General features: G+C 44.3%; 1 protein-coding gene, 2 long non-coding RNA genes and 1 pseudogene across 3 annotated transcripts, besides 23 other annotated features; 3 read left to right on the top strand and 1 right to left on the bottom strand.

Annotated features, from left to right (window-relative positions):
* Positions 1-71,730: 71,730 nt before the first annotated feature.
* On the bottom strand, positions 71,731-536,938 carry EPHB1 (EPH receptor B1). The gene is made up of 16 exons (NM_004441.5): positions 536,509-536,938; positions 406,318-406,382; positions 380,146-380,827; positions 225,595-225,750; positions 199,149-199,484; positions 177,922-178,046; positions 170,018-170,180; positions 166,122-166,230; positions 165,192-165,256; positions 152,216-152,338; positions 139,375-139,622; positions 130,509-130,724; positions 90,901-91,050; positions 83,689-83,882; positions 82,707-82,862; positions 71,731-73,186 (listed from the first exon to the last, which is right to left on the bottom strand). The coding sequence occupies exons 1-16, from the start codon at positions 536,564-536,566 to the stop codon at positions 73,078-73,080; spliced, it is 2,955 nt and encodes a 984-aa protein (NP_004432.1). The 5' UTR covers positions 536,567-536,938; the 3' UTR covers positions 71,731-73,077.
* Positions 73,644-74,259: an enhancer, noted in NCBI's record as "NANOG-H3K27ac-H3K4me1 hESC enhancer chr3:134976781-134977396 (GRCh37/hg19 assembly coordinates)". NCBI's record gives its function as "activates a minimal SCP1, AML or CMV promoter by ChIP-STARR-seq in primed H9 embryonic stem cells {active_cell/tissue: H9 hESC(primed)}" and the evidence as "EXISTENCE:reporter gene assay evidence [ECO:0000049][PMID:30033119]".
* Positions 74,260-74,875: an enhancer, noted in NCBI's record as "NANOG-H3K27ac-H3K4me1 hESC enhancer chr3:134976165-134976780 (GRCh37/hg19 assembly coordinates)". NCBI's record gives its function as "activates a minimal SCP1, AML or CMV promoter by ChIP-STARR-seq in primed H9 embryonic stem cells {active_cell/tissue: H9 hESC(primed)}" and the evidence as "EXISTENCE:reporter gene assay evidence [ECO:0000049][PMID:30033119]".
* Positions 82,655-82,858: a silencer, noted in NCBI's record as "fragment chr3:134968182-134968385 (GRCh37/hg19 assembly coordinates)". NCBI's record gives its function as "represses an EF-1alpha promoter that drives an FKBP-Casp9 reporter gene in an ReSE screen in phorbol 12-myristate 13-acetate-treated (for megakaryocytic differentiation) K562 erythroleukemia cells {active_cell/tissue: K562(+PMA)}" and the evidence as "EXISTENCE:reporter gene assay evidence [ECO:0000049][PMID:32094911]".
* Positions 105,780-105,979: an enhancer, noted in NCBI's record as "active region_20577". NCBI's record gives its function as "activates an Ori minimal core promoter by ATAC-STARR-seq in GM12878 lymphoblastoid cells {active_cell/tissue: GM12878}" and the evidence as "EXISTENCE:reporter gene assay evidence [ECO:0000049][PMID:35858748]".
* On the top strand, positions 184,296-192,376 carry LOC102724019 (uncharacterized). Its single transcript, XR_427412.4, has 3 exons — positions 184,296-184,468; positions 184,914-184,997; positions 191,793-192,376. It is a non-coding gene; the product is annotated as an uncharacterized LOC102724019 (long non-coding RNA).
* Positions 312,603-313,103: an enhancer, noted in NCBI's record as "H3K4me1 hESC enhancer chr3:134737937-134738437 (GRCh37/hg19 assembly coordinates)". NCBI's record gives its function as "activates a minimal SCP1, AML or CMV promoter by ChIP-STARR-seq in naive H9 embryonic stem cells {active_cell/tissue: H9 hESC(naive)}" and the evidence as "EXISTENCE:reporter gene assay evidence [ECO:0000049][PMID:30033119]".
* Positions 326,069-326,569: an enhancer, noted in NCBI's record as "H3K4me1 hESC enhancer chr3:134724471-134724971 (GRCh37/hg19 assembly coordinates)". NCBI's record gives its function as "activates a minimal SCP1, AML or CMV promoter by ChIP-STARR-seq in naive H9 embryonic stem cells {active_cell/tissue: H9 hESC(naive)}" and the evidence as "EXISTENCE:reporter gene assay evidence [ECO:0000049][PMID:30033119]".
* Positions 326,570-327,070: an enhancer, noted in NCBI's record as "H3K4me1 hESC enhancer chr3:134723970-134724470 (GRCh37/hg19 assembly coordinates)". NCBI's record gives its function as "activates a minimal SCP1, AML or CMV promoter by ChIP-STARR-seq in naive H9 embryonic stem cells {active_cell/tissue: H9 hESC(naive)}" and the evidence as "EXISTENCE:reporter gene assay evidence [ECO:0000049][PMID:30033119]".
* Positions 375,218-375,467: an enhancer, noted in NCBI's record as "active region_20576". NCBI's record gives its function as "activates an Ori minimal core promoter by ATAC-STARR-seq in GM12878 lymphoblastoid cells {active_cell/tissue: GM12878}" and the evidence as "EXISTENCE:reporter gene assay evidence [ECO:0000049][PMID:35858748]".
* Positions 389,836-390,521: an enhancer, noted in NCBI's record as "OCT4-NANOG hESC enhancer chr3:134660519-134661204 (GRCh37/hg19 assembly coordinates)". NCBI's record gives its function as "activates a minimal SCP1, AML or CMV promoter by ChIP-STARR-seq in primed H9 embryonic stem cells {active_cell/tissue: H9 hESC(primed)}" and the evidence as "EXISTENCE:reporter gene assay evidence [ECO:0000049][PMID:30033119]".
* Positions 439,417-440,056: an enhancer, noted in NCBI's record as "OCT4-NANOG hESC enhancer chr3:134610984-134611623 (GRCh37/hg19 assembly coordinates)". NCBI's record gives its function as "activates a minimal SCP1, AML or CMV promoter by ChIP-STARR-seq in primed H9 embryonic stem cells {active_cell/tissue: H9 hESC(primed)}" and the evidence as "EXISTENCE:reporter gene assay evidence [ECO:0000049][PMID:30033119]".
* Positions 456,937-457,196: an enhancer, noted in NCBI's record as "active region_20575". NCBI's record gives its function as "activates an Ori minimal core promoter by ATAC-STARR-seq in GM12878 lymphoblastoid cells {active_cell/tissue: GM12878}" and the evidence as "EXISTENCE:reporter gene assay evidence [ECO:0000049][PMID:35858748]".
* Positions 477,713-479,786, top strand: LOC105374121 (uncharacterized). The gene is made up of 4 exons (XR_924525.4): positions 477,713-477,799; positions 478,451-478,722; positions 478,818-479,007; positions 479,628-479,786. It is a non-coding gene; the product is annotated as an uncharacterized LOC105374121 (long non-coding RNA).
* Positions 478,978-479,187: an enhancer, noted in NCBI's record as "active region_20574". NCBI's record gives its function as "activates an Ori minimal core promoter by ATAC-STARR-seq in GM12878 lymphoblastoid cells {active_cell/tissue: GM12878}" and the evidence as "EXISTENCE:reporter gene assay evidence [ECO:0000049][PMID:35858748]".
* Positions 479,298-479,357: an enhancer, noted in NCBI's record as "active region_20573". NCBI's record gives its function as "activates an Ori minimal core promoter by ATAC-STARR-seq in GM12878 lymphoblastoid cells {active_cell/tissue: GM12878}" and the evidence as "EXISTENCE:reporter gene assay evidence [ECO:0000049][PMID:35858748]".
* Positions 485,186-485,685: an enhancer, noted in NCBI's record as "H3K4me1 hESC enhancer chr3:134565355-134565854 (GRCh37/hg19 assembly coordinates)". NCBI's record gives its function as "activates a minimal SCP1, AML or CMV promoter by ChIP-STARR-seq in naive H9 embryonic stem cells {active_cell/tissue: H9 hESC(naive)}" and the evidence as "EXISTENCE:reporter gene assay evidence [ECO:0000049][PMID:30033119]".
* Positions 491,897-491,946: a silencer, noted in NCBI's record as "silent region_14754". NCBI's record gives its function as "represses an Ori minimal core promoter by ATAC-STARR-seq in GM12878 lymphoblastoid cells {active_cell/tissue: GM12878}" and the evidence as "EXISTENCE:reporter gene assay evidence [ECO:0000049][PMID:35858748]".
* Positions 492,047-492,126: an enhancer, noted in NCBI's record as "active region_20572". NCBI's record gives its function as "activates an Ori minimal core promoter by ATAC-STARR-seq in GM12878 lymphoblastoid cells {active_cell/tissue: GM12878}" and the evidence as "EXISTENCE:reporter gene assay evidence [ECO:0000049][PMID:35858748]".
* Positions 529,213-529,272: an enhancer, noted in NCBI's record as "active region_20571". NCBI's record gives its function as "activates an Ori minimal core promoter by ATAC-STARR-seq in GM12878 lymphoblastoid cells {active_cell/tissue: GM12878}" and the evidence as "EXISTENCE:reporter gene assay evidence [ECO:0000049][PMID:35858748]".
* Positions 529,293-529,392: an enhancer, noted in NCBI's record as "active region_20570". NCBI's record gives its function as "activates an Ori minimal core promoter by ATAC-STARR-seq in GM12878 lymphoblastoid cells {active_cell/tissue: GM12878}" and the evidence as "EXISTENCE:reporter gene assay evidence [ECO:0000049][PMID:35858748]".
* Positions 536,563-536,752: an enhancer, noted in NCBI's record as "active region_20569". NCBI's record gives its function as "activates an Ori minimal core promoter by ATAC-STARR-seq in GM12878 lymphoblastoid cells {active_cell/tissue: GM12878}" and the evidence as "EXISTENCE:reporter gene assay evidence [ECO:0000049][PMID:35858748]".
* Positions 536,763-536,812: an enhancer, noted in NCBI's record as "active region_20568". NCBI's record gives its function as "activates an Ori minimal core promoter by ATAC-STARR-seq in GM12878 lymphoblastoid cells {active_cell/tissue: GM12878}" and the evidence as "EXISTENCE:reporter gene assay evidence [ECO:0000049][PMID:35858748]".
* Positions 536,857-537,151: an enhancer, noted in NCBI's record as "tiled region #6102; K562 Activating non-DNase unmatched - State 8:EnhW". NCBI's record gives its function as "activates a minimal TATA promoter and a strong SV40 promoter by Sharpr-MPRA in K562 cells {active_cell/tissue: K562}" and the evidence as "EXISTENCE:reporter gene assay evidence [ECO:0000049][PMID:27701403]".
* Positions 537,213-537,422: an enhancer, noted in NCBI's record as "active region_20567". NCBI's record gives its function as "activates an Ori minimal core promoter by ATAC-STARR-seq in GM12878 lymphoblastoid cells {active_cell/tissue: GM12878}" and the evidence as "EXISTENCE:reporter gene assay evidence [ECO:0000049][PMID:35858748]".
* Positions 540,256-540,325: an enhancer, noted in NCBI's record as "active region_20566". NCBI's record gives its function as "activates an Ori minimal core promoter by ATAC-STARR-seq in GM12878 lymphoblastoid cells {active_cell/tissue: GM12878}" and the evidence as "EXISTENCE:reporter gene assay evidence [ECO:0000049][PMID:35858748]".
* RNA5SP141 (RNA, 5S ribosomal pseudogene 141) lies at positions 548,643-548,762 on the top strand (annotated as a pseudogene).

The raw sequence follows: 549,266 nt of genomic DNA, 5'->3' as shown, positions 1-549,266 counted from the left end.
GGGCTAGATATGTTAACAGCATAGATTATGGTGATGATTTCACAGGCATGCACTTATCTCCAAACTTGCAAGTTGTACACATTAAATATGGACAGCTTTTTGTACGTTGGTTATGCCTTAATAAAGTGGAATTTTTAAAAAAGAATAAAAATAGCAAAAACTTGGAACCAACCCAAATGTCCATCAATGATAGACTGGATTAAGAAAATGTGGCACATATACACCATGGAATACTATGCAGCCATGAAAAACGATGAGTTCATGTCCTTTGTAGGGACATGGATGAAGCTGGAAACCATCATTCTGAGCAAAGTATTGCAAGGACAGAGAACCAAACACCACATGTTCTCACTCATAGGTGGGAATTGAACGATGAGAACACTTGGACACAGGATGGGGAACATCACACACCAGGGCCTGTCGTGGGGTAGGGGTAGGGGCGAGGGATAGCATTAGAAGATACACCTAATGTAAATGACGAGTTAATGGGTGCAGCACACCAACATGGCACATGTATACATATGTAATAAACCTGCACGTTGTGCACATGTACCCTAGAACTTAAAGTATAATTTAAAAAATAATAAAAATGAAGGGAAAATGTGGCTATTTCAAGAGATATTGAAAAAGCTTGACAAAATTCAATAACTATTCATGGTAAAAAAAAAAAAAAAAACACTCTTAGAAACCAGGAATAGGAGGAAATAACCTCAATCTGATGAAAAGTATCTACCAAAACAAACAAACAAAAAATCCTATAGCTAACATTGTACTTGATGATGAAGCTTTTAAGACTTTCCCCCTAAGATTGGTATTGAGGCAAGAATATTCTCTCACCCCTTGAATACAACATTGTATATGAAGTTCTAGCCATTATCATAAGGCAAGATATAGAAGCAAAGCCACAAAGATTATGAACAAAGAAGTAAAACTCACTATAGACAATGTAATTGTTTACATAAACAATTATGTAAGCTAAGGAGGCAGATAGCCAACAAATAACAATAATAATTAATAATAATTATTTAGGAATTTATATACCAAAACATTCTACAGAATCTGATTTATGAACTTGACACACTACAGAATATGAAGTCAATACACAATATGCAAATGATATCTACGTAATAGGAACAAACAACTGGAAAATCAAATCACAACATAGAACATACAGTATAATCCAAACTTCAAGGCATGATAGCTAGATAGATAATAGATAATAAATAGATGTTAGATCATAGATTAGACAGATAGATAAATGGTATTAGAGGATAGAGGAGAAAGACCACAGAAAGACATATGAACATTTCCTCCACAAATAGAACAATATCTGTTTCATCCTAGTTTTTGCCATGGTAATAAATGACATCTCTATCTACCTGGTTGTTCACGCCAGAAACCTGGAAGTCATTCCCAACCTTACCTCTCCCTCAAGCATCTCATCCAAACAATCACCAAGTTCTGTTAATTCTTCCTTCAAAGACAGCTTTAATCTGTCTACTTCTCTCCCTCTGAGTTGCAATCACCCTAGTCCAAGCTATTACAATTTCTCACTGGGAACGCCTCCTAAATCTTTTCCTCAAGCCCAACACATTTTCCACAGAGCAATCATAGTGATTAAAAAAAATAAATAAACTGGACAATGCCTCCTTTGCTTAACACCCTTCGAAGGCTTCCAATTGCCTCAAAAGCTGCTGGAGATATACGAGGCAATGAGAAAGGGGAGGGAAATCCCCCAGCTTTTTCCTTCCCCTTCCCTCCAATATCCTGTCCATCCTCCCACTGGCTGAACCTGCCAGAGGCCAGTGGACAAGGGCCCGTGGAAAATATAACCTGCAGTAATCAGCCTTCCCCATCCCCCACTACCCCAAGATACAAAATATCAGGGTAGGCAAGGAATGGATCTGAAGACAAACAGGCCCAGGGTCTCTTTAGCTTCAGAGGTCAAAGGAGGACTCTTAGGAGGAGGCTTCAAACTGAGCCCTGAGGCAGGCGCGGTGGCTCACGCGTATAATCCCAGCACTTTGGAGGCCAAGGTGGGCAGATCACGAGGTCAGGAGTTAGAGACCAGCTTGGCCAATATGGTGAAACCCTGTCTCTACTAAAAATACAAAAATTAGCCGGGTGTGATGGTGGATGCCTGTAGTCCCAGCTATCTAGAGGCTGAGGCAGGAGAATTACTTGAACTGGGAGGTGGAGGTTGCAGTGAGCTGAGATCATGCCACTGCACTCCAGAACAGAGTGAGACTCCATCTCAATAAAAAACAAAACAAAACAAAACAAAAAAAACCTGAGTCCTGAAGGATGAGAAAGAGCAGCTACATGAAGAATGGGGAGTGCATGCTCTGGGTAGAGAGAACTGCATGGACAAGCACTCATAGGCAGGAAGCAGGAACTGTGCTATGTGGCTGGAGTGTGGTGAGGGAAGCCAGAGAGAAGGGCAGGGGCTGATGACACAAGGCCTCACAGGCTGTGGTGTGGAGTCTGGACTTGATTGTAAGTGACACAGTCTGATAAACACCCATGTTCTTCCTGGCTGCCATGTGGAGAGTGGTTGGGCCCCGAGCCAGGTGAGGAAACAGGGAGATCCTGGGGAAGCTGCTGCAGCCGTCCAGGCCTTGAGCTGCAGTGGAGACAAGCAGAACTGGGAGGAGCCCAGGTGCATATCCTTTCCCTCTTGGCATGATGAGGTTGGGAGGGGTCCAACTCTCCCAGGGCATCCGTTTAGTCTGAGGACAACACCCTCCTGGACCATGTTCTTGATTGATGAGGATCTTTCCTCCATTCTGAGCATTGCCGAGCTGGAGCTGAGGCAGCTTGTGGCCCCAAAACCTTCACTGATGTATTTGCTCCTTGCTCAGACTTCCTCATAATCTGGGTCTCTTCCTCCAGAAACTGGGGCTCACCAAGGGCCAGAGGCCACTCTTCCTGGTTGTATATAGTCAGTGGACTTAGAGGAGGGATAGAGTACACAATGAGGACTGGGCTTCTCCCAACCTGGCCCTTCATTCATTCATTTCCTTAAATCCTCCAACAAACTGCATGTTTTCTAAACCACTTCTCTCTGAGAATCTGAATAGAGGTAAGGGGCTCCCTTCCAGCCCAACTCTCTCCATGCATGTGTAATTTACATAGCAAGGGCAAGGTTAGTGACAACAACCCTTCTACATCTTGTGTCTGTGGGTGGAGTGCAGTCTTGACAACTCAGCTTCCAGCAGAAAGCCTTTCATCCATCCACTCAGCCCTCACAGCCCCCAAAAGGTCAGGAACAATCTATTCAGCAGGTCCACTGACCCATTTCTTGGGTTGGTTCCACATCTGCCCTGTCTCTGACTCCAGGCTCCTTCTGTGCATCTGCGGAGTCTCCATTTGGTTTTGAGGATAGTGACTTCTATAGTCAGGAAGATGCTACAAGCCCATCACAGAGGACTTGGGGCAGAACTGGCTTTTTGCAGATGAGGAATCAAGCCAATTTGGAGCTAACGGATGGCTTAAGTCTGATAACTATGTCAACCCAGTTGCATACTATGGGCATTTCTGGGAATGTTTTTTGTACCCATCCCTGTTTGAAGTACTACGGAGAATAGAAATTAATCTCGAGAAAGGATTCCACTTTTACATTTTACTTAGCAGAACAAACCTTTTTATTCATTCATGAAACAGCAGGGTATTTCTAGTTTAGAAAGACATTTGGCTCCCCCATACCCTGTGAAATCTCACCTCTTAGTGGCTGTAAGAGCAGCATGAATTCAAAGGAGCACCAGGGATTGCCATGATGCAGGCTATCTTAGACTGGTGAATGAAGAGAGCTAAAAATTAGAATACTACTCTAATCTGATCTAATTCCCCCATATGATTCTCCTTACAGCATTCTCGTTAAATGGCAATCCACACACCCTCAGCTCTCTCACCTGCAGCATCAGGTGTGCAGTCTGCCAGGGTTACTCATTCTGTCGTTGGGCAGCTCTGTCAGAAAGTTCTGTCTTACATGGAGCAAAAACCGGCCTCCCTGTAGTGTGATTGTTCTGTCTTCCCGACTGACTCGGGACAAATCATCCCCTCTTTGGCATGGAGTCCTGAAAGGAAGACTGCTCTCATGTGCCTTCTGAATGTTTTCTGGGCTCAGCCATTTATTTCCTCCAATTCTCTCTCCTAAGGCTTGGTTTTGGTTCCCTCATTGTTCCTGAGGCTTCCTAAGGATACCTCCCTGTGATGGCGTCAGAGTCCAGAAGCAAACACAGCCCTCCAGGTGGGGGATGGGTTCTCACCTGAGTTTACTGGAGTCACCAATCCCTCCCTAGGGCACTCTGCTTCTGTTACTCAACCCTACCTGTACTTCACTTTCTTGATCCACAAAGGGGGATAAAATAGTACCTACCTCTTAGGTTTGCTTGAGGGCTAAAGCAAATAATCCACATAAAGTACACTGACTAAATGTGGTTCATCAATCTAGCCTAGGTCCCCTCTGGAGCCTGGGGTAGACTGGCAGGCAGAAAATTTTCATGAGAAGATAAGGCAGAAAATAAAAATGGGAGCCAGGAGACTCACATACTGGTCCTGAGAGGACTGAAGCAGGAAGGAGGGAAGGCCAATACATGGGACTGTCTTGAGCTGGTCACCACTGTTGGCAACTGGGGCTCATTCCTGCTGGAATCTTATGCAAAGCCATGCATCTTGGAATTGTCCACCTGAGGCATGAAGAAGCGAGCATTTATCAATGTCCATTGGCCAAGGATGGCCTTCTTGTGTGTTAACATTCTCATACCTTCTGACAGCATACAGAAATGCCAACAGGTTCCTAAATTACCCCACACAAAGCAAGAGAGACAAGGTGCAGCTGAAGCAAGGTGCCATCAGGTTAGAAAAGGTGGTTGTCCCAATGAACGCTGGAGCAAAAAGGCTACAAAGATGTGAAGGAGGTTATAAGAGGTGTCTGATATATCATGCTCAATAAATCCTTGTTATTTTTCTTATTATTATTATCATTATCATCACCAAAATGTATGCAAGCCCAAGGAAACATTCACTTTTTGCCAGATGCATGCTGATCCTGGTCAGACTGTTGCCACAGTGCCATGTTTCCCCCAATAACTTCAGAGACACAGATAGTGATCTGTGATTTCTAAAGTACCAACTTCTTACAAATTGCACACTCAGCAAAGCATTCTGATCTGCCTTTCCTGTAGATTTCTTCATGACACTACGGTATCTTGTGCTTACTGACTGAATCTGAATTTCTTAGTCTACAAAATGGGTAGCTAGGCATGATAGGAGGGTGATATAATAGAACCTCTTTCCAGGCTGAAGAAAAGGGCTTTTCCAAGGGACCTGCACTGGAGAAACTGTGTACTGGTTTGCCTCAAAAGCTGATGGGGCACCTTCCATTTGCCAGTGGTCCTCAGACACACAGAAGTGGTCTTAGATGGTCTCTTTGGAGCACAGAGAGAATGAATGATAGACATCAGGTCTACAGCTGCATAGGTGGACCCCAAGAGAGGGTAATACTATCAGGAAGGGTGTTGGGCACACTGACCACTGGCTGACACACCCTGGGGGAGGCTATACTCTCCTCAGTGCCAGGTGTGAAATACGGGAATGAGTGAGAGGACAGACAGTGCTCTCTCCTCCCTACTTCAAGTCTCCATGGCCAAAGCCTGGCCCATAATAAGGAAGGTGAAATCCAAATTTGCAATCTAGACCAAATTGACCAGAGAGCCTAGGATTTCCCAAGATACACTTGACAGGTGAGAAGGGGAGACTTGACAAAGCACAACTGAAGGTAAAGATTGGGGGAAAACCCCTTCCTGTGTATGCCCTGTAGAGTTCAGACAGTTTCATCACCTTGTGGAGCTGAAGGCCTGTGGGTCACCGGGGAGGGACCAGTTCACAGCATGCTTCCATCTCAGGCTTACTCTCCTACACAGCAATCCATGGAGTGGGAAGGTTTGGGGCAGCCTTCCTGCACAAATCAGAACCTTATGCCCAAATCAGAACGTTATGCTTAATTGTCCTCATTACTTCTCTGGAAGTGGTGCTGAATAAGAATCTGATGGAGTGCTGTCTTCTACTTTTCTGTAATTTCACTCAGGAAGGCGACTGACCAGGGCGGGGTGATTACCCCTGGCCTTCCCATCTGTGCTGGAGATGAAGCCTGGCACTCAGCCAGGGGTACTCCGATCTGTGCTCCAGGCAAAGGAGCTCCTGACAAGCAACTGACACTTCCACTGCTCTCATGCCAGCAAGAGGCACAACTTTAATTAAATGGGGTTGCTTAAAACTGCGATAGAAGAGCTGGGGGCTTAGACAGCCTCTCCTTCTATGACATCACCCTGCTTGTGGGCCTTCTTTCTCCCTTCCTCGGGACTAATCTTCCCTTGGCAGCTGCCTTTCTCTGACTTCAGACCACTGAGATTTCTTTAACTTCTGCCTTCAAAGCCCTTTGCAAAAATAAACTCTGAGGCTGGAGCTAGTGGGGGGTATAGAGAGAAAAGAGCTTCCTTTCTGTGGGTCACCTCTTTCGGAAGAGTGAATTCTTTCGGGACCTTCTCCTGAACAACCCTTCCCCCTGTCTGATTGTGCATGCTTAGTAAGAGTAGAACACGTGAACACCCATCTGAGCATTGTATGTTGCCTAAGAGAGATCCAATTTGATCATGTTCTATAAGTGTAGATACAATCTATGGGGAAAATAAGCCATATGTCTCAGTAACTACATTGCTGAGACGGCCACAGGGGATTAGACAGTCCCTCAAGGGTAGAGTTGAGGGGCAAGCCTGGTTTCTTGGGACCTTAGGAATTTTAGTTCCAGGTTGCTTTCTCAGCACAATGCTGGTAGCAGAAAGGGACAGGGTGCTGGAAAGAAGACATGGCTACATTTCCATACAGGTTTGGCCAAGTTCCAGTTGGCTCACCTCCCAGGTATCATGGCCAGGTACTCCTGTATTGCTATTCCCTGCCCACTAGAATGAAGGCTAGAGCTTTATTTATTTCAGTATTTGGTTGTTTTAAAAGGGAGTTTCTTTTGCTTGCAGGTGGGTTTGCTTTTTCCCTTTAAGTAGGATATTGTAATTCTTCTCTGGCTTCTTGAAGTTGATCTTTTGCAGGCTGCCATATTTAAAGGAGGGTGAAAGAAAAACCGAATAAATAATCTCACAGTGTTTGATAGCTAGGTGTCAGAGGTGGATAGGAGAAGATAAGGGCCTATTCCTGGTGACTTATTCTTGGTATGAAATTTATCAGGGCAGGGAGGAAAGCCTCAGAGAGAATGTTTAATCAGAGGAAGCAGTGAACGATGGGCAGAGTCATCACGTCCACCCTCCGCAGTGTGATCCTAAGGAATGGGAAACTGCGCCTTTGTCTGCCCCTCTTAGCAGTTTTTAATTTTTAAATGCATTAAAATTCTTTTTAAATAAGTGAAGAGTTCTGAAGGTTTTTTTTTTTTTTTTTTTTAATAACTCTGACTTGACTAAAAGTTGGATTGAGAACGTCATTTTTTTTTTTCTGGAAATTTTCCCCAGCCTTTGAAGTACTCCGAACTATATTCTCCCTTCAGAGAGAAAATGGTTGTTTTGAAAGTTGCCTTTTAAGCAGCAATGCTGTTTTTTCTCTGCTGAGAGCTGCTCTTGTGCACTTCAAAAGCAGAGCATGTCAGCCTTCTCCACCCTGTTTCTCCCCTTTGAAGTAAGTATGGGAGCAGCCGCTCTCTTAATCACACTCTCTCGAATTTCCATGGCACTTTATAGTGTTCAAAGCTCTTTCACAGCCATTATCTTATTTGATCCTTATGACAACCCTCAAGGTATGCAGGGCGGCTATCTTTATCACCATTTTGCAGATTAGAAACCTCAGGCTCAGAGAGGTGGAGATATGCCCCAAGGTGACAGGACCCCCGAGCTAGAGGACACTAGAGCAATTCTGAGCCTTCGATGGCTACTTTGGGGCTCTAGCAAATTGTGCCTCCTTGCCCAACTGGCATTTGGGAGACCAGGAATTGAGAAGTTGGGAAATTGGCATTCCGTCCAGTGTACAAGATGTATGTGTTCTCTGGACCACTCTGCACGTAGTTCTGGAGACTGAGCTAGGAATAGACCCACAAGATGACTTCCTGTGCTACAATGAGCAAAATAAAGTTTGAAATAAATGTGAGCATTGACAGATCTTGTCCCCTGCTCTCATGTCCAAAATCTAAGTAGCGGTGGTTTCTTCTCCCCAACCTCGGGACTTAGCCCATACCGGGTCATGGGAGCAGGACCATCAGTTCCTCTGTCTCATAGGTGCCCTGGCCAGTTGCCTTCCTGGGTGAAATTACAGCTTCCAGGCTCAGAGGCTGCTGGTCCAGCTAGTTTAGGTGATATCATCTTTTTTTTTTTTTTTTCCTTTTTTGAGACAGGATCTTACTCTGTTGCCCAGGCTGGAGTGCAGTGGTGTGATCTTGGCTCACTGCAACCTCTGCCTCCTGGCTGAAGTGATTCTTGTGCCTCAGCCTCCCCAGTAGCTGGGACCACAGGCACGCACTACCACTCCTGGCTAATTTTTTGTATTTTTGGTGGAGATGGGTTTTCACCTTGTTGCCCAGGCTGGTCTTGAACTCCCGAGCTCAAGCGATCTGCTTCCCTCAGCCTCCCAAAGTGCTGTGATTACAGGCATGAGCCACGGTGGCTGGCTGGTGATACCATCTTTCAGTGACTGAATTTCAGCCCATTTTGAATCAATACATTATTTTTGTCCATAGCTTAATCCCTACGTCTAGGGCAAAATTTAACTCAGAATTCAGGCTTCTACGACAAGCTGTTATCTTTTCTACCTGTACATCTAGTAACTGAAACTTATGGAAATTTCTTTCAGTGAAGACACTTCTTGCTCAATACGCTTAATTTATTGATTATATCAACTGATTCATCCAACAAACACCTTAGACATGGTAGCTGTCCTGAGACTTTGGCAGAGAAATGAATGAGCCCAATGTGAAAAGACACAAGATGCCCCAGGGTGGGGCAGCGGGAGTGCCAGTATGCAAATGAGCCCAGTTGCTGAGGTCATCTCAGTCTAGGACTGACACAGAGAAGGCTTTCCAGGGGAAGGAAAAGTCTGATTTGGTTCCCAAAATGTGAATAGTTGTAGGCCATGCTCAGATGGCATGGGGAGGGAGCAGCGAAAGAGAGGACATACTTAGAGGAAGAAGCAGAATGAAGAAATGTCAGTAGGTAGGAAGAGGGTTCACTGGGGGGCTAAAAGTATCTCAGTATGACTAGACCACAGAGTTTGGGAAGAAGAAGAGAGAGGTAGATGAGGCCAGCATGTGAGGGCTTAATCATAAAGGAACAAATTAAAAATCTTGGACTTTTTCCCGAAGGCAATGTGCAGCCTTTAATAAGGGTTTTTAAGCAGGAGAATGTCATGCTCAGATTTGCATTTTAGAAAGATCATTCTAGTTGCAGTCTAGAGAATCCAGCACAAATAGACAGAGACCCAGCCTTTCCCACAGGTCTGCTCAAGACATGAGCAATTTGAGAGAGACAGCTGGAACATGCTAGCTCCCCATTTTCCTGGATCCCCTAAGCTCTGTCCTCTTATTTAGCAAGGTCATCAGAAACCAAAATGTCTGGCCTGGGCTGTTTTAGTTCCCCACAGACATGCCGTTGCCAAGCTAGAATTTGATATTTCATTTACGTAAGAACCATTCACCCAGAAAAATGCTCTGTGTTTTTGTCAAATTAAGATTAAAGACATTGTTTATCAAGTACCCAATATCTTTTCTTTGAGGCGTCTCTCAGAATGAAACTTCTTTTTATTCAGCACCAAGAAAAATGTTCACCATGGCTCTCCTGTATGTAAAATGGGGGTTGCTCAGCTACCTTTCTGGGCTGTTGGGAAGGTCAACTGCACATGTAAAGATCGTTGGATCCTCTTAGGCACTAAATAAATATTGCTTACTTCTTCTGATCAATATATAACCTTTAAATGTAGTAAGTAGTGGGCTTGGAACCAGGTACATAAGAGCTCAAATCCTAGCTGCACTACTTTCTACGGCTGGGACCATGGGCAAGGTATTTAATTGCTATGACCTCTACTTTCTTTTCCTCGAACCATGGAAACTAACACTTTCCCACCAAGCTACTCAGAGAAATAAATGAAATAACACATGGAAGGTTTTTGGCACATAGTAGGCACTAAGTAAATGTTGATGCCTTCTTTCTTCTGCAAACAGAAACTTGTAGGCTTCATTTCTTAAGAGTGTGAGGACTGTATACATCTGTTTATTTCTCTTTTCTTTTTCATTGTTAAGAAAAGCAAAGGTAACTCAGGGCTTAACTACAGACTGCAGCCAGCTTCTATTCTTATGCTCTTTTTTTCAGATTTCTATTTGTTTTCATTTTGCATCATTGTACTCTGTATGTTTTTATGTTTTATAAGCACCTCAAACACTCTTTTGAAGCTGGCAGACTATAACTCCATAACTAAGTACATTTATTTGGTTATTAACACCATGCTAGTGAGGTCTAGCTCCAGGATTTGATCTTTCCATGAATGACTGAACTTTGCCCTGGTGTTTGACTATGAGCTTAAAATTCAGCGTTAGCCATAAATGTAATAGTGGGGCTGGGAGAAATGGTGAATGATCCCCTAGAGACATAGACATTCTTCTTGTAACATTTACTACTGTTGGGTAGTAGTTCTTTGGAGCATTGTGTTTTGTAGATAACAGTGTACATTAGCTCAGCAAAATGAGAGTATATGATTACTGAAATGTGAATGTTCTGGGATAATGCTGGCTTTAGCTTGATTGAGGCTCATAGAATATCACCAGGACATGACTATCTCTGTCTTAGCTCTGCTGTCTTTCATATGTTGACTTTATACTTAGATTCAAGTTATAACAATACTAGTAGTAGCTCTAGTCTACCAGTTTTCAGGATCGGACTTGAGATTCTTTCTTCCACTGTTCCAGAATTTGTAGGAAGTTTCCATGCATTTCACTCACTTTGATTGAATTTTGTTATATTGCCTCTTTATACCTTCCTCATTGTGACCAGTGTGGTACGAGGTTCTGATTAGCTTAAGCCATTTAAGGTTCACCTCTTGAGCTGGGAGTGTGTCATTGTACCTCAATGGCATGACTGAAAATGAGGAAAGGGTCGTTTTCAAACACAGCAATGGTATTGTTTTTTCCGGAAGAAGGTGAATGGATGCTGTGTGGCAAAATGAATAAATACAACAATACTGGGGCCATACCAGGGTCAGTTATTTACCCATGGTATCTCACCTCCAAGAGCACTCTCTCATACTTTGCTCTGTGACAGTAGGGCTGAGACTCTACAAACTGTATTTCCTAGGCTCCCTTGTGAGCTGGCTTCCCATTAAGTTCTTCCAATGGGAGGCATTAGAGGAAGACTGGAGAAGAGGAAAGGAAAAATGAGGAATCTCTTTCAATTTTCCAGTTTCCTTCATCTTCCCTTCAATAGCAGCAGAAGATTGGCTCCAGCCTTCAGCTTCTCTTGGCCCTTCTGGCACCATCCTCACCTGAGCCATTGCCTCAGTTCTTTACCCTCATTGTTTCTAGACATGTTACTAGAGTTAGATTACACATGTTCCAGAGGACAGGTACAAAGTCTGTCCCAGAGGGAAATAGTTTATACTCCAAAAAAATGGTAAGACTTTGCTAATATATGTAAGCAGAGGCCTGGAAAATAGTCTGGGAATGATTTATAAGGTGACAGAACAAGAGGATTTTCTACAATAGTGAATGAGGCTGAATTTATCTATATGGTTGCTTGGTTAGTTGACTGAAACCTAAACTCAATGATGTTGAGATGCTCAAACTTCCCTGGCATATTATAGAGAAAAGAATCAAAATGCTTAGCAATATAAGAATGTTGAGGTAGATTTATCTTGTACAACTTTCACATTACTCAGCCCCACTAAATCCACTGAAAGAGTCCAGACTGCAATCCCTTAATTAAGGTATTGAGAAGAGCATCAGTGAGGGAGCACCAGGATTCTTGCATAGCTCTTTGGCAGCCATCTGTGGGCTGGGAGCTACTGCCACTGAGAAGGTTTCCTGATTTTGATAAGTTTGATGGAATTCTGAAGTAGCAGAAGCCATGTGACAACACCGAACTTCCAGAGACAAGATGGACATAATTATCACAATGAGCAGCAACAATGAAATGGTCATCAAAAATTGGTTTTAGCCTGCAGAAATCTTTGGCAGTGGCTGGATAATCACAGTGTCCCTAGGAATGAAATAGATGGACAACGTATTAAGATATTACTTAATTTATATAACAGGACAAACTAGAGTCTGGTGGTGAGAAAATTGGATAGGGACGCCAAAATGGAGAATCTTGCTCTCCCACCCAGTTTTAAGGTCTAAGCCAGTTCACAGGCCCAGAGCCTTTGGTTGAAGCAAAGATTGGATTCTCTTGAGAAGGTCCTTGCAACATTACCTCCATGCATTTCTTTGCAACTTTTCCAGAGGAATCTGAAGCTATTTCCTAGGATAATTCCACACAGGAGAATAAATATACCCAGAACTTGCAGAAATTATTAGACACTGGCTCTGACTTAATGTTAATCCTTAAGGATTCAAAATGCCATAGTAGTCTGCTGGCAGAGTGAAGGCTTATGAAGGTTTGGTAATAAATTAGACCCAGGCCAGGTGTGGTGGCTTATGCCTATAATCCCAGCACTTTGGGAGGCCAAGGTGGGAGGATCGCTTGAGCTCAGGAGGTCAAGACTAGCCTGGGCAACATAGCAAGACTCTGTCTTTACTAAAATAAAAAATAATAGCTTGGCATGGAGGTACATGCCTGTAGTTCCAGCTACTTGGGGGGCCGAGATGGAAGAGTTGCTTGAGACCACGACATCGGGGCTGCAGTGACCTATGATCATGCCACTGCACTCTAGTCTGGGTGACAGAGTGAGACTCTGTCTCAAAAAATAAAATAAAGTAAAATCATAAATAAATTAGGCCCCAAACTGTATCATAGTAATACCAGTGGGTCTACAGATCCTCATTGTGTTTATTTTCCAAGCTCTTTAATGTGTAATTAGAATAGACCTACTCAGCAACTATAGAGCCGTCACATTGGCTCCCTGATCTAGGAAATAAAGACTTTTATGATAGAAAGGCCAAGCATAAGCCTCTGTAACTTGCCCTAACTAATTGGATAGTAATTCCAAAGCAAAATCATATCTCAAGGGAAACTACAGAGACTAAAGATGTGAAAGAGGCTGGGTTGGTGATTCTGCCCATATCCCTCTTAATTTAGTCTGCTCCATTTGTGCAGAAGATGATTGGATCTTGGAAAATTGTAAACTTAATGAAATATTATAAACTGTAAACTACAATGCAATATTATAAACTTAATCAGGTGCTAACATCAATCATAGCTGCTGTTCTAGATGTGGAATCTCTCCTGGAACAAATCAACACAACCCCTGGAAATTGTTATGTAACTATTTGTATAGCAAATGCTTTTTAGCACTATATCAGTTTACAAGGACCACAAGAAGTTGTTCTCTTAATGCAAATCAAAACCACAATGAGATACCATCTCACACCAGTTAGAATGGCAATCATTAAAAAGTCAGGAAACAACAGGTGCTGGAGAGGATGTGGAGAAATAGGAACACTTTTACACTGTTGGTGGGACTGTAAACTAGTTCAACCATTGTGGAAGTCAGTGTGGCGATTTCTCAGGGATCTAGAACTAGAAATACCATTTGACCCAGCCATCCCATTACTGGGTATATATCCAAAGGACTATAAATCATGCTGCTGTAAAGACACATGCACATGTATGTTTATTGAGGCACTATTCACAATAGCAAAGACTTGGAACCAACCCAAATGTCCAACAATGAATACTATGCATTCATAGTATTCTATGCATGCATACTATGCATTCATAGTATTCTATGCATGCATACTATGCATTCATAGTATTCTATGCATGCATACTATGCATTCATAGTATTCTATGCATGCATACTATGCATTCATAGTATTCTATGCATGCATACTATGGCTACACTATGCAGCCATAAAAAATGATGAGTTCATGTCCTTTGTAGGGACATGGATGAAATTGGAAATCATCATTCTCAGTAAACTATCGCAAGGACAAAAAACCAAACACCTCATGTTCTCACTCATAGGTGGGAATTGAACAATGAGAACACATAGACACAGGAGGGGGAACATCACACTCTGGGGACTGTTGTGGGGTGGGGGGAGGGGGGAGGGATAGCATTAGGAGATATACCTCATGCTAAATGACGAGTTAATGGGTGCAGCACACCAGCATGGCACATGTATACATATGTAACTAACCTGCACATTGTGCACATGTATCCTAAAACTTAACGTATAATAATAATAAAATTAAAAAAAAAAAGAAGTTGTTCTCTTTCACCTAGAAGGGGCCACAGTACCCTTTCAGTGTTTCCCTCAGGCTATTCCAGCTCTCCTGCCCATTGCAGAAATATTTATCATCTTGACATTCCACAGAATCTCACACTGGTCACTGCTGGTCCAAAAAGTATAAAGTACTTTAGATGTGTTAGTAAGATACATCCGTGCATCCAAGCACGGTGGCCCACGCCTGTAATCCCAACACTTTGGGAGGCCAAGGCAGGAGGATTACTTAAGGTCAGGAGTTGGAGACCAGCCTGGCCAACATGAGGAAACCCCGTCTCTACTAAAAATACAAAAATAAGCCTGGCATGGTGGCATGTACCTGCAATCCCAGCTACTCGGAGGCTGAGGCAGGAGAATCGCTTGAACCCAGTGGATAGGGGGAAGTTGCAGTAAGCTGAGATCATGTCACTGCACTCCAGCCTGGGCAAAAGAGTGAGACTCCACCTCAAAACAAAAACAAAAACAAAAATCCTTAAAAAACCAAAACATCAGTGCCCGAGGATTGGAGAGAAATCACATAAAAATTCAGGAACTTACTACATCAGTGACATGTCTAGGGCTTCTGTGATCTAGATCATATGAGATATGCCCTTCAATGTGAAAGAGAAGTTCCTATACCTTGCACCATCTACTACTAAGAGGAAGAAACATTTGAGGAGCTTCCTTAGATTTCAAAGGTAATACATACCACATTTGAGTATAATGTTCAGATCCATTTATCAAGCAAACTAAAAAGTTTAAGGGAATCCTGGAGAAAGAGGAGGCTCTGTAGAAGTTCAGGCTTCAGGGAAAGCTGCTCTGCCACTTGATCTTATGACTTGGGAGATCCAACATCACAGAAAGTTTCTGAAGGTTTATGTGTCCTCTGCAAGAATCACAGAGAAAATCTCATCTCTCTTCTACAGATAATTATTCTCCTTTTGAGAAATAGCTTCTTGCTTGCTATTTAACCTTAGTAGTGCCTGAATATCTGCCCATGAACTCCAGGTGACATGTGAACTAAGCTGCTCATCAAGAATTGAGTATTATTGGACCACTCATGTCACAAGGTTAGGCATGTATAGAGGCAATCCATTGTCAAGTGAAAATATAGATGATCAAACTCAAGCAGGTCTTGCAGGACCAAGTAAGTGGTATTTGCAGGTGATATAGATTCATCATGGAAAATTCCCTATAAATAATTAAGCATTAATTCCCTCCAAAAAGAAAACACATCGAGGCCTAGTTTTCAGATAGTTTTGCAAGATATTCTGGCACCCACAGCAAGTAGACTGTTATGTTACAGCCTAGATAGTTTATATTGCTGTTTTGCTAAATATTCTGAGACTTATCTTCATAATAGCCCTTCTTGTTTGGAAGTAGGCAGTCCATGCCCCTTCATTTTTCTCTTCACCATCCTTCACAGGCTCTGACTTATATCGCACAGTGGTAAGATGGTTGCTGCACTTCCAGACATCATTCATAGTCAGTGCAGGAAGAAATGATAAAGGAAATGCCAGCTGGCTTTCCCATTAATCAGTAAAACAGGCTTTCAGAAAACTTCTGCTTAAGTCTCATTGGTCATAGATGTGTAGTCTGACCATTTTTGCTGTAGCAAAGGATGAAAAAGTATTTAACTCTTCATCTTCCATAGTGAAGAGTGGCAAGGGATAAGGAGGTTGGAGATGGCTATTGGGCCCACCAACCAGCAGTGTCTGCCGCAAGCATAACTAGTGGTTAACTGGTCTTAGCAGACCAGAAACTACTTTGTGGGACTCCTCCTTGGAATGTTACACTACTTTCAGACAGTAGATGCTGCCCATCTTTTTCTTCTCTAGCAGACAAATGCAAATTCAAATCATCTAAAAACTATCGGGAGAGATCTAGGACACAGGTTTCTTTATGTCATTGGTAATTTTGTGAGAAAGAATTACATGACTTGCAGTCTGATGCTTGCATTAAGATCTTTGGGAGAGAGTTAAATAGGTTTGGGTCAATAATGAAGTTGTACAACTTGGGCCAGGTTTGATTTCTGTCTGTGGTATAAACAGTTGATGACAAGATCAATACATGCTTCCAGATCTTAGGTAATTTTTACTTGCATTTCAAATTAAGGGAAATAAACCTCACAGAAAATTTTAGATTAAAGTGCCTAGGCTTGAAGTTTATCTAAAACAAAGTTGGCATCAACTTTCAATGATCTGATGGATCTAAAATTTAAGGGAGACACGGATTACCTTATTTGGTCATGAGATAGAGTTGAGAGGACATACCTGCCCAATTATCTGGGGGTAAAGTGTTTTACAAGCACCAGATCCTTAACCATGGGCAGGTTTAAGGAAATCCTAGAACCGGAATTGATTACAAAATCTTCTTTGGCTTCATGCAGTTAATGAGATGTCATGCCATCATTGGGAGAATTCTGTATTCTATTTGGCATGGAGTGGGTGTCCTATTGCCACAGATCTAGGAACTACACTTCACTCAGACATCCCACATGGCCACTGTTTTGGAAGTCTTGACATAAGCCACATTTTCTATGTATGACAGAGCACAAATCATAAATGTCCAATGTGTTGAATTTAAATTATCTGAACATATGCATGTAACCTGCACCCAGATCAAGAAGCATAACATTACTAGTATCCCAGAAACCATGCTCTTTGGGATCCTCCCCTCCTCCTATCAATAGTACCCCTCCAAGGTGACCACTATCTTGACTTTTAACAGCATGGATGTGATTTTCTTGCTTCTGGAATTTATATAAATGGAATCACAAAGCATGTAGCCCTTTGTGCCTATCTTCTTTCACTCAACATTACAATGATGGGATTCAGCCATGTCAATTCATGTGGTTGTAGTTCATTCATTCTCACTGATGTACAATATCCCATGTATGAATACACCACTGTTACTTTATTCACTCTTCTGTTAATGGTCATTTGGGTAGTTTCAAGTTTCAGGCTATCATGCACAGTGTTGCTGTGAATAGTCTTGTAGGTGATTTTTGAAGAATTTGTGAACACATTTCTGTCAGAGGAAATTGATGTGTCTTGAAGCGTGTGTCTGTTCAGCTTCAGTAGATGTAAGACACTTCTTTCTCAGAATCAAGTTACTGTTGGCCCTGGGTCCAAAGGCCAGGCCTTCCTCTGAAAGGGGTAGGATCACTGGCTTTTGCAGAGGGAAGAAAGAGCTTCTGATAAAAAGTATTTGAGTTAATGACATCTTCTCACAAGCTCCTCTTAAGATTTCATGTTTCTGATTTTCCTAGATATTTATTGTTTTTAGATGTTTCCTGAAAATTATCATGTAATCAGCCTCTTGACTGTTCATATTTGTGACAGTCACATGCCTACCATGTGCCGGGCACTGCTAGGTGCTTAACCTGTTTCACTCCATTAAACTTCATGCAAGCCTCTGAGGAAGGTTTGTTTCTTTTATAGATAGTAAAACCCATGATCAGAAAAGGGAGCTGTGCAGCAAGCACTGAGACCCAAGCCAGTCTGCTTCTCTTTTCATCATCCAATTTTGCTTTCTGGCTTATCTTGATACCTGGCTTTAACAAATTTGGAATTTACTAAAAATGGAAAGATGCATTGCATAATTCTTCTCCCATCCTCCTATTCTCTGTCACTAGAGACAGTGTGAGAAGGCCTGGTGATACTGTTGGTAGAAAGTTAAAGCTTTGAAACGATTTGAAAATCTACAAAGTGGCATCAGGGAGGAATACGAGGAGGCTCTGAAAAGCTCACAGTGTGGATCAAGTTTTGCTGAAGAAGTGAGACCGTGCTTGTGCTGTTCCCTGTACCAGGTCCTGTATCAGGGCATTGTCCTAAGTACACAGGGGATGGGCTGCTCTACCAATCCATCCATTCATTCAATAAATGCTTTGAATGACTTTCATGAAGCATGGTGCTAGGCCCTCAGGATACAGAGATGTGAACAATATGGTCACTTCACTGGAGGAGCTCATCATGTATTGGAGAAGGCAGGTGGTTAAGCAAATAATTGCATAAGAAATGCTAAGGTACTCTAGCAGAAATATGGGATGATTGGAGCACAAAGAAGTGGCCAGCTCTCCTGGGGAGAGGGGCTGAAAATGTGATTAAGAGGGATCTAAAGAGGATGAGTTTAAAAAATAAATAGTTGGTGGCATGGAAGCCAGGTGTGAAGGCAAGAATGAGGCTACGTTGTAGACAGGTAGCAGACAGAAAGGCAGCAGGAGACATTGCAGGGCTTTAGCAGATTCCTGGAGAGGGTTCTGACCTGGTACCAGTCAGCATTACCTCTAGAAAGTAATGGTAGCCCTGGTAAGAGTCTGTGTGGTAAGATGGGCAATTTGTCATGATGGGGGAAGAACTGCTGGTCACCCTAAAGGATCTCTGGAAACTTACAAGACTGTTAGTCATGGACAGCCACCTGGGACTTTTCCAACACTCTTTTGGGCTGGGATATGGAGCCTTATGAGAGTTTGTCATCTAGAGTGTAGTGATCCCTGGAGGCCAGTTCTTCCTGTGCTGTCTGAGGAGATGCACATTGTTGGCAAAGTGAGCTTTCACACTTTCAGGGAGGAAATGTGCTACTCTTCATGAACTCAAGAGGGGTTCAGTCCTCCCAAGAGAGGCTACTGCTGATAAACCACTAAAACCACTTTCCTGAGTGAAGCTGTTCTCTTGTCAAGTGTGCTAAGGGAATGCTGTGGCTTGAATAGGTCCCCCAAAGTTTATGTGTTAAAAACTTGACCCCCGATGTGGCAGTGTTGGGAGATGAAGCTTATTGGGAGGTGTTTGGGTCATGAGGACACCCCATGAGTCATGGGGAGCACTGCCATCATAAATGGATTAATGCTATTATCACAGGAGTGGGGTCCTTACAAAAGGATGACTTTGAACCTCTTTTATCTTTCCATCTCCTGCCATGTGAGGCACAGAAAGAAGGCTCTTGCCAGATGCTGGAACCTTGATCTTAGACTTCCAGCCTCAAGAACCATGTGCTAATACATTTCTGTTTGTTATAAATTACCCAGTCTGTGCTATTCTTTTACGGCAGCACAAAATGGACTAAGATAAAGGGTTCATCCAGGGGTGTGTTAATTCCATCCAAAGGCGGTAGAGAATGGTATCTTTCCTGATGAAGATCCCCCAGCACAGAGAAAGTCCCCACAGCAAAAGAGAAAGTCCGCATCTCTGCATGGTTGGTTTCCCATTCTCAATCTTCTGCAATGCCTGAGAAATCTGCTCTGTAAGTGAAGGTAGGAGAATCTGGGAGATTAATGAAGAGAGTCTCAGAGGATTTCCTTCTGGACAGAGCCAGGACTAGTGGCCCATGGGTCCCCATGTCCTGGATCTCAGAGATTCAAATTTCCCCTATAAACAAATGATGTGCTTATTGCCAAGCAACCTTGTTCTCCACTCTCCCCTATCACAGGGTAGGTGGGAAGAGGTCTGCTCAGAAAAAAAGGGGGCTGTGTGGTCTTGGGCTAGGTGAAGTGGTTGAGGCTCTCCTACATGGACACCCATTTCTTCCTCTTCAGCTAGTAACAGACCCTGACTCTTTTCATGACTGGACAGGTGTTTCAAGCTGAACAAATAACATGTCCTACCCTGGAAATCTTCACATTGTGGGGAAAGGAGGAGGAAAGTTTGGCGTGCATCATATGAGAACCTCTCCTGGTTTCTGCTGCTTCCTAGATGCATAGAACATCCCTGTCCCCAAGATTCCCATTTCCAAGGACAGTTTTTCATTTCTCAGTTCTTTGAGTTACCTCAAGATAATTCTGACTAATTATACACACAGACTCCCTGCCTCTACCAGGTTTGGTTTTGTTTTCCACTCCACGCCCATGCTTGAGTGAATCAGAATTGGTTTCTGTTGTTGCAGCAGAATTTTGGCCGATATAGCAATTGGTTCCAGGGCCATAGGCAGCAGGCCCTCGGGGTATGTGGAATTGGTCATGGCACAAATGGAATGCATAAGTATACAGAGAAGGAGCAGCAAATCTAGTTACCTGTTGTGCTCACTTGTGATGACATGAACTCAATAAGGGGCCACTGCTGGGTCCCAGCAGCTGCTGGAGAGAGACACGGGCACGATGGGTCCTTCTGAAAGTATCTGATAGCTTTATGTAAATAACCTAAGCTGAGCTCAGACATCAAAATTCTCTCCTTAAAGAATCTCTCATTGCTTGTGGCTGTTGAGCTGATAATTCTTAGAAAAATTCAGGGATTGAGCCTTCTGGTTTATGAATGGCAACACTAGTCAATTTATAACCTTATCAGCCACCAGTGTGGTTGGGTGGGGATCGTGATACTGGGATGGGGATATCTGTGAGCACTGAAGGACTGGAGAACCCTGCCTCTCCAAACTCTTGGCCATACTCCCCCTGCCCCTCGTTTGCCTATAGAAGTGGCACTGACTCTCTGCCTCCATCTCATTGTTGTTCTCTGAATAAACAAGATTTGGACTTAACATGGCCTGGAGGGAGAAATGAATAATCAGGGTACAGAAGCAAAAGTTATGCCTGGGGAAAATTGCAGGTCCATCGTCTGGGAAATCTTGTGGGGCATAAATTTTGAGAGTGCTTAAATAATGGGGGTGGAATATAATCATAAATGAGGCAGAATCTATTGTTATAGGTCTACCCATCAGAAAGTGTACCTGCTGTGTGTCTGCTTGGACAGTTGACTGGATTCCAACAATTTGATTCTTCCATTAATGAAAATCTCTACTGAAGACTGACCCATGCTGGGTGAAACAAAAGGCCAGAAATCTCTTCAGAGATGTGGAGAAGGGAATTCAAAGACCTACCCTATTGCCTTGAGGAATAGATGATAAGGGAAATGCCAAAATCTTCAAAAAATGCTATACTAATAGTCCTCGCTGGGCCAAGAATACTGTGGATAAGATGCCATTATAAAATGGGCCCTGCTTGTCCCTGGGGACAGAATCATCTTAGGATGACAGGTAGATTTACCAGGCACAGCTAGAAGCAAAGCCGTTTTGGCTCTCATAATAGTCAGTTTTGTAAGTGTGGTAGTCAAGACTCAGTGAATGGTCTTACCTGTAACAATCACCAGCTGTAATTAATCAATCATGTGCCCTGCAGAGACTATGACCACCTCAGCATCTGTATCACTCAGGCTAGGTTATGTTGCAGTAACACATACTGCAGATGCTCCAGTAATCTCAGTGGCTTAAAATAACAAATATTCAAATCTCGCTCATTCAACACTGTCTTTGACTGAGGGTCAGCCAGGGAGGAGCTAGTGGGAGTGGCTGTGATCATCACAGTCATTCAGGGCCGAGGCTGATGAGTCAGCCAAAGGGAGATCCGGAGGGACTCATAAAATCACCTAAATACTCAACCTCAAGGGAGGGACACTGGCGATTTCTTATCAGTTAGAGCTAGTCACATATTCCCACTCAACAAATAGGAGGCCAGGAAATGCAGTCCTATGGTGTGCTTAAATGTGGAGAACTGAAAATATATGGGAAACAAAACTAATTCCTGACTACCACATTATCATCCTGAATATCACATAGCACCTACACCTCCATGAAATTCCCTGTGGCTTTAAAATAAATCATTATATAAAAAGACACCTGCACTCCTATGTTTATTGCAGCACTGTTTACAATAGCAAAGTTATGGAACAAACATGTGTCCAGCAATGGTTGATTGGATAGAGAAAATGTGATGTATCAATTTATCCAATCAACTGTTGGAAATAAATGTGATACACACACACACACACGCACGCCATGGAATATTACACAGCCATAAGAAAGAATAAAATCATGTCCTTTGCAGCAACATGGGTGGAGTTGGAGGCCATTATCCTAAGTAAACTAACACAGAAACAGAAAACCAAATACCACATTTCTCACTCATAAGTGGGAGCTAAATATTGAGTACATATGGACATAAATATGAACAGAATAGACTCTGCCGACTCCAAAAGTGGGGAGAGTGGGAGGGAGTTAGGGTTGAATATTACCTGTTGGGTACAATGTTCAATATTTGGGTGATGGTTTCACTAGAAGCCCAATCTTCACCAGTACACATGCAATCCTCATGTAACAAAGAAGTACATTTACTCCCTTAATAAAATTTTAAAAGAATAAATAAATAAATAAATAAATAAATAAATAAATAAATAAATAACAATGGGAAGATTCAGAGTTTGGCTTTCAGGCGGCTCCAATAGCCTATGTCAGTACCACCAAGAAGCGAATGCTGGGAGTTATGTCCCCACTTAGAGATAGCCTGAAACGCCACAGGGGAAAGGAAATCTTCCTAACAGGCCAATTTTACCTGGAAGGACAGATGAGCTGAGGTGAGGATCTGTATGAATTCTGAGCCATGACTGCCAGATTGAATGCATAGTTAGAATCTGCGAAGGAGCAAGACGAGAAACTTGTGACATAGGGATGGATGAACACTACCTGGGTCCAGAGCCTGGAAATACCTACACTCCTAGGAAATTGATCCAGAAGGCCCTGGATTATGCCCTCCATAATCTAGCAGAAGAATAGAGAGCAGGAATGGCTTGTTGAAGAGTCCATCTTGACACCAGCTAGGAAATGGCACCCTGCAAGAGGTGGGCATTATCCCACAATGTGTTTCATATGCCGTATCTCTTAGATTCCAAACATACAGGTCTAGGAATCGAAAGGATGGCACTCCTTATAATCCCCTAGTTGTGCTTCTTATCCTCATGATTCAAAGTGCCCTCTCTCCCTCTCTTTTTCTCTCTCTCCATACACACATGCACATACACACACACACACACACACACATATACTTACATACATATATATACACACACACGTGTATACTTACATATGTATGTATACACATACACATCATTCCATGGGTTTTAACAAATGCATGGTCATTTATCCACCCCATGACCATGATGCAGAATATTTCTGCCATCTCAAATTTCCCCATGCTGCCCCTTTGCTCTACTAGATGTTTTCTTGTTCAAAGGAGGGATATTTCCACCAGAGAATGTAATAATGGTTCTTTGGCTGACCTAGGCCTGTGATGGTGATCCCTTTTGTGCTCATGCTGTGGTCAGTCTGAATAAGTGCTACATTTACAAGGCCTGTCATCCAGCAAGAAACCAAACACCTAAGAAATAATGAAGGCAGTTCATCTGTAGTTCTCTTCTCTGAGGGACTGGTGGGAAGGGTGTGGTAATGGACAAAAATATGGGAATGGGCTCTGTGTGTCTGGGATGAGAATGGAGAAAGGAAAAAGGAACTGACTATGTTCTCAGAGACAGCTGTGGTCAGGAAAGGCTGGAACTGAGAGCTGAGCCTCATCTTCCTTTGAGAAGATGGCAGAGCCTCAGGCAGGAAGGGGAGTCTACAGGCTGCTGGCTCAGGACCCACTCTGCTCACTGTGGTAAGACAAAGGACCTGGCCTCCTCTACAGCTATTGAGTCTGTGAAATCTGTCACTACCAGTGTCTCAAGGGCATTGCCTTCCCTGAGCTATACCCAAAGATGGAGCTGCTGGAGCCCACAGACCCTCCCAAAACACTACCCAAAGGACACACATCACTTCAGCACCCTCACAGCCCACCGTGCCATTGTGTGGTATGCGGGGATGGGAGCAGAGAAATATCAAAATGTGTTGGGTCCCAAGACCATTGATTAGCCTCTAGTTTGCCAGCCTTAGGCCACCACTGGTTCATTATCCAAATAATGAATGGAGAGCTTCATTCCAGTGGCATCTGAAAATACAGAAATGACAGATGAGAGATGCTTAATGCTGGAACAGGTGGAATTAAGGCTGCTGTGGGCAGCTCTGTGTGTGAGTGTGGGCATATATCTTTATGTATAGACTGAGGGTTGTTAGGAAGAAGGAAAAGGAGGAACAGGGGGAATTGCGATGATGGTGCAAAAGCAGTTGTCTCACCCTAACCTCTGCAAGGAAAAAAAAGGCCTCAAGCCCTGAGAGAGGCAGAGCTCTCTTGTTAGCTGATTCTGAAAGCAGGACATAAATACCTGATTAATGATTTGGTAATAGTGGTTTACAGATACCTGCCTTTCTGTCATCAGAGCACACCCATATTCTACCAAGGTCTGGATACTGGCAGCAAAAGAATAGAAATTGCCTCCTCCTCTGGACACATCTCCTTAACAAAAGCTCTCGTGGATAGAGATGATTCTCATTTGTGTCTGTCTTCATTTCTTCATTCATTAATTCATTCCTCAACCTGACACACCCCTCCTCAGTACCAGAACCTCACTACACGGAGATGATGTGGGTAGGCCTTGCCTTCCAGAATCACAGTTCCTTTGGGTTGTTATAGCAGGATCCAGCCCTGAGAAGAGTCTGACAGGAATAAGGACTCATGTCCTGGCAAGGACTCACAGCCTATCATGGGGGAAATGAAGTTCTTGTCTCTTGGTGGTTGGGTTGGGATTAACCCAGAGCCAGGCAGCTGGGGAAGGGCAGCCTTAATACCAGTGCTGAGAACTCAGGCTTTAAGCTTCCTGCCCAGGGGATTAGAGACCCCTGAGAAAAGACCAGAGATTTCTAGATCTGTGGCTCAACCCCTCATGGGCAAGTGCTGAGTTGCTTGCTCTTGGCAGTGAGGTTAGTGTCCCCTGAGCCTGCTAAGGACACTGACATAACTTAGCATAGCTTTTGGCATGAAGTTTCCCTTGGTGACACTCAGACTGCCGTCAGGCCATGCACATACCCCAAAGCTGCTCTGGCACCCCAGGGAGAAGAGCCTGGCACAGTGAACTGGAACCTGGGACAGCCTGCTAGAAGGTCATGACATTGTGGAGTGCACTGTCAGCCAGCTCCTGTGTGGCACTTGCTCAGGGTGAGAAACAGAAATGGCTGGTCCAGGTCAATTGGAGATTGATTTACTTGACATATCCATGTTATATGTCTATTGGATTTCCACAGATGGCTGATCTTCAGTTGATATCACACTAGATGGAAGGAGAGTGATGGGATGAGCTGCCTGCTCAGATACTGGCTCTTGCTGCCCTCCCCTGTAGCTGGACTATTTAACCCTTGCATGCAGGCACAGCCCTGCCAGGTTCAGGGACCATGTCCAGCTCCAGGCAGGAGCTCTGTAAGGAGCTTGGGGCCTGTGACATGTTGGTTTGGGTTCCATCAGTCTCACTGTGGGTTCCATCTCAAGTGTTCTGAATTACAGAACCAAGGTGCTTACCCTTTTCTGGGATCAGCCCTCTGCCTTAATCTTCATTTGACCCTGTGGAAACTTGCTTCATTCACTTTGGTAAAACCTCATCTTTGGGTTCCAGCTCCTCCTGATCTGTGGCAGGGCCTGGTTGACCTCAAGCCTCCCAGATATTTGCCCTTCCCCTGAGTCTGTGTTGTGGTCCTGATACCTTTCAGATTTTGTCTTGTTCTCAGTCTTTGTCACCTCCTCCCTTCTGATCTCCACCTGCAGTTTCCATCCCATCCCTGGACCCAGCTACTGATGCCCTCTCAATGCTATGCACACCTGCCAGGGTCCTTTGCTGCTTCGGATTTGAATCCTGTGCCATAACCTCATAGTAAATGTCTTCCCAGACTATATCTTGGGATGTTGTAACCACTGGACATGGGCTTATCTTCCCTACCCTCATGCCCTAGGCTCCCAACTGCTAATGGGTGGGTTCAGTGCTACCTCTTTGCCTTTTCCTGTTGTCCTACCTGCCAGGAGAAATTGGCAAGATCTCCTCCTACCCACTGCTGCCTGCACTGACCCCATGATCTGCTGTGCTTGGACTGTGCCTTGCGTCTGTCTCCTCTGAAGTGTAAGGGTATCCCTCTGGACAGTCACCTGGATGCTGACTTTATGAAGGCCAGTTGGGTATAGGAGGCCACTTGCCTCTCTGGAGTTCTCATGAGGAACTCTGTTTTATGCCAAGAGACCTAAGCATGTACTCCAGGGTTGTAAAGGGTATTTTGATGATGTCCCCCAGAAGGGTACAGGGCAGCCAGTAAAAAGGGCTACAGAGATGAGCTCTAGAAAGCTGTTCCTATTTTGTAATTGGTTACCTCATGCCATTATCTAAGTCCATTTGCGTTGCTATAAAGGAATACTGTAGACTGGGTGATTTATAAAGAAAAGAGGTTTATTTGGCTTCCAGTTCTACAGGCTATATAAAAAGCATGGCACAAGCATCTGCTTCTGGTGAGGGCTTCAGGCTGCTTCTACTTATAATGGAAGGTAAAGTGGAGACAGTGTGTGCAGAGATCACATGATGAGAGAGGAAATGAGAGAGAGAGAGAGCGAGAGCATGAGCAGGGACGTGCCAGGCTCTTTTTTAACAACCGACTTTCATGAAAACAAATAAAGCAAAAACTCACTCATTTATCATTAGCCCGGCATCAAGCCAGTCATGAGGGACTCACCTTTATGATCCAAACACCTCCCATTAGCTCCACATGCAAAACTAGAGCTCAAATTTCAACATGAGATTTGGAGAGGACAAACAAAAGCAAACTATAGCAGCCATGTTACAAACATTTATGGGCAACCTACTCTATTAAAAACAAACAAGACAATCCTGATGGTATGAGGGGGTGTGGTGGTACCCTGAGTATCAAGTAAAGTCTTTTCCAGCCTTATGGCTTGGTTGTAGCCATAAGAGGTATGTTCAGGATTCTGTTTGGGCAGAATGCGAAAGAGAAAGTTTGACCACCGAGAGTAACCCAGAGGAGGTGGCAGTGGCTATTAATGAGATCCAAAGGGAAGCAGAACCTTGGCAGTGAGAATCTGAGCTGACTGGTTCTACTATTTCTCCCCACTTGGAAACCCACCCTCCTCAGTAGGTTGGTAGTGGTGGAGTAGTTACAAGCATAGGCTTTGGATGCAGACGGATCTAAGTTACAGAACTGTCTCCATCACTTACTAGGTTTATGACTTGGGTAAATTAGTTAAATATCTCTATTCCTTAGTTTTCTCACTGCAAAATAAAATCTGTAATACTTCTATCACAAGATTATTACAGCAACCTAATAATTGAGATAATATATGCAAAACAGAACAGTGCTTAGAACATAGTAAATTCTGAGTAAATGGTATCTATTAAATTTAACCTACTTCCAAACATGGGTGACTGGGCTTTGTTTTTATTCTGGAAGGAGACTATTCCCTCTTGCTACCCTGCTTGGTCAATCTTCAGTTGCCTAATGCTTGGACACGTACTTTTCCCTAGGGCCTTAGGACTGGTCAATCTTTGGATCCTGGCCAACCCACCAAATAGTGGATCAGTTAGGTTGCATAAGGCCTTCTCCCTCATCCACTGGTCCCCAGCTCTGAAAGATGCTGCAAACCAAGCCATTCACACAAAGCATGTAAAACCCCTCCTTTTATACTTTCTATCCCTTGAAGATGTCTTGATAATGCATTTAAACCTACCATAGCAGTCATGTGATCCAAAGGGCTTTGTAAACTTACTGTTAAGAAACAAATAATTTTAAGTGAGTGTTTTGTGTCAAGACGGAGTGGGGAGATATAATAAAATACAGTTTCAGTAAGACACTGGTAAGATCAAGCTGACACCTGTCTTCCTCCCCATTCTTAACAAAAAGTTCAACTTTACATCTCCAGCTTCATTTTCTCCATACTTCCAGTTTGGGTCTTATGTGATTTAATCCACTCAATGCTAATTATATGTGCATGTGAACTATTGTTTTTGCACTCTCTCTTCTTTTATCCAAATTAAGCATTTAATTGCCTAGTAAAAATGTTTGTAAGATAATCAAATGGAGAGAGATCAGTGTAAGGCCAGGGAGGGCAGAGGAGGGACTCAGAACCTAACAAGTGTGATGTACAGTAAGCTGTTGATGAGCCCCCCTCACCACCATCAGCGAACAGTGTGTCCACCAGCACAACTCAGGCTAAAGTTCCACCTGCCAGCATCAGTCACACTCAACACAAACTTAGCTCAGAATTCCTCCAGACTGAATAATTAGGTGTCAACTGGGGATCACTCCTTCCTTTTTTTCTTTTTTCTTCACATCTTCTTCCTGCCCCTTGTAGAAATAAACTGAAGAGAAGGTATTCATGTTATGTCCCATTGTTTTCTCATGCTTCACATTCATTCACCAGACAATTTTTGTCAGGTACATTCTCTGTTCCAAGATATTGGGTATGTCAAGGTGAGTAGCTTGGAGCTTAGGGTTACATAACTTTTGACCATGCTGGCATAGGGAAGAACAGTGATAATGTGCGCTCAAGAAATACCTTCAGTTGATTCATTTAATGTCCCTATTCTTTGACCTGGAGAGAAATGATAACCATTTCTCAGATGGTAATGAAAAAGGCAGTGCACCTGGTAAGCTGGTTTACTGTCTTGTGGGGTGGATCTTTATGATGTGCCAGAACTTGTGCTGGAGAGTTCCTTGCTGCTACTCTCCTATCTCCTTTCTGTCCTTTCTTGGACCTTTCCTCTCATCCAAAGACACAGTAATTCAGCATGTGTTTATCAAGAACCAGCTCTGTGTGGTACATGAAGGCTGGCACAGGGGATACAAGACAAATGGACAGTATCGACCCTTGGAGACTCATTGTCTGGTCAGGAGATGGACATGTGAGAAAGACCATCTGACCCCACCCCGGCCGAATGTTGGAGGTGCTTCCTGCCTTCTGGGTTTTCTCCATCCTTCACAGCAGTGTCTGTGAGCGACTAATAGTGTGGTCTTTCACTTTTCTAACGCTGTCTGTCTTATTATAGCACCTTAGATAACACAGAGAGGATGTTAGTCTTGAGTTTTAATTACTTTTTTTTTTTTTTTTTTGAGATGGAGTCTCACCCTGTCTGGAGTGCAGTGATGCGATCTTGGCTCATTGCAACCTCCACCTCCTGGGTTCAAGCGATTCTCCTGCCTCAGCCTCCTGAGTAGTTGGGATTATAGGTGCACACCACCACGCCTGGCTAATTTTTTGTATCTTTAGTAGAGATGAGGTTTCACCATATTGGCCAGGCTGGTCTCGAACTTCTGACCTTGTGATCAGCCTGCCTTGGCCTCCCAAAGTGCTGGGATTTCATGCATGAGCCACCATGTCTGGCCAAGTTTTAATTTTGCAAAGTATCTCACTAACCTATGTGATATAATACAAAACAAATATTTGATCTTTGTCTCCATTTCTTGGCACAAAGCTCCTAACCTTGGAATCTTTGGAGTGATCAGAGTGTCTTTCGTATGCTGATGAAATGGCTGCTGGCTGGGAGCCCCTAGATAGCTTTAGGCATAATAAGAGGATTGGAAGTTTCAGCCCCACCTCCCTGACCTCCAGGCAGGGAACAGGGGCTGGAGAATGAGTCAATTACTAATGGCCAATGATTTAATCAACCCTTAATGTAACCTCCATTCAAGCCATAGACAATGGGGTTTGAAGAGCCTCAGGGTTGGTGAACAACATATCAAGGTGCTGAGAGGGTGGTGTGCCTGGAGAGAGGGCATGAAAATGCTATGCCCCCTTCAATACCTTGCCCCATGCATCTCTTCCATTTGACTGTTTCTCTGAGTTGTAACCTTTATAATAAACCACAATAGTAAATAAAGTGCCTTCGGGAATTCTGTGAGCTATTTTAGAAAATTATCGAGTCTGCACATGGGGTTGTGGGATGCTCCTCCCCCATTTATAGCCAGAAGTACACATGGCAACCTAAGACTTAAGACTGACATCTGAAGTAGGGAAAGTCTTGTGGGACTGAGCCCTTACCTATGGGGTCAGTGTTAACTCTGAGTAGAGAGCGTCATAATTGAATTGAATTGTAGGACACTCAGTTGGTGTCCAGAGAGTTGGAGAATTGGTTGGTGTGATAACCCCACCCTTGACATGTAGTGTCAGAAGAGTTGTGAGAAAAAAACAGTTCAATCTTGTACCTAGTTTCTTTTGTAGCAGAAATGACTGACAGGAGAGGAAAAGGCTCTGCCTGGTAGGTTTTGTGCTGGGTTGAGAAGGAGGAAGATGGTTCTGGAATTGGGAGAGAGCTGTCACTCAGGACAAGAGTGGTCCTGCTGTAGGATATCACTGGTGAGAGGGTCTCTCCTGTGTCTCACTCATCGGCCCCCAGGCCATACTGTCTTGCTCTAGGATACCTCTTCCCCTGCTGGCTCCATGGGCACTGCTCCACTCAGAGCCTGGACTGTCCTTGAAGATATCCAACTCACTTCCTGAGTGATTCCCCTCTTTCCTTTGCCCTTCAGAAGTCACCTAAGGACCCTGGCAATACTCAGTTTCCAAGCAAAACTGGGATGGGAAATCTGGTGCTCTTCCTTTCCCACAGATCCACAGCTGTTCCTGCTCAGTGGGTGGAGAGCAAGCCAGGCTTTCCACTTAAGGAGAAGAGAGAATTTAGGTGCCATTGATTTCTGCTAGCAGGAGGACGGGATGTCTACAACCCATTGAAGGACATGCCCAGATCCTTCCTGGCCACGTGGTGAGCAAAAATCTGTCACTGAAGTCTGCTGCCTTGGCAATCTATAGACTGCAAGTTCATGGAGAAACCTAGAGCCAGGAAACTGGAGTTAGAAAGTAGTGTGACTGCAGGCAGACTTCAAGAGTCTGGCTCTGTGAAGAACTCAGAGGCAGAATGGTCCAGCAATGTGACAAAGTCTCAGTACATCCCCTCAGGGCAGAAGAGGACCCTGCAAGTCTCCACAGGGGCATGAAGAATATCATGGGAACTCCAGGGTTCCTCCTTGACAACATTCAGAAGGTCTTCCACTTGATGCACTTTCTTAGAAGAGTCCCTTCCCTGCAAGCTGCCACTGCATGTTGGGGACATTTGATTCCACATTGCCCTAGCTTTGCTGAAGGGTGTTAGCTTTGTCACTGTGGTAACTGGCCAAGCCAATGATGTTACTTCACAGACTCCTAAAGCTGTAGAGATAAACAGGACCTGTAACAAAGTTCTTTCTTATATTGACAGAAATTTTGCCTCCCTAGAACTTCTACCCATTAGTCTGTATTCTGAAGTTCCAGAGAATCAGGATTCTTTTTTATGTGACAGGCTTCCAAGTATTTGAAGGTATTCAAGAGACACAACATCTCATCGTAGCCAGGCAAATCACCCCTTGTTTCTCCAGTAACTGTTTCTAAGTCCCTCTTAATCCTCCTATTTTCATTAGATGTTTATAACTTGCTACTCAAAGTGTGGTCCACGGACCTACAGTTTTAGCATCACCTGGAAGCTTGCTAGAAATGCGGAATCTCAGGCTATGTCCTGGTTCTCCTGAATTAGAATCTGCATTTTAATAGGATCCATAGGTGATTTATACACACATTAAAGCTGGAGAAGTGTTGTTTTATAGCATCTTCATAGCAATTCACATACACACATGCACATATGTTTACATGTAACCTCTATGCCAAACAATAGAATGATTAATTAAATTATGACATATCCAGGCTATGAGATATTATGCATTATGCATAGAAAATATATAGAAATTACATAGACAGCTGGGGAACCACTCATAATAAACCAAATGTTAGTTAGCTGATAACTAGCATTTAAAGAGAGCACTGACTACACCCTGGGCTTTGTTCAAAGCATAATAGTGATTGCCTCCTTGAGTCATCACAATAACCCCACAAAGTAGATAGCAATGGTATTCTCATTTTAAAAGTGGTAAAAGAGGCCTGGACAGGGTGGGTAACTTGCTCACGATCACACAGCAAAAGCCCAGGCAGACTAATTCCAGAACTTATGTGCCTAAAGACTGCTACAGTCAAATGATAAAACCACAGTTACAGAATTGTGTATGTGCTATGACTGAAACTATGAGGATATATATTGAACAATCTCTTGTGCTGTCATATTATGTCATTGTAATAAAAATAATAAAAGCCAGCATGCCAAACTGAATAAGTTTATCCAGCCCCAACAGTATTTCTATCATCTCTGTTACATTTTCTTTCAATTTAAACAACGTTTACAATATAAAAATAATATACACTTACGGTAAAAAATTTCATATACATGAAAGGAAATAAAATGAAAAGTAAAGAACTCCCTCCCCAGTACTCCTCCTCCACTTTGAGATAACCATGTTAGTAGTTTCTTGTATATCTCTCAAAAAATGTGTTCTGCATTTCAAATAATGAACATGCACGCACACACACACACAGATACATACATAACATTATACACACACTTTCTACTCTTAGCTTGGATACATCTGTTAAAGCAGCTTTGTGATTGGTTCCTGTTTTATTTATGATAAATTGGAACACCCAGATCTTTCTCACATGAAGTGTTATTAAGTTTTCATCTCTCCATCTTGAACAGTTTTTTTTCTCATCTAAATGTAGTATATTTTATGTCTTCTTATTGAGTTTCATGTAGCTGGCTGTGTTCTAGTATTCCAGTGAATTAAATCTTTTTATTTTATTTTATTTTTTTACTTTGATTCTTAAGCATAGAAGCTCTTTCCTTCACAGTTCTAATAAGCATGCCCTGATTTTTCATGCCTAGAGGGAATAACTGCAGGGAGGGGAACAGAGTGGTTTATGAGGATCACTATAATAGTGAAGCAAAAGAAAAAAACATATTAGCAGTGGCTGTCTCCAGATGGTGGGACTTTTATTTTTACATTTTGCTTTTGACTATTTTCCAAATGGGTTAATTTCATCATTTGAAAAAGAAATGAAAGCTGGAGTTTTGGACAGTAGATATTGTTTCTGCCTGTTCACTACCTTCCTGGAAGATTTCATACCTCCATTCCCTTTGCTGCAAGACTGTAGCATCTCTCAGTGGAGTAGTCAGTGCATACACACCTAATCCACTGATGCTGGGTTTGGGCCAGGTGACTTGCTCTGGCCAATAGGATGTTAGCCAGGGTGATATGAACAGAGGTCTGAACTTGTTGGTGCAATTTGGCTTGGTGACTTATGCTTCTGCTGCACACCACCTACCTTGGGAAGAGTAAGCTCTGGGTAGCTAGTGGTCCTGGAATTGGGAGCCCTAGGAGAAGATTTGAAGTTGGCCCTTAGCCTGAGGAATAAAGCCCCATCTCCCCATCAACCCACAGAATGCTGAATGCAAAAAATCATGTAACTTGGGAAGTTTGATTTTGTTTTTGTACAGCATCATTAGAGTAATAGTTGACTAGAATGGGGAGTCAACTACCCCCAAGCCAACTGGTATGTCGTAAGTAGTTGCCACCTCTTGCAGGTGTTGCAGCTCCCCTCTTCTTGCTTTGAGCCCCCATCACCAGCCATGCCAGCTGTGCCTAATCATGCTGCCCTTAGGTCACCTACCTCCTACCATCACTTGCACAGTAGTTCATGAGGTGGAAGCCATTCTTCCTGGCTGGTCCTAATATTCTTTTCGCCAAAAGTTCCTGTACTGTGGAACAAGAAGAGCTCTAGGATTTACCTAATTAAGAAGTGCTATCGATTGAATCATGTGCCCTCCAAGATTCATTTGTTGATGTCCTAACCACCCCCACCTGTTTCTCAGACTGTGACCATATTTGGAAATAGAGGCATTGCAGATGTAATTAGTTAGGATGAGGTCTTAGTGGAGTAGGTGGGACCCTAATCCAATATGACTGGTATCATTCTATGAAAGTGGAAATTTGGATACAGGGACACACAAACTGGGAGAACACCATGTGAACGTGAAAGCAGAGATTAGGTGATGTTTCTACAAGCCAAGGAAAGCCAAAGATTGCCAGAAAGCCTCTAGAAGCTAGAGGAGAGACAGAATATATTCTTTCTTAGCCTCACAAAGAAGCAACCCTGCCAACACCTTGCCTTCAGACTTCCAGCCTTCAGAACTGGGAGACAATAAATTTCTGTTGTTTAAGCCACCTAGTTTTGGCACTTTGTTACAGCAGCCCCAGGAAACTAATGCGGGTGTCCACCAAACAGCACAGCTATCCTCTCTGTTCCTTTCAGTGCCCTTGGAAGAACAATTCTGTCACTACAACTCCCTCCCTCCAGAAGCTGGACCCACTTCTGTTGAGGTTGAGTGATCAAGTGACATATTCCTTTCTTCTCCTTCTCCTTCAGAATGAGTCCTTTCCTCACAGAGAATGTTGTATCCACCCCACCTTATGCCTGCCATCCAAGGAGCTCAAGCCTGGGGTCTGGGGTCTATTCCCACAAATCCCATCATTGTGCTTCTGGTGGCTGACTTTCTGCAGTAGGAATCCTAAGTACCTCTCTGCAGGTCCCATGTAGATATGTTGATGGCCCTGTCAACAAAGACTGAGCTACATACTACGCTGCCTTCCACATTGCCATAAGCCTATAACCCTACTCATTAGAAGTGACTGATCGCTCAGGAGCTGGTCTGCCCTCCAACCCGCATCATTGCATCTAACCACATGGGTAATCATAAAAAGACTAACCATGTGAAAACACCGTGATAGTGTGAAACACAGATATCTGTGGGGGTACACTTAATTTGCTGGGCTAGTAATTTTATCAAAATGTGAAGGAAAGTTCAAATTAGAATATTAGAAAGCTATAGCTGAGAATTTAGAGATTGTGAAGCTCATACCTCCATTTTACTGATAAGGAACCTGAGGCGCAAGGGAGGAAATGACTTGGCCAAAGTGAGTTCTTGGCAAAGCCAAGACCAGAATACAAGTGTTCCGCTCGGTTTTCATAAGATCACATTAACAAGGTCTTTTTTTGGAATTTATTATGGCTTTAATTAATCACTGCTTTATTTTCTAATTGTTCCCTGATCATTGGTTTAGTAATCTATTTCATTTTATTTTTTATTATATAAGCAAATATTTTTTGTTTTTTAATTATAGAAGCAAACATGCATATTATTATACAATTTTACAGTGTACAGTAGAGACCACTACGGAAAATGTTACCCTAGTTTTTCCACTTCAGCCCAAACACAGAAGTTCCTCTCCGCTGTAACCACTTATAACGCCTCTTGTCTTTGGCATTTCTGATGGGTACCATTAAATAATATGCTCATCTTCTTTTATGTTCAAGCTTCAGACAGCATTAATTCTAGTTTTCTAAATGATTATCTTTTTAAATAACATAATCAAACTTCTGTTTTTTAACATTTTAGACATTATCTACTCCCCACAATATATGGGGAGGAAATAAACATTTGTCTCTCCCTTGCACCTTTTATGTGGTCGAAGTTTGTAACATTTATTTTTATTCTGTAACTATAGTTTAGTTATTTTAGCCATAACCTACCCATAAGTTAATTCCAAAAAAATAGCATTGTAAATATTATGACTATGTAAATATTATTCATTGCAGGCTGGGTGCAGTGGCTCATGCCAGCATTTTGGGAGACCAAGGCAGGTGGATTGCATGAGCCCAGGAGTTTGAGACCAGCCTGAGAAACACGGAGAAATCTTGTCTCTACAAAAAATACAAAAAAATTAGCTGGGTTTGGTGGTGCTTGCCTGCAGTCCCAGCTACTCAGGAGGCTGAGATGAGAGTATTGCTTGAGCCTGGGAGGTCAAGTCTGCACTGAGCCGTGATGGCACCACTGCACTCCAGCCTGGGTGATAGAGTGAGACCCTGCCTCAAAACAAACAAACAAACAAAACTCATTGCACTTCCCAAGCCTCTGTTTTTTTTTCCTTCAAAAATACACATTCTCCTTTGTTACTAAGGAAGACTGCTTAGAAAGTAAAGCCAAATACTTTGCACTTTTCTCACACCCCTCTCAGCTCATTCCTTCCAGCTCATGGCCATGCCTCATTTTTAATTTGTTTTTAATGACAGGACCATGTTTCTTTTGGGCAGCTTTTCATTTTCCCTAAACATCCGGAGATTATTTTCACATTTGACTAATAGAAGACCTTTATGTGTTCTCTTTATACTATGGATTGAATGAAATCCTCTTATTTCTTCAAAAACGTTCTTTCTTTGTGGAAGTCCTCTATCCTCCTGTTTTTATGGGACTATGCCCTATAAATGTTGCACAGCAGTTACCTCATTGTGAAAGTCCATGTTTTCTTCTTTCTTTAATTTCCTTTTTGGCTATCTGGGAATATATCCTTGAGCATTTCTGTTTCAGAAAATGTACATCAATGGAATTTAACCTTTCTAAATTGTCATTTCACCCTCACGTTTGATTGATCATTTAGACTGGCATAGAATTCTTGGTTCAAATAATTTGTCCCTCAGAATTTGAAAGCATTCCACCTTTGTCTTCTAGAATTTGTTGTTGGACCTGAAAAGTCTGCATCCATTTGATTTTTCTTCTTTTAAGGTAACCTTGTTTTCTTCTCTCTAGGAAGTTGTAGGATCTTTTATTCTTTGGAGTTCAGAACTTTTGATATCACTCACATAAGGAAAAAGCCAAGTAGACAACACTGAGATATCGTTCTCACTGATCAGGTGAGTTGAGTCTGATAATATATTTTGTTGGACAGGGAGAAAGACACTGAATTCTCCTCACTCTTGGTGGGAATAAAAATTATACAAACTCAATGGATGCAGATTTAACAATACATATAAAAATGAGCAGTATGTATACACTTTAACCAGCACTTTTGACATTTAGGAATATATTATCTTGAAATACTAATCTATGTGTGCAAAGATATTTATACAAGGAGAATCATTGTAGTATTGTTTGTATAACATCAATTATTTTTTAAGCCAGATATTCATTATGAGTGGTCTTATTAAAACATTAAAAATCTATAATTTGTCAAAAGCTTTTATGCATTAATCTCTATTGGCATTTGGTGGGACCTTTCAGTCAAAAGAGTCTCTTTCTTTAGCTCCAGAGTGTTTTCTTCTAACATTTCCTTGAAAATTTGCCACTAACCATTTTCTTTTTTCAGTTTACTCCTTTTAAATCTCTTCTATGAGGGTGTTGAAGCTGCTGTATCTGTCTGACAGCTCCTTAACTTCCTTCTTTTTTTTTTTTTTTTTTTTTTGAGACGGAGTCTCGCTCTGCCGCCCAGGCTGGAGTGCAGTGGCACAATCTCGGCTCACTGCAAGCTCCGCCTCCCGGGTTCACGCCATTCTCCTGCCTCAGTCTCGCGAGTACCTTTCAATAATACTTTTAATTTTGCTCTATGTTTTGAGACACTATCATAACTTTATTTGCCAGGGAACCAACTTTGTTTTCAGCTGGGCTCTTATTATTCAAGATGCAATATTTTTTTTATTTTTGCAATCATATTTGATTACTAAAAACACATTTTGCTTTCTGATTGCAGTCTTTAAATTGTCCAGTTTTCTACGGATGCAATTTTCTTTTAAATTGCTGTTTTTGTATACTAATAAGAGTTAATTTTAGGTGCACAATATTCTGAACTTTGCTGTTTTTCTTCTCTCATTGTATCTTCGCAATTGTTACATGTCAGTACCCGTAGAGGAACTTCAATTCTTCTTAATAGCTACATTGTATTTCACTCTCTATTTTACATACGTGTAATTTTTTGACAAGTCCACTAATGATAGATTTCTGGCTTTTAAAAAGTAATTGATGTGGCCGGGCATGGTGGCTCACGCCTGTAATCCCAGCACTTTGGGAGGCTGAGGCGGGCGGATCACAAGGTCAACAGATTGAGACCATGTTGGCCATCGTGGTGAAACCCCATCTCTATGAAAAATAGAAAAAAAATTAACTGGCTGTGGTGGTGCGCGCCTGTAGTCCCAGCTACTCAGGAGGCTGAGGCAGGAGAATCACTTGAACCCAGGAGGCAGAGGTTGCAATGAGCCCAGATTGCGCCACTGCAACTCCAGCCTAGGGACAGAGCGAGACTAGGTCTCCAAAAAAAAAAAAAAAAAAAAAAGTAATTGATGTTATACAAACAATACTACAATGATTCTCCTTGTATAAATATCTTTGTACACATAGATTAGTATTTCAAGAGAATATATTCCTAGATGTCAAAAGAGCTAAAAGAGCTGGTCAAAGTGTGTATGTATTGCTCATTTTGATATGTATTGTCAAGTCCCCATCCATTGAGTTTGTACGTATTTATGTTCTTACAAAGAGTGAAGATCATTCTTTCTCCCTCCCAACAAAGTATATTATCAGACTTGACCCATCTGATCAGTGAAAATGGTATCTCAGTGTAGTCTACTTTGCATTTTTCTTATTATGAGTAATATTGATCAAATTTCTATATTCTGAAAAGTCTTTTGCAATTTCATTTTTGTTAACTATCTAGTTAAACCTGGACCACCTTTCTATTAAGTTATTGATATCTTGAAGGTTTTATAGGAATTCTTTATGTGTTAAAGAAATTAGTCTTTTGTTGTCATATGTGCTAAAAGCATTTCTTTTGACACAACTTATGAAATTTTATCATCCTAAATTTTCAATAAACTTGTGAAATTTAGAATAGTTTTAGTTTTAAAGAAAAATGGGAAGACAGTACAGAGTTCCCATATACCCCACCCCAGTTTCTCCTATTATCAACATTAGTATGGTTAAATTGCAACAGTCCATGAACCAATATTTGTGCATTATTATTAATTAAATCCATTCTTTATCCTGATTCCCTTAGTTTTTACCAAATGTCTTTTTCTTTTCTAGGATCTTGTCACATTGCATCTAGTCATCATGTTTCCTTAGACTCTGCTTGCCTATGACAGTTTCTCAGACTTTCCGTATTTTTGATGACTTTGACAATTTGAGCAATAATGATCAGGTATTTTGTAGAATGTCCTTTAGTTGGTGTGTGTCTGATGCTTTTCTCATGATTGGACTGGGAGGAAGATCAGAGGTAAAGTGCCATTTTCATCAAGTCATGTAAAGTAAACACATTATAACCATGACTTATCACTGTTGGTGTTAACCCTGATGACCTGGGTGAGGGAGTCAGGCCTCTCCACCATAAAGCTCCTCCCTTTTCCCCCCTTTCCATACTTGACTCTGAAAGGAAGTCAGTATGTGTGACCCACACCTAAGGAGTTGGGACTTACATTTCACTTCCTTTAAGCAGAGTATCTTCTTGAATTGCTGGGAATTTTGCATGGCTGATTTGTCTGTTCTCCTCTCCTCCTCCCCCATTTATGTACTGATGTATTTGCTTGTTTATTCAATGATTTATTTATGTCAGTGTGAGCTCCTGAATATTTATTTTGTACCTTGGCTTATAATCTAATACCACTTTATTTTGTTGCTCAAATTGTTCCAGCTTTGGCCACTGACAATTCTTTCAGTTGGCTCCTTTGTCCCTTTGTCATATCCTCATCATTATGCGTTTTTTGTTCTTTAAACATTTCTTTATGGCATTGAGTGATGCTCCAAGCTCATCTTGTATATTTCTTGCTCCAGCCCTAGAATCAGCTATTTCTCCAAACAAATAAAAATACAAATGAAATAAAATAAATAGCCCTGTTCTTTTTACTGGAGAATGGTATGAAAACCAAAGCTGGAGTTTTTGGTATGCTTGTTGCTATCGAAATGACATCACTTCTAGGCCTTCTCAACTGACAGAGCAGGGAATAGATATGTGTATGCTAACCAATGAATATATACATGTCTATAAATATTCCTGTATTTAACATTTGAATGTATATTAAGCTAGACATGAACTCATATTGACATTTTCAACTATAATTCAGTACCACATGAATTGTTTTATCCTCCTTCCATGCTCATCTGCAAAATCCTACACCAACAGTGAGAAATCTGTGTCCTACCATCTGCCATCCATTTACCTAATTGTTCAATTCCAGTATATATATATAGTGCTTTCAGAATTATTGACCTGTACCTTCATGGGAAGCAATTTTACCAACTACAGTACAGTGCTTAAGGTCAAGTCTTTTTGTTTTCAGTCTTATAGCTTCTATTCATTTCCAAAGGTTAGATCAGCACCTTTTGTCCTATCTCCTTCAGTGTGGTTGTTCCATGCATTTGTAATATAGTTTATTCTTTTGTCACATTCTAATTTCCACCCTGGGATCCTTAACCTCCTAAATGATCTTTTACAATTTGCATACATTAAGGTTTACTGTTTGTGATGTAAAGTTCTATGGGTTTTGACGAATTTATAGTGTCATGTATCCACTGTCACAGTATCATACAGAATAATGTCACCATTCTAAAAATCCCTGTTTCACCTGTTCAGCTCTCTCTTCCTGACCTAAACCCCTAGCAGTCACCGATCTATTTACCATTTCTATAATTTTGTTCTTTGCAAAATGTCATATAAATGGAATAATACAGTATTGTAGCCTTTTCAGACTGGCTTATTTTACTTAGCAATATACATTTAAAATTAATTCATGTTTTAGTGTAGCTTGATGGTTCATTCCTCTTTATTATTAAGTGGTATTCCATTATATGGATGTGCCACAGTTTGTTTATCCATTCACTTATCAAAGGACACCTTGGTTGCTTCTATTTTGGGGTAATTATGAATGAAATGGCTATAAATATTCACATGCAGGTTTTGTGCACATATTAATAAGTTTTCAAAACAGGTAGGTAAATACCTAGAAGTGTGATTGTTGGATCATTTAATACAAGTATGTTTGGCTTTGTAAGAAACTGCCAAACTGTTTTCCAAAGTGGTTGTACTATTTCACATTTCCACCAGCAATAAATGAGAGCTTCTGTTCCTCCACATCCTTATCAATATCCTCCGTGTAGCTATTTGAAACTATGTAATCTATTATTGTTAATTATAGTCATCCTATAGTGGTATAGAAGACTAAAACTTATTATTCTTATCTACCTGTAATTTTGTGTACTTTAACAAATTTCTCTAACGACAAATGATGATTACCATCTTCTCAATTGCTTATTTGCCATCTGTATATCTTTTGGGTAAAGTGTCTGTTCAGATCTTTGGCCCATTTTAAAATTAGGTTGAATTTTTTTATTGTTAAATTTTAAGAGTTCTTTGTATAACTTGGATACTTGCCTTATATCAGATATGTGTTTGCAAATATGCTCTCCCAGTCTGTAACTTGTCTCTTCATTCTCTTAACAGTGGTTTCAGCAGATCAGAATTTTTAATGTTAATGAAGTCCAATATATCAATTTTTTTATGGATCATGCTTTCGATGTTGTATTTAAAAATTCATCACGAAGTCCAAGGTCATGTAGATTTTATCATGTATTATCTTTTGTAAGTTTTATAGTTGCTGAATATTTTGATACATTTTACTGGAAGTTCCAGCCAGGGAAATAAGGTGAAAAAGAAAAAGGATGAAAGAAAGAGAAAAAAAGAGAGAGAGGAAGAATAAAAAGAAATCAACAAAAAGAGGAAAGGCGTCTAGATTGGAAAAGAAGGAATAAAACTGTCTTAATTTGCACATATATGAGTGTCTATGTAGAAATTTCAAAGGATGTATAAAATGGCTACTAGAATTTATAAGTAAATTTAGCAATGTCAATATAAAATAAATTATATTTCTGTATGTTAGAGATGAACACTTGAAAATACAAATTTAAAAATTCCACTTATGAAAGCATTATAAATACAAAGTACTAACAAAATATATTCTAATATTTGTAAGATGTAGTTATAAAACATTAATGAAGGGTAACAAATAAGCCCTAAATAAATGAAGTGATATATCTATAAATCTATAAATTCATTGCAACCCATTGAAAATACCAGCAGGCCTTTGTAGAAGTCAGAAAGCTGATTCTAAAATCTATATGGAAAGGTAAAGGACTTAGAACAGTTAAACATTTTTCTTTAAAGAAGATAATATTCCTTATGAAATGAGGAATATTTCTTCCTCATTTCAAGACTTACCATAAGGCAACAATAATTAAGACAGTATAATATGTGTAAAAGGTTAGATATACTAATAAATAGAACAGAATAGAGATAGCGAAGTAGATCCAAATATTTATTCAGTTGACTTTGTGAGAAGGTGCCAATGTAGTTCAATGGATAAAGAACAGTCTTTTCAGCAAATATTGATGGCACAGTTGGATACACAAACACACACACACACACACACACACACACACACACAAATAAACCTCAAACTATACCTTGTATCATATGTGAAAAAAATTCAAAATAGATTAAAAACCTAAATATAGGCCGGGCGTGGTGGCTCACGCCTGTAATCCCAGCACTTTGGGAGGCCGAGGCAGGTGGATCACGAGGTCAGGAGATCGAGACCATCCTGGCTAACACAGTGAAACCCTGTCTCTACTAAAAATACAAAAAATTAGCTGGGCGTGGTGGCGAGTGCCTGTAGTCCCAGCTATTTGGGAGGCTGAGGCAGGAGAATGGCGTGAACCTGGGAGGTGGAGCTTGCAGTGAGCTGAGATTGCGCCATTGCACTCCAGCCTGGGCGACACAGCGAGACTCCATCTCAAAAAAAAAAAAAAAAAAGAAATATAAAGCACAAAACTATAAAACTTATCAAAGAAAATAATAAAAGGAAATGCTTTCACCTTAAGTTAGGCAAAGATTTACTAGAACATGAAAGCACAAAGTATAAAATAAAAATTTTAAAAACTGAAATTGATTTAATCAAAATTTAAAATTTAGGCTCTTTGAATGTTAACAAAATAAAAAGAGAAGCTATAGACTGGAAGAAAATGTCTGCAAGAAAAAAAGTCTGATAAAATACATCTCTCCGGAATACACAAAGAACTCTGTTTTGCAGAAATTTTTAGTTTGGGCCCAGGATGGTGGCTCACACTTGTAATCCCAACACTTTGGGAGGCTAAAGTGGGAGGATTGTTTGAGGTCAGGAGTTTTAGAATGGCCTGGGCAAAATAGCAAGACCCCTTCTATACAAAAATTTTTTTAAAAAACAGCTGAGCATGGTGGCATGCACCTGTAGTCCTAGCTACTTAGGAGGCTGAGGCAGGAGGATTGCTTGAGCCCAGGAGTTCAAGGCTGCAGTGAGCTATGGTTGTACCACTGCACTTGAGTTTGGGCAACAGAGTAAGGCCCTGTCTCAAAAAAAAAAAAAAAAAAACCCAAAAAGCAAACAAACAAACAAACAAAAAAGAAAAGTTAAAAGTTAAAGAAACTTTTTAGGTTGATGTAGTCCCACTTGTTTATTTTTTGCTTTTGTTGCCTATGCTTTTGGTGAGCTATCCAAAAAAGTTCTTGCCAAAGCCAACATCAAATAGCTTTTTCCTCTGTTTTTTCCCTTTTTTGCCAGCAGTTTTATGGGTTCAGGTCTTAGGTTTAGGCGTTTACTCCATTTTCAGCTGACTTTCATGTATGATGTAAGATAAGGGTCCAGTGTTATTCTTTTGAATGTGGATATCCAGTTTTTACAACACTATTTATTAAGAGACTATCCTTTGCCCATTGTGTCTTTTTGGTGGCCTTGTTGAAAATTCATTGACTGTGCAGATGGTTCCTGACTTATAATGTTTCAACCTACAATTCTTTGACTTTATAATGGTACCCATCCAACCATTTTGTTTTTCACTTTCAGTACAGTATGCAAAACATTACACTGGATATTCAATACTTCATTACAAAAACAGGCTTTATGTTAGATGACTTTGCCCAACTGCAGGTTAATCTAAGTGTTCTGAGCATGCTTAAGATTGGTTAGGCTGAATTATGATGTTTGGTAGGTTAGGAGTATTAAATGCATTTTCGACTTACGATATTTTAAAACTTACAATGGGTTTATTGTTACACAACACCATTGTAAGTTGAGGAACATCTATATATGCTTGGGTTTACTTATGGGCTCTCTATTCTGTTCTATTGGTCTATATATGTCAGTATTATACTATTTTAATTACTATTATTTTATAATATAATTTGAAATTGGGAAGTGTGATGCCTCTGGCGTTGTTTTTCCTTCCCAAGATTATTTTGGCTCCTCAGGGTCTTTTGTGTTAATACAGAAAATTGTTTTTCTATTTCTGTGAAAAATTCCATTGGGGTTTTGATAGGGATTGTGTTGAATGTGTATACTGCTTTAGTTATTGTAAACATTTTAATAATATTTATTCTTCTAATCTGTGAACATGTGGTATCTTTCCATTTATTTGTATCTTCCTCAATTTCTTTCATCAACATTTTATAGTTTACAGTGTAGAGATCTTTCACTTCCTTGGCTAAACTGATTCGTATTTTATTATTTCTGATGCCATTGTAATGGGATTGTTTTCTTGATTTCTTTTCTAGATAGATCATTATTAGTGTACAGAAATGTAACTGATTATTATATGTTAATATTTTATCCTGCAACTCTACTGAGTTTATTAGTTCCAATAGTGTTTTAGTGGAATCTACATCTAGAGTTGTGTCATCTGCAAACAGGGATAATTTTACTTCTTCCTTTCTGATTTGAATGTCTTTTAATTTTTTTCTTGTCTGATTGCTCTTGCTAGTACTTCTAGTACTGTGTTAAATAGAAGTGGTAAGAGTAGGCACCCTTGTCTTATGTCAGATCTTACAGGAAAAGCTTTCAGTTTTTCCTACATAAGAAGTTAATATTGAAAATGTATTTAAAAACTCCCATAACCCAATAGGAAAAAGACAAGTAATCTGGTAAAAAAAAATGAGTAAAGGATTTGAATAGACATTTCTCCAGAGAAAAAAATAAAATATCCAAAATTTATGTGAAAAAAAGGTGCCCAATGTCACTAATCATCAGAGAAATGCAAACCAAATCCATAATGAGATATCACCTCAGACCTGTTAGAATGGCTATTTTTAAAAAGACAAGAGGAGAATGATTTGAGTAATAATAAAACTCTGCTCTCCTGCACAGCTGGCTCTGCATGAATTACTCTTTCTCTATTGCAATTCCCCTGTCTTGATGAATTGGCTCTGTCTAGGCAGTAGGCAAGGTGAACCTCTTGGGTGGGTACAAATTCGGGGCTTGTCCAGGATTGCCCTTGTGGCTACCTGGCTGTGCTTCAGTGACCCCCTCCAGTGATGGATCCAGAAGCCAGCCCAAGAGGTTGCCTAGTTCTCTTGGACTGGGGGCTGACTCTGGTACTCTCTCTACTGGTGGGGCACTGCCAGCCCAATGTGCTTAGATTAAATTGCAATAGAGAAATAGTCGTGGGGAGACATCCCTTAACTGTAGCCCTATCACAGGGTATCTGTCTGTAGCCCCATGGTTGGGTGTCTAGATTGGTGAGCATCCTAGGCTCTGCCAATGCATTCTTCCTTCTCCCTACTGGTTCTGTAGTCCTATGGTGGGGTGTCTGTAGCCCCGTTGTGGGGCATCTGTAGCTCCACCATGGGGTGTCTGTGTCTGTAGCCTCATTGTAGAGTGTTTGTTCAGCTCCTGGGTCTCATTTGGCTCCTTCTAACTAGTAGGAAGAGTCCTGGTTTAGGAGACTTCTTCTCAATCAGGAAGATTTTGAGGAGGTTTCTCAGATGGAGAATAGTCATCCAATTAAGAAACTGACAAATGAAAAACTTTACAAGTGCTGAATCTTCTGTCTGTCTCTGTGTATTTATGTGCTGTATGTTTATATATAAAAGAGCTCTGATTAGTTGGCTTAGAAAAATAAGCACTTAAATCAAATATTTTGTCAGAAAAATAGAAACTTTAATGCCTTTTTGTTTGTGTGACTTTAGTAATCTTTTGGAAATAAAGACAGTTTTAAAGATTATTGGTAAAATCAAACGCCTTGAAAACGTAGACATTTGGTCTAAATTAAGGTCAGATATCAGATTTGCGAAATGCTTTCAGGTCAAACTGTTTCTTTGACTTCTGAAAATTGTTTGATTTACCTACTTTGGAGCATTAGATTATAGGTAAGGGCTGGGGACATATGGAAAGCCATGCCCGCTAGCTATGCTAAAAGCAGTCAGACCTTATCTTAATTTCTGTCTGATGTCCTAGGCTCCACCCCTAGTACATAATTAAAATCTCTTTCTTATCAAATTTTTCACTAAAAATAAAAGTTGCTAAGAGTTAACATTGTTACATGTAGTTGAGACCACTGGAGAAACAGTTTTACATACAAGGTGTGTAGGGAGTGTGTTTTTGGTAAAAGATTATAAGAAGGCATGGGAATATGGCTTTTGTTAAAGGGAATGTAATTTTGTCTAGTTCAGAGGGTTTTAATGACTGTCTTAACCTAAAAGAGCAATGGAACAAAACTGAAGGTTTAAGCAAAGTGGAAAGGGTTTGTAAAGGGTTGATCTTGTAAAAATTCTGTGGGTGTAAGCAAGTTGGCTAAGATTTAAAAGAAATTATTTAGCTTTTTTCCTTAGGTTAAAACATTAAAGTCATAGCGATGTGAAGCCAGAATCTGGGCCCATGTGTCCAACTAACAGGGTTTTCTTAGAAAACTGATCTGCTGTTTGATGGAATATTGTAAAGGGTTCTGAAAAGTTGATGAAAATCTTACCTTATGGTCAAACTAATTAAAACTGGGTAGAGACATAAAATTTTATTTAAAAAACTAGCTTTAACATTAAAGATGCACTAATGCAAGCATAAAATTTATTTTTCCCTTTTGAAGATGATTTTTATGTAATGTTAAAAGATAATGAAAGGGTTTTGTTTTCTCCTTTGGGTAAATGGTAGAAAAAAGAAAGGAGGAGAGAGAGAAGAGACAGATTCAGTTGGCCTCATGCTATCTTCATTGGGTCTTGTTTGAAAGCTAAGTCTCCTCTATCAGAGTAAAGGATTTTCTTTTTTAAAATTTTTTTGGGAGTTATCATTTTGGCCAAATAAATGACTTGTGGTGACCCGGGATTCTATTTTGTGATATCCAGTGTTTTAAACCTTTGATATTTGACAAATTTTCCAAAATCAAATTATAAATTCTGTCTCTTTCTTACCTAATATTTTAGATATTAGGTCCTCTAAAGTTCAAAGATGACATTTGGCTTATTTGGTACAAAAATCATACAGGAAGCACTGTCAAATATGAAATGATGTCTGGCTTTCTTTGGTCTATATTTTATTTGGTCTATATTTCTTTGGTCTATATGTTATTGGTATATGTTGTATATGTATATATGTATATGTTCTGAAATTATGTAAAACTCCTATAATTCTAATATAATTTAGCATATATTCTCAGTGCCTTTTCTGCAATGTGACACTGACCATTTTCCTAGCAAGAGGTAGAGTATATTTCTGTACCTTTTGAAATGTTGACTGTTTTTTTTTTAATTTATTTTTTTTATTTTATTATTATACTTTAAGTTTTAGGGTACATGTGCACATTGTGCAGGTTAGTTACATATGTAAACATGTGCCACGCTGGTGCGCTGCACCCACTAACTCGTCATCTAGCATTACGTATATCTCCCAATGCCATCCCTCCCCCCTCCCCCCACCCCACCACAGTCCCCAGAGTGTGATGTTCCCCTTCCTGTGTCCATGTGATCTCATTGTTCAATTCCCACCTATGAGTGAGAATATGCGGTGTTTGGTTTTTTGTTCTCCCGATAGTTTACTGAGAATGATGATTTCCAATTTCATCCATGTCCCTACAAAGGACATGAACTCATCATTTTTTATGGCTGCATAGTATTCCATGGTGTATATGTGCCACATTTTCTTAACCCAGTCTATCATTGTTGGACATCTGTGTTGGTTCCAAGTCTTTGCTATTGTGAATAGTGCCGCAATAAACATACGTGTGCATGTGTCTTTATAGCAGCATGATTTATAGTCCTTTGGGTATATACCCAGTAATGGGATGGCTGGGTCAAATGGTATTTCTAGTTCTAGATCCCTGAGGAATCGCCACACTGACTTCCACAATGGTTGAACTAGTTTACAGTCCCACCAACAGTGTAAAAGTGTTCCTATTTCTCCACATCCTCTCCAGCACCTGTTGTTTCCTGACTTTTTAATGATTGCCATTCTAACTGGTGTGAGATGGTATGTCATTGTGGTTTTGATTTGCATTTCTCTGATGGCCAGTGATGATGAGCATTTTTTCATGTGTTTTTTGGCTGCATAAATGTCTTCTTCTGAGAAGTGTCTGTTCATGTCCTTCGCCCACTTTTTGATGGGGTTGTTTGTTTTTTTTCTTGTAAATTTGTTTGAGTTCATTGTAGATTCTGGATATTAGCCCTTTGTCAGATGAGTAGGTTGCAAAAATTTTCTCCCATTTTGTATGTTGCCTGTTCACTCTGATGGTAGTTTCTTTTGCTGTACAGAAGCTCTTTAGTTTAATTAGATTCCATTTGTCAATTTTGGCTTTTGTTGCCATTGCTTTTGGTGTTTTAGACATGAAGTCCTTGCCCATGCCTATGTCCTGAATGGTATTGCTTAGGTTTTCTTCTAGGGTTTTGATGGTTTTAGGTCTAACATGTAAGTCTTTAATCCATCTTGAATTAATTTTTGTATAAGGTGTAAGGAAGGGATCCAGTTTCAGCTTTCTACATATGGCTAGCCAGTTTTCCCAGCACCATTTATTAAATAAGGAATCCTTTCCCCATTTCTTGTTTTTGTCAGGTTTGTCAAAGATCAGTTGGTTGTAGATGTGTGGTATCATTTGTGAGGGCTCTGTTCTGTTCCATTGGTCTATATCTCTGTTTTGGTACCAGTACCATGCTGTTTTGGTTACTGTAGCCTTGTAGTATAGTTTGAAGTCAGGTAGTGTGATGCCTCCAGCTTTGTTCTTTTGGCTTAGGATTGACTTGGTGATGCGGGCTCTTTTTTGGTTCCATATGAACTTTAAAGTAGTTTTTTCCAATTCTGTGAAGAAAGGCATTGGTAGCTTGATGGGGATGGCATTGAATCTGTAAATTACCTGGGGCAGTATGGCCATTTTCACAATATTGATTCTTCCTACCCATGAGCAGGGAATGTTCTTCCATTTGTTTGTATCCTTTTTTATTTCCTTGAGCAGTGGTTTGTAGTTCTCCTTGAAGAGGTCCTTCACATCCCTTGTAAGTTGGATTCCTAGGTATTTTATTCTCTTTGAAGCAATTGTGAATGGGAGTTCACTCATGATTTGGCTCTCTGTTTGTCTGTTGTTGGTGTATAAGAATGCTTGTGATTTTTGTACATTGATTTTGTATCCTGAGAGTTTGCTGAAGTTGCTGAAAAACCCTTCAAAAAATTAATGAATCCAGGAGCTGGTTTTTTGAAAGGATCAACAAAATAGATAGACCACTAGCAAGACTAATAAAGAAAAAAAGAGAGGAGAATCAAATAGATGCAATAAAAAATGATAAAGGGGATATCACCACTGATCCCACAGAAATACAAACTACCATCAGAGAATACTACAAAGACCTCTACGCAAATAAACTAGAAAATCTAGAAGAAATGGATAAATTCCTCGACACATACACTCTCCCAAGACTAAACCAGGAAGAAGTTGAATCTCTGAGTAGACCAATAACAGGATCTGAAATTGTGGCAATAATCAATAGCTTACCAACCAAAAAGAGTCCAGGACCAGATGGATTCACAGCCGAATTCTACCAGACGTACAAGGAGGAACTGGTACCATTCCTTCTGAAACTATTCCAATCAATAGAAAAAGAGGGAATCCTCCCTAACTCATTTTATGAGGCCAGCATCATTCTGATACCAAAGCCTGGCAGAGACACAACCAAAAAAGAGAATTTTAGACCAATATCCTTGATGAACATTGATGCAAAAATCCTCAATAAAATACTGGCAAAACGAATCCAGCAGCACATCAAAAAGCTTATCCACCATAATCAAGTGGGCTTCATCCCTGGGATGCAAGGCTGGTTCAATATATGCAAATCAATAAATGTAATCCAGCATATAAACAGAGCCAAAGACAAAAACCACATGATTATCTCAATAGATGCAGAAAAGGCCTTTGACAAAATTCAACAACCCTTCATGCTAAAAACTCTCAATAAATTAGGTATTGATGGGACATATTTCAAAATAATAAGAGCTATCTATGACAAACCCACAGCCAATATCATACTGAATGGGCAAAAACTGGAAGCATTCCCTTTGAAAACTGGCACAAGACAGGGATGCCCTCTCTCACCACTCCTATTCAACATAGTGTTGGAAGTTGTGGCCAGGGCAATTAGGCAGGAGAAGGAAATAAAGGGTATTCAATTAGGAAAAGAGGAAGTCAAATTGTCCCTGTTTGCAGACAACATGATTGTATATCTAGAAAACCCCATTGTCTCAGCCTGAAATGTTGACTGTTAAATATGATCCAGCCTTGTGACCTACTTGGACCAATAGACTAGATGATTTGCAATTTCTAAAGATGCCCTCAAGAAAGCTTGCAGCTTCCATTCACAATCTCTTAAAACCCAACTGTCACGTGTGGAAGTCTGAGCTAACCATGTGGACAGGTTTCATGCAGAATCAAGGTGATATATCCAAATCCCTGCTCAAATCTCATGCTGAAATGTAATCCCCAGTGTTGGAGGTGGGGCCTGGTGGAAGGTGTTTGGGTCATGGGGGAGGATCCCTCATGTACTGGTGCTGTCCTCCAGACACTGAGTGAGTTCTTGCAACATCTGGTTGTTTAAGTGTGTAGCACCTGCCTCTGACCCCCACCCACTGTCTTTTGCTCCTTCTTCTACCCTATGATGTGTCTGTTCCCCTTCACCTTGTGCCATGATTGTAAGTTATGTGAGGCCTCACCAGAAGCAGATGCCAGTGCCATGCTTTCTCCACATCCTGCAAAACCATGCCAATTAATCCTTTTCTCTTTATACTATTTTTTTAAAAAAGACAAGAGATAACAAGTATTAGCAATGGTGTGGAGAAAAGGTAAACATGGTGTACTGCTAGTGGGAATGTAGAATGGTACAGCCAGTATGGAAAGCAATATGGAGGTTTCTGAAGAAATTAGAGAACAGAGTTACCATATGACCCAGCAACCTCTCATCTAAGTGTATATGCAAAGGAAATGAAATCACCGCCTTGTAAAGATAGTAAAGATATCTGTGCTCCATGGTTCTTATAGCATTGTTCACAATAGTCAAGATATGAAAACGCCCTAAATGTCCATCAGTTGATGAATGGATAAAGACATTGTAGTGTATATTTATGGATATTTTCTAACTTTAAAAAAGGAGATCCTGCCATTGCTGCAACAGCTTCGATGACCTAAAGGACATTATGGTAAGTGAAATAAGCCAGACACAAGAGGAAAAATACTGCATGATCTCACTTACATGTGGAAACTAACAAAACAAACAAACAAAACAAAAACAAAACTTGAATACATAGAAATAGAGGTAAAAAAGATGGTTACCAGAGGTCAGGGGGTGGGAAAATGGGGCAATGGAGGTCAAAGGGCACAAAGTTTCAGTTATGTAGTATAAATAACCCCAGTGATCTAAAGTATAGCCTGAGTACTGTAGTTAATAATATTGTATCCTGGAAATTTGATAAGAGAGTAGGTTTTAGATATTTTTACCTACCAAAAAGTGGAAGCTATGTGAGATGATAGATATGTCAATTTGCTTGACTGTCATAATCATTTCACTGTGTGTATGTATATCAAAACATCATGCTGTATACCTTAAATATATGCAACTTTTTAAAAAAAGTTCAGGAATTTCCAGGGTGCTATTGATCTACACTTGAGCTGTCTCCTTATGATAGCCACAAGGATATGTAATTTTGAAAACTGAAAAAAAAAAAGAACTCTCAAAACTCAATAATGAGAAGAAACACAGCCCAATTAAAAAATGGGAAAAAGAATTGAACAGTTGCTTCACCAAGAAGACACACAAAATGGTAAGTAAGCACATGAAAAGATGCTTGACATCATTAATCAATATGAAAATGCAAATTAAAACCACAATGGAATACCACTGCATACCTATTAGAATGACTGAAATTTTTAAAAACCGGAAAAACGAAAAATCCATATCAAGTACAAGAATGTGAAGTAACTGACAATGTTCATAGATTGCTACTAGGGAAGAAAAATGGTACCACCACTTAGGAAAGCAGTTTGTCCGCTTTTTTATAAAGTTAAACATGAACTTCTTACATTGCCCAAGAATTTACTCCAAACTAATTACTTAAAAGAAATGAAAACATATGTTCACACAAAGAACTGTACAGAGAAAACCTGAACAGAGATGTTTGTAGCATATTTATTCAAAATAGTAAAAAACTAGAAATAATCCAATCATGATCCAATCCAATCATGCCATCAACCAGTGAATGCATGATGAAGAAATTGTTTTATATGCATACAATAGAATGCTACTTAGGAATAAAAACCAAATAAACTAATGACACATACATTACATGGATTAATTTCAAAGACACTGTGCTAAGCACAAGAATCCAGACACACATGGCTGTGTTCTTTGTGAGTTCATTTATATGTCATTCTGGAAAAGGCAAAATTACAGAGACCAAAGTCTGATTATTGGTTTCCAGGAGCTGAGGATGGAGGAAATAATTTTTTGACAAAGGAGCACATAGAAACTTTGTGCAGTGATTAAAAAGTATTCTACATTGATTCTGGTAGTGGTCATATGACTTTAGTATTTGTATACCTTCACAGGAATGTATATCTCAAAACGGTGAACTTTACACAAATTTTATGTTAAGAGGTAATTCTCCACAGATTTTTCTGCGTGTCTTGTGGGCCACACAATGATTGCCCTTTGTTCTGGATGATTTTCTCAAGAATGTTTGCATTATGCCCTGGTGGACGGAGATAGTGTCACCCTCTGGAGCAAATTGCAGGCCTAATTATTAATACTATCCAGTATAATAAAGATAAAGTCTCTTTCTGGAGCAAAGGGAACACTAACTGTTGAGTAAGTTCAGGGGTCCTTTTCTGTAATGCAGCACACTGTGGCAGGTGTCATCTGGCTCTCATCATGTTACCCTATGGGAATTGAGGCTCAGGGAACTGGCCCCCAAATAATGACACTTTAGTTACTGCTATTGGTATGAGTAGTAAATTGTCCTTCATCTCTGACTAGGAGTCTTGTGTCTTCTACTGGCATTCGTGAAATGGTGGCAAGGTGACTGGTTAGCTTACATGTAGAGTAAAATCTCCGACTCTCCACAGTTTTGACACTTTTGGCAGTGAAGATGGATGCTGACAGAGGTGTGACTTTCTGGAAGAGGAAGGATGAGGACCTAGTGAACTGACTAATGGGATTTAGGGAAAGCAAACATATTGAACAAAGTGTATGTTCAACCAGGCATAAATTGTCCTCCATTTTGTTGTGGGTTAATGAGAAGGAATTGCGGATGTGGTTGCAGGTCAAGTACTGGGAAATAGATTCGAAGAAAACTGCCTAAAAAGGGACTTGGATGTTACAACTCTCCTCTCCTGTGGGTATTTCCTCACCACTCTGGTGGTCAGCTTCAAATTCACCACACTGTAATAAATAATATGAATATTATTCCTGGGAGCAGGGAGCCAGAAGATCTACCTCTATCAAATAATATTTGCAAAAACACACACCTATACTTAGCATGAAAAGAAAGAAAAATTGTGACCACTATGTGCAGAAACCAGGAAGACTGATAAACCGTTGGCTGATTGACCTGGGAGATGAAGGGGGCGTGGGATGCATAATGTTTGTTAAGGAAGAGTGGGAATAGCAGGTCATATTATGGTTCCACCCCTCATGCAGTCTGTCAGGCCCTCCATAGATTCATTTGTAGATGAATCTATAGTAACAGGGTCAGAGCTTTTTGCTATAGGTACTGGCTAAAATAAGGGAATTGTCCTCAAAACAAACTCCTTTGGGAAACCATAAATGATACATTGACTAGTATTCAGAGTCTTACTGCCCTGAATTGGGTTTACAATAATGATCAAAGTGATGCACTGCAGAATGAGAAACTGTCCTAAAGAAATTGTGATAAATGTTTGCTGTCAACCCTGCCACCTTGGAAAATTCCCCTATTCCTTATGTGGAAACTGAATGGGAATTTAGGAGGTGTTATCTTGGTAATGGGAAATGATGCTACAGATTAATGTGGGCTCCTCGAGGGTCACCACTGTGTAAGCTAAGTCCAAGCCAGCCATAGGGTGCAAACCCTGCTCTCCAAGCAAAGCTTCTTGGGACTATGTGGGTACATTCATGATACTCAAGTACACCACCCCCCCCCCCACCTTTTTTTTTTTTTCCATTTTTAAGTAGCCTAGGCTTTAATTTTAAAGGAGGTTGAATATGGCTTATTACTTGTCCCAGTTTCCTATTGTTACCATAACAAGCTGTCACAATTTAGTGACTTAAAACAACACAAATATATTCTCTTATGGTTCTGGAGGTCAGAAGTCTAAAGATATTTTCATTGGGCCATTGGAGTTGGTAGGGCTGTTTCCTTCTGAGGCTTTGCATGGAAAATCCATTTTCTTGCCTATTTCTAATAGTCACCTGTATCCTTTGGTTACTGACTCCTTCCTCCATCCTCAAATTGCATCATTCCAGTTATGGCCTCCATCATCACATTGACTTCCCCTCTGACTTCTCCTGCATTCTTCTAAGGTACACCCCTTTGGAAAAGCATCCATTAGCTTGCACTTGTCAAAAGTGAACACCTGATCCATGAGGTGCTTGTTACTCTCTGCACATTTTGTGGTGGGTCAGCTCAGACTCAGTGACTAACAAGTTGGAAAGTGTTCAACAAGTCTCACTTATCAAATGAAAATAGTATATTCAAGGACTCAGCCAAGTTGGCCCCAAGAGCTTCTTGGATTTAGATTAAAAAATTGGCAGCTGTCCCTTTGGGAGAAACTTTACATCTTATTTCACCACTTTGGAAAATATTTGAAAGTGCCTACTAAAGCAGCACATGTATATGTCCTATGATCCGGCAATATTACTTATAGGTATGTAGTAATAGAAGTGCATGCATGCATGTATCAAAAACATGTACACCAAAGAGCACATGTCAGAGTATTCATAGTACAGTTATTCATAATAATAGAAAACTGAAAACAGTCCAAATGTATAATAATGGAGTAAAGAAACAAATTATTATATGATCATACAAATAAATACTATACAGCTGTCAAAATGAATGAATTACTATTATAAAAACATGAATTTCACAAATATGATTTGAGCAGAACAAATCAAGCACAGAATAATATATACTATACTACTCCACTTGTATAAGGTTCAAAAGAATGCAAAACAGTTTGGGGGCATAGTTAGTGGGAGGATGCTTAATGCCAGTGAATTTATTTCCTGATTTGGGTGATAGTTACATGAGTGAATTTGCTTGAGTTTACCAAGATGTTGAATTTATCAAGCTGTTGACTCAAATTTTGACATTGTTTCCCTTATAGTTTAATTAAAATGACAATTAGGACCATTGATAGTAAAATGCTGAAAAGGCTAGCATGAATACACAAATAAGGAAACTATCCAGTAATCATAGTTATTAATACAGAAGCAAGAATTTTATGTAAAATTGTAATATATCAGACCCACTAGTAAATTAAAAACAAAATATGCCAAGATAAAGTAGAGTTTACTTTATGAATTCAATTCTGGTTTAATATATTATCTTCTTTCTAAATGCTAAAATGCATTTGAAAAAATACAATATCCATTCTAAATAAAAATTATTAGTAAAACAAAGATAGAAATGCCCTTATTTCAATATGTGTATAATAGCAGCAACCAAAATTATATCTCACTGTGAAACAATGAAGACATTTTCATTTAAGTAAGAAAAAAGATAACTATGTTTGCCAATACTATTACTGAATATTTTTGTACAAGTTCTAGACTATGTGATAAGGCAGGAAAATTAGATTTAAAAATTGATGACTTAGAATTAATACTCTCTTTTATTATAGACTGTACTATTATATGCCTAAATAAAAAAAGAACAAAAATAATAAAATCCCTTAAATAACTATTTAACAAAAATAATGCTCAATATGTTGGGCAGTTATTAAAATATATTTTAAAACAATTAGAAATTATAATAAAAAAGAATAGATCCCTGACTACAGCAAAATATAAACTATATAAAATTTTAGCAAGAAATATACAGCATATGTATGAAAAGTACAAAATTTTGCTGAGGACTATAAGAGACTACTTGAAGAAATGGACAGAAATGCCATATTTGTAAATAAGAAGATATATCTGGTAAATATGTCCATTCTCTTCATATCAATTTAATACTTAGAGCTGTATCAGTAAACATATTGATGTTTTGGAATTTTACGAAATTATCCCATGATTTACCTGGAAAATGTACAGACGAAAACAGCTATGAGAATTATAAAAAGTGGATAAAGATAGATGACTCACATTATACATTAAAATGTGCACTGAGGCTGTGTTAATTAAGATAGCGCTGCCTGGAATAAAAGTTGACAGACTAATGAAGCATTTCGGATATCCACAAACAGATATATACATATCTGTTTATATATGCATAACAGATATATATATATACGTATATATGTATATACGTATATATATATACGTATATATGTGTATATATACATATATGTATATATATGCAGCAAATGAAGTAATTGAGGAAGGGGTAGATTATCTTCATCCTTCCGAAGCATAAACAGTCATTATATTGTGTTCAGTACAGATATTTTGGTTGTGTTTATTCTTATAAAATGTGTATTGTCATATTATATACCCATCCTTCTCTTCTTTTGCCCATTCAAACCTATGATCTTTAAATAAGTGGTTCTCATAGAAGTAAAAGGTAGAACAGAGGATACTAGAGGCTGGGAAGGGTAGGGGGAAGGAAGGGAAGGGGAGAGATTTGTTAAAGGACACAAAATTACAGCTAGATAGGAAGAGTAAGTTCTAGTGTTCTATAGCACTGTAGGATGACTACAGTTAACAATAATGTATTATATAGTTTCAAATAGATAAAAGAAGGACATCCATGGTTCCCAATACAAATAAGTGATAAATGTTTGAGATGATATGGGAATTATCTTGATCTGATCATTGTATATTACATGCATCAAAACATCACTATATACATATTCATAATATGTACAATTATTGTCTATTATAAATTAAAATAAAATTTAAAAATCTATGCAGGTGGTTATGTGAAAGTCTAGTAGCCCATTTTCTGGAACACATAGGACTTCATGATGTTCATCCACCACATTTTGGCTATTGACTTTCCCAGCAATGTTCACCCAGATTGCCTCAATTCCTTCCCATCAGACAACTTCTGGCAGAGTCTTGTGACATCAGTCATTTGGGACAGGAGGTTTAAATACTCTTAGTATGGCAGCCTTCTCTTTAATTTTTTTGTTATGGCGTAGGACTTGTACCTTCTCTTGGGCATGAATTTCATGCTTTCCAGTGTGAGACCATTGTTCTTGGCGGAGATGTCTCCTTCACTGTCTGATGGTCAAACCATATATGGTCGGAACTCCCTTGCCGTGTGCCGGTGCCTACTGACTGTGGCATCTCTCTTGTCTCTGTGGCTGGCCTCTGTGTCTTATTTTTTGTCAGCATCCCCACACCCATCTTCACACACTGGGAAGCAAGGTGTATTTTAAAAAATAATATGTGTTTTAGGATCGGTTCAGTCAGGATTGGAATAACAGCTCTGCCACACACTATTGGGACAGCCTTTGCCAATCCATGCAGCCTTCCTAAGCCTCAGTTTTTACATTTGTGAAATGCTAGTAATAATACCTAGTACATTAGGGCATGATGAGGCTTAAATTATATAGCAATTGGAAAGTCAACTTGCTATTCTTTGAATACACCAGGTGATAGCTCCAGCAGCTTCTGCCTGAAAGACTCTTCCATCATGGCTCACTCCCTTTACTTCAAATATTTGCTCAAATCCCACGTTTTCAGTGAGTTCTGCCCTGATCACCTTAATTTAATTCAAAACAACTCTTTCCCCACTCTCCAACTTTTCTTCTTTCTGTGTACTTTTCATCTTCAAAGGTACTAGATAATTTATGAATTACGTTTAGTGTTAGTTATTGGTGCTTCTTGCTAAATCCTATGGTGGACCTAGATCTGTGTTTTGTTTAGTGACGAATCCCAAATACCTGAAAATAGTGCCTGTTTCCAGGTGGCTTAGAGTCTCTAATAAGTAAATATTGTCAAATGAATGGTTTTACTTAGCTGTGCCAAGATCAGAATAGTCCCAGGAACCTCCTTAAGATGTTTTCACATTTCCAGAGTGGCTGTGGACAAACAGGCCAGTGGACAAACAGCAAGAATATTTCCTATTTGGTCATGGGGCCTGAGAAGATCACAGTCTTTGGAGAAAGTGAGTACCAGTCTGAGGTCTGGGTGACGTCGGGGCCTCTTGGCAAGGGTTCTTACCCCCGGTTTTACCAAGGAGGCAGCAGTCAGGCCAGAGTTACCTCTGCACAAACTAGAAACTTAATAAAGGTCTATTGGCTAGATTTATAGAAAGCATACGTTTGTTAACTTTGAACAATCATTGTTAACTTAGGGCCAATCATGCTTTAAGTGCTAGGTGCTCCAAGAACAAATAGGCAATATTTTTTCTGTTTGTCCACTGGCCTCACAGCTTGGAAAAGAGCTCAACTTTTATCTAAAATTTAACCTGGTAGCTGATCTTTCTGGTAGCTGAAAATAAAAGTGAAGTGCACAGTGAAAAAGGCTGCTCAGGAGTCCACGTGAGCAAAAGAGGAGCAGAAACCCCATTTTTTCAGACCAGTGAAATGATGTTGCACCCTCTCCCTGTGTTGGAAGAAGCCTGGTATAGCTGGGGGTCACTGGCGACTTAGAGGTCAGCTCTGCTAGGAACCCCACTGGTAAAGAGAGGCTCCACGTGGTGAGACTGGGTGGCAGTGTCAGTGGAACAGTCCCCTGAGGGCTGATGGTTCCAAAACAATGTGGAGTGTATTTGTGGAAGGCCAGAGGTCTGGAGCCCCACTGACTCATCCCCACATTTTTCTTCTCTCTTGTTTTCCTCCTTCTCCATTGCCATTGACTCCTCTCTTCCTCTCTCTGCCATGATTCCTCTGCTCTAGGTCAGTGGTCATCATACTTTTGTGAGCATAAGAACCACCTGAAAGGCTTATAAAAACACAGATCGTGGGTCCTCTCCCTGAGTTCCTGATCCAGTGCATCTGGGCTGGGGCATGGGAAGTTGCATTTCTAAGCTCTCAGGTGAAGCTGCTGCTGCTGTGGCTGGCCAGAGACCCACACATTGCGAAGCGCTGACCTATTGCTTGCTCATCCTCCCTATCCCTCAACCTCTCATGGCATTTCTCTATCTGTCTCCTTCTCTCCCTCATTGTCTTTGTCATTGTCCTCTCCATTCCTCCTTCAGATGCTCTCAGGTCACTGATCTCTTTTTCTAACATGAAATCAGAAGAAGGCTAGAGAAAGAAACCCTGAGTCCCTGTATCCCAGGCTGAAATTCTTTTCTCTCCCATGCTCTTTGGAAACACTTTGTGCTAAGTCTCCCTGCCAGTTACTGTCATGCCCTTATAGACAAGGTGGGAACTAAAGCCCAGGTCCTTCCACATGACAAGGCTGTGCCTCTCTTCCTCTATCCCACAGAGAATGCCTGGGAATCTTCAAAGACCATAGCAGGGTCGGGGGAGATGACAGAAAGTGAATCCATTAAGAGGCGTAAAAGCTGACAGTTTCAAAAATAATGATCTCGGTTCCCTCTTATTTAAAACTATCCAGCTGCCCTGCTGCTTTCATTGCTGCTGCAACTGACACTCAGCTATGTTTGGAATTAAAAATACATAAGTGTTTTCTGAAAAAGCTGCTAATTTGAAGGTCATTAGCAGCCAAAAACATATTTCTTTCATTTATAAAAAGTCACGTAATAATATTTACCCTCTTCTCTGAGCTCCTACGTGCTTACTCCCTCCAGCTAAGTGGCCTGCCTCCTTGGCCCCCAGCCATGTGCCCTCCTGTTGGCCATCGCTTTCCTGCACCTGCCCTCTCCCTGACACCTGCTTGGCGGCCTGCAGTACCCAGAGGAGCCTGGGACTCTCAGTGGACTAGGATGGATGTAAATGGCCATTAGAGTTGGTAAAATGGCCCTGTCTTCCAAGGAGAGGGCACTTCCGGCAGTTAAGCACTGATGGGTTCAGAGGCACTTGCCTTTGTAATGAGGATATTTGGGATAATTTCCCCTGCGGGCTGCAGCTTATGTCCTCGCTCCCTTTGGTCTGTGTCAGAGCAGCCTGGCAGGCATGTCTCCTCTGGGTCCTGACCCGCCTTGCCCCTTCCTGGCTGTGCAGCTGTGATGGCAACCAGTCAGTGCTAACACTTGGCACTCTGTCCCTGCATGCCTCGGGGGAGGCTGCCACACCTCGCTCAGTACTGTGGGCCCAGGTGGATTTGAGGCTGTCAACTGCTGCACCCAGGACTCTTCCTTCATATGTGCACTGCACTGTACTGCTTGCTTTCTCGACTCTCTGTTTCCCAGTGGCCCCCTCAGCTGGTCCTTCTGCCCCCAACTCCCTCTGCTCAACTGTTTATTTTATGAAGAAAATTACTGGAACCCCAGTCTATCAGCAGCTTTCCTAGAAAATCCTACTTGCAAAAGGAAGAGGGGGGGTGGGGATAAATGCAAGGTGGGGAAAGGCAATGAGGCTGGGGGTTGTGGTTGCCATAGAAATGTAGAAGTGGGACTGACAGCTGAAAAGAATTTCCCAGAGCAAAGGAGGAGGGAGTGAGAGGGGAGTGAGGGGCGGTGAGCATGCATGAGGGGCAGCTGCCCAATGGGAAGTTACATCAAATACATTTAGAGGAAGGGGTATGAGGAGACAGGGCCCAGCCCAGGGATGCAGATTCTGCCACAGGGAACACGACTGAGATAAAAATGCAATCGGGAGTCCTGGGATCAGAGAAGCAGCTGCCTGGGTCTACAGAAGTGCACCAGTGCACATGGGATTCACCCAAAACCCCCTCCACCTGCGCACCAGAAGCAGAATCACCAACCCCATGGTCTGAATGAGGTGGAACCCTGCTTTGTAAGGTGATCTTGGCTTCTCTTCTGAAAATAGGTTGTGCGACAAAAGGAAAGATAGTGTGTGCTCTGGCTTCAGTTAGCTTCTTTTATCTGAGATTTATTTCTTCATTATAAAAAAGTCATTTTGGGCTTACTTAACCAATTTCCTCTTACTGGTCTTATTTCTTCTAATTACATGTGTGCGGCAGCTGATTATGCTTGCTTCGCATCATGGGCTGGAAAAGGGATGACTTCCCCATCGTGTATGGAGTGCGGTAAATCTCTCCCCAGTGCTCAGGGAAACTCTGGGGGCTCAGAGCGTAGAGGTGGGCCGGTAGCCTGGGGGCCAGAGTGGGGACCAGGCAGGGTCTGGTCATCAAGGCACTTCCTTCAAAGCCAGCAACATGGGCCCTGGTGTGGGGGAGAAGGGGGTGATGGCAGCTTGGGGCCAAGCTTCTCAAGCCAGCCTCTCCTAGGGGCAAACCTGGTGCTGCCTGCATGTGGTGAACAGCTAGGTGTTGTCTGGAAACGGCCTCCTTGCCTCCTTTCAGATCCCTAATCCAGAAGGCCCAAACCCTCACAAACCAGCTCCACAGCCCTCCCTCGGGATTCCTGCCGCTATTGCGGCACTTCTCATGTTGTTTTTAATTTCCCCGTTAACTCCCCTTTTAGACTGTGAGCTCCCTTAGAGTAAAGGTGTGCCTGGCATTTATAGGGATCTAGTAAAGACTTATGAATGAATGGATGAACAAATATACAAATAAATAATTTACAAATACACAAATACGTAATGTTTCCTCTTGGAGACTCTCCTCCAGCCTTTCACTACGGCCGCCCTCTCCTGAGTCACCTGCTTATATGTTTCTACTTTTCCCATTGACTCTCCAGAGAAGGTCTCACCATTTGCCAAGAAATCAGAGTCCACAGTTACTGACGGTTCCTTTTCCTGGTGCTTTAGTCCAGGAACACTGGCTTTTTAACACTGATCATGAACCATCTGCTTTTCACCACTCATGTTATATTCTGGGAGGCTTGCTTTGTTTATACCTTTCTGTGGTGGTTAGCCATGTTACAGTATACTAAGATTCTCCTGAAACCAGCTTTCAAGAATGACTGCAAGACCCATTGGTAGGGACTGCCTAATGAGGCTGACTAGATAGTCCCTGGGATCAGGATTTAGTTGGTGAGGCTTTTACAAATATTTTAGGTTCCTGAAGTCTGCCCCAAGCTCTCTGACTCTAGCCACCACCCCTCCAGTCCACCTTAGGCAGGTCATGTCCAGGTTGGCCCAATTACAGAGCAGAAGGTCTTAATCATTAAGTTACACAAGGATTCAGTAAACTATGGTACATATACCACCGCAACCCTCCACCTGTTTTTATCAATAAAGCTTTATGGGAGCACAGCCACACCCATCAATTTAAATATTGTCAATGACGGCTTTCACCGGACAATAGCAGAGACGAATAGTGGCAAAAGAGACCATATGGTCCACAAAGCCTAATATAATAACTATCTCACCTTCAGTGGAAACATTTTGCCATCTCCTAATAGGTTAGATCTATTGCACAGGAGTCTGGAAGAGATGCTCAGTTTTCTTGCACTCTGGCTAGCCATGAGTTTCAGAACCATAAACAGTTAACTAAATCTCAGCAGCATATGACAGTTTGCAAATAAGACCAAAGGAATGATGTTCACTCAAATGAAATCAGCTGTACAGTAATGCCCCCTGGGCCAGACAAGTTAATGCTTGGCAAACTGCCCTCTCTGTGAAACAGCTCAGCAGGAGCTGAGCCCCATGGTGGGAAAAAAACAATAAAAAAATTGTTAATTGTTAAATTGGATGTCAGAATATCTTTCAAAATTGCAGTAGGCACTTTGTGTTTGGAAAATACCGGACTGTGAGTAAGGCTAGAGGTCACCAATAGGCAGAGGAGCTCTCCCCTTCCTGGGCAAAATAGATGAAAGGCTTGGTGCCATCTGCTCTATTCTACAGGGAGACCCACCACCAGGTGCCCTGCCCAGCTGCTGTATTTTCATTTAGAGAGAGCACAAATGAAATCATGTGAGCAGGGTTATGTCCACGGAGTCCTAGAGAGTTGTAATATACATGGCCCAACCTTGAGCCTGAGGTGAAGTAACTTCAAGAAGAATCAATGTAATCAATGAGCATGCTTGGTCTTTTGTCTTCCTCAGTTGGAAGTGACTGATGGCAAAGGTGCCTGGATTCAATTATTAGTTCATTTATTCTGCAGATTTACTGCAGAAGACAGTGCCCCAGGCCTGCAGATTCAGCCACGAATAAGACACACTCCTTTGCTTGACGGAGCTCCCAGGGATAAAGATGCATGAACAGACCGTGATAGTACAGAGGGCTGAACGCTGTGATGGTGAGGAGCACAGAGAATGGAGTGGGCAAAGAGAAGAAGCAGCTAACCCAAGTGGGAGGAATCTGGGATCCTTCAAGTAGAGCTGAGGCTTGAAGCAGAGCCAGGAAGCAGCCAGGTGAGAGGAGGTGGGACAGGGCAGGGGTTGAGCAGTGGCCACCAGGGACCATGACAGACTTGATGGGTGCAAGAGGGATGGTGTTGGGAAATGGGGACAGAGGTCATAAGGATTCATAGGTTTCCACATTTGAATTTTTCAGTTCCCTCCACAATGTTTTACCATATCCACACATTAATTGTATTATCTTTTAGTTACCATTATTTCCCTAAAACCAAGAACCAGTTTTACTTTCATAAACTTATTTTTAAAGGAACATTATAATTAGTGTGAAATAATGTATATGTTTTTGTGCTACCTATATTTTTCTGTAGTGTACATTAACATAAATGTGTAAAGGATGTGGGTACATGTGTCCTGAAACCCTCTCACCCCCTGATGGTGCACTCACCACACTTTTGGAAACCCAATAGATTGACCCCGAGGATGACATTTCAGTCACAAGAAAATCTCTGAACAGTTACTTAACTGAAGAAATCTCTTCATATGGACTAATAGGCCCAGAAATTGGGCTTTAATCGGAAGAGGATATTTGACTTAATAGCAGGGATGAAAAGCCATAGGCCTGTGTGAATGAGCAAGCAATGTGCCTATACAACATATTGAAGTTCCAGAATCTAGCCAGTGGTCCAATATGGCAAGCAGCCTGGGAATCCACCCAGGAGCAAGGCAAAGCTCAGCTCCAATCTCTGCAAACATGCAAGGCGAAGGGGAGAAATGATTACGATGACAGTTACACGTAACCATGAAGTTCACAAAACCCCCACATCCATGGAGGTTAAGGATTGACCTTTATCAGAAGGCAAGACGACTTTTTACAACAAACCTCAGGGACCCATTCATTTTCTATTTTTATATCATGTTTCCAAATCGCTAGAAGGAAAGTAAACTGATACTAGCCACCATTTACTGAGTACTCCCAACAACCAGGACCTAAACTATGTGATTTATGTGTGGCCCCTCATTTCACCCTTGCAAAACGCTGTGGGTTGAATATTACTCCCATTTTATAGACACAAAGCCTCAGAGTGTACATATGTTGCCTGCACTGTGTGGCAGGACTCAGGTGGCCAGTAGGAATTTCCAGAAGGCATCTAGCTCAGGTGGGGATATGGCTTGGTAACTCAGAGAACACACTTCAGGCAAATAGGCTCAGTTCCAATCCTTGCTTTTCAGTGTGATCTAGAACAAGCTGCTTGAACTTCTCTGAACCTTATTAGTTAATTCACTTTCAAAATGGGTATAATAGTTGTATAAGTAATTAGTTTGCCTGGCTCGTAGTAAGCACTCAAAAAAATGGCAATTGCTATTACCATTTATATTATTTAATTTATGATTATTATTTTTGAGAACTTCTCAAGTGGCCCTAATTTCAGCCCCCAACACAGGAGCACCTCCTCTAATTAGCTGGTAGAAAGATTCCCTTCACATTCTAAGAAGAATGTAAGATCCACTAAGAAGAGAAGACTCCCTTTACTTTCAGGGAAGAAAATGCTGATTAGGGCTCTTGTACTAAGTTCAGGTATAAGGGTGACAGCTGGAAATGTCTACATTTATAAATGTAAGGTATAAGTGTCACCTTATACCCAAACTTGGTACAGGAGCCCTAATCAGCATTTTCTTCTCTGAAAACATCTTGGCTCTGGTCAGAGATCCCTGAGGTGTCTATGATCACACAGAAGTCCAGTTGGCATGCCATACTCCACTGGCATTTGGGGTTAGGTGCTTGTGTGCTCAGCCTCCTGGGTCCAGACCTTTCCTAGTGTATGCTGGAGGAGGAAGGCAATTGCTTCAGGGTGGGGGTGAGGGAGATCTCCAAGAGTCAACACAGAGCCACAACAATCTAGCAAAAGGAGGACAAGCTGCTCAGAACTGGAAGCAGTTCATTTTAGCCATACGGTTTAGACACGGGACACTTTCTGCAGCCTTCATTTCCTGGAGAGGTGGGCATGACCAGAAACTGGTATTGGGTAGCCACTGAGGGCTTCTGAGCAGGAGAAGAGCCTGTGATGTTTTCATCTTCCTTTCTCACTAGATCCTCTCATTGCCCACTCTCCCATTTCATTAGAAATGGGTGTGCTTGCCTGATTACTCTCACATTGCCATGGCAAGGTCTGTGAGTTCAATCACGGCTCTTCATCACAAGAGGTTGTGGGAACTAAGTGATTAGACTGTGAGGAAATTGGAAGTTGAGGTTGAACTCTGCCAGGAACTCATGCCATGCTTCCTTTATTCATCCTCCAAACCAAATTGGAATTGCTTCACTTTAAGCCATACCATCCCTCCACCTGAACTCCCTACCTTCTTGGGGTCTGACCCTCTCAATTATCCTCTTTCTCTTTTTCTCTCTCTGTGGAATCTTTTTCATTAGCTTTTAAACATGTTCAAGTCTTTCCCACTAAAAAATAACAAAATAACAACCACCGAAAAGAGCCTCCAGCTACATCCTTACTTTTCTTCTCCTCTTCAAAGTCACTCTTTTTGAAAGACTGTGATGTTCTCTCTTTCCTCGACTCAGCCAGCATCTTCTACCAACACCTCTCTGCTGAAACTGCTCTTACTATGGTCACCCAGGCCTTCCTGTGGCTAAACACATGGGCAGTTTTTAATCCTTACCTAATACTAACCCTTTTTGGCAACACTGGGAATCGGGACCACCATTCCCTCCCTGAGATTTTTCCCATTGGCTCCATGGACACTGCACATTCCTGATTTTTCTCTCTCTCTGTAGTGACTCTGTCCAGACTCCTCTGTGAGCCTTCCTTTGCCTGGACATTTGTTAAATATAGTTGTTTCTCAGGGTCCCATGTGGGCTCACTTCTCTCTCCACTCACATTCTCATGCAGTAAACTCCTCTACTCCTGTGGCTTTAATTACCATCTAGACAAAGGATGGCTCCCAAATCTATTTCATCAGCCCAAATCTCTTTGCTGAATTATGCAGCCCTATATCCAATGGCTCATAGGCAACTCGAATTCGTATTGTCCCCCTCTCCCACAATTTCTTCCTCCTTTTGTATTCTCTATGTCAGTGAATGGTATCAACATCCACCCATTTTCCCAAATCAGAAATTTGGAGTGTCATCCTCAACTCTTCCTTCCCTCACCCCTGAAAGCCAATCCCCCTTTCCCTTCTGCTGCTCTTGCCTCCTTCTTATTTCTTGAATCAATCCACTTTTCTCCATCCCCACTGCTACTTCTACGCCTTCACCCCGGCTGCCATCATCTGCTGAGATTATTACACCAGGCTTTCAACTAGTCTCCCTGAATCAACTTTTGCCATTCGGTTTTCTATTTTGTGGCCAGAATGATTTGTATAAAATATAACTCCCTTGCTTCAACCTACTTTCCACAGCTTACACTCAGAGTAATACCTGGATTCCTTATCATGCTCTAGCCCCTGCTACCCCTCCAGCTGCTCAGAGGGAGCACTGTATACTCCAGCCTCTCCAGCAGTGTGTGAGCCCACAAACACGTCATGTACTCTCTGGCTTCTGAACCTTGGCCCTTGCTGTTCCTTCTACCTACAATTTGAGTTCCACCACTGACATCACCCCCTCAACTTGATAACTCCTTGCATTCCTCAGGTTCCAGTTTAGCAGACCACCCTGGGGTTGCCTTCTTTAACTGCCTGGGACAATGGTAGTGCCGCCTCTATGCTCCCATAGCCCTCTTCATTTTCCCATTGGAGTTATTTACAACATTGAGTTCTGCCATAAAAATTGTAGTTGAAATTTACTTGTCATTGTATTCTGTCAGAAAGCCATTTTCAGAATATAGCAGTTGCTCATGTACATGCAAATATGAATTTAAATAAGACCAGAAGAGAAAACCAAAGTTTTCTTGGGGTAAAGAGAACTTCTCTCATTTAACAGTATTTCTCAGCTGCTTAGAAGTAGCTCATTTGCCCATAATTTTGTTTTGTTTTCTTATTTCAACATTTTTTTTTCTTCTGGTGAAAGGGAGGCCACAAGAATTCTTAGAGTAATAGTGGCTTTAGAAAGGACAAACAACTCTTGGAAGAAAGCCTTAGAGTAGAGGTAGTTGTACAAAACACCAATGAAGTTTCACTGGCCAGAGAAGTGCTGCCCATCCTCTCCGCTCAGCCAGACATCTTCCAGCAGGACACAGCCCTGGTTCTGCTCTCAGAGGGTTGGGCCATCCTTCACCTCTGCTCTTCAATGTCCGTCGAATTTGCTGCCATTGTACCAGGGACAACATCAAATTCATTCCTACATCTCAAGGCCTTTGCACGATGACTGACACTCAGTGGGAGGCTGCCTCACCCCAGGCTTGGGCTCTGGGGAAAACTGTGACATTATTTTAAAGATTCAAACAGGGTTTAAAAGGAGCATTTTAAACTTCACAAAACTAAAATTAGAATAGGCTACGATTGATAGCAGTTAGAGTAATTGAGAAAGATTCCAACTAAATACCCAGGGATTAAATTATTTTAAAGCATGCTCTTTAAGGTCATGGACTTTTGTAGGTGAAATAATGACATGTTAAACTTTCTCAATTCAAACTTATTTTAGTCACCACACATTTATTGAGCATCTTCCGTGTGTCAGACAGTGTGCTGAGTGCTGAGTACATAGGTGAGTAGGATGTGCCCTGTGGCCACTTTCATTTGGAGAATTACCACAAGCTTCTGTTAGGATACTATGTGCTAAGTCATGACTCACAGCGGCATGAGAACCCCTCAAGGACCAGTGATAACAAGGCCAGCCCAGGAGGGATGCAGGAGGGAGAGCTCTCCTTTTTCCCCGGTGAGTGATGGAGGTCTATCCATCCCATCCACTCTTAATCAGGTCTGCAGAACACATCCTTCCACCCCCTACCAGGGCTTGCACTCTCTGAGAGGGACTGATAATTTGTTCTCAGACCTCTGTATAACTGTTCTTATTTGGAAATGGCTGGTCTCAAGAGACTCCCTAGTGGTGAACATAGTTGCCATTGGACCTCAGTCAACTCGAGTGACCTTCCAGTGTGATCCAGACACACCCTTCCTCTTTTGGCCACCTTTCTGTGACCTCAGGGATTCCCTTCTACTATGCTCCTGCCTGCTGTCCCAATGATATCTTGAACAATACAAAACCTCTCACTACTTTCAGAAATGGCTCTATGACTTCTACACGGACTGCAAGTCTCAGCCAATGCAGAACTCGGGCTGATAGGAATCTTAAGACCTCTTTTAGCACTGAGTGTCCTTGGAGTGCTCTGGATGGTGCCTGTTTGTGGCTGATCCCTGTCATGGCTGTGCCTTCCCCCTTGCTTCACTGACAGTGACCTCACCATGCCCCCAGCCAGTTGGTGCCAGAGCCACTAATATTTCTGAAAAGATGATGAAATTCCCAGGCTCCCCGAAAAGGCCTTCTTAGAACGCGAGGGAACTGTTAGAACCTTTCATTTTAACTGATACTTTGTAGATTCTCTTCTTCCTGCTCTATGTCTCAGTCTTCCTGCCCTCCGATATTCCTAAAGTCCTATTCCTCAACCCTCACTAATTTCTCTGCTCTCTTCTTAAGTGCATGGTCAAGGAAAACTTTACGTTCTCATTTAATTTCAATTATCCCAGGTGGCCTCGGCAAGAATCCAGTGACCTGGCTCCACATGTAACGTGGTGGGAAGGAGACATATGGAGAGGTGGAAGGCAGGAAGAAGCACATAATTTCAGTAGTGTGTGAATGTATTTGGACACCCAGGTGATACAATAAACATACAGTCTGTAGATTTATCTACCTCTCTACCAGTCATTCATGTCTTTGAGTGCTGGAAGGGGCAGGGAGAGGGTGTGGAAAGGTGGGGCATAATCTCCAAGGATTCTCCACAAATCACCTCCTTTCCCATTACCCTTGACCCGGGAACATTAATTAAACATCTCCCACTTGCCCCCGTGTGACTTCCGCCCACCGGACTCCCAGTGGCTGCAGGTGTGCTGGCTGAGCAGTCCCCTTTCTGTGAGCCACACCCTGGGCTGCACAGCATGGCTGCAGGTTCCATCTCTTTAGCCTGGTTCTCAGGGCTATGGGCCACTGACCCTTGTGCAAAGTGTGTTTTTAACTAAGGGTCCAAATTGGATTTAGTCTTCTGTGAGATGATGAGGCAGCATATGTAGCTGAAATTTAGAGCATTGGGGTCTCACTGACATAATTCTCCCCACAGAGCTTCTTTGAAGGTGTTAGGAAAGCCCCCCCTGGAGCTAAATGTGCCAGTGGAAGAGACACAAGATGCGAACCAGCCTTTCCCATCAATCACTTCATGCCAAAAGTGTGAGGGTTTGTTCCCTTCTTTCTGGGTATCTCAAGAACCTCGATCACTATTATTTCCTGAAGCAGGAGCTTTATGTCTATTATCACTAATTCTCAGGAAGGTAGGCTGGGGTAATACAGTGGTTCTCAAAGCATGGTCCCTGGACCAGCAGCATCAGCAGCACCTGGAAACTTGTGAGAAGTGCATGTTCTCCAGTTCCACTCTAGACCTGCTGAATCAGGAGCCCAAAGGTGGGGCCTGTGATCTTTGTTTTAACAATACCTCTAGGTGATACCAATGCACACTCAAGTGTGAGACCCACTGGGGTAAGTGGTTAAAAGCAAGGAGTCAGATTGCCTGAATCAAAATCCTGACTCCACCATTGTGTTTTCTGGGAAGGTCCTTTGTCTCTCAGTTTCCTCATCCAAAATTGGGAACAATAAATTACCTGCTACTATTTCACAAGGTTATGGTGAGGAAGAGATTTCATGCATGTAAGGCAGTTAGATAAGTGCCTGGCATAGAGAACCTACTCAGGAATGTTAGGTACTCTTCATTGAAGGTAGGTATTATTTTCCTATTACACAGATGAGGAAACTGAGGCTCAGAGAGGTTCATGACTGGCCCAGTGCTGCAGAGGTAATGTGTGAGGTCTCACTCACTAGTGACACATCTCCTTCCCTTCATGCTTCATGTGTTCCTGTAGTTCATCCCGGGTGTAGGGGTGGGGCCTTGTGCAGGGCATCTGTGGGGGTTGGGGGTGTCCAGATCTTGGTCGTGCCCACCTCACTGAAAACTGTGCCTCGAGGCACCCTGGCCTTGGCTCTGCTGACCCCTCATGCTTTCCTCTTGTGCACTTTGGATTCTTGCTGTCTCCATTCTGGGATCTATGGTGAAACCAAGCCAAAGGGTTTAACAGGACTTTCACCTTGACCCTGCTTTGTCCACAACCAGAAGATGAGTTGGCATTGGTGGAGGCGGTAGTGAGAATTCGGGGTTAAAGATTCTGCCAGAGGACTTTAGTGACAGATTAAAATTCATTCCTGTGGAAAATTGAGAATAGATTAGCCAAATTGCCTAGACTTGTATGATACTCATGGATCGGGGTCTTTGGGGTAATTAGTAAATTGTGCATGGAATTGGTAAGCAATTAATAAAGGGAAATTTTCTCTTCTACCTGCATGGTTGGATTGGGGTCCTTTGCAGCCTCAGGCAAACTTGCTGAGAGGAGTTCTGTCCATCCACTTCCATTCTCCAGGGGTTCAGCCATGGATGGTGATTTAAGATGAGCTCCACTGAATTAATGCTGTACCCCCAGGCTTGTGGACCACTTTGAAGGGGTTAATTGTTCGGGGAATCTTGGCCGGTGATTTTAGAAGGTAAGAACCACCCCATATCAAAGTTAACAATGACTAGGGGAAAAGGCTATTATCAGTGTAAGCATGTATTAAATGAGCTACTTGGCAACCATAACACCTTTCACTGCCTCATATCTCTTCACTCCCAACTGCATGTTCATAGATAAACCACAGCAAGCAGTCTACATTTACAAAATTGGCCTGGATGTGGACTTCTCAAATGCAGTGCGTAAACTAAAATCAGGGTTGATAGTGTATTCATGGTGATTGTTTATGTTTATTTGCCAGCGACTTCTTAAGCCTTATTTATTCAGTTTTTCCTTTGGATCACGTCAGTGCCAGAGAGTTTACTACATTCTGCTTCTTGGCATTCATGGGGTCAAGGATGTGTTCCCTCCCTCCCACATTAGAAAGAAGAAGGACAGTTGTTAAGGATTCTCCTGAAATTTGGGGACAACCCTCTGGGATCCAGGGATACACACTCTGACACCATTTTACGTAAACCCAGACATGCTTCTGCTCTTTTTAATTAGACAGATAAAATTAGCAAGGAGATTAAGGTAAAAGGAGAAATTTAAAATAATTAAATGTTAGGTGGAATTTACAAAAGTGAATTGAACAATGAGGTACAACAAGGAATGTAAAGAGAAACACAGACACATTTGAAACATTCCTCGGATGCCACACGGCTTAAGCCAGTCCATAGGTAAAGCAAGAATTCTCCCTTGTCACTTCTTGAATTGCAGATTCCAGTGATGTGAAAGAACATTCTCCAGAAACACTTTCCTTCTCCTTTTCTTGAGATGTTATCAGGAATAATTAATCAGTCAGTATCATTCCAGGATGGCCCACACTGCATCCAATTCAAACCACTCACCTGTTTCCTGTCTGAATTTGCAAACTTTTTTTTTTCCTTTCATTTTATTTTTCTCCCTCTCCTCTCTTCCCATTGAGCCAATAGGCCGATTGGGCCAACCAGAAAGCCAAACCAACACCATATTCCAGCCCCTTTGGATTTCCTAGGGACAAAGACTTCCCAGTTCTTCTTTCTTGTTTGCATCTGTTACGAACAAGCACAGTCATTTTATAACACAGACATACATATGTGTGCTTTTGCACACGGAAACAGGTTTTTCTTCTTTTTTTTTCCCCAATTTGTGGTTTCTTTTTCCTTTTTGCAGAAAATGCAAACAAAAGAAAAACGAGGTTTTCAATTGAAGGTACATCTCTTCTTCAATATGAAGACATTAATTGAATTGGTTGGATCCCCATGCAGTGGTCAGCAAAGTCCTTTGGCAACTGACAGAACAACATCTGGAGACTCAGGAGCTGGGTTTTGTTTGAAGAAACTTCCCTACAGGAGTCATGAGCAAAGGGAAACGAGTGTGGGAGAAGGGAGGGGACTCTCAGGGAGGAGTACGAAAGGAGAAAAGAAAAGAATGTCATTGGTGAGGAAGAAAATGGAACACTGCTTCTGTTTCTTCCCTCTACCTCCTTCCCTTTCTTCCTGTGGTTGGGCAACTGCAGCCCACTGAGAATGGGAGCTGGGTTTACTCTTGTTCTCCTGATGCATATTGTTTTGTCTTCACTTCTGTTGAACATCACCTTTTTATATTTTTATTATTATATATTTGGTTTCCCACGGCATCTCAAACATGCTTCTGTCACTGAGAAATGGAGATTGCCTGCTAGCAACAGGTCCGGTTGATTCTTCACTGATGGAAATGCATTCCTCAGCTGAGAAGCCAGTCTCTCCAGTACATTCCACAGTGGTCAACCTCTGGTCCCCCTTGACCCTGGTCCTTTTCCCTCCTCTCCTTCCCCAAGAAACAAGAGTTCTCATGCCATTGCCGTTGGTGACTGACTTATCTGGACCCTCATAGAATGAATGCTGTTCAGGATCTTCTTCTGATGGCCTGCCAAGGTGATGCCTATTCTCAGGAGGTCTCTAGGAGGAAAGAGCCAGAAAAGAAGTCACTTTAGTGTTAGGTTAGCTTTTCGCAGATCAAAACTCATCACTAAAGCCATGTTCTTGGGAAGTAGCCATGCTACAAAAATCCAACTAGCTTAAGTTTACCCAAATTTTTGGCAAACTTCCAATTAGAGATTTTCCTGCTCACTTTCTCCTTCTTCTCTAATGCTTCCTCCAGCTTAGGCAATCCTGGGAGTGCTGTGCCTTGTTCCAGGGGTGTGTTCCTTATGTACGGGCTCTAAGGCAGCCCCTTCATTGTCTCCTGACCCTCAGATGGACTGGAATTTTCCTCTGCTATTTTTTAACACTCCAAGTGCACACTATACGGGGCTTCAGTTATTCTGTGGAGTTTTCTGCCTAAATTAGTGATCACCCACTGAGACTGAAAAGATGTGGGGCTCACCTGGTCTTCTGATGTTTTCCCCTGAGTTTCCATTTGCTGCCTCCATGTGAATTTTAATGTATGCATTTTTAAGAAGAGTGGGCTCAAAATAACTAAAATATCTGCCCAATCAGGAACCCAAGGAATATGTCCAGGATAGAGCACTGAATTGGATTAATAAGAACAAGTTCATGGCTTATAGTTGACCTGTGCTAGACCCATGCATTCTTCCTAGGTTAATAATAATACATAACACTGCTTGAATGCATCCCACGTGCCATACACTATCTCATTTAAACCTATGTGAAAGCATTTCATAAAAATAGAGAAACCACTGCAAACACAATGATGATAAAAATTTAATTAACAGTGATTGGAGGAGCCAAGATGGCCGAATAGGAACAGCTCCAGTCTACAGCTCCCAGCGTGAGCGACGCAGAAGACGGGTGATTTCTGCATTTCCATCTGAGGTACCGGGTTCATCTCACTAGGGAGTGCCAGACAGTGGGTGCAGGTCAGTGGGTGCGTGCACGAGCCGAAGCAGGGTGAGGCATTGCCTCACTTGGGAAGCGCAAGGGGTCAGGGAGTTCCCTTTCCTAGTCAAAGAAAAGGGTGATGGACGGCACCTGGAAAATCGGGTCACTCCCACCCGAATACTGCACTTTTCCGACAGGCTTAAAACACGGCGCACCACGAGATTATATCCCACACCTGGCTCGGAGGGTCCTATGCCCACGGAGTCTCCCTGATTGCTAGCACAGCAGTCTGAGATCAAACTGCAAGGCAGCAGCCAGGCTGGGGGAGGGGCGCCCACCATTGCCCAGGCTTGCTTAGGTAAACAAAGCAGCCGGGAAGCTCGAACTGGGTGGAGCCCAGCTCAAGGAGGCCTGCCTGCCTCTGTAGGCTCCACCTCTGGGGGCAGGGCACAGACAAACAAAAAGACAGCAGTAACCTCTGCAGACTTAAATGTCCCTGTCTGACAGCTTTGAAGAGAGCAGTGGTTCTCCCAGCACGCAGCTGGAGATCTGAGAACGGGCAGACTGCCTCCTCAGGTGGGTCCCTGACCCCTGACCCCCCCAGCAACCTAACTGGGAGGCACCCCCCAGCAGGGGCACACTGACACCTCACATGGCAGGGTACTCCAACAGACCTGCAGCTGAGGGTCCTGTCTGTTAGAAGGAAAACTAACAAACAGAAAGGACATCCACACCAAAAACCCATCTGTACATCACCATCATCAAAGACCAAAAGTAGATAAAACCACAAAGATGGGGAAAAAACAGAACAGAAAAGGTGGAAACTTTAAAAAGCAGAGCGCCTCTCCTCCTCCAAAGGAACGCAGTTCCTCACCAGCAACGGAACAAAGCTGGATGGAGAATGACTTTGACGAGTTGAGAGAAGAAGGCTTCAGACGATCAAATTACTCTGAGCTACGGGAGGACATTCAAACCAAAGGCAAAGAAGTTGAAACCTTTGAAAAAAATTTAGAAGAATGTATAACTAGAATAACCAATACAGAGAAGTGCTTAAAGGAGCTGATGGAGCTGAAAACCAAGGCTCGAGAACTACGTGAAGAATGCAGAAGCCTCAGGAGCCAATGCAATCAACTGGAAGAAAGGGTATCAGCAATGGAAGATGAAATGAATGAAATGAAGCGAGAAGGGAAGTTTAGAGAAAAAAGAATAAAAAGAAATGAGCAAAGCCTCCAAGAAATATGGGACTATGTGAAAAGACCAAATCTACGTCTGATTGGTGTACCTGAAAGTGATGGGGAGAATGGAACCAAGTTGGAAAACACGCTGCAGGATATTATCCAGGAGAACTTCCCCAATCTGGCAAGGCAGGCCAACGTTCAGATTCAGGAAATACAGAGAACGCCACAAAGATACTCCTCGAGAAGAGCAACTCCAAGACATAATTGTCAGATTCACCAAAGTTGAAATGCAGGAAAAAATGTTAAGGGCAGCCAGAGAGAAAGGTCGGGTTACCCTCAAAGGGAAGCCCATCAGACTAACAGCAGATCTCTCGGCAGAAACCCTACAAGTCAGAAGAGAGTGGGGGCCAATATTCAACATTCTTAAAGAAAAGAATTTTCAACCCAGAATTTCATATCCAGCCAAACTAAGCTTCATAAGGGAAGGAGAAATAAAATACTTTACAGACAAGCAAATGCTGAGAGATTTTGTCACCACCAGACCTGCCCTACAAGAGCTCCTGAAGGAAGCGCTAAATATGGAAAGGAACAACCAGTACCAGCTGCTGCAAAATCATGCCAAAATGTAAAGACCATTGAGACTAGGAAGAAACTGCATCAACTAACAAGCAAAATAACCAGCTAACATCATAATGACAGAATCAAATTCACACATAACAATATTAACTTTAAACGTAAATGGACTAAATGCTCCAATTAAAAGACACAGACTGGCAAATTGGATAAAGAGTCAAGACCCATCAGTGTGCTGTATTCAGGAAACCCATCTCATGTGCAAAGACACACATAGGCTCAAAATAAAAGGATGGAGGAAGATCTACCAAGCAAATGGAAAACAAAAGAAGGCAGGGGTTGCAATCCTAGTCTCTGATAAAACAGACTTTAAACCAACAAAGATCAAAAGAGACAAAGAAGGCCATTACATAATGGTAAAGGGATCAATTCAACAAGAAGAGCTAACTATCCTAAATATATATGCACCCAATACAGGAGCACCCAGATTCATAAAGCAAGTCCTGAGTGACCTACAAAGAGACTTAGACTCCCACACATTAATAATGGGAGACTTTAACACCCCACTGTCAACATTAGACAGATCAATGAGACAGAAAGTCAACAAGGATACCCAGGAATTGAACTCAGCTCTGCACCAAGCAGACCTAATAGACATCTACAGAACTCTCCACCCCAAGTCAACAGAATAAACACTTTTTTTCAGCACCACACCACACCTATTCCAAAATTGACCACATACTTGGAAGTAAAGCTCTCCTCAGCAAATGTAAAAGAACAGAAATTATAACAAACTATCTCTCAGACCACAGTGCAATCAAACTAGAACTCAGGATTAAGAATCTCACTCAAAACCGCTCAACTACATGGAAACTGAACAACCTGCTCCTGAATGACTACTGGGTACATAACGAAATGTAGGCAGAAATAAAGATGTTCTTTGAAACCAACGGAAACAAAGACACAACATACCAGAATCTCTGGGATGCATTCAAAGCAGTGTGTAGAGGGAAATTTATAGCACTAAATGCCCACAAGAGAAAGCAGGAAAGATCCAAAATTGACACCCTAACAAACATCACAATTAAAAGAACTAGAAAAGCAAGAGCAAACACATTCAAAAGCTAGCAGAAGGCAAGAAATAACTAAAATCAGAGCAGAACTGAAGGAAATAGAGACATAAAAAACCCTTCAAAAAATTAATGAATCCAGGAGCTGGTTTTTTGAAAGGATCAACAAAATTGATAGACCGCTAGCAAGACTAATAAAAAAAGAGAGAGGAATCAAATAGACACAATAAAAAATGATAAAGGGGATATCACCACCGATCCCACAGAAATACAAACTACCATCAGAGAATACTACAAACACCTCTACGCAAATAAACTAGAAAATCAAGAAGAAATGGATAAATTCCTTGACACATGCACTCTCCCAAGACTAAACCAGGAAGAAGTTGAATCTCTGAATAGACCAATAACAGGATCTGAAATTGTGGCAATAATCAATAGCTTACCAACCAAAAAGAGTCCAGGACCAGATGGATTCACAGCCGAATTCTATCAGAGGTACAAGGAGGAATTGGTACCATTCCTTCTGAAACTATTCCAATCAATAGAAAAAGAGGGAATCCTCCCTAACTCATTTTATGAGGCCAGCATCATTCTGATACCAAAGCCAGGCAGAGACACACACAAAAAAAAGAGAATTTTAGACCAATATCCCTGATGAACATTGATGCTAAAATCTTCAATAAAATACTGGCAAACCGAATCCAGCAGCACATCAAAAAGCTTATTCACCATGATCAAGTGGGCTTCATCCTTGGGATGCAAGGCTGGTTCAATATACGCAAATCAATAAATGTAATCCAGCATATAAACAGAGCCAAAGACAAAAACCACATGATTATCTCAATAGATGCAGAAAAGGCCTTTGACAAAATTCAACAACCCTTCATGCTAAAAACGCTCAATAAATTAGGTATTGATGGGACGTATTTCAAAATAATAAGAGCTATCTATGACAAACCCACAGCCAATATCATACTGAATGGGCAAAAACTGGAAGCATTCCCTTTGAAAACTGGCACAAGACAGGGATGCCCTCTCTCACCACTCCTATTCAACATAGTGTTGGAAGTTGTGGCCAGGGCAATTAGGCAGGAGAAGGAAATAAAGGGTATTCAATTAGGAAAAGAGGAAGTCAAATTGTCCCTGTTTGCAGATGACATGATTGTATATCTAGAAAACCCCATTGTCTCAGCCCAAAATCTCCTTAAGCTGATAAGCAACTTCAGCAAAGTCTCAGGATACAAAATCAATGTACAAAAATCACAAGCATTCTTATACACCAACAACAGACAAACAGAGAGCCAAATCATGAGTGAACTCCCATTCACAATTGCTTCAAAGAGAATAAAATACCTAGGAATCCAACTTACAAGGGATGTGAAGGACCTCTTCAAGGAGAACTACACACCACTGCTCAAGGAAATAAAAAAGGATACAAACAAATGGAAGACCATTCCATGCTCATGGGTAGGAAGAATCAATATTGTGAAAATGGCCATACTGCCCCAGGTAATTTACAGATTCAATGCCATCCCCATCAAGCTACCAATGCCTTTCTTCACAGAATTGGAAAAAACTACTTTAAAGTTCATATGGAACCAAAAAAGAGCCCGCATCGCCAAGTCAATCCTAAGCCAAAAGAACAAAGCTGGAGGCATCACACTACCTGACTTCAAACTATACTACAAGGCTACAGTAACCAAAACAGCATGGTACTGGTACCAAAACAGAGATATAGATCAATGGAACAGAACAGAGCCCTCAGAAATAATGCCGCATATCTACGACTATCTGATCTTTCACAAACCTGAGAAAAACAAGCAATGGGGAAAGGATTCCCTATTTAATAAATGGTGCTGGGAAAACTGGCTAGCCATATGTAGAAAGCTGAAACTGGATCCCTTCCTTACACCTTATACAAAAATTAATTCAAGATGGATTAAAGACTTAAATGTTAGACCTAAAACCATAAAAACCCTAGAAGAAAACCTAGGCATTACCATTGAGGACATAGGCATGGGCAAGGACTTCATGTCTAAAACACCAAAAGCAATGGCAACAAAAGCCAAAATTGACAAATGGGATCTAATTAAACTCAAGAGCTTCTGCACAGCAAAAGAAACTACCATCAGAGTGAACAGGCAACCTACAAAATGGGAGAAAATTTTCACAACCTACTCATCTGACAAAGGGCTAATATCCAGAATCTACAATGAACTCAAACAAATTTACAAGAAAAAAACAACCCCATCAAAAAGTGGGCAAAGGACATGAACAGACACTTCTCAAAAGAAGACATTTATGCAGCCAAAAAACACATGAAAAAATGCTCACCATCACTGGCCATCAGAGAAATGCAAATCAAAACCACAATGACATACCATCTCACACCAGTTAGAATGGCAATCATTAAAAAGTCAGGAAACAACAGGTGCTGGAGAGGATGTGGAGAAATAGGAACACTTTTACACTGTTGGTGGGACTGTAAACTAGTTCAACCATTGTGGAAGTCAGTGTGGCGATTCCTCAGGGATCTAGAACTGGAAATACCATTTGACCCAGCCATCCCATTACTGGGTATATACCCAAAGGACTATAAATCATGCTGCTATAAAGACACGTGCAAACGTATGTTTATTGTGGCATTATTCACAATAGCAAAGACTTGGAACCAACCCACATGTCCAACAATGATAGACTGGATTAAGAAAATGTGGCACACATACACCGTGGAATACTATGCAGCCATAAAAAATGATGAGTTCATGTCCTTTGTAGGGACATGGATGAAATTGGAAATCATCATTCTCAGTAAACTATCGGGAGAACAAAAAACCAAACACCGCATATTCTCACTCATAGGTGGGAATTGAACAATGAGATCACATGGACACAGGAAGGGGAACATCACACTCTGGGGACTGTGGTGGGGTGGGGGGAGGGGGGAGGGATAGCATTGGGAGATATACCTTATGCTAGATGACGAGTTAGTGGGTGCAGCGCACCAGCATGGCACATGTATACATATGTAACTAACCTGCACAATGTGCACATGTACCGTAAAACTTAAAGTATAATAATAAAAAATAAATAAAAAATATTAAAAAATAAAAATAAAATAAAATTAAGCTATGGACAGAAAAAAAAATTTAACAGTAACAATTTTTTTGTGTGCATGCTATGGGTAGATAATGGATCAAGTACTTTGCATGTGCCATTCCATTAACCTCCCATCACAAACACTAATGAGATGGGCATTATTATTTATAATAATTTATAAATTATTTATAAACAAGGCAAGTAGGGCTCAGAGAAATTAAGTAATGTGCTCAAGGTCACACAGTAGGTAAGCAGTGGTGGAGCTAGTGTTCAAATACAAGAGAAGTTGGTTCTCAGCACCCATGCAGGGATGCTGGCAGAACTCTTCCAAGGTCCTGACTGTATTTCCTCTAAAGCCCCCTGAACCCAGCACAGCTGATTGCTTTGTACACTGCACATCACACCCTGGTGAACGCTTGGCTGGATCTCTGTCCACAATGCCTTGGCTCTCCCACACCATGCCCTTTTCAGCTGGTAGTCAGTCTCCCAAGGGATGCTGCTGGTTGAGATGCTCAAAGTGTTCATGTCTTTTTGGCAAATACTTTAGGGAAGCATGCTTGAATTTTGAATTCACAGATTGTCCCACAATCTATTTTATTAAGTTGCTCAGTTTCTTTTTCCATCTTTTACCTCTCAAGAAACAAATCAAATTGCTCTAATAGTGTGTGGACATGTTTTACTTTGAATGAAATCCCTTAATTTATAGTTTCACTTTCCTTTTGGTCTTCCCCTTATCTTTGTCATTGATTATTCTCAGACTAAGAGAATTCTTTTAGATCCTGGGGGATTACGTGACAATGGCCCCCATACGCAGTCAAATCACAGTGGGAAAATGGGAGTAGCCAGTCTTCATAAACACCCATTTCTATCCCTGAACTCAGTCCCTCTGATTATCTAGGGGCATCAATTTTTCACTCTAAAAGATGAGGAAGCTGGTTTCCCACTGGTAAGTGCTTCTTTTCTATTTATTTATTTTTGCTGTCTATTTGACAGTCATTCTTAATGGAAGGAACCATCTTTTTTTGGCATCACCAGGAAATTAATCTAGTTTTTAAGAAATGTATTCTGATGTTCAGTGGATCGAAAGCTAGACACACATTCAAACCATCTCCCTGGAGAAAGTGGTGGCTCCATCATTTCTGAAAAAAAAAAAATAGACCTCAGAGAGGTAGAGCTGGACTCCAGGAATATTGGCAGGAAAACTGTTGGAATGTCAGGAAGCTGTCCCTGGGGGCTCAGCTATAGGGGTGGATCACTACTGCTCTTTCCTGGGACTCAGCAACCGGTTTGTCCCAGCTGCAAGGAGGGAATCCCAGCACCTTGCACTGTGCCCATTGTATAACAGGTGATCAATACGTGTTCGCAGACTGATGGATGAATGAATCTTCTACCATAAGAAATGTGTACTACAGGCTGCCAGATCCCACAATATGTGCTATCGGTACATGTTGTAGCCCACGGAGCCCATGAAGTCCCCCCGGTGTGTGTGTATGTGTGTGTGTTTGAAGGGTAGAGTTAATTTCCAAGGTAGGATTATCTGAGCTTCTGTGAGTGTAGAAGGTGAAATTTTACCCTTACCAACCTTAATCCAGTGGTTCCCAAACTTTGCTGCACATTAGAATCACCTGAGGAGCTTTAAAAAACCCTTATGCTCAGATCTTACCACAACTAATCAGAAGGTATGGGAGTGAGAACCAGGCATCAATATTTTTTAAAGGCCCTCAGGTGATTCCAGTGTGCAGCAAAGCCTGGGAACCACTGAGGCCCTGGGGTGGACAGGTAGCAGAATATTGAACTGGCAGCCAGAAAAGCAGGCTTGTGTCCCAGCTTTGCCACCTGTGAGGACCAATGTCATGTAATTTCAGAATCTGCTGAATGGAAGGGGTGGAACCAGATAAATATTTCCCAGACTACAGTTCTATAAAACCCTGCCCCTCAAAAATATGGTTCTATGGTATTTAATAATTTTAAATGGGTTCCTTTATTTCAGGATTTCTCATGGCCTTTATAATGCTAATATGAGCAGTGAATCTCCAAGAGGGTGATAAAGTACACAATATTTCCCAAATTTATTTGACAGTGGGACCTTTTTTCCAAGGAGAACCTATTAACATTTCCCACAACTGGTGCTTCTCAGAACATTCTTGGGGGAAATGCTGGACCACATGGATCTTTAAAACTCTTTCTGGCTCTCGTCTTATTTGAATAATTTTATTTTGTGTATTCCTCCAAACTCCTGAGGGAGCCACAGACTGGTAAATAATTGTGGGGGATGGAAATGCATGCTTGTTGACAACTGCTATCTAAGTATAAGGACAAGCTCCCCACATATCTCAGACTGTTGCTGAATCAGTGCAATGCTTTTCCTGCTGTTATTTAAAGTACTAGATGGCTGTGTTCTTTCCATCTGGATGCTCTCTTTGATGAGTTGAGTTTAAAAACTTAAATGGGGAAGAGACTCTGGGTGATTAGGCAAATGACATATGGCTATAACTTTGAAGAACTCTCATTTGGGTCCCAGAGTGGATCTCCACCTCCCCATCCCACCCTCACATCCCCCTTCATCTTTCCAAGGTGCTCCCCATCCAGGCCTGGTCTATACAGAGACGGAGCTCCAGGGATGAGGCCAGAAATAGGACTCACACCATCTGCAATAGCAGGGAAGGAGCACTGACCCCTAGGTGTGGTCTGGACAGAGAGATTCTCATCACTTACTCTGATGTCATCTGGGTGACCAGCTGGAGGGAGGTGAAGCCAGCAGTGAGGAAGCTGTCCCTGTACTGGACCATTTTGATGGCGCTGAGCCAGTCATCCACGGTGGTAAAGGCCGTGAAGTCTGGGATGGAGCGGTCGAGCAGGGGCTGGGAAGGCCTGGTGAGACAGAGATGGGCAGGTGACCACACATTGCAGAGATGCATGGACAGTGCCCCAGTCTGGCCTGACAGCTGACTTCATGGAAGGCAGCATCCCTGATGGAATGAGGATTATAGTGGAGCCCTGGGCTGAACCTTTCTTCTTCATGGAATCCTAAATCAGCATGACTTCTACATCCAGGTGGCCAGTGTCTCTGCCTCTGGGCACTGTCACAGTTCAGTTAACCCAGACAGACAGGTTGACATAGCGTTCAGTCTGAAGGGAACGGAAGGCTCCCAACTCCTTTGTAAACCAAAATTTAGGAGCCTCACCATTCAAAGACGTAGTCCTTTTAAAAATATGCATATTTTATCACAACCTCCCCAGATATATTGGTAACATTGTTTTTCCTAGTTTCATCCTTAGCTATTTGAAAAAAAAAATGGAGCAGTGAGACCCATTGCCGACCTTCTCTGGCACATTTTCAAAGCAGACACCCAGGTATCCAAACCAGAAATCCGGGTGCTATCTTGACATCTCCCTCACCCTCAATATCCATGTCCAATCCTTCACCAAGTCATAAAGATTTTGTCTCTCAAATCCCCAAAACTCGTTTACTTTTTTCCACAACCATTATCCTGATTTAAGACACTATTTTCTCTATCATGATCATTGCAATGTTCTCCTGTCTTTCTTCATGCATGTTGCTCTCCTCAACATAAGGCCCACACTGCAACTAGATACTCTTTAAAAAATTCGAACATGATCATGGTCAGAGGCTGCTGGCTATGCCCCTGACCATGAAACCAGCCATATTTAGGGATCACCGTTTCACTAGACTCACACGGCGGTGATGGTTGCCACAGTCTTGAGACTTGCCGGGTTCCGGATCATCTTATCTAGGGTGTTGACAATCTCCGCAAACCGGGGCCGGCTGTTCCGGTCCTTCTGCCAACAGTCCAGCATGAGCTGGTGTAGAGCAGCTGGACAGTCCATGGGTGGGGGCAGCCGGTAGTCCTGCTCGATGGCATTGATGACCTGCAGTGACATACAGGGAACAGGTGTGATTGAGTGACTGCCACCAGCCAGTCACTCACAAATTATCCCCTTTATATGGAGCCTCCCTGATCCAGGCTGTCTCAGATGCCCTTGCTCTGTGCTTGCACACCTTCCGCTGTAATGGATTTTCTGTGCACTTGGTTTATCCCCCTAGACATTGGGCTCCTAGAAAGCAGGGGCCACATTGTAGTACTTCTTTATGTCCCCAGCTCCTGGTGCAGGGCCTGACACACATGGACCTCTGTAAATGTTTGTTGAAGAATGAGCCAGTGAACAGCTTGAGCATCTCCGCTCTTTAAGAAGACATAGGGCCCAATTCTGCCTTACTGGAAGCTGGTGGCACTAGGAGTGATGAAACAATGACACATGGGAAACCCAGTGAACCCACTATTTATAAAGGATGTCCTCAAAACTTGTGGTGGACTCATTCTTTCATTTGGAAGAGAAGAGAAAGGGAGGAAAGGGATTAGCATTGATGGAGCACTTACTCCATGCTAGAGACCCTCTAGATGCCTCCTCTGCATTATTTGCCATATTCCTCATGAGGCAGCAACATGAATGGGCTTGGTTAAACAAATAATTGGTTCAAATCAATGACAACAGTCAAAATAACAAGGTGGTCCAAAATGAATACCGTCAATCAGATTTTGGTAATTTTCACAAACGCCAGAGAGTAATTTTGTAAAGATTTTAGGAACGTTAAGTACATTGTCTGTTTTTCAGATCTTTGTGTTTTTTCATCCAGTACATCTTAACTAACTTCAAATGCATTTAAATCAATTATGCCTACACTGTGCTTTTTACATTAAAAAAATAATTGTAAGTGACGCAAGTGCTAAACATATGAATTTATTATGGTACACCCATAATGCAACAGAAGGCCTAAAATACAATGTAGGCCTTAAAGTAATACTACAAAAATCCATCTATTGAGATGGAAATATGCTCATACTGTAACAGGTAAAAGAGCTGGCTGCATAACTTCAGAAATAGTATAATCTTGCTTTGTAAAAAACAAAAACCAACTATTATAGACATGCATAGAAAAGACCTTGGAAGGATATACAGCATGGTGTTAATAGCAGTTGCCTCTGGATAGGCAGAAACCTGAATATTTTTCATGTGTTTCTCTTTGCTTGTTTGAATTTTTTATTTTCTATAATAATCCTGCATTAATTTTATATTAAAATAAACAGTTAAAGCATTTTAAACAACAAAGGAAATAATTTGGAGTTCAGGGTGTTTTTGGTGTTTTTGCCTCTACTTAAAAAATAATGAGATTCATTTCAACTGATTATTCTTTCTTTTTTATATACTTTATAAATTGGTCAAAAAGTGAGTATTTTCAGTTAGTTTAGTTTTTACAGTTTCTATGCATAGTATGTAGGACATGAGATAGGACATGAGATAAAATGATAACCAAGTCATTGGAGATAATCAAAGTGTATTAGTTCTTTCATTCAATAGGGTGAAAATCAAGCATACAAACCACATCAATTTTATCGCTATATTTAAAAATCCAGTGACTGGGAGTACTCACTTTTGAACACTGTGTTGCACTGACAATCTTTTTTCTCCTCCTCCTCTAAACTGTTGTCAATCAAATTCCCCTGCTATCCTCTGAGGACAACCATTTTAACCCCATTTCCCCATGAGAAAATGGAGGCATGAGCAGTGAAATAATTTGCCCAGGGGCACACATCTAGCAAAAGATAGGGCTGGGAATAAATCACAGCGGTGCTTGATTTTAAGTTTTGAATACTTCAAAAGCCGTATTTCCTAGGCCTCTGTTGAGCTGCCATAGTAATCTCAGCCTGGAGAACAGCCCCTGGAGGTGTCGGCTGTCTTCTTGGCATGCAACAAGGGCATGGGGCTAAACTAAGTAATCTATGAGAATGAGCAGCTGTGCATCATTCCCATCAGCCTGGCTCACAAACCCCGCACCCTTTTCCAGTTCCTTCCAAGTAACTAGATTGAGGGTCCCAGTCACAGAATCTCCAAGTGGGATTACCCATTGAATGGCCCCTAGAGCTCCTTCTGGGTTGCATAAGGGCAGGTTAGGTAGGGCCAGCAGGAGGAGCTAGAGTCCAAACTCAACCTCTCATGATGCCAGGGGTCCCCAAAGTCTTCCAGTGCAGGGCAGTTAATGTTCCTGGTGGTCCCCTAAACTAATGGCATCTCTGCTCAGATCATTAGATGCTAGAGCCCCAGATACTAATTTTCCTCACTGACAAGACAGCTTTACCACCTGTCCTGGAACAAGAAGGAGCACTGGAGTCAGGGCCTTTCTGAGAGAGCGCAGCTCCATGATGTGACCAGCTGACCCAACCTCTTTTGGCAAGGGATCAAGAGAATGGGGACCCATGCACATGCTGAGTCTTCTGCCTGTGAGCTCTAGACCGAATGTAACTCAATTCTGTTTCCCTTATTGTCTCCACTGCATGGCATCATGGCATCTCATTGGCTTTTTTTTTTTTTTTTTTTTTTTTGAGATGGTGTCTCGCTCTCTTGCTCATGCTGGAGTGCAGTGGCACAATCTCAGATCACTGCAACCTCCACCTCCTGGGTTCAAGCAATTCTCCTGCCTCAGCCTCCCGAGTAGCTGGGACTACAGGCATGCACCATTATGCCCTGCAAACTTTTGTATTTTTAGTAGAGACAGGGTTTCAGCACGTTGGCCAGGATGGTCTCAATCTCTTGACCCCGTGATCCTCCCGCCTCGGCCTCCCAAAGTGCTGGGATTACAGGCACGGGCCGATTTTTTTTTTTTTTTTTTTTTTTGAAGACTGTTCTGGTATTTGTTTTTGTATTTGCTCTTTGTTTGGTGTGTTTACTTTCTTTTTAAGAGGACATCAAACAGCCACTGATTCCTCCTTTCTGGGCAGGTCAGCTAGGAACACAGGTCCATTTGGCTGTGTTGGTGATAGTACTACATAGTGCATAGACCTTGGAAGGCTGGTTTCAAATCCAAGTTCCATTTCTTATTACCTATAGAACCTTGGGAGAGTCACCTGACTTCCTGAAACTTCACAGATGAGATTGTTACAAAGATTAAATGACACCGAAGTGATGCGTGTTGAGCACAGCGCAGATGAGTAGTAGGATGAATCCTCATCACACAGAAGGTGTCATTACGGCTGTGTCTATTTTAGTAGATGTCTTCCCAGCAAAGAAGGGAGTTACTACTGCTCATTTTGGAGGTCCAGGAAGATAGTATTTGAAAAGCACCAAGGACTTTTCTCACTTTTCAGGGTAGAGCATAGCCATGGGAACCCACTACCATGTTTGTGTTTAGAAAATGGGACTTTACTCCATTTGTTACTTCTTGTAAATAATTTTGTTGTTATTACTTGAGCTGATAATCTGGGAGCATTAATGCTTCTTGCACATAGGGAAAAAAGTGTCCTTTACCCTTCAGCCCAAAGAAAAAAATACTGAGATCAATCATTGGTATATGAGTAGCATTTATCCACTCAAGTCTTTGAAGTACAATGCCTTTGGAGATTTTTATTCTCTTCTTTAGGATATGCGTGTTTTCTAAATTTCTGAGCAATAAAATTTAGTCAAATTACAATATCATTATATCAAAAAATAGCTTTGGTCTTCTAATGGGACTTTGAAATCATTCTCTGTCACACTTGCCTCACTAGCAGGTATGGGGAACAGGAAGGAGGAGTGGAAAAGCACCTTCATTCTGGCCATGTGATGATGGCTGTAAATGACAATGACCAGGTTTGAATTGTATGGAAAGATATGGCCTAAGGTTGGAGGCATAGGGTGTCCTACTGAGCAGAGTTGAAAACAGAAGTGAATTCTGGGCTCCTTTCATTGGTCCACAAGAGGATGAGATAAGTGGCTATTGAGAAGATTGAAGATTAGAATGAAATCAGATGGCATTTCCAGAGAGAAGTAAAAGTAAAGCTCTGGGGGCAAGGAGACCAGTCTAGGCAACTGTTACCCAGAGCTCTCTGCTGTCTCATTTTGAAAGTTCAGCAACAACTCTTTTGGCCATTGCAAAGGCCAGTGTAAGCAAACGTCCTGGGATCTAATTAAAGAGGCAGGGAGGAGGTGTGGTGAGGGGTTGCCTTTATTCACCTGTACTGAGAAATGGTAGGTACACAGGTTCTGTAGGGATCAGGTGCAGGTAGTCTGACCCCAGGTGCTCTCTGGGACTGGGTGGAGTGACTAGAACGCCTCTGGGAAGTGGGCAGAGCCCCTCCTGTTGCCCTTGTATTTTCAGGGCCTGCTCCCGGCTGCCCCCAGACATGTATTTCCCATTAGTGAGTCAGGCTGTGGGTAGTGCCTAGTCGACCTTGCACTGGGGAGAGGGAAGTGGAGGAACTCAGAGCAGTGGAGAAACCAGGGCAGAGTGGGTTAAGTCAAGCTCTGATGTTTCAATAAGACTGCAGCTCCTCTCCACAGACACTGCCACTCTCATTATCTCTGTCAATCAGATCCAAGCAGCAGAACTTCCAAGTTGCTCTCTCTGGCTGACAAACTCTCTGTACATGTTCAAAGACCTTCCTGTGCTCTGGAAGCCTAATTACCGGCACTCCAACTTGCCTCTGCAATTCTCTTCCTTAAAACCTTTCAATTGTCATCTGTAAAATCCTTTACCACCACCAACTTGGTGGTTTCTGATGAGTGAGGCTTCAGCCCGGCAGCTGGGAGCCCCTCCTGGCTCTCTCCCAGGCCAGGTTGTAAGAAGCTTTCTGAATGGGCATGAAGTCACCTCTTGCCTCCCACGAGGAGCAAAACTGCACTTGAGACAATGCTTAGGGGCTTTATTTTGAAGGAGCACGCAAAATTAGAATAAACTGCTACTCTACAGATGTTCTTATTCCCTCTGAGACCCATCTCAAACGTCAAATATCCAGGAAGTCTTCCCTTACCTCCTCCACTCAAATGTTCTCAAAGCCCCATGTTTATGCCACCGGACTGTAAAACCTTCTAGAATCAGCAAGCACAGTGTTTAGTCACAACTAGCATACACTGATTGTGTGTTAAATGAATAACTTGGGAATTCTGGAAGTCTAATATCAGAAATTTTGTTTTCAGCATTGACAGAAAATATCTTGAATGTGAAATCTTGCTTGTCAGACAGTTTTGTAATTCATTCTGTAAGTGCTGAATTGTTCTTAGTCAGATTAAGGTCTTGGGCAGGATAAGATGGGTCTGATTTTTCTTTTCTTTTCTTTTCTTTTTTTTTTTTTTTTTTTTGAGACAGGGTCCCGCTCTGTCACCCAGGCTGGAATGCAGTGGCGCGATCTTGGCTCACTGCAACCTCTGCCTCCAAGCTCAAGCAATTTTCGTGCCTCAGTCTCCCGAGTAGCTGAGATTACAGGCATGTGCCACCATACCTGGCTAATTTGTATTTTTAGCAGAGACAAAGTTGTACCACATTGACCATGCTGGTCTCAAAGTCCTGGTCTCAAGCAATCCACCTGCCTCCACCTTCCAAGGTGCTGGGACTACAAGCATGAGCCACTGCGCCCTGCTGGGTCTGCTTTTTCTACTAACATGTTATACTTATTTAGCAGCTGGTATAGACAGAACCAGGGTGCAGCTGATTTCATAAAAGCAGGCTTTGCACTAACTCCACCGCTTACTGATTTGATGTGCTTCAGGAGCAGAGGCAAGGTGTTGCTAATCCCAGATAATAGAGGACCTAGACACCAGCCATAGTTGACTTCAGGACCCGGTTAATGGTGCAGCCATTTCACCCACTCCAGGCTGGAGCCACTCTGCCCATAGCAACAGGGAGTACTGTCATAGAAGTACCCCAGCTCCTCTTTCCACAGTCTCTCTGGGAAGTTGCCACCTTTCTCAATCTTCCGAGCAGCTGCCATGGCACTAAACCTTTCACAGGATAGAAGGCTTGCTGACTCCATAGCTGACAAGTTCCTCAGTGTCCACCCTAGCACAGAGGGGGTTACAGTGTGGCTGGCTGCCAGTGGACTCAGATCTGAACTGGGGACCATTCTTTCTCTTTTAGCTGTCAGTTGGGAAGGATAAAAACTGCCCCCTCCCAAAGTGATGGGAAGGGCAAGCAGAGAACATAGGTATGCAGCTTTGCAAATTGTAATCCTCTCAGCTCCAACGGGAGGGTATGTATGCAAAACACAAAAGAGGCCTGGTCCCTGGAGAGGGTGAGAGGCAGTGTTGAAATTCAGGCAGGACTTTTCATTGGAGACTTATCAAAGCAAATCATCCGAAAAAGGCTTCCTCACCTTTTAGTAAGTATGGAGCAAAGGTTCTCATGTGGAACATTCCAAAAAGCCTCTATTTAAAGCATGTTAGATGACCCATCTCTTCCTTTCTCACCCTTTTCCCTTGAGGGCATCCTGGGGGAGTGTTGACCTCCCCACAGACAGGGACCCTCTCCTGTGGCCCATCTGAAGCTGCCCAGCTTTGGAAAGCTTTCCACCTCTTCCTTCACTGATAGGTGATATGGGATCATAGAAGAGTGAATTCTCAAGGAAGAAGGGCCCTTTCCAATTACTCTCTTTAAAGCTAAGAGGTACAAGTCCCACACAGAAACTGCGACTGGCTCAATGGAGCATAGCCGTCAGAGGCAGAGCAGGATGGGAACCCAGGCCCTGGCCCCCAGTCCAGTGCCTCCTTCCCCTCTGTCGTTCACAGGGAAGGAAAACACAGAACCTGAACACTTAGAAGCAGGGTAGACTTTACTGCTTAATTTGGGGCTGATCTATTCATGGTCCTCAGCCATTTGGAAACAGCCCATTGTCTCTTGGGTTGGAGACTGTGGCCTTGGCACCTCTACAGGCTTTGTGGTTATAGGGCCTTTCACACCTCCATGCTGGGCTCTTTGATTAGTTCCAACATCCATGCTAAGGGTGTCCCTGTATCCCCTACCCTGAACACTGCAGGTTCAGATTATGAGGCCGTGAGCTGAAAACAGGAGGAATTGGTATGCTACTGCCTTTGGGATCCCTTCAATGGGGGTTTGTGGTGACCAAGTGCTGCTGACACTCACATCTTGGTTGGACATATCCCAATAGGGTCTCTCTCCAAATGACATGACTTCCCACATGACGATCCCATAGCTCCAAACGTCGCTGGCTGAAGTGAACTTGCGGTAGGCGATGGCCTCTGGAGCTGTCCATCTCACAGGGATCTTCCCTCCCTGAAAGAAGGAGAAACCGTGGTCAGCCCAACAATCAGGTTTCTGATTGAAGGCAGGCAATAAAAAACTTGGCATGCACATTCTTCCAAACTCTCACTCCCATATCTTGTGAATTATGACAGACAGGCTATTCTTGCTTCGTGCACAAGCTATGTTGCTGTGCCTAGTTAGAGAAGCTCAAGGTGACCAGCATGCCTGTGCTGGCTTCTAGCCTCATGTGGATATGCCACATGTGCCCTGGTTCCCTCTATGTGGGTTCCAATGTTGCTGCAGGGGAGGTGGGTGGGAGGAGAGAGTGTAACTGTCATAAAACTCACTGGAACTACCTGAGATTGGCTACATGAGAAACAAGTTATGGTTTTCTTTGCTCCCTGGCAATGTAAAAGCTAACACATTTGGGTCAGAAGGAATTGCAATGGTACAAAAGGAAAGAAGAGTGATGAAGCATGCCTCCTGGAGAGCCCTGCCACTACAAGGTCATGCTATGCTGCCCTCTGCCCCATTTTTGTTGCATTCCACCTCTGGGGGGCAGGTTTCCCTAACTCTGTAGCATGCAGATAGCCCTGAGCTTCATGAGGGTTGAATGGTCCCAGTGCTGTGGTCTTTCTACATGCTGGCTGTCCTGCCAGCCCTTCAGTGGAGGTCAAGATTCCAGAGTCTAGAGATGCTCTTTTCTACAGGGCCACTCTTAGGCTTGTTTCTCCTTCTTGCCTCCAATCCCACACTGGAAGTTTCTAAATTGGCTCTCTGCTTGGCCCTCAGCTTGTCTGCCAGACCTTAGCCAGTTTTGTTTACCTAAGGGATTCACATCTATCCACTCATTCATCCATCCCATCAACAAATAGGCAATAAGCACCACTTTGTGCCAGGTCCTGCTGAGAAGCTGATGTCCCAGAAATAAGCCAGTGTCCCTGCCCTCAAGCTGAACAGGACAGTGGGGAGACAGACAAGAAAACAAAAACTTAAAATATATTGTTAAAAACATTGAAAAGTGAGGGAAGGTGAAGATGAGAGTGGGTACAAGGTGTTCTGAAAACCAGAGGAGACTCCCCAACACAGGGAAGGGTCAGGGAAGGCAGGCAGGAGCTGTTAGAGAAGCAGTTTCTGGTGGTGGTTAAGAACTCCTGGAGCCTTTGTCTGGGTTTGGATACCAGTACTGCCTCTTTCTACCTGTGCGGCGGGGGCAAGTAACCTACCTCTCTGTGCCTCAGTTTCTCATCAGCACCTACACAGCCCAGTGTTAACTATTATTTTCACTATGCTCAGCCCTAGAGAACAAGTAGAAGTTAACCAGGCAAAGTGACTGGAGGAGGGAAGTCCAGGCAGAGAGCAGCTTTCTCAACGGCCAGGGATAAGAGAGAGGCTGGGACATACAAGCAATCCACAATGGCTGAAGCAGGGAGTTCCTGAAGGAGAAGTAATGGGAGGTGAGCATAGAGCAGACAGCTGGCATGGCCTGTGCTGTCCAGCATCAGTGCCAATTACAGCTGTTAAACAGGGTTCTTGCCAAGGCTGTCCTCAAAAGCTCATCACTCCCTATAGCAAATATGACCCCCCTTTTCAGTTTTTCATGCCAAATGCCAGGATTTCACCCTTTCATGCTTTTTTCCATGCTTAGGCTCTGTCTCTCTCCATACTACGTGGAACATGAAGCCACTGGCTGCAGCAGTAACAGCACAGAGCAGGGACGGCAGCTCCCTCACTCCCCTCCTCATTTACTTCATGCCTCCACTGAAAGAGGATATTTTTATACTGCCCATTCTTACAATCTGCTCAAGTCACCAAAGATACATGGTTGACGTTAGCAAAAATACTGTAAAAATGTAAAAATGGTTAACCCGAGCTAGGCAGAAAAAAAAAAGGAGCAAACAGCAAAGTGTATTTTTATCTGGTTTCCTATCTGGAGCCTGGGAGGAATAAAGGCAACCAGGCTGGACCTCCCCAGGCACACATCCCACTTTCTGCAAAGAAGACAGTCCTAATTTCCCCTGAGGATGGTGGCAGGCTTTTGTGGTGGGGGAGATGTCCTCAGCTCAAATGCCAGCTACACGACAAATGCCTGGAGGGCATGCTTAGGCTGTGGCTGCAGCCAGACTCTCTGTTCTCATCATCCCCCAGAACATGAATGAATTTACTGGTTTTATCAACATGTTCCCCACGGCTGGGAAGAGAGGTGAAGAATTCATCCAGTGAAGCAGCAGCTACCAAACACCTGGAGGTCAATGTCTGATAGTGCAGAGACCCCAAGTTGTGTGTTGCCATTAGGGAAGGTGCTGTTGTCACACCTCGAGATGGCCTGGGCTCCCCCAGAAAAGAGGGGCTTTGGTTTTCTCAAAATACCTGGGTTAAGTGAGGTAGGAGAGAATTGGAGTTTAATTAGTATACTGTGTGTGTGTGTGAGAGAGAGAGAGAGACAGAGACAGAGAACCAGATTGTGTGTGAGAATGTATCAATCTGTGTGTGAGAGTGGGAGACAGAGAAAACTTGGCAGTGTAGGTCTCTGAGTAAAAGAGAGTTAGGGCTTGCTTATCTTTTGTGTGTGTTTGTGTCAGAGAGAGGAGGGGAGATGACAGTGTGGCTCTTCTGAATTTCAAAGAGGTGATTTGGGAGTCTGAGAGTGTCCTCCTCTGCCAAGTCTGGAGCAAACCCCAGGGGCTGTCAGTGACAGCTGTGGAGCCGCTCCCTCCTGCCTGGAAAGTGGCAGTGCCTGGCCCACGGCAAGGAGCCTACAGCCCTCCTGCCACCTTGCACTGTTGGGCCTCACTGAACACTGAGCTTGGGCTGTCACCGCCGCCCCCCTCCATCCCAGCAGGTGGCTGAGCCTTTGAGAAGAGCCCCTGGACAGGCAGGTGACAGCTTGTCATGGCAGGCTCTCCTGCTCAGCTGAAGAGAAGGGGGACACTGACTTGGGAGGCAGAACAAAAGGAAATGCAAAGTCAGGGGAGCACAAGAGTGGGCACTTTGTTTCCTAGGAATTTTAAACCTTCCTTCCATCTTTTCAAACATCATTGTCAATGTTGCCTTCTGGTGCTCAGAGGTAATCATGGTGATGATTATTGATATAATCAATATCAATATCAATTATTGACATAATTAATATCATCAAGTGATGATTATAACTTGTCTTCAATTATGTGAAAGGAAATCTATTAATTTAGAGGATGGTGACCAGCCCTGTGGAGGGAAGCAGAAGAAAAGGAAGTGGAACCCTGCTGCAGCAGGCAGGGTTCTGCCAGCCAGGCGGTCCTGCTGCTGCTGCATGAGGAGCTTGGACCAGACACCAGGGCCAACACAGCCATGTGACTTTAAAGTGCCCTAAGAGCCCCCAGCTCCCCAGTGCAGGTATGAGGAAGGGGCATAGAGGAGTGCTTGCTCCATTGGGTGGTGAGGAATATCAGGGAAAAATTCTCAGGGCAGTGAAGAATGCATGGGGCTCACTGGAAAGGAATCTGCATTCATACGGACACAGAAGTGCTGACACTGGGCTTGGGGAGAGCACTGTCCCTGGCAGGGGTTTCTACAAGGTACCAGATGACTTGCTTCCCTGGGGGATGCTAAGGGTATGGGTCTGCTTTCTGCAGGGACTGGGTTTCCCTAGAGCTGCCGCAGGGGTCACTGTTGGAGCATGGGGGAGGGAGAAGAGAAGAAGAGGAAGAGGCAGCTCACTGTCATTAGGGGTCTGAGTTCCCTTCAAGACTTCATACACACCTTCCACACAGAGCTTTGCATTGAATAGTTGTGTTGCCAAGAATTCTTCAAATGTTTGAAAACCACTGCTTCAGAAAAATTATGTCTTAACTCAGATATACGATAAATTTAAGATTTTGTGTCTGTCTGTGTGTGTGTGTGTGTGTGTGTGTGTGTGTGTGTAGAATTTGGTGAACTACGAGAAGATATCTGGCAGCGAATTAATCCTAACCCTGTCATCCTCAAGGTCATCTGCTGACCCACATCCACACCTGCCAGCAGGTGTGATGCCAACAGGTAGAAGCTCTTGGTGTAGAGGCACTTTAGTCCCTCAGCTTCAGACAGTCTGCAGCAAGCATCTATGCAGCACCCATTCTGTCCTCAGTACCCTGCTGGGGACATGGTAATGATGAGCCTCAGCCCTACTCTCAATGGGCAATGGATGTCCCTAACACCATCCAGCCAGCACACTGTCTTGCCACGGTGAGGTTACAGAAGTACAACACATAGCTTTGGTTCTAGAGCCCACCCAAGTATGAAGTTTTCCAGGCCAAAGTCCAGGCATATGACTGATTCCTTTTGCTAATTGCTTATTGTTGAGAAGCCCAGAGGGTAGCACTTCTATGTGTCTGGGCATTGCTACAGCACTTTTCTCCACCATCTTGTGTGAGACAAAATCTCAATGGGATTATGGCAGAAATCCAGCCACTCATGAATACTGAGTATTGTGTTCATGGACTTGTTCACCAAATATTTCTGTTGTGCAGCATGAGAGGATCCCCTTGAAGTTTGGAAGTGATAGGTTCATGGCCGAGTGTATCATGAAATGGCTCTGAATTTCGTAATGCCTGCTATTCCAAAAGGTTTATAATACATAAAGTATATTGAGGTTGTTGTGAAAGTCCAACACGATAGAAATTTAAACCACACAATATATTCTTATTATCATTAAACAATAAATTATTGAATGTTGTGTATTGAGTTATATCCCCACAAAAGACATGTTGAAGTCCTAACTGTGAGACCTGTGAATGTGATCTTCTTTGGAAACAGGGCCTTTGCAAATATAATCAAGTTAAAATGACATCATACTGGATTAGGATGAGCCCTACATTTCATGCTGGCATCCTTATAAGAAGGCCGAATGAAAATACAGCAACACACCAGGGAGAATACCATGTGAAGATGGAGGCAGAGATTGGGGTGATGCATCTACAAACCAAGTTATATCAAGAATTGATGGCAACTAGGAGAGAGGCATAGGATAGATCCTCCCTAGAGCCTTCAAAGGGAGAACGACCCTGCCAACACCTTGATCTCAGACTTTCAGCCTCCAGAACTGTGATAGAATAAATTTCTGTTTAAAGCTGTTTAGTTTGTGATACTTTGTTATAGAAGCCATGAGAAACTAATACATTGAGTATATACAATTTTATCAGATACTAGTTTAACAATACCACTGTTAAGTTCCTAGGTGGCAGAACCATCACGGGCTACTATTAGGGGGCAAGAGGACTTGGGAGTGAGGGATAGCTCCAACACTTTATATCAAAGCCCCTCGATTAACCACAGGGCCCCTCTAACATTTCATCACTGCTGTTGATCAGACCTCGGCCACAGTTCATACCTTGAAGCACTGCCCTTTGTCATCCTGCCTGAGGGAGAATTCTATCCTCACTCTACCATCAGTGTCCCCAGACTCAGATGGCCACTCCAGGCCTAGGTAAATGCACAACAACACCGGCTGAAAGCTAGGCCAATACACATTTTCTTTGATTACTCAGAAGGCCTAGCCCAGTGGTTCCCAAGCTTGGTTACCTACTGGAATCACCTGGGGAAAGTTTATTTGTTTGCTTGTTTTTAAAGCCATGAATATTTTAATTTATTCGAATTTCTCGGAGTGGTGCCCAAGCATTGGTAGGTTTTTGGTGATGCTTCAGGTGATTTGAATGTCAGGCCATTAGTCACAGCTACTGGCTGGAGAAGTGGTTCTCAAATTTGAATGTGTATCAGAACCTACTGGAGGGCTCATAAAACTGGTTCTAACCCAGACTTTAAAATTTACTAGTTCTGGGGTAGGGCCTGAGAATTTGCATTCCTAACAAATTCCCAGTGTGGTTCTCCCACTTTGAGAACTGCTGGCATAGATCAATCCGACATAAGTCATGGATTGCTTTAGGAATTGTCTTAAATACAAACTCTGATAATTGTTAGTGCCTGGTTTAAGAAGGATTCTGAGGCTTCATGACTGGGCTCAACAAGAGGTTTTGACTAATGACTACATGTAAGAATCACCTGAAGCACATTCAAATCATCAATGCTCGGGCACCACTCCCAGAGATTCTAAATTAGAATACTCAAGGCACTAACAAAAAATAAAACTTTCCCCAGGTGACTCCAATGAGCAACCAAGCCTGAGAACCACTGGGCTAGACCTTCCAGGTATGGAGAGAAGAGGGGTATTTGTGTTGATGAGCAATGTCTTCCTTGGGTGAGGAAGTAGGCAGCTGTTTGCATGGCAAGTGATATGGTTTGGCTGTGTTACTACCCAAATCTCATCTTGAATTGTAGTTCCCCTAATCCCCACTTATTGTATGAAGGACCCAGTGGGAGGTAATTTAATCATGAGGGTGATTACTCTCATGCTGTTCTCATGATAGTGAGTGAGTTCTCACAAGATCTGATGGTTCTATAAGGGGCTTTTTCCCCTTTTGCTCAGCACTTCTCCTTCCTGCCACCACGTGAAGAAGGACAAGTTTGCTTCCCCTTCCACCATGATTGTAAGTTTCCTGAGGTCTCCTCAGCCATGCTGAACTGTGAGTCAATTAAACCTCTTTCCTTTATAAATTACCCTGTCTTGGGTATGTCTTTATTAGCAGTGTGAGAACAGACTAATACAGTAAATTGGTACCAGTAGAATGAGGTGCTGCTATAAGGATACCTGAAAATGTGGTAGTGACTTTGGAACTGAGTAACAGGCAGAGGTTGGAACAGTTTAGAGGACTCAGGAGAAGATACAAAAATGTGGGCAAGTTTGGAACTTCCTAGAGACTTGTTGAATGGCTTTGACCAAAATGCTGATAGGAATATGGACAGCGAAGTCCAGGCTAAGGTGGTCTCAGATGGAGAAGAAGAACTTGTTGGGAACTAGAGCAAAGGTGACTTTTGCTGTGCTTTAGCAAGGAGACTGGCAGCTTTTTGCCCCTGCCCTAGAGGTCTGTGGAAATTTGAACTTGAGAGAGATTATTTGGGGAATCTGGCAGAAGAAATTTCTAAGCGGCAAAGTATTCAAGAGGAAGAGAACATAAAAGTTTGGAAAATTTGCAGCCTGACAATGAGATAGGAAAGAAAAACCCATCTTCTGGGGAGAAATTTAAGCGGCTGTAGAAATTTTCATAACTAATAAGGAGCTGAGTCTCCAGGGCATGTCAGAGACCTTCACCACAGTCCCTCCCATCACAGACCTGGAGGCCTAGGAGGGAAAAATGGTTTCCTGGGCCAGGTCCAGGTTCCCCCTACTGTGTGGAGCCTTGGAACTGCAGAACTGTATCTCAGCTGCTCCAGCTATGGCCAAAAGGGGTCAAGGTACAGCTCAGGCCATTGCTTCAGAGGGTGCAAGTCCCAAGCCTTGGCAGCTTCCACATGATGTTGGTCCTGTGAGTGTGCGGAAGACAAGAATTGAGGTTTGGGGATCTCTGCCTAGATTTCAGAGGATGTATGGAAATGCCTGCATGTCCAGGCAGAAGTTTGCTGCAGGGGTAGAGCCCTCATGAAGAACCTCTGCTAGGGCAGTGTGGAAGGGAAACGTTAGGTTGGAAGCCCCACACAGAGTCCCCATTGGGGCATTGCCTGGTGGAGCTGTGAGAAGAGGGCCATCATCCTCCAGACCCTAGAATGGTAGATCCGCCAACAGCTTGCACTGTACACCTGGAAGAGCTGCAGACACTCAAGGCCAGCCTGTGGAAGTAGCCAGGAGGGGAGCTGTACCCTGCAAAGCTTCAGAGGCAGACTTGCCCAAGGCTGTGGGAGCCCACCTCTTGTATCAGCATGACCTGGATGTGAGACATGGAATCAAAGGATATCATTTTGGAACTTTAAGGTTTAATAACTGCCCATTGGATTTTGGACTTGCATGGGGCCTGTAGCCCCTTTGTTTGGCCCATTTCTTCCCTTTGGAATGGGTGTATTTACCCAATGCCTGTACCCCCATTGTAACTAGGAAGTAACTAATTTGCTTTTGATTTTACAGGCTCATAGGTGGAAGAGACCTGCCTTGTCACAGATGAGACTTTGGACTTGGATTTTTGGGTTAATGCTGGAACGAGTTAAGATTTTGGGGGACTGCCGGAATGGCATGACTATGTTTTGAAATGTGAGGACATGAGATTTGGGAGGAGTCAGAAGTGGAATGGTATGATTTGGCTATCTCCCCACCCGAATCTCACCTTGAATTGTAGTTCCCATGATCCCTGTGTGTTGTAATAGAGACCCAGTGGGAGGTAATTTAATCATGGAGGCAGTTACCCTTCTGTTCTACTGTACTAGTGAGTGAGTTCTCATAAGATCTGATTGTTTTATAAGGAGTTTTCCCCCCTTTTGCTTGGCACTTCTTGCTGCCGCCATGTGAAGAAAGACATGTTTGCTTCCCCTTCCACCATGATTGTAAGTTTCCTGAAGCCTCCCCAGCCATGCTGAACTGTGAGTCAATTAAACCTCTTTCTTTATAAATTACCCAGCCTTGAGTATGTCTTCATTAGCAGCATGAGAACAGACTAATACAGCAAATATTTTTCAACATTGTACTAAGCCTCAAAAGATCTTAAAATGATGAAAAAGGAAAAAAAGCAGCAAATTGGCCTCATTAATGTTTCTGTCAAGTATATCTGTGGCCCAAAGGAAATGGAGGGCAAATTGAGATAAAGTTTACATTGTATGTCAAGAGTCACCCTGGAGTTGGCAGGTTGGACACTCTGCCTTCGAGCAGTGACCCTCCTGACTGTGTGGTTGACCAGCCTGGGTATAGCACCTGCTTGCGAGTGAGGGTCTGTGCAATCCATTGTAGACAAGTTCACACACAGATGGGCCTGCCCTCAGGGGGCATCCATGTGGCACACCCCTGCTCCTGTTCCACAGTCACTGTCTACTGCACTGCTCTAAAGTGAGCTGCAAGTGTTTCTGTGTCAAATTAGAAAGGTATTTTAGAATAAATGTCTCAACTTAAAAGCTCTCTGAAAGTACACTGACCCATTTTCCTCAATCTAATGAGTAAAGTGATATTTTTCCAGACAAGACTCATAACAACTAAGAAGGAAAAGAAGTTTTTGCCTAAAAGGTTATCTTGCTCTGAGTGTCACCAGCTTCTAACAGCTAGTGGAAATGGCTTCTGGCTGCTGAATTGCAACTGAGTCTATATAATAAAGAGGCTGTTCCCAGTTCCCCAGGATGCCAGGAATTTGCATGAAAACAGTCTCTCATCTTCTGAAAGAGTTCATCTGGCCCTGCTGCTTATTTCTTTCCAGAAGCCACAATCTTGATGGTGACACTGTAATTTATTACCGTGCTAAGGATTATGATGCAACATACAGAGAATGAAAACTTGAGGTGGGAAGCAGGCTGCAGGAACAGGTGAGCTTTTGGAGAGGATGGTCTCGTTTGTCATGCAAATGGCACACATAACAGAGAAGAGAGCTGGGAGAAAAGACAACCCAAAAAGACACATAGCATTAGCTGCTGACAAAATTGTTTCTAAATAGAATGTTTTTCAAAGCTTTTCTTGAAGCATTAGCTGCTCCTCCAAAATGAATGGCAGAATGTATTTCGTACTAGTAATAAAATATGTGATTTGAATAACTACAAATGGAAAGATTTACAATCGGGTGGGGTCCTTGCTGCCTCTCCCCTGAGCTTTGTGAGCGCTGAAACCCTTCTGTGCAATGCTGCGAAAGGTAATTGCAGCCCAAATATAATTTTCCAGCAGCTACAAAAAGGCTTATTTGGACATAAATTAACTAAAAATATGTGGATGATAGTGTGTATTTCATGTGTGAAGAACAGAAAGGCCACTTGGTGACATTTCCCAACTGGAAAAAAAATCTTCAACCAAACAGACGTCATTTTTCTGTACTATACTGACTGGGCAAACAGCTCTCTTTTACTATCCACACCCAAAACAGCCTCTGATGGCCAGGATACAGGCATTATTATTTCTTTTTATTATCCAGTGCTTCTTGAGTTTACAATTAAAAAGAAAGGATGGAGAGACAAGGGCTAAATAATTAACTAGCTGCCTTCATTCATTTGACAAGCAGGCCCCTCTCTGAGCCAGGCCAGGGACAATAAAGGGCAAAGAAACAGCATCCCTTCTGCCCTGAGGAGGACACTGTCCAGGGAATCCCGCAGGGGTAGTCAGGTCTTTAGTGGTGCAGATCCTATGTTCATCGCCTCGCTATTCATGACAGCAAAGACATGGAATCAACATTAGGTGCTCATCAATGGTGGGTCGAATAAAGAAAATGTGGTACATGTACACCATGGAATACTATGCAGCCATAGAAAAGAAAGAAATGATGTCCTTTGTGGTAACATGAATGGAGCTGGAGGCCAGAATCCTAAATGAATTAGTGCAGGAGCAGAAAACCAAATATCACACATTCTCACTTATAAATGGGAGCTAAACATGGAGCACACATAGACATAAATATGGGAACAACAGACACCGCAGACTACTAGAGGTGAGAGGGAGGGAGGGAGGCATGGGTTGAAAAACTACTTATTGGGTTCTATGCTCACTACTTGGGTCCAATACACCCATGTAACAATCCTACACATGTACCTCGTGTATCTAAAGTAAAAGCCAAAATTATTTTAAAAATTTAAATTAAATTACCCTAATTTAGATCTTGCTAATAAAAATAAAAAATAATGGTGCAGGTGTGTTCTCTCCTTGTTTAGTCCCTGAAGCCTGGGTCCTGCTATCAGTGTTCCTGAAGTGAGTGCTCTGGAGAAAGAGCAACTGGACTCACCCCAAAGGGCTTTAGCTTCTCTAGACACTTTGCTCTCCTAGATGGTGGGGTACTGATAATGAACAGAGAGAGCCAGCATCCCATCAGGAATGTAGTAAGCAGGGCTGGACTTGCCCTGCTGCTGAAACAAAAATGCCCTCCTCCAAGGCAGGTGGGGAGGGGACAATGAGCCTCTAGGCCCTCTGGGTGACAGGCTGGCATGGAGGACCATGGAACAGGGGGCAAGAAGGGTTCAGGAGGAGGCTCAGAGGCCACCCCACTATCTCCCCTTCTGTTTCCAGGCCACGTCCAGTGTTTCATCCATTGCTTCTCTGACAATGGCAGGAACTGTACTTTTTCCCAGAGCCTCTCTGCACCCATGCCTCACTGCTGCCCACCCTCAGCCCCAGGCTCATCCTAAGAGACCACAGCTTCCTCTCTGTCAGCCAGTCTGTTTGCCACACCAGTGACCCCTGGGCCTTTCCCCATGTCTCCAGGGTTTCCATCCATCAGTAGGCCATGATGCCATTCCACCTTTCGCATGTGTCTCCCCAACAACCCTTGGTCACCCAGACTCTTCTCCCATTCTGTCCCTGCCCTGTGCATGGAGGCTACATGGGCTTCCTGCTGCTCTGAGGTGAAGCTGCACTTGCTACGGCAGGCAATACAGCTGGCAAGTCCTTCTGACATCGAGTGGCTACTGGTGGGGCTGCTGATTCCAGTGGATGCTCTGTCTCTGGAGAAGGTTGGGGCTCTCAGATGGAGACTGGCCCCTGCTTAGCCAACTTGGAGACCTCTGTACAACTCTGTGGGAAGGCTGTGGGGTGTTTTCTATTGTCCTTATCATGGCCTTCAATTATTTTTTCTCCTCTTCATGTGGGGTAAGCAGCTGACAGACTGTCTATGGCAACCCGTTTTAAGAGACACACTAGGTATATTCCTTCTTTTCATTGCAATGTTTGAATGCCTTACCAGTGTCCACTGGCCATGCTTCTAGTCTCTCTTCCTGCCCCCGCCCTCCAACAGCTATTTAAAAATAATCAGTCACATTAAATAGCTTAAGCAATTCTGGCCTCCTGAACTGCACTTCCTTCTTGGCATGGTTTCTCCCGCAAACAATCCCAGCAGTTACAACTAAGTCACTTAAACACTCTGTCTTACCGTCTCCACCTGCCAATAGGGATAATAATACTTAATTATCTCAGAGGGGCGTATGAGGAGCTGTTAGCTAATGCTGGCAGAGTGTGCCAGTGCTGACGGAGCTGCTCCACCTGCCTCCCTGCATGAGCCCTGCTCTCTGGGCTGTCTGCCCTCCTCTGGTGGTGGTGAGGGATGGCCAAGGAGGGGCAGAGTCTGCTTCAAAGGCTGTATTGGGAGGGCAGCTCCTTCCTGTGTATCTTCTATACTGGGGATGAAACCAAGTATTCTGAGTCTCTTTTAACAGGCACTGGGAACTGGACAGGAGAGGAGGGTGACCAGGGGTCCACACCTGGTAAAAAGTGGGGGGGTGCTCTTGAAACCTCCCATTCCAGATCCCATGCTGCCTTTTCCTCATATTGGATGACAGGAAAGAAGGAAAGAAGATACATGGAGAAGTGTGTCCTTGCATATGGAGGGCAGATAAAAATCTCCCAAAGGAAAAACAAAAGGATTGGCTTGTGTTTTACTTTCCCAGAGCATGGAGTCCCTGTCAGCCAAGGGTCCCACCCCACCCACGCTGTCACCCCTCAGACTGCCCGACTCTCAGTGAGCTCTGGGATATAAAAGAGCATGTCAGTTTACTACATCTTTGATGGTTGAGAAACGTTGGTTGAGAGATAAGAATATTAAGAATATTAAAGTGCCTCAGAGTAAAATGGGAAAAAACATTGATGCTTTGTTTTTTAAATAAAGCATGAATAAGCACATTTACACTGGGACTAAGACTGATGACTCTCTGTGTGAGGAAGAGGATGTGAAAATGGGCAAATCTCGTAAGCTATGCAAGAATATAAATTGGCAAAAGGCTTTGGGGGAATAAACAGCTACCAAAATTTAAAATATACAAGTTAACATCACACAAAGGACAGGCAAACATCACGTGCCTCCAGAAGCAATACCCTAAGAAGGGCACACTGTCACTTAGGCAACACATAAATAACCCGAATCTAAGCATGAAGGGACATCAGACAAACTCAAAATGAGGAAGAGTCTATTACACAATATTTGAAAGGTATCCTTTAAAAATTTAAAAAGTATTGTGAAAATTTTCCTGATTAAAAGATATTAAATGAACATGATAACTAAATGCAGTCTCAGAAGCTAGACTGGATCCTGTACTAGAGCGAAAAAAAGGCTAAAAAAGATACTTTTTGGGTCAATTGACAAAATTAGAATATAGATAGTAGACTAGTTAAAAGTATTTTATCCATGTTAAATTACTAAAGTTGATAACTGTACTATAGTTATGTAAGAGAATATCCCTCCCTATTCTTAGGAAATACGGAAATACACACGAAGAGTCTAAGAATAAAGAGCGATGATGTATGTAACGTATCTTCCAAGAGTTCAGAAAAAATATTTTACAGAGAGAGAAAGAGAGAAAGGAAGAGAGCAAATAATAAAGAAATGGGGTCAAATGATAACAGTAGGTAAAGAATCCGGGCAAATGTTATATGAGTGTTGTCTGTATTATTCTTATTCTGGGAACTTTCTTTAAGTTTGACATTATTTTTTTAAAATTAATGTGCAAATTCTTTGATCTAGAAATTTATCTTCTTGAAATTTATTTTATAGAAATATACATACGAGTGCACAGACATGTCTATATAAGAATTTTCACTGAAATGTTGTTTGAAATAACATAGCATCAGAAGCCACCTAGATGACCATTTAAAAAGAGCTTGTCTCCAAAGGCATGAAGTGAGGCGCTGAAGGGGAAAGGTAATATTCAGGATAAGTCATTAAGTAACAAAGCAAGCAGCCTATGAGTAGATCATTATGTATGGTATGAGACCATTTTTTTGAGAGTAAAATGTATACACAAAAAATACACATATGCATACACACACACACAGTAAAGAGGAGAAGAAAGCACACCAAACTATGAATGATAGTAATTTCTGGGAATTTGGAAGGGGGAGTCAGTTTCACTTTTTACTTTGAACACATTTTTATTTTTTAATGTTATGAAGCATTTTGTTTATTTTTAAATTGCAGATTTTATTTTAGATGGTTTCATTTTAGGGGTACATGTGTAAGACTCACTTTTTACTTTAAACATATTTTTATTTTTTGATGTTTTGAAGCACTTCATTTGTTTTTAAATTTCAGATTTTATTTTAGATGATTTTATTTTAGGTGTACATGTGTAAGATTATTACATGGGTATATTGGACCCAAATAGTGAGCATGGTACTGAATAGTGGATTTTTCAATCCATGTCTCCCTGGTCCCCCACCCTTCAGTAGTCTGCAGTGTCTATTATTCTCATCTTTGTGTTCATGTGTGCTCAATGTTTTGCTCCCACTTAGAAGTGAGAACAGGTGGTATTTGGTTTTCCTTTCCTGCATTAATTCACTTAGGACTATATCATCCAGCTCCGTCTATGTTGCTGCAAAGGACATGATTTCTTTTTTTTTTTCCTTAATGACTGTGTTAAGAAAATGATGGATCGGTTTTTAAATAAAGCCATAATAACATTTAAAAAATATGGCATTCTAGAGATTTCTTTCTTCAGATAGGCCAACAACCTTCCAAGTTGGACCAATAAGCCCCTTCTCCTGCATGTTCTGGGATTATTCCTCCCCCAGGTGTAGGGGAAGAAAGTAGAAGGTTTTGAAGGCCAAAAGTAGGTGAATGGGGCTGGTTATCACAGCCGTGCAGAGCCACAGGGAAAGAGTCGAATTCAGGGTTGGAAGAGCAGAAACTGAAAGGTCTCTTCCTACTGTGAAGAACCCAGCTGCCTGGGGGCAGCCATACTGCTCCCTGAGTACTCGGGCTCCTGCCCCATTCTACACTGACCATTCTCCTTGATATCTCAGATCTCCAGGGGCATGTCTGTCACTCGTTCGTGAATTTCTTAATTCATTCCACAAACTGTTACTGAGCAGCACATGAAAGCTCAGAGGTACTGTGATAAAAGAGGAAGCCAGGCCAGCTGCTGGGACAGAAGAGTGCCGCGGTAGGGCAGGGACATAAGGAGTGTGGCAAAGGCTTTGAAGAGCTACTGAGCAGGATGTGGGAGGAAACTGCCATGAGACAGGGCACAGGTTGCAAGAGCAGCATGCAAGCCGTAGTGTAGGCTGGACCATGGGCCAAGCTGCCCACAGCTGTCCCCAATCCTCATTCTTGAGGCCACTGATGCCGTTGGCCTGCCTAGGCCTGCACTACAGAAACCCCACTTGGGGGTAAGCTGGGGTTCCCCAGCTAGATTTAGGCTTTAGCAAATGCTGCTTGCATCTTACCTGTTCTTTCCCCACTGACTAATCTCTTTATTGTTTGATCTACTTTAAGATTTACTTTCCATTTTCCCATTCCTTAGAAAACCAGCCCTTGGAGTTGCTCCCACATTCCCAGACCTAACTTTCACCCAGCCTGGTGGGTCTAGAACCCTGGTCTTTGCTTCCCTGCCTGTCCTGCTTGGGCCTACGGTTTACAGTATGGCTGTCCCAAGGGCAGCTGGGCTTGTCAGAGTGGGAGGCAGAGTCACCTCAGTTTCCCCTCCTCCAACCTGGGACTGGACCCTTTCCCTGTGGCTCTTGGTGGCCACTATCATCATCCCCACTCACCTGAGGTGTGGCCTTCCTAAACTTGCCACAGTCTGAAAGCTCTGCCAAGAACTGTGGGGCTTCAGTTCCAGAGTTTTATGGAATCTTGAGAGTCATAGCAGTACCTTCAGCTGAAGCCCCCAAACTCCTCTTTTCAGAGGGTTCCAAATTCATTTTATATGAGGCTAATGAACTGCGAGCCTCGCAAACAATTTCCATTTTCTCTAATGCCATGGTCTCCCAAGGTTAGAGAACTTACTCATTTTGATGGCATCACAGGAACTCAGATGGCTCAGAAGAGAATCCTTAACCACAAGTCAGGAGAAGCCCAGGGAAGGGCCTAAGCTCTGTGACATCTGTCAGTGGCAAGCAAAAGCCTTCCCATCGGGCCTTGTTGACCCTGGAGGTTCTGCATCCTACAGGAATATTTTAGTATCTCCCAAGGATTGGGAGATACATCTTTTGGATTACGCCTTGCATCTTTCTGGGCCCTTCAGGGCTGTATTTTACTGCCTGTGGCAAAGGGTGGGTGAAACGAGGACAGGTGGAGGTGGGGGCAGGGCATCCTAGCTCTGCAGCAGAGTAGGTGTGAAGACAGAAACAGAAATTAAACAGCCAGCAAATCAGTGGAGCAGAGAGGAGCTTGTCTGCTTCCCCCCTCAACGTGCTCTCCCCTCCCCTCAAGTAAATCCCAGACAGATATAAATCAAAGGTGCAGGCAGAGCAGAGAGTGATGGAATAAGCTAGGTCTGAAAGGCCTTAGACTAGAACAGGGAGCAGCGGCCTGGAAACACATGAGAATCTTAATGTTCTTGGCCAAAGGTCATTCCAAAGCTTCTCAGGTAAAAATCAAAGAGAATGTAATGTTCAAAATGTCATTAGGTTGGGTTTCTAAGCAGAACAAAGGAACATTTGACTGGATTATGGAACTACCATCCAAAATATCTTCTTTTCAATGACAAGTGCTCACTGGTATATGGTGGCTGGAGCTGAAAAACATTATTTTCCCGTTGTGATAATAAAGACTAGTTCAGATAAGACTCATCAATGGATGCTGAAATTGGGGGGCAGTGAGGTGAATTTTTATGAGGAGCAGGATATTTGCATGGCCTAACATTATTTTCCTGTAGATTGCTAATTAGTCACAAGAGAAAAATATGTAATATATACTGTACATAACTATACATTGGAGAAATTGGACAAAACCTTGACCAGGTGATCAAAAGTAATAATACCAATAAGGAACAGATGGACATCAGGTGTTTCAAAATATAATAGCCTAGGAAGGACACAACATTTATGTAGGATTATAGCCAAGAATGTAGAATCTGAATCTAATTATGAGAAATATCAGAAAATATGCCAAATGAGGAATGTCTTATTAATGAAAAAAGGTGACTTGTATTCTTAAACAAGTCAATGTCATAAAAGGCAAAGAAAATCAGTGGAAATCCAGTCATGCATTGCTTAACAATGGAGACACATTCTGAGAAACATGTTGTTAGATGATTTCGTTGTTGTGCAAATATCTTAGAGTGTATGTGCTCTAACCTAAATGGGATAGCTCACTACACACCTAGGCTACAAACCTGTATAGCATGGTACTATGAAGAATACTGTTGGCAATTGTAACACAATAATATTTGTGTATCTGAACATATCTAAACACAGAAAAGGTATAGTAAAAATACAGTAATATAATATGGGAGCAGCATTGTATATGTGATTTGTCGCTGACCAAAACATCATTATATGGCACATAACTATATTTTAGATTAAAGGAGATTAAAGAGACATGACAACTAAATGCAATACTTGATCCTAGACTGAAGGTTCCAGAGGGCATTTATTTCAGTAGGGATTGGTTTTAACAATGTTAATATTTTGATCCATGGTGTAGACTTATTCATCAAACAATTTTTTGAAATTTTATTCAAATAAAGTTTTTAAAAATCCTCTTGTTAATTGATCAGGTATCTAAAAGAGTTATCTGACCAAACAATGACATTTCTTTTTGAAGTTGTTTTTATAGAGAAGCCAATGAGGAGTGCGCCAAGACATCTCTATCATGGCTTCAAATACGGATAATAAATAAAATGCAATATGGACAATCTCCTAGCTTTGGAACTTCTAAAATACAATAAAGTGTCTCTCACTCTTCTTTAAAAGCCAGTATTGGACATGGTTTGTAAACTCTCTTCTAAGCTTAGAAAAAGTATGATTGGGGACAGGAATGTTGACCACATTAAACAACCCATTATCATCAGGTTTGATGGCCTATACTTTTCAAATACTGAACTCATGTTGGCAAAACTTGTTTGAAAGGAAACCTTGGTAAAAGCATAATATCTAAAATAGGTAAGAGAGGAGCTGCTGTGGTTGAAGCAAGGTGGTGGTCTGGAGCCCTGCAAGGTTTCCCCAGTACCCAGCAGTGCCCTGGCCCATTCCTATAAAACTCTAGGATGTGGAGAGAAGAGGACTGGCCACATCTCCCATGTGGACAGACTCATATATAATGGGTGAGCCTACATTTTTCCTTTCCTTTGATTCAAGTATATGTTCTAATGTGTCTTAATTTTGATGTCAAATGGTCTCATATGATTAGGCTTACTGATGTTTCAACTATTTCTTATGCCTAAGTGTAGTACATGATTTCTGAATGTGATTGACTGGACTGTAATTTCCTAATACAGGCATTTCTGCTATAATTTCATATACATATTTTAGTAAAACCTCATACTCTGCGAAATTGCACAATAAAATAACAGAGCCTATGGGGAGAAAATGCATTTGGAGGAGACCATTCAACATCTAACAAAAAACACAGCAATCTTCATAAAAATAGCAGCACAGGTAAATTATAATTTGCATTTGTACCCAGTGTATTGGTTCACTGATCCTTTGCAAGCTTAAACTCTGGATTTTTGTGCTTCCTCTTGGAGACATAGGTCCAGGAGGGCATTCACATCTCACAGAGATCAGTTTCATCCAAATTAAAAATCCAATCCAATGTGTAGACTGTTTTGTCATAAAATTAAAATTTAACACAAAGGAAAATGTGTTCCATTTCCTCATGTTTACTCCCTGTTTTATCAGAAAACAGAGTGAAAAACACAGTGGCTCTGGAAACCACGAAGCCGGCCACTATTTGCATGAAAGAAAGGCCCTCTTCAGTGTTCAACTTGTTTCTTATGGTCTTCTCATTGTGCTAAGGCTTTCTCTTTAATTGGAAGAAAGCGTGCCCCTATTTGCTTCAAAATATAAATATCCTAGAAAAGATCATATGAGAACCGCGGGACTTCCACACAATACTGGCATCACTCCCCCATTTACCAATCACATATTGCGTTTGCATTGGAGAAACAGGCATGGAACAGAACACGCTGGATCCCCATTCCCATTTTATGAGGCATCTCAGAGAAGATGAGAGCAAATGGACATTTTTTCAAGCATCCACTAGGCATCAACTGTTCTGCTGGGCACTGTACATATTTATTATGATCCAATCTTCATACTTCTACTAAAATGTAAGTTCTTATCCCCATATTAGAGAACTGAGGCTCATGAAGTAAATACCTCACTTAGGTTACTACAATAATATGTTAGGAGCAGAGCCAGGGTTTAAATTTTGATCTTAAATTTTTGGCTATCCAAGCTTGTGCTCTTTGCATCACATTGGTGAAATTTTATATTAGGATCCCACCACTTGCATTATTAGCTGAAAAGAAATAGTTCTGCTTATTGCTATTAATAATTATATTTAGAATGTCATGTATTCTTGAAATAATTTCCCCCCTAAATCAAGTAAAAGTATTTTACTAAGATCTAGAACCATTTACTAGTGATTCTAATTCATCAGCTTTTGTAATATTTTTTATTTTGTTACATTTTTAGGACATTAGGGGTTTACTTAAAGAATTTCAAAACAATATGTCTCCTTCCATCGTTACAGTAGTCATGTGATGTACATGAGGCGTAATATAGTATCCCCTTTGACAGATAATGGAATGAAGCCTCAGAGAGGTATAGTAACTGACTCCAAGTTAACAACTGGTAGAACCAGAACTAAAATCATGTTTTCTGGATCAAAATTCAGCCTCAACTGCTGAGGGGGCCACCATTCAGAATTATCTCCTGTTAAGTCCTGTGCGTTAGATTGTCTGTCATTAGAGCTCCTGGGACTTATTATGCTAAATGATTGGAAATGTGATAAAAACATTGAAAAATAGAACAAGGAAAGAATGAGTTCACTGTGTTTATTATTGAAGATAATGATTACTAGTACGGTAATGGATACCAAAAGTCAAAACAAATAAACAACAACAAAAATGAATAATGAGGTTTAAGTGATGGTGCCTAATTTGCTTACTAAAATAATTTTCTAGTACAGAGAACTAGTATAGAATAGTAAGGTAAATAATCATTATTTTTGGATAATAGAACCATAGCCTATGCAATGGGAAGAAAATTGGGAAGAACACATGCTATCTTAAAGTGATATTAAAATATTTTCCACCCACTCCCCATCCCCTTCTTGGCCAAACTTTTGCCCTTCTAATTTCTCAGGGTAGAATATCCAGCTACAAAGCCATTTCATATCATTTTATTGGGGATGTCAATTTAGAAGCACATAAACTTAATTGCTTAGCTCTTTGGTTTTCTGTTGTCTTCAATAGTCCCTGGAACGGGCCAAATTCCTTTCCAAAGGAAAAGGTTTTCAAAATGACAGGGCTAAAGTGAGAGACCCATGACCACTCCTGACTAAGTCATGGGCCAGAAAGCCCTGGATTTTGTGCCCAAAACATGCACCTCTAAGAGACAGTATGAAAATCTATGAAGACAAGGCAGGTATTCTTGTCCTCTCTGGCTTGGAGTAGCAAGTTGTGAGTATGCTGGGGTCAGCCTCAGGCACAAGTGGGCTGTGAATTCGCATTTTATAGATAACACTCAGACAATTAATGAATAAAATACCAGCCTTGCCCTTGTCACCTGGGTCCTCTCCTCTTCTCTCCTCTTTGCCCACTGCTTGGCTCCTTGGCCACAGGGAATAAAGAAAGGAAGACTTGACAGGTCACTTTGAAAAAGTCATTGCTGACCAGGAAAAAAAAAAAAAAAAAGGCCTCCAACAAAGGAAAGAGCTGGCCATGAGGAAAGGCGAGCACCTTGCACTCACAAGCAGAATCCATGGCTTTGAGCTTTTCTCTACGCCCTTTTTTCTTTTTATCAAACGCCCAGATGGCATGTATTCTCTAAGTGAGCAATATTAGAAGTCGACATGGATCTTTTCGCTGAGAACCTTCCTTTCCTGTTTCTTACTCTCTAGCTTTCTCACAGAGAAAGAGCTTACTTGAATGCTTTTGTGGGAGGATTAAAATAAAATCTTCATTTCTGAAATCATTCCTGCATATTCCCCCTGCAGCTAGAATGCCTGCGGGGTGAGCATCCGCAGAGCAGCCTTTGATTGGCCATGCCCTGGTCTTTCCCTTCCTCACTCAGCTGCTCTCTTTCCCCCTTGCTTTGACTTGGACTCACTCTCTCTTTTCCCTAGACATCTGTAGCCTATACTGGATGAGTTTCTTGACTACCTTCAGATTGTTGAATTCAGCATTCCCATAGGAAGTATAATGTGATTAGCCTTGATAGTGCTGGTTTTGAGCTACCAGGGTCTTTAGAAAAAAACTCTTGCCTGTGTACTCTTGGAGAGCTGAATTGAAGGGCCTAGTTACCCTTACCTGGATAAACATTTTGCCTACACAGATGTGCTAGATCCAGAGGCCTTCTTTGTGAGGGAATTCTGCTCTGTGTAGGGCCCATAAGGCAAACACTACAACATTCTGGAGCCCTATTAGTCTGGGTGCATGGGACAAGATCCCCGCCTTCCTTATCAATTTCTGTAACAATGCACAGGACTCTTACAGAACTGGACAGATTTGCAGACTCCTACAGTATCAAGGCTGATCAGGGCTTTAGAAACCGGAGGAGTCCCTGTTATTTAACATCTTGTGGTCACAGCTCTTGGAAGGCAATGCTTCTGCAAAATTACATTGCCAACTCAGTGAACATAACAACCAAGAGTTATAAAGATTTTTTGTTTTTTACATTTTTCTAAAATCTTATGCTGCAAGTCTGAAATCAAGGCTTTCGCAGGGCTATTCTCTCTCTGAAACCTCCAGGGGAGAATCCTGACTTGCTCCTTCTAGTTTCTGGTGTTTGCCAGCAAACCTTGACATTCCTTGGCATCACCCAACCTCTGCCTCTGCCATCACATGGCCATCTTCTCCTTGTGTGTCTTTGTCTAATCCCCCTTCTTTAATGACTCCAGTGATTGGACTTAGACTTAATCCTAATGCATTATGACATCATTCTTAACTTGATTACATCTGCAAAAGCCTATTTCCAAATAAGGTCACATTCACAGGTGCCAGAGGTAAGGACTCCAATGTATCTTTTTGGGAGGGATACAATTCAACTGATCCCAGGGCCCTTCCAGAGCTAACACACCTTTCACACTCTTTTCCAAACACTAGCCAAGTAGGCCTCCTGTTCACTATCCAGTAAGCACATCAAGTACTTTCTAGCCTCCTCTGTTCTGATGAGGCTTACGTCTACCTCAGTTTCTTTCAGTATCTCTTGGGCCTTTTCTGTGGGAGGGCAACTCTTCCCCCACCTGTGCTTGAGCTCAGGCTCCTCCAACTCCCTCCTCTCCTCCACACTCTGTCCTTGCTGAGCAAGCAGAGTCTGTGTCCAGCTCTGGGATCATTCCCATGAGGGAGGCACTGGCCATGCTCTTCCCCTAATTAACCCCTTTTCGTCCTTGGGCTTCAACACAGGTGTTCCTTCTTCAGGGTCTTGTGATACACGCTTGATATATGCTTCTCCGCCATAGCACCTAACAATTGCAATTATATAATTACTTGCATAATTAGTTGTTTAATGTCTGTCTTTTTTTGCTAGGAAGGAAACTTGAGGAGCTCAGGAACTACCTGTTTTGTTAACTGCAGTGTTATGCACATATTAGCTGCTTTAAAAATATGTATTGGCTAGGAGAACAGCCAGTAGAGGCACTGCATGGGCCTGCACCCAGGTGGCTGGCCCCTCCCACATGATGACAGGCATATTGAGGAAGAGGGCTTTGCATATCACACCCCTGTGGGGCCCAGAATGGAGAGATGTGTTTTCTGAGAAACCTGACCCACTCCTTGTTCCAGTCCCTGGGTACATGCTGGCTCAGGCTCTGAAATTCCATACTGATCCCACCCATGCTAATAATATACAGGCCTTACTAAGAATAATTATGCTGAGTCTTTTTCAAAAGGGAATTTCAGTCAGGGCCTGATATCCCTAACTGAGCATTGGTAACAAAGTGACCCAGGGAGAGATATCAGAGCAAGGAGGAGCCAAATCTGCCTGAAGAAGAATTATTTGAGTGGTGGAAAAGGGGATAGAGTGGCATTTGAATTATTTTACTCTCAGCTTAATTAATGTTAGAGCAGAATTTCCAGGGGACCAGGACTCAGTTTTATCCTGGCTTCAATTAAAGGGTCTCTCTGTCTTGTCTTTGCTTGTCTTCATCCCTCTCCACTTTCCTACCCACCCAAGAGACAGCCCTGCTACCCAAGCTCAATGATTGAAAGATGAGTAAGAAATCATAATTTGAAAACTGCCTCATGAGGCAGGCCATGAATCAGAAGAGAAGAAAACTATGATTTAAATGTAAATACTGCCAGGAGCTATGGGGAGAAGTAAAGCTGGACCTGGGGTCACTGGACAGAAAGCCAGTAAACCTTGCCCGTTCTGACAGATGAAGGTCATAGCCTTAGCCAAAATCTATCAGGCAGATGGATCGACCCGACTGAGAAGCAACTTCTTACAGTGGTGCAGCAAAGTGCAGACAGCTTTTTCCTGAAAATCTTGCAGAAAGGATTATCTTGGAGATAATTTTCTGCTTTCTTTGCACATTTTATAATGTACTAAGTGCATTATTAAAAAAATCTGAAACAGAGTACTGTTGCAGTCAAACTCACTGCTCAGGGGTAATGAGAGAAAAAAGTCCAGCTATTACCTGGTGCCTACTCGGAATGTTTGTGCCTGTACTTGTATGTTTCTGGGTAGCCCTGGGTGATTGCGTATAGTTCTGTGTGTACATCGCTCTGAATTTCACTGTGTATCTCTAACTATGCTTTGCGTAACAACATGTGCATAACTACACTACACACATCTCTCTCTCTCTCTCTCCCCGTGTGCGTGTGTGTGTGTGTGTGTGTGTGTGTGTGTGTGTGTGTGTGTGGTACTGATGGGAGTTATTCATTGCAGGCTTTAGGGGAAGTTCACAGTCTTTTTGTCCTCATCACAGAGTTCCCCTAACCCTAACCATTTTCTACCCATGAGGACTCTGCATAGCACTGCTGGTCCCTGGTGGAGCGGCAATGTCTGGGCAGTGTGGACACGGTGATGCCTATCCTCAGCACTGCCCTCAGTGCCCTGCTGCTACCAGGGACAGTGGTGGCAGGTCTGCTACTCATCTTGGCTGTGTCAAAGCCAAGAAGGTCTCGGGCTGTTTGTGGCACCCACATCTCCTGTGCAGGTCAGGTCTAGGGCCTGGCAGGAGGAAGGGAATGGCCCCTAAGGCTAAGGTTTTGGCATCCTCTTGACCTTTTCTCTTATGGATCCCCTCTTTGAAAGACACCCTAGCAAGTTCCCTGCCGAGAAAAGACCTTTTAATTCCAGACACAGGTGACCCCCATCAGGCACACCGAACTGCCTTCTTTCCTTGAACAGTGATTTACTTAGAAAAGATGGGGCTTTGCAACCAAAGTGATGCAAGAAAGTCCTCTTTGTTGAGATTCACCCCAGTTAACAGGGCATCTGGTTCACTGATAGATGCATAACAATGGAAATGATTGAGGTGTTAATTTGCATATTTTTGTTTCAGTGGTGTAGAAAAATCTCAGGACTGAGGGTGATTTTTTTTTTTTTTTTTTTTTTCCCTGAGACAGAGTGTCACTCTGTGGCCCAGGTTGGAGTGCAGTGGCATGATCTCGGCTCACTGCAACCTCTATCTCCTGGGTTCAAGCAATTCTCATGTCTCAGCCTCTCAAGTAGCTGGGATTACAGGCGAGTGCCAGTACACTTGGCTAATTTTTTTATTTTTAGTAGAGATGAGGTTTCATCATGTTGGCCAGGCTGGTCTCAAACTCCTGACCTCAAGAGATCTGCCCACTTTGGCCTCCCAAAGTGCTGGTATTACAGGCATGAGCCACCGTGCCCGGCTCAAGACTGAGGGTAATTTTTATCCACCTGTCTCCAACTCCTTCATACCAATCCTCAGGATCTCCAGGGCTGATTTGATAGGTTTTTGCTTTTTCTTTTCCACAAAAGAGTTGATGGATGAGGGGAGGGGTTCAGACTCTGGGAAATGGGTTGTTATGGGGGCAGATGTAGCAGCATCAGAATGAGGGTCCCAGGACCTAGAGGTAGATGCTGGTGTGGAGCTTTGTGCTGGCGGCACCTACTGGCCCTGTGCCCTCGCTGTCTCCTCGGTCTCAGACAACGTGATGGCTGGGTGGGCATCTGGGAAGTTGAGTCACAGCACAGGTGTTGCCACCCCGTGAAAAGATGCTGGAGCCCAAGTGTGGTCTGGGGCCTTCATGCTTCCCTGGGCTTGGAGAAGGAGAAGTTCTAAGATGACTGAAAATATACTTTCTTTTCCAGCCTGACAGGATGGGGATTTGGTGTCAGATTTACTTGGATTTTTGAGAAATACGGTAATTGACATTTCTTACAATGCAAGTTTGTGAAATAAAATTCATGCTCCCTGAAACGGTTTCAATGAAGAGGTTTTTCAAGTGGCCTCCAGGACTAGCAGGATCGGCATCATCTGGGAACTCACGTGACATGCAGATTCCAAGGCTCCACCTCAGATCCATGAATCAGAAACTCTTGGGTGGGGCCTAGCAGTCTGTGTCTTTACAAGCCCTCCAGGAAACTCTGGTCCCCAGGGAAGCATGAGAACCACAGGTTTCAATGGACACAGTCATTTTAGTTTCTTTTCCCCTGTTCTCTCTTGACAGGGTTTCCTCAGAATTTTCCCATGGTGATCCTGCCACGAGGTCCTCAATTTTCCTTCGCGAATATCAGCTTTTCTGGATTTCTGGTGGCTGTCTGCCTTATTGTTTTCTGTTATAGAGTGACTGGAAAGTGAGAAAGTTATAGGATCCTTTTCGCTAGTTAGCTTTAAAATGTACATCTGGGCCGGGCGTGGTGGCTCATGCCTGTAATCCCAGCAGCTTGGGAGGCTAAGGCAGGCGGATTACCTGAGGTCGGGAGTTTGAGACCAGCCTGACCAACATGGAGAAACCCTGTCTCTACTAAAAATACAAAATTAGCTGGGTATGGAGGCGCATGCCTGTAATCCCAGCTACTCGGGAGGCTGAGGCAGGAGAATCACTTGAACCCAGGAGGTGGAGGTTGCGGTGAGCCGAGATTGCACCATTGCACTCCAGCCTGGGCAACAAGAGCAAAACTCTGTCTTAAAAAAAAAAAAGAAAAAAGAAAAAAAGAAAACTGTACATCTGCCATCTCTTGCCATGGGATAGGGATTCTGAGAGATGGGGAAGCACTTATGGTAGCATCCACAACACTCATATAAGCTGTGACCAGGACGGAACTTGTCCTAGCATGTTCACCAGTTTATCAGATGGGTTTTTACAAATCTAACAAAATCATACAAACCCCATTTTATGGATGAAGAGAACTAGGCCCAAGTTCATAAAGCATAGTGTGATCCAAACCCTGCATTCCTCGTACCATGCCAAAGAACTATTTCACCACACCATGCTGGGAAAGAAAGTTCTAGAAATGGTCTTTTTGCCCCTTTCTCAGGCGACATTGCTGAACACAGGGATCAATTGGGCAGTACAATATCATGAATGAAGGCCGAATTTTGTGAAAGGAAGGGCCCTACAGATTTCAGCATGGAAGCGATTGTGGCTGAAATGCATGCTCTCTCCTGGAAGCACAGCGAGGATGGAGGCTGCAGCTGAGACAATAATTCATGGGAATAATGGATAATGGGTGTGTGTGGGGTTGGTGGTGGTGAGATGAGGGTGCTGCCTACACCATGACCTGGGATGACTGAAATTCGTCACAGAACAAAGACCTCTGGAGCGCACATGAGTGACAGGCCTGGCTTCCTCCAGCAGGTTCAGGATGGGCCATGGCACCAGGTGCTTACAGAGATTACCCTTGTAGAAAGGCTGTCCCTTGTCCCATGAGGGGAGGCTGGACCCTTCATGCCTGGTGCCCTAGAGCAGTACCAGAAATGAGTCTGATGCAGATGGAGCAGATTCTAGAGGAAATGGAAGAGCTGAGCTGTCCCCAAGTGGATCTAAGCAGTTAATGTGGGAAAGAGGGGCAGCAACCACCAGGGCAGCATGTGAGGAAGAGCTGACAAAGGGACAATGATCCAGGAAGGACAAGAGCACAGGGGGCAAATGGCCTGAGAGGAGGGGGCAGATGGCCAAGGAATGGTTCTGTTTGCAGTTCCCAGAAGGAAACAGCAGCAGGGCAGAGAACATCAGCTGACATGAGAAGAGAGAAAGTAAGGAGGAGGAGGAACTGGCGGGCTTGGAAGAAAGGGAGTCTCAGAAGTGGCAGAAACACAGAGTGTGAGAGGAACCGGGAGTTTGAGACAAGAGGAAGGAGCTGCAAGAGGAGTCAAAGGGGAAGGGGCTGAGGGAGATCAGAGGCGCCTTGAAGACTTAATGCAATTCATGATAATACAGGGAGGCCTGCAGAGAGCACGGCTGTGCAGAAGGCTCGAGCAAAGCTGGAGGCTTCTTGGAGAGACAGCCTGGGGGCTCTGAAGGATGGGAAAGTTGACACTACTTTAGCAGAAGGAACTTGACTGAATACTAAGAAGGGAAAATTATGCTCACAGAGGGACTGGATGGGCCTCTTCCTACTGATCAGAAGAGAAAGAAAGCCATGCTGAAATAGAGCTTTTGATTTAACCAGCATAAAGCTGCTATCCAGAGATTTGTGGGATCCTGTTGGAGCTCTGCCCACCAATGTCAGCTGATAAAAGGTAAAGATCAAGTTTGTGAGTGTGTACGTGAGCTCCAAATGCAATAAGTTAATCAAAGATGTGACACCTTTCCTGGTATGTGCATGCCCTCTTTTCTCTTGGTAACATTAGACAGAACCAGTAATAATGAGAAGGTGACCTGTGAGGTCAAACATCAAGAACTAGTCTATAACAGAAGCATGGGAATGTTTATTTGAACACACATAACGACATTCAGAAATATACCTGCCAAAAACAAAGTTGCGTAAACCATGCAAGTGTTCAGAGTCCAGCCTAGCTCATTTGTCTGTTTCTCTTAAAGAGCAGGAATATTAGTAGCAGTTCAGAACTATTCCTTAGTTTAGTGGATTTATTCCAATCATAAGAAAGCGCAAAGGAGAAAATTCGATCTGTTCATTATTTCAGGAGCTTCTTGGGAAGGAAATGCTCCTGGGGCTAGAAATAGCGATCTAAAACAGAAGGAACACCTGGGGGAAAACAAGGTGGAGAATTAAGGCAGAGTGAGAGATGAAGTTTGAGGACCTGGTAGGAAAAACTAGAAAACTTTAATAGCTATTAACGAGGTCTTCACTTACAAAGTAAAACCAGATGTATTAGAAGATGGTGATGTTAAAAAGATCTTGAAAGAACTGCATAAAATAGGGGAATTAAGATGGAGTAGAGAGGTCTTAAGTACTGTCTTATAGAACTGCTGATTAGGGGGATAAGCTGAATGTTCCACTTTTGGTGTCCAGTATGTTTCTAACAAATGGACTCTAGCAAACAACAAAGGAAGAAAAACACAAGAGAAGGAAAAAGAAAATACAGGAAAAATGAACTGAAGTTTCTGGAAACTGAACAGCACAAGGTTTTATCTTCTGTAGTTTTTCCCTAAGGGCAGCCATAGTCTGCTCAGTGGCTCAAACCCCAATAGAAAACCCCACTGTCTTTCTGACTGGAGGAACCAAGGGAACGAATTCAGCACAATTAGGGCTGCTGGAGAGTTGAGGGAGAATCCCTAGAAACAAGATAACAAGGGAAAGGTAATACCAAATTCTGTGTATAAAGTTTTCCCAATTTTCTAGCTGACCCCCGAAACACGCATGTATAAGACGGATTGAAAACCATAAAGAGCTGTTGCCCACTGCAAACATGACAGAGTTTACAGATTGAGTCTAACCAAGTTAATTTCCTGCTAAACCAAAAATACCAACACTCTGGTTCAGTGTAGCAGAATCCAATCACCACATCATAACGTTCATGTTTATAATCCCAAACTTCTAGATGTATAAAGAGCCAGAGAAATGTCTCCCATTTTCATGGGAAAAAACAAATAAGATGCTAATCCCAGGACCACCCAGATGTTAACATTATCAAAGATTTTAAAGCTGCTATGGTAGCTATGGTCAATGAGGTAAAGAAAAATATGCTTATGAATGATAAAAAGATAAAATATCAGCTGAGATTCTGAAAACTATAAAAAAGGATTAATTAGAAAATATAGCTCTAAAACATACAATTATTAGAAAAAAGTCACCGGAAGGGCTCAGAAACAAAACAAAGATGGCAAATGATAAAATCAATGAGTTTGAAAGTAGACCTGAAAAAGAGAAGAAAAAATCAGGGAAAATAATGAACAGAGCCTCAGGAACCTGTGGAACATTTTCAAAACTTCTCCCTCTAGATAACTGCAGCCCTACCAGAAGGAGGAAAAAAGAACAAAAATGATATTTGAAGAATATGGCTGAAAACTTTGCAAATACACTGAAAGACAGACATTTACAGATCTTATAAAGCATAGGGAACCTCAAACAGGATAAATTTGGGGAAAAAAGTATGCTCAGGCATATCATAGCCAAGGTAAAAACTAAAGATAATGAGAAAATCTTGGAAGCAGCCAGAGAAATATGACACAATGCGTATACGAATATGAATATATATGTGTGTGTGCATACTTATATATATGTAGGAGAACAATGATTCAAGTAACTGTGGGATTTCTCATCAGAAGCCATGGCAACCACAAGACAATGAAACAACAATGTTAAAGTGATGAAAGAAAACCCAAACTATAAACCAGAAGTGTATATCTAGCAAAAATATATTTCAGTAATAAATGCAAAATATAGACATTTCTCTGATAAAGAAAACTAAGAAATGCATTGCCAGAGACCTGCACTACAAAAAATGTTAAAGGTAGTTCTTCAGACTGAAGGAATGATGCCAGAGGGAAACCTGGATCTTCAGGAATAAAGGAAGAACAAGAGAAATGATAACTATTTTGAGGCAATGTAAAACATTTTCCTCTTGATTTCTTTAAAATACACATGGCTGTTTAAAGCAAAAATTGTAACATTGTCTTTGGGACTATAAATGTATGTAGATGGAACATATATAACAATGATAACATAAAGAGCAGTGGGAGTGGATGGTTAAATGGATCTATATGATATGATTATGTGGTCTCTACATTTTATGTAAAGTGGTACAATATGAACTCAAAGTAGACTAGGAAAAATTAAGACGTATATATTATATATGCATATGTTACATATTATTATGTTAGTTCTAGAGTAACTATGAAAAAAGTAAATGCAAAGAAGTAAAGCTGAAAATCAAGAATAAGTAAAAGTTAAGTGTCTGCCCATCTCTGCCTGTACATGGGGTGGAGAGGGATGCAATACCACCGCGTCTCTGTGCCTCATCCAAGGGCCAGTAGAGCCAGTGGCAAAGATGACGGCTGATTTGGACTCTACAGAGAATCCTTTGCTGGGCCTTTGAGAGGAAAAGAGGGAAAAGTAAAGCCAGAGAAACAGGCTTTCTAGAACATCACAAATGACCAAAGTTGAGCAGGGAGTCTGGCACACTGTGGGGCCAGAGAGGGAATCACAGTGTCCTGAGCATTGGACTCAGAGTCTGGAGAACGAGATGGAAGGGCCAAAGCTGCCGCTGCAATAGCACGCTGTGTGGCTTGAGTAACTCACTTGACCACTCTGGGCTGTGGATTCCTCATCCAAAAGTGAGGAGGTTGGGTTTATGGCAAATTCTTATTTCTTAATTGACTGTCAGGAGGAAGGGACAATTGGACAGCTACTGTTCCTATCTTATGTACATCTGTATTGGCAAACTGGGCTCCTTCATGTCCAGAACCAGGCTCTTTTCCCATTCTATCCTTTCCCAAATGAAGTACATTTGCACGCACTGTTTTGTTTCTGTTTGTATGCCAACGATGACTCCTAAATGTGCATCTTCATTTGGACTTCTCCTCTATGCCCCAAACCCACATATTCAGCTCCCTATTCAGCAGCTCTACTGTGATATCCTATAGACATATAAAAGTCAAAATGTTTAAACAAGTGTCTCTCAGAATTTTCTAAGTATCAAAATCATATGGAAAATTTTAGTAACAATGAAAAGGTCCAGACTATTCTACTTCAATGAGTCTGTGCCTCTGTGCTCTGTATTAACTCTCCAGGTAAATCTGATACTCAACAACATTTGAGAATTTGAGAATTGAGAATTTGAGAATAACTATTCTGAACCAAACCCACAATCTATTCCCAACTCTTCTACTCCTTCAACCAATTTCTCTCCAGCATCCTCACTCTCAGAGAATGGAGCCATCACCCATCCAGAGGCACAGGCTGGATACTTGGAGTCATCCTCCGCCATCTGTCACTTTCACCTGTAAGTGGCATCTGCTGTCAAGTCCTTCTGCATCACCCCACTAGAACTTCTGGGATTCATTTGCTGCATCCCAGGCCCATTGCCCCGTAGCCTCCTGATGCATCTTCCTGTCTCTACTAGTGCCTCTCCCACCCATCCTCCATGCTGCAGTCAAGGTAAATTTAAAAATATATATATTTTATTTTGAGACAACTTCAAATATCTATAAAAGTTGCAAGAATACTACAATGAATGCCTGTACACTCTTCCCTTAGGCACCCTATTCCAGCCCAACAATTGTCCTAGAGATGTCCTGTTAAGGATCACATGGTATACCCAGTATCATGCCCCTCAATCTGGAGCAGTTTCTCTGTCTCCTTGACTTTCACGACCCTAACATTTTTTGAAGCGCATAGGCCACACATTCAATAGAATGTACCTCAGTTTTAGGTAGTCTGATGTTTTCTCATGATGAGACCCAAGTTATAAATTTTGAACAGAGTATTGCAAGTATTATGTTCTTTTCATTGCATCCTCTAAGTTGCACAGAATATTTACCTGTCCTATTATTGCTGATGTTGACTTTAATCACTTGATTCAGATGGCATTTGCCAAACTTCTCTGTAAAGTTACTTTCTCCCTCTTTGTAATAAATAAATATTTTGGGGGGAGAAACTTTGAAGATATGTAAAATCCTGTTTCTCTCCTGATGTTCACCTTAAGTTTAAGCATCCATTTATGTTTCTTATCTGAATTAGCTATTAATCTGATGGTTGCCAAATAGTGAGTTTCTAACATCATCATTCTTTCCTCTACAGGGAAGAGCTTTCTCTTGTTTCTATTTGTTCATTTATATGCATATTAGTGTGGACTCAATAGCCCCCATCTTATTCAGTAGATTATAACTTGTTACTATTATTATATATTGTGAGGCTCAAATTATCCAGATTTGGAGGCCCTTCAAGCTGGATGTTGTTTTTGTTGTATGTTCCCATTATTCTTTGAGTACTTTCTCATTTTCTGGCACAAAAAAAAGATGTGTTGGTCTCATCTCACATTTTCCCTCTCCAGGCCTTGGAAGGGGCCATGTCTCTAATGAGTCCTGGTTGCTTTTAGGGGAGTATATGGAATCCAAGATCTGAGAGCCAGCTGTACTCCTTGCTATGTAGATGTTACTGCTTCAAAGCCACTCTCAGCCTATATTTATTTCTCCATTTCTATATATTTAAAACCACCGGTTCACACTAATACCTCCAATTTTGATTCCACAGCATACAATTCATTCTAGCTTTTATGCTTTCCATATTTATACCTCTGTTCCCACAGTTTCCATTATTTCAAATTTATTTTTAAATCTCCCTGTATATAGCTTGTCTCTCAATCTTGCTGAGCCAGCAGCCCATTCACACATGGGTCCTGATCTCTGCTAGGGCTTGCCTCCCTTGTTTAGAACATCTACCCTGGTTGAGTCTGCTTAATGGCTTTTTGGTGAAAGAAAACAGGAAGAAATCCAAGAAAGTTATTTCTAAAGAAGGCAAGGAAAGATATTGGAAGGAAAAGGCTAAGGAAAAGCCAGGCTATTTTTCTAAAATTCAAATCCATCACTTTCGGGCCACACGTGTGCATCTCTCTGTGTGCACAACACACACACACACACACACACACACACACACACACACACACACACACACGTCATGAAAGGTTTCCCATTGCTCTAAGGCTGCAACTCCTATCACAGCGTTTGGGGAAGATCCTACATGATGGACTGCTACAGGCCTCCTTGGATGCTTCCTCCCTAAATCTCCAAATGCCCTAAACAGGGGTCCCTTCTCAGTTCCACTCCATCTTCCCTCTTGCCACAGGGCCTTTGTATATGCTGCCTCTCTGCCTCTGAAGTCCGACCTGCCACATTTAGTTGGGGCAGAATGCTGTAGATTGAATGTTTATGTGTCCCCCAAATTCATATGTTTAAGTCCTAATAATCCCCAATTGGGTGATATTTGAAGGTGGAGCCTCTGGGAGGTGACTGCAGTTAGTTTATGTCATGAAGGTGGAGTCCCCAAGATGGGATTGATGTGCTTTCAAAAGAGGAAGAGGCAAGATCTCTCTTTCTGTGCACATGCCAACAAAAGGCATCTGAGGACATAACCAGGAATAGAGCCCTCAATAAGAATCCAACCATCCCTAGTTAGCACCTTGATCTTGGACTCCCAAGCCTACAGATGACAAGAAATAAATGACCGCTGTTTAAGCCATCCAGGGTGTGGTAGCTTGCTATGGGAGCCCAGGCTGACTAAAACAGTGACTGTTCTTTAAGTCTCTGCTGTAGCACCATCTCTTCCTCTGCAAGCCCTCCTAGACACAGTTAGGCAATTTTGTTATTTATTGTTTTATGCATGCTCTCGCAAAACATAGCGGCCCTTATTTCAGCTGGTAATTATGCACTCATTTGGGCATGTGTTTGATTAATGTCCCCAGTCCTCACTTAACTGAGAGCAGTAACAATGTCTCCTTTTGATCATGATTATGTCCCCAGCTTGTGGCCTAATGTTGACACATAGTAGATACTCAATAAATATTTGTCACTTGAATAAATTGTTTGTATTTTTAGAAAAAATATTTGCTTAATAATCAAAAATAATTTTTTCTATTTTGAATAAAAGGCAAAGTGTGGAGAAATGATAGTAAAATATAGTGAGACAGGTGGCCATATCACTGTGTAGAATCCTGAGAACTCTTAGGCCTAGAAACATATAAGCTCTATCATCTACAAAGACACTTATCACAGCAAGTAATCCAAATAATGTGTACAGAAAAATAACGTGGGAAATCTTTTACCAAAGAAACTTTTAATGTCGTGTATATGTAAATTGTATATTTGGCTGACATCATTATTTAGGTGACTTAGGATCATTGAAATGTTAATCTTCCTAAAGACAGAGTAGAATTTCAGTCAAAATCCACATGTGAGTATACATGTATATGTGCATGTTTTGAAACTGGACAGGAAGATTTTAAATTGCACTTGAAAGAAAAGATATTTGAGAACAGTCAAGGAAGCTTTTTTTTTTCTTAAAAGAAGGATAATGAAGGATAACTTGCTTTACCCAGACAGTAAGACACTTTTTTTTTGAGATGGGGCTCCCCTCTTGTTGCCCAGGCTGGAGTGCAATGGCGCAATCTTGGCTCTCTGCAACATCTGCCTCCCAGGTTTAAGCAATTCTCCTGCCTTAGCCTCCCAAGTAGCTGGGATTACAGGCATGAGTCACCAAACCTAGCTAATTTTTTGGATTTAGTAGAGGCGGGGTGTCACCACGTTGGTCAGGCTGGTCTCGAACTCGTGACCTCAGGTGATCCACCCACCTCGGCCTCCCAAAGTGCTGGGATTACAGGCACAGGCCACCATGCCCAACCTACAGTAAGACTTTTAATAAAATTACTATAATCAGAATACAGACAGGAAAACTTTTGCTAACATTATTATAATCAGGACAACACGGTTGAGCATAAGAATAAATAGATTAAAAGAGCAGAATTGAGAATCAAAACATAGTTTCATATAATGAACTTAATATGTCAAGGATGACATATGATTCAATAAAAAATGAATAATATATTTAATAAGTAGTGCTGGCATAATTGTTCACCTGAACAAAACAGTGTGAGAATATACTTCCCAATACATAGTCAAAAATGAATTCCGGAATATTCCTGGTGTCTATCAACAAGTGAATGGACAAATAAACCATGGAATATTACTCAGCAATAAAAGGAACAAACTCCTGCTTCACACACAACATGAACGGTTCTCTTAAATATAATGCAAGTGAAAGCAACCAGATGCAAAAAAGCACATGCTGTATGATTCCACTTATATGAAGTTATAAAACCAATTGATGGTCAAAAAAATTAGAACAGTGGTTGCCTCTGGGTATGGATGTGGGTGAGGATGCAATGGGGAGGGATGAGGTTAGGGGGATTCCTGGTTTGATGGCAATGTTCTGTATCTTGATGAAAGTTTGGGTTACACAGTTGCACGCATTTTTAAAAACTCTATAAATGTACACTTGAGACTTGTGAGTTTTACTCTATGCACACTTTACCTTAAAAAAGAACCATAAACAAATACATGTTAGAGACATGTATGCTAAAATGGCTAGGGGTGATATGTAATGATGTCTGCAAATCACTTGGAAATACATCAAAACAATAGATGGTGTGATGGATGGGCAGAGGGATGGATAGACGGATAGTTACATGATAAAGCAAATGTACCAAGATATTAATTCCAGAATCTAGGTGGTAGGCATATGACTGTTCTCTGCCAAATTCTATCAAGTTCTCTGTGTGCTTGAAATTTTTCAAAATAAAATGTGGGAAAAATAAATACATTTCACAGGTACTAAATATTCAAATATAAAACAAACCCCCTTCCCAATAAAATAGCCCAGGAAACCAGGAAATATTTTATAGCCTTGGAGTGAACATAACTTTTAAAATAAACCAGGTAACCCAAGAAGACATAGCTATTACATGAATGTTAACCACTTTATAAGCCAGAGGGTATCATAAACAGTATAAAGGAATAACAGATGGGGGAAAAGATAAATTGTATCACACATGGCAGGCAAAGGAGTAATGTCTGTAATATAAAAAGACTTTCTATAAGTTTCTCAGAAATCAACAAACAACCCGATAGAAAAATAGATAAGGACACGTACAAACAATAGAAAACACAAATCCCTGCACCATGTGAAAAGATATCAATGTCACTAGCAGTCAGTTGAAAATGTAAATTAAAACAAAATGATGGTACTTATACACAATGGAGTACTATTCAGCCATAAAAAATAATGAGATCCTGTCATTTGCAGCAACACGGATGCAATTGAAGGTCATTATGCTAAGTGAAATAAGCCAGGTACAGAAAGATAAACATTAAATGTTCTCACTTATTTGTGGGATCTAAAAATTAAAACAATTGAACTCATGGAGATAGAGAGTAGAAGGATGGTTACCAGAGGTTGGGAAGGGTGGTGGTAGGGGGTGGTGGTAGGGGGTATGGTTAAATACCAAAAAAAAAAAAAAAAAAAAAAAAAAGAATAAAACCTAGTATTTGATAGCAAAACAGGGTAACTATAGTCAACAATAATTCAATTATACATTTTAAACTGAAAGAGGCTGGGCATGGTGGCTCATGCCTATAATCCCAACACTTTGGGAGGCCGAGGCGGGCAAATCACTTGAGGCCAGGAGTTCGAGACCAGCCTGGCTAACATGGCAAAACCCCTTCTCTACTTAAAAAAAAAAAAAATTAGCAGGGCATAGTGGCGCACATCTGTAGTCCCAGCTACTCAGGAGGCTGAGGCAGGAGGATCGCTTGAACCCAGGAGGCGGAAGCTGCAATGAGCCGAGATCGCACCACTGCCCTCCAGCCTGTGTGACAAAGACTCTGTCTCAAAAAAATGAATAAATAGGCCAGATGCAGTGGCTCATGCCTGTAATCCCAGCACTTTGGGAGACCAAGGTGGCCAGATCAACTGAGGTCAAGAGTTCGAGACCAGCCTGGCCAACATGGCGAAAACCCATCTCTACTGAAAATACAAAAAAGTTAGCTAGGCATGGTGGTGGGTGCCTGTAATCCCAGCTACTTGGGAGGCTGAGACAGGAGAATCGCTTAAACTCTGGAGGCAGAGGTTGCAGTGAGCCGAGATCATGCCATTGCACTCCAGCCTGGATGACAAGAGTGAAACTCTGTCTCAAAAAATAAAAAAAAATAAAAAACTTAATTAATTAAGATAACTAAAAGGGTATAATTGGATTGTATGTAACACAAAGGATATATACTTGAGAGAATGAATACCCCATTTTCCACGATGTGATTATTATGCATTGCATGCCCGTATCAAAACATCTCATGTACCCTATAAATATATACACTTGCTCTGTACCTACAAAAACTAAAAATCAAAAAATTAAAATTAAAAATTAAAAAAGTAGACATATGTGAAATTTAAAAATGAGGCATCATTTTTCATTGTTGAAGCAGCAACCCTTTGTGAGGGTGGATCACCTCCAGGCCTGGTGAGGATGCTGAAGCCCGGCACCATACACTCCTGGTAGAGTGTGAATGTTTGCTAACTTTCATAAAAGTAATCTTGGCGGCAATGATGCCCAAAAGACACCCCAGATCACAGAGGAATAGGCATAATATGATCCAAATTTTGTAGAATAAAAATTTTCAAATTTTTGACCAAAAAGAAAAATGTCAAAGAAGGCACACCTAATTGTTGAAAATTAATGCGTCAGGGCAGGTGCAGGTAAACTATGGTCTGAAAGCTAAACCTGGCTGGTCCCTTTTTTGATAGTTCATGAGCTAAGAATGATATTTATAACTTTTTAAGGGGTTAGTTACATTCTAAATGGTTATATAATTATCTACATGGTATCTTTCATTTTGCCTCTTAGCCGGCAAAGCCTAGAATATTTACTAGATGGCCGTTTGAGAAAAAGTTTACCAATCCCTGCCTCAGGGGAATTTTAGTTTATTTTTTATTCTTTTTTTTAAATTTTACTTTAAGTTCTGGGATACACACACAGAATATGCAGGTTTGTTTCATAGGTATACATGTGCCCTGGTGGTTTGTTGCACCCATTAACCCATCATCTAGGTTTTAAGCCCTGAATGCATTAGGAATTTGTCCTAATGCTCTCCCTCCCCTTGCTCCTCATCTGCTGACAAACCCCAGTGTGTGATGTTCACATGTGTCACATGTGTCCATGTGTGATGTCTCCCTGTGTCCATGTGTTCTCATTGTTCGACTCCCACTTATGAGTGAGAACATGTAGTGTTTGGTTTTCCGTTCCTGTGTTAGTTTTCTAAGAATGATGGTTTCCAGCTTCATGCATGTCCCTGCAAAGGACACGAACTCATTCTTTTATATGGCTGCATAGTATTCCATGGTGTATATGTGCCATTTTCTTTATCCAGTCTATCATTGATGGGCATTTGGGTTGGTTCCAAGTCTTTGCTATTGAGAATAGTGCTGCAAAAAACATACATGTGCATGTGTCTTTATAGTAGAATGATTTTTAATCCTTTGGGTATATACCCAGTAAAGGATTGCTCGGTCAAATGGTATTTCTGGTTCTAGATATGTGAGGAATCACCACACTGTCTTCCACAATGGTTGAACTAATTTACACTCCCAGCAGCAGTGTAAAAGCATTCCTATTTCTCCACAGCCTCACCAGCATCTGTTGTTTCCTGACTTTTTAATGATTGCCATTCTAATTGGCGTTTCCTTTTACTTCTCTGCATTGTTTTGATTTTTGTAATAATTATGCATTACTTTTGCAGGTTTAAAGAGGATAGACAGATAGACAGGTTAGTAGGTAGATCAGTCACTTTGGGTGCTGTTGAAATGGATGTAAGGAGACAAAAGGAAAGGGACACCAGTTAGGAAGCCACTGTAACAATCCAGGTGAAAGGGAATGGTGCTTTGGAATAGGGTGGGGGCAGTAGAGATGGAAAGAGGGATAGATTTTTTGGTACCCTATGGGGGCCGCTGAGGGATTGAAAATAAATGGACACAGAAAGAAATCAAACATCATTCCTAGGTTTCATTCTTTAGTTAAGTGGTGCCAACTACTGAGATGGAGGGACTAGGGAGAGGATATTGGAGAGTAAATCCCAAGCTCTATTTTCGGCTTGTTAAAGTTCTAAATGAAATTGTGTGAACTAGGCAGTTGGATATAGATAATTAGAGCTGCTCAGAATGTAGAGGGGGAGGCTGAGCAGGAAATACAAGTTTAAGAGTACTCATCGTGTTGACGGTACTTAGAGCTATTTGGAAGCAATATAGAGAGAAGAGAGAAGGGGATCAAGAGTCTACCTAGTGACACAGTTCCCAACCCAGCTGCAGACTGAAGGCCTCATGCATGCCTGGGGTCTGCTCTCTGCTGACAGATGCCTCTGGTACCAGTGTCTACCTGCTTGGATTCCCTCAAATCATCTGTTCCAAAATTTCCTCTTCCCAAGGAACACTATAGCTTCATAATAGACACTGACCCTTCCTCACAGTCCAAGCCCAAATGCTTGCTTTCTTGCTTGAACAACCAGCTGCTATGGCTTCTCCCAGCTGGATGGTCCTCCTGGCATCTTGGTCTTTCAGTGGAGAGCTCAGTTCAGGTTCCATTCCCTCCCAGTGTGCCCTGTCACAGTTCCCAGCCATGTAGAGTCCCCTTTAACTCATGCCATGCTTCTACTTGAGAATGCCAAGAAGGACTCACCAAGGAGCTGGTGTAGGTGGGATCTGAGGTGTCATCCTGGAGGTAGCGGGAGAGGCCAAAGTCGGACACCTTGCACACCAGGTTACTGTTGACCAGAATGTTCCTAGCAGCCAGGTCCCGATGCACATAATTCATCTCAGCCAGGTACTTCATGCCAGCAGCGATGCCCCTGAGCATACCCACAAGCTGGATCACGGTGAACTGCCCGTCATTTTGCTGTAATAAGACATAGAGGGCATTGGGATCAAGACGGGCTTCAATGGTTAAGCAGAGGGAGAGATGTTGTGGCCCTGCTGCTTGTCAGCTTCTGTCTGCTCCAGGCCAAGCCACTCACTGTGTCCTCCTCTCTTCCCACTCCCATCCCCCATTCTTCTCCTTGAATGTTTTGTTCTCTTCTCCTTGCCAAGCCCTGTCAATTTTGTCTCCAAATTACATCTCAAACCCATTCACTTCTTTCCATCTCCACTGCCGCCAGTCCAACCAAGTCGCCATCATCCATCACCTACAACAGCCTCCTTGCCCGCCCCCCAATCCATTCTCTCCAGCCAGAGCCATCTTTTTAAGACATAAATCAGGCCATGTCAGTCCCTGGCTTAAAAATATCTAATAGCCTCCCATTGCATTAAGGAAAATCTCCAAACTCCTTAGCACAGTCCATGAGACCGCCTGGGATCAGCTACTGCCTTACCTTAGGCCACCATACCCATCACTAATGTACTAAAGCCACAGTGACTGGCACCCTTTCTTCTTTTCCAAGACAAACTCTTCCTGCCTTAGGGCCCTCAACATGTGCTATTCCCTCTGTTTTCCCTCCAACAATCGACATCTACTTGCCCTTCAGTTCTCCGCTTAAATGTCACTTTCTTAGAGAGGACATCCCTTTAACTCCCCCCCAAAATATGATTAGCACTTTCTCATGACAAATGTTTAGTGCATACTCTTAGTCTTCTTAGCACATATCACAAGTTTTAATCGTGTGTGTGTGTGTCTTTCTGTCTGTCTGTCTCTGCTGCTTGATTTTATACTCTTGGAGGACAAGAACTCTGTCCTTTTTGGTCACCATAGTATTATCAGTGCTGTAAACTTTAAGGTAGATAGAAAATCTCAATAAACACAAGTTGAATGAATGATGAATACATCTTTTCCTCTTTCCAAAATCAAGCATGTAAAGCACCTTCTCTGGGTAATCCCAGGGCTTTCAGCCCTTAGACTGGTATAACCACACCTACCTCATAGGGACAGTGGGTCAGGGGAACCTCATGCACAGCGTCTGGCACAGGGAACTCTCCTAGTGAATGGGAGCTGTTGCTGCTCCTCTTCATGGCAACCTGCAGTGCTGTCCTCTCTCCTATCATTTGTGGGCTCAGAGTTTCTTGGGTGGATGCCCTCCCTCTGGTTAGACAACAGACTCTTCAGTGAATAAAACAGTGTCTTCCTCCTATCTCCCCAAGGCTCCTGGGTCTTGACTTTGCACACACCAGTTAAATCAGTAGACCCTAAGCTATACTGCCAAGAACATATTTTCCCATCTAATCTAGCCCCAAATGCTCCCCAAAGGGCTGAGAATTATGTTCTATAAGTAGAGCACAGCCTAGTCATTAGAATGCTCTGACTGGAGGAGAGATGGAAGCAGGACACCTGGGGTCTAGTCTATGTTTACTGCTAAACATAGGCACTCTGCAAGGCAACCACCACCTGCATCCCAGAGTCCTTATGTGAAATGCAGAAAGCATAGACAATGAGAGGAGCTCCCATCATTGAGCATCTACTGTATGCGAGATGTTACACAATGCACTCACATGCATATGCTCCTGCAAAAGCATTTTCTATGCAAAAATAAGCAAGGAAAAATAAAAGACCTGTTATAAAAATACTCTACTTAGGAGCAACAACAACAACAATCAAAAAGTCTAACAATGATTGCATGAATTGTTGGAAACTCTGTTCCTCATGCAAGATTGCAAGCCTGGATCCATGTTCTGGGGGTTATGCTCCTTGATCAATTGAAGGAATAGAGCAAATTGACTTTCTCCCTCCTAAAGATGTCTGCCAGTAGAAGGGCCCCCAAACATATTGTGTTTGACACACTTCAAGTTCCAGGCTATTTCTAACTCTAACTTTAACCACCTCCAAACCTGCCCAGGAGATTGAATGTATGCTTTCTCCATAATAGATTCTTCTAAGCAACTCAAAAAGAAAGTTTAGAGCTACTTTTTGGAAACTCTGACTGGTTTTCAGCACGTTGCCCATCTGTGAGCTGGATGTGCAGTGAGTGATGCAGATCTTCCTTCTCACTAATACACTTCAATCAACACCTTCTCAAGAAGTTAGGCAGGCTGTTGCTAGCACGAAGCATTTTCTCCAAGTAGGTCTCTGGGGATTTGCTTCTTCAGAAAGTTGTCATGCAATTTCTATATATTACAGAGGTGTATCTCAGCCACAAGTCACATGGATTGTATTTTTTCAATTCAGTCTATTATTTCCTCTCTGTAAGTATAGGCAACAGTGTCTACACATACAGAATGTCTCCCTAAAAAAGATGGCATTTGGGGAGAGCACTGGGGTGGCTTAAACAACTTTGAGAACAGTAATGTTGAAAGTGCATGCAGCAATGTGTCTACATTTTTGCTTTAAGTCATTTAAGTCTTCTTAGAACTTCTTTATTATCTGATTTGTTTTAAAATTTAGATTATAAATTTTATAGTTTCTGGGGTCAAAAAAGACCAAGAAATGAGGAAAGGTCCAGGCTTTGGAGCCAGCAGACCTGATTTGGATCCAGGCTCTGCAGCTTAGTGGTTGTGTGGGCTTGGGCAAGTTATTTAACCTCCAGAGCAGTTATTTCCACATCTGTAAAATAAGAACATAGTGTCCGTTCTTCATAGGGTTCTGGTGAGACTAAATGAGATAACACATATGAAAGGCCCTAGCTCAGTGCCTTGTGTATCCTAAGACGGTAGCAATGATCCCTGCTAACATCAGCAGAGCCTAAGTAACGGCTCACAAGTCAGTTCCCCTGTACCTCAGATGAGTGTGGTGAGAGAGACTGAGGACACCTGGGACCAGAACTCTGGGTTTTCATGGCTTCCTGGGTGTGTGTGTGAAACATCCTGGGATCATTGTCCTTGGGGAGCCCACTACTCAGCACATGCTGAGCTCAGCAGGTAACAGATAGGCACCTGTAATTGTAGGAGATGGTTGGGACCTAATGATGCAGGCCTAAACTTTGGCTCAATTAGTCACAAATGTTGGTAGCATCCATCACTTGACTTTTGAATGGCACATAATACTTACAGAATATGTTTAGATCCTTAAAACCAGTCCTGTGCAGTAGGCAAGACAGGCAATATTATATTGTTTTCACAGACAAGATAAAGGAGGTCCAGAAAATGTATGTGATCAGCCTTAAATCACGGTGTGGGTTTGAGTTATAACAGTAATCAAAGTTCAGAATGGTAAATCACTTCTCCACTGACAACCCATCTCCGATCAACTGGTAATGGTGGCCTCAAACGCTGTGTGGAGAAAAAGGCTGTGCATAAGCTTTGCAGGGAGAAGAACCATGATGGATTAGTGATGCTACTCTTATCTGGGTCTTCTAACTCCTATCCTGTGCTTTTGCCATTGGAATATGCTGACTCTGCAATGGGCAATACATTTTCTTTAGAATCTTCAAGAGAACCACATATCAAGATATGTAGGGTCATGTCTGCTGAATTCGTAACCTTGGTGAAATTTAAAGATAAAAACATATTAAGATTTTTCTGGCATGTTTAACTGTTACATGCTCAGTTGATTGGCATAATTCTCCAAAAAGAACTTCCAGAGATATGAACAGCAGCATTCAAAGATGAACAAGATAAGAAAAAAAAAAACTAACTTATTTCTTGGTGACTTTGGGAAAGAACCTGGCTCCATGCTGAGCACATAGTAAAAACATAGTACAGAGAAGAAATACAGGTCTAGGTGAGGTGATTTAAACTTTCCTCCCTTCATGAAGTGCTTTCTGCTGAAATTGCTTTTCTGCAAATGCACCGAAGCCACTTGCTGGCCCTTATATTAGACAGGAAGGATTTAGGTATTTCAACTTTCATTGACGAATCCACTTCAGGAAATGAAACTCTTATTTGATTTGTTTGAACAAAATGAATCATAGATTTTTTCTAACTGAAAGGGACCTTTCAAGCTCATCTAGCTCAATGCCTTTAGTTTATAAATTGGAAAATTGAGTTAACAGGTTTGCTCCAGGCCACAGGGTGACTCACAGCAGAAGCCAAAGCAGAACCTTGGTCTCAGGACTTCCAATCTGGTGTTCTCTTCCTGACTTCTGGGTTGCTATCTTCTAGCTGCAGCCCATGAATGAGCTTCTCTGATGAGAAATGTCCCCGTTTGACATTACTCAGCGACTTTCAAGAGTCTTCCAGTTATGATTATCTGTGAAAGAACCAGCAGCAACCACAAAGCCAAGCTTTAGGCAAGAAGGCCTTATGGCGCATGTCAAGAACCATGTTAACTAAACCATGGGATACTGGTCACAGCTTCAGGAATTGTTTCGCTTATTATTATTTTTTTTGTCTTTTTTTTTTTTTTCCTTTTTCTGGAGAACGGGGTCTCGCTATATGGCCCAGGCAGGTCTCAAACTCCTGGGCTCAAGCTATCCTCCAGCCTCTTTCCTCCCTGAGAGCTGGGATTACAGGCGTGAGCCACCGCGCCCAGCCGAATTGTTTCTAATATTACGGAAGAGCCACCAGGTTGAATCCCTTGAATTTGAGTATCAAGAAGGAAAAATTTAATTATGGATTTGTATGCTATATAATCCATGGCACAATAATTTTTAGAAAATTGATAATAATGAACCATCTACTGAATGTGTGGTTGAAGCATAATGGTATCTCTCAGATGCTGATTCAGGGCTAGAACCGTAGCCACTCTCCAAAGACGCTATGACCAGTGGGAAAGGAGAAGTTGGAGGGGAGGAAACAGTTCCAGAAATTGAAGACTAATCCTTTTCCTTTCTTCTCTGAGTAGTGATCCTAAAATTATCCTACTTCCCAGAAGATGGACCCTGTAGAACTGAACTGATGACCTATTTTTCGATTTTATCAAGCAGCAGATATGTCAATTAATGTTGCTATGCTCCAGGGTTCGGTAGTAAGGCTGAAATTAGATTTATAGATTACCTGCCTCCATGCAGTGTGAGGAGTCAGAAACGCTTCATTTCCCCCTCTCCTCCTGGCACTGCCTGCTCCCACCACTCCTTTCTTACCATGCCTGCTCCTCTGTTTTCCCGTGCTCCTCTCATGCCCCCAGGTTTTCTTCCCCTGCAAGCTCAGCTCATCAACATGAGAAATGCTGGTGTCCAACATGCCTCCGTGACCTGAGCCCCAAATGAAAACAGGCCCTAGGCAACCTACAAAATGGGAGAAAATTTTCGCAACCTACTCATCTGACAAAGGGCTAATATCCAGAATCTACAATGAACTCAAACAAATTTACAAGAAAAAAACAAACAACCCCATCAAAAAGTGGATGAAGGACATGAACAGACACTTCTCAAAAGAAGACATTTATGCAGCCAAAAAACACATGAAAAAATGCTCATCATCACTGGCCATCAGAGAAATGCAAATCAAAACCACTATGAGATACCATCTCACACCAGTTAGAATGGCAATCATTAAAAAGTCAGGAAACAACAGGTGCTGGAGAGGATGTGGAGAAATAGGAACACTTTTACACTGTTGGTGGGACTGTAAACTAGTTCAACCATTGTGGAAGTCAGTGTGGCGATTCCTCAGGGATCTAGAACTGGAAATACCATTTGACCCAGCCATCCCATTACTGGGTATATACCCAAAGGACTATAAATCATGCTGCTATAAAGACACACGCACACGTATGTTTATTGTGGCACTATTCACAATAGCAAAGACTTGGAACCAACCCAAATGTCCAACAATGATAGACTGGATTAAGAAAATGTGGCACATATACACCACGGAATACTATGCAGCCATAAAAAATGATGAGTTCATGTCCTTTGTAGGGACATGGATGAAATTGGAAATCATCATTCTCAGTAAACTATCGGGAGAACAAAAAACCAAACACCGCATATTCTCACTCATAGGTGGGAATTGAACAATGAGATCACATGGACACAGGAAGGGGAATATCACACTCTGGGGACTGTGGTGGGGTGGGGAGATGGGGGAGGGATAGCATTGGGAGATATACCTAATGCTAGATGACGAGTTAGTGGGTGCAGTGCACCAGCATGGCACATGTATACATATGTATCTAACCTGCACAATGTGCACATGTACCCTAAAACTTAAATAAATAAATAAATAAATAAATAAAAAGAAAACAGGCCCTAGGAAGAGCAGCAGTGTGGGGTTTTGATTTTCCGCAGGCTCATGAGAATGAATCTCCCTGTTCCCCTGCACACTCCAGCGGGGGAGTGTGATCACAGTCCCCAAATCAAGCAGTGACTCTCTCTGAAGTACAATCAGGTGACTGGTAGGAAATAAATGACTCCCAAAAGGGTCTTGACAGTGGTTCCAGAAAATGCTTTTCCTTCTCACATTGCCTTTTATTCAAGTTTATTCAACTTTGTTTATTCAACTCAACTTCATTCAACTTTGTTTATTCAACTGTCTTCATGAGATCTCTGATAATAAATGAATGTCCCCAGGAAAGCATAGACAATGATTGCACTGACATGACAGGTGTGGCAGCAAGGACAGTGAGAGATAATGTACACACAGGATGACTAGAGCTCTCGTGCCACTCCCTAGCATTTTTGTTTGAGAAATAATCTTTTAGTCAACTAGCATTTACCAGGTGTGCACTGTGTTAGGTATTGGAGTTTCCAAATACAAAGCATAACCCCATACCCTCAAGGAGGCTGTCCTAGGGAAAGTACATGGGCTCAGTAATCTACATCAGTTGTTCTCCACCCCTGCACCCTCAGAAAAACAAAAGCCACTACTTCCTAGTGACCCAGACTGGGCAAAAAGCATGTTCCTGTTGTACAAAGGTAGCTTCAGTAGTGTGCTTCTAGACAAGTCCCCCAGCTACCCTTCCACACTACAGCCCCTAAGCTCTGTTTCTGAGTGCTGGAGCTACCATGCAGCAGCTGATAAATTACCAAATAGGTCCACATTTACTTCGGCCTTCATATACACTGTTTCGCTGTTCCATCAGCCTACCTACCTGCTTCTCGCTTGTCTGGCAAATTCCTCATTCTCTAATCTCAGATAAATTCTTCCTCCTCTTTGAAGCCTTCCCTAGATTCTCCAGGAAGATTTAAGAACTTCTTCACTTACTACATCTGTACTTAACTTATGGGGAAAAAAAGTATAAGATAGGCAAATGATTACTAGAAGCTTTGGGTACTAGCAGGAGTAGGGACTACATTGATGGCAGGTTATACTGTCTAAGATGAACACAACAAGATCTCCCATCTATCATGTTTAAGAAGACATTGAGTTGATGTCCCTTCATCAAAATGTGGGGCCTGTTTTCTCCCCTTGTATCTGGGCCTGTCACTACGTTGGAAGTGACACTATGTGCCTTCCTAGGCTGGGTCACAAAAGTAATACAGATTCCTCATTCCTCTCTTGGGATGCTTTTTCTTGAGACCCAGCTTGCTCTAAGGAAGTCCAAGCAGGCCACCTAGAAAGATGGCACTGACCACCTAATATATGAATGAAAGAGGCTTCAGACAATTCTAAGCCTCAGCCCTTGAGCTACTGCAACTGACTCCACATGGATCAGAGGTGTCCCTCCCAAACCTGGCCCAAATTGCAGATTCATGAGCAAAATAAATTGTTGTTGTGCTAAGCCACTGAGGTCTTGGGGATGATTTGTTACGTAGCATTAGAGCAAGGTTTCCTTTATCTCTATAGGCACAGCATCCAGAATAGGGCCTGGCCAGAGCAGTGATCCCAGCAATGTTTCAATGACTGACCCTTTAATCTGTAGCCACAGCTATTGTTTGGTTGCTTTGGTAATGTGTGTAGCCAGCTACTGGGTATCACTCTGAAGTCCTTGCTCAGAAGGCTCTGCCCATTCTTTGATGCTGCCCACTGGACCCTCTGCTCTCAGCTTCTGCTTCCTGGCTGAAGCTATCAGCTTCCACTCCCCAGATATCAGCATCATGGCCATTCTCATTCACCCTTCCTCTAGGTGCTCAGTGATACCCTACAGAAATGAAAATGGTTTCATTGTGGGCCTGGCTCTACTTTGGGCATATTCTGACAATGATCTTTTACAGGTCTCCCAGCCAAAGGCCTTCAGCAACTCCCCACTTCTGCTGCAAGTTGGTTGGGAATCTTCGCCAATCACAGAAATACCCGTGGATGCTTGTGATGCAGTCTTCCCCTTCCCTACTCAGAAGTGCCTCCTCAGAGGGCAGGTGGCCCAGGCATCAGAAAATGGCAACCTGTTTTACTTCTGAACCTGTAAATGCAGAGAGCAGTCTGGGAGGGTGGCTGTGCTGATGAAAGGCAGAGATGGCCGCGGATGTCTGCATGAATCACACAGGGCTGTGCAGCAGCCAAAAGTCTCTTCAATCTCTGTGATTCATGCAGATGCCAATGGCCATTCTTTGTCCCTCTCTATTCATTTTATTCATCCAATAAGCATTTGTCAACGCCCTACTCCATGCCATCCTCCTCCTGAGGATCCCACAAGCCCTGTTTTGTTCTCTTCTTTTAGCAACAAATCTCTGCTAACATCTCCAATGCCCATTCACACTGGATCAGGCGATTCCTGATTGGTAGGTTGTGCTCATGGAACCCCTCTCCCCAGCCATCATTCACCTGCATCCAAGTGCATCATCAAACCCCTGAGTTGCTCTTACCCTGAGGAAAGAATCCAATGCACCATTCTCCATGAACTCTGTGATGATCATGACAGGCCGACTCTTGGTGACCACACCCTCCAGGCGAATGATGTTAGGATGGTCGAACTGGCCCATGATGCTCGCCTCACTCAGAAAGTCCCGACGCTGCTTCTCCGAGTACCCTGCCTTCAGGGTCTTGATGGCCACGTAGATTTCCCTCTTGCCTGGCAGTTTCAAACGCCCCTTGTACACTTCTCCAAACTCCCCTGCAACAGCAAAAATGCCATTAATATCCTCTTCCTTCTCAGTCTGTGGACTCAAGAGGGAAGTCATCTAATGGAGAACAATGGTGCCCCAAGTGGAATTGTGATTAAAGTGGCGGAAATTAAAACAGTCTTCTCTCATTGTAACTATATTGTTTTGGCTGTAACCAGTTCATGGCAAACACAAAAGGATTACTAAAGTACATTCCTTACCTTGGTACTTAGAAATAGTTTGGGTAACTAAAGTGGAATTTCAGAATATATGTGAGTTTGTTTTTCCCCACACTTAATTTTTCCATTGTGTGCCAGCTGAATAATTGAAATGAAATGGTCAGTTTCACTTTGGCAGGATCATGATTCATTTTTAGCAGATACTGGTGCAAGAACATTCAGGGGATAGGAGACATGTTCAGGTACTTTGGCCCTCTGAATGAGATGTATACTGTTTATGTTCCTACACTGCTGGGAGAGCATTTGTGTTTATTGGGTGCCCCAGAAAACAGACACTGAGGAGTTAGGAAGGGAAGAGGTTCACTTGTGAAAGACAAAAGTGAGAGGAAGCAGGATTGGGCGGAGACAGCCCAAGATCACCATGCAGACCTGATGAAATCCCAGCTAACCCAAAGGGAGAGCCAGAGCAGAGTTCCCATTGCAAAAGCAGCCCAGCCCTCACATCCCTGCCATGCTCAGTCATTGGCTGGGGGCTGCTGGGAAGAGCTGGGCCTCTGCAGGAAAGCCGGGGCCGACCCTGAAGGTGCTGCAGCTGGAGGCTGTCAGCTAACTGCACTTTTGGCAGCTGAATAGCAAGTTATTTCTCCAAACAGGCATGAGCTGCACACCTCCATGCATGCCACAGCGTTGAAACATTTTCACAGTAAAGTCACCAAGAGTAGAAACAATTATGGTGACATTATTTCATAGCTGCCTAAAAAAAAAAAAAAATCTGTTGAATCCTGTTTAACATGCTTTCAAAAGTTATTTTATAATTTAATTTGGCTTGGTTACTTCCAATTCTTTCATGTGAAGCAGTTCAGTGTCTACTTGTAAGTGCAGCAGAAGAAACATGGCTTTCTGCTGAGAAAACTTTCTCTCTCACTTTCCACTTCTGGAAGAAAATGATGGAGCAAACTGAGCAATCAGATAAATTACTTGCCATATTAGAAAGACAAGTTAACATTGCTCCTGTGATTCATTTGGGAGTTCCTTTTGTTTTCTTGCTGCAAAAAAGATTGGAAGGAAGCTGTGTGAAAGGACTGTTATGCAAAACTTCTCCAGAGTCAACAGAACTTGATAGAACCTGGGGCTGGAGTAGAGGCTGGTTAAGCACCATTAGGAAGATTTCAACATGGACCTAATACTCAGATAAATATCATTTACAACACTATGTGTTTTGGGGGGGCTGTTCTTTTTCCTTCCTTCCATCCTTCCTCCCTTTTTCTCCCTCTGTCCCTCCCTCCCTTCCTTCCTTCCTCCCTTCCACTCCTTTTTTTTTGTTTTGTTTTTTGAGACAGGGTCTCACTATGTTGCTCATGCTATACTCGAGCTCCTGGGCTAAGCGATCATCTTGCCTCAGCCTCCTGAGTAGATGGGACCACAGGTGTGCACCACTGCACCTGGCTGCAACACTGCTTTTCACATTGAATCATATACTCTTTTGGTGAACTGCTGGAGGTCAGACCAAGTCTCATTCCTGTTTGTAGCTTGCACATCCACTCCACTGTGGTGCTTGGCACATAGCAGACATGCCAGTAAAAGTTGTTGTATCATATTTATTATTATATGTTTGGCTTTTGCCTTGCTCACTCTTGGGTTACAAACTGCTGAAGATTCTTATCTCTGCTTTATCCAGAAATAGAAGTACCACTATTTGAATTTGTATGTTAAAAATATATTTACTGCAGCATCATCTTCTATAGACAAACACTACAATAGCTTAACTTATTTAGTAATTAAAATGAGTAAAATTTAAAGAAAAGTACTAGACAATACAGACCTGTCACATATGTGTGTGTATATGTGGATGTATGTATATATGTCTAGATATATGTATGCATGTATATATGTAGCATATATGTATGCATGTAGATACGTAGCATATATATGCTATATATATATAACTATGAGCTGAATGAACACAAATTACATATTTGGTAAGTATACTAATGGAAGAATATTGGTTAGTATTTCTTCCTTGTTGTCATAATAATGGGCTCTATTTTCTTTTAGAAAAAAGCCAGAGTTGATAGTTGAGGGTAAAGGTGTGTTAATATTTCTTTGTGGAGGAGACAGCACACAAATGTGTATTTATTAACCACCTACTATGTGCCAGGAACTGTGCTAGGCACTTTGTGTGACTTATTCAATCTTCACAACACTCCTGTGAGGTAGGTATTACTATGGCCATTTAAATAATAAGGAAACTGAGGCACAAGGAAAACATGTCCCAATCACACAGCTGGGAGTTACAGCCAGGGCTGTGGTCCATACCCATCTTTTCCTGCCATACTGCCTCTAGATAGCTATGTTTCAGTTGGCAGGGACATGGGGAATAAAGCTACATAGATATGAAGTTATAGTTCAGGGACCATCATGCCCCAAATGTGCAGGTCCCAACAAGTCATATATAGTGACTGTCATAGCAACTCAATATCCATGTGAGAACAAAAGAAGTGATACTGTTTAACAGGCAGATGTCTTTCACATAAGCCTCCTGCCTGGGAGTTGGGTGGCATCAGAATATTTGGAAATCAGTGTATTTATCAGTTTCTACCTATCAGTGTGTGGAGTTTGGAAAAGTGCTCCAGGTGAATTTGATGTCCCCCACAACACACAAAAAGACTCCAGTTGAGAACTTCTGTTCTACCTCAGTGGTTCTCAAAGTTGGCTGCCCAATGGAATCACCTGAAGAGACTTACAGAGTCCAGAGGCCTGGGCCTCACTTCAGAGATTCTGATGAATTGGTTTGGATACAGCCTGCACATTGACATATTTAAAAGCTGCCCAAAGGATTGGTTACATAATTTGCAGAGCACGGTGCAAAGTAAAAGTGCAGGACTCCTTGTTCAAAAACTATTGAGCATTTCAATACTGTAACAGCAGAGCATTAAACCAAGTGCATGTCCTTCTGAACATCCGGCCCTGTGAAAATGCACCAGTCACAGGTCCATGAAGCCAGGCCTGGCTGCCCGGTGATACTGACATGCCGCTCAGGCTGAAAACCATAGGCTTAAACCATCCAAGCTCTTTTCAAATGAATTAGTGAACTGCCAAAAGCCATGGCATTCCTGAAATTTCTCTCTGTACTTCTGAATACTTTTGAAAGCAAAGCACACATATAGCCTGCCTCATACAGCACAGGTCCTGGCACATAGTATGGACTTTATAGATGTGAGAGGAGAGAAAGAAGAAAAGAAGGAAGGAAGAAATCAATGAAGATGTATAGGACAGTATGAATCAAACTACTTTCCTAATTGGGAAACGTTATTTAATTTTTAATCTTTGTGACTGGTCTTCAAGTCTAAAAACTCATCATACAGTTTTTAAAAATTATAAAATATAAACATGCCTTCTTTGGGTAGGGCATGGTGGACTTTGTGGTTGGTTACCTTCGTGGTCATGGTGTCACTGCTCTCAGAAATCTGCTCTGCAGTGACTTAAAGAATGGAAATTCTGTAAAAGAATTCCTTTCCTGTCTGGCAAAGAAGTGTCTTCATATTCTCCAAGCCAGGAGGTTTTCAAAGCACCAACTGCAAAGAATGCCACTTAATATCTAATCCTCACCAGGAGATTATGTTCGCCCCTGTAATTAAGTAGGCCCCTGAGTACAGTTGGGAGGAAAATTGGTAGTGAGTGGAGGAAGAAGCTCCATGTCTACACGCAAACAACACCTGAGACATTGGATGTTGGCGGGCCCTTCATTTCTCCAGAACTTAGCTTTCTCCTTGTTATATAATAAAAAGAAGTGACCAATTGTCTTGCCTTACCAACAGTGTGTTGAGAGAAGTCTAGGAGAAAGTGCTTTGTAAACTACAAACTGTTCGAAACACTTGTGGGTGGTTATTTATTTATTATTCTATTTTTTTTTGAGACAGAGTCTTGCTATGTCGCCCAGGCTGGATTGCAGTGGCGTGATCTCGACTCACTGCAATCTCGGCCTTTCGGGTTCAAGCAATTCTCCTGCCTCAGCCTCCCAAGTAGCTGGGATTACTGGCGCCCACCACAACGCCCGGCTAATTTTTGTATTTTTAGTAGAGACAGTGGTTCATTATGTTGGCCAGGCTGGTCTTGAACTCCTGACCTCGTGATCTGCCCACCTTGGGCTCCCAAAATGCTGGGATTACAGGTGTGAACCATCACTCCTGGCCTTTATTTATTTATTTTTTTAGACAGTCTCGCTCTGTTGCCCAGGCTGTAGTACAGTGATGTGATCTCGGTTCACTGCTACCTCCACTTCCCACGTTCAAGAGATTCTCCTGCCTCAGCCTCCCAAGTAGCTGGGATTACAGGCTTGTGCCACCACTTTTATCTAATTTTTTTATTTTTAGTAGAGACAGGGTTTCTCCATGTTGGCCAGGCTGGTCTCGAACTCCTGACCTCAGGTGATCTGCCTGCCTCAGAATCCCAAAGTGCTGAGATTACAGGCATGAGCCACCATGCCAGGCCTGTTTTAAAAAGACAAAACAGAAGTAGGTAGTTGGGAGGGGGAGTGCAGAGTAGGGGAGTCTCACTGGAAGAGAAAAGAGAGGAAAAGTAGGTTTCTGCAGCCTTTTGAGACTTATGGTGACTGATCTAAGACACATCAGAGCTTTTTGCCAGGGGACATGGTGAAGTTTCCCTGCCAGGTGCCTGAGCATGGAGGGTGTCTTCAGGTAAGCCTAGGATGCTAAAGTCTGGGTTTCTGGCCCTTGAGCACACCACAACCTACAGCCTTATAGAGAGGCAGGAGTCGATGGGCGTATTGCTATTATTAATAACAAACAGGAAATCAAGACCCTGTGTCACTTACAATCTAAGAAATTGCTGTCGCCTGTGATCTTTGACTTCAGTTTAATATAGTATCTACAAGAAACTATTTTTGCATTTTGATAATTTTCCTGTAATTAGGGCCAGGACTTGATGTCTGTGGTACTTCGATTCGCCATCATCTGAACTCTAAAGAGCTTCGTTTTACTTGAGCTCCAAATCATGGCCATAACGTTTTCATTTTTAATAAAAATTCATAATACCTAGAAAATATTTCCAGCAATTCAAGAATTAACGTTATATTTAAGACAGACGCTTAAAGGAAACGACTGTGCTGGGGAGTGGTTGTGGTTGATTCTTTTCACACAGATTCTTTACTGACAGTAAATGTGGCCAGCCTAATTTTGGTCCCACTGGACTTTGATTGGCACACATCTTTGTGTCTGACATTGGGTCCTCTCCTATAGCCAGACATCTATTTGGTTAGGACCCAGATCCAGGTGTAGGTCAGTCTAGTGGCCAATGTGCTCAGCAGTGGTTCTCGAACTGTGGTTCTTGACCAGTAGCATCAGTATCACCTAGGAACTTGTTAGAAAATGCACTTTCCCAAAACCCACCTAGACCCACAGCATCAGAAGCTCAGTAGGTGGGGCCTGTGACCTGGGTTTTAGCAGCCTCCAGGTGATTCTAATGCCTGCTTCATCTATTTGAGAACCTGGCCCTCAAGGCTGTCAGCTGAGGGTAATTTAACCAATTCCTATGCATTTCATCCCAGATAGCTGCTGAAATTATTCCCTGCAAGTTTCAGCTCCTTGCCAATTCCTCTTTCCTACCTTCCTTGACAAAATGAGGAAGAGAGAAAAAGTGCTTCAGCAGCATTAAATGCCTCAACTATTGTATGTAAAATCAGAAGAAAAGAATTCTCAATTTTTGAAAACGAAACATTCACCTGCCAGCAGGTATTTCAAGCAGTAGCTTCTGGTTATGCACAGCTCAAATCTACACACAATTGCACTTTTTTTAAAAAAGCAGCATTTTGAAGTCAAAAACTGCCTTGGGGGGAAAAAAAGGAAAGCAGAGCTTCTAGTTACTAATTCAAGCTTACACCAGAAATGGAATTTTTAAAGAATACATTTAAACTAGGTTTTAAAGCATGATTTCAAGCAAGTTTTAACACACTAGCTTGTGCAAGATAAATGAGTTACGGCTAAACCAGGGAGAGCAGAACCATGGTACACACTCCACCACTTCCTGACCCTGCACAGAGGATAGACATTATTAGTTGATCACAACCATCTTCACCCTTTCATCAGAGTTCCTCAGATACTCATTACCAGGCCACTGAGTTGGCACATGAGATGGAACCTGCTTGACAGCCACGGTATTCACAATACCTAATATCCAGAGAGTGAGGGAAAATGGTTTTCTCTTTTCTTGTAGCTTTTTATAGTTGTTAAACAACTGCATACCTATATATCACATATGAGTGTATATATCTTCACACACATACATACATCTACATTTTATATGTAATTAGCTTATTTTCATAAGCAAGCACTTATAATTAAAGATGCTAAATATCTCAGTCCTTGTTGTCCTTCTTAACGCTGATAACTGATCACACTTAGAAGAAGAAAACCAGAAGACAGGACCAGGGTATTCTATGAGGACCATGCTCTCTCCAGGGCATGTGGGACAGTCTTTGTAGCATCACAATAGAGTAATAATGAATTCTAGGATGGTATCATAATTCCCAACAACGAGGCTTGAGTATTCAAAACTGCTAGAGAGAAGCAATGGGTATTCCAAAATGCCATCGGAAGCAATGCCTCTGTATACTGAGCTGCTCTTTTCCATAGCAACAAGAGTGGCAGCTGGCCACTCTGTAACTATACGCAACAGCCCTAGGGTTACATTCATGTGAGGGTTACATTCTCCAGATCTGGATCAGCTCTAGCTGGGTTTAAATTCTAGCTCTATCATAAACTTAACTGGCAGCACAGCCTTCGGCAAGCTATCCTCTGAATGTTGATTTCCTTACCAGTTACAAGAAAATATACATGCATACAGATATATATGCTCTAACTCACAGAGCAATAAGAGACTTAAATAAGACGATGCTTGTGAAAGATGTAGAGTATTGTCAGACACACGGTGAGTGTTCAAGAGATGCTAGCTACTTTGACTATGTTCCTGGAGACATGTCTATGATTTCTTCTCCTAGAAATGCTTCTTGCCGTAACTTCTATTCAATGTGGAGCTACCCTCATGCTGTCCATCTGCACTCTGAATGACCCCAGGACTGTCAAACTTGCAAGTGACCTTTCTGCCAAATCATCCCCAAGGAAACCCGGGCCTTTGTTGGCCTCACAGATGACTCCATCCCCATCCACACATATCACACATTCCCTCATCCCAACTATTCTCACACAGCCCTTTCACTGCAAGCTTCCTTCTTCCAGATGATCATCCATTCCTGGAAATGTTGAATCACTAGCTGCTAGAGTCAGAGGAGACATATTTATTCATGAAAATACAAATGGCATGTCTTCTTCTGCCAACAACTTCTAGTGACACCTTTACCTATGTAGTCATACACTGACAGTCATGCTTAGGCTGTTGCATACAGTTATACAGGTTTCACACTGCACCCAGGAGTGCCATTCAAGCTGTAGAGCCCTGATTCATGTTCTGGGCAAGTCTACTGATCAAACTGACCAGAATTAACCAATGCATTGGAGTTGACCTATGACATGATGCCTATTAGTCAGACTCATGGTAACAATAAACTGGTACTCTCTGAAGATACCAAGGTAACCTGCTGCCCTCTGTGAAGATACTTCAATTACTCTCATTATCTACAGTGAGAAGAGGAAGAGTCAGCTTTCCTTCACTCTACTGGGCCACTTTCAGAGCATCAAATGACTCATGATCTCATGCCACCTGTCCAGTCTCTCTTCATTCTCCCAAACACTACCTAGTTCTCCAGATTTTTAACTGCCATGTTCTCCCTCCAAGGACCTACTTTCATTCGCCATATACAACAAATATTTAATTGAGCATTTAAGTGCCATGCACTAGGCCAGGTACCAGACCAACAAAACACATACATTCCCTTGCTCCCATAGAACTTTGAGCCTTGTGAGGAAAGACGAACATTAAACAAATAATTACTTAATAATTAATGATTTATTATTGTCTTCTTGGGTGGCATCACACCTGGCTCACAATTATTATATTTTTATTTCTTTGATCAACATTTGCAACAACTTTAGGAGAAACTTTGGCAGCTGATGCAACTTTTCAGCCTCACAATTTCTGAACTTTCCCTCCGTGGGTCTTCACTCACATGCACAACTGCCACTCCCCACAACCTGGGTGCCAGGCAGCCTTACTCTCCCTTAACCTGATGCCCCTCATTTCTGATCACAGCCTCCATGCTATGACTCCCCATCACCTCCAGGCACCAAGCTCACTAGTCACTCCATTCATCACATTCATTTGGGTATACCCCAGTTTGGATAAGCTTAGTCACTTAAATGCAGCCTTGATCCTAGCATCAACCATCTCAAAGCCTCTCTGTAACATCTAAACAAAACCTCATAACTTGTCTTCCCACCTCCAAGGTTTTAGCGATTGTTTCCCATCCCCCTCTTCCAGTCCAATCCAAGCACAGCATTTATAGGATTCAGCTTGCTAGAACCTTGGTCCTTTCACCCACCCTGCTATGAAACCTATTTTCTATGGGATAAAATTCATATAGCAGCCTCTGGATCTCTAGATCTTGGCCTGATTCTCCAGATTTAGTGTTCAGTACTTACCCACAGGCAATCCCTCTCCAGCAACTTTCTTTCCCCTTGTTCTCAGGATGTGACACACAATGTCAGTCCATCCAAAGCCTTCACAACCTCAGAGGCCACTTTGTTCCCTCTTCCCTGAGTCCTCTCCTGCCATCAAGCCTTCTCTCCCATCTCCAGGGCTACACATTCTCCGGGCCCTCATCTGAGCTCTCAATCACTGCCTTCCTCTCACTGAGTGGCATTGAATGTGTGTGCTTTAGACAATAACCCCTGCATGGCAGGACTTGTTAGGCATTGAGTATATTTTTCCAGCATCACCCCCAGTCACATGCACAGAAACAATGTTTAATGAATAAAGATCTTTCTGAACTGTAAACTTAATCCCTCCTGCAACAAACATAGCCTTCTCCTCTGGCTCTATATTTAGCTGGTGCAGGGTAGTTCTTCTGCAACCTCTTTGAAATAACTTTACATAGTCTGGAGGGTGGGGGTGTGCTTATAAGTGTTCAACTACCAGCTCTCCAGGAAGGAAGGAAGGAAGGAAGGAAGGAAGGAAGGAAGGAAGGAAGAAAGGGAGGGAGGGAGGAAGGGAGGGAGGGAGGAAGGGAGGGAGGGAGGAAGGAAGGGAGGAAGGAAAGAAGGGGCTCATGATTTGTAGCATTTTCCAGTTCCCATAGTGTAAATACTCCCACTATGATTGATGTCAAGAAGAAAGAAAGGAAGAGAGAGAGAGAAAGAGAAAGAAAGAAAGAAAGAAAGAAAGAAAGAAAGAAAGAAAGAAAGAAAGAAAAGAAAAGAAAAGAAAAGAAAAGAAAAGAAAAGAAAAGAAAGCAAAAGAAAAGAAAAGAGAAAAGAAACGAAAGAACAAACAGAGGGCAGGCTCAGGATTTGTAGCATTTGCCCATTCCCATGATGTAAATACTTCTACTATGGCTGATGTCAAGCTACCAACATGGTGTCACTAAACATGGGGCTAGAAACAGATGTGCATAATTGGCTCTTGCAAGCTACTGCAGGCTGTCCAGCATAGCATGTCCACTGCTGGAAGGTCATGTTCATTATCCTTCTTAAATCATTTAGTTTTCCTCTTCTGTCACTATCTCATTCTCTCATACGCCTCATAAAAACTTACTTTTTCTACTAGTGTTTATCCTTGAAGGCTCAGGCCAAAGGTCATTCTTTGCAGAGCCTTCCTGATATGCTCAGCCCCTCCAAGAACAGCAAGCTGGATGCTGCTCTTTGCATAATACATGCCTGTGTGGATGGTGTGGAATAATTAACTGTTACTGGCCTGAGTTTTTCCCACTAAATCTGTCAGACCTCTGAGTCTGTTTATTCGCCTCTGGAACTCCACATCCAGCATATAAGAAGTATTCAGTAAAAGCCTGAGGGAAGAAGAGGAGGGAGAGAGGAAGTAGGGAGGGAGAGAGAAAAAAATAAAGGAAGAATAAAGGACTTCCGACTCTTCTTTTCATGTTTTGTTGCCATGTTGCAACCCAAGTTTTCCCCCTGCTTCAAGTATTTCAAGTGGCTAAGAGAAACATTGCCAGTTACATGGCATAAATCTTACCTTAACAAATTCCTTACTTTTAAAACAATTTGACCTTCACACCAGCTCTTTTAGCACTGAAGAGTCAGCCTCAGTGGGGCAGGGTATGAGGGAAATGAGAGTGATGGTAGAGGAGAAAAGGACCTGGAGAAAAATTGGTTCCCTGCAGGAGTGTCTTCTGTTAAAATTGCATGAAGTTATGCATAGTAAGTTAACATCCACAAGGATTCGCTCTGGGATATTCTGAATTACAAGGAGATGGGTCTCTGCTACAGAATGGTAACTGGGCAGAGTAACTGGGCAGAGGTCTTTATGTCATGCTACTGGGCATCATAGAAACTACTAAATGCATCATTTCTCCCCAATATCACATGAGTCATGGAGAAGACTGAACCTTCTCTGAGCAGAATGCACAACATGGCAGCACTGGCAAATGCTACACACAAATGGAGGTGAAGGATGGGGCAGAACTATCAATTGTCCTTTTACAGGCATCCAGCAGCTGGTGAACTCACCCCAAATTGTAACTATCCAGTAGGGTCATAAAGTGAGAAAGCTCTTTACTCCTCCTCTGACAAAAGCAGGTGGGGGTGGGGCTGATGTGTGCTCTCTGGGATGAAATACAGTCCAGAACACATCGCTCTAAGCACATGACATAAATAACAACATTAAAGTCACTAGCACCATTACCACAAGCCATAACAACAATTAATAACACGAGCAAACAGAGTACAGGACTGAAAGCCCGCCTCCCCAACACTCTTTGATGTTTACTGGAGAAATCTGAGCCCTTAAGAGTTATCCAATTTATCTGGTACCCAGCCTTCCAAGGCATGATCCTTAAATATGTCAGCATCTAAAGGGGAAGAGAAAATTATCTGCACAGAAGTGAAAGTCGTGGTTCAGCAACATTCTTAATGTAAAAGTCAATGGGAAATATGCATAAACTCAAGTGGATCTGAGTCTGGTGACCCAGCTGAAACTCCTGAGGGGTTGGCGGGAGCAGGTGGTGTGTCATTTCCCAGCACCCACCACACTTATGCTGAAAGAAGTGTGAGGACGAAGCTATTCAAGAGGGAAACCAGAGCAGGAAGATGGCGGCCTAATGGGACAGACTCTCAAATGTGACTTCCAATTTCACAGATGGCTTTTTGACCCCTGAGTGCATTAAGAGAGCAGTGAACAGAAAGATGGTGACATTCCCCCTAAAGATAATATATGAAGTAGCTGTAAGACTTTGACTAAACATATTTTATTGAGTTAAAATATTATTGAGAGAGGCAATTCCATGGCTTTCCCAATAATGATATGAATAAAGCACTTCTAGATCTAGGAACCTAAAAAAGATGACAGCATATTAGTGAAGAGAGCTTGGACAATGGCTAACAAGAATTGAAGAGGAAGAAAAGACGAAGAATGTTGCAGAAGAAAATAAAACAAATTTAACACATCTTTTAAAAAGGTTCATAAGACGCAGGAATGAGATTTCTTTTAGTGATTTTTGAGATGTTTTATCTCATTTACATTAATAAGTCTAGGTCCATTGCCAAATTGACTCAGCTACTAACCCATTAAAGGAAGATGAAAATTCTAGATCAGTCTTAGGTATGATTTCCTGAGAGCATCTCAGGCAGTGAGTTTTACACTGGGCTGGGTTTCTATTCCAGTGCAGGAAGATGGATGAGGGCACACACATTTCTTGAGAGTGAAATTCGTCTTGTGTTGTTACCAGCTGTACCATAGATTTTTTGTAAAACAAACAAACAAAGAAAACAAACAAAAAAAAGAAGGTGATAGGTTGACTTTCTTCTGGAAACAGTGGTCTCTCTTCTATTCATCATGGTCTGTCTTCAAATTCATGTACATAGGAAATGGAGAACTTACAGTATGGCAAGATATCTTGACTTTAACCCATTGAGATATCATTGTTAGTAAGTGGAATACTACAAATGTAGATTTCTTTCAAAGCCTTCTCAACTAAGTACCTTATCTGCATTTGGTGGTCCATTTCCAGAGTTATTTCTGAATCTATAAAACTGCAGCTGACTTTTCTGCAACAACAGACAAGCTTGGCCACCATGGTCAAGGTCCCCAAAGATCCCAAGTGATGTTTTCTCTCTGTCCTAGATACACATGTAGATAGTTCAGACTCATCTTCTGAGGAGAAAGAAGATAGAAGCTCTCCTCCTAATGGGGCTTTTCATACTGAAAGAGACCATCTAGGGTGGTGGAAAGAAGATGTTTGGACACCAGGAGAACAGAAACAAGACAGGGAAGAGCCATACCTGCTCCGATGACCTCTTCAATTTTCACAAAAGATACATCAATCTCCTTGGCAAACTCCCGGACAGCTTCGTTGGGATCCTCGTAAGTGAAGGGGTCAATGTAGATCTTCATCCCTGGGGAGCCTTGTTGGAGGAGATAAGCAGGGTTAACATCCCAAAGAGGACATGGTTGTCATTCAGCACTGCTGATGTCCCCAGCACTAAGGGCATTCCTGGGAGGAGCTCTCCTACACACCAGGCTGCAACTTTTCTCTGCCTCTCCTCCTCTTGCTGGGCCTCCTCATCTCCCTTCCTTCTGGGTCATTCTAGACTGATTCTCTGTCCTCTACTTCTCCTCCATATTTTCTTCTTTTTTTGAGCTCTTGGTGAAATGTGGAACAGATTACTTATAAGTGACAGATCGGGACCAGTTCCCACACCGGGTGCTCACAGAAGGCAAGGAAGCTGACTGATGCCAACCAAATGCATTAGCAGAAAAGTGGTGGTAAAATGGTAGGGTAGATATCAATATTTATCAACTTGACAACTTTCCTGAGTGGAGGCCACTGTTAAGGTTATAACTGACGGCTGTGGTGCAGGGCTGTAAGAGGGAAGAGGATGGATTTTTTTACAAAGAGAGAAATTGCTGTTAGAAAAATCTGGAGATGGAAGTGCCAAGACGGTACACCAGAAGAGAAAATGTGAAGAGAAAAGCTTAGAAAATACTAATAGAGAAAAGAGCAAAGTCTACATAGAAAAAATGAGGTGGTATGAAAGAAAAATGGTGATTGACTCTTCATGCCTTCGGACACACTGAAGTATGAAAAACAAATAAAATGGTGAATGAGAAATACATAAAGGAATATAGACCTTGTCACTGATATATACGGTGGCAAGATAAATAGGTGTGCATGGGGACAAAGTAGAGAATTGTCACTGCAGAAAAAATACATTCAAAAAGTAGAGGAGAGGGAACAAAAAAAAAGGAAATGGAACCCAAGAAACCAATGCATTCATTCACAATGTAATTTTTCAACATGTTTGATACGTCATTAAGCAAAGTACAGGAATTGTTTACATGGTGGTGGGTGGTGGAAAGGCTGGGGCTTCGAAGGTCAAATGACAAGGTCTGATATCACAGCCTTGGGAAGAGTAGGGGCTTTCTCTGCCAGGTACTGCTGTCTCATTCAAGAAACAGTCAGGTCAGCAGGGGAAGGCAGGCCTAAAAAAGCCACACTGCTCCAGGTGCAGTGACTAGGGCCCAAGGCTGAGGTTAGGCCTCAGGTTTCATGAGCTCCATTTTAGCACCTCCCCCCTCTTCATGTTCCCCACCCCTTGCCACTACAGCTTGTTCCCTGGTGACCCCCAGCTCTAGTTTTGACATTTTCCATCCAAAAAACTTCTGATGGCTCTATAGCTCTCCTAAACTGGTGTTGCTTGGTCACCAATTCAGGCAAGGACTGGAAATTAGACTAGAGTGTAATCCAAAGGAAGACAGAAGATACAGCAAACCATTGAGGAGAATTTTTTTTTTTTTTTTTTTTTGAGACAGTCTTGCTCTGTTGCCCAGGCTGGAGTGCAGTGGTGTGGTGTGATCTCGGCTCACTGCAACCTTCACCTCCTGGGTTCAAGCGATTCTTCTGCCGCAGCCTCCTGAGTAGCTGGGATTATAGGCATGCACCACCACGCCTAGCTAATTTTTGTATTTCCAGTACAAATGGGGTTCCACCATCTTGGCCAGGCTGGTCTTGAACTCCCGACCTCATGATCCACCCCCCCTCCCCGGCCTCCCAAAGTGCTGGGATTACAGGTGTGAGTCACCACGCCTGGCCTGAGGGGATTATTTTTTAAGATAAGGAGGGCCAGGTGCCCTGCCCAGAACAGTTTTTTTCTGAAAGATGAGTTATTCCCAGTCACTTGTTTTAGGGTTGTTCACACCATTCTAGAAGTCTCCTTGAAAGCTTTGGGAGGACACTGACTTGAGAATATATAGACTGAAATTTGGACAAAGGAAATTGAGAGATCCTCACCTTTATGTAGAATATTCTAGTCCCCAGGATGGATATCAGGGATGTGCGTGTGTAGGAAGAGACTTCTGCTTTAATAACAGTGGACAAAGAGAAAAATGGAGATGGGGGTGCCAGTCCTTTTTGACTTGTTATAAAGAACAAGTGAAGAGTAAGAACAGTCAAACCAGATTGGAAGCATATAGAGAACCCAGGTCAGCATCTCCAGGCCACCCTGTCTTACCTTGGGTTCCCCCAGAAGCAGCCCTAGAGGCAAGATTTTTGAAAGTAAGTGGCTTATCTGGGTGGTGATCCCAAGAAGTACCTGAGATGAGAAGGGAAGTAAGATAGGGAAAGGAAGGCAGCCTATAAGAGGCGCATTCTCAAGCCACTGACCACTGTGGGTCATTGAGCAGGCCTAATTCCCCTGAGATTCACATCTAAGCAATGTCTAGGTTAGCACATGCTTCAGAGTTGTCCCACTCTGGGGTCAAGGGAGCTGTGATATTTCCACACAATTGGTCAGGGGCTGCTTGGCCTGTTGTACGGGTGGGCAGGGGAGGCTCCAGGGCCAGGGAAAGCAGTCAGGCAAAGAAACACTGATGCCACAGGTGGAAGCCAGCTGATGTGCGACTGGCAGCAACAGATGCACTCAGAATGCAAAAGGGACAGCAGGTCAGCGTTAACAAGCTATGACTTCTCCCAAATTCTGTGCTGTGGTGAGAGGACGTAAACAGCCCAGATGCTGGGACCCACAGGTGAGGTCAGGGCCCCCAAACCTTTTACTAGCCCCGTGTAATGTGACAAGTCGGCACACACCTCTTAGCATGGTTTTCTCCTCTGCCTATGAGGGCGGTAACATCTCCCTCCCAAAGTGGCTGTGAGATTAAAGAACATATTGCTGACGACATACCTAGCACAGTGCCTGATGTACAGTGATGACTCACTGACTGATAGACTTGTTATATCATCAGTAAATTGTTCTAGGAAGTGTTTGGGGAGGTAGGAAGAGGAAGCAAGCGGAGGGTGGGCAGTGGGGGTTGTAAGCCGCTTAGGGTTATATTAGTTACTTCGAAAATAACTACCTTGTTATTTTAGATCAAAGGCTTTTGAACGATGTATGCTAAGCTGTCCTACAGGAACTCTTCCATGGAAATTAATTAAACAATCTAGAATATGCGGTAATGAATGGTTTGCAAGTAAAGACATACATAAGGATGAATGGGAAAGGATTCTGAGTTAATGAGTTTTACAGATATTGGCCCCAATCAGTTCAAGGAAGGAGCTATTCCCAGAAGGGAAAGGGCTTATCTCTTAATGGTGCCAGGATTCTTTTGGGCCAGTAATGCGCAAATAAGTGCACATAAACGGAACAAAGTCTGCACTGTGAAGATGGGTGCACTTTACTGACGAAGAGAGGTGTGCTGCTTTGCTAGCTTGTAGAATTAAGAAGTATGTGTGTGTGTGTGCACACATATATGTGATGTCACAGCTGCTGTTCTGGGGCCATGGGCATTGGTGTCACTGAGACCTTTCCCCAGAAGCCAAGAAGGCTGCCTGGAGTAGTGATGCAACGTCAATTTAGAACATCTTAATGGCTGCATCTATGCAACAATTAGACTCAGTACTCGTTTCCCCTGAAATTGAGGAAAGCATTGTCACATTGAAGAAGGGAAACTGAAAAAGTGAATCATTGGTCTAACAAATGGCTCAAACTCAATGACTTTCCCCTAAGGTCTGATAGGGTGGGCTGGGAAGGTGGCCTTGGTGTTGCTCCTCTGTGTGGGGCGGCAGTCTGTGTTCTAAATCAGGAGAGTGACTTGGTTGAGCACTCTCAACCAAGCACGTAAGGGCTCCCCTGTATCCGCCTCATCTCAGAATGACGCATCTTCCTAGACCTCCCTCCTGCAGTATAGCTAGCCTTTCCAAATCTTAGAAGATGATGAGGGGAAAAAAAAGCCTTTAGCTAGGCAGAACAGGTCATTTGTCTTTTGGCTCATTTTGTGTTTCTGCATAAATCCTACATCAGCATGTTCCTGCTCCCACTTGCCAGTGAGCAGTTTTTAATTATCAGGAAAATGGTGTTTAGTGCAATGAATCATCAGACAGTGAACAAGGAATTCAAGTCAGCTACAGAGTCAGGCACAGCCAAACATTTGGAGACAGGGCTCAGAAAACGTTCTCAGATTTGTGAGTGTTGGGGAAATATTATTAGTGGCAGTAATAATAATATCAGATGTAATATATACCTATAATGTAAAGCATTTTATAGTAATCCGTACAATGCTTTATATTATCATTATTCCTAATATAAATATTGTTAACATATTTATATTTTATAGTTTCCAATTATTGTCATCATAGGTTACATACCTTTGGCACAAAAATGTTATGTATGGATTTAAACTGCTGTTTATTAGTACCTCAAAAGAGAGAAAAATCTTTAATTTTATGTTCTATTAATTTATTAATTTTGATTAAAGATCTACTTTGCAGTCATGTGTGTTCTTTGACCTCAAAGTTCACTTATGCTATAGTTGAGATTAACTACAGCCTTAAAGGACCATAGTCTCAGGAGAATTATAAAATCTTAAACATGAACCAAGCCTTTAAATATATTAGGTTTGGGGAGAAATGATTTAGCCACTGTCCAGAACCTTGTTGCATGGAATGGAGTAGTTCTTGAAGCAGAAGAAACTTCTGAGCATTGTCAGAGACCTTCCATCAGTAGATCAGGATGCTCTCAAAAGTGAAAAGGCTGGGACATGTCTCTGGGGATGTTGTAGACATGTAGAGTGTATCTGAAAAGTCGGGGAGACCCTTTATAAGAGCCAGGGTCTCAGGGAAGAGCAGAAGAGGGCTGGAAAGGGTCATTTTAAACAGTAGGTGATATTTGGGGATTGAAAGCTGGAGGGAGAGGAGTGAATGCTTCTATCCAGGCCTCCTGTGCATTCAGGAAGTACAAAATCAATACCGTGGACATCTTAGTGGAGATCACGAATACCCACATGGCTCCAGGGGTGCCAGTACAAACCTGGCACTTCCCAGCTGGTGGAGGATGCCTAGAATTCCACAGTATGGTTTCAGAGGTAGTGCATTAGGCTGTATTTAGTCATTAATATTTTTGTGTCCCAGCAGGTTTGAACAGACCAATGAGAAAGTGTGGCTTTTTGTTCTTCATTCTGGATTCAAGGCAGACGATGTCATTTTTGTGACTCCCCTAAAATTGGTCCAGATATTTAAGCACAAGGGGTTTTATGTGTTTGGAGATCTTTACATACAGGGACTTCATCCAATCTTCTGCCTCAGTATGTTGATCAACCCTTTTCCTCAACACTAATCAGGACTCCAAACCAGCACTGTGCTAAGAACTGTGGAAACTATCGGCAAAACAAAGTTCACAAGTTTCTTTAGGCAATTAAGATATGAAATAACTGGAGAACAGTGCTGGATAGTCTTGGATCAGGAGCCCACATCTGGAAATGGGTTGCAAGTGCTGCAGAGACCAGAAAAGGCAGAGGCTATGGGTGCCAGTCTTCAGGGTCAGAATCCTGAAAACATCAGAACTCAGCTTGAGCCTGAAAGGACAAGTGCACATCGTATTGCACTGGAAAAAGAGGAGCCTGGAGTGTCGTGAGCCACAGCTAACTGAGGCCTGGCAGTGCATGAGTGGGGAGAGTGATACCAGCTTGAATGTGGAGGGAATCAGTGATAGTCAGAAGCATGGGAAGGCCTTGGTTACCAAACAGAGGCATTAGGATTGATGTCATGAGACACACAGAGCTGACAATGGTTCCATCAGCAGGGGACAGATGTACTGAAAGTGGGGCATCGGGGGGCTCATCTTGCTGGCAAGCTGCAGCATTTGCATGCAGTGCTGTGGGGAAGGGGCTGGAGGTTGGAAAAATAGCTATGAGGTTGTTATGTAATACAAATTCAGGTGTAAGATAACAGTTTTCAACCGGAGTACTGCAACAAGAACAGCAGAAGAGACAAGACAAATTTCAAAGGAAGATGTGGTTGCAGTTGATGAGCAGTCAGATGTGGGGAATTAGGGAGGGACAAGATGAATCCAAGTCAATGCCAAGACCTCTAGAATCACATGGCACTATTAACCAGGTGAAGGGCTTTTGGAAAGAAATCCTATTGTAAGAGGGGCTGGCACATGTGGTTTTAGACGTTGGATGTACAAATGAAATATGCAGGTGCTTAGAAGCTGGTCAGAAAACTCGGACTGAAGACAGAGTCAGAAGAGTGGAGCTGGAGTTGTGGGTTTGGGAGGCACACGGGTGGTAGCAGGAAGGCTGAAGACTGGGCAGTTTCTTGGAGTAAACCAACTAGCGAAGGCTGACGAGCACTAGAAATAGTCTGCCCCACCGACCTCTGAGGGCTAAGACCAGGACACTGGGTGGTTGTCTTTTTCCATGAGAGCAGGGGTCATGGGTGCCCAGCCAGTGCTTGAGGAAGAACCCAGGACAGGAACCTCAGGGAGGACAATGCAGGCTGGAAAAGCAGTGGGTGGGAGGAGGACCTTCCTGACACTTTGTGTTTGGGGGTTTTACCACATTTTTGGGATCTGCCCCAAAAACCAGTTATTACTGAACATCTGTCTCCCAAAGAAGGAAAGTAGACCATAGCTGCTTCCTCTTAAAGAAACTATTTCAGGCCGGGCGCGGTGGCTCACGCCTGTAATCCCAGCACTTTGGGAGGCCGAGGCGGGCGGATCACGAGGTCAGGAGATCGAGACCATCCCGGCTAAAACGGTGAAACCCCGTCTCTACTAAAAATACAAAAAATTAGCCGGGCGTAGTGGCGCGCGCCTGTAGTCCCAGCTACTTGGGAGGCTGAGGCAGGAGAATGGCGTGAACCCGGGAGGCGGAGCTTGCAGTGAGCTGAGATCCCGCCACTGCACTCCAGCCTGGGCGACAGAGCGAGACTCCGTCTCAAAAAAAAAAAAAAAAAGAAACTATTTCAGAAAAAAAGCTTAACATCTCTCTGCTTTGTGGGTATCAATGACGGGGACAGGCTGGTCCTTCCCAGCAAGGCCCAATGATTCTGGATCACTGAGGAGCTGTTGGGAAGCAAAGGGCAGGAGCTGATGATCTCAGGACCAAAAGAGTTAACACGGTTTCTTGAGTCTCTGGCTTACAGCCAGCAGCAGACACATGGGTGAATCTAGCTCATAAAATTTATTTGACATTTAATAAGCCCCCGCTGTAAACTCAGCCACCTTTTGTACCAAGGAGACTTTCCTCCTCTCCCAATAAGACTTCGTTTACTCTCCTCATTGACTAATGCTCTGGTTACCCTCCAGAAGAGGGAGCCGAAATTGCCAGTCTCCCTCCTCCAGGGACACACCTGACCTGCACTTTGGTTCCTGAGGTGATTTCTTCTGGGCTGGATGCTGTGTCCCTTGCAGTTCTGAAATACAGACACCACCCAGAATCCAGAAACTGGGTGTGGAATCTTGGAACTAGACATGCTTCTGGGTGTAATTTTGTCCAATATCCTGTCTAAAGCAGAAATCTCTCTAGCATCCTTTACTGACAGCTATCTAGTCTCTGCTTGAATAGGAACAGAGAACTCACACCTCCCTGCAAGGCAGACTGTCTCTTTGCTGGACAGCTCTAGTGAGGAAGCAGTGCACTTACAATGAATAAATCTGGCCTACTTTGATATTGCACTTGATGGTGCCATTTAATCTCATGAAGCCAACAACATCTTTCTTTTGCCATAATGGCATTATGCTGGATGATGACTTCCAGGTTCCTGCCTGGGTGTCTGCAGCACTGAACACTGGCATTTCCAAGTCTCTTTGGTAGCAGATCAGAACTTGCCACTGCTCCACAAGCAAGCTGCTCTCTTCTGGACAGCTACTTTGCAGACAATGTCCTTCTCGAAATGGGATCCCAGAACTAACATCACTCTAGATGTGTTCTTACCACACAGAAGACACTGTTTATATATCACCTTTTCTGATCTGAACCCTTATCAAGACACTGTTTATATATCACCTTTTCTGATCTGAACCCTTATCGAGACCACAGAGTCAGACAGATCTGAGTTTTAAACCTTGTTTTGCAAATCACTAATTCCAAGACTCTGAACAGGTTACTTGTTCTCTCTGAGGCTTTGTTTCTTCATATGCAAAATGTACCTCATGGGGCTGTTAGGGGGATGAAACTAGTTAATTTATGTAAAGTGTTTAACAGAGTAAGTGTGCAATACTGGTGGTTATTAGCAGTATTATACTGCATCAATAACATTGCTTGGATTTTTGTCAGCTATGTATCACTGATACTAAGAATGTGGTCAACTAACTCATTTTTTTCACACAAATAAACAGCAAGTTAGGTCTCCTATTTGCACTGCTTTATTTTTGTTTTAACCTAAACATGAGATTCCAGATTTATCCTGCTAACATTTTGTCTTGCAGATTTCAAATTAGCATTCAAAGCTGTTGGATAGTTCTGAATTTTGATTCATCTTCTGTGGTGTTAGTTATGCTCTCCAAATGTTACCTACACACTCGATAAGCTTCCCTATGCTTGCACCTGAGTCATGAATTTAAAAAACAATCAAACAAACAAGAGATTGAATAGGACAAGGACTAAAATAACACCAGGGACTTCCTTCCTGGCTGACAGAGTCACTAACCTACTTTCTTTTGGTAGGAAGACAAGCTCAGTATCCACTTAAAAATGCTTTCCCTTAGGAGACCATAAAATATTTTTTTCAAAATAAAAATTCACTCCATCTGCAATTCCTCTTGAATTTACTAAAGGTATAACCCTGGTAAATTAGACGAGGTCCTCATATTTTTTTTTCTTAATGAAACTTTGGGGGTTCCCAGTGATCACTGAATTCAAATGTGAATGCCCAGAACTCATCTGCTTAATCATCTCTCCAAGTGTTTGGCAGGGATCAAGTTCAGACTCCTGTTCTGTAATCTCTGTGCTCTGCCCTCTTACCCTATGTGAAAACTAGGGTGTTTGCCAATCTAAAGTCTTTGGGCACATACCCCATTTGTTTGTGCTTTTCCCAAAGTTCACCAACAGTAGTGCTGTAATGTTATCTGCAGTTGCCTGCACACGGATGTGAGTCTGTCAGGGCCACTTTCTGAAAGCCCTTGACCCTAAACCCCTTAACAAGCTCTTATCTTCCACTCTCCCTACCCCTACACATTCCAGCCAACTCAGAAATCAGGGAGGTGTCAACCTCTACAAAGTAGGTAGTAACCTAATCTTTGTAAACACCTTTTAGATTCTACGTTTCCCAAATGTAGAATCAACTGGAACTTTTTTCAAGATAGATTCTCAAACTTATACTTGCCCACCTAGATCATCGAGGTGGCCACCTGGACCACCTAAATCATCTCATCCAGGCAACTGTTAGTCAGCCAGCACCTACTGAGAACGGGCCCACAAAAACCATGAGAACAAACTGTTTCTCTGCCTCTTCCAGGACTCGGAAAGCCACATCCCCACCCTCCCACCCTTGAACATGCATGATAGGCTCAGATGAAGAGCATCTGGCACCACACCCAGCACATCTTCTCTTCCAACCTGCTTTCCAGCTAGTCTCTTTCCACCCAAATCCAAATTCTCTATATTCCTATTCACTGTGCTCCAGGTTCTGAGGAGGAACATTAAACCAGTGCCCTAGAAGCCACATTATGTTATCAGATTTACTAGATCTGCCACGTCTCAACTAGCTAGAGAAGGTATTCTGTTTGCAAACATTTCTGTCATTTCTTCTTCAGCCTTTGCATCAGTTTGAAAGGAAGGTCTGGGAGGGGAGGGGCTGCCAGCCTCTCTGTAGTGTCCTGTGCCTTGCCTGCAGGCAAGAAAGGCAGGGGCTCTCTCAGGCATTAATGAACAAGCTGGGGAGCTGCTGGTTTTCTGTTACTCCCTGGTCAGGAAGATCTCAGAGCTCCAATTGCTGTCTGCAACCCCCAGAAGTTCATGCCTGTGGATGGTCCAGATATAGTTATGTGCACACATTCGGATCAGACATTATCAATCTTTCTGCCTCCTGCAGTGGGATTCAGAGTGGGGAGCCACAAAACACCAACTTAGACAGCTGGGATTAGTCCTGGAGCTGCTCCTCATAATCAGGCTGTGGAAAGAGCATGGGCTCTGCAGCCGGCTTAGAGGGTGTGTAGTCTGCCTCTGCTACTTAGTCATGTGCCCTAGATAAGTCACTTAACCCTCCTAGATTAGTTCCTTTCTCTTAGAGTGGTTGTGAAGACTCAATGAGTTTAAGAGAGCTGCCAGAATAAAACTCCCAATGTAGGGAGTTCCCTAACCCCTTACTTCTACCCCTACCCCCTCTTTGGCCAGGCCCTCCCTCCATCAGAGCCTTCAGTTTCCCCTTCTGTTGTATGTGTGCTGAGCCATCCGCCAGCTCTACATTCCTTTGACCATGATTCTCCAACAGTAATAGCTTTAGTCAGGGAAATGGATATTCACAGGAGTAAACGCACAAATGCAATTCAATGCATGAGACTGAGTTTAGAGAACTTGGGTGCAAAGAGGAGCCAGGTGCCCAAGGTTGGATCAAAAGAGAATAGTTATGAATAGAGGGAAATGACAAGATTTATAAAAGGCAAACCGAATTAAAAAGAGGACAGACTTCCAAGGAAGCCAAGGGAGTGAACCCAGACCCACAAAAAACCCTGCATCCATCCTGAGTCCCAGGAATGGCGACTATGTAGCTGGCCAACAATGTTCTTTCAGCTGTCCTCCCTTGTTCCAGCAAGGCCACTATTACTGCAGACTGAGGATTGGTTTTTCTATGGATCTCAGGAACCAGTAAAATCTTCCTCTGTTGGCCTGAGAGGTAACAGAGTCCCCCAAAAGGTAGCTGTGAGCATTTTGGAAGCATGCTTTTGTGCACATGGGCACCATGTGATGGCCTGGCATAGCTACTCCTCGAGAGCAGGAGAACAGCCAGATCTCAGGTTGCAGTAGCCGAAAGGGCACAAAGTTTCACCCCACCCAATGTTTGGAGAACCTCTATACCCCAGCCAAGGAGTGAAGCCAAGGCTTGGCTTGCACGCTTTTGGAAAGGGAGCTCTCACCTAAGTCATCCTAAGGCATCTTTGGATATCTCTTGACTTCGAAGTGAGATTCCTCCTTTTGAACCTAATTTTTTATCCTTATGGTCCTGGCTCCACTTTCAGACTGACATGACCACCTCTAAATGTTTCATCCACAGCATTCACAGGATGCCAGATCTGAAATGGACCTTACAGTGGCTCATGATGAAAAAGAGCCAGCCCTGAGCAAGAGTCAGGGAGGCAATGTCAGGATCCTGAGGCAGAGGCAGGGAAGCAGGGAGACGAAGGTCGCCCTTGAGGAAATACGGAGGCACCCTGGTGAGTGCACCATCACTTGAGAATCACAGGTACAAGCAAAGTCCCTGTTTTCCAGTTGGGGAAGGTAAGGCCCTGCCTGGAAGGGCTAATGCACAGGCCAACATAAATAGAAGCATCCTGTAGATTATGCAGCAAGGCACACAGTCCGGCCATAGGAAAGGAAAGAGAACACAGCAGGGTTGATCCCTCTGAAATCAGTGACAATGGAGTAACAGGGTGGCCCAGGGAGAGAAAGAAAGAGGAATAAGCAGGACTCTGAATATAGCAGGAGCTGTGCCTGTGGCCTAGAGGGCCCCCACACTTGGGCTGCTGATGGTAGGGGCTCCCCTGGGGCACCGTGGGAAAGCAGCAGTGCTCGAGCCAGTGCAGAACCCACAACTCCCTCCAGCAATAAGTGCCCTGGGCAGCAGCCCAGCTGCCAGGGGCTTGGGCCTCTGCAAACCCTTGGCAGGGTCTTGATCTTAGATTGGAAGCCACATCTATGAAGTGCCCTTTGTACAGCCCGAGTCGGCATTGGCTGCATTAGAACACAAGCTCCTTCATGGTGCAGCTGCTGCTGTGAACATCCTGTCATCACTTTCCCGCCTTGGGTAACCTTAGAGAAGAAGCAGTCTGGTCCATGAGAACTTTGGCCTGGGAGTCCATGTTCACCCCCAGAAGAACCCCCCTGTGGAGACAGGTTTGGTGTGTAGGTACCTGGGAGGTCTGTTTTCCATGCTAATTGCTGAGAAAACAGGAAGCACCAGCCTTACTTTGCAACAAGGGGGTTGAGGTGAGATGAGGCTCACAGAAGAAGCCTTGACAGAGCATAGCACACAGTGCTGGGACAGATTTCTGAGGGCATCTGTCGAATTCAAAAGGAATTATTTAGAAACAGAATGTGTCTGCTGTAAGGATCTGAGAATTCTGCTTTCTGGAGGCAGGAAGGTGGCCCAAATGACCTAGAGAGACCTTTCTCAGATCCTGCAATGTTGTCATTATACAGATGAGAAAATGAGTGTGACAGGGAACTTTATGTTGCACCTTGGTGAAAAGAAATTTTAGTTATAAAAATATTATAAATATAGGTTTATAAAAGAGAGAGGATAATGAGTGAGAAAAACTTTTAAAGGTACTGCTTAAAGGAAAACACTTGGGAGATATCCCAGCACTTTGGCCTCTTGGGCTCTGCTATCTTTTTAATTCCCTACCTTCATGTTCTATGGCTTATCTGTGAATTTGGTTAACAAATTCCCCAGCTGCTCAATTGGATAAGATAAGGCAGAAGATGTTAATAGAGAACTCCATCTTTTCCCACTGAGTCTGATTTGAGGATTCATTGACTTGCTAAACCCAATCTTTTCCCTGCATTTTGTGTCCTATATGGGCTTATCAGTGCAGACAATAATCTACCCACCAGGCATCCAATGAGTACCCATGACAGGTAGACGGCAGATGGGAGGGTAGCCTGTTGCCCCTGGGGACCTGCAGAAAGGTGGCCAAGGCACTGGGGGCTGAGAGAGAACTTGCCACTGGGACCAGCCAGTCTGGCTATAAAGAGAGCTCTGAGCACTAGCCCACTTGACTCAGTGGCCTGTGGGGGTCAGACACCGGGTCTCTGCTTTCTACTTACCTCGGCCTGTGCTGTAATGCTGGAGCTTATCGCTGTACACAGCCTCTTTGCTATAAGCCCGTTTCCTGTGGATAAAAAGAGGGGCTCTCTCAGCCACAGGGCACACCCACCAGTCTGTTCCAGGTACCTCCATCTAGGCCCCAGGCCAGATAGGGGCTCACCCGGGGCATCTCCCAGGATTAGGGACTGGGCAACTCTCACTTCAGCCCTCCTGCTGCAGTTAGAGCTCTTGTTGACCACCACTCACTCCTGTGGGCAGATGGTTCTGCTTTCCAGCCAAGGTCTTGCAGAAGCCTGGCGGGACTGTGGGACCCCATTCAGAGGGCAGTGCTGATGGGGGCAGAGGTGAAGAGGATGTCCATCAGCACTTAAGCTACATTGCAGAACTGCTTGGGAGGGAGCCAACTACAGGGCTTTGCGTGACAGAATCTGGGCTAACCACTGAAGGCAGTAGCAGCAGTATTAAAAAATCACAAGGCTTTCGGGGCCAGCTTTTCTGCAGAACTCAGAGTTTCCCTTTCCTCCTCATCTTCTCTCCTGCCAGCCTGCCTCCCTCTTGCTGGCTGCTGAGAGCCTGAGCTCTCTTAACTGGAGGATGGGTTATGCACAGGCTGGATGCTCCAGTGAGTCAAATGCAATTTTGCAACTGTCACTCTGAAAAGCCATTGTGTGTAAGAGGGGGCTAAAAGTCTTCGTTAAAATGAGGTTTGAGGATGGATGCTGTTTACTCATAGCCTTGCCCAGCTCTCATATGAATTTTTTCCCAGCTAAATAAATATCTAAAGAATTCTAGGCTGCTCTTGGATTGAGATGGAGTGATGATTGTGGTCGTGAATGGTCACACCCTATCTGATCCACGCAGCCTGGGAAACGGCACATGGAGAGGGGCTTCCTGGGTCCAAGGAGAGCAAGTGAGAGTGGAGGACCTACCTGCTACAGACGATAGAGATGGCCACCAAGGACACAACGAACACGACCCCGGCCGCTGCCGAGCCAGCAATCAGGGGCAGCTGCTCCCTCAGCTCTGACTTGTAATCATCTAGGTGAGAAAGAGGCATTAGAATCCTCCCCATGTGCCTTTTGCATACAGCTGATACTCAGTGCACAATACCAAAAACATGATCTAAATATACATATATGTAGAGGATAGTTTCTATGTGTCAGAGTTGTAAGTCTAACCAAAACAAACAGCAATTTTTAAGTTATAAATAAACAAAAACAACCAAAAACAAAGGACAATGAAAACAAAACAGCCGTGACAGAATCTGGGAACTATAGCTGATGACATTCCTGGAGCAGAGATGATTTCCAATCTACATTCCCTCAATTGGAAGGTCTCTCGAAGAACTGTCAGCCATGTTAAGGACATTCCAATGAAGGGGACTTATCTAAATGAAAACCACTGCTGAAATATCTTCTAAAGCATGAAGTTATGAAATGGCACAGAGTCAATAGATTCATTGAGCAGATACTTAAAGAGTATCCGCAGTCAGCCAGCACTACCTCCAGGCACTGTGGAGGACAAAGAAATGCCTGAGAAATGAATGGCCCAGCACTCTGAGTTCCCGCTCAAGAAGAAAATGATCAAGGCTTCTGCCAAATGTTAGAACCATGCTGAATTATGCAGTGGAATGGGAAGCCTACGGGTCATAGAGGCAGACAGAACTCATCTAAACCCTGGCGTTACCATGTGCAAGCTTTGTGATACTGGACACACGATTTAGTCCTTCTGACCCTCACACTTCCTGTCTGTTGAAAAAAATCAAATCATATGAAGCACATTTCACCCTGTCTGCTCTATCATAGGTGTCCTAAATACCAAATCTCTTTTCTTTAATCTATACAAATAATTTGGGCCAGCTGGCTAGTATTGGTATTGTCCTGGTTATGCTTTCACTGGTGTTAAAGAACTATTACCTAATGTTCAGGACCTAGGCATAGAGAAGTCAAGCTATTTATGTTCTATTACAATTAGAGTTGCCAGCTATAGCAAATACGAATGTAGGACTGCCAATCACATTTGAATTTCTGATAAATAATGAAAAAGGTTTTAGTATAAGTATGCCTCAAATATTGCTTGGGAGATACTTACACTAAAACATAATTTTTGTTTGTCTGAAATTCAAATTTAACTGTTCATCTTATTTTTTATCTAGCAACCCTAATGACAATACTTCTTTTTTTTTTTTTTTTTTTTTTTGAGACAGTCTTGCTCTGTCACCCAGGGTGGAGTGCAGTGGCACAATCTTGGCTCACTGTAACCTCCGCCTCCCGAGTTCAAGCAATTCTAATGTCTCAGCCTCCCGAGTAGCTGGGATTACAGGCACATGCCACCACACCCGGCTACTTTTTGTATTTTTAGTAGAGATGGGGTTTTACCATGTTGGCCAGGCTGGTCTTGAACTCCTAACCTCAAGTGATCCACCTGTCTCGGCCTCCCAAAGTGCTGGGATTAGAGGTGTGAGCCACCATGCCCACTGACAATACTTCTTAAAGTGAGGTTTCCCATGAGCTATCAGAATTACCTGAGCCCGACTGTTAAACATGACTGTTTCCAGACCCCTCCTCAGATCTACTGAATCAGATCCTCTGGGTGAAGAGCAGGGTATCTGCATATTTAACAAACAGTCCAGGTGATTCTAATGTTCCCCAATGTTTGAGAACTGTCCTTCAACCATGTTGGAGGAGAAAGATTTCTAAGAACAAGGATATTGGTTCTTGAAGCCTCCCATTCTCTAGAATTTTAAAGACGGAAGTCAATTTTAAAGACTGAAGGAAAATTTTCAGTTGCCCTCAGCTGAGACTTTCTGTAATATATGTATTTAAAACATAAAGTTGGCGATAGAAAAATACACAGGGAACCCCAATGAAGCATCCTTAACAATGTCTTTATAAATTAAAAACTTCATAATGTAATATGAAACTTGAATGATTTTTTAAAAATTAGGCAGCTACGTCAAAAATCAGAACAGTGTAGCTAAGAGCAGCCCAGGGCCATAGTGGGTCTGCCCTATGTGGAGGTTACCAGCCCAAAGTGTGGCCATTGACTCTGGGCAGGATTCCACAGGTCCTCCCTGCCCCAATGACCCTATCATCGATCAACCTTCTGACTACCTTCGCTCTGCAGACAGGCCTGCTGCCCCAGTGAACATAATCCGTACCCATGTGTGAACCTCAGTCGTAAGACAAATACTCCCAAATTTGGCCACTTACCAGAACTCTCTTACAACCAGCCCCTCTTGGGTTTGCAAAACTTAACTGCCAAATGTAAAAGAAACAGCCTTCTTGGGAGAAATTTGTTACTTCTTGATTTGTCTAGCAGAATTGCCAAGAGACCAGCACTCGGAGCATTTTGAGTTTTGGGCTTTTAATCCTGTGTACGTCCTGATGCCAGAGTGCCTATAAATCTAGACAGTAAGTGAGGTGCAAAGTGGAGGACAGAGCCCTTAAGGAAAAAGAAGACAGTCTGTGTTCTTTTCATACCAGTAGCATTATCAACCTGAATTAACTGGCTCACCTCTCTACCCCATCTCACCATCCTCAAAATATGAGAGAAAGTCCACCTCAAATAAACTCACAATAGATTGCAAACTCCAGTCCTACAGGGGCCAGACGGTTCACATCAAAGTATCCAGGTTAGAGATATTGGAAGTGGTGGGTACCATATGCAGACAGCTGCCTCTCAGCTTTAAGGCAAGGTCCTCACTCCAGAGTGCCCACAAGTATTGGCTTCTCTTACAATTTTTTCACAAGAACATCAACATCCTGATTTGTATAAGAACCCAACTGATTTTAAAAGTTTCCAATTAATTTCAAAATTGTTAAAAAATACAATGTGCATCAAGATAAAATCTCAAGCCCTATCAAACACCCAGACTGAGAGCATTGGCCTAAAATAAAATGCTATATAAGGACAGACTGTTTTATGGATAATTTAATTAATGAAGGAAAAATGGAAAGCTTTCAATTTGGGGAGTCAGGAATAGACTGACATTTGGAAAACTATCAGGAAACAGCTCATAAGTGAATAATAAATATAGATATATAGGTAGGTAGGCAGATACACAAATAATTACATAAACTATGGTAAATGGCTAGCTAAGAGAGAGAAAGTGGTAGGCACAGTCAGATAGATCACTTGAGCACAATGCTGAGGCTACTGGGAAATCAGATTTTTCAGAACTATTGCTGGGGGTGGTCTCAGAGGAGTGGGGCAGATAGTGATAATAGGGAACTAATAAAACCCAAAGGTAGAAGTATATTTATGGTGATAGACTTTCTGGCCTTGAGGACACCTTGGCTATTCTCTCTGGAGACATCCGAGCAGGACATACTGGGGGTCACATGTGAAGTTGCTTCAAATTTCTGAGATCCCAGGTGCATGAGACTGCCACATCCCACATTTTGTCTCTCCATTTCCTCCCTGAAGACCTTGGCTCATGAAACTAGGCCATGAGCTCAGCTTTCAGACCATAAGCACAGAGGAGTGAAGTGGGCGTGAGGGTGAAACAGAGGCATCTGGACCTGGATACCTAGGCAAGAGGGCACACTGGCTCCATGAGACAGGTATGAGTCTCACTGCTGAAATGCAAGATCACACATGGCAAGAGACCCTTCAGAGGCAAATCCAACCAGGCGTTGGGAGAGAAATGAGCCAGACATCAGGAAAATCTACATGGCCCTACTGGGAGGCAAACCGTTTGAAGGGAATTCCACTGGAATCCAGTTGGAGATCAGCATTTTTGGCTAGTGCAGCATCTTTGGGGCTACTTTTTCTCCCACACTGCCTGCCCTGTGATTATGCCACTGCCCTCCCCGACCCTTACCGTCAGTCAGAGTCTGGAAGCACATCTTGCCACTGAACTTGCCGTAGCCAGCAACAGTGCGGGCACGCACCTGTACCACATATACCATGCCAGGCCGCAGCCCATCAATCCTTGCTGTGTTGGTCTGACTCCTGGCCATGGAGGAGTTGAACTCATTGTGTTCCTAAAAGAAAGCAAGGGAAAGGGTCACTATCCCATTCCTGAAGGCTACACCCCCAGCCCACTCCACCCTGGAGTATTCAGGCCCCATCATTTCTTGGTCCTGCATATCTGCTAGCAGTTGTCATCAGCTCCAGGCCATCCCTCTGGATGGGGACAAGAAGTCTGATCTGGGCCAAGGGAATGTAGGGTCAGGTCTGGACTATGAGGTGGCCACACTCTGAAAAAAGGGGCCCAGGGAAATGACTGAGTGCTCAGGGACTGGCGAGGAAGCTTATTGTCATTCTCTAGTCCTCCTCCCCAAGGGTTCAGAGGTGAAATAACATAGCACATCCAGCTTTGCAAAATCCCCTCAAGTCTCTGACCTCAGCAGACTCAAACTAGGCAACATCCATCTGCCCCCTGCCTGCCTCTCTTTGTCTTGCTTCTGCTGAGTTGTTCTGTTTTCTCTCCTGACTCAGATCTCCCTAGACACTCTCCAAAGTGCCTGTTCTACATCACTCCCCTTCAGTTCCTTCAAGTGCTCAGGCAAAAGGCTTTGTGTCCACTCTGCTGGAGAGGTAGAGGCCATTCTGGACTGCCCTCCACACCTACTTCTGCCCTCACCTTGCCCTGTGTCTGAGAGTGCATCCCCCAGCTACTTTCCGCCAGCATTCAGAGCGGGCATGTGCCTTCTCCCTGCAGAGCAGCCCCTGTGTCCTCATCCCCCCCACCTACTCTGGATGAGCCCCATTCTCCTGTCTGTCACTCTCTCCAGCACTTTCTGTGCTGACCTCTACAGTCCCTGTCATCTGCACACTTGGGTCCTCTGATGTGCAGAGAGTTGCTTCTGTTTTCCAGAAGCATGACTCTTTTTCTCATCGTGAGTGCCCTTAAAAGGTGACTTTTTCTCCTTGCTACTTATCTTATTAAACACATGATTTGTGCCTGGACTTTTGCAGCCTCCTTTCTTTCTTGATGTTCCCCATCCACCCCACCCAACGCCACACTTCTTTTCTTAAAAACTATCATCATACAAAGGCAAAACTCTTAAATATAGATTCACAGGTCCTTCATAATGAAGTCAATTCCAATCTCTCACATTCCCCTAAATCCGGGGACCACATCTTTGCCAGCAGACATTTGCTTAGGCTCTTTTCTTTGTCTAAAATGCCTCTCTCCAGGGCTCCTCTACTCCCTCCAGATTGCTTAAGCCTATGTTTCCCAAGGCCTCTTCTCTTGGAAGGCTTCTTTCACCAGTCTGGGCTGTGGACTGTCTACACACTGTCATTCCGAATCACACCTCACCCCAGCACCTTCTTGTATACCAACATGGCCTCTAATCATTTTCACAGGAGCATATCTTTTCTTTGCAAAGATCCTGGGTTATCTGCAGGTATGCATGAACAGAAGCTTGAAGCCTGGGCCTGTCTTTGTCTGCACCATGAATCCTAGAAAAAAATGGGGACTTTAGTGAAAATGAAGAGCCTGGATCACTAGGAGGGAATGATCCAAGTCCCTGTGTCCCCTGTGCAGATCTGGGGTACTGAGATGAGTTCTAGGCACAATGGTTCAAGAAGCATGCTTTACAAATTGTAAACTGTATTCTTGGTAAAATGACAGAAGAAACAGAGCTGAGCTAGGATACAGTACAGTGATAAGAAATTCCCATATAAAGAATATATTTTATGTAAATATATGTAAAGAATACAGTACAGTGATAAGAAATTCCCATTGTTTAAAATATATAAAAGCCTACTTTGTGAAGTCAAAGATGACCTGATGTGTATTTATTTACTCATTCCTTCGTTTGGCCAGCCAGTTACATTTATGACACACTACTATCTCTGGGTGCTATACATGGGCTGCAGGTACAAAGGCATGGTTCCTTTCCTCTGGGGATGTAACATCTGTGGGTGGACTGGTAAATAAATAGAAGATGACAGCAGTGTTGATTGAGTGAGTTGGCAGAGAGCAGTTCAGGGGATTGTGGGGGCACAGCAGGGGACCATCCAGCCCAGACTTCAGAGGAGATGCAGAGTGACTGAGGGAAAGGGTGACCTGAGTTGAGTCACAAAAGATGAAATAAATTAGCCACATGGATGAATGTGGAGAGTGAGAACAGAATTAAACATGCAAAAGCACGGCCTAGAGGAGTTCAGGAGACTGCAAGTAATTGGCATATCTGAAGTGTGGGTGGCATAGAAATGCCCATAAATGATTCAGAAGCAGTTGTGAGGGACCACAGGTCCCAGGTCAGCTCAAACACACAGTTGAAAGTTACAAAGAGGCCCATTCTCACTCTAATGAAGGGGATGTCTACTGGGCCCTGGGAGAGATTGCCTGCAGAGGAGCTGCCCACCCACTATTTGATCTATTTAAACACAAGGGGATCCTCCCCACCCCCACTCAGGGATTCAGAAGAAAGGCTGTCCACTATAGAAGGGATGTCATCCAGAACTTTGATCATTTCTACTTTGACACAGTGGAGATCTGAGATCTGAAACTGTGAAAATCACCAAGTCACCTTGCAAATAAGAATAAAATCCCATTGCTACAAAATCCAAGCAGCTGCCTGAATTCTCTGGTTTTAATAGAATCTGCTGAAATCAGGCACTGGCTGATAAATATGAAGCAGTGACTGGATAGCTGTTATTGAAAAACTGTTTTAATACATCATTGGTATTTGGATTGTGAGGACCAAACATTACTCCATAATCACTTTATAGTCCAAACATTCTTGAAGAAGTTCAGTGATTAAAATGAATATTAGTTCTTGTTCCCCACAAAATCATTAATCAATTTCAGGCAAATCAGTAAGAGCCATGAACAAAGTTGCTTTTTTTTATTATTATTGGTTGCTTATGACTAATTATAAGTATGTGGGAGACAGAGGATGCAGGATGGAGAATGCAGCTGTTGAGGGCAGAAACCATGTTTCCCTCATTTCTCCTTCCCCACCCCAATATGCAGCGCAATGCTTGTACCACCTGGGCGCTCAACAACTCAATGCCAAATGAATAAATAAACAGTAAACTTCGGTCCAGTTATTTGAACAAATTGATTGAGCACAAGATATTGCCAAGGTCTGAAAGAGTCTCTATGAGAAAACGATCCTAAAATTTGAAAGGTAGAAATTACCAAGGCCTAAACCAGCCAGTCCTAGCCTATATAGTTATTATGAAGAGCGAGTAACCATAAACGTTTAATCATTAAGACAGCTGAGAGCAGATGTAGATGCTCCTCCTATGGTTTGTCTACAAGCGCTGACACCAGGAGTGAAAAGTGCTACACGACAGTAAACAAGAGAGAATGATGAATGGAAGTGTATTAAAATGGGGAAGGAGATGAACATGGGAAAGGCTCCAGGAGTGTCATCAGCTTGATGGCATCTGAGCTCTCTATTAATGAGCTGGTGGAGGAAGCAAAAGCCTCATCAATTCTATTCATAGAGTGAAACTGAAAGGGGTCCTAAGCGCAAACCAAGGGTTATGTGGAGCAGGAGACCCATGGAAGATTTTCAGGGGTTACAAAACTGCCCTCATGGACCAGCTACCTGTTTTGATAAAGTTCCACTGGAACCCAGCCATGCCCATCAATTTGCATATTGCCTATGGCTACTTTCCCGCTACAAAGGCAGAGTCGACTATAGCAGTTGGGGCAAAAACCATATGGCCCGTAAGCCTAAATTAATTACTTTCTGGTTCTTTACAGGAAAAGCTTGCTGACTCCTGGTTTAGATGAGGGGCTGGGACTTCCTTGGGGGAAGAGGAGATGGCACAAGATGAAGAAATAATGGGGTTTGCTTCTTTGGACCAAATCCAAGACATCTACTGTGCTGAATTCTATTTGTGTTTACATCTTCTAAAGACCAGGATTCCAAGGCCACATGGAGCAGGTAAGCAGATCATTCTGTTTGCAAGTATTTGGATTTATTAAGATACAATCTCTTATTTTGGGAGCCACACTAATTTTGAGATCCTCAGCATCGGAGGTGCTTGCATCCACTCTCCTATCAAGCTCAGAAGTTTCCACCACCGAAGTATCATAAAAATGTGTAAAGTTCTGGTTCTGTGACTCCCTAGCAATGACCTGTGCTGTTATGGGTAAGTCATTTAATGTTTCTATGACATAGCTCCATCATCTATAAGTTGGTTATATATATTTTCAAGTATACACTTTTTTTCCTTTAAGGATCAGAGCTAATATATCTGTGTATATCTGGCACATAATAGATACTCAACATACGATGAATTATCATCATTGTTTCAAAAGGCCCTCATGGGCTAACATCTTTTTCTTTGGTAGTCTTAGGAATAGTCAAAGCAATGTAATGGACTTTGTAGTCAAGCACTTCGTAAGTGAAGGAGCATTCCACAGTCGTATACCAAATGGTAACCAATATTTGCCCAAAGAACCTTCTCTGTTTCCAAGGAAAGCATTCTCTCCTCTGGAGTGGGGACAATAATATGCTTCACTGAGGTGTGGAAGCTGCTGCAGGCATTGGGCTGCTGTGTATGTGTGTCTGTTAATAATTAGTACAAATTACTAAGAAGCAGGGAGGTAGCCTGAATGGGAGAATAAGCTGCTTTTACAGCATAAAAAGTTGAGGTTAATTACAGTTTTCAAGGGAAAGCTGTAAAGGGAAAGGTAGTAGAGGAGCTTGGGCTGGTTTGGGAGGAAGGAGCCAAGGTATACAGGCATGAGCCTCGTGGCTTCAGTGCTCGGCCTGTCATTAAGCCCTTGACCCCTGCCCTGGCTACCCACTGAAGTGACTGCTCTGAGCACGGCAGATGAAGAGGAGGAGTATATGGTCTCTAACATATTCTTTCCCTTCCCAGCACCACCACCTGCTGCAGGGCAAAGGACCCAGGCTCGCTTCCCAGCTGTGGGACTCTGGACAAGGTTTTTGTTTTATTAACTTCTTTGTTTTCCTTTTAAAAACTTCTTTACCCATAGCAATGATACTAACATTTACCACACTGGCATGTGAGGAAGAAAGTAGATAATGTTTATAAAACCCCTGGCACACAATAGGTGCACGCTGGGGAGAAATTATTATTGTTTTTCTGAGATGAGGTGTTATTTCAATAGAGCTACAAGCTTATATGTGTGGGAAGGGGGACTGGGTGGACCCTTGTTAGGCCAACTCTGATGACAAAATGAGACCATGTGGTCAGTTAGTCTAAACACATTGTTCCAAAATATGTTAAAAAGTCAACATTTACTTCATTAACTGACAAAAAATATCTAGCAAGTAAGAGCCCTAAATCCAAAATGGATCAGATATAACAGATGCTTATGAATTCAGCTGGTTTAAATTATTTCCAATTCACTGAAGTATCTGAATCAACTCCTTATAAAACTCAATATTCTCTAAGTAGAATAGAATGCCGCTTAATCCTCCACCTTGCTTGCAAGTTCAGCTCTAATGGCTGAAGGGCATACCTCCTTACAGACTGGGATTGGTGATCCATCTAGACCTCCGCTTTCAGGGAGGTAAACTGCTACCATTCTATAAATGTAAAACTGTGACCTAGAGTGGTTAAGTAATTGGACCACAGCTCCATGGCTGGTTAGCTGCACAGGGCACTGGAAACGAGGGCTTCTGCTGCCAGTGCAGTCATGTCCCACTATTCAGCATGGCCTCCCTGTTGCAGGCCCATAGGTCTCTGTTTCTGTTCCTCTCCTTATTTCCATTGACCCACTGCAAGACCTCACCCAGGCTCAGGACTTTCTTATCATCTACATACTGACAACTCCCAGGTGGATATCTTCACCCGGTCCCCTCCCTTGAACTCCAGATGTGAATCTCTTGCTGCCTATCTCACATCTCTGCTTGGCCATTTTACAAGCATTTTAGACACTGAACTGAACTTCTGTTCCTTTCCTCACATCAGATATGCTCTACCCACAGTGATCACCTTCTCAGTCAGTGCCGGCTACATCGTTCTAGTGGTTCAGGCTAAAACCTTCCCATGCCCGAAATCCAACTTGCTGGAAATCCTGTTGGCTCTGCCTTTAGCTGATCTGGAAATCAACTACATTTCAACAGCCCTCTGCTTTTACCCTGATTACACCATCATCCTCGTTAATAATTGTAGATCTACTAGGCTCTGTTTTCAGTGGAACAGCTTAAATGATCCATCCAAAATGTAAGTTAGATCTTGTCCCTCCTCCGCTCCTCAACCTGCTATAGCTCCATATCTCACTCAGTGGAAAAGCTCCAGTCTTTTTTTTTTTTTTTTTTTTTTTGACAAAGTCTTGCTCTGTCACCCACACTGGAGTGCAGTGGTGTGATCTAGGCTCACTGCAACCTCCACCTCCTGGGTTCAAGTGATTCTCTAGCCTCAGCCTCCCGAGTAGCCTGCCACCACTCCTGGCTAATTTTTTGTATTTTTAGTAGAGATGGGGTTTCATTATGTTGGTCAGGCTAGTCTTGAACTCCTGAGCGCCACTGATCTGCCTGCCTCAGCCTCCCAACGTGCTAGGATTGCAGGTGTGAGCCACTGCACCCGGCCCAGTCTTTAAGGCCCAACATGATGACCTCCTCTGGTAATCTCTCTCATCTGTCTATTACTTCCCCATTTGCTTGCATCACTCCAGTCATGCTGGTTTCCTTCCTGCTTGTTGAATCACCAGTCATGATCATGCCTCAGGACCTTTGCATAGGCTGTTGCCCTTTCCTCCTCCAGATAACTGCTTCACAACGATCTTACTTTCTTCAGGTTTACTCAGATCTTACCTTCTCCAAGAGGCCTATCTCTACCCCTCTACTTAATTATGCAACCTGCTCTTTCCCAAGCCTAACCCTCCTGATCCCATTTACCTTGCTATTTTTTCTCTTTTTTCCTCTATGCTGTTGATTTTCTAACACACTATATGATTTTCTTATGTGTTATGTTCACTGTTTATTGCCTGTTTCCCTCTGTTGGAAAGTAAGCTCCTCAAAGGCAGGAATCTTTGTCTCCTTGATCACTAATATATCCTAGAATAGTGCCTGTCAAATAGTTGACAATACTTACTGAACAAATAAGTGAATGAATAATGTGGTTTTACAAATAATGTGTTGGGTTAAAACGGAAGGCACTGTATTTTCCTAAGATTTTTGCAAATGCTGCATTTTGCCCTGGTAAGAGGGAGGCCAGGGACCAGCTCCACCAGGCACCATTTCCCTTTTCTTGGCAGCCCCATGCCCCACTGTCATCCTCAGAAGCAGATGCTCAAGAGTAGTCAAGGAAAATAATATATAAATTTATATTTCTGTTAATTTTTATCTCATCCTTTTGAATGTTCACTTTACATGTTTTTTTATCCTCCACAAATATATTAGTGCAGTAGTACATGCATATAATTTATAAATAAATTTATTTTGGAGGTACACAAACACTTTGAAAAACACTGATCTACCAAACCACACACTCCTCTGAAGGTTCGGGGACCCCTGGCAGTTTTGTGGCATCTGCATTAGTATATCAAACATGTGACTGGAAAAATGGGACTGGTCCTTCCCAGCCAGTGAACTATCCAGATTGCAGGATGGTGGACTGGAAGTTTCTCTCCTTAGTTGGCACAGAAAGTGCCTGGGCTTTGAACAAGGCTTTGTCAGGGCAGACCTGGAGAACTCTCCCAGGGACCTTCTGGCCTCTGTCACCAGAATCCTCCCCACCTCAGCAGCCTATCTCCTTTGTGCCTTCAGCTAGCAACCATCCATGGAACAGTGGCTGGCCTTGGGTCTTGCAAGCTTGCAGGTAGAGCTGGCTCACCTTCTCATAGTACCGGATCTCATAGTCCAGGATGATGCCATTGGGCTGCTCCGGCTGTGGCCATGACAAGGTGATGCTCCTCATAGTGGCACTGACTTGGTGCATGATGGGAACGGTGGAGGGGGCTGTGGAGAGAGAAAGAAACAGGGTAGCTGAACAGACACTCAATTATAGGGGAAGGGCCATCTTCCAGAGGTACGTAGGGAGAAAAATGGCATTCGGCTTGAACTCTGCTCCTTCTTTATCATCAGCTGAGCTGGACCTGCAGAACTTCCTGTGGGTTTTGCAGAATCAATGGAGATTGGATAACAGAGGAGAGAGAAGGTAGCATTTAGGAAAGGAAAGCATGTGTGCACAGGAGCTGGAATGGACATGGGACTTTCAGAGGTGGCAAGGCTTGACCAAAACAAGAGACAGTTGGAGGAATCAAAGGAAAAGACTGAAGGAAAGGAGGAACACTGTAATGTTTTTGAGAAGAAGGTGTTGAAGGAACCTCAGTCTTGCAGTTGTGGGCTGAGCTATTGCAGAGATGAGAACCTGGGGCAAGAGATGATAATGAGAGAGTAGAACCAGTTGGTATAGAATTACTCTACAACAGAAAGGAGCATTCTAGCAAACATCTATTCCTGATACTGCAAGTTAGATTTTATTATACTTTAAAAGGAAGAGAGGAGGTATCTCTCAAAAAGACATGAACACAGACCAACAACAGAGGTATGGTCAGAGTTTTCCAAATGAGGGAATTTCCAATAAGGAGTTCACAAGTATAAATGAAGAAATGATAAACAAATCAAACATTTGGGAACAAGATAATTCCAAAATCTGTAAAGTTGATTCAGAAATCTCTGTTTGGAAATAATATTATTTATTTCCCAATTCAACATTTTTCACATGGTGTAAGCAAAATGAAAACAGTCTGGAAATAATAAATGAGGGCTGTCTTTCTAGGGGAAGAGGTGGGTAATGGATGAGGCTTCAATCTGTGCTCTGCTCAGGGGCTGTTCCGTTTAGTCCTGGCACTTCTGCAGTGATGAAGGTCTTTTCCTCACTCAAACTCCACTTTACAATGGTTTCTCTGGGGACCGTGGCTGAGTGACATTTACTATCCTCAATTCAAGTTAACAGATTGCCCTCAAAGACCTGGAATTTACACTGCACAACTACGGGGTCACAAGGTGGCTGCTGCTTTCTCCACTACTCATTGGACCCTCAGTGAGTCCCTACTACATGCAGCCCCTCAGGGAGAGGATGCAGAGCACTTGTTCTGAAGATGCTGCTAGTCCAGGAAAGCCATAAAGAGTTAGAAGTGTGATAAGGACTCAGAGCCAGAGTGTCCTCTGGGACCTTGAAGGCAGGTATGCCCTGTTCCCATTAGAGACCTTGTGGTGGCTGTGAAATGCACCTCTCAGAGTTCCTACTCCTTGAAGAGTAATTAACTAACAGCTCCAGTTCCTGCACTCTGCAGTCCATCACCATATTCACACAGAGGCCCTGATTCCCACAGGCTGCTCCCAGCCAATGAATGAGAGCAGCAGGGATGCCATGGCAGACCCATTCCTGCGATATATGGGACTACTCTGATGGGCAACTTCCAATCAGAGACTCCCCAGTGGCCTTTCCAACACTACCTTATAACCCCCACAGCAAGCTAAAGCTCTTCCTACCCTACCCAATCCTCCTTCCTTCCCTCTCTCCTTTACAGAGATCAGACCTTTCTTATGGTCTGATGGCTTTCCCAGCCTCCTCTGACTCCCATCTCATTTCCCCAGTAAATCTTTCATACATCTAATCCCATCTTTGTGTCTGCTTCATGGAGGGTCTGAATTAATGTAGTTTTGATTCCCCCTACAACTTCCCTGTTGGGAATTTGCTGCCAAGCTCCTGCTGTACCCCCAGAGAGGGGAGACTTCTTGCCTCCAGGAGCTGCTGTTCTATACTTAGGTAAGTCTCACCAATTTACATATCTTCCGATCTTTATTTGAAAGTTATCTTCTTCCCACTGTTTTCCTTTCTACCAACTGAAGTAAGAAAGGATGTTCCCCCTCCCACAAAATGTCTTGTCAAATATCTAAGGAAACTAGTTAGATCTTCCTTGAGCTATTCCTGCTGAAAAAAAAATAGTCAAATATTTCTCCCATGACCATTACATGCCACCCAAGATGGCTCTTTTCCAAATGAGACCATGTTCCCTAAATTCTCCTTAGGCTTGGGGCTTGGAAGTGAATCCAATTCTCTTTCCACTATTTGAGCAGCAAAGATTAGAATAAAACTAATATCTATCATGATCTGTGTATTATATATCTATTAATATGACCGATAGCCTTTGGATCAAAAACATGTCCCTGCTGTTCAGTCCTGAAATGGCAGTTATATATAACCTTTAGGTTTCCCCATGGTATGCTCCTCATCTTTTGTCTGTAGAGTTGGCTTTTGGCTTTGACTATGAGAATGTACATGTATCTCAACCTTTACGGTGTTAAATTTGGCCTATTGGTTTAGTAAGTGGAAATAATTTATCTTGATTAAGCTGTCAAGTGTATTTTTTCTTGCCTGCAACTTAGTAGTATCTATAACCCAGGTTAATTAATTAATTAAACATATTTATTGAGCATCTGTCAAGTACCAGTCACTTTTTAGGTTCTAGAGGCACCATAGTGAACAAAATAAAATTTCTAGCCCTCATAGAGCTTACTTTCTAGTGGGGGGATTCAGCAGAGACTAGAGCTAATAAATGAATCATAAGCTGTGTTAAAATATATTAAGTACATGAAAAAATGGAAAGGGGAAAGGGACACAGGATGCCAGAGGTGAGAGGTGTGTGATCAGGGAAGGCTGCCTGAGAAGCAGATGCAGGAGCACAGGGTTGAAGGAGGGAAGGGAGGGAGCTGAGTGGGTATCTGGAGCAGCCAGGACAAAGGGGCTGATCTGGGGGCATCAGGGAGTCAGTGGGACCCAGAAGAGAGGAGTCCACAGGGGGCAGGACCCTGAGGGACACTAGAAGGAGTTTGGCTTCTACCCTGAGCAAGCTGGAGGGCCATAGGAGGACTGTCAACAAGGCACGGTGATGTAATCTGACTTATATGATACTATTATCACTCTCTGCTGTGCTCCAAATAGAATGCAGGGGCCATGTAAAAGCAGGAAGCCAATCACAGCACTGCTGTAGTAATATAGCTGGGAAACAATGGCTGCTAAGACCTGGCCTGAGCAGCACAGTAGGCAGATTCTGAATCTATTTAGAATATTTCCATGAATATGGGATGTGGAAGAAACAGAAGAGTCAAGTGACTACAAGGGTTTTGGCCTAAACATCTGGAAGAATGGGGCTGCCATCAACTGAGAACAGGGAGACATTTCTAGAAGCAGTTTGAGAGGAGAGCCCAGGTGCTCCACTTCAGACCTGTTAGATTTGAGATGTCCAAGGTGTCCCAGAGCAGATGCTGAGTACCAGATAGGTGCATAAGGTCCATGTTGGAGACCAATGTGGAGTCACCAATATTTCACAGATATTGAAATAAGTGGAACTTGCAGAGATCACCAAGAGAATCAATAGATAGAAAAAATTCAAGATTCAGAAGATGAGGAGAAAACACTAAAGAGGCCTGAGAAGGAAAAGCCACCAATGAAGCAGAAGAAAAACCAGGAGAGTGTGATCGCCTAGAAACCAAGTGGAAATAAGGTGCTCCCAGGAGGACAGAATACGTTAAATGCTGTTGCTAAGTCAGGTAAAATGAAAGTAAGAGCTGAGTCCTGGACTTAGCAACAAGGCTTGATGGTTAAATATGTGAATGGCCTGTGATCATCTTTCCCAACACCTTGCAATCACGGGACAGAGTCATGGGGGAGGATAAAGACAGTTCAGGGAAGGCGAGGCAGTTTTCTGGAATCAGTCCAGATCATTTGAGGATCCCAGTGGGTCCACAAAGACAGGGTGAACAAATAGCTCCTGACAGTTCTTTCCTTCCACTGCACGCTGTGACTCTCAGGCTGCCCTTGCAGACCTCTGCGGAGGCACAATTTACATGTTGTGAATCACGTCAGTTTCATACAGGACTTCAGAGTCCCTCTGTCTTGAGAGCTGAAACATCATGTATTTAAAAAATGGAAAGATCAATGCTAATGGCCTGAGGATTTTGCCGGGCTTGGTTCTTCTCCTTGCCTCTACTCTCTGGAAAGCCATCATTAAAAACTCAAGATATTTGCCAAACACTGTGCCAGTCCTGTTCTAAGCACTGGGGACAGAAGAACAAGTAAGAAAGTCACAGCCCTGCACTTCTGTGCAGGAGTCTAGTTGGGGTCAGATGGTAAAGAGGCAATCACAGGGCAGAGTGATCCAGAGGCAACTGACAGTGAAATCCATGGAGAGAAACGCTCCTGTCACTACACATGGTATGGACTCCCCAGCAGTCAGCGGCACTCGGGTCTGGGAAGAGCTGCCAGAGGGTGATGGCCATCCCTGCCTGTATTTCTCAGATTCATGGCAATGACATGAGGGTTACAGGCCCTGTGGAAGACTGTGTATTCTCACACAGGTCATTCTAAATGGTTTACATTTTATTACGATGGGATTTAGCACATGGGAGAAAGCAAGAAAGCATTTCTTATCCTCCCTGAAAATCACGGGCAGCTTATGTTCAGTGCTCTGCCATCAACAGTCACCTGCAGTGATGAATTTGGTTTTTCCCTCTCCAAGGGCAAATGTCACCTCTTGATCTGTTGTTTTATGTGCTATGAAACTTTCGGACAAAACAGAAAATAATAAGAATGAGCTCTGGTATTCACTCAAACACCAACTTCTTCTAGCAAAACTAAAGCTAAAGATTAAAGAGGGATGAGAAGATTAATTCAAAGAAGTATCCCCTTTTGCCCCCATATACAATGGTTTTCACAGTAAGTCCTGGCTAATTGTCTTTTCTCTATATTCCTCAGATGAAGGGATAGTTTGCTTGAACATCTGAAAGAGTCTCTTTTTGGCAAACACACATAAAGGTTTTGAATAAATTACACATTCTACTGAGAGAAAGAAATGAAAATAAAGAGTTCACAAGATTATTCAAATTTAGCAAAGAAACAAATATGGACCCTTCTTCAGAAAACGTAAGCAGAAAGACTTAGTTTGGGGTTACTTGGAAAGAACCTGATGAAGTTTCAAGAAAGATGTGTGAGGTCTAAAGAGGCAGTGCCCGGTAAATCCAAATGGAATCAAAGGTGCCCTGCACCCTTTCTTAGCAAATGAAGAGGCTGACCCAACAGAGTACAGGCACCCAAATAGGAGAGCAAAGAGCAAAGAAGAGTGTCATCAGACTCCAAGGAAAAATCAACTAGGGTTCAAACAGAATCAGAATGAGAGTGTCGAAGAAGAGAGTTATAGCCAACAATAAAAGGCCTTGTAAATGTGTCAGAAGCAGAAAGAGAATTAAAACATCACTGGTCAAGGGGCTCTGGGATGGAGAAAAACAAAGGCAGGCTGAGTGAGTGAGTCCTTTGTCTCTGTTTTTGCCACCAAAGACTTTGGGGAAAACTTACTCTCAAATTGCTTTTAAAGCAGACAGATCCAAGATAGTATATCACATACAGCAGAGGAAGAGCACAGAATGTTCTTGCCTGAATTGACAAAGGAGATGTGAATAAATTACAGGGACAGGATGGCCCTAGCTGCAAGTTGTGAAAGAGCTCACAGATGACGTGGAACAAATGTTGGCCCAAACTAGTCACTGACCACTGGTCACTGCCAGTAGTATCGAAGATGCAGCCTGGCAGACCACCAGACAGCCCTCCATTTGTACAAACGGTCCCAAAGGGAACTGTGAAGTCCCAGGAGACTCAGGCTGGGTCTGAGATGGTGGCATGACTCTATCTCAAAAGTTAATAACCCAGACTCTGGATCCTAGAGTTCTGATGTGCAGGAGTTTTACTGTCATATCACAGGTTCACGTGGGCCAAGCATTTTATGTTTATGACATTCCTTGACACTTTAATTTAGTTACCGACTCAGTTATCTTCAAAGGTTTCTTCTTACTCATTTTGTTTTCCTTATCTGATAGGGGCATCCTCCTCCAACAATTAAGCATCTCAGATTCCAAAAATACAAGATTTACTTGATGCTTTTTTTCTAGGACAATTACTAAGTTTTAATACATTACAATGCTTATTAAAAATACTTCACAATCTTTTAGTTGATTTTTGTGCCAAAATACTTCTTTCAACAGTTTTAACCATAATCAGTTTTGGGACCTAACAAATGATATAACAGTTTACTGTGTTAAAATTAACGTACATACACTCAGACTTCAGTTGATCTATTGGAGTAAAATGTTTAAAGAGGTTATAAAATTATGAAACTCAGATTTCAGAGTTCAGCAAATCTTATCTAAAAGGGAAAACAGTGTTGTGTGTGTGGGTGGAAATTGTGACGGGGACAGCCTTGTTTGAGGACATCTCTTGCCAGCTCTAGGAAGATGTAGGTCACAGCTGAGCTGCCTCTGCCTTAGCTTGGGCAAATGCTCTAGCAACTCTTCTAGACGGCAAATGCTGTTTCCAGTGAGAGGTACTTTCACATCTAAAATTCCCAAGGAGACCCATACAAAGAGGAGGCCATCTGCCTCCCCAACACAATAACTCATGGGTGGACAGGGTAGAGTAGTTTTCCTTGGCCCTTCCATACAGTGTGTGTGTTGGAGGGTGCCCTCCCAGTGACCCCCCAGAGTGATGCTGCTGCCCCAGCCTGCACAGTGTGAACCTAAGGCTTGGTAACCACTTTTACCCTCATAGGGCATTGCTTTGTCTGGGAGAAATGCTCCTCAGTCGAGGAATATTTGGGTTGAAGAATAATGCCTCTATAAACGTTCATACACAAGTTGAAGAATAATGCTTCTATAAACATTCATACACAAGTTTCTGTGTGGACATATGTTTGCATTTCTCTTGGGAATCAACCTAGGATTGGAACTGCTGGATCATATGGTAATACTAACCTCTTCTATTCTCTCTAGAACAGCGTTTCCCAGCCAAATCATCCTTGGACTAACTACCTGTGATCTATAGCACAGACCATAGCTGTGAAGAAAACGGGTAAGGTAAGGAATAGTAAGGAGCCTAGGGCCCAGCTCAGAGCAGCAGGAGTTAGCAGAAATAAAGAAGGGCTGTTGTCAGGGCCCTCCAGGTGCTGCAGAGAGATGTGTGTGCCTATTCTGGCTCTGCCATTTGCTTATTATGTGATCTTGGGATAAGGTTAACCCAAGGCCTTGTCTTCTTTGGGCCTCAGGTCCTTCAACTGTAAAATAGGAATATTAATTCTTATGTTATTAATTTCCCAAATGTTTTGAAGATGTTCTCTGTGTGGTCTCTTGCTCCTTTCAACCAGATCCCACCTGCCAGGCTGGGGACTTGGCAACCACCCCAAACTATCCTTCTGGGTCCACTGCTGTTCACATATGCAAATCAATCACTGGGCATCATTCCCCAAGGTAAATGTAAAAAGTGGGATCCAGAGACAGCCTCAGGTATTTATCTGATAAATATCTTTGAGAGGATATATAAATATGTCGACCAAGCCATGGTGGATGTGATAGATACAAATGGGCTTGGAGAAAGGGGAAGCTAGCAAAGAGCTGGGTTCCCCAGAGGCTGGAGTGATAAACGCTCCAGAAGAGAGCTGGTTTCCCTTGAACATTTTGAGATAACCTGAAGCAACCTAGAAAGTAAGTGATAGGGTATCTTGTCCCTAAGGATAAGGAGACCGAGTGACTCTGGACAGTGAACAAGCATAGCCTTCCCATCTAATGTGTGGCTCAGGCCCAGGAGCCCCCGATGCTCCCATGGCCCTGCCACTGCCTCTCCACAGGTCTCGTCACCTGTATCTCATTGTGCCTCATGTACTTACCATCCTAACTCTCTTGTCCACCTCTAACTTCTTCACTTCAAACTACTCTGTAGCCATATTAATCTTTCTAAACTCAATTTTACCTTTGTTACTCCAATGCTAAAAACCTTCAATGGCTCACCACTAGAAAAAGCCCTAATTCCATTCCCTGTGGGCATCTCTTTTCTTGACCTTGCCGGCCTTTGAAGGCACAGGGGGAGCCTCACACTGCCCCACACTGCTTATCCTTGCCTGACCATGCCCACCAGAGTGCCCTTTCCTGCCTCCCAACCCAAAGCCCCTTGGGGTGTGATCTCCACTTTGGGACACAGTGCACTGTGATCTACCTTCCGAGGTGCTCACCTCTGCTCTCCATCAGTGCAATAAAGTCTTTAGGCAAGGACCATGTTTTTAGCCTCTTCACACTGTGCTAGCACATAATAAATGTTCAACAAAAATTTACTCTTACTGCAATGATTGCGGGCTCTTCTCTAAAGACCTCAGAGGTAAAAGGAGTCAGAAAATCCCTTAGTTCTAACAAACATGAATATTGGCCTTTGAAGGAGCATGAGGTGGAAAAGGGAGCCAGGGTTGTGACTCGGCAGGGTTGAGTCAGCAGGGTTGAGACTGCATCTCACAAAGAACATAGAATAGGCCTGAATATGGTAGTCCCAAGGGATTAGAGATAGAAGTTCTTCTCTGTGGTGTAAATGAAGACACCTAGCAGGCTGGGTCCCTCCCCATCTCACTGGGATTGTTCAGCTGTAACGTTACCCTAATATTGGCAGTTTTCTATTTTTTAAAGCTATGAAATCCTTTCTCCAAACAAAGTTCTCCCTGAAGTATAAAGTGTGAAACAGAACAATGCAGAGCTGCTCTGGGTGAATCAGAGCTGCTAGGGCCTTGAAGCCAGTCCATTTTCTATCTCCCCAACCCAGACTCTGAAAAGTTTATAGAGAGACCCAAACAATGCTGAGCAGTCTCCAGAAGTCCCCTCGAGGGACTTCTGTGAGATCCTAGAAGCTATGAGTGATGGGGTTGTGAATGAAGGATTGGGCTGGCTGGCCATCTTTTTTTTAAATATATGAAACACTTCCCATATCAAAAAACCAAAGTTTGTATTTAAATGTCAACTAAAGACTTCCAGCCCACTAGTACTCATGACCAAAGAAGAACAATTTGCAACACAGATGAACTGTGTTCCCTCTGACATTTCTATTCTAGGAGGTAACTTTGCTGAAAAGGTCCTGCTTAGATAGCTGGATCTCCCACTGTAGATGAAAACTCATTTCATTGCCCAAATATGCTTGAATTTTACATTAGAAGACCTGACTCATTAAATATTTTTGGTGCAGTAACACTTCTGGTCAAAGTAGATTAAACAAATAAGCAATTAATTTGGAGACTGGGTATAAATACAAAAGCAGAATTAATTATTCTTCTCATTGTTTTCCTCTATTGTGGACATTGGTTTCTTGTTTGCTTTTACTCTGGGCTTTGCCTTGAGATGTCTCTGACATTCCCTTCCTATCTTCCTCCTTACCCTGGGAGTCACCTGGGGACAGAGGACTTCCTTGGGTGTGTAGCTCTGCTCTGTGCTGTTGTAGAATCCTGGCTGAATTTTAGATGTGAATGGGATAAAAAGTGAGGGCTTCATGCCTGGCCTTCAGTCTCACACCCCAAGGCAGGGAGTCACAGGCTCCTCCTTCACTGGTCCATCCACTAAGGGTTTCGGTTCCGTGCCAAAGGGGAATGTGGGGGGTGACAGGTGGGGGTTGAGGGTTGGTGGCTGATCTGGGAATGTGGATTTATAGCACAGGCCCTCACTTCTGATGTTACCTTTGATGTGTATGTGTTTGAGGGTGGGGTGGCATTCTTTATTGGGATCATATATCTGACCCTGTAAGTTCTCAAAATGTAGTCCCATATCAGCCTCACCTGGGAACTGGTAAGACAGGCAGAATCTAGAGCAACATCCTAGACTCAGTGAATCAGAAACTCTGGGTGTGGGCCCAGCAATCTGTGTTTTAACAAGTCTTTCACAGGAGTCTGACACATTCTCAAGTTTGAGAACTGCTTGTCTGGAAACCTAGAAATCAGAATGTCAAAGTTTGACAGGGCATCTGAGGCCATTCAGTTTTGGTCAACTCTTACAATTTATAGATTAGAGCAATGAAGATAAGAGAGGGGAAAATGACTTCCCCAAGTCCCCAGAGGTTAGTGCAGAACCAGAAACAGCTGGGCCTCCTTTCCCTGAGATCAGTGTAGGGCTCCCTCCCCACAACTCATGCACTCTGCATTTCCAGAGCCTTGAGGAGGCCAGGCATGGGGGTGGGGACATTGAGTTACATCAGCATCACTAATGGATGGGCACTGCCTTCTGGGACCCCTTGTGCACTTAGGGAGATCAGGGGTCCCCACCTATGGTGGAAGTGTGCAGAGCCCTGTGCCTGGAGGAGGAGGCAGGCTGCAGTGTGTTCCTGGTGGCACTTCTGCCTCCTGGGTCACTGCAACCTGGCAGTTTTCCACAGCTCCTCCTCCCTGCTGGGGGAATCAAAAGATGTCTTAGAATGTGCCATTTATGTGAAAACTATAGCAAACCTGCATTCTGTGACCCTGCAACCATGGGAGGCTGTGGAGGTGTCTGTGGAGCAGGATACTCTTCAGGCAGGCATCTAAGCACTGTGATGGCTGCTGAGGACACAACCATTGGTACTCACATGTCAACTGGGGCATGTCACTGGCCTCTGCCTCCCCTCAGGCCTGCCAGCCTTTCCCAGGTGTAGGACAAGAGCAGAGCACTGGCAGCTTTGGTCTGTTTAATGATTGATCATGAACGGCAGTCCACTCCAAACACTAGCAGTGGAGAGGCCACAGGAGATACCCCACCGCAAGTTGTGTGCCCCTGTTACACCTGGCTCTCATCCCCACACATTCAGCCAAACCCCTAATGCAGCTGGAGGACCCACCACCACCACCCTAAGGCTGACATCACTGCCACCAACGCTGGGCAGGGGAGCTGCACCTGCAGTCACTGTGACCATCCTCCTCCAGGCCTGGAGGTCTGAGTCTTCTGGCCTGAAGGTCCAGAGCCCCTCCTCCTCAGAGCAGCCCACCAGGCTGCACAGGCGGGCTTCCATCCTGCCATGCCCACTCTTTAGCCCCTTTCTGGACATCACCAGCCCCATGGAGTTGTGGGCCTCTTCTTGATTCTGACTTTCCCACTGACTACTGAGCCCACCCCCACCCTGGGCCCTCCACTTACAAATCAGGAAACTCCCCTGTACCCACCTCCTTCCCTCAGAGCCTTCACTCCATGCCTGCATTAAGGAAGAGCAGCTGTCCCTTGAGGACACCTTTGCCTTGCAGCCCTCTCACCTGATGACAGTTTATGATTTTGCATCCAGCACACCTCAGGGTCAGGAAGTGGGGTGTGTCATCCTTGCTCCCCACTGTCTCTTTCACACCATCACTCGCCATCTCCTGCACCCTTTGCAAAAATGCCATTTGGCTAGACCACCACTCTCCAGGTCTTGGGACCACCATATGCTCCCTCCCACCGTCACGCCCCCATTCATCGGAGGCATGAGCTTCAGTCTTTGTCTTCCTCTCTACCCTGAGCCTTGCCCTCCTGTGTGTGAGTTCAATGTCCACTTAAACAATATAATCTCGGTTCCCTGGCCTCTACAACTCTTCCATGCCTGCCAATTTCCATGGCACACTTAGACTCTGCTTTGCCTAAAGTCACTCGATTTTCAAAATCACAAGTCTAAATATTCTGCTTCCTCACCACAACCTCAGATGAGCCCACTGCAACTCTTTTTGGCTTCATCTGGCACTCTTGGCCTTTACTTCCACCCAATGCATCTGCCTTCTCCTTTATTCATATCCATTATTATCCATCTTAGGCTCCATCTTTGCAATAACATAATTCACAATACTCCTCAAAACCTTAGGCATATGTTGCCTTTATCTTTTCAGAGCATATGACTGTCAAAACTCAACCAGAGGTATATTTGTGATCTGTTTCTTGTAGGGCCTGCTGTCCCGGAACCATATACTGCTGAGAAAGCCACATAAGAGGAAAAAGAGGTGGCTTTCTAAACGTGTGATCACCAACTTCAAATGAGCTCTCAATACTTTCCAGAAATATTGAATTTACCTGGGTAGTTCCATTTCCCATTCTCTTCAATAGCACTGCCAAGCCTTTTCCATTCTCCTCAAACTTTCAACCCCAATACTTCCCCCTTCACTCTCAGCAACCAATCTTATTTCCCACCTTCCAGAGAAAATAGAAGCCTGAATATCCAACTGCATAAGTAATATCCTGATTTGAGTACTCAAACTCTCCACAAATTATGCATGTGCAGAATCGAACCTGTCTTCTGTTGATGCAGTCCCTGAATACTTCTGGGAGCCCCTGGGGAGGTCTCCTCTGTACTCGCAAACTATACTCTCATTCTCCTGCTTTGCTTTCTTTGTTCTCCATGTCAGCTGCCTTCAAGACCCCTCAAGGAACACTGCTTATTAAGCCAGATGGCCAGGCCCCTCCCTGAGGACCTGTGGTCCTGTGGGAACATGGTTTTCAGTGCTTCCTCAGGCAGCACCAGGCTCAATGCCACTCTGAGAGCCCTGCCTCCATGGTTACTGGTGGTACCTCATCACACAGTCTCAAGGCTGCCTGTCTGTGCCTCAAACTTCATAGCATGCCTCACACAAAGCTACTTTCCTTGCCCTCCCAATCCTCTATCCTAGGCACTCACTCCCATCCAGGCCATCAGATGATGAAACAGATGGTAGCAGGACCTCACTGTCCTTCTAGGGACCCAGTCTCCTGCACACCCACCTCCTAGCAAGCTTCCTTCCCTACATGCAAGCCCCTTCCTGCAAACAAAGACCAGCCCGCTGGTTTAGGAGGCAGCACCAGCATGTGACATGGTGTAAGGTCAGCCAGGACACCTTATAGCAGAGGACACATTGCTGAGGGGCAGGGTTTACTGGGAGGAGAAAGACATGGCCTTTTCCCTTGGGAGCCCTCAGTCTGCCAAGAGAAATAGAGCCTAAGCACATAAACAACAAATGCACATCCAAGAAATCACTGTATTGTCCCTTTAACAAGCACAATTCAGAGAAGGGCAACATACGTCACCGTTTCTACAGGGCAGATGCGCTCTTAGGGGGCATGACTGGGCTGTTGTTCCCCCAAGCTGTTCTGAATGGTGAAAGCGTTTGCTCTTCCATCAAAAAAGAGAAAAAAAAAAAAAAAAAAAGGAAAGGAAAGAAGCGCACACGCTTTAAAATCCTAAGGCTCAATTCTACAGCAAAGGTTTTCCTGCAGTTTGGCTACCAGAAGGAAACTGATCCCGAGGCCTGAGGGATTGGCAAAGAGTTTACCTTGCACTGAAAAATATTTGTGGTCCAGCATTGCCTTTATTTACCCAGAACATTCAATGTGCCTTTTTCCTCCATCTTTCACATCCGCTCAGAGAAGATGTTAATTTTCTGAAATTAAACACTTAGCTTGATTACTGTTTTGTTAATTGCTGCATTCAGAAACCCCTGGTGCTCCTGCCTGTTTAACATGGATGGTACTGTGAAAATGATAGGCGCGGGGCTGGCATGCAGGGGGACAGACAACAGTGCTGGGATGCCATCCCAACCACCCTCCCTGCAATTGCTCAAGCAGCTGGGACCCTGCCAGTGGGGGAGGTAGGACAGGCCAGGTCATAGAAGAGCAACTCTCACAGAACATGGTTATGGTTTGGGGGTGCAGTGCACACAGGAAGCCTGAGGTCTTACCAACATCTGGGAGAATGTAAGGGGTAACTGCAATCACAGCTCCCCACCCAAAGGTGCCTGATAAAGGAAAGATCACAGAGACAGCTAAAGCTGCACCATTTGCTGATGCCTGAGATTACTTTAAGAAAGACTGAAGCATTCATTCATGTATTTATTTAACAAGTTACTAGTTCATTCAATGAACGTTTATTGATTGCTTTCTATATTTCAGGTACCCAACTAGACGCCTATCTGGACACAATAGTCAACAGGATGGATACAGGGCGTTCTCTCCTGGAGATGCCAGTCAGTTCATGGAGTTGACTTGACTTGCCACAGGAGCATGGAGGATGGATCACCTGCACCCTCCTCCCTCCCATCCTCTTTGCCTCTTTATGAGATGCCTCTTTATGGGATAGCTCACAAGGTGAACAGCAACTATCTAATAATCCAACTGGTGTCCCCTCTCCAATAAGGGTTATAACAATCTCATGTGGATATGAGATCCTTACAGGGTAAGAAATTTCCTCCAGTCTCATTGTCAGTAGCCATTTTTACTCCTGAAGCTATGTACTTGGAGTGCCTGGACCAAGATGGAGTAAACAAGCAAATAGGTCCCTGAGTCCTGTGGGCACTCTGGTACTCCTAGCAGAGTGAAGGCTGTTCTGGAGCTATTAGCAGCATCACAAGCCACTGCTCACAACCTGGAAGGAGAATTCCCATACCCAACCACTGTGTGTCCCAGCGTGTGATATCCATCCACAAGGAGTTCATTCAAACTGGTCTGTTGAACAATAAAATATCCCATCAAACACATTGTCACTGTATAGCAACATCCACCACAAACTGAAATGCTCTCTGGCAACGACACGTGGTTCCATCCTAACTTTTGAAATGTAAGAATGGGCACCACAGAAGAGGGTGGTACCAAGAGCCCAGCTGAGGGTCCTGCACCCCATCAAGTCACTTCCCAATCAGTCACCTGCTTACTTTGTGACTTTTCTGGGCCTCTGATCCCAGTCTCAGTGAGTGCTGTCGACTAGAATGCAAGCTCCACAAAGGCACAGATTTTTGTCTGTTATGTTTGCTGCTGTGTTCCCAGTGTCTAGAGCAGTATATGGCATGCAGAAAGGCCTTGAAAAATATTTGACGAGTAGGCGAATAAATGGGAGCCCCTAAAAAGCAGTACCCTTGAGCCAGTACTTGCAAGCAGTACTTGGTGAGCAGTCATAAAGAATGTGTTAAGTGAATGAATACATTTCCAAAGTTAAAATGCCCAAACAAACCAATCCCTTTGAGAGTGGTTGAGTCTCTTCTGTGTTCCTCTGAGTGGATCAGGGCTTGTAGCATCATCCTAAGCAACATTCCCTAAGTTTTCCTGCAAGGAGCCACAGTGGAGGAAGACTCCAGATTACATGACTAATCTGGGAGGGATATTAAGATGTTACCTGTGGGTCACCAGGACACATTCTCATCACCACTCCCCAGCCAAACACTTACATACTAATGCTCATCTGTGGGGACTGAAGCCATCTGGCAAATATTTATCAAGGCTCTCTGTGCCTGGCATTGTGCGGCTGCTCTCTCAGGAAACTGGTGGTAGGTGAGAAAGTGTGACTCTCCACATAGCTCACCATCTGGTGGAGGACTGCGAGGTTGCCAAGGATAGAAGCCAGGACATTGGTCAGGGGCAGTGCCATCTGCCGACCCTCTGAGCTCAACGGAGAACACATCATTGTTTGCAAATGGCCAGGGCCTTTCTGAGGCCACTTGGAAGTTCCTTCCCAATGCCAGAGCTTAAGAAACAATAAAAACAAAATTTTCTAGAATTAACAATGAGAAGAAAGCAATGAAACAAACTATGAAATTGAATTAAGAACAGTGAAAATTTTATTTGCTTAAGTTTTTTTTAACTTTTCTTTATTAACTTCGATGAAAGTTTTCTTTCAAGTCCTTCTAGTCTTTAAAGTTCTCACTCAATCTTTTCTCTGTGTTGGAGCAAATTTTGCCTGCTAATTTCCAATAAGCACAGCCCTTAAAAATGAACTGGCTTCAGCATATGGATCTTAACACTCCACATTTTTACAGGCAGCAGTGTAATATTGTTTTAATATTTAATTTTGAGATTTACATAATATCTTTCCTCCAAAGAGCTCAATATATTGCAATATCATAAAATTCCTTTTCATATTCAAAGATTATTCTTTATGCATGCAAATACTATATTTAACCAAGGAATAATGCAAATTAGGTGATGTATTCAGAGGAATTGATGGGCTAGGTAATTCTTTTGTAAGAAAATTAGTGTATCTGAGTGATTTTAACTGTCTAAGAACTTCAAAAGTGCCTTAAAAATGGACAAACTATAGGGGCTTGTAACTATTAACAGAAATAGTGCAGCATTTTTAAAAGAAAAGTAAATAATGGGTTGTGTCTGTGTTGTGGGCATGATGGATAGTATTCCACATGGAAGTGGCACGCAGGCCATACATGAACTGCATGTAATATAAATGTCAGATATAAATTGTGCTGATAAGATCATGCAAGTGAGGGGAAAATTGTTGCTTCTTCAAATACACAATGAGGAAAGATAGAGAGGCTCCTCTGAGCATCAGAATCATCCAATGGCAGGTACCTAGGTTCTGGGCTCCACTTCCTACCTCATCATTAGCTCACTGGGATACAGACTTTGCTACTTTCGTTTCTGGTGCCTACCCCTCCCAGCACAGACTGGAGAAACCAATATCTGTTATGTATCTGATACAGATAACATCAGTCCCAAACAAAGAAACTGTGAAGGCTTGGAAGGAAACAGTCTAGGGAGAAAAAATACGGCAAATTGCTCTCTAGCTGAAGACATATTCCCAGAAATGATGCTAATCTCTCAGTCCATAGCATAGTTTACAGAGTGATTTTCTATCTGCTCTCTCATTTGCTTGTCCCTATAGTACTAGGAAGCAGGTATCATGACACCTGTTTTATAGGCAAGAAATGAGGGATCTTGCCAGTTAAATGAACTTGCATGATTCATGTGAGGAGCAGAGAGGGGAAGCAACCCCAGGAATACCCCACAGCACTCTGCCACCATGAGCCCAGAGGTGAGGAAGATGACTGCCCCGTGGTGGAATGAGAATGGAAAACAGAGCATGCTTGGCAGTAAGACTTGGGTTAATCAGATTCACCCTCTGAATCAGAGGTTACAAACCATCGCCAACAGGCTAAATCCAGAATTGGATTTCTTTGGCTCTCAAGTGCTTTAAAATTTTCTAATCAGTTGTCAACATTTTAAATCTGGATTTTCAGCTTATAAAATCAGGCAGTGCTGGGCATGCAACTCTTGCTGGAGCTGAACAATGGCTGCCTCTAAAGTTCCCTGCAGTCCCCACCACTCTCTATTGCCTTGTACCTGGCTCTGCTTTGCTCCTCTCCATTACCTGCCTGGCCTTAGGGGTCTTTGAGTTTGTTCTCTGGCTTAGATGGTCCCAAGCTCATGTGCTGGTCTGATTCATCTTTTATACCCCCAAGATTTCCTCTGAGGTCTTCTTTTCCAACTTTGACACTCCGAGTCTATTTGACAGAAGAGAGAAGTAAAGTTTGTCATTCACTTAATTCTCTCTGACAGCCAGATGATCCGGCCATCAGTCTGAATCTGGGGCCAGATGCCAGAGAGTGACTGCAGGAGTTAGTGGTGATAACAATCTCTCTGCAGATCACTTGGCCACTGGAACAGAGAGAGTTGCACCTGATCTGGTCTATTTTAAACTCATGGCAGCTGTATTCAGTGCAAGGATGTATCCCTGAAGACCTCACATAAATCTGAGCTTGCATAATTCATGACCAATCCTGACCAAAGATGATGGACAGTTTTTGACAGCTAAAATGGCCTAGCAATGTGGCAACAGCTTAGAGAGAGCTTACGACTTACACAGTCCACTATAATGTGATTTTTCATCAGTCTGAGGATAAAATGGCCACAAAACATCTCACAGCCAAGAAATGATGTTTCTCAGAAATATCTGCAGCCTAGGGAGGTGCAAATGATGTTTCTTAGAATCCTTTGTTGGCTGTGAGATGCTGAGCAAATTCAAAACTGCTCTGACCTAAGTTTCTTCATCTGACCCACCTTCTCTGTAAAAAGAACAGAAACAAAAACAAAAACAAAACACTTGGTAGGGGTTGGCACATTGGAGGTGCTCAAAGATGTCAGTTCTCTGCCACTGCCTTTGGACTGGGTAAGGATCCAGTCCTGAAACTCTCCAAGTGATACCTGGTCCTTGAATAGTCATGACTATATACATAATTGGGGTCATGATGGGAGAAGATGAAGGCTCTCTGAATCTCAGAACTCAACAGACAAGCCTGTCTCTGAGTGAAAAACTGTATCTACCATGTGCCCAATGACCAAAAAACAAATGATAGCAAAAATCTCCAAGGTCTCTTCTTAGATCACAGCTCTTGGAATCAAGAAGAGCCTATTGTTGGAGACTATGAAATGGGGAGCCCAGAGGTACTGTCCACTTTTAGGACAGAACACCACAAGGCAGACACAGACAAGGGACATCCTGCTGATCTCTTTCTAATCCTAGATTCTCCAAATCCCTTTAAGTCTCTGCTTTCTTATTAGAAAAATAGGAACAATAATCCCCAAGTCATTGTGTAATTATGAGGATTAAATGAGTCCACACAATTCCAAAATTCTTTGTGAACTCAAAAGAAACACAAACATGAGGTGTTAACTATAATAATTATTACTCATCTATTTCTCAATCAGGACCCACTCAATAGTCCCCAGCCACTTCACAGTTTGGGCAGTTCCAGACATAGAGTACGCATTCAATAAACACAGGTTGACTTAATGATTGATCCCAGGACTCCTCTTGGTCAAATTCTTTGCCTGCCATCTAGCTACTCATGACTCAAACAGTAGGACAGGTGGCCACAGGCACAGAGAGGGGTCATACCATACCATGAAGCCAGGGGAGGAAGACTGAGCTAGATCTGACCCAGTGTGAGCTAGAGTGGACCAGCTCAGGGGTATTCTGGGAAGGTTAGACATGTCATGACCTGTTGGTAACACATGGGTCCACCCACCTCAGCCCTTAATGGATCTGAGTCATTAGAGTTTTTATGATGCCTACTTTTTAGTCTCTTGTCCACCTCTGGTAAAATGCATAGCTTCTGTTCATGGTTCTAAACTGTTCTCACAGAAGTTCAGGTTTGAATGTTTACTTTGATGGTTCTCATCTTTAAAAAAATACTATCTGTTGGTTGAAAATAATTTGTATTTACACATAGATTCATCAAATCAGTGCGATGGCACCCTGTTCCTCAGTCCACAGCCCATAGATTAGGAACCACTGGTCAACTTGATATTTGTTTTACAATAACCATGTGCTACCAAGAAGAAATTGCATCCTTCTCTCAGCGAGTGTAAACTCTCTGACACCAGAATTCCAGAGTTACCAAACAGGGAATCATAGATTGGAAGGTGATAATGGAGGCTAGGACTACAAAATCGGGGATGATTAAGATTAAAGGGCCTGCCAGAGGGGGAACAAAGCACATGAGAAGTGTGCTCATGGAGGTGCAAAAGGGTGAGGATACAAATGAATATTTTGCATGTTGGTAATGCAGGGCCCCTTGCAAGAGCCTTGGTCCCCCAGCTCCACTGCAGTCTAGGAAGGTGCAGATGGCAAGACAAGCAGATGGGCAGGTTCGGGAATAGCAGGGTAAGAGAAGGGAGGGCAGAAATAAAAGCAAACCGATATAAGTGGCAGGTTTGTTCGCACATGCTTAGAGAGAGAGAAAAGACAGCCAAGCCCAGTGTAACATGACAGCCTGGCAGGATTGTCATTCCCAAAAGCTGGGACACTAAAATATTTCAGCCAGTTTTCTGCCTAAACTCTTCAAGGGAAATACTGCTAACAAAGGCTGCCCATGTTACATGCTTAACATAATGCAGAAATTACCATTCTCCTTTCTTTGGGTAAGACAAAATGTCACAACCTTTGTCTCTACGGCACCAACACTGTGGTCACCAGCTGGAGGCTTCTACATTTCCACTCTTATTTTCTCACTACACACGTATGCATGTAAACACGTGACCATACACATACATACAAACACACCACATGAACACACACACACACACCCACACACAGCAGCAACACAGCCATCTGGACAGACATGCTCTCCTACGACACCTTTTTTCTTCTCAGTTCTGACAGCTTAAACTCAAGATTCATATGCCATCAAAGATGCCTAAGATGCCTGGTTTTAAAAGAAGCAGAATGAGTCTGAGGGTGGGGAGGTGAGTAGAAAAGGATGGAGTAGAAAAGAGGAGGTCAGGGAGGGGGAGATACACAGAGGAAGAGAGAGCAGAGATAGATGCTTGGCTCCTGCTATTCTACTAACAAGCTGTCCTTTTAGAATTTGTTAATTGAGAAAAATCTATAATTCCAAATAGCATCACGGTCCACTGCCTATGACCCCCATTGCCTGTGCATGTGATGTTCACTTCCCCTCTGCAGCCTTGCACGGTAACCCCGGGAGAGAGATTGCTCATTTTTCTCTAACTCCCTTGGTATTTACTGCATGCATATAGCATTTTACCTTGCAGCTTTGTGCTTTGTATCTATATCCTCTAAATTCTTCAGTTAATGAGTTTCATGGGAGGAACAATAGTGTCCAAGTATCACTGCATCCTTCACTGTGTCTAATCCACAGCGTGGCACACAGTACATGCTAAATGACTGTCTCTTAATGATGAACGAATAAATAAGTGCATGAACGGACTCGTTAAATTGATATAAAAATAAACAGATTCTTGCAAGAGCTGTGAAAAGTAATAAAGAGAAAAGATCAGAAGAGTGTAAGATTCAGAAATAAAGAGGAAGAAAATGTGTTCTGAGCTATGCATCCCACAAGGATGTGCTGGCTATCAGGAGCGATCTATTGCCATCTATCTGAGGTCTCAACAGCAGCATATCATTCATCAGAGCAAGCTATAAAGGAGAATACACTTTTGAACTACATAGATTTAATTGGAAAATGAAGGTAATATTGATTTTATCATATGATCTCTGGAAAATTTCTGTCATTGGGTTTCCATAAAGCATCATTTGTCGTCCTGTTCTCAAAGTCTTTCAGTGCCTCCACTCACTCACCATCTGTCTGTCCATCCATCTGTCCACCTACCTAGCCCTCTGTCCATCTGTCCATCCATTTACACAATCCTCTGTTTGTCCACTCACACACCTGTCTGTCCATCTCTTCATCCATCTTTCCAACAGGATTTGTTGAGCTCAGGCTGGATGAAGAGCACTAGGTCCTATTCTGGCTTGGATATACCTCTTTGCTTTTGTGCTGGGCACAAGAAAATCCCCTAGTCTGCAGCTCATTCTCAGAAGCGCAACACTACACCTGCCTGCTCTATGTGATCACAAATGCCCATCACCTGACACCTTCACTCCTGGGCAGAGGCCTGACAGTACACGGGCAGGATGGGTGTGGCTGCAGCTGTGTCCCTGCCTAGAGACAAAGAGCCAGCCACACATCCAAACAGGAGCACAGAAGCCTCCAGACTTACCGGCTTGGTTTGTGGTGATGTTGACAGAGACGTGCTGTGGGGGGAAGGGACTCTTGCTGGAGACTCCATTGATGGCCTGGATGTCAAAGGTGTAGGGGGTGTGGGCCCACAGGCTGCTGATGGAGACGCGGCACTCCGTCAGGCCCAGCTGCCTGGGCACAAACTCCACATTGTCGTCACAGCGGGAGCAGCTCCGGCGGTCTGCCCGGCACTTTTTGCAGATGATGTTGTAGGTCACATCATCCCGCCCACCTGTCTCCCTTGGAGGGTGCCACTCCAGAATGATGGACGTCTCATTGACGATGGAGATAACATTGCGGGGACCTGATGGGACGCCTGCAGGGAGACAAAGAAGGTCCAGTGAGGCTAGACATAAGCTTCCTTGTCCGGCAGCTCTCTTGTCTGCCTCTGGTGCATTCCCAACCTCATCAGTGCGCTCGCCTCCCACTCCTTCCTCAACCCCAAATGGCTATGCTTCAATTCATTTTAAAAGAAGAATAGGTGAACAGAGATGACAACTTGTCCCTAGCTCCCATTTCAGTCATCTTCACTGAGGCTTTTCTTCTTTCAATCATGTGTGCCAAGGGAAAGACGGTTCCAGGACCTGGGTTTAAGGCCTTTTGCTCTCAGGATCAAGCCACATCCTCCAGCCAGGTTTAGGGTTAATAAAATGTATATATATTGAACATTTACTGGATTCTTTGTCTAATCTTAATTGGTGTAGAACTCAAGGGTAGAAGGATATGAGTGGCCCCTCCAAAAACCCTAACATATTCTGAAATTCTGCACAAAATCTCACACATTTGGGATCTATCTGGTGTGTGCGTGGTAGCAGGGATGCATCTCTGTAGGGACAGGCTTCCAGAGCACCTGAATAGATGTATATTTACATTGGACCAGCTTTGGCACATGAGAAAAGAAGCAGAATTGAGTGGAAGAGGTTCATGTAGTCACTTTGGGCCCCATGACGTAAGAAAACACAGGAATGTGTTTAGACATTCTGCTAGCTGCTTTATATACATTACCTTATTTATTCCCCCCAAAGACCCCTACCAGGAAGATAAAATAATTATCTCAATTTAATAGAAAGGGGAAGTAAAGCTTAGAAAGGAGGCTGGCTATAGATCGCATAGCTCTGTAAGAACTGAAGCCAGTGTGAAAGCCCATACCTGCGGGATTCCAAAGCTCACGTTCTCAACTATAGCCCTGCTCTGAACAGACCTTCTCTTACAAACCAGACAGGCTCACTGGGACTCACAGAGGGCAGCCTCTTTCCTCTGGAAAGCTCTGTTTATGGCTACTTTTCACAATCTGGCAAAAACTGAAATGCCTTGTTGCAAAACTGTGGAAATCCTGGTGCTTCACAGAAGAGCAAAATATTGCTGAATTAACGGCCACAATGCTGGGCATTTTGAGATTAAGTTGGAGAATCTGCTGCCCAAAACCAGAACAGATCATAGCCTCAGGTTCCCAAGCCTGAGCCTTGCATCTCCTCAGTGTCTAACTGATAAAAATGAATCCTGCCCGGAAGCCCCCCTTTCGAATGGCAGGTCTGCTGGAGCAGCCGCTTCAGATAGTAATGCATTCAGAATTCATGCACGTGACTGTCACCAGCTGAACGAAGACATGTGTAAAGTGGTTCATGCTGGAGACAGGAATCAAATGCCAACACAAAAAATGAGGGAATAACAATAAGGTCGGGGGGCACCAGGGAAGGATTCTGTGTTGAATCAGTCAACAGCAAGCAGCTAGAGCAGAAAGCAAATATTAAATCGGGTTCTATTAAAACTTGAAAGAAAATCAGTACTGTACCATATAAAGCCCATTAGGCCTGAGCTAAAGCACAGCGTTCATGCACGCATGTGACAGGGCAGAATTCATGGAGCATTTTTACTGAAGTCTTGCAAACAGCATTCAAGAATTCCCCACCCATCTGCCCAGGAATAAACATCCATCTCTTTTCAAATAATCACATAGCTAGTGCTGGGAAGGCAGTCAGTACTGTCCCAGGTAGGCTCTTACAGGGCTGGGCCAACCTTGACACACACTGCACAATTCATTACCATCCATATTGGTCACTGCCTGTCTTGGACACATCTGTTTGCTTCTGACTGATGGGACTCATACCACAAGCTCTCAGCAGTCAACGCAACTCTTGTTAGTCTCACTTCTATAGCAGAGAGCCTAGACTCACCCGCGGGCCCCTGTTTCTCATCTCAAAGTAAAGGCATTCACTGAGTGCTTGCTTTATACTAGGTGTGGGGTGAATCTTTTTATCTCACTGCATCCTTGGGACATCCTGAGGCTATCACTCAGAAAGCAGCCTCGGGTGAAGGGGCAGAGGCAGGCACTGACCAAGAGAGTGATCATCCATCCCTCTCACCCATTGAGACTTTCCTCCTTCAATTATTTCCTCTCTCCTTTGAGCTTCAGCTACACTCTCCCCACTGACTCCAGCTTCTCAATGTAAACTCATACAAGTCTTTGCCATTTTCAAACCAAAACATCATCACCTGGCATCTATCTACATTGCACACCCTCTCTTCTTTACTCTTGGCTCAGCCAAGCTTTTGCAAACAAGAGCCTACACTTACTGTCTTTCCTCTCTCCCTGCTCAGCCAACTGAAGTCTGATTACTTCCCCACTTCTCTGCCATGACTGCTTTTCCTTTGGCTTTCTATGTGACAAATCCAGGGAACACAATTCAATCCTTACCTTCTTTGATACCTGTGTAGTCACCAGTCAGGCCCTGGGAGCCACATCTTCTGTATCACCTAACACATGGACCATTAGCACAATCTGTCCATCTTCCTCTACTTTTCCTTAGACATGTTCCTTCCTCTCTATCCTCATGGCCTCAGAATTCTGGGCCTCATCATTTTTCCTACCCTATTGCAAAAGCCTCCTAATTAATTCTCCAACATTGCTTCTGCATTTCTCCGATATAGTCTCTTCTGCCAGAGTATGAGTTCTAAATTGCACATGGAGTCATAGCGTTCTTCTGCACAATTTCCCCCCTGCTTCCTGACTATCCAAAATGGTTGCCCTCCTTTCCATGTCATTCAAGCCCCCGTGGGATCTTGCTTTTCTTGATCTCATCCCTGGCAGTTGACCTTCACCCCTCATATTTTGGCTAATAGAAATGTTCCTGAAATTTCCTGTGCACACTAAACTCTCTTCTTATCTCTGAGCCTCTACACAATGTTTTTCCCTCTGTCACAAGTTCTTTTCCCTCTGTATCAACTTGAACTCCTGCTCACTCTTCAAGGTCTAGCACCCATTCCACTAGGACCCTTCCCTGAGGCCCAGCAGTCATGATCTCCCTATCTGGGCTTCCATAGCTCATTTCCAGGTGCCTAAGTCAGATTCCATCATTGCATTGTGATAGTCTCTTCCTCTTTGTCATCCTCACCACACTGTAGCCTCCTGGTAGACAGGGGCAGTTGTCTGGTCTGTTTCTGTAATTACTATCCCCAGACAGCACTTTGCCCTCCCACCTGGTTTTCTACCTTTGCTCAGTGTGCATGGAAAAGGTCCCATGTATATACCCCTCTCCAGCGTGAGACAGGATGCCTTGCTGTAGGTGGATGGAGGGGCCTTGGAGAGGCCTTGAAGTAGCAGCAGTAATCAGTGATGACCCACTGCTTGTTACTCTGAGTGGCAGAGGCTTTGGTGAGGCAAAGGTGGCAAATGAAGAGCTGGATGGAGAGTTTTGCCCAGTCTCTCATCTAGTGGCCTCCCTGACAGCTGGGAAGACCCACCCTTGTCGATGCTGCTCCATGTCTGTTCATTTACTCCCAGCTGCTCAGGAGGAAATGCAGTGAGTTTCCTCCCCCACCCCCACCCCCCATTCCAGGGGAAGGGTTTTTTTCCATGTTGTTTTAATAAACGTCTTCATATAAAGCAGCCACTGCCCCCTTCCCATTCATGTGTGCTTTTCAGAGCAAATGCATCTGTGGCGCATGAACAGGGGCTTGTGAAGGTCATGGTTGTTGAGTGCAGGAGTACATAAATCTGAATCCCTTCCTTCCAAGGAGCAGAAACAGACATTAAGGGCCTTCCCTGGAGAATGGACTCAGAGGGCTAGGAGAGCCAGACATGCCCTGCGGTGTATCATTCCCCTGCCTCCTTGAGGGCAGGGGTGTGTCTTCTTCCTCCCACAGAGCAAGTGCCAGTGCATATTTGTGGAGGTGAACAGAATCTGGGCCACAAAAAAATGACCATTCATTATTTACTCATTCACTCATTTACTCCCGTAACTAATACTCCCGGCATTCTTTTCAGCACTTGAGAGGCAGAAAAACCAAGACAGGCAAGCTTATTCTCTTATGGAGCTTATATTCCAGTGAGAGAAAACTAATAGAATAGAAGGAAACAGAGAAATAAATGAAATTATTTTAAATAAGAATAAGTGTTATGAAAAAAAAAGCACCAGGGCTCAGATGGCCTCCTAACAATGCTGGGTTCTGTCTGTCTCTTATTCCCATGAGGCCCGCTCCAGGGCTGGCAAGCCAGGGCCTCATGTCTGGGTGGTTAAAATGATGATGGCCCCAGGTGTCTGTGCCGTAGCATCCTGATGAGATGGGCATATTCCTGCAGGTAGACTGCTCAGTCTCCCTATGGCCAAATGAAAGTCTGACCAGGGTAGATTTGGCGTCTGCATAAACCTCCCTGGAGGAAGATGCTAAGCCACTTCCCTACCCATCCAGGCATTGCCTCCTTGGCTTGGAGCCCTACTCTTGCAGGGAGTATTCATCCAGAATCTGGGACCCCAGCAACATCTCCAGGAAGGAGGCCAATTGAGACCACTAAACAAAAACATTACAAGGGGGAGCAGAGAGGGAAGCCAGAACAGAGAAAGAAAATCTGCCATCTCCTTCCGCAAAAGCCCTCAGTGAATGCAGTGGCAGGGCTCAGCACCGTGGTCTCCCCGTCTAAGCTCCATGCTCTTCCTCATTTTTCTTAATTACATACAGACAGGCTTTTTGAAGCCTCTCTGATCTGTTGCCACGGTTACTTCTGATGAATGCATTCTGTTTAAAGGGCTAAGGAAATTCAGTCCTTTTAAAGGATGGGAGAAGTGTTGAGCTGTGATTTTCTGTTTGGGTGAGGAGGGAGTGTGGTTGGTCATGAGTTTTGAAGATGGGTCTCCGATGTCCTCCAGGATGTGCCTGAGAGGTTGGCTTAGCCTGCATGGAGCACGGTTGTCACTGGAGTTAAACAGGATCCTTCTAGACCCACAGGGCCAGCCCAAGTGCTACCATATTAAGATAGAATCTCCTGCTTCTTAATGTGATTTGGGCCAGATGATTTTTTAAAGAATGGTGAGACAGGGTGTGTGGGAGAGAGCGGGTGAGTTTATTTGCAGGCATTAAGCTGGAAATAAGAGCACTCCTGAGTAATCAAAGTGAAAATCTGCTGAAGACAGGTAAGCCCCCAAAGCCAATTCCTTTATCAGGAATCTTAATAAGGCTAACCTTCTGGTCTCAGAATTTAGTAGTAAATTTCAGGCTGGTACAAGGTGCCAAGCAGGTCGGGTCTAGCTCATTGTGCATTGCTGAAGCCAGGGTCTGTGTCCTGGGATCCCTCCCCATTGGGTGATGGTGAAGGTGGCAACCACAGTGGTTGTCCACAAGGTTGGAGCTATAACTTGGGAGAAACACTCCCCTGGAAAACCCCACATTCAGGCTGGGATCATGCTCCTCTGCATCAGGCCAGAGGTGGGGCCCTCCCTACTCTGTGCATGACCACTTACAGAATCTGATAAAAGCAACAAAGCTTTTCCCCCAGAAAAGTGAACACGTGTTGCAACACATGATTTTTCAGACTCTGAGGGGGTTCTTAGTCCCCCGAAACCAACCGATGATCCTCCTAAGTGTTCACAGTAACCAAGTTAAAACATATTCTCTAGTTGGTTGACCTTGAGAAAGTGAACTTCTAAGTCTCAGTTTCCTTATCTGAAAGATGGTAGGTCAGAGAATTTAATGAGATGACATGCCTAAAGAGTTTAACTGTAGCTGGTCCACAGAGAAATTGAGTAACATCAGAGGCTAGTGGTAGTAGTAGTATTTGTATTGTCATTATTGGATTATCGGGAATCTTCACCTGCTCATGTAATTAAGACTGACCTAATTCAGCCACCCTTTCTTGAGCAGAGACCTCTCATTCAGAATTATGCTAAAGACTGTGAAAGCCGTGAGGTCATGGAACCTATGTTGGGGAAACCTGATGTAGGAGCCCATACCTAAGGAGTGCTGGAAACTGTGAACACATACAGTAAAGGATCAAAGTGGTACAGATGCAAGGTGTTACAGATGCTTGGGAAAAGACATGACCAGTGCAAATCAATAGATTCAGAGATGATCTCTGGTACCTGTCACAGAAACACCTTGGAGTCTGCCTGCCCCAATCTGCACCTTCCTGGCCACCTAGCCCCAGCAAGCACTTCTACCAAGGGGCAGAACCTTAGCCTTGAGCATGGGGCTGTGTCTCCAGAATGGGTCCAGTTCTTATTAGGTACTGGGCTTGTGACTTCTGTCTGTACCTGTATCTCTGCTTCCTGGCCTCCCTAGAGGTAGCCTGACTTTGACTTGGTATCTGGTATTCATTGTCCTCCCCTGACCTATGGGAAAGGAAACCTTTCCTTTACTCCCACAGCAAACTGTGCCCTCTTTTCTTTCTCTCTTTAGGTGAAAGAATTGCAGTGGGGTCTGGGAATAAGCCAGGAAGGACACTTGATACTCAAGACTCCTAGGTATTATCAGTCAGGAAAGCAACAAATGTAATGTTCTCCATGGCTGAGAAGATTCAAGATTGTAGTTTGGAAAAATTACTTCAATATGAAGTTCAATATTGAATATGTACTTCAATATCAACTTTAGCACTCTTCAATATAGAATAAAGGTGAAGAGGTGGTAGAGAGGGTGACCAGAAAATGATATCAGGCGTATGGATGGTGGGAGAGACTGTGGTGTGAGTGACTGGGAAAGTAGCATGGTCCAGAATTCAATTTTCAAAATAAGGATTCTACCAGAGTGTTTCTTTCTCCATTGGTTATTGTGACACAGCTACTTAAAGGAACCATGTCTGAGTGATTGGAAGGCGCCCTGGAGAAGGTAAAAGGGTCTTTGAGATGTTATGGGGAAGCAGAATTCAAGAAGCAGAAGCAGACAGGGAAATGGGGGCTGTAGAAGTTTGAAGAGGTCTTCTATGGGGGCGAAATATGCAGGGAAAAAAGTCAGGCTGGTTATTATACCTAGCCCAAAGTATGGCACACACGGCTAAAAGCAGGATGGATTGGAGGATAACATAAGCCAAAAGAGGGAAAGTTTCAACTGTCAGGGATGTAGACCATTATCAAATAAACATGAATTCAGCTTCATGTGCAGTGGTTGTTTCTTCTTGATAAATGGTTATTTGAAAACAATGCCAAAACAAAAGAAAACAACACCAAACCTTTATTCTTTCTAAGTACCATTTGTGGTTATGACACTCTCTAGCCTAAGTTCAGCTCTCTTCCTCTCCTTCTCTTGCTCCTCCTAAGTATGATAGTAATTCCTTTTCCATCATTCCCTCAACAGGAGCACATCAGACAGGAATGACCAGCATCATAGAGGAAAGGGCTGTGATATTTTGCAGCATGTTGGTTCAGGACCTTGGAGAGTGGCATAAGCCTATGTGTTCTCTGTCCCTTTCACTGAGTTCTCTGGCCAACAGTGGGGGTGCTTCTAAAGATTCTATGTCAGGCATCATAATAAGATCCCAATAACAGAGGTCAGTGGTGCAAGAGTTGCCCTGTTTTACCATAGGGGAGGGAGGTTACTGAGGCAATATGGGAAACGAGGAATAAGTTACCAGGGGCCTGTGGAAACTAGTGGCACCAAAGTGGACAGACTGGTAAGTAATTTAAAGGATGCCAAAGACATCCACCTCTCAATAGCAGAAGCTTGGAAGGGCTCAGGATCTTCAGAAAAAAACAGACCAAGCATTGTCTGCAATCTGCCGACAATGAATACCAGACATATGGGACATGGTTTTGCTCAATATGGAATAAGTGGTGTCTGAAATTCTGAGGTGTCCCTTCAAGAGAGGGAATTGTGCTGAGGGTCCAAAGCAGCAGGTGCTGGCTAGAAGGTTGGCTGATGCCTGTCTCACCGCAAGCTCAGGCATCCTTTGAGGCTCCTGTCCTCAAAGTGTAGGATATCTCACTGGGGCAAGGAGGAGAGGGCATTAAAGCTCAGGGAAATCATGTTGGTCTACTTTTTCTAACAGCCATGTGAGCACAACCTTATCAGAGAAAATTTTATACCACCTTTGAAATCAGCTTTAAATGAACCCCAGTAGCAAATTACTAAGGATGGGAGGTCACAGATCTTCAGATACAGACAGAACTGAGTTGAATTCTGGATTTTGGCATAGCCTATCTAAGCCTCAGCATATTCACTGGTAAAATCTGCATGATGATCACAGCAACCCATAGGAGTGTTGTAATGGACTACCAATTGAGCAGTGTAAGTAAAGGTTTAGAACAGTGCCAGTCACTTAGGATGGCTTCTCTATTGGCAGCTGTAATTTTTAACTCATTGTTATATGGTAATGATGAATGTGAAGACAGTGACACAGACACTGCCCTCATGGAGCTTATTCTCTAGTGAAGGAGTCAGAAAACATTTCAATACGTAGATAAATGAATAGTATCAGCAGTCATAGGGCTCTGATGATACACAGAGAAGGAGGAGGGGAGACAGCATGCTGGTGTGGTGAGGGGAGCTCTCTCAGAGCAGAGGCCATCTGGACAGAGACCTGAGTGTGATGAGACAGAAGCAATGCAAATATCTAGAGGGAGTGTTCCCCAGCCCAAAGGACCGGCATGTGCAAAGGCCCTGAGGTGGGAATGTACTTGGTTCCTTCTTTGAGGAAGATCAAGGAAGCAGCATGGTTGCCATATAACAATCAAGAAGTAGAGGGGTCATAATAAAGATTAGAAAGGTAGTGGGGGAGGCAGACTCATAAGTCCTGGTTTCAGCCTGCCAGGAATTTTACTGTAAATGAGGTGTTACTGTAAGGAGGGCTCTGAGCAGAGAAATGGCATGCTTAGACTTATGCTGCCTTGTGGAGGACAGGCTAGAAGAGGATAAAGGTGGAAGAAGGTAGACCAATCAGGAGGACACAGCAGTCATCTAGGGGAGAGGTGATGGTGGCTTGGGCCAGAATGACATCAGCAGAGGAGATGAGAAGAGGCAGATTCTGAATACTTTGTAACATCTCTGAACAGCACGAACAGTCTTTTTACAGATACTATGTCACTATTTTCTCTCAAAATTCTATGAGGCATTATTATCCCCAACTTAACAATAAGAAAACAAAGGCCCAGAGTGACAGAATGTCTTGTCTGTGGTCACACAGTCACTAGCGGAGGCATATTTGCTACATGGGTATGCATGCCCAGCACTGGTGCTGGGCATGGTGCTTGCCTTCTAGGTGACCAAAAGGGCTCCCTGTCCCATTGCCTTCCTGTGGACATGGCTCTGACTTGATGAAACTTGTTCATATCACTGCCCAAATGACCAATTTTGGGTCCTTTCCCTGGAGCAGATTTCTACTTGCCCTTGAATTGTCTTTGGAACCAAGAAAGAGAAATTGAACTTTTGGATACTAGGTGCATCTGAAAGCAGTGGAGGTCAACATGGAAATTTGAATTTTCTTTTATTGATAAATACTGTATGCAAAGTACTGTCTTAGGTATTTTGTGGATTACTTAATGTAATCTTATCTTTCCAACACTCTTTGAAGTAGGAACTATTGTCTACAGTTTAATCATGAGAAAACTCTAGCTCAGAGTATAAAGAAACTTGCCCAACTCATGCACTGGTGGAACCAAGACTTGAGTGCAGGGCTGGCAGGTTCCAAATCTCATCCTTAACAACTCTTCCACCTGGGGTAGAGGCACCTAATGCTGTACAACACAGCTGTGATGCAAAGCATTTTCTGGGGGCTGGGGAAAGATTTCACAGAGGCAGGAAAAAGCTCCTGTCCCTGAGGCATCTCAGCAGCTTCCCTGAGGAAACAGAACAACCATGATTCCAGGACTATGCTAAGCGAGTCTGCACGTGTTGCTCATTAGGGTCTTGGAAACACTGGGCCTGTACTCAGGCAATTCTCCTAATCATAACAGTTAGTAATAAGAAGAAATGATTAGTCAAAACAAGGAGGGACCCTGCTGAGAGGGATTTCAGGAGCATCAAAGAGCCTAGTGCTACACATTTTACCAAAACCAGTGTTTGTAGAAAGTACTTATTGTTTCTCCTGCTTCAATGGAGCCAATTGTCTGGAAGAAAGGAAGTAGATTATACATTCTGGGAAAAGAGACAGCCCCTCTACCTAGCCTGAGCTCAAGTCTGAGAGTCTAGGTTTCCTTGAGGCTGCAGAAGCCCTTAGAGGATGGCTGAGGCCCCTGGATCCTGGGAGGCAGTGCACCTCAGTAGGGAGGTATTTATGACTAGTCTCAGGTTACTATCCATGCGGGAGATGGATAGAAGGTTGAATCTTCTAGCTGTGGCTCAAGGTGGGGCCAAAGAGTGGAAAGGTACAATATGCTGCCACCCCTGAAAATCCCCTGGAAATGCTCCAAGTCAAGAACTATAGGTCATGTCATCTTAAAGACATGGCTTTCAAGACCCCTTTCATACCCCTGAAATGCAGCATCAAAAGCTTTCTACAGTGAGGAAAGATGCACTGGACTCAAAGAAAAAACTGGGGCTGAGTCTTAGCCTTGCCAAAGTGTGACCTTAAGCAGTCACTTATCTTCTCTCAGCCTAATCATTCATTGATCCTTGACAGATCAATCCATCTGTGTTTATTGAGACCCTCCTGTGTGCTGTGCTGTGTATGTGGGTTTATGAAAAGTTCACCGATGTCTACCCTGAGAAGCTGAAGGTCTGCAAAGGAGACAGGCACCTGCACAACAGCCACACAAACCACTGACTGACAAAGCTAGTGGAGATCTATCCCCCTGAGCCTGGAGATGGCCAGGCATTGTGCTACGGGAACTTGGAGGGAACACTGCCCTCTTTATGGGAGAATCAAATGGCATAACATAGGTTAAAGCATTCTGTGATCCTTAGTGTACTTCATATGCATAAGGGACTGCCTGATATAGTTATCTGGGAGTCCCTTTCCATCTATTCACTTTCTAGAAGGGAAACAGGGACCAAGTGCACACCTGTACAATTAAAAAAAAAAAAAGACTTTGTGCAGAACACTTGACCTGAAGGCCCTGTGAAGCAGGAAAAACATCTCCTTGCCTAGGGCCCCTGAGACCCCAAGCAGACCTCCTGTATAGGTTCTCCCAGGCCTTTAGGTAGGGTCCTTGTGCCAAGCCCTGCTCACAGCACCTCTGATCTAGTGTCTCAGAGGAAGAATCCCCAGAGCACTTCCTGCTGAAAGATCACCATACCAGGCCACATCCTGCCAGGACAGGCTCCAAGGCATTTGCTGTCACTGGAGGCAACAGTCCAAGCAAGCCGGTTAGAGTCTTCTTGAAGTGAAAAGACATTGACACACACTTCAGTCTTTGGCACAACAGAGGAATAGGTCTTACAGGACAGAACTTCTACAGAGTTCCTTGTTCTGGACATTATTTCTAATTGATGCACTCAGGCCCTGAACCACCCAAAACTACTCGTTTGATTTAGCATATCCTGATACAGCCCAGAGCTCAGTAATTCTCTCCATGCAGATGCAAGTGTGGAGATTCAGATCTGGATAGGAATTTGCTTTGCATCTGGAGATCTGGTTGGTAGCCACTGGGCCAAAGTCCATCAGGCATGGAGGTCACATACGATGAAAGCCTTGCAGGTAAAGGATCTCAGCTCCTCGCAAGCCACTCTCAGGAGTGCAGAACCTGGCTAGTTCCACACAACACATACTCTGCTGAACTTTTGGATACTAGGCACTGATGAGGGAAGGGTATGGGACTTCTAAGGTGTTTCTTTTACAAGAAGACAACCACCTGGACCAGACTGGAGGAGTCCCTGCTGCATGCAGATAGGATGGAACCTCTGGGCTACTGTATGGTCAGAAGTCCTATCTCTCCACCATTCCTGAGAGATGGGGATGCCCGGGGAGGAGTCCTGCATCTCCACAGTCCATCAAAAATGATTAAGAGCCCCCTTCCTAGATGACACAATTTTTTCTAGTTGTCATAATTTTCCATCTTTTTCTAGAGACCGCAGATCAGACTGGCATCAAGATAACAGCTGGGAAGTGACTGTGGGTTAAATATTCATGGATAACTTCCAGGCACTGGCTTACGCAGCTGTAAAAGAGACATGTGCTGCCTCTCTCCAGGTATCCAGAAAAGGCCCTCGTTCCTAAGACAACAATTCAAGGTCAAGAGAACAAAAAAGAAATTGAAAAAGGTAAGTATACTTTCCAGGGTGTTATAGGTCACCCAAGAGAAAGTCCTGATTTTGACATTTCATAGACACAGTAATTCACGGCATGCAATGAAACCTTGGTGGTCAGTGTATCTCTGGTGACAAACACCCTCTACAGTCCCTCCCTGTTGGCCAGCCTCTGTTAGATGTCCACTAACACAAGATGCCCAGCAGAAGAAAGCTCACTATTCCCACCACTACACTGTCATCTGTTAATAATCATAACCTGTTTGAAAATATAATAAAAAATTATTTATTCACAATAGCCACAAAACCATAAAATACCTAGGATTAAATCTCACAAGACCTCTGTGAAGATGACTACAAAACTTTACCGAAGAACGTAAAAGAAGACTTGAATACCTCATGCCTGGATGGAATAAAGAATATCATAAAGAAGAGAATCATCCCCAAAGTAATCTATATATCCAATGCAATTCCAACCCTGATTAAACAGGATTGTTTAATGACATTTGTCAAGCTGGTTGTAAGATTCATCTTGAAGAAAACAACGTTTAAGAATGGGATAGCTATTTTTGAGAATGAATAATATACAGAGACTTAGTTCACCAGTCATTGAGACATATCAGAAAGCTACCATCTTTAGAACAGTTTAGAACTGGTGCCAGAACAGACAGAACCACCAATTAGAAAGAATAAAGACAAACATACACAAACAGTTAGTATATAATAAAAGAAACATCTCACCAAAATGTGGACAATTCAGGTGGAGCTCATGGGATGTTATTTTTAATAAGATAAAAAAGAATACTGATATCACATCCTATGCAAAATAAAGTTCCAGATGGAAGAAGGAACTAAACATAAACACCATACAGAGAATTAAAAGAAAGTATAAAAGCCCAGTCTTGGTGGCTCACGCCTGTAACTACAGCACTTTGGGAGGCCAAGACAGGGGGATCACTTGAGTCTAGGAGTTTGAGACCGGTCTGGCCAACATGGCAAAACCCCACCTCTACTAAAAATACAAAAATTAGCCAGGCATGGTGATGCGTACCTGTAGCCCAGCTACTCAGGAGGCTGAGGTGGGAGAATTGCTTGAACCCGGGAGGTGGAGGTTGCAGTGAACCTAGATTGCCCCACTGCACCCCAGCCTGGGCAACACAGCGAGACTCTGACTCAAGAAAACAAAAAAAAGAAAGAAAAAGAAAATGAAAGAAAGTATAAGAGAGTGTTTTCATGCCTTAGAGTGGGAAGGACATATATAAAATGTAGTCAAAAGCTCAAGACACCAATCTCCAAACCAGAAAGAAAAAGATGGTCAGATTTGAGTTCAAAAATTTAAAACCTCAATATGACAAAACAAGTATCCACAGAGTTAAAAATAAATGGAGGGCTGGAGGGCAGGGTGTCACATATAATTAATTGTCATCTAGAAATCAATTTTTAAATATAGAAAAAGGCAAGGGTTATAAACAGACAATTCCCAGAAGACTAAATTGGTCAATAAACATATAAAAAATACACACTCATTTATAATCAGAGAAATACTAATCAAAATGACTAGGAGGTCAGCCAACTTGGCAAAAAATAAAAGTCTTGATAGCATCATCAGGCCAGTGTGTGGAGAAGCCTGATGCACACTGCTGTGAAGAGTGTACACTGGCCAAGGCCTCTGGGAAACACTTTGTAATATTGATTGGTTCTAAGTGCATGCACCCCGTAGCCCAGCAATTCTATTTCTAGGTGAATTTCCTCCACAAATATAGGGATATGCATTTTTGTGGCAGTATTATTGTTTATATTAATGAAACACTGAATGGGCCCAAACACTCACCCATGGGGAACTGTATACTCGGTAGGGGTTGCTAGGGCCTCCCTGTGCAATTCTGTTCTCTTCTCAAGTCTCACAGAAGACACCTTTCCCAGCCGCCTTGCATGGAGAGCACATAACTAGTTCTAATCAACAAAATGTGATCCTTCCCCATCTTAGCTGGGATTCTACCATTAATTTTGTGCCAGGTCACATCAGAGGCAATAGTCCTCCTCCTTCCCGAGGGAAGTAGACTAGCACTGAGGGTGAAGAGCTGGAGACCTGAACCTTGTCAGGCGTAGAAGGAAATACGGGCTTTGCTGCTCAATAAGGTGGAAACTCGGGCAAGTCATTTAGCCCTTCTGGGCCTCAAATCCTTCATCTATAAATTGGAACCAGTTGTAATACCTGTCTTATAATCTCTGAGGTTAACTGAGAAAAACCATGTCAGAGGCTTAGCACAGGGCCTAAACTGTAGCAACACTTTAATAAATGCCAGTTATTAGTGTTAGAGGTATGCACATGTGTTCTTATTCCAATCAGCTATCACTGAGTAGTGGAGCACCATGGCACACAGCATGGTAATGGTGTATGGTCTCTGTCTCCGAAGACTTGGTGCTTCACAACCTGACCTGTGCAGACGGGTGTGGGTATGGGCACGGCTGACCTCATGGAGCCTCATGCAGACCCTGTCCCCGGGTGTGGGCGCAAAGCCTGCCTTTCACTTACAGGGAGAGCCAATTCTTACCTGGTGCTCAGTTCCCCTTTGCTGACCAGTAGATGACAATCTCTTTGTGAGAACTGAGTGGCTTTCCATTATTGCTCATGGAGTACTGGCAGGGCATGGCAGTGACCATGGGTTCCCACTGACCATTGCCCCCCACCCCACCCCAGCCCTCACCTTCTGGGCACCTCTGCCCCAGAAGAGACAGCCTGCACCTGGCTTCATCTCACTACACAGCTGCCATGCAAGTTCACTCCAACCTGCACAACTGAGCACCCTTCATTGCCATTTCCAAGGTAAGCCTGGAAAGGCAAACCTCTGAGGTGACTCAGAGGAGTTGCTTAAAAGGCCACCTTGGGCATCTCCTGCAAGTCTAAGACACAGCCAAGGAGGGGCCAGCACACCATTCCTATTAGTACCATTGCCACAACCTACTAGTCTCCAGAATGGGAAGGGGGGACAGATTGACCTTAGTGTTCAACTAGCCTCTAGTTCTCTATCCTTCAGCCTCTTGAAGACAAGCCACCCTTCTTGATGTGGCTTCAGAGCCAGAACACTTTTTATTTAATGGGGTGGAGGTAGTCTCTGGCACAGGGTAGAGGGAATCATAAGCCTTCTATAGGTTGACTTCAGACTGCAGACTGCTCTGTGTCTTCAAAATCATCAGTGATTATTTATACATTGGAAAGTCCAGATTTTAAGCCCACAGCCAATCCCATATCATAGCAGTTCTCAGGTGTCTGGCTCAGACTTGGAATTTTCCAGCCAATTGTGGGGAAAGCTTCTCAGAAAAAGCAAACACACAGTTTCAAAATAAATCACTACAAAATGCTGGCTTTCACATACTATGGCACACATAATCCAGAAAGCATGGACTTGCTCATACTGACTATAAGACTCATTCCTGTCCACTTTACCTAACTTCATACATTATTCAGAAACCCTCTTGGCAGGCATCACCAGAACCTTTTTGTACACTTCCAGTTATGGAGAGATCCCTAGCCAGGCAGCCTCTGCTCTTTGTGGATATCACTCAGAATCTACCTTTATGCCAAGTGGAAAGTGGCTTCCCTCTAAATACCTGATCAGAGTCAAAGACACTGGGATCCCTGGTCTTTGTCACACCCAAGTGAAGCCATCAGTGATGTGTGTGGGTCTGGCTTTAGCATCCATGCGACATCCACATGTATTACCAAACCAGGGAATCTGGAAAGTCATGGTCCTGGTTTGGGAAAGGTTGGCTGGTACCAGATTTCCAATATGGCAGCTGGAGACTTGGAGAATGAAGGAGAGTATAGGTAGTCTCCAAGACATGTCAGGAAATATACTGGTCCTTGGAGAGGGTAGAAGGCTGCAAGCTCAGATGTAGGGACAGACTTTGAGAAGCATACTGACGAAAGGTGGGTGTACAGACAGGGGCCCACCAGTGCAATGGGATTCAGGGTAGATTCTGAACCTGGCTTTGGGACAATGTCAGTGGTCATCAACAGAGGGTCCAGTGGATCAATACAGGTTCCAGGACTGACTGGCAGTGGTGACTCTGAAAAGTGACCACCACGAGGCACTGGCAAGAGGTCTAGGAGTGAGACACAGCTCAGATCCCACTGTGAAATTTGGGCTTGGTCTCTGGCCAAATGAAATCAGGATCTGGTGCCATTATCATGGATGGAAGAGGGAAGACAAAGGGGACCAAAAGGCCATCTGGGGACCACCTGTGAGAAGCTAGGGACCAAGATGGTAGCACAGGTTGTACACAGATTTGTAATCACATTGTGATGGGGTAGAGACAGGGGAGTGATGGGGTCAGAATTTAGCTAACCTAGGATGGCTCTCCAGGAGAATTTGATCTAAAAGCCTTTGCACTTATACTTTTAATGTTTTTTTGTTTTTGTTTTTGTTTTGAGACAGAGTCTCGCTCTGTTGCCCAGGTTGGAGTGCAGTGGCACGATCTCGGCTCAATGTAACCTTTGCCTCCTGGGTTCAAGCGATTATCCTGCCTCAGCCTCCTGAGTAGCTGGGACTACAGGTGTGTGCCACCATGCCTGGCTAATTTTTCTATTTTTAGTAGAGACGGGGTTTCACCATGTTGGCCAGGATGGTCTCAATCTCTTGACCTCGTGATCCACCCGCCTCGGCCTCCCAAAGTCCTGGGATTACAGGCGTGAGCCACTGCGCCTGGCCATGTTTTCTTATTTTTAATTGCATATCTTAGAGACTCAAAACCCACTTCTTAAACATGATTCATAAAAACCCAAACAAAGACAACAATTTATTGAGCACTGTGCATGTGTCTAACACTGAGTTAGGCATTTTACATACAATTCACAATGGACACAATAATAAACAATATCCTCATTCTGGGGGACATAAAAATAGAGATTCAGATAAGTTAGGCGACCTACCCAAGGCCACACTGTGAGGAAGGAGTGGAGCTGAGAGTCAACCCTGGTTTACCTGATTCCACAGTAGGGCTCTTACCACTTGACTGCATCGGACACACCTGCTCTGTAAGGTCATGAAGCAGATTTAAAAGAAAAAAAAAATCAAATCAGCACGTCAAAGAGCTTCCAGTCCAGTGAACAGGCATGATTCTGGTACCAGAATAGCTCTGAATAGCTGAGAATGCTCAGGGTGCGCAAAGCAAGGCCTCCTCCTGCCTGGGGGAGGAGGTGAGAGGCTGGCAGAGGACAGAGGACGCACAGCCACTCACTCCTGACTGCCTTCGCCTTAGAGGTGAACAATTGGAGCAGAGAATATTGAAGAAGCTGAGCTGTGGCAACAATTAAGTTCCGGCATCCATTCCAGGCCAGTTCTGCCTTGGACCAGAACCTATAAATTTGACACCAAGACAATTGCCTGAGACCACAAAGGAGCATTCCTGGCAAGAGGGGACCCTAAAGTCATGGAGAGGACAGCTTTGTTCTGAGTTTTAAAATAGAGAAGGGAGTAGATTACATGGATGCACTTCACGTTAATCCCCTCCTTCTGGAACTTCACAAGTAAATCAGTGCTTTGTGAGCCTCAAGGAAGGACCGACAAGAACTTGTGTGTGTTCTCTATGTGTAAGTCAGGCCAGTCAACATTCTTTCTTTCTCTAAAAATTTATTAGCCTGTGAAGAAAAAGAGTATAGAGTATAGAGTAAACCTAGATTTCCACAAGAGTAACTTCTAAAAGTATACAAATACTTGTATATTGAAGGAAGAAATGTTAACTAAATAATAGTGCCTGTGCTTGGATTTTAGCTGCTTTGAAAATTACATCAAAGTAGGGTAGACAACTCTGATAATAGTAATAAAATCAAATAGCTTACTTTTATTGAATTATTCCTGTATGCCAAATATTGTTTTATTTATTTATTTATTTATTTATTTATTTATTTATTTATCTATCTGAGACAGAGTCTTGCTCTATCATCCAGGCTGGAGTGCAGTGACACGATCTTGGCTCACTGCAACCTCTGCCTCCCAGGTTCAAGCAATTCTTCTGCCTCAGCCTCCGAGTAGCTGGGACTACAGGAACATGCCACCACGCCCGGCTAATTTTTGTATTTTTTTTTTTTTTTTTTTTTTTTTTTTTAGTAGAGACAGGGTTTCACCATATTGGCCAGGCTGGTCTCGAACTCCTGACCTCATGATTTGCCTGCCTTGGCCTCCCAAAGTGCTGGGATTACAGGTGTGAGCCACTGTGCCCAACCTAAATAGTATATTGCATTTAATTCCCACAACAGTGCAGTGAGGCAGATTCCAATATTATCCCCATTTTATGGAATAGGAAATGAAGACAGAAAAGCTTTGTCACTTGCCCCACATCACTGTTCAGTAGTAGAGCAGGACTTGAACCTGGGCACAGGCTCCAGAGCCCACACTCTTAGCAATTATACTAACACTGCTTATTTGAAAGATGATAAAAATCAGTATTTAAAATGATCTGTACGTGAAAGTGCACTGTGCCTAAATCCACAAGGTAAAATGTCTGAAATCGTACTGATAAGTGCACATAGGGGAGACCCAAACAGACAGCATTTCCTGAGGGGACAAACAAAAGCACTGGCTGTTTAGTGGCTGCCACATGTGGTGGGAGCTCACAGTTTCAGTGACTGCAACCAAAGTGAACACAAGGTTGCAATATCCCAATCACAAGGAAAATCCATGACTTTTCTACTGAACCTTGCTCTGGAGTGAGGATCACAAGTCTCATTCTGGCTGCTATATTTTAAGAGCCTTATCGATAAATGTGAGAGATTCAGAAAAGGCCAGCCAGGAGCCTGGACAAATGGCAGAGGGGCAGGGGCATGGGTCAGGAGATTTGGGGAACAGTTAAAGCAACAAGTGTTTAGCCTCAAGGAGATAATTTTAAAAAGATGGGAACATTGTCCTTAAGCATTAAAATCACTGGCCTGCTGAGCATTGGTCCTTAAGGACCGACCAATGGCCAGGAGTGAGGAAGGAGTGCCTAATCTGAAGTCCAGAAGGCCTCTCCCCCAGCGATGGGTTACTGCTGTTGGCAATGGAGTGACGCTGCCCTGCACAAGACACGAGCTGTCATGACAAATGCTCAGAACAATAAAAGTGGCATGACCGCCTCTGCCTCTCGGGGTTACTGGAGGGAGAAGGCTAACATTGGGAGGATTTGGGGTGGCAGTGCTCAGAGTGTCAACAATCTGTGACTCCAAATGCTCTTGTGAAATTCTGAAACAAACATGTTAGCTTGTGTGCCTGGCTTTTAGCTTAAAACTTAGAGCTATACAATTCCTCAAAAAGGTTATACTCACTTGGGTCAAACAACTATGAAAAGAAATTGTAGATTACAGAAGTGTGAAAGCACATTTACACAGGCAACGCTGACCCTTCCTGATGTGGCAGTGACAGTTATAGATAGCTTCCAGCTTGCAGTCACACTCCTTTCTTTTGCATCCAGATGTATAGACCATCTACCAGCATGGGGCGGGGGCCAGCATGGGGCGGGGACCCAAATCTAGGCCTGCCCTCTGACTCTTATTGATCTTTGACCTTTGTCTGAAGTTCACCTCAAGGAGAACACAGACTACCTCCCCTTCAAAAACACAAATGTATTTTTTAACGGGCAACATGGATTACATATCGGGGTAATATCAGTCTCTTTACCTATCAAATAGAACACACAGGGTGACTTACACTAAAGCCCTGGTCAGCGATGGGTAAAGCTCAGCTGGAGCAAAGCAGCCTTCTTTTACCATTTTGCAAGCCCTAGATTAACCCAAGTAAACACTTGTCAAAAGGTCGACTTTTGAAAACTGTTTAAAATTCACAATAGCAAAGACTTGGAACCAACCCAAATGTCCATCAATGATAGACTGGATTAAGAAAATGTGGCACATATACACCATGGAATACTATGCAGCCATAAAAAATGATGAGTTCATGTCCTTTGTAGGGACATGGATGAAACTGGAAACCATCATTCTCAGCAAACTATCACAAGGACAAAAAACCAAACACCGCATGTCCTCACTCAGAGGTCGGAATTGAACAGTGAGAACACATGGACACAGGAAGGGGAATATCACACACTGGGGACTGTTGTGGGGTGGGGGGAGGGGGGAGGGATAGCATTAGGAGATATACCTAATGCTAAATGACAAGTTAATGGGTGCAGCAGACCAACATGGCACATGTATATGTAACAAACCTGCACGTTGTGCACATGTACCCTAAAACTTAAAGTATAATAATAATAAAATTAAAAAAAAATCACCCTCATTGTGTAGACATGCAGACAAGCAAGCAGTCCCCAATTTACAACACTAGATTCCTGTCTCATGTGGAATGCTTATTGCCCTATTGGCCTGAAGAGCTCCTCCCTGCAGCAGCAGCCTCAGAGTTTTCCTCTTGGTCTGATTTCCTCCTAGGTGAGCTGGGGCCCATCACCCATTTACACTGGCTACCCTCTGGATCCTCTATCTGAATTCAGGCAAATGGTGCCCATCAGTCACTTTCCTTCTGTTTCAGTTTCTCCTTCAGCCCCCGCTGAGCTCACTCCAGCCACGTTGTGCTTCCTGGTTTCCATTCGCTTCTCTCCCTGGTCACTGCTCCCAGCCCCAGCTAACGATGTCCTTTGCAGGTCTTCACACTGCTCTGACCACTCAAGAGTGAAAATGGGCTGGGCGCGGTGGCTCACGCCTATAATCCCAGCACTTTGGGAGGCTGAGGCGGGCAGATCACAAGGTCAGGAGTTCGAGACCAGCCTGACCAACATGGTGAAACCCCATCTCTACTAAAAATACAAAAATTAGCCGGGTCTGGTGGCGAGCACCTGTAATCCCAGCTACTCGGGAGGCTGAGGCAGGAGAATCGCTTGAACCTGGGAGGTGGAGGTTGCAGCGAGCTGAGATCACGCCACTGCAGTCCAGCCTGGGTGACAGAGTGAGACTCCATCTCAAAAAAAAAGAGTGAAAATGAAATAGAAATTGAGCCAGAACAGGTGGGGATTATTCTGAGAAGTAGTGAGACCCTCCCTTGAACCACTCAAATAAACACAGATGCGCTCGTACATTCACACTCACATCAGACCCCACCCCTCCTCTCTCTCACATACATATTCACAGCCCCCCTCCCTGCAGCTTTCTAGCCTGGCACACAGGACATTGATGGGGAGGGGAAGGCCCTGTGGTTCCAGTCTGTGAGAATTCACCCAATGGCCTTTCTCCTCAGAAGTCATAAAGCAAAGGACAGAGGAATATGACCCAACTCTAAAGCAATGTTTCCAAACTTTCACAGCCTTCAGAGTTACTTGCAGGGCTTGTTAAAACTCTGATCACTGGGCTCCACCTCCAGAGCTTCTCATTCAGTGGCTCCGGGTTGGGGCTGAGAATTTTTAATTTTAGTAAGTTCCTAGGTGACACGGAGGCTGCTTGTCCAGGGACTGCATTTTAAAACCACTGACCTAAAGGAAACCATCAGTGGGGATCTTATTGAGCATGATGCAGCAGATCCTGTGCCCAAGACCAGAGGGCTTATAAGCTCATGTCCTTACAGACCCACAATGCTCTATGGCCACCAAACCTGGCTGCAGAGGCCACCTGCAGAGGACGTCATTCTGTTTCTGTCATACCAAAGCCATTTCTACCCTCTAAACCCTATGCACTCTTCTCCATCCACCCTGCTTCCCTGGGAAGATCAGGGTCTAGGCCCTGGGAATGTCCCACTCCTGGGCAGTCTGTCCAAGGGACATGATCCTTATGCCACAGGGACACCACCCCCCCACCCCACCACTGCCCTGTCGTGCCTGGGATAAAAGAGGGAAACAACTGCCAGCACCTTAAAAGATGAAACATGAACTTAAAGGAGAGAAACCAGACTATGCAGGAATGGGAGAAGGAAGAGCAGATTCTTATCCTTCTCTAAGCAAGGTAGATTCATGAGTGAGAATAACAGCCAATCACCATCATCGCCACGATGGTTTGCAACATCACTGAGGTCATGGAATTAGAGTCAGACAGACCTGAGTTTTCATCCTGGAGCTTCATTTGCTTGCTGGCTTTTAATTCTCACAACCTCGTAATTTGAGTTCCAGCATACCCAATTTTATCCAGAAGGAAGCTCGTGTTCCAAAAGGCTAAGTAACTTGCCCCAGGTCTTACCGTCAGGAGCCAAACTCAAAACCCCTGCCCCTGCCACTAAGCTTCCCTGCCTCTCAGTGGCAGTCAGGAGGGAGGACAGGGATGGCCTCCAGGGAAACCCCGAAAGACTGGCAGGCACTGTGTCCCTCATCTAAGGGGTCGGCTGGTGGGCTCAAGGGACACAATGACCCCTTTTTCATTCCATTTCTATGATCAAAACTGCAGAGGGAAGCCCATTGCATTTGAAGAAGAAATAAAAGAAACAAGGCAAGCACTAGCTTGCCTCTGTGATCCATCAAAATTTCTTCCATGTGAGTGACAGAAAAGGGGTTTTTGTGGTCAGCAATGTAACAAGGTAATTATTTTCACACCAGTCCTTCTGTATAGTTTTTCACAGGCAGCAATTTTATAAGGCATAATTATCTGTTTTCACCTGCTTCATAAATTCCTCCTTTCCATTTCGTCCCCCAGTAAACTAGAAATTATTTAAAACAGAAGCCAAGCCCTGCAACATGGTGCGGGGTTTCACATTGCTGTTCACCTCCGAGTGTGTTCCTGGCTGTCCCTCTGCCCGGCTGACCCCACCATGTCTCCCTTGCCATCTGGCCCTCCTGTGGAAGGAAGTGTGTCTCAGTGTGAGGAGCTGCTAGGCCGCTGCTGCCTGGGAATTGAAAGCCAGTATTGTGAGCCATTGCTCCTGCCCAGCTTCTTGGCACCTCTCATCCAGGGACAGCGAGCTCGGCAGCTTCTCAGAAGCTCTGCCTGTGCCTCCTTCCTTCTCCCACTGCACACCAGGTCGCAGGGTAGGGCAGTCACCTTCTCATTTGTTTTCAGCAGGTTCTTTAGGCCAAGGCGACTGTGTGGTTTGGGACCATATCATGGATTCTGCTGTGATGCTCGGTGATGGCGTCAAGCCTGGGCTCCCCCAACAACATCACTTTTATTTTCAGATATCCAACATCCTCTCATGCTGGAAGCTTCAATATCTGCTGCAATCTTCACACTTTCCAGGGATGTAACCAAAGCAAGTTCTAACATCGATTGAGAGTTTACTATGAACCAGGCACTGTGCCAAGGACTCTACAATACTATTTGGCTGAATCCTCATAATAACTCAGAAAAGCATACATTATTATGAAGTCGTGAGAATAAAATGACAGAATGTAAGAAAGCTTAGACCAAGGATTTAGACCAAGGTCACAGAGAAGGCAAGAGACAGAATCAAGTTTGAAACTTTTGTCTCTGAAGTGCCAAAGCCCATCTTCCACCCACTAAATGAAATCAATGATTCTATGAGCTTTCCCAGAACCCACTCAAGACTGAGGCAGTTTGGGGATGCCAGGATTCACCAGGTAAACTGAGGGCTTCTGGGCAGTGCCTCAGGGAGCACTACAGGGAGGAAGGCAGCGGCTTTTTCAGCAGAAGCACAGCAAGCCCAAAGCTCAGAGCTGGTTCCTCAGTCCATAACCTTCGCAACCCCTCCCTGCTGGTGGGGCTGCACCTTCCCCTTGTTCCCTCCCATTGTCTTTTCATATGACCCCCTCCCCTTACTGTCAGTAGCCCTTCAGTAACTCCTCACTGAAGGTGATTCCCACTGTCCTGGTAGTCTGTCTTTATTCAGGGAGTTTCGTGAGCAGGGAGTGGTGAGGAGTCACTTGTCACCTGCCTCTAGCTATCCCCTAAGCTCCCACCTCATTCCATACCTGGCCTAGGTTTGAGGGAAGAGGCATCTTCTTGGATATGAGCAAGTACTGGGAAGATCTAGAGCTGCAGGCCTGGGTAGAAGTGAAGGGGGGAGAGAAAAGAAGGAAGAAGGGAGCTAGTCGTCCAGAGACCAGCAGCAGTGATGTGACTGCAGACTCAAAACACAGAGCTCTCTAAGCCACCCTCCTCTGACTTCATTTGGAGACCACACCAGCCCCTTTGACACCTTGAGGTGCACCTGCATCCCTGTGCAGTCCACTGACAAAATTCAAGGACAAGGCTGGACACACAGAGGCATCTCAGAGGTCAAGGGTGGAGGGGTCCCTGGGTCTCCCAGTAGATTAAAAATAAAAGAAACAAATGCCTAAACAGGGCTGCAAAAGGTAACATGCATTGCAAATGTTTACATGAAATAAATTAACACTTGTAGCACTACAAAAATACAATGACTACATGTGTGCCAGCCCCAAGAGATTAACAGGATTCATTAAAAATATTAATTCTTAGTGCACTATATGTTTTATAGCCTTGTCAAATGACACATTTTAAATTTCTAAAACTCTTTATAAACTTTCCAATACTGCCAGTGAATGAATGTGACTACTGATATAATCCATTTAAAGTCAACGGCTGCACACTAAACCTGAGGCCCCTCCAGACTTCCAGGTGCACCTGAGGGGTTAATGAGAAGGAATGGAAAGGAGCGTTTTCAGGAGGAATACTGTGAGTCCCTGGGCGTATACTTCGGCAATCATGGAGACTAGTCTTTGGTCTGAACATCCAGGGAGCAGTGATTCAGCATCCTTAAGTGATTTCTAAAGAAGTACATTAAACAATGCTTTTTGGGCTTATTGAAGACCCCCAGGGCAACCTCAGAAATCAGTGGAGGAGATAGCACAACAGAAAAACAGGACTTCTGGTCAGCAGAAACAATCATTTTTGTTAATATTAACCCACAGAGAGAGAGGTCTGTAGAAAATCAGTTTACAACAGGATGAGCTTTTCCTCAGTTCAAATCTATACACATTGATTGAACTCAGGAACTTGATCTAGAAGGTACTTTCATTCCCCCTCTTTACTCAGTAAAGGTTACATACACTACAAGGCTGGAATTAAGTAATTCTTCTACTAAGAGTCCAGTCACTTTTTCTGTTCATCAAACAGAAAGTATAAATGAAATATTCTTCTGTGATGGGGATGGATGGAAGGGATTTGGTCCAAGCAGGTGTAAAGAAAGGTCCCTGCTCACAGGGAGCCAGGAAGCATTATCCAATGAAGAAGAAAATTCTAACACATTAGAGGCTAACCTGGAGCACTGACTCCCAAATACAATGGGATACTTAAAAGAGAGGTCATCCACATTTCAGGGCTACAATGCTCAGAGGAGTAGGAGCAAATTATCCAAAGTACTGTGCAGGGACAGTAGTGATTGCCTCCTTCCACAATTATTGGGGAGAATATTGGGAGAAATGCACCCCTTCTCACATCCCTATCCAGAGAGTGTAGCTGCCTTTCCCCGTTTTTGGCAGGGAGACTGCTCTTCCCTCTATATTATATAATGGGAGAGTGATGTAGCCAATGCATTAGCTCCGGTCCCTAGAATTTCTGCCTTGGAGATGCATTCTGTGGTCAGGCCACTGGTCTTGTCATTTGACAGGAGCACAAATGCTACATCAGGCTGGGCATTTGAAGGGACACAAGAAGATGAATATATGGTCCTGGCACACAATAGTCTTCATTTGGTAACTGAGATAAGTACAGAATGACTGAACAATTAATAAAATGATGAGCACTCTGAGGGGAGTCTGGTTACAAATATACAGGAAACCCAGCAAAGAGATAGGAGATTCTCAGCTATAGGCACCAGGAGGGACTTCTTGGAGGAAGTGATAATAGATCATGATTTTGCATCCAAAGAACTCTCCAGTCTGACATCTGATGAACAGAAGTTATCTTGCTGGGGTGGGAGAAGGTCCTCTTATATGGGAAGAAGGGGGAAGAAAGAAAAAATGTAATCTTCACCCAGTGCTACGTAGGGACAAGGCCTCTGAACTCCGAGCATAGGAGTTGTATGTTTCAGCACCATGGCCAGCAATTCTGCTTTGCCCTGGGATCAAAGGATGATGTCTTCTCTTCCTTGCCCCAGACCCACCACTTGCACCATCAGGGAACCAAACTCCCCAGCCCAGAGCCATTACTAGACACTTACTAGTGCATGCCACTTCTGGAGGGTCAAAGTCCGCTCGGTAATAACCGGTCCGACAGGTGCAGATGGGAGACGCCTCTGCAGGGGAGCGGCTGTTGGAGGGGCAGTGGGAGCAGCCTTCAGCTTCCTGGCTGGCCTTGAATGTCCCTGCAGGGCAAGCTAGAACACAAAGAGACCATGTGATAATTAATGGAAGTGTGGCAGCCAGAAACTCTTCCCTACAACCGGAAAAGGAGTGTCTTCCTCTCTAAAAAGAACATTGAGATGCCCCTCTCGTACCAAGGGAGATCTAAGGTTGAGGAAACCCATATTTAACACTTCCAATTCTTCAAAAATCCTTTGTGAAATATATCTTCTTGGTACCAATGACCTCTCTCACTTGAACAAAATGGATAATAATTCTTCCCTTCCAGGTGTGTCAAGAGATTTAATTGAGAAAACAAATCTAAAGTGTAGCTCAGTTCCTGGGACATAAGTGCTCTATAAATGGTTACTCCCTCTTCTGTCTACCTGGTTAACATCCATGGCCTTTCCCTGAGCCACTCACTAAAGACATCTCATCCTATGGCCTCAGTTAGAAAGGGGTCCCAGGTTTTTCAATGACATGTTGGACCCACGGTTTTTCAATGCCATGTTGCAGCACACATGAGGAACACACTATGAGATGTATTAACAAGCTCTTGCTATGAATGATGGCAAAGGGCTGAAATTCATAAGTGATTCTTTAAAACTAAATTAGGGTGATTTCAAGGTTAATGCCTTAACAACATCATTCTCCTTTAATTGCATTTTGATATGCTTCCGGGGGTGGGGCAAGGAAAGGATGACTTTGCAGACAGCACACCAGGGAACGTGTCACACACTTGGTGTCATCTATCATGCACATGGCAGTGGGGAAGGTTGGGAACACCTGATACTACCTGATCTCCACTGGAGGGGCCCTCATATGTGCAGCACATCCTCTTAATTTCCTGTGGGATCAGCCTATAATGAGTCATTCTCTGAAAAGTCTGGCTCCAAGCTATCCCTCGGGTCTTAACTTTGTCTCATCTGTAAAGACTTTTGAGCCCAGACATCTGGTCTCTTCCTTGTTGATCCCTCACAAGATTGATTCTGCCTACCCTACTTCCCCAAGGCCCTTCCTTATTATCTCAGCCCCCACTCTTCCTGTCCCCATGAAACCTACTCTGGCTCATCCTCCTTTGAGACTGGGTAAAACCTACTGACTGGTCAACTTGTTTGGCTTTCTTACACACCTCATTACTTCATTCAACAAACATTTACTGTTCCTGCTGAAAACATGACATAGGGAATTCAAGAATAGAGCCTGCCTTCAAGGAGCTCTTGATCCAATGAAGTCATATAAATCTAATACAATGTGATCATCATATAATTGAAGTGCCATTATAATGGTTTCTACTTATAGAAAGCTAATCTCAAATGTATTGTTCCCTCCTGGAAAGTGCAGCATATTCTTTAATAATAGCAGTAGCCACCATCTGTTAACTTGTCTTGTTAAGTGCTTTCCATGCATTACTCTATGGGGTAGCTATTACTATCTCCATTTTGCTAATGAGGAAACTGGGACACGGAGAGGTTACAAAAGTTACCAAGGATCACACAGTGGGAGAAATGATAGTGATGATGTACGCATAAACTATTTGAAAAATATCCACTGCTTTTCTGCTAAGACAAGAAGAAAGAATTGTTTCCTATGCTGTGAAAGTTATCTCACTCCATTGATCACTTAAGGTGAGGAAAAGGTTTCAGTTTCTCCAGACATGTGCTGGGTGGGGTGCCATTTTGGACAGGAAGGAATCTCCAAAACACAATGTTCTGGAATGGCACAACCCAAATGTGTCCCATGGGATCCACGTTCTTTGGATTGTTAACACCTATGACAAAAGGGTACTGTGGCCAGATATTTTGAAATGCTGATTTTAAAAGTTCATCTTATTCTTTGTTGAGAACTTTTAAAACTTTTTAAAATGCTATGTTTTTTCACCAAGAAGCCTTACTTTGCAGAGCATCCCCTGGGATCGGGGAAGACACTGGAGTGAATGTTGTTTCCCAGGTTTGGGGAAACAATGTCAGTTGCGAACCATGTAAAAAGGGACCACTTCCTGACTCATCTCAGCACATTCAGAAGAAACTTCTCTGTAGAAAGAAAAAAAGTACTGTTTGAGTCTTTATTAAAGATCTAACACATCAAACATGAAAGGGAGAAGCTCTGAATGGCAAAAGTATCCGAGGAGACTCTGGCTTACTAATCCATCTTTCCCAGCCCACTCATTACGGTCCCTCTCTCTGTATTTCTCCCTCTTTCCTTTTCTTCTTTCCATATCTCTCCTCATCTCCTGTGAGAAACACTTGGCTCTTTTCCTAATAAATCCCCAGCCTTCCTGGCCCCATTCAGTTCTGCAGCCAGTGAATACAGACAAATCCCAGGCCTGTGCTGCCTGGACTCGGCAGGAGCTCTGTCTCTGGAGAGTGGGGGAGGGGTAGAGGTGATGACTCAAGCATTCATATTTGGCCCCTGCCATGCTGTAATTTTCTTAATGTACCAGTCCAACAAGAACAAGGTGTTTTCCCTTTCTTTCCAGCACGTAAAAGCCTCCTCACTTTACATTTAATAAGTTAACAGCATAAACAATTGTCCTGATATCCACAAGTGGCAGGGGGATGTGGAAAGTGCCTCCTCTGAGGTTTCTGATGGAGGACAGTAGCTCTGGGTGACTGAGTCTCTGAATTCCAAGGTGTCCATGAGAGGAGGAAGTGGAGGGGAGGAGGTCCAAGCTGGACATCAGGGAGAGAAGCTTGGGGAGTGGTTGAAGAGAGAGGTTCCAGGAGGGGGTCTGATTCCATTCTCCCCGGAGAAACAAGCATTTGGAAATGGTCAGACAGTCCTGAGTTCAATTCTTGGCTCTGCCAGCTCCTAGCTTGGTGAACACTGGCAAGTTATATCATCCCTCAGAGCCTCAATTTGCTCATCTGCATAAAAGGTGTATGAAAAAGAACTGTAAATTTCTCACAATAACTCCCACAGATTATTAGAAATTAATAAACTCAAATATGAAATGTCGCTAGCATCAATGTGTGCTAAATAATGCTAACTCCTCTCCATCCCAACTTACCCACTCCTTTAAAAAACAAAAGCAAGGTTTCTTTGCAGGGACTTTTAGAATTCAGGGTCAGAATATAAATTTCAAGTCCCAAAGTGGGCAAATAAATCCTGGAACCCAATGGAAGAATGTGTTTCTACATATATTATTTCTGTTATGTATAATGGGTGAATCATATCTACAAAATATATTTTACATATAATTACAAAATGTATGAATCTCCTTAATACTCAGACTTTATAACTTAATACTTTCATAAAATCTGTCTAGGCATGCCTTAATTTATATAAGAAGCAGCATTCCTAAATTCATTTATTAAAGATTTTTTTTTCTTTTTTCTTTTTTTTACTTTAAGTTGTGGGATACATGTGCAGAACGTGCAGGTTTGTTACATAGGGATACATGTGCCATTGTGGTTTGCTGCACCTATCAACCCATCATCTAGGTTTTAAGCCCTGCATGCATTAGGTATTTGTCCTAATGCTATCCTTCCCCTTGCCCCCACCCCCCAACAGGCCCCAGGGTGTGACGTTCCCTTCCCTGTGTCCATGTGTTCTCATTGTTCAACTCCTACTTATGAGTGAGAACATATGTTGTTTGGTTTTCTGTTTCTGTGTTAGTTTGCTGAGAATGATGGTTTCCAGCTTCATCCATGTCCCTGCAAAGGGCATGAACTCATTCTTTTTATGGCTGCAAGGTATTCCATGGTGTATATGTGCCACTTTTCTTTATCCAGTCTATCATTGATGGGCATTTGGGTTGGTTCCAAGTCTTTGCTATTGTAAATAGTGCTACAATAAACATACGTGTGCATGTGTCTTTATAGTAGAATGATTTATAATCTTTTGGGTATATGCTCAGTAATTTATTAAACTTTTACATTGTTGTGCTATACTTTCTCATAGAATTCATGCTTAAAACAAGGGTGAAAGTGCCAGGCTAATCCACAAAGCCCTTTTAACTTATCTTGTATCAGGTGCCATTAATCAGAAACAAAAGTTAACAATATTTTTTCACTAGAAATTTAACATAGAAAAATAAATAAGAAAACTACGCTGTCACTTGAGAAAAAGCAGCTTTAACTTGGGTTGATAAATAAAGCTTCTGGGTGGCTTCTGATGAAGAATATTCAGGCCATGAGAAGCAAAAGCAAATGGCCTTTGGAGCCAGGTCAGTCACTTGAGAATATAAAGCAGCCGGGAGTCACACAGTGCAGAGTGGTGGAGACCCTGGCAGCCTGGAGACTGCTCACCTGCATAAAGACTGTACAATTTTAAACAATAATAATTAAATACAGCGGTAGCCTAACCAAACACATTTCAGCACTTTCAGGCAACTTAAGGTAAATAACAGAGTTCTCTGCTTTCGTATCATTTCAAAACTCAGGAGTTCCTTTACAGAATTACGGTCAGCACTACTGCTGCAGTTGGGAGCCCCTCATTCAACAAATATTTATTGTGGATTGACTTCTAGCCAGGCACCAGGCTAGGGGAATAGAGCAGGGTGCAGATGGGGTAGCCAACATTAGGAAGCTCCCTTCCTGGTGAGGGAGGTGGACAATGGAATGCTGCTTCTGATACAGCAGGATCTGTGCTATGCTTGTGTGCACACAGGGGACCAGGTGGATGGATGTACACCTTTTGCAGAGTCTCCTTATAAGATGAGAGTCACAAGAAACTTTATAAAAGAAGTAGTATTCCTGAGTTCATTTATTAACCTTTTAGCTTGTAATTTGTAACCACACTTATGCTATACTTTCTCATAGAATTCATGCTTTAAACAATGGTTAAAAGTGTCACTTCAGGCCAGGCGTGGTGGCTTACACTTGTAATCCCAACACTTTGGGAGGCCGAGGCGGGTGGATCACCTGAGATCAGAAGTTTGAGACCAGCCTGGCCAACATGGTGAAACCCTGTCTCTACTAAAAATACAAAAAAAAAAAAATTAGCTGGGCGTCATGGCATGTGCCTGTAATCCCAGCTACTCAGGATGCTGAGGCAGGAGAATCGCTTGAACCCAGGACGCAGAGGTTGCAGTGAGCCAAGATCGCGCCACTGCACTCCAGCCTGGGTGACAGAGTGAGACTGTGTCGCATTAAAAAAAAAAAGTGTCATTTCTTGGCAATGGTGATTAAACAGTTTATTGTGATGGTTAGGAGATGAAATTCAGAAGAAGAGGAAAAGACAAAGGGAGAAGAAAAGAGGTGGAAGAACAGGAGAAGTAGGAACGGAAATTAGGTCATAAAGTGCCCAGCTTTGGACTTTGCAGGGGAGAGTTCCATTACATTTCCAGGAGGTGGGTAGAAAGAGAAGAGCCGCCGACACCTTGCTGTGTATTCGCATTAAGACCTTTGTCAATGGGACAAGGTAACTTGGAGGGCTGGACATTTCTAACACCAGTGCAGCCTACAATTGCCTTGTTTCCTTAAGAGAAAGGGGTTCCCTTTCCTCCATTGTAAGTGATTGCAGTTCAGACAGAAGGCCTAGAAACTTGCATAGCCGAGGCTTTTTGATGGCACCCCTCTCCCCGACCTCACCACACATCTCTTTCCCCACCCCCAACTTCAGAAAAGGGGAGGAGACAAGATCTGAGCACCCCATGCCTAAACGTGTATATATTTTCCATTCAACAGACAAAACACACATTTGCCTCCCTGTTCAAGTGCCAAGGGATAGGTGCATGTCACCTCTGGCTGGTATCCAGAAGGTCACCTTGAAACACCCACCCAACTTCTCAGCACCTCAGTGATATGACAAATGACCTTCTGCTTACCATACTCTCGAGACACTCCTCTCCTCCTGTCCCTGCACACAGACTTCCAGTGACACTGAGTCCATCACCCACAGTACTATTACTTTATAAAGAAACAGATTAAGTGTCTCATAAACAGTGCAGTGATTGAGATAATGGAAAGCGCTTCTCATCCCCATCTGCAGCATCAGGTTACAAAGCATTTCCAAGCAGCCAGGAAGAGGAAATTAATAGAAGCAAGAGGGAATAACCACTTTTATGCAATTTCCTCAGGAGATAGTGGACCATCTAATCTTTATTGGAGCCCTTTAACCTGTCACTCAGCACTCACCAGAGCCTCTTTAGCTCTCACAATTTTTCTTGATATCAAAGGAAGATAAAATGGAGACCTCAAAATATTATTTTATAATTTTCAGATGTGGAGGGTGCGTGTTACCTCTGCCCTTCCCCCTCTCAGATGAGGCCTCAAAAACAACATTTTTATGCAGCATAAATGTGGGAGAGCTTAACTATTCTCAGCGCATGGTCTAGGGGGTCAGAGCTACACCGCAGGGAGGAAGTCTCTCCTTGCATTTTAAATGTGATTCTTCCCTCCACTGCCACCTTCTGTCCTTGCTCTTTCTTTTTAATAATCTGATTACTTCTTCTGATCTATTTTTTTCCCCAAATGAGTTTGCAAAGGTTCATGCCAATGAATATTCATCCCCTGCTTAAGAACTGGGTGCCTTTTTCTCAAGGCAGGTGCAGCTCAGCAGCTGGCTCAGGGAAGTCAGCCTGCCTCATGGGGCAACTGGGAGAGAGGCAAGGTACATGCTTCTGGCCAGGAAGAAGGAGGTTCGCAGCCCAGAGTTCATTGCTCCTACAACCTCCCCTTCCTTTATCTTACGCTTTGTTCTCATTCTGTAAGAGAGGCAGAAAAGCCTCTCTCAGAAGCTGCTAAGAATTGTGTGATAGGTGTGGTGTTGGTGGGCAAGAAATTCCTGTGGGTCATGCAAACAGCTCTGCATAGCTCCTTCCATAGGTCCTGTGGCCCCACATTGGGCCACTATTTAAAGTCACTTCTGTGGCCAAATGTCTCCATTACTTTCACATTACTGGTGGCTGAACAAATAGGTTCCCAGCTCTGAAATTTCAGGCCTGGTGAAACTCCCTAGAAGGAAGTGGCATGAGGTTTCTGCACTGGGATTCCTCTGTCTATTCTCAAAAGCAGTCTTTGCTTTCCCAGAATGGGTTTTCCTGAACAGCCCCAGGACATTCCACTGGGACTCAAAGCCTTATGGGAGCTCCCATTTCCCCTTATATTCATGGCAATGTGTTGAGAAAACTGATGGCAAGGAAATATTTCCCAAGCACCCATCCATCTGTCCATTCTTCCATCCATCCATCCATCCATCCATCCGTCCATCCATCCGTCCATCCATCCATCCATCCATCCAATGTACTAGTTTGAAAGCTCTCTGAAGATGGATAATAGGTGTTGCCATCTTTGTATTTCCCTTTCCCCAGCGCTTAGCACAAACTTACACATAGGCATACACATTCTACGGCTAATTGAGTGAGTGTTCACTGAAGGACTGCTGTGATAAGACACAAAAGATAAAAGCTGTGATGATAATAATAATAACAACAACAAATATGATATTAATATTAGAGAATGTGAGATAATGAGCACTCCCACACAAAGTGTGGATTCCCTTTTTTTTTTTTTTTTTTTTTTTTTTGAGGCAGGGTCTCACTCTGTTGCCCAGACTGGAGTGCAGTGGCGTGATCTCTGCTCACCGCAACCTCCGCCTCCCAGGGTCAAGCAATTCTCCTGCCTCAGCCTCCCGAGTAGCAGGGATTACAGGAAAGCGCCACTACCACCTAACTAATTTTTGTATTTTTAGTACAGACGGGGTTTTACCGTGTTGGCCAGGCTTGTTCTGAGCACCTGACCACAAATGATCCATCCGCCTCGGCTTCCCAAAGTGTTGGGATTACTGGAGTAAGCCAACATGCTCGGTCAAAGTGTGGATTCTTATCATTTCCTGGGAGAGTTATTTGATGTGTATTAAGAGCTTCAAAATATTGAAAGCTTTGATTCAACGATCTTATTTCTAAAAACTTATTCTAGAAAAAAAAAGCAAGCAGGTGTGGGAAAAGATTTATGTTCATTGATGTTCATCACAGTGTTATTTATAATAGGGAAGAAAGAAAGAAGAGAGAAAGGGAGAGGGAGGAACTTAAAAGTCTGATGATAAGGTATTGACTAAATAAATCATGCAACATTCATATAATGGAATATTGCACAGCAGTTAAAATTGTGACTTGGAAAAATATTATAAAAGTGTGGTCTAAAACTATAGAGTATGAGACTATGAACTTCATTTTATACACACACACACACACACACTCAAACATATCATACTCAGCAAAATGGAAAATAAAATCTGGGAATGGTGACATTATTATTATGTTTCTGTACTTTATCAATGTTTTGTATTACATATACATGACTTTAGTAATCAAAGAAATTCTCATCCAGTACATTTAAAAATCTTGCAGAGGACACAAAAATATGAATGACAACCTCCAATTCCAAGGAGCTGAGCTGAGCATAGCAGGTCAGGGTGAAGTGTTTACCAATAAAATTTCTACAGCAGAGGTGGAGATGCTCTGTGACAGAGGTCTTTAGAGGAAGGGGAGAGTGGGTTGCCGTTGGAAGGCTGCCTAGAGGAGGTGGTTCGTGCACAGGGCCTCAAAGGATGTGTAAAAGTTGGCACAGAGGGAGGATGGGAGGATGAGGCAAAGGGAAAAGATTGCACCAAGACCATCCCTAGCTTACCTGGGGAAACTTTGAGAGTAGTTGTAGAAGGTGCCAAGAATACGAAGCATCTATGTGGGCCATGGTGGGAGGAGGGCTGGAGCGCATTTACTTCTACATCATCCTGGGCACTTGGAGCCAAATGAGTCTCCAGTTCTTGCCTCCCTGGGCCTGCTGCCAGCTGTAATGGCCTGTGCAGAGGAGACACTTAGCTGTGTCATACACTTGTATCACTCATGATGACACTTGCTGAAGTTGATGAATGCTGCAGGCACCATGACACAGAAGAGACTGTAACTTACTGTGCTATTAAGTTGTTCAGACAGCAGTAGCAGTAGCAAGCCTAGAATGCATCCGCATGGAAGTTGTTAAAGAGGTGGGCCAGGGTGGGGGTGCTTTTCCTTGATAAAATGGGGAGATCACTGGTCAGGACTGAAGGGTGACAAACAGAAGAGCAGTGTCTCAAGGGAGAGGGACAGACACTGAGGTCCTGATGGCAGCCTGTTCCCAGAGCGTAGCCAAGACCTTCAGAGCCAGGGTCCTGTCTGGTTGTAGGAGGCTGTGCTAGGCATCGGTTTCTCTCAGAAGAGAGTCCAGGCCTGGATCCTAAAATCCTGGTCCAAGGTCAGTGATTAGGGAGTGAGGATAGCCATAAAGCAAGCCCAGGTGTTTTGTAGTGATCTAGGCCAGGTTCTCAAATTGGTCTCCAAGTCAGCAGTGCTATGGACTAAAAGTTGCCCCTCAAAAAAAAAAAAAAAAAAACAAAGAAAAAAAAATCATACGTTGAAGCCTAATTCCGAATGTAATTTTTTTTCTTTTTTTTTTTTTTTTTTTGTAGACAGAGTCTTGCTCTGTGGCCCAGGCTGGAGTGCAGTGGCATGATCTCAGCTCACTGCAACCTCCACCTCCAGGGTTCAAGCGATACTCCTGCCTCAGCCTCCAAAGTAGCTGGGACTACAGGCATGTGTCACCACACCTGGCTAACTTTTGTTTTTTAAGTAGAGACGGGGTTTCACCGTGTTAGCCAGGATGGTCTCGATCTCCCGACCTCGTGATCCGCCCCCCTTGGCCTCCCAAAGTGCTGGCACTACAGGCATGAGCCATTGTGCCTGGCCCCGAATATGATACTACTTGGAGGTGAGGACTCTGTGGAGTAATTAAGTCACGAGGGTGGAGCCCTCATAAATGGGATTAATGGCCTAATAAGAAGAAATACGAGAGAGCTTTCTTTCTGCCCTGTAAGTGTACAATGAGCAGATGGTCATCTGCAAACCAGGAAGTGGGCCCTCACCAGACCCTGGATCTTCTGGCACATTGATCTTGGACTTCCTAGTATTCAGAACTGTGAGAAATAAATGTTTGTTGTTTAAGCCACCCAGTGTTTGTTACAGCAACTTGAACTAAGACAAATAGCATCAGTGCCACCTGGGAACGTATAGAAACACAGAATCTCAGATCCTCCTCCAGGCCTACTGAACCAGAAAATCTGGAGATGTGACTCAGTAATCTGAATTTTATCAAGCCAACCAGGCGATTCTGGTATAGCTCTAGTCTGAGGACCACTGCTCTAGGCCATCTGGAAGAATGCAAACATGGAGTCTGAAAAACTTCCACGTTCTAGCTGTGTGATCTTAAGCAAGTTATTTAAACTTTGACCCTCAGCCCCCCATTTGTAAAAAGGGGTGCTAAGGTGACTTCCTTCCCATAGCTATTGTGAAGATCAGTGTAATACATGTAAAATTCCTGGAATATAGTATCTCCTCAATAAATATCCTCAAGATGTTTTCCACAAGGAGCCAGGCTGAATGTTTTCATCAACAATTCACTTGAAAGTATTTATTGACCACCTATAATATACTTGGAGGTGTGCTAGGCATTGTGATATATCAATGGAGGAAAAACACAAAGATGTTCCCCACGTGGAATTGACATCCTGGTGGAGGAAGACAGACTTTGAGCTGGAAATTCCAATGGATGGGATTGAGGTGGCATAGAAGGGCCACAGTAGGGACCTAACCCACTCTGGGAGAGCCTTGGGAAAGCGACATCTAAGTGAAGGCATAAAGAAGATATAAGCCCCCTATAACAGGCAGAGGTAAGGTAAGTTAGTGAGAGAAGGTAGAGAAGCTTCCAGGTGGAGAGAGCAGCCTGTGAAAAGGCCCTGGAGAATGAAAATGACTCAGTCAAGGACCTGAGCACAGTGCCTTCAGGGGCCCTGAGTGCTCAGGCTCAGGCACAGTTCCTGTGTGGGGTGGGTGGGATCCATAGGCAAGTGAGGAGGCTGAGCGCTTGGAGGGGCAGCCTGAGCTCATGTCACCCACTCGGCCCATGGCTTTACCCTGAAGTCCACGGAAGCCACTTGATAGGCTTGAAATTGGGAAGAAACAGAATCAGATTTTGTTTCTAAAGGATCACACTGGTTGCTGGGAAATGAATGGACTGGAGGAGTGGGGACATTTACAGGAAGATTCAGCAGCCCACAAAAGGTGATAATGGATTAGGGTAGTGGGAACAGAGAGAAGTAGATAGATTCAAGAGCTATCTAGAAGAGAAGTGTCTGGCAATTGATTGGGGATTGCTCATTCATTCAACAGATAAGCACTGAGCCCCTACTAGATGCCAGGCACGGGGTTGGGTGCAAGGAGTCAAAGACTGCAACCTGTTGTCCGCTTGTGTCCCTGCTGTCCTGCTGACCCCAGAAAGCCTGCCCTCTACACTTCATCCTCTAGGGCTAGACATTTTCCTCTTTCTGGAGTCCTCTTTTAGAAATCCAATACTTTGGCAGTGGGCTCCCTGTCCCTATAACTTTGGGGGGAATATTGGGAGTGGCAGTATGAAGTGTCCAGAGCAGAGAAGGTGAGAGTCTCACTCAGAGACTAGGACTGATTTGGCTCTTCCTGCAGCAGCTGCATCTGCACCCCAAGTCTGTCCCTTGACCGCTGGCCTGCAGACAAAGCTAGAGGAACAACATTTGTGTCTATGTGGGAGAGAAACCAATCTTCAGACTCAGGAATCTGCAGAGTGGCCAGAAGAGCCTTCTGGACTTTGGAATGGTACAGGGAACAGACCTCTGACCAGAGATTCCTGCCCCTGAAGCTGCAGCATTACCTGCATCTCCTCTATAGCAGGCCAACTGGACAGCCAGTAGCTGCTGAGAGCCCCATGGGCTGGTTCCTTAGCTTTAAGCCAACAGAGGGGTCAGGAAAGGTACGATGCTGCAGCACTGAGGAAGACAGAGAGAGCAGAGAAGAGGGAAAGCAGGAGGGAGAAGGTTTAGCTGGGAACAACTGTACTTCCTTACACAGGGGGAAACTGAGGCTGGAGAAGGTGCTTGCCTTTCTTAGGTCACCCAGGAAGCAGGGGCTCAGCTGAACTTATTCCTTGGCCCTGCCTGCCTCAGAATAGAATGGCAAGGGAAGGACATGGGAGGAGTTGTGGAGGAGGCAGCCGACAGGCCCCTCCTGTCCACGGCCCAGCCCCAGGAGAAACAGCATAAACATGTCGATCTGCCCCCACAGACACCCGACATTCTGGAGCCTACACACTGGACATGGGGGGACTCTGGGGAAGGAGGCAATAATGCAGCTAACAGGGAAGTAAGGGACCAGTGGGCAGAGACTGGGAAGGGGCAGGGCCTGGTCCTTCACTCTCCAAGGCTCTTACAACCTTGAAATGATCAGCATGGAGGGGAGTGGGACAGAGCAGGTTCACAGCAGCCAGACACCAGCAAGGCTGATGTCGCTGTGTGCTGGCCTGCCCTCTTTCCCAGGGCTTGATGGAGAAGTAGGACCCAGAGAGGCAAATGGCCTAATGGTGCTCAAGCTCCTCTTTTGATGGAATTTATACAAATGAAATAATCACACATAGCTCAAAGATTTAACTATGAGGGCACTCATGGCAATATTGTTTATAGCAAGAAAAAATTAATTACAGCTTAAAAGCCCTAAAATAAGGGGTCAGATCAATAAATTATAGTGCATCCATAAATGGAAAATCATGACCCCATCAAGAAAGATGGTGAAAACCTGTGGTTAGTGACATCTAAAAATATTGGCAAATAGTGGGAACAAATATTGTTCTTAAAGATTTCACTTTCTTATAGTGATGAGATTATGCACATTTTAAAAATCTTTTATGATCTATATTTTCCAATTTTTATGCAGTGAACTTATACTTTTTTGAATGGAAAACGATTTTTTTTTTTTTTTTGAGTCAGGGTCTCACTCTGTTACCCAGGTTGGAGTGCAGTGGTGTAATCTCAGCTTGCTGCAACCTCTGCCTTGAGGGTTCAAGTGATTCTCCCACCATAGCTTCCCGAATACCTGGGACTACAGGCACGTGCCACCAGGCCTGGCTAATTATTTTTGTATTTTTTAGTAGAGACAGGGTTTCATCATGTCGGCCACGCTGGTCTTGAACTCCTGACCTCAAGTGATCTGCCCATATTGGCCTCCAAAAATGCCGGGATTACAGGTGTGGGCCACCGTGTCTGGCTAAAAAAGATTTTTCAAATAGTGGAAGATTTTTTCAAATAGTAGGTAGGAGTAGTGTGAGTGGTGTGGCAAGAAGGCGAGAAGTGAGGCCCCACTGGCAGCAGGACAAGGCAGAGAGGGCAGTGGAGTGCGGGGAGTGGCCTGGGAGTTGGCACAGAAGGACCCCAGTCAAGTCCAGCCTTTCTGTGAACCATCATGTCTCTGTGTCCCCAACTCCACCTCCTCACTCATGTTAGTGTACCCTAAAAATCTCTTTTGAAGGATGAGCTCTTTTCCTTTTATAGACATTCTCTCATTCTCTCAACACACATCTGGGGAGCACTTTCTGTGTGCTCTGAGATAGATATCAGCTAGTCACTGCCTTTATATTGGGTAAGAAGAAGTCCATTGACACGGAGTGAGGAATTCCAGATACGCAGGAATCAGAAGTGTAAGGGGGTCTGGAGGAGCCCCCAATGCAGAGGCAGCAAGCAGCTAAATGGGGGTGGAATTCTTAAGATGTTGGACTCCAGGCCAGGTTTGGTGGCTCCCGCCTGTAATCCCAGGACTTTGGGAGGCTAAGGCGGGAAGATCACTTGAGCCCAGGAGTTCGAGATCAGCCTGGTCAACATGTCAAAACTTCATTTCTACTAAAAATACAAAAAATTAGTCAGGAGTAGTGGCGCATGCCTGTAGTCCCAGCTACTCAGGAGGCTGAGGCAGGAGAATCGCTTGAACCTGGGAAGTGGAGGTTGCAGTGAGCCGAGATTGTGCCACTGCACTCCAGCCAGGGTGACAGAGAGACTCTGCCAGAAGGAAAGAAGGAAGGAAGGAAGGGAGGGAGGGAGGGAGGGAAAGTTGTTGGACTCCAGAGTCAGGGCTGTGCCCTCCTTGAGAAGATGTGATGTCACAGCTAAGCAGGAGACAGGGAAACAGTATCAGTTCTCAGAGGGCAGAGCAGGGAGGTAAAGGAAGTGGTAAGCCCATGCTAGAGGGCAGCGGGGAGGAACCTGTGCTTTAGAAGAGAGCAGAAGCACCCTACCAGCAGCCAAGATGGACTCCTTAAAGGGAGGTATCCCCTTTGCACTTCATTCTCAACCAACAGGGAGATGCTTCACGGGGCCCCTGGCACCCAACAGAAGGGAGGGTCCCATCACTTTGGTCACTCTGAGAGCCCCAGGTCATTTATCCTTCTTGGGTGCTAGGCCTAGGTCTCTGCAGCATCAACAAGGACAGGGGAATCCCCAACTGTCCCCTCCCAAGGCCCAGTCTCCACCCTTCTCAGTGCCCGGCTGCCAGTGTTCTAAAAACACCATCAATCTGGTAGCTCCAGGCAGGGGATGAGCAGGACATATGCTGGCAGTCAGGCTGCTTCCCACGTTTTCAAACCGAAGTGTTTTTCTTTTGAGAAAAACCTTATTTTTTAAGCACTTTCCTCCCTGACACAGACCTTAATGGATTCCGTTTAAAAAAAATTTATAACCAAGTTCTTAAGATAAATGAAGATGACTTCTCACTGTGTTTCTATCTAAAGGCTGGACAATGACAAGAAGCCACCCAGAGTTTCTCACTTTTTCCAGAGCCCCAGACGCACAGGCTGGCTACGAGGGCACACATAGGTCAGCCAGGTCTGCTGAGTGGTCACACCGAGGACAGGCACTGCTTTCACTTGCTCTCTCTACTTTTCACAGAGCAAATAGGAAACACACACACACAAGCAACTGTGTTTAGATGTATCACACAAATCTCATTACTCTCCAAACTCTGACGAGGCAAATACAACTCTTCTCTTAGGGAAGCTTGCTATTGTTCCTTCCTTTCCAGGCTTCCTCACCCCAGAGTTTGGTGAGCCCACAAATTACAGACAGACAGGGCTGGAAAAGACCTTAGAAATACCTTTTAGAATGGGGCCACCAATACCCAGCACAGATACTGTCACTACCTCTCCATGCCTGCCGTGGCAGACATTGCTAATCAATCCCGGCACTCATTCCCACTCAACCCACAGCAGAGTGCTGAGACTTTAACACAATGTTCCAGGCACAAACTACCTGTGATTGAATTGCCACATCACAGACCTATGATGGCAAAAATGAGGCCCAGAGAAGGCAATGACTTGGCCAGAGGTGCAGGTGAACCAGAACAAGTCATGGTGCCAATGTCTGCTCCACCTGCCCAGATGGCCCCATCATAAGCATGAGCCTGCTGCAGCTCTGTGGAGCTCACCCCCACCCCCATCCCAACTGCCTCAACTCTTTCTCCTTCTCAGCTTTGTAGTTGGTCCCACTGCACAGCCTCCTCTCCAACTGGGATGCAAGGGCATCTAATTATTCTCTCTGTGTGCATCAGGGAAGAGCTGCATTCTGTTTAAGTAAGTGTAGCTAAGAGGTGCTGCATCTCAAGAGAAGGTCAAGTGCTGCATATGTATAATTTAAGATTAAGATTTTCCCTTTCTGTGGTGTACTTGATAAAATAATTTTGCTGTGACCTTTACAGAAACCCAGGAGTAGAAATGGGCTCAGTGGAATTTCCAGCTTCTCCCCAGGTCACGAAGTCATAAACACATAAATCTATAATGATATTACGCAGCATTCAAGTGGGACAAGTAAGCAAAAGAAATAATTTTTACTTCTTTTAATGGCAGAGCAAAAGCTTTGAGGCTGAAATTCTCAGCCTAAATTATCAGAGCTGTCTTGACAGATAAGGGGCAGAAACCCTTCCCCCTACACTGCCCTGTCCTTGCCTGTCTGCCCAGTGTGGCACTGCAGACATGGGCATGGACCTCCCTAAGCAGATTATTTAGAGGAAAGTGGCCTGTCCAAGGTCATGGAGGAATCAGTCAGGTCTAACTGGCTCTGCCACAATGTTGCCAGGGGGGTTTGTTCAGTCAGAGCTCAGCTCCTAAATTGCAGTGATAGTGGATGTAGCACTTTGCAAGTCTAGAGTCAATTCTTAAAAAGTGAAACAACCATGAGTAATAACCAATATTGAAATAAGGTTATAGTCATTCCAAAAGATTCTCCAAGTAAGAGTTACTATGACAAGGCAGAATATATGCATGAGATTTATCCAAAAGGCTGAAGGCAGAGAGATTTGGCAGAATTCATTTTGTCTGACCTGCGACTTTTGCTCAGGACCTCACCAACTCTGATGCAGACTTTGGAAAGAGAAGTGGGGCTTGCAGGTTCTGGAATAGGGAGGACACCCTCCTTTTGAGCACCTGAGCAGAGCCAGCCATAGGCACTGGATCCCTGGAGATCATGTGAATGGACCAGTGGATGTTGCAAATCAGATCATCTGGGTGAGGCCTCCCACTGCAACAGAGGCAGCGAAGGGTTGGATAGTCACATTCTCTCCTGAGATCATTTATTCCTAGGTGCTGAGAGGTAATTTCCAGAGTGCACTATGTCCTCCTTATTTTCAGTTTCCTGGATGAACATCAGTATCACCAACTGCCTTCAGGTTTGTCAGTGAAACACAATTAGGGGAGAAGCTTGCAGCAGAGATTAGAGGTGTTAAGGATACACTTAGCACTTAGATCTCAATGCACACTTAGGGAAGCCATTGAACTGAAGGCTCAGCACGTCAGGAAGAACCTAGAGAAGGAGCAGCAGGTGAGGAACTCAGGGAAGGCTCAGAGGGAGGAATGGGGCAAAGGAGCAGCAGGCACTGCTGAGCAACTTGAGAAAGGACTTCCCCAAAGCAAACAGCAGGACACGAACCCAGAGCTGAAGGAATGACAGGAGCCTAGCTGGACAGGTGAACACGACATTGCTCCCTCTCATGCCCAGGAAGGGTCCTGCTCTCCTGTGCCCACTCTCACCTTTCAGGCTTTACGGTCAGGCCAGCAAAGCCCTCTTAATAAATGAGAGACTGGTATGAGAAGCATGGCCAGGCCCTCCTACCCTCGGCACCTGATGTGTCTCACTTCACCCTTCCAAGGCAAGGTCTATGTGCCAAGCTACCCACCACGTGTTAAAATTGGTTGTAAAGTTGTGTTGGTATTAATAACAATTGTTTTATTAATAAGAGCAACAATAAGAATTTAAGCATGTGGCACAGGCCAGGTATGTTACTCAGAATAATCCCATTTTATTCTCACAACAGCCCCAAGAAACAAGTGCTACAATTATTCCAATTTTGCACATTAAAAAACTAAGGCTCAAATAAGTCCAGTAGCTTGTTCAAAGTCCCACTGCTGGTGGTACACCTGGGAATTGAATGCAGGCTGCTGACTCCAGAGACTTGATAGCTTACTGGCTGGAGTATTTTTATACCAAGTAAATTTACCTAGAATAAACAAAAACTATTGTGTATAACTACTTATGTTAAACATCAACTATGCCAACATAACTTCCTGGAGAAAGGAGTACCAGCTTCAGTTACAGACTCTACTACTTAGAGCCATGGAAAGCAAGTCCTACAACCTTTTTAAGCCTCAGTTTCCTCGTGTGTAAAAATTAGTCCCTGTCTCATAGAGTTGTTTTGATGATTGAATGAGATAGAAAATATAAATGTTTGATACAATATCTGGCATGAAATAACTGCTCAATTAAAAGTATTAATAGCAGTTAATATTTTCTATTATAAAATGATAATATGTTGAGTATAGACAATGTGTCATCACCTTGCTAATGTTTTCTATTTTTCAAAGTCAACATTTTCCCCTACCATATGGGACATTCCCATCAAGCTTTGATAATGCATGAGTATTGGCTTGAATCACTAAGATCTAGGGATACAAGGAGAAGTAGTATCCTATGTGACTTCTGGGAGAAAGTTAGCTCTTCTTCCATCCTTCCTCATTTTTGCTGGCTGAAAAGTAGACATGATGGTTGGAACTCAAGCAGCCATCTTCAACTATGAGGTGAAAACTGTGTGCTAAGAATGTCAAAGCAACGAAGTAGAATGCACCTGGGTTTCCAACATCACACCATGGAGTGCCATCCAACCCGGACTTATTTTACATGAGAAAAAAAACCCTGTATTTTTAAAACCCACAATTATCTTTCATTTTTATGTTCCTTACAGACAAATGTAATCGTAACATTTCTTTTCGATGAAACTATATGAGAAGATAGTAGCATTTCCATTTCACTGACAGTGATACTGAGGCTCAGAGATAAAACAATTTGCCCAATATTTCCCAGCTACTCTGTCATGGAGGTATAATTCACCACCAGGTCTGTCTGGCTTCACAGCTGATGCCCTTTCCAGCTATTTACTATGGTAAGTTATCTAAGGGGGTGGGGACATTCTGTAACGATGGGCATATGTACTCAGGCTCAAAAAGTCACATGTTCAAGTCAACATGAGTTCAGACGAGAGGCTTAGGAAAGGGACAAGATGAATATCTTTTCTACTCACTTAGGGCATCTTGTCCTACTTTTCCTGCCTCTAAAGGAAGAGAAAAAAAAATAAGTATGGTCTATGTCATATGCTGGCTCTCAGTCCCTCTGAGTTCCTGCCTGCCTGAATTCCTGACCAGATGTAAAAACGTGATGCATGGATGTGGCTGCTGGGTATTCTACAGAGACCTGCTCTGAAAGGCAAATTCATCCTTACAGTGGCTTCTGGTGCACAGAGAAAAATGAATAGAGTGTAAATGCTGGTGAGATTGGCTGCTTTTTCCACAGGACCCTTGGGCAGCTCAGCAGCAGGGCAGGCAGTGAGCATTCACTGATGCGAACTCTTCCTACCTCTAGTGGGTGTCGGCTCCCTAGAATATAAGTTTTTTGCTATTTGCATGACATATGGGCAACTAATTGCAATAACAATTACTACAATAATAATTATATTATTGTGCATGGATATCCTAATCCAGATTTGCTAGAGGAGCCGACTACACTTATGCCCACTTCCCATATAACTTCAGGATGGGATGTTAGGGACAGATGCAGCCAGGCTGCTGCCCATCAGCATAAAGGGCACAGAACAGTGAATGCCAAGGAAACCACATGCATTGAAACCTGGATTTCATCATCATTAGGCTAATAATCATTATAATCCTATGAAACTTCATTATTGAATTCCCCCTTTACCATTTCCACATGTAACACTCATTTGTTAATAACTAAGATAAAGGTCCATAAAACAATATTGCTCCCATGTAACACAGCTTCCTTCTCATTCTCAGTAAGAATCCAGACTTTCATCAGAGGAATCTAAGTGCTTCACCAAGATGTGTCAATTATTTCAAGATGACAGGTATTCGATTCCCAAATTCATCAGTGGGGGCTAAAAATGTATCGGTTCATCAAGCAAAGCACATTTCTGGAAGCACTCTCACCATTTGGGAATCAAATAATAATTGCAATACCAACACCTTGACTTTCTAATGGAATTTTTCAGGAGCTAAAGGGTTTTGACACATTCCCCCAACAACCCACTCTCAGATTTATCTTCTTTGTAGGCTTTTGCAATAGTAAAGGTACTGGTTTTATTTTTCTCATTTTGCAGAAGAAACTCAGATTCTCAATTCAGAAGTTGAGTGACTTACATAAGCAAAGCATGCTGGAGGCAAAAAATAGAGAACAGCTCTTTCACTGTGAAGCTCCAACCACTTGACTATACAGCTTCAGCAACATCACTCCTTGAATTCAAGCCCTGAGCTGGCCACTCTGACTTTACAGAGAAGAGTAAGCTGGAGTCCCCATTCTCAAAGAATACAAAACTCAGTGGAAGAACCAAATGTTAAAAATGAGAATTATAAAACAGCATGTGAGTGTGAAAAGAGAAGCATATAGAGGGGTGGGGAGAGAACAGGCAGTCTCCTCTCTATATTAGTTTGGAGAGTGAGGGTCCTGGTGGAGATGACAACTGATGCAGGCTTTGAAGCATTCATAGTTTACTAGGTAGGCAAAATGAAGGTAGGCACCCCAGGGTGAGAAAATGTCATGCATAAAGGCATGGTGGTGGAAAGAGTCAAGGATGTTTAGCAGCTTGCTAGTGTCATTGTCATATACCCATCACCAACCTAATCAAGCAGAAGACTTTGTGTTTGTGAGGAGAGAGACTGAGTGTTCCAAATAAGCTGGGAAGTCTTGAAGTGGGGCACGATGTCGAACTGAGTCTTGAAATAAGTAGGGAGCATGGACATGTTTCAGGAACACCCTCCCCCACCCCCACTTCTGAGTTTCTCTTGAGGTGTGCCTACCAATTCCTCACTCTTCTGGTCCTCCTCCATCCCACCGTCAGAGGTCATTAAGGATCCTGTTGGGCCTGGCTGATTCTGGATTCTTAAGGCAGCTCGGTCCTGGAAGGGGCTGCCCGGACTTCCTAACCCTAACATGGATGCCCTCCTACCACCCCCCACATATCTGTCTGCATCCTCTCATATCTCTTTTGTGTGGAGTAGAACAACAGAAATGCAAAGAGGCCCTTCTGTGGAAAGGGAGTTAGTAGGAAGCTTCTTTCTTCTCTCCAGGGCCCTGGCCTTTCCTCTAGGCACACACTGACGCCTTTCTCCTGGGGAGGCCTCCCCTCAGCTCTTAATCAGGGGCTGCACTTCAGTTCTTTCCAGAGCCCACTGTGGATTTATGATTTAATTTGTGTGTATGGCACTAAGAAATGATTTCAGGGCTGGTCACTTAAGAAATGATTAAAGACCATCATTTCAAACCCACAGCACTCCCTGGGGGAAGAGAAGCAGTCTGAGACAGAAGGAGGTGTTAATAATATGCTGAGATGGACATGTGGCAGGGGATGCCAGTCACCTGGGAAAGACAGAGGCAAGGAGGGCAAGGCCCAGCTGCCTCATGGCTGTGAGCTTTGTGTGTGCTGAGGAACACTGGGCAATGCTGAGAGGCCCGGGTCCTCAGGACAAGAAGAGACACCCGCATCAAACATTTGTGATGCTATCTTTGTCCAGAGAGGCAGATTCCATCTGAGGCAGGCACAATAAAAAACCAGGCTGTCTCCATTCCTTGGCATCTTTACAATCTCAGAGCAGTAAACCTGGGCTCCAAGGTGGGTGATTCCAGTTGGGAGAAGGAAGCAACCACTCATTAAAGGCTTCAGCCCTCCAGAAGCTTTCCATGTGTTGACACCGACCAGAAACCTGCATGCAGGAGTTCTAAATGACTCTTGATGTCTCTTCCAAGAGAACAGCCAAATGTCTCACTGCACCAGTTTATGTGGTGTGGCTATAAACTTCTGAGACCAGGTAATACACTTGGGAAGACACGCTTAGCTTCCCTTTAGGAATTCCTCAAAGTCAGGGTTGCTCTCATTGCCTCTTTGTGTTAATCAACTAACTCAGCCATTGGAGAACACAGGTGAGCCCTAGGCCAGGTCTGCTCGTGGCTGCACAGATAAGGGTCATTATTATTAAAGCCAGTGGCCCAGAATGTTGCAGAAGACAGCAATGGGTCAATGAAATTCACCCTGAATACTGACTCTGAATACCCAGTTTCCAGAATCAGTTCCTAAACCCTTGCTACCTGTGAGGTTGCGGGCAAGTTCTGTTGTAGCCTCTCTGAGCCACAGCAAGAACTCATCTGTGAAATGGGGATAAGGAGGGTAAATAAGAGTAATTCCCTCACCTTTGCTGTTTATTGGTGAACACATACAAGGCTTGATTTTAGTGTTCATTACAGCTCCTACGTCTGCTTATCTGGGCCTATCAAACATCCATCATGATAAGTGATACTTTGACTTTTGTAAGCTTCTTTTATTATGAATAGCAAAAACAACTGCAAGTGTACATTCTCATTCATGTTCTACAATATCTCACAATAGAAGGACCGTGGAGCTGCTGGGTATAACCACGGAGAGGCCCCTGGGAATGAGGGAGCTGAACCTCAGCCAGCTCTGCAGCAAATGAGTGTGACTCACCTTCTCTGGACTGCAATTGCCTTCTCTGTGAAATGAATGGTTAGATTAGATGCATCGATCTGCCATTCCTTTAACACAGGCTCGCTCTCTGTCATTCATCCATCACGCAGCCAGTCAGCGCACACCTCCGTTAAGCAAGGGACCTATATGACACAACAGCCAGCAAGGTGCAGTCCTTGCCACAAGGAGCTTCTCATGCCCTGACCTCAAAGACTTCTTCCAGCTCCACGAGGCTAATCTAACCATGAGCACTGTCTTTTCTAGGCTGTACGGGTGGGTGAGCTGAGGCACCCAGAAATTAAAGGATGTGCTCACCCAGCATGTCAGAAGTAAGGTGGAGACTCAGCTCATCAGGATTTGGGCCTCCTGGAGAGATTTTCCCATTAGCGTGCAGGGCATCTCCATCAATAATGATACCAACCATAATGAAGATAAATATTTTGCAATAAACTGTCGCTTTTTCACATGGCAAAAAGCTATTCCAATTAAACACACTTTGGTCTTTCTTTCCTTTACTTTTATTTCATTTTTCTTGGCATATCCCTGAGCTAAAGAAAAGAAAAAAAATCTATTCTTGAAAAGGCAGGCAGAGGGAGAGCCAACTCCAACAAAGATTCTACCCACTGCCTCAGTAGCGATTTCACCATCCTGCCACCACAAACACACCTACTGAACTGTCATCATCACCTGCTCCTGGGAAGGGAGGGGGCCCCAGGGTGAGACTGGAGCCTCATGTAAACCAGGGGCTCAAGAACTAGTCTGTGTTTCTGGGCAGCTTGGGGATGGAGTGAGAGGGACAGAGGATTCAATGGACTCATTTGGCCTCTATTATTTTTAATATGCAGGCCTCAATTAACATATGTAGCACTAACTTCTACATACTACGCACATAACTAAAAGCTCCAGTTAGAAAAATAGGAGAACAGCAGGTGGGAGTATCACCACCTTCTCCTACCTGCACCTCCTCAGCCTGGGAGAAGGTGCTCCTGGTGACAGAAATTAATCCCCCCTCCATACACTCCCCTTACTCTCACCCTCAGTCTCATTTCATGCCATTTCTGCTGGGATCTGAGCCTTGCCCTAATGCCTTCATCCTCTCTTCTGTATTTTCAACCTGTCTATTGGACTTTTCCTGTGGACAGCCTAAGGCAAATGTCTCAAAGCCTGTTGCTTCCCTAACCCTCCCTCCCTTCCCACATCCAACTGTCACCAGGTCCTGTCATCTCTACGTTCTGAGCTATTGTTAAATCTCCCTCTTTCTGTACCTGCCTCAGCCAGGCCTTCCTCTTGTCACTAGCTCCCTAATTTCCCCCCTGCTGCTTTCTCCTCTGTACACCTGCCAGAGATCCCACAACACAGATCTGACAGTGCCCTTTCCTGTCTAAAACCCTGAGGGCTCACCAGCCTTCACAATGGAGCCCAATGCCCTGACATGACTTTCTACAGCTGCTCCAATGGGGTCATCAGGCCCTGCTCACTTTTCCAGTCTCTCCCTGTCCCAGCCTCCCAAATACCATCTAGAATTCCAGGCAAATGGAAGACTGGCTCCCGGTGAACACAGCTGGACATGGCTTTCTGGCTTCCTCTGCCTGGCTGCCTGAGGAGTTCCCATCCACGTGCAGAATTGCTCAGGCCCCTCGCACGGAAGCACTTCCTGCTTTGTGCCAGCTCTTGACTTCCACATGCCTCAACTACAGAACGTCCCATGCTGGGTATGACTGTCTGCTCACCTGCTTGCCTCCCCTGCAAAACTGCTCCCTGCCCCCAGTACTCTATGAATCAGCCTGCCAGTACCTAGACAATACTCGTGGACTTGTATTAAATAAGCGGAAGCTTGGGACTAGACAAGTGAGACTTTCAAGAGCTCTTTTTTACTTTTCCCTACTATGTGACTTATGCTGTTCCAATATTTTGCTCACATGAATCTCACTATCTGGGGTGTCCTTCTCTCCCATCTCTAAACCTGAAATGTGTCCTATTCTCTACAGCTTAGCTCACATTCCACCCTATCCATGAAAGTATTCCTCATTTTCCAGTTGGCATGTCTCCTTCCAGAATCCCCTTAGCACTGTCCCTACAGGATGTGGAGTCTGGAAGCCCAGGTATAGATCCTCTCAAGACTTATGTGGTGACCACAGGCAAGTCACTAACCTCTAAGTCTCAGGATCCTCATCTGTAAATTAGGAATGTGATAATGCATGTACAGTGATTTGCATGGCAAGTACTCAGAAGAGTTAGTTCTTCATCATCGTTATCATCGTCATCATCATTTGGTCTCTCAAGAAACTCTTCTGAGAGCACAGCCTGTAACCAGTTTATCTTTGCACACTTCTGTGTCCAAGGTCCTGCCCAGCCCATGTGGCTATTTCAAGTACTTGTTGAACTGAGTTAATTATAAGACTGTATATCTGCAATGGTTCTTTGTCTCTCATGTCTGTCCGTGGTGCCCCTGCAGTTCTCCCACGGAACATGGCTTCCCCAGTCTCTTCTATCAGTCCTGACCCAGTTTTAGGGTCCTCTGGGGACAAGCCACATTTCCTGTAAGCCTCTGAGTCCTGCCTACCCTGCCAATCACTCATGCTGGGAAGAGCCTGCATTTCATGCCTCCCAGCCTGGGCCTTCTGCTTGGATCTCCCCACTCCTGCTGCCGTTCCATCTGCCTCACAGGGAAGCATACACAGCCCTCCTCCTCTTCTTCTCCTCTTTCCCTGCAGAAGTTATGCAGCTCTGTGTTTTCTGCCCACAGCAAATTGGTGAGCATTCTGTGCCCTCTTGCTCTCCTGATGTTGGCCCTGACTCTGCATCCATGATCATTGCCATTTAGGTATTGAAGGGGTCACATCCACATGAGTGGATTGTCCGCTGGCAAATCAGCCCCATTATACTCCTCTCAGGCTCAGAGGGGCTGGAAACATGTAAGCCATATTTCCCAGAACACCAGCCTCTAGGGGTCTGGGTTACAGTCCACCAATAAGAAGCACTCCTACCAGACACAGGAGGTGAAGAGAGCAGAAGCTCCTTGGGCAGCAGTGGCGAGCAGCCCATGGGTTTTGGCAGACATGACATTTTGCAGTAACCTCCAGGTTTTTTCTATGTACTACTTGCCTCAGCACTAGAAGCAGTGACCATCCCTGCCAGGGTCTTCTGGCTACTGGCTCCCTAATAATTAGTGGCCAACCTAAAAGTCCTCAGTGGCCTATGCTAACCTTTGTCTCTCCATCCTCGTGAGAGTTTTGTAAGCCCCTTTAGCAAATCTGATTCTACTCGAAAACCCTGGAATATTTTTACATAAACACCCTCCACCCTCCATACATATGGTTAATACACAGGTTTTTTTTCTAAAGTAGCTTAAAATAATTATCCCCAAAGACTTAAGCCACACATTCTGAGAACTTGTGAGGAACATATTCAAAGGTACCAAGACTATGAAATTCCTCAAAGACTCCACATGCTCTGGTGATGATAGAGGAGAAGGTAAGGTAGAACCCTGAGCTAACCTCCTCCTTCTTCCACCTCCCCTCCCCTCCTTCACCTGATTCTCCTCGTGTCTCTAGATGGAGATAGGATGGAGATTTGCAATAGAGGATGCCTGTCTGAACTGGAAGAGGCTGAATGTAAAAGCAACAGGCAGTGGTGAATATTCAGTGGTTAAGTTCCAAGCACTGTGCTAGAGGCTGTACAGGAATTATATCACTCAACTCTCAAAACAACACAATAGCAGTGCACAATAATAACAGTGAATAATCATCATGGGCAAGGACTTGCTCTGGGTGGGCACTGCGCTAAGGGCTTAGCCATATTGTCATGTTGGATTCTCCCACTAGACTATGAGGTAGGTGCTATTATTATACCATTTCACAGATGCAGGACCCAAGCTACAGAGAGGTTAAGTAGCTCACCCAAGCCTGATCAAAGTACAGGGAAGGTGTGTTTTGAAGCTTCCTGCCATGACTTCCACCCATTCTCAACAGCACTCAAATCCTAAAGATGTCAAATTGTCCCACTGCCACCACCCCAGTCTCTGAACCCCTCTCACACCTGCTGTCCCCCCTCTCCTCCAGGACCACTCTCTCCTCAGACTATTCAATCTTGGACCTCTGACGATGCTACCTTTGCCCCACCCCCAAGTGTCCCCAGGGGTAATCTGACTGGAGCAATTCACCCTTTATCATTAAGAAGGTTTCACTTACCCCAGAAACAATTCCCTTTCAAAAGAATCTGATTAACCTTGTCCTTAACCATAAGAGTTTTGGTTTGGGGCAGAATTTCTCCTCCTGCACCCCTCCCCCTTCTCTCTGGCCCTACTTTTTCCCTTCTGAAATCTTGCCCTTGGGCACACTCTACCTCCTCTGTGAAGCCTCATTCTGAGCCCATGATTTTGCCCTGCAGAGTGCATCACACCTGGACCAGGCTTTGCAGGAATACCTCGCTTCCCCAGGAGATTCCTCTCTCCCCTTTCTCCCTTTCCCAATCTTACAAGTAACAGCTAGGGAGAAGTGCGCAGGCCAGGGAGGCAGCGTTGCTACAGTGACAATCCCAAGAAGTGTGGAACATTAGCCCATCCCTCATTATTGACTAAAGCCACCTCAAACAAACAGGATCTCTGTTAAAACAGTGCACTTGCTACAGAGATGCACTGTCACACCTCTTCGTCCAGCCAGGGGCACTCCTAAGTTCCAGGTACCCCGCTGGACACAGAAAATGGACTTGGGATGGCCATGTCTACTCAACACTCCAGTTGCCCCCATGCATTAGAGAATGGAGATAGCTGGGGTGAAGGGAGGCAGGGAAGGGGAGAACAGCAAAGCTACAGTGAAGAGAGAGCCACGTCTCTGGATTCCTCTGCAGTGCCTCTGAGACAGGGTACCCAGGAATGATAATTAGCATACATACAACCACACACTCACAAATTGCAGAACCATTATTTTGTAATTTCCATAACGAGGCCTTTGGAATAACAATCAAGCTGAAGAGAAAGAGAAGGAGAGCTGCCACGAGGGAGCTCAGGACGGCAGGACTCCACTATGTGATGATGGTTGGGCTCAAGGAGGTGACGTGCTTATGGAGGCCTACTCCCAAACCAGGTTTTAGAGCAGAGCCTTTCAGAGTGTTTGCACTGATGGGGTCAGGGGATCTGTGGCAGCAACAGCAGGCAGAAGTCTCTACAAGAACCAGTTGGATGGAGGCATGGGCTCCATTTAAATTGAGGCATGAGCCCCTTTTTGAGGAAGGGTATGGGCCTCAATTGGATAAACGGGCATATATTTTGTTTGAATGAAGGCAGAAGTCTCCTCATATGGCACCCACTGAATGCAGGCATGGTTATCCATTTGGATGTAGGCATAGGCCCAGAAATATGTCACCATCACTCTGTAGACTCAACGCCCCATGATCAACTCATTCTAGCCTTCTGGGTTATTACTGTCTAAGCCCAAGAGAGGCATTAATCCTCTGAGAAGATGCGATCATGGGTAACTGTTTAGTGTTTCTTTGGTTTTTGGGGGTTTTTGCTTGTTTGTTTGTTTTGTTTTTTTTTTGCTTGTTTTTACGTATGTCCATGATTTCTGATACACTCCTAACCCAGAACTATTTGGGCTTAACACTGTAATGCTGGGTGCTGGATATTGGAGCATTGTGCTGTCTGCTCACAAGAACTCTTATCCCAATGACCTCCCAATGAGGTTACTACAGTTATAGAAACCAGAGAAAAGGAAAGAGGACTCAGCAAAGGGCATGAGCCTGCCAAGTTCTACGCAAAGTTCTCTGTCCAGGAAGCTAGGCACATAGTACGTGCACAAAAAGTGCAGGTTGAATATCAAGGCATATGAGAGATGTTAAAATTTCTTTGGAATTTTGAGATTCCTTTGTCACTGGAATTTTTTAGGCCCAGGCCGCTCTTTGCTATGATCCCTAAGAAAGATGCATGACTAGGTTTCTCTGGGCACAGCATGTGCCAGCTCCCATACTCCCTCTTCCTCTCTCTTTCACAGATTGTGCTGGCAATGCCTTTCTCTGTCCATTTGTCCATCAGCACATAGGTCTTACAGATCATTCTTTCAAAAGATCCCACCCATTTCGCTGTGGCCAGAGAAGGTGGTAGTTTTGCAGTGTTCAGGGCAGAGGGCGCAAGAGGGTGGACAGACCTGCTGGCCCAGGCTTCTACCTGTCTGCACATTACTAATGTAGGATCTGGGTATGCAGCTGGTCTTTCTTGGCATCTGGGGCTGGGGTTTGGGCTTGGGGTGCCCTGCCCAGCATGGTTCCTCTCCCTCCAGCAGACAGGCAGCCTCAGGCCCCTTGGGGTCTCAGAACACCTCCTTGGGAAGACCCATCCCTCTCTTCTGAGGGAGGAGATATCAGCTTCTTCTCTTACTCCTTTCCATACTCCTCCCCCTGCCAGGCACAGTGGATACACTTGTCTGAAGGCCTGAAGTCTTCTCACACTGGGCCTTTAAGAGCCTGGCCTCTTACCCCATCAAATCTACCCTTGAGCAGGAACCTGGGGGAATGCAGGAACTGAGATAACTGTGATTGAATCTCAAACTTTGAATAACTGACTTTACTCTCTGGGCTGCAGTTCCATCATCTGCAAAATGGAGTGGTAATAATAGCACCTACTTCAAAAGATTTTGTGAAGATTAAACAAATCAATGCTATCACATGCTTTCTATAGAGTCTTCCACATAATAAGGGCTCCAAAATTAGGGCTGTTTATACATGGAAGTAAATAACTAAACCAATGGCAAAGATCAACCTTCTGGTATGGGAGATGTGAGGGGAGCAAAGTGTGTCTTGATTCTCAAAATCCAGCAAAGTCAACCACAAATGCCTCTGCAGCTCCTGAGCTTCCTACTTCCAGTCATTGGGTTGTGGCCCTGGAATGGGCCTTCATGGGTCGGCTCTAGTCCCTCCTGTAGCACCAGGATGTGCCATGTATGCATCTCAGGGTCTTTATGTTTCCCCTCCACCCATGTCCCACATGTTGTTCCTTCAGCTCCTGCTACCCCACCCTTCTCTGTTCAGTAAGCTGCTTCTACCACGTCTTCCTCCTACCTAGGTTTGAGACCATCTCCCAACAACTCTAAGCCCAGCCATCCATGGCCCAGTGATGTACACTAGAAAGCAGGGCATGCTCATCAGAGGACCTAGGCTTCAGAAAAACAGAGTGGGTGAGAGGGACGGCTGACATCAGAGCAGGGAGAGGGGCAAGTCTGTGACTGCAAGTCAAAGGCATGGTGGCTGAGGGGTTCAGAGAGCAGGAATGGTCCCAGATATGTGGGTGAGAAAGAGAGAACAAACCTGGGAGCAGGATATTGTAAGCTGATGCTGCCCAAGACTGCCACTCCTGCAGAAGGGAATGGCAGGTCCTCACACCAGTGGCCTGCAGCCTTCCCTGGAGGCTGAGACTTGTCCCACGGGGTCCAAAGCCCACTCTCCCCTTCTCTCCCTGTCCATGGTTCCTTTGGCAAAATACATTCTGGAATCTACTTCTCTTTCTTTCTTTTTTATCTTAAGCAGTTTTATGGAGGTATAATTAACATATCATAAAATTCATTGTAAATTATTCAATGAATTTGAGTAAATTTATGAGTTCAATGATTCTTGGTAAATTTGTAGAGTTCTCACCACAATTAAATTTTAGAGCATGTCTACCACCCCGTAAATGTCCCTCAGGCCCCATAACTGCTCCTACCCCCTAATTCTAGGCAACCACTTATCTACTTTCTGTTTCTGTGGATTTGTCATTTCTGGACATTTCTAGGACTCATTCAACATTTTCAAAAATCTGGCTTCAATAACTTAGCACAATGTTTTGGCATTCATCCATAGTGTAATGTGTGTCAGTATTTCATTCCTTTTTACTGATGAACAATATTCCATTGTATGGATATACCACATTTTGTTTATCCATTCACCAGTTGATAAACATTTGGATGGTTTCCACCTTTTGGCTATTATGAATAATGCTGCTGTGAATATCTGCATGCAAGTCACTTCATGGACATATGTTTTCATTCTCTTGAGTAAAAATCTGAGGAGTGGAATTGCTGGGTCATATGGTAAACTTATAATTAACTTAAGAAACTGCCAAACTGTTTTCCAAAGCAGCTGTACAATTTTACATTCCCAGCAGTATTGTATAAGACTTCCATTTTTGAATTTAAAATTATATCCATTCTAGTGAGTGTAAAGTAGTATATCATTGTGTTTTTAATTTGCATTTCCTTACTGACTAATGATGTTGGGCATATTTTCATGTGTATAAAAATCATTTGTGTATCTTCTTTGCTGAAATCCCCATGCATATTTTTGCTCATTTTTAAATTGAGTTGTTTGACTTTTTACTAATGCATTTAAGAGTTATATATATATATATATATATATATATCCCTTTTCAGATAAATGATATACAAATATTTTTCTCGAATCCAATTTACCAATGTTTCACCTATGGATTGTGCTTTTGGAGTCATATCTAAGAAATCTTTGCCCTAAGGTCAAAACATTTTCCTAGAAATTTTATAGTTTTTGTTTTTCCTTTTAGGTCTATGATCCATTTGGAGTTAATATTTGTATATGGTGTGAGGTAATCTTGTTTTTCCTGCTTATGGATATCCAATTGTTTCAGCACTTCCAAATAAACACCAGGAAGCCATCTCTTGGGATGGTTTCCAACCACTGATGTGACTGACCATCTACTCATCCATCCCCAACTGCCTCAAATAGGAGAAAGGGCTAACGTTACCTACAGGTGCCAAGACATTTTCTGGGACTCTCCATCAGGCAAGCCCCTTGCAGGTAAAGAGCATCTCTCCTCCTTCATAGAGTGGCCTGTCCACTGTCCACACTCAGTAAGAATTAGCAATGGCAGTGATTAAGAAGAACTGTGAGTCTGATGGAGTGGAGGCAGGATAGTAGCCTCCTGCCAGCTGCTTCTTTCTTTCTACCACCTAGGGACTGAGAAGAGCTGTGGATGATGCCATATAAGCCACCACACCCTATCATCAGCCAAGCCCTTATTCCTGAAGAAGCACAAAGCCCATCAGCTCCTAGCTGTTGGCAGCTAGTGTGGGAGGCAGAAGAAAGAGACATTTCATCATCTTAAGATACCTCAGCAGGTCCATGGGAGCAACAGGTCAAAAGGCCTTCTACCTGGGTGCTTGGGTTGCATGATGAAACAGACGGGGAAATGGGGGCCCTGTAATTGGAGGGTGATATGCAGACAACAGCTCAGCAGCAGGTCTACTCATCAGATGGCTCATGGATTCTGGCTATCGATTCCCAGGCAATCTAACCCTGCAGTTGACAAAAGGGAGATGCCAGCAGACTCTGGCACTCTAGATGTCTGAATTCTCAGATGGGCAGGGCAGCTGGCAAGGTTGTTTCAGCCTCCAGAAAGCGCAACATTGACAGGTGGTAGAGATGACTGAAAAGGAAGCCCAGGGCTGGTTGGGGATAGTTCAGATATCCAATCAACCTGCTTAAAGGCTCATACTTTGAAACTGCTTCTTGTATCCAGCACCTAGTCTTTCCTCCTTTGGATACTACCAGAGAATCCCAGAAATCTTTCCTAACCTGGTTGGCACCTCCTGCTCCCACCAAACTCCAGAAAGTTATTAAAGAAAAACCACACAGGCAATGATAGGTGTATTACAGCGAGGGGTCCTTTTGAGCTGCTTGTTGGATTGTGCATGGTAGGCTCTCACCCTGGCCTGTGGGTCTCACTCCTCATTTCCACCCCACCACCCTGATACTCTGCTTGCCCCCTCTGATGCTGCTTACATGGCCTTTACTTAGAGGTCACATGCAGTATGGAAGAAGGAGAGCTCCCCAAAATGTAAGGATTGGAAACAGCCTTCATAATGACATAGTGCCACCCCTACATGTTCATATGGGGAAACTGAGGCCCAGAGGGGAGGGGATGGCCCAAAGCCACAGTATAGAAGCTGGGGCTAAGACTAGGTAAGTGCAATTGCCTGTGGATCAGTGACCAACACCTTCCCAGGTGGGAAACACATCAGCAGGTTTCGATAACATATTTAAGATCTAACTGAAAATGGTGTGTTTAGTAGCAGATGGATAAATGTATCCATAAAAGCAAGGCTTATGTTGTTCATTCAGTAAAAGTCCTAGGGTACTAAGGACATATCAAGCAGTAGAATTAACCCTAGAACAAAATCATACAACATTTTTCCTTATAAAATCTGGGACTACAAAGTCTGGAGTGGAGGAAAAAAAAACCTGAAAGCCTAGAGACAATTCTAAACTTGCATTTATTCAATTTCTCATTCATTCAACAAATATCCATTGATTGAAATGCATCAAGTATGTTTAAATCTATGAGCTCATGATGATATTTAAACACTCCACTGATCAATTGGAGAATGTAGAGAACAACTCATTATTTTGAAAACTGATCAAGACAGAGAATCAAGCATTTATATGCCTTTCTTATACAAACCATAACTAAATAAGGGCAATTTTCTTCTTATAAAATATTTCAGTTAATATATGCAGAAAGAATGATAGAATTGGAATAGTAACATTTTGCAAACCCTAATGAAAGACTGGATCTGGACAATGAGAATCAACATCCCTAACATCAACATCACAGAGAGAAAAATCAGACAAGATGTGCCTCCATGGATGAATATGAAGTTGAAGTATTCTTTCCAAATAAATAAGCCTGAATCTTATCAAACTTTTTTACTTCCCATTTACAGAAATTGCAGAGGACAGAGGAACACGCTAAACACCACCACTGGAATGCAACGAGCAAACTCAGACTATGGAACGCTCCATAGGACAAACAACATGGTTTCTTAAACAAACAGATTTCAAGAAAAAAAAAGAAAGGGGGAAAACTATAGATTAAAAGAGACTAAAAAGAGATAATAAACCCACTGCAGTTTAAGGAACTTCTTAGCCTGATTCAAATAAACTTAAAAAAAAAGAGAGAAAGACAGAGACATTCAGGAAATTTTGAACACTCTCTGCATATTTGATGATATTCAGAGATTATTATAAATTTGCTTAGATGTGATAATGGTATTACGGTTATTTACTCTGAAGAATTCTTATCTCTTAGAGATATGCTCTGAAATATTTACTGATAAAATGATAGGATGTCTTGAATTTGCTTCAACATAAGGAATTAGTTAAAGCCAGATTGGTCTTGGTTTGACAATTGTTGAAGCTGAATGATGGGTAAAAGTGAGTTTGCTATACAACTCTCTCTACTTTTGCATGTGCTTGAAATTTTCCATTATAAATATGTTAAAAATACTTTTGTGAACTCTTACTAGGTGACAGGTGCAGAGGATGCAACAGCAGGTTTTGATAATAAAATAATTCAAGATCTAATTAAAACTGTTGTGTTCAGTAGCAGATGGATAAAAGTATCCATAAAAGCAGGGCCTATGTTGTTTATTCAATAAAACCCCAGAGTACTAAGAAAATACTCAAATAGTAGAATTAACCCTAGAAAAAAATCATACAATGATTTTTCATATAAAATCTGGTACTATAAAGTCTGAAAAGAAAAAAAAAACCTGAGAGCCTATAGAAAGTTCTTAACTTGCATTTATTCAATGTCCCATTCATTAAACAAATATTTACTTGGTTGAAACGCATGAAGTATGTTTAAATCTATGAACTCATGATGAGACTTAGAATAAATGGGTACCCCCTCTGATCAACTGGAAAATGTAGGGGCCAACTCAAATCAAGCAAAACAGATCAAGAAGAAAAAAGAGCAACACTCTCATGGAGCTTCCATTCCAGTGATAGAAAAGAAGAAAGATGAGACAAACAATAAATAAACAACTGCACAAGAAGGTTTCATATATGGATTCACTTTATAGCAAGTAAAACAGGATAAAATGTGGTAACAAAGATGGAGAAGAGAGGGCGTGCCAGACAGCAAGGTCAGAGCCAGCCACAAAAAGAATCAGGAAATAGCTTTTGAGGCAGAGGAAGTGACATGTGCAAAGGCCCTGAGGCAGTGACATGTGCAAAGGCCCCCAGGCAGGAGTGAGGCTGGTGGTGGGGATCGGCGGGAAGTCTGCTGTGGCTGCAGCTCAGAGACTGGGCAGACTGGAAGGAGCTACCATTGGAGAGCAGAACGGAGTCAGGTTCCAGAGGGCTGGTAAAAAATTTGATTTCATTATAAGTGAAATAAGTCACTGCGGGGGCTTAAAGAGGAAAGTGGCTGTTTTACTTGAGTGTTTGTTTGTTTTTGAGATGGAGTCTCACTCTGTCACCCAGGCTGGAGTGCAGTGGCGTGATCTTGGCTCACTGCAGCCTCCCCCTCCTAGGTTCAAGCGTTTCTCCTGTCTCAGCCTCCTGAATAGCTGGGATTACTAGTGCTCACGCCACCACACTCAGCTAATTTTTTGTATTTTTAGTAGAGATGGGGTTTCACCATGTTGGCCAGGCTGGTCTTGAACTCCTGACCTTGGGCCTCAGGTGACCCACCTGACTGGGTCTCCCAAAGAGCTGGGATTACAAGTGTGAGCCATCACACCTGGCCCTACTTGCATTTTTTAAGCCATTCATCTGCCTGCTGTGTGGAGTGGTCTGTAGAAGGCAAGAACAGACATGGCAGCTGGAACTTATTCTGGAGATAGAGGTGAAATAATGTGCTGGGGGACTGGGGGCAGGGCTGGCAAAGATGTTGAGCAGAGGAATCAAGAATGGCCTAACTTTTCTTCATTCAGCAACTGGATCTGTGGTGGTGATATTTATTGAGATGGTAAAAAGTTGGGAGCAATCAAAGTGAAAAAGGAAATCAAGAGTTCAGTGTGGGATGCACTCAGATGGAAATGTCTATTAGCCACCCAGGGGGAGATGTCAAGTCAGCAGGTGAGTGTATGTCTGGAGCTCAGGTCTGGGATGGAGATGTAAATTTTGGAGTCATTAGTGTACAGATGACATTTAGAGCCATGAGTTTTTTCACTCATCATCAAAATAAAGCACTAAGGGGAGGTCCCCCAGAACTTCAAAGGAAATGGTGCTGGAGCAGAAAGAATGTCAAATTGCTTTAAATTTTCTATCCCCAGGGCCCACAATGTAAGACTTCACACATCCTAGTCCAGCACTTTATCTCATCACATAACTGCAGCTTGCCTTCAGGAGCTCTCAGAAGAAGCCACCTAAATCCTTTCCCCAGTGCAGCATATTCAACTCCTACGTTTGTTTTTGTCTTACAGAGACTTTCTACCTCTCACATTAGCTGGAAATGATCTTTGCCTCCTTTGAGCTCCCAAATCTGTACCTGTCTTTTTCTGAGATCTTACTGCTCTCAGCCTAAACTTAAAATTACCTGGGTCCAGTCTCCCCTGATATTCCCAGGAGTAGAGATTGTATGGTTTCACCTTTGCATCCCAGCACAAAGGAAATCAGTGTGTGGAACCTGGGTCTCCTTAGTGGTTCTACCAGCAAAGCCTTCTACATTGTTGAAAGTTTAAAAGCCTTGTGCCATAGCAGAGTGAAATCAGATCAGCAAAGGAAGACTGGCTGGATGGATCTCCTTAGTCCTTGAGGGGGACAGTATTTGAGGATAGTTTGCTCATTCCATAAAAGCTTCCAGGTTGAGGAGGAGGAACACAGACCAGAGAGACCACCCATCTGACCCTCCCTGGCCAGAGTGACGCTGTAGTATAATGAACACTTGACCATGCACATCATTTTTTACTATGTGCAGAATAAGAGCTTATGATCTGATCTCCCTTTGCATCTACTTGTTGCAGTTACAGAGCTTTCTCTCCTATGCCCGATACTCATTCTGACCCTACCATCCATCACATAACTCTCAACACTTAACTTTAGGAATGCAAAACAATGAAACATTTGTCTTAAAATGTCTAAAACCTAGAAGTTAAATAGAATGCAAAAAGGATACATTATAAAATTATTAATGAAGTATAAATTAATTAAATTGTTACTGTGTATTATTTTTTCCTTCATTATGATTATTACCTACCCCATCCCAAACTCCTCATAATAATAAGCAAATGCCCTGAACTGATGAAAAAAGAAAGGTCATTTTGCACAGTGGCCTTGCAAGTCCCTTTCTTACTTCCTTGAACCTGGGACTCATTCCCAAACACCAGCGCTCAGTTTCACAGTTCTGGCCAGTTTATAGTGGTCAGTACTCCAAGTAATGCTGGTGCGTAAGTCTAGAGGCACCCTGGCTTTCTACCTCTGACATGATCAAGCCCCAATGGTCTAAAGCAGGTCAAGTAAACTCTAGGGTTTCACAGAGTTTCATTGCTGCCCAACAGAGGAATGCAGGCAGCCCTGAATGTCAGACCCACCTGGAGTGAAGACTGGAAAGCCTTACAGGACCAGAGTCCCTCTCCATAACCTAGGCCAACTTTATGGACTTTTTTAGGCAGCAACAGAGCGTGAAGCTCTAGGAGGCATAACTCTGTGTATCAGGTTGGATAACGTGGATTGTGACCCACACAACATCACACACAGATGAAAGTCCAGCTCCATTCCATGATGGTGGTTTCATTTGCAGTGTTTGAAATGGAAAGAATTCAATTTTTACAATAACTCTTCCACAGTTAAACACTGTGGAAGCTGCATAGCACATCCCCCTTCTATAGATTCAGGCTATGTGTTCCCAGAAAGGCTCTGAAAAGTCCTGCAGTAAAGACATCTGTTTGTATTTGATTTAGTGAGTGTCAGTTATTTGACCAAACAAGTACATTTTCTCTCATTTCAATGGCAAACATTTGGGGAAACACTACTTGATGCTGCCATAATCAAACCATTCTAGCTTTTTTTTTTAATCATGTATTGGTGGGACTCAAGTGATCATCAAAATTTGAACACAAGGTTATTGATGTCAAGCTTCAGAGCAAGTACTGAAAGCTCAAAGTGGTTCAGTGAGTGGCCTGTGATCACAAAGCTGGTTATAGTAAACTAGCAAGGGGATCCAGATCTCCAGAAACCAGGGCAGCACTTGGGCTCTGGAAGGATATGTATAGGTGAGCATGCCAGGCCTGAAACCCCCAGAACCTGGGATCAGTTTCAATCCCACCTGGTAAGGCCTCACCCAGCTGTGAAGCCGGCTTGCAAGCACATTCATCTTCATATGGCCTTTCTCATCAGGGGAGCCAGCATATTTGCCTGCCCTAGGACAGCTCCCATCAGTACCTACTACTACGGTAAGTCTTGTTCCAAACTGTCTTCCTTGGGGCCTGGGTTACTCCCCAATAACTCAAAAAAGACTGTAAGCCTGACAGAAGAGTAGCAGAGAGCACTATGAAATCCCCTGCTCAGAACTTGCAAAACTGGTGACCCATGTGCCTATTTGATTTGACCCAACTCAGAGGTTTTGTTTTGTTTTTAATTGAATTGATTACTTAAGAGAGCGCAATACAAAAATTAACTCAAAATGGATAAAAGAGCTAAATGAAAAAAGCTAAAACTATAAAAAAAATTTAAAAATCATAAGCATAAATATTTGTGACCTTGGATCAGGTAATGCGGCTTCTTAGATATGACACCAAAACACAAGCAACACAAAGGAATAATAGGTAAACTGGGTTTCATCAAAATTAAAAACTTTTGGCTGGGCACAGTGGCTCACGCCCGGCCAAAAGTTTTTAATTTTGATGAAACCCAGTTTACCTATTATTCCTTTGTGTTGCTTGTGCTTTGGTGTCATATCTAAGAAGCCCCATTACCTGATCCAGCACTTTGGGAGGCCGGGGCGGGCAGATCACGAGGTCAGGAGATTGAGACCATCCTGGCTAACGCGGTGAAACCCCGTCTCTACTAAAAATACAAAAAATTAGTCAGGTGTGGTGGCAGGCACCTGTAGTCCCAGCTACTCAGGAGGCTGAGGCAGGAGAATGGCGCGAACCTGGGAAGTGGAGCTTGCAGTGAGCAGAGATTGCGCCACTGCACTCCAACCTGGGTGACAGAGCAAGACTCAGTCTCAAAAACAAAAAAAAAAAAATTAAAAACTTCTGTGCCTCAAAAACCACTATCAATAACGTGAAAATACAACTCATAAAATGGTAGAAAATATATGTAAATCATATATCTGACAAGACAATAGTATCCAGAATATATAAAGAACACTTACAACAACAATAAAAAAACAAACCAATTTAAAAATGGGTAAAGAAATAGAACAGATAATCCCAACAGCCCCAGTAAACACATGAAAAGATGCTCAACATCATTAATAACTAAGGAAATGCAAATTGAAACCACAATATCACTTCATACCTACAGGGAAGGCTATAATAAAAAAAGACAGATATTAACAAGTATTGGTGAGGATGTAGAGAATTAAATCTTCATACATTGCTGGAATGTAAAATGGTATAGCCACTTTGAAAAACAGTTTGGATTGGTTCCCGATCATCATGGCAGATGGGAGGCAGGGCTAGATCGCAGCTCTGTCTTGGACAGACAGAGCAGCGGATGGAGGCTTGCATCATGAATTTTAGCTCCAGAATGACTGCAGGAATAAACCAGGAATCCCGAGAGGACACACAGACCCTCTGAAGGAAGTGACCTGCTCCTGCAGGAACTGGGAGACACCCCAAATACTGTGAGTGCCCAAACTGCCGAAGTGGGAAAGGGATCTCCCACTTGCAGTGGGATCCTCTGACCCTGAACACACCCCTACTACTGGGGAAACTGAAGGTCTAGCTTATGGGAGAAGATTCCGACCTTACCTGGAGCTGAGTCAATTTAGAGAGCCGAGCGAAATACAGGGGTAGAGGAAGCTGCGAGAAAGGCTCTGGGAGCCCACTGGGTTCCCCAAGCAGGAAATTCCTGCCTGGCACCACAGGGATCCCTCAGGAGGGCAGCCAGAGGCACTGGGAAAATGCCACAGGGAGAAGGAAGTCTCCAGCTGAACTTTGTAACAATATGAACTTGTTCAGAAGCCTCCTGGCCAGAACTCAGGGGAGGGTGCGAATCTGGCATGCAGACTCCACAGGCAGGGGAAGAACTAAAGCCCTTTTCAGCTGGGAGGCAGGTAGCCTGGGGCAAGTTCTTAGCCCTCCTTGCCCACTGCCTGGAAACTGACTCCGTGCTGTTAGAGGGGGATGGTGGGAGTGAGACAGGCCCTTCAGATTGCATGGGAGCTAGGTGAGGCCTGTGACTGCCAGCTCTCCCCCACTTCCCTGACAACCTGCATGACTCAGCAGAGGCAGCCATAATCCTCCTAGGTACACAACTCCATTAACCTGAAAATCTCACCCCCATCCCCCACAGCAGCCACAGCAAGACACGCCCAAGGAGGGTCTGAGCTCAGACATGCCTAGCCCTGCCTCCACCTCATTGCCCTTCCCTACCCACTCTGGTAGCTGAAGACAAAGGGCATGTACTCTTGGGAGTTCTAGGCACCCCCTTCCCCACGCTGGTGCCTCTCCATACTACCACAGCTGATGCTCTCTTGAAAGCACCACCTCCTGGCAGTAGGCCAACCAGCACAAAAATAGAACATTAAACCACCAAAGCTAAGAACCCTCACAGAGTCCATTTCACCCCCCTGCCACCTCCACCAGAACAGGTGCTGGTATCCACGGCTGAGAGACTCATGGACAGTTCACATCACAGGACTCTGTGCAGACAACCCCCAGTAACAGCCCAGAGCCTGGTAGACTTGCTGGGTGTCTAGACCCAGAAGAGAGGTAACAATCACTGCAGCCTGGCTCTCAGGAAGCCACATCCACAGGAAAAGGGGGAGAGTACTACATCAAGGGAACACACTGTGGGACAAAAGAATCTGAATAACAGCCTTCAGCCCTTTCCCTCTGACAGAGCCTACTCAAATGAGAAGAAACCAGAAAACCAACTCTGGTAATATGACAAAATAAGGTCCTTTAACACCTCCAGAAAAAATCACACTAGCTCAATGGATCCAAACCGAGAAGAAATCCCTGATTTACCTGAAAAAGAATTCAGGAGGTTAGTTATTATGCTAATCCAAGAGGCACCAGAGAAAGGCGAGGCCCAGTGCAAGGAAATCCAAAAAATGATACAAGAAGTGAAGGGAGAAATATTTGAGGAAATACACAGCATAAAGAAAAAACAATCAAAACTTCAGGAAACATTGGACACACTTATAGAAATGCAAAATGCTCTGGAAACTCTCAGCAGTAGAACTGAACAAGTAGAAGAAATTCAGAGCTTGAAGACAAGGTCTTTGAATTAACCCAATCCAACAAAGACAAAGAAAAAGGAATAAGAAAACATGAACAAAGCCTCCAAGAAGTTTGGGATTTTGTTAAACAACAAAACCTGAGAATAATTGGTGTTCCTGAGGAAGAAGAGGAATCTAAACATTTGGAAAACATATTTGGGGAAATAATTGAGGAAAACATTCCCAGCCTTGCTAGAGACCTAGACATCCAACTACAAGCAGCTCAAAGAACACCTGGGAAATTCATTGCAAAAAGATCATTGCCTAGGCACATTGCCATCAGGTTATCTAAAGTTAAGACAAAGGAAAGAATCTCAAGAGCTGTGAGACAAAAGCACCAGGTAAGCTATAAAGGAAAACCTGTCAGATTAACAGCAGATTTCTCAGCAGAAACCCTACAAGCTAGAAGGGACTGGGACCCTATCTTTAGCCTCCTCAAGCAAAACAATTATCACCCAAGAATTTTGTATCCAGTAAAACTAAGCATCATATGCTAAGGAAATATATAGTCTTTTTCAGACAAACAAATGCTGAGAGAATTTGCCACTACCAAGCCACCACTACAAGAACTGCTAAAAGGAGCTCTAAATCTTGAAACAAATGCTGGAAACATATCAAAACAGAACCTCTTTAAACCATAAATCTCACAGAACCTATAAAACAAAAGTACAATTTAAAAAGCAAAAACAACAAGGTACACAGGCAACAAATAGCATGATAAATGGAATGGTACCTCACATCTCAATACTAACATTGAATGTAAATGGTCTAAATGCTCCACTTAAAAGATACAGAACTGCAGAATGGATAAGAACTCAACAACCAACTATCTGCTGCCTTCAAGAGACTCACCTAACACAGACAGACTCATATAACTAAAACTTAAAGGGTGGAAAAAGGCATTTCATGCAAATTGACACCAAAAGCAAGCAGGGTTAGCTATTCTTATATCAGACAAAACAAACTTTAAAAAGACAAAGACGGATATTATATAATGGTAAAAGGCCTTGTCCAACAGAAAAATATCACAATCCTAAATATATATGCACCTAACACTGGAGCTTCCAAATTTATAAAACAATTACTAATAGACCTAAAATATGAGACAGAGAGCAACACAATAATATTGTGGGACTTCAATAGTCCACTGACAGCACTAGACAGGTCATCAAGACAGAAAGTCAACAAAGAAACAATGGATTTAAACTATTCACTTGGAGCAAATGGACTTAATAAATATATACAGAAGATTCCATCCAACAACTGCAGAATACACATTCTATTCAACAGTGCACGGAACTTTCTCCAAGATAGACCATATGACAGGCCACAAAATGAGCCTCAATAAATTTAAGAAAATTGAAATTATATCAGGCACTCTCTCAGACCACAGTGGAATAAAACAAAATCAACTCCAAAAGGAACCCTCAAAACCATGCAAATACATGGAAATTAAATAACCTGTCCTGAATGAGCATTGGGTCAAAAACAAAATCAAGATAGAAATTAAAAAATGTTTCAAACTGAAGGACAATGGTGACACAACCTATCAAAACCTCTGGGATACAGCAAAGGCAGTGCTAAGAGGAAAGTTCATAGCCCTAAATACCTACATCAGAAAGACTAAAAGAGCATAAACTGACATTCTAAGGTTACGCCTCAAAGAACTAGAGAAATAAGAACAAACTAAACCCAAACCCAGCAGAGGAAAGGAAATAACCAAGATCAGAGCAGAATTAAATGAAATTGAAACAACAGTTTAAAAAAAATACAAAAGATAAATGAAACAAAAAGTAGTTTTTTGAAAAGATAAATAAAATTGATAGACCATTAGCAAGATTAACCATGAAAAGGAGAGAGATAATCCAAATAACCTCAATGAGAAATGAAACAAGAGATGTTACAACTGACATCACAGAAATACAAAAGATCATTTGAGGCTACTATGAACACATTTATGCATGTAAATTCGAAAACCTAGAAGAAATGGATAAATTCCTGGAAAAACACAACCCTCCTAGCTTAAATCAGGAAGAATTAGATACCCTAAACAGGCCAATAACAAGCAGCAATATTGAAATGGTAATTTAAAAATTACCAACAACAAAAAAGCCCAGGACCAGACAGATTCACAGCAGAATTCTACCAGCCATTCAAAGAAGGATTGGTACCAATCCTTTTGACACTATTCCTTCCACAAGATAGAAAAGGTGGAACCCTCCCTAATTCATTCTATGAAACTGGCATCACCCTAATACCAAAGCCAAGAAAGGACATAACCAAATAAGAAAACTACAGATTAATATCCGTGATGAACATACATGCTAAAATTCTTAACAAAATACTAGCTAACTGAATCCAACAACATATCAAAAAGATAATCCACTGTGATTAAGTGGGTTTCATACCAGGGACATAGGGATGGTTTAACATACACAAGTCAATAAATGTAATACACCACATAAACAGAATTAAAAACAAAAACCACATAATCATCTCAATAGATGCAGAAAATGCATTCGAAAAAATCCAGCATCTCTTTATGATTAAAACTCTCAGCAAAATCAGCATACAAGGGACACACCTCAATGTAATAAAAGCCATCTATGTATGACAAACCCACAGCCAACATAATAGTGAATGGGGAAAAATTGAAAGCATTCCCTCTGAGAACTGGAACAAGACAAGGATGCCCACTCTCACCACTCCTCTTCAACACAGTACTAGAAGTTCTAGCCAGAGCAATCAGACAAGAGAAAGAAATAAAAAGCATCCAAATAGGTAAAGAAAAAGTCAAACTGTCACTGTTTGCTGATGATACAATTATTTACCTCAAAAACCCTGAAGACTTCTCTAGAAAGCTTCTAGAACTGATAAAAGAATTCAGCAAAGTTTCTGGATACAAGATTAGTGTACACAAATCGTTAGCTCTTCTCTACACCAACAGCAACCAAGCGGAGAATCAAATCAAGAATTCAATCCCTTTTACAATAGCTGCAAAAAATCAAATAAAATACTTAGGAGTATACATAACCAAGGAGGTGAAAGACCTCTACAAGGAAAACAACAGAACACTGCTGAAAGAAATCACAGATGACACAAACAAATGGAAACACATCCCATGCTCATGGATGGGAAGAATCAATATTGTCAAAATGACCATATTGCCAAAGGCAATCTACAAATTTAACACAATCCTCATCAAAATACCTCCAACATTCTTCACAGAATTAGAAAAAACAATTCTAAAATTCATATGGATCCAAAAAAGAGCCCACATACCCAAAGCAAGACTAAGCAAAAAGAACAAATCTGGAGGCATCATACGACCTGATTTCAAACTATACTATAAGGTTACAGTCACCAAAACAGCATGGTACTGTTATAAAAATAGGCACATAGACCAATGGAACACAAAAGAGAACCCAGAAATAAACCAAAATACTTAGAGCCAACTGATCTTCAACAAAGCAAACAAAAACATAAAGTGAGGAAAGGACACCCTTTTCAACAAATCATCCTGGGATATTTGGCTAACCACATATAGGAGAATGAAGCTGGATCCTCATCTGTCACTTTACACAAAAATCAACTCAAGATGGATTAAGGACTTAAATCCAAGACCTGAAACTATAAAAATCCTGGAAGATAACATTGGAAAAACCCTTCTAGACATTGGCTTAGGCAAAGATTTCATGACCAAGAACCCAAAAGCAAATGCAATGAAAACAAAGATAAATAGCTGGGACTTAATTAAACTAAAGAACTTTGCACAGCAAAAGAAACAGTCAGCAGAGTAAACAGACAGCCCACAGAGTGGGAAAAAGTCTTCACAATCTATACATCTGACAAAGGACTAACATCCAGAATCTACAACAAACTCAAACAAATCAGCAAGAAAAAAAAACCCCATCAAAAAGTGGGCTAAGGACATGAATAGACAATTCTCAAAAGAAATATACAAATGGCCAATAAACATATGAAAAAATGCTCAGCATCACTAATGATCAGGGAAATGCAAATCAAAACCACAGTGCAACACCACTTTACTCCTGCAATAATGGCCATAATCAAAAAATTAAAAAATGGTAGATGTTGGCGTGGATGTGGTGATCAGGGAACACTTCTACACTGCTGGTGGGAATGTAAACTAGTACAGCCACTATGAAAAATAGTGTGGAGATTCCTTAAATAACTAAAAGTAGAACTACCATTTGATCCAGCAATCCCACTACTGGATATCTACCCCAAGGAAAAGAAGTCATTATATGAAAAAGATTCTCACACATGCATGTTTAAAGCAGCACAATTCACAATTGCAAAGATATGGAACCAGCCCAAATGCCCATCAACGAGTGGACAAAGAAACTGTGCTAAATACATGTATGTTTATTGCAGCACTATTCACAATAGCAAAGACTTGGAACCAACCCAAATGTCCAACAATGATAGACTGGGTTAAGAAAATATGGCACATACACACCATGGAATACTATGCAGCCATAAAAAATGATGAGTTCATGTCCTTTGTAGGGACATGGATGAAGCTGGAAACCATCATTCGCAGCAAACTATCGCAAGGACAAAAAACCAAACACCGCATGTTCTCACTCATAGGTGGGAATTGAACAATGAGAACACATGGACACAGGAAGGGGAACATCACACACCAGGGCCTGTTGTGGTGTGGGGGGAGTGGGGAGGGATAGCATTAGGAGATATACCTAATGTTAAATGACAAGTTAATGGGTGCAGCACACCCACATGGAACATGTATACATATGTAACTAACCTGCATGTTGTGCACATGTACCCTAAAACTTAAAGTATAATTAAAAAAAAAAGAAACTGTGCTAAATATATATGATGGAATACTACTCAGCCATAAAAAAGGAATGAATTAACAGCATTCGTAGTGACCTAGATGAGACTGGAGACTATTATTCTACGCGAAGTAACTCAGGAATGGAAAACCAAACATTGTATGTTCTCACTCATAAGTGGGAGCTAAGCCATGAGGATGCAAAAGCATAAGAATGATGCAATGGACTTTGGGGACTTGGGTCGGGGGGGGTGGTCATTCCTAAGTGGGAGCTAAGCTATGAGGACACAAAAGCATAAGAATGATACAACGGACTTTGGGGACTTGTGGGTAAAGGTGGGAGGGGACAAGAGATAAAAGGCTACAAATAGGATGCCGTGTATACTGCTCAGGTGATGGGTGCACCAAAATCTCACAAATCACCACTGAAGAACTTTCTCATGTAACCAAACACCACCTGTACTCCAATAACCTATGGAAATTTTTTTTTAAATGAGATCCAATCATTTGCAACAACTTGGATGGAACTGGAGATCATTATGTTAAGTGAGATAAGCCAGAAACAGAAAGACAAATATCACATATTCTCATTTATTTGGGGATCTAAAAACAAAACAATTGAACTCATGGACAAAGAGAGTAGAAGGATGGTTACCAGAGGCTGGGAGGGGTAGTGAGGGTGTTGGGAGGAGGTAGGGATGGTGAATGGGTACAAAAAAAAAAATAGAAAGAATGAATAAGACCTACTGTTTGATAGCAAGACAGGGTGACAATAGTCAATAACAATTTAATTGTATATTTAAAAATAACTAAAACAGTGTAACTGGATTGTTTATAACACAAAGGATAAATGAAATGCTTGAGGGAATGGATACCCCATTCTCCATGGTATGTTTATTATGCACTGTATGCCTCTATCAAACATCTCATGTATCCCATAAATAATACACCTACTATGTACCCACAAAAATTAAAAATAAAAAAGTTTTAAAAAGAATGCTATCATAAAAAAAACTGTCTGATAATGCTTCAAATACTTAAACATTGAGTTCACATGTGACCCAGAAATTCCAATCCTAGGTATATACCAAACAAAATTAAAAACATATGTCCTTACAAAAAGTTATACATAAATACTTGTAGTAGCATTATTTGTAATAGCCAAAAAATAGAAATAACCCAAAAGCCCATCTACTGATGAATGGATAAACAAAATGTGGTATATCCATACAATCAAATATTATTCAGTCACAGAAAGGAATAAAGTACTGACACATGCTACGACATAGACAATCTTAAACACATATGCTAAGTGAACAAGGCCAGTCACAAAAGATTACATACTGTGTGATTCCATTTATATAAAATGTCCAGAGTAGGCAAATCCATAAGGACAGAAAGTGGATCAATGGTCACCAGGGCTGAGGGGAGCTGGAAATGTCGTGTGATTGTTAACAAGCATGGCTTTCTTTCGGGGTTGAAGAAATGTTTTGTAATAAGATCACGGTAATGATTGCGCAGCTTTGTGGATAATACTAAAAAGCAATTTACAGAGTGAATTTTACAGTACGTTAAATATATTTCAATATTGTCTGTTCTTTCAGAAATAGAAGATGAACACACTTGTGCACTCATCCCTTCCCTGGCCTTGACTCTGGTTCTCTTTGCTAATCTACAGTGCTGGCTGGGCTCCTGCAGGCACTGTATCTGAGCATCAGTGGCCCAGATGGATTCTCATCTCTTACATCGGCACGCTGAGGCCCAAACGGGCCATGGGGACACGCCAAAGGTCACGCATTAGTGGTGGCAGAACTGGAGTCAGAACCCATATCTCCAACCTCTGGGTGTCTCAGGGCCTGTTCAAGTTCCCCAGGAGTTTAAGACCCTGGGATGCTATTTGGAATGAAATGTATACTTTGTTGTGTCCAAATAATCACCACCTGCATCAAATCCCATTATTAAGCAAATATCCACCACACCTGAAACAGGTAAAAACCCTGTACCCATCACAGTCAACGAACTCCAACAGTCAAGGTGGGAGACCCAGCAACAATTGCTTCCCAAAGCTCCCACTGGTTGCCTCACATTCCACTCTCCATGTAATCATTCTCCTGCCTTTCCCTCCCCCTCTCCCTCCCCTCTTTCTCTCACCCCTTCTTGAGTTGTTTCAAGCAGGTGGGAGTTCACTCCTCAAGTAATGGCAAATTGGAAGACCTTCCTGTAATGGGGTGAGCCGCCAGGGACCAACCCTCCAGGAGAAAAGTGACCCATGTCATAATATTCCAGATAACATGGTACTCAGGCACTCTCAGTGACACCTGAATTCCAAATGCCAGCTTAGTAGCTGTGAAGCAGTAAATAATTGTGTTTCACCCAGAAAGGGCTCCTTCTGTAGTAAAATTTTTTCTACTTCAGAAGTAAACTTGTTGAGAAGGGGAACATAAGTTCCCCAGTTTTACCACAGAATAGAATCTGTACAGAAGAATCTGCTGCACATCGGGGATCAACTTGATATGCTGTACATAGAAGACACATGAGAAATATTTGCTGATATGATTTATTTGATAATATCTGTCACACTTGATTTTCACAAGCTTGAGTGAGTAGTTTAAAAACCAGTTGTTTTCTCCAAAACCCCTTCTCCAAATTGTATTCTGTGAGGTGTCATTGAGTGTTCTGAGAATAAAATCTTCCTATGGCAAATTAAGGTTAGGAAAGGGTTCATACTAAACCCTCCATTGGTGACTTAAAAAGTACACCGTAATAAGAAAATGTTGGAGGAGCCCTGCAGGGAAGAAACCCACCTACAAGCCGCTCATCTGTATGAACATGAATCCCTTTCTGCAGAATCCCCATGTAGCCGGAGGCAGAAGAGCTCTGTGGAGCAGAGGATGCTCTGACTGGGCCCCAGCTGTACTGCAGGGAACAGTCAATGTTGAAGGAACAGGTAAAGCTTCACATGCTGGGGATGTTAGCAAGTGAAGTGTTTTTAAAGACTTTGAACTTGCCCATGAAGATAGGATGAGAAGGTTGAATGGGAGCACCCTCAGGATTGTGGACTGAGGTGTGTACCCAAGAGGTTTATGTGGACAGAGACCCAGTGACAATGTGGAGACCTTTTATACAGCAGCAGGAGAGCAGTAACCTTGAGATCTGGAATGGTGGTAAAGACAAGCTAGATATACAGCCCCTATTGTGGCCTGGCCCTCCTCCTCCCCAGGATGTACAGGGGCCCATTCGTAGCAGGGAAGGGACAGGAGAGGAGAGGTGGGCAGAGCTCACCACCTGCCAGGCGGGCCGCCATTCCCATTCACAGCATGTCCCATAGCAGATGGGTCAAATATTAGTGCTCTGATTCACCCTCTGCCACATTCATCAACTGTGACTAGAGCAGAGGAATGAGGGAGACAGTGAGGCAGACAGAATGCACCATCCCAAACCCAGAAGCTCATGGCTCCAGTGCTCAGCACAGTTTGGCTTTATTCCAGTCTCATTCCTGTCTCCCCATCTGTATCTGTCCGCAGTCCACCTGACTCATGGCCCCTCAGTCTGTATGTGTCTCCCTGTTGGTCCCATCTTGCCTCAGAGAACCCACGCCAGCTTTACAGGGGTTGCCTTCTGGGCAAAATCCCAATGTTTCAGTATCTGACTGCTGTCTACAGCTGATCAAATGTGATTTTCCAGTTGAGAGAGAAAAATAAACTCGCTTAAACTAAGGGAGCTAAAATGAAGCCAACCTAAAAGACAAAGGCTCCCACAATGGCCTGAGCAGGTGGAGGCTCAATCCCGCTGGCTAGGTTTTCTGAGACTTTCAGTAAATGCAACATAGGACACGCTTTCATGTATCATACAGATATATGTACACATATGTATGCAGTATATGTACCTTGTATGTATACACATACCTATGACATATGTGCACACAAGTCAAGGAATCTGACATCGAGATTGGAAAATATGGCCACCATACTCAGAGAACCTGCAAAAAAGTGAGAGTAGCCAAAGCACTGGAGATAAAAGGGACAGGACCCCTCTGAGGAGCGGGGCAAGGGAGCCAGAACCCAGACTGCCTGACTCTATAGAGAGGGAAGAAGGCAGGACAAGTGGACATCAGTGAGCATCACAGATGGGAAGAACCCAGCAGAGACCCTGGCCCTTCCACTGGGGAAGAAGAAGAGAATAATGAGAGGAAAGAAAGTGGGAAAGGAAAAAGAAGAGAAGAGAGGCAAGTGCTGCTGTCCAGAGAGCAGAATATGGAATGAGCCAGCTGGCCTCAGTGGTGGACACTGAGGAATCACAGGTCTCCTCCCATGGAGTCTCCTCTCCATCCCTTTCATCAGGCCTGTGACTTCTTCTCTTTCTCCTATAAGCCTTCATTATCCGGGGACTCCTGCTGGGAAAGACACTCTCTAAAGATATCCTGGGCTGAACATGGCATCTGGAGCTCATCTTTGCAACCATGAAGCCTTGGCTTGCCCAGGCTCCTTCCCCAGCCCCCTCCTCACCAGATTCTGGGAGCAGAGGCAGCAGGAAGAATGTGGCTGTGATGTGCTTGAGGTCTGAATCCAGCAACAAATTTATTAGGGGGGTGTTCACTGAGCAGGCCCAGAGGGGACTCTCCATACTGCCACTCTGCATAACAGATGTCCTTTCATTCTACGTAGGTGGGTGATGAGCTGAGCTGGGGAGGAGCAGGTGCCCTGAATAACACGCACTTGGGTAAGAATCTTCTCCCAGCATGGCAGCCCTTGGGGCTCACCGCCTGGATGCCTCCCCTACACCTCAGGCTCTGCTTACAAGTGTCCCTACTCCCAGAGCCCAGCCTCCTACCACACAGCCACTCCTCCCTCCCACCTGTCTCGTCTGCGAGGGCTCCAAGAAACCCCAAGCATCTTTGTGTGGAAAATACATTTGGAAGCATGAAATCTATTGGAAATCTAATGAGACTGCAGTAGAATAGAGAGATGAATTTAACTTCTTTCTCTGAGTTCTGGATTTGATGTTGCTATCTAACATTTGCCTGGTTGTGGGCCTGCCTTTGCTCAGAAGTGCCCTAGGGCACAGTCAGCACCACCTGAGTGAGTCTCCATGCCAGTGCTGGCCCTTCTAGGGAATCTGTTGCTTCAAGGGTAAAACAGAGAGCATCACATCAGCTTTGCCTGTGACAGGCCCTTTTAGAGGCTCTAGAGAGTTCAAACACCTGCTGAGAAGGGTGTATCCCAAGAGAGCCCAGCACGGCTGCTCTGCCCGAACAGGGGAAGGGTGTGTCAAGCACATGGAGAGATGACGCAGCCTGACGGAGAGATGATGCGGCCTGGCAGGCAGAGGAGGCCACGGAGGGTGAGCAGGTTCCCAGAGCACCAGCTCCACAGAAGGGAGCCTTACCTTCTTCATGCACAGTGGTAGCCACCAGCCCTATGGGGGCTTTGCAGGCAGAAAGCTCTGGATCTGCTGAAAGAAGCCCGATGTTCCACACTGGTGTGCAGGCTAACTGACAGTACAATAACTTGGTAACTGACAGCCTGGACTCAGAAATGGACAGTCTTTCTTCTCCTGTGAGTAAGTGGTCTGATAGGTGGGCCATCAGTGCTAAGATGGAGGAAGTCAGGGAAGAGTTCTGGGCCAGAACAGAGGGTGGTGTGAGGGAAGCCCCCAGGTGGAAGAGAGCCCAGGTAAACACTGTTGTGTTTCCTGCTTCCCTGTCCTCTGGTCACAGGACAGGAAGGTGCACAGATACAGAGAGTAGGAAAGAGCCTTCCTAAAGGCCATGAAGATGAGCCCATACTCAGACCTGTGTGGTGACAGCCTTCACCCTAGAAATGACAGCAGCTGTCTTTTGTGGGCACCTACCAAGTGCCAGGCTTGTGTTGCGACTTGACACGTGTGACCCTGTTCATCCTCCCACAACAACCCCGGGTGTGAACAAGGATGACAAGACAGGTTCGCTCAGGACAGGGACTTACCAGGACTACCTTTTAGAAAGCAACTTGGTGATCTGTATGGGAAGCCTTGGAAGATGCCCAGGCCCTCAACCTAGTGAGTGGTGACGTGTGTCAGGAGCAGACTGCCCAGGTTCAAAGAGCTCTGCTGCTTTTTAGCTGATGGCCATTGTGGACAAGGGCCAACCACCTTATCTTCCTGTACCTTGGTGTTCTCATCTGAAAAAATGGGGATCATGGTATGAGTTCTGTTAAGACAACTGCTAGGAACACCTGGGCAAGCACAGGCACAGCTCTCAGCACAGACAGGGGCTGGCCCACGGGAGGGCCTGAGAGATGTGAGCCGGTGTTATGATCGAGTGTCTTTCCTAAATATTTAACCCAAAAGGCAGACTGAGATTTAAGGACAATATGTTCTTTGAAGTGTTATGCATAATCATTTTTTGAAAAACAGATACAAACCAAATGTCCAACATTATAGGAACCGTTTAGCAAATGATATTATACCCAAAGGTAGACCGCCAAATGGGCAGACATTAAAAATAAGGTTCTTGATTTTTTTAATATCAAAATGTTTAGAATAGATTGTTGGGTACAAAATGATAGTAAACTGGATAAAGAGGCTACAAGTTAAAGTAAATAGACCAAAATATTAATAGAATTATGGGTACTATTTTGCCTACTTCTTCATTATGTCTCACTTTTCAAATTTTTGACAGTAGGCATCTGTTAATTTCATACTAAATTTTTAAAAATTTGAACAAAAATGAAAGCATAGGTGGTATAAGGGAAGGAAGTGTAAGGACAAATGCAGGCCTTTGGAGGAAGCACTTTTAAGGTGAGGATAACACATAGAAAGGAAAGGGATAAAACCCATGCAGAGGCAAAAAAGCTAAGTCTATAATAAATTTGAGTTTATAAGGAATGAATACGTAATATTTGTGGAAACTGTGTTGTGTCTGGAAAAAATAGCAATAAATATGTCCACAATATAAATCTTTTATAATAAATCTGTGAAGATCCTATGAGCTAACATCCGTGCTAGCTGGTGCTGCAAGAAGTCTGAGGTGCCCCACAGATAAGCACGGCTATTGATACAACAATAATGGGGGGGTTAGCTGGCTGTGCTCTGTGCTCTGGACAGTTGCCTCCTTCACCCCTGAGTGATGCTATCTGAGGCCTACAAGGGCAGAGTGAAGTGAGACGTTCAGCATACAGCGCCCCTTTCTAAGCATTTACTCAGAGTTCTCTGAACTTTGATATATATATCTCCTGAAAAATACAGCTGGATAAAGGAATATATATATATAAAGAATTGGCTCATGCAAGTGTGGGGACTGGCAAGTCCAAAATCTGCACAGTAGGCTGGCAGGCTGAAGACCCAGGGAAGAGTTACAGTTCAAGTCCAAAGGAAGTCTGCTGGCAGAATTCCTCTTCCTTGGAGGAGGTAAACTTTGTTTTTTGGAGTCTTTTTTGTAACTTAATTTGAGGCTTTCAACTGATTGGATGAGGCCCATCTACATTATGGGGGATAATCTGCTTTAAAATCTAATTTTAATGTCAATATTTTGGTAATTATATGATATAAATTTGTCATATAAATAATGCTATGTGTGTGTGTGTGTGTGTGTGTGTGTGTGTATATATATATATATATGCAGACACACATATGCACATGTATATATATTTAGAGACAGGATCTCATTCTGTCACCCAAGCTAGAGTGCAGTGAAGCAATCATAGCTTACTGCGGCCTTGAACTCGTGGGCTCAAACTATCCTCCCGCCTTAGCCTCCCAAGTAGCTAGGACTATAGGCACGTGCCACCACACCCAGATATTTTTGAAAAAATTCTTTTTTGCAGGGACTGGTCTCACTATGTTGCTTGGGCTGTTCTCAAACTTCTGACCTCAAGTGGTCTTGCTACCTCAGCCCCCCAAAGTGCAGGGATTACAGGCGTGAGCCACCATGCCCAGCTTAACTTTACTATTTGACCATCTTCATATAGCATCTCTTCACTTGCCACTATATTTTCATCAACATGACTGCTATGTCAGGAAACAATTGCCCAAGAAAACAAAAGATGCATATACAGAGAGCATCAAACAACTATTGATATGCTAAGACTCCCCTCAAAGACCTCATCTCAAAATCTTCATCTTGCTGTGTTGCCAGTCTTACACTGTTACATCCTGATCCTTACCATTCTAATTAAACCTCCACATTAAAAATCTCACCTTAAACCAGTTCCCAAAAGGTCTCATAAAGTTTCCAATTTTTCTTATGGTGACTATATATTTAACTTATTGAGTAACTGCCAAACTGTTTTCTTCTCCTTCCTTTTTAAAAAGAATAATATATAGTATGTTACATATTTATGGGCTCCATATGATATTTTGTTAGATGCATAGAGTGTGTGATGATCAAGTCAGGATATTTGGGGGTATCCATCACCTTGAGTATTTATCATTTCTACGTGTTGAGACTTTTTTTTAAATGTTAATCTTATCTAAAAAATACCTTCCTAGAAACATCTAAAATCTAAACATCTAACATAATGTTTGAACAAATATCTGGATACCATGGACTCCCAAGGTGACACATTATATTAACCAACACACCAACTTTATATATATATATATATATATATATATACACACACACACACATATATATACACACACATATATATACACACACATATATATACACATATATATACACACATATATATATATACACACATATATACACACACACACACACACACACATATATATATATATATATATTTTTTTTTTTTTTTTTTTTTTTTTTTTTTTGAGACGGAGTCTCGCTGTGTCGCCCAGGCTGGAGTGCAGTGGCATGATCTTGGCTCACTGCAAGCTCCGCCTCCCGGGTTCACGCCATTCTCCTGCCTCAGCCTCCCGAGTAGCTGGGACTACAGGTGCCAGCCAACACGCCCGGCTAATTTTTTGTATTTTTAGTACAGATGGGGTCTCACCGTGTTAGCCAGGATGGTCGTGAGCTCCTGACCTCGTGATCCGCCCGCCTCGGCCTCCCAAAGTGCTGGGATTACAGGTGTGAGCCACTGCGCTTGGCCATTTATATTTTTATAAGGTTTCTTTATGAGAAAGAAAGCTGATCCTTGGAGACACCATGACTTGGCCACAGTGCTGTCAGAGCCTAAACTCAAATTCAAACCTCATGACTAAGCAGCTTCCCTCTTCCACACTTCACCTCTTAAATAAAAAGCAAACATTGTTTCCTTTTTCTCTTTCTCTAACCAGCCTTTTCTTCTAACCCAGGAGCCTGATTTCCAGAGCTTGATATTCAAACTCAAGAGACCATCTTAAAGGAGCCATCAATCATTCTGATCAATTTTCCAGAATTCCCCAAAATATTCAATCGACACACACCAGAAATGCATTCACTGTTCCATCAAGTTCATTCAATGGGTCCAGTTCAGCCTCTGACCCATATCTCTTTATATAACTCCAGTTTGATATCTGCTCTGACCAAGGCTAAACATTGACCAGCTTTCTCTACAAGGGTCTGGAATTTTTTCTCTAAATGCTCAAATAGAGCCAAATCTTGCTTTCCTAGGACAGATTAACATTATACTGACAAAGTCATGTGTTACATTATTGGGTTACCTATATAAAATTGCCAATAATTGACCTACAGAAGTAGATTTTTATATAGTTCATGAAAAAATTAGCTCATCTTTTCCTGGTCATATCTCGCCTTCCTCAGTGTCCTTTCTTTGTGAAGGGAGAATCTCTACTCCCTCAGTGGATAGGAATGAAAGATGCTGTTATTAACAACATTCTAAGGTGATTTGAGGAGTGACAGCATCTCTTAGAGAAATGAGGTAATGCCTCCAGTCTGCCTTCTCTGCCGTTTAACTTCCTGACAGGAGGCATGGAACGTGAAAAAATTGATTGTCCTGTACAAAGTCAAGTAAATAAATAGCAATACTTAATGCAATCATTTTCCATATTGCCTCATCAAAACCCACGCAGTCAAAGCCATTTATGAATTCCTTAGGTCCTGCTGTTGTCATCTTTTCAGCATGTTGCTCTCAAAGATGCCTCCAGGTGGGGAGAAATAGGAGAGCAGTTACTAATCAATCTTGAAGCTATGATCAGAAACCATTTAGAAGGATGACAGCTTGCTTGAGCCATTCCTAAATTTCAGAGAGGAAACCTTCAAGGAATAAGTTATTAATAGAGTGATAGGAAGCAGTTTGGGGGATTTATTATTAGGAAATAATCACCTTGGTGCCTTTGTCTTGCTTTAAGTTTTCAAAGAAAAAATAAACTTTGGAAGGTGGTCAGCACCCAGGCCCAGAGCAAAGGTGGGCTAGAATGAAATGACCCTGCCAATCTAGCTTGTTGGATTTCTTATTTCCCTTCCTTATAGCAGTTCTCAAAGGTAAGATAACAGAGCCCCAGAAAGTAAGGGATAGAAGGACTCTTAGATATCATGGGTGGCTGGACATTTGAATTATTCTATTAGCTACTACCAGTGGATCTGAGGCAAATACTCACGAAATGAGGCAAGGTCCTGTGTTGGTTTGCTTGTGTTGCCATAAGGAAATACCTAATGCTGGGTAATTTATATTTTAAAAAAGGAGGTTTAGGGAAGACCCACTTGGGTGCCCCTCTCTCTCTGCAGGAGAAGGAGCTATTCTCCTTTCTCTTTCTTTTGTCTATTAAACCTCCGTTCTTAAACACACACACACACACACACACACACACACACACAAAGGGTGTTTAGTTGGCTCATGATTCTGCAGGCTGTACAGGAAGCATGGTACTGCAATCTGCTTCTGGTGAGGCCTCAGGAAGCTTACCAAATCCTGGCAGAAGGTGAAAGGGGAGGAGGCGTGTCATATGGCGAGAGAGGAAGCAAGAGAGCATGGGGGAGGTGCCACATTCTTTTAAACAACCAGAGCTCACCTGAACTCAGAGTGAGGACTCACTTATTACCATGGGGACAGCACCAAGCCATTCAAAAGGGATCCAGCCCCATGACGAAAACACCTCCTATTAGGCCCACCTCCAACATTGGAAGTCACATTTCAACATGAGATTTGGAGGGGACAAAACATCCAAACCTTATCATGCCCAAAGCAGCAAAAAGCAGAAACCAGGCCCTGGTAATCAAAAGCCACTCACCTTCCCACACGAAGAGGATGAGCACCAGGAAGACAATGCCCACAACACTTGTCAGTGTTGCAATATGATGGCAAAAATATGACAAATGCAATATATTTTTTAAACATATAAGTTTATTTTAATTTAAAGAACTATGCTGTACATTATGTCCTTACCATTTGGGGCATGGGGATCAAGGTGACTTTTACAGAATAACAGTGGCTGTAGGTGGTCATTACATTTTCAAGAGAGTCACGTCTAACTCAAAAGGTTAGGATCTAAAGTCATCAAATAAAGCAAAATCATGTGTAATCTAATCCTAGAAGATCCCCTCAATCGGCCATCCATATTAGTCATGTATACATGCTGTCTTGAATGTATCTCTATATCATTTCCTCTAACTTGCCTTTAGTCAATGATTTATATCAATTTGGATGCCAGCAACAGGAAACAAACTGCACATGACCTTAAACTTCAAATAAAATGCCTTGGCTGTGAAGACAAAAAGGTAAGAGGAGGCAGGCACCATGCCCAGGGTGGGGCTCCTCAGGGTCCCGGGGTACCACTGGAAGCATAAAGGAGAGCAACATCAGGGACCAGCCAGCTTTTGCCCTATCTCATGTTTCCAACAGGAAAAACACTCAGAGCACAGACTTCACAGGTCCAGAAGTTAGTCCACAAGCTGTGCGTTCCTCATGGACAGGAGGCCTGGTTTCGTCACCTGTGTCCTCACATAGAAACCAACTCAAAATTGGTGCTCAGGACTTCTCTGATCACATATTATAAAGAGGTATCAAAACCTGGTCCCCAAAGTACCTGATACTCCTCCTTTCCAGAAGTGGGGTCTATGCCTCCTCTCTTAAATCTGGGTTCTGTAAATGGTTAACCAACCTAATATAATGGAAGCTATGGTATGCCAGTTTCTAGGCCAAGGCCTTAAGAAACTGGTGGCATTCAATTCCTGTCTCTTGGGATGCTCCATTTTGAAATCCAGCCACCATGCTGTGAGGGAGCCCAGGTCACAGGGAGAGGACAGGTGCAGGTATTCTGAAAGATAGCCCCAGCTGAGTTCTCAGTTGATGCCACCATCAACCATCAGATCTGTGAGTGAAGAAGCCTTTGTGACGACCCCAGCCTCAGCCATCATCTGACTGCAATTGCACAAAAGAAGGTGAGCAAGAAGTGCCTAGCTGAGCCCAGCAAACTCTCAGAACCGTGAGAAATAATGACATGATTAACGTTGTTTTTAGCCAATGCGTTTGTTAGACAATAGATCATCAGAACACATTAAGTGGCTTAAAGATGTAATTTGATTCAAATATTCAGGCAAGGAGGTGCTTTTAAAGACAGCAAAAAATCTCAATGGCAAGGCATCTCTCTAACTCACCTGCTCAATGATGGATGCAGCCCAGTGGCGGGGAAGAAGGAAACAGAAGGCAGTGTTTGCAGAATAGGCGGCTCCACTTAGATCCCAAAAAAGCCAGTGGACTGTGATGGCCAAAGGCACCTTCTATAGGGTAATAGATAGCCCACTTCTGAGGCTGTAAGGAAGCATCCACAGGGGCTAGAACTCCCAGCTCTACAGATCCTCACACACACCAGCAATGTGTGCTTAGCAACAAAGCCCACAGATGAAGCAAGCAGGAATTAACTGACTATTGGTTGGGCATTTGAGTTGTTCTAACATCTCCTGAAACAGACACTCATAGGATGAGGCACAAAGCTGGAAGAAGCAGAAGACACAGTGGCCCTTTAGCAAAGTCCACTCAGCCCTAGTATGGAGGTAGACCCAGGAACATGGTGCCCACTGCATGCCAGATGTGGCTAGATGCCAGCATGTGCGTGCACGAGGGGCAGGTGTGGTGATGACTTGGCTACTCTGCTCCCTAATGCTTCATGACATCTGCTTCAAATCTAATTTATGGGACCTTGGCAAGAGGGGAGTATTTTTGGAAGGATGCAATGACTCATGCCTGTAATCCCAGCACTTTGGGAGGCCTAGGCAGGCAGACTGCTTGAGGCCAGAAGTTCAAGACCAGCCTGGGCAATATGCTGAAACCCCATGTCTAGTAAAATTACAAAAAACAGGCAGGCATGGTGGCACACACCCATAGTCCCAGCTACTGGGGAGGCTGAGGTGGGAGAATCACCCAAGCCCAGGAGGTCGAGGCTGCAGTAAGCCATGATGTTGGTGATGGTGCCACTGCACTCCAGCCTGGAAGAGTGAGACCCTATCTCAAAAAAAAAAAAAAAAAAAAAAAGAAAAAAGAAAGAAAGAAAAAGAAAAAAAAAAAAAGAGTATTTTTTTTAAGACTTGAAAGAGACTCAGACAGAAAAGGGACTAAGGGAGGATTCCCTTCCCTCCTCCTTCCCAGCACCTCCACCCTTGCCCTCCACTGACTCTTAGAGCACCCTTCAGTTTCCCTGTGCTTCCTTTTTGAGCCATCACTCCACTGTCTCTAGCTCTTCACTGCCCATCTTGCCAGTGTGGTCAATATCTGCTCTCTCCATTGCCTATTCAATCCCTTTGTAACCCACAAATGTCCATCTTTCATCTATGGCAGGGTTTCTCAACCTTGACACTATTGACATTTGGGGTCACATAACTATTTGTTGTAGGGGGAGGGGCTGTCCTGTGCATTTAAGGTGTGTAACAGCATCATCTCCACCATTTGTCAATATACTCTCCAGTTTTGACAACCAAAATGTCTCCAGACATGGCCAAATATCTCAAAAGGGAAGGATGGAAAACTGCTTCTGTTCTAGAAGCACTGGCCTACAGTAAAAAGAAACTGTCACAAGGGTGTAAGTAAATGTTTGTTAAGGGAAGAAACAAATAAACAGAGAAATGAATGAGTGAATGAATGAATAAACGGAGTAGATGAATGAGAGAATCAATGCACTACAGAGAAAGCACACAGCCTCGGGGACCTCTGAGTACATAAAGCTGAGAGCTGCAGGCAGGGAAGCAGTTAATAGGTCAGTCAGTCCTGCAGAGGCCCTGAATCCTCAATGGGCTTTTGCTGGCTGTGCAGTTCGATGCTTTTCCAATTAACAAGAAGACCTGCAGATGCCAATGGACCTTTAACAGGGTCACGGGAATGGGTCCTCTGAGAAGCCAGGCTGGAGAGTATGACACTGGGAAACTCAGGCACCTGTCTGCCAAGGTACTGATTCATTCTCCTTGTGAAAGTTGCAATTTGGAATGACAGTTTCTCACCTTCTGTTTCCCCAGCTGCCATCTGCAAAGGTTACTTGCTCTAATTTGCCCAGCATTTCTCCTCTCTTGACCTCTCTGTAAGCTGTCACTTCTTTTCCTCTCTCTCCCTCCATCAGGGCCTTTTTTGAGTTCATTGGACTGTTGTGCGCTGTCCCTCACTATGTAGGAGAAGTGAACCTGCCGGGCTAATGGTCAACAGGCTTTCATCAAGGAGAGAAGAAAACATAAGCCTCGGGGCCTTGGCCACACACTATCCTCCTCAGCTTCCTGGGTCCCTCTACTCTCTCCAACTCAGTCAGACTCATTACATCAAGCTCAGGGCCACAGAATGTGAACAAGGGGCTGTGGCTGTGGGCAAGGAAAGAGTTCAGTAAAATAAAAAATAGTCTGTGTTTCCTTGCCTTTTACAATAAGAATAGGTACTGCTTATCGAGTGTTCAGGCATTGTCACTAAGCATTTTATGTGTGTTATCTCATGTAATCTGCAAGTAACTTCACAGAGTAAGGGTTATATTTCCCATGTTAGAGGAGAATAAAAGATGCACAGAAGTTCTCAAACTTTAGGGGACATCAGAATCACCTGGAGAGCTTGTTAAGACACAGATTGCTCGGCCCCACCCCCAGAATTTCTGACTTAATTAGTCTCGCCTGGGACTGGGGAATTTGTATTTCTCAATTGAAGGATTAATATTTTAGACTAGAAATTGTATAACTTGCCCAAACACACAGACACCAAGGGGTAGATGTAAATGGGAACCAGGTCTCTTGTACAGTAGAGTCTCTGTTGAAACCTGATATTATTTCAGGTAATCCTGTAGGCCAAGAGGAATTTTTATAGATGTTAAGACGATCAAACATGCATTATCCCATTCATTAAATATTTACCAAACATATACTGCCCTGTGCTGGTTGATATGGATACAAACAAAAAGAAGAAGAGATCCTCAAGGAGCTTGTGTGACCAGCTAGTAATAGAAGCTCACATGCGACAATGACAATACAACGTAGCAAGAGCTATAGTTTAGAAAGAACAAAGCACTTGCTAGAGCAGCAGTTCTCAAACTTTTTTGGTCTCATGGCTCTTTTCACTCTTGAAAATTATCAGACTCCAATAATAAACTCATTACATATTAACACAGAGAACATATTTTTATGAAAAATAACTATTTTCATAAAACAGCGAGAAAACTGGGTTTTACAGCATTGCAAATCTCTTCATGCCTGGTTCAGTAGAAGACAGCTATAGCCTCACTTTTGCTTCCAGACTGAGCCTGATGTAATATGTTATTTTCGTTAAATTACATGAAGAAAATTCATCTTAAATACATATGTAGTTGAAAAACGGAAACAAACTGTAATAGCTCTTTCAGATAATTGGGAATATTCTTTGCTACTACACCAAAACTCAAAAAGTTAAGTTGCAGTGTGGAATCTTAAACCTAGTCAATGAAAGTTTTGCATTAATATTGCATTAAAATACATTTATCTATTTTGAACTTCCAATGGAACTTTTACCTCTGGCTTGATTTGGTCACATCATACATTGGGAAATAATGAATATGGGAAAACCCATATTCATTAATATCAACTCTTAAATAGTGGGAAGCTGTCAAGTTTCCCAAAGCTCCAATTTTCACTTGAAAACTCAAATTTAATCATTTGCAACAAACACTTTCAGTTGTCTGCTTTGGAGTGATAAACTCACTCCTTTCATTTTCAAGAAAATATCCTCCAAATATCCAAGTCTGAATACCCACAGCTTGTGTATGTTTATTGTTATTTCAGGAAAAATAATATTCCATGAAAAGAATTGGCTAGTTCAGCTTGCAACTCAATCACACGAGTGCTTGTCCTTGCAACAACTATGATACCACAGTATGCAGCAAAAGTATTTTATTTGAACTTATCATTTTATCACACAGAATGTCAAAAGGATTCAAGGATAAAGACTTAATCAAACACTAACCTTACTAGTTTATCAAAGACATTCTTCAGCAAAATTTGCTTTCTTTTTCTTTTTCTTTTTCTTTTTTTTCAGTGACTGGTGTAAAGGATAACAATGACTACTAGTGCATTTTGGTGTCATTGCAATACTGGTTTCATAGCCAGACAGAACAAAGCTTTACCCATCAATGCTTTCACACCATCCACACAAATGTCAATGCACCGAAACAGGCAATGGCATCTCTAAGTGTTATTGTGAAAATAGTTCTGAACTTGTAGATCACCCTGACAGGATCTCCCAGGGGTCTGTGGGCACATTTTGACCACCACTATGCTACAGCAGCATTAAATTACTCGGCACTTCTCAGGCATCTCCGGAACCTATCTTGTTCATACTCAGCCTTGATTCTGAGATGCCTGAAAACATTAAAAGCCTCAAACAAAGAAAATACAAAAGGTAAAACTATGGAAGAAAAAAAATTGGAAAAAACATTTCTATACTATAATGCATCAGCTAGGAATACTCACATGTACTCGAAATGAGTAGGCAGCTTATTTTAGCTTTTAAGACACCGCTTTAAAAACAACCAAATATGTTAGGATATTAAAGACCTAGTTAATATATTTTCTAAGAACAATCAGTGTCATTTATTAAGCATTTGCTCAAGAATAGACATTGTGCTGAGACCTTTGCCTATGGTATCTTGTTTAATCTTTCCAACAACCCTATGAAACAAGCATAATTTTGCCTCCATTTAAGGCCAGGAAACTAAGACCTAAAGAGGTGAAGCAGTGGGCTCCGTATTAAACAGTCAAAAATAAGTAAGCAGAATTGGGATTATGAACTGGTTCTGGCTGACCATGAAGCTGGTGTTCTTAACCTCTCTTCTTTGCAGCACACTAGTCAGCAGCACACAATGTGCTGCAAAGAAGAGCTGAAATTGCTCTGCTTGCTGAGGGCTGGATACTGGCCTTTACCCACAGGGACTGGTCCCTCAGGGCAGATGTAGGCAGAGCCACTCCCTGCCAGGAAAGCATGGCTTGGCGACACTTGCAAACCCTCAGGAGATGGTCTTGCCTTCTGATGACTTCCATTTCCTTTATCTGCTACAGTAACAATGCAGCCACCAGACTCCCCACAAAGCATCAGGATTCTCCCACTATGCTTGTGACATATACAGAAATGTCTGCCCCTTCACATCCTGGCAAGCTGCAATAAACAGAGGCAAATCTTTTTATTCCCCTTAAGTTAGTGATTTGTAAGTGAGCCAAATTTAGTTTTAATTAGAATCCATTTTCTGATAAATGTATGGTTCTGGAATTGATTATACAAACTCTGCCTGCTAATCAGTGCCTGTCCTATTTGTTCTCTCATTAGCCCAGCCCTGACATTCAGACCTGCAAAGAGTGGAGTCTTCAGGAGGCTCCATGGCAGGGCTGTGTGAAGATCACTGAGAGGCCAACATGGCCTGATCTCAGTGCCTCTCCTTCATTGACCTCTTACCTCCAGGCTTCAGGGAATAGGCAGGTCAGCTTCTGTCCTGCTTCTTCCTTCCCAAGCACTAACGTGGGAAAGAATTTGTGAAGGTGTCATCCGTGGAAGAGGCAGCTGCATTTCTATGGATGCAAGAGTCTTCCGCTAAAGGAATATATCTTAGGAACGTCTGTATCAGGATGGAGCCGGACCTTATGTGGAGGGAGCACCAGGTGCAAGGAATCCTCAGGCAGTCACAAACCAGACACAGAGACAGGTGATTACCTGACAGGGAGGTCAGTGAGGCCTGCTCCTTGATAGTCAAAGCAGAGAAGATGGTATGGAAAGGTATAGGGAGGAAGAGAGAAGAGCTGAAGCTGGGGAGAGACTTCACTCCAGGCTTCCATCCCAGGAAGGCATCGGGCCCACAGACCTTTCTCATAGAGGGCTTCTCACTCTGAAATTGAGATTTGGGAATGATGGAGACCCCAATTCCAGCGTTGATTAAGCCTGAACCTGGCTTTCTAACAGATAGAAGATTACAGAGAAAAGTACCAAACTGTATTTAGGGGCTCAGATATCACACATTATTATTATTATTATTACTATTATTATTATTATTTATTATTTGATATGTGTGTAAGATATCCACAAGAAAATAAAATCCTAGGAGTGGACTTCCTTAAATTCAATACTCTGGCATTTGCAGTTTGATATAGGGAGCTGTTTAAATACTTTAAGAGCCAGGCACAATGGCTCACACCTGTCATCTCAGCTCTTTGGGAATCTGAGGCAGGTGGATTGCTTGAGCTCAGGAGTTCAAGACTAGCCATAGCAATGTGGCGAAACTTGTCTCTACTAAAAATACAAAAAATTAGCGAGGTATGGTGGCGTATGCCTGTAGTCCCAGCTACTCGGGAGACTGAGGCACAAGAATCACTTGAACCTGGGAGGTGGAGGTTGCAGTGAGCCGAGATTGCGCCACTGCACTCCAGCCTGGGCGACAGACGGAGACTCTGTCTCAAAAAAAATAAAAAATAAAAAATAAATAAATACATACATGTTTTAGGAAGAGGTCTTAGAGTATGAGTCACGAGAATTTTCCTGTGATCAGTTGGATAATGAGCTTGCTGTTTGGACAGACCAGATAATAAGGCAGCACCTTACCTACCTAGAGTCACCAACCTCAGTGCAAGTGAATTTTTCAAGAGGAAACAATCAGCCCAGTGAAGGCTGCCTTGCAAACTCAACAAACTCAGCTCAATAAGCAAGACCCAGACCACCAGCACTGCAGGAGGGGCAGCCCTCCTCAGCAGGGTGGTTGCTGGATTTAGCAAATAAAAATATAGGACACTCAGTTGAGCTGGAATTTCACACAAAACAGTGAATTTTTTTTTCATATACTCATATATGTATGTCCTAAATATTTTGTGGGTCATACTTACACTAAAATACTGTTCTTTGTGAAAAATCCATTTGAGACTGCTATGGTTTGCATGTGTCTCCTGAAAAGCATATTTTAGAAATGTAATTCCCAATGTAACAGTGTTGAGAAGTGGGGCCAAATGAGAGGTGATTAGGCTATAAGGGCTCTGCCCTCATGAACAGATTAAGGATATTATCACAGAAGTGGGTTCCCTATAAAAAGATGAGGCCGGGTATGGTGGCTCATACCATAGCACCAACACTTTGAGAAGCTGAGGCAGTTGGATCATTTGAGTCCAAGAGTTCGAGTCCAGCCTGGGCAATATGGCAAAACTTCATCTCTACAAAAAGATATTTAAAAAATTAGCTGGCATAGTGGTGCAGGCCTGTAGTCTCAGCTACTCAGGTGGCTGAGGTGGGAGGACTGCCCAGGAGATCGGGGCTGCAGTGAGCCATGGTCATGCCACTGTACTCCACCCTAGGTGACAGAGTGAGACCCTGTCTCAGAAAATAAATAAATGAAAGCAGGAGTTCAATCCCCTCTTTTGTGTGCTCTCTGTCTCTCTCTCTCTCATGTGTGCAGGTGCCCTCTCTTTGCCCATCTGCTTTCCACCATGGGATGACGCAGCAAGAAGGCCCTCCCCAGATGTGGGCCCTCAATCTTAAACTTCCCAGCCTTCAGAACCATGAGTCAACAAATTTTTGTTTATTATAAATTACACAGTCTGTGGTATTCTGTTACAGCAGCCCAAAATGACTAAAACAGGGACGTACTTATACTAAAAAAGCATTCATTGTTTATCTAAAATTCAAATCTAACTTGGCATCCTATATTTTAGCTAGCAACCCTATCCTATTTGGGGTCTCAAATCTTAGGCTTCAAGTCTCTACCTTCTTGCCCATAGTACTCAGCAGTCTGGACCTTCCTTTTCATTTTCATAGGGGTGAACCTGCTCAGGGCTGTCAGGAGAGAGTGAGACCATGGGGTTCTTTGCACAAGTGTAGTTGGAATACCTGCATTTGAGGAACTCCATGTGAGGAGGTATCTTTACAGGAAGGCCATGAACACCAGCATCACAGCTCACATTTCCACGGGTCACAGAAGGCCCCCCAGACACTGTGCCTCCCAGCATCCCAGTGGTACTGAGCCAGACAAGTGAACTCCAGGGAGTACCACATTATGGTTTGGGGGAAGGCTGGGGGGTTGAAAGCACTGGGAGCTATTCTCTCTGAGGCAAAAACAAGAAGAGAGAAAATAGAATAGCAGGCTGAAAGTTCTCAGTATGTTGGCTAGCACGCCCACCACTACACACTGCAGAGCGGATGCATCCCTGCTCTTCTGGTTTACAGGAGCCCAGGGAAGAGGCCCCAGGTGGTGGAATATATCCTTTACCAGCAGGGAACTTTCCACCACAAAAGAAAATCCCCTCTAAGGGGATTCATTAAATAAAGTCCTAGCTGAGCCTTATCCTAAGGGGCTCCAGGCCTTCTGCAGCTGGACGCTCACTAATCCCCCATAAAATTCCGATGTGGTAGGAAGGGGAAGGAATTATAGATGTAAAATTGTTATCAGGAGGATTCAGGCGGATTTCTCCTCATCCACTTCCTCTATCTCCTCCTCCTCCTTGTCACGCTATTAAGAATAATACCTTGCACACATAGAATGCTTTACAGTTTAGAAAGAGCTTTCTCTTGCAGTATCTTTGAGGCCGGGCAGAGCAGTGACCTGCCAGGGCTATGACATGATTCCCTGAGTTCTCACAACCCCTGGCTTCAGGACCCCTCACAGCCATGTTTATTGGGCTGAACATCCTCAACAGCAGCTCCTTCTCCTTCCCTTTGATGTGTGCACATGTCTGTGCAAGGGCACACAAACACGCATGTGGACACAGGTGTGTCTCATCTACAAATCCAGGGTCAGTCCCACACTCCTGCAGGTCAGGGCTGGGCCTGTTTTACCAAATGCCCCCCAGCCCCAGGGCTCTGTGTCTCTGCATGGCCCATCCCTCCCAATGCTGCAGGTCCCCAAGAGGACAAGCCAGGCTGCTCTGAGGATGTCACACTGCATGTGGGGAGCTATTCCTAAGACACCCCTGCCTGATAGAATTCTGGGTGGCTGAGAAAATTCCAAAGATCAGCTTGGGCTTATTGCACACTTACTACATGCCAGGCCCTTTATACCACATTATAGTGTATGTATCTCGAATCTCCTGAAAGGAAAGTATTATTACCCCAGATATGGATGGTGGAATCAAGTTTCAGAGATGAACAGCATTTGCCTGAGAACACACAGCAAGTAAGTGGCAGAGTGTGGATTTAAACCCAAGAAACTTGACTCCAAACTCAAATTTTTGTTATCTACAAAGATTTTGCAGGTCAGGAATTCAGACAGAGGTTGGTAATTGGCAGAGGAATTCTCCTGCTCCATGTGGCAGGGACTACAGTCCCTCAATGTATTCAGTTGGTGGCTGGGGGTGAGAGGTGACAGCATGCTGGCAGTCCTCAGAGCCCTCGCTTGCTCTCGGCACCTCCCCTGCCTGGGCTCCCACTTTGGTGGCATTTGAGGAGCCCTTCAGCCCCCCCACTGCACTGTGGGAGCCCCTTTCTGGGCTGGCCAAGGCTGGAGCCCACTCCCTCAGCTTGCAGGGAGAGGCACGAGCGGGAACCGGGGCTGCGTGCGGCGCTTGCGGGCCAGCTTGAGTTCCGGGTGGGCATGGGCTTGGTGGGCCCCGCACTCGAAGCAGCCAGCCAGCCCTGCTGGCCCCGAGCAAGGGGGGACTTAGCAGCCGGGCCAGTGGCTGCGGAGGGTGTACTGAGTCCACCAGCAGTGCCGGCCCACTGGCGCTGTGCTCGATTTCTCGCCGGGCCTTAGCTGCCTTCCCGCGGGGCAGGGCTCGGGACCTGCAGCCCACCATGCCTGAGCCTCCCACCCACTCCGTGGGCTCCTGTGCAGCCCGAGCCTCCCCGACGGGAGCACCACCCCCTACTCCACGGCGCCCAGTCCCATCGACCACCCAAGGGATGAGGAATGCGAGCGCACGGTGCAGGACTGGCAGGCAGCTCCACCTGCAGCCCCAGTGCGGGATCCACTAGGTGAAGCCAGCTGGGCTCCTGAGTCTGGTGGGGACGTGGAGAGTCTTTATATCTAGCTCAGGGATTGTAAATACACCAATCAGCACCCTGTGTTTAGCTCAAGGTTTGTGAGTGCACCAATCGACACTCTCTATCTAGCTGCTCTGGTGAGGACGTGGAGAACCTTTATGTCTAGCTCAGGGATTGTAAATACACCAATCGGCACTCTGTATCTAGCTCAAGCTTTGTAAACACACCAATCAGCACCCTGTGTTTAGCTCAAGGTTTGTGAATGCACCAATCGACACTCTGTATCTAGCTGCTCTGGTGGGGCCTTGGAGAACCTGTGTGTCGAAACTCTGTATCTAACTAATCTGATGGGGACATAGAGAACCTTTGTATCTAGCTCAGGGATTGTAAACGCACCAATCAGCGCCGTGACAAAACAGGCCACTCGGCTCTACCAATCAGCAGGATGTGGGTGGGGCCAGATAAGAGAATAAAAGCAGGCTGCTGGAGCCAGCATTGGCAACCCGCTGGGGTCCCCTTCCACACTGTGGAAGCTTTGTTCTTTCGCTCTTTGCAATAAATCTTGCTACTGCTCACTCTTTGGGTCCACGCTGCTTTTATGAGCTGTAACACTCACCGCGAAGGTCTGCAGCTTCACTCCTGAGCCAGCGAGACCACGAACCCACCAGAAGGAAGAAACTCCGAACACATCTGAATATCAGAAGGGACAGACTCCAGACGCGCCACCTTAAGAGCTGTAACACTCACCGCGAGGGTCCGCGGCTTCATTCTTGAAGTCAGTGAGACCAAGAACCCACCAATTCCGGACATAGGGGGCCTCAAGGAGCCAAAATGGTCCAACTCAGCAGCCTGGCACCTTGACAGGGTCAGCTGCCAGACTGGGCCTATCTCTCTCTCCCTGAAGTTTCAGGGATTCTCTATGTACTCCCCTCTTGCAGAGGAGCAGGACTTACATGTTTACTCAGGGCACGAACTGACCAAAGAGGAAGCAGCACATGCTGTTAAAGGCAAGACTCGGAACGGGTAAAGTGTTACTTTTGCCACAGTCCATTAGTCAAAATAATCACAGCCCAGCCCAGATTCAAAGGGAGGAGAAATGGGCACCATCTCTTCTTTGGATATGTGTCAAAGAATTTTCTGTCATTCCTACCCCACCACGGGTGAAAAGTAAACTCACACATGTTATATAAGCAGGACTTAGGGAGGCTACCCCAGTGGAGCTTGGACTGTTCACTGGAGCTACAAATGGCTAACTTGCCCCTCACACCTTACTCTGGTGAGGATAGTGGGAGAAGCATACTTGCAGGAAGGGGACACACCCGAGCTCTGTGATAAGCCCACATGTTCCTGCGGCTCTTAGGTTGGGAGATCTGGTAGGTAAACAATGACTGTGATAAGAAAAGGGTAGAGCCTAATATGGGGCACACCAATTCTAACACTAACTGCAGAATTCCTGCAAGTTTATTTTATAAGTCATTTAACCAGTCAGTGTCTGAGGAGGCAGAGAAAACCTGGTTTAATAAAATTCACCACTCAAAGAACATAGATTAATTGTACCCACTCAATGCAGAAATCATGAAACCTCCAGGAAATGTAAAATCCACATTTCAATCTTGTACCTCTTGGCTTGTTCAGTAATAAGACTTTTATCCAAAGTGAATCTGAGATACAGTGCAAACTTTTAGCTGGTTCATTTACTCCTTTTCTATCATTATACAGAAAGCATCACTGATGGGCGGTGGGGAGATAGATGGTAAATCAATGGTGTCCCTGGTCATAGGCAAGTCACCTAAACTCTCTGGACCCCAGTTTCCCCTTCTGTCAAATGGACTTGGTCTATGTGATTTCTAAATCCCTTCCAACGGTTTTATGTTGGGAGCTAATGCTAGTGACCTTTAAAAGCCAAATTCATGCAAAACCAGTCATTTTCTCCAGTACATATCTAACGAGTGCTTTCCTGTACAAAGCATTTGTCCTCAAGGGACGTCTCCCTGAGGATTTGAACCTCCTCCAGTTTTCAAGGCCAAGACCAGGGAGCATTCTATCAAATCCTCCCCAGAGGCCACAGTCTGATCCCAGTATTCTTCCTGTCTCTTGGAGATTTGAAACAAAGAACAGACTTTTCATTTTCAGAGTGCATCTGGAGTAAGGAGATTTAGTTTCAAAGTGATTTGCTGCACAGAAAACCCTCTATTTTGCTTCCAAGCCTGAGCAGTTACTCTAGCTCTTCAGCATGTGCTAATTCTCTCATTACTGGGCCTGGGATGAGGGTGGCGATATCCCAGGTCAAGATGTTCCCCATGTCTTGAGAGAATGCCTGATTAAAGAACAACAATCCATCTATCTTCTCGGTAGTCTATTTACCACCCCATTGCTCTGGTCCTGCCCACTTGGCCTGACACTTGGCTGCCCGAATCAATCAATCAGGAGAGCAGAAAGCTGTCCTAATAGCCACATCAGGACTGCTCATCAAGCCCCACTGCTCACTTTTGTAAACCTCTGCAGCCCTGAAACCCAGTCACATCAGTCCAGTGCTACCGTCCACAGATCAAGATGCAGCTTCCATATTTGGGTTTCCTGACCTAGCTGCCTGTGGACCTAGCTGACCTAGCTGCTAGATATTCTAGAAATATCCTAAATAGACATAGGACCTGACTGATCACAGAGGTTAAGGAACCTATCCCATGCTTATACAACGGTTCAGAAGAAGATGAAGGCCAGGACACCCATCAGTCACACTTTCATGGTGGCTGAGTTAGGAGGACCCTCCACAGGTCTGAAGGGTGAAGTTAATGTAGAAGACAGCAACACTTGAACTGTGCAAGCCTGCAGGTACCCATCTCTCTCAGTCTCAGGGCACAGTAGCCTATACACTGCAGAGCACCCACATGGCAAAGACAACACAGAATGGGAAAACAGTGAGGGGTCAGCTGACCTCACAGGCCATGCAGGCCTGCCTCCTCCATCCTGACCGGTTTGGATGGGTATATGCCAATTCCACCACTTCCCTGATTGATTTTCTCCCTGTCCAATTCAAGCAACCCCCAGCTGCTTGGTTGCACTGGCCTCAGTCCTCTCTGGCATCACCCTCCCCGAGTAGTTATGATATGGGCCTGAGGCTCTAGTCCTCCAGAGATAGCGTCTCAACGGCCTTGCTGTGCTACCTATGCCAACGGCCTCCTCTGTCTTCCCACCCAACCATAGGCTCCTGGGGTCAGAAGCGGCTTCTTACCTCTCTGTCCTCAGTATTTAGACTAAAGCCTGGCAGCCACTGGAGAGTACTAAGTGGATGTATGTGGAAATAGTGAATGGATGGAGAGACGAGTGGATGGAAGGAAAAATGAATGGAGAGATAGATAAATGAATGTTAGCTCCAAAGAGGATTTCCATACACTTATGCCCCTCTTTTCTTCAAACCTGGGGACCTGGCTAGACCAGATGCTTCGGCAAATCCCATGAGCCAACTACCCTATGGACCAAACTTGTCTTTTTGGTGGTATAGCAGTGCTGGCATGTTACAGACAGCCCTCCACATGGGCCAGTCACCTGACCCTGCCACAAGCTCATATGCTATGGAATGGTATATGACTAATGCATCATGCAAGTATATGTGCAGTGGCAGGAGATGCTGGAGTAGTACCTCAAGGCCAGTGGACAGTAGGTCTCCAGCTGTCCAGCATTTCCCAGAAACAGATGCCAGACCCATGAAAATGAGTATGAGAGGGACTGTGCTGATGAGCAGGAGGGTCCTGGTGGGATTCCAAGCCCCAAAACAGAACACGCTAGATTTCAGCCTCCTCCTCTAATTACCCAGGGATGTGCTCCCTAGGATGTACTTTAAGTATAAAAGACTCCTTAATTAAAGGTAATTCACTTTTCCCAATTCCATTTACCATTGCATGTAATTATTGGAAATACTGGCTTGGAATAAGAGAATGTTCTTTTTTCCCCCAAGCAAGTCTACCTTCTCCCTCTGTGGAAGTAGGCAACAAAATCTCAACTCTGTGGGTAGAAGCCAGTTTCTTTCAGTGGAAAAAGGCTGAAGGTGAAGTCCTGTGGACAACGGAAACTAGACCCCTAAGCAGGGGTGATGGCAGGTTTTGGTGCAGCCTCCCCAAGGAGCGATGGATGCAGGACAGGAGAAGGAAGTAGGGGAGTTGTTTGGCACAACCCATCCCCACTTCGTGTGGGCAGCAGAACCCCAGGCTAAGGCCATGTGACTCCAAAACCCCACTGAGTTAGAAGCATGAGATTGGAATGTAGCAACGGAGGAAGCTGGCCTGAGAAATGACTATGAGCTGGCAGTAGGAAGGAGTGCACTACAAGAAGATTACTCCAGCCTGGGTAGCATGTGAGCACTCAGCTTTCTTCTCCGCCTTTCATACTCAAGGTTTCTCTGTATCCTTCTTCAGCTCCAGATGACAGCCTCCTTGTCCATCGTCCTCCTTCCTCTGGCTGTGCATCCTATTCAGGTCCTACAGGCAGAGGCTATCCTGTAGGGTCTACACCCAGGAAGGTTTCAAAAGGCTCCCAGGCAATAAAGTGTTGCACTTACAAGTCAGCTACAGTCTGGGGCCCCCACCTGCTTGAGCATTCATAGGCCTCCAGCTGGGGACCTTAGAAAGTGCCTGCTTCTGGAAGCCATGACAGCTGCCTTGGCAGGGCACCCCAGGCACAGCCACATGGCAGGACTTGTCCAGAGTCCCTGCGGCTGTGACTTGAGACCGAATCTTGTCTAGGCACTAAAGTGCAAGATTTAGCTATCAATTCACCACAATCCACCTGTCCAGTTTCCTGCATGGGTTTTCAGCCTCTAATCCTCCCCCAGGCAGACAGCACCTGCCTCTCAGAGCAGTCAGAAACTGTTTACAGATGCACAGTCAAGAGCCTGCAGCCCTCACACGTGATTCCCAGATCAAGCCTCTGGTGCTGCACAGGACCTTTCCCTGTGAGATCCTCCAAGGCAGACCCAGCTGTACTTTGAAGTCTGCCTGCCCCTTGCCCTCCCTGAACGGGAGGTGCATATTTTATCTCCAGTGGACCATGAAGGTCTGAGGGAGGCAGGCTGATTTATCAGAGACATAACCATACAGTTGAAATTGTGTCAATATATCTTTGCATAGTGGATTCTGAAGGATGCCCCCTGTTTCTCTGGTAAATCATACACATTTAAAGTCCCCAAATGCCTAAATATATATTTATCCAGTAAATCAGCTCAGCTTTGAAGTGGCTCATTTCTTTCCTGAAGAAATACAGGATACAGTTGCTAACCGTGTTTTTCTTTCCTTCTCAGAGTTTAAAAAAAAAAGAGAAGCAGAGAAATGAAATTCTGAATAATGAATGTTTAAATATTGACGGAGGTTTGACACTAATGGTGTGAGGGAGACCGTGCAGCACAATAGCTCCTCTGCAGCAGGATCTACAAAAGGCGGCATTTTGCTAGAACCTCTGGGGTCCCTTACGGCAACAAAATTCTCTGAATCTGTGACACATTATTCAGCTTTCAGAGGCCAGGGCAGGGATACATTAGACTTGGATGGTGCCTTCTCCATGCAATACGAAAAGAGCTAACGTATTAGTCTTCATTTCCTGGTTGTCTCTCAACCTATTTGCAAACAATGTATTCAGAAACTGCAATTTCTCATTTTTTAAGATACTACCCTGCATATCCTTAAGGACAGCTCTAGTTATCTCCCATCTTCCTCGGAGGCGATCAAAATCCATTACGAAGAAGAATTTACCTCTGTGGAATCCCCAGTGCTATGCCTGTGCACAGCAGGTCCTCAATGAACAGTGGTAACTTTCCTAGACCCTCCAAATGCATGTGTACATTTTATTTTTCACAGCCACAGGCCCCAGAAAGCTGAAACATTTCCCCACTTTAGAGTCAGGAGGTTTGAGAATGAGTGAATACACATATCAGAGAGAGCAGCTGCCTATGTGTTTCCTACAGGTGTGAGTTGACTGGTTGATTCTGGAGACTCTATTAGCTGTAAAGGCAAAGCATGGACCCCCAAGAGGAGCTGACCTTCCACACAAGGTGCATGCTACCCTTTCTTCAGGATGACCATGGCCTGGGTTCTCTGAGACTGTCTCTCTGTCTTTAAGCCGAACCCACCATAAACGATTCCAGAATCTACCCTGACTGTCACACTGGCAGGAAAGGAATTCCCCCATGCTGCCCTATCCCAACACAAACTGAATCCTGCATTGAAGTCCATCAGTTATTACGGTGGTCACTGCTCCTAGTGCTAGTCATTCTTCAGGGAGATGGACTTTTACCACCAATGTCACCTACACTCAAAGCTCTGACTCAAACATGTTTCTCTTTGCTGCTTTTTGGAATCCCATTGCAATGACAATAAAGAAGAGAAAAGGTGTAAACTACCCCTGGACAAAGAGCACTGGGAGGAATACTCAGCATACAAGAGGTCTGTACACATTTTTGAAGAGAGGAGTAGACACTGACTTTGAGAAATGGCCACAATTTTCATGTCTCTGGAGGGGCTACATGAGCTTCTTTGTCACTGGAACTCAAAAGCACAGTTCTGGGAAGTAGGGGATGGAGCATGCTCCCACCAAATGAATAAATAAAATTCAGTGATTAGAGAAATTTTCTCCTTAAAAATTGTAAGGCATCTGAGAAAAGATATCTGGATACTAACTTCAGTGCACTGATCATCTTGCCATCTCACCACCCAACAATGGCACCCATTCATCAATCAGCCCCCGCCACTCACATAGAGCTGCTGATCACCTTTCAGTGCCTCACACTAAAATATGAAGAGATGGCCTGGGTGCTCAGATACAATTTTTTAAGCCCTCAGTCTGAGGTAACAAAACCTACAAACAGAGGATTCAGAAGAAAAAGAAGCAAAGCAGATAATTGAAGAAAATGTCTAAAACTAGAATAAATATCCTCAGAGAGATGGAACAATATTGCACTCATGAAAGTAAAACAGGATGCTATGAAAATAAATGTCTTAGGAAATAAAAATAAAAGCTAATATAAAAACAAATCAATAAAATAGTTTTATGATGAAGTAGGAGAAATGACCTAAAAAAAGAAAAAAAAAATCAGAGATAGAAAAAAGAGATTTAAAAAAAAAAATAAAAGAATCCATCTGAGAAGTCTCATATCTTACTAACAAAAGTTTGAGAAAGATAACTGGTAAAATGGATAGAAGTTATCCAAAAAGCACTAGAATAAATTTTATCAGATAAAAAGACATCAAACTCCAGACTGAAATATCTGTGCAGTACCCAGGCAATGAGTATTAGAAAAAGAAGAAACATGAAATTTCAGAATTTCAGGGATAAAAGAGAAGAACTTGAATGCTTCCAACGAAGAAAATCAAACCAAACCCAAAAACAAAATAAGGAAAATTGAAATGTCACTGGCTTTCCCAACAGCAGCACTGACAAGCAGAAGAAGCCAAATCAATGTATTCAAATTTTGGAGGAAAAATGATTTTTAACTTAGACATCATACCCAGCCAATCAACGAAATATAAGGGTAGGATAATTGTATTTTCAGAGAAGTGAGGATACAAAACATTTACCTTTCAAGCATACTTTTGAAGAGAGGACTTGAGGAAGGAGTTGGGAGATCATCTGAACTATCTGAGCATTTGGAAAATAATATTTGTTATTATTATAGAATTTTGATTGGCTTTGTGGAAAAAAGTACAAGAAAAAGAAAATAACAATGTAACTCTACTTGGCTAAGCATTGAAAAATAGTTGCAGCTGGATGCAGTGGCTCATGCCTATAACCCCGGCAATTTGGGAGATCCAGGCAGGCAGATCACTTGAGCCCAGGAGTTCAAGACCAGCATGGACAATGTGGAGAAACCCTGCCTCTACAAAATATACAAAAATTCGCCAGGCATGGTGGTGTATACCTCCAGTCACAGCTACGCTGGATGCTGAGGCAGGAGGATTATTTGAGCCCAGGAGGCAGAAGTTGCAGTGAGCTGAGACCAGGCCACTACACTCCAGACAAGGCTACAGAGTGAGACCCCATCAAGAAACAGAGAAAGAGAGAAAGGGAGAAAGAGAGAGAGAGAAGGAAGAAAAGAGAGAAGGGATTCTTTGTAACCTTCTTGAGGGAGGAGCCAAGAGGGCCGAATAGGAACAGCTCCAGTCTACAGCTCTCAGCCTGACGACACAGAAGACAGGTGATTTCTGCATTTCCATCTGAGGTACGGGGTTCATCTCACTAGGGAGTGCCAGACAGTGGGCGCAGGTCAGTGGGTGCGCGCACCGTGCACGAGCCAAAGCAGGGCGAGACATTGCCTGACTCGGGAAGCGCAAGGGGTCAGGGAGTTCCCTTTCCTAATCAAAGAAAGGGGTGATGGACGGCACCTGGAGAATAGGGTCACACCCACCCGAATACTGCGCTTTTCCGACGGGCTTAAAAAATGGCGCACCACGAGATTACATGCCGCACCTGGCTCCGAGGGTCCTACTCCAAGGAGTCTCGCTGATTGCTAGCACAGCAGTCTGAGATCAAACTGCAAGGCGGCAGCGAGGCTGGGGGAGGGGCGCCCACCATTGCCCAGGCTTGCTTAGGTAAACAAAGCAGCAGGGAAGCTTGAACTGGGTGGAGCCCACCACAGCTCAAGGAGGCCTGCCTGCCTCTGTAGGCTCCACCTCTGGGGGCAGGGCACAGACAAACAAAAAGACAGCAGTAACCTCTGCGGACTTAAATGTCCCTGTCTGACAGCTTCGAAGAGAGCAGTGGTTCTCCCAGGACGCAGCTGGAGATCTGAGAACGGGCAGACTGCCTCCTCAAGTGGGTCCCTGACCCCTGACCCCCGACCAGCCTAACTGGGAGGCACCCTCCAGCAGGGGCATACTGACACCTCACACTGCAGGGTATTCCAACAGACCTGCAGCTGAGGGTCCTGTCTGTTAGAAGGAAAACTAACAAACAGAAAGGACATCCACACCAAAAACCCATCTGTACATCACCATCATCAAAGACCAAAAGTAGATAAAACCACAAAGATAGGGAAAAAACAGAACAGAAAAAATGGAAACTCTAAAAAGCAGAGCGCCTCTCCTCCTGCAAAGGAACGCAGCTCCTCACCAGCAACAGAACAAAGCTGGACGGAGAATGACTTTGACGAGCTGAGAGAAGAAGGCTTCAGACGATCAAATTACTCTGAGCTATGGGAGGAAATTCAAACCAAAGGCAAAGAAGTTGAAAACTTTGAAAAAAATTTAGAAGAATGTATAACTAGAATAACCAATACAGAGAAGTGCTTAAAGGAGCTGATGGAGCTGAAAACCAAGGCTCGAGAACTACGTGAAGAATGCAGAAGCCTCAGGAGCCGATGCAATCAACTGGAAGAAAGGGTATCAGTAATGGAAGATGAAATGAATGAAATGAAGCGAGAAGGGAAGTTTAGAGAAAAAAGAATAAAAAGAAACGAGCAAAGCCTCCAAGAAATATGGGACTATGTGAAAAGACAAAATCTACCTCTGATTGGTATACCTGAAAGTGATGGGGAGAATGGAACCAAGTTGGAAAACACTCTGCAGGATATTATCCAGGAGAATTTCCCAAATCTCGCAAGGCAGGCCAACGTTCAGATTCAGGAAATACAGAGAATGCCACAAAGATACTCCTCGAGAAGAGCAACTCCAAGACACATAAGTGTCAGATTCACCAAAGTTGAAATGAAGGAAAAAATGTTAAGGGCAGCCAGAGAGAAAGGTCGGGTTACCCTCAAAGGGAAGCCCATCAGACTAACAGCGGATCTCTCGGCAGAAACCCTACAAGCCAGAAGAGAGTGGGGGCCAATATTCAACATTCTTAAAGAAAAGAATTTTCAACCCAGAATTTCATATCCAGCCAAACTAAGCTTCATAAGTGAAGGAGAAATAAAATACTTTATAGACAAGCAAATGCTGAGAGATTTTGTAACCACCAGGCCTGCCCTAAAAGAGCTTCTGAAGGAAGCGCTAAACATGGAAAGGAACAACCAGTACCAGCTGCTGCAAAATCATGCCAAAATGTAAAGACCATCCAGACTAGGAAGAAACTGCATCAACTAACGAGCAAAATGACCAGCTAACATCATAATGACAGGATCAAATTCACACATAACACTATTAACTTTAAATGTAAATGGACTAAATGCTCCAATTAAAAGACACAGACTGGCAAATTGGCAAGAGTCAAGACCCATCAGTGTGCTGTATTCAAGAAACCCATCTCACGTGCAGAGACACACATAGGCTCAAAATAAAAGGATGGAGGAAGATCTACCAAGCAAAGGGAAAACAAAAAAAGGCAGGGGTTGCAATCCTAGTCTCTGATAAAACAGACTTTAAACCAACAAAGATCAAAAGAGACAAAGAAGGCCATTACATAATGGTAAAGGGATCAATTCAACAAAAAGAGCTAACTATCCTAAATATATATGCACCCAATACAGGAGCACCCAGATTCATAAAGCAAGTCCTGAGTGACCTACAAAGAGACTTAGACTCCCACACATTAATAATGGGAGACTTTAACACCCCACTGTCAACATTAGACAGATCAACGAGACAGAAAGTCAACAAGGATACCCAGGAATTGAACTCAGCTCTGCACCAAGCAGACCTAATAGACATCTACAGAACTCTCCACCCCAAATCAACAGAATATACATTTTTTTCAGCACCACACCACACCTATTCCAAAATTGACCACATACTTGGAAGTAAAGCTCTCCTCAGCAAAGGTAAAAGAACAGAAATTATAACAAACTATCTCTCAGACCACAGTGCAATCAAACTAGAACTCAGGATTAAGAATCTCACTCAAAACCGCTCACCTACATGGAAACTGAACAACCTGCTCCTGAATGACTACTGGGTACGTAACGAAATGAAGGCAGAAATAAAGATGTTCTTTGAAACCAACGAGAACAAAGACACAACATACCAGAATCTCTGGGACACATTCAAAGCAGTGTGTAGAGGGAAATTTATAGCACTAAATGCCTACAAGAGAAAGCAGGAGAGATCAAAAATTGACACCCTAACATCACAATTAAAAGAACTAGAAAAGCAAGAGCAAACACATTCAAAAGCTAGTAGAAGGCAAGAAATAACTAAAATCAGAGCAGAACTGAAGGAAATAGAGACACAAAAAACCCTTCAAAAAATTAGTGAATCCAGGAGCTGGTTTTTTGAAAGGATCAACAAAATTGATAGACCGCTAGCAAGACTAATAAAGAAAAAAAGAGAGAAGAATCAAATAGACACAATAAAAAATGATAAAGGGGATATCACCACCGATCCCACAGAAATACAAACTACCATCAGAGAATACTACAAACACCTCTACGCAAATAAACTAGAAAATCTAGAAGAAATGGATAAATTCCTTGACACATACACTCTCCCAAGACTAAACCAGGAAGAAGTTGAATCTCTGAATAGACCAATAACAGGATCTGAAGTTGTGGCAATAATCAATACCTTACCAAGCAAAAAGAGTCCAGGACCAGATGGATTCACAGCCGAATTCTACCAGAGGTACAAGGAGGAACTGGTACCATTCCTTCTGAAACTATTCCAATCAATAGAAAAAGAGGGAATCCTCCCTAACTCATTTTATGAGGCCAGCATCATTCTGATACCAAAGCCGGGCAGAGACACAACCAAAAAAGAGAATTTTAGACCAATATCACCAATATCCTTGATGAACATTGATGCAAAAATCCTCAATAAAATACTGGCAAAACGAATCCAGCAGCACATCAAAAAGCTTATGCACCATGATCAAGTGGGCTTCATCCCTGGGATGCAAGGCTGGTTCAATATACGCAAATCAATAAATGTAATCCAGCATATAAACAGAGCCAAAGACAAAAACCACATGATTATCTCAATAGATGCAGAAAAGGCCTTTGACAAAATTCAACAACCCTTCATGCTAAAAACTCTCAATAAATTAGGTATTGATGGGACGTATTTCAAAATAATAAGAGCTATCTATGACAAACCCACAGCCAATATCATACTGAATGGGCAAAAACTGGAAGCATTCCCTTTGAAAACTGGCACAAGACAGGGATGCCCTCTCTCACCACTCCTATTCAACATAGTGCTGGAAGTCCTGGCCAGGGCAATTAGGCAGGAGAAGGAAATAAAGGGTATTCAATTAGGAAAAGAGGAAGTCAAATTGTCCCTGTTTGCAGATGACATGATTGTATATGTAGAAAACCCCATTGTCTCAGCCCAAAATCTCCTTAAGCTGATAAGCAACTTCAGCAAAGTCTCAGGATACAAAATCAATGTGCAAAAATCACAAGCATTCCTATACACCAACAACAGACAAACAGAGAGCCAAATCATGAGTGAACTCCCATTCACAATTGCTTCAAAGAGAATAAAATACCTAGGAATCCAACTTACAAGGGATGTGAAGGACCTCTTCAAGGAGAACTACAAACCACTGCTCAAGGAAATAAAAGAGGATACAAACAAATGGAAGAACATTCCATGCTCATGGGTAGGAAGAATCAATACCGTGAAAATGGCCATACTGCCCAAGGTAATTTACAGATTCAATGCCATCCCCATCAAGCTACCAATGCCTTTCTTCACAGAATTGGAAAAAACTACTTTAAAGTTCATATGGAACCAAAAAAGAGCCCGCATTGCCAAGTCAATCCTACGCCAAAAGAACAAAGCTGGAGGCATCACACTACCTGACTTCAAACTATACTACAAGGCTACAGTAACCAAAACAGCATGGTACTGGTACCAAAACAGAGATATAGATCAATGGAACAGAACAGAGCCCTCAGAAATAACGCCGCATATCTACAACTATCTGATCTTTCACAAACCTGAGAAAAACAAGCAATGGGGAAAGGATTCCCTATTTAATAAATGGTGCTGGGAAAACTGGCTAGCCATATGTAGAAAGCTGAAACTGGATCCCTTCCTTACACCATATACAAAAATCAATTCAAGATGGATTAAAGACTTAAACGTTAGACCTAAAACCATAAAAACCCTAGAAGAAAACCTAGGCATTACCATTCAGGACATAGGCATGGGCAAGGACTTCATGTCTAAAACACCAAAAGCAATGGCAACAAAAGACAAAATTGACAAATGGGATCTAATTAAACTAAAGAGCTTCTGCACAGCAAAAGAAACTACCATCACAGTGAACAGGCAACCTACAAAATGGGAGAAAATTTTTGCAACCTACTCATCTGACAAAGGGCTAATATCCAGAATCTACAATGAACTCAAACAAATTTACAAGAAAAAAACAAACAACCCCATCAAAAAGTGGGTGAAGGACATGAACAGACACTTCTCAAAAGAAGACATTTATGCAGCCAAACAACACATGAAAAAATGCTCATCATCACTGGCCATCAGAGAAATGCAAATCAAAACCACAATGAGATACCATCTCACACCAGTTAGAATGGCAATCATTAAAAAGTCAGGAAACAACAGGTGCTGGAGAGGATGTGGAGAAATAGGAACACTTTTACACTGTTGGTGGGACTGTAAACTAGTTCAACCATTGTGGAAGTCAGTGTGGCGATTCCTCAGGGATCTAGAACTAGAAATACCATTTGACCCAGCCATCCCATTACTGGGTATATACCCAAAGGACTATAAATCATGCTGCTATAAAGACACATGCACACGTATGTTTATTGCGGCATTATTCACAATAGCAAAGACTTGGAACCAACCCAAATGTCCAACAATGATAGACTTGATTAAGCAAATTGTGGCACATATACACCATGGAATACTATGCAGCCATAAAAAATGATGAGTTCATGTCCTTTGTAGGGACATGGATGAAATTGGAAATCATCATTCTCAGTAAACTATCGCAAGAACAAAAAACCAAACACCGCATATTCTCACTCATAGGTGGGAACTGAACAATGAGATCACATGGACACAGGAAGGGGAACATCACACTCTGGGGATTGTTGTGGGGTGGGGGGAGGGGGGAGGGATAGCATTGGGAGATATACCTAATGCTAGATGACGAGTTAGTGGGTGCAGCACACCAGCATGGCACATGTATACGTATGTAACTAACCTGCACAGTGTGCACATGTACCCTAAAACTTAAAGTATAATAATAAATAAATAAATAAATAAATATTCTTTGTAACCTTCTTGAAAAAAAAAAAAAAAAGAAAGAAGGAAGGAGGGAAGGAAGGAGGGAAGGAAGGAAGGAAGGGGGGAGGGAGGGAGGGAGGGAAGGAAGGAAGGTTGTATAGATATAATAATCTAAACACGCTACATTTAACAAAAAAGTTGTAAATATATGTTAACAAAGTGAACAAATATACATTTTGTATTATACATATGTAGATATGAAAAATCATATATAATTACCACATGGATATATAATACATATAGTAATAGATATTAGCAAAATAAGAGAAGAAGAAAAATATAGAAAGGGGCAAGAGATCCAAATCCTCAGCATTGATAAAGGGAAGTCAAAAGACAATGTCTAAATTGACATCAATAAAGCACATTAAGCATATAATTCAAAAAATGGGAGTATATCTAAGAAACAGATAGGAAGTGTTAGGGAAAAGAATGGGGTAGGGGAGATGATCAGGAAACTGATTTTTTCCTTTTGGTACTCATGGAATTGTTTAATCCATTACTTTAATAAAAATAGAAATTAATTTACGAAATGAAAAGCTGCCATTTCCAAAGTGGGCCCACTACAACAGGAAGGAAAAAGGTGCTAGACAACCCCCCGGTGTAGGATGGATGGAGACCAGATGAAAAGGGAGCCCCCAGACACGTGCTCTGCTCTGGCTGGGAACTAGCACACTTTTAAATTCTGGCGATGTCCATCCGTGTTTCTAAACCACGTGGTTGAAAGGTTTTAAAGAAGGTGGCTTTAGCAGATTAGTTGGAACTTCCCCTCTCTGGGATTAAAACAGAAGAAGTAAAAGTTGTATTTTCACAACTAGAGCAACACTAGAGCCCTGTTTTCATTCCACCCAACAGTTTGTGACATGAAAATAAACAATATGGAAAGGAGGTGTTTCTATATTTTTCCCGAGTCTCTTGAGATGAAGTTGGGCAAAGGGTATGCAGCCAAACTGTTTTCACACCATGCTTCAACTGAGTCTCACACTTCTTTGCATTTAGAGGGGATTTTCATCACTGCCTGGTTTCAGAATTGACTAGGTAGAGACTGTAAGCTGATAGCTCAGCTCAGCCATCATTACCACGTGTGGCCTGAACCAAGTGTTGGTGGTGTCTGGAAGAGCTGATTACATGTATTTAAAGTTGCAGCGGGGCCCCTTTTCAGTTTGGCCCAAAATAAACTACTTCATTGTTCATCCCAAATTATAATCTTAACCAGTGATATATTCACCTAAAATACCAAACTATATATTCAAAACAATTCTCCTAAGAAACAGGAATTATTTTTTAAAGAGTTTAAAGTATAAACATGCACAGGGTGAGAAAATTCACATAAAAAGAAGAATGGTATAAAATAGTGGCTAGACAGCAATGCCTGACACAGTTTCTCCCAGATTCCCACTAAAATACCATAAAAACTAGAAGTAAAAACTTGAAGCCTGCATATACTACAAATTGACACAGTCCTAGAACCTTCAGGGATTTCCATCAATTATTAGGTCATGAAAGTGAAATTTAAAAACATAAACTGAGGCACACAAATGGATTTTTGCCTGAAACAGAGCAAACTTGAAATAAAATAGTGGAAATGATCTATTTCTGCCCCTAAGTTCTAAATAAAAAAATACAAGTCAGGCCACCTTCTATTGCACTGATTCTCAACAGGGGGCGATTCTGGCACCAACCCCCAACCCCAGGAAATATTTAACAATTTCTGGAGATATTTTGGCTGTCACAACTTGAGGAGAGGGGGTGCTACTGGCATCTAATGAATAGAGGCCAAGGATCCTGCTAAATCTTCTACAATGCACAGGACAGCTCCCCACAACAAAGAATTATTCAGACCAAAATTTCACTAATGCAGAGGATGAGAAAAACTGCTGTACTCCATGGGAGATGTATTTTAAGGCAGTAAGAGTGCCTGTTTCTCATCATACTGAACATATTAATCTCATACTCTTGTTAACATACACATACAAACATACACACAGAAACAACTTAATACATCTTAATACATTATGTTTGAAAGCTCTCATATTTGTCCAAAAGGACTTTTAAAAATCAACAAGAATTCAGGCAGGAGAAAAAGTAAAAGAAGAAACCAGATAACCAATGAAGGACTAGCCTCCCGTCATCTCACAAAGGCAAGAACAGAACACGTTGGACAATATCTACTGAATTTTGCAGAAAATGATTGTGGCCAGACATTTTCTACTTGACCAACACACTGTCTAAATGTGGAGCAACAAACACACTTCAAGACACACATGAGCTCTAAAGTTATAACATATGATTTTAGAAAAAACATAATACTTGAAAACACACTCCACCCTATTGAGTAATGAATCCAAATGAAGAATTTGAGAATGAGGAAGCTGGAGGTGAGTAATAAAACCCATTTAAATGCAAAGTTCTCTACATTATTGTTATAAATAATGAGAATGAGAGAAAATAAATAACACAAGTAATAAGGAAGGGGATACAACAACAGACAGTGTTGTCTTCTGTTTTAAAACCTTTCTATATGGTACTGTGCTTATGAATTGAAAAATCCCAGCAAATTTAATACTTTTTCTAGAAAATGTAAATTATCAAATTGTGACACAAGAACAAATAAAAACTTAAGAGGTCAATTATAAGGACAGAATTTTTCAAAACTACCAAAGTTTACATCTGAGAAAGATTCCAAGACCGAGTAGTGTTACAAGTGGGTTTCTTCAAACTTTTAAGAAACATAATTCCATGCTATATTAACTGCCTCATGAATTAAAAAATATAAAATTCTGTCTAGTTCATTTTATGAAGTTAGTAAAAATCTTATACCAAAATGTGGCAATGTAACTAAAAAAAGAGAGAGAAATTTACATATTAATACAGATGTAAGCATTAAACAAGAGCACTGTAAAACAAACACAACAGGCCGGGCGCGGTGGCTCACGCCTGTAATCCCAGCACTTTGGGAGGCCGAGGCAGGGGGATCACAAGGTCAGGAGATCGAGACCATCCTGGCTAACATGGTGAAACCTCGTCAATACAAAAAATTAGCCGGGCATGGTGGCGGGCGCCTGTAGTCCCAGCTACTCGGGAGGCTGGGGCAGAAGAATGGCGTGAACCCAGGAGGCAGAGCTTGCAGTGAGCCGAGATCGTGCCACTGCACTCCAGCCTGGGCGACAGAGCGAGACTCTGTCTAAAACAAACAAACAAACAAAACACAACATTCAACATGACTAAGGTTGATCCTAAAATTGAAATATAGTTTCATATGTTTTCATTAATAGTAATCAAAATTTCATGTCAGTTGATCAACAAGGAAAACAATATCCTTATTTCCAAACATATATATTCTTCTTTACTATTCTTTCAAGTTAATATGTGTTATTTTCTTCCTAGCATTCTACTTTAAACCTACACAATTCTTATTGATGAAACAACAAAAGGCAGTCCCATTAAAATTAGAGAGAAATAATCTTATTCCCCTTCACTAATGCTTTACACTTTTCAAAGATCAGACCAGGGCAATAAGAAATGAAACAGAAATTAGAGATGTAACTATTAAAAAGGAAGAAAAAATAATCATCGCTTTGGACAGTATGATTAAAGACATAGAAATTGCAAAGGAAACAACCAGAAAATATCTTATAATTAGAAAAGAGTGTTGAGAAAAGTAAACCGGTGGGGGGTGGGGGGAGAGATTTCTTTAATACCAGAAATAACCAGTTTTAGAAATCCACTCACAATAGCAATAAAAAAAATCAAAAGCAATCAAAGACATCGGGAAGGCCCTAAATTGTGGCACAGAAATAGAAAAAATTAAAAACATAATAAAATATATAAAATAAGATTTGACAATATGAAACATATGTTACCAGATGGAAGACTGAATACAATCAATTCCCAAATTAATGTATTATTTAAAAAACACAACAAATAAAATTATTGGCAGCTGTTTACTGGTGGGGAAAATGCATGGTTAAAAAGAAGACAGATAGATGTGACAAAATAATTCTAAGATCTTCTGGTAAAATGAATAGGCAAAGGAATTAAGAAAGACTGTAAAAACAATAAGAGAGGTGACTTGTCTAACCAGGATGTAGCTTAGTTTACAACTGTTAGAATTAGAAAATACAACACTGGTACAATCATAGATAAACAAGGCACTGTAACAGAGAAGACTTGAAATAGACCCAAGTACATTTAAGAACTTAATAAATTATGAAGGAAGCAGTAGCAGCAAATGGGGTAGAAATACACTACGTCAATTGACTATTGGGAAAAAAAAATTAAATTAGACTCTCACCCTATTACTATTTACGAAAATACATTCCAGGTAGATTGAAGAATTAATGTAAAAACTAAAGCCACTTACAACAGGACTATATCCATATATTACCTTGAGATTTAATTATTTTAATGTTTTAACAAAGTAGTTTTAAAAAAATTAGCAGAAAATATAGTTGTAAATTTAACTAGAGGACACCTAACCTCGGAGAATAGGAGGGGTAGATCACAAAGGGAAAGCTTGAAACAGTCAATACATAAAAATTTAAAACTGCTGCTATTAAAATCATAAGAAAGTCTAATGGCAAATTGAGGTATTGAGACATGCTACAACCTTGAAAACATTTTGCTAGGCAAAAGAAACCAATTATAAAAGGCCATATAGCGCATGATTCCATTTATGTGAAATGTCCAGAATAGGCAAATCCATAGAGATGGCAAATGGATTGGTGGATGCCTAGGGCTGGGGGAGGAGTTGAAGTGAAATGGGGAGTGGCTGCTATTGGGCAAGGGCTTCTTTTTGGGAAGATGAAACTGTTCTAAAATTGATTGTGGCGATGGTTGCACAACTCTATGAATACACTAAAAACCACTGAATTGAATTGTACACTTTAATTGGGTGAACTGTATGGTATGTGAATTATATCTCAACACAGCTATTATAAAAAAATTAATGGCAAATAACCAACGGGAAGAAATATTGTAACATGTTTGGGGAAATGGTAATAAACTTGACATATAAGGAACACTTAAAATAATAAGTAAAACACTGACACACCATTGGAAAGCTGGAAAAAAAATCAATGAACAGATAAATTAACCAACACCGTTTGTTGTACCAAGTTAGCAGAGGTTTAAGAAGCAGTAATGCTCAATGCGGATGAAGGTGCTGGGACAAGGGCATTCTCAGCTGTTGAGGCAAAGCCTGCATCTGGAGACCAATACCTTGGCAGTAGGTATCCAGACTCATTGCCAAGTACAGACCCTTTGATTCCAGTTCTAGGAACCTATTCTAAAGAAATAAGCACAAAAGTGCCTATGGATTTATGAATGAAGTTGTTCACAACATTATTATTTGTGGATATTTTTAATATTCACAAATTATAAATAACTTAAATGCTCAAAAAGGAGGAGATGGTTAAATAAATTATGGATCAGCCACAAGATTGAATATTATGAAGGCATTAAAAATGTTTTCCAATAAATTTAATGATAGGGAAAACGATCACAATGTAATATTCAATGGATGAAGGATATAAAATTGCTTACAATGTGATCCCATACACACACAATGCTAAAATAAAATATATCAAAGGGCTGGTAGAAATTATTCAGATGGTGTCATTCTGGGTGATTTTCATTTTTTCTTTATATCTCCCATATCTTCCATGTTTCTACGATAGGCATATTTTATTTCTGTGATTAGAAAAGAAAATGTCATTTTTCTGACATATTCATCTACAGGCAAGTCTTTGGACAGCAGAGATGAATAACTGCAATGCTATTCCTTTAAAGGCTTATGTCTGCTTTGCACACACATGACTCCCCTTTGGCCCCCAGAGTCCTGGGGTGGAAGCCGTTTTAAAGCCCCACCCTGCTTGACCAGCCTAAGGGACCCCAGATACATGCTCCATTCTTATCCCTGGGGGATAAGACTGCTTTGTGATGGGATTTCAGGCCTTTGGAAGAGGTAGGGAAGAATCTTGCTCAGCCAACAAGCCTACTGCTGTGGGGGCAGCCACCTCCTGTGCTGGTGCTAAAGGCTCGGGGTCTGAGGTATGGGGTGTGGGGCCTCCAGGTATTGTGGAGTGGGGCACGCAGAGCTCCCTTTGGTGGCTGTGATGGCTGAGGCCCTGGTAGGAAACGCCACTGAACACGTGGTGCTCACAGACAGACTTCCCTGATGCTCCCTCTCTCCCCTGTCCTCTCTGCCTCATGCCTCTCCAAGGCACAGCCTCAGCTTAGAATTCCTATCTCTCAGTCCCTATCAGCTGGCGAGGCTCATTCCTGTTCAGCATTGAGGAGTAAATGAGACCATCACCAAAGCCCATGTGCAATCCCTGTCACATCGTAGCCACTGAAAACATGTTAGTAAATTGGTCTGTGGAGGAAATGAGGCCGGCATTCACTCAGCAGACACAGTGCTAGGCTACATGTCCCCAAGAAGAATGAGACACTGTTTGTGTCCTGCGAGGCTCACAGATGGGTCTATCATAGGAAAAGGTGGGTGGATTGTGGTTGCTGGTGTAAGCAGAGGTTTCAAGAATCTGCTAAATATGTTCAAAGGTATCTGCTAAATTTGTTCAAAGGTATCTACTAAATATGTTCACAACAAAGATTGCTGGGAAGCTGTAGGGAGCTGGGAAGATTTCATGGAGGAGATCGGTGGGTGCTTTAAGAAGGGGTGGGATTGCAGTGGGCTGAGAAAGGGAGGAAGGTGACATCTGAGCTGGTCTTCGAAGAAAGGGAGGGCAGCATTTTGGAGAAAGGCCATTACAGAATGAAGTGACAGCATCAGCAAATTCCTGGAGGTGGGAGGAGCATCAGATGGGCTGTGTAGACTTTGTCCCCAGGAAGCCCCCAGGAAGTCAGCTCTTGCTCAGCACCCCCATCATAGTAGCCAAAAGGCCTTCTTAGCCACTTGTCAGCACATGATCTCAAATTACCTCTGCCTTAATGGGTCTAAGCTAGTCAGAACATGGGGAAGATGGGATGATCACGGGGCCTGCTTGGAAGTACAAGCACCCTGCATTTTGGGGGCTTCACATCAACTTTCTGAAGAAGATGTTTTTTCCCCTTTACGTCAAAGACTTGTCCACCTTTCAAGGCCCAGGTTAAACACCATCTCCTACCTGACTGCTTCTCCTACCTCCTCTGCCCTCCCTGGAGCTCTCATCATGCCCCCCCTCACAGTCCAGGCATGGTGCATGTGCCTGCCTCCCCAGCCACAACAGCAGCTGCAGTGAAAGGTCATAGTGCGACAACCTCAATGTCTCTGAATGTTTAAGGGCCCCTTCATTAATTCAACAAACACAGACTGAGCAACCACAGCAGTTCAGGCCCTGCATGGACACTTGGGCATGCCCCAGTGAAAAGACACAGTCCTTGACCCCAACACACTCAGCCTCTAAGTAATGAGACAAAGGAAAAAGACACGCCCAGTGCCACCAGGTGCTTGGGCAACAGGAGCCTGCCAAGACTCCCAAGTACTCAACACAGAGAAGGCCAGTCCCACAGGGAGGGGAGCATAGGAGGCAGCATAGAAAAGGAGTGAACAGTAGCTCCACCAACCACGACTGGGAGGGCATACCCCAGTCCCCCAGTCCCCAAGCCTAGCAGAAGAGCTGTGGGAGCTACGGGAAGCAGGTGCTGGGACACCAGAGCCACAGCTATGGTCCGATTCCCCTGCCTACTCCACTTCACAGGGACCTGAGTTTAAGATTCATTGGAGGGCTCCGGCTGCCAGTGAAATAATGATTTATTCTCTCTCTCACTCACACACGCACACTATTTGCAATCCTTTGTTCTCAGTTTCCTACACATTTAATTACTTTAGGATAAATCTGATTTCCCCTCTGGGAAAATCTCTCTTTTGTTTGTTTTCTTTTAATTTCCCTTTCTTTCACGTTACATTTGACAAAGCTGGGAGAGGCAAACAAGACAGATGAGCAGGGAAGGTGGGAGATGCAGGAGCCACCTTCACTGCCAGCCCAGCAGTGAAGGCGGTGCTTGGTGACACAGACCCTGCACTTGCACACAGAGCTGTGAATTAGAAGTGCCCTGTACTTACATTTAATTCAATCACAAATACTTATTCACATAAGCATCACGTATTTTCATTCTTGGAGGATAAGGCCTAAATTTGAACAATATGTCCCCAGCCTGCCTAAGGAAGAAGTCTGCCAGTTCTGCCTCCTCCTTCCCTTCAAGCTTCAGGGATGCCTGGAGATGAGGGAAGGGAGCTGTTTGGGGTGAGCTACAGCCCAGATAAGCAGGAGAACTCTGGGAATCTCTGCAGCGGGCAAACATACCTGGCCAGAGTCCCGAGAAAGGAGCCTGATGGGATCTTTTAAGGAAGAGACATCACATGGATGGGATGGAAGCAATGCTAATCAGTGAAATTTTTATTTTGATCTTGAAAGAAGGAAAAAAAGCTATTAATTTTCCCAGGCAAGAGGAAGGAACTGGCACCCCGCTGCCATGTAGGGGAGCCTGGGCTCACCTGGCCAGCCAGACCCTGGCCAGGGTGGGTCTTTAGGCCTGATCCTGCCTATGACTGATGCACTGGGTGGCCATGGGAAAGGCAACTGGCATTTCTTGCCCTCAGCCCCTCAAAGTCTGCTCTTCCACACTGGCTGCACTGCAACCAGCTCTGTGCACATATTGCCCAGAGTGGTGGTGGTTGTAATTATTAGAATTATTGTTTCACTTAGGTTGGATCACTTGTTCCCCTCCTCCAATCTCTCCAACAGCTTCCTTCACACTTACAGAGGCAATAGACTTCAGCCTGAGCTTGTTTCTCTGCAAAGAGTATATTATTGGCAAATGGTGAATCAGGAGAAAATCTGAAACCATCAAACCCACTGACACAGATCCTAGGTGAAACCACACACCCCTATCATTTCATATGCTATTATCGCATATCTGCATTTTATTGGAAAACAGAGGCTGTTGCTGGAAGTACTTTAAGGTGACCCAAACCTTGCTTCTTTAGTATTCTCTTAAACTATGACATTAAAGTAGACGTGGCAGCTGATCACTTCAGAATGAAGGCCCTTCAATCTCCAAACTCATCCCCACCTTTACCCATTTATAATTGCACCAACCAGGAGGGCTAGCTTTCTCCACTTGTCAGGAAGGAAAGTTGAGAGCAACGTCTGTGCTGCTGCCACTAGCTCCTGGCTACTTCCCAGACCTCATCTCAACCACTCTTCTCCTCTGCTACTTCCAGCCCATGGTCCTATCTGGTCCTTGACACTGCCAAGATCTTCCCACCTCAGGGCCTTTGTCCTGTCTGGGTCCTCTTCCTGGTATGCCTTTCCCACTTCTCTATGTGTGGTTGGCTCCTCATTTTTCTGGCCTTAGCTCAGGTGTCACCTCTTCAAAGAGGCCTTCCCAGACTATCCAGCTAAAGCAGTCCCAGCCACAGACACACTCCATCTTTATTTAAAACCTCCCCCAGGCCATTTTCAAGTTCATCCAGGTTAAAAGATCAGCATTTTCTGGATCTGTGCCACCTTTTCATAGTCAGCAGATCTCTGTCTGCTCTCAGGGGTATGCCAAAGGCCACTGGGTCATTGGTAAGCAGCCAGGGATCCTGAGGCTCCCAGAGACCTAGATGCCCAGTGACATTAGGGATGGCAAAACAAGCTGGGCATGGTGGCTCACACCTATAATCCCAGCACTTTGGGAGGCAGAGGCGAGCAGATCACCTGAGGTCAGGAGTTCGAGACCAGCCTGGCCAACATGGTGAAACCCCGTCTCTACTAAAAATGCTAAAAATTAGCTGGGTGTGGTGGCATGTGACTGTAATTCCAGCTACTTGGGAGGCTGAGGCAGGAGAATCGCTTGAACCCAGGAGGTAGAGGTTGCAGTGAGCCGAGATCATGCCACTGCACTCCAGCCTGGGCAATGGAGCAAAACTCCATCTCAAAAAAAAAAAACCAGGCACTGGACAACTGGACAGCACTGAGAAAAGCACTGTCACTGGGAGATGAAAGCGGCAGTCCGGCCCACAGAAGGATGTAGTCAGACTCCATGAGCAAAAGGCAAGAGGGCAGTTGCTGGAATGGCCACGCACAGGGGGAGTCAGGACCAGAGGTGGAGGTGAGGTCCTGTGAGGCTGGGGTGCCATACACGGGAGTTTCTAACACACCCCCACTCTCCTCCACACACACCTGCAGCCCAGGGTCCTTTTGTTCCTAAAGACAGGGGGTTAATCTGTGATTGGCTGTGACCAGAAATTCTTTCCCTCTTGAGGTCTATTAAATAAGAAGAAAGGAAAGTAAAACCAGAAAGCAAAAACTGGAAGAAATAAGTATAACAACTCATAAAAGAGAGGGTGATTTATGCCTGCATGAAAGCCAGCTCCAGGTGGGCCATCACTGTGGAATGCCAGGGCCTTGCTCTGTGTGACTCCACTAAGGCCTGCAGGGAAATTGCTTCATGAATGACACATGCTCTCATCAGGCAAGGCAGGCTTCAAAATGTGATCCATTTGGAAGGGTGACCTGGACGCTGGGCAGGCATGTGTCCTCCACTGGTCTGCAGCCCCACAAGGACACATGTTTTCCCAGTGTTTAGCACAGTGCCAGCCACCAGCACACACTCAATAGCCAATTTGCTGCATTAAAATTAAACATTTATCAGTCCACTCAGTATGTATGGTCTTCCTGCTAGAAGCAGCCTTCCCCTACTAAATAAATACCTGGATAACTCAAAACTCAGCACCACTCTTGTATCAGTTAGGATTTCTGATTATAAGCAACAGAAATGAACTGTGAATAAAAGAAACAGAAAAGGAAGGCCCCCTTTTGGAAAGCTTTGAAGCAGTTCTCAGAATCAAGTCGGGCTGGGCCATAGAGCATGGGCCACACCACAGGGACTGAGTGACCTGGCTGGACATTCTGGATGGCGCTTCTGTCCCTGCCCACCCTCCAAACACTTGATGCAGTTGCAGATGTCTCAATTCTCCCTGAATCTTCAATTCCCTCCATTAACAATCAAAGCCCGAGTCAGGAGCATCCAGGTAGCTGGTTTGAGATCAGGTGCCCACATCCTAGCTCCCCAGAAGTAGGAGGGAAGACCACCTGGGCCCTTTGGATTTCCTGGCACTCTCACAGGGCAGACCTCCTCCTCCCAATAACCCAGCTCCACCTTTCCCACCCCAAGAATCCCATCCCCATGGCTCCCGACTCAAGCAGGAATGAACATTTGGATTGTGGGTAGTGTTTCCACCACCACCATTAGACATAGGGTCATCACAGCATAGAATCTCATCTTCAACCTTCAGAATCACTGTTTCCATCAGACTTTTTTAAAGTACCTGAATTCAAGCAGGAATAAGCTCTCTTGATTGATGTGTAATTGAGTTAGTCATATATTCAAGTGTTTACAATGTGCTAACATCCACAGCCAAGAGGAAACACTGTTGCAGTTGTAACTTTAGCCTCTGGTTACCAAGGGAGGTTGTGGACATTCTCTTTGGGAATATATTTGGAAATAAGATTAGCCCCCTTATAGAGCTAAGTTGTTCCAAGCTGGGCGGGCTGGGTGGTTGTAATATGGACTATAAACCACTGAAAGTGGTTGCCTTTCCTAAAGCAACTTGGCCCCAGGATTCTCAGCCCAGTGGTTGATGCCTCCTTTTCTGTCTCTCTGCTCTCACCCTAAGATTGTCTGTCTAAATCACCCGCTAACTCTCCCAGATGTGTCTTCCGACATACGGATTCCTCGGTATGCGGTGGTGATATAGCAGGTCAGGCCGCTACCTCCCAGTGTCTGCAATCTGCTCATTTCCCACTCCCCCTGACAGGCAGGCAATGACTCTACAGCTGTCCTGATGAGAGATGTGGGCACTGCAGAGTTGGCACTGCAGGGGTAGACCACACAATGACGGTGCAGGGGCAAACCTCTGCTACTCACTCAATCCCGATATTCCTGTTACTAAGGTCCTGAGAGGGTGGGACTGTTGTCCTTTTTCACATTTGGGGTATAGACAAGGTAGGCAAGTGACTGCATTCCTGTGCTGTCAGCTTTCCTTCTGATAAACGGAAATGACTCCCCATCCCGTTTGGCCCATTCGTAAGTAGTGTAAAGGTGGGGATGATTTTGGAGGTTGAAAGGCTTTCGTTCTGAAATCATCAGGTGCCACATCTATTATGATGTCTCAGCTTGGAAATGTACTGCAAAAGGCAGATTTTGGTTACCTTTAAATACTTCCAGCAAAGTCCCTGGTTTTCAATAAAATATGTACATGCAAATACATATATTATATGAAATGCTGGGTGTATGTGGCTTTTACTCAAGGATCTGGATCAGTGGATTCAGAGTTTCTGCTAGTTCACCATTTGCCAATAAAATAGCCTTTGCAGAGAATAAGCTGAGAAGCTTGAGCTGATGTTTATTCTCCCTCTGAGGGAGTTGGCTTGGGGGATCCTCACAGGCTTGACCTCCTACAGCTGCAGGAGACAGGGCAGTGGGGACAGAGAGCCAGGCACCTCCTGGCATGTATCCCTCTATTAGCCATGTTAATTGGGGAAACAAGAAAGAAATATGCCAACTAAATCCAACAAATTTGAACCACAATCTGGCCTTGGCCAAGACTGAAAAGTAGGGGAAAATGAAGTTTTTCTGAAGCTCTCTATGTCCTCTGTCATGTCTCTAGGTAAATGTATAAATGAAGGGTATTTTTCTTGTTTTAATAAGCTACACACCTTCATGAACATTCCAGAACAAGGCAACTGACGGAGGATGTTCTAAGTGTGTGTGTACAAGCCAGCCATGAGTGAGCGGCCGCTTCACTGACTGCCACCATGTGCTATTCCAGGAAGTCAGCCTTGAGGACTGGCTGTGCTTACTGAGCACACACCAGCCCACTGCCACATGGCAGCCAAATGCACACCAAGCACAAACACCAAGCTGCAATGTTGATGCCTTGGGAGCAAAGAATGCCCTGATGTGCTCAGCTGAGCACTACTCTGTCCTGGAGCAGTGACAGTCCTGATTGCCCAGTAATTGCTTGGTGGTACTGAATTTATACATTGTATTATTCAGAGATTATTGATTCCTTCAGGACAAGGCACCTTCAGTTTGAATCACTGCCACCAGATCAAGTGGTCCCTCATTACGTATATAGAAGACTCTGACAGACTCTCTCTGGCATGGAATAGCCAAAAGGAAAGAATATGAAAATCAAGTTAGTATTGCTTTATCCAGTAAAAAAAATCTGGACTGCATTGTCAGGATACAGTTTTTCTATACCCTATTCTCTTGACACCCTTCAAAACAGGAGATAGGAAAAAAGAGAAAAATCAATCTTCACGAAAATAAAGAAATGGTGGCATTACAAACCACCTAGTAGAAAATGCACTGGAATTTGGAAGAACAATGAAAGCAGACTCACACCTCCTCAGACTTTGGCCCAGATTTGGGTTTCTCTAAAGGCAAATGTTGCATCCTGAGAGGCCCTGCAGTAATAAGACAGCCACATGTTGTAAGGGAAGTGTGGGGACCTGTGGGATAGCTCAGAGGGTGTTCTTTCTGTCTCTGTTTCCCCCACTCCCATCTTCACTGCCTCCTGGCTGAAAGAAACTTCCAGAACAGAGTATGAAGCAGGCAGAGCAGCAGCCTCAGTGGCTACGACCCCCAGCACCCTCAGCAGAAGGCACACTCCTGGGCATCCCACGACACGCGCTTCATTCATACTCTGGAGAGGAGAACACCAACAAATATAACAGAAAACTATTCAAAAACACACAGAAGAAAGGCTTCTTGAATTAAAGTCTTGGAACTGCCATTTGAAAAAGTCAAAATACATCCTAAGATAAAATCAAGATGCATCCTGGTGAAATTACTAAATCTCCAGGATAAAGAAGGAATCTTCTTGACATCCAGGTAGAAAAAAATCAAATGACCTAAAAGAAGTAAAAATGAGGCCTGCCCTAAAACTGACCACTGCAATGCCATGTTCAGCTGACCACGTTCAATGCCATAAGACACTGAAGCAATGTCCATGAATTCTGAGCAAAGGAATTTTAATTTATGTGACCCATGTATATAAACCCAGGCAGGTTGCCCCTGCAACCCCATGTACACAAATAGGCAAGAAGATTCAAGCATTCTCAAAACTTCAGGGAACAGAGCACCAGTGAGCTATGGAGGGTGGGAGGTGGGTGGCGAATAACCTGAAAATGGAATCTGGGAATCTGGTCAAACAAAAAGTAACATAAACCAAAAATGTTAGAACTTGTTTATCCAAGTGTGGCTCTTGCAGCAGCAGTACTGACATCATGGAGGTTGGGGGCAGGTGTTAGAAATACAGACCCTCGGCCGGGCACGGTGGCTCACTCCTGTAATCCCAGCACTTTTGGAGGCCGAGGTAGGTGGATCACGAGGTCCGGAGTTCGAGACCAGCCTGGCCAAGATGGTGAAATCCCATCTCTACTAAAAATACAAAAATTAGCTAGGCGTGGTGGCGCTTGCCTGTAGTCCCAGCTACCTGCGAGGATGAGGCAGGAGAATCGCTTGAACCTGGGAGTCAGAGGTTGCAGTGAGCCAAGATCGTGCCATTGCACTGCAGCCTGGGCAACAAGAGTGAAACTCTGCGTAAAAAAAAAAAAAAAAAAAAAAACAGAAAAAAATACAGACCCTCAGGGCCCACCTCAGACTCACTGCACCAGAATTCTTATTCTAACAAAATACCCAAGCACTTAATATACTCTTTAAACCTTAAGAACCACTTTTCTAGGACAAAGAAACCATAGTGGAAGAACAGGCAATGGCAGCTGAGTGGATAAGAAAAAAAATGCCTGTGTATTATGGCAGAGAACAGAATGTAACAGCTACACATCTCATCAATGTAAAAGTAGTAACATAAGAAATCCAGAGTAGGGGGATGAGGGAAGGAGAGGAAGTAGGAAATCAAGGGATACTGTGAAATTTTTAAAATGTGAATAAATCTCATCTTTACTCTACCCAAAAAACTTTACAGAAATTAAAATAACTTGTAATGAAGAAAAACATTTTTGAACTTTAGCAATTTTTGCACTTTCATTTTAATTTTTTAATCTATTAAATTCAAATCAAATTATATTGCTTTTAATTTTAAAAAAGATATACAGTAATTTTCTATTTTTGTAAATGTGTTTGAATTCACCTAATTAGCTATCATTCTATCAGAGGGATAGCTGTGCAGCACCAAATGTTAATGATTTCCTCTGGATGGTGGAATTTGAAGTAATTGTTTTTTGTCATTTTAAAATTTGTACTTTTGTACATTACTTGATTTAAAAAGCAAATAATAGCGTCTACTATTTTCACACAAAAAAGTTCTTTAAAAGCATAATCAGAAACGTTTTTATTTTACATAACAGAACAGATTTAAATAATGCTCTAAGTAGTACTCAGATTCCATAAATTTGAAGTAAAAGGTAATTAAAACTAGGTTAAAAGAAGGCAAATTGGGTGATAAGCTGCCTAAAATGTGACCTGCTCCCCATCACTAAACACTGCTTCTGCATTAGGATGTTAGAAAATCTTAGCAATGCCTTCTGTTAGGAAGCTTCTCAGGTAGTTGCAAACCCTCTGTCTCTCCAGGGCCTGGGGGCCCTCAGGCTCAGTGCCTGCAGCTTTGGCAGTGGGAGAAGCTTGGTATTTTTTGCCCCTGCTTGGGCTCACCAAGGCCTGCCTTTCTTTCTCTGTACTTTTCTGTTTTCTGCATCTCAAAGATACAGGATACATCATCTACAGATACAGGAAAGCCCCCAAATTATAGTAGCTGAGCTGCATAATAAGACACCCAGGCCCTTTAATACATGACTTTCTGAGCCAGACCCCAGACCAATGGTTCTTAAATTTTGGTGGTTATCAGAATCACCCAGGGAACGTTAGTAAAAATATTAAAGCCCAGGCCCTGTCCTCCTCATGGCTCTGGGGCCTGTAGACTTCAGCCGCTGTCAGGTGAGTCAGAGGGAACTGAATCCAACTCTGGAGATGGGCCAGGCATCAGAGGGCCTCAAACCTTTCCTGGTGGCTTTCATTGCAGCCAGGGTTTCTAATCACTACCCTCACATCTGCTCCTGCATCCATATTCCTCCCAGTCAGACAAGGAGGGATGGGGGTTTATGCTGTTCCTTTCCTTCCAGGCAACCCATGGCCCTGGGACTCTGCAACAGAGTAGGATGGGATCCATAAGTCCACGCCCCTGTGACCACACCTGCCCAGTGAAGGGCCTGGCCGCACTGAATGCACTCAATCTTTCTAACACCCAGACATGTGAGTTGTGTTCCTCCATCTCAAGACACACTGAACTCTTTCTTAAGTAAAATAACTACACTGAAGTTGTCCTTGGGTCAGCCTCATCTTTCCAAAGATGGAGCAAATAAAGGCCAAGGTGCTAGGTGGTGGTCAAGCCTTCCCTGGATCCAGCTCTTCTCTCGGATGGCCCCATGCCATTTCCACTCAACTAGGAAATGCCATTTACACATTCAGAGCACAACGAGACACCCTTTGAGACAGATTATTTAACTGCTCCTCATAGCAGCAATTTTCACCTCTCCCATTTTGCTGAGAGAAGATTCCACAAGGGACTGCTGGTCCTAAAGAAACTGCCCTGGGAACTAGAATCCCTAGCGTGTTTCAAATCCACTTTCAAAGAGTGTGCTGGCTGAACATGCCAGTGCATTCTTTGAAATTCATTTGATAATATCATGGAGGCTGAGCTTTTCAAGGCCATAGAGTGAAATGCTTAAGAACACACTCTGTAGCCAGCCTGTTTAGGTTTAAACCCCAGTAGCATGACTCAGGGAAACTATTTAACCTTTCTCTGTGCTTCAGCATCCTCATCTGTAAAATGGGGATAATAATGATATTTGCCTTATAGGAATGCTTGGGAATCAAATGAGTTCACATTGTAAGTGTGCATAGGACACATAGTAAGCACTATGTATATGTTTGTTATGATTATTCCTTAATTCTATCTACGTGTCTGAATGCAACCAGCCTCCTCTCTTCTTTCTGTTCCATGTACCAAGCTGATGCTTTGCCCTGCATGCCCCCATCTAGTTAACCATCTAGTTCTTCCTTGGTAGTTAGAGCTCAGGCGCCAATAGTAGCTTTCCTGTTTTGTCCCCTGCCTCCTCCCACAATCTCAGTTGTCCTGATTTCAGCAGAGCATTTGAGCCTCCCCTCATGATTTTGTCACGGATGTGAAGGCTGGCTGGGGCCTCGGCCATCCCCTTAGTAATAATTCTGTTAAATAACTGTGTCCCGTCATCCCTGAGAAATGGGATGTCATCGCCTGGTGCTGCCCTTCGTCCTGACCTGATCAACAGCTTAATCCATGAAGTAGAGGAAAAGTATTTAACAAGATGTATATCAAATCAGGAAGTGACAGAAAGCTGGAAGAATGACTAAAATGCTGGGGAGTTAAGATTCAGACTGATCACGTGGGGATTGAAATTCTGGATTGAAGCCAAGAGAAGGTGCTCTTTATACAGGACAAATGTAAATTATAAATCGGGAGCCTTGGCTTTGCAGCACAATATGTGAAGGAGATGGAGGTGTGCAGGTGAATATGCACTTCCTGCCATGACCTAGGGTGAGTCTGCATCCCAGAAAAGGCCCACTCACTATCCTCTGAATTAAGGACATCCCTTCCAAAGAGTTCTGTATTGTTATGGAAGCCACAAGATAATACGAACAACAGTGACTGGAGTTTGCACATCATTCATTTATTCATGAATCCACTTGCCATTATTTCGGGCTTTATTTTTGCAGGTAATTGGCCTAAGAACTACTAACAGAAGAGTGTCTGGTTCTTCAGAAAGTCTAAGATTAGGGGCTGGAGACCACCAGAAGGTGCATTTGATGAAACAATCTTTCCAACAATCAGAAAAAAAGTGAACTTCCTGTCATTAGCTGTGTACCCAGGCTCTGCAAGGGAGGTAAGGGAGTGTCTAGAGAATTGCTACTGCGTTAGGCAGCTGGGACCCTCAGGTCCTCTTTCAAGGTGCTATTCCATGGTCCTATGAATCACATGATAAAGTTGAGGCAGGTAGTGGGAAACTGAAAAGGAGGTAGACTAAATCAGATCTTTCATATCCCAGGCAGCCAGCCTTCCTTTTGCCTCTAGGCTGCTCCTGACCTGTTTCTGCCTTGATCTGGAACCAAAGTGACTCCTGATCCATTGGGTCTCACCTCCATTCACATAGCATAAGCCCAGAAGAGAAATGCAAGTTAAATCTACAAGGGTACCATGTTTCAGCTGTCGGGGTGGCAAAGATCAAAATATTTGATACTAGCTAATGGTCAACCCTCATACTTCATGGGTTCGAGCATTATCTAGCACAATATTTTGAAAAAAAAAAACTTGGCATCATATATCAAAATTTAAAATGCATACACTTTCCCACTTTGTAACCCCATTTCTGGGAATGTACCGTATAGATATATTTGGATTCCTACAGAGCACTCTATTGTACAAGGATGTTCACTGCAGCATTCTCCTCTCATTCTCTCTCTTTTTAGAAACAGTGTCTCACTATGTTGCCCAGACTGCACTTGAACTTTTGGGGTTAAGCAATCTTCCTCTCTCAGCCTCCCAAGTAGCTAGGATTACAGGTATATGCTACTTTGCATCATTCTCTTTCTTAGGCTTTGGCAAAACATTTCAATCTTTTATTGTCATTTTTATGGTGCAAAATACTGTAACTAAATATTTATCATTTTAACCATTTGTAAGAATATAACTTAGTTGCATTAAATCCATTCACAATATTATATCACCACCACCACTATCTATATCCAGAACATTTTCATCATCCCCAACACGAAATTCTGTACTCATTAAACAATAACTCCCCATCTGCCCGTAGTAACCTCTGTTCTACTTTCTGTCTCTATGAATTTGCCTCTTCTTCCCCATATAAGTGGAATCATACAATATTTGTCCTTCTGTGTCTGGCTTCTTTCACTTAGTACTTGTATTAGTCCGTTCTTACACTGCTGTACAGAAATACCTAAGACTGGTTAATTTATAAAGGAAAGAGGTTTAATTGACTCACAGTTCCACATGGCTGGGGAGGCCTCAGGAAACTTACAATCATGGCGGAAGGTGAAGGGGAAGCAAGGACCTTCTTCAAAAGTTGGCAGGAGAGAGAAGAGTGAGCAGGAGAAATACCAGATGCCTATAAAACCATCAGATGTGGGGAGGAGCCAAGATGGCCGAATAGGAACAGCTCCGGTCTACAGCTCCCAGCCTGAGCGACACAGAAGACAGGTGATTTCTGCATTTCCATCTGAGGTACTGGGTTCATCTCACTAGGGAGTGCCAGACAGTGGGCGCAGGTCAGTGGGTGCGTGCACCGTGCGCGAGCCGAAGCAGGGCAAGGCATTGCCTCACTCGGGAAGCACAAGGGGTCAGGGAGTTCCCTTTCCTAATCAAAGAAAGGGGTGATGGACGGCACCTGGAAAATCGGGACACTCCCACCCGAATACTGCGCTTTTCCGACGGGCTTAAAAAACAGCGCACCAGGAGATTATATCCCGCACCTGGCTCGGAGGGTCCTACACCCACGGAGTCTCGCTGATTGCTAGCACAGCAGTCTGAGATCAAACTGCAAGGCAGCAGCGAGGCTGGGGGAGGGGCGCCCACCATTGCCCAGGCTTGCTTAGGTAAACAAAGCAGCCAGGAAGCTCTAACTGGGTGGAGCCCACCACAGCTCAAGGAGGCCTGCCTGCCTCTGTAGGCTCCACCTCTGGGGGCAGGGCACAGACAAACAAAAAGACAGCAGTCTCCTCTGCAGACTAAAATGTCCCTGTCTGACAGCTTTGAAGAGAGCAGTGGTTCTCCCAGCACGCAGCTAGAGATCTGAGAATGGGCAGACTGCCTCCTCAAGTGGGTCCCTGACCCTGACCCCTGACCAGCCTAACTGGGAGGCACCCCCCAGCAGGGGCACACTGACACTTCACACTGCAGGGTACTCCAACAGACCTGCAGCTGAGGGTCCTGTCTGTTAGAAGGAAAACTAACAAACAGAAAGGACATCCACACCAAAAACCCATCTGTACATCACCATCATCAAAGACCAAAAGTGGATAAAACCACAAAGATGGGGAAAAAACAGAACAGAAAAAATGGAAACTCTAAAAAGCAGAGCGCCTCTCCTCCTGCAAAGGAACGCAGCTCCTCACCAGCAACGGAACAAAGCTGGACGGAGAATGACTTTGATGAGCTGAGAGAAGAAGGCTTCAGACGATCAAATTACTCTGAGCTATGGGAGGACATTCAAACCAAAGGCAAAGAAGTTGAAAACTTTGAAAAAAATTTAGAAGAATATATAACTAGAATAACCAATACAGAGAAGTGCTTAAAGGAGCTGATGGAGCTGAAAACCAAGGCTCGAGAACTACGTGAAGAATGCAGAAGCCTCAGGAGCCGATGCAATCAACTGGAAGAAAGGGTATCAGTAATGGAAGATGAAATGAATGAAATGAAGCGAGAAGGGAAGTTTAGAGAAAAAAGAATAAAAAGAAACGAGCAAAGCCTCCAAGAAATATGGGACTATGTGAAAAGACAAAATCTACCTCTGATTGGTATACCTGAAAGTGATGGGGAGAATGGAACCAAGTTGGAAAACACTCTGCAGGATATTATCCAGGAGAACTTCCCAAATCTAGCAAGGCAGGCCAACGTTCAGATTCAGGAAATACAGAGAACGCCACAAAGATACTCCTGGAGAAGAGCAACTCCAAGACACATAAGTGTCAGATTCACCAAAGTTGAAATGAAGGAAAAAATGTTAAGGGCAGCCAGAGAGAAAGGTCGGGTTACCCTCAAAGGGAAGACCATCAGACTAACAGCAGATCTCTCGGCAGAAACCCTACAAGCCAGAAGAGAGTGGGGGCCAATATTCAACATTCTTAAAGAAAAGAATTTTCAACCCAGAATTTCATATCCAGCCAAACTAAGCTTCATAAGTGAAGGAGAAATAAAATACTTTACAGACAAGCAAATGCTGAGAGATTTTGTCACCACCAGGCCTGCCCTAAAAGAGCTTCTGAAGGAAGCGCTAAACATGGAAAGGAACAACCAGTACCAGCTGCTGCAAAATCATGCCAAAATGAAAAGACCATCGAGACTAGGAAGAAACTACATCAACTAACAAGCAAAATAACCAGCTAACATCATAATGACAGGATCAAATTCACACATAACACTATTAACTTTAAATGTAAATGGACTAAATGCTCCAATTAAAAGACACAGACTGGCAAATTGGATAAAGAGTCAAGACCCATCAGTGTGCTGTATCAGGAAACCCATCTCACGTGCAGAGACACACATAGGCTCAAAATAAAAGGATGGAGGAAGATCTACCAAGCAAATGGAAAACAAAAAAAGGCGGGGGTTGCAATCCTAGTCTCTGATAAAACAGACTTTAAACCAACAAAGATCAAAAGAGACAAAGAAGGCCATTACATAATGGTAAAGGGATCAATTCAGCAAGAAGAGCTAACTATCCTAAATATGTATGCACCCAATACAGGAGCACCCAGATTCATAAAGCAAGTCCTGAGTGACCTACAAAGAGATTTAGACTCCCACACATTAATAATGGGAGACTTTAACACCCCACTGTCAACATTAGACAGATCAACGAGACAGAAAGTCAACAAGGATACCCAGGAATTGAACTCAGCTCTGCACCAAGCAGACCTAATAGACATCTACAGAACTCTCCACCCCAAATCAACAGAATATACATTTTTTTCAGCACCACACCACACCTATTCCAAAATTGACCACATACTTGGAAGTAAAGCTCTCCTCAGCAAAGGTAAAAGAACAGAAATTGTAACAAACTATCTCTCAGACCACAGTGCAATCAAACTAGAACTCAGGATTAAGAATCTCACTCAAAACCGCTCACCTACATGGAAACTGAACAACCTGCTCCTGAATGACTACTGGGTACGTAACGAAATGAAGGCAGAAATAAAGATGTTCTTTGAAACCAACGAGAACAAAGACACAACATACCAGAATCTCTGGGACACATTCAAAGCAGTGTGTAGAGGGAAATTTATAGCACTAAATGCCTACAAGAGAAAGCAGGAGAGATCAAAAATTGACACCCTAACATCACAATTAAAAGAGCTAGAAAAGCAAGAGCAAACACATTCAAGAGCTAGTAGAAGGCAAGAAATAACTAAAATCAGAGCAGAACTGAAGGAAATAGAGACACAAAAAACCCTTCAAAAAATTAGTGAATCCAGGAGCTGGTTTTTTGAAAGGATCAACAAAATTGATAGACCGCTAGCAAGACTAATAAAGAAAAAAAGAGAGAAGAATCAAATAGACGCAATAAAAAATGATAAAGGGGATATCACCACTGATCCCACAGAAATACAAACTACCATCAGAGAATACTACAAACACCTCTACGCAAATAAACTAGAAAATCTAGAAGAAATGGATAAATTCCTTCACACATACACTCTCCCAAGACTAAACCAGGAAGAAGTTGAATCTCTGAATAGACCAATAACAGGATCTGAAGTTGTGGCAATAATCAATAGCTTACCAACCAAAAAGAGTCCAGGACCAGATGGATTCACAGCCAAATTCTACCAGAGGTACAAGGAGGAACTGGTACCATTCCTTCTGAAACTATTCCAATCAATAGAAAAAGAGGAAATCCTCCCTAACTCATTTTATGAGGCCAGCATCATTCTGATACCAAAGCCGGGCAGAGACACAACCAACAAAGAGAATTTTAGACCAATATCACCAATATCCTTGATGAACATTGATGCAAAAATCCTCAATAAAATACTGGCAAAACGAATCCAGCAGCACATCAAAAAGCTTATGCACCATGATCAAGTGGGCTTCATCCCTGGGATGCAAGGCTGGTTCAATATATGCAAATCAATAAATGCCCCCATAATTCAATCACCTCCCTCTCTGGACCCATGGAGATTACAATTTGAGAGGAGATTTGGGTGGGGACATAGACCCAAAACATGTCAGTACTGAATATTGTTTTCAAGGTCCATCCATATTACAGCATACATCAACATTTCATTCATTTTTATGGCTGGATAGTATGCCATTCAATATATATACCACATTTTGTTTATCGATTCATCTCTTGATGAAGAGTTGGATTGTTCCTACCTTTTGCCTATTGTGAATAATGCTGCTGTGAATGTTGCTGTACAAATGATATGTTCAAGTCTCTGCTTTCAGTTCTTTTGGACAGCATTCTTTTTGATGACAAAAAGATGGAAAACAACCACAACAACTATTAATAGGAGACTAGTTAAATAAGTTATGGTACATCCATACATGAGGATACTATGCAACTCTTTATAATGAGGCAGGTTTATGAGTCTTGGTATGGAATCATCTATAAGATACATTATGAGGAAAGAAGGAGGAGGAAGAGAAGGATAACATAGAGGAGGCAAGAAGGAAGCAGCAGCAGCAGCAGCAAAGGGAAGAACTGAGTGCATGCCCGACACCTAGGCTGTCCCTGGAAGCCTCCACAAAAGCCAGTGAGAGTGGTGCTCTGGGAGGCCATTGGGCCTGGGGTTAGTGGTGAGGGAAGGCTTTGCTATATGCCCTTTGGAAATATTTTAATGAACTGAATGTTTTACCTTCTCAAAATTTGTCAATACTTTAAATTGGCATATGATCTTTTAAAGTCCTGAGTGTGGTCATGGGTCCAGCAGCAGGTGGGAGTGTTTGACAGCCATGAGGCTATAGAACAGCCCTGGGAGATGGAGGCAGGGGACCAGCCGACATTTATCCCTGCAAGCCCTGGACACATCGCCACTGCCACCCCATCTTCAAACACAGAGCTCACTGTTAGCAACCTCCCAGATGCCTTGTAGCCTCTTGATTCCAATCCCCCATTTCTTCTTTTCTTCCTCTCCTCCCCAGAAAAGTAATTTGGAGAGCTGCAAGATGGAAGGTGCAGGCTCCCCCGCCTGGCTGTTCATGCTTCACACTGCTGGAGACAGAGGCCATGGAGTGAGTCTTCAAAGTTGCAAGAACACCCTGCCCCAAGGAGGATCAGCACTCAATCAGGAAAGGCCTCTGACACCCTCCTCCTCCAGGCCAGATACATGGAAAAGGTGTCTGCTCCGAGCCAGCTGAACAGACCTCACATGATGATAATCAAATCATATTTGAAAATGAGATGAGGAGGGGAGTCAGAACAAAAGTCTATGAAAAGAAAAATAAGGTGGAAGTTGCAGAAATTGGTGTTCTGTATTCTAAGGCCTTCCTGGCTCCTGGCAGGGTTTGAGATTAGTGTTGATAATAGCTTCACCATAGGACCACAAAAAATCAATGGAACTGGGACTGAGGCAGGATCCATTTATCTTCTTGGGGTGAAATAGAAGGTGTGATTTTTAAAAAGGCAAATTATAACAAATGTGTGTAATTGATGTGCATACACAGAACCATGCAAGACGGGCCAACTGCACACAATTGCACAATATCAGGCATTATTCTCATCAAGAGTTTTTGTAACAATGCCAACCCCAGGACACGGTTCAAGTACTCTGGAGAGTAGTACTAGGAATTGAGTTCTAGAATGTGTTGCGTTATTTTTGCATGATTAATTATTTGTTTGAAAAGGTGAGGAAGAATACGAAAAAGAAAAGCCAATTTGCAGGTCCTGTTTTATAATAAAATGACTTGCTTGGGATAGGGCTTCAGCTGTCACTTAATCTATCCCTCTGCCTCTCATTTAAATGGACTATTTCCCCCATGGAATGATTTTTTTCCCTCTTAAAGGTCTTTCTGTCAGTTTCCTGTATTGAGCTATATGTACCCTTCTCATGGGCAGAGATGATGCCTCATCACCTCTATGGTGTCAACACCTGACACACAGAAGTCTGTCAAAAGATGCTGTATTTATTAATTGATTAATTCTCTAATTAAGAGAGACCTCATTTTTCAACAGCAGGCTATCTTTCCATTTCAAAGCTAGGTTTTTCACATGCAGCTTTCTTATCCAGCTGGCAGTGCTAAGCCAGTCTAGTTGAAAGATTCAAGTTAGTTCCTGGAGAAGTAAATTTCCAGTGAGGAGGTGGGCAGGATGCATAGGGGTGAGAGAACTACTTTCCATGTCTGGTGAGTACCAGCCTGGGGACCAGAGGACCCAGGACAAGGAGCATCTCCACAGAGTGCATTGTGTGCCTGCAGCCTATGTACTTAACATCTTTGGAGACAGAAGTATGGAGCAATACCCTGCAAGAAAAGTGAGAAAGAGCAGACCTTGGTCCAAGGGAGATCCTCCTTCCTGGCTTAATCAAGGCCACTTTTAAAAGCTTTCCTTAGCCTCCCAGAAAGCCAGTCAATGTTACCACAGAGTCACAAGGCCACCTGAGGCAAGACGCTTTATAGGCTCTCTGGTAGTACTGCCCCATAACATGTCTACAAGCTTCTTCTGCTCCTAGCCTGGGCCTGGGAGCTGCCAGGCAATCCTCTCATCCTTCTTTTTCCTTCTTCATAAAGCCTGGGCTGTGCCCAGCCCTTCTTCTCCTCTGAAGATGATCCTTCCTCCTTTACTAAGATGCAGGAGGTGAGGAGTGAGCAGCTCACCGTCTTTCCTTCTCACCTGAATATATTTTTACCACAGTCCACAGTATTTCTGCATCCAAGTCACCTGCACTTTCCTTGCTTGGGGCCCTCACCAGTTCTGGTAAGAAGCAGCCCTTGTTCTCAAGGAATTTTCAGACCATCCCTTCTCTCCTCATATCTGATTTTATCCTCTTCAGATTAGACTCAGAATGGCTTTTTCAAATATCCCTTCTCTGTCTGGCAAATTGCTGTTTCTAGTCACAATCACCTTCCCTTAAGATATGAAGCTGATCAAATCTTCCCCATTCCAACAACAGTAACTCAAAAAACCTTCCGGCATGCTGATTTTCTCTCAAGCTCTCTTTTTTTCTTTCCCTTTTGTTTTTAAATCTATGCCTAACTGCTTCCACTTTCTCAACCCACTCAGCCTTCCAACTAGGGAAGGGGTTGTCTCCATCATGGTTCTGAAATTAACCATCACCAGTGACTGACCAGGTATCGGGTTTACTTGACTCACTACCCTGCATAGCCACCTGGCTGACACTGATGCCATGGACCTGTCTTCCCAGCCCAGTCAGCCTGTGCAGCCTTGTGCTTCCGGCTCTGCTCTCTTCCTGCCTCTCTGACTGTGACTTCTTTGTTTCCCTTCCTGGCTTATCTTCTTCCTCCTGTCGCCATCATGTCCCTCAAAGCCCAGTGCCTATCCTTGATCCCTTTTTCTCTCTCTACTTTCTCTCCCTTGGCAATCTCATCCCAGTATAAATTTTAAAAATCTATCAAATATTATGAATGAGACACTGTGTTAGGCACTGTTGATGTAGTGGTGAATTATAATTCTTTCAAAGCCTCACAGACAAATGGTGGAGGAAAAGACAGATAAATGAATAAATGATTTAACGCAATATATTAAGAAGTTTCTAGCTCAAAATGGGGATGGTATCCCCAAAGCATTCACACATTTTTTAGCAAATTTATTATAGTGTCAGAAAAATGTTGAAACTTCACAACAACCTATCTTTAATACTGACATATAACCCAGTGTCAGAATGGGTGGTATCTGCATCAGAGATGGTTTGAGAAAACCTCCCCAGACTTAGTACATGCTCATCCTAACTCTACTGCCTAAAACAGAGATTGCATGAAGAAAAAGGTAATAAAGTCCAGCTTCTGCCCTGCCTTAGAGACCCAGGGCTACTACCAATGAGGAACTGGGCTATGTTGTGAGTCAAGAAAGTTTTCACTTCATGACTTACATTCTCTTCCTTGCCCAGAAAACATCTATACACAGCATAGCTACCCAAGGACTAGAAATGGTGCAATGCCTTCTGAGAACCTAGAAGTGGTCCTATGGGAAAAGCACTCTGTGAGAGGGGGTAAAGACAGTCATGACCCAGAAGTGGTGCATGCAGGAAACTGTATTTTTCACATATTGCATCAGACCAGAAGAACTGAAGAACCAGATGCTTTAGATCTGCCGTGCCACCTGAGCAGAGCAGAGATACATCAAGAGAAAGCATTTCAGGTATGAGAAATTGAACTAAGACCTACACACATTGATCTCCTCCACAGCTGGTGCAAACTGAGAAGATAATTAAATCACCCTGAAAGAGAGCAGAAATGGAGTCCTAGAATAAGCTATTAACCCCGCCTATAAAACCTCACTGGGTCTCAGCAAAGTCCATTTTGCTTAAAATAGAATAGGGAAAATACCAGCTACTGCAGGAATGGGAACACCATTCTACTGTGTGAGAGGAAGAGCATACCTCTAAAAATGAGATACTGCAGAATTGAGAAGAAAAATTCAGGAAACTGTTTGCTTTTTCAGGAGTGCACAAGAAGGCATGACCTCTAAGTCAGAGGGAGAGAAAGTCACAAGAGAGGAAAATAAGCAGGTTTAGATGAAAAGGAAGGTTTATCCAAAACGGAAGAATAGTAAGGAAACTAAAAACGTTATAGCAGAAACAAAGCCACTTTGCAGGGAGGAAAGAGTAGTACTGAAGCTTCAGAACATCAAGTCAGTAATGTAGAAAGCAAATATGAAAGAAATTAAAACAATTGGGCAGAAGGTGAAAGATTTGGAAAACAGAGAGAATGAAGAACCACAGGCAGACAATAAAGATTCCTAAAATAGAATGTACCACAAATAAAGAAGAGAAATGAAAGACATAGTGTAATAAAATGTTACTGAATTAAAGATAAAGGTTTCTGCCTACAGACAGATGAGCTCACCAGGAAAAATCACCAGAAGGAGACCCCAGACATATCCTGGAAAATTAAGATAATGTCAGAGAGAATGCAGGCTATTCACAAGCTGAATAAGGTGGCTTTAGACATTTCTGAGAGACAGCAGACCTGAGAAGTGATGAAACATAGACAATAACAAAGGAGACCTTTTCAATCAGTGGTGAAGGATCAATTTCCCAAGGAATGAGGCTGAGACACAAGTTAGCTACTGGGAAACAAGCTAAATCCCTACTTTATATCCAATCCCTAAATGAATCCCTGCTGGATTAAATACTTAAATTAAAAATTGTGCCATAAAAGTAGTATGATAAAACACAGATGACCATTTATACAACTTTAGAGTGAGGAGGAACTTCCAAAGAAGGAACCAAAGGGAAAAGCACATAAGGAAAAAGACTGATAGATCAAACTACATTAAAAATGTTAAATTTTGCTAAAAAACTACAGGCCTAAAACAAATTATGACACTCAAAAGAAATGAAATATACATGACAAAGGTTTATTCATGCAACTAAATAGAAAAATGGGTAAAGAATATGAACAGGCATTCAAGATAGAAGAAATACAAATAAGTTTTTTAGTCCAACTGGCAATCAATTTTTAAGATCCAAATTAATATAACTAAGATTTAACGTTTTTCAGCTATCAGACTAACAAATAATCAAAAGAATTACAATGATCATTGTTGGAAATACTAGGAAGAAGCAGTCACTCTCATGGGCAGCTGGGATATGAAGGGCTCATCAGTATAGCATTGCTAAACAGCCATTGGGAATTTTTATTAAAAGCCTTAAAAATGAGAAAAACTTTAATCCAAAACTTCTACGTGTTGGATTTATCTTAAGAATATTATCTATTATGGCCCAGCATGGTGGCGCATGGCTGTAAATCCCAGCACTTTGGGAAACTGAGGTGGACAGATCACTTGAACCCAAGTGCTCAAGAGTAGCCTGGGTAACATGGCAAAACCCCATCTCTACAAAAAATTGGCTGGGTGTGGTGTTGTGTGCCTGCAGTCCCAGCTACTTGGGAGGCTGAAGTTGGAGGATTGCCCAAGCCTGGGAGGATGAGGCTGCAGTGAGCCATGATTGCACCACTGCACTCCCACCTGGGTGGCAGAGTGATACCCTGTTTTCAAATAAATAAATAAATAAAAGAATATTATTCATTAAGTTACCAAAAATATGTAAATAAGGAACCTAATTAGTAGATATTGTTGATTATTATTAGGAGATTGAAATTACCTAGATGTCTAAGTTTAGTGAAATAAGTTGCTAAATTTAATATAAGGCAAATGTTAACATGATAGCATGGACATCCATTCACATGAAGGAGAGAAATGATATATTGTAAAAAAAAGTCATAAAGCATTATGGCATAATTTTTTATCAAAATAATACATGCACATTATACCAATATATTAGTAGTAGTTATGTCTACATAGCAGTATTATAGGAGATAGTTTCTTTATGTTTATTTGTATTTCTACTTCTACCATGAATATGAATTACATATACATTTTTAAAAACTTGTTTTAAAATACAATTAAAATTATCAAGACTTCAATTGCTGGGTCACATGATATGCACATGTTTAGGTTTGTAAGAAACAGTGATATTCTTTTTTAAAGTGGTTGTACCATTTTATATTCCCACTAGCAATGGATGTAATCCAGTTTTTCCATTCTCACCAGCATTTGTTGTAATCATTTTTTTTATTTTAGCCATTCTGTTTGCTGTGTAGTGATATATCATTGTGGTCTTAATTTGCATTTGTCTTAATTTGTACTTTTCTAATGGCTAATGATGTTAAACTTCCTTTCATATGCTCATTAGTCATCTCTAGAAAAATGAAAACAAAATATATGTTCACATAAAAAAACATGTACATGAATGTTATAGCAGCTTCATTCTTAATTGCCCAAAACTGGAAACAACACAAATGTCTCTCAATGGATGAATGGTGAAGCAATCTGTAGTACATCCATACCATAGAATGCTACTCAGCAATAAAAGGAATGGACCATTAATATTCACAACAACTTGTATGGAAATGAGATCCATCCAGGTTGAGATTATGTTGAGTGAAAAAAAAGCCCATCCCTGAAGGTAACATACCATATGATTCCATTTATACAGCACCTTGTAATGACAAAATTATAGAGATCAAGAACACATTGATTGTCAGTGATCAGGGAGAAGAAGGAGGAAAGGTGCTGGCCATGGCTATAAAAGGGTATCACCAGGGAAGCTTGTGATGAAACTGTTCTGTGTCTTGACTATGGCGGTAGTCATACAACTCTACATGTGATAAAACTGAACAGATCTAAATACACACACACACACACACACACACACACAAGTGTATGTAAAACTGGTGATATCTGACTAAAGTCAATCAATTGTATCAAAGTTAATTTCCTGATTATGATTTGGTACTATAGTTACATGAGGTGTTACCATTAGCATAAACTGGATGAAGGGTAAATGGGTTTTTCTTAATATTTCTTAAAACTTCGTGAGAATACATAATTATCTCAATAAAAAGTTTTAGAAAACCATAATGAAACATTAAAATATGCAATGAAAATGTAACAAAGAAAGTGCTTAGATATAGCTATATAGGCTGGGCACTGTGGCATGTGCCTGAAGTCCCAGCTGCATGGGAGGCTGAGGCAGGAGGATCACTTGAGCCTAGGAGTTCAATGCCAGCCTGGGCAACATAGTAAGACCTCAGTTCTAAAAAAATAATAAATGAAGACAGAGCTATGCAAGGAATACTGAGAGACCTTGAGGGTGGGGCAGGCACAATGGGTATTTTGCCAGACAAGAAATTCCAGGGTCCTTCGTGGAAGAGGCTATGACTTGAGGAGTCTGGAAGTACTGTGAGGAAGAAGAACATTCCCAGGCACGGGATGACAGAAGATGGGGATGTGGCATCAGTGGGTGATGACTGTATCTCAAGAGCTTCAGATGCCTGCTGGGCAGGGGTCAAAAGCAGTGCAGACAGGGAGAGGGGATGCCCTGGGAGGGTCCAACTTTTTTCCCACTATCATGATATTTCATATATTTATCATATTATTTATTTATTCATTCATTCGCTTATTTGTTCAACAAATATTCTCCATGTGTCAGACGCAGCATGATGGCTTAGGAATAAAACAATAAATAAAATGATAAACATCCTTTCCCACTCCACCCCACAAAGATCTTGCTGGGGAGATAGACAAGTAAACAGAAGATGCAAATACACTGTGTGACAAGTGCCATGACAGAACGTATTATGTGCACATGGAAGGGGTACCTAACCCCGGAGGGCTTCATGGAAGAGATGGCATCTGGGCTAAAACCTGAAGGTTCAGTGAAAGAAATCCAAATGAATAGAAAGTGGGGAAGAATGGCCTTCAAGGCTAAAGAAATCAACAGCTTGTATGACAGCCCAGAGGTGACAGTTTACATCACAACTGGGGAAACCCAAGACTTTAAATGTGGCTGGAACACAGAGGTAGAAACCCTGTAAGATGTGAATGAAGCTGGCAAGCTCATCAACCTAAGATCTCACGAAGTCCTGATTGCCATGCCAAGGAGACTAGTCTGACATTTAAGGGTGATGGGGAGCCACTGAAATCTTTTCCAAAAAGGAGGCTCATAATCAACTGGGCTGAGAGTAGTGACAGAATGAACTGGGGAAGTTCAGGGAAGCTCCTTCCTAGCCCTCATCTATGCTGCAGGCCAACACTGTACATCCCTCCAGAGCTCTCAGTCAGTTTTCTGGGCTCCTTGTACTGGGGCCAGTGCAGGTCCCCCAAGAAAGTGCTGAGCTTGGAAGTTTTATGGAGTTCTGAACTCCCGGGCCAAGCTCTCTCCAGTCCCCGATCAATTGATCCCTGTCACAAGCTGATCTTGTTCCAGTTCTTTACTTTCTGGATCATAAAGTTGTCCTCTGGTGACTTAGGAGGCTCTCTGGTGCTGGGCATTTATAACCCAGAGATACCTGTGCAGTCAGCAGCCCCCATTAGTGTGCTGTTTGACAATTTAGCTGTCCCCTCTGAGGCCAGGATGAGATCTATCTGTTTCCCCAGGACTTGCTCGTCTAACATCAGGATGAGGCTGGATTGCTTCCCAGGCCTTGCTTTGGCAGCAGGGCAGCCAACTGCCTGTGCTGTTTTGGCTTAGAAACAGACAGAGCAAGAACTGCAGACTAGCAACCTCTTAATGGGGATTACTGGGGAACAGGACCCCTTCCAACCAGGCAGGACATCATTCTGGACTTTGAGATGCCTGTTGGGAACAAGTGCACTCTCAGGAGAAGCTTTCAGAAAAGCTCACAAGGCAGGTGACACATGAGGATGGGCCAGGGCTGGTGGAGCTGGCAGTGGGGAGTCCATCAGTCAGCCTCAAACACTGGAGGGAAATGAGGGTTAGAAATCCAGTATTCAGGGGCTGTGACAGTGGGGTCAGTGTGGTTTAGGTCAGAAGGGATGGAATTCAAGCACCCAGGGAAGCAAATACAGCAATAAGGAAGTGGGTGAGATTTTGTTCCATTTCCTGCCTCACTGTGAGTAGAGAGGTGAATGACACAGGCCTTGCCCTCAGGGAACTCACAGTGTGGAGAGGGTGAGACAAGACAACAAGGCTCCCCGTCTCCTCCCCTTTCAGACTCTACACACTCTGTTCCCTTTAGGCAGGCACTTGAAGGCTGTGAGCCCCAGGGATTTTGAGGCCATTTACCTTGGAAGCCAAAGCACTAGGAAAGACCCTTCCGCTGTGCAGGGATCACCTTGTACTTGTGCTCAAAATGCTTAGGACAGGGCCTGACACGTAGCAGATGCTCACTCAGTATTTGTGGCATGGTTGTCTTGCTTCAACCTCTTTTTCTCAGGAAACAAGAACTGAAACAAACTTGCCTTTGCCATACTGACCGGAGGCTTGGCAATGTCGTCCTGGGACCAGCATGTGTCCTTTGCGCACAGAGAGCTGTGCGTGGTTGGCTCTCTCAGAGGCAAAGCCAAGGCCCCACAGCCTATGGCTTGAAATGAGAGACTCCTACAGAGCAGGGCCCTGAAAACAGACTCCAGGCCGTCATCTTCTCCAAGAGCAGCCCGCCTGCTCCCTGGATCACCCCCTGAGTGCTGGGCTAGTGTCCCAGCACCATAAATCACAGTCTTCCCTGGCCCCCCGTGTTGTCTTTTTGGTCCCAACATTAAGCTCATTGAGAGTGTGACCTTTAAAAAACTAAAAAAGGAAAGCCAATTTTTCCTCACAGGTGACCTAAGCTTAAAGTTTCTAAAATGCAGCTAAAAAAAAGTGGGGGCTGAGGGAGTCGCAGGTAGAGAAGGATTATGGAAATAAGCAGCCCTAGAAATGGGCCTGCTTCTAGATTTACCCATCAAAGGGAAGTCCTGGAAAAGTGTAACCACACACCACAACCTGGAGAAGCAGCAAAATACTTACCATGGGGAGCAGAGAGCTGTGCATGCAAATAACAGGGACTCTGTCTCATTGGAGGGGTCAGCAAGACTCCCTGGGGACATGACGGGTCAGGTGAGACTGACTTAGGGAATGAGGAGGGAAGAAAGGGAGGTGCAATCCAGGCAGAGGGATCAATATTGGAAAGGCCTCAAGTTGAAAGAAAATGTGGGGCAGGCAAGGAACAAAGAGCAGGCCCTCAGTAGGGGTGCTCAGCCAGGGGAGAGTGTTTGCACTGGGGCAAGGGGTGAGGTCCATGGAGCCAGTGGCAGCAGCACTAGTGAGCTAGAGTTCTGAGAAATTCCTCTAGACCCCTTTATCTGGAGGGCTGGAAAGGAGCATGCTGAGAGGGTATTTTTAAAAATATTTTTCTTTTCAGGGCTGATGCCCGTATGGAAACATAAACTGCAGATCTCCACTCTGAGGCAGGAAAACAATTTGAATACCAAGGCTTTACCCCACCACTACCTCAAACCAAGGAAGACCAGCCCTGGTTGCGAGTATTTAACAAAGTCTAAGAGAGAGAGAAGACAGTGATAGTGCATCAAAGCCTGTACACCGATGCATCTGTACTTTCCAGCCCTCCTCCACAGTTACAGAAAGGGAGATAGGAGACATATCCAGGCAATTAAACTGTGGCTTGGGTATAAAGACAAATGAACCTCAGACAAAGTGGGCAGAGTCAAGGAGGAATTACCCAGCCCACATTAGAGCAAACAAGAGGTCTGTACAGAGCTGCCCTTAAATGTGAGCACAAATGAAAAGAAACGGCAGGGCAAATATGCAAATTCATTCTCAATTGCCTTAGAAAAAACAAGAAAGAAATATAGCAGCATAGCATGAAAAAGACAGAAAAAGAGCTCCACGTGGAAAAAAATGTACCCCAAGAAATAGAAGAAAGTTATCCGTAAGGATTTAACTTCCAAAAGAATTCAATAATACAAAAGCTCAAAAGCCAAATATAATGGAATAATATATAAAAGGGAGATTGCCGAGTTCAGGAAACAAATTGTGGATCAAAGTAACAATACAGTTGGCCCTCTGTTTTCATGGTTTCCACATGTGCAGATTCAACATACCATGGATCAAAAACATTTTTTAAATGCAACAATAAAAATAATACAGTATAAGTTATTTACAGTGTAGTAGGTACCACAAGTAATCTAGAGATAATTTAAAATATACAGGAGAATGAGCACAGATTATACCATTTTGTCTAAGGGACTTAGATCCCCAGTATCCCCAGGAGTCCTGGTACAAATTCTCTGCAGATACTGACAGATCTCTGCAGATACTGACAGATAAAACTAGTAAATAAAAAAGAAATGGCTAAATAATTGATAGAGTTTAAAACTGAACTATTAACATGGAGAAAATACATGGAAAATAAGTTCTGAACAAAGAAACGGCTCACAATAGTATATGGAGGATTACTAGCATCCCTAAGTTAGAGGCTCTATCCAAAAACAAAAACTAACAAACAAACAAAAAAGATATTCAGAGAGCTTATAATAAAAAAATTTCTTAAAATGAAGGAAGAATCAGCAGGGGCAAAGGCATAGCCTGGTGAAATTGTTGAATTTCAAAGATAAAGAAAGAATTATTCAGCCAGCAAATAGAATAAATAAATCACCTCAAAAGAAAACATAGGTTAGCTTCAGACTTCTCTATAGCTATATTCATAGGCTGAGGTTCTCCTGAATGTACTAGAATCTCAGGGAAGGGAGAGAGTCCTTCTAGAGGGGAAAGTTTTTTGATAACAAAATTCAATCAACTAAGAGATAAATTAATGAATTTGGTAAGGAGAAATTGTGATAAAGCAACCAAGAATTGTTACATTCTTTTAAATACATAAATAAAACCAAAACAAGTTATAAACCTTAAAATAAAAAAAGAAATTAAAAGTAGTAAAAATTGGGAGGTGGGGAAAGGTGAAGAAATATTAGAAATAGTCAAGTATACCAACTTCCTCATCTTTCATAGCAAGGGGTTAATTGGTACTATTTAAAATCGAAGTGTGACTTTTAAAATAGTGATTTAAATCTCATTGTTTCTATAAAATTATTTCTTAATCTTAAAATAATCTTCCAGGAAAGAGTATATCTTGTGGTGAAGAAGCATTTATCAAATGTAGCAATTCCTTCCATTTATATTCATTTATTTTTCTTCCTTTACATTTAACACAATTAAATTAATGTGTTAAAGATTACCGTGATCACATCTTTCTAAAATTAGTTTTGACTTGCCATCCATCTTTCTAGTTACAGTGAAGATAGCTTATAGATACAGCTCTAAAGTGATGTTGACCTAAATTTAACAATAGTAGTTTCTGGATTATTTTGAGTCATTCACATATATGTGTGTGTGTGTGTGTGTGTGTGCACGCGCGCGTGCGTGTGCAGGCGTGTGTATTGAAATGTCAATAGAAATGTGTAACTTTAATAAAAGCAAAGTCTTTTCTAATATAAAAACATCACACACACATAAGTAGAATATCAACAGCGTTTTGTATAAGTTATAGTAATAATGATTTCCATGTTAGTTAATTCCCATTTGCTAGCCTTGAATACAAAAATCTTCAGAATCTCCCTCTCCACAGTTTCAATAAGGCATTTGTAATGTTCCCCCTCTGGTGCAGTAAATTCACTTTCCTCCCTATCTTGTCCTCCAATCAAATATTCAGAGCCTTTCTGATTTATGTCACCTGTGATCCTGCTTCACCACTTCCACCGTGGTGCCAGAGACACAGTAAGCGGGAAGTTTGAAACACTTGCAGGAATCTTTATTTAACTTACTCAAAAGAGCTCTGTAGGGGTCCAATTCTTAGCTCCCTTAAAAATAGAGCATGATAGACAGCAGAGCTCTTCAGTCCCTGGCCTAGAGTTCTGAGCTTAGGTCAGCACATCTCAATTCCCTTCCCAGAGCAGACGTGAACAGGAGAAGGCACTCCCAGGTCTTCTGCCAAGGCTGCATTGTGAAACATCTCCTGTTCTGCCTTCTACTCTTTTCTCCTACCACCCACCAGTTTCTCTATTTCTAAATTATACCCAACAGCAGTGACTCAAAAACCTGAATATCCTAGAACAGAAATTCTCCAAGTATACAGAAATAAATTCAAGGATACCAGAATTTCATAAAAAGAGAATCTGTGGTTGGGGAAGGATTACTATACATACAAATCACTGTGAGTAATACAAGTAAAAACCGCATGATAGGGTTACCTGAATACTTGTACCATGTATCTCTCATGGGCAGCCAACTCTAATAAATGGGGAAGGAGGAGGAGTGGGCATATTCTGGTATTGATGATCCTGTTTTCAGCCTAATGGTGCATTCATTTACTGTGGATGCTCTTATTAGGGCCGTTAGCATTTCAAGACACAATTTATAGAACCCAACAGTCATTAGTTCTGCTTATGTTTACTCATTTGATTAGGCTAACTGCTCTTTTTTGAAAAAAAATATATAGTCTGCTTAGGACTGTGACTGCACACATGAAGTTGAAGACAAAGGAATGCCAATGACAATACTGCTCATTAATTTGTTCAGCAGATTCCATTCACATTTCTTGAGCTCCCTCCTTTGTGCCCAGCCCTGAGTTCAGGACTTTCTAGTCTTTCCTTTTTGTAATAACAGCCCCTCTGGCCTGGCAGTTATTCCACAACAGAGTCTTGTACAGTGGCTCAGAAGGACAGAGCTACTGGCTCAGACAGGAGATCAAGGACTTGGGCCTTCCTCCCATCTCAACATAAGGCCTGCTTCTTAATGGATGCCAACTGAGAATTAAACAAGGCCAAGCTCCATGATTTCTATTTGACCTTGTTCATGCTAGTCACAACTCTGAGATTCAAGGTCCTCTTTAGCAAAATGGAGCTGATAAAAGTATATACCCATAGGGCTGTTGTATAGTCTGCTTAGGCTGCCATTAAAAAAAATACCAGTCTGGGTAGCTTAAACATAATTCATTTTCTTACAGTTCTGGAGGCTGGGCGTCCAAGATCAAGGTATCAGCAGGGCTGTTTTCTGGTGAAGCCTCCGTCCTTGGTTTGCAGATGCCACCTTCTTGCTATGTCCTCACATGGTTTGTTTGTTTGTTTGTTTGTTTTTCAAGACAGAGTCTTGCACTGTCACCCAGGCTGGAATACAATGGCGTGATCTCGGCTCACTGCAATCTGCGCTTCCCGGGTTCAAGCGGTTCTCCTGCCTCAGCCTCCAGAGTAACTGGGACTACAAGCGCGTGCCACCACACCTAGCTGATTATTATTATTATTTTTTGCATTTTTAGTAGAGACGAGGTTTCACCGTGTTAGCCAGGATGGTCTCGATCTCCTGACCTCGTGATCCGCCAGCCTCAGCCTCCCAAAGTGCTGGGATTACAGGTGTGAGCCACTGTGCCTGGCCTCACATGGTCTTTTCTGTGTGCATGTACAGAAACAGCACTCTGGTGCTTCTTTTTATAAAGACACTGGATTAAAGTCCCACCTTTATGATCTCATTTAACCTTAATTATCTCCTTAAAGGTTTTATAACCAAATGCCATCAGAGGACATTAGAGCCTTAGGCCCTACAGGGCTTTAGGGCCCAACACAGGAATTTTAAGGGGACGTAATTCAGTCCATGACAGCTGTGATGATTAGATAAATTAACGCACGCAATATACTTAAGACAATGCCTGTACGTATTATATGCTTAATAAATGTTAGTAATTATTATTATTATTGTTGTTGTTGTTACTGTTATTACTATTATTTAGGCATGATAGGCTAACATTTGAGGAATAGTGAGTGCCCAGTATTTCATGGTCAAAGTTCCCTCTGTGTAAGTATCTTGATGGGTTGTGTAAGGTAAGAAAGGGATGCCCTTCATTCTATTAATAAATTCAGGTTAGTCCAGTTGTTTTCATACTCAGATCTGACAGAGGTGAGAAGACTCTATTAACACAAAAGGGCTAAATGCAATGTGGTGAGATTTTCACAAAGATTGAATTTTTGCAATAATTTTCATAAATATTGAATCCTTAAATGTTTAAATTCTGAGATTACAATTACAAAATTTTTTGTTGGTGTTAAGCTGACCTTCCTTTAATGAATGATGCACCAGTGATGGAAAATAGGTCTCTTGTTTTTGTTTGGGATGTGTGTGTGTGTGTGTGTGTGTGTGTGTGTGTTAATATCTTTAAATCAAAAGTTTATAATAGTAACCTGACATTTTAGAGAACATTTTTGGCCGCAAAGTCTGAAGAACACAGGCTAGACTAAGGTCCAATATGGACTGGAAAATAAGAGTTTTATGTTCCAGGCCTCCATCCTCCAGATGCGTAAATGGGATCATGACATCACTTAGGTATTTCCAAGTGCTTTGGCTGATGCTGAACCTGAGTTGGCCCCTCAAGCTAACATCTGGAATCAGCCGCATGTTGGCTGGGATGGTCCATGCCACGCACACAGACAAGACATATGTCAATGCACATGCTCATTTGTGAGGAATGGCAATTAAGAAAGCCTTGTCTATGCCACGCTGCATTTGACAGGAATGACTTAAAAGGAACCATCTCAGAGACAAAGCACCCCTACTTGGCCCACCCTTGATAAATTCACTGAATACCCTGTCACCACTTTTCTCAAGTGAAAAATTTGGTTTCATGGAATAATCATGAGGGATTCTTCCAGCACTCACATTCTGTAATCATCTGGAAAAGAGTCACTCCCGGTGCTTGTGGAATAAAGCTGAAGAGCTGGCATCTGAGCTATCACATCCTGACCTAATGTGCTAAGCCTGAATTTGTAATCTAAGAAGACATGTGAAATGCAGACTTCCTTATTTGTGTTTCATTCCCAAGTTATTGGGAGTGAAATCTGTGTCTGACAGTCACTATCTGGGGCAAACATGTTTTCTGCTTGGCTGGAATTCTGCATGTGTGACTCCTGACCAGGGTTTTCCCAGCAGGCTCCAAAGTCATTTGCTATTATGAATAAGCCAGTGATTCAGGCTTAAACTGTACTGATCTCAGAATTATGGGCTTCTGCTATCTAAAGCCAACAGATAACACTGACACCACCTCTCAAATCAATCTAGGTGGAGGCAGATGTTTTTGGAAGAAAGGAGCCTCAGTGAACTAAAAGAACAAAACAGGAGTAACTTGAGTAGCTAATATTTAGTGAGGGTTTTCTCTGTCCATCGAATGTGCTGGGCATGTTACTCATCTCATTTAGTCCTCACAACAGCCCTAGGAAATAGGTTCTATTATGATCTCATTTTAGAGAGAGGAAACTGAGGCACAAGTAGCCAGTGGTAGAGTAGATACAGAAACGTCCTTCTTGCTTTTGAATCTCTGGTGAAATAAAGTATAAAGGACCAGTTCACAATGATTCCAAGAGAAAACCATCTTTAATTGCTCTGCTGCACTCCATTAAAGCCCACCGGCCGGGCATGGTGGCTCACGCCTGTAATCCCAGCACTTTGGGAGGCTGAGGTGGGCAGATCACTCGAGGTCAGGAGTTCCAACCAGCCTAGGCAACATGGTGAAACCCTGTCTCTACTAAAAATACAAAAATTAGCCGGGTGTGGTGGTGCGCACCTGTAGTCCCAGCTACTCTACTCGGGAGGCTGAGGCAGGAGAATTGCTTGAAACCAGGAGGTGGAGGTTGCAGTGAGCTGAGATCGCACCATGGACTCCAGCCTGGGCAACAGAGCCAGACTCCAACTCAAAAAACAAAACAAAACACACCAGAGGTCCCAGGGAACAAGCCAACTCTTGTAGGGTAGTCTACTGAAAGTGGTCCAGAGTCAGAAACCAAGAGTCAGGAACTGGTAAGCCAAGTTCCATTGTGCAATAAAAAGTACTCAACGGAAAACCTTACATCAGGGTGCTGGTCCACACTGGCCCAGCTTCTCCCACTCATCCACAGCTCTTTTTTTGATGCCACCAAGCTCTCTAACTCCAGCCATGAAGTGGACTGTGACATAACTACTCTACCTCTGCTACCTCATCTCTCCCTTTGCCTCAGGCCACATCCTCACACCCTCCTCTCTGGCTCGCCCCTAGCCCCCGCACTCAGTTCGCTAGGCCTCTTCAAGGCTTTCCCCCCATTACTCCCCTGACCACACACACACTGGAGGCACATACCTGGATCTGCTGTGATCCCTCTAATGTGGCAAGGATGGCTCAGTGCAAGTTCCTAGGCTGGGAGCTCTGACCTCCTTGGGTCCCAAATGAGGGCCCTTCCCTCTCTGGGGCCCAGGTGAGGGCCCTTCCCTCTCTGGGGCCCAGGTGAGGGCCCTTCCCTCTCTGGGGCCCAGGTGAGGGCCCTTCCCTCTCTAGGGCCTAGAAGAGTAGCTGATTCCCCTATCCCAGATCTTCCAGAAAGGCTTCTTGAAGAGTTTTAAATATTCTGTTTGTTCTGATGTTGTCCCAGCCACATCCTGGCTTTTATTCTTCCTTTGGACACTGCCTTCTCCCACTTCTCCCTTCTCTGAAGCCCCATCCCATCCAGACTTCAAGCTGTGGAGAGGGGCTCTCAGATGGCTACTCTCAGGGTCACTGTTCACATGGGTGGTGGGATCAGTGGTGAGGGAAGACGGCCGAGCTGCAGTGGAGCCCACAGCTGTGGGGCCACCAAGAGGATGATCCTCACCCAGAAGAGGATCATCAAAAAGCTGTTCTCAGACCTCTGCTTTCCACTGGCAATGCAAAGAGGCACAGACACAGTGAATGAAACTCAGGGTCAGGGGTTCTACTCTAGTTCCTACTTCTTCATCCTCTTTACCCCTTTAGTGACTTTTACTGTGAAAATATTACAAGTGAGAAACTCCCTATGACCACCCAAGAGTTACCCTGATCCCTTGCAGGACAGAGCATTTGATCTTCACTAGGCAAGTCCACATTCACCTAACCCTTGAGGTACCCTGGAGTTCCACTAGGAAGGTGGAGGAGGGTGTCACCCCTACTTTGCAGATGAATTGCGGGGACCAAAGATGCAGCCATCACACAGCATGGTGGCAATACTGCTGAGAGAGTAAACACTTTCTAAAAACTTGTCCAGACTTCCATCAACCACCTGTCTATGAGGTTTTGGGTCACTGCCTATGCAAAGGGTCTAAGGAGAGAGACAGATGCCTTCTGCAGATCCTTCAGAAAGCCAGCACCCCTCACAGGGGGCTCCAACCAAGGAGATGCCAGGTCCTGATATGGAGGTCCAAGAACACAGCTAGTCCTCTGCTTTGCACAGGCAGCATGGTGGGGAAGATGCTCATAGCTAAGCTTCTGACTCCCTGCAGTCTCTCAGGCACTCTGTCCTGCTCTCCTTCACTTCCATTTCCCTTCTTGCTCTAAAACAGCACCTCTGCCTCCCCAACATGACCCCTCTCCTGAGGAGATCCTCTGGCCAGCGGATGAGTCTGAACCCAGATGGCAAGAGAGAATTAGCATTGAGCCCCACTGAGCCATGATGAGAACTGAAGAGGTGAATATTTTACACCTGTAATTAGTCACACATGCAGAACTGTGCTCACAACTAGTTGCACCTGCAAGTGGTTAATTGCTAAATAGCAAATGCAATTAAGCACTTACACATTATCTCCAGGATGAAAGTTGCCAACACAGTAGTCACTAGCATATGCATGATCATGCACACATAGACATACACACACATGCATATTCAGGGGTACACACACACTCGCCAATGAAGGAGTGAACACAGACAAAGCAATTTGACCTGTGAGGCTGGAGACTGAAAGTCACTAAGGGAGGCCTCTTTATTAAAACGTTTAGAAGCTGCATTATTACATGAATCTAGGTTACTCCAAGCCTTATATCGATATATAGGACACAGTCTAAGGCTCCGGCACCAGATAAGAACAGCATGGGATTGCAGATTGTTCTTTTGATAAGGACAGAGTAATCGTGGAAAACAAATTGGACCTGGGCATGCAGGGTCAGGCTGCAGAAAAAGCCAGTGCTTTCAGGCCTCACTGACTGTTGTTGATCCCCGATGTAAACCATTATTTAACTGCACAGGCCAGAGGCTAGCCATAATTGCTATATTCACAGTTTTTTTTTTTTAATCTGAAAATATCTCTTTGGAAAGTAACACACAAAATCAGAGAGTGACCTTTAAAAGCTCTGTTTAATGCCTTCTTTGTAGCCCTTTCTTCCTTCCTCCAGTTTCTTCGAGCTGTGATACTGACTTGTCATATTTTTCAAAAATATTTCCTTTTTAGCAGCCGAGTGAGGAGGAATACATCTGTGTGTTTAATTGTAGTTGGTTCAGACGTGGTAGACTGAAGAACCTCTTCAGCGTAATGAGACGTGCTGAGGCACAGAACTGGTAGACTGAGGGACAGAGCTGATGATCAGGTTATGAGAGTGATGCCAACGATTTGCAGAACACCTTTCCTCAGGATACAAGCATTTGCCTGCCTTCTCACGCAGGAACACACCACCTCACTGGCAAGATTTGCATTCCATGTGAAAAGAATCAGCTCCTCTCTCCTCCTCCTTCACTCCTCCTTCTTTTTCCTTCTTTGCTTTTCTCTATTCTCCCTTTCTTCTTTCCCTCTCTTTCTCTCCCTCCTTTATTCATTCATCAAAAAGGAATCCAATGATCAGAAATCACTGGATGATTTCTATCTTCTAAGCCCTCACAGTACAACTGCAGAGGATAATCTTTGTCTGTTTGTTGTTTCCAGGTCTACGATTTAGAGAAAAAAATTGCGTGAGCATTAAAGATAAGTGTAATGTAGCCATTGAAGAGTAAGGACTTGGACTCAGAAAGTCCAAATTTAAATCTCAATTCTGCCACCTTGTAGCTGTATGATATTGAACGAGCAACTTAACCCCTGTGAAGTTAAACTTACTCATTTGTAAATGGCATAATATAGCCTACCACTCAAAGCTGTAGTGTGGGTTAAATTAGACTTAGAAAATTATCTGGCTTATTGTAAGGGCTCAATAATAACTAAATATTAATAATTATTATGCTCCACCATCAAGGACTTGTTGTCAAGGAAGAATCCATTAATACTGGCTGTCTTCATGGAGAGTCCAGCTATAGCCTGGAAAAATTGGACAGATTTTGAACAACTTCAGCAAAATTATTAACTTCTCCAAAGAACATTTCTATCTCCATATGCTTGGCACCTAAAAGCCATACCTGGGCACAGGGTGGGTACTCACTAAACATTTGATAAGTGGGTGGGTGGGTGCACAGATGCACGCAGGCATGGATGCAGAAATAAAAATGTGAAGAAGAAAAAAAGAATGACAGCATGTGGTTGTCATGTGGTACTCAATGCAATTTGCCATTTTTTTCTAGCTGTGTTCCAGTATATGGTAAAACTGTACTTCCTGGCCATTTTGAGGTGGGATTAGACCATAATTTTAGCTCTGGAAAGTGAGTTGTAAATAGAAGTAATATGTGTCACTTCTGAACCAGGCCATTTAATGCCAATCCAAGACCCTCTAGTGCTCCCTTTCCTTCTGCCAAATGACTACCAGTGACATGGAACAGATACCTGCCTACCCTTGATGAACACGCAAGATGAGGAAGAGGTAAATTTGTGCTGTTTTAAGGCATTAAGAGTTGGGGAGTTTTTGTTATTGCAACACAACCTAGCCCCCGCTGACCAGTGCAGGTACAGTTAATCATGATGATCTAATGACAAAAATCTAGCATGGTCAGAGTGCTGGTAAGAGGAGCACCATGTGGGAAATGAGATATAAAAGGTTATTTGGGGCTACCTTTGACTACCAAGAATAAAGCAGATAGTGAATCTGTGTTTCAGGAGACCCCAGTGTGTTAGCAATGGTTTGGTACAACAAAGATGATCCTGTAAGGTCTGATACCCTGCTTGCCCTGTGCTTATATCCCTTGATTAAGGCTTGAAGGAGAGGAACCTGTTGAGCTCATGGATAAAGTACCTTGAATTCCCAGGAATCTGTTTCTTTGGCTTCTCCTCACTCACAAAGGTTCCTAGTACCTTTATTCTGAAGGATTGTGGCAGAGGAAATATTGTCCCTCCAAGGTGATACAATGTTATGACTTACGAGCAGCAGGCAGGGAATCCTCAAGCCATATAATACTTAAGCCCCTAGCCTAGCCTGGTGCCAGGTAACTCATCTTACATGAAGACACACATGCCTTGAGTATTTATCCTCAGCAAAGGATGGCAAGAGTCACCTCTTCTCTGACCTGGTATGCCAGGGAGAACTAAATGGAACAATCTGTCAGGCCTCTCTTCTCATGTGGATGGAGAAATCTAGAGCCCATTGCTAGCAATTCTCTCTAGATCTCTAGAGATTATCTTGCTCGTTTACTTTCTTCTAGATAGCACTGTACATTGGGCAATCTAGTCAGAAGAGAAACAGTTTCTTGTGAGTGTAAGTAAAGGCTTCAAATTCTTGACACCCTTCCCATTAGGAAGTGGCATCTATCTCTTCCTCTTGAATCTGGCTGGGCTTGTGACTTCTTCAACCAATCGGGTATGGCAGAAGTGATCATATGTGATTTCTGAGACTGAGTCATAAAAGCCATAAAGCTTTTTCCTTCTTCACTGGAACAGTCTCCTTTAGAATCCTGAAGCACCACATAAGAAATCCAATTGCACCGAGACCACCATGCTATGAGGAAGCTCAAGTCACATGCAGAGGGCATATCTGAGAGTTCCAGTCAACAGTCTCAGATGAGTTCTGCCTTCTGGTCATCTCAGTCCAGGTACCATGCATGTGATAAGTCTCTGGATGATTCCATCTCCCAGCCATTCAAATTTTGCAGCTGAGGCCCCAGATATAATGAAGCAGAAATAACTCATTCCTGTCATGCCCTGTCAAAAACTACCATTGAGGTGTTTTGCTATGCAGCAATTGGTAATAAAAACACAATCTTTCCAGTTAAGGTCTCCAGCAGTGCAATGTGGGATAACCCAAATGACTTTTGCATTTGGGCCGCAAAGTAACAACAACAACAAAAAAAACTGATTAAGGGAGAGAGGGTCTAGACACAAATACCACCTACAACCATATACTGACTAGATGGTCTTGGGTTGGTCATTCAAGCACTCTTGTTTCCATTTTTTTCCCTCTACAAAACAAAGAAAATCATCAACAGACTACAGATGCTCCTCGACTTACAATGGGTTGCTCCTGATCAACCCATTATAAGCTGAAAATGCATTTAATACACCTAACATCATAGTTTAATCTATATGGTTTCTACACAAATACATATTACTTTTGCACCATTATAAAGTTGAAAAATCATAAGTTGAACCATTGTAAGTTGGGGGCCATCTGTAGTAACTCCCTTATAAGATTGTTTAAAAAGCAAATGGGAAAGTGTAACTTGCTTAGCCCTGTACAAACGCTCACTGTTGCTGTCAATGGAGTGAGAGAAGCCCTTTCTAAAATGTCTTCTTGAAGTGAAGACCATAATCTGAAGCTATTTATGGAGAATGGAGTGACTTTTACACAAACATACACAGGCACATCCTTGGCTGCCTTTCTAAAGACAATGGATTCCTTTGGAATAAAAGTCTAAAGTTACAGAAAGAACTGAAACGTGCCAATCTGGTTGGCCTTTTTTTCCCCCTTTGAACATGCTCCTTTACCAAAGTTTAAGAATTATACAATAGCTTCCAAAGATCTAATCACTTGATTTCTTCTTCTTAATATTCCAAGTTAAAAATAGTTCAAATACACTTCTCTGTCAGTCAAATCACAAAGTAGAAGACACTGTACCATTCTAAATATAAGATGAGAGTAATTATTTCCCCAAAGAAAAATCCTCTAACATTTTGATTTTGTTTCCTTGGAAGCTTTTATAAGCCACATTATGAGGCCAGAAATCCTAAGTGTTTGCCTGGTTTTGGGATGCCAGACCCCAAGGCCCCTGGCCCCACCCTCCATGAGGACAACATCATGGAGGAGAAAACCCAAGAAAGCTGGTCCTATTTTACTCCTCTGAAGCCAGATGGCAGTAGTGTTGCCACCTCTCAGGTTACTGGGTAGGTCCCACAATGCTCTCTTATTCATTCCACACATCTGCGGTGAGTTTCTCCTAATAGCTCCACCATGCTAGGTGCCAGAGCCACAGGAGCAACCTGGAGGCTGTCCTGCCACAGCTCACAGTCTCATGGGAGGACCAGGCAAGAGCACTCTGCCTGTCTAGTGCAACCAATGACACTGGAGTCAGATGCTAAAAAGCACTGGGGACACTGAAGCAAGGCCTACTACAGACAGGGAAGGCTTAGTAAGGCTGAACTGTTTCAGCAGACCTGGAGTTGTGCCAACTGAAAGGAAAGAGAAGGGAAATCCAGGAAGAGGAAAGAGTGTGTAGGTGACATTGGAGCATGAAAGACCAGACTCAGTTCTGGGAACCCCTTAGCACCGAGTGGCCAGATACTTAAAGTGGGGCTGCAGGAGATGGAGCTAGAGAGGAGGGGTGGGGGCAGATTGCTAAATGCCCTGGTGCTAAGGCAGGGTTTTCAGACTTTTTTATGGGAGTAATGAAGACATCTAAAGAAGAGCCTCCCATAGGTCGACAGGACCAGCTTTACTTTTTGGGAAAATCCCTGGAGCAACCATGTGGAAGATGCACTGAGGGGCCAGGGCAGGATCCCGGAAGACAAGAGAGAGCCCAACTACAGTGGCTTAGGGTAGGGGCAGCAGAGAGAAAGGGAAGGTTGAGCTCTTCCACAGTGGAATGGATAGGACTTGTAACTCAGTGGATTGCAGGAGTGGAGGGCTTCTGAGGGGAGAAAGGGAAAACTTGGATCTTCCATTTTTGAGGCTCCACAAGCAAGTCACCTGCTTCCTCAGAGGGGGTGGATGCAGAGGAGGCTGTGTGAGTGTGGCAGAAATACCAGGCTCCTCCAATGTCAATCCTGCTGTCTAAGGATCCTCCAAAAAGGCCTGGACACTGTGGAAAGAAAAACAGAATGGATGGCATCAGGCAAGTGCCTCCTTCCATTCTCTCCTTCACAGGTAGAACCAGGGCTGGGACGGCAGGAGGCTCTGGTGCCAGCTCTGTTACAGGGCTTAAGGTGGTTTCCAACATCTCCTGGGGTCAGGCCTCTACTCCTATCCCTCTGTGGAGCAAACTGTGGGCTCTAGGTGTTTTAGGGGAATAGACAAATCCATCCTCCCAATGATGGAGGGGGCTGGAGAAGAAGCTGAGAAGGCAGAGGGGAGGATGTTGAGGGAAAGTCGCAGAAAACAAAGGAGCACCCTCTACACACAGATGGAAAACCAAAGCAGGTACTTCACCAGGAGCAAGTCAGGGGGCCCAGGTGAGCCTTGGCCCTGGAGAAGACTGAATGTGGTCAGCATGGCAGGAGAAATGGAGGCAGGGGATGTGGAGAAAAAGGGACAAACAAGGATGTCCTGGCCACTGAAGGAAAGTCTGCCAGATACATTCTTGGTCTTTACTATTTTTCTTGAAATGAAGGCATGTAAATGAAGGAACAGGTATTTGCGGGGGAGTCTGCCACGGCATGGGCTCTAGAGTGAGAATTAAAGGAATGCAGGATGCAGGAGTCCATTCTTCGTGAAGATGGATTTTCTGCAGGTCCATCCACCCCTCCCAGAGCACACCTTGCTGAAAGGCCACAGGCCTGGAGCTAGAGATTTTCCAAGGCATTCTCCTTCACATCCCAGGCCACTCGCAACAGTGGCGGTGCCTTGAGGAGTGTGAAGCACAAGCTGAAAGTCTGCACAAGTGCCTCCTCTAGTGTACATTGTGGGTGGTTTGGAGGCTTCAAGCACCTCTACTCCACCATTCTGCTAAGCTGTGAAGGTGAAAATGCAGATGGAGAAGCTACAAAGACATTCCTCCTGTGTGAAAACATCCTCAAGGAAATTTCAGAATTGTTCCTCAGCTTTATTGAAGTAAAATTGTCAAATAAAAATTGTCAGAGTTGTAATGTTGATGAACTGGGTTTCAAATAGAAATGAATGCCCTCTAGCACCTACATTTCCAAGGAGAAGGCAGAGCCCCAGAGTTCAAGGCCACAAAGTCTCCACCTACTGGGAGGCTGGGTGCAAGAGATTTATCTGAGCTGCTGTTTCTATTAGGATGGTTGTTTTTCTTAGGGCTTTTGATACAAACTCCTGCAGGTGTTGAAGGACAAGCCCTAACCTTTTTTTTTAACCCCATAAGCACTGCTATTTGGAGTGCAGTTTTGCATATAAGGTTGTTTATGGAAGAATATGTGGCATCACAGAAGAAATGTTTGGGCCATGATGGGTGTTACAGATGCATAGAGGAGGAGATGGGGTGACGTCTGGAGAAAGTGAACCCTAAGCTGAGATGCAACACCAGAGAAGCTCGCTAGATAAAAAGGAGAGCAAGAATGTTTCAAACCAAACAAGACAAACTGTCCTGCGACAAAATTAGATTTATCTTTGATGATATTAGAAAGTTAGCAAGCAGGCCAAAGGTTTCCTGTCATCTCAGTGTGGTTTGATCACCTTTCAACTTCCTGGTGAATTGACCCTGCCCAGTGCTGCCTTTATTGAGTCAGGTGAGGAGCTGTTCTCCTGCATTTGCCAGGGGGCTGCCAGGCTGCAGTGCAAAGGAGCTGTTGCATTCATCCCATCCTGTCCTTGGCGCCTCCTCTCTGCTCTTGCCCTGGAATCTCTCAGATGACATCTGTGCCTGCTCCTCCCTAGCTGCTCCCATAGATCTCTGAATTCATGTAGGGGAACGGCAGTCCCAGTTAATGGCTGCAGAACCTGGCAAGAGCAGGGGTGTGTGTGTGGATCTGACCTGGTGACAACTAACTAACCCGTACAGAGGGCCTGAAATACCCCATCCAGGACCCAGGCCAAGGCAGACTCCCTCCAGGTGCCTGTTCCATTCTGCATTCTGTTAATCCACCCACTTCTGGTTATGGGTGTCAGGACCTTCAGCCACATATCATCTTATTTCTCTGTCTTTATTTCCCTTTCATCCTATATCCTCATCTAGTGGCTTGATTCTGTTTGTTTGTTTTTATATGTCTGGCCTCATCTCCAGAAGATTTAATGTGGCCAATATGTGTGCACATGTATGCATCTGCACATGCCCTTTAGGAGGCAAGATGTTGTCTTTCTCACTCCCCCCCTGCCCTCTTAAATCTTTCTATTATTCTATCCTTACGAATAGTTTAAAAAAAAAACACTGTTCTTCACTAACTTTAACCTATGCCTATAATGACTCCTTATCCATAAAGTGAGATGTAAATAATGTGACCTGCCTCCTGAAGTTATTGGTAAGATTAAATGAGATCATGTAAGCAAAGCCCTCAGTACAGGACCAGGCAGTACATTGGTGCTGGGTGTTGGGTCAGTATGTGTTGCATGAGGGGCTAGGGGAGACAGTCCTGGGAGGCTGTCTCTGATGCCAGAGTAGCAGAGTGTCAGGAGCTGTGGCCCCCCACAGCAAATTCCCACCACTATTCTTCCCCCTAAGCCTACCCTTCACTCTCTTACAGCCTATAGTATTTCTGTTTTGACTTTGCTCACTCTCTGTACATGCTCTTTAGCCTTACCCAGAAATCCACCCCAGTTCTGCATCCCCTGCCCTGCCCAAGGCTCTCTGCCACCAAACTCAGGCCTGCAAAAGGGATGGCAACCCTGATCCCAGCTCATTAGATATGGCATCTCAGGTCCCTGAGCTCTCTGAGTCCCCATAAAAGTTTCCAACATCGACTCCCTAACTCAATAGAACAAAGTCAACAGCTTTGGAAACAGCCTTCTTCCTACATTTAAAAATAAGATCATGAAAAGTCTCCCAGAAAAATCAATGCCGGCTTTTTGAAACTCCAAATCAATATGATGTGTGAAAGTTCTCATTAAGAGAGAGGTGGGGGAGGTCAGAGAAGCAAGGAGAATCAAAAGGGAAGAGATGGAGAGAGGGGAGGAAAAAAGAGACACAGAGAGGATGGGCAGTGGCAGGGAGGGGAGAGGAGAGCAGAGAAGGAAGAAGGGCAGGGAGGTGCAAGGCACAGGAGCAGCTCAAGCAGGAAGGGTGTGCTGAGAGCCCCTCCCGTGCTGGAAACAGGAAAATGCTGCCACGGATCAGAGATGAAGTCATGGGACTGCGGACTGCTTTGGGGAGCTCACAGTCTGACTCAAGGACTTGGGAAACAAAAGGGCAAAGAGGAAAGAAACAGGCAATATGCTGAGGCAGGTGCCAACAAGAGGCCATTAGGATGTCAGCTGGCACTGGAGCAGGAAATCAAAAACTCTTCACACAAGAGGTAGAGTTTAGGCAAGGCTTGAAGAAGGGTTGATGAGATTCACAATTTAAACTGTTGGCGTTGAAGAGGTGGGGCAGGGGTGGGGACACAGCACGCTATGCATGCAAGGTGGAAAATAATAACAGCTAATACATACTGAATGTTCTCTGAGGGCCAGCAGTGTTTTAGGCACTTTACAAGCATTAATTCACTCAATTCCCATAACACCCTAGGAAATAGATTACTATCAATCCCATTTTACAACGAGGAAAGCAACGCACAGAAAGGTAAAGTAACTTACCCCAAGGTCATACAGCTAGTAAGTGGTAGCACCAGAGTTCCAACCCAGGCAGTCTGGCTCCAGAGTCTACACTCTTAAACAAACTGGGTTTGGGGCCCGTGTGTGTATGTGTGTGTGTTTGTGCGCATGTGTGTGTATGTATGTGTGCGCACGCGTGCATCCTTGAATGCTTACCTGTGACTGAGTCTTGGATTTAGGAAGATGTATCTGGGGAGAGGAGATGAACTAGGGTGTGGTCAGAGACCACTGTGACTGGATAAAGGATAAAGGCAGAGAAATGGGATATTCCTCCAGCCCATATGCAGCTCTATATCACTTCACAGCACTCTCTGAAGACTTGCCTTCCAGCCAAATCACCAACTTCCTGCTGGCCTTTGGGTCCTCTCTCCTGCAGACATGCTCCTCTTGTTTTTCCAGGTCAGACAAAACCTCTCAGCATTTCCCTAAAGGAATAAGGTATACTCTCCAGGCCAAGCCTTGAATCCTGCAGCTGCAGAGATTTTCTCTAGGATTGAGTATTCCGGAAATGCTTTCTCCCAAGGCTTTTTGACAAGCCCTACCCTATCCCACTCCTACCAACCCTTGGCATTTTAATTCTGCTCAGATAATTTATTTTTTAAGACTAGAAGACAAGCCAGATGCAGTGGCTCACGCCTGTAATCCTAGCACTTTGGGAGGCCAAGGCAAGTGGATTACCTGAGGTCAGGAGTTCGAGACTAGCCTGGCCAACATGGTGAAACCCTGTCTCTACCAAAAATACAAAAATTAGCTGGGCATGGTGGTGCATGCCTGTAATCCCGGCTACTCAGGAGGCTGAGGAAGGAGAATCGCTTGAACCCAGGAGGTGGAGGTTGCAGTGAGCCAAGATCATGCCACTGCACTCCAGCCTGAGCAACGGGAGTGAGACTCTATCTCAAAAAAAAAAAAAAAAAAAAAAAGACTAGAAGACAGACAAGGAGTGCTTCTGCTCGGTTCCTCTCCCACTGCCAGACCTACCATTGGTTAAAGAAGCAGGGGCATCTCTTCCAGGCTGAGCCAGAAACTTGCTGTGGACCTTGTTGGTCAACCCTGCCCTTCACTATCAGGTTCTCACTGTCCCCATCCCTGAAGAAGGCAAGGGAGCCAGTGAACACAGCCAGAGAAAGCAATCCTGTTGTTGTGTGTCTGCCCTTGGAAAGGGCTGCACACCTGAGACTACAGGGTGTGCCACAGCTGGAGCTCCTGCAGGAGGACACATTCCCCACACCCAAGAAAGGTAAGTAACTGTGCCAGATTTATCTATGATCTGAATCAGACTCCAATGCCTTATTGCTGGAACACCTATCCAGGCTGTGGAGGGAGCAAGAAGGGAAGCCAGACCAACCCCCCTGGGCCAGAGATGGGCAGCTGAGGCCCAACCTGGGATGTGCAGGAACACAAGGGACATAACTCTGTCAGAGCTGCCCACCCACCCAGACTCTAGGTCCAAATAGGGTTGTCACAGCAAGGCAGGACGGCCATTTGGCCTGCTCCCATTCAAGAAAGGCCTCAAATTCACACTGAGTGAAATACACTCACAGGACTGAAATGAGAAGTCCATCCACAACTTCAAATTGTGTCCCATTGTCCAACCAGCCTGCCTCTTGGTCCCTGTGCATGTATACATTTTATAAATCTGTCAAGTCTCTTCTTGTAGCATAACACACAGTATTGCAATTTTTGTGTTAAAAGTACTTGTTTGTTGAATGCAAATATTACGGCAATTTTTGTAACCCTGTTTTGACATTACCTCTTTAATATACATTATATATATTTAATATATAATATATTTATAATATATAATAATATATATTTATAATAAATATATAATAATATATATTTATAATAAATATATAATGTATAGTATATATTTAATATATATTAGATATTTATAATACATATAATATATATTACCTCTTTTATATGTTATATAAAAGATATATAATATACTTATATATTTATATATAAATATTTTATATATAAACACGTATGATATAGATATTTATATATATACACACACACTCTTAGAGAAAGACCTCAAGATCCAGATGCTCTCTGTACAGTTAAGAAGCCCCACATGCAGCATTGACTCATAGCAAGGATGCTCTGAAGGAGAAGGAAAAGAAGGGGAAGGAAGGGAAAAGGACAGGTGAGGAGAGGCTGCCTCTTCTCTTAGAGGAGCCCTGGGAGGCAGGTGTGGCCATGAGGACTGGCCCACACAGGGGAGAGGCAATTCTCAGACATGCTACTTTCTGTTTCTGATCTGTGATGAGGACCTTCACTTAAGGAAGACATCTCAGCCAGCTCTGCTTGGGCTTCTTTTCTGTGAATTATTATAAGTGTTAATGGGAGTCTTCATTAAAATACCATTTAAGAAATATTACAAGTTAAGTTCCTCTCACCCTCACAGGTCTGATGACTAAAAATCAGCAGCTCCTCCCATTGAACTGAAACAAATTTATCAAAAAAGAATTTTAGCCCACTTGGTCAATCCAGTGCTGGAAATGAGATGGAAATAGAAGACAACATGAGTTTGCTTTTCTGAGAACAAACAGTATGTGACCCAATTTCAAACAGGCCAGGAGCCTTAGCTGTTCAGAGATAATCAAAGAGCAGGGCTGTTTGACAGGATCTGCTGCATCTGCAGGGCATCATGCTGGGGTGGGAGATGGGATGGTACCTAAAGGGACTAGTGTCCCTGCATTGAGGAAGGAGAAGGACCAGCAACCTCTGCAGATGCTTCACACCAGCCCTCACCAGCCAGGGCCTGCCTCTCATCCTATTCCCATCAGTGCTCCCTGCACTACAAATAAACATTCACATTAAGAACAGTGTGCTTGCTGTGCAAATGCAGCCCAGCTGCCCTCGCTCCATCCACCCATCCATCCAGACTGTTGTCCCTAAGCTCCTCCTATAAATTCCAGAGCAGAACCCAGGGAGACTGAATGTCACGCATCGACTCTACCTGCTACTGGAAAGACCAAGGGCAGAATGATGCCACTGGTGAGGAAAGTAAGTTGGAACTCAGGGTAGGGTCAGAATGAAGAGGAGGAGCTCCATTTGCAGAGAACAAGAATCCACTAAACCCACTCCCAGTTTATTTAATCTGCTTTATTTTCTTCTGGTCTCTCTGTATCTTTGTGCTGCTTGCATCTCAGATTCCCTGGGCCCCACACTTGATAAGTTAAGCCTCATTGTTGGAGTTGAAGCACTGTTAGTCAGTTGAAAGCTTCCATTCTAGCCGACTTTGCCTCCTAAACAGCTTTCCCCTCCATCCTGCCCACCACCTCATCTATGAGTCACTTCTAACACCCAGGATTGAGGGCTGATTAGAATTTAAGATTATTTTCCCAGGGCATTAGAGCACTTCCTTTCTTTCAAGAGGTATCGGGGTGAGAAAAGGATAAAGCTTATATTTCAAGGAACAAATAATTTAAGACTGATGGGGAAAATGGTTTAATTGCTTATGTTCTTATTAGCCTCATTCAATATGGTAGGCGGGTGAGTGAGAGAAGAGCTTCGGAGCATTAACTGTGACAAACCTGTTTTGCCTGATGAACGTGTGAGACAGAGTCCAGCTCGCATCTGATAGCTGCTGCTGGCCTTGGAGCCCCAGCAACTGTCCCTGCACTGTGGACCTCTGCAGCCGTGTGGCCTAGGGGACTCCAGCCTCTTCATTCTTCAAATACGTGCTAATCACTCAGGATACATCAGTTAACAAGCAGATCCTTTCCCTACATACACACACACATACACACTCAAATACCGCTGTCCTCATATAGCCTACATACTAGTGAGGAGAGACAGACAATACACATCATAAATCAGTAAAGCTCACACTATAATAAGTGCCATGAAGTAAGACAAAGCCATGGAGGGAGATGGGAGGCTGTTGAAGGTGATTCACACTGGGAGCAGTGGACAGGGTAGGGTTCCTGAGAACATAATATTCAAGTAAAGGCTTGGAAAAAGTGAAAGAGCCACTCATACAGCTCTCTCCATGTTGAAATAATTGGACATCACAGGCAAAATGATGATAAAATGAGCTGCATGCCTTAAACAAAAATTAACTCAAATTGATTATAGACCTAAGTGTAAAACATAAAACTTTAGAAGACAGCAGAGAAGAAAATCTTTGTGCCAAGGTTAGGCAAAGAATTATTGAACTTGACCTGGCTGAAGTGAAAAATAATTGGTTAGATAAACTTGAACATATGGATTAACTGGACTTCATCAAACTTTAAAATGTTTGCTTTGTGAAAGACATTATTAAGAGAATAAAGAGATCAGTTACAGACTGAAAGAAAATATTTGCAAATCACATATTCGACAAAAGGACTTATATCCAAAATATATAAGGAACTCTCAAAACTTTCAAGTTTTGATTTTTAAAATCAAAATCATGCCCTTTCTTTCTAGAGAGGTCCTTGGACAGGGCCAAGATAGACTGCACTGAGGGTTCAGGGAAACATACCTGTGTGTTAGAGACAGGTCCACTGAGTGTGGACTCCTGAAAAGTCCACTTTAAGACCTCATCTCAGAATGAGCAGATTTTTTCCAGCAGACTCCAGTGGGATATTCTTCTCATGTGCATCCAACACCTTAAAACGTCACCAATTAAAGAGGATAAAAATTTGATTTCAAGTCTGATTTTTAGTCATCAGACCTGTGAGGGTGAGAGGAACTTAACTTGTAATATTTCTTAAATGATGCTTTGATGAAGACTCCCATTAACACTTATAATAATTCACAGAAAAGAAGCCCAAGCAGAGCTGGCTGAGATGTCTTCCTTAAATGAAGGCCTTCATCACAGATCAGAAACAGAAACTAGCGTGTCTAAGAATTGGCTCTCCCCTGTGTGGACCAGTCCTCATGGCCACACCTGCCTCCCAGGGCTCCTCTAAGAGAAGAGGCAGCCTCTCCTCACCTGTCCTTTTCCCTTCCTTCCCCTTCTTTTCCTTTCTTTCAAGAAAGACAACAAACAACCTAATTGAAACTTGGGCAAAAACCTAGAAGAGACACTTCACAAAAGAGGATAAACATAAACAGATGGCAAACAAGCACATGAAAGATCATCAACATCATGATTTACTAGAGAAATGCAAATTAATATCACCATGAGATACCATGACACACATAGTAGAATGGCTAAGATAAAAAATACTGATAATACCAAGTGCTGCCAAAAAGGCAGAACAACTGAAACTCACACTGATGCTGATGGTAATGGAAAATGGTACAGGCACCCTGAAAACTGATCTAGCAGTTAAACATACAATTTCCATATGACTCAATAAGAGCTTGCCTGGGTATTTGCCCTAGAGAAATGAAAATGTATGTCCTCTATTTATAATCAAAAATTGGAAACAATCCACACTCTCCTCAACAAGCGAATGGATACACAAATTATGGTACATCCATACAATGAAATACTACTCAGCAATTAAAAGCAACAAACTATTACTACATGATACAATTGAGATGAATCTCGCAGGCATTATGCTGAGTGAAAGAAGCCAGTCTCAAAAGGTTGCCATAATACATCATTTCATTTAAAAAGACAACAGGATCATGATGAAAAACAAATCACTGGTTGCCCTGGGGGTGGGGGATGGAGAAACAGGAGACTATAGAGGGGTAGCAGAAAGGAGCTCTTGGTACCCCAATTATGATAGTGGTTACACAAATCTATGCATGTATCAAAATTCATAAAACTGTCCACTTAAATAAGTTAAGAAGTCAAATTTTCTGTATTATAATTTTTAAAAATAGAATTAAGAAGTCACAAAAATTAAAAAATGTTAACTAACAAAAACCAATTTAATCTTGCAGTAATAAACTGGACAAACCCATAGCTATTTATGACTAGATGGATGGTTTCCACTATCTTCAGGGAATTTACTTTAAAATATTTTATATACGTATGAACCAGATCATGTTGTCTAAGCCTTCTTGATATTTACTGGATCTCTTTAAATTTTCTACATTCTTCCCACAATTCATATATGGTTCACCCAAAGATAGAAAATTACCTCCTGGCTTGTTTAATAATAAAAATGTTGACATCAACATCCATTTTTAAACCTTTGCAAGGTGTCAAGACTTTTGCTCAGCTCTACACATGCAGATTCTCATAAACTCTTCACAGCAAACATGAGCTCAGTGCTGTTATGTCATCATTTAACATACTGAGGCCCAGACAAGTCACTCCATTAATAAACACAGAGCCAGGATTCAACAACTCAAGCTGCCAGCTCTTAAAACTATACTTCTATGGCTGTTTTCTCTACAGCTTTTTCCACCCTGGCTAGTTGCATGGCAAATGGACTCATGTCCTTGTTTTCTAGAGAGGTCCTTGGACAGGGCCAAGATAGACTGCACTGAGGGTTCAGGGAAACACACCTGTGTGTTAGAGACAGGTCCACTGAGTGTGGACTCCTGAAAAGTCCACTTTGAGACCTCATCTTAGAATGAGCAGATGTTTTCCAACAGACTCCAGTGGGATATTCTTCTCATGTGCATCCATCACCTTAAAAAGTCACCAGTGAAAGAGGATAAATCAATTATCATCCTTTTGTCTTAGTCCATTTTCTGTTGTTATAACTAAAAACCTGAGACTAGGTAATTAATAAAGAAAAAGCAATTTATTTCTTACAGTTCTGAAGGCTGGGAGTTCCAAGGTCAAGGTGCTACATCTGGTGAGGGCCTTCTTGCTGGTGGGGACTCTGCAGAGCCCTGAAGTGGTGCAGGGCATCACATGGTGAGGGACTCAAGAGAGATGGCCAAATGGTAACAATACAACCATTGTAATATAACTATTATAAGATCCACTCTAGTAACAGCTAACCCACTCCCTTGATAACTCATTAATCCATGAATGGATTAATTCATTCATGAGTGCAGAGCTCTCATGATCCAATCACCTAGCAAAGGTCCTATCTCTCAACACTGCTGCATTGAGGACCAAGTTTCAAACCCATGAACTTTTGGGGGACACATTCAGACCATAGCATGTGTCTTCCCAGGTTCTATTTCCTTTTCCTTTCTTCCTCCCTGACTAGTTAGTACCAATGTGTGTTGTGATGAGGCTTCCACCACTCCATTTTCATTTTTTTACACTCCATGAAATCAGAAAATGACCCAAGTTTTTCAATGTGCATAGCACTTACTTAAAAGTCTTTATATATCTGGGCCATCAGTCCATTCATCTCATGCCTGAAGAAAATGCATCTCTAGAGGAGTCTTTTCACCATGTGTCCCTCCCTCTGCCTCACAGCTCTCCAAAGTTGGTCTTTCTGGGACCTCCCAGCCTTTAGAGTGAGGCTGGTTGAATAAAGGACAAGGCAGCTCTATTCTAAGCCATGGCACAGCTGCCATGCAGGTGCCCCCATCCCTGGTTGCTGTGGTGGCCAGAACCTTCTTGAGCATGAGTGGGTTTTCAGAACTCAGGGCCAGAGCGGGGCCCTGTTCTAACACTGACTGCCATTCCCCTGGCCATGCACTGGGCAAGCACTTCAGCACCGTACATCAGGGTTGCTCTGGGCAAACAGAATGGCAGGAATGCAGATGGGAAAAGAAATCACTAGGTGAACCAAGAATAGGATAGAGTGATGGGGGCAAAATCCTGAAAGAAAGTCTTGACTTGTCGGGACATATTTTCCAAGCTGGGGCTTCCTGGTGACTTAGCTGCTCCTGCATGGGCAAGCTCCCTGCCTGGGGAAGCCAGCCCTGCCTGGGAAGAGAAGCCACCAATTGCTCACTCTCTATCAGCCAGAACAAAAATTATCAATAAAAGGATACACTTAAATGTCCCTAAATAGAGACTATTGTTTACTGGGCTATTGAGTGAGTAAAAAAGACAAGAAGAGCCAGGGTAGGTGGAGGCTTGCAGAGGGAGTTCACAAGAAACTCTCTGTCATTTCTTGTTTCCTCCCCTTTTATGATAGGAGGTTAAGACAAAGCCCTCTTTGCCATTCTGAAGAAGCTTTGTTGCTTATTTTGTCATAATATCCTTCCCAAGCCCCTTCAAGGCCCCCTCCTTGTCCCTTTCCTCACTGGCTCTTAAAAGCCAGCTGATTTGCACGGGGGCTGGCCTCTCTGTTGTGTCTCTCTTCCAGGCTCACTCTCATTCTCTTGCTCTAATTAGCAACTGCTTTTAAAAAATTTTTGTATTCTCATTCAAAGACAGAGAGAAGGAGGAGAGTGAAAGGGAGAAAGCAAAGGTCTGTGTGAAAGGAGCGAGCAGATGGCCTCTCCCTTGCCCCTCTGTGTACCCAGTGCAGTGTTGGCAAACAGCACACAGCTTCTGTCTACAGAGCTCTTTGTGGCCTGAAAGGAAGGGCCAGTGCACAGCTACAGGCAGGGAAGGCAGGAGATGGGAAAAGATCTGAAGAGGCCTGGCCACTGGGGAAGCAGATCAGAGAGTCAAGGCCACCAACCCCTGGGATGCGCAGATGCAGGCACTTCTGCCTCCCAAAGAAGTGGTTGTGTGGATGTCCAAGTCAGTGTGATTTGTGCACTGAGGCTATGAGCTCTCTGAGTAGTCAATCGGTAGCCTCCAGGGCTGCAGAAGGTCCTCAAGGTGGAGGTGGGGGCGGGAGGGCTGCTGCACTGCTTAGACATGGTTAACTCGAATTTAGGCTCTCTCTACAAGCGGGCAGAAGGGTAGTCGACCCTTTGATGTGGGTCAGAGAGAAAATGACTGAAAAAATCAATCTCCACAGATAAAACACTCTCCAAAATAATTGTTTTTATTAGAGGAAATTCTCTTTCTTTTTAGAGACAGGGTCTCACTCTGTCACCCAGGCGGGAGGAGTACAGTGGCACTATCATAGCTCACTTCAGCCTCGAACTCCGGGGCTGAAGCAGTCCTCCTACCATGGCCTCTCAAAGTGCTGGGACTACAGGCATGAGCCACCTCGCCTGGCCCTAGAGGAAACTCTTAGAGAAGTGGGCAGGGTAGGTAGGCAGAGATAGGCAGGGTAGGTAGAGCAGGGGAAGGAACATGTCATCCTGCAAGGTGGAAGCAGTCACTCTCATCAGGTATGTAAAATTCAACAATGAACAGCTTTGGCTACTGGTTCTTAATGAGTATCTGGAATGAAAGATTCAAAATATGTTAGAAGAAAAGGGAGGCTTGAAATAATTCTCATAAGCCAAGAGTAATCAAGAATGGGGCTGAAGAAGGTGAAGGAAGCAAAGAATGCTCCAGAAAAATAATGAGACTGAAGAAGGAAGGCATCCTACAAAGACAGTTTAAAATTTTTAAAAGCTACTGTTCTTTTTAATTAATGATCTTTTATCAAAATGTGTGATTATTAATCATTTTGATGACAAAATCACTTGTAATATTTGCTATTGATTCAATGATAATCATTGATTTCCTGTATTTTACTATTAAAAGAGTTCATTTTTAAAATTGCAATTCGCATCAAGACAGACTCCTAGAGACAAAATAAAAACAATGAATGGAAATAGCCATTCACTCATTAAAATTCTATCAATGAAATGTATGTTTCTTTTCCCTCTTTTCGAAACAAGTCTAGAGAGAAGACAGACAAGAGAACGGAATAAATGGAGGAAAAGAAGAGAAAATAGAGTAGACAAATTTGACCAAAGATGCAGAGGGAAAAGACAAACAGAGCCAGTGAGAAAAGCAAAGCAAAGCCTGAAGTCACAAGGGCCTCCACATTCAGATCCATGTGGGCATGTGTGTGACAGACCCAGAAACCAAATGGAAGCCCTGAAATCGCCTAATTCCCAGAACAGGCACATTTTTGCCAAGTTCATGATTTGGCAGAGTTCTTGCATATTCCATACAATTTCAATGAGAAGCTCTATCCATCTTGTGCAAAGAGCAGATTGTCATTTCCCACTTGAAATACACACGTTGCACTGACCTTATGTCCTCTGTCAAACTGAGACATTATCACCAACTTTTAGTGAGTTTCATAACGTATGGGCTTGCGACCATTCTGTTGTTTTTGTTCTGTATGTTTGTGCACAATGTGTCACTATATTGGACAACAGACAGACAAGGCCTCTGCCATCACTGGTTACTGCCTCCATCTGGTTCTGCCATCATCACTTCCACAAGTGCATGCCTTGTGCCCGATTCCTCCCCAGTTTCTTCGGAGGTCCCTCTACTCAATGCTGCTGGGATATTTTCTTATACATCCTAATGCAAAGACTCTCCCTTCTCAGCTCATATTCTCCTTCCACAAATTTTGTTTTCAGTGTGTTTTGTTCTGTTTTCATTTAACAGATGGCACAGAGCAAGTAGGGATTCAGAGATGCATCAGGCATGGCCACTGCCCCTGAGGAGCTTAGGGAGTAGAGGAACGGGAATGTGAGCTGGGCATGATGATGCAGGTGACAGGTGCAGTGACAGTGACTTCAGTTCACTCTCACTGGTGAATATGATCACTCCATGAATTTCCTGGTTCATCCCTTACCAATGGGAAATGAACACTATCCGTGAAGTCCCCAAATGTAGATCAAATTCTGATGACTTTTCTTTGTGCATGTTAGTGAAGGCTTACATCTTAGTCCAAACGGAATGCTGATGCCAACTCCCATCAAAAATTACAAATCTTGGCTCTTCTTTAGCTTGGGAGGCATAGAGAATAGTGGTTACCAGCAGAACCTCCAAGTCCTGTGTTGTATGATCTTGAGAAAATTACTTACCTTCTCGGTGCCTCGGTATCTTCAATGGAAAAATGAGGCTAATAATCACATGTACCTCATAAAGCTCTGTGAGGATTTAAGAGTTAATGCAGAAAAAGAATTTGGCAGAGCATCTAGCACACCGTCACTGCTTTATAAATGACAGCCACACTGTATTAGCATTTCGACACAAGATGGAAGCCAATCCAGAAGTGTGCTCCATACCCAGGTTATAACCATCATACAACCATCAGTGGCAGTGGAATGTGGGGCTACACTGAAGAGTGCATAAGCTGCTCTCCTAGCCCAGGTAAACAGAGCATCAGCATTCTTTTCAAATATCAGCTGTTTGCCTATTATCTTTATTCCTTTTTGCCATACTTATATGTGGCAGGTTTTAAATGTATTATTATTATTCATTATTTTTCTTTAAATTAACTCACTTTTTAACATGAATATTTTCACTTTAAAACAAAAGTACAGAAGAAGAAGGAAGAAGGAAGGAAGGAAGGAAGGAAGGAAGGAAGGAAGGAAGGAAGGAAGGAGCAAGAGAAGGTATAAGAAGGGAGAGGAGGGGAAGGGAGGGGAAAGGGAAACTGAGGTAAGTAAGAGAAGTAGGGAGTGCATGGCCCCAGATAGAAAGAGCTGCCACAGAGCAGGGGGACAAAAACCAAACAGACATATGCATAGCTGCAGCAAGCAACAGCCCAGAGCTGAGCCAACACCCCTGGCAGAGACAAGACCTGGGCTTCAGCAGAGTGGAAGGTGTATGCTCCAGTAGAGGGTAGACACCTGGTCAGGGAAGGGGATGAGACTGATTTGGGGCTGCTGGGGAAGGGGTGGCAGGTCTGGTGAAGGCTGAAGAAATGAAGAGGGGGCAGGAGGAGGGGAGGGCAGAGGGCTGGCGATCTAGGAAGGCGGGGCTATGGAGGTGTCAACATGGTGAGCTGAGGCTAGAGGCCCCAGAGGTAAGCTGGGAAAATTAAAGGAAAGGATGTGGGGTGAAGGGCCAAAGGGTGAGAGCTGAGAGATGCATGCGGCAGGGCAGGAAGCCCTGACACAGGCCCAGGGGCAGAAGGAGACAGATGGGAGAAGCAAAGTGTGTTTCTTAGCAAACCAGGCAGATTCGGCCTTCCTGAGACTGGACTGTGAGAATGGGGTGGTCTTCCAGCGTCAAGCACCTGCACTTGTCCTGTCCCATCTACAGACATTTCACCTACCACAGCTTGGGAAGTGCCAAAATCGGTGGGAGGCACGTGTCAAAATGTCCTGATACTAGAGATGGGCAAAGAGTACATACAGAGGATGATGCAGGGTTGGAGGGAATGGGACAGAAGAGAGTGAAGGACAGACCATACCCGAACCACCTGCAGCACACAAACACACCCAACTTAATGCATTCTACTGGAATGCTTGAGTCTCAGTTCCTGAACAGGGCAGTTTATGGAACTTTGCAAAGTCAAATGCAAATGGTAACAACAATGGGATGCCATTTTTCACCTCTCAGATCGGCAAAGATAAAAATGATTGATATTTTATTATCTTGGCAAAGGTATAGGGAACAGGAACTCTCAAACACTGCTGGTGGGAACAAAAATTGGTAGAAAATGCCTTTTTGGGGAGGACAATTTGGGAATATCTACCAAAATTAAAAATTTATATATTCTTATTCAGCAATTTTACTTCTGAGAATTTACTGCATTCTTAGTGCTTAGAAAAGTGCTTGGCATATAGAAAATCCTCAATAAGTATTCATTGAATAAATAAATTAATTTTTCTCACAGATATACTCACATATAGGTGCAAAGACTGATGCACAAGGATATCTGTTGCAACATTGTTCAGAAACAGCAAAAGAGAGAAAACAATCTAAATGTATATAAATGACCAATTAAGTAAAATATATCCATGCAATGAAATAATAACACTCATTGGAAAGAATGAGGCAGATCTATATGTAATATAACCAAACTACTGTTAAACTTCAGTGTTAACTGAGAAGAGATGTGGGGAAACTAGGTGCAAAGTCCTCTGTAGTGTGCCCCTATGCAAGGGGGAAGAGTGTACAAATCCATCGACTCTCTGCAAGAGAATATTAGAAACTGACAATGAGAGAGACTGATGACAACCAGAGTGGAGGGAAACTGACCTTTCACATATATTACCTGTTCAAAATGTTTTTAGTAACAACAAAAAAAGGTAAATTGCATGAGTGGAGATTTGTATAAAAGTTCCACCCCAAGGAAGAAAGGTTCAGAAATTAACCAGGCTTCCTTCGGAAGTAACGGTGTTCCATCCCTGGAAGTGTCTAAAATTAGGCTGAGGACCACTGTGGAAGAGCAAAGTGGGGTCATGGGGTGTGCTTGACTCGCTGTCCTTCGAGGCTTTATCTAGCCGGATGTGGCCATGCTCCATCAGGTTCTCCAGAGCAACAGCACCACTTGCAGCCACAGCATCCTCTGGACATTGTGAACACTTTCTAAGAGCTAAGAATGCAGCATATTCCTGGAAGAAAAATGCTGAATCTCATATATAAGCATACAGGGCCCAGTACCAGTTGGTGCCCAATAAGTAGCTGAAGAAAGAAAAGACATGGGACCATCCAACCCGCATGACCTAAAGAGTGGAATCCAATTTGAATGAGGAAGGAGAAGGCCATAACTGCTGAGGCCTGCAAAGAAATGATCAGAGTGGGCCTCCAAGGACCATACCCTAAGACCCAGTGACTCCAGCTCTGACCAGGAATGTGTGGTGTGCTGATGTAGAGACCCTGAAGCTGAGTAGTCTACTCCAGACAGAGGCCAGGGAAAAGCCAGAAACCAAAATGCCTATTTCATTCTGCAGCCTTTCTAATGAACTAGGTCCTATCCTCAATGAAAAGATTCATCAGGGCTGGGTTTGGCCTTGCTGGCCCAAATTTATGCCCAGTGATTTCAAGAGGCTTCCTGAGGCTCTCAACAACGCCTCCTTCTCACCAGCCTCTCCAGGGGCCTATTGTAGCTAAGCTCATTTCTTCCTGACCTCCCTGGTCATACATACACAAGAGGATGAGTCGAACACACTTGCAGCTTCACAGACTCATCCTGCAGCAGGCTAGGTGGGTACAAAGGAAGATGAGATACTCTCTGTCTTATGGATAGCTTCTGGGACCCAAAACATACCCAGCCATACTCTTCTGGACTAAACCACATCTCCCCAGACTTTGCCTTCTCAGTATTATTAACAGGCCCTTGAAACAAAAATGGGGGCTCAACTGCCTTGCCAGGTAACTAGCACTCAAGCTCTTTGTTTAGCCTGAACATTTACAGCCTGTAGGGAAAGGCAAGGTTGCACCTCTCTCAACATGCCTGTCAAAGACCTGTTGGCAAAATAAGGCTTGTTCCTGGGTGGTTTGCCAGTGTTTGAGGTGCATTCCTTCTCCATTTGCAACAGCCCTCAAGTTACTCTTTCCAGTCTTCTTCACCCTACTGCACTGAGGGAGACCTGAGACCCAGGTCTTAAGGCCCTATCAATTCAACTCATCAATGGCCCAAAGCAGTGGAAACAGAACTCAGATCTCTCAGGGCTCCTAAGGGCCCAGAACCAAAAGACTCCACTGCAGGCAGGCTTGGATTCAGTATAATTTTTCATCTCCATCTTTCAAACTGAAAAGTGGTGAGTCTCCGTCCATGCAAAAAAAAAAAAAAAAAAAAAAAAAAAAAAAAAAAAAAAAAAGGTGCAGATGTTTGTGCTCAAATTCTGCAGGAAGGGACTGTCCAGCCACAGCAAGAGATGGGGACCAAAAGCAAAGGATAAGTCTGACAACAGCCCTGACTGAGCTGGGATACAGCCCTCACAGGCCCATGCAGGGTCCTTGATACAAATAAGAGAAACACAATCCCCCAGTCCACAGCTCCCTTCCTTCCCTCTGCCCTTTCCTGTAAGCACAAAGCCTCAGAGCCTTTTCTTCCCTGGTGAGCCTCAGATTGCCCTCTGAGGGGCTGTGTATTATCTGCTGGTTCATAAGCAGCTTAACATGTCAGAGCTCTCTGGAGAGATGGAGCTGCCCCTAGAGGGATTAAAAAGGAGGTGGTGATAGTGGACATGGAGTCCTGTGCAGAGGGACAGTGCAGAAATGTGTAACCACAGAGCCACCAGAACCCCAAGAAGAAATAAGGTATAAAAACACAAGAGAGAGGGTCATTTGTGAGAGACAGTTGACAGAAGTTCGATATTCCTGAAAACACATGGTGTGCTTTAAAGGATGGTTATTTTTAGCAAAAGCCAGTCTCAGAAGTGGAGGCAGATAGTGGCCTCCCTAGACCTGAGTTCTAATCCCAGTGCTAACATTAACTAGCCATGGCTCTCTAGACTGGTGCCCAGAAATGCTCCTGGCGGACCCCTCTCTGGATAAATGAGGCAGTCTCTCAGCATCTCCATACCACTCACTCCAGCAGTTTCAGACCCCAGAGGTCTTCATGGGAAGACGTTGGTGAAGAAAACGATGGCATTAGGGCCCCTATTGGACTCCTGACGTGGTGATGTTCCCACTACCCACCCCACCTCAGTAATAACCATATGATGTCTCTGTCATCATCTTTGATAATACATATATATTAAGTCATGGATGACCAAGTTCAAACAAAATCCACCTAGGGCAGCTCTCATGCATGGGACGCTGCCAAATCATGATCAGTAGCTCTAACATTGGCCTGGAAGACTCAGGATTATTTGCTCAACACTAGTGGAATTTGGGTGCTTCTAGCCCTGTGTCTCAAAGGCAGAAAGGATCATTATGCAGAGCACAAGGGGGTTTGGAACCCAGAACTCCCGCTTGCCATCCTCTGCCGCCTCCAGAGCCCAGCATCCTGGAGTCCATGCTGCAGAGGGGCATCCTTCCAGCTCCCTGTGCTGTTGCTCATGCCGGTGTCACAGTCAATTACAGACAGCCAATTACATCTGATTCCTCTCTGGGGGTCGCTGGGTAGGGCCGCCATGGGGAGCAGAGGAGGCCCGAGAGGTTTCTAAATGAAGTAGCCTGTTGGGAAATCCTATTATGAAGCTCATGTTACAGGGCTGCGGTGTTAATGACCCTGGCCTCCCCTGGCCCTGAACACAGCCGGTCTCCCTGGAGCTTGAGAGGAGGCTATCTGGGCTGTGGTTTCCCTCTCACCAGCCAATAGCTGATGGGACTGAGAGAGCAGAGAGGGCTCCTTGGTGCCCTTGAATGTGGCTTCCAGCACTGAGGCCTCACACACACACACACACACACACACACACACACACACTCCCTTGTGTTCCTCACCTTCTCTTTCAGCAGCTCAGGATGAGGAGGCAGGGGGAACCCAGAGCTGGGACCAGCAACCCTAAGGGAGATGGAAGCAGGCCCCGAAAACCTCTTTTTCCAAGAAGAGCTAAATTAGATGTATTTTTTCCACTTTCAAATCCTGCAAATTTTTCATCTCAACTCCCCCAGGCTTATAAAGTGGCTCATCTCAGCTGCTCAAGCTGACAAAGGTGCAGAAACTGTTGAAAGGTTCAAAATGTCCCCTGGGTTTCCAGGCATGAAGGAATTTACATGTAGGTTTTCTTTACTAAAGAAAAAAGTCCCCACTTGGAGAGGGCGGAGGAATGAAGAAGCAGCCAGGAAGGAGAGGACAGCAAGCGTCTGACAAGAGGAGAGCCTAAGGCAGTGCTGGTGGGATCACCAGCCATAACTTGCAGAGAGACACCAAATGGGAAGACAGGCACATCGAGAGCTGTTCTGTTCTTCTGTTAGAGTTGTAAAGGCCCTGCCAATGTCCAGAGTTAGAATGGTCATAGGTGATCTGAGAGCCTTCTGGAAAACCTACACAGATTCCCAGTTAAAGTCATGCATCCTCATTCCCAGCCCCAATTTGTAGGCCTGAGCAGAAAATAGGAGTCCTGCAGGTTTGATCATGCTGCTGGGACCAGTAGTGGTACCCCTGGCATTCTTAAGACAGTACCTAGGGACCCAGCTGGTGCTGGCTAGCTGCAGGGATGTTTGTTTCTATAACACCCAGACAGTCAGTCTTCAGCTTCTGCCCCTCTTTTCCCTGCCAAGAGCCCTTTTCGGGCTTTATCAGCTGTGCCATCATGTTGATACTCTGGGTTGTTCAGGGCTGCCCTGTATGGCTTTCCCCAGCCTCCAGTCTTTATTCAAGGGGTAGTGATGCTCGGATACCTTCCTCCTGGTGGCCTGTAGGCTTTGTTCTTGGTCTACCCAGTTGCCAGCCTGCTCCTGCAGTCCCCTCTCCCAGACTCCTTCTTCATCCCCTCAGGCACCCAGGTTCATCCTGTCTACAAATCCCAGTAACCCTATAATATCTTCAGTGACCTACCCTGGGGTCCCTTTCTTCTGGACACCAGTCACATACATGGTCCTGGTCTGCTGCTTAGAGCTGGGGTTCTTGGATTTTTTAAAATCCCCATGTTTGGGCCATATACGAGACTTATCACCATCTCAGAAGGAGGCAACTGGGGATGTCACTTTGTAAAACCTTTCTGAGGGCTCTCATGCCTTCCCTGGGGTCAAAAATTGCTGGTTCTGAAGACCATGGCTCTCTTGGGCTTGGAGAGTCTTCTCTCTCCACTTGGTCCTTCATTTCACAAAGACCACCTGCCTAGACCACCTGGCTTAAGGCAGGCCATGTGAGCCATAACATTCAAACATGTGTTAACTTGCCCTTTGATCAGTTGAGGAACAGTGGCTTATTCCTCTCTGCTGTTTTCACTTGTCACTGCTTGGTGGTCATGGAGCTGGGCCTGGGCAGATGCAGGAAGGTGATGACTGGGAATTCAGGATTCCTGCTGACCTGTGTCTCTGGATGAGGGAGTCCCATGCCATCTTCATTCCAGAATCTTATTTTCTTAATAAGGGTGATTCAGAGCTTAAGGACAATGACACCTAGCAATATGTAGCATGGCATGGCTTAGAAAATATTCTCATATCCATTTTCACACACTTTGAGAAGTAGGCAGAGAAGATATGACTGTCAATGAAAAGGGACTTACCTAAAACCACGTAGCAAGTTTGCAGCAGAGCCAAGACTAAAACCAGCCCCTATCTTTAGGTTAGGTCTCTTGCACCCAAGCATACCCCCTTCCTCTTTCATCCACCTGCACCTCCTGTGCATGACAGCCCCAGACAATGAAGGCCTAGGCACCATAAGTTGGCACGTGCCCTCTGTAATAGCAAGCTAAGGTCATCCTGGGGCAGGGGCAGAGGCAAGAGAGGATGGCAGGGAGAATTATGCATAGCATTGTCATTTTCTGAGTCCCCAGTGTAGCTAAAGAGGCAGCCTAATGAAGCAGCTTCTTCTGGAAACTCCAAGGACTATGTCCTGGGAGGGAAAGCCAAGCCCTCAGGCAGCACTCAGGGGAAGAACAGATCCACATATGCATAGTGCTCCAGCTAGGATCTGGCCACTCAGGGGTTGTCACAGAAGATATGACAGTCATATCTTCTCTGCCTATTTCTGAGACACCCCCATGGTCACCCTTATGGGATACTGCAGCCCTCGAGCTTCTAGCACATAGATAAGGAGCCTGCCCCTGCCAGGTTCCTTCTAACAGCCCCAGCCTCCTCCCCTTCCTCCCTGCAGTCCAACTTCAGCTAAAGCAATATTTTAGGCTACACAGTAGAGAGAGAGAGAGAGTCTGCTGAGAGCCAACTCGGCCTCCCTGGCACAGGAAGAGCCAGGCTGCATGGGACCTACACAGAGAATAGACTTAGCCACCAACCTCAGCAGGGAAGAGGGGAGAAGGGAAGACAAAGCTATGATTTCTCATTAATCCTCTACACTATGAGCATAACTTGAAATTGGGGTAGATGGGGCATTTTCCTAGTAATTAACAATTTTATAAAGACAAATGCATGATGAGGTCAGAGTCACTAGTGAGATGAGGTCAGCAGGCCAATGTGACTCTGCCTGATGGGACCAGCCTGTGTGTAAAGAAAGGATGTCCCAAGTCTTTGCTATTGTGAATAGTGCCGCAATAAACATACGTGTGCATGTGTCTTTATAGCAGCATGATTTATAGTCCTTTGGGTATATACCCAGTAATGGGATGGCTGGGTCAAATGGTATTTCTAGTTCTAGATCCCTGAGGAATCGCCACACTGACTTCCACAATGGTTGAACTAGTTTACAGTCCCACCAAATGTCCAACAATGATAGACTGGATTAAGAAAATGTGGCACATATACACCATGGAATACTATGCAGCCATAAAAAATGATGAGTTCATGTCCTTTGTAGGGACATGGATGAAATTGGAAACCATCATTCTCAGTAAACTATCGCAAGAACAAAAAACCAAACACCGCATATTCTCACTCATAGGTGGGAATTGAACAATGAGATCACATGGACACAGGAAGGGGAATATCACACTCTGGGGACTGTGGTGGGGTTGGGGGAGGGGGGAGGGATAGCATTGGGAGATATACCTAATGCTAGATGACACGTTAGTGGGTGCAGCGCACCAGCATGGCACATGTATACATATGTAACTAACCTGCACAATGTGCACATGTACCCTAAAACTTAGAGTATAATTAAAAAAAAAAAAATTAAAAAAAAAAAAAAAAAAAAAAAAAAAAAAAAGAAAGGATGTCAGGAACAGGCCTTAGGCCAAGGAGCCCTCTAGAAAATGCATGAGCCGCTTGCCACACATCCTAATGCGCAAGTTCTCCCCATAGCTTCCTCTACTCCCCTCTCACCTGTTCTCTTCTCACCACCCACGCTCTTCACAACAGAAACAGCTCTAGGCCAGGACCACTCTTTGCTGGCTGTGCTGTCTAATTGGTCTCCAGGTGCCTCTGCACAGCCAAGCGACTGGTCACCACGACTTTGACAGGAGACGGTTTCACAGAAGCAAAGTGAAAGCCAAGAAAATACAGTTCCCTGGCCATAATGAAAGTCTGTTCTGTTTCCATGCAGGAAAAATAGCATGGAACCAGAAGCGGAGAGATTATTCTTTCTGCCACCCTACAAAGTCCCAGTTTCACATATGCAGAAAAGATATATCAAATCAGCACAACTTTATGAATCATAGAGCCATCAGCATTTGACCCAGCCAGGCTCAGAGGACATCAATTCTCAGGGCTGTGTTGGGAGAGAGTTCGTTGTTGAAGGCTCACTGTGTCTCACCTGCAATTCTCTGTTATCCACCATTCTCCCTGCTTCTGCCCTCATGATGATTGTGCTAAGTGGGCTACACCAAAACCATTGTGAATGGCCACCATGTCCATCTGGCAGCACTCCGTGAGCACCAAAAATGAGTGGAAAGCCTATCCCTGAAGACACACCATGGAGACCAGTAACAAGTACTTCCAAATGCACTTCCCACCCCCCACCAAAGAGTGCAGAGTCTTCCCAAGATCACCACTTTTGCTCGAAGGTCCCCTTGCCAGCCATCAGAGTCCAGTTACCTGCAGAGTTAAGGGCAAAGATTTCAGGGGATTCAGCTGAAAGTTCTTGAGACAAGGGCAAGGGGCCCTTCTCTTCCCTTTCAGGGCACAGAGTTCAGCCAGGATGCTGGGCCACAAGACCCAAGATGCCACTCTCCACGCTCAGAAATATTACCAAAATGTGGCTTCCCATGCCTCTGAAGAGGCAAAGTGATGGTGCCATGGGTTCCCCATTTCCTTTACCCTCCAATGAGTTTGCAATAAGTAGTTTGTAAAGTCAAGCCATGTTCACAATAGCTCAAGATTAGAAATGTCCAACAAAACTCAGGAGGGGATCGAGACTGGGAAGGAGAAATGGAAAGAAACAATTTGGATTTACATATTTGTCCTCACAGGCCCTCTCAGGACAGCCACAGGAGGTAACTGACAAGCTACACGGACAGCAGAACCCTCTAAAAAAGAAAAGTTCCAATTAGCCCAAAGAAATGAAAGCCTGTTCCCAGAGACCCAATTAAATCAGAACCAATCAATGCTTGCTCTGGTTCCTGCCATTCTGCTCAGGATATAATGAGAAAAATGAGAGTGCCCCAGCCAGCAAGTGTGGTGTGGCAGCCCTCTGAAAACCAAAGAAATCACCCACCATGCGCTGCTGCAAGCATGCCGGGAAGCTGCTGCACCTGTGCCTTTAAGAACTCAGCCTGGTGCCTTGGTCCCCACTTAGACCCTGCCAAATGGCAAAGATAGTGACCCATCCCAACCAATGGGACAAAGAGGAGGACTGTGGGACCAGGCTGGGATGGTTTTAAAACTGTTGACGTTGATGCATCAGTGGATCTAAGATCTGGCACTCTCTCTCCTTTGTTTCCACACAATCCGTCATGGGTACCAGGACCAAGAAATCCAATAAAGACACAAAGGCGCAGCTCCCTGTTCTCAGCAGGCCTCAGGAAGGCTGAGTGAGTGCTCTGGCCCAGGCAATTAGCTGAGTCCAAAGGATTGCAGAGCTGATGGCACTAACAAGCCTGCTTGGCACTTCAGCTGCAGGTGTCTGGGGAGCAAGGTAAGTGGGGAAGTAAACTGGCATAGGCTGGTCTGGTGCTCAGGCAGGGTGGGGGTGACATCAGAGAGGGAAGCTGGCAGGAGGCTCACAATGGAGAATAAGTTGCTGATACAGCCCCCAAGACCCAAAGGACTAAGGGTAACCCTAGGGGTACATTAAGGTTAAGGTGGTCATTTCTGAGGTCCATATAGGAAGGCTTCCTTGTAAAAGAATCAGGACCTTTGAAGGCTCCAAGCAAAATTTAATAAGGGAAAGCAGTCTTCTCTTCCCCAACCCTGGATTCCCCCACGTTCAGCTTCCATGCACTTAGACAATGCATAAGCTGAGGGGCCTCCAGATCCTTCTATTCACTCCCAGAGCAGACTGAGCCTGCAGCCAGTTCAGCACATTTATTGCCACATGTTGAATATGGGCTTTCTAGGGCTAGTGCTAGTGATGGCTAATATGAGCACACAGTATCCTGACATTTTCAAACTGCAAAGTTTGCACTACTCTGTGTCATTTAGAAGCAAAAGTTAATACAACACATGATACAGTCCCACTCCCATTCCAATAGTTTCATCTCCTTCCAGGGCCTGGCAATGAGCCCCTAGAGAAAGACAGCCAAGCCAGAGGGCTTTGAGTTAATGAGCTACACGGGTTCAGTACCAAGTTGAGTGCTGTGGGAGCTGGACTGAAATGAACTAAAATATTTTCCAAATTCAGTCCCTTCTCAATTACCCTTCAGTGAATTGTCCATGGCAACCCAAATTCCAAAGTCTCCAGCCCCAGAGCTTAGGGCTGGATGCAGGATATAGGGGTGTGTGTGTGTGTGAGTGTGTGTGTGTGTGTGTGAGAGAGAGAGAGAGAGAGAAGAGAGAGAGATAAATTCAACACTTCAACACTAAATATTATGGACTGGTTATTAAGTTATTTTCCACTGTTTGAAACTCTCCCCATCTCTTTCTCTCACCATGAATAATAAATATGGACAACCTGGTTGGACATGATTGGAAAATCATCAGGCCTAGCACTAGGAATGGGAGTCCTCAGAGCTTTATAATAAGCCATTAGACTATTTTCTGTTCCTGTATGACCCAGAATTATTGGTGGGGAAACCTTGCAGATCTGGCCCTGCCATAGATGGGCAGGAAGCAGAGGCTCCAAAGCTTACCCTTGCATGCCACGCTGTTCTCAGGCTCATAGCCAGGCTTGCAGGTGCATCGCCCAATAGGCACCATCCATTCCCCATCCCCGTTGCAGTAGAGTTTGATGGGCACGTCCACTTCCTCTGCGTTGGGGATGCATGTGCCCCGAGCAATCACCAGAGATGTGCTCTCTGCCCCTGTCATAGTCTCTGGAAACACTGCAAAATTTTGCACAATGCTGGGACACTTTTTGAAGAAGACACGGACAGAAAGAAGAGACATACAGGCTCCATAATCCTGAAAAGCGAGGTAAAAACCATTCCGAGTAAGAGGCCCAAAGCTCCTGACTTCTGTGTTTACCTTCATCAGCCTTCCCCCAAAGTCCACCTGGGAGAAGCTCTCATCTGCAGCAATGGTGTCTACTTTGAGGTAGGGGGCCTCAGACCAGAAGGCTGACTTCTTGGTGGCAATGACAGAGTCAGTCTCATAGTAATACAAGTTGAAGGTCTCCTTGCAGGATCCTGGGACATTAGGGAGGCTGCTGCAGTCTCTCACAGTGAAGCGCATCTCTGTGTAGATGCGATGGGCCCCCCGCCGGTTGATGAAGGTGGTGAGCAGCCAATTGTTCTGGTTGGGCTCGAAGACATTGCACACCTGGTAGGTGCGGATGGTGTTCAGGTTTTCATCGTAGCCACTGACTTCTTCCCACTGTACATAGCAGGCCACAGGCACACACATGCAAAAACACAAAATAGAGAGTGAGAATACAAAAATAGGCATAGCAGAGGAGAATCCTGGGGCTAAGGGGCCTTAAGAGCTCACCAGTCCAGCAGATTGACTTGAGAAATGAACACATCTAAGCGCAACTTGATTTTAAAGATCTTATAAGAAAACTTCAGATTTTTTTGCAGCCCATCCCAAAATATAACACACTTCATTCAAGAAAGCTGTCCCTCGCCTAACCCATAATGCTCATTCTGTGACTAGCTTATTACATCCATGGGGACAACATGCAGCTTTCAGCCCATGTGATGGCAGGGACTTTCTTCCTCACTTCCACAGTACCTGCTCTAAAAGCCAATCTGTGGATTGGGGGTCCAATTACTTGACATCCACACCTTGGAAATCCCCATCTTTGAACCTAATTTCTTTATTGTGGTGAAATTCCTTTATGTCTCTGAAAAGCACATGAATTTAAAGCTTTTCAGGGTTTCTCAACCAACTTAGATTCTCATAAACTTTTTTTCAATAACATCAATCTCTTTGAAAGACTGATATGGTTTGGATGTTTTTCCTTTCCGAATCTCATGTTGAAATGTGATTCCCAATGTTGGAGGTGGGGCCTGGTGGGAGGTGATTTGATTATGGGGGCAGATCCTTCATGAACGGTTTAGCACCATCCCTTTGGTGATGAGTGAGATTTGACTGTTTAAAAGAATCTGGGAGCTCCCCCTTCTCTCTCTCTTGCTCCATCTCTCACCATGTGACATGCTGGCTCCCCTGGCCTGCCATGAGTGGAAGCTTCCTGAGGCCCTCAGCAGAAGTAGATGCTGGCACTATGCTTCATGTTCAGCCTGCAGAACTATGAACAAGTTAAACCTCTTTTCTTTATAAATTACTCAGCTCAGTTGTTTCTTTATAGCAATGCAAGAGTGGACTAATGCAAAGACCTAGACTATAAAACTGGTAAAAGTGGAGGCTGCTAAGAAGAACCCTTAATGAAGCAAATGAAGCTCTATTGTGTGCAAATTTCAAGCAAGGCTATGATGGAGGAAAATGCTGGAGGGTGTTACTTTAGTGAATAATGAAACTTTCTTAAGGGAAAGACAATCATGATTCACATTAGAAAAGTGAGCTCCCATTTATAGCAGTCCTGTAGATTGGAATAAAAGAGAAGAACAACACATGTATTAAGTGATGTCTTTCACTATTCCCAGCAACTTTCAGAACCAGGTATTATTATCCCCAATTTACAGATGAAAAGACATCATGCAACTCACCCATGCTTATATGGCTAAAAGAGATTATGAGAGAAGCTAGTAAGAAATACTTTGAATGGTCAAAGAAAATCACCTAAGAACTTCTAGAAGATTATTTCAATAACAGGCAATGAGGGTTGGAGGGGAGTCAGGAGGGGTCTTTATAGGCATGGTTCCCTTAACTGAGCTCTCTAGGGCAGGGGTCAAAGAAGAGTTGCTGGGTCATTCTTTCTTCCTTGTGCTTGGAGAAAAGGAGTTAAGGAAGAAGCTGCCCACAGCTGGGAGCTCTCCAGATCCTGGTCTCAAGAACGGAGGATATTTCCAGGAATAAATTTAAACTTATATTCTGTTTGCCTAGAATTAAAAAAAATAGAGAAAAGAAATTAAACTTCCTAAAGTGAAAATGAATTAAGATCCTTGACTATTTAGGAGTGGTGATCAAGGTAACCAAATCATACCAGTATCTTTGAATATTATGCTAATTATTTACAGTGGTGGACTTTAAATATATAGACTAGAATTCTTCATTAACAGAGCTAAAAGCCAATTATGTGTGCATGGAAAATATACTGCAATTGCTCCTTGCAAGGAGTAAAGCCCCCTGTGGAGGCAAGTGGATAGAAGCAAGGCTGTCCTCTAAACCTGAGTGAAGGAAACCAAAAAACAGGCATAGTGTGGAGAGGTGGGGAAATGGGCACATTGAGAGCTGGCCCTGCATGCCCAGGTCTGTAAAGTGACGTCACTCATGGTCACTCCTTCTGTCTGGGCCTCTGCCACCAAGGCATCTAAACTGCAGTTAATCCAGGGTCCTCCTGGACCCCAGACTCCCAGGACTCCTAGAGTGCCAGTTCCCTCACCAACTTGAAGTCCTGCCAGTCCCTCACCAACAGATCAGCTCCTGCCAGTATCCTTGCAGCAGTTCCGGGACACACAGGCCATCATGATTCACTATCCTGGATAGTCTCAGCACCAGGCCAAATATCACCCAGCGCTCCACCTTTCAAGTTGGAGCACTTGACCTCCAACCACACCATTCATGACCCACCAGCATCTCTCCCTGCTCCACTCTACTTTCTGCAATGCCAAAGACTAACATCCCCAAACTCACAACTCTGTCTCCCAGTTCCAGGCCTGTTCTTATGCTGTGCTTTCTACCTAGGATGGCTTTTTGTTCTTCTTTGCCTGAGTTACTCCAGCTCTGGAAAATCCCCTCACTTAATTAGATAGCATATCATAGCATATTAGTCCATCCTCCACGCAACAGGTAAGAACCTGTGCACACTGGCCCTGGGGCACCTACCTCCCCAAGGAGTCAGTGAGCCCTGAGGGGGCTGCAGCACATCGCTGGAGTGGCGCATCCACAGTCCACACAGCTCCTTCACAGCATGCCTTGTGCCCAGCACATGGACATCCCTGTGCCCAGGCCCCACCATGTGGCCAACACGGAAGAGATGTCTCACCTCTGTGGCCTGCATGGAGTATAAATTCACACTGTCGAGCCTCACCTGGACTTTGCCTAATTCCTTATTGATTCTCTAGATGTAAAAGAACCACTTTTTCTGCCTTCTTGAACACTGTGTTTTGTTCTATCAAATGTGTTTATTAAAGTTACGTTCTGCTTGCCTATTTTTTTTTTCAGCCATGGAGAAGTCACTGACAATGTTTCAGATCAAATTTTTAGACCTCCCTCCCTTTCCATGGCTGTTATAAAACAGCATTTTCTCAGTTGACCCTACATGACTTGAGGAAAGGAAATTTTTTTTTTTTTTTACTGTTCTGCTATTGTTGAAACACAACAGTCTCATGATCCATTATTCCAGTTGGGTCTCAGTACACACATGGGGCCCCTCTGTCAATGTACAGGTGAAGCATGTGACCCCATTTAGAGTGGGGGTCTGGTCACAGCCAGAGTTCTTGACACACCCAAGACTAAAGGAGCTCTGATGTGGGCTTCACCTTAGCACTGAGACAGTCACCACCAGGAGGTATTTAAATAAGCAAAATGAGGCCAGGTGCAATGGCTTATGCCTATAATTCTAGCACTTTGGAAGGGTGAGGTGGGAGGATGGCTTGAGCCCAGGACTCAAGACCAGAATGGGTGACACAGAGAGACCCCATCTCTACAAAAATAAAAATAATAAATTAACCAAGATTGGTGGCTTGTGCCTGTAGAACCAGCTATTCAGGAGGCTGAAGTGGGCGGATTGCTTGAGCCCAGGAGGGGCTGCAGTAAGCCATGCTCGCACCACTGTACTCCAGCCTGGGTGACAGAGCAAGACTCTGTCTCAAAAAAATAAAATAAAATAAGCAGCATGAGGATTTCTACTCTCCTATGGGAGCTGAGATATTGAGAAAATTTATCTTAGAAAATGACACTGATTGGTATTATAAGACCCAGCAGAAGTAATTGTTTCAAACATTAACCTCTCTGGGCCTCAGTTTTCTCATCTGTAAAATGAGAAATCACAATGGGTGACCCTGAGTTGTAAAATTCTACAGATCTAATTGATTCCATGACAGCTCCTAAGGGAGTGATCAAAGCAAATGAGAGGAAATTCAGCTGCATATTCAAAGGGAAAGAGTAGAAGCAAATTGAGAGAAAGGAAAATAACTCCCTGTTGTTGGGAAAAGGCCATCATAGAGCTTCCCATTAATTTCTTTCCCTCTTTCATTCTTCTGTCAGTGAAAGCTCTGTAGGGGTTGAAGAAATAAGTGATCAGAGTGGGCTTCAGGAGGCACATATACTTTCCACAGCAAGTGGTAATTAGAACTGGGGGGGTCGAAGAAAGAGGAGATGTTGGTTAATCGAGATGAGGGTAGAATGGCATTCCCAACAGAGAGAGACAAACATATACTTCATTTACAATATTTGGAATCAGTCTCATTGCTTTATATTTATACCTCATTCATTCATCAATGAAAAAAAAATGTCTACTGAATGTTAGGTTTGTGCCAGGCGCCATTAGCCACTGGGGATATAACAATATGAAGCTTATAATCTAGTGAGAGAAACAGAAATTAGAAAATGGTTACTAAAATAACTAAATAATTACATTTGTGTTAACTGCTGTGAGGGAAAATTACAGGGAGCCAAGCACGGGGGTGCAACGGATATATGAAGATTGTCAGGAAAGACCCTCTGTATGAGTCCATTTTGTGTTGCTATAAAGGAATACCTGAGGCTGGGTAATTTATAAAGAAAAGAGGTTTATCTGGTTTATAGTTCTGCAGCCTGTACAAGAAGCATGGCACCACAATCTACTTCTGGTGAGGCCTCAGGAAGTTTCCAATCATGGAGGAAGGTGGAGGAGCAGGCATGTCACATGGTGAGAGAGGGAGCAAGAGAGATGCCAGGTTCTTTTAAACCACCAGCTCCTGTGTGAACTAATAGAGTGAGACTCACTCATTACCATAAGGAGACCATCAAGCCATTCATGAGGGATCCCCTGCCATGACCCAAACACCTCCTGCTAGGTGCCACCTCCAACATTGGAGAGCATGCTTTAATATGAGATTGGGAGGGGACAAACATCCAAACAATATCACCCTCCAAGCTGAGAGGGGACAGGTAGATAGAAGTAAGCCAGGAGAAGTATGCACCTTCTGGGAGCAGAATAGGAGCAGAGCCTCTGGGCCAAACAAAGGCAGGTACAAAGGCCTCATGATAGGAAAAGTGGCCTGGTGCCATTGAGGAATGAAGGCTGTGTGACAGACAGCCATAAGAAGCTGGGGGTGGCAGGAACAGGACTGAGAGGAAGATGAATCCAGTTGAGAATTTTGAACTTCATCCTGAGTGTAACTAGAAGTCGCTGATGAGTTAGGGAGAAAAAAACACAGGCGATCAGAGCCGAGCTTTTAAAAGCTCTCTCTGACGCACTACAGAGACAGGTTTTGAGAGCAGCCTGAGTGTATGGGCAGGACAACTGGAGTTCATTGTGGGTGCCCAGGCAAGAGATGGTAGGTTGGAACAGACCAGCAAAAACTGGAACGATGCTTTAGGGGAGAATCTCTAGACCTTCACTGAGCCACAGACTCAAGGGGCCATGTGTCCCCTGAACACTCTTTCAGGTATCAGTCCTGCCTCGCCAACAAGGCTTTGGGCTTCCCAGATCCTTAGGAATGATGATTACTCACCTCTTCCCTCTCTCTTTTCTTAAAAAAGGGGGAATTTTACCAGTCTTGCATGCACTACACTGTAGATGCCCAATTTCCTATTCAGGGCCAAATTTCTTTTACCCAAAGCCTGTGCTGGTTCTAGTTCTGGCAATGTGTTCTCACTGCCTGCCCGAAAGTCAGTTTCCTAAAGATCTTCCATTCAATGGCTGCTTCTTAGCCTCCACTTCTAGGCATTTGACATATTGCTTCTTGTATTCCTTCCTGTAATTATCTCCTCCCATTAAAACAACAGCAAAACACCATGATTTGCTTATCAGATTTGCAGAAAATTAAAAAGATAAAATGTCAAGTCTTGGTAAGAAGGTGGGAAAAAGAGCACTGCCCAAGCCTATTGATGGAAGTATAAACTGGTGAAATCTTCTAGAAATCAATTCAGTAGCTTCTCCCAATACTTCAAGTGTGGGCCAAAACTGAAATCAATATGAAGAAGGTAAATCATTTTAAAAATTGTAGTGATAACTAGGTGCCCATCTGGAAAAAAAAGAAAACATAACTTTTGTTCCATACTTATACCTTACTCCAGAATAAATTTCTGGTGAACCCAAGATTTAAACATTAAAAATGAAACTACAAAGATACTAAAAGAAACCATGGAGAAAATTTTTGTATACTAATTGTGATATGAAACTCAGAAGCCATAAATAAACATATTGATAAATTCATCTCTATACAATTTTAAAAATTGGCATGACAGAAATAGCCATGAGCAAATTTAAAAGGGAGGAAAAAAGAAAACCTGATAGAAAAAAAGTATTTGTTACTTACCACAGATAAAGTGTTAATATCCCCTAATATATAAAGAGAATCCATAAGTCAATAACAAGATAGAAAATTGGGCAAAGGGTATCAACAAACTGTTCACTAAAAAAGACATAGATATAACTCTTAAATATATGAAAAGATGCTGAATCTCACTCTTCATAAAGTGTGAGTTGTTAATTAGCCACATTATGATACTTTTTGGGGGATGTCAAAGAACAAAAGTGTGATAGCACACTGTGTTGGACAGGACATAGGAGATAAGAATTCTGACACACAAATGGAAGAAAAGGAAATTTGTACAACTTCTATGGAAATTTTGGTTTTATTTATCAAAATTATGACTACATACACCCTTTGACCCAGCAATTCCACTTCAAGGATAATTTCTGACTTTTATCTACGTGAAATTAGGTACACACAAAGTTATCAACTGCAGCCACCACCACCTCCAGAGCTTTATTCATATCCAGAAAACCTACAGGTGGACCACTGGCCTTTGGACAATACAGTAGCCTTCTCAGAATTTGCTGAGTAAGACCTCTGGAAGCATAGTCCTAGTGGAAAGAGAAACCATTAATTGAGATTGAACTTCTCACCAACCAGTGGTATAGGGGACTCAGAAGAATCTGAAATAATTAGACTAAAAGAAAATAAGGTATAGGACATTTCTCATACATCTTTATATGAGGAGTAAGCTTCATACTTGCCTCATGCTAACCTGACTGTTGTCCTCCTTTCTTGGACTGGACTCAGCTGGACTCTTTAATATGTCACCTAAGACCCTTTGTTGTCAAGTGGTGAGTGCATAAACAAAATCTGATGTGCCCATACAATGGAATACTATTCCAAAATAAAAAAGAATGAAGTACTAGTACGTACGGCAACATGATGAATCTCTAAAACATTATGCTAAGTGAGGAAAGCTGTGTGTCTCAAAAGACCACATATTTTGTGATTCTATACACATGAAATGTTCAGAAGAGGCAAATCTACAGACAGAGAGGTATGTTAGTATTTGCCTGGGGCCATAGAGGGAAATGGGGAGCGACTACAAACTGGCATAAAGAATCTTTTTAGGAGTGATAAAAATGTTCTAAAATGAGATTGTGGTGATGGGTTACAAATTCTGTAAGTTTACAAAAAAATTACTGAATTGATTAAAACTTTAATACACTTAAAATGAGTGAATTTATTGCAGGTAAATAATACCTTAATATAGCTTTAAAATAAAACCCCTCTGTTATCTGGTCCAGCCCACACCTCAGTATCCCAACAATGCTCGCACGGTCTCCATTATCCACACGTAGCTTGTTCATGGTGACTTATGCCCCTTCTCATTCTATCATCTGTACCTTGGATGACCTTCTTACCCCTTTATCCCTGTATCCCAAGTGCCAATCATTCATTCAATCAAACATGTTATGAATGATGCCTAAGTTGAGGCAAAGGTGGCATCTAGAGGGGCTAGGAGGCCAAGGAAGCATCCCTATCACTGATACTGAGGACCTGGGGAGTATCAGGGTGTGGTCCAAAGTCAGCATCAGAATCTTGGGCTCAGGACCCCATTCCAGGACCACTAGATTTTCCAACCTGGAGGTCAGTCGGGTATTCAAAAGGCCAAAAATGCTCCCCAAGTTCAACACACCCACTTCATCACCACAATGTGCCATTTCTTCCAGAACCATCCATATCCCCCCATCTGGCCTGTCTCTTGCATTCCTATGACCAGTGCACTAGGGCTGGCATCACCTCATGCCCTGGTCGGAATATAGTGACAACAGACAGGGCAAGAGATGTCAAGGGCCCAAAGCAGGGCCATATCCTCTCATAACTGGACAACAGAGCCCATGCCCATTTCTGCCCCTCGATGTTGTTGCTGATGTTCTGACTGACCCTGATGCCCTTCTTTTACCTCACCCTCATCCCATCTGAACTGAGCTAGAGAAAGGCAGATGTGGCTTGGAAACCACTCTAGACCATGTTGGTCATGACGTTTTGTTGACAAATGGGCAGAGTGAGGCCCAGAGACATTCAATACCAGGCCCAAAGTCAGGTGGTGGATCCATGGCAGGGCTGGATTCTCTTTGCAGATCCTTCCTTCGAGGTGGCTCCAGTCTTATTTCCTCCATAATCCTTTCCCTGGCTTAGATTTATCTGCCATTTTTCTGAATGCATAAAGCATGATTGAGTTTATTCCACGCAATTTAGCATTTGATAATATACTGTTTTGAAATATTATTTAATTGCTTCACTTGTGTGACTTTGGTTTCTGCTACCAGGCTGTGAGCTCCTTCAGGACAGTAAATTAAACTTTGACTAATTTATTAGTTCATTTCAACAAGAAAAATAATTCCATGCATTTAGCTTCACAACACTGGAATTATGGAACACCATTTTATTCAGTAACATCTGGGACCAGTGAAATCCACTCCATTTTCATCTCACTTTTTATCCTAGGTGATCTCATCCATATACAAGGCTTCGACCACCATGGAGTGCATCACCAACTTGACCTCTCCCCAATACCCCAGACTTGTATATTCTGCTGCCTGCTGGATGCCTCCTGATAAATAACCGGGATGCACCACCTTGCCCTTTGCAGCCCTGATGCAGTCTCACCTCTGTCTGAGAATGACACCTCAACCACCCAGTACCAGATGACTAGGAAGCACTCTAGACTCTGCCCTCTCCATTTTGTTTTGTTTTGCTCCTCATCATAGGAGGTTAACCCCCAAATTCTATGTCTCCTATCTCCATAGCTCTTCTATTCAGCCCTCCCCTTCTGTTTCGTCATTGAATTCTCTTTACCCTCCAAGTAACTCTCCCAGTCATTCTCCTTAATTCCCCTGCTCGTATGAGTTTTCTAAAATACAAATCCATCTCCCATATGAACCCAATCCTACAGGCTGGGACTGTGTTGGGTATTGCTCCATATTCCCAGTGCCAAGCCCTCAAAATATCCTGGAAGACTGAGGCAATGAGCAGAGCCCCGGCCTATTCTTTAACTTCTCTCCCTTCTTTACTGCAGGTGCCACCAGGCTAACCTGTCTTTGTGAAAGAAGAAACAAATCAACCTTGCACAACCAACAGATTATTAACTGCCTTTGAAAGAGCACTATTTTGACACAAATGGATCACCTGTCCTTGAGATAAGCATAATAAAGGAAACAGTGACATCCATTAGAAAGTACTTGTTCAGGCTTTCAGATCATGACTTTGATGTATGAGAAAGACACTTTCAGGTCTCTCCAAGATCTAGGTTTGTTAGGCTTGCTTATTGGAAGTCAGAGCTTGCAGTTCTATTGCTAGAGTGCCTGTTGACATTTGGACAGTGCATATTGACTCTCTGCAGTCTGGCTGATTGTGTGTGTGTGTGTGTGTGTGTGTGTGTGTGTGTGTGTGTGTGTGTCTGTGTGCATATGTAAAGCATGCTATCAAAACTCATTTATCTGTAAAAACTGTTCCCCTTTCAAAATCATTGTCATGGGCTCTACTCATTGGTCCATCTACACTACCTTCTAGAAAAACCTTCAGAAACTCTGACACATTCTTTATGCCCCAAGAGTGGATTTGAATTTCAGAAACAGGCAAAAGTCATTTGGAACCAAGTCTGATTAGTGAGATGGATGAGCAAACTAAGAAATAATATTACTGGTCAAAATGAAGAGCCACTATAAAATGAAGGTGAGAGATTTGAGCTGATTCCACTCTGTGCCTCTAAAGACAGTTCCAAGCACAGAATTCTGGAAAGATGTTTGATAGTTGGCCCCTCCCTGGACTGATGCAATGTCCCCCACCCCACACAGGCAAAGATCATTTGGAACCAAGTCTGATTAGTGAGATGGTTGAGCAAACTAAGAAATAATATTACTGGTCAAAATGAAGAGCCACTATAAAATGAAGGTGAGAGATTTGAGCTGATTCCACTCTGTGCCTCTGAAGACAATTCCAAGCACAGAATTCTGGAAAGATGTTTGATAGTTGGCCCCTCCCTGGACTGATGCAATGTCCCCCACCCCACACCAGGCCCGCTCCTCTAAGAATGCCCAATGACTATCATGATGCTGCATCATTATAACCTCCATGAATAAACCATTTCTACAGGGCCTGGCTGGAAAGGGGCACTTCCTCTGGACACCTTTATTTAAGACAGGAATAGAAATAATTGAAATAGGCTTTTTGGCCTCTGTTGACCTAATACGATCCCAGCTATTCTGATTTGTTTCAAACCCAGCTCATTTATCTCATTTATTTAATAAAGAGTCAAACATCTACTACAGCAGCCCCAAGCAACATTCTAGGAGTTGGTGAAACAGCAGTAAATGAGAGACAAAATCCCTGTCCGCATGGACCTTATATTCCACTAGAGTTAACCAAAGCATGAACAAACAAACAAATGAATAATATAAAGTCAGGTAGCATTAACAACTACTAAGAAGCAGGAAAGGAAATAGAGTGACAGCTGGCAGTGGGGTAATCAGGGAAGATCTCCCTTTGAGCTGAGATCTGAATGAAACACAGGAGCTAGCCTGGAGGGTACACGAAGGAGGAGCATCCCAGGCACAGAGGGCAACCAGAACAAGTTCCCCAGGGCAAGAAGGTGCCTGGCCCATTGCTGAGAAAGCCAAGATGCCAGTGTGGCTACAGAAGTTTAAACAGCAAGAGAAACACTGAAAGATATGAAGCTGGAGAGGTTGCCAGGGCAGGCAGACCCCACCTCTGCCAGTTACAGCTCTGTGATCACAGACAACTTTCTGAGCTTCAGTTTCCTCACTCGCAAAATACTATTTACTTTGCAGGGTAATACGAAGACTGAAAGATCATGGATGTGGAAGGAGCTCATCTAGTGCTGTGCCTGCACATAACTACCATTCACTGAGTACCAATTATTAACATTATTATTATGATCATCATCATCGTGATTATGTTAACCTCAGGATCCACCTCCAGCTGAGTCACCAGGGTGTGGAAATCATCTAGATCCTATATAAATAATCCTACCCTTTGGTCAGCAGAATGCAGGAACTAAAAGGCTAAACTCCCTCTCCTTACAGACACAGAGAAACAACCAGCAGTCCCCTTCCCTTTCCCTCTGGGAATCTCCAGGGCTTCCTCTGAGCTGTTTCATCATAGGCTCTCTTCTCTTGAGCCAGCAATCCCTGGACCACTGTCAGCCACCAGCTCAGACCACAAGGAGACAAAATTGGACACATCTTACAGGCTCTGGTCCCATTCAGCAGTCTGTTTTTGGGCACAAACTGCTGTTGAGGGAGGCTGCTATTTTGCAAACAGTTGCTGCCACCATGTCCTGTGGGACCATAATGGAGCTTTCTTGGCATTGCCCAATCCGGGGAGATGGCTGCCCCTGTGAACAAGAAGCCCACTGGAGCCTGGGCAGCACACAACTTCACAGAGCCCACAGGAGGCCAAAGATTCTTCAGGGCAGCAGATGCTCAGGGCTGGGCTGGAGCCACCACTACCAAGCCTTCCCCACCAATCAGCCTGGACCCCAAGGACAAAGCTCCCGTGTAGACAGTAGACTAAGCCTGAAAAAGCTTGGATATTAGACAAGCTAGAGGGCTAATTAAAATGTAAAATGCAGTCCGTGGGGCATAAATTCCTACAAGCCCAGAGGGATCTACCATTTACTACACCAACCAACCAAGGCAGGGATTTACTCAAAGGCTCCCCTGAGGGCTGTGAGCACCAGCTTACCTTCCAATATGCTTGATTTACGTCCCAGATGTGCTGGGCTGAGAGGACAGGAATGCCACCCCCCCACCCCCCATTCATTACCATGGCCTGATGTGGTATTCCATTTGAGAAAGGTGACCGACTCAGGGTTGGAGACTGCTTCTGAAAGCCCAGTGCCTTGGAAGGGCTTCCATATTGTAGCAGTACAAAGCAATGAATTCCCTAAACTGTGAACTCACAGCAAAGATGCCTTCCTGGAAATGCATCACAGCAAGGGGATGGGGGTGAGGGACATAACTGGAATATCACAAACATATACATATTGTTTCCCAATGCAATATTTAAGAGCAGAGCTCCACAAAATCTTGGATGGTAGAGAAATGCAGATAATACTGTAACAAGGTCAAGGTGGAGAAAGTGGCTTCAAGCAGAGTATATTCAGATTGCTAGGAAGGAGGTTTTTGTGATGATCAAAAAAGGGGTGGGGGTTTAAGAACAGCACTGCTCTAACCTTGCCCAACCCATAATCATGCGGATCCCCAGCTTAGCCCGGGGTAAGTTCATAGGCTCTGGAGTCCGCCAGACCCAGCTGTGTGACCATGGGCAAGTCTTTAAACTTCTCTGAGCCTCGACTTCCTCCTCTGCAATACAGGGATAGTACCTAATAGTACCTATCTCGTGAGGCAATTGTGAGGATTAAACATGACTTAAGCTTGCAAGGTAATTAAACCCCAGTAAGAGCCCCTTGTGAGCCAGTTATCATGAATAGCTACCCTCTGGGGACACACACTTAGCCTCTCTCTGAGTGCACATCAGTTATTTTTTTCTTGGAATTCCACTCTCCCTCCATGATGTGTATGCTCTATGACTCTTCTGTCTGTCTGTCAGCACCTGTGCATCTATCATTGATATATGCGTGCTTGGGCGTGTGTGTGTAAGTGCAGGCAGCTGAGGTGTTGGCCATGGCCCTCCCTTGGGTATGCCTACCATCGGAAGGCCCTGTGAGCGCTGGTTAGCTCAGGTCCAGCCACACTACTAGAGGGCAAGGCCAGCAGGGCACGAGCTCTGAAGGGCACACACCTCTTTATACTCCGGCATATTTCACACCCAGGTTTCTACCAGCATGTTAGGGAAAATACTGCAGGCTTGGGTCTGGGCAGGGGGCTCCCTATCTATACACCCCTGGGGCACTGTAACCTCCACCAGGCAGCAGCATTGCGTACCAGGCCCTGCCTGGAGTGGGGTCCTCAGCCATTATGACAGCTGCTGCTGCTGTTGACACTGCAACAGTGACAAATTCATCCTTCTGACAAGATCTCTTTAAATAATTCACAGGGAGTTAGGGATTAAGACACTGTTTCTCTCTGTCTCTGTTGAGATTTAAAACACCTCCAGCTGGGGTATTTAAAGAGGGTATAATGGGCTGCCCCTCCTGGGTCTCTCCTCCCCCTTTCCTCCTTTCCCATTTCCCCAACTCATCGCCCACCCCACCAGCCAGCCCTATAACAAGGAGGTCCAGAAAACAAGAAAGGAGGAAAAAAAAAAAAAAAAAAAAGGAGGGAACCAGTGCTTGGCTGGTCACTATGGCAACGGCGGCAGGGTATTCAGCTGCCATTATTGCAGTGCCTCACACATGTGATTATCTTAAGCTGTCGATTGAATGTGGCTCTCACTGCTGCCCAACACGGCCTTGTAGAACAAGGCAGGGGTGGGAGCTGCAGGCCCCAGGCCCCAGCTGCTTGATACTGCTAAGCCCAGGCCTGGACTCCATTGACAGAGGAGCAGAGAGTCACCCCTGGGAGAGACTGATGGCATTTCCCTTCAGCTTGGCGGGATTTCTGCTCAGAATGTATAGCAGAGGCCAGCCTCAAGCTGGCCCATCATGCTGGGTTACAGGCTAAGGAAATGGGCTCCTCATTCCATGAGCTTGGGAAGTTTTGACTGAGCGTAAGCCATGCTGGCTGGGGCCAGCCAAAGCTGTCTTGGAAACAAGAGAGCCAGCCATGGGAGAAGGAAGGGGTGGGGCCTCTGGCAGGAGCTCTTGGCTTCGTTCCCATTCTTACAATGGAGGAAATTCCCAGTCTCTGGGTGAAAAAAAGCCACATCTGGCCTCAAGAGAGGACACCCCCACCACATTCTGTGTGTTCTCCCAATTGGGTGGGAATGTGGCCACCATGTGTGATCCACTTCAGGGACTGCTTTTTCCTGGGACTTTGGATGCTGGAGCTTGGTCCTAGGAAGCCCTGCAGAAAACTCTGCCTCCATTGAGAAAAAGTATTCCATTCCTTTGCCTCCTGGACTTGGCTTCCCAGGTGCAAGAATATTCTTTGAATGACAAGGTCCCTGGTTAACCCCAATAGACACACTCTAATTTTTCCAATGTCCCCTTTAAAATTCAGCTCCCACATTAAGCCTCTTATGACAGCTATGCTCAGGCCAGCAATGCACACAGTGGGGCTACCATTACCTTCAACTGGCACCAGGACTGCTCCAAATGGCAGACATCAGTCTGGCCTTCCCTGCATTTGCATCCCACGGTCAGCCCCGTGAAGATATGGCCAGTCATACACAGGTCCCCATCACTTGAAGCACTGCCTACCCCTGCCTTGTTACATAATGAACTGTTTGCACCTAAAGGCAAACACAGACCATTAACATTTGCCACATTTGTTTAAAGGCAAAGCTCTTGATCAGCAGATAAGTCAGAATCTTGACTCCTACATTTGTCATGTAGGCTGTCCTTCGTGACACTGGGAAATGTATTGGACATGCCTGTCTCCACCAGAAAGAGCAACAAGTGGGACAGCATGCAAGCATGCATGGAGATAAGGATGTGCCACGATGGGACCCCAGCCTCATTCTATTGTCAGAGCAGCATCTCAAATGGAGGGGGGGGCGCGTTCAGCCCCACTGACACTGAGGACAATGGATGGGACAAAGGAGCTCCCTGGAAACCCTCACAGCTCTCCCTGCCCTTCCCAGCAATTTTCACTTCCTGAACACTTGTCAGGACCTAGGGGGTGGGAAGGAATCCTCTTGGGCTCCTCCATCACTGCCCGGAGCCGGACATACACAGGGACCACCTGTATTCTCTTGAGGATCTCTGGCCAGGGCTCACCTGCTCCAGGCTCCTCTTTGACTTGCTGCTCTTTGGTCCCCCAACCCCACACTTCCCCAAACCACCTCCTCTACCTCCCCCATACAGCTTGCTTTAAACAATGATTTATCAGGTGCTTATCACGTGCACAACTCACTGGTTTGTTACTTTAAAAAGCTACCCTTTTTCTTTTTGAACATTTGCCCCTCCTCATTCCCACTCCTCCCCACCCCAGCTCCATTCTCTGGTTTCTCAACAGTCTGTGAGTCTGTGTTCCTCTCCTCACACTCCTTCAGGGGCAAAGATACAAAAGCGAGCTTTGTGGTTAGACAAGCCTGGGGTCAGTCTCAGCGGCACCCCCACCTAGTCCTGGAACTTTGGATAATAGCTCTTTGGAAATGGAACTTTGGAAATGGGAGAGATGCCACCTTCCTTCCTTGCAGGGTCCCAGTGAGAAGTGAGGTCATACAAGTAAAGCTTGATGCCTGGCACACAGTTGGTATGTAATTAATCGTGATGATTAGTGTAATAGTTATCATTATTAATAATAGCACTGCTATTAATAACAGGGTGTGCTCTCTGACATTGTTCATGTAAGAATCACAACCTATCATGTTGATCTTGTGTCTCCAGGGGCCCTCCTTCATCAGTTGCCACCCTCATCCCATACAAGTTAGGTCTTTCGAACAAGAGTCGTTGTTACCACTAGTACTAATCAGGGCAAGTGGTACTGCACTGAGTCTTACAGTTTACAAAGGTAAACACAATGTAATCCCAATCACTCTATATATAAGATCTTATATTACCTATGTTATAAAGGCAGCATATGGACTTAAAGAGGCTAAAGAACTTAGCAGAAAATGGAAATAAGCCCAGGACATCAGATCCCAAATCCTGGGCATGATCCTTCATACTATTGAAAGTATAGTGGGATTTTGGCCAACTTATTCTATAGCTTTTGCCCATAACTGGAAGTAAGGCCAAAGCCAACATCCCAGAGGCTCAGTTCCTCCTTCCTGGAACCAGGCTCATCTTTCTTCTGACAACCCTGACCCTCCCTTCTTCGCCTGTTTTCCTCCTGTTCGTCTTATCCTCACTCTCCTTCTAATGCTTTGTCTTTGCCAATAATATGTTTCTTTCCTTCACCAAGGTCACCAGTGGGAGTGCTGTGAGTTCAGGCTGTCAGGGCAATGCTGACCCTCCTCAGCTCCATCCCAGTGCCTTTGTCAGGAGCCCTGTGTCCTCTCCTGCCCTGGAGAGCCACTTGTCCTTCAATTTGATAAGTGCTGTCATCAATGAGTCAGTCCTCAGGCTCACATGCCAGTTGCATAAAGGTTTCCAAGACTGGGACAAGGGGTGTAGTGGGGCTACTGTCCTCTTGGGGAAGGTTTTAGAGACATGGAACTACACCTGTCTGGGCCAACAAGGGTTAAGCATTCCTCCAATAGGGAGAAGGTGGGCTTAGGTAACCTCTGGAATTCCCTCCCAGAGTCTGTGGACAGAAATGTCTCTGCTCTGTTGATGAATGAGTCTATGAGCCATTTCCAAGAGCAAGAAAATAAATATGCCAGACAGTAAGGATCTGGTGAACCACCACAACTCCCAAAGTTGTTTAATACAGCAAGCTAGGAAAGCTTCTCTCTCTCTCTCTTTCTCTCTCCCACTCCCCTCCCCCACCCATACCGCACACACACAAAGTCATATCCAATATATTTCTGCAATCAGTGTAATGATTGACATTCTACTGCACAACACGGGTCATCTGTGGCATTCTATTCACCTTTCTGTTAAATGCATACACATGCCCATAAAAACAGTCTCATAGGAAAGCACCATGAAGGCAACCACAAGCAATGGAGCCAGGCAGAGCAGTGGCCTTGCTGCTCATCTGGCCCAATTCTCCTCCCCTGGGGATCCATTGAGGTAGGTCCACCCACGCACGGCCCTGGAGTCTCTTCCCAGAGCAGCATCTGAATCTCGTGGCCACTGCCTTCCATCACTTGGAGGAGGGCCTGCTTCCTGGCTCTCACCCAAGGCCCTCAAGCCTTTGTCTATCACTGTCTCTGTCAGGCAGGTGATTTTAAACTTCCATTCCTAAAAGACGCGTATTATATAAAAAATGTTTTAAGTGCCTCGGGTGTTTTGTTCCTCATTGCTTCATAGAAGTGACATTAATAGCCAGGGAAGAGCTCTGCTGAGTGCAATTATGGAGGATGTTTCAGGTATGAAAGCTGTTTTGAGCCTGCTAATGTTTCCTAATTACAGGCCTTTTGGTAGAGAGAGAAAAAGATAAAGAGTGGGTGGGAGGCCTAGGGTGGGGAGCTCTGACTTATCTCAGTGGTTTACCTGAAGAGGGAATAGGAGGGGAGGGTATGAGGGAGGGAACAGGGAGGTCAGAGGCCCAACAGCAGGGAGGCTGGGCCTCTCGGTTGAGAAAGTGGTACTAATTCCTAGGAAACAGCTCAGAGAAAGGACACCACCCATGTCTCTTACCGTGAGAAAAAAGAAAACCTTTTGCAGACTGAGCCTGAATTCAAGGAGGCTTGGTCTGGGAGTTCCTTCTGGAACCCACTCTCTGAAGATACCACGATGGGTAGCATTTCACTGGGGAAGACAGTGGAGCATAATTGTTGGCAAGAGAGCCAGCATCCAGGAGGTTAAAGGTCAGCATTGGCACTTTTTCACCATGAGACCTTAGGCAATTTACCAGCTGCTCCGTGCTTTAGTTTCCTCATCTGTAAAATGGGGCTACTGTGAGGATTCATGTGTGCCTGGCTATAAGGCACTTAGGGTCTGTCATACAGTGATAGATTTTTTTTTTCCTACCTAGCATCTAGTCATCTTTCCGTTCCCTATATCCTGATTCCCTCTGTTACTCTCTCCTGCCTTTCTCCCTGGCCTTCCAGTAGGCTCTCCACAACACAGGAATGGACACGGTACCTCAGTGTCAATTTCCTCCCCAGGGGATGGTCCAGAGTGAGCATGAGAGGGATTCAAGCCAAGCCAGCCAGGCCCACTCAGAGCTAATTCCAGGGCTTTTACTGGGGGACCCAGGAGGAGATGTCTGATCTTCTCCAGGGCATACAGATGAAAAAGGCTATAGGGGCTGGGGCTGCTGCAGACAGACGTCTTAGGACCAAGAAGAACTCCAGCATGAAACCTACACTGTGGGAGTAGAGAGAGGAGAAAAAAGGATGGGAAGACAGAGAGAAAAGAGATAAAACAAGAGAGTGGGGAGGAGGGATCGATTGATAACCACCCAAACTTGAAGCCACACCAGCCCCTGGACCATTCAGTTTCATGAGCCAAGCTATCCTTCAAGAGTGGGTTTTGCTTTTCTGTCACTGGCCACCAAAAAGTCATGACAGATACTAAAGCATAGAATGAGAATAGCTTCCAGCAATCCGCGATCAGGTCCAAAGCTCCCAAGTCCCCATTCAGTGGTGCCTGTCTGAGAAATCATGGCCAACCCCACCTTCTTCTGCCCTCCTGCCTCTGGCATGTCCTGAAATTCAAATGTGGTGAAATTCCATTCACAAAACCATTTTGCCCAGAGCTAAATTTCTCTTGGATTTTTCTAATCTAGCTCAGGCTTTTCTGTCTTAATAAGCATGATTGAATCATTAAAGGGAGAAAACAGAAAATTCAGCCCTCCAGAGGGTTAGTGATGTGCTAACATTTCCTAAGTGTTTACCAAGGAAAACTTTTTACTGATATTGTTTCATATATGACAGAGTTATTATCCTTACCCCATTGAGCAGAAATGAAAACTGAGACTGAAGAAGTCTAAATAACAGACCCAAGATCACACAGGCAGGGAGTGCAGATCCAGAAAAATAGCCAGTTTATTTGATGCCAGGACCTGAGGCCTTAACTGCTTCTCCATAAAGGTCTTACCCATCAGACCAGATAAATCGTAATTGATTTTGTTCGGCTTTGGAATGGATGAGGTGTTATTAGAGTGGGTTTCTCTCCTGAGTGTGCTTTCCTGAGTCACTTGAGGTGGGCAGCTGGTGGGGGATCTGACAGGGACTGAGGAGACAGCCAGGGGCTGCCAAGTGGCCTAGACAGCGCACACATAAACAACCAAGCAGCAGCTGTGCATTCAGCCTGCGCACCGGCACTCATGGGCATGTAGCTCGTATCAGGAGTTAGTTTACCAAACATGGACATTCAGATACGTGTTGTTCCCTTCACAGAAGCCTGCTCTGGAAGCTCTCCATTCAGTCTAATAATCCTCCCGTTATTGAAAGTGTTTCCAGAACTCTAGAACTGCTTACTGAAGCACAGGGTGAGATCAGCTAATTTAACTTCATACATACACACACACACACACACACAAACACACACACATACAAGCATATGTGTGCAGACACACACATATATATACACATACATATATACATTCATATATATTCATACACATATATACAGATACACATATACACACATATACATATATACACTATATACATATGTACATGTATGCATATATACAGACACATAGCACATATATACATATGTACAAACATAGACACACATATATACATATATACAGACATATATACACATGTATATGTACATACACAAATATACATACACTCATATATACATGCACACACATACTTATATTTCTAAAGAGACATATATGCACACATACATACACACGGAGTACACATGAGCCCAGCTCACTCATCCTGAAGGTTCATGAGGCTTGGCTTCGGACTTCCTTCCTGTTTTTCCTCTATCGCATCCCCTTTCCTATGGTGAAGATCTGCCAGTGTTACAGTAGTCAACAGAGCGTATCACAGGCCCTGAAGGTGGTTCCAGAGGACAGCACAGGAGGAGGAGACTGGAAGCCCTCGCAGCACTTTTTTGAAAGTAAGAACTCAGGTAGATGTTTACACATAAGCCACACATCTCACAAACACAGAAACTTACACACACAGAGGCCAATGGTGGCCCAAGTACAAATGGCCATGAGCCCTGGCCAACCACTTCAAAAGTAAAAGAACTGTGGACTGAGATTTCCAACAAGCAAGTTAAATAAGCCTCTTGATCAGAGGGACTAGGTTTGCCTTTCTAATCCATCACAGCCAGGGGCTGAAAGCAACAGGGACTTTCTTCTGCCTGTCCTGGTCCCCTTTATTATGCTTATCTCAGGAGAAGTGGCTCCATGTGCATCACTAATTATGCTCTTTAAAAAGATATTGACAACCAATTGGGTGTTAAGAGGTCTACAACAAACATGTTACAGTGCATTTGGGTTACAGTAAACCTAAATTAAGTGTCTCCTAAGTTCAGGGGCCTGTGATGGAGATGCAGACAGGTATCAAGAATGATCGTTATTCATTTACTCAGTCAACAAAACATTAATCTGATCCTGTCCTATGCCAGGCTGGTGCTGGGCACCAGGGACACAAAGAGGGAGCTGGCTCATTCTCTGACCAGTGCAAGAGACTGACACATCAACAGTTATTTAACTTACAGAGTGAAGGACAGTATGTTAGAGGTTGGTACAAAGCCCCACAGGCTTAAAAAAATGGGGCACCCACCCCAGCCATGGTGGGAGGAGCATCCAGGAGCGTCCCAGTGGGGCTGAGAACAAAACTGACACCTGAGAGACAGAGTGTCGGGAAGAAGGAACAGAGTAGGGAGGCCAGGGAGCATCTAGGAACTGGAGCAGACCTGGAGGTGCAACCAGAAAGACTGCTACTTACAGAGCACTGCCCATGGTTGGGCACAGCGCTGACTGTTTATCCACAGGACCTCTCTGAACTCCCCACTGCCTAGAGGTCCAGAAATGTAAAGGTTAGGGAGTCTTTCAGGCCAGGGCTAGAAGCCAGCCCAAAGAAAGGGTCACCAGGGCCTGTGGTGAGGGTCCCTGGGATAGCCCGTTAGTGGGAGCTCAGCCTCTCCCTGGCATTTGTTACTTTGTAAATGTGTTTGTTACCTTTTTCCTCTGTTCACCAGGTAGCCCCTGATTTAGATTAAACCTAAAGGCCTTCAATGAAAGGCAGGGTGCTGCAATAGATTATAAAGCAGCATTTTTAATCTGGGCGTACTTTCTGGTTTTGACACGTAATATTGCTTTTCAACAATAAAACTGAGAATGATTTGTGGGCTTTGTGTAGGTGAGTGGTCCAACCCCTTCCTATATCTGGTAGTTCTCAAGTACAGCATCAAAGGCACACACTTAGCCCCATAAAAGGAAGAGTCCCTTGGCCTCTCTCTGGGTCTGAAAGCCTGCCACACAGGCTATGCACTGTGGATGGGGCCCATTGCAATGCCAGCTGGGCCCCTGGCAGCACTGTGTGCCTCCTCTGGATGGGGCAAACCCAGTTCCTTTGAGGCCTCCAGAACAATCTCTGCCTTAAACATCCATGCATGGTATCCTGACTGCAGAGAAACAATCTGAGGACTTTCCCTCCTTTTTGGGCTGACAGTCCATCTCTCTCTCCAAAATCTTCTCCATACTAGGTCTCAGAAAAAGGAGGACCCCTGCTCTCCCAAGCCTCCTGGCTTCTCAAACACCTGAGCTCCTCAGTGCCATGAAGTTCATCCTCCTCTGCTCCAGCAGCTCACACCATGAACCACTCAGAGCCTCTTCACCCGGAAGACCTCTGTGTGTCTTAAATCTGAAGTCAAGGTGCCAGGTCTTCCTCCAGTCCCAGCCATGCCATCACATCTGTTCTTTAGCCTCACTGAGACCTACATCTGGGGCCCCTGGGCTGGTCACACCAGTCCCTCCTCGCCTCACTCTTTCCTGTGGGGTATATGTCATGAAATAAGGTGCCAGCATCCTCAGCCCCTGGCCCCTTCAGTCCTGCCATTTTTTCCTGTGCAACCAGAACTCTGGATGATCCCAATGCCACAGCTCTTCCAGGCAGTCAGGCAGCTGAAGGAGGCCTGTAGATCAGGATCCTCACCCGTGCACAGTTGTCAGCCACAATTCAGCTCTTACTCCTTGCCATATTCCTCTGAAATATGCCCAGCCTCTCTGCAGCTCTCAGTAGCAGTTCCTTTTGTGCCCTCTCAACACCTGCTACCTGGACTCCACATGCCTCACCCTCCAAACCTCACTTCCAACCTCATAGAGAAGATATGCAGCTGAGAGGAATTTTTCTATTTCATGGCTCTGTCACGTCAAAACTGAGCACTCTCAGCTCTCTGTAGGTGCCTTTATCTCTGTCTTGCTATTTCAACAGGAAAGGAGCCATTTCCCCGGGAAAGGCAAATGTGCCCACAGCCCCTTGTTCCCTCCGTCTACCAAGCTCTGTCCTCCTTCTCTTACCAACTGCTGTCTCTACTGCCCACCTCCTACTGACTCTTCACCTCTCTGCTTTCTGGCTTCCTGTGCTGGGCCCCTCTGAAACCATCTGTATACTTAACCATAGGGTTCTTGCAGCTAAACCCAGTGGAAATGTTTAACACGCAGAAGCATTTGCCACTTTTGTGCCCTCCTCCCTGACACACTCTTCCCCTGGCTTCTAAAACTGGACCTCCTCTTGGTTTTCTCCTGCTCCCAGCCCACTCTTTCCCAGTCTCCTGGTCAGGTTCTATTTGGCACTTCAGTGCAGGTTATCCATCCAAAGCTCTCACCTCTTTCCTCTCTGGACACTCCCCTGGGAAACTGCAGCCATGCCCCAGGCTCCCATCTCACTGACATGCGGCCGCCTTCTGATTCCATTGCCCCTAAGTCGAATACTGATGGCACACCTTCCCGTGGGTGCCTCAGAGACGCTTCAAGCTTGACAGGTCCCAGATTGACTCATCCTCTTCCCACCCAAGCATACTCCTCCTCCTGTGTCCTCTGACTCCAAGGATGGCACCATCATCCACCCACTTGCTCAAGTCAGAAACTTTCAATAGTGAAACATTGAGTCAGGTAGTGAACTAGGTGTAAGCTGCCAATGATGAACAAATGCATAGAGTCCTGGCCACCCCGGAGGTTATAATATGGCTGAAGGGGGGCTAGAAATGAATCCAATTCTAACACAGAGAGGTATAAACTTTGGGACTGTGTATTGTGCTATTGGTAAAGCTCCCTGGCACTGAGAAGACCTGTGATGGGGTATCCAACATGGCTGGGATGCAGAGAGCGTATCCCTGAGGATGGACACGAGCAGAGATCTGAAGATAATAAAAGGAGAAGTCAAGAATCAGTTTCTGGCCTTTATAAATGTGCTAAGATTTGGACAGAGAATGCACGTGTGTGCGTGGGGAAAGGAAAAGGGGTGAGATCTGCTTGGCCATGTTGAGACCGATATGCCCATGAGCATCCAGTGAAAGAGGTGGCAGCTAGACATGTGAGTCTGAGCCAGATATACTAACTTGGGAGTCACTGGTGTGTTCACAGAATTGGAGGGTACTGTCCTGGAAGAGCACAGAGGAAACAGACAAGCAGGCCTGGGATGGAAGCATAGTCCTTGATCCTCCTTTTCCACCCAGACCAAAGGCCATGTTGACCCTCCCACTCGTCACTGTAAACTAGACAGACTCAGAAGCTACTCCAGGCACCAGGAGAATGATCTGGCTGTGTCTTGCCTCACAATGAGTGTTGGGGAAAGGCAGCTGAGCATGCTGGTAGCAGGTGGGGAGGGCAAACAGGCAGAGCCCAGGCAGCTGCTGTCTCTAAAGGGCATGCCTTGACTTTGAATGTTTCCCTCAAGGAGAATCTTCCTTGGGAAAGGATATCAGAAGTATAAAGAAAACAGGTGTTGTGTACAAAAACCAAGGGAAAAATTAACCATAAATTATGTTGGGGCCTTGTAAAAACACACAAGCCTTCAAACAATAACATAATTTGTAAAAGATGGCAAATTCTTAATATCCAGGTGATATGGAAGAACTGCTGCCTCATCAGCTTTACATAAAGTCCCAAGTAAAAGTGGGAAGGTTTTCCTGGTTGCCCACAGTGTTACTGGCATGACTTGGCCTTGTTCAGTGTGGTCTGGCTCTGCCCCTGTCCCTGCTCCCTGCTTTAGGGAATGCCAGCTCATTTTGGACCTTGCTTCCCTGTTTCAAGGCATCATGCTTATGCCTCGAGCAGTGCAGTTCTTCAAATGCTGGGATAAAGTAACAGTGAGAAACCAGTGGAGAATGCACAGGTGAGATAACTGTCTGCCCTGTGACCCAAATGTCCCGATTAGAACCACCCCTGCAGCAGAACCAGGGCATGGTGATGATGTGCTATGCTGGAGATCCTTCATGGGGCATAGAGGTTACAGGGATGGGACGCAGAGAGAAGGTCTGGGACAGAGGAGGAGGCCCAGGGCCACCCTGTCCTAGCCAGACATCACCCACTGGCTGGGATGAAGAGAGCACTCCCACCTCCTCTTGCCTTCTCCCTTCATGATTAACCCCTGAAATTAGCCAACTGCCCAAGCCAGGGACATGAACATCATCTCCACCTCCTCTCTCTTTCTCTCATTCCTGCCATAGTCCATCCATTGCCAATTTGTCCTCCTTAACTTCTCTCAAACTAGCCTCTGCATATCCTATTTTAACTTGATTCTTTTGTCACACCCAAGACAGCTGAAAGAGCCTCTTAAATGCCTTTCTCTCAACTGTTCTCGACAATCCTGTCAACAAGTGTGACCATTTCCTTCTCCTGCTCAGGATCTCTCCATTTCCTATAGGATAAAATCCAAGTTCCCTGCTCAGCATGGCAGTCACAGTCCATCGCCACCCTTCCAGGTTCCAACTTACCCTCCAGCCCCATCTCAGCAGCATTCACACCATGCTCTCTTCCATACACACAGACTCTTCCCTCTTATGTGTTTTCATAATCTCATCATCCCTTTCAACCGGCATTCCTCCTACTTAGAACGTCTTTCCAGGCTCTCTTTACAACATCTGTCAATCTCCTACTCATGCTCTAAAACCCAGCTTGCTCACACCTTGTCTGTAAAGGCTTCTTGTCTAACCTCATGGTTTCTCATTCCCAACTCTGTGCCCACACCTACCTGTTGATCTCCAGTGCCACACACTGGTTCCCACAGGAGGCCACGAGCTCCTCAAGGATAATCTATTTTTGTAGCTGGCCAGTTACATGAACACTAGACAAATAAATCATTAATGTCTCTCCAAGGCAAGGTCTAGGTGAAAGAGAGCTTAGCCATTCTGAACTCTACCTCCTCCCTCATGTCTTTGCCTTTGCTGCAGCCCTTTGGGCATCACAGATCTCTGATCTGCCTCAGTGCCACTAGCCTGCGTGCCCCCATCCCCACACAGCGATGGCCCTAGTTGTCTAGGTGTCAGCTTTCAGAAAGGACTGTGTCAAGAGATGGTCTACATCAGCACACGAGGCAGCAGCTCAGGTCTGAGACCCCTGGTGCTGTCTTTGCATGGATGGGCAGTGGACACAGCCATTCACACCTGTATTCCATTCCCCACAGGTACTGCTCTGGGTAGTCTCTACTCCCCTAGATATCATATGGATCCAGGACCTCATAGCAGGACTGAAAGACGAATGGTTTGATACTCACCCCGGACGCAGGATTGGCCGTCCAGCCCAGCTCTGCAGTAGCCGTTCTGGTGTCCATTAACGTTTCTGTAGATTAAAAAGAAAAAACGAATAAACAAAAACAATGAGTCAGAAGGATTGCTATACAGTGGCCCTCAAGGTCACGAAGTTGTTTGTGATAGTAAATGACAGTACTACAAGGAGGTTTGTGCATCTTCAAGCCCAGGTCTCTCTGTGAAGCCCAAGGCTCAGATAGCAAAAGAAGCCCGCCAAGATTATGCAGCTTATGGCAAAGTTGGATACAGACTTCACGTCTGATGCTAAGTCCAGTGCTCTCTCCCCGGTGACCCCAAGGCTCCTGTGTAGGATGAAGTCATCTGTGCACCCACTACTTTACCGCCAAGACCCAGCTTCTTCCCAGATTATTCTTCCCAGAGATTCTGCCAGGGCCGTGTTGAACAAGTAGCCAAAGTTAATTCCTTCCTCAAGCCTTTCTAGGCCACCTCTTTTTGCCTTCTTCCTCCCCATTATGCAGCTTCTCTGGCCTCATCTGTCTGCCCTCCTTCCTCTCCACACATTCTCCTCTGCCTCCCCATCAGGCATCTATATTGACACCCTTGGGTAACTTCCCATCAACTCCAAAGGGCTCACATAGCTTTGTCAAAGGTTTCACATAGAACACAAACACACATCCCACATCCCAGCAGCCTACCATGCAGGTGATGAAGTGGCAAGGGTGGCCACAGCAGCCAGCTGGTTACCATCCTTCCTCTGGCCACAGAAAAGGAAAGACAGACACCTGGATGCTGCTGTGAGCTCCTAGGAGCCGTCAGGGATAAACTGCACATATTTAAAATGTATGATTTGATACATTTTGATATATATGTACACCAGTGAAACCATCACCACAAATTAACATAATAAACATATTCATCATACCCAAAAGTTTATTTAGTCCCTTTGTAATCCTTTTCTTCCTCCTGCTCCTAACCCACCATGTCCCTGTCCCAGGTAATGACTCATCTGCTTTCTGTCACTGTAGAATAAATGGCATTTTCTCACATTTCGTATAAATGGAACCATATAGTATATGCCATTTTTAAAAAATCTTGCTTCTCTCACTCAGCATAATTATATTAAGAATTATTCATGTTGTTGTGTATACCAATAGCTAATTTCTTTTTATTGCTGAGTAATACTCTTTTGTGTGATGTGCCACCATTTGTTTATTCATTCACCTGTTGTTTCCAGTTTGGGGCTATTATTGTGAGAGTCTATGGGAGTTCCAGTTCCTCCATATTTTCATTGACACTTGGCATGGTCATTTGTTTTTAACTTTAGCCATTTTAATCAGTGTGTAGTGATATATCATTATGGTCCTAATTTTCATTTCCTTGCTGGCAAATGGTGTTAAACATCTTGTCACATACTTATTTGTCATCCATAAATCTTCTTTGAAGTGTCTATTCAAATCTTTTTCTCCTTTTTAAATGGATTATTTTCTTATTATTGAGTTTGAGAGGTCTTTATATATTCTGAATACAACTCCTTTTTCAGATATATGCTTTGCAAATATTTTCTCCCAGTCTGTGTCTTATGTTTTCATTTTCATAACAGTGTCTTTCAAAAATCAGAAGTTTTTAATTTTGATGAAGTCCAATTTATTATTTGGTTTTCTTTTACAGTTTAGTGCTGTGTCTGAAAAATCTTTGCCTAACCCAAGGTCACAAAGATTTTTTTCTCCTACCTAGGTCTATGGTTCAAGTTAATTTCTGCATAAGGTGGAAGGTATTGGATCAATGTGCTTTTTTCTTGATGTGGATATCCAATTGTTGCAGAGGGACACTTTTAAAAATTTACACAATGGTGCTATATGGGCAGGTGATGGTGTCCTAGTCCCCTGCATTCCCAGGATATGTATCAAGGGAACAGACACAGCATCTCCCAGCTGCATAGCTACTCAACAAACAGGGAAGGGTACAATATAAATGATGCATTGTTTGGGTTTTTTTCTCCCCTTGTCCTTCCCACTGCCTCCCCTTCCCATAACCATGAGAACAGCCACTCCTTGTTTACCATGTCAGGGAGGAGATGTGAATGCAGAGTCACAAAATCTTGGGCCCACTATGAAATAGAAGAACCCTGTCATAAACCAAAGGTTTGGGGAGAAACCCATCCTAGGAGCAGGACTAAGGGAATTAAAACAGAAGTGATAAATGGGGAGCTATGTGGAAGAAAGGGTCTTCCTATGCTCTCATTGCTCACTCAATCCCAAAGAGCTACCCACTCCACAAGAGAAATGCTGAGAGCCTGTCCAGGACACAGGGGCTTGGATATTCAGCATCCTAGGGAGGTGAGGGAGTGGCCAATGGCCCCACCAGACTAACATGGCACTCAGGAACCGCAGGGGGGCCAAAGGGCCTGAGTGGGTCTAATGAGGGGGACCTGGGAGCACCCAGTGGTGACCTGCATGGGATATAAGCAGGGTTCAGGTGGGGTACAGGGTATCTCAGCAGGTGCCTGTGTGGACAGGAGCCAACAGAGCCAGGGAGTGCCTTCCTCCACAGCTTAACATGATGGGCCTACCTGTAACCCAGATAGCACTTCTGCTACCCCAGCGAAACAGGGGCTCAAACTGGGAATGAACAGGAGTAAAAGCAAATAAAGAAAGCTGCATTTTCCTACCCATGTGAGTTTGTGTTCGGATTGAGTCGTGCCCCATGCATATTTGAAGGAACATAAGCATTGGAGCAGGCTTCTTAAGTTTGTTTTCGTCTCCAATTCTTCTGACAGCTGGGGAGGCTGGTCCCTGCTTAGAGCAGCTCTCCCTCCCTCCCCCCATCTCCACTTCACAGCACTAATAATGATCATCATGACACACCAAATTTACATAATACACTTCTCAGAAGACACTCCATGAGGCTCTGTAGAAACTCATCTCCATGATTATTAAAATGTCTCCGCCAGGTGGGCCTGAAACAGGGGCAACTGAATCCTTGTGGCGGAGTTGGGAATCGGGGTACAGGAAGGTGCAGTGCTTTCTCTCAAGTCACACAGTTTCCCACCCTGACACCAACAGCCTCAAATCTCAGCACATGGACCACAAGGCCGACTTGGGCTTTTGAGGGGCTCTGCTGAAGCTCTGGGGTCTGGCAGGAGTGGGATCCTCACTCATAAAGCCAAGAAGCCACAAAAGCTCCCAGAATAATGCATCCCCCACCCCAACAGCAAGATCATGTTGGAGGAGCAGGGAGCGGGCAGAGGATGGTGGCGAGGAAAACAGAGTCCAGAATCAAATAAAAGAATCAACCTTACTTCTTTGTCGTCCAAGGACTCATTTGTTTTATTAACCCCATAAATACAGCCCAAGACTTCATATTAGTCATGATCACCTGCTCTAGTGCTGTAATTAAATCTGCTTCTAAATAATGTTTTCCACACACTCTGTTGGACAGAATTTGCAGCAAGAGAAATCCATTTCTTTACATCTGCCCATTGTGGAGACAGAAGACCACAAAACCATAAACCATCCACTCCATATGATGAAGGGCAGTTTCTTTTCTGGCACAGAGAGCTCCTGATGATGGCATTACACTCTAGTGGGGGCTGAATAAAAGTGATTTGAGCAGGTTTACATCTCCCTGGAGAGGAAGAGCGCACTCATTTGCATTTATAAAGCATATTGAGAGTTCTGGCAGAAAGTTATGGTGGAAGCACAATTAAATATTTACCATCACTTCTGCTCTCAGACAGTGGCACGGGGACCAACCCAGCTGGAAGTGCGTGTGGTGCTGTGAGATCTGGGGATTCCTGCAGAGGACACGACTCTGGGACCCATGCCCACCACCCTCTGGGAGCACGTACTCAGTGCCCAAGGGGAGATCGCCGGGAAGGGCACACGCATGGTGGAGAGAGTGCTGGTGTGGGCAGACCAGGTCCCAAGTCCCATCTTCACTACCTAGAAGAGATATGACCTTGCTCGTGTCATACAACCTCCCCCGTCCCTCTGCCCTCCCTCTGTCTCTCTCCATCTCTCTCTCCACCTGTGCTCCTCATCTGCAGGATGGGCCTAGAGCTAACTAGTAGGCAGGATTATGAGGGGAGAAGGTGAGGCTGAGTGAAATAAAACACTGTGAAACATGAGGTATTGCTATTACTATAACTTAAATCACTCCAAGTTTTAGTCTCTTTAGCTATGTCAAAATCTGATATGGTATATTCTATATGATATCGATAAAGTATCTTTAAGAATCTAATTATGTTACACATCTAATGATATTTCATCTGCTTTCTTCTTTGCATTGTTGTAAAGACCAAGGGAATAACACATGTTGGGGATACAACAATGCATATAAATTGATGTGTGCCTCAGAGAAATTCATGGTTTAGTTGAGGAAAGGACAAGAAGCAAAGTCATAACTGGCACCCTATTCTGGCTGAGCCTATGAGAAAAAGACTGGAAAAACGAACTGGAAAAATTTTTCTGTATGCGGGGAACAGGTGTGCCTGTCCCAACAAGGAGCATCAGGGAGATTCGCCCTGTGTGTAGGCAAAGGGAAATGCTTGAGGTTTCCTGGAAAGGGGTGGGCAGTGGTGAGGAGGGAAGAATGGAGTATCTCCCCCTGCCTCTTGGGACAGAGACGGGAGAGTGACTCCTAAAAGCAACAGTGGGAGGGGCAAGAACCAGCTGATGGGAATGAAGTAGGAGTCATCCCAAGCAGATGGGAGAGTAAGAAAAACAGTGAGCAAAAGGAGAAGGGAGGCTAAGAAGGCAGATAGAAGGGATTTCTGGCAAGGGCTGGCTTGACTTGCAGGAACCTGGGAAGGATGAGATGCATAAGAAACCTAGCATAGAGCCAGGTACTGTGGCGTGCACCTGTAATCCCAGCTACTCAGGGGAGACTGAGGTGGGACATCTCTTGAACCCAGAGTTTGAGACCAACCTGAGCAACATAACAAGACCCCGTCTCAAAAAAAAAACCTGACAGAGAGATCCCATATTCCCAGGGAACACTTCCCTGTAGAGGCTTCAGTATGGAAACCCTCAGGGCATTCCCACCAACCAGTGGGGCCACCTCCTGGGGGTCCGGATGGTGGGGCCAGGTCTGAGCCTCCTGTGAGGAAGAAGAGGCAGGTACTGCCTGGCCCTGCAGGCAGTTTCTGTTTCTGTCTGGATTGGCACCTTTGGATATACTGACATTTGGGAAAAATTAGACACCCATCATGTTGAAAAGGAAATAAACCCTCTTTTTACAGCTCCTCCATGCTTTTTGGAGAGACATTAATCAGATATTCAGTTGAAATATTTACAGTGTCCTTCCATCATGGTAACAAAATACAACATATACTAACAGATGGAATAGCAGCTTCCAGGCCTTTTCTGAGCAGTGCCTTATGTGTATTTGATAAGGCAAGTCCACAGACCTTTCAAGCAGGACAGGGCTAGCGCCACCGTACAGTCATTTCCCTGTGTTATTCTCCACAGCCCACAGAACTCTTTAAGCCTGAAAGCCACACTATGAAATAGCTCAAGAACAAAGCTGCTATTACGTAAATGCAAGCAGCCGAGAGTTGGTCCCACTGCACAAAGGACACACGGCAGCCCCAACTCCTTCCCTCTACCTCCGCAGAGGATCCTTGCAAGAGAGCTGCAAGGTGGTAAAAAGGGGTTCAGGTATGCATTCAACAAAGAATTTTTAGTAACTCCCATGGAGACTGGGGGAAGGGAGTGCTGTGCAAGCAGAGACGAACAGGGAATAGACAGACATCCCAGCCCTCAGGGAGCTTGCAGCCACACAGAACACAGAAATTTTTCCAATAACCATGCAACTAGATCTGCAATGGCAGCCTCAGTGAATGGTAGGAGATGGACTCATAGGTACAATGTGAGCATGGAATAAAATGGCAGATGTATGGAGCCTGGTAGGCAGCTGGAACTTCCTCCTTCTTTTCCCCAGCCCCTGGCTGTTGAAAGCGCAGAGACCACCCCCGTCCCCTTCACATATTTGTGTATGAGCACACACACAGGCGCATGCATACACACACACACACACACACACACCCCTGCCCTAAGACAGTCCATACTGGCAAGAGTGGGATATATTAAATAATACCCCCCAGTCCCAAATCCAGACTGCATTAGGTGCCAAGGGTGTGCGTGGCTGGGTCGTCTGCCTTCCCTAGGGGTCTCTGAGCTGTCCTCCGAACCTGATCTGCACATGCTCTGCTGGCTGGGCAGGCCAGCCCTATTGGCATGGAACTCCTGTATGATGCCCACATGGCTCCTCAGGGTGTCTACTGCCCTTGACCCTCAGCCCTTGCAACAGGAGCCCAGCACTAAAGGTGTTTAAGCGCCAACTTCACACCATGTCCGGACCTCCTGCTGCCTGTACAGGCTGGTCTCCCTGTAATCTCATCCCTACCCGTCTGAATTGGCCTCAGGTTGCCTGCTGGCTTTGGATTTTGGAATGGGATTGGTTGACTGTAAACTGTTAAGGGCACCAGCCTGTGTTCTATCATGACCAGTGCCTGGGCCCAGCACAGCCACAGAAGTTCAAAGAGAACATGTTCCAAGCAAACTTTCCACAACCCATCTCCCATGTGTCTCCCCCATCTAAATCTTCTCCCTCCAGCAATTCTCTTCTTCTTCACACCAAACCCTTCCAAACTTCCCTGGGGCCCAGCTGTGAAACTTCAGCAGCATTTAGTTTTGATTCCTTCCTCTACTTCAGTCTTTTACTCAATCATTAACCATATTCCAATGGTTCTTTCTTCCTTTACAGCATCTTTTTCAGATGCGTATTCCTTTTCATTATCAGCACCCTATCTGACTCCAGGGCTTCATTCCTGCACATGAGGACCACAGCAACCACCTCGTAACTGGTGTTTCATCCAGGAGGCCTCATCTCGGTTGCTCTTCATGCAGCTGGAGACTTCATTGTCTGATAATGTAAATAGTTCAGCTTTTTAAAGAGTAATATGGCCACACTAAAGAAAGGCTTATAGAGTCTCAGGCCCTCTGACCACCTAATAACTTCACTCCGAAGAATTTGTCCAAAGAAAATAATTTCAGAAGTAAACAAAAAGCCCTATATCATGAAGGTATTCATTGCATCATTATCTGAACTATGAGAAAAACTGGAACCAGCCCAGAAGAGGTGCAGGATAGCACATTCACACGCCTGGAGTGTTATGAAGACAATGTAGCAGTGAGCAGAATGTGAGCAGTGAAAGAGAAAGCAGGAAGCAGAACTGTGTGAGCCAACAGATGCAACTCAGGAGACAGTGTTTCAACTGAGTGAAACAGCAACTACCTACAAAAACTAGGAAGCAAGATGGAACAGCTGCTGGGTAGGGGATGTTGGTTTACAGATGGGCTTCCTAATTATTACTATGCTGCTTTACATGACACAAATTCAGAAATAAAAATGTAACTAATTTTCAGAAAATTACTCTTTCATCACTTCTCATTCCTCTACTTTATGATTTTCAAAGTCTCTCCACTAACTCCAAGATATGCCACAAATGCCTGGCCTTTAAGAGCTTTCTGATCTAAACCCACCTCTTCCAAATTGATCTTCAGTTCCCTAAATGAAGCCCTTCTTCCAGCACCCCATTTCTGCTCATGCTGTTCCTCTTGCCTGGACTGTCTTCCTCCTCCCCTCTACACACCTGAAAGACTCGACCTAGTCCTACTCATGGAGGTCTTCCTTCCTCTACAGAACTCGTACTGTTTGAATGGTTGGTTTTCGTTATCACTTTATATATCTGAGTTTATTCGAAGTAACTTCAGAGCACAGAGCTGTGACTTCTGTCCCACAGAGCTTGGTCAGATGCCCTCATACAATATAAATGTTCAATAAACCCTGAAGATCTGGGTTCAAACCCCAGCTCCACAACTGATGAGCAAATCAACTCAGGCTGAATGCCAAAACACTAATGTACAACAAAGGTAGAGGCTTTCCCTCTTGCTTCCTGCCCTGAGTCAACAGAGACATGCCCATAAAGATGCTCTGTGTTTTCTTAAGAACACTCATTTGACTCACATTTATTTATTGTCTTTGCCAGTATAAAATGCTAGGCAAATGGAAGCTCTTATTGTGTAAGTCTCCACTGGTTGATGTGTGGTCATGGCCAGTGAGGAAGAGAAGAAACAAGCCTGAGGAAACTGAAAGTGCCAACCCAACCCATCTGCTGAATGACTGACTGATTGAATGAGTCTGAACAGGCATTTAAATTATAAAACAAACTGTGAAATTTGCTCTTTTAAAGGACATACAGATCAGCACAGTCCTCCCCACTACATCCTCCTCCTTCTGTTTCTTTTGTGTTCCAAGGTGCAATTAATTACGGTAACTAGAAAGAAGACGCAGCTTAGATGGGTCACAGCATAGAAAGATGTCTGAAGGAGTTGGGACAGGCCCTAGATTAGGTCTTGGTTCACACGTGGCATAGCCCATGAAAAAGTGGGAAGGCCCAGAGCCATTTCTCTCCCTCCAGGGCTCTTCCAAGGTAGACTTCCAGAGAAGCAGACCAGAGCATGGGGACATGGGAAGGTCTTTTCAATGTACGGAGCTGTGTAAGGCTGGGAATCAGCTTCAGAAGGGCTACCCTACCTGCCCAGCCCAGCTTGGCCCTTGGTACATGGCTTTTGATGGTCGTTCTCCTCTATGGTTCAGAGGGTTTCTTCTGGCTCTTAGTTCTTAGGGTGGTATCTGAGAAACATGACAAGAAACTATAGGGGACCTCTAGACCTACGATGGACTTTCTGTCTCTGGAATCCTCAGGTCTGGCATGGTCTTACAGTGGCTTAGTAGTGTGTATGCTTGTACTATGTGAGTGCTTTTCACTAATAAAATATGGAACTTACTTTAGAAGCTGTATTAGTTTCTTAGGACTGCTGTAACAGCACCACAACCTCAGTGGCTTAAAACAACAGAGGTGTTCAGAAGGTTAAAAATCTCAAATCAAGATGGTATTGAGAGGTGACAGTGTGCTGGCAGCCCTCGCAGCCCTTGCTCGCTCTTGGTACCTCCTCGGCCTCAGCACCCATTCTGGCCGCGCTTGAGGAGCCCTTCAGCCTGCCGCTGCACCTTGGGAGCCCTTCTCTGGGCTGGCCGAGGCCGGAGCCGGATCCCTTGGCTTGCCGGGAGGTGTGGAGGGAGAGGCACGGGTGGGAACAGGGGCTGTGTGCAGCTCTTGTGGGCCAGCGCCAGTTCCGGGTGGGCGTGGGCTCAGCGGGCCCCACACTCAGAGCTGCCGGCTGGCCGCGCCAGCCCCGGGCAGTGAGGGGCTTAGCACCCGGGCCAGCAGCTGCGGAGGGTGTGCCAGGTCCCCCAGAAGTGCCAGCCCACTGGAGCTGCACTCGATTCTCGCCAGGCCTTAGCTGCCTCTGCACGGGGCAAGGCTCGGGACCTGCAGCCCGCCATGCCTAAGCCTCCCCACCCCACCCTGCCATGGGCTCCTGCACGGCCTGAGCCTCCCGGACGAGCACCGCCCCCTGCTCCACGGTGTCCGGTCCCATCGACCGCCCAAGGGCTGAGGAGTGCAGGCACACAGCGCGGGACTGGCAGGCAGCTCCACCTGTGGCCCTCGTGTGGGATCCACTGGGTGAAGCCAGCTGGGCTCCTGAGTCTAGTGGGGACTTGGAGAACCTTTATGTCTAGCTAAGGGATTGTAAATACACCAATCAGCACTCTGTATCTAGCTCAAGGTTTGTAAACACACCAATCAGCACCCTGTGTCTGGCTCAGGGTTTGTAAATACACCAATCAGCACTCTGTATCTAGCTAATCTAGTGGGGACTTGGAGAACGTTTGTGTCTAGCTCAGGGATTGTAAACGCACCAATCAGCACCCTGTCAAAACGGACCAATCAGCTCTCTGTAAAACAGACCAATCTGCTCTCGGTAAAATGGACCAGTCAGCAGGATGTGGGTGGGGCCAGATAAGAGAATAAAAGTAGGCTGCCCCAGCCAGCAGTGGCAACCCATTCGGGTCCCCTCCCACCCTGTGGAAGCTTTGCTCTTTCGCTCTTTGCAATAAATCTTGCTGCTGCTCACTCTTTGGGTCCACAACGCCTTTATGAGATGTAACACTCACCGCGAAGGTCTGCAGCTTCACTCATGAAGCCATTGAGACCACGAACCCACCAGGAGTAAAGAACAACTCCGGACGCGCCGCCTTAAGAGTTGTAACCCTCACTGCGAAGGTCTGCAGCTTCACTCCTGAGCCAGCGAGACCACGAACCCACCAGAAGTAAGAAACTCTGAACACATCTGAACATCAGAAGGAACAAAGTCCAGACACGCCGCCTTTAAGAACTGTAACACTCACCACAAGGGTCCGTGGCTTCATTCTTGAAGTCAGTGAGACCAAGAACCCACCAATTCCAGACACAGTATCAGGGCCATACTTCCTCTGAACCTATCGGGGAGGATCTTTCCTGGGCATTTCTTGCTTCTGGTGGTTTGCCTGGGATCTCTGGTGTTCCTTGGCTTGCAGCTGCCAACTCCAATCTGCCTACCTCGTCACATGCTGCTCTCCCTGTCTGTCTCTGCCTTTATGTGGCATGACTATTTTATAAGGATGCCAGTCATATTGGATGAGGGGTCCGTCATACTCTAGTATGACTTCTTCTTAACTGTTTACATCTGCATTAACCCTGTTTCCAAATAAGGCTGCATTGTGAGGTACTGAGGGTCAGGACCTCAACATATCTTTTTTGTGAGGGACAGAATTCAACCAATTACAAGAGGGTTAGGACACTGGGAAATGGGGCTGTTGGATTTCCTCCAGCAAATACTAGGGCCTGTGCTGGGAGCTTGGGGGACACAGACACAAGGAAGGCCAGGTGCTTCCTCCAAAGATACCCATTCTAGCAGGTGAGTCATGGTTTCTATTTGCTCCTCAAGGTCCACTCTCTACCCTTCTCTTCCCTGTCCTGGGCAGAGAGAGGCATCCACTGGGCCCCTTCACCAGCAGGAGCCTATAGGACATGGGGAGTGAGATGCTCCTGCCTGCTGACTGGGAGAGGCTGGTGGCCCCTCCTATAGCTGCAGCCCTTGCCTAGTTCTGGGAAGATGGCTCCCTCCCCATGTCCTTCAAACCTAAGGGTGGTAAAAGCCCCCTGCTGCTGCTAGTCCCTGAGTGCTTTGTCATTCTTGTTGCCTGTCTTTAACTCTGTGAACCTTTGTAAACAGAACTTCATTAATCTCCCCTCAATCACCTCTTTCTACTGTGCCATCTGTTTCTGCCAGACCCCTGATGATGCTCAGGGCTTAAATTAGTAGCCCATGGAAGGCAGCCCCCATGTCTCCAACAACCCTCCCCCCAGAGTCCTGTAGTCCCCCACACAAGGAGGCAGCTACATGCCAGTGTGGCCAAGTCCTGAACACACTGGACTTGGATCTGATAGCCTTGGGTGTGAGTTTCAGCTTTATTGCTGTCTGGTTGTGAGACCTTCAGCAAATTACTCAGACGTCTAAGGCTCATGTTCAGCCATCCACTAAATGAGGGTAATAATGTTCACTTCACAAGGCATTTGTGGGAAGTCAGTAAAATATTATTTACCAAGCACCTATTGCAGCCTCTGACAAGTGGTAGTTGGTCTGCAAAGAGCAGTCATTGTTATGTTTCCACGTTTTGTCCTGATGTGGGGAGTAGAACCTCTCACAAACCCAAGTCTCTTACCTACATCCTTTGAGACTGGGCTGGCCACTGAGTCTCCAATCCTACTGTTCACTTTGAAGGGTGGACCTTGGTTCCACTGGGCCCTGAAAGCCTGGCTCCAAACCCAGCCTTCAGCTTCAGTTCATTGAGAAACCCAACTTAGCCATCCAGTCACATTCTCCACAGCCAACTCCTGCACAACCACAGATGTGGGCTCTCGGTACAGCCTCCACCTCCCCACATACACCATGCATGAGGGCATCTGGGATGGACTTCTCTCTAGCTAGAGGCCATCCTGTGTGGCCCCAACTGGGTCTAAAGCAATGTAGGTCACCAAGGAGCCCAAATAGTTACAGCACCACCGACCACCACCAATATACACTGAGACGTGGAACTGCACTGGGCGTTTTTGAAGAGCCTTTCTCTCCATGCCTGGCACACATGCAGAGCACAGGAGACTGGTGTTGAAGGGGCTCTAGCCACTGACTCTGCTCTGGATGAACAGGGCCACATTCCAAACCCAGTGCTCCCAGCATTGCCCTCCTCGCACCCTGCCCTCGACCCCTTGATGGAAGTGGGCTCTCCAGCCCTGGTACTGGTTGATGGCTTGGGGGTTAGGGGCCCCGGCCATAGAGTGTTTCCTCTTGGGAAGCAATCAAAAACTTAAGACTATAGTCTTTCCTCGCATCCACAGCACTTGGGAAGGGGGTGAGAAAGCCGCTGTATTATCCCTCTGAGTTTTCCCAAAGTCAGGGATGGTGCTTCAGAACAGGGGCAGCAGCAACCTCCCAGATAACATGCTGCTCATCTCCCTGATGTGTCGGACCTGGCAGGTTTTCTCTTTACAGTAAAATGATTTTGATGGTATTCTTGCCTGATGTTAGATGAAAGTTCAGCGCTGGGCCTGCTCTCAGGAGACTGTTCTCATGAAAGGCTGGCACCCAGGACTCTGAGCTCCCCCCTCACCCCTCCCATGCCCCTGCAGCCTCCACTACCTCTGTGTGCTCCCCACCACTGAGGGTGTTCTGGGCCTCCCTCGCTTTGGCCTCCCCACTCTTAGCACAACTTCCATTTCCATATGGTTCACTGATGGACGGGGGCGACTATGGATGCAAGGACTGACGCTGCTCTCCAATAAAGATGAAGTCCTGAGCCAGTGAGACAAACACAGGAACAAGGAAAATGGAAAACCAAAAAGCCTTTCATTTGGGATACCAAAGTCCCAAATAGCCACAGTCCTTTGCCTTATTTTCCTTCTATCTCAGCTCCTTTTTCCATTCTGATACCGGGAAATATCAGATTCCCCCAAATCCTAAAAGATGGCCAGATACCCTTTCATGCCCACATGTGCCCTTTCCTATGTCTGCAAATATGCCATAGCCAGATAACCAAGAAGAAAACTGGGTCTTACCACCATGGCTGGGGACCCCAAGACCTCTCCAGCATCAAACATCTGTAGGCAGGAGCCAAACTGGCCAGACCATGTCAGTGGGCACAGAAAGGCAGGCCTCAGAGGCTGCCCTCTGGCCCAGGCATGGTGCTGGGCAGCCCCACCCACTCCCAGGCCATCAGGCCTCAGGGGGCATTTAATCAGACCTGTAGGCAGGCTTCTATCCAAGGCTCACCTTCTCCTGACTCAGATTCCTTCCTGACACAGAGCATACCCTTCTGCCAATCCAGCAGCAAAGAGAGAGAGAGAGGCAGAGGCCAGGAAAGGAAAGAACCACACAGGCATGCCGGGGTCCAGAAACAGCCTTTAAATCAATGTCCCAGCATGCTGATGGTGCAGGCCTGGCCAGAAGCCCACTGCTACTCAGTGCTACACCTATTTGCATTTTTGTGGTGAGAGTCAAAGACCTATGAAAATTTAGGAGCCTGGCATGTTCCAGTCTTCCAGCACCATGAATTCTAAGGGAGATTAAATCTGTTTGCCCCAGCCACTCTGACAGACCAATGAGTTTGCGCCAATGGCACATGAGTAAGAACCATGCATAATAAACCTGCTGCCTCCTGCTCTTTGTGGGCAAGATGAGAGAAGGCCTCTCACTTCATGAGGATGCAAGCACCCAGGGGGCATCAATCACCCTGGAGAAGAGCGGGGAGGAGAGCCTGCACGCCCATGCAAAATGACTCTCTGCAGCCCTAATGAAGGCCGGCGATGGATGGTGGCCCAGGCTCGTTAATCAGAAGGAATACGCTGCCATCTGCCTCTCCCTGCCAGGCCCTCCTGGGCCCTCAGTCCTGATTGATCTGTGGCACAGTAATTCTCAGATGGCACAGGCACTGAGCTGTGCCCTTAGGACCCCTGCATGCACTGGCAGCAGCTCCGGAGAGCCAGGATCCCTGGGTGGGATGGCTGTGGGGGGCTTGGGGACGTGCCAGTGAGGGGCAACCAGTCAGGGAAGGAAAGAGTGGGGGCAGGCCCAGAAGGCTCTCAAGTTCTCCTGGACACATCCCAGACCAGACTGGTGCTGCTGAGGCTCCAAAGGCTGCATCACCATGCAGCTACCCTCCAGGAGGCTGACACCAGCTGCTGCCATCCTCTTCCAAGTATTCGCCATTCTTAGTGTTGCCATGCAGAGGCTGCTGCCCCATGGGTACCACTCCCCTCACATACAGTCTTCATGGCCTACTTCACTGCCACCTCTCCAGTTCAAGACCTCAGCCACCCCTCTTCAGAGAGCCAGGCTGGCCTACTGCAGCCCCCAGACTTCTACCCAGGAGTCTTCCCTGACTGAAGCTGACCACATCATACCCTGACTCCACCCCACCAAATCCCTCCAGCCCTCTAAAACCTCACCATCATCCCTCTCGGCCCCTCTGGGAAGTTTGCCTAACTGCCCAGCCTTGGCCCTCCTCCCCGGAAGATGTAGCCCACCTTGCACAAACAGCCCTAGCCCAACTTTTCATGGCTTGCATTCTGTGCTGCCTTTTCTGTGGTTTCCTGCTCCATTTCCCTGCAGGCTCTGAGAGAATAGTGCCAGGATCTTCACTCTCACCCATGGGCTGCCACACCTTGCAGAGTACCTTGCACTCAGAGATGCCCTGTCCACTGCATCCACTGATGGCCAATGAGCCTTTCCTGCTGCATGATTCAGGCCCAGGAGTTCAAAGGCTGCAGGATGCAAGGTGGAAGTCTGGTCCCTTTTCCTCCAGGTGGCCTCCCCGATAACTTAAGCCACTGAGTCTGTCCCATTCCTGAACTCTGCATAGTCTCACCATTCAGAGCAGGTCTCAATCACTCCACTTTTTATCCATCTCTCCCTGTTCCACAGGATTGATTGTGAAGTGCTTACAATAGCTTTTCTGTCCCAGTTCTCACCCTGTCCTGTTGTACCACATGACCACTGTCAACTGCACAGGAGGTCAAGGGGAGGGTGGTGCTGGAATCAATGGACCACCAAGGGCCGACCCATGAGAGAAGCCTAATGAGAGTACGGCACACTCTTGTCTGTGAGATCATAGTTCTGACCTCCTCTAGCTATGCAGTTGCCAGGGGTCAATGGCAAGATGCCCAAGGCCCCTCCAGTGCTACCCCTCTGACTCCACAGATGCTCCCAACTGCAGGAATGAACCTTTTGCCATTCTACCCCTTCTTGTCAGGGAATGCATGTCCAGCCCTGCCTGTCACTCATGCTGCTATGTCCTCTGTTATCACCAAGATATCTGGAGAGTACTCTGGTAAAACTTCTATTTGTGTTTCCCAATCAATAGCATTGACTGGCTCCTGGCATCCAGCATGTCCTGAGATCCCAAATATTCACAATGCCATAAATATCCTCCTCACCAGCCTCACAGAGCTCTTGCAGTGAATGCCTCTGTGCATAAATGTCTTTGGAGGAATTTGACGATCCAGGTAGAGCTCCCATGCTGGCCTTCGAGGTGTCCTGGTTTTCCACAGTGGGGGGCAAACAGGCATGATGACCTTAGAGTCCCTCCTGCCCTCCTACTCTGCTGTGAGCATTTGGTCTACCCACTGTAGGAGGAAGGGAGGGCAAGGAGGGGTCCTGGGCCTCAAACCTCCCAGGGCCAGAGCAGTCACACTCAAAAAGCTACTTGCAGCCTTAGGGACTAGATAACTTCCACATCACAACCCAGATGCCCCAGGCCTAAGGATGGCACTCTTAGCTACACTGCAAACATTTTATGGAATCATTCCCTTAGCAGCTAAACTGAGACTGAAGAGAGGCCCTACATATTAGTTTGTTGGAGGGAATGGACTAGGAGGCAGCCAACCACACTGTGTGGGGCTGGACCTCTCTCTGCTCGATCTTCCTGGGGTTGGCTGATCACTCTAGGTCCTTTTGGACTGAAGTCTGAGGCTTGTACCTGAGTGGAAATTGAAGTGCTGATCCTGGTCTCCTAACACTGGGCAGTTGGGGGCAATCTGGAAGTCACCTCTTCCTCTTGTAATGCTGGAAGCTCAAGGAAAGAGTCATTTGTCCACTTGGCTTTGAATTCTCCCTGTGGAGGTAGGGGTGAAGGTTTTCTTGAGGGGCTGTGGCCTCAAGACTCCCTATCCTTTTCCTGAGGCCAAAAGAGCAGACTTCAGGAAAAATGACACCAGTGGTTCTCTTCCTTCTGAACTGAGAAAAGACCAAGGTGAGTAGCTTCAGGATCTGGAGGTTTGTTCTGTGTCTTTCAGCTTGGACATGATGGGATCCAGATTTCATCTGCTCATTCATAGCACTGCCTGCTATCCAAATGCAGTGGAAGATGGGCCCTAAGTCTGGGCCTGGCTCGCATTTCAGAACCTCTCAAGGCTTGAAAAGCTTCGGAGGCATGGTGTGCTCCTCCACCCCAAGCTTGAGCCTTGGCCACAGCACCCTACCCAGGTGGTCACGCAGTCTCCGCTTGCTCACCTCCAAAGATGAGGCACTTACTACTTTCCCAGAGAGACATTTTCTTGTTAGCTGGTTCCAACTTTCAGAAGGCTGGCTCCTTGGGATTCCCTTTCCTTGGTCCTTGTTGTGTTCCTGAAAGGCCCCCCACAGAATCAACTACTCCCCTTTCTCCATGGCATCCCTTCAGATTATGAGAGGCCAGGACCTCCTGAGCATTCTGTTTCCTAGCCACCACACTCTTGGGTCCATCAGCTTTTCTTCCAGCCCGCCCCCCGCCCCCACCTTGTGTGTACTGTTCTCTGATGGGCCAGCACCCATTGCTGAGCTCTATATGCTCCACGGGGTCTGATCAGCCCAGCGAAAAAGTGGGTTATCACCTTCTTGGTGGGCACATCCTACCTCTGTTGATGGATTCCAGGACCACAACAACTGTCTGAGGAGCCCCATGGCACCATCAGGCTCACTTCATCTCTCTATCTGTTCCCTTATGAATTCCACTGAGCATCCTACAGTCTCTCCAGGAGAAATGTGGCTCTGCAGAATCCATGTGCAGGACCTGAAGGACTCTGACAAGAAGCTCCTCTTCCATGCTGTAGGTGCCCTTCCTCATTGCCCTCACCTTCCTCCTCCTCCCCCTCCTCACCTCTCTTTCCTTCTCCCTCCTCACGCCTTCTCCCTCCTTGTTTCCCACTCTCTCCTTTCTCCTCCCTCTTTGTGCTGTTGTTGCTGCTTAACAGGGTGCTTCTGGGATGAACAGTGTTTGCAGCTCTGGCCAGGAATATATCAGGCCTTTCCCAGCCCTGCCCCTGTCCTCACCACGCTGGTGGAGCTCTGTGGAGAGTTGGGCCAGACAATGGGCCAGTGGGTTCACTTGGGAACTCACAAAAGCCCTATTGCCCTCCACACAGCGCAGAGTGACAGGCATAGGGAACAAATCCCCTTCCCTGCAGGCTGCCTGGGTAGGATAATATGGGGGCACAGGGCCTCTGGAAGCATGGCTGGAGGTCTGGGCCCTGGGCCCAAGACAGCCTATGGAGAGGGCCAGCCCCTCTATCACTCAGAATTCACTGAGCTGCAGAGTCACAGAGGCTTGGCATGGCCCCAGCCCTCATGTTTGTTGGGAATGTTAGCACCTCCATGCCGACACACTGAAGCCTCTAGATGCATACGCAGAAGGCCCCACACCATGTGTTTGGGGTCTGAGAGAAGAGGGTTTGCAAAAAGGAAGATAAGATACACAGCTTACTGCACTGCAGTGTGGGCTTTGTAAGGGCAGGAACTATTCCCAGGCAAGGGCTGGACACAAAGCACAAGCCCATGAGTGACTGAATCAGTGAGGGAAGAAGATGGAAATGAGACCCTAGCCTGGCTACCAGCTGTGGTGTGCAGCACCTCAAAGGAGGAAGCTTGGAAATTTCTAGTCTCTAACCCTGCACCAGGAGGACTCTGGATTTAAGAGCAGGAGCATGTTGGAGGCCCGGAGAGGGGAGGCCACATTCTAGCAGGCTGGAGAGGGGAGAACATGTGGGGCAAACACTGACATAGACAATTATCCCTCACTTCCGAAATGCAATCAGTCAATGACATCTACTGTGGGCATGGCCCAAGACTTTACTGAATTTTTAAATTGAGTAATACAGCCAAGTTCTACTCTTTCTTATAAGATGTCTATTCTCTTTTTCTTTAAGATTTCCATCACCAGTGCTGGCTGGCTTTCTTGGTGGGGAGGGGGCGGGCAGGGGGGTCAGTCACTTTTCTTCCACTTCACGGGAGGCAGTTAATCTAATGTATGTAATGCAATGATGATAACTGGCAATCAGCAAAGCACTTGCATCCCTCTTGGCTGGTACCTTAGTGCCTGTGGGTCAAATTTGCATCTCAGCAAAATGACACGGAACTTCACTCTACAGCATTCAAATCTCAGTGTTAAATCTGGTAATGGCCAGAGACAACTGAGCTGTGTTTTCTTTATGTTTCACCAAGCACTTTGGGCCCATCTGCCCTTCCTTTAGAAAAATGATGCAAAGCTTTGTCTACCAGCAGAAGAAAACACATATCTACTTTATTTAGTGGACTCTTACCTAGCCAGCCATGGTGCAACTAAGAGAGCACTGGAGTTGAAGTCAAAAGATAAAGGTTCCAATCTAAGCTGTGTTGATAATGGCAATGTGGCACTGGGTAACCCACACAACCTCTCTGAGCCCCAGATTTCTTATCAGTAGCATGGATGCAATATACCTGTTTCCCACGTTAATTTGAAGATCGAATGAGGTACTTTTTGTGAAGTGTTTAACACTGCACCTGGCCCATAATAATCACTTATCAATGCTAATTATTATTATTTCTAAACAGTTGGATTCAGATATATGCCTTTTATAAATAGCACTTGTCTAGCCATTAGAGTTTATAAACTATTTTCACAGGCATTATCTTATCTTAGAAGACCATTAAGAGACAAGCATTGGCCCTACTGTTTGAGATCTCATTACACAAACTGAACACAACACCATCAGTTGAATGGTGGCTCAACTCCCTAGACCTCTGGGGTGATAGCCTCTGGGCTGCAAAGCAGCACAGGTCTAGGTAAAGTCCTCCAGCCCAACCCAGGAGCACATTCTCCAAGAGGGCCTTGGTTTACCACTGACCACACTGGCTGCTCTGATAAGTGTTATGATGGTCTGCTCTGGCGGCTGGCAAACTTCATATGTTAGGCTTTGGGAGCCATAAGATCTCTGTTGCAACTACTCAATTCTGCCATTGCCATTACCTCATGTAAGCAAACTATAGGCTGGATTTGGCCCATGATATATAATTTTCCCACCACTAGATAGTGAAGGGTTGTGGCCTGGACAAACATGCTAGAAGAATTTGATCAGTGATATTTAAAACTTGTCTTTTCACGTTTGATCACTTCATTCATTATTTTATTGTACAATTAAAAGAAAAAACTCTTACAGCTATCAGCATACCTATAAACGTCCACAAAAGTTTGTGTGACCTCTAGAATACCAGAAAATCACCAGCTGGAACCCAGAGGATACTCAATGAACAAAAATAAAATTAAATAAAATTTATATTACTAAGTCATCTAAATAGAGTGTACCTACAGAAGATGACTGGCCTAATTCTGATCTATGATGCTATCCCCTCGGGCTAAATGGTTTCAACAAAATTCAAAAAGGAATTTGAGTCCTTCCAAAGGGGTATAAAGGGAAACAGAATAAACATGGGGAACACAGGCCTCATTTGCCATTAATGAATTTGCAGAGGAACGTGTATAATTAGTGTGTTTGTCAGCTGGGTTTCTGTAGACTTGGCACATCAATGGGATCGCATCACCATGGGAGCGCTCAGAAGGGCCATGGGCCCTGGGCTCTCGGAAGAGTCTCCTCTGATCTTATGGAAACCACCAATCAGAGGTATGAGAAAGGAGATCAGCCAAGAGAAAATTCAATACTGCAAAATCAGGTGGCAGAGGAGTGAAGCTAGCAGATGGGCAAAGGGGGCTTCAGAAGGGAAGCCAACAGCAAGATGCTCAATCGAAACAGTCCAAGGACTGCCTGGGAATCATGGGGAAACGGCAAGGCTCTGTCTGGCTTTCACAGCTTAGAGGGCAGTTGGGAGGAAATGTCCACAGCAAGGCTCCTGGTCAGCACCAAGAGGAAACATAAGCCAAGAGTCAGTCCAGATTTGGCCAGACCTCAGCACAGGAAAAGAGGAGGCCAGAAGTGTGGTGTACTCCACAGGCCACACTGACTGGCCCTTGTAAAACCACCTCACCACCTGCTGCCTTTGCTCTTCCTCTTTTCCTTAGGCTTCCACTCCATTGCACCTTTTCCCAGCGGGTGGTCCCTACAGATGTGCTGGGCTGATGGATAAACCACATGTGCTTCCCAAAGCAGAATGCTTGCCCTGCCCCCTGGTTGGCAATGCTGGGCAGTCAGTAATGCCGGGAATGACAAGAGAAATGCCTGACATGCGGAAAGTGACAAGAGAAATGTGTGGAAGGTGTGGCGGGGAGTGGCTGCAGTGCGCACACTCCACAATCAGTTTGGTAGGCCAGCAGCATGTGGAAACTCACAGAGAAAATATGTCGGCTTCAGAGAGAGGCTCCTGGGGCCCCCTCAGCCAGCACTTTGGATAGCTCCAAAGAGGAAAGTGGAGGAAGGCTGATCCCCAGTGTCCATCCAATCTTCTCTACCTGCAACTTACAAGAGTATTCTAAAGAAACACTGCACTGGAGGTGGGTACTGATGCAGCTATTGGGGAGTGAAGCAGGACCCTCACCCACAGCCACAACCACTCCCACATGGTCTCAGGGGCTGACTCATGGTGACCAGTGCTGTGGAATCATGCCCCATTACTTTTGTTTTACAGTTTCAGCTCCTGTAGAGATCATTTGTCTCTCCAAGTGCAGTCCTGTGACTGGGCACTCTGCCACCTGGTGCAAAGCCCGCTCCCCTAAAAGGCCCCTGGTTAAAGCAGAGAAGTAAAAGAGCTAGGCATAGCAGACCCAAACAAGAACATTTTGTCAAAAACAGATCTCTTTCACCAACTAAGCTTGAACAAATTGTATAAACACTATATTTAGACACTTTGAAGGAATGTTTAAAGTTTGTGTTTCCTAAATGACAGTCAGATGTCTTCCCTGACTATCTGTGATCAGCTGTAGAATTCACTTCCCCATCCCATACTCGTGATCTCCAAGAGACTAGCTACTCAGTGTGTGTGCCAAAATCTCTCAGCCATAGCCCCTTGGTGAGGAGGTATTTCTCCCAGCTATGAACTTTTTCCCATGCAGAGTCAAACCATCCGCTGGCTCAGCAAGTGTAAAGCCCCAAAAACTGTGGGTTGTTGCTTCTGAGAAATGTCCACCCCCATGGTGCTTACCTGCCACCCCCCACCACAGACCACAGACCACAGACACACTGGCCCAGGCTGACACCCACTCGCAGGCACCCCTCCACCACCCTAGCAGCTGCCTGCTTTCACACGCTGCCTCAGAGATGAAAGCGACTATGTCCCTTAAACAGAAGAGAATATTTTGAACAGAGAATTAACAGCAAATTAAACTGGTTTCACTGTACTCATTCATGCACAAAATTAGTGTGGGAGTTAAACCAAGAAAAAGCAAACAGGCGATGTGTTGCGATAATCAGAGGGCAGAATCCAGCCTCAGAAAGAAATGTTCACTCAGAGGAGGAAAGCCTGGGAGCTACAGGCTCCTAATTGGGCAAGAGTGCTACCTCTTCTCCCACCTGGAGCCAGCCTCCTTTCCAGGGCTGGGGGATCCAAAAGGGCTTGGAGATCTCCTAGGCCAGCAGCAGACAGCCTCATGACAGGTAGACACACCCTCCTGAAAAGGCCCCCGGTGCTTGCCTGCTCTGCTCCCTGGGCAGCTGCTTGCACTGCCGCTGCACAATCAATGAAAAACATTACAGAAACAACCAATTAGGGCCTGAAATGCCTTCAGGCTTTTTCCTTCGTGGGCACATCTGGCTGCGGTGGGGTCACAGTGAAACTTCTCTCCTGTGGATTCACTGGGACCCAGAATTAGCAACAATGGAATAATAACCAGCTTTAGAACACCAAGCAATTTTTAATAACTTCACAAATCTTTCCTTCCAACTCTGTCTGGTTAATCTATTACCTAATTCTTACCTTTGATAGAATTCTTACCTTTGGTCCCTCCATTTACCAAGGCCCCATCATTCCCATCCCTAGAATAAAACCTGGTCCAGGCGTACACAGTCCAGGCTGGGTGGAAGGGAAGTATACATGAGTGGACAGTGAAAGGACCCCAAACTTCCAGCCCCAAGGACCTTCTGAGAAGGAGATTCTCAGAAAGGGCAGCAGCGATCCCAAGCAAATTCATTTTAATGACAAATGATGCTGCTAAAAGTGCCGGTGCTCACTGTGCACGTCAGCACATCCTAGGCCTTGAGGCAAGCTGAGGCTTCTCTCCTGGGCACACTGCTGAAGAGGCCAGAGAGGTTGGATGTGAAGAGTCAGCCTCTCTCATTCCATACACTCACCCTTGTTTTGCCAGCACCAGTAGGAGCTACCCTAAAGCTTCAGGGGATGCCTGGAATGCAGGAGCCCAGACTGGAGCCCTGAGCAGGCTCTCAGAGCCCTGCTCCTTCCAACGACCTCCAGATAAGCTCTTTGTTGTCCCCAGCTTGGCACGGAGCCACCCAGAGCTCCAAGTGGAGTGCCCGCACTTTTATTTCTATTTATTTTTAATACATCAAATAAGATGAGAGAAACATAAGTTTTAGTAATACCGAATATACAAATGGGACCTAGTACCCTCAACTTGGGCCATAGTCAGGACCATGTGTCCTGAAAAGCCTGCAAGGGCAACCTGCGGAAGGGTGGCCAGGGTGCCCTAACTCCATGTTCATTATCTGCATGGAATATGGCAATTTACAGATGCCTGGTGAAGAGCATTTCCAGGCCACATTATCTGGTTTAGACTAAACTAACCGTTATAGAGATGGAATAAGTGGCTTTCAAAATTGCTGCAAAAGATACTCAAGTCGAACCACTCTGATACCTTAAAGCATAAATAAAGCCCAAGAGCCTGAGGCTGCTGACACTCACCCTACTCCCAGTAATAGCTCTTCATCAGCCACACGAAGAGCTAAAAACTAGGATAATCTAATCAGATATGACAAGAAATTGGCAAAAATATCAAATAATCAAGAAGGCTATATGAAATACAGTTATACTTCCACTATCATTAATGATGAACCTTACCCTGAGTGTTTATTCTGCCTGCTGTACCAGCTAATGAGATGAAGAAGCCATTTTAATCATAGCAAGATCTGTTAAAATATTGTTTATTTCATCTTTATCTGATTTTTAAATAATTTCCTTTTATTGCATATATTAAAATGCACAAAATGCATTAGCACAGTAGCACATGCACACATTCACTATATACATAAATATAAAAGTCTTGGGACTGATGCTTGGTCTGGGATCCTGGAGTTTTGGAGACCACTTCCCATCTCACTGGGTGGCACCTTCCTCCTGCCAGTGACTCAAGCCAAAAACTTGTACACCCTCCTGGACTCCTGGCTCCCCTCTCTCATCCACTTTTCTATCACTTCTTCTCTGTCCTTCCTCTCTGAATATCTCCCAATAATTCCATCTATCTCTATATCCACTGACATTGCTCCCATACAGCCACAGCCCCCTCTCTCCTAGGCACCTGCATCAGCCCCTAACTACTGTCTCGCCCCCTTTCTTGCACCTCCCAAATTCACTCTTCATCTCACAGACAGGTCGGACTTCTATAAATGCAAATTTGATTATATCTGTCCCTTATGCAAAAGCTTTCAATAGCTGCCCATGGATCTCAGAGAAAAGTACAAGCTCCCTTTCCCTCCTCCTCCACATTGTCACTGTCATCAGCATCACAAATAACAAGTATTGCTCCTTTCCTATTGGCCAGTCACTGGTGCTGAATATGTCACATCCACTCTTTTAACATCCACAACCCCTTTAAGAGGTAGTTACAGGTACTGCGTTCACTTGACAGATGAAGATACAGAGGCTGAGGGAGTAGTCCACATTTCTACAGCTTTGCTCTGTCTCTGCCTCCTGCAGTTCTCCCTGGCCACCCACACAGCTCCCCAGAATTGCCCTCAGTTCCACCCCCATCCTCTCTCATGCCCAAGCTGCACCCATGGCTTCCTTTGCCTTGAACGCCACCATTCCTTTCCCCTGGATGACTCTTCTTGCCCTGCTGGCTGTAGCTTAGAGGCTGCACTCAGTGAGATGCCTTTCCCATATGGGCCACCAGTGGCTGCCAAGCCAGCAGGTGAGAAGCCTGTGGGGAAACCAAACTGGGCCCAAACCTGCCCAAGCCTCCAGGTGTAACTCTCAGTTTGCAGGATGTCCAGGGAACCAAGGAACCAGGAAACAACACCATGGGGATACAATCAGCAAAACCCAGACCCTGGGAAATGCTATAGGACATGTAGCCTGGTTTATCCAACAAATAAATTAAATGAAAAATAAGAAAAAATAAGAAGGGCGAAGGAGCCTAAGGAGTCTTTTAAGAGACAAATCAACCAAGTGTTACGTGTAGATTTTGTTTAGATCCTGATTTAAATAAACCAACTGTAAAACTTTTATGAGACACACAGGAAAATCTAAACACTGACTGGGTATTTGATAACACTAAAGAATTAGTGTTAATTATTTTAGATGTGATAATAATATTGTGGTTATGTTAAAGAAAGAAAATATGTACATATTAATGTAAAAATATTTAAACTATGCTCAATAAAATTATAATAAGATTTAAAAAGTTTTTTTTTTAAAAAGAAGTTCCACATCCCAAGCCCCAAGTGTGAATTAAATTAGGTACTGTATGAATTCTTAGAGTCCCCTAATTTTTCATCAGACCAGTCACCACATTTGCAACTAACAATTTCATTAACATCATTCTTCCCCATGCAACTGTATGCTATGTGAGGACATAAATGTGTCTGTTGGTCCATTGAGACCTTCCAACACAATGTATGCACACAACACCCTCCAACACACACCCATGTGCCTCTCACAACTACATCCACCTGTACCAACACACAAATGCACACCATGTACACACCCATGCCCCCTCACACCTACATACACCTGTGCTCACACACACACATGCACCCAGGTCCTCCTCACACCTACATACACCCATGGCCACACACAAATGCACACCACACACACTTGCTCTTATGTCCTCACATGCTTTTTCCCATCTCTCTGCCAGGTCTACCTCCTCACTGGGCCCCGTTAACCCAGGCAGGAGGGCAGGAGGAAGAGGAGTCATGACATCCTGGAGGCCTGAAGTCCATGTTATTTTAGATGTGTACTTAAAATATCCTGATTTCTCAGGACCAAGATTCTACCTCTCCACCCACCCTCTAAGCTGCCCTACCCACACACCACCAGTCTTATTCCTTGACTACCATTTTATTCTATTTATTCCTGGTTCCAAATCCTTTTTAGGTTATCTCTATTCAGCTATTACTACTACAAAAAAAATAAAAATAAAAAATGAGCAGCCAGCAAGCACAGGCACTTTGCTGGGACCACTAGGAGACCTAAAGATGTAAAAGGTAAGATTCCTGCTTCCAAGGGCCATGGCTTCTCAGCCAGAACAATCTCCATGACAGTCATCATGTCTGAGCACAACTGTGGCCTTTGCCTGCCATGACTCCCCAGCAGCCTATGAGACAGGCCCTATTGTCACATTTCTATAGAAGGAGAAACCAAGGCTCAAGAATCCAAAGCCTCAGTATATACTGCAACCAGAGCCCGCTTCTAACCAGAGTCTTATCTAGCCCCAAAGTCCATTCTCCTACAGTGGTTTAATCACCATAGACACAATGACCTCCATAGTCCATGTCCTACAACTCCCAGCCTGGAACAAATCTCTGGGTCCATCAGTCTACTACCTTGCAAACTCACCAGGTATAGTCATGACTCTCTGTTATACCCTTGCTGTGCCCCCACCTGGAAAGCCCTTTTCCTGGAGAAGCTCCTCCAGGCATGGTAGCATGTGCCTGTAGTCCCAGATATTTGGGAGGCTGAAGCAGGAGGATGGCTTGAGCCCAGGAGTTCAAGGCTGCAGTGAGCTATGATCATGCCATTGCAGTCAAGCCTGGTGACAGAGTGAGACCCTGTCTCTTCCAAATAAAACAAACAAAACAAAACAAAACAAACAAACAAAAACAGAAGCTTCAAGTCTAAGAGTGTGTTTTGAGTGGTTGAAAATAAGGAAGATATCAACTTTAGGATGTGATAAACACTATATTTAGAAAGATATTTATTCTGCCTTTTGGGAAGTGAAGGAGAAATGAGGGAGCTTGAGTTGAGGCTTAGCGCTTGAGTAGGAATGTGCTAGTCAAAGAAGCATGGAAGGTCATTCTAGGCAGAAGAAACAGCAGGGCGAAGGCACTGAAGCATGCAAGATCTGGGTGTTTTGGGGGGTCAACAAGCTGCCCAGTGTAGAATCTTTGTGCAATGAGGAGAGTAAAGGAACATCGCAGGCCAATCTCAGGACCAATCTCACTCCCTACCTAGAAGAGCTAGCAAAAACACTCCACAATCCCTGAAGCCCTGCAGCTGAGAAGGATGGTAAAGATGATGATGATGATGAACTTCATGCATCAGGGGTCTAAGGTGTCTTTTCTGTTCCTAACTACTCCTGGGAATTGCCCTGTCAACCCTCAAATGGTGTGAAAAGCCCATGAATCCATGTCTCCTCCTCCACCCCACAGTCCAGCACACTGGGAAAATAAGAAAATAGAAAGTGATAAGTAGGGATGTTTTCCTCATCTATTGGGAGACAATCAAGAACTGACACATGACATCCTCCAGACCATGCCTCCCCGACAGTGCCCTCCACCCCCACTCCCTGCCCTCCAAGTGGAGGCTGCAGAGGTCTTCTGAAGACTGCCTAGAGTCAGAGTTCCAGGGTAGGCCTGAGCTCCAGGCTGGTCCACAGCACACCCAGCACTGCACAAACTTCATTCCAATGTGGAAGGAAAATGTCAAGGTGCTTCCCAAGGCCTGAAAGCTGAGCTCCCCTGAAGGCTGGATCCATGTCCTGAGGATCCCTGGAACTCCTCTGCTTGAAAACGAAATGACACACGTGACAGGGCAGACATTCCCACTCCTGAGCAGCAGTTGTTTCCTCCATAAGCAAACAGACCCTGTACAGACATTGCTCTCCTCTCACAGATGGGTGCCTAGAAAACACAAAATTGCTTCCAGACTACAGATTGTGCCGAAGCCCTGTATCACCTGCTAGCGTGCAGACTCTACCGTCACTTGTCTGGAGTCTCCAGGGAGTTGGGAGCATGGGGGTTGGCCTGCCACCAAGTACAGAGAGAAGCTGAATCAGTGCCATTCGATAGGGCTTGGATTTTAGATGACAGGGTCAGAAAAAGGAGGTCAGGCTCTCCTCCTTTAGATGAAGAGGAGTCAGTGGAGACTGGGCTGGAAATCCTACACACTCAGCTTCTCAGCCCCATCCTGCCATGAGCAGCACTTGGTGTCATCATGATCAAGTGATTTTTTTTCATCTGAAAATGGGACTGTTAATGACATCCATTTATAGGAATGATATTTGGAGTGATGAGATGAATATAAAAGTGTAACTTATAGGAGGCTGGCCATGAAGTTGATTCGCTGGGATCACAAAACGCTTGGCCCATGTGCAGTCACCCCCCAACTGCCTTCCCAGGCACACTCATCCACCTAGGGTAAGGTCCCTCTCACCACAGCCCACCCCACAGACTCCGGAATCGATGTCAGCTGGCCCAAGAGATAACATTGATTTATTTGCCTTCCTGGGATTAATCAGAGAGGCCCCAAGTCATCATGGAACCTAAGGATTATTTAGTGATGAAACACAGGGGGGTGCTACACTCCACATACAGCTTGGGCTCCTCCCAGTAGGAAGAAGAGCTACCATGGAAGGGCTTTAACCTCCACCCTTTGTCGCAGCACTGACAGCCCCAGCTGTCAGAGCAGAAAGATGTTTCTCCCCATGGAGGGAGTGCAGACACAGCCCACTTGGGCTGATGTCCACAACCAGGCACGGTCTTTCTTTCACAGACAATCCTAGGGTTTTCAAGCCAAGATGAAGGAGGGTGTGTGAGGAGGAATAAAGGCCCCAAAGGGAGAAGTGGCCATTCATCCATCATCCATTCAACATGCCAATCAACAGTGCAAGGGAATGACGGGGGCTGGCCACTTCAAAGTGGGTGGTCAGGGGAGGCTGCCCAGAGGAAATGCCACCTTGAGTTGTGGATGAGCTGTGGCCCTGAAAAGACCCGTGGAGAAAATATCCTGGGCAGAAGAAAAGATGGTGCCAGAAGATCGAACACACCTGTGATGTGAGGAGCGCCTTAAGAGGCCTGCGTGTGATGTAACCAACCCCTGCTTTGCTGGCCTGCACTGAGGGTCCCTGCAGGGCCGCTCCTTCACTGGCCCTTTCTTTGCCCACCAGCAGTTGCTCCTTTCCCCACCCTCCCTCACCCCTGACCCAAGAATGACATTGCCAGGAGACTCAGGTCTGAGTCCAGAGGATTAGAAAGGATCTGGGATTGGGGTATCCCTTCCTTACAGATGCTGTGGCCATTCAAGGCCCCCCAGGCCAAAATAAGGTTGGACTCTTCCAGAACCCTACAGATGATGTGCTGACCAAGAAGATAACTGCCCTTCAGGAATAAATATGGTAGAGGGCTGGGCTGGGCCCCAGGTTCCCTGACTTAACTCTGATTGTGGCAGAGAATCATGGATCACCTCTGCCCTCTGCTTTTCAGAAAAACCCTCCAAGTATCAGTCATCTCATTGCAGGGCCCTGTGTGGCCCAGGCCCACACTCCATACAGCCCCCTGGTGACAGGCAGATATTACGCAAGGAGCATGACACTCACCAGGAGGGACCCCCATCCAGCTCCCTTGCTCGCCATTAGGAGGCAGAGCCACTAGGCTCACCCTTCGCCAACCTCCACTCGCTTGGACACCCAAGGGCTCTTGGGCAGGGCCTGACGACAATAGCCGCAGTCGGCATACAGATTGCGGTTTCTGTCACCACCAAACCTGTGGTGCTTTCCAGCAAATCTGCCCAAGCAGGGCTTCCCCCTGAACCTGGCACCTCAGGGAATTATCCCTGATGAGCCAAGGCTTCAGAGCAGAGAGCAGGGTGTGGAGAAGGTTAGCGCCATTGAGATTTACAGTGGAGACCAGCATGCTTAGTGGGGCCATCGATGAAGGAGCAGGCCCTTGGCAGAGGAAATCATCAGGTCACTCCACAAAGAGAAAGGTCAGCAACAACACATCAGTGGGGGTGGAAATAATCACTGTCTGAATAATAACAGTAATATTCACGACAACAAGAGCAACCATTATTGGGTGCTCACCGTGTGCCAGGCATGGTCTCAGTGTTTCTGTTAATCCTCAATAAGCTTATGAGACAGGTTCTGTGATTGTCCCCCTTGTGCTGATGAGGCAATCCACATCCAGTGCACCAGATTATGGAAGAGGGCAGCCAAGGCCAAGGAAAACTGGTAAAGAACAAGCTCAGCAGCCAGAAGACTCAAGTCAAATACAGCTCAACAGGTCTGAGATGACTTCTGCAGGGAGGGCACGAAGGAGCTTATGGGCCCGTGAGCAGCTGGAGGTCTCGGTGATCTAGGTGGCATCTTAGTTAGAGCTTAGCCCCTGGCCTCAACATGCCACAATATGTGTCCTGGTGTACCTGTAAAATGCTTCTATTTCTTCATCTCCCCATTGATCCTAGGAAGGCTACACCTCCCTGCTGGCAGATGTGTGAAGAAAACTAAAGAGGGAGTCAAAGGAAATATTCTAGTTCCTTGCTTCTCCCCAGCCCCTAACTCATCTTCAAGCCTGTTTGCCAGTCCAGAGATGGGTTGGCAAAGGCTACAGAAATTGGGACATTTTGCTGTAACTAAAGGGAAAAGTAGAGGACAGCCTTATGAAGGGACCCATGCTCATTTCAATTTGGATTTGAATTGCATAAACTCCTTCACCCTGTCCATCCTTTTCAAAATGCAGAAGATAAACCTGGCTCGCTCTTCTGTTATCAGCCCACTTTCTCTAGCAGTTGAAACTTGAATAGAAATTTAAGCTGCCCTGCTTAACATTCGGGTGGCTTTTCCTCTTAGAGCTTATAAATACAGAATTCACTTTTGCTTACATGAGTGCTGGGAAGATATTTGAGCATTTTTAACTGGAAAAGTGCATGTTTTCAGATTCTGTATCTGCACGTAAAAGGTCCTAGCACCATATTTTAATTTTTAGCTTCATCCAAGCCTGGAAAATTTCCACTTCAAAGCTGTGGCTTTCTTATTTTCCTTGTGGAAAAAATGCATTGGTAACAGAGATGATTCTCTCCCAGCTCATCTTCTCTCTGCGTGATGTTGGAAGGATAGCCACTCACTCTCCTACACACTCCTTCTGCACAGGACACCAAGACCACCCCTGTGTCCATCTGGATCCTGACTCTCTGTGACTGGGAAAAATGTTACACTCACAGATTATCTGGTGAGCCAGCAAATAAAGAATGAGAAGACAAGATCAAGACGGTGTGGATCTCTGTGGGTGTCAACTGCTGGGGCCAAGCTGAGCTGGAAAGAGCAAGGTGGCCCTCAATGCAGTGGAAAGGAAGCAGGGAAAAGCAGAGGGCACTGGGGTTCTCCTAATGTAGACTCCTATTTTGCATTAATTTTGTATAAATCACATCTTTTAAACTGCAAATCTCCAGAAGAGAGGAAAGTGATTATTAAAGTAGAAGATTTGGTTGTGCATGAGAGAGTGAAAAGCCTGTTTCAATGCAGAAGCCCAAGGCTGGAGGCAGCCACTCCTTTCAGATGCTGGAGATTTGTTGAACTCAAACAAGAAAAGAATAGGCTCTGGCATAACAGCCACAGTACTTCATTCCCAGGAAAGAAGAGAAAAGAGAAACCACAGAAAAACACCAGTTAGGGGAATAAAACCAACAGAAGGAGATGTTTTCCCGGAACAAAGCACTTGGCTCTTCAATGTGTTTCTGCAGATCAGAGGTGACCACGAGGAGGACGCAGAGAAAATCCTACCTTCTATGTCAGGTGTATTCATGAAACACCCAACTAAGTAGTGATGTTGAAAAGCGCACAGCAGAGAGTCTGGGTACTGAGGCTGGCTGGTCTGCTATATCAGAGCCCTTGCTCTGAACTGAACCTCCCCATTGTTCTTCCAGAGCCCTCTTTCACTTGTCAGAACCCAGGAAAATCAAACCAACAATCTGGGCTTTATAAACAGTGTTTAGACAGGGAGAAGGACAATACAGAGAACACAGGCTTTCAGAGAAGAAATGGGCACACGAGGTGCAACCTGTCCTGGAGGCTGAGGCAAGGTTTAAACAACCTCTTAGAAGGTTTCTAGGCTGTAAAACTTTCACCTTTGCATTTTTCCTCCAGAAAGTTCAAGTCATAGGATTACAAGGAGCCTTAGATAAGAAAACTGAGGCCCAAGAGAGGGGTGACCTGAGCTTCATGGCCAGTCCAAGTCCTCTTTTCACAAGCCACACCATGCTGAACTCCGAAGTGGTGAAAAGGGGACATCCAGGGAAGTGTCTCTGTGTCCCAAGGCACCTCAAGATGAAGTCACCAACTCAGTTCCAGGAATATTAGGAGCCCCACACGTGCTGGGCTGCAAGGATCCTTGGAAGACGGGATGGTGCTCTTTTCAGCTTAGAATCCCTGCTTTGGTAGGAAGAAGCCAAACAGGCTCAGCTTGGTAAGTGGGGAGGAAGAACTGCCATGCACATTGGAATAAAAGAGGTGTGGAATAAGGATGAAAAACAGAGGAAGCAAATTTAAGAGCGCTCCTTAGGGAAGAAAGATACTGTTGTCTTTGGCATTCATTCCTGCCTTCATTTGCTCAGTTGGGTCCACAGTTTGGCCACAGGCACCTGCTCTGTGAGGCACTCTGCTAGGTCTGTGGATGAAATTCAGAACATAATAGGTAGGACCCCAACTCCCACACAGTTTACGGTCTGGAGGGACAGACAGGCAGGTATCCTGCAAGGAGTTACCCAAATGCCTTAGCTGACACAATACGACAGCATATGCATGGAACAGATAATGGGGGCCCTGGTTTGACATAAGGATGAAAATATTTCCTAGAAGAATCAGCCTCAAGGCTGAGACTAGAGGGATGAGCAGAAGGAGCCTGATGATGGCGAGGAGGCTGGTACTGGGTAGGACTTGTCAGACAGAGGCAAGGGCAAGTCCAGAGCCCTTGAGGCAACCCTGGGATCCCTCACTTCCGAGCAAGTGCAAGGCTCTTGAGGTGGGCATGTGAGTGTAGGGGGTGTGGGAGGGAGAGTATGTGCTTGCACTGGAGAGAGGGGTGGGAGATCAGGCAGGCTGGACCTTGCAGGCCACATTAAGGTTGTTCTTTGTTTGGATTTATGATTTGTTTGCTTGTTTTTTCCACTTTATTCTCAGAGCAAAAGGAAACCACTGAAGTGTTCCAGGCAGAGCGACCCGTGAACAGATTTGTTCATTCCTCATTTCAGTTAACATAGTTTAGGTTTTCAGTCTTTAGGAGCATTCCAGATGCAAACAAACAAACAAAAAAGGTTTTATAGGCTTACATTTGCTAATTATGCAACTAATTAAGTCTGTATTCAGAACAATGTCTACACCCCCTGGGACCATCAGCACCCAGGGCCATATTACAGGGAGGTGGACCGTACTGGGGATATCTCTTCTTACATTCTTGTAACTGAATTGGTTCTCAGATGGATGAGGAGATTTTTCATTATATTTGGCTAGAGAAAGATGCAGAGGGCTGATACCGTGTGTGTGAGCATGTGCCTCTGTGCAGGATGCATCCTCTGTTTGCAAGGGGCTTGACCCAGTCCGAGCAAATGGTGTTGAACTAGCTGGGGCTCAGCAAAGCAATCCATTTATTATAATTCTGCCGAGAAGAGGCCCCGTAAATCAAAGAAACAACCTGACTGCAAACAAATTACACACCAAGAGTTAGGATAGAGGGAGGGAGGGGAGGGCAGAGTGGTGGCCAATTGGGAAAAGTGAGAATAAAAAGGAAGGGCCTAGGGAAAGCCAGAGAATAGAGACCTACAGAGATGTCTAGAGTCAGAAAAGAAATAAAAATGGAGCCTAATTTGTCCATCAGGAAGAAAAAGAAAAAGAAAAGACTCCTACCAAGAGAGATCCCATTTTCTGGAAACCCCTAACTTACAAACACTTGACTTTAAACACCAACTGCTCTTTGTTCCCCTGAGGGGTCACCTAGGGAGTGATTGATGGGCAGTTACTTTCTCCTGTGCAAATGTTCATAGTTCTCTTTTCTCACGCAAATAGAGTTGGGAACCTCTTCTTAAGACAGAGTTAACCTGTTATTGGTACCCCTGCTGCAAGTATGCATCCCAGCCTGGGAATCCCTCAGAAACAACTGCCCTTTTGGAGGTGAAGGCCCTTTTGCCGGGCCAAAGTCAGGAAAGATGGATTTCTGGGGTCTAAGCATGGAACTAAGCCCATGTTCCTGTCTCAAGAACTGTGACAACTAGTGGGTAGCTGTGGCTGGTATTGTCATGCCCACACCCCTGGCAAGGACATTAAGCAATAAATAGGCTCCAAGGCCATGTTGAGGAAGCAGCTCAACTACCACTTAGAACATCCTTTCTGTGGAAAAGTACATTCTCACATCCAAGTAGCTCCTTTATAAATTCAACTCTGAAAAAGAACCTGCTTTAAAACTGCAAAGTACTTCTATGGGAGTAGCAAAAGTTTGGAGAGGATCTGCTGAGACAGTTACATCACAGTTCTCCAAAACTCACTTATAAGAACAGAAGCCTGGCTAAAGAGAGAATGATATGAGCTACAGTAGGAGGCTGCAGTCTATGGTCATTCCCAAGGAATCTGAGTAAACTCCCTCCTATCTAACATGGCATAGTGTGACGGAACTATAGAGAAGAAAACTGGTTCCTACTGTAAATGCTGAAGCTGTAAGGAGGGCTCTAACACCCAGATCCTACCAGGATGCTTCATACACAGTTTCCCAACCCTCAAACAGACCTTTGGATCCATCTTGCTTATGAATATCAATGCAAATGTCCTAAGTAAGTTATTGGTGGAGAATCTAACAAAACACTGAAGGACAAAGTAAAATTTATTATAAGGCAAGGATGGTTTGACAATAGAGAATCTATTATATAATTAACCATATTAATAAATTCAAAATATTATCCAGGTGTCTCAATGAACATCAAAAAGGCAACTAATAGTATTTAACACCCATTCTTGATTTTTTTAAAACTCACAATAAAATAATAGTACATGGATACTTTCTATTTTGGTGAAATATATCTTCTTCAAACTCAAAATGCTTAATGAAAAACATCAGAAATTTTCCTGGAAAAATTAGGAATAGGCCAGGGGCAATGGCTCACACCTGTAATCCCAGCACTTTGGGAGGCCAAGGCAGGTGGATCACTTGAGCTCAGGAGTTCAAGACGAGACTGGGCAACATAGTGAAACCCTGTCTCTACAAAAAATACAAAAATTAGCTGGGCATGGTGGCGCATGCCTATAGTCTCAGCTACTCTGGAGACTGAGGTAGGAGGATTGCTTGAGCCTAGGAGGCAGGTGCAAGTTGCAGTAGGCCAAGATCATGTCATTGCACTCCCGCCTGGGTGACGCAGTAAGACCCTGTCTTAAAAAAAATATAAGAACAAGATTAAAATGTCACATTTACTATGATTGTTTAGCATTGTTGTGGGAACAGTAGGCAAACAATTAGCCTAGGATATTAGATGTATAAATTGGAAAGGAGGAAAGCATGGTCAACATTAGTAGGTAATATGATCATACATGTGACAAAGCCAAGACAATTAACTGGCAATCTGTCTTAGGTGGTAAAAAGGCAGGCTATTAAAGTCATATATAGAAAGCAATGGTTTTTATCATTACAAACAAGATAAATTGAAAGAGAAAAACCCCACTTATAATAGCAACAAAAGAGACAAAATACTTGAAAATATACTTAAGAAGAAAAAAGATAAGGTCCATGTTTTTGGTTAAGAATTCTAAACATCATAAAGATTTTATTTCTTCCTGAATTAATCCATAAACTTAACCCAATGAAAGTGTTATTTATTTATACATTCATTAGGGAATAGTCAAGCTAATTTTAAAGCTCAAACAAAAACAAACAAGTGCACTTACTCCAAAGAACAGTCTGGCTCTATATAGGAGAGCTGAACAAGTACATATCCCATGAACAAGCAATTCCATTCCCAGCAATATGCCCAAGACAGCCAAGAGAAATTCTCAGAAATGTACAAAGGAGGTACATGCAAGAGTGTTAGTGTGAAAAACTGCATACATCAATTTTCAACAGGAAATGCCCATCTAGAGGAAAATTAATAAATTGAGGTATTTCCATACAACAAAATACCATAAAGCTTTGGCAGTAATGGACTAGAGCAACTTGTCTCAACATGGATGGATCTCTCAAACATATTATTTAGTGGAGAAGAAAGGGGACATGATTCAGAAAAAAGCATATATCACATAATACCATTTATATAAAATTTATAAACATCTGGATTGCTGTTTTGCTTAGGTTCACATGCACAGGCATTAAACATGAATAAAATGCATGGAAATACAAAACGTCAAAGTCAGTGGGTACCCCTGGTGGAAGGGGGGGTAGTGACTGAGGAGAGGTGGATGGGGGCTTCCTCTGCGTTTGTAGAGTATATTGGGGATATTTCAGAATCTGGGTGGTAGGTAGATAGGTGTTTACAACACATCTCTCTTTCCTTTCTTGAAGTGTTGCATATACTTTTTGTAGGTCTGAAACATTTTTAAATCATTTTAATATAAAATAAATAAGTTTTGGGAGGCTGAGGTGGGAGGATCACGAGGTCAGGAGATTGAGACCATCCTGGCTAACACGGTGAAACCCTGTCTCTACTAAAAATACAAAAAAATTAGCCGGGTGTGGTGGCGGGCACCGGTAGTCCCAGCTTCTCGGGGGGCTGAGGAAGGAGAATGGCATGAACCCGGAAGGCGGCGCTTGCAGCAAGCGGAGATCGCGCCAGTGCACACCAGCCTGGGCAACAGAGTGAGACTCTGTCTCAAAATAAATAAATAAATGAATAAATAGGCAAGAATAACCAGGAAAACTTTCAAAAAAAAGAGCTGTAAGAGGCAAATAGTCTTAGCAGATATTAAAACATATTATCATGCCATAGCTAGTATAAACAATGTGGTAGTGGTATAAAAAGAGACTGATTAATGGAATAAAATATACAGTTTAGAAATACCCCCATTATTTCTTTTTCCAGAGGGATATCTACTTGTCCTAACACAATAGTTTCTGCACAACAGTGCTTGTCAGTCTTCACCTCGTCTCCCTTACCATAAGGTGGCAGGACTTGGGGGCTGGAGCCACAGCCCAAAGTGGCCCATCATGAGGGTCAAGTTTCTTTGAAGACTCTAGTGATGCTGTTGAAATGAGTGCAGAATTTGCAATCTACTAAAAAAAAAAGAGATACTTTCTTGGTTTGTAATCACCCTAGCCCAGGCCACCATCTCACCAAGCTGAGCCTCCTGCATCTCTTCCTTCCCGCCTTATCTTCACCCAAAAGTGTCTTCACTACCAGATTATTCTCTTGCCTCCCTTCCCAACAGCTTAGAAGGACCTTTTAAACATGTGAATCATATCTGCTCACCCTCAAACTCTTTAACAGCTTCCATCGCACTGAGCAGAAAATCTAAATTTCTTCCCAGCACCTATGAGTGGCTGCTAATGGGTCTACTTCAGCCCACCTCTGAGTCCTCAGTCCCTACTAACTTACCATCCCTCTGCTACTGGAATCTGCCAAACTCCTCCAGGCTCAGAACTTTTGCAGGGCCCCCCTCCCCTTCCAGAGCACTCTTTGAAGCTCCAGGAGAGCAGAGATTGTGTCCACCTTGCCCATGGCTGAGCCTCCATTCCCAGAACAGTGCCCAGCACATGGTGCCACTCAAATATTTAATGGATATGTAAATTACACTGGCCCTCTGGGAAGATATGCCTTATGATTTTCAGGAAGAAAAGCTATCTTTCTTTTTTTTTTTTTTTTTGAGATGGAGTCTCACTCTGTCGCCAGGCTGGAGTGCAGTGGCGTGATCACGGCTCACTGCAATCTCCAACTCCCTAGTTCAAGCGATTCTCCTGCCTCAGCCTCCCCAGTAGCTGGGCTTACAGGCACATGCCACCACACCCAGCTAATTTTTGTATTTTTAGTAGAGTTGAGGTTTCACTATGTTGGCCAGGATGGTCTCGATCTCCTGACCTTGTGATGTGCCCGCCTCTGCCTCCCAAAGTGCTGGGATTACAGGCGTGAGCCACCACACCCGGCCCAGAAAAAGGCATGTTTCTCTTGAAGGGACTAGGGATATAGGCCACATCAGATCACAAAACAGCTTTCACCGCAGGTCCTCAGCTGCCCTACAGGAATCCCCCTCCCTCATGGCTTGGAGCTCACAGAAGAGACCTTCCAGGTAAGTGTAGAACTGAGATCTGTGTGGGTTTCAATTCCAGTAAAATGTGCATTTCCCCAAGTCCGACTCAGTCAAGGAAGACCCCCAGTGCTCTGGCTGGCTGCCCCTGTGATGAAAGGGCAGCTACTGCTTGTCAAGGGTCCTTCCTCACCCTCAGAAGGGATTCCCTCTGCTCAGCTTGCCTCGCCACCCGTTTTCAAGGACAGGGAGAGGGGCCGCACCAGAGATAGAGCCTTCCATACACACTGACCCCTCGCTCCTTGGGAAGAGGGGCTCAAGTCCTTCCCTAGTACAAAGCCACTTGTAAATGCTAAACTTGCAAAAGCTCTCACTCTACTCCTTGTCAAGAGAAGTGGGCAAAGTGAATCAACACAAATCCAGGCTGGAAGGTCCCTGAAAATCAGAAGATAATTCCTCCAAGTGGGAAATAGTACCTGTCTTCTCTTAAATGACATTTTGATAGCTGTTTGATGATTACTCTAATATTGATGTAGTTCTCTCCTTACAAGGAGCTCTAAATACTTCATGGATATGGTCTCATTAATCTTCAACTTTTTCTTAACTTATAAAATGAATCATCCTACAGTGATAAAACAACAAAAGCTTGAGTTTCCTTTATCATCACTCCCCAAACAACTCTTTTTCATTATTCAGATTTATAATGAGGTGTTTTGGTATCCTTTGAGTTAGTATCAAAAGATATAAATGGAAACAAATACTTCCTGTTCTTTCTATGCAAATACCATTCTCTTCCTGGCTGCCTTTTGTCCCTAATCTATCATGGTAGATGGTTATAATAATGGCTCCCAATGTCTATGTGTCTTAGTAATGTGACTTTCCCAATTCTTCCCTCCAAAAATGATATTTCTCCATCTTCCTGAAGCCAGGCTGTCCTTGTGACTTGCTTTGACCAATAGCATATGTGAAAGTGATATGTGAATTTGGGAGCTTACGAGACCTGACAGCTTCCAGTCTTGTCTTCTTGGACCCTGAGCTCATCATGCTATGAAGAAGTCCAGTGGAGTCTACTAGAAGATGATGATCACATGAGGAGAACGCAGGCCCCAGCCAACAGCCAGCGCCAACTGCCAGACCTGAGAGTGAGACCAGTTTGGAGCTCCCAACCCTACAACTAAATGCAGCTACAGGAGTGGGCCAAGTAAAACCAGAAGAGAAACGACCTGGCCAACCCACAGAATAATGAGGAATAAACTGTTATTGTTTTAAGCCACTAATTCTGCAGATGATGTGTTGCCCAGCAATGGAGAACCACTGCCCCATATCTGTTGCTCCATGATTATATATCTCCAATTTTTTTTCCTATTTCCCTATTTCCTCCCAGATGAATTCACTCTTTGGGAAGATGTGTGATTCAGAATTTTAATCAATTTGTAACAGTCTCTGGTCTTTGACAGAAATCATGATGCCTCCTCAGCTCCATCAGTCACTAATTGTGTGACTTTGGATACGAAACTCAAACTCACCCTCTGCCTGAATTTCCTCACCTATTTAAAAAAAAAACAGGATAATTAATGTGCCAACCTAGGGTTGCTGTGAGCTTAGGATAAAACATGCAAAAGGTTTGCACACTTCCCAGCACATAGTGAGTACTCAAGAAATATTACATGCTATTAGAGCTGTAAAATATTTATTCAAGTAATACCTTCATTAAGTGTTCCATAAAATTATTATTTACAGGAAGGAAAGCCCTAACATTTTAGGGATCACTTTATCTGTGCCATAGATCCGATAGATCCGTGTTTGTTTTTTTCACCTTTGCAACATCCCAGATGGGTATGGCAGAAAATAATCTCCGAATTTGATTCTCATCACTGCCATTTATAAGCTGGGTGACCTTGGCTAAATGACTTAACCTCTCTGTGTCTCTCAGTTTTCTCAAAAAGCATACTTCTGGGTTTGTTGTAAGAAGAAATCAGTTACTTCCTGTCAAGCACGTAGAGAATGACTGGCCAGAGTAAGTGTTCAAAAGATATTAGTAACAGGTTATAATCCCCTTGGGGCAGATGATGGTGCTGGGGCTCAGAAAACATAAGACACGTGAACAGGACCACACAGGTAACAAGCATGCCTTCTGTTCTTGCTACTGTCACACTTGTGGAAATGGGCCCCCACATCCTCCTGCTTCTGCTGACCACAAGGGGCAGAGCCTGCCTCTTTACACTTCACCTTTCCTTTTTCTGTAACTAACTTTAACTGCTGCTGAGTCACCACCTTCCCCCAAGGAAACTTTTTGTTTTTAATTAACCAACTCTTAAACCGATGCTCAGCTCCATGAGGCATCACTTGGTATGTGGATTTAGCCTCCAACACTGCTCAGTCTGGGTTCTTTGTTGGCCAGCTCTCAACTGGTCTGGGCACCTGTGCTCTCTCTCATGCTGCCCATCTTCAGGCTCACACGCACCACACTGTAGATGCCACTCATTCTCCAAAAGTCTGTCATGAGAGGGCATAGCCTTCCTTGAAGGGGTTCCTTGGTCAAAGAAGGTTGGGAAGTACTGCTTGTTCTCTCCTCCACCAGAGTCCGGAGCTCTGCCTAGACAACAGTAACTAAGCCCCCTGGGTTCTGTTGACCCAGAAGTTTTCCAAATGTTCTCCGCTATGGAGCCCTTTCTTCTCACAATTATGTTCCACAAAACTCCTTGGATGCTATAGAAGGAAATTGGTTTAGGGAGTTATACAGCTACAGAACTGGAGAAAACTATCTGACTGTTGCCTCTTGGTCAACTCTCCTCAAACCTGGGGTGGACTGCCTCTCAAATACATGGACGTTGGCATATTTAGTTTCCTGCAAGGAACTGCAAGGCACTGGGAACAATGATAATCACTGGGGAAAGAATGGGGGTGAAGACTAGGGAGAGAGGCCATTCATCGCTTTTCATTCTGCAGTGGTGTCTACTGTTTTGCGTTTCCTAACATTATACACATACTATTTTGTTGTCGTTGTTTAATGTCAACAGTTCACTGATGCTCTGTTCATTATTCTTCAACCTTTTATCTTTCTGTGTCTCATTTTGGATTGTTTCTATTGTGATGTCTTCAAGTTCACTAATCCTTTCTCCTGCAATGCCTCATCTTCCATCAATCCCATCCAGTACATTTCTCATCTCAGATGCTCATCTCTAGATGTTCTATTTGGACCTTTTAAAAATATCTGCTGTCTCTCCTTACCATGGCTTATGCTTTCTTCTAACTTTTTGAAAAGCAGAAGAAATTCTTTGCACCATTAGAATCCAAAACACTTTACTACAATGACTTGGGGAATTCCAAACAAAATCACCCTTTAAGACCTGCAGTAAAGGAGTCATTACATCCACTCCATGTTTCCGCTCAGGCACTGTCAACTCCAGCATGCCTGTATGTACATACACACTCAATAAATGCTTGCTGATTGACTGACTGTAGGTCCTAAGATCAGGTTTAAATAGGTAGATTGCTCAATTGTGGTTCATCAGTTTGGTGCCTCCCTTGTGCCCACACACAGCAGCACAGCTCAATCCACATAACAGAGGAAACAGACACCAGTATTCCACCGTGCCCCATACCTTGTTCTCTTAAAATGCAAGGATTCAGAATAACCAAAGGAAATGTGGTCTGGGTCATTCAAGTCTTTTCAAAGGAAAGAGTATTATTAAATTTTATCCTGTTGCTTATTTATGCCAATTTTTGATATTTTACTTAACTAACAGAAATGTGTCTGATGCTCATTAAGTCTTTGAATCCCAACTAATTATAAGCCACCATATTCTCTAGCAAAAATAGACCACCTTCTGATCAAACGAATTTCTCAATCCCCAGGAATGGCATCTGAGCAGCTTTGGCTTCAAGCAGATACTTTCAGAGTTAAAAGAAAGTTGTACTCATTTATTTATAATAAGCATATGCATACAAAAAGGCTTCTTTGAGGCTTAATAAAGTAATAGAATTATGATCACTCATGCCCAGAATTCTTCCAGCAGTACATTACCCAACAAGAAGCATTCAAATTCCCGGCCTCTCCACACCATCCCTGCTCTCTGAACATGCTCCAAGGTGGTACCTCAGCTTTCCCCCAGCCTTAGCACATGGGACTCAGCCAGTGGTGACTCACACTGGAGTGCTGCTTGGACATTTTGACATCACTGGCTTGGAAGTCTGACTATAGTCACAGGGGCTGAGGGATGGAGGCCAGAATGGGTGGTGGCATGGGGCAGGGCACACAGCTCTAGCACGGATGGACCTGGGTTCAAATACCATCCCGCTTGCCACCTTGGTGTGGCCTGGCTTATGTCATTTAAATTCATGGTGGCTGCATTTCTTCACCTCCTAAACTGGGGGAAATGGATCATGATTCACAGAGTTATGATGAGATGATGCATGAAGTGAATTTAGTACAATGCCCAGCACCAAGAAGGTACCTAAGAGTGCTCACCCTGACCACTCACCCACCTCTTGCCTCTAAGGCAGGGCAGTATCTGCCCTCTGAGTCTCCGGCCTCACTGGGAACTGCTACAGAGCCTCCATGATAACCACAGGTTACTCAGGAAGGTCTAATCTCAGAACAGAAGTGATCCCCTTGTTTACCCGGATACATTCTGAATGAAGCAGTGTACTTTATTTTCTGATGGCTAATTCAGGGCTCATACCTTGAGGGCCACTTGTTAAAACCTAGCCCAGGAACCCTCTCTTCCTTCAAAAAAACACAACTTAAATCACTTAAACTTTCTGGGAGGCTTTAAATTTGGTCAGGCTTGCATTCTTAGAATTTTAAAACACAAGGATTAAATAGGACCTTTGAATCCAGTTCTCGAATCTTCCCCAAGGTTTCTGCCAAGAGACTGTGCCATCTCTGTGTGGGACGGAATGCTCACCACCCTCCATGGCAGGACATTTAATTTTTGGTCAGCCTGGGTTCAAATCAGGGACTTGGTATAAACTCTGCATGAGGGGCTCCTCTTCCTTATGGCCACTCATGTCTGCCTGTGGATCTTTTGTCTCAGACTGTCCTCATTTCTTCATGTTATGTTTGGATATGTTTCCAGTTTCTGCTTCTCTAAACAGACAATGGTTTCTTTTGCCTTCTTCAAAGTGGAGTGCCAACATGTTGGAATTAGCAAAGCAAGGGACCTTTCATATTCCCATTCAATCCTAAGAAAGCTTAATTGCAAAGCTGGGCATGGTGGCTCACGCCTGTAATCCCAGTGCTTTGGGAGGCCAAGACAGGCGGATCACAAGGTCAGGAGATCGAGACCATCCTGGCTAACACGGTGAAACCCCATCTCTAGTAAAAATACAAAAAATTAGCCAGACATGGTGGCACGCACCTGTAGTGCCAGCTATTCGGGAGGCTGAGGCAGGAGAATCGCTTGAACTCAAGAGGCAGAGGTTGCAGTGAGCTGAGATCATGCCACTGCACTCTAGCCTGGGTGACAGTCAAGAGAGAAAGAAAAGAAAGAAAGAAAGAAAAGAAAGAAAGAAAGAAAGAAAGAAAGAAAGAAAGAAAGAAAGAAAGAAAGAAAGAAAGGAAGGAAGGAAGAAAGGAAGAAAGAAGGAAAGAAGGAAAGAAGAAGGAAAGAAGGAAGGAAGGAAAGAAGGAAAGAAGAAGGAAAGAAGGAAGGAAGGAAGGAAGGAGAGAAAGATTGCAAGAGAAAGACATGTTCAGGTCTCGAAGTCTATCATTTCAGAGCAGACTCCCCCTACCCACAAGTTGATTCCTCATGGTTAAACAGTGTTATGGCCATCTGGACGCTGATGCTTCATAATTGGGAATTTTTTATAGCTTTAATTATTTCCTCTGTTCTCTTTTCTTTTTTATATACAATGAATCATTCTGGTCCTGAGAGAAAAGATAAAAAGATTTTTGAAAGTTATGGCTGTAATTTCAATAGAAGAAGATGGGGCTTTGAGGAATATGAGCATTTGTTGTATTTTCTGAGTCCATTTTTCATCCCCACTGGTTAACGAAGATGTTATTTCTCTCTCACATTTTGGTTGTTAATTTCTGACAAGTTTTTCTTTTAGTTATGGCTGGTTATATTCCTCTCAGTTCATTCCTCTTTTGTCTACCTTATGAAATATTCAGTTCTTCCTGATAGGATGAGGCTTGATTCACCCCTGGCTATGATTAATTGCGCCAGTATTTTGGGACCTAATTTATGTGTATATGATTCCTCTAGTGTTTCCATTTTCTTTTCTAATTATCAATTTTTTCCCCATCTTTTTTCCTGAAATTAGTACTGAATTAGCTTGCCTCTGATTACAGTCTTGGATGCATCCCAAATAATATTGTTGGACAGCTCCCATTATCATTTCATTCCATGAATTTTTTGTTTGTTTTTTGCAATAAAGCTTTATTAACCCTCTGTGAACCCTTATTTCCATTTGCTCAGTCATCTTTGATGGAAACTGCATGAAACCATGGTCAGATGTCATGGCAGTCACTCACACATTTTCTTCTACTGCCTGCCAAGCCAAGTTCTTTTTAAAAAGTCAGAATTCTGGGGATTAAAAATAAGATCCATGCCTGTGTTAAGGGACTGATGTAGTCTAAGAGGTTCTTCCTCCCTTTCAATTATTCATTTATTTATCACTCTAAAGTGGATGTCTGCTGAAGGCCATAAACCGATTAGCACCCCTTTGTCAGGCCTCTTTCTCTTGTAAGTCTTGCCTGTTTTAAAGAGAGATCCTTTCAGAATAGCACCCCTTTCAACCCAGCTCTACAGCTGTTTATCCATCAGTCTCCACTAGTAGGTCTTTCCAATAGCTGCATCAGTCTGAGACAGCAGGTGGGGCCCCAGGTGAGGCGGCTTTAGAATGGAGGTTTCTCTTATCCAGCACCAGCTAAGGCACCTTCGCTCAAGTCAGCCTGGGGTCTGCATTTTGCTCTGCTTCTCGGGTTCTCCTTTCTGACAATTCCATGCCTCCATCTGCTTGCACATACCTGCATGTCTTGTCCTGCCAAGCACACATCTACATACAACATACTGCAACATATATGTTACACCCCAGCATACCCATCCACACATGAAACACACACCTACACTTCCCACAGAGCCTTTGGAGCCTCTGCCTCCCAGGAGATGCTGTTTCCTGCTTTGGAAACAGCATACAAGGGCTCTGGGCCATCGCTAACAAAAGATCCTCCCACAACTAGCACATCTCCCACAACTAGCACAACTCCCACATCTAGTGGGGGATTTGGCTACCCCAAATCCCCCACTAGAACAGAGTGCTCAGACTTTTTTGACCAAGTCCCCTCTACTATCCTTGATCTGCCAAGGTGAGTGTGGAAATGGTGCCGCTCCAGTGAGAAACAATTTTATTCACTTTAACTGCATCCCAACTCCCAGAACCCTTGGCCATGTAATTCTCACATCATCTCTTCCTCTCACAGATAAAGCGATAATATTCCATCCCTCTTAAAAGGAAGACCCAGAAACCCAATTCCTGGCTGCCTAATCTGCGTGTGAAGACACACTTGGGATTCTCATCAGTTCTGAGTGTGCCTGGAAGGGCCGCAGGCCCTCAGCCTCACAGCTTGGCTCTAAGGCCCAGATGCTCATCTACCGCTCTGCCCAAGCATTGGCTGGGTGCTCAGAGGGTGGTCCAACAACATGAATCTTGGCTGAGCAGTGGTATGAGCCCAGCTGTCTGGCCTTGTGGCCTCTGGTGATGGGCCCTCAATGCCACACCCTTGGAAGTGGTTGGGGTCATCTCTTGGCTGTGTCGGGGGGCTACAGCAGTCTCCATGAAGGGACTCCTTGTTAGGATGACAACAGGCAGCTGCCACAGAGTGCCTGCCCTGATTTCAGGCCAGTGACAAGAGGAATGGACAAAGGAGGAAAGAGCAGAACTAGTCTTTACCTCCTATAGGAAGTGCCCAGCAAGTACCCTGTATGGAGTCATCAAACCAGCCCTGAAGGTATCCTCACCAAAGCCCCTTTGTTGACCCAGGAGCTTTTTTATAATCCTAAGGTGTTATGAAGTGTCTTGAAGGAACACTCTTCCACAGATCTCCCAGGGCAAAGCAGCCCGGGTCTGTCACATTACATCCTCACACTTTCCAGTCAGCTGTTCAACAGCTGGAGAATAGCACCATTGTTGTCTCCCTTTTGCTCCATGGGTAATGTTTGACCAGCTGCCCTTGGGCCAGTTCAGACTGAAGCAGAGTGCTTCTTCCCAGAGGGTTCTTCCAGCCTCTGAGCAAAAGGTGCAGTTGCTGAGAAAGAAGAGGAAAGTGCAGCATCAGGGAAGGCCACTGAACTCCAGCATTTGGCATTGATAATAAAACAACTGGAGCCCAGGGTTCTCAAAGAATGTTTTTATTATTTGTTCTTTAAGTCTGAGACATCCTCTAGGGTATGTTGATCGTTTTTTTCTGGCCTCATTTATTTTATTTCTCTGACTTTCTTTATCTTTGTAGAAATTTATTTAAGACTAGACTTCACCAACCCCTACTTTTTTTTAATTTGATTTTGCTGATTTTGATGGCATCAGGCTAGGTTTTGATATAAACCTTTCTGCAACACTACAGACCTGTCTTATCTCTACCAGAACTTTGCCCAAACTAGATTCCCTTGCTCTAATGCCAGGACCAATTTCCTCCATTGAATTTCCATTCTATTTATTTATTTATTTGGAGACAGGATCTCGCTCTGTCTCCCAGGCTGGAGTACAGTGGCATGATCTGGGCTCACTGCAACCTCCACATCCCAGACTCAAGTGATCCTCCCACCTCAGCCTCCTGAGTAGTTGGGACCACAGTTGCACCCCACTACACCCACTTATTTATTTTATTTTATTTTTTTGTATTTTTAGTAGAGACAGGGTCTCACCATGTTGCCCAGGCTAGTCTCAAACTCCTCAGCTTAAGCGATCCACCCACCTCGGCCTCCCAAAATGCTAGGATTACAAGCATGAGCCACCATGCCCGGCCTTCATTCTTTTCATTTATTGATAGGATCTGTGCTTGGCAAGTGGGTTTGGCTTGGGATTTGGATCAGATTTTGGTTTTTCAGGCTGAGCAGTGATTCAATGGTTTCAGTTCCTTAGAGAATCCTAAGAGCTGGGCTCTATTCTGTGCTGCCTCTAGCCAGCTCTGAGCACCTTGGATATGCCACTCCATGTATGAGCCTTAGTCACGCCTCCTGCAAAAGGGGAGGAGGGTTTCCTGGGTGCAGGAAGGGAGTCAGGCACCACTAGTGACTTACAAAGTGATTTTACTGTGCACCAGACAAGATCACATGGAGTGGCATGCCCCTTTCAACTTCCTTTTCCATCCCTCTGATTATCTTAACGGAGAAAGTCTTGGCAGGAGTATGGTGTGTCTTTAACACCTCTCAAACACTTATTATCCAAAAACAAGAGAGCAGGCTTTAGATTTTAGTAAGAGCGAGTGTTATTTTTTTCATCAAAAGTTGTCCTCTATTCATTGCATATGTCCAATTTCCCATGTACCATAGTGACTGTTTTACAAATGAACACACTGAAGTTTTAAAAAAGTGAATCAATAATGGTACAGACAATAAACCCATATGGCAAAAATTCATCAGGGTGGTTGGTGTGTGAACAGAAGTTCAGAAAACACTGGGCTGTATGGCACCAAAAGTCCCTCCCAGTTCTAAGCATCTAGACTCCTGATTGATAAAATTGTCTATCTCTATAATCACAGTTGTCACAAAGAGGCCAAATCTTCCCTTTCCATCAGCTCCCTGGAAGCCAAGGAAGCCATAGCAGAGACAGCTCTGTCCCCAGGAGCCCAGTCCTCAGCACTGAGGACTCATCCAACCTTAGGAGAGGAGCTATCTTCTCTCTAGCAGGGGATGACGATGTCGACCTCTTCAGCCAGTCTCCTCTATCAATAGTCAGTAGGGTTTCTAATTCAAAGGGTTTCCAGCCATTTTTGTTCTTTGATAATGTTAATATGAGCTGCCAAATATCCCTGCCCCACATCTGGCTAATTCTCCATTAAGAGTAGAGTAAATTTAAGTTTGGAATAAAGAAAATGAATTATTCAGAATAGCTATATTTCACCTGAGCCATTTTCTTAAGAAATTGCTTAAAGAAGAGCCTAAAACTTGTTCTTAATTCATAACATACAAATATCCCTCAGAAGGCTCCATAGAGATGGGGCCAGAAGATTCTCCCAGGAAGTTCCAGCCTCAGCACCCAAGGCCGTCCTCAGCTGGGGTTGGAAAACCTGTCACACTCAGTGCCTGCCCTCCGGGGGAAGGCTGGGGTAATCTCCATGCAGAGAGAGCCCAGGCCAGGAGGCAGAGCAGGAGGAGCCACCCTTCCCTCAGCCACCGCTCCCAGGGACTGTGTGGGATTCACTCCGACTTCACCTGGAAGCCAGCCAGATAGCACTGGAGGCTCTGGGAGCTCAGTGGAAGAGGACTCCTCTTGCTGAAGGTCTAGAGAGTGGATCTGGCCTGACTCACTGCCTTGGGGTGACACTGACAAGCCTGGCACAGCATCCCCAGGCCCTCCAGGTTATGGGGCCGAAACCACGGGTATGACAGGCTGCAGGTAACACACAGCCCCCAGCTTTCTATAGCAGAAACACCCTCTTCTTTCCCAACCAGGAAAGCACATGCAGTGAGAGGGGGAAGGTGTTATAGGGAACAACTTTGAACCCTTACCATTTATAAGAGAAGTAAATTATTCACAAACCTAGTTTCTTTGTTGTCAGTAACAATTTTCTTGTGGCTTATCTCCTGACCGATGGTGACCCTGTTTCTGGAATTAGTGTCTTTGGGAAAGTTGGTGTCATGGGTATGTTCAGCAAACCACCCAGCAGCAACTGGTTGAATATGGAGGCCTGAGGGTCATAGGAAAAGAAGGACAGGTGTTCAAAAACAAAGAGATAGAGCTTCAGGGCTGACCCTGCTGTGGGGGTCAGGGGGCTTAGCAACAGGGTTGACTGTCTTCCTTCCCAAAATAACAGGGAAGGGCCCAGCGCCTACAATATTGTGCTATTGGATTGCTATCCTTGCTGCACTGCATTACCATCTGAAGCTAAGGCTCTCCAGGTGTCCTGTCTGTGACATGACTTTCTTGGCCCACAAAGGAGTGACCCTGAATGGTGGATCTTCCTAGATCCCAGGACCCACAGGATTTGGACCAGTGTGTTCATCAAGGGTCTACGCCTATTGCCAGGACCATGACCCCAGGTCTGCCATCTAACTCCAGACTCTGCTCAGCATGGCTCTATTTATGCATGAGTCTAAGACTGGGCATGCACTCAGTGGGCTTACAGGTACCAAGGCCCCATGGGGTGTAGGACCTGGGGCGTGTGGTAGGATTCAGAGCTCAATGTAACACATGTGCATGAGGAAAAATTCATTCCACTGGGAATTCATTCCTACAGCACCAAGGCATGTGGGAAGCATGCAGACCTCTTGGGGAAGGTGGGAGCAGTCAAAGAAGGTTTGCTAGAACCAAATGTGTTTGCCAGCCCTGGATTGACAGCCCCTTTCTTTAGGAGGAGTGCCTGATTCTACTCTGGTAGTATACTCTCTCCCACTTTCAGTCCACGTGACTCAGTGAGGCTCATACCCTCCCCAACCTACCCCAAACACTTGGCGCCATCCTCACCTATCACCCCAGCCATAACCATTAGCCACATGACCCAAACCAGCCTACTGAGCCTCTCCCTGCAGCCTTTTGCTGGCACTATGAAGACATGTACTGTCTCCATTTCAAATCTGAACATCTGGGTGGCTGTCTTTGCCACTGCCTTAGGGGCCTGCCTAAGCATGAACCTTACTGAGAAGAGAGCAGAGCCAAGGGAGGGGAGAGTCCAGGCCCTCGTGTTGCCTGAGCACTTGGATCCAGCAGTGTCAGAAAGTATGTATTTTTTTCAGCTTTGTGAAGCAATAAATTTCCTTTTCCTTTAAGCTGTTTTGAGTTGAATTTCCATCACTTGCAACTCTACAGAGGCTGAGCCCTACAGGCTGGGCAAGAAACTGACAAATGAACAGGGATGAAGGAGGAAGAAAGGACATCTTGGAGATGTGCAGGTAAAGATGGGGAGGCCAGCATCAGCCTGAACATGGTTGGAGAACAGCACACTATCCAATCATCACTGGTGAGTTTAACCTAGATGTGGGTGAGGAAGGGGTGGAGAAGGATAAGGCTGGGGAAGTGGGCAGGGGACATGGGAGTCATGACACTTATCCCACAGGGACTGAGGAGCCCTAGACCACATGCTGGAGGATGGGACTATGCCCCATCATCTTCTCATTACAAGCTCCCTACCTAGCACACGACTCAGTGCATATTTCCCATGCGAAAGCTGAATTATGAATTGAAAGTTGCAAAGCAGCATGATGACAAGACCAAGTGTGCAGTTTAGAAAGCTCCCTCTGGCAGCTGAGTGGAGGCTGGCTCACGGGATGTCAGGTGGGATGCTGGGAGGCTACTGAGGGGGTGGAGGAGATGACAAGGCTCAAAAGAGGCCCTGTGGCCACTTCCCTGACCTATTCTATTTGGGATGTCTTTAAAATTTTTGCTTTAAAGACTTGGAAGGAAAATAAGTACTTGAGAAATGGAATAAAAATAGGTAAACACAATAATCATCTCACTTAGGTACAGCGATCTATGGTGTTTCCAGCCCGCTCAAAAACATTAGCTCATCACCACCTTGAGAGGTAGTTATTATCCACATTTTAGCGATGTGGAAACTAAAGTTCAGAAGTACTGAGGAACTTGCCTGCGACCATGGCACCATTAATGTGGAGGCTTGGGGCAGAACAGTTCTACAGTATCATGCCATCCGGGTTTCCCTGGGGGCTTCTAAAGGCCATCAACCGCTCCTCACTCCCTGCAGTTCCATAAGTGCTCCTGCCTTCCACAGGGGACACAGGGACTGAGACCTCTCATACTGCCCACATGCCCGTCTCCATTGCCGGTAGTGCCTCCATCTGCCCAATCTCTCCCTCCCAGCTGGCCTTCTGCTCCCCTCTGTCCGCCAACACAAAGCCCTGGTGAGACACCAGGTGGGCAGGTCAGTTGTTTCTGGCTGATTCAAATAGAAAGAGATCAGGGACAACACTTGGCTTCTCTCCAACCAGCACAGCCACATGCCTGGACTCTGAGCTGAGCTGCTGGGCTTCCTTGCCGTGCACAACAAGTCAGGGCCCTCCACCCCTGGAGATTCTGTCAGGGTGCCAGCAAGCACCATAAGAGGCCAGTTCCTTCAGAGATGAGTTCCTAAGTATGCCAGGACTGAGCTCTAGAAAGTACCCCGGAAGTGATGCAAAAGCCTTACGCACTGGCTACCCAAATCAGACAACCATGGGAAAAGGTAACAAAGTGACTGTCTCCCTCAAACCGAATCAGTGACTCTGAGCTTGAGAGAGGCGGATAGCAATGCAAGCTCCGCCTGGTATGAAGGCAGAGGGAGGGCTTAGCAATGACTGCAGAGAAAGAGGCCCACACTCTGTAAATAGCCCATCGGGTAACTACAATCATGAACACAGCCCACACATTGGGAATGCTCCTCCTGACAATCCTCAAGAAGAAAGAGGCACATGTCTCCCCATTAGGAGTGATCTCTGTGCTTTCTGGTGAGAAGTGGAGAGTCACTGCCCACCCACGAGGTTGTCAATGCAGGAGTCTTGCCGGTCATCCAGGCCAGCCTGCTGCCTCCAGGAGCCAAAGGACCCACCATCCCAATGCTGCTCACAGACCTTGAGGGGGTTGGGGGATGGCAGTGCAGTGGGTAATGTTTTTAGAATCTGTTGCCGATATTTCAAGTGAATATTTTACTTCAAAACCCAAAATTTGTTTTCCTTTATTTCTTCTATTTAAAAAAGGGGGGATACATGTGCACATCATGCAGGTTTGCAGTATACGTGTGTCATGGTGGTTTGCTGCACCTATTGACCCATCCTCTAAGTTCTCTCCCCTCACCCTCCACCCCCCAATAGGCCCCGGTGTTTGTTTTACCCTCTCTGTGTCCATGTGTTCTCAATGTTCAACTCCCACTTATGAGTGAGAACATGCGGTGTTCGGCTTTCTGTTCCTGTGTTAGTTTGCTAAGGATGTTGGCTTTCAGCTTCATCCATGTCCCTACAAAGGACATGATCTCATTCCTTTTTATGGCTGCATAGTATTCCACAAAAAACCCAAATTTTGAGATTACATTAAAGAATATCCAAAGTTCTGTCTGTTTGCTTCTGTGATCATCTTGTGGCCACAGGCCCACTCAGCCACCCTGGTGAACACAGTCTGTCCAGCTCTGCTGATGTTTAAGTTTCCACCAAGAACCAACCCAAGGAAGCAGCTGAATTTCTGCTTATGTCAACATTTTTGTGGAGAGGAGAATTCCCCATTCTCCTTTCTCAGTCTCTCCTTGCTAACCTGAGTGACAAACTACTGCCCCATGACCTCACAATAGGATTACTCCACCAAAACTAGAACCTGAAGTTGAGTAGAAGAGAGATCACGTCTTGTTCACATTTATTTTTTGTTCTCCAACCCACACTGGAGACCCCTCCATTGCCCTAAACCTCATACCAACTTCCCTTCTTAACATCATCACAGGACATGCCATCTGACCCCACCTGCTAACACAGATGCGTGGCCAGGGCCCTCTGGCCCATGGCACTACCGTGCAAACCCTGCTTCTCTAGAAGGGCAGCAAGCAGGGTTTGGAGTTAAATCAAACTAAGGAGAAGACCATCAACTCGGTGCATGACAGACAGCTCAAAGAAGAACCTTGTAAATTAACAACAGCGTGTAACAAGTCCCCGCAGCCATATTTCCCCAATAAATATATACACTATTACTGCAGAGATGCAGACTAGGTAAAAAGACAATTACAGTTGTCAGCTATTAGAATGCTGATAAATCCAGCAGGAATCCCCAAACCATCTAGGTCATATAAATTTGTCAGATACACACTAGAAGAGTTTTCTCTTACTTGGGGAATGGGTGGGGTGAATTCAGTTCTAAGCCCAGTCTAAATTACAAATCCTTAATAGCACTCAGAGCAGCAAGATGTTCAGGCCACAAGCACAAGGGAATCAGAACACAGAGGAATCACTGCCTGCCCCTACTCACTCTGAAGCCTGCTGTCATAACCTCTCGCTCTTGCTCTCTTCCCTCCCTCCTTCCTTTTTCTCTCTTGTGCATGATCTCTCAATCTCTGTCACAGCACGGGTAGTTAAAATGGCATAATTCTAATTTAATGGCTCTAGTTTAAGAGTCTATGCTGAGATAGAAAATTTCAGGTGATGTATCAAACATCTAGAAATGTCACTGTGTGAATTGTGGCTAAAACATGAGCCATGTCTGGTCCATGAGATATTCCCCGGTCCATCCCCGTCCCTGTCTACAGTATCTCAAATTGATCATTCAGTCATTCATTCATTTAGCAAACCTCTGCTGGGTTTTCTTGGGATGCCAGGCTCCGTACTAGACAAGGGATACCGGGAAAAATAAGGTGTATTCCCTGCCTCGTGGAGTGCCCAGTCTGGTAGGGGAGGCATACAAGAATATTCTCTTACAGTGCTCTGTGATAAGTGCATGATGTGGGGAGGGGGAAGTACTAAGGTATTCACCCTTCATTATAATTTATGGAAAGACATTGAAGGAGCTTAAGCAGGGAGTGACATGATCACTCATGTAATTGAGTAAATTGGATGTCAAGAAAGCACTGTTCTGTCCACGATATTGTTAGTTGGATTGTCATACAACTGGCAGCCCCCATTCTAGCTTTGCTTTATTTATTGGAAATCTGTGATGTGTAATGTGACAGGTTGGCTATAAAAATGTCTAATCACTACATGTGAAATAGCCATGTCTTTCAGCTTTGCATGAAAATGGCAAATTCTGCTTAATGTTCCTGGACTCCTTTACAGTCTGATTAATTGTACTAGATCCAAATTATAAGAAATAGAAGAGGCAATGGGAAAGAGAATTAAGACTGCTCACAAAGGGCCTCTCCCTCGAATGGGAATTATCTTTCAAATGTGCTTACAAGAGTCCGGGTTAACCACGCTGAGGCTGTGCTCTATGAGATATCCTGGAGACCCCTAAGCAGACACAGTATCAGCTTCCTCCTGGAGAGGCAAAACAGTTACCCGGAACACAGGCATCCCTTGTCAATTTGTTGTGAGAGGTTGTCCCTTATTCTCAGACATCAGGTGAGGCTCAGAACAAACAGAATGTACCAGAGGGAAAACAAAGAGGTAGGACCAGAAAGTCAAGAAATTTACAGCAAAAAAGTATCCCCTCTACAGGGGAGCAAGAGCAGGTGCAAGTAACAGAGGTGGAGGGAAGGGCAGTTTGACCACCCCTGTGTCACCACATGAAAACACAGCATCCTGTGCTTCCTATGAAGCTATCTGGCTACCACATGGCTCCATTTCAGAGCCTCTGGATGAGGGAGAGATTAAAAATGACCCTTGTTTGGAGGCTAGAACAACCCAGTAGAACATAGTGCCACTTACAGTGTTATAAAGACTGAGGGAAGAGCAGCGCCCATTTGGACATAACATGGCGGAGGAGACTCTTGGAAATCCCAGCAGAGAGATCTAAGGACAAAGGGGTGCTACGTGTTTGCAGTGAGTGAAGAGACTAGGCTGGAAGTAAGTTTGGTAGTCATCAGTGTCTAGATGGTATTTAAAGTCCCAAGATTGGCTGAGATCACCCAGAAAGCCCTGGAACATGAAGTGCAATACACTCAATAAATAAAGGCAATAATAATGATAGTAAATAATAAATAATGAATATGGTCATTATTATTATAATGGTGAAGAAGCAGAACAACAACCTCACATCTACTTGGTTTGTCTCTGGAAACTGAATCCACTTCGAGCCAGCCGCTGGGAGCTCCAGAGCTTGCAGTTCTTTCCCCTCACTCCAGTGCCTGGGGACCTCACCTGCCAAACACCTCACTCCCTCACCCCAGGTGCCCTCCCAGCCTAGAGAATCAGCCAAACTGACTCATTTATTGCTCAGATTATGAAAGGTATCCACCTGCCTAGACACAGGGGCACACAAGCAATAAAAGCAAGAAAGCAGCAATGTTATAAATAAGTGATGGTCTCTTCATTAGGTCCTGAGCTGTAATCATTACTGGACTGCTCTCAGGTTCCTTGAGCTGCAGCTGGCTTAAAAGGTCATTATCCAATATTGTTTTAGTGACAAAGTATTCTTATGACTTCCCTCTAGCCTATGCTTTTCTAATCTCTACTACACTATGAAGCAGAGACCTTTCTCAGTGTGTAGTAACCCATGGTAAAGGGCTCACAGGCTACCCACTCCAGGGGCCTAAGGGGCACCCAAGGTATTAGACAGACAGTAGCCAGCCTGGTATAAGGGACCAAGCAGGGGCTTGAAAGACAAGAGGAAGCTTTGGGACTCTACTCTGCTTCTTATGCCATATAAACAAGGCAGCTGCTCAACTTCTGTGAGCCTCAATTTCCACACACAGTATAAAAACAGGCAGACATGGCTAAGAGGGAGCAGATACTAAGTACTTACTCTGTACTGGAAACTTGGTGATTCGCATTTCGTTTAACCCTCACAACACTATGTGCAGTAGGTATTTTGTCCCCATTGTATTGACAGAACTTCTGAGTCTATTCAGCCTGTGGCTGGGGTTTTCGGAGGTTAGGTTGTCCCAGCATGTCACAGTTGATATCAGGCTGTGCTGCCAATCTGGGGCAGCATTAGATAACGCCAGCGTTCATGGTGCTGATCTGTGTCCACGGTCCAGCACGATTCAGAATTTGTTGTGTCTGGTTGGGTCCCTGGGAAAAGAATCAGTTCTCTCCTGGCCTTTCTAAGTGGGCTTCTGAATATTCCCCAGTTGATGGCAGGAAAACTCCCCTTTGTGAACTGGGGCTACTTCCTGCTTTGTTCTGCTATCTGGGGCTAGAGGATGGTATCTTCTCCTTTTCTTCATGCCCTGATTAAATATACTCAGAGTGGGGAAGCTGGGATCTATGCTTTCCTAACAACCCCACCCTGACCTTATGAACTCTGCCCGGGGTGTCTTCCTTGCTCAGATTAGATGGCCGAAGACCCTGGTCATCAGGTCTAGATGTGGGCCGAAGTCCTCTTGCCTCTCTCTGGACTTTGGCTCACCTCAGGAAGGCCTGATCTCACCTTCTCTCCCATATAGACCCAGCTCACTCTCTCAACAACCACTGCAATTAACCCATCTATGCCAGCCATCCAAAAGAAACCCAAGCACTAATAACTCTCTTAAATATCCTTACCTGATTTTTCTGCTTATCTGCTCTTTCTTTGTGCTCTGTAAAATGCACAGACCCAGTGCTCACAGCCCTGCAATGGCTCGAGAATAGCCTTGCATGTGTGCCCCATGAGTTAAATAGAATGCTTACCCAAGGTCTGCTGTGTTTGTCCCCACACCTGTTTGCCAGCTGTATTTGTCATTATAAATACTTAATTTAATTAAATATTAATAAACCAATAAAGCATGAATGTAAAAAGAAAGAGCTGTGGCTTCTATGATAATAAATTGAATGCTTTGGAAAGACACAACAAATGCAAGTTGCTAAAAAAAAACTGCTATCACTTTTGTATAGAGTAAGACAAAGCTAAAAGATCAGAAACAAAATGTCATTAAAAATCTAGTAGAGTTTGCACTCAAATTGCTTTAGAGTCTTAAAGTTCTTGCTCTATTAAAAGAAGCTAGAGGTGGAAATTGCAGAGGGTGTGTTTCAGATGACCAGAGCTGAATGGCCTCCAATCACTCAGCCAACCAGGGCATCACATCCCCTTGACCTCAGCGAGTGGTTCAGCATAGGACATAGACTTAACCCTCCCACGGTCCATCCAAGGGCTCTTCCTGGGAGAGCATGAAAAAAACTGTTGCTATTATTTCCCACTGAATTCCCCCGGAAGGTGTAGTCCCAGGAAGCAGCCATCATGGTGAGGTCATGCAGAGTCTATTGAGAATGGCATCAGCCCAGAGAGAGCAACCAACAGAGGTGCAACAAGAAACCAGATCCACGGCACTGTTTAATCCTCCCAGTGTACTGTTGATAAATTCCCTGTTTGCTTAAGCCAAGTGGGTTGGGCTCTCTATCACCTGCCTGGCTTTTTCTCCTCTAAAAACTCCCTTCCAGTTTTGCTTCCTAGATTATTTCTCTTTCCACTCCTCTTCTTCCTCCACATCAAAATCATCATCATCATCAAAGCTAACACTATGTAACACCATCTAATCCTCTCACAACCCTGTGAAGTATCACTGTGAGGAAACTGAGGCACAGAAATGTTAAGTGGCTTGCCCAAGGCCACAAAACTTGTAAGAGGCAGAGATAGGATTTGAATCCAATTACTCTTGTCTCAGGTAAGAGCTTATCAGGCCCTGCAGGCCTAGAACCTCAAATGCATCAAGCGGCAATGGTACAGGATGGCAGTGGGCACAGCACGACAGCAAGGCCCACTGCATGGATTCATTATTTTCCCATCTGGAGGTCCCTATTGTGCCTTGTGCAAATGTCTATTATTGCATAAGCCACAAGTGTATCATATTCACTGTTTGTCAGCTTTTTTTCCCATAATTTGGTGCACAACTTGAAGCCAGGAATATGTCTTATTGTTTTCTTGTCTGTATCTCCAGAACCTGACACATAGTAGGTCTCAATAAATATCTACTGAACTGAACTGAGTCAGTCTCACACTCAGTATTCCATTTCTCAAGCCCTCTGAGATCCTTTCCCTCTTCAAAGATCAGCTTCTCCATGGCCTCTCCCTGATGTGCCTGGAGATTAAGATCACCCCCTCCCCTGGCATAAGCACCTTACTTCCTCTCTCCCATTTTACCTTCCAAATCAATTTTCCTTCTTGGAAGAACATAAGATCCTCTGTATTCCTTGTAACCTTCATTGCACATTACAGCAGCAACACTTAGGGGGTAGTTCATTTTCTCCAAACTACCCTGTGGTAATGAGGGTAAATTACCACCCATAGGGCAGTGGTGCCCCCATCTATGGCCTTAGGGTCCAAACAGCTGAGCTTTATGCACAAGTGATTAACTGATAAAAAATGGTAAGAGCCTCCTCTCAGTTATGCATTTTAAGTTAAAATATAACTCTTTGATAGAGCAGCCAACCAGAGATCTTAAGTAGCATTAATCATGTCCACATTTAAAAATCTGATACATAATTTAAGAACAAGAGGCAAAGAAAGATAAGCACTTAAGTAGAATTGGGTATCTTTTCATTAAACCTTAACTCATCCATCAGTGACTCATCTAACCCTAGTCTTCTCCATGGCTGCGGTGGAATCAGAGTCCCTTCTTCAAATCTCCCTGAACTTCATGCTTAGAGGTCTTTACTTACTGTCCTCAGAGTATACCCTCTGCTGGTTCCAATTCTCTCCCAATTCTCCCAGTTCCTTTTCCATTACAGACTGAAGAAACTGTTGGTTCCAGAGCCCAGGAGGCGAGAACTCCAGCACACAACTCCCACAGCATTTCCCTCAATGACCTGGGAGGCCAATCTACTCTCCAATTCCAAACTTGAAGTGAACTGCCAAGGGCGGGTAATAGGGGCTGAGGGAGATGGAGAATGGGAACCTCCATCCCCATCATAAGTCAAATTGGAATACAATCTTGAACTCATTCGGTGTTTTTTCTCCAAGACTCCTCCCCATCCCATTTTCCATCACCAAGTTGAAGCTGGAGTCATGTCTGTCTTCTTACTTCTAATAGCCATTCTACTGCTGAAGCCTGTTGCTTCTTCCTTCCCCAGGCCAAGTGCACCTCTCACTCCCTGTCACCTGCTTATTCCTCTCACCTAGGCCCTTGGGCTGCTCACTGGAGCAGCCTCCTACTTGGCCCCTGCCCAGCTCCTACACGCTCCACTCCATCTGCCCAGCATGTCCTGATTAACTGCACAGAGACCCACTGGGATGGCACCAACCCCTTTACTGAGCATAGTCCAAATGCTGGTTCCATCATTTGAGCAGTGGGGTGTTAGGTATGACATAGGCAGAAAATGAGAGGGAGAGTAAAACCTCCCCTAAATGAATAACTTAGACATCCACACATAGTGTTTTTGAAGGGAAACTAAAGATCTCTGTCCACTAGAATCAACTGTAACTGAATTAAAGGCATACCTAAGGCTCATGAAGAAATGTGACCCACAAGAGGGATTGGCCTACACCTAGAGTATAAAAAGAAGCTTCTCAGAGGCAATTAGGCTGTGGCCCTCCCAGCACTGCCACCCCCTCCCATCTATACAAACATATTGTCCGTTCTCAGTGGACGGGATCAGCCCCCAGGTATCTAGTGACACGATGGGCTGCTCAATGTGTTCAATGACCAGAGGTTGGCCCATGTAGCTCAGATTCCTACTTAACAAAGGCCTTCTGAGGTTGATTTTCTGTCCTTGTGGAGTTTTCTAAGAGATGTGTGGGCAAGAGGGTATCTGCTCCCCTTTAGCAGTTCTGCTCCCAGGGTGAGGAAGGAACGGGGCTAGGCCCATATGTGAATCTCTGGGAGCCTAGGATATGTGCCTCTGCCCCTGGAGAGATGGATCTGTCTTCCACATGCTGATGAAAACAAATTTGTTTCATCAAAGTGGTGAAGTGCCTTGGTAAATGTTGCTGCATGTCCTGCAAAAACCTAGCTAAATACCCTGCCAGCTGCCCAGAGTTCCTCCTTGGCATTGGAAACCTGAAAAAGACATCAGCAAGGGCTTTGGAGTGGACAGACCAGGCCCTATTCCCAGGTGTCCCCATACCCCCACTCCAGCAGTGGCCAATGACTCAAGACACCTTCCCAGATGACCCTAGGACCTTAGGAATCCCACAGAGCTTGACCATCAGGAAGGGGCAGCAGGCAGCAGGTACTGGGCATGACAGAAGTGGGCATGGCCTTTGGGCAGCTTTCTGGAGTCTTGGACCCTCTTAAGCCCACCTCTGAGAAGTAAAGAGCCACACCAGTTCCAGCCGAGAGCAGTCAGTACTCCTCGAGTGACTCTTTCTTTGTCACATACAATTGCATTCAAAATTTCAAATTTGGAAAAGTTAAACTTCTCAATCATTTTCACCATATCTTCCACATACATCTAGAAAGAGGAAATGACAAAGGAGGTAGACAGAAGCAGACTTCAGCTGCTGGTCCAGCTTTCCCAGCCTCTTGCCCACTGTCCAAGGCTGACCTTCCCTGGGACTCAGGCATCAGGAGAGGAGAATCAGGACAGGGGCAGGCAGCCTCTGCTCACCCCTCACTCTGGCATGGGGCTGCCTTTGGTTCTGCCTTAGCTCAGGGTGACCCCCATTCCTTTCCCGTTAACCATCTGCTCAGAGATTCCTTATTTTTAACAAGTCCCAGTGAGAAGTCTCCTCCTACCTTTCTCCAGATAACGTAGCTTCTTAACTTCCCCTTCCTATAAGCATATATTATGTTGAACCATATGAATTTCCCAATATCCAACCGTTTTAACCTTTAAAAATGGCAATTTCAAATGGTTGAACCTAATACATACAAATATGAATAAAGAGTCTTAATTACTAGCTTTTTCATCCAAAAGGTAACGTATGAAACACTCTGTTTTGCATCTTGCTTGTTTGACTTTATTCATCTTGGCAATCTTTCCAGTCAGGTCACTGAGAGTGCCCCTTTCTTTCTTTCTTTTTTTTTTTTTTAAAACAGCTGCAGATTTATTTCATTGTGCTGATGTTTCATTTTATTTAACTAATTCTATAATGATAGACATTTGGGCTGTTTCCAATCTTTTGCCATTATAAATAATGCTGCAAAGAATTATCTTGAATATAATTTTGTACAAGTATAAGAATATCTGTAAGATATATTACTAGAAATGAAACATCAGGGTCAACGGGTATATGTATTTGTAAATTTGATAGATATTGCCAAAAGATCCTTATTAAGAACTGTGCTAATTTACACTCCCACTAGTGATGTATGAGAGCCCCCAGATCAGTGATTCCTAACATTTTCCTTTAGATCAGTGTATTTCAATATGCAGGTTGTGGCTCATTACTGAGACATGAAATCCATTTCATGGGTTGCAATTAGTATTTTCAATGAAATAAGATAGTTTATAATATAATCAAAGGAGAACAAAATAGAAAATACCACATTGATTTACATGTAGAAAGGGTAAGCATTGTTTTGGGAATTTTGTTTCAGATATATAGATATCTATCCAGAAAACACACACACACACTCTCTCTCTCACACACACACATGCACACACACACACACACGTATGTTTTACTATAGGTCATAGTCAAAAGTTTTTGAAAACCAGCCTTAGATCTTGAACCTTTTTGAGAATCTGAGGAAAACTGTAGAAATTCTTCGTGGAACATTCACTGACACACATAGCATCTCAGTTCCCTGACCTCTTAGAGGCCCATTCAGGGACTCCAGGTCTGTGGGATGCACTGGGAGTTGGATGTGAGCCACTCCGGGACAGCCCTGTGGACTGTATTCACTTCCCCTACGGTCAGCCTGGGCTGGCAGGAAATGGGTATTGCAAAAACATCTGCTCCACTGAAGAAACAAACCATGCTACCCCCTGACATATTGCCTCCCTCTTTTTCACAGCCATGATGAGATTGTCTCCCACTTGCCGCAATATTTTGGTTCTTATGGAAAGCAAGTAGAAAACGGTTTCAGAAAAGCAAAAGCAGGAAAAGGTTTCAGAGAGATAAAATAATTCATTTCCCTCCTTCAGGTTCACTGATGTCTTTTTACTCTGACTCTGTGGCTTAGTAGAGAAATAGAACTATTAAGAGGAGAGAAAAAGGGAGGGAGGGAGACAGGGCAAAACAGAATGAGAGAGGATTGTCATTCAGTCCTGAGACAAGGTTTAGAAAAGGCCAAGGACAGCAGGAGAGCAGAAGGGGCTTGCAAAGGCAGGAATGTGTGTGCCCAGGTATCCAGACAGAGGGAAGGCAAGCTGCCTCTTGAGGGAAGAAAACAGGCTAGCCCCTTTCTGAAGTCAAGACACTTCCAAATGGCCTGGAATGAGACCCCTGGCCTTTGGGAACCTTCTCCTGACACTAGGATGGCTGAGCATGTTTCAGAACCCATAAAACGGGATGAAAAGAAAGGAGGTGAATAGAACCCCACACAAAAGCCATGAACTGCAGTGATGGCTCAGAAGAGAGGCTGGTGGAGCCACATAAAACATACAAAGGCCCCGTGCTAGGGAGCAGGGTTGCAGCTGAACCATCGTCTCTGTTGTTCTTAGAGGACAGAGGACAGGATGCGCTACTTTCCTGAGAGCATTTTTCCAATGAGACAGCCATCATCCTGACACCAGCGGGTATGCTGTAGATTTCCCACCCCTCTGTCCCTGAACCCCACCATCACCAGCCTCCCTGATGAAAATTACTGTGCGGCTGTGAAGAGGATGTAGCCAAGTTTCCCACTTTTATTATCTGCTTTAACTCCCCAGGAGCCAGGGCTAGAAAGCAGTCTACGGCATAGGAAGCTGGACAGAACAGGATGCCAGCACGGCAGGCCTGGCTTTCCTGAGCTCCACTTTATATATGAAACTGGGTACGACAATGCAACATTAGCAAGAAAGAAGGAGCCATGCTTTGCAGGCTATACCACCTCTTCTATTTCCAGGCTTTGTGGTGAAAGAGCAAATGAAAAAATGTTGAATTTCTTTCTAAAAACTTGCTCCAAGAGCCCTGAAGTAATAGCTACCATTCCCTCAAACCAAGTATAGTAAAAGACTGTTAAGTCTTTAAAAACTTAGCACCAGTATTGATTCTCCTTTTACCTAATTTCTTCCTTCTTTTGTTCCAGTTGGCATTTGCTGCCACTTAAGGGGACTGGGTTTGAAAGAAAGCGCACATGAGGTTTAAAAGAAAGGCACATCTGCCCGCCTTGGCCTCCCAAAGTGCCAGGATTACAGGTGTGAGCTACCACACCTGGCCAGTTAATCCTATTTCTTAACTTAAACTCTTGACTTCTACAAAGATATTTCACTGGCTGTGTACATAAGCAATTGCAGTATGATGCGAAACAGGCCAGTCCAGGCCGGCAGATATACAAGAACAATGGGAAGATGCACCTAACAGGGCCTTGGGGAGCACTGTGGCCAGGGATAGCTTTAAAGAAACGTCTTTATTCCTTCCAGTAATTTACCAGTTAGCTAGGAAACCTCTGTGGCAGAAAATAGAGGCAGTGTGCACAGTGTGTGCACAGGCATGGGGGAAGATGAGAGAAGACAGGTAGGAGAACCCAGGTGGCATGAGGCCATGAGTGCCAGGTCAAGGGAACGCAGGATCCACCCCAGCTTCTCTCCAGGAAGCCCTGTAGCAAAGCCACACACACAGAGTGGTTTTCAGAAAAGCCGTACCACTGAGGATGGCCCCAAATTCCACTGGGCACCAGTGTGGCACACATTCCAGGCGTGGCACACAAAAAGCCCTGTGTGTGACGTACAGTCTTTCTTACACTGGGCCCCAAAAGGACAGCCCCTGTTGGCTCCAGGAGGAGGAACAGGAGGGTCATCAACTGTGCTGTGGGGTTGGAGGACACAGCAAAAGGGATGTCTTGTTTCCAGGGCCCAAGACCAGCCTTCAGATTCTTGATCCCCAAACACCAATGGCCACGGCAACATGTCCAGCCAGATCCTCTGAGCCACACGGCAACCAAGGCTGGAGCTTCCACCCCTGGGCAGTATTGGCTGCTGTTTGTTAGGAGCACTTTAATCAGTGCTTTATTGTAATTGACAATATATTTTAATTAGTGTTTTGATTTAATTAAAGTTTTACTCTAATTGAGTATTTTTCTTTTTCTTTTTTTTTTTTTTGAGCTTACAAGATTTGAACAAAATGAGGAATAATAGCTTGTTCAGAAAAATAAATCCATGACCAAGCAGCGTTGTACCCTCAGAGAAAGAACTGTGGTTAAATCATATGAAAGTCTGTTTTAGGGCTCCATGAAGACAAACTAAAGACACCCATGCACCCATGGAGTACGCTAACCTCTTTGGACCCAACTCAAACTGCTCTTCCTCTCTCCCTGTCCCTCTCCATCATCCCCCACCAGCCCCAAACCTGCACCAACTGTTCCTGCCTCCAAAGAGCTGCCCAGCAAGCCAGGTGCTTCTCCCAGCCCTGAGCCCAGCGCTAGATACTCAGGAGGCTTTGCCCATGGGCCTCTCCATCCCCCTTCCCTCACCTATGATGCTTGGGAAGATCTGGGGATCTGAGAGCTGAGCACAGGGGCACAGGAAGGCCAAGATCAATGTTCTCGGGAATCCCTGTGCAGCAAAGCCCCACCCTAAGGCCTTCATGGGAGGCTGCTAAGTTCATGTGTTTCAGGGCTCCTCTTCACCCCTCCAAAATGAATACCCAAGCTTGGCTGTGGGAGAAGCTTGAGGGCCATTTAACACATAAGCTATTCTCTTTTTTTTAATTTAAATTTTATTTTATTCTAAGTTCCAGGATACATGTGAAGGACATGCAGGTTTGTTACATAGGTCAACGTGTGCCATAGTGGTTTGCTGCACCTATCAACCCATCACCTAGTTATTAAGCCCTGCATGCATTAGTTACTTATCCTGATGCTCTCCCTCCCCCGATGCCAAACAAGCTATTATTTTAGCCTAACAGTACTAAACACATTTTCCCACCTCTGTGGGGTCTGATTTCTCCCCCTGTTTCCTTATCTTCCCTCTCAGTCCCTCACACTCTCCCCGCTCCCATCCCTTCCGTAACTCTTTCACACAGTTTTTCCTCAGCTTTTCTTTTCTGGAAGCTGGCATGACTTTCCTTATTCTGAAATCCGTCTGCCTCCTCTAGCTGGTACTGCAAATTCTCTATGTCTGGTTGCTGAAAGTCTCAAGTCTACACTTGGAGGCTCACTGCCTCCCTATCCATTCACATTCCCTCCTCATCCCCCAAAATGTGGAGTCCATACCACTGTGCCAGGAAACAGGCCTGCCAAGGTTGTCTCCTGGCCATTGCTCTCTCTGTCCCTGGTTGTCTTGGCCACATCTGATGTAATGTACTCAGCTGCTTTCTGCTTAAATATCCTGGCCCTTGACAACTCTTGAATGGCATTATCTTCTTTCTACTTGACATCTCTTCATATTTCCTGCCCCCCAACACTAATGTCACTCTGTACATATGTGCCTATGCCCTGCTACATTCCTCACCACACTCATGCCCTTAGCACTATGATTCCAACATCTGTAGACCTAGCCCTGCCCTCTAACTGGCGTTACAGTTCACCAGTTTCCTCCTGGGGCCCTGTTCTTCCCTGTACTCTTCCACTCACTGCATCTTCCATATCCAGGCAATTACTAAGTGCTTCTTAGAGAAGCACACATAGTAAAACAAAACGTGCAGCAAACACGTGCAAATGAAACAGTGAACTTTGTAGTACTACTTTCACCTATTAAATCTGGGGATGAGCCAGGGTCTACTGGGGGTTGCAATGACTCATGAGATGCTCTAATGTCAGTCACAGGACAGCGTCAAGAAATCTTTTTTTTTTTTTTTTTTTTGTCACCTGGCCAGGCTGGAGTGCAGTGGCACAATCTCGGCTCACTGCAACCTCTGCCTATTGGGTTCAAGCAATTCTCCTGCCTCAGCCTCCCAAGTAGCTGGGACTACAGGCACCTGCCACCACACCCAGCTAATTTTTATATATTTGGTAGAGATGGGGTTTCACCGTGTTAGCCAGGATGGTCTTGATCTCCTGACATCGTGATCTGCCCGTCTCGGCCTCCCAAAGTGCTGGGATTACAGGCGTGAGCCATCGCGCCCGGCCAAGAAATCTTTTTTTAAAGTGTAAAGTGGAGTTGCTTCTTATGCCAGTGTTAGGGTGGAAGGTGCATATAGTCAAAACTGCCCTTGAAAATCCCTAAGGAGGGCACTGTGCTGGAGATAATGTGTTATCTTTCCATGTCTCCAACCAGCCTAGGAACAGATGGCCCCTTTCTTTGGCTAGGTACCAGACGAAGCAGTTGGTCTACACTTAGGTGCCAGAGAACACGAAAACCACGCATCTTTAACACAAGAGTCCTTAACACTGAGTATGGCGGAGATGCTCCCAGAACAGGAGACTGGCTGAGGGGTCAGCTGATCCCTGTGCCCCTTTCCCAGAGTGTGTGTGTGTGTGTGTGTGTGTCTGTGTGTGTGTGTGTGTGTGTCCCTTCCTTCTCTTTTGTTACAGCTGAATATGACACAGCTCTGCACTTTCAACAGCTAAAAAGTGTTCAAAAAATATACAATCTTCAGTGTTTATCAAAAGAAAAAACCATATGAAAAAAGGTGAAATACATAATATATTTATTTCCAGTTTCACAAAACTGGGGAATAGTTAAATATTATACAGCCACTGGATGGGCTATTACAAAGACATCAAAAAATGAAAATTATAGAGGTTATGTAAAGCAAAGAAAAGATTAACAACAAAATGATGAAGAGAATAAAAGCAAGATACCAAATTATGATTGCGGCCGTATAAATTTGTATGCACCTAGAAATTTATACAATTTATGGAAGAGGAGTCAAAAAATGAATTTAGCGATTTTCTGACCAAAATCATTAACCTGAAAAGGGCAAACAAAAATAACTGCTTGTTAATTGGATGAATGATTGCTCTTGGGTAGGAGAAATTAAAAGTCCTAATGGGGCAGCTGGCAGGCTCCATGAGGACAGAAGCCAGGGTCTTGAAGCTCAGAGGGAAGATGCTATGAAGCCCTGTGACTAGCCACTGTAGGTTCCAGCAGAAGGCTCAACGGGGTCTCAGCCAGGGGGTGGGGACACCAGGTTTCATAGAGCAACACCCTGGGATGAACCCTCTAGAGATCCCAAGTCTGAGACCACTGGACCCAGATCAGGACCCAGATCTGCTACACACCTTGGCCAGAATGGCCTTGAACAAGCTAGAAATCTCTTTCTGCTCCCAAGTTAACATCCAGCAGGATGGCTGTGGGGGTGAGGGCTGCTGCCCAAGGTGAGTTTCCCTTAATCCTCCTGATTAACTCCCCCTGAGATCATGTTTGCAAGGAACTCTTCTCTGCCGGTCGGTCACCATCAAACAATGAGATCGAAGGAGGTGCAATTAAAGAGACAAGGAGCAGAGAAAATATCATACTGCATGTCTCTGTGTCAGAATCTAAACCAGTTAACTGAGAGATCCTGATAAGAAGGACTCAAGAAACCAGGGAGAAGTCCAAGGTGTTTTTCCACCTCTCAGAAGTAGATAGGAAAAAGAAAAAGCCCTATAAACTGGAGAATAAATCTCCCTTAATTCCTGCTTCCCTTGGTCCCACTATCTCAGCTCACTTCAGTCACCGTGAGGGCAGGGTGGCTGTGATATAAGCAGTTTTCCCCATATGTGGTGGTGTGGCAGAATCAGCTGAAGCCCCACCCCAGGGAATCTCACTCACCCAGTGGGAAGGGGCCCCGTATCTTCAGCAAGTGCCCCTGCGGGACTCTACTGAGGCAGGCTGGGCTCTGGGGACCCACTGTGGGGCTGTCCTGGCTGGAAACTCTGGCCAGCTGGCCTTGGTTCCAGCTCTGTCATTGACTCTGTGGTCATTTCCCTCCCTGCTCCACCTTAGTGTCCTCAACAGCAGGATAAGTGGATTCGACCAGCTCCAAGGGGTCTATCATTCCGTAGTGTTATTTTTAGCAGCCTTTCCAGAGCAGAGACGCTTTCCTGCAGCCCTTTCTGGAGGTGATTTGGCACTCAGGTTACATAAGCTCCAGGCTCCTTAATTTACGTTGGGGCTGCTCTGTGGGCTGCTGATGGAAACAGATTTTAAATCATCCCTTGCCATGTTGACTGCAAACACACCATCACTTCCCTGACTAACATGCCAGCCATCAATGAGACCCCATATTTAACAGATGTTCGGCAGTAATTACCTGGACATCAGATACATTCTCCCTGTTTACTCAGCTATGGCAGACCCACACGCCCTCCCACGTGCCACTGCCAGTGTTCACAGACACACATACAAAGCACTGGCATCAAGTCTTACCACACAGGGGAAAAAATGAGCATTTAGAATGGTAATAGAATAGGCTTCTGGGGCCACAAGCAAGGAGTGCATATCACCCAAACCTACAGGAGCATTCTGGAGATAACAGAGATGATGATGATGATGATGATGATGATGATGATGATGATGATGATGATGGAACAATAAAACTTGCCATTGAGAGCAAGTGAAAGAGTCCTCAGCCTGAAGGAGTTCTTAAATCTTAGGTGGAGAGTATCACAAGCTAAGACCTCCTGGAGGGCTTCTGGGAAGCCTGCTAAGGTGGTGCCATGCTTCATGAAACCACCCTGACCAGGTCAGACCCACAGCTTGTGGTAACAGGGGGGTTGACTCATGCTAACAACATTCACAAAGACTTATGTGTAAACCAAGATGCCAATGTGTTGCTTTTGAATGAAATTAGTACTTATCCAGGTAGCCAGAATACCTACTTAGATTCACTAGCACATCCCTCTCCCTGTAGACCACCTGCATGGAGTTTCACATTATCCAACAGAGAGGAGGGGAATAAAGGATAAAATTTAAAGATTTAGTGGCCCAGGCTCCAGTGGGCTGTGCCTTCATCTGCACCCTTGGAATGTACTTGGTGTCACTTGGGACAGGTGTCACTTGGGGTGAGCACTGCCTCCCAGAATGGTCCTGGGGTGGACGAAGTCTTTGTTTCTATTCCCGTGAGTAACCACCTTCACCCCCAATCAACCACAGTACCCACCAGGCCCAACTTCCTTTACCCTGCTCAGAGGCACATGCCAAACTGAAATCTGCACAGGAGGAGCTATTGAGTGGACTGGAGTGGGCACGGACCCCAGGGCTGACACCCGCAGCCTGTCAGTGGCCCATACGCGTCCTGGTGAAAAAGTGAATCAATCACACTAACCAGACTGCCTGTATCGAAAGTAGGAACCAAGACCTGCAAGTGTGAGGCAGCTAGCAGGAGAAGCCCAGGCTCAGGGAAGACACAAGACAGAACTGGGACAAGCAGAGAAGAGGAAGGAGCTCAGATGAAGGAAAATATACGGAGAGGAGTACAGATAGCAGTGGGAAGCAGACAGGGGCTGAGCACAAAGAAATTCCAAGGTGCATGCTGGCTGTGGGGTCAGCACTTGGCCTCCCAGGAGCCCACCCTAGTTGAGCCCTCCACCTCCCTGCCCCCCAAGGCTGGCTCATTTGGCTTCCCCTGGTTTTCTGGCATCAGGCCCTTTCCACGACACCCCACCCCAGTCGCCTGAGAAGGTCTCAATTCCCACAACAAAAAGAACCTGCCTAAACACTGCCTCTGGAAGGATACATTCCTTCTTTAGATGCATTTTATGCAATACAGATTCACACAGTTCAGTGAGATGTGCAAACAGCACACCTTCCTTCTTTTCCTTTTTTACAACCTTCCTCCTTGTCTAAAACAGTGCTGTCCAATAGAAACATAATGCAAATCACATAGGTGATTTAAAATTTTTTAGTCACATCAATAAAAGTAAAAACAGGTGAAATTAATTTTAACGATTTAGTTTACTTATTCCAGTATGTCCAAAGTGTTACCACTTAAAGATATAATTAGACTAAAAATTGTCAAGACATTTCTTGTTTTTTTCATACTAAGTCTTCAGAAACAAGGGTGCATTTTACATCGACAGCACCTCTCAGTTGCGACTAGCCACATTTCAGCTGCTTGGCAGCCAGATGTGGCTGGTGGCTACCATACTGAGTAAAACAGTTCTACAGTTTGATTTCTTGTTCATCAGCCTCCAGCTCTATCGATGGCAGGCAGAAATATACAGTAAAGTTTTAAAAAATTCCATTCCTTCCCATGAAAAAGAATCTCTTTGCAGATGTACTCAGGATCATTTGCACTCTCTTCTACAACCTCAAGGAGTGGGGTGCAGGAAAGCCTAGCTATCCTCATGGTGGGGAACATGAAATGTGGCTGTCAGCTCCTGCCCCCACTCACACTGAGGGGAGGCTGGGTTGCCTAGTTCATTGGGCCATGGGGTGCCTATACACTGCCACCTTGCTCCCCATGAAGTCCCTTTCCAGGCCTGGTCCTGTCTGCTGGTGTTCTCCACACACCCGTGCCCATAAACCTGTCTAGACGTCTCAAAGCCCATGACACCTCACAACCTTTCCCAACCCCAAGGTGGGGTGGTGGGACACTAGCACTCAGTTACAAACTTGCTTTCCTCTCCTGCTTTCCACCATTTTTTAGGAACCAGAAGGGCTTCCTTATTTGTATTCCTGTGTGAGCCCTGGAGCCTCATGGATTAAGGGTGCTATCTATAGTCAGGACACCTGACTTGGGATCCTGACTCCACCCTTTAGTAGCTACATGACCTTGAATAAGTTATCTGACTCCTCTCTTCCTCCATGTGATCATCCATAAAATGGGTATAATATTGCCATCCCATAGGGCTGCTTGCAGATTAAATGATGAAAACACATAAAACACTCAGTTGAGTGCCAGGCACCATTTGAGGGCTCAATACCACGAGTTATTGCAGTGCAACAGAAGCTGCTCTAGGTCCTAGCTTTCTTTTTCCCTGTTCTGGGGTATATTTCCTCCCCCTATTCCTATGGCATCATTGGTGGAAGGACTATGGGAAGGAAAACAGCCTACAGATACTGAAAAAATGTATCAGAAGGAATTTCTAAGATATTATCCCCATAATAGTTACTACTCAATCAGGTTATGGCTCAGTCTGCACCAGGAGCCATCTTGCTACTTTGAGGTGACTTCTGATATCTCTGTGCAGATGAGTGGTGGGTATCAGAGGGTGCATGCTGCTACATCTTTATCACCATGTAGTTACCCCAAGGCTCTGTCTACAGGTCCAGCAGTTGAGTTTCTTCCAGTGTGGCTGTGCAATCCAATGGACACCTTTGAACTTCTCTCCAGTGTGTCTGAAACCCCCTCAAGGACCAGAGGCAGCCCATGCAGGGCAGTTCCATCACCCCAGTCCAAAGCCTCTGGCCTCTGGGGAGCTTCTCCAGACTCTTCTCTAGGTTTTTGCTGCAGCCTTTTCCTCCATCTGGGTTTCAAAGCCTGCCTGGAAGTCTCTGTCTTAAATCTTACATTTTATATTTATAACCCATTCTATTTTAGAAGATTTAAGGTAGCTTACAAGGATTATGTAAAATACTGAAAGATATATAAGCAAACAGGTAAAATATATATGTATTACTAAAATTTTAAAGAGTTGCTAAACACCACGGATAATAAGGTCAAATTTCTGACTATTGTGAGTGCGCATGTGTATATATGTATATGCCCACATATGTGTGTTGTGCACTCATGTATAGGAGAGACAGGTAAGCTGAACAAAAAATTTAACAGATTGTCCCAAGGAGTGGGCAGGGGATTATAATTCACTTCATTTTTTTCTTTATACTTTTCTATATTTTCTTAACTTTTTATAGAGAATCTATATTTGTTTTACAATATGAAAAAAGGCAACAAAAATTCTCTAAAGAAAAATAGGTGAGAAAGAGAAAGCCAAACCAAGCGTAAAGACATAAATTGAAGCCCATGATGAGGCTAAAACAACTGAATTTCTATGGCCAAGCCATGCATTTGGAGCTCAATTTTATAGCAGTCAATGGATGAGGAAAACCTGATCAGTTACACGGGTCACGGGGTCCACAGGACATACAAAGCGATTACTCAGAGAAGCCTGGCTGTCCCTGCTATGGAAGCATGAGGCAAACGCTTCCCATGGGGCCCCATGGAGAGGACACTCTGTGATGCAATGAATGCTGTCAGTGACACCCTCACAGTAAACACCACCGAGTTTCACAGGCTGTTCTAAAGCTCCTCAGTGCGGGCTGATGGCATCTCACCAAAATGCGGTGCAATAAAAGCAAATCCTTGAAGAGTGGAAACCTTGCAGCCAGGTTCATGGTGGGTCTGACTTAATCCAGAGGGAGAGTTTAGAGGATTAAGACCAGGACACAGATCATCTCCTCCTCCCAAACGGCTCCTTTCAGGCTTGGCTCAGCCCCTAAATCATCAAGCAGAATCCTATTCCTCCACTCACAAGAGGCTGCAGTCAAACTGACTCCGGCAGACATTTGTTCAGTCCACACATATTCATGCAGCACCTACTGTGAGCCAGGCCCTGTGCTCTCCTATCGCACAATTACTCCCAGTAATACCAGACCCGTCATATGCCTGGAGCTTCAACCTAGCTCAGCCCAATATCACCTCAGGGCTTGCAGCAAGGACAACACCATATTTTGGCATTGGAGCCTTGGGTGAATCTCCAGGGCAGGAGAAGAACATGTGTGCCTGCTCACACACCAAAAATGTTCACTTTTGGTATTGGGTGGTTGCAGCGAAGGATGATTTGGAGGCTTGAGTATGGGCTCCCAGGAAGGACTCCATGATGGATGGGCTCTCTGTCCTGGATGAGGACAATGCACTGCAGGAGATGTGAAGTTGCTCCTATATGGAACCCCTGTCTCTGTTTTCCATCCCTGCTTTGGCCCTGGGCAGGGAAGACCAAAGCCTTCTCTTCCTCCCCAAAGCCTTCTCTTTTCTCCATCCATACAGGAAGGGCTCAAGAATATTGCTGTGCTACGGTGCTTCTGCAGGCAGGTTCACCATCTGTGTAACTGTGGCTACCACCTTCCATCTTGAACTCAGACACAGACCTCTCCTCCGAGCTCCAGATCCATATATCCAATCTCCTTCTCAATAGTCACTTGCAAGTCTCAGCCATTTCAAAGTCAACCCAAAGTGGTAATCTTCAAATCTTTCCCATTTCAACAAGTGACACCACCATCCACTAATTGTAAAAGTCAGAAACCTGGATGCCATCTTTGGTAACTCTCTCTCTCCTTCTTCCTGCAGCCAACCTATCACTAAAATCTGTGTGTTTTATCCCCAAAACATGTCTGCCACTTCTCTCCATTTCCAGCTCCACTGTGAGAGGCTGCTCACACCACCCCCTACATGCCCTGAGGAGTCTCCAGGGGCACCCACAGCCTCCTCTGGCTTTCTCTGGGTGACCCAGGGAGGGCTAGGCCCTGTGAGCCACACCGGGGCAGCAGCACTCACCAGCTCACAAGTGCTTCCCTCTTCTGCCTTTGCTGACAACAGTCCCCCAGGTAAGCTTTCGCCTTCCCCTTTGTCTCCCCTTTTCTTTCCACTTCTCTCACTTCTGCTTTCATTTTCTATTCTACTTCTTTCTCTTCCACTTCTGAGCTTTGTCTATTTCTGTTCTCTTTCTTTCTCTCCCTCCCGACTCGGGCTCCACTTGCTTCCTCTTCTTCAGATGTGACAGTCATAGAAAGTCAGAGCTGGCAGTGACCCCACCTGCCCTCTGACAGTATGGAAGGAGACTGTGAGGCTCAGAGAGGAAAGCAACTCACCCACATTCTCACAGCAGTGGGCAGCACAGTCAGCCCTAGGGCTCAGATACCCCAACCTGGTCCAGCACTCCTCCACTTATACCTCACTGTTTTGCTGCTTTTTCTTGTCCCCTGTCCCTTATCCCATGACAGTGGCCTGGTGCTGAAGACAGGCCTAGTCATTCTTTGCACAATACCAGTCGATAATTAGGTTGCATAAGTATGTATGTATCTTTCTCTCTTTCACACACACATGCACAGACACACACACACACACACACACCCCACATTTACTGCACAGATACGGACACCTGCACCCAAAGTGTCAGAGGAATGTGACTTTACCCTCTCCAAATGCTCCTTTTGTGCGTTCTCAGGCCTTCCATTCTCCTTCCGATGAGGCTGATGTATTCTGTTGCAGTTGGATGCACCTACAAAAATCCTCTTCAAAATCCCATCACTTCACCACCAAGGAATTACTAAAATACCATGAAGGAGGTGCTCAAAGGCGATATGGGGCAGAGGAAGGAATAAGTGCCTGACCCTCTGCCCCTTCTCTCCTGCAGCCCCATATGTTCTTGGCACAAGAGGGCTACAGAAATCCAATAACATCTTCGGAACCCGTCCAGATTTGACAGAGCCATCTGTGAAAAGCTGCTTGCCAGGGTGGGAGTGGCAGGGCATGCTGTGGCTATAGATTTAGGGTCAAGGCAGACTGCCAGAGGGGTGGGGCAACCAAAAGGAGGGGACATTGAGGCAGACAGTGGTGAGGGGTGGGGACATGTGGATGGAACGAGATGGCCATGGACTCTCCTGTTGTGACCACTTAAAACAGGTAGAAATACGCCCCGAGGTGGGTAAAGTGCACAGCCGACTGCCAGGAGGGACATGGGGCACATAATCTGAACTTAAACCCTTGTAGCCCTGGGATTCTACTGAAAATCCACCCTTGGACAGAGTTTCAAAACAGACATTCAGCAAAGAAGGATGCATTAAGATCTCAGGTTCATCCTAAGGCCCATGGAAGCACACCAGGCCTCCAGGGCCTGGGAAAAGACAATAGCAGAGCTCTGAACATGGACAAAGCTACAACACAGTAAGAAGATTACAATATTTTTCCAGGCTATCATGATTTTGCACCATTTTATGGTTTTCAGCCAACATAACTCATTAAATGTGTAACAAAGAGTATTTAATAGCTATACCTTCTTTTACAAGACAACATGTGAACAAAACTCAAAGATAGGAAAAAACTCTCCTTTGTCAGGCAGCGGAAAATGGCCACAGTGTCCACAGGTCAGGGCACCCAAGGCAAGTGAGCATGGTTTTGCCCCCATGAGGGACTGGCAGTAGCCCAAGGAACAAGACTGCAGAGGCCAAGACAGCCCAGGTGTTCCTCCCATGCAAACCAATGCATACAAAGTCCAAAGTGCATACGGGTGGCTACAGAAAGAAGGGAAGCTGCAAGGGGAGTTGCAGGGGAAGGAGGGATGGAGGAAGGGAGGAAAACCCAGGGGAGCAAATGGGAAGTGGGGGACAAAGCAGAGGGGGAAGTGCAAAGAGGAGAGGGGAGATGGGGATCCGGGTCAAAGGGCACTGGGGATCAGGGAGGAAAGGCTGCAAGGATTTGACAGTAAGACCCCAAAGGAGGCCTGGAAATGAGTTTCTCCAGAGACCTAGTCACTTTTGGAAACCTGTCCCTGAGAAGCTTGCATAGCATAAAGTAGGCAGGTGTGCCCTGCTGGGCTCTGCCTTTCTGCAGCCTGAATTCCTCCCTCCAGACAAGGCCTGCTGGCCCTGAGAACTCCAGCCTTTCTTTCCCTTCGCTGGACCCAGCCAGACACTGGAGGGACACAGGACCAGCACCTTTCCCTTCAAACACACTCAGATCTTCAGTCCAGGAGGAAAGAAGGCAATGGTCCAACCAGGAAGAGGAGAAAAAGGCCTTTCCTGGTCCAGGCCCTGGCCAAGGCCCATCCTTCCATTGTGATGCAATTTCCCTTCCAGCTGCATCTGCTGCCCCCATGGGGAAGCAGATGAATGCCCCCCTGGCTCTGCACCAACAGGTTAGAATGATCTGCTCCAGCTGACCCTGCTCCTGGGGACACTGTCTGCACCTCCCTCGTGCCCTCAGAGTAGCCACAAGAGCTCCCAGGGTATGGAGAGTGAAGCGGGTAATGACAGGGAATGAAGAATCACAGCCAGCATGGGAGCAGGCAATGCCAGCCGCTCCTCCTTGCTCAGGCACACATTTCCAAAGCCTTCTGGGGCTGGCATGAACTGCCCGCACCAAGACTCCTAAGTTAGCCCCCAGACTCACCCATAGCCCCTTCTCACCACATGCCTGGGACACAGGCCTCTTCCTGCCCCACACTTCCCCATCCTCTGCCCCACCCGACGGTGAACAGTCAGTGAGGTCAAGTCCCCATCCCTGTGGGCCTTGAAGCCCCATTTCCCTCAGGCCGGGAGAGAATTCCCAGGGGGCAAGGTTGGAAACATCCCTCTTTCTCAGAGAAGCTCTCACCCAGCCAGAGGTCAGGCGTGGAGAAGCACCAGCAGACTAGCTCATCCCACAGTACAGAGAAGAACTAAGGCCACCTCTCCTCTCTCTCTGGGGAGCTCCTACTGCTTTGATGTGGAACAGATATGACAATGGCAGTAACTGGTGGGGAAGGAGCTTTAAAGCTGCTGTTTTAAATGACAGCTATTGTTCCTTGGCAATTTTATGATCAAGGAAAAGAAAGAGGCCTTTTAAGAAAGGAATGTAGCACATTTAAGGAGCCCTAGAGGATTGGAGAAGGTAGAAGAAAGAAGCCGCTCCAAAGATGAGGCAGCTCTGCTCGTCTGCAGCCCTGTCTTCCCTGGAGCCACAGTACACAGCCCCTCAGAAGCAGTTGAGAAACTCCTGGAAGAGGAACCCCAAAGGTCAAGGCCACCTGCTGCTGGTGACTCTCAAAGCTAGACCCAGCAGACATAACATGGGCAGGTGGTGGTCCTCTTCCCAGGATGATGGTCCTTTTCCCCACAATAAGAGGCTTCTTGGAGCAGAGTTAAAGGAGGCATATCCCCCCAGCCCAGCCCAGTAAAGGCAGATATGTAGCGAAAAGCAATTAAGCCAGATTCTAAGAACGGGGTAACAGACCCCGACCCACAGGTCTTTCTGGGGTGGCCCAGCCTAGAGTGCATCTCAAGAGGCAGCCATGCGAGGGCTGGTACCACTGTCTAGCTGGCACAAATGGTTCCTGATCCAGGGACAGAACCCATGCTAGGGACAGACCCATAATCTCCTAGCTCTGTCCTCGGGTGCTTGCTGCATTTTCATGTGCCACTACCCCCTCCAGAGTTGGCAATAGAGATCCCCATCTCCAACTACAGGCTCCACGTGCCAGTCCACCTCCATCTCAACTGCAAATGCTCGTAAGCCAAACACCCTCTTCCCAGGGCCAGATGCCCTCCAAATTTCCCATTTCTGACTCTGATCCTCTACCTTCCAGGGCACTCATCTTCCTCTCTACTTGATGAGATTCTGTTTCCCCTGGAAAAGCCAAAAGGACTCTTCTCCATGAAGTCCTCTTGGCTTTGCTCTTAGCAGTCTCTCCTCACTCTAAATTAGTAGTTCTCAAAGTGTGGTCTCCAGACCAGCATCATCAACATCACCTGGGAACTTGTTCAGAATGCTGTTCTTCAGGCCCCATTCAAAAGCTACTCAATCGGAAACTCAAGGTGGAGAGCAACAATCTGTTTCAACAAGCCCTCTACGTGATTCTGATGCTGAAGTCTGAGAACCACTGGTTAAGGGCCGTGGAACTCCATGACCAGTGTGTGTGCTGATGCTGCTGGCCCAAGCACCACACTTTGAGAACCACTGCCCTAAACCTCTGGAGCACTTCTGTCCCTCCTGTTCATCTGAAACTCAGGCTCCCGCCTTGTGCGTAGGTGTGATCTTCACAGGACAAGGCTGAGTCTTGCCTGCCTTTTGGCATCTCCACACTACCCTGCAGATACTCAAAATACAGCTCTTGTATTGGATTGAAAAATAGAGGCCCCTGGCCTTTGGGCATGGTTCTACCACTGAAGAAACAACCTCAAGCCACCAAAAGCCTTTTGCTTTCTCAATAAAGAGCATACAAGATTTAGTGGGCTGCAAGTCATGAAGAAGCTTGATGGCAGGAAAACCCTCCCCCTACCGGATCCCCTCCCTGAGTGGCTGGGACCTTGAGGTTTGGGCTGAAGACTGCCTACCAACTACAGCAGAGAGAAAGCGTGACAGCCTGCAACGGCTCCCGCAAAGTCTCTAGCACCATTATCACACCAGCACCATAATGGCAATAAAAAGTTATTTCTATTTTAAATTGTCAATATTAATCTAATGCTTGCGATGAATGAAGTAGTGATGATAAATGGGGTGTTTAATAAAGACGAAAGCTCCAGCAGCCTCAGAGAAAACCTCCTTTGACTTAAAGTTATCGTCTTGATTAAAATTTCCATTTTATTATCCTAATCAGCAATCTTTGTTCAATGTGCTACAATTTCTATTTTCTCCACTTAGAGAGATAATTAACAACACTATAAACATATTAAAAGTAAAATGTTTATTAAAATTGCTCTGTTATCCAAATTTAACTTATTTTTTAGCAATGCTTCATGGAGACATGCCCTTGCCACCAGGAAGACGTCCCAGAACCAACCTCTCTGGATAACCCCTTTCTATTCCCAGGGTCTCCAGGGAGCAGACAACCCCTGGTCCCAGTCACACATTCCTGTGTTCAACAGCCCTGCAGTTTAATCCAGTTTCATTTCATTTCATTCAATCTGACATCTCTTTATGCAGAGCATAAGAGACTCATTAGTCTCCACTATGAATGTGGGCTAGGGTGGAGATGAGACATAGATGGGAAACTGAGGCATCAGAAAATACAAAAATGCCCCCAAATTAGTCAACTTTGCATCTCTCTGAAATGCAAAGGTTCGTTAATTAAAGGTTCCTAATGAACAAATAGCCATTAAGCACCAAGTATGTGCAAGGCTCAGTGGGTAGAAACCACAGCACCACACAATCTAAACGCTGTCTCCAGGCAGGGTATCAGGGCACAGGATATCTTCAGCCACAATGGGAAAATTGTTTAGGTCTGATTTTTAAAAACACAACACTTATGCTTATCCAAACATGGAATCTGACTCCACATATGCGATTTCTGCTCTGGAAAATATGGAACACTGAAGCCAGGTGGAAATAGCTCCCTCGGGTGACTCTGTGATACTCGTGAGGATGCACCCTGGCCAAGACCTTCTGGTTCCCATTTCCTGCCTTCTTCTTGTCCTCATCTTGGGGCAGACCAACAGACTTAGTCAGCACCTTACTGTGGTCTTCAAACAAGGCTGATTAGGAATCAGGAATTGTCTTCCCTGCAGCCACCAGAAGGTGTGTTGTGTGTGGCTGTCACTCCCACAGAGGACTTTGGTTTAAAAGCACTTAGACACAGCATCTCACTTAATCCTCCCCATGGACTGGTAAAGTAGGTGGAGTGTCCACATTTTACAGAGGAGTAAACTGAGGCTCAGTGAGCTTAAATATCCTGTGCCAAACACACAACTAATAGGCTGGTGGCTGTCCTAGTCCCAGCTGTCTTCCTGGGGCTCCCTGCTTTAGCACACGCCTCCAGCCTCAGGGTGAGTGGCTACATCTGAAGCCGGAGGTGGAGCCCCGCCTTGCCCTGCTGCTGTCCAAGTCCTGGGCTCCTATGAACAGCCTCTCTTTGTGGTTTTTTTTTTCCATGATGTGTGTGTGTTTTAACCTGAGTCACCTCCGGGTATCCTGGAGCCTTCCACAGGGAAGGCCACGTTCTGTTAATCAGCGTGAAATGGCGCATACCCTCTGACCCCTCAGAAAGGAATGCATACCAAAGTTGACGACACTTAGGGAAATGGAGGAAACAGCAATCCACAGAGGCCCAGGGGTAAGGGCTATTAATCTCCCGCCACCGAAGGAAATGAAATCATTCTGTCTGCAGCTACAGAATCCAAAAGAACAAATTTCCTGCCAGGATAATAAATGGATTCTTTTGTTTTTGCCTTGACTCCCATCACATGACCCTCCCGGCCCATTCCTTATCCAGGTGACTTCGCTGGGTAAATACCCAGAGGTTTCCGTTTCAACCTCAATGATGGACCAGGGTCCATCCCACCTGAGCATCCCACCAGAGCACTCAGCCTGCCTGCTCTGCCCTGCCCCCATGCCTTTCCTTCCCAAAACACCTCCTGCAAAGGTGAGCAAGGCTTCCATCCCCTCTGCAAAGACTTTCGTGAAGAGGACCATTCCCCCACCCTCAGGCAGGAGCAGATTTTGAAGCAACTCCGTGGAGAAGAAGGGGGAAAAGCCATTTTACCACCGAACAGGCATCACACAAGATGTACTTTGGAAACAATAATGAATAGTAAATTTGGGCTATAAAATTCCCAGGGCAAGCAAAGGAGCACCCACGCGATGCTCTTGCTGATGTGCGTGGAGGGAATAATGCAAGGCTTGGAAGGTATCGCAAAGGCAGCATTATGGGCAACCTGGGCTCCACTGGGCTGCACTAACATTCCTCCAAATGGGGCCTCGGAGCCCTGCCCCGGCAGATTGCAACGTGCAAGCAATGAACCACTTCATAATTGGCTTCTGTTCGGCCACAACACCGAGCACTCAACTTCTAAAATGGGTCTGTATTTGCAAAGAAAAATTGCTGCTGGCTTAACACACAGCAAGAAGCCCTAGTGCCTGGTGAACACACAGAGAAAACTTGTGTACTGTTCCTCACTCTCCTGTCCCCTGGGCCTCCAAGGAGAGGCAGTGCCTGAAGGATGCAACACCATACTGATCAGAGGAGATGCAACTCCCAAGCACAGGCTGGCAGCCCCACTTCCCCAAAGGTGTGACCACCTTAGAAGACCCTCTGCAGTCGTGAAAAGAAATGATCATGAGACCTCTTTGATCTGGGCACAAAAAACCTCCACCTCCCAGCATGTGTCTGTGTGTGTAAGCAGAGGGGCCAGAGGGGTATTGTGTGGGTAGTTCAAGTTCCCTAAGAGAGGGCAGGGTGCATCCTCTGTGAAAAATGGAAGGAGAGCTTGTTAGATGCTCCTCAACTCCACAGAAATACTGTGACATGTGAGTGCTTTGGGGCAAAACAGTGGGTAAAATGATAGTGGCAGGAAAAATAAAATTATACCTCCTAGAGAGGCAATGTGAGCATGTATATAACCGTTACTGCCTAAGGTCTGCTGGGATATCTCCTCACACAAGAATTCTGTGGGATGCAGAATGTGGCTGGGTGGTCTGGTCTCTCTGCACGCCTGACTCTCTGCCCTGGATCAGAGACCTCGAAGCCACGGCAAAGAGGCATGGACAGCAGATCCCTCTGCCAAATGTCACTCTTCTGGCCTCGGAGCCTGCACTTCTTCACTCATACCAGTTGTAGCTATTGCCCACAGCTTTGCAAGTTATTTTTTATGCCTGTCTTTGCCACTAGATGTGTTTCTCCAGAATACAATCTTATTTTATTTATCTCTGCATCTGCAGCAAGATGGATGGGTAGATGGACAGCTGGTTGAATGGATGAATAAGCCAGATCACCCAAGGCATATTATCTTCATCAATCCCACATCTTATGGAAAGAAATGAAATTAATAGTTACAAAAAAACTACTCCATGACAAGTATTGTTCTAGATGGTTTCTGCATCTTATTTCAGTCACACAACTACTCCAAGAATTGAGTTTTATTTTTGACATTTTACAAATGAGAAACTAAGGATCAATAGCATTCTACTGACCCAAAGCCAGGTCTGTAGAATACTCCACATCCAGTATCCAAATGTAGAGCACTCTCTGTCAGTCATTTTTCAGATTATGAGTGCAATAAACATTTGTTGGGCACCTGCTTGGTGCCAGGCATCATGTCATGCATTGAAGATTCACAGACAAATCTGAAGTGGATTCAGGTGGAACTCTTTGGTAAGTAGGGGAGGAAACTCAGGCTCTCCAGGGACTCCACAGCCAGGAAAAGTCCGTCACATCAAAACACATGCAAACTGGTAGAGACTTGTGGCTAGAGCAGAGGGAGGAGGCAGGCAAACTCTCTTTGAAAAAAGCAGAAATGAGCAAAAATGACAAAAACAATCATCTCAGCATCCTGGAAATTAACCAAAGATGTTCAACAATCTGAGAAGTATTTATGTATCAAAGACGGGAGTTTGAGTAAGAATAGTGGGTACCTGTGGCATTCTTGCCTAGGAAAGCACCCTCCTCCTCACCCTCCCCTGAGCTCTGCTGATATGAAGGTCCTGCTAGGGAAGGAAACAACATGAAGATCATCAAAGCTGTGGGTCAAAGGGAACTCACTTGATTTGGAGTGGTTGGTTATGCCATATCCGGCAGCAGTATCAGTAGAAGTGATGTGCTCAGCAGGTGAGACCATGGCATGACTGGGGCAAGTGTATACTTGGCTGAGGATGTGCACATACCCAATTAAGTCCAGAGAGGAGCCAACATAGCCACACACTCCTGGCCAGCCCTAAGGCTACGCTTGCTTATAGAACAGGTGGAAGATCCCACTGGAAAGCCAAAGCCAGAGCAGACTTCAAAATGACCTGAATTTTGAATGTGCTTTCCTACCTACACACAGATCCAATGGCAGAGAATGCAAGTCTTGAGGCTCAAGGTGCTTGAACACAACCTCTGTCTAATCATTGGCAGACCGTTAACCCACACAGACCTCTAAGAAGCAAGACATAAAAATAAAAACAAAAATTAAAGCTAAAATCTGAACCAACACAAAAGTGGTCATATACCATAGAGAAGACATATTTCACAGATTAGCCCAGGCAAGTTACTCAACCAACAAACAAACAAACCAGTAACAACATCATCATTCAGGGGAAAAAATAACACTCAGAGTTGCTATAATACATTATCTAAAATGTCCCATTTTCAACAGAAAATTATGACACATCCAAAGAAACAAGAAAGCATAATTCATACTCAAGAAAGAAAGCAATCAATAGAAACTATCTATGAGCCCTCAGATATTAGATACAGCAGACAAAAACTTCAAAGTAGCTCTTATAAATATGCTCAAAAACCTAAATAAAACCACTTTTAAATAACTAGAGAAAGTATAACAATAAGGAACAGAAAAATAGAGATCATCTCTTAAAAGACAGAAATTATTTTTAAAACTAAATGTAAATTATGGAGTTGAAAAGAACAATAACTGAAATAAAAAAATCACTAGAGGAGCTCAACAGAAAATTCAAGATTGAAGAGAAAAAAAATCAATGAATTTGAAGATAGATCAATGGAAATTATCATGTCCAAAGAACAGAGAAGAAGATTAAAGTAAAAGGCAACAGAACCTCAGAAATCCATTGATTAACATCAAACACATCAACATACATGTGATAAAAAAACTTCCAGATAGGAAAGAGAAAAGGGGAAAGAAAAACATTTGAAAAATAATGGTTTAAAACAGTTCAAATTTAATGAGAAACATCAATCTGCACAAGTCCAAAAATCCCAATGAACTCCAACTAGGGTAATACGAGGAGATTCCCAACTAGATACATCATAGTCAAATGTTTAAAGACAAAGACAACATTTTCAATGCCACAAAAGAAAAGAAAATAACATACAGAGAAACATCAATGTGATTAATATGACTTCTTTTCGGAAACAATGGAGGCCCAAAGGTAATGGAATGATATTCAAAGTGCTAAAAGAAACAAACTATCAACCAAGAATTCTATACACAGTGAAACTATCCTATAAAAATGAAGAAAAAATAAAAACATTCCTAGACAACCAAAGCCAGAAAATTTGTCACCAGCAAATCTGCATAAAATACAAACAAATACTAAAGAATGTTATTCAAGATGAAAAGAAATGACACCAGAAGGTAACTTGAAAACACAGGAAAAAAAATGAAAAGCACTGGAAATGGTAAATATATGAACAGTCTATTCTTCTCTAACTTCCTTAAAAGTAATACAATTATATAAACTAATAACACCGTATTGTTGAGTTTATATCATATATCAGTGTAATAAATCCATCATTAATAGCACAAAGGAGGGGTAAGGACATGCTTCATGGGGGAGAAGCCACTTGAACCGTCCCATTCATTAAAGCTGTGTGGGATATTAAAAGATGGAAACAGTGGGAAAAGCACTCCAGGCAAAGAGAATTGAACAATCAAAGGTGTGGAGATGGGAAAGACATGTTTGAAGAAGAGCAAGTTGTCTTACTTTACTTGGTGATAGAAAAGGTTAGAAAAGTCAGTTGTAGGTAGCTAAGGAGGCCCACGGAAAGCCAAGCTAAGGAAATAGGACTGGGTTTTACCCAATTAAAGGGAACTTAGAGGGATTTTGGGTTTTGTTTTTAATTAGAAGAATTAGTTTTTCTAATGGGTGCCTCAGGAAGGATCTTCTGACTGCAGGCATTGGAATGGCACAGGCCCAGGATGGAGTAGGTACTGGATGAACAGGGCTCTGATGGCATTAGCACAGAAGAGTGAAGGGGGTGAGGCTGGTGTAAAGGAGGTCTCCTAGGAGCCCAACTGTCTTTATCTGTTTGGGCTGCTATAACAAAATACTATAGAATAGGTAGCTTATAAACAACAGAAATTTATGTCTCACAGTTCTCGAGGCTGAGAAGTCCAAGATCAAGGCACCAGCAGATTTGGAGACTGGTGAGGACCCACTTTCTGATTCATAGACAGCAACTTCTCCATGTGTCCTCATATGGTGGAAGGAGCAAGTTAGCTCTCTGGGGTCTCTTTTATAAGGTACTAATCCCATTCATGAAGGGGCCACTGTCATGACTGACTTAACTACCTCCCAAAGGCCCCAGCTATTACTACCATCACCTTTGAGGTTAAGTCATAAGCATATGAATTTCGGGGGATCACAATCAGACTACAGCACCACTGCAACAATGTGTGGGGATGTCTATGATGTCCCCTTACTTTTATCCTTTCCCCAGCTCTCAAACTCTTTGGAAATGAGTTCAGCCAGGAAAAAACAAAGGGGAATATCATTAAGTGGCAAACAACGCTTATGAATAAAGAAATAAGAGAATTTAAATCCAGACTATGCCAGACACTATACCAATCACCCCAAGTTCCCTCATTTAGGCTGGAAAGGAATATTTTATTAAACCTATTTTACAGGGAGGGAAACTGAGGACACGTTTCCTTAAGGTTATGCAGAGAGTTAAGCCAAAGCAGGATTCAAATGATTGTGAGCCTAATTCAACATTCACACTCTTCTCATAGTTTCAGTCAGCTCTTTTGAGTGAGAGGGTGTTCACTCCAAAGAGTCAGCTTTTAAATCAAATACATCAGTGAAATAAATAGAGGAAACCTTTTTATGATGTAGTCATCCCTGCCTCCTTTCAGGAATCTCTCATCCTACTGCCTCCATCCTTGTGAAGCCTCCCTAGAAAGCAAAATACCTGAGCTCAGCAGTGTTCAGTGGTGAGCAACCTGGAGACCTCCCACCTGTCCCACATACAGAGTGACAGGACATAAGCCTTTGAGGGACAACAGTGACACCAGCAGCATGAGCAGCAGGTTGAACAAGGGCCCTGGTATGGGAAGCCCTGTTCCTCTAAGGCTTCCTGGCTGGGTCTGAACATGGCTGGGACAGGCAGAGCATCTAACCTAGGCTCTAGAGATGTCCTGGCTACTGCCTGCCACCCACATCAGAGCTTTTCCTGGAAACCAGGAAAACTCCCTGGAAGTGGTAGAAGCCACCAGTCCCACAGCAGCATCACTCAGTGCCCACTTCTTGACACACACAGCTTCTCCTGGTGGAATAAGGGTAGATGTAGCTGAGGAAGGGGGCTCTGAGAAGGAGGGAAACCAGGGAAGGGGCCCATACCCCAGAAGAAGTCCCAAGATAGGGCAGGCATTGTGGTGCAAAACCCACCCTTCTTAATAACACCTGCATTGTTAAGTGACCGGCTGGAGACTGCTGTTAACAGCGATGAGCCAATCCAGAAGTGAGCTGGAGGGTTATCGCAGCCAGGTCACTAAATCCCACCCTGTGCTGGAAGCTTCCCAGGAAACTCTTAAAGGGAGGAGTTGTCACACCTGTCACCAAAAGAGAGGCTGAGGGCCAGTCAGAGACCTCATATTTACAATGTGTACCAGTTCTGTGCTCTGTAAAACGGCACCCAGATTGCAACATTCTCACCAACTTCATAAAATACATTTTATTAGGATTGTGGTTCTGACTCAAACAACTTCATAAAATTTTCTTTCTTATGAAGTGGGTGCTATTACATACTCACTTCTTTGAAAGACAGTTCAATTGCCAAGAGCTATATAATTAGGTATGGGCACTGAGAAACTATTTTTAAAGGATTAGGGCATACTTAGGCTATTTGTCCTGCTTTAATTTGAAGTTTCCAATGCATCTGAGAGCCAGATTGATTTTATTTGGCCGATACAGAGCTGTAAAAGAAAAAAAAATGCATTTTTGTCATCATTTAAAAATTGGGGATTTTTATCCAGTGAAAATCCAGAAGATGAGGCAATGCCCATATATCTAGATGGGGCAGGAGTTCACCTATTCACAGGGTCCCCACCAGGCAACCTCACCTGGTTATGAAACCTATGGGCCCCCAGTAGGCATCTGGGTCTAGAGCACCTTCTGTAGGTCAACCACAAACATTAACATTGTCTACTACAGGCAAAGCCCTGGGCCAGGCACTATGGGGAAAGAGGAAGTAAGCCCTGGGCCCTGTGCCATAGTGATGTGTGCTGCCTGGGGAGACAGAAGGATGCATAGAAATAGCTGATTCAAGGAGGAATACAAGTTGATCACTAACGGAGGTGCCAAGTGGAGGGGAGTGTAGAAAAAAAGAGATTTCTTACCAGGAGGCAGTGGAATAATGTGTCCCCATAAATAAATGCTAGCTCCCTACTCCTGTCCCAGGACCTCATTGTGGGATGCCCCAGGGTCTCAGGGACTCCTTTAGGGGGTCTCAGTCCTGGCCCATCCTGAGCAAATCCTCATCAAGTCACATTCAGCCTTTCACTTGTTTATTAAACAAATGGTACCTCTGGGGCATGCAGCAGAATCACCTAGAAACTTTTCCACTCCCCACCCAAAAAGGTACCATCATCTATGCAGTTGGGCTTCCTAATAGGGGACCTGGAAAACACTCAGCATGTGTCTGAGATCCATCCCCCATTACTCACCACTGTCCTGTCTTATGCCAGACCCTATCCCAGGGCACTGCCCCTCTCTCACTCCAGTCAGAGTCAGCCTGGCAGGAGGTCATGACTCAGTCTGGGGTGCAGAATTGGGCGCTCTCAGTCCTGTGCCTGAGGCATGGCACAGCAGGGCCTTCTCGGTGACCAAGGGCAGAGGCGCTTTCAGGACATGCCTACCCCTCTGCCTTTTAACCTGAGGCAGCTTAGCTCCTGTCAAACTCAAATTTCCCTCCCTAGGATTTGCTTTCTTCCATGACCATCTCACAGCAGTGAAAGATAACATAGCCAGAACCTCCAACAACAAAGGAACAAAGGAACAGACTCTAAAAGTCCAGGTGAAGCTCAGATTAGTCATCTAACAACTACATGGAAATAAGCAGCAGCCAGTAACAAGCACGGTAAGGGGCAGGGATGTGTCTGCTGAGCACAGTTACTATGCACACTTAGGACTCTGCAGAATTAGGAGGCAGTGAGGGAAGAAAGACAAGTCTGGTCCTTGGCCTGAACAGTTGCTTTCACATCCTGACCATGTGGATTTCCCTGTTAACTTCCCTGCATGTGTAAAATAGAAACAATATTTTGTGTCGTATATTGAGAATCAAATGAGGTAACATATATAAAACGCTTGATACAATGCCTAGCACATAGTAGGCAGTCGTGTACAAATATTTGTTCTTTTACCTGAATATTAATTGATGAATTAATGAATATATAGTAGAAAAGAAATAATTTACTTGAACATGTTACAGACTGCTTCTAATTATTTTGTTCTTGATGCTTTTATTTGGATCTGCCTAGGGGTAGAAGGTTTGCCTCCATTTTCTAGCTCCAAAGTTGCATTCTGGAAAGCAGTCTCTTTATTTACTTTTCTTGTAATTAGGGTACACTGCCACCAGGTGGCGGTGGCTGCTCTGAGCTCATCACCAAACTTAAGACATGATTTGTCTTATTAATAGATCCAGATACACCCATTTATTTTCCAGATATTAATTTTCAAAGAGCAATAAAGGCTACACGTGATTGATTATAATATTCTATTAAGTGAAGGATTTTTTTAAGAGAAGGGTGCTAAGCAATTATTCTCCCATGATTTTGAGCATAGCATGAGAGAATGTGGTTTTAAATTTGAGCATAAGAGATGACAGATACTAGGAAGAAGTGACTGACCCACAGGATGATAAAATTTTAGTATAAACTGTTAGGAGAATCCGTGGGGAAGACATTTGGGAGATGTCCTAAGAGGCAAAATAAGCCCAGGGAAGCTGTGAAGGGAGAAAATGCTAGAACAGGAAATCAAGAAGCCAAGGTTTCCTCTTGGCTCTGCTTCTAATACACCATGAGACTTTGACCAGATCAGCAAATTTTCCTGTGCCTCAGTGTTCCTTCTACTCCTGCAGAAGAGGATGACAGATTAAATTATCTCTTAGGGCCCCCATGACCTCAACTAACATGAATCTTACATCTTTTTCTGTTGCATCTGCCTGATCCTCTGGGTGATGACAACTGCACCCAGACCAGAATCTCAGAAGGCTTGTTACATTTCTATGCAATGAGAAGCCTGACAATCCATGGGGCATGAGTGTGTTGGGGGCTTGGGCATGGCCCAAGACCCATGATTCCCTACAGCCTCCCACATAATCCTGGAGCTGAGCCCACCCAGGCAGCACTCCTGTTCTGCACTTCTCATACTCCTGCCCTCACCCCCTGCCTATTCATAAGGTCCATCCAGGTACTGTCTCTTCTTTCTCTATGGCTACGTAATGTCCAGTGCCTGCTCTGGGGTCAGAGACAGGAGGTATGACTGCTTATCTAGAGTGCATCTTGAAAGAAATTGCATGAATGAGGCCACTCATTCTCCTCACCTTCTTTTTAAATTTTCCTTGCATAGAAACTGTTAAAAATTCCACCAAATAGCCCCCAAACACCTAGCTCTCTCATATTGGCTGATGTTCAATATCTGAGGGCCAGAGCAGAGCATTCTTTTGGACTTCGTTCTTTTGGCAAACCATGCCTTTCTAGATATGAGCAAGAAAGCAAGGCCTAAAGAAGCCCCCAGCTAAGTATGCCTTTCTTCTCCCTACTAGGGTGCAGCCCAGAGGGCACCCAGTCTCACCAGCCCTACCCCTTCCCTGCACCAACAAGGTGTAGTTGCCCCCTCCCCGCCATCTCCCAGGACAGACAAGGGCATTTTGCAAAGCATCCTGGACTCAATGGGAACCATCTGATGGTTATCCTAGAGTTTCTAGAAACAAATTCTGCATCCATGTGAACCCAGCAGGATGACAATCAAGGATTCTTTGACAATAAACTGGATTTTAAGACATCCATGTTTAAAATTAATTTCAACTTAAAAAATATTAACTTGTTTTTTTGTAACCAAATAGATAAGCTGAAGTTTCAAGATAAAATCATGGAATAGAGGGTATACCTTTTAGTTATGTAATGCTTAAAAGATTAGATTATTTTAATATTTTAAAGAGAAGATTTACAAATAGGTCCCAATATGCACCTGATGCACTGGTTGCTCGTATTCTCCAGAGCTGGGCGAGGATCAGTCTTTAACTGCAGGGGACATCTTGGCAGCCAACCGCATGAATGACTAGCTATCATCCTTTTACAATATCAACTCCATGTGTCAAAGCTGAGAGTGAACATGTTAAGAGATGGATATTTGCTGATGCATAATTTTAAAATGTCATCCAAGTCAACTAAAGTCACTTATCTAAACTTATCAGAATATTAAAATGAAAACCAATAATAGTAGTCTATTCTATTGACAGAAAAACAACGTCTCCTTTCTTTAGACAAACTTATTCCAGATTAATCACTAGGGAATTAAAAAAGCAGGGGAGCTCCTATTTCTTTTCCGGTCAATGAATTAACAGGAAGAAGAAAGTAAATGTCAAAGTAGCTGCATAATGAAAGACCTTAAGTTTCCTATCTTGATTACATTTAAGCTGATTTGTATTTGTTGTTAATTTATAGAGCCTGTGTATCACATCTATAACTAAAATACTAACAGTGCATTTGTTAAAATGTGCTTCTGTTGAATGTAAATATTCATAATATATGAATATGTGATTTTAACCAGTTACAATAATTTAAGTGTCTATTATTTCTGTTATCCGTTATTTACCTAATGAAGTGTAGTTTTTAAAACTTCACCAAAGTATATATCACGTCATATATACTTGTTACATTGAAGATGGTTTGGCCTCTTAATTTATAAATATCTGCTTCAATTTGCGTTAATACATTAAATTCCTAAAAGATTACTATATTTTCAGGTGCAAAATTAAAACTAGAAAATTAAGCAATTCTTTAAATGCATCTTTTAAAGCAAAAACTGCATCTGATTTATGGAAAACAAGGAGTTTAAATCCATTATTAAACTTAATTTTTTAATTGAGAAAACTGAGTATAATAGGTGTTTAAATCATGCCTTGCATTGACTGTTGCTGTCAAATCAGTCTGAGAATACTGGAATCTAATTGTGCCTTGAAGGGATGCTCAGTGTGTCCACTGTGGCCTCATGGGACTGGATGGCTGTGCCCAGCCAGATGCCCCATGGATAGCTCTCCATGAGGGAGGGCCCATCCTCTCCCTCTCTCCAGATACCCTTTGCCTTCACTTCTGCCGTCAAATGGAGTGTCCACAGAAGGCACAAACTACTGACTGTGATACAGCCTTTCACTAAAACCTTATTTATGAAGAAGCTTGCTGACTCTTGGTAGTGTGCCAGTCATTTCTATGTTTGGACCAAATGAGCTCCCATGCCTGAAGCCTCCAATCTATGACCAAAGGACCCCACAGGGCAGGGAAACAGGAGCCCTGGGGTACTGGTGAAGGAAATGACAATGTGGGGTCAAGAATGAATGGAGCCCTTGGAGCCCCAGAAATCTTGACACCCCTTTTCTGCTCACTTCCCCAGACCTCCTCCTCCCCACTCAGGCTATTCCCTTCACAGAGACACCCTCAAGGATCAGGGGTCTTTCCTCTCACTGCCAACTCCAATGTATGTCCCACCTGGCTTGATAAATCAGATGCTGGAATAGGCTTTGGAGCCAGACTGCTCTGGGCTGGAATCTTGGCTCCTGCTTTTTTAACTTGCCTTGAAGCAAATCACTTCACCTCTCTGGGCTTCCAGGTCCTTACCTATAACTGGGGGAGCAGGGTTGTGGTCAAGATTCAAAACAATGCAAGTAAAGGCACTGGCACCATGCCTGGATGCACCATCCACATCAGTAAATGTCATGTTCACATGTGCATATGCCTGTGTTCCTCACTACCAACCCCTCCACAGGGCTGAAAGTAGCAATCACGTGGGCTGGAATACAGAATCTACTACCATTAAATGCTGTCCAGCTCAAGGCAGGCAAGGGGTCTCCAGTGTTCTGACTCCAGTCCCACTGGGATGGAACTTGTTTCTCTGGAGTTTCCACCACCTCCAATGGTGCATGCCAGCATTTCTCACCTCAGGCAACAGCTCTGCTAAAGCACTACAATTAGGAGTGACACACCTGCTCAGATGTTAACACAGCTACTCCTGCAGTTACCTGGCCTCTGACAGAATTGAGAACCTGATTCCCAGATGCCTTGTGGAAGCCAAGAAAGAGAGACTGCCAACCCATTACACCACAGGTCCAGCCAACCATGAGAGTGCGCCTCTAAATTACCCCCTGTTCACTTGACTGAGGAAGTAGCATTTGTTTTTATTTTCCAGGACAGACAGTCAATCACTCATAGGTGACAGAAATAAAGATAAATACTACCCATTGAACTTTAAATCAAAATGCTAATCCCAGGCTGACTTCTCTGTCAAGGTCTGACACTGAAATAATTCAGCAGGCTTTGATTATGCCCAAAATTAATGCTCTGGTGGAGATTATGTCTATTAATCACAGATTCTGATGGCATAGCTGCTCATATTCATCTGCCGGTGACAGCCAACACTGTTCTGATGGCCAGGAGACCTTCACCTGGATGTCCTCAACTTATGGATTACAAGCCAACCACCAACGAGGGGTATGAGCCACAGGATCATAGGGTCATCTAAGAAGTAGCTGGAGGGGGCCATGTCCTGAACATAAAAAGATGTCAAAGCATTGTTCTGTCTTTGATAAGGACCAAGCAACAGGAACTTGGGCTGGCCAACATGAGTCCCACAAAAGACCCAAGGGTGGCCCCTGGGGATGACACCCAGCTGTGATGTCACACTGCAGACAAGACCAAACAGCCAGCAGTCATATTCCAAAAGACTATCCAGAGTCAGGAGTTTGTTTTGTGTGAGGGGTAACAATTTTTCTTAACTCTGGAGGTCTACTAGAGGGGAGAGTTAGGAATCCAGATCAGAAGATCACATGTGCGTTTGATCTCCAAACTGCTGCACTCCTGAAATCTCCCCTCAATCTGACCTCTCCTGCAACAAATATGTATTTATCACTTACTGTTTACCAGGCTCTATTCTAAGCATTTGGGATATGTCTGAACAAAACAGATCAAGGTCCTTGTTATGGGCTTGCATTCCAGGGAGTTTCAAAATCCCCCTGGTCCCTGGACCTTCTCATCTCCTGCCTAGATAGTCTTCCTCCCTGCTCTCTAGTTGGTCTAGTTAGTCTTTTTTTCCACCACACCCCATCTTAGCTGCCTCCCCTCCACCACCCAAGTGTCAGGGCAGCTTTCTTACAGGTAAATTTGCCTAAAACCCTTTAGTGGTTCCCCTGCCTAAGGTTGAGAAACCATCCTCTTATCACGCTCTGGGGGCCTCCGTAACTATCTCTGCTTATTCCTCTATACTCAACTCAGCCCACGCCCCTAACAGCACATGGTGCTCCAGAAATACAGGGCAGACAGTAGAATCTCAGCACACACCATGCTGGGTGACCCTCTGCCCTTCTGTTGGCTGGTTACTTGCCAGGCACGCCCTTTATCCTTCATCCCTGCTCTTCACCTCCTCATGCCTGGAGACTCAGCCTCACAGGCAGCTCCTCTAGACACCCTCAGGCCTGGCCAGTCCCCACCCTGGGGCCCCACAGCATACTCTGCCTCCTTCAGTCCTGGCACCCATCACACTGAATTGTCATCATCTGCTCATTTGCTCTCTGCTCTTATCTCCCAAGAGACTGAACTCCATTTAGCCTGAAACAATGCTTTACACATTTTGTAGTCCCAGCACAGTGCCTGGAACATATTAGGTGCTCAATGAAAGTTTACTATCCTGAACCAATCACGCCATAAAACCTAACCACCCTTTAGTACATTGTTTCCATGGGAAAATTGTGTTCCAAGTGCTGCCTGGCCTGTTGGGGACACAGCTCACCCACTCACAGTCCTAATGACAAGAACATGAGTTCATCCAGCACACTCTATCCTGGGCAGTCTTTCCCATCAAAGCAGAGGGCCTGGGGACGGGGGCAGGGTCACAGGGTCAGTGTTGCACCCCCGGCAGACCAAAGCTAAGGAGTCTAGGTGGATTTGTCCCTAAGTCCTCACTTATGGGGGCGCTGAGAGTCCCATGGGACCCCAGGATGGCTTTTGCCTGATGTTGACTCATGGTCTCTAGGACATTATCCCTGAAGTTGAGCACACAGGGCTGGGATCAGGTGACCAAGGGCATGCACTCCTGAAACTCAGACTTCCACCTGCAAATATTCAAGACTCTTCTTCTCCAACCAGAAAAAAATTCATTTATAAAGCACTTTTTAAAAAACAGCATTACTGGTCATTGCTAAGACCTAACCAATACCAGTACCTCCTAAAAGTGAGAATCACATAAACCGTGAGTGATTGAACGCAACATTAAATACACTGAATTGCAGCGTTAGAAAGTTGTCTCCTTTTCAATTATTTGTGGTTCTCTGATTATGACAGCAGAAAGTTTCAGCTGGAGACTTGTATATCATCAGCTCTTCTCTACCACTTGCTAATTTCATTTTTAAGGAATTGAGAGCCAGTTTCAGACTCAGTCAAAAGTTAGAGTGCGATGACATCAACTTCATTGTCCATATGTTTATTGTCACTTTCAATTTGTGATAAGTGAGATTGTTTTCCATTGACAATGATGGAATCAAGTTTCCTTCTAAAAATACAGGTATTTAAGGTTTTCAGTGAATTAAGGAAAAATATTACATAATAATGGTACAGTTTGTATGTGGGTAAGGGGGAACTCATAGCAGTGATACTTGGGTGACTGAAGCCAGAAGACAGAAGAGCAACCGCCATGAACAGGTCTCAGGGTGGTGCAAGGACTCAGACACCTCACTTGAAGGTTTGGAAGTTTAGTTGCCTCATGATCTGTCCCAGATTTCTTCTCAGTTCTGTTTGCCATTGCCTTGCTCCCAGCCTGGCTTTGGCTCCATTCTGTGAGGCTTTTGGTTACACTCACAAATGCCCTTGTGCACCCCTGTTGAAGGCCCTCTACAGCCTGACCAGCTCTGTCTTGCATGTTGATGTTGGGTTGTCAAATTCAGCAAGCCAACAAACAACAGGACACCCAGTTAAATTTGAATTCCTGATAAACAATGAATAATTTTCTTAGAATAAGTATGCCTCAAATACCGCATGCAATATGTCAATGTGTGTCCCACACAATATTTTGTGCTTAAAATACCTAAAACTAAAAAGTATCTATTGCTTACTTGGAATTCAGATTTAGTTGGCAATCCTGTATTTTATCCAGCAACCCCACCCTGCCATGACACTGAACAATGCCGCTCTCACAAGACGTTGGCACAATTGGACAATTTCTGAAAGCATCATTGATATTTTTCTTTTTCAGAGTAGCAGCCCCACATTCTCTCAAGCGTATCATAGAAATATCCAAACAGGTTCAGTTCTCCCTCAATAGGGTTGAACCAAGGAAGAATATAGAATCTCCTCTTTGAGAAATCAGAAAATCTCAGAAGCACGTATTGCTTCTGTAACCAGAGGAAAAGGCAATAAATGTTATAAAACGGGACAAAAAGCTACTGGGCCAAGCCACAGTGGCCTGAAGGCAGGGAAAGCAGCTGTCTTTCCATGTGCAGAGAAGCAATGTTTAGGAGAGTGAAGGGATCGAGAGTCAGCCTAACCAAAGTGGAGAAAAGGTCTTTGAGGACATGGCGGCAGCTTGTGGGAACTTCTATGGAGATGTTTGAAGGGAAGGAGGAGGCATCCGAGGGGTGGGATAGGCAGAAGCAAACTTCTATTACTTTTTTGGAATCAGACAGGGCAGAAAGGTCCCTAAATTTTGTGAACTTGAGGAAAGAAAGCTGGAGAAAGTGAGGATGAGAAAGTGTGAAAGGCCATGGCCCGAGAGTATCTGCTGGTTCCTAAGTCTGCCCAGCTGTGGGATTGGGCAGCTGTTCTAGAATCGTGGGATCAGAGTCCTGCTCAACAGGCCATAGCTCCCTTTGTGGGAATCTGTAATGCTGTGGGCCCACTCCTGGTCTCCCAGCTGCCCTCCTCTGCTCCAGGACAGGTTAGAGGCCACATTTTCAAGTGTTTTCAGAAATCTGGGAAGCAATTTGCCAGGGGCAGGACACTGGGTCTCAGTTATACTAATGAATGGCCCCCTTATGATTCATCTTCTCACCAGAGACTATTCTGGAATTTCTTTATTGGAAGGGTTTAGGGGAAGCACTCTGGTTAGATGGAAGATGCTAGAAGCTACATATTCCTGGGAGCTTGCATGACAGTAGGAAGTCATTGTCCATTTCAAGAATGGAGAGAAAGCTGATGGAGGGTAGGAGGAGTTTAAAATCCCTTCCTCAAGGCCCTTGCTGAGGTTTCCACTTGGCATTCATCATCCAGGGCTTCTACCCTTTCTTGACTCAGTCTGTAGCACCCTTGTATCGAGGACAAAGATGTCAGACTGTCCAGGGCAGAAGGCATTTCAGCATCTTATGGCCCACCAGACACTAGCTGGGAGGGCAAGGTTGCATCTGCGGCCCAAGGCCAGGCAGAGGTCAGGCCAGAAGGGAACCCTTGAACACGGTCATGCCCATCAGCCTGCCAAGGACTCCCAGAACACTCTCCTACACATGTTTCGTTTTTGAGAGGGAAAAATAATAATAAGCACCCCCTTCCAAGGAAAGCTCATGCTTTTTGCTAGTGGCTTCAACCATGCTGCCTTTCTCTGAGTGCTTCCCTCACCTGCCATGCTCCTCGGCCCAGACCCCCATCTCCAGATCAAAATTCCCCAAAGCTCCCTGCAAAACTCCCCCACCATCCTCAGGACAATGTGCATGTATGTTAATAAAAATTAAAATTTTAATTGAAAATATTTTAAAGATAAAAGAGATCAGAAGAAATATCATTTTGCAATAAAGGCAATAGGAAAATTAGTGAAATATGGCATGCTACAGGTGAGATAGCACTATAATAATATTGTATGTGTGTTAATTCCCTGATTTTGATTATTGTACTGTGGCTAGGTAAGAGTTTTTACTGCTTTTAGGAAACAGACACTGAAGTAATTAGGAGTAAATGGGCATATGTCTGCAACTTATTGTCAATCGATTCTGAAAAGAACAATTACATGTATATATGGCACATATGTGTGCAGGGGAGGAATGAGCACAACGTGGTAAAATGCTAACACTGGAGAAATGCAGGTGAAGGGCTGTATTAGCTTCCTGGGGCTGCTGTAACAAAGTACCACCAACTGGTGACTTTCACAACAGAGACTTATCTCACAGTTCTGGAGGCAGAAATCTGAAATCACGGTGTTGGCAGGGTTGGTTCTTTCTGAGGGCTGTGAGGCAGAATCTGTTCCAGGCCTCTCTTCTAGCTTCTGATGGTTTGCTGGCAATCTTTGGTGTTCTTTGGCTCACAGACACATCACTCTGATCTCTGCTGTCATGTTCTCATGGCGCACTCCCTGTGTGCATGTCTGCGTCCAAATTTCCCATTTTTATAAGGACACCAGTCATGCTGGAATAGGGACCTATCCTATTCCAGTATGACCTCATCTTAATTTAACTGCTTATTCTGCACAGACCCTATTTCCAAATAAGGGCACGTTCTGAAGTTCTGGGGATTAAGATTTTAACATACCTTTTTAGGGGGACACAAGTCAATATTTAATAAGAATATACTGGAGTTGTTTGTAATATACTTAAAACTTTTCTCTAGGTCTGAAATTATTTCAAAATTAAAAGTTTTTTGCAAAGATAAACAGAAAGAAGCTCTAAGAAGGATTGAAGGGAAGGTGTGCAGGGGAGGAAAGCATTATTGAGGGGATGCCTTCTCAGAGACGCAGGGTTCTAAAAGCCCACCAGCAAACAGCTTTTGAGAGGTACTGAGTTGCCTTCTCCTGATAGGTCCTCACGGCCCCAGGACAAAGAGAGTCCTCCACTCAACCACCCCCACCCCCAAAGTCTTACCTTGGAGAGGAAACTCTCATGATTTGGGTTGAAAACATGAATTTATTTTTTTCCCTCCAAAACAAGCCTGGAGCAGAGCACACTTGCCCAGCATCTCAATAGATGCTAGTGGTGGTTAATTAAAAGAATGTTGCTAAACAAAGACAGCTAAATAATTGTGTGTCTCACAGAATTTTATTCCTTAACTTGTATCTCTTAAAAATAGCACACTCCATATGAGAGTTTTCCTTTTATTCAAATCATGTCTGAGAAACAGTGCATTTATACAGCAGTACTTCATCTACTCAGAGAAGGAAGGAGCCCCAGGAATTGGTTAGCATTCCCCAAAATAGGGTATGACCTGGGTGATCAGAAGGCCCCAACCCTGCCAGCTTCCTCCAGCTCATGTCTCAGCCACTCAGACCTCCTCCTTTATCACGTCCAGGGACGGGACCCTGCAGATACAGGAAATCTTGGGGTGGCATCTTTTTAACTAGGAACTTCTCATACTTGAGAAGCATCACCAAACCAATCCAGGTGTCTATGCCCTGATTTGGTGCCCATACATGCCCAGGACTTCACTGAGCATCTCCAGGAAGCACCATTAGACCCCTTCCCTGGCCTGCAGCCTCCTTCAATCCCCAAGTGTCCCTCAAAGGGCCATTCTCCATCCTCCATCCTTGCCAGTCACTCCCGGCCAACTGCAGAGAATGGAAATAGCGCTAGGCAGAGCATCAGGTAGGGTCTTCACTTCTAGCTGTGCCCCAAACTCACTGCCTGACCCTGGGGCAGTAATTCAGCCACTTGGGATCTCAGGTTCCTGATCTATAAAATGATAGATTGAGGCAGATGCTAGGAATTAACACATATTTTTCAAGTGTAGTGGCTCAACTAGGGACTAGGCTCCAAGAAAGTTCTAACTAACCAGGAAAAGAGCAAAAGGACAGTCTCTCAGCCTAAAATGCTCCATTTTTTCTCATCCCACTTGGGAAGCTGTGAGAACCACACCAAACTTCTCATTACACTATATTCAAAGTCTATTAAGACTCCATGATCTTTTTTTGTTCCTACTCACACAGTGTTGGTTTTACCTACATCCTTTGCTGCAGTGATTTTCAACAACCCTTCACCAAAAGCCCCAAATGCCAAACACGTGAATTTTGCACATTTATTCCTACTTCATGGAAACTATCCAATGGGCCAACTTCCCTCAATGGGGCACCACAAAAGAGAAGGCAGGAGTCCATAGCACAGAAGGAAGCCACCCATGGACCAGGCAGTTCAGAAGGCTTCCTCAGTTCAGGAAAGTTTGAAATAGGCCAAAGGGTACAGAAGGGTTCAGATGGAAAGGGTGAAAAATGAGGGCAGAAAAAAAAGCATAAACAAAGAGATGCTGGTGAGGAGAGAGGATTGCCCATCTGAGGAGCAGCCCAGCAAGACAATGAGGATGCCAGGCAGAGAGGCAGGCAATGCAAGGGATGTGAATGAAAGGCTTTGCAGGTCGGTTTCTGCCAGCCAGCACCCACTCACCCTATTTTTCCTAACTGTCTGTGTACTCTTGATTTGCAATTTCACCCCTCCCCATTCTCAGTCTCTGCCTTTAAAGTGCCGCCTCCACCCCAGCTCCCCAGGGAAAGGAGCAATCTAGGCCAAACAGTGAATTCTAGCCCCTACACATGTTGACTGGTTGAGAACTAAACATGCTACACATTGAAACTGGGATCATTCAGAATGACCCTCAGGACTTGTGCAGGAACTACCAAGAAATTAGTCTCCCTGTTTCTGCTGTAGTCACAACATAAACCTGATGATCATGATAGGAGAGCTTTAGGCTAACCCAGAGGAAGTGGGGCTGAAGACAGAGGAACAGTCCCAATAGCATCTTAAATGCAGTCATGCCCGAAACTAGTACTGCACAGTACTTTCAATCACAGAAGCCCATAAGGAGTGTGTGTGTATGTGTGTGTGTGTGTGTGTGTGTGTGCACGCGCACCCGCGCACATCTGTTGATTTTGTTTCCTGTCACTCAAAACCAAAATAATTGTAATGGGAAGCTTAGATTATAGAGAAGAAGAAGCACTAGACTAAGGCGTTAGAGAAACCTGGCCAGATCCCAGCATTACCATATAGTAATTGTGTGAATTTGTAAGTAAGCCACTTAGGTTCTACAAACCTCCGTCTCCTCATCTATAAAATGGGCATAATAATTCATGAGTTGACTCATGTGAAAGTGCCAGCTCCTTGAGTAATGGAATCTGTGGTGTTTGTACTTGATGCAGGAGATGCTGCAGCATTCTGAGCAGAGAACTCACTGGAGGGAAAATTATTCCAGGCCCTGTACAGGCAGGATGGGGCCAATGATCCCTGCCACCCAGGGAACCTATTGCATGCACTATGCTATCCAGGTTGAAAAGTGGTAAAATACCCCATGGATGTTGCGTCAGATGTTCAGAGAAGAGAGCTGAAGCATCTTTCACACTGTGTGCCCTGCTCACCAGGGCATGCTGAATAAGAAGTCACCTATGCCACCCTGGCCTTTCCCCCTACAAAATAGAAAGATGACTCTTGCCCTCTTCCCTCGGGAACGGGACAAGAATTAACTATGAGCTCTACAAACTACTTTGTACTCCCTGTGGAAAAGCTGCTATATAGCTACAAGGGGGTGATTAATTTTATCTCTCTAAATGTCTCAGTATCATTTGCCAAAATGATGATTTATTATTTAGACAACCTTTATATTTCCAAGGGGCTTTAAAAATCATTTATAGTGGAGAATGAAATAAAACTGATTAGGGCCCTGAAAAACAGGAATGGTGAAGAAATGTACAAGGAACTGGGGGTTATTTATTCACAACCAGAGAAGGCAAATGAAGGACACAGCAAGATCCATCGATTATATGCAAAGCAGAACTGCTAAGGAGAGGCCCGTATCTTCCCCCATATGATGATGGGAAAGAGAAACCAGAAAAGACAGCAATGCATCTGGACTGGTGTAGGCTAGATATCAAGCAGATAACAAGAAGAACTTCCTAATTGTATTCTGGCTCTTAGCTCAGCATCTAAAAAACATTTTCAATTGCTTTTTTTTTTTTTTTTGAGATGGAGTCTCACTCTGTCATCCAGGCTGGAGTGCAGTGGCACAATCTCAGCTCACTGCAACCTCCACCTCCTGGATTCAAGCAATTCTCCTGCCTCAGCCTCCAGAGTAGCTGGGATTACAGGTATGCTTCACCACACTCGGCTGATTTTTTTTTTTTTTTTTGTATTTTTAGTAGAGACGGGGTTTCACTATATTGGCCAGGCTGGTCTCAAACTCCTGACCTCGTGATCCACCTGCCTCAGCCTCCCAAAGTGCTGAGATTACAGGTGTGAGCCACCGCACCCAGTCTCAATTGCCTTTTATAGATGATAGTTGAAGTAAAATAAAATGTAGAAAAACAATGCAGATATGGTAAAAGAAAGGCATCTTCAAGGAATGATAAAAGATGAGAAAGACAGTAGAAAACTGGGAGGGGGAAATTTAATCCTTCTTTCAGGAAGAAAAGGATCGTGAAAGGATGCCATGAGCCAAACCATGGTGGATGAAGGAGACTGGAGTATACTAATATGCAGAGAAAGCATAGAAAGCTCCTGGAGGCAACATGGGTTGAGTAAGAACAAGCCCCACCAAACCTATTCCCTTTCCTTCTTGAAAATTTCCCTAGGACACAAGATCATGGTGTACCTAGATTTCAGCAAAGCACTTGCTGAAATGGACCATATGGAGAACTGCAGGCCAGGGCAAGTACAAACTGGTGAATTCACAGCTCACAGAAAAATGGTACCCAAAGAGGGTCCAACAGAAGCAGCATCCCCTGTGGGATATTACTTCTGTCCTCTTTGGCATTTTTATAGGCTTAGATGAAACCCTGCAAGGGACACTCATTCAATCTCAATTGCTGGGATGCTTGGCTAAACCCAACCAGATGAAATGAACAGTTCTGCACACTTAGGTTCAAAACCATCCCATTAGAGCTACAATAGACCTGGCCTGATTGACATTTATGTCGCCAAACTGAAGACCAACTGCCAAGCTTCTAAAACTGACAGATGATCGTAACATCTCCAGCCTGCCTCCTTTAGGGCAGGATTCACCAAGAGGCAGGCCTGCACTGGCCATCCCCTTCCCATTATAGAGGTCTTCAGTCACATGCCAGGACTGTGACCACTGACCCTGGACCTGTCTGGGTTTTATCTTACATAGCAAATTCAAGGGACTGCTTGTGTTCCTGTTATCTATTGAGTGTAACAAATTACCCGCAAAATTTACTGGCTTGAGACAGTAATGTTTTATTAGCTCTTACAGTCCTGCAGGTTGGCCAGGCCCAACTGGATAGTTCTCACTTGGGGTGGCTCAGGAGGTTGCAGTCAGATGTTGGCAGGAGCTGCAGTCATCCAAAGCCTCTACTACTGCTTGATGCCAAAATGGCCCACTCACATGGCTGGCAGTTGGTGCTGGCTGGCAGTTGGTGCTGGCTGTCAGCTGGAAGCTCACCTTGGGCTGTCAATTGAAGTACCCATACATGGCCTCTCCATGCATCTTAACAACACAGCGACTAGGTTCCCAGAGTGAGCTTTCTAACAGCTAGAGTCCCTAGAGATCCAGGTAAAAAGCTGTGAGGCTGCTTCTGACCTAGCTTTAAAAGTCCCAGACCATCACCTCTGCCACATTTTACTGGTCAAGCAAGTCATCAAGTCCAATCCATACTTAAGGGGAGGAAAGTTAGACTCTGGGTTGGCAAGTTCCCATCACCAAAGAGCTTGTTGGATGGGAGATAACTGCTGTAGCATCTTTGAAAAATATAACTGGCCTCTGCTTTTGACAACAGGGAGCAATGTGATGAGAAGGATTCCAATTAGCAAAAGTATTGTCATCAGTTAGTGATGTGCTGCTGTGTGCCACACCCTAGGAACCCAGACCTAGGCCCTTCAAACCCAGTGTGCACCAACTGGCACTGTGCCCAGCAGAGTCAACATCGAGTTTCTGCCTCCCATTCTCCTTCCAGGGACCCACATGCCTCCCAGTACTTCACCCCCGACTGGCTCCGCCTCATTGTCATCTCCACCCTGATACGCCATATCAATGGGAATTAACAGCCTCACCATGCTGGGCACACAAGAAACTACCACTTAGTCAAGTGCAAGAGCTAGGATTACCAAAAAAAAAAAAAAAAAAAAAAAAAGGGCATTATCCTTTTTGTAAACATTCAGAGAAAACTCAGAGAAATTGTATTTGTTTTTGATTATTCTGAGTTTGCAAGCTGAAGCATTCATGGTTCATAAAACCCATGTATTTGTTCCAAATGTCAGTGTGCTTCCCTTTGTGCAGCAGCAGATGCTGGGCAGGGGGAGGGCTGATGGAAGGCCTTCCGCATCTGTGCTAATAGATCATGTCTTACAGCCTCCCCACCTTGGCTCACCATTTCCCTGCTTTCTTCTCATTCTGCTGTTGCAGGCATCTGTGACATCATAGCCTGTTGCCATGGAAACTGATGCTATCATAGACTTCTAACTTTAGGCAATAAAATTTCTTTGTATTGACAATTTCCTGAGTGAACATCAGCATGGATCTTCCCGTGTTTGAAGGAGAGTGGAAAACTTACCAGCTTCCTGAATATTTACTGAGATCTGCATGGCTAATTGCCTCATGGGAAGAGTAGAAAGAAACCTGGCTGGACCTAGAAGAGACTCTGGTGTTACCCTGCCAAGCTGGGCCTTGGTTTTCCTATCTGTAAAATGGAAATGATAGTGCGTAGCCTTTGGAGTTGTTGCAAGCGGTACATGAGAGTTTCCTGTTACGGAGCCTGAGGGAAGGCAGGTGCTCACCAGGCAGGCCTTCCTTCCCCAAGACCCCCAGACCTTAAACTTTAAGAGTTTGTGTGAGCTTTTTCAGCACAACCCCTGGCAGACATTAGGGTATGGGGATGAGAGCAACTGAGGGGACCACGATGACATGGACTTTGCTCCCCTCATTGTCACCTCCCTCTTTCTCCTGTCCTTCTGTCTTCACTGTCCACTGCTCCTGCGATCTGCCAGCTAAGCTAGTTCTACCTAGAAAGGGCTTCTCTCTGAACTGACTTTCTCCATCAAGGAGGCAGTTGAGTCGTTACTCAAGTTCACACCTTCTTCTGAGTGACTTAATGGCTTTTAAGCAAAAGCAATTATCTGAGAGGCCTCAGGCCCAAGGCAAAGCCAGTGGAGCTTTTAAACCAGGGTCTGGGCTCTTGGAATGTGCAGGGAATGAGTAGGCTGGGTGGTCCTGTAGTCCTGTGGTCCTGAGGAGTCATGTACCCCTCGCAACAACTCCAAAGGCTAAGCATTATCATTTCCATTTGACAGATAGGAAAATCACTTCCGCTTCCCTTTTCACCAGATCTGAGGCAAGGTTGCAGGCCTTGCCAGTCACCCACACCTGATCCCTGTGTGAACTGCCTGGGTTCGTTTATGCCAAGCCAAAGCTACAATCTGCTACCCCAACTCCCACAAACAATCTCAGCATTTCTGAGAAAGACACAAATCTCTTCCAAGGTGACCAGAAAAAAATTTAAATTTAACTGCAAAAGAATGCTATTTTAAAATAGAAGGGTCTCTAATGTAACTTAGATCTGTCATCTTTGCAAAATGAGGCAAAAGACAAACAGAAAGCACTTTGGTGCAGGATGGTGCATAGAGAAAGCCTCTCCAGGGAGGGCTTGGAGTGGTCTTTGCTCACCAATAGAACAGAACTATATTCTACAACTTTAAGCAATATGTTAAATAAGAATTGTGGGCATTCCTCAAAAATGTTTAGGCAACTTCCTGACTTTAGGAAGTGATTCCTTTTTGCAATGGGAATGAAAAATAAATAAATATATGTTGGTTAGTGCCCCCATCACCCGGCATACCACATCAGCCTACACCAGCTCTGCTCACTCATGGCCAAATCTGAGTGAAGGGTGGTTGATCACGGGAGTTGAGAGAGGCCAGGGGCCCAGGAAGCCTAGGCTGGGGAGTGGTGTGTGGAGTTTGACCATGCCTGGACAGCAGCTACTGTGCTGAGTCACCGCTCAGACACAGCAACACAGGGCACAGCCAGTGTAGCAGCATGGCAGATAGGACCCCAGGAGCCACAGGGCCTAAAGCTTGGTCCCAGGCAGTGGTCAAGCAGAGGGAAGGGGACGTCTTTGCCAGCTATGGCACTCCATTACAGCTGGAACACATCCCCAGCATTAGATATGAAGCAGAGATATCTCCTACCTCCTATACTCATCTCAGGCAGCACAAGGACTTATGGGGAGCTCCCTTCCTCCTCCTCCTTTTCAACATTGTCTTTCACTTTGCGTTTAACCAAAGTTCTCCTGGATGAAACTGTCCAGGAAGGGCCACTCTGCTGTTAACCCACTTGGTGTGTGACCTCAAGCTCTGACCTCCCCGATCTCTTTTCCCCCACAACTAGACCAAACCCAGGTTGGAAAAAAGGGAGATTGAGAAGGGCTGTATCCCAAAGGCATCACAACAGCACAGGCTCCCCCAGCCTCCCAGTGTCACCATTCCCAAACACGTTTCTGTTTGTATTAGATCTTTTCACACCCAAGAATCAGCAGAGAAAGACATAGGAGTCCTCCTTGAACATCAGAGCCAGGCTTCTGCCCTTCATCGCCTATGGTTTGGGAGTGTTTTCTTCTGCATTTTTCTTCTTTATTACACAATCAGCCTTTGAGTATTTTAGCTTTCTGGATTTCATGTTTTACCTTGTCCATAAGGGTTTATCCTTTTTTCACCACTAATTCTGTCTCCCCACCCCATCCACCTTTTATCTTTACCCTAACTTTTTCACTTTACTGGCTAATTCCTTTAAACAATTAATTGCCTGGGTATTTTTTTTTTTTACCATTTTACTATCATTTTTATTTTTACAGATTCTTAATTCTAATATTTTTTCCTTAACTTTAAAAATCCTGTGATGGTTAACTTTATGTGTCAACATGACTGGAACATGGTCGCTCAAGTAACTGCCAAACATTACCCTGTGTGCTTCCATGAGGGTGTTTTTGGATGAGACTAACATTTCAATGAATGGACTGAGCAAAGCCAATTGTTTCCCCTTAATGTGGGTGGGCCACATCCAATCAGTTGAAGGCTTGAATAGAACAAAAAGGCTGACCTTCCCCAGAATATGCCTTTGGGCTGGGACATCAGCTTTTTTCCTACCTTTGGATTCAAACTGAAACATTGGCTCTTCCTGGGTCTTTAGCCTGCCTTCATTCAGACAGAACTACACCATTAGCACTCATGATTCTCAGGCCCTCTGATGTGGACTGGAACTACCCATCAGCTCTCCTGGGTCTCCAGCTTGCCAATTCACCCTGTAGATCCTGAGACTTGCCTGCCTTCAAAATTATGTGAGCCAATTCTTTATAATAAATCTTAAATAAATAAATAAATATCCTATTGGTTCTGTTTCTCTGGAAAACTCTGACTAATACAAACCCTTTCTCCCTTTTAAAGCGTATCTGGTTTTTGTTTCTTTTGACCAGCATTGGGAACAGCAGGTGCAAACGTTCCGGGGCAGGAGGAAGCATGGAGAGTTCCAAGAAAAGAGAAAGCAGCCTGGGGCCGAGTGGTGGGAGTGTGCACTGTAGGTAACCCAGGCAAACACAGATAAATACAAAATAAAATAAAATAAAACATCAAGAACTTGCTGTGAAAGAATTGCTTGAGCTCTAATTATTCTGGCTGCTTGTCTCTGCATGGAATAATATTAATAGTTTTGTGCCTGTGATTAGAGGGCCCAGCCTCTGGAGGCTAAAAAGTTACCTTTAAGCATCTCTTCCCCCCGATTCTTCTCTTCATAAAGGCAGCCAGTTTCTGGTCCAAGGGGGCATTCTGTAAACACTGGAAGGAAGGGAGGGAAGAAAGGAGGGAGGAAGGAATTTTCTGAGCCCTCTGGTAGAGAGGCCTCCCTTAGGGGCAGAGAAGCATTTGTCTCCATGCCTAGACTATGGAGAGGTTGTGGTTTTCCTGCAGGGATACTGCTAAGTGCTCCCTAAACCTGCTTTTCCCAGACATGGAGGCTCCCTCCATTTCTCAGCTTGGTCCAGATGGGACCATGAGAGTAGTCTTTGCCAATGGAGTGGAAGAAAGAGGGAGTGATGTTTCTCTCCCAGGCTGAGATAGGTAGGAAGGTAAGAGTAAATTTGCCTTTTCCTCTGTCAGCATTTATCAACAGGGTCTACTAGTATGGGTCCCTGAATGACAGGAGGGGTGGGTGAGGGGAGGGGAAGGGGACAGAACCCCACCACGGGCCTCACCAGACTGTGATATGAGTGAGAAATAAACTTTTATCTTGTGGGCTAAAAAATTTGGAATCAGGTGTTACAGCAATTAGCTGACACTGATTAAATCAGAAATTGGCATGACAGGTGTCCATGTGTCCCCTGCGCTGGGCCCACCCAAGCAAGGCAGAAGAGCAAGAAGTATGGGATGGGGCATCTGTAGGCAAGACCGGGCTAGAAAAGAAGGCAACAGAGGCCTCCCAGGCAGACAAAAGTGAGAGAAGCTTTGGCTGTGGGAACACAAGATCCAAGGGCAACTACCTTTCCCACAAAAAGAAGCTGCAAGGGCAGTGTCTGAGCAGCCTGGGGAGGCACAGGGATGTGCAGGGTAGGGACTCAGCTGCTCCAAGCAGAACCCCACACTGCTGCATTGAGAAGGGAGAGAAGAGGCACAGAGAAGGGAGGAAACATTTATTGAGTGTCTGCTACATACCAAGCCTTGTCTGTACCAGGCAATCCATCTATGTTATCTCATTTACTCATTCCAAAGCCCCTATAATGGGATATGATTCATTCCCATTTTATAGAGGAGCTACTTCCAAGGCTTACACCTACAGACTGGTCAAGTGGAGATGAGAACCTGGTCTGGGAGATCACCACATGGGCACCCTTCTGCCTCCCTCGTAGGAAATGGGAATTCACTAGCAGGGAACCCATACTGCCTGCTGGCCCCGTGAAAGACACCTATGCACAAATGGGAGGCTGCCATCCCCTAAGGCATAGGGAGAGGGAGGACACACATCAAACAGAAGCTCCGACTGATTATGGAAGTGATAGTGATTAGACAGAGGTGTGTTTATGCCTACCTAACGTCCATTTCTCTATGCTCAGAAGTTCACCTCTGCATACAGCAAAAATCCCACCTGCCAAAACATTATCTTGTCTTATAACTCATGTTTAGACCCCTTTCTATCCTGCCTAAACGGCCCCCTTCACTCATAAACTGGCTACTAACCTTTGCATTATAGTCTGAAGATTGAATCAGCTCCCACCTCCTGCCTCCACCTCCTGTTTCCAGCCAGGCTGCCCTCAGCCTCTGTTCATCTTCTCTGCTCACCTCGAAACACAGTCCTGAAAGGGGAGGGGCCAGATGCTTGGAGGGCTCTCAAGAGACCCAGAGAGAAAAGTCATTATTTGAAAGAAACACTTGCACGTGCATGTTTATAGCAGCACAATTCAGAATTCCAAAATCGTGGAACCAACCCAAACGTCCACCAATTAAGGAGTGGATAAAGAAACTGTGATAGATATATAGTATATAGGATAGAATATGAAATACTACTCAGCCATAAAAAGGAATGAATTAACGGCATTTGCAGTGATCTGGATGAGACTGGAGACTATTATTCTAAGTGAAGTAACTCAGGAATGGAAACTGATACGTGGGAGCTAAGCTATGAGGATGCAAAGGCATAACAAGGATACAATGGATTTTGGGGACTTTGGGGTAAGAGAGGGAAGAGTTGAAGGGGGGCAAGGGATAAAAGACTACAAATATGGTGCAGTGTATACTGCTTGGGTGATGGGTGCACCAAAATCTCACAAATCACCACTGAAGAACTTACCCATGTAACCAAATACTACCTGTACCCCAATTACTTATGGACAAATAAAATTTTAAAAAGAAACACTATGACTGTCCCCAGCAGCATGGACATACCATAAGGTCATACATCCTAAGCCAAGGAGGCTGCCTGCCTGTCAGCCTCTTAAACAGGGTTCCAAGGACTTTCAACCTCATTATCCAAGAGCTGGCTGTAGGTTTCTCTTCTTGTTGAATGAAGGGTTAAATGAAAGTAGGGTAGAGAAAGTGAATTCCCCAGTCATTGCCTTACAATCACCTAGGAGTGTGAGATGGTCACCTAAGGGGCCTATCCCAGTACCTGGACATGCCTTCCCTCTTCACATCTTTCCTCTCCACATGGCTCTTAGGAAAGTCAGTGGAATGGAGAACTCCACAAGCTGAGCCAGGAGTGGGGCGGGGAAAAGCATTAAGAAGCCACCTGTTTGAAGAGTGGGTAGGAACATAGGCACAGGACCTCAAGAGGTGTCTGTGAACCTGGCTGCATGTGGCAGACAGTTCTCCCGACCGCCAGTCATTGCGCTTTCCCCCTCTGGGCAGGGGCTTGGGATATTGGATCTCATTTCCCTCTATGGATGACCATTCCACCAGGCTTGGGCCAGGAGCTGTCCACCAGAATCAATCGTAACCACCATTATAAGAACAGCTTGTGTTTCCAGAGCACATCCCAGTTTACAAAGCATTTCCCATACATGGGCTCTGATTCCTACTCAACAACCTCTTACTGAAGAGCTCAAAGAGAAAGAGGTTGGACCACATCATCCCCAATGGACAGGTAATGAAACTGAGAATGAAACTTCAGAGAGATTAGGTGGCTTTCCAAGGTCACGCAGCTGGTAAATGTGAGCCAGTTCTCTGACTCCCAATAGCAGCCTCTTGCATGGATTCATACCTTCAGGTCTAAGGCCACGGTGGGGACAGAAACTACAGAGCTCCATGTGCACTCCTCTGCCAGGACAGGGAAGTGTGCCACCCACTTCCAGCCCTCCACATGGCCTCAGCTCTGCCACGCTGGCCAGAAGCCTGAGAACCAGGTGCTGGGTGAGCCATGGCACCCGGCCCTCTAAACGGTGAAGGAGCTGTGACGACTAGAATTGCAGGCAATACTGACATTGTTCTACAGAGGAGAGAAAATGTCAGTGAGTACACTGTCCAGTGCCCCCCAATTCCTGGGGCCACAGAGAGGGGAATGGGCTGACTGGGGCCTTCAAACTTTATTTTTATTTACAAAAACAGGCAGCCCATAGTCCATGGTTTACAGAATTTGATTTAAAAAAAAAACTACATTCATATATTACTTACCTTGATTAATCTTTAGTGCCCCCTTAAACTTTGCTCCAAGTGGCTGCCTCCTTCTTCTTACCCTAGTCCCTGTTCCTCCCTTTTCCCACAAACTGGAATCCTGGTGAGATGGGAGGAAGTCCTGGAGACGGCAGAGAAGGCAGCAGTGGTCCACAGGCCCTTTCCTTGCTCTGCTGGGTCTGCTAGGAATTCGTCCAGACCTGCTCACACTGAGGGTGAGTGCCCCAGGAAGCCCTGCTGCCTAACCACTGAGACGCCTGCGACTCTTGGCCATGATACGTCATGTCAGGTTACTGAACATCGCCCCAGCACACGTGCCTGAATATCAGCTTTTCTAAGCTGCTTAGAACATTGGCCCTCCAAGTCTATGGGAGTAGGCAAGGACTACACACCAGCAATAGATGGGCCAGACAAGGTATTGGCAAGCAGAAGAATGATTTAGGGATCAATTTTCCCAGAGGAGGGTGCCTGGGAATCTGTTTCAAATGAAAAGAGAGATACAGAAGAAATGACAATACTAATAACTACCACGGGCTTTAAACACCTTATCTCATCTATCTCACAACGATCATGTGAGGTGAGTACCACCATCCCCACTTACGGGACGAACACACAGAGGCCATAACTGGGAGGTTATGTAGTTTGTTCAGTGTCAGAGGTGGAATTCAAATCCAGACCTGTCTGAATCCAACACTCAACTGCTTCAGGAAAAAAATCCAGCCAGGCACGGTGGCTCACACCTGTAATCCCAGCACTTTGGGAGGCGAGGTGGGCGGAGCATTTGAGGTCAGGAGTTCGAAACCAGCCTGGCCAACATGGTGAAACCCCGTCTCTACTAAAAATACAAAAAAAACAAAAAAATTAGCTGGCTGTGGTGGTGTGTGCCTATAATCCCAGCTACTCGGGAGGCTGAGGCATGAGAATCGCTTGAACCCAAGACGTGGAGATTGCAGTGAGCCGAGATCACACCATTGCACTCCAGCCTGGGTGACAGAGCAAGACTCTGTCTCAAAAAAAAAAAAAAAAACAGAAACAGAAAAAGAAAAAAGAAAAAAAGTACCTCAGAGGCAGAAGGACAACGTGCAGAGGACACGGCGTGTGGCCCCAGCATTTACCTTTGGTGGTTACTTAATCTTTCTGCATCCCAATTTCCATGCCCCCCAAAAAACAAATGTGTGCTGATAAATAAATATGGCACAATAACAACAACTGTTGAAACTAGGGGCAGGGGCTGTGGCATGGGTGTTCACTTCAGCATACTTTTGACTTTTCTATACTTTTGGAAATATTCATAATAAATTTGGAAAACAACAAAATGTCCCCAGGTCAAAACTGATATATGACCCCATCAAAGAAAGTCCCTGGCATCAAAATAGCTGAATAAAAATAGCTACATTAAACAGCTGCACCAACCCTCCACAGCATTGTGGGAATATAAATTGGTTCAGCCTTTTTAGAGGGCAACTTGCAACATCCATCAAACTTTGAAACAAGGCGCACTGTTTTCTTAAACTTTTTATTTTAAAGAAATAGCAATCACACAAGAAAGTTGCATGAATGGAACCAGAAACCCCCATATTCCTTTTACCCTGATTCACCAATTTTTAACATTTTGCCACATTTGCTTTTTCATCTTCTCTTTCCTCACCACATATATTTTATGGTACAATAGGATATATCATAATATGATATTACATATATATTTTATTATATACACATTTATTATATTATATACACACATTCATCTGTTTATTTTCCTCCTTGAGCCACCTGAGAGCAGGTAGCATACATCATGGCCATTTACTCCTTAATTCCTCAATATTTGTTTCCTAAGAACAAGAATATTCTCTTATTTGACCACAATGCAGTTACAAATTTGGAAATATTAACATTTTGTTATAATACTTTCATCTAAGGAGACCCACTCCCTGAATTTTGGAAGGCTATATTCCAATTTTGTTTGTTGTCCAAATCATATCCTTTAAAGCAATTTCTTAGTATAGGGTTTGTTACATTAACTTGTCATGAATCTTAAGTATTCTTTAATCTAGGATAGCTCTTTTTAAAAATTGCTCAAAATAAGCTTGTTAATTTATTTAAAGAGGCTGCTTCCCTGATGCAGAAGTTTAGAGACTGGGACTCTCGATCCAGGCACAACTGAATTTAGTTGTTTTGAGGTGAGGTCTGAGGGTCTGCATTTCTAACAAACTCCCATGGGAACCCAAGCCCTGGCCCAAAGGCCACACACCGAGTGGTGACACCAAAGAAGACCGTCTGTGAAGAGCTGGTCCAGACCACCACAAGATGCACTTGCTTTCCTCTGAATGAAGCTTCGTCTGCAATGGCAACTGGACCCTGGGACTTGGGACGCAACAAGATGCAGAGCCTTCCCTCACAGGAACTCCTCCTGGGCTTTCTAGAGCCAGGAAGTCCAAGACAGAGAGGCACAAGTCACTGAAGAAGGCTTTTCTGCAGGTTCCCCATTTCGGATGATTCTGGCCCAGGACAGGGAAGCCTGTTGAGAAGAGAATTCCTATGCCCTGCCTTTTCTATCAGCATCAATCCACTATACCTTCAATAGGTACCTCCTCCTCCAGGAAGCCATCCTGGTTACCATAGCCCACTCTAAACTAACTGTCCCCTGACCTCCTACATCACCGAGCCCCTGGCTATATCACGGAGCACTTACTTGAATGTAATTGCTATTTCAGGTACCTTTTCTTTCCCTTCTCCTTGCTTCTGCTTCTGCTACTTCTCACTCATGATATGCATCCTCATCACTCTCCCCTCTACATGTTCAAGGCCCAGCTTATCCATAAGTATACCCTAGCAAAAAGTCTCTTCAATGACAGATTCCTTGCCTGAACCATCTTCAGGTATCTCCATCCAGCAACAGGTATATCAGTCTGATCTCCACAACCAGACATTCAGGTTTCCTATGCTTCCATTGCTTCTGTTTGCCACAAGTCCCTGGTTTTCTTGCCACGGTGGCATGCGCATCAGCCTCTCCCTGAGTGATCCTGGGCAGTGTGACAGGAGTTCAGTCCATCCATCCATCATTTACTAAGTGCCTACTCTGTGCCAGGCCCCGGGGTAGACTCTGGGGGCCCTCAGGGAGTCTCAGACAGTGGGGGTGCCTGCTTTTCTCAGAGCCAGAAGTGATGCAGCGTCAGCATCAGCTGCATCTTTGCTTTTGAGCATAAAAGGTGCTTGTGGGAAGTGACACAGGGCCCAGCTGATGGGCCCTGATGGTACCACTGCAGCCTTTGCATCCTTGTCATGTGTCACCTCCCCCATGATTACTGTGATCACTGATTGTCATCATGCAAATAACAGCAAACATGGCTGAAGTGCCTACATCATCCCCAGTGTTGGAAAGCCTGTAGAATCCTGAGACTGTCATTGAAAGCTAAGAAATGAGCCAAAGGCATTCTCTATGGCTTGAATGCAACAAGAACCAGAAAAGCTGGAAACCTCTTGGGAGTCAGAGCAGCTGAGAAAAAGGTGATGAACAGCCTCGGACACTCACAGTGTCCTATCAAATGGGCCCAGTCCTGAGAGTCCAGGGCTGGGCTAGGGGGTGCTTCCTCTGCATGGTTTCAGACCACCATTCACAGGACAATCTGTGCAGAAAAATTATACTTTTCTTCTCTAAAAGAAAGCCCCAAACCAAAAGATACCTGTCCCTGGAGAAGCAGGACCCTTGGGAATTTCTAGCTGATTTCTGCTGCCACCACCATGGAGGTACAGCTGCTCCTGCAATGCCAAGTAGAGGCAGGAGAATGCCCTTCCTTTCTACTGAGCAGTGTGATGGAGATGAGATTGGAACTGGAGGGAATGTATGGGAAATAAACACAGAGTAGCACAATCCCAGGTCATGTGAATTATGGCTTCCTGCTGAGGCGCACACACTCCCCTAACAAAAGCCCACTTTCTGAGGTCCTGGCCCCTGTTTGGGGGCATATTTCTTCCCTGATCATAAACCACCATCCATGTTGAGAAGATCATGGCCCACTCTTCCCCACTTCCAGGAATGAGACCCACCCAGCACAGGTACAAATTATGTCTTCTCGGCACAACAGGGCAACCCAAATTGTCTGGAAATAGTGTGAGTGGGGTCACTCTGTCACCTCCAGACAACCGTCCATGTTGAAAGCAGACCCAAAACAGAAAACCCAACAAAAAAAATGGACAAATATCTAAACATCCATTTCATCGGAGAATATATATGAGTGGCTAATAAACACATGAAAGACACATCAGGGAAATGCAAACGAAAACAAACAATGAGATGCCATGAGACACCCACCAGGGTGGTTAAAATTTAAAGACTGAAAATACCAACTGCTGGTGAGGATGTGGAACAACTGGGGGTCTCATACACTGCTGGAGGAAATGCAAGACACTTCAGCCACTTTGGAAAACAGACTGGCAGTATCTTACCAAGTTAACCTTACACTTACCATATTATCCAGGTATTTCCCCAAACAAAATGAACACCTATTTTTCATTTTGTGTTCACATAAAGACATGTACTCAAATATTCACAGTAGCTTTAATTATAAAAGCCAAAAACTATAAGCAAATGTCCACCAACTGTGAAATGGATAAACCAATTGTGAGATATCTATGCAATGGAATGCTACTCAGCAATAAAAAGAAAGTATAACACATGCCACAAAATGGATGAATCTCAAATACTCATGCTAAGTGAAAGAAGTCAAACAAATAAAGAGCACATACTCTATGATTCCATTTCTATGAGCTTTTAGAAAAGCAAAACAATAGAACCAGAAATTTTATCAGTGGTTGCCAAGGGTCAGCAGTGAAGGGAGGCACATGACCATGAAGGGACATGAGGGTGATGAGAACGATCTACATCAGGTGTGTAGGGTGGCTACATGACCACACTCATTTGTGAAACCTCACGGAATTGTACATCTAAAACCTATTATATGTAAATTATGCTTCAAGAAAGCCTATTTTTTTTCCAAAAATGGACCCCAACTCAAGTAACTATTTTCACATCCCTTGAAGTCAGGGCAGACATTCAGCGAGTAGGCACTGGCATAGCCGTCCGTACTTGTTAAAATCCTGAAATGCTTCCACACCTACTGGCAAGTCACTCCTGCCCAAGGCTTCTGAGTTACTCCTGTGCTCTCGTCCTTATCTGGGTCCTTCTGGATCTCCCTAGGATATCCAACAGCAGGGCTAATACCTGCTCAATAGGGGGCCTCCTGGACCAGCTAAGGTGGACATCCTTTCCGACTGTTTAGGGCCATACTGGGTAAAACTGATTTGGAAAAGATAGATGGTGCAAAGCTGAGCTCTAACTCGGCTGAGGGCCCACTAAGTCGCTGCCAGGTTTATTGTGTTTAGATCATGCATTCTCAGCAAAGGTGAAAACTGATTCCTGGCAAGGAGGAAGACTAAAAAGTCTTAGATCTTATAACGGTTTGTGGCCCACCAAAGGGCCTCAGTACATGAACAGATGTCCACAATATCTGTGCTATTAACATTCACAGGGTGTGGGGTGGTCAGGAAAAAAAAAAAGTCTTAAAAAGGCTTCTTAGGCCGGGCGCATTGGCTTATGCCTGTAATCCCAGCACTTTGGAAGGCAGAGGCAGGTGGATCACCTGAGGTCAGGAGTTCAAGACCAGCCTGGCCAACATGGTGAAACCCCGTCTCTACTAAAAATACAAAAATTAGCCAGCCATGGTGGTGCTCGCCTATAATTCCAGCTACTCGGGAGGCTGAAGCCGGAGGATTGCTTGAACTTGGGAGGCAGAGTTTGCGGTGAGCTGAGATCGCACCATTGCACTCCAGCCTGGGGACAGAGCAAGACAGAAAAAAAAAAAAAAAAAAAAACCTTCTTAGTAGGGGCAACTATGAGAATAAGGAATAAGGTTGAGAAATGCTGGTTTAGCTGCAAGAACTCTGTGATAGTGAGAACCTGGACACCACAGCCCCAGCCCCCAGACCTGAGAGTGGAATTCTCACCTGGGAGGCTAACCTGTGCAGAGGGTGTTGTGGGCATGTCTAGGTGGGAAGTGAGAGATCAGCTGGGAATGTGGGAAAGGGGGAGGGGCCACACGAGCCCTCACAGTCCTTTATGGGACTCCCCTTCTGGGGAAAAGCAGTCGCTCACTCTCCCTCCTATGAAAGTCTTTAACCCAACTCAACTCAGCAAATACTCAGGAGGACCCCTGAGAACCAGTACCCTGCTAGGCTTAGGCTAAATATATAGAGAGAGATGGCTGCAACTAGGACTGCACACTCAAGCCTAGCAGAGAGACACATAGAAACCCAAAGACTCCCACCCTTTGCTCCCAACATCTTATCTTTCCATTCCTATCTGGAGTCCACGATGGCAGAACTGCACCCAAAACATTCGGAGTTTTCAGCTGGTGTAAGTAATGAAGACAACTTCTAAATTAGTAAGTGCTATAGCTGAGTCCCCGGCTTTGTCAAGCTCAGCTGAACCAGAGCCTCCTTGGAAACACTTGCTTTGTACGCTGATACATTATGACAATACTATAATTGTTCTCTCAGTCTTTTCCCAGATATTTAATAACAACGTGAAGTGGGAGTTGCAAAGGTCAGTCCTCCTGTAGAATGAGCGTTGTTCTCATTGTCCTTTCCTGAATAGCGTCTTCCATTTGCCAGGCTGTTCTATGCCAGTGAGCCCTGGTGGTGGAGGCCTGGTGCTGTTAAAGAAGCAGCACCACCTACTCAGGGCAGAATATTCTAATTTGCTAAATGGTCCAGTGTCACTGTCTGTCTACATCATCTGCATAAATACACACACACACACACACACACACACACACACACTCCTCCTGTGCTACCCACGCTTCAAGCCCGTGAATGGAAAGAATGTTAATTGCCAAAAACCAGAGAAACCAGGTGATATACATATTTGCATACTCACTTGGGCAGTTACTCTTGTGCTCTGGTTAGGTGAGAAGATTTATCTCCTAGGACCTCAGATCAACAGAGTCACATACCTATGTTAAAACTTCCATTATGTTGAAAGCTCACAATAGTTGACAAATGGGTCTCTCTTAGCAGGATGCAGTATGTGAGCAAGGACTAGGAAGCAGCAGTGCCCTGAGCTCTCATCTCTCCTTGGCATGTTCCAATTGCCTGCCTGATCTTGTGGTAGTCATTCCTCCTTAGTGAACCTCAGCTGCCACATCCATTAAATGGACCTAATTCGCTGCCTGTCCAAAGACAGGACTCTCTTCCAATGCTGAGATCTGTGACTCTCTTTCTGAAAACATATCAGAGGGCAGCTTTCAGGAACCACTGGATTATCTGGGGCATTTCAGTGCGAGGGTTGCTCAGAAGTCTGCATGCTCAGATAAGGCAGGGAGTAATGGCATTATAATTCAGAATCCACGTGATGCTGTTAGTAAATGTGCTTCATGTCTAGGCAGGGCGTGGTTTGGTAACTCAGGCACCATAAAAGAGGGCGATGTAGCCCTGGCAGTCTGTGTCAGAGAGTAGCTTTGTACCTAATCCTGAGGGCATGATAGTTGCTAAGGAACCATTGAAATGCAAATGAATTGCCAAATACTTAGCAGCAAGATATCAGAAAAGGGTGAGGAGGAGATGCTCTGAACAAGTTAGTCAGGTGAGTGAAAGGAAAATTACTTTCTCCTGATTGGGAAAAGAAAGCCACGGGTTTTCATGCAGATCAGCAGCATTGTGCTACTGTGTTTTTTTAAAAAAAAAAAATCTGTTCTTTTTCTGCTTAGCTGGGAATAGAAGAAAGTTGGAGCCAAGAGCAGGGAAGTTGGAAGGGCAAATGGAGCCTTCTTCTGATAAACTCTAAGTACATTTTAGATCACTCTCTCTCTCAAATGAGAAAGAGATATCCAAGGTATGAAAAAAGTAGTCTGCAAATGACTTTGAAGATCTGCCATCTTATACAAGACTCAAAACCTAGGGGAAAAAGTACATCAAAAACTGTGAATAAATATTCTACTGATGCAAAATGGAAATTCCAGGTGAGACTAGGCCATGATTGAAATAGTGAAAAAGAAGGGAAATGAGCCAGCTCATTGTACCTATGAGTATGCATTTCTTTCATTCTTGCTCTCCAATGGATATCAAATTTAAATGCAGTGGTTAAATTCAGATGCTCTGGTATCTACATTGGAACCAGGGGATTACAGTGAGAAATTATGGCTCTTCGCCCATTGTTCTTCTCATCTTGCCCCTAAATAGGAACCCTCCTCTTTCAGTCTAGTTGAGATGCCCTAATCCAAAAATCACTTTGCCTTTAACCAAACACCACTGCTATCTGCCTATTCAGCACTTTAAATTTGATCATGATGCTCAGGAAGATACAGAACATCCCATCAAGAAAGAACCTATTTGTCCAGCTGTCTCCAGACCTCCCTTCCTGGGTTTTTAACTTGCCCATCACTTTCTGTTTCCCCATCTTTTCATCTTCAGGACCATCACAGCCACAGATACCTCCTTCTTCTGTCCAGAATCCATATACTTTCCTTTATTGGACATACCATCTCTCTTACTCGGTTGCATAATTTAGCTGTCCCAGGAAGATTGATAGGTGTGGCCTATCAATGGCAAGAATGCCTTCCCAGCACTCATTCTTGCTTCTCCTGGACAAGCACCCTGACAGTTTTGTGACCAGCTCTCCCCTATCTCAGGCCAGGCAGCTTGATGGGTCTGAGCTAGCCCTTCCCCCTCAGCTATAGAGTTTCATAGACACATGACCCAAGCCTGGCCAATGAGTGTATTTCAATCACCCTGGTAATGGAGTTTGGCTCATGGAGAGGCTCAGGACCCAAGGGAAGCCCAGGAGACAAAACTTCTTCAGCATTTGCTAGAGCTACGGGGAGCGAGAATTTATGTTTCTGCTGAAGTTTCAAGAGGATATGAGTTTGAGGCTGCCAGCAGCCACATGAACATCTCATGAGAAAGCCTATCTGAGGATGAAGTCAACATAAGTGACTGTGCTGATTAGTCTCCATTCATCCCTGCAGATCCATTCTCTACTTTTTTTGCCATTTTCTATGCCTCTGACCTCTATGAACTTCATCAACCAGACTTTCATGCCCTCTGCCTTCTTGTTGAATTCATCATGGGAGGTGCTGGCAGATGATGTTTAAGAGGAGGAGAAAGGGCTCAAGGAATACAAACCCTCCTCCTTCACCCTCCATGCTTGATCTGGGCAGCAGCTGCATTTCTCTGTGTCTCATTTCCGTCAGGGAGCTCCTCTGTCACACTGTGGCTCTTGCTAGGTTCTGAGAGCTTTGGGGAGTATCGGCTTCCCACTATTGTCAGTCCCTGGGTACATCCCCATCCTTATTGGTTCCCTTAATGTTGTTCACACCTCTGTAGAGAGTCTTTTCATTAAACCCTCCTCAGTAAAGCCTGTGAGAGTGCTGTTTTCTGCTGGGACCTTGACAGATACAGACACAGAACTAAGGAATGAAAACAGGGAGACAGTCCTGAGACAGCACTGTTGCCCTGGATATAATCATAACCAAAGTCCCAAACTTTTTTTTTTCTCTCTCTCTCTCCCCTCTCTCTCTCACACACACACACGTGCACACACACACACACACACACACACACACACTCCTTCCCCAAATCCTTCCCACTCTAAGTCTGACCCTCTCATTTGGTTTCTCCTAGCAGCTGATGTGAAACTGCTATACCGCATCCATCAGAGTCTATCACGTGCCCTATTACAGCCTGTAGTCTGCGTGGCTCTGTCTCCCCCACCAGTCTATTAATCAGTGAGCTCCCTGAAGGAAAGTCTGTGTCTTCTTTATCTTGGTGTTTTCAGTTCCGAGTACAGTGCTTCTCATGTAGATGCTCAATAAATGTGTTCTGTGTGAGTACTTGTGACACTGGTGGCTCCTAGGCAGTGCTGGCAGTTCGGTCTCTCTGCTCTCACTCCCCATTTGCCTCTGTAGAATGTGAGCTCTCAAGTCTGGAAGTGGCTCTGGCCTTACCTGGACACCCCAGAGATGGGGCTGCATCATCTCTCAAGGCAGCCTATTCCATCTCGGTTCAGTTTGACTGAAAAGAATTTTGTAATCAAGCCAAAATCTATCTCCCGTGCAGAGCAAACCTAAGCCCACTTGCTAAGAATGCCCTTCGAGTATTCACAGACAGAGAGGGCCTCCCTTCCCCGTTTTAAGTTGTCCAAGCCTGCGCCCATCACTCTCAGTCACATCACTTGTTTACTCCCTTTATAGCCCTTTCCTGAAATTATATGTACATTATTTGTCTTTTTCATGCCTGTCTGTTCCCCCAATAGGATGTATGCTCCCAAGGGCTGTAATATTTCTGGTTTTGTGCCTACTGCCTGGTACATAGTAGGAGATTAACAATATTTGTTATTAAGTGTTGAATGAATGAGGTATCATATCTCCACCCCTTTCCCACCCTTCCCCTAAGTCCCTTTCTAGGTTTATCTAAACCATTGTTCTCCTACCCCTCCTAAAATATTTTCAGTTATTAATTGTTCCAACCCCAAACTCAGTGGTTTTCCACAATTACTACATTGATTTTGCTCAGGAATCTGCAGTTTGGACAGTGTTCTGTGAGGAAAGCTTGGCTCTCCCTACTCAGAGTCAGCAGGGGTGCCTGGAAGGATGGGGTTGCAACAAACTGAAGACTTTTTCATTCACACTTGGCCTCTCATGCTGGCTGTGGGCTGGGACTTGAGCTGGAGCTGGGGCTAGAAATTCTACGTGACCCCTTCATGTTACCTGGGTCTCCTGACAATGTGGTATCTGGGTGACAACGGCAAGTATTTCAGGAGAAACAGAGAGAGCTAGGTGGAAACTGTGTTGCCTTCTATGACTTCACTCCAAAGTTATGCAGAAACACTTCTGCCATATTCCATTCATTACAGTGAGTCCTAAGGCCAATCCATATTCAAAGGGAGAGGAATGAGCCTCCACATTTTGATAGGAAGAGTATAAAATATTTGTAGATATATTTTAAATGACTACATAGGACATGATCTCAGGTTTTTAAGTGTTTGTTGATCTTTTCCTTCTTGTTATTTATTCATTATGTCATACTTATTGACACCTCCTATGTGCCATGTGCTGGGGGTGCTATGTGCTGGGGATGCCATGACAATCAGGATAGAACCCATGCTTCAGAGGCTCACGGAGCTGTGGGGTACCCAGCAAAATAAACACACAACTGGATACCAGTGTGGAATGTGATCCCATAGAGGGAAGCAGAGGCGGCTGTGAGGGCACCCAGAGGGCAACCCAATCGAGTGTGGGACAGGAGAAAGCCTTCCAGGAGGAAGCGATCACTGTGGTGAATTCTGAAGAATAATTTAGGGTTAGCCAGAAAAGAACAGTAAGACATGCAACACAAACAGAGCAAGCAGGTGCAGACCCAGAGGCACACGGGACAGATGAGTCAGAAGGGCCTCTGTGTGGATGAAGTTAAGGAGATGCCCAGGGCATGTGCAGCTGTGCAGCACATGCACCTGTGGACATGTGTGTGTACACATGTACCTGTGTGGAGCTGGGAAAGGAAGTGCTGCTGGGCAGGAGGGCAGGAGGCAAGGTGGACCCAGGTGATGTAGGGTCTTGCAATGATTGGCCCTGAAGGTGCTAGGGAGCCAGCAACGGATTCACACCTGTGGTGTGACCAGGATTAAACCAAATACTACATTATGGTTCGACACCCAAAGTGTGTTCTGACCAGTGCCTGCCCCCGGCCTCTGAGCACCTGTCCAAAATGCGGTGGATTTTCTGATACTGACACCTTGTTCCTTGCCATCTAGTTTACAGCCTGCATTCCACCATCCCAAACCATTTGGAGGCATTGTCAAAGGAGCTGAGAGCATCCCCGGATGGGCTTTCTGGTCCTGTGACAACGGCCCCCAGGAGCAGACAGCCCTGGAGGAACCTGCACAGATAGTTCAGCACCAAGAATTCACGTGAAACCACCTGGAATGAGGCCCCTTCCCAATCCCCCATCCCCAGCTCACCTCCCGGCTTCAGCCTCAGCGTCAATGAGAAAGCCAAGGGCAAAGGTCCTATGTTGATGTGCTGGAAAAATACCAAGAGGAAAACAACAGAACAATTAACTGCAAGGCCCAGCTGCCTTTCACAGATAAGGTATTCTCTCTGCTGCCACCGTCAATGAAGCCACCTGCAATTATTCCTCATCCTCCTGCTCAGCCCTTTCCACTGCCACGGCTCCAAGGGTGACTGGCCACTGTCCAATGGGACTAGGATGCTGAGGGATTTCTCTCCTCAACATCCCCCCACATGTTCTTCCACGCTCAAAGTTGATGCCAAATCCTAGTGTCCTCCTCTGATGTCGTAAGTCTGCACCTGGCCAGATGGATAAAAGCAGCCAGAGCTCAAGAAACAACATGGCCCCAGGCCAAGGGTAAGCAGGACACAGTCCACAGAGAAGAAGTTGTAGAAGTGCCCAAAGACAAAAAGCAGCAGCTGGCCCTTCCTCTGGAAGGTGAGCCTATGAAGGGAGTACCAGAAGACCTGCGCTGTGCCCTGATTCCTCCCCCCCACACACACCCACCAAGATCCAGGCACAGATGCCAACTGCAACCATCTAAGCAACACAGCTTATCAAAGACAATATCTAGATGGACATTGATATGGATTAGCTGTGTCCCCACCCAAATCTTAACTTGAGTTGTAGCTCCCAGATTTCCCATGTGTTGTGGGAGGGACCAACGCCAAGGGAATTGAATCATGGTGGCCGGTCTTTCCCCGTGCTATTCTGGTGATAATGAATAAGTCTCATGAGATCTGATAGGTTTATCAGGGGTTTCCACTTTGCTTCTTCCTTATTTTTCTCTTACCACTGCCATATAAGAAATGCTTTTCACCTCCCACCATGATTCTGAGGCCTCCCCAGCCATGTGGAACTGTAAGTCCAATTAAACCTCTTTTTCTTCCCAGTCTCAGGTATGTCTTTAGCAACAGCATGAAAATGGACTAATACAGACATGCAGCAAAAAAAAAAAAAAAAAAAAAAAAAAAAAAAAAAATAGCCAATAATGACCACAGTGGGGGTCTGACTCGCAGGGGCACATGGGAAAGGCAATGTGTAACAGGGAAATGCAAACCGAGAAGGAAAAAGTTTTCCTCCAGCTGTGGAACAGGTGGGACAACTCCAAAGAGTGAGAAGAGAGCCTGTCCACAGGGTCCGAGCATTGACACCAGAGCAGGACTGTCTGTGCCTTTGATGGCACCTGGCAGGACAAGGATAGACAGCTCCTGGGTAACACATGCTCACTGATTTAATTCACAACTAAGCAAAGTTAAATGGAAAAGGTGACTGAACTGGGAGACAGAGGCCCAGGGAGTTTGGCAAACTTTGGTTTGAAACTTCGCTCTTGAGCCAGTTAACTTCTCAAAGCCTCAGCTACCTCATCTGTAAAATGGGAGAAAAAAATGCTTAGATACAAAGGATATGGGGACCAATATGTATAAAGGGACCAGCACATGACAAATGCTCAATGAGTGGTTGGGAGCATAATCTAATCCTGGATCCAGCATTGCCAGCCTGTAGGACTCCTGGAAAGTTTTTTCCCTTCCCTAAAAACCGACCTCCAGTCCTGCTTCTGACATGTCATGTCAAGACTGTGCAGACAAGCCTGATCCCTTGCTGGCTCCCTCAGGCTTACATGGCCCCCGTAATCAGTCCCAGGGACCTCAGAAGTTATTGCCAAGCTACAGCCTTGGACCCCTGCTCCCCTCGCTTGTCCCCTCCCTTTCTGGCCACCTGCCTCTGCCCATTTCTCTGTTCATTATCACCTTCACAGGGAAATGGAGAAGCAGAGCAAGGAGGTTAAATTCAAACAGTCATTTTGTCACTTGCTGCCAGGAAGTGGGAGGGGAGAGATGAGAGACGCAGGGCCTCAGGTGCAATCTGTGGGCAGAAATGAGTCCTGGTAATTCTCAGAAAATCTCCTATGTGTTTCCACATTGGCCCAGTTCTGTTACAGAGAACTCTGGGGGAACCTCCCATGAGCACCCTCCTTAAGCAGCTGCTAGTGGTGCTGTCTGCAGGTGCTGGGATTTCACCTGACCTGGAGAAACAACTGTACTGGTGATGGAGGGGGAAACAGGACCTTCTTTATCACCTTTTCCCTCTTTTCGCAAGCAGATCATCTTGAAACCTCAATCACCAGCAGGGTCATTATAGTGTAGTGAAGGGCCCCCAGATCTTCAGCTTTGGGCATCCTCCCACAGAGCTAACACTCCATGCTTGCTGGAGAGTGAGTGAGCAGATGAATAAGATGCTTTTCCTGCCCTAGAAGGCTGGGAGCATAATGAACTCATTTGCTAGGCTGTCAAAATGAAATCTTCTCATTCACAAAGTTAGAAGTAAACATACAAGCCAGTTACAGTGAGAGGCATCTGGCAGATAATGCTACATGGTACCAGTGGGGACCATGACCTCAATCCTGTCTGTACCACCTGCACAAGCCTGGGCCTGCTGCTGGCCAGTGGGAGGTCCCTAGAATACAGTCTTCCTCATGGAGGGCACTAGGCTTTCTCATGGAGGGCACTTAGCCTTCTTGATATTGGCTAAGCTCATTCTTTCCGATCCCTGATGTCTGAAAATCAGATCCTGAGCTGCTTCCTACAGAACCCCTGACAGGCTATGAGGATCCATGCCCCACCCATGATTTGCCAAAGGGTCACCATGCCTCAGATTGGACTTTATCTACAATTGTCAGCCCCTGCTTCTTTTTTTTTTTTTTTCGTGAGACAGAGTCTCGCTCTGTCACTCAGGCTGGAGTGCAGTGGCACAGTATTTTTTTGTTTTTTTGTTTTTTTTAGCAGAGATGGGGTTTCACTGTGTTAGCCAGGATGTTCTCAATCTCCTGACCTCGTGATCCGCCCGCCTCAGCCTCCCAAAGTGCTGGGATTACAGGCATGAGCCACCGCGCCCGGCCTGTCAGCCCCTGCTTCTACCACTGCTTCTACCCTGGGGTGTGCACCCACTCCAAGTCCCTGCTACTCTCTCTACCATAATGATCCTTCCTCCAGTCTATTTAACAATGAGAAAACTGAGGCACAAGGAAGGACAGAGCTAACTGTGCACTTGTTTGCTTCCTGTACTTTAAGTCAGATAGAAAGTGGTTTTCCATCAACAAAGAAGAACCAACCCACTGCCCTCCAGGCCTCCCTGGAAAGTGTGTTCCCAACTTTCTAACCCCCAGGGGAATGATCAACAAAAGCCAGCAAAGTGGCTCTAATACATCAGATATCAGGGACCTTTGATGGAGCAGATGGTCCTGACCTCACCACTCAATGCCCCCCACCCAAGCATAGTTAAGCACTCTGACCCAAGGGCCCCACCTACAGCTGCCACTTGAAATGGAATCTGCAGAAGAAGCTGAAGAATTTCTCATGCAAAATTTTGCTTTTAAATATGAAATCTTTCCCAAGGTGTTACTTTATTATTACAGTAATTTCCTCAGAAGGGCAGACATCGAATGCTCTGTTTCTCCACCATCTTTGGAGACATGGAAATCTGACAGAAATATTCAAGTTGCTTAAGTGGCTAGTGCATAAGAGGGAAACATAAAAAGAGCTCTTCCAAGGAATGCAGACTCCTGGAATCCAGGTGCAGGAACACGCTCTCGACAGTCAATGGAGGACAGGTAAGGGTTCGGTGTGCCCCCTCCGCTGCCCCCAGAACACATAGGGGTCCCAGGTTCATCTCCTTTGGGGACACTTCTCTGCTGATCATTTCTTCTTTGGAAGGGCTGGTCAGGGCAGAGAGAGGAACGAATATACCAGTCCTTACTAGAAAGGCTGCAGGACAGGTCTCCAGCCCTGTGTCTATGAGTGTATAGGGCTGCAATAGGGGTGGGAATAGTGGAGTTAGGAGGAAGGTGCAGAGAGAGAGCTACATGGAAACTGGAGCTTGATCTGAAGTGTTGAGGTTGTCTGAACATTTTGCTCATCTCTTCTTGCATGACCATGTAAACCTAAGCTCCCAGTGAGTCAATGAAGTCTCCAATGCCCAATGGCAGAGTCAGCACTAGAACCCTTCCCTCCCCTAGATTCCAGCTGATATGAGTCTTCCTTCATGCAAAGCCTTCAAAAGTGGTGGAGCAAAGTGGCTAAAAATATAGACTACAGAGCCTGACTGCCTGGGTTCAAATCCAGGCTTGGCCACTTACTAGCTGTGTGACCTTATCAAATTACTTAACTATTATATATCTCAGTCTTCTCATCTAAAAAGTGGGAGAGGAGTTGATTATAATAATACCTACCTGATAGGTTTTGTAAGGATTAAGTGAATTAGATCTCATCAGCAGTTTCCAAATATACTGGTGCCAGGCTGTCTGCATGTGAATCACTGGGGCCCTTTAGTAAAATGCAGATCCCCAGGCCATTCTGATTCAGCAAATGCAGAGTTGGGCAAGACCTATTAGGACTTCTGACTGTAACCTGGTTTAGAAACATTCCCCTTGGCAGTGTTTCCAGGAAGCACATACATCAGGATCTCCAGGAAAGCCCACTTAAAATGCTGATTTTTAGGATCCATCCAAACCTGCTGAGCTTTTAGGGTTAGGACCCAGGAGTCTGTAGCAAACTGCCCAGGTAATATACTACCTGAAGTCTGGGAAACACTACCTGAGCTGGTATTCCCCTCTTTGGGCTTCCAAAATTGCCCCTACCTTTTGCCCATGCTAGAAAAACACTACACATCTAAGCCTTAGTGATACTAAGAACATTTAAGGATTAGCTATATATTATTTTAAATTTAGTAATATAAACATATCTTTGATTTTAATAGCATCTTACTTTCTTTTTAATCTAGTACAGAGTGTGTCCTTATATTGGGTATTACTTGTCCCTACTCCTATAGTTGGAATAAGTGGGCAACATGACCCACTCAACAAAGAAAGACACTGGCCAGGTGGACTGGGTAATTTTTCCAAGCAACAGAGCTGGGAGATGAAAAGGCAGGTGGAGTACTCTGGCTTCATGATCCTGCTATCTGTCACCACCCATGTTGATTTCATCTCCATCCTCATGGCCAGACCTCCCTCCTGACCCATATATTCCTTTCATTGCCCCGAGTTCACAAAATTTATTCAAGCAACTAAAGAACATGTAGTTTCTACTAAATAGGAAGCACACATGCTAGATCCAGAGGAGGGGGTCATGGTGCTGTCCTGTGTCCCCTAGCATCACCCTTCTTCTTTGGTCCTATTTGCTTTATCAAAGATTACTTCTCGATGGGTAAAATTAAATGAGAACCATACCATGCCTCTGCCTCATGGGCTTTTCTTATAGCACATCTTGGTCATCGGTACCCATTCTTGTGAAAAAACAAAGTAGGGGCTCTGAGATCTGGGTCTGGGTTGCACAAGTCAATAGAAGGCAGAAGGGGCTGGAGCCGGACACTGTGTGACCTAGCAGGCCCTCCCCAGGCTCGGGAGCATCACAAGCTGCTGGCAGCTCTCTTCTACTAACCCAGAAGGTTTGAGCTGGGACTGAGTCTGGGCCTCTGCAGTTGTTTACATTGCCAAGACTTTTCCCAAGCCATTGCCCAGAGCTGCATTGCCCTCCCTCGCCAGCATTCCATGCGTGGCTTGAGGAGGCAGCTCCACAAACACTGAGTAATGGTGATCGTTCCACTTTGCACAAAAAATAAAATCAGCTAATACATGGAATTTTCTCAAATTTGCTTTTCTTTCTCAGACATTTTTAAAAATCTTTGGTGCCTGCTACTGCTTGTAGGCTCAAGCACGTTCATGGACACCAAAAACAGATGAACACACAGCAAACAAATATTAACAGAAAATGCAGAAACAGCCAATCACTGCCTCACCTTGTGGCCTGTTGAAGACACGTGGGCTTAGTTTGGGGTTTTCCACCACAAACGTGTAATGGAAATGTAACTGTGTCCAAAATGTGTACAGTGAAATTCAGTGCCCTAGCATTTCACGTTGGGGCACGCCACAAAGGGGCACAGTAATTTAGTCGTGCACTCATGCATCAGCAATGCCTACTGGGAACCCACTACTTGTCAACCCTTGAGAAATCTACTACTCAAATACATGTGGACATCCAAGGGTGCCAGGGCCAGGACTTCACTATAGGCTACACAAAAGAGCAGGTCTCCTGGGAGTATTCCCATCAGCCAGTGTGCCGCACTCTGAGGCCTTCTGCAGGTGCATGGGTACTCCCTGGACACAGGGAGTGGGGTTGGGAGAATGCTATGAGCAGTTAGCAATTTCAGGTTGCTGCCTCCCAGGAGGGCCAATGTGCTTTCCAGATCCTATCCCAAAGGGCACAAGACAAGACGCAGCTCAGAGAATGCAAGCAGCTGCCTTCGCTTCACAGACACCAGCAGCCCATTCTCAACAAGCTCTCAGAGCAGGTGGGAAAAGGCACCGGTGGGCTTGAAGAGGCAGTTGTTTGTCAGGACGCTGAGCAAAGAGGCCTGGCTTTGTGTCCAGAAGGCAGGAGGATGTCAGCATTCTTGCCACCACAGCCTGCCTTACTCCCTTCTGAAGACAGACTTAGCCCCAGCGGATCTTTTCCTTGTAGTGGCATCTCTCTCCTCACAGAGCAGAACTGGCTGGAAATGCGGGAGTGTGGGGGGAAAGGAGGGAAGAGGAGCTTTTTTTCAGTCTGGGTTTCCTACACCCTAAGCCAACAGTCCTCCTGCCTGATTATGAGAATTTGAGCCCCCTCCCCTCCCCTCCTCTGCCCCTCTGGCCAACAACCAGACCCTGTCCTCCCTCCTTCCACCCAGGCAGGGGGTGTCTTAGGGCCCTGCCTTCCTCTGGCCACATCTCCTTACCTGGCCCATGATTGTCACTGTCCCTTTGTCCCTGCCCTGGCCTGGGCTGAGGGCCCGCCTGGCCTCAGAGCAATTTGCCCTGGATGGCAATGCCTCACTGAAATTCCACCGCAGACCCCAGGGGAAAGCAGACAGACACATGAGAGTCTGAAATCAGCAGGGAGAGGCGCCCCCTGACCACAGCCGAGTTTGGGAGGGACCTGCTCTCCGTAGGCAGCTCATTGATCCACTTTCTGATCACTATTACTCACTCATCACGAACCAAATAACGCTGGCCCCAACCCAGCTAGGCAGGCGGGAAGGCGGCTCCGTGTGTAGAGAGTAGAAAATGAGCCTGCCTGTGTTCATTCTAGGAGAGGAGGGAGTGAATGGTGTGTAATATCCCTGCGTACTGAGTAGGGACCAGGGGGCTGCTTTAATATTCTGCTGAATGTCGCGTTTCTTTTAACCCTTGCTGGAGAGATTTTCAGCCCACAGAGTCAGGCTCCTTCCTGTCAGGCCACTGGCAAAGTTTCCAGGCTGCAGCAAGGGAAGCCACCGCACCGGGGGTAAGTGGCTCCGGAAGGCCTGGGCTCTGACACAATGGCACCCGCGGGCAGCTTCCGGCAAGCAGACAGGGACCTCTGGCTAGCCAAGAAGAGGGGCAGGGAGGAAACTGACCACGTCCTCATGCCTGCTGTGTTTCCATACGTTTGCTCTCCAAACTACTTCGCTTGCATGCACAGGAACCCAATGCCGAGAGCACGCTCCCCAAAGTGGGCACCCATCTCCTCTGAGACCCGGCCACTGAACCTCTGGGGGCGCAAAGAGCCGCGGGCCGGACCGAGCCTCGGACCTGCATGACGCCACCCCAATGCTGCAAGTCCAGTCTGGAATTGCCCTTGCAAATGCGCTCACCCTGGCTTTCCTGCCCGGTTTGGGGGTATATATCCCCTTGAATTTCCAATTTCAACTGCTCCCACACGTGTCTCTCAATAAGTCAAACCCAGGCATCCCTGCGCCAGGGTGTTGACGGCACTCCACACGGCTCCAGTCTTCTCCTGCACGTTCCAAAAAGCAAACCCCTCCTTGCTCCCCTCCCTACAAAGCCCAGCAGTCCCTGAGGGAAGCAGGAGACTGAGGGCAGACAAAAAGCCACCTTCGGAAAAGCAAGCGAGAGCTTTCTAGGCATTAATCGCCGCACCCCCACGCCGCCACCAGAACAAACGTGGGATGCGGTGGTCTTCGCCAAAAGGGAAGGGAATCTTAGCCGCGCCTCAGGGCCCGGAATGCCCCTCCAGCTTCACTTCCAGAAGGGCAGAGCTTTCCGGAATGGCGGGGGGCACCAAACCATCGTGTTTGGGGGAGTTTCCACTGGGCAACCGGTCACAGTTTCGCGAGGAACGAGTAACAAGCGGAGCGAGCTCCCAGATGGGAACGCTGCGCGGTCGCCAAGAGCTGCTCCTCCCCGGCTTGGAGTCCCCCAGAGGAGTTCCATCCGGAGCAGGACACCGGAAAGTGGGGCTGCTAGCCGGACTGCGGCAGCGCATCACCCCTAGAGTTGGTTTTCTCCCGACAACTCCAACTCCGCTCTCCCGCGGAGCTGTGTTCCCAGGAGGCTGCCGCGGCCGCTGCTAGGCTGCGAAGAACAGAGGCGGGGGAAGGGGCGGGAGGCGGGGAGCTGGGCCGGGATTTCCCACAGGGATTCGCGAGCGCTACCGAGCGCCCAGGCTCCCCGCTGCGCCGGGCACGGTGTCTTTGGAGCGCGCTTTCCCAGCCACCAAGCCGGAGGCACCGCCAAGTCTGAGCTGGCAGAGAGTGACGCTGCCCGACGACTCCCGGCCGCCGAGTATCCTCTCCGGGGTGGTGGAGAGGCTGGGAGACTTTAGGTAGGACCGACCACTCACCCCAGCCCACTCCTGTTCCAAGGCTCAAGAGGCGAAAAGGGTTTCCACCTCTCCCCGACTGACCCTGGAAACCTGCAGTCCCGCAGGCGCCCGGACCACCAGACTGGTCCCCAAGGGTACGGCCAATGAACTCCACCCCTCTCCTTCGGCGGCCACTTGCGGGATACCACGGCAGAGCTTCTCCGGCCCCCGCGCGCAGTGCTTGCACGCCAAGCAGAGTCCACTAGCCCGTGGACTGCGAGCTGGAGAAAAGGAGGTGGCGCGCGGCTGCTCAGAAGCGTATCCGTGCCTGGGAGCAGACGGGCGCCAGTACTCCAGGAGCCGGATGGCCAGAGGCACCCCTTTCTCCCCAACGCCCAGCTCTGGCTCTGCCCCAGAGCTAAGGAGCATGCACCGCAATGCAGCGGGCTCCGAGCTCTCCGAGCGGGGGCTGCGGGAGACCGAGGCTACCAGGGAGTGCCGGGGCGAGGAAGCCGGGGGACTCGCGAGCCAGTTTCGGGCGCTAAGAGCCAGCCGGGGGCGCTCTGGTGGGTGCCGCCCAAGCCCCGCGCTCGGCAGCGGCCGAGGCTCCCAAACCTCCTTGCCCTCGGGTCCCGGGATGCCTGCACCGCAAAGCAGCCAGAGGAACCCCGCGAACCGCGGAGCACAGCAGTCCCAAGGCGGCCGGCACCAGCAGCCAACTTGCTCCGTGGAGGGTACGTTACCTTCCATCGCAGCCACTGCGGATGCCAGGAGGAGCAGTAGTAGATAATCCAGGGCCATCGCCGGCCGACGGCCCGCAGGCCGAGACCAAGCCGAGGCAGCAGCGCCGGGAGAGCGCCGCGTCCCAGGGCGCCGCTGCGCTCTCCGCGGGTGGCTTCTCGGTATCCTTTCGCGCTCTCGCCCGGACCGGACTTCCCGGAGCGCTGCGTGGGCGTGGGCAGGAGTGTGTGCGCGTGGGGCGGTGCGGGCGCGCGTGGGTGTGGGTGTGCATGTGTGTGTGTGTGTTTATGGGAGAGGTGGGTGTGTGCGTGCGTGTGTGAGAGAGAGAGGGCGAGGGAGAACGAGCCTGGGAGAGCGCGCGAGAGCGAGTGCGTCCTGGTGTCACATTGCTAGCTACAGCGGAGCCTACGGGAGGACGGAGCCGGCCAGACTGACGCGGGAGGGAGCGGGATCCCCCACCATCAGCTCTCTCCCCACCCCTAACACCTCCTGTCCAATCAAGGAATCAAACCTGCAAAATTCCCCCGGCCAATCAGGCGCGAGCACCTCCTTACACTGGCATTGTTAGTTTAAGAAAAACTTTTGCTTGCAAGGCTGTGCGGGAGGGCTCGGAAGGCGCTAGGAGGGGTCCGGGCTCCCCCTCGTGGTGCTCTCGGAGAACCGCAGCGGCCCGCCCAACTCACCCTGTCCCCCCATAGGGTGCCCAGCGAAGGAGCTGGGGAGGCCTCGTGCCCTTACATCCCACCCAGGACTGGATCCGCTTTAAATGATCAAACGAGCCTTCGTTCATCTTCTCTGTGACAAGAGCACCCTGCCTACCCTGTTTAGAGCAACTCCAGGGGCGCACCCGTGCCTCTCCTCCAGAGCTCTTCACTCTCTAGCATGGGTTGGTATTTACTAATCGATTTTGTTTATCGTGGGGTCTCTCCCTCATTAAAATGGGGTCACCATTTTCGGATTCTTGTCTATTTTGTTCACTACAGAATCCACAGTTCACAGAACAGTGCCTGGCCTGCGGGAGGCATAGTACATGTCCGTCGAAAGAATGAATACTGTTCAGATAACCTGTGGGCACTTGCTCCAGGGTCCACAGGGAACCGGATTTGCTTCCTGTCCAACGTTTCGCAGTTCTTTTTCTGCAGAAGCCTCTGGTTGCCTTTGGTGTTCACTTCCCAGTGCATTGTGAACTTCCACAGAGGGCCCTGACCCCAGAGGACAGCTCAGCGTGGGGAGACCAGGAGTCACACAGTCAGCTATAAAACAGCAAAGCCTGCAAGAGGGCTCTCCCAGGCCGGTGCAAGGCGAGGTGCACTGTTGCTGTGGGCCAGGCCTTCAGTGTGGGTGGGAAGGACTTAGGCAGCAACTGGGGATGCAGCCTTGGAGATAGGAGCAATTCTCCCAGGCTCAGCTCTCACAGCTACACTTTATCTTCCTGTTTCTGGAGATGGTCAAGGGTTCTAAATCAGAAACTCACCTTGAGGCTGTTATATGTTATGCTGGAGATGTGTCCTTCCCTCCTCTCCCGCCCCCCCTACATACCTGATGATAGTCTGGTCCTACAGGGTCAGGGATGACCCGTTAGGTTCCCCACCCCTCCTCCTACGCCTCTCACCTTGGAGGCACCAATCCTTTCCCCTGGTCTGTTAATGAGCTAACAGTGGGCAGATGCGATATTTCCCTTTGGGATGACTCTCCTTTCTGGGCTTTTCTAAATCAGTTCCCCACACCCCCCACCTCTGCGTGTCTAGTCTCTCCTTTGCTGGGACTTCTTCCTCTCCACCACAGCCAGACTCAAGTCCCCCAATCCTGACAATTCTTTCCTTCCCTGGCTCTGACTCAGGCTGCCTTCCTCCTCCCCTCCCCTCCCTCCTACCCCACCTCTGTGCCTGAAGGGAAGATGTCATCAACCTCCACCTTCTCATCATCCACCTTAATGCCATGTTAGCTGCCCTCTACGCCTCCACACCACCAGCTGTGTCGTGATGTCCCTGGAGCCACCTGATGTCACCCTGGGCAACAACCTGCTCCTAGTTAGCTGTCATCCTCCTGCACCGTCAGCACCTGCTGACATTGGTGTCCAGTAGATCTTTTGGGGCTCTGGCCCCAGTTTCCATGGTCCTGCTTCTCCTCCTACCCGTCTTGCCACTTCTTACTGTTCCCTCTGTTACCTCTTCAGCTTTCAAGAGAGGTATCCCCCAAACTCCATCCTTGGAGTTCGTCCTCCTGGGGTACATGGGCAACTCCTTGGCAGCTTCACTTGCTTTTTTACCCCCAGCCATCCCCTCATGGATGGACAGGTGGATGGATGGATGGGTGAGTTTCACACTCTTCCCTCCCCCTTTCACTATATCACAGTCACTTGGTAGGCATGTCTGGCAAAGCCCCGGCTCTGCCATGTCCTCCTCCTTATGCCCTTGTCCTATGCCTGTGCATCTGACCCAGTGTAAACCCATACTACCTTCCCCTGGACAACTGGAGAGTCTCTGAATGACAGTCCAGCTTCCCTCCCTCCCCTTAATCCCTCCAAACTCTGCTGCCAAACTCATCCTTCTCAAGCCAACCTTGATCTTGTCTCTTCCCTGCATAGCAACCTAGTGGCTCCTCACTGTCTGCTGAAGAGAGACTGACCACTCTAGCATGACATTCAGACTGCTTTGTAAGCTCTCTGAAACCTGCCTTCTCAGCCCAGGCCCTGCTGGTCTTTCTCTGGGCCTAGGGTATCCTCTTGCCATCTCCACAACCACACCCAGGCCAGTCATGTGCTCACCCACGTATTCAGGCAGGCCCTGTTCTAGCTGTGGGAACACAGTAGACAGCCCTTCTCTGAGGGGTCTTACCATGTCCTGGAAGGGCGGCAATAATAAGCAAATAGGCAGTGGCATGTCAGGTGCTGAGGAGAGCTCTGAAGAATCACAAAGCAGGAAGCAGCAAGAGAGTGACAGCGGCTAGTTAGACATGCTGGGAAGACCTTCTGTTTACTGAGCACCTTCCGCCACAAACACTGTACTGGATGTTTACTTGCACAACTAAAATGAGTTGAATTGAATTTCCTGACCTCTATTCCTACCCAAATCCCACCTCTCCCAGGAAGCCTTTTCTTCTGTCCCTCTTCCTGATACCCTCATGTTATATTTCTGTGGGTACTGAATGGCTCTGTCAGACATGGCTGAAGGTATAAATGACCATTATCCAACTAACTGCAGAATGTCACACCTGGGAGTGCGCTTGGAGCCCACCAAGTACAGGGATTTCAAGTAGAACCCAGCTAGGGACTTTGAACTTGTGCCAGGATAAATACAGCAACATCACCAACTAGGCCCTCTAAAAATACTGATCCCTAGGCCTGTCAGTAGGGATGAGGTAGGCCCGTGATATGGTTTGGCTGTGTCCACACACAAATCTCATCTTGAATTGTAGCTTCCATAATTCCCACGTGTCGTAAGCGGGACCTGGTGGAAGGTAATTGAATCACGGGGTGGAGTGGGGGGTTCCCATGCTATTCTTGTGATAGTGAATAAGTCTCATGAGATCTGATGGTTTGATAAAGGGGAGGTCCCCCCTGCACACACACACACACGCTCTCTCTTGCTTGCTGCCATGTGAGATGTGTCTTGCTTCCCCTTTGCTTTCCGTCATGATTGTGAGGCCTCCCCAGCCATGTGGAACTGTGAGTCAATTAAACCTCTTTCGTTTATAAATTACCCAGTCCCAGGTATATCTGTATTAGCAGCGTAAGAACAGACTAATACAGCCCATGAATGTGATTTCATATCCTCCCCTCCCCAATTGACTCTGCTGCATGATGAGGCTTGGAAGCTGCTGTTCTTGGTCCAAGAGCTTACAACTGCCCTGAGGCCTCCTCAGGGGATGCTCATGAAAGTGGCCAAGGAACTGGGGCTTCAGACCTCACCTCTGCTCCAGTAGCTTTTTTATCTTTTTTACTGGGCATCTATATCAGGTTTTTTTTTTTTTTTTGAAGGAACTGTTCTTCAGCAGGAAAAGAAGGAGGGAGGGGAAGAGTAAGAGGAATTCAAGGAGAGGATTTGATTGGGTGGTGTAGGGAACATTAACTCATTGATGACTTCTAGAACATGCTGATGGCTCAGGCAAGAATAGTGTCAGTTTAGGGCTGCTTGTTAATTTCCCTAATAACTCAAGGTATTGACTTTTCTTGAGCAAGTTAAATATTAATTTAGCTTTGCAGAACATTGATCTTTCTCTAGCAATGGGTTATGATTTGTAAATATCCCTGAAGGCACCATTGGTTTGGGATTCCAAGCCTGGGTGCCTCTTTTCCCCTAGAGCATCTCCTTGGCAATTTTTTTTCTGTCTGATGTCAAATCCTCACTTATTTTCTTGATTAATCACTCAGCTATTTGATATCACTAAATCACTCCTTCAAAGTGACAGATGCTTGCTGCTAAGGCCAGCAGCTGAGGGCTCTCAGGCACCCAAGGGTGACTGAACTCTTTTGCTAAGACTCAGAGGCCCATCTGACTAGAAGGCTTTGGGGCAGTCAACCAGTTCACTCCCTACCTCTAAACAGTTTTGTGTCTAAATGTTTGGAAAGCATTTCTAGTGAAAGCAATTGCACAATTTCCCTTGATAATTCTACCCAATATAAAGCTATTCTATTAGAATTTTCCTCCTCACTTATAACCCACATCATATGTGTGTGTGTATATATATATGTGTGTGTGTGTGTGTGTGTGTGTATATGTATATATATATAAAACCTTTTTTCATTCACTACTTATTAGTGGAAAAGGTACACAAATAGCATCCATCCTGTGTATGTCACTTGCATATCTTGTACATGAGAAGATTTTGTTGCCCCATCCTATCCTTTCCCTTTGAAATACTGCTTTACCGCATAAATAAAAGGTTCAGTTACACACTCCATGACCCAGGTGACCTTTAATTAGATTCTTAAGCTGCAGGACATATTTTCATCAATTATTTTTTGAGAGGCAGGTGGAACCTTTAAGATTTATTTGAAACACTTTAATATGGGTAACAGGCAAATAACAAAAAACTTCCTTTCCCTATTTTGTTCTTTCTTCCAACATTTATTCAGCAGCAATTCTGTGCCAGTTGTCTGTGAAGTGCTAGGGACCCAGTGATGGCTGGGACCCAGTCCCTCCCTTTAAGGATCTCATGGTCTCCCAATGGAGATGGTAAAAAAATTAAATGTATTATGGGACTTTTCATCCAAAATGGTCTCTAGCTAGAGGCCTTCAACAAGCCTCTCCTTGCTTCTCAGGAAAATACCTCAGCAAATCCAGACAAATATGAAGAATTATAAAACAAGGTGAACAAACACTGATAGACAACCTAATTGCCAGGATGTGGAAGAAACTGACAATACTTATAAGGTACATCAAGCTGGATTGAGAAAAATCTGTCAAGCGTATGTATGACATATGCCAAGTTCTCTTTTTTAAAAGAGAAGCTGCTTTAAAGACATAGCTAGGAAGGCATTTTGTAATTCCCTCTCTGTCGATACTTGACTCAGACACTCAGGATCTCTACTAACCAGAGAATGGAGTAAATATCTATCATCACCATTGTTCAGTTTCAAGCCAAGCAAAGAACAGTTTTCCTGATCATCCTCTTCCCTTCCTTAGTGTCTTCCACATCTAGAATAGCTTAAAAATGAAATACACAACTGGATAGATGGATGGGCTGATGAAGACACAATGCATTCTTCAGGTAAAAAACAGTCAAGAGGCTGGAGCAGTCACATTAATGACTGTACTGTGACAGTACAGCCTGCTGACTAGAGTTTTTCCTGGGATACAGCATGTCAGAGCACCAGAGAATTGGGATGGTGGTTGGAGAAAGATGCTACCTCAGTAAAGAAGACATACACTAGATGAAGCCTGTTGGCAACTGGCAATTAAGCATTGCTGTAGGTTTATAAAGGCGACTCAGCGATCAAGCAAGTAGACAGCTAGAGGATCGAAGGCCAACCCACTCATCCTGCCTACCAAAATACACTGAGAATTAATGAGTCTTTCCCTTCTCAAGGAGGAGTGAAGAGAAGTCAGGACACCTCAGGGACCTATTACAACACTGCAAAACCAGGAGCAGCATCTTCAAGACCCAGATGAGGAGCATCCTTTTGAAAATGAAGTTCTGCAGAGTCTAGAGACATTTTCAGGAAACTTCTTGGCACACATGAAGACATAAATTCGAATATAGAGAAACAAACTTATGAGAAACAGGTTAAACAGAAAAGACAACAGAATAAAAGAAGAGGGGAGGAGAAAGGGATAGGAAGTGTTTTAAGGAAGCAAAAATGCAGTGTCAGAATTCAACCCCACATTGGTGTGTCAGTCAAGAGTACATTTGTTGCTGCTGAACATTGAATGGATGATATGAAAGATAAACTCGAGAAGCTTCCCAAAAATGCATACAACATGAACAAAAAAGAAAAATGGAAACAGAGAATACAAAACAAACAGAAGATAGAAAATGGGGAACCAACTTATATAAAATTGTGCTAGTTGCTTGCAAGGTGCTGGGGACCTTAAAGGGTCCCCAAAAGAGTTCTGAGAAGAGTTCAGAGTTCTTTAAAAAGAGACCAGTACAAATGCCATGAAAGTAATGACAAAGCTATGAAAGCATAAAATTTTTCTTAGCTGAGTAAAGACGATATATCGTCACATCTAGAAAATGTTTTTGAACCATATGGATTTTTTAAAAGAAATTTTACATCTATTCAAGAACACACACAAACAGACACATTCATGGCCACATAGGAAAACAGGATACCTACAGTGGACTAAATATCATTAATTTCAGAACACTAAATTCTAGGGAAAAAATGAAGCAAGAGCTATAGAGTTTGGGTTTTGCTTGGTTTTGTTTGTTGGTTTCGCTTGGTTTTTTTTAGCAATAGAGTTTTTAAGAGGGAAAATTTGTAACACAAAATATATATAAATCCAGCAAGTTGAAAGAAACAAACATTTTCGGGTCTCAGAAAATTTGCAACACTTTAGAAAAAAATTTACTTAAAAATATATTCCAATTGATAAAGAGATGAAATTTGGTGTCAAGCAATAAAATCAATTGAAATAGATGTCTAAATATTTACAGACTGCTTTTAATGTTTTTTTAAAATTCATCCTGCATAACTGCAACTTTGTACCATTTGACCTATATCTCTCCTTTTCTCCCCCCACCCCACCCTCCGCCACCTGTTAACCACTGATCTACTCTCTGTTTCTATGTATTTCACTTTTAAAAATAGATTCCATGGCTGGGTGCAGTGGCTCACACCTGTAATCCCAGCAATCTGGGAGGCCGAGGCAGGCGGATCACCTGAAGTCAGGAGTTCAAGACCAGCCTGGCCAACATGGTGAAACCCCATCTGTACTAAAAATACAAAAATTAGCCGGGCTTGGTGGCAGGCACCTGTAATCCCAGCTACTCCGGAGGCTGAGGCAGGAGAATCGCTTGAAGCCAGAAGGCGGAGGTTGCAGTGAGCCAAGATCACACCACTGCACTCCAGCCTGGGGGACAAGAGCGAGACTCTGTCTAAAAAAAAAAAAAAAGAATGAGATGATGCAGTATTTTTCTTTTTGTGTCTGCTTTATTTCACTTAGCACAATGTCCTTCAGGTTCAGCATGTTGTTATATATGGCAGGATCTTCTTTTTTAAGGCTGAATAATATTTCTGTGAGTGTGGTGTGTGTGTGTGTGTGTGTGTATCACAATTTCTTTATCCACTCATCCATTGATGGACACAGGTTGTTTCCATATCTTGGCCATTGTGAATAACGCTGCAGTGAACATGGGAGTGCAGATACCTCTACAAGGTTCTGATTACATTTCCTTTTAGTATAAACCAAGAAGAGGGATTTCTGGTTCATGTGGTAGTTTTATTTTTAATTTTTTGAGCAAACTTCATACTGTTTTCCATAATGACTACACCAATTTACCTTCCAACCAAGAGTGTGTCCTTGTCTCCACACCCTCATGAACACTTGCCCCTTATTTTGTTTGCTAATAGCCATTCTAACAGGTGCGAGGTGATACCTCATGGCTTTTATTTCAATTTCCCTATTGATTAGTTGAATACCTTTTCATATACCTGCTGGCCACGTTTATGTCTTCCTTGGAGAAATGTCTGTTCAGGTTATTTGCCCATTTTTAGTTGGGTTATTTGTTTTTTGTTTTTTGAAGGTTTTTTTAATATTGAATTGTGTGAGCTCCTTATATATTTTGGATATTAACCCCTTATCAGATATATGGTCCATGAATATGTTCTCCTAGTCTGTAGGCTGCCTTTCTATTTTATTGATTGTTTCTTTTGCTGTGCAAAAACTTTTTAGTTTGATGTAGTCTCACTTGTTTATTTTTACTTTTGTTGCCAAAGCTTTTTGTGTGATGTCCAAAAAAATCACTGCCAACGCTAATGTCAAGGATCCTTTTCTCTGTTTTCTTTAGGAGTTTCACAGTTTCAGGTCTTATGTTTAGGTCCTTAATCCATTTTGAGTTGATTTCTGTGTGTGGTATAAGAAAAGGGTCCAAATTAGTTTGTTTGCATGTAGATATCCAGTTTTCCCAATACCATTTGTTGAAAATACTCCCTTTTTCCCTTGTATCTTCTTAATGTTCTTGTCAAAAACTAGTTGACCATACATGCTTGGGTTTATTTCCAGGCTTTCTGTTTCGTTCCATTGGTCTATGTGTCTGTTCTTACACCAGTCCAAAACTATTTTGATTACTATAGCTTTGTAATATCACTTGAAATCAGGAGGTGTGATGCCTCCAACTTTGTTTTCCATTCTTAAGATTGCTTTGGCTCTTCGAGGTCTTTCATGGTTTTATATGAATTTTAGAATTGTGTTTTCTATTTCTGTGATGAATGCCATTGGAATTTTGATAGGAATTGTATTGAATCTATATATTACTTTGGGCAGTATGGACATTTTAACAATATTAATTCTTCCATCCCGTGAACATGAGATATCTTAGCATTTATTTATCTTTTTCAGATTCTCTCATGAATGTTTTGTAGTTTTTAGTGTACAGATTTTTCACCTTGTCAGTTAAACTTATTCCTAAGTATTTTATTCATTTTTTTACTATTGTAAATGGGATTTTCTTGATTTCTTTTCCAGATAGGTTGTTACTGGTGTGAATATATATAACTGATTTTTGTATGTTAGTTTTGTGTCCCTTTCAATTAAAATAAAATGTAAAAAGTAATCTCAATAAAGAACATTCATATTGTTAAAATTTTAATTACTAAAGCCTAGATCCAATACTTTAAATTACATTAATTAGGACCAAAGAGAAAAGGAATATGGGGAGAAGGAGAAGAAGTGGAAAGCTATCTGACATTCCTTGTTTACTTAGGAGGAATTGAGACTCTTAGAAATACTGATTTAAAATAGCTAAACTTGGTTTAAAAATGGCTTCAAATACTTAAAGGCTTTTAAAATTATACTCTGAGTAAATATATATATACCTTTGAAAATACTAGAGAAAATAAAAACAAAATATAACTCCTATTTTAAAAATTATTTTATTTATTTATTGTTTTTAAAAGCCAGGCTGTAGGGTGACTACAGCCAGGGACCTGCCACCATACAGAGCCCAATCCCAACCCCTATTAAAAAAAACAAAAGAAAGAAAGAATGAAAAAAATTGAAAAAACACAAATAGAAAGAAAGTTACTATTTAAGCAATAAAAATTTATAAGAAATTACAGAAATCACTTCCAATAAGAAATATGAATGAATTGGGTCAGGCGCCGTGGCTCACACTTGTAACCCCAGCACTTTGGGAGGCCGAGGTGGGCGGATCACCTGAAGTCAGGAGTTCAAGACCAGCCTGAGCAAGATGGTGAAACCCCGTCTCTACTAAAAATACAAAAATTAGCCAGGCCTGGTGGCACATGTCTGTAGTCCCAGCAACTTGAGAGACTGAGGCAGGAGAATCACTTGAGCCTGGGAGGTGGAGGTTGTAGTGAGCTGAGATCATGCCACTGCATTCCAGCCTGGGCAACAGAGCAAGACTCCACTAAAAAAAAAAAAAAAAAAAAAAAAAAAAAAAAAAGAAGAAGAAGAAGAAGAAGAAGAAGAAGAAGAAGAAAAAGAAAAGAAGAGAAAAGAAAGAAATATGAATGAATTGAACCTTGATTAAAAGATAAGCACTTTTTGGCTAAAAAATGTCATTGTATCATATCTCAAAGGGAAAATAAATAGTAAAAAAAAAACCCTTTCATTTGTGCCAATATTATAGACAAAATAACCCACACAACTCTTAATAAAAACATCTAGAAAAATTCAATAATATGTGAAATAGCTGCTTGTGAATGTATTGCAGAACCATAAGAAGTATCCCCAAGAGCATAGAAACAAAGAGGTACAAAAAGCCAGAATGATGAATCTGGGAGCTTACATTGCAGGGATTGATTCCCCAATCTGGGAAACATAATGACTTGAATTTTAATAGATACGCAGGTTGGAAACAAAATTTTAAATGAATACAAGGAAGAAAGTTGGAACTAAGACAACTGCATAAATCTGAAGCTTTAAATTGCAACACCTTCATTGAAAGAATAGAGGAAAGGAAAAGTTTACTCACTGTCCTAGAGGAGAACAAGGATGCTTGCCACTCTTGGCTTGGGTGGAGTGAGTAAGACAAAATAATTTCCCCTCAGAATTCTTATCATAGGCCTTCACTCATATGGATTTCAAATTCAAATTTATGCTACTTGAATAATCTCAGATCTCCCAAGCCAAGAACTCAACTGAAAAAAGCAGTTATAAGTAGATAATACCCTGGGAACATTAGAGGGAAGAAAATGCAAGAGGCACACAAAGTCCACAGAATTCCCAAAACAACATTAGACCCCTATTATAGAACTATCAAAGAAACACTTTTAGATATCAGTATTTTAAATAATAAAGGAAGACACTATAAAAAGAATCTATAGATTTCAGAGAGAACCACATAGAACAGGAAAAATTTTAAAAAGACATTGAAATTAAAAACTAAATGAATAGGTTTAAGAGATTAAAATGCTTGAAGAGTGATCTACTGAACTTTGAATTAATTTTTCAAAATTAACTATAATGTAACACAGAAAAGCAAAGAGACATAAAATCTTAAAAACCATTGAGAAATATGGGTGATGCATAATTTATTTAATACTTAAGAGAAAATAATGGAAGGAATGGGTGGATAAGGAATACTTAAAGAAACAATGGCAGATAAATTTCTGAACTGACGAACAAATGAATTATTCAGATTCAAGAAGCAGATTTAAGAAGTCCTGAGCAGAATAAACAAAAAAAAAATTCCTAACTAGACAAATCATAATGAAACTAAAGGACACCAAAGATAGGGGGAAAAAAATCTTTAAAGTTATCAGACAGAAATGAGAAGTTGCTCACATGAAATGACAACTAGACTTCTCAGCAGCAAGATGTACATATAGAAAGAAAATAAAATTATATATAAAATTTTTAATTCTAAAATTGTATATACCTAAATTTCTATATCCAGATAAATTTGTATTCAAGACTAAGAGCAAAAAAAAAAGTTGTAAAGACATTTTAAAGTAAGACTGAGGGAATTTACCACTAAGACACTATCTCTAAGAGATTTACTAAAGGAACTATTTCAGGAATGAAGGAAATAATTCAGAAAAGCAAAGTTAGAGGAAAGTTTACTTGTTTACCCAATGGTAAACATGTGGGTAAATCATTAGTGTTTCTAAAAACAAGGTAACACTAAAATGTTGAATAACAGCATTTAAGATGGGAGTTGGAAAGCTGAAAGTTTTCTAATGCCCTGGTACCATTCCGAAAGCAAGCAGAAATATTGAATAATTTTAGATGTTGTCAAATCAACCATGCTTTAAACTGTTAAAGTTGACCACTGCTAGATAAGCAGAAGAAAAAAAGGGGATTAATGAAAATTAATCAGTACAATAGAAAGTAGGAATAAAAAAGCAAACTGTATATAAAGCACAAACTGAGATAATGGAAATAAATCTAAAATTACTAGCAATCAGAATAAATAAAACTGAAATAAACTCATCATTTAAAAGACAAATATCAGATTGGTTAAGAATAAATCCAGTTATATACTATTGGAAGAAATACATCCAAAAGTCTACGGCCATACCACCCTGAACGCGCCCGATCTCGTCTGATCTCGGAAGCTAAGCAGGGTTGGGCCTGGTTAGTACTTGGATGGGAGAAATACATCCAAAAACACGATGACTCACATGTATTCGAAGTAAACAGATAAGAAAAAAAAACAGGCAAATATTATTTTTTAAAACTGGGATAACTAGACTAATGCCAAACAAAATAAATATTAAGATAAAAGCATTATTAATAATAAAAAGGATCATTACATAATAATAAATGGAATAATTCTTTTAGGAACACAATAAATTCTGAGTTTCTATGTACCTAAGACACAGCCTCTAATCATATAAAGAATAAAAAGGCAGAATCTCAAGAAAAAATGGACAAATCTCTCATTAGAAAGTGATTTTAACATAATTCATTTTGTTATTTATAAATCAGGCAGATGAAAATTGGTAAGTAAATGGAAGTAAGCAACAACTTAATTTAATTTAGTGGATGTATAGAGCCCTATCCAATCACGAGCAATTATACATTCTTCTCCAGTATATGTGGAACAATTGCAAAACCTGATGACTTACCACCAAACAGCAAGGCTCAATAAAGACTAAATAATTTGTCACACAGATCATATTCTCTGA

This window comes from Homo sapiens, chromosome 3 (assembly GCF_000001405.40).
Source record: "Homo sapiens chromosome 3, GRCh38.p14 Primary Assembly".
Lineage (NCBI taxonomy): Eukaryota > Metazoa > Chordata > Mammalia > Primates > Hominidae > Homo > Homo sapiens.
The sequence above is the reverse complement of the archived record's forward strand: the minus strand, read 5'-3'. Positions and strand labels throughout refer to the sequence as shown.

Excerpts from the sequence above, each read along its gene's own strand:
- EPHB1 (NM_004441.5), bottom strand. The coding sequence starts at position 536,566 with ATGGCCCTGGATTATCTACTACTGCTCCTCCTGGCATCCGCAGTGGCT. Across the intron at positions 166,231-170,017 it reads CTTCCAGACTCTGACTGACG|ATGATTACAAGTCAGAGCTG; the intron begins GTAAGGGTCGGG and ends TTTCTCACCTAG. Across the intron at positions 165,257-166,121 it reads ATCTCTATCGTCTGTAGCAG|GAAACGGGCTTATAGCAAAG; the intron begins GTAGGTCCTCCA and ends TTTTATCCACAG.